Below are 576,716 nucleotides of genomic sequence, written 5' to 3'. Positions count from 1 at the left end.
ACCAGGAATCAGAATGAGACTATTGAATCCCCAGAACACATTTAACAGACTCATAGAAGTTTCCCTATTATAGTGTTTTCAATTATCTAATACTTTTCAAACCAATCATTTTCCTATGAAAATAAATATTCAATATACTTCTCTTGTATCTCTGTATCTAGTTTATGATCTTATATAGTGCCCATCACCAGCATTTTTAAACGCTTACTGGAGAAATGAGTTCTGCTCTTTGTGTCCCTAGTGGATTTCATGGAATCTTTACTGTTCCCCTTTCCTTGATTATAGGAGGATTTGCTTGGCCATGTACAGTCAGACTGCAAGAAGAGACTATTATAAGTTTCCCCCTTACTGCTAATGTTAACTTGTAAACATGTTGTTAACTTGTAAATCTAGGTCCTGATCCAGTTGCCAAGGTGGCTGCACTTCAGTGGTGGGGGCAGATATTCCTGTGTATTTGGGCTTCAGTCCTGCTCCCATGACAGTATATGGGAACGACTCCATAGTAAGTAAGACTAGGCTTTTAGGGTGACAATCTGGTCCCACTGCAGTTAATAGCAATACTCCCACTAACTTCAATAAGGCCAATATTTCACTCATAGTCTTCAAAGTGCTTTGGTATCCTTAAGAATATGAGATGCTAGTAAGTTATTAATTATAGATTATTAATATTATTATTGGAGAGAAACTCAAGAAATTATTACACAGAAGAAATTTCCTTAAGGCATGGAGACCTGTTGGATGGGAGACCTAATATAGAATACTTAGAGCAAGGTGACAGCTGGCAGGGAAAGTTACATTTGCTGCAGGACCAAATTTAGGATTACCCTGGCAAAAACTAATATACCCTAACGTCATATGTTGATTAAAATATTGCAGTTTTGCTTAAATTGTAAAGCTAGAAAACATAGTACAAGTCTGGCATCCATCTTATCATTCAGTAAGGGATATTCATGCTGTAAGATGGTGTTGTACTAAGTAAAGAGCTAGTCTTGTGAAGCACTAGTCAGTGGCCTAGTCCATTTTGTTTCAAATCACATCCCACGCATTTAGTGCAGCTGTACTCTTTTATTAAAATGGGAAAATATGTTGTTTATAAAGGCTACTCTTGACAAATAGAAACCAAAGCAAGGTGCAAAAATCTATTGTTCCCATAACCAGAGATACACTGTGAAACGGAATAAAGTGATAAATATGTAGTATAATTGTTTGTTGTTGCTATCTATCTGTGCCTTGTGGCAAGGAAGTCTAAATGAATTACAAAGAAATTTTTAATAAAAGAACAAAAAATAATGGATTCTATAACCTGTGAGAACTTTGGATAAAAAAAATCCCCTGAAACTGAAATTCTCTTTAAAATCGTCTCAGTTTCTTTCTGTTCTTTTTTTCCCTAGCTCTTACTTAAAAGCCTCTGGGTGATTTGTCCTATTCCCTGCCCAATAACAGCCAAACCATTGTTTTAGGGAAGATGTTTTTTAATGTTGTATATTTTATTTATGTTTTTTTTCCCTAGGACATCTCATCCATACATTGCAGAAAATGTGAACATAAGCAGCTGCAATATGAGATGAACTTTGAACACCAAATAGGTAGGCCCTAGAGGGGAGGAACTGAAATATGAGCTGCTTACTCTTGAAGCCCTTTAAACCCTCCAATCTGTTTTAAATTATTTTGGTGCCTCTATTTAAAGGTTAAATTTTTGTTGTTGTTGTGAACCATAGTTTAGTAATACAAAACCTGGGCAATATCAGCAAAGAGTCAATTCACAGATTACACAGCCAGGGTCTTTTCTGATCCTGCCTAAAGTGAACCAGCATGTTTATACTTAGCAACACATTTTGACATGAATGAACTTTTCACGTCTCTTCTCATAAAATAAACACATGCATTCAGCAGGAAAAAAATTAACTAGCTCGACCATCATGCTTACATATGTTATTGGTAGACCATATATATAAATCTGAATATAGTTGCAGATATACACAAACAATGTATATATATATACAGTCACTGTAACACTGCATATTATACATCAAATCTTTTCCATTGAATTCTTTCTTTATGTTGCATTTTTAACATTTAACATTTCATTAAAAATAAAACAATATTTTTTCCAGTCTTTTCACGCAAAATTTTGGCACCCAAAGCATTTTTAATGTTTTGCTTTTCTTTCTACAGCATTTTGTTTCAGGACACTCCTAATTTGAGCACTAAGGCTTAGATGTCAGCATGAATGCAGTTTCGATGACTGCTTTTTGCCATTGCCACTTTGAGTTCAGCTCTAATAAGTGCCAATGGGAAATTCCTCAAGGCAAAGCCATTTTCAATAAATTAGCATCTAGACACTGAGTCTTTGTATAGCATTTAGGTGTAACTTGATTCAAAATGCATATTTGGGGATTTCTGACAATGCTGTCTTTGTTTTTTATGCAAATAGAAAAAGCCTTGGAATCTCTTGAATTTATATGATCAAAGATGACCACCATGAATATATCTGGAAGTGTCACCAAATGACAGAAATATCAGAGATGGTTATATTACAAAGATGAAAATAGACACTTTTTTGAATTACGCCTTCTAAAGAACACTCCTTTTCGACAACTCATTAATTTTATGTATTTTTAATCAAACTCATTCTGAGACATTGCATTTGACATGATACTCATCAAATGTTACAGTAGGCTGGAGACTCAGACATCTAAAATATAACAATTAAAGGGTTTATTCTGCTTTCAGAGTGCACGCTAAACTCTGTTAGAATTAATAAGAGAATGACACATATACACATTAAGAGGTGAATATGATTTTAGTATTTTAAGAAAGTAGCATGGCATAGTTTTCTTTCACTAAGTGAACTATAACCAGGAGTTTAAAAAGCTCTTTTGATTCAAATCATGATAGCCATTGCTTGCATGCTGTTGTTCTGTGCTGCTTACTCTAACGGCAATCCACTCAGTGAAGACAAGGCTTCACAAAATAATTATTGTTGCTGTAGGTCAGTAAGTCCAACTCAGTATGAAAGTCCAAATACAGAGCCCAGTGCCCATTCCAAGACTTGATCTGGGAACTCCAGAAGTATGTGAAAACATATTTATAGCAAAACATTTATATTAATATAAAATGATAGTGTAGTTTAGTTTTTTTGTATCTGTGCTTTCCCGGGTGCAGAAAATAAACCAGACTATGAATTCACGCTCCAAAGCAATTCAATTTTTGTAGCATTTTCAGATTTTTTTAAAAGATTTTCTTTTGTTTTGTATTTTACATTTTTTGGGTCAGATTCTTGTCACATAGATTTAGGCTTTGACTATTTTAAGTTTTCATCTTACCTAAAGTTAAGAAAAGCAATAGGAACCATCATCTCCTCTTAATGCTGACATAGGTCCTGATCCCTCCTTGGCTTCAACTGGCTTTGGATCAAACCTATCAGTCCACTATAATGCCAGGCAGAATTATAGCAATGCTGTGGAATCACCCTGGGAGAGTATTAATATTTAAAAAATGCATAAAAAATACAACTTCAAATTAAACAAAGGGAAATTGCAAATTTTGAAGAAATTATCTGTTTTGCATCCCACATTTTTCAACATTTATTCCTAAAATGGAAATCTGATATTTCTTAACTCCAGTTTAACTTTGGTGTTACTTCACTGACATCAGTAGAGTCACTCCTGATTTATCTCACTGTGACCAGAAAATCTGGCCATAGTTGATTTATATTTTTGAAATAAATAACAAGTAAATGCTGCCGCTGAGCACGGCCGCTTGTGGGGCGCATTTCGGCGGCGGGTGTCTGGTGCCTGCCACAGTCTTCTGGGAATAGGAATAGGAATAGAAAGGTTGGGGATCACTGGTTTAGGGTCTATTTTGGCCCTTGGAAGTAAGGGAACTGGAATTATGGCAATGTAAACAAGGATGGAGTCAGGAGACTAATTATTTCTATAGAATCAATTCTCTATCCATTTGAAATTCAGCATAGGAAATGTCTGTGAAACTTGCCAAAAACATGGTTGAGGCAAGATTTGAGATTAGTATACCTCATTCATTTGTGAGTTCTGTTAGAGATGTTATCCATCAGGCACAGCCTATTACAACCTTTCCTACTCCAGAAAAACCTTTTAGAAGCATGCTTTATTTTTAAAATCAAATGTGTCTATTCATTAAGTTTGAGCTCTAGTTATTTACTATGAAAAAAATTAAGCTCTCTTAATAATAGGACTTAAACTGGGAAACTCTGGAGGTACAAAATGAAGCTTTAGCAGGTATTTAGTTTCAACAGGTTTATTCATAGTGGATCTGATTCAAAGCCCATTGATTTGAATAGGCTTTGGAACAAGCTCAATATCTTCAAGAACTGGAGGAATTTTCCCTTAATTTCTTAAGGGAAATGTTAGCAATGTTACAGTCTCTTCTGTTTAAATTTTTTTATCACTTACTATAATTATGTCTTTTTAAAAAATTTCCTATTTAAACCATTGCATGGTTGTCATGGAAGTGTTGGTAACGTGTTATTACATTATGTTGTCTTTTGCCAGGACACTTGTAAATGAGGCATTATCCTCAGAGATTTTCTTGGCTGAAAATGTGAGTAATTAAAAATGTAAACAAATATTATCCATTGCATATGCCACCATAATAAATACTTCAGGATAATACAAGTTAATGACTCTTTAGGGATCTAGCTTAATTCTACTACAGCATGTTTCATAGGTGTACAAACAAACAGTTAAGCATTTAATATTTAGGCATGCATATTGTATTTACACAGTACAGTTCTCAATTCCCAAAGGCAGTATTAGTAAGAGCAACAACAAGAGTAGCATAAAGGCTGCACTAGGACAAACAGGAAGGGAACATGTTAAGGTGTCCAAGCCTAGAAAGTTTCAATGCTTAGTGACATATTTTGGTCTCTTTGCAAAGCCTGAGTAAATAAGCATAGGGCAGGGGATCACTGCAAATGTAGGGAAAATGGAATTCCTCTCCTTTCCTCTTTCCACATGTGGAGTCCGAGCTCAGACACTCTGCAGCCTATGAGGGCATTGCAGACATGAAACAGCATAACTGTGGAGTCAGTAGACATCAGCTGACCCCACCATTCCTCTTCTTTGTAAAGACCCTGGCATGAACTTTTTGTGGTTTATCCCCCTACAGACTATGTAATGAGAAACTATGTGGTTCTGGTGCTTTAAGGGTCCTCCAGAGACATGGGTTTGAGGAAGAGGCCAGGATTTGGCTTCTGGGCAGTTGGTATATTTTGTGGAGGATGACTAGGGTGTGAATTCAGATTTTTTCTTTCTTTCTTTCTTTCTTTTCTTTTCTTTTCTTTCTTTTCTTTCCTTTCTTTCTTCTTTCTTTTTTCTTTTTTTTTCTCTTTTCTTTTTTTTCTTTCTTGTTCTTTTTCTTTCTTTCTTCTTTCTGCTTTCTGTGCTTCGTCTTTTTCCTTTTTTCTGTTTCTTTCTTTCTTTCTTCCTTTTCTCTTTTTCTTTCTTCTTCTTTTATTCTTCTTTCTTTCTTCTCACTTCCTTCCACCTTATCTTTCTTCTAAGCTTCTCTCTTGCCCACTCTTGACTTTATTCTTATTTTCTTGCCACCCCTCATGCTTAGAACAGCATCTCAATTAATGTTTGCTAAACTACCTCCCTAAATTGGCATTGAAAACTCCTAAACATTCATATGTTCTCAGAGGCAGTTCAGTTATAATGTCGACTAAAAGGTCAGTGATACTAGGAAACTGCAAAAGGACCCTATAGCAAGTCATTTTTATGTCAGGTGTTGCATGAAGGTGCAGTTTAATTACTGCTGTCATATCAGCTGGTGGATCTGATTAGCTCCACTTGTGATTTTGAGCCCCTTTCTTTTTTGAGCAGAATGAACTCTGCAGTTATCCAAGTTTAGGCAGAAAGCTTAGGCTAAAGGTTTATGTTTGGTTGTTACAAAGATGGATTTCTTGTGAAGCCTAACCACAAGGAAATGGTAAGTTTGGATGAGCTAGTGTGTGAATGTTCTGTTCAGAGTGGGATAGGAACTTCAACTATATATTTAACCATTATGGGTTTCACCCCACTGAAAAAATAAGGATCTTGGACTAAAAAGTATAAAGGTTTCAACATTATTGACAATTCTTATCTGAATTGTTTGGCACACTAAGTAGCTATGTCTTTTTTCTGAAGTTTGTCATTCCAGTATTGTACTACTGTATCTACTTTCCTTGATAAGCTACTTTGTCTTACCTGCAGGAACATATCACTTTGTGTGTCCATGATGTAAAATGTATGCTGTCTGTAGTGGTTCACAGAAAATGCTATCTTTACATGACAGGATTTTCCAGTGCTTAGATTTGAGGTTTTCTCTCTTGCTTTTAGACTTGTTTGTTTACTAAGAGTCTTATTTTCATTTACTCTAAGGCCCCTTTACAGTGCCAAAGTGAGGTAAAGGAGACAATTACTAGGCAACTAAGAGAATCAGGCAGTCAGTATCTTGTACAGCAACAGAACTATATTCTAAGATAGGAGCAATCAAAAACAAAATGAGTATGATTTCACAATCTATTCATATTTTCATTTACCAATAACTCATGTTTTAAAATAACATCAGGTACACAATCATTTTAGTAAAGGCTATACTATACATGCTGCACAGTATGGTATATGAAATTCCCAAAGATAGTTAATGTGCACAGTGATTTCAAGTCAGTTGTTATTGTGTGTTTGCTGGCTCATTTGTTTGATTAATTATTTCAGCGGGGAGGGAAAAACTTAAACTCAAATCAGGGAAATAAACATTATTTAAAAAATTCTCTCCACTGCAAAAGCATATTTTTTATTATCTACTGTTTCTTTAACATAAGAATGGCCATACTGGGTCAGAACAAAGGTCCTTCCAGCCCAGTATCCTGTCTGCCAACAGCAGACAACACCGATGCCCCAGAGGACGAACCTAATAAGCAATGACCAAGTGAACTCTGCCATCAATAACCACCCTCTGAAAAAAGAGGCTAGGAACACCATTCCTTACCCATCCTGGCTAATAGCCATTAATGGACTTAACCTCCATGAATTTATTTAGTCTCTTTAAACCCTGTTATAGTCCTAGCCTTCACAACTTCCTCGGGCAAGGAGTTCCACAGGTTGACTGTGCACTGTGTGAAGAAGAACTTCCTTTTATTTGTTTTAAACCTGCTGCCCATTAATTTCATTTGGTGGCTCCTAGTTCTTATATTATGGGAACAAGTAAATAACTTTTCCTTATTCACTTTCTCCACACCACTCATGATTTTATATACCTCTATCATATCCCCCCTTAGTCTCCTCTTTTCCAAGCTGAAAAGTTCTAGCCTCTTTAATCTCTCCTCATATGGGACCCGTTCCAAACTCCTAAACATTTTAGTTGCCCTTCTCTGAACCTTTTCTAATGCCAGTACATCTTTTTTAAGATAAGGAGACCACATCTGTACGCAGTATTCAAGATGTGGGCATACCATGGATTTATATAAGGGCAATAAGATATTCTCCATCTTATTCTCTATCCCTTTTTAAATTATTCATATCATCCCGTTTGTTTTGTTGACTGCGGCTGCACACTGCATGGACGTCTTCAGAACTATCCAAGATGACTCCAAGATCTCTTTCCTGATTAGTTGTAGCTAAATTAGCCCCCATCATATTGTATGTATAGTTGGGGTTATTTTTTCCAATGTGCATCACTTTACATTTATCCACATTAAATTTCATTTGTCATTTTGTTGCCCAATCACTTAGTTTTGTGAGATCTTTTTGAAGTTCTTCACAGTCTGCTTTGGTCTTAACTATTTTGAGCAGTTTAGTATCATCCGCAAACTTTGCCACCTCACTGTTGACCTCTTTCTCCAGATCATTTATGAATAAGTTGAATAGGATTGGTCCTAGTACTGACCCTTGGGGAACACCACTAGTTACCCCTCTCCATTCTGAAAATTTACCATTTATTCCTACCCTTTATTCCCTGTCTTTTAATCAGTTCTCAGTCCATGAAAGGACCTTCCCTATTATCCCATGACAACTTAATTTATGAAAGAGCCTTTGGTGAGGGACCTTTTCAAAGGCTTTCTGGAAATCTAAGTACACTATGTCCACTGGATCCCCCTTGTCCACATGTTTGTTCACCCCTTCAAAGAACTCTAATAGATTAGTAAGACATGATTTCCCTTCACAGAAATCATGTTGATGTCATCTATGTGTTTGACAATCTTATTCTTTACTATTGTTTCAATTAATTTGCCCGGTACTCAAGTTAGACTTACAGGTCTGTAATTGCCAGGATCACCTCTAGAGCCCTTTTAAATATTGGCATTACATTAGCTATCTTCCAGTCACTGGGTACAGTAGCTGATTTACAGGACAGGTTACAAACTATAGTTAATAGTTCTGCAATTTCACATTTGAGTTCTTTCAGAACTCTTGGGTGAATGCCATCTGTCCCGGTGACTTGTTACTGTTAAGTTTATTAATTAACTCCAAAACCTCCTCTAATGACACTTCAATCTCTGACAATTCCTCAGATTTGTCACCTACAAAGGATGGCTCAGATTTGGGAATCTCCCTAACATCCTCAGCCATGAAGACTGAAGCAAAGAATTAATTTAGTTTCTCCACAATGACTTTGTCATCTTTAAGTGCTCCTTTTGTATCTTGATCATCCAGGGGCCCCACTGGTGTTTAGCGGCTTCCTGCTTCTGATGTGCTTAAAAAACATTTTGTTATTCCCTTTTGAGTTTTTGGCTAGCTGTTCTTCAAACTTCTTTTGGCTTTTCTTATTACATTTTTACATTTAATTTGGCAGTTAATGCTCCTTTCTATTTACCTCACTAGGATTGACTTCCACTTTTTAAAAGATGGCTTTTTATCTCTAACTGCTTCTTTTACAGGGTTGTTAAGCCACGGTGACTCTTTTTTTGAGTTCTTTTTACTGTGTTTTTAATTTGGGATATACATTTAAGTTGGGCCTCTGTTATGGTGTCTTTGAAAAGTGTCATGCAGCTTGAGGGATTTCACTCTAGTCACTATACCTTTTAAATTCTGTTTAACTAACCTCCTCATTTTTGCCTAGTTCCCCTTTCTGAAATTAAATGTCACAGTGTTGGGCTGCTGAGGTGTTCTTCCACCACAGGAATGTAAATGTTATATATTATGGTGACTATTTCCAGGTTATAGTTACCTCTTGGACCAGATCATGCGCTCCACTCAGGACTAAATCAAGAATTGCCTCTCCCCTTGTGGGTTCCTGTACCAGCTGCTCCAAGAAGCAGTCATTTAAAGTATCAAAAAAAATTGTCTTTGCATTTCATCCTGAGGTGACATGTACCCTGTCAATATGGGGATCATTGAAATCCTCCACTATTATTTGATAGCCTCTCTAATCTCCCTTAGCATTTCATAGTCACTATCACTGTCCTGGTCAGGAGGTCGATAATAGATCCTTACTGTTATATTCTTATTAGAGCATGGAATTACTATCCATAGAGATTCTATGGAACATGTGGATTCATTTAAGATTTTTACTTCATTTGAGTCTATATTTTCTTTTACATATAGTGCCACCTCCCCCACCCCCCTGCACGACCTGTTCTGTCCTTCCAATATATTTTGTACCCCGGAATGATTGTTTCCCATTGATTATCCTCACTCCACTAGGTTTCTGTGATGCCTATTATATCAATATCCTCCTTTAAATAATAAGATGGGTGAACCAGAGAGCCTCATGTTAGACTTCTAGCATTTGTGTACAAGCACTTTAAAAACTTGTCACTGTTTATTTGTCTGCCCTTTTCAGATTCTTGTTTATGGGAATGTTTCTCTCTGATCTGGCCCATACTTTATCCTCTTCCATGACTAAACCTCCTGACTAAAACCTAGAGAATCTCTATCAATAGACTCTCCTCTAAGAGAAGTCTCTGTCCGATCTACATGCGCCTCTGCAGCGATCAGCTTTCCCCCATCTCTTAGTTTAAAAACTGCTCTGCAACCTTTTTAATGTTAAGTGCCAGCCGTCTGGATCCACTTTGGTTTAAGTGGAGCCCATCCTTCCTGTATGGTCTCCCTCTATCCCAAAAGTTTCCCCAGTTCCTAATAAATCTAAACTCCTCCTCCCTATACCATCGTCTCATTCACGCATTGAGACTCTGAAGCTCTGCCTGCCTACCTGGCCCTGCGCGTGGAACTGGAATCATTTCTGAAAATGTCACCATAGAGGTCCTGGATTTCAGTCTCTTTCCTAGCAGCCTAAATTTGGCCTTCATGACGTCTCTCCTACCCTTCCCCTATGTCATTGATACCTACATGTACCATGACCACCAGCTTCTCCCCAACACTACATATAAGTATATCTAGATGCCTTGAGAGATCTGCAACTTTCGCACCAGACAGGCAAGTCACCATATGGTTTTCCTGGTCATCACAAACCCAGCTATCTATGTTTCTAATGATCGAATCTCCCATTATTAACACCTGCCTTTTCCTAATTACTGGAGTTCCCTCCCCCGGAGAGGTAACCTCAGTGTGAGAGGATACCCCAACATCATCTGGAAGGAGGGTCCCAACTATGGGAAGGTTTTCCCCTGCTCCTGTTGACTGCTCCCCTTCTCTGGGCCTGTATTCTCCTTAATAGCTAAGGGGCTGTCTGACCAGAGGTGGGACAAATCTACAGAGTCCCAGAAAGCCTCATCAATATATCTCTCTGCCTCCCTTAGCTCTTCCATTTCTGCCACCCTGGCCTCTGAAGCCCATACACAGTCTCTGAGGGCCAGGAGCTTCTTGTACTGAATGCGCACATATACCACCTGCCCACAGGGCAGGTAATCATACATGCTACTCTGAGTGCAATAAACAGGATAGTCCCCGCTCTGCTGCTGGGCTTCTGCCTGCATTCTCTCCTATAGCTACCTAGGTTAATGATAAGGTTTTTGTTTAAATCAAGAAGTTTTGGTTATAGTTTAGTTTAAAGGTTTTAAAGAATGGCATGTGTACCTCGCCCCCTTCCCTCTCCTCTTCTAAACTCCCTCTCGAAACTCCCTGTTCACAAAGCTCCCTGGTCACTGACTCACTGCTTTGTAAAGCCTTGGGCTTCCTGATAGCACCGCCCCCGACTAAGGCTCAGCCAATGAACAGAGTCTTCTAGATTTCAAACCTTGTTTAGCAGCTCACAGCTTCCAACTGCCGGCCACAGCACATGGTCCTCAAGGGTCCTGTATTTGCTTCTCCTTCACCTGGAGAACTCCCTCTCGAAACTCCGTTAGCAGTCCCTGTTTGCAAAGAAGCACACAACCTACAAACCACCATTATTTGTCTTCCCTTTGGCTCATTCTCTCACACTTGTAAGAAAAATTTGTCATATTGTTAGATCAACGTAAAGTACCTGACAGGCCTGTAATGTTGTTTTCTTTTTTTGTTTAAAGTGGCTTCTTAGTAAAAGGGACAATGATTGAAACTACTAACTTCAACATTCTAGAATTGTTGGGTTGATTATTAAATATTTTATCCTATTTTCCCATACTTTATCTCTTGCCAGCAACTCTAATGCACAGTTCCCAGGACTACTTTCAGTATTTGCCCTCACGTCAATCATAACTTTTCCTCTTAGCCGTCAACGCTTTCTTCTCTTTCCAGTCTCTTCTGTGCTATCCAGGAACTGCCATGGAAGAGGCAGTAGCAGTAAACAGCAGAAGTGGTGGTGGTGTGTGTAAAATGTGGCAGTTGAAATTACATATCTTTCTAATTAGGCTTTGGATAATTTACACCACCGCTAAGCCTGTGGGAATGAGAAGCCTTAGTGGTGAGTTTAGGCATAAACTTTGTTTGGTGGTTTTACCTTTTCTATTCTGTGTGACAGGTTTCTTTCCAGAGTAGTAGCCTATGGCATTGGTTTGGGGAGATAAGACTTCAGTGACATATAGTACACAGTGACAAATTAAGAAGACAAGGCTGTTTTACAAAATTGTGATTTAGCTGAAATGAAATATTTCTGGTCCAGATAATGCAGAGACAACACAACGTGGTAATTCAATAAAATTGCACTGATGTTAGAGAATGTCTTCAATTAATCACCATTAATGCCCTATTGTGTTATGTCTTTCCAAGGTGGGGCTAATGGTATGGATAAGGACCTTTTTCAAATATCTCCAGGGCATATATTGTCTGATAGAAAATATTTCTATCTTTCCCTATGCTAACCATGTTAGTGGCTAGTGTAAACTGAACCCAAAGAGCAAGTTTGAGCTAGGGAAAGCATACTAGGACAATTTCTTTGCAATGGAAGGCTTCTTACTTTCCTTTTTAATTTCAGGTTTTGTTCTTGTGTCAACACATCCCAACCTGATTATATAAAGATTTAAAACTCAAAAAAGGAAGCTGCTCTCCTGGTTTTCAGGGGTCCCAGGATCCTGCTATGCTATCATTAGCAAAAAATGGGAGCTATATTTCTTCTGCTATGGACATTTCAAATTTCTCTATTGTAGAAGTTGCTGCACCATATTTTAGAGAGATGCCAGAAAAGGCCCATTGTTTTCCCAGTGGGTCTCCAGTGTACATTCCTACAAATCTTGTGCACACAGAATCATCATTAGTATGCACCTGGGTATTTACCTGTACAAATTAAGCTAAGTCCTCAGGCAAGTGATGTTTTGCATACACACATCTCTCCGAGACCAGAATTAGGCCCCAGAAGTCCAGATTGCAACAGTGTCATTCCTGAAAAGCTTGTGCTTATACTTAATGAAACTGAAATTCAAGTCTAGTTTAATCAGACTGGAATTAGTGAGACTGGATCAAATTTTGTAACATGATTTTTAAATTGGCTAAAATGTGAAATTTTAGAAAGTTTCTGATTTTGTAATGGGATTAATCAGGAGTTTTTCATTGGGCATACCTCGGAAAATTGAGAGAAATTATTTTGAATGCTCCTCACTGAGAGAAAGATTTGATTGTGTTAGTGGATGGAGCAGAGAAACTAGTTATATATTAAAAAAAATCACATCATGGGCAAAATTGGCGAATAAAGATAAATTTTCAGCGGTTTTGAAATCTCTGAAAAATGTTTGAATTAAATGTACAAGTAATATCCAAGCTAAGAATCTATGTAATGACAACTAAGTAAAATAATACCTAATAAAAATACTCCTCTTCAGCCCTTCCTAAATGCCGTCTCATTTACTTTCTACCACATTACAATTCTTCAGAGTGTATTATAGGAGATATCACTATTAGAAATTCAAGTGCCTAAATATTCTCCATGCTCTCTTATTCTAAGAACTCCCACTGCCTCGAAGACACACATTTTTAATGAACCAAATGGACTGGTGTTTGTAAGTGAGATAAGGTGTTGGGAATGGGTCATAGAAAGTCCCTGCTGAGTAAATGTAAAGTACCCACCTTACAAAATGTGAAAATAACAGGGTCTGATAGATAAATGACAGACAAAGTAATCCTGTCACTTGTAGTTTGTATTCAGTACCTGAACATTTGTTCTGAGGTTACACATTTTTAAAACCAATTTTTTTTTAGTAAACTAGTTAATATTACTGTTCCATGTGAAATAGTGTAACAACAGATGGTACACATTTACCAGGTCTTAGTGCAAAATAGTATATGGATTATGCAATTAAAGACTATATCATTCTGCATCTGCACAAGGGAACTGAATTCAGGTTGCACAGGCAACCTTAACCGTGTCATTTGCTAACTTTTGAGTGGTTGACTATGTTAATGTTATGAGTTAATAATGTTCTTAATATTCTTTTATTTATTTTAAAAAAAGAAGCAAACTGAACCCCACATCCAAATTTTCCTCATAGTATCATATGGACACCCACATGTCATCAGCAGGTTTGGAGCTTATAGATCTACTGCACAGACATCTGCTACTTGAGCTAATGGGGTTACTAATAGTATGTTGTCATCCTCTATGTGGATCAGCCCTTGAGGAGGATGAGAACTACACTTTGCCAGTGGGTTCACAAATATTTGCTTACAGCAGAGGGATGGGGAAACTCCTGGACTGGAGCACAAAATTCATCTTCTGGAGGGAAGTATAATCTAGTGGGTCCATTGCCCACCCCATAAGTTTGTCCCCCTTCTGCCCTATCAGCTCCAACCAGTCCAGTCTCCTCCTGACTCCTTGGTCCACTTTTATGCTAATATGTCCAGTCCTCTTTAGTCTCCTTGTCCCAGTCTCCTTGCACAGCCAGTCCCAGTTCCCTGCCTCTGACTCCCAGTCTGATCTCTATCTCTTCTATCACACCACTGGCTTTTAGACCTAGGCTCTTCCCTGAGTCTTCATCCAACTTCAGTCTTCCCACCAACTGCTTGCCCCAGTCTGCCTCCTTTCTGGCTCCTTGTCCTAATCTCTTTGTTCAGCTAGTTCCAGTTCTCTCCACACACTCCATTTCCTTGTCAGATGTCTCCCTTCCTCCCTCACTGGTTCTAGTCCCAGTCTCCCCCTCCATCTCAGTTTTCCTTGCAGCTAACTACCTCCCAGTCATTCCTTCCCCACCACACTTCTATCACTGGCTTTCAGTCTCCTTGCCAAATGAGTTCTAGACTTCTCTCTTCCCCTGGCTCCAAATCCCAGCCTCTCCTAACCTCAGCCACCCAGTCTCCTTGCCAAGCCAGTCACAGTTGCTCCTCTCGCCTTGCTAGTTTCATTAGATACCTGTTCTTTCCTCCACCACCCACAGTCCAGTTTTGTCCCCTGAGCATTCAAATGAGGTGTCTTCTTCCTCCACCTTGCCTGGGTGCTGGAGGAGAGGAAGTCATCAAGAGCACAGGAGAGAGAAGTTCTTGGTTCTAGTGTCTGGCTCCATCCTGGCCACACTTGCACACACTAGCATGACCAGCAACAGCTGCCAGTGTGCCTGCTACCTGCCCCAGTGGGCAGGACTGGGGCCGGTACAGTCACTCTGTAGGAGCTGCCTGGGTTGGGCTTCTGAGAGCCGTGGCCTAATGTGCTGCTGTGGTTCCTGGTAGAGCCCCTGCAGCTCAGTGGATATAAATTTTGTATCCATGCGGGGCTCTAGAGACAGAGTCTAGTCAGAACTAAAGGAGTACTTGTGGCATCTTAGAGACTAACAAATTTATTTGAGCATAAGCTTTCGTGAGCTACAGCTCACTTCATCGGATGAAGTGAGCTGTAGCTCACGAAAGCTTATGCTCAAATAAATGTATTAGTCTCTAAGGTGCCACAAGTACTCCTTTTCTTTTTGCGAATACAGACTAACACGGCTGCTACTCTGAAACTAATCAGAACTAGGAGCTGTGAGAGGCATGCTTGGTGAGGACTCAATCTTTGGACATACTTTTGCTGCTAAAAATTGAAGAGTCTGAGCATATGCTAACTTTGTTTTTTTTTTTTTTAAAGGATAGCAAAACGGCACATTCCTGACACAAAGGCCACTCCCCTCCAAATTTCAAGTCCCTGCTTCAAAAAACATTTTGCCTGACATTTTCCAAAAATAATCAGCCTGAGGCAGATGCTCAGCATGGAAAACTTCAGCCTGAACTTTTGACAAAGTTATAAGCAACTGAAAATAGGTTATTATAATGGGAAGGGTTGGACAACCTAAATCGTAGGTAACCCTGCCTACCTTCATACCAAAAAATCTTTGTTGTGACTTTAGTCTCAACTAACTGTACAATGGGCAAAAGAGATTAGATTAAATTTGTCACTCAAAGATGGTCCCCTCAAGTCAGCACTGAGATCAGTGTTCATGTCGCACTCACTATCAGTACCCAGCTTGAGCCAGGGAAGCTAATGATCCAACCAGTGGACTAAATTCAGTGATAAATCCTGGTCACTTGCCACCTGAGGCATGTTGCGCATATGCTAAGAAGACTTCCCCTGCTGTAACTATTCTGTACATAAACAAAAGACTTCAGGATCTAGTGTGGTCATTTCAGTACCTTTCAGGAACTCAAAATGTATGTATATTAAGCCTAGTTCTTCTTCCTTTATTGCTCTTCCTTCAAGAGAGAAATTAAAAACCAGATTCCTTTACTATGATTTGGCCCAAATTTGAGATATTTGAAAGATCACATTTCAGTAAAAACACATATAGTAAAGCAAAGTATTGTTTTGTAATATGACACTGTGTTTCGTGGTCTCCAAACAGACCGTGAGAAGATCAGATTTGACGACTGTGGTCCCTCTACTTTGAATACATTCCCCAAGCGTTCCATCTTGGAGAAGGACAACACATATCATGCATCTTATCAAAACTGCCCCTCCACCATGTGAAGGAACTGCCATTTCAATAGCTGAGTCCCAGTCCCTGCTGAGGGCTTTATAGATTATAATCAAATATGAATTGTATTCAGAAGTGACCTGGAAGCCAGGCCAGAGCATGGAACATCTGTGTAATGTGTTCATGATGTCCTAACCAAGAATGGAGATGGTTAAGTTGTTCATGGAGAATTGTTCAAACAGATTTTGGCAACTTATGTATGTAATTGTAGATATAGTCTGACCACCCATAAGCTATGAAGGTAGGCAGCCACATTTTTCAGTATGTCCTGTGGGAAACACATATTGTAGCAGTGGTTTACGGGGCCTCCTCTTTAAATTCTGGGTTAAAGAGTCAAACTATGGGCAAAAGTCTCTCATCTGATTCTTGCTGAGAAACTGTTATACTCAGAGTCATACATTCAGCAATTGTTGGTTCAAATTAATTTCTTCTCTTCTCTGGCTGCAGTTCTGTCAGGATTGCACCTGCTTTGCCAGGCCTGACTTTGGCCCGTTCTCTCTGACCAGTGCTGACAGGATGGCTTATATCTTAGACATGCATCAGGCAATGATCCACACTCCTTATGCACACAGCTGCAACACTTTAGAGCAATATTTACCTGTAACATTTAGTCACACTGGTGTAAGCAAAGTGTATACCGTCTCCACACTAACTTCACATATGCTGGCCTGGAAGGGAATAGCAGGAGCAGGCCAGGGGGAAAGAAAAAACAGGACCCACTATTATATGCATCATGGATCCAAATACACGACACCAGCACTCTAGGTGCTAGGCTAGCCCCTGGACTGCACTCGTAGCAATTTGGGAAGGGGAGAATGTGTCAGAGGCTGTTCTGCAGCCCTGAATCTTGATCCTGCCAATGGATAAAGAATTACATCTTCACAACCCCTATTCAGCTTTACCCAGGTAAAGCCCAGGCAGTTTGGGGGACAGGAATGTATTTTTTCTGTATGTAAGGTGCTGTAAAAATGTACAGCAACATATAATTTGTTTGTAATAAAACAATAAAAGCAACAAGCCACAAAATAAATCTGTTCAATATTGGCCAAAAGACAGCTCAATCTGATATAAATTGAAAAAAACAATTTCATATAAATTCAATTAATTAGTGTGGTCTTAAGTATGCAAACAGCCTATTTTGTGAAATTATGAACAATAACTTGTTCCAGAACTGCTGTTACATAATTGCCTTAAGTCAGAGGATAAAAGAGAAAGAAAGCTGAAAATCCATTATGCTCATGTAACAGTCTTACTAAAACTAATTAGCTGCTATCTAAATTTTCACACCTCTATTTCATGATCATCTTTGCTTCCCACAAAAGGAAAAAAAGTAAACAAAAATAGTTAGAAACATAAGGCTGCTAGGCCTGATTCTCAGGTCTGCTCTAGTTACTCTGTGCCACTCAGGTACAAGATCTCCCTAAAGCCAGATAAATTGGCCCCATGGGTATATCTACACTGGAATTAAGAACCCATGGCGGGCCTGTGCCACCTGATTCGCACTTGCAGGGCTCGGTTAAGAGTCTGTTTAACTGCGAGGTAGATGTTCGGGCTTGGGCTGGAGCCTGGGCTCTAGGACTCTTTCAGCTGGGAGGGTCCCAGAGCTCAGTCTGCAACCAGAGCCCGAACGTCTATACTGCAGTTAAACAGCCCGTTAGCGCCAGCCTCGCAAACCCAAATCAGCTGGCATGGACCAACTGCAAGTGTCTAATCTCTTTGTAGAACTGCCCTTTCTGAGGGTTCTTCTTGTGGATGGAAAGGCATGTAGTCCCAAAGCACATTCTAGTATACCACAGTTCCAAGTGTTCTCTCATAGGTTGATGTGTTCATGGAGCCAAGGGATATTTTTATTAATGCCTGATCTGTTTGATGTTACACATTGTATTGATTAAGTATATGTAAACCCTGATAGTTTGAATGTTTAACGGAATTGTGAAGCAACTAGCATATGTAGGTTTTTGTTTGGTTGGTTGGTGAATGGTGCAGTATGTGTTAGCATAAGAGTATCTTGGAAATGGAGCCCTTGATTAGGAAATGGAATTTTATAATCCCCTAGTAATTTGTTATTGACCTCTCTATACGTTTGTGCAATATTTTAGGGGGCATTTAAGGTTATAGAGGCATTTTACATCAGTGAGAATATGCAGAGGCACTTCTTGGAAAAAAAAAACACTGTTCTATCAAGGAAAAATATTGGTCTTTTTGTAACCAATGTCTGAAATTATGATCTCACCACTGGACAACACTCACTCATGCACACTGGGTGTGAGGGGGTGCATCTTGAAAACTAGTGATTCTATTGCTGAGTTTTCCTGGGTCTGTCAGGAAGTGCCCAAAAAGAAGACACAAAGTGATTCTCTATTTTCTGGTAAAATGATATTGCAGGGCTTTATTAATTGTTTCACTAATACTGTTACTTATATTATGACATTCCTATGCAGCTTAACACACATGGGTAAAACTATTAGAACCTTAAAGAAATGCATTTAGCATGTTGAACTTGATTATATGAGGGGACAGCGATTACCCTACAGCTAAACTTTTTATTAATTTGCAGTAGGAAATTTCCACTTTGAAATTCATAGGCATTTAGAAAATTAATCCTTCATGGACAGAAGATAATATAGACAATGAATTGAGCAGAAGGGAGACCTTTTGGGTATTCACTGTGGACACATTATCCCCAGAAGATCTGAATGAAGAGCTCTATCTAAACCATTTTATATAAGAATCCTTTCAGTAAGGATTTCAGCCACTGGCCTCCTTCCCTTCATTATGAATCAATAAATATTGCATTTACAAAGCCCTGTTTACCCTGGGATTAATAAGTGCTTTCTAAAAACAGCACACCTGAGCTTGGATGCAACCACTACAGTGCAGAAAACTTCAGGGTAGAACACATCAATATTTCTGTTGTCAGCAAAAGACAAAATTACCATTTTTATTCCCCATCTGAAGAAACACTCCAGTTCTTCCACAGGATCCCACTAGGGAAGATGGCTTGGGAGCAATGCTAAATCAGGCCATTCTCCAGTTGCCCTGACCATGTCTCATCCCTGACTCCTTTGCTTCTGGAGCGACAACAGATACCTGTAGGGCTCCTAACTTATATACATTGCAGTTCCTCTGTATGCATGTGTGTGCAACCTGGCCCCAGCTGAATTTGGACTTTAGGAGCTCAATGCGTGGAGTTATTCTGGCACTATTGTCATTTTGCAGTGAGGAGTAAATCCAAACCTCATTACCCCAGATCTCAATGGGGTACTATTGAAATCCATGTGGGAAATCCTCCCCATGAAGCTATGCAGCAGCAATAAAGATACTCTTCAGAAGCTATCAGTCATTAGACTGGAAACCTCTGGAGCCCTAGTGTCTTCCTCTTCTGGGTTGGGTCAAAGACTCCGCTTTGTGGCAAGTCCTCTGATGCCATCACTCCCATGATTCTCCCTACACCCCCAAACAATGAATGAACCCTTGGCATTGCTATACAAGAAGCACCAGTAAAGAGGGGCTCTGCACACTGCAGGTATGTTACACCTCTTCACACTGATCCTAGATCCTGTCCTCCCCTAGCACAGGGAGATTGAATGGATTCCATTTGCACTGACCCAACAGAAGTGACAGCAGGATTTTCCCCAGTTTGTTGTTGTTTTTTTTTTTTTTTTTGCAACAATTCATTAATCCTTAGAGCACTTTATTGTACATATATAACACATATGAATTTATTAAAAATGAGGTCATAAATAAGGAGGACACAATGAGTTTTTTTAAATAAAAAACATAAATAAGCATCAACCAAAAAAAATCAAGTTTTTAAATGTTTCATAGTCACTATAATCGGAAGTGTTTGGTCACATGTATTAAATGTCACAAGTATTCACCATTATTGGTTTAAATTATTTTTCTATCAATTTTCTTACCTCTGTGAAATACAAGTCCAGAACATTTTTAACATAAGCATATACATTTGTTAAACAAATAAATGTTTGATTATCTTTGTTGTGTATATACTTCCTCTTGAGGGATTCATTTAATTGAACATACCTTTCAAAATATAATCTATGGCTTAATTAAGCTTAGCAAATATAAAATTTGAAACCACATACCCCGTATTGACATGGAAGTTATTGCTTATTTTTATTTTTTCCTACAATGCTGCTAATGACTGTGTTTTACTCAGACTCCTCGCTGCATATATGTAGCCCAAGTATATCCAAAAAACTCTGTCTTTGATTTCACTGTCAGAGATCAGAAGTCAATTCTTTATATACTGTAAGTATCTCAGTAACAAAATAAGAACTTATTGATGCTAAGTACATTTCATAGCTTGTAGAAAAGACACACATCTTTGTAATGTGTGAAATTTTAATCAGAAATGTTGTGAAGGATAAAGGGAAACTGACTGCTATAATTAATGTGTTCTGCCACAGAGATTTAACTGTCACATTTGTGAAGTGTGGGCCTATGTTAACTATTCCATTGTTTAAGTTCTGCCATAGCTAAAGAATAGTAATGTGTCATGGTTTTACATTTACCTGCTTTCCAACTATTCGAGCTGATTCCTAACTTAGCACCAGCCCTGCAAGCATTAACTGCTGTGTGCAGTGCATACTATTGTAAATAGTCCCAGTGACATTAAAGGGACTATGCTCAGTATTATATATTATTATATTCAGTGTTTGCAAGACTGAATCCCTGATATGTAACCTTCTCCCTCTCTGCTTTACAATTTTGGGTGTTTTGTTCATTTATAATTAAATTTACAACAACATGTGGCCATTGTCTAAGCCCGTGGCCATAACCACACTAATAAAACAAATGTTAACATGTTGCCACTCCAGTATAACTACTATTTCCACCTTAACAATGACATAGGATTAAGGAGAATAATCTTCTAAAAAAAACCCCATCACATTTAATCCATCTCTGGAAAAAGGCCAAGGCCCTGATTCTGCCACCCTTACTTACATTGAATGGAACCATATGGTGCCATTGGAGTTGATGGAATTGGTTTGGGAGTATGGTAACACTCAGCCTAAGTAAGAGTGGCAGAATCAGGCCCTGAACGAACAAATGGACTCTGTATCTTGCCCTAAAGGTTAACAAACTGGGCTGGGTCAGTGGGGTAAGGAAATGCCAGGGTTGAGGGGCTTCAAGAGAGAGAGTACTCTGACACCAGTTTCTGAAATTTCAGGTCTAGGGACTCTTCGGGAGAGTATTCATTTAACACTCATTTTTTTCGGCACATGTTGAAGAACATACATTTTATATTCAATTTATATTTCATCTTACTTCCACAAGCTGAGTGCTATGTGTAACTAATTACTTTAATAAAGCAATAGCAGCCTCGAAACAGACATGGAAACAGTGTTAGTACTTAATTTTTTATTCTGAAGCAACAGAAGGGTTTATGGTATAAATCACATTTGTTCTAATGACTTACAGGCCTGATCTTGCTGTCCTTAGGCAGTCAATGCTTCTCATGGGAGCATTCCCTGCCCCAGGATAGTTAAATCGGGCTCTTAATGGATATTTTATTTTCAAACTAAATTAATTTTTTTAAATCTTGCTTTTTCAAACAAAAATAATCATTAATATTTTCTGTTTCTTAAAACACGTCAGCATCAGCATTAGGACACTTCTCTCACCAGCATGGATTATGAATATGCAAAACAAATAGTTAAAATCAAATTAAAATAGATCATTACATTACATTTACTGAATCAACCCTGCCTTACAGACAACAACACTATTTATCAATAAGATGCTCTTAAAAATTAGAGACTAAAGCTTCATTTTGTTTTAGTCTTTTGCAGTCTCAATCTACCTGAAAAGATCTACTGTAGAGTCCTCTTACAGTGCCAGTATGGTTGAGCAGCAAGCAAAAGACATACCAGAAAGGGGAAGACAGATATGCCACTTAAATTAAATAGGAAATGAATTGGCCAGCAAGTTGGCATGTCTGCTGAGACAAATCATAGACAACATGTCTCTCAACAACAGAACTTATTTGTTTTCTCTTGCCAAGAGATTCATCACTGCCCAGGCAAAACAGGCAAAATACATTAGTGTCATGGTAAACTGATAAAGAGAAGTGCCTCAATCTAGCATCCTCAATGGTGAAAGTCTTAGGGCTGTATTGATCTGTGTTATATAAATCTTGTTTTCTGTCTGGAGAAGTGAATCAGGAATGACCCTTAAGGTTAACAAACATTGTAATGTCTTTCAGCTGAGGCATATGCCTATGTGTTCCTCACATTGTGTTTGGTCAAGTCCCATCTTGTCATTTTACTGCCAAGGAGCTTAACTAATTGCTGGCAATCATAAGATAGTTTGAAGGAAGTAAAGAATTCCTGCAATTGTTGTGGCTCACTCTCTCTCCCTTTTTGTCTTAACAAGCAGTCAAAGCCATGTAGCGGAAAACAATCAACACTGAATTAGTCAGCAGGAGTCTTAGCTGAGTTGGAACTTTATGTAATTGGCATGCCATGTTCTTACATAGCCAGGAGCAGGCCTGATTAAGCTGATGCATTTTGTTTTAGAAACTTTTACAAAAGAGGCTTTACCTCCTCTTGTTTTGGTTGCATGTCATAGTATGTGCTTAACATGATTTCCTTCTGGTGGACATAACCATAGTAGAAACATAGGGCTTTTGTAATGGGGAACTGTTGCTACATTTGAAGCAGTATATGAAAATAGTGCCAGTATTAAGCAAACAAAGTTTACTTATTGATGGTTAGTTTTTAAATAATGTACATCCAGCTTATGTTTAAAGGTCTACAAATTCATTCATATTGCATAACTATATTGAAAAGAACTCCATTGAGAGATGGATTTTTGTATTATTTCATGTATGGTTTCATATTTTATGTTAAGTTTGGTAAACATGTTTCTTACCAAGCAGGAGAGTGTTCTTCCAATTGAAATCCTACTTAGAGACATTAAATAGCCCTCCCCATCTGATCCAATACCGTTTTACTATATGTCTCACTCTGCCCTATAGGATAAGTTTAGCCCTTACATGGAATGCTAAGAATGCCAAACTTTATGGGGAAAGAAAGGAACTAATGCTTATCATTAAAGCTAAAGGCATGCCAGCTGTATTCTCATGTATTAGTTTCCCTTTTGTGATATCCTTAAATCAAATAATATAGTTGAACTTGGCATAGATTATTCAAGCTAAAAGAGAGTTTCTGAAGTACTCCTCTCTCTGGTTCTATTACATCATACCTGACAATATAAAGACAAGATTCAGAGAACTACGAGAGCTTCCCCCCCGCTTATGTCATAGAAAGGTCAAGCCAGTTTTCAACATTTTATATGTATAACATTCTCAATATAGCAACAGAATCTCTTACAGAAAACAATGTAAGTAAATGTCTCTACGAAGCTACTAGTCACCTGATCAAAAGCCAATGTTGAAAAACACTTCTAATGACTGTCTCTTATGCATCAGTGCACCTACTAATGAGCTGCCAGAAAAGGCTTTGCAAAGCTTTGCTAAAATAGAATAGGAATGTGAAAAGCCTGAAATATAACTTCCCTGCTGTGATCCCTGCCTTTCTACTAACAGGGAGCCCAGGCTCTGAGCTACTAATGAGCATGCTGGATAGTGTGTCCAAACCAATGCTGGCTATAGACAATCCACCTGTCTGCTTTCAGATATGGAGTATGGTGCATGGCAGTAAGACACCCTGTTGTATCTTTTCTTTAAATAATTTAGATATTTATTGATTTTTTTCACATTTTTATTTTGTCTTTGCATTGACCTTACTCTCAATGGCAACTATTACTCTGGGGAAAAAAGCAAGCAAATTTCAAGGAAGTGCCCCCCTCCCCAAGGAAATTGGTGCCATTATGTCAGATTATAGCAATCCAGATTTTAGAATTCGTTCCTCTGTAAGCAAAATTATGCACTCCAGTGTTGATATGTACAAGATATAAAAACTGAAAAAGAATAAACTTAAAAATCTCAAATCTCCTTTATTTAAACAAGAGGACTTCATAGTAGAGTAGAACATCTGTTTGACACTAAAAACAGTGCAAATTGCATAAATTAAGGCCCATATTTCAAAAGGCCTCTCACTCCATATCTTTATCCATAGACAAAAGCCAGCAGGATACTGGTATAAAACATTTACTTAACTCTGTTTGCAGAAATTCCCTATAAATGGAATAGTTACCACAGGATATCTTTCAACTCCAAGCTGTTCACAGAACATGTCTTGATGATACTTTGGTCCCTTTGGGTTTTTCTAGAGGTTACCCTGCCAGTTAATATTTTATTAGCCAAACACACACAACTGCAGAACAGAAGCAATGTAACGTGGCCATTTAGCAGTAGCCAATCATTTTTACATGGAAAGAAAAATAGAAACATAGCAACTGGATTCAGTAATAATTATTTCCTGCATTCTTAGCAGAAAATCTATTTAGTTCACACAAGTCTGCATGAGCTGTTAATTTCAGTTAACTTTTTTCTGTTTTCCACTGTTTGCAGCCAATGACCTACATTTGGACATAATGATCGCTTCCTAGGTGCAACATAGCATGATAACACAGGTAATGATTATAGTATAGATCCTACATAAAGTCTTTTTAAGTATGTAGAGAAAATATCTTAGAGATCTGTTTTGCTTTTGATACATATCTAATTCCCGTTGACATTAATGGAACTTGTATGCATGTTGAATGGAGCGGGGGAAATACTTTAATTTCAAGGGTTAATACCCACAACAGGCTGGTATTAAAATACCACTGAGTATTATTAGCACATTCTAACCCATTCCAATTGGACATTATTTTTTCTGAGTGGCAGCATTAATTTAGGGTTCCATGGCTTTTGTTTCAGTTAAAATTTTAATGGTGTTTAACCTTTTTTTTTTAATTTAACATCCTGGATTTCCATATTAAAATAACTTCTTAGGAGACTCTGAAATACTTACCAGTCCGAATTTTAGGTTAAAAACATAGTTTTGCTTATTTTTAAATTGTCTAGGTGGCTGATTTATTTTTAATTTTTTTTTTGGCATTTCAGCAATTTAGAAAATTTTAGAGGGAATGACCAGGGTGCAATGAAAGAAATTATTCAGATTTGTGCATGTGGAGGGGTGGAAGTTTTGATGAGCGCTCTCTTAATTTTCTCTGCTCTGAAACTGGAGCAGAGGGCAACCAGATCAGAGCTTCTACTTTCTGTTAATTCACTGCCTTGGTATCCATCCTGGCAGTTCCAGAGCACTGTAGGGTATGCATTAGTGTCTGGCTAAGGCCACATACCCTGGGGTCCCTGGAAAATAGAGCCTGCATACAGGAGAGAGATGTTTGTTCTCCTCTGTTTCTATGTTGTTCTCTGCTCCTTCAAGCTGCCAGAGTGACCAATACCACAAGTAATTTAACTCATTATACTTTCAAAGCACTGTACATATATTAGCTATTTAACATTAACAGCTCCCCTCATAAAATAGGTATTACCCTATTAAAGGCCACCAGGTAAGTCACACAACCCCTCTCTCACTTTTCCTGTAATAAGCATGTACACTGCTCAATACATCGGGCTCATTGTCTGAGGCCACACATGTAACCAAGGTAAAGAAGCTGTTGAACCATTCATCTGTCATCTTCTTCAGTTTGATCACATATCACATACAGTGCAAGAACCCACTGGAGGCTGCTGCAGTTATAATGCTACCTCGCCTGAACCTACAGCTGATCGAAAAATTTCAGACTAAACAGTTTTCCATCTGAAAATACAGTTTAATCAAAATGTAAACATTTAATGGGAACATGGTGATTTGGAGAACATTTTCAAAAAGGAAGAAGTCAATGTTTTGATAAGGTAAAACACTTTTTTATTTTAACTGTTTTGATTTGTTTTATTAACGTTTATACTATATGAATAAAGTTGCAACAAAATTACTCAAAATGACTATCAAAATGAAATGTTTCAATGGTTCCAAATCAGAATTTTTGTGCCAAGGAAATTTGTTTTTTGTTCAGATTTTGAATGAAAACAAATTTCAAAATATATTGCCTGCCTACAGAAAATCCTGTTTTCTGACTAGCTCTAATTTGTGGGTGATCTCTCATAGTAGTCAGTGTTCTAACAACTGGATGCTCCCACTCAGATATTCCTGTGAAGAAATAACTGTTAATTCCAACAACTTTGCTTCATCAGCTAGAGTGTTTGGCTTCTTCAAAATGGCTGAAACATTTATGAATTTATGACTCAGAGGAGAAGAACTCTCTAGGGGTGCTGGAAAAATTTGTGGCATGCTGAGAGCCATTGAACCAAAATGTAAACCCTGTATATGATGGAAACCACTTCAAGCCAGGGGGTGCTAACAGCATCCCCAGTGCCCCTACTTCCAGTACCTATGGACCTCTCTTCTTTAGAGCAACACTTTACAGGGAGTTCCAAGAAGGCCAACAAACAGGGTCAAGGCAGGAAAACAAGTATACATGTAACTTTCCTAAGCCATAAGGAAAGGGTTTGTAGAGTATGATAACAGTCTACATATTCAAAGGGTGTAAACATGAAAGCCTGAGAGAAATTAAAGAAAAATGTAGGTGTGACGTTATGAGTGTACTATAATATCTCATTGAAAGGTAACAGGGCCAGAAAGAGTTAATTAACTCACAAACTGACCTGACCCATGGTGGAACTTTAGAGACTGGTTAGGAAGATATGTAAATGAATAGAGCTTTGAAATGCAAGCCTGCATTGTTAGAGATAGAAGAGTAGATGTTTGCTCAGGTCTTGTGATGTAAGCAAACAAGTCTTGTCTATTGCTATAGCTTTGATTCAGATCGATCAGATCAGAGATCAGAAAAGGAATATTAACATTTAGGAAGATACTTGAGTGAAATAGTATTATTGACTATGTCTCTTTGAAGGTTGTGATAACCTGTATCTGAACTGTTTAATGGATAAATTATCCTGTGCTAATTGCCATGATGTTTGGAAGAAGGAAAGTTAAGCCTATTGTTTTCTCAGGCCAAAAGGCTGCAGGAAATGTATAAAAACCTTGGGACATGATCCTTCTTCATCTGAGATCTGGTTTGGGTTTCAAGTGGGGGAAACCTTAAGCCATAAGGATTGAGATCCGCAGTCATTGACTGGAGTCACTCAAGAAACTTCCTGAAAAAGCACAATAACAAATCCGCACAGACACACCCCTAGAACCCCGACCTGGGGTATTCTATCTGCTACCCAAGATCCATAAACCTGGAAATCCTGGACGCCCCATCATCTCAGGCTTTGGCACCCTGACAGCAGGGTTGTCTGGCTATGTGGACTCCCTCCTCAGGCCCTACGTTACCAGCACTCCCAGCTATCTTCGAGACACCACTGACTTCCTGAGGAAACTACAATCCATTGGTGATCTTCCTAAAAACACCATCCTAGCCACTATGGATGTAGAAGCCCTCTACACCAACATTCCACACAAAGATGGACTACAAGCCATCAGGAACAGTATCCCTGATAATGTCATGGCTAACCTGGTGGCTGAACTTTGACTTTGTCCTCACCCATAACTATTTCACATTTGGGGACAATGTATACCTTCAAATCAGCGGCACTGCAATGGGTACCCGCATGGCCCCACGGTATGCCAACATTTTTATGGCTGACTTAGAACAACGCTTCCTCACATCTCGTCTCCTAATGCCCCTATTCTACTTGTGCTACATTGATGACATCATCATCTGGACCCACGGAAAAGAAGCCCTTGAGGAATTCCACCATGATTTCAACAATTTCCATCCCACCATCAACCTCAGCCTGGACCAGTTCACACAAGAGATCCACTTCCTGGACACTACGGTGCTAATAAGCGATGTTCACATAAACACCACCCTATATCAGAAACCTACTGACCGCTATTCCTACCTACATGCCTCTAGCTTTCATCCAGATCATACCACACGATCCATTGTCTACAGCCAAGCTCTACGATATAACCGCATTTGCTCCAACCCCTCAGACAGAGACAAACACCTACAAGATCTCTATCATGCATTCCTACAACTACAATAACCACCTGCTGAAGTGAAGAAACAGATTGACAGAGCCAGAAGAGTACCCAGAAGTCACCTACTACAGGACAGGTCCAACAAAGAAAATAACAGAATGTCACTAGCCATCATCTTCAGCCCCCAACTAAAACCTCTCCAATGCATCATCAAGGATCTACAACCTATCCTGAAGGACGACCCATCACTCTCACAGATCTTGGGAGACAGGCCAGTCCTTGCTTACAGACAGCCCCCCAATCTGAAGCAAATACTCACCAGCAACCACACACCACACAACAGAACCACTAACCCAGGAACCTATCCTTGCAACAAAGCTCGTTGCCAACTCTGTCCACATATCTATTCAGGGGACACCATCATAGGGCCTAATCACATCAGCCACACTATCAGAGGCTCGTTCACCTGCGCATCTACCAATGTGATATATGCCATCATGTGCCAGCAATGCCCCTCTGCCATGTACATTGGTCAAACTGGACAGTCTCTACGTAAAAGAATGAATGGACATAAATCAGACGTCAAGAATTATAACATTCAAAAACCAGTTGGAGAACACTTCAATCTCTCTGGTCACTCGATTACAGACCAAAGAGTGGCTATCCTTCGACAAAAAAGCTTCAAAAACAGACTCCAATGAGAGACTGCTGAATTGGAATTTAATTTGCAAACTGGATACAATTAACTTAGGCTTGAATAGAGACTGGGAATGGATGAGTCATTACACAAAGTAAAACTATTTCCCCATGTTATTTCTCCCCCCCCCCAACCCCCCCCCCCACTGTTCCTCAGATATCTTGTTAACTGCTGGAAATAGCCTACCTTGCTTGTCACCATGAAAGGTTTTCCTCCTTTCCCCTCGCTGCTGCTGGTGATGGCTTATCTTAAGTAATCACTCTCCTTACCGTGTGTGTGATAAAACCCTTTGTTTCATGTTCTCTGTGTGTGTATATCAATCTCCCCTCTGTATTTTCCACCAAATGCACCCGATGAAGTGAGCTGTAGCTCACGAAAGCTTATGCTCTAATAAATTTGTTAGTCTCTAAGGTGCCACAAGTACTCCTTTTCTTTTTGCGAATACAGACTAACACGGCTGCTACTCTGAACCCTGAATATGGACATTGAACTATAACCTCTGGACTATTTCTAAAAGGACTTTTGGCCACTACAAACTCATCTCTGCTATGTATCTGAACCTCAAGAATTGAACTCAAGTCTGTATGTATATTGATCTTTTAACCAACACACTCTCTCTTTTCTTTTTTTAATAAATTTTAGTTTAGTTAATAACAATTGACTGTACGCGTGTATTTGGGGTAAGATCTAAGTTATTATTTTACCTGCGTCTGGGGTTCGGTCCTTTGAGATCAGGAGAACCTTTTCTTTTATATGATGAAATAAGATTTTCAGAATTTATCATCATATGTTTGACGTGTGTGTCTGGATGGAGGCCTGAGGGTGCGCACTTTAAGGGATCTGCATTATTTGGACTTCTGAGTAACCAGTGAGGTAATACAGAAGTTGTTTTATGCTGGCTTGGCAAATCTAAGTATTGGAATATCCACCAGCTTTTGGGGTTTGTCTGCCCCGTTTTGTTTGCAGTTCACCCTAATTGAGTGACCTCAGCGTGTTCCCACAGGCAGCACCATCACAGTAGGCTAAATATCAGGAAAAATAGACTTACTGACTGTGAGCTGTATTAGACAGTTGAATAGCCACCAAAGAAATGATGGGAACCTAATAGTGGGGGACATTTATCACTTGACTAAGAAGGCCAGTTGAATGACCTAGTAGATTTTACTCTTTTCCATCTGTATCCCCTAAGATTTTAAGCAGATAGATAATAGGAAAGCAAAAGGAGTAAGAATGAAGAAGCTTCAGATTCAATGCTCCCTTAACATGATTATTTTATCTTTGTTGTAACTTGTGAATGTGTTATAGTAGACTCTATACATGATGATTTAGATATTTAGGAATTTTTTGTCAATAATTACTGTACATATTCCGATGAAGTGAGCTGTAGCTCATGAAAGTTTATGTTCAAATAAATTTGTTAGTCTCTAAGGTGCCACAAGTACTCCTTTTTCTTTTTGCGAATACAGACTAACACAGCTGCTACTCTGAAACCTGTGCATATTATAGGACCACTTCATAAAATTACAGCTCACAATAAAATAACTGCTATGGATTATTTAATTTTGAACTTCTAAAGAAAAAAATGGAAGTAGTTACAATAACTATTATTTTCAATGTTATGTTGTTAAGTGATTTTACAAAAAAAATTAGCCCTCCAAATTACATAGTTATAATGTATTAATGGTAGCATAACATGCCATTACATTATACAACATCATTTCAGGGATATTATATAAAGTTAGACATTTTAGACTCTCTTGTCCTTATAGTTATTAGAAGACACTCAGTTTTTCAAACCATATTCTGCTTAACACTATTACTTAGTTTTAACCTTTGATGATTCCACTCCTTATCCCCTTGGGCAGATGCACAGATTAGTATCTTTGCTTCCATTCCTTCTTCTGGAATGGTGGTGGTGATCTAGCTAACTGGGGTTTCCTCTGTGGACTCTTGATGTTCTCCCCTTTATCTTTTCACTACAAATAAAATATACTCTGCTTTGAGGCTGCAGGAGCCATCGTTCAGCCCATTGTGTACCCCTGATATTCTCCCCTTTTGTGTTTCACTACTGAAAAAAGATATTCTGCTCTGAGGTCTGGAGGAGCCAAGGTGCAGCCCAAAGAGTGGATGAGAGTGTGATGCCGCTGGCCTGTCTTCTTTGAAGGATCACTCTTCGGAGTTTGCACATAACAAAGGAATCTATGGTATTTAGACCTTTTGTGATATGATTGCAGCATCTCCTGCTGTTGCTCCATCTGCACTATCTGGGGAGAATGCAAGGACAAATACTGGCTCCTGTGAAGTGAAGAGGAAAACCAAAAATTTTATCCAGTTAAAAAATCCCAAAACCCTTGATAATGCAGAAAGCCACCAGGTATCCCAGTGGCTTACAACAGGGATGAGGCTGTAAATTATTCCTCTTCTGCTACATTATCTGGCATTTCTTTACATTATCTGGCATTTCTTTACATAAACTTAATCACTCTTCAATCCATCTAATGCCTCAAACTGTTCAGACCCCTCTGTATTTTTAATTTACCATTTTCTGTATTTATTCTGAGCCTCTGAGTTTTGTCATCTGAAAATTTTAACGTGTCTAGTTAATTTTATCCACAAGGTCACTAATGAGTATACTGAATAACGCTGATTCCAATACGATCCTCTAAAGTGCACCAACTGACATATGCTTCCAGTCAGTTTCAAATACATCTATAATCTCATTTTGTTTCCTGACTGTGAGACAGTTGTTTTCAAACATATTTAATTATTGTTACCCCGATATAGATCTCCAATACTGCAGTGAATTTCTGTGCCAAAAATATTACTAACATCTAGAAAAATTAGTATTTGTCTATGATATTCCCTTTAACTAGGCACCTAACAATTCCAAGTGCATCATCGATGACTATCAGGTTTGTCCAGAGACTCATGCAGACCTGTATGCCAGGATCTCCTTCCCTCCAGTTGCCCATAAAATCAGTTCCACAGCTAGGTGTTAAACTACTGTATATGGCAGAGAGTTAGGCTAACAGTTCTTTCTTATTTCTCTTTTCTAGGATAAGACTATTATTTTTAGTTAATTGCATACCTAGGAATGTGCAGAGCACAAGATGATACGGCCCATACCCATTGCAAAATAAACAATATGATTTAGACATATAGGGCCTAATTTCCCACTGCGTTCCAGTTGCCTTGCATTGCTCTTCCAGAATAAAGCAGAACTTGGTTTTAGGTGGATTTGCCTGTGTCAGGCAAATGGCCAGGGAATAGATGGCCAGGGAATAGATGGCATAGCAGGGGCTCTCTTATGCCCAGTGATGCAGGGCTGCCAGAATAGCTGCATGGATTTGTTGGTAAGTGGGTTAGATTAGATAAACCTGAATCTGCTCTAATTTATGACTATCCATGATGGTTTAAAGTCAATTTGGTCATCCCCTGAATTTATGCTTGGAGGCTTTTGGTCACATTAGCCACAATGCACAGACTGAACACAAGATGAGAAGATCTCTAACTAGAACACAAGGATTGCTCTGTTGGATCGGATCAAAGATTCATCTTGTCCACTATCCTGCCTGTTGCAGTGGCCAGTACCAGATAATTCAGAGGAAGGTGCAAGAACCAATAGGACATCTAAAAAAAGTCTCCCTCTCCCCCATGAAGGTTTCAACCTAATGCCTACTAATTAGAGATTGACTTAAACACAAGATTTTATATCCCCTCAAATAGTCTTTTTAACATTAACAATTAAAACTCTAGATGTTCTTGTTATCATATAGATGTCCAATCCGGTTTTGAATCTTGTTAAGTTCAAGATTCACAAGTAGATGCAAGTAAATAATTGATTTTTCAGTTCAGTAGCTGATGCAACAAATCCCCCAAAACTGTTTGGTTCATATTTGAAAAAATGGTTTGATTTGAACAAAATTTTTTGAAGATCGAGTCAACAAAATGCTGTTTTCAATCAAAACTTCCTGGATGAAATGTCAATTTGAGTCAATAGTTTGATTCAACATTTCATTTAGAAAATATCGATTTAAAACAAAATGTCAAAACAGTTCATTGAGAAATTGTTCAAATGAAATGGAACCCAAATGTGCTAATAGTTTTGGTGGCCTCATAAATGCATTGTTTGGTGAATTTCCTATTTGCCAAAAAAAAAAAAATTCACCCAGTGCTATGCACGTTCTGCAGCAACGTGTTTCACAGGTTAAATTACATATGGTGTTTCTTTGAATTGCTTTTGAATTTGCCACCTTTCAATTTCATAGAATGTCTTCTCATTCTTGTGTTATGAGTTAGTGCGAATAGATATTCCCAGCCTGCCTTTCATATACATTCATTGTGTTGCCTCTTATTAGTTTCTTTTCTAATGTAAACAATCCCAATCTTTTTAGCCTCTTTATATGAGAATTTTCCCATGCCCCTAAACATTCTAACCACCTGTCTCTGAAACCTCTCTAATTCTGCAATATCATTTTTGAGATAGGGTGACCAGAACAACACATAGTATTCTAGATGAGGATGTATTATTGATTTATATGATAGCATTATCATTTTTTTCCATATTATTCTCTATCTCATGCCTTATGCCTGATATCTTGTTTGCTTTTTTTGACCACAGCTGCATATTTTTGACCTCTGTTTCACTGAGCTACCCACAGTGACACCCAGGTCCATTTCCTGAATTGATGGAGTTAATTTAGAATACAAGAAGGTGTATGACTAGTTCAATTTTTCCACTCCAATGTGCATTATTTTGCACATATCAACACTGAACTTCATCTGTCATCATGTTGCCTATTCACCTAGCTTGGTTAAGTCCCTCTGAAGTGACTTACAATTTTCTCTGAAATTGACAAACCTAAATCAGTGCAAACATTTTATAAGACAAACACTTCAGTATTTCTTTTGTTGGTGAACTAACAATACATTTCACAGAGGAAGTGTGTTTAAAAGAGTTAGACTTAAGGGAAATTGATTACTTGGATACACCAATAAAGGGAAGAATTTCCAGGCAAAAGGGACAACATGGAAGAAGGCATAAAAAAGTGTGAGGTACCCCACAATACAGCTATGAGCATACAAACACTGCCTGAGGAGCTTACAGATTCAGATATCATTTGTGCAGTGGACAAAGAAAGAGATTTTAGAAGTAGCTTTTTGGATACGCTGCAAAGTCTCTTCTCTTCTAGCACTACCTCAAATCCTGTATTCTATATGCAATTGTATCTAAATCTTGGCACCCATGTTGATTCTAGCATAAACAGTAATCCTGCTCAGCACACAGTGCAAGAAGTATTTATATTTAAATATTTATTAGTAAAGACAACCTATATTTCAATGTCTTATAAATCCCAGGCACTCATGCTCACCCTAATAATAAACAAATAGTGTTGTGTTAATGAATATTTGTATTACTATATTCACTACCAGAAAAGGACCTCAAAGTACTTTACAGACATTAACTAGATAAGCACTGCAACTCCCTTTATAAATAAATAATAAAGGAGGGATACAGAAGTGACTTGATTCACTTCTGTGGTGGAACACAGCGACCACCTAATTTGTGTAGCAACACTACTGAGGTCCTGGTCCTGCAGTAGCATCTGCTAGCAAGGATCCCTGGAAGTGTGGAGAATCCCACTGATGTCAATGAAACCTCATGTAAGTGTAGAGAGACTTAGTAGATCCTAATGCAGTGCAGGAGATGAAGAGAATAATTGAAACTTCAAGAGGAGATCTATTCAGATATCTTCACCAAAACATATTACTTCAACTCACTGGTGTAAAATGGTGCTCCATTTATCAGCCAAACACTGATGATTCATACACCATAACTGTGTGATACTGTACAAACTGATATAGACTATAATAAATAGAACCACCTATGAATTTACTTTACATTGTTCATCACCTGAATGATTGGCATTTATGCTTTACATCATCAGTGTAACTATGCTCTTACAATTGATGTTTTAGAGCAAAATTCTGTGACAAGTGGTGGATTGTGTGTCACATTGAATAGACAAGGCTCCTGCTTATGAGTTCAGAATAGGATCCAACCTCGGGGAAAAATAGGGTCAAACCCACTTCAGGGTATGCAAACAAGTTCTGACATACACCAATTTGTCAACCTGTTTCAAGCAAATTTTGTATAGGTTCAAGAAATTTTAATCAAAACCTTCACTCATATCAGAGTAAGTAATGGAACTGAAAAATTAACCCAATTTTGGCAAGATTACAAGAATCCTCATTTTGATTCTAAGTGTCTTTTATTGAACCTAAATGTGTCTTCTTATAGTAGTGATTTGCTGCCAATATTCTAACAAGCGTTTCCCCCTTTAAACTGGAACAAAGCTATGTTCTATGATTGCATATGCTTGCAGATTGGAAAAGTAAGGGCTCTATTTTTTACACTGTGCAAAAATGCTTTCCCATAACCATAGCCTAGGAAGGAGGAAATTCTACTTGGCAAATAAAGTTATATTAAGTGCAGTTTCTGGAACAGATTCCTGAGAAATATACTGAGTATATATGATAGTATAGTAGAATTGGCATAGGGGGGTGGGAGGGTGAAGACCTGATAGGGGAAAAAGGTGTTGATCCGACAAGAATTTATTTTTAAAATGTCTGCCATTTAGGGCAAACTGGTCCATTCAAAGGGCAAACAATTTACTCTTCAGAAGTACCTATATCAGACTCAGGGATGGACGTCATTCCTGACAGGGATAATTTGGAAGTATCCATAGAGGGGGTTAACAGGCAGGGGAATAATCTTCTGCTTGGTGGCAGAATTTTAACAAGGGTCTCTGGTGAGCCCTTTTCAGCACATCATGGTTTTATTGAAATATTCTTCTCAAAATACTGAACCACTGACAGCTCCTGTAATCTTGCCAAAAATTGAGTAAGGAATAAAAATAAAATGTTAACTTGAAATGTGTGAATAATTTTGATTTGATGATAACATCTATTGGAATCAAGGCCATATTCAAAGCTGACTTGAAACACGTTCACATAATTCAAATTACACTAAATATCTCAAACTTTTTAGATGTTGTTCTGATATGATGAGAGGAGGGTATGTTATGAGCTCATTTCAAACTTTCCTCTGATCTAACTGAAGATTAAAGACATCTTAGATCCTACAACCTGAACCAGAGTGGGTCAAAGGACATACTGGGCTAGTGCTAAGTTGACTGGATATGGCAGTCCTGGTGGTTAAGGTAACAAACTACAAAGCAGATGAAATGTGTAAGCACCAAAAGAGGGAGTAGACTTGCTCAGGGTGACTTCCGGATACATAACTAGGGAGTAAAATTAAAAAAAGAACATTTATGCTGAATTTCCTGACAGTATGGTCTATTAGACTGCAGGCTAGAGTCCCCTAAGGGAAACAGCTGAAGACCCAACTCTAGGCAAGACAAACTCTGGCAGGACAAACTACACAGGACAAAGCACTGAAGATACTATGGGGAGCATTGATACTCTAGTGGTGAGGGGTCAATTCCGTAGTAGAATAGAATAGGTCTATTCCACCTCTAATTCCTATTTCAAACCAATGTTTCTATATAAAATAAACTAAAGGCATTATCTATAGGAAGCTCAGCTGAATTACAGAAGGCATCTCTTGTATTTCCCTATTGTCTTAACTAGAACTACGTTTACCAAAGACACCAGCTGATTACTGTCCTCCATTCCCACTGTGTTCCCTGCCTGCCACCACTAGTGTAACAGATGTTTGCTTTTATGTGAAGTAGGCTCTATTTTGCCATTGTTTTCAACATACCTGCTGTTCCTGCTCCTGAACTCTTGACAGTGGCTGCCACTTAATGACAGTAAGCCTGCCAGTGGAATCGCTGTGGGTAGTGTTAAGTGATCTATAAATCTATGATCAAAGAACTATGGTCAGGAGAAAGTAGGTGCAAAGTTGAAGGTGGCCAAACCATTTAATCAAACTCTGTGAAAATATTGTCTTCAACAAAGGCCTTCAAATGAGGCTCAGCACCATTATCATCAAGGAGAAACAAAAATTCTCTTTTAGGATGCACTAAGAGAGCGACCTGGCTGAGGGTTTCTGATGTTGCACCGAGTTTCTTAGGTGCATTTTGACACAGATGCTACAGCTTTAAAAAAATTACCAGAGAATCCAGTAACCAAAAATGCCAGTGTTCTCACTATGTATCTTTGCTGTGTCCAAAAGAAGGCAACAGCAGAGGTGCTGATTGTTCAATATTTGCTTTTATTAGGAACCATAAGAGAAATTCATTCCTCGTCACCTGTGAAGTGCACACTCTGTCCTCTTAGTGTCCCTACACAGGTGCCACTCAAACTCTGAACTGGACTCTGTAGTGAATTGGACAGGAGACAGATCAGTGAATCTTACAAAATGAAGCACTTAATTGGTATCACTACTCTGAATACCAGAGTGTAGCATTTTGCATTGGAGCTTTGACAGAGTCAGAGTATGTCATGAGATGATTAGTCCATTGTACTGACTGTTTGGAAATGAAGTATTTTGTCACAAAGCACACAGAGTTTTTAGGTATTTTTTAATGTTTGAGGTGAGTTTATTCTCATTCATTCGTTCTGGAGTCTGTGAGAGTGGTCTTCATCCAGAAGCAATGAGTTACCCTTAAGGGCATTTCAGGGTCTTTGCCTGTATTTTCTTCTCAACAGGACAAATTCTCAGGATAGATAGGGCTGCTGTGTGCCACTCAGGACATTTTTAAGGCAGTTTAGTATTGCAAGAGTGGCCAGCTAGGGATTTCCTTAGTGTAGGAGAATCCCTTGATGGCATAAAGCCAACATACAGTCTCTAAACATATATCTCCTAGAGCCACAGTGTAGAGGGCACGTCAGGTGTATCTGGGAGGGTAAAGGCACATTTGGAGCACTCTGTGCTTTTGTGATCTCCAATTGATTCAACTTTCCCTGTACCAGGGAATAAACCAACTCCCAGCAATCCCATGGATTAGAGGAACCACAAAAATGGCAACCACTTTTGCTCCTCTCCCCTTGGGTCCTGTGCAACTCGGGAAGACTGGACACTATGTACAGTCTCCCTTGGCTTAAACTTGCAGCCTTCTCTGAACACACAAACACATACAAGCTCATACTCAGCATGAAAGCAGGATTAAAAACTCTTGTTCTGATATTGTGTGTTTCCATAACTCCACAGGCTCCAGTACTGAGTGAGCTTCATTTAGTTTATAGTGGATTTGGGTATAACATTAGAGTTTAAGTACACACCATCTTCTACCTGCCTAAGGAGGTGATTTCAGGATGGTAAAGAAGATCAAGCTAATGGGTGAACAACAATTAGCATGTGAGCTGAAATTCCGGGAGCTTGAAGGAGTTTGTTTGCAAGAATCTGAAAAAAGATTTTGTTTTGTTTTGAAAGAGCTAGAGGCCAGACTGGTAAGAGTATCAGGAAAAAAAGGCAAGGTAAATGAGGTAATGAGGGACCTATTCTGCCATCAGTTGCTGAACACACACGGCTATTTTCCATTCAATTTAAATCAGAGCTCCTTAAAATTGTCTGCCTACTTTAAATTACTCTACTCGGGGTTTCCCCTCTTTCACATATATGTTGATTTTAGTCTTGTCCTGCTACTAAACAGATCATAGATAACGCAAATGGGTGAGGAACAAAGAATTGTATCTAGGCTCAATGAACAAGTTACTCCTCTTCTCTTTCCTAAGTATACAATATTTGTTACATTATATGCATTAAGCCAGATTAATTGCAATGTTTCAGCTGAAATGTTGGTCCCACCAAAGTTAGTAATTCTGATTAATGCTCCTGTAGCAACTTAAACTCAGTCCCCTTGCATTACAAGAGGGCCTCTCAATTTGTGAAGGCACAGTTTATTCAGTACTACAAAATGCATTGAAGATTACAGAAATAGATGCAGTGTGACTGTACATCAAGAGCACATCAATGTTACATTAGAAGTCATACATGCCAAGGGACAGAGTTAAGTTTTTTGTCAGGAAATTAGCCCACAGAATCTGGTAGATGAGTATTTGTCCGTCTATGCCCTTTCATACCTTTCTCGTTTAAAACCTCAAGAATGCTCCCAAATGTCAAATTCATTTGCAATTCCCTCATTAAGCATCCCATCCTGACCATGGTTGCAGTTACGGAACCCTTGATACATCCTATGTCTAACAAACACCTGGTTCTAACATCTATCTGACAAATGTAGTCCTGTCCACTCTCAATTGCTGAGTACGCCTCTCTCTCGCATCTTGTCCAGAGCCAAGACCATCTCTCTGTCCCTCCCTCCCAGCTATGGAAATCCTGTCATACTCCCCTCCCAAATGTAAATCATTCCATCACCATCCATCCCCAAGTGCCGATCTCCCAGCAAAAGACAAGCACCCAGTCCTGGCCTGCCATCTCTCAGAATGTATGTAAAGCCTCAGTCCAGCAAAGCACTTAAGCATGTGCTTAAGTTCAAGCATGTGAGTAGTGTCACAGATTTCAGTAAAACTATTCACATAATTAACCACAAACAAGTACGACCAAGAACCTGCAGAGCTGATTCTGGGTCCATGCAAATCCTGTCGCTTCTGGCTGTAAATGTTACATATCACATGACCAGAGAGGCTGCCATAGGCATCACCTGAGAGTTACTATCAGAGCCTGCACTGCCTGTTTCCAGTAACTCCTACATCAGTAGCAGCAGCATCCACCTTCCCTAGCCATACAGAGGAGTCAAGCCAGTTCTTGCTGTCCTGTGTAGAGGCACAAAACTGATACTACTCCATCCCCAGGAGCAGCAGAAGGGGGAACAGACAGAGCTCAGGATATTGGGTAGATGCAATGGCTGTAGAGAAGGGAGCACAAAGGATAGGAATGGGTTGGGCACTAGGGGGCAGTGCACATGTTTGAGGTGTTCTGAGTGAGTCCTACGGAGGTGCGAGATGAGGCAGTGTTTTAATGTGTAGTAGAGGTTGGTTTTTGTGGGTTAGAGTACATGTGGAAAGCACGTATTGGTTGGGAATTTTTTATTGAAATGTTTCTGTGCAAAAAAATGGTGATTTGTCTAAACAGAACTAAACAGGAGCCATAAAAAATTTTTAGGAAAAAAAGTTTTGAGATGGTAGAATGTCCTGTGTCAACATTGTCAAACCAGAAAGTTTTGCTTCATAGAGTTAAAATGACTTAGTTACACTAAAAAAGATTTTAAAAAGAAAAAAAAGGTTGAAATCAAAGCCAAATGTTTTGATTGACCCAAACCAAAAAGTCTCAGATTATCTTTTTCTGAAAAATTTTGAGATGGGAAACATTTTCAAAATTTCTAAAGTTTTTTCAGACTAGGAAAACAGTTTGCTGCCCTGCCCTTCATGAGACACCAGCGGGAAGGTGAGTGAGAGCAGAGGAGTAGTTATTGTCTTCTTTCTTTTCCAAGAAAGTAATGTCCCATAGGCCTCTCTGAGACTTCCTCGGCAAATTGGTAGAACTAACTCTGAGACCCTGACTCAACAATCACTGCAGTCCTAGCTTTCAAAATATGCCATTGTTCTCTCTCTCTCTCTCTCTCTCTCTCTGAGTTTACTCTTTTGTTGATCTTAGACATAGGAGCTAAGGTTTCAGTGCTGAACTAGAATAGATATTTAGTCATGCTTCTCTAAGGCTAACAATAGAACAACTTCTAGCATATGGCAATGTTACATACCTGGGATTACTTTACTTTACATAGCTAATGAAATGAACAATTTACATCCACTCTTTTCATTAGGCATGTAAGTGAAATGATTTGGGATAAAACAAGGGGTTCATTTTATGGCTATTAACTTTGACAGTCCTAGATGACAGACTATAAAACTCTATAATCTCTAATCATTTTTGTTACCTGTCTATGGACCCTTTCTGTTTCAGTTGTATGTTTTTTGAAACTTGGTGATCAGTATTTCAGGATGTTGTTCATTTGCTTTCCTTTTAGGAATTATCAGATATTACCAGCACTTTATTACAAATTATGCCATAATGACAGTGCCACGGGATCAGTTCTTCCCTCAGACACCTCCTGAGAACAGGCAAGAGTGTCTTTGGAAATAGTCACAGAACTGAAAACATCACTCATATTCCCACCAGTGCTTATTAATTTTTCTTGTGGATACACAGAGATTGAGTTAACTTGATATGTGTCAGCACTGACCACAGGGACTATTTTCTTTGAAATTTAGGACAGAGCAGACATGCTATTTGCATCCTAAGTTTGACCCCCCCCCCATGTTGCATAATGAAAAGCAATAGCATGTTTATTGGCTTCTGAAAATGAGACATGGATCTCGTTTCCACCTGCTCATATTTGGATCACCCATGTTTAACAGCTCATCTGGCTGCTTCAGGCTTTGGCTATGGACCAGCTCACAATGATAGCTGGGCACAACTATGTTATAATTTCAAATGACAATTTGTGACAAGCTGCTAGCAGTGTGATAGTCCTCCTTCCATGGTCCATGTCTACAGATTACTGTAAACACTATGAGACCGGGCTCAGTTCTGCTCTGAGTTATACCTGTGCAACTACACTGACTTTGACAGGGTTTTATTGATATAACTGATAGCAGAATTTGTCTCATTGTCTTCAACTAAAAAGATGGAGAGAGGTAGGAGATAATATAATAGAAAGTTTGCTTCAGAGTTTCAGTGAGACTCATTGCACAATCAGTGGGAAGCCTTCTCTATCTGAGGTGGCCTCATTGTGACCAATGCCTTAGACAAACCATTCTTTGAAATGTTTCTACCTTGACTTATCATGAGACTAAATGATCACTGGTCTTGCCTGTCATTGCTACTTAGTTTTATCAGTATTATTAATCGCATAGTGCCAACAGTGTGCTTATCCCTTTACATACAAGTAGAGTGACAAGATCCCTGGCTTGAAGAGTTTATAATCCGGATCATGAATTCTCATATATTTTCATAGTGTGGACCACATCTTAATAAAGATATTGTTTTTGGAACCACCTCTACTCCCATTCACAATCACATAACATATTTGTAGTAACTACAGGGATTATTTACATGGAAAAGTAATTTTAGTAAAGCAGTGCTGTATTATTATTATTTCCATTTTTAACATGTGATAACAAGAGTATACTACCCCATGGGACCGGCCAGCTCTACACAGGTCACGAGCAGCCACTCCAGGGACCACAGTTTTGAAACCACTGATCTAAAGAATCTCACTGTGATGGGTGTGGTCATGGAGATCCCCTTGTGACTGTCATCTAATGTGCTGAAATTACATCTGAGCCCATTTTCCCTGCCCGCTTGGGACTTCCAGAATCTGGCCTTGTTGAGCCAGACAGGCTAGCCTGTGGCAACCCAGACCCAGGGTCTTTTCCATGCCCCCAAAGCTGCAGACTTAACTGAAAACAGCTCAGCACCCAGACACCCAGTTCCCAATGGGACCCAAATCCCAAATAAATCCGTTTTACTTTGTATAAAGCTTATACAGGGTACATTCATAAATTGTCCACCCTCTATAACACTGACAGAGAGATATGCACAGCCGTTTGCTCCCCCCAGGTATTAATTACTTACTCTGGGTTAATTAATTAAAAATGATTTTATTAAGTATAAAAAGTAGGATTTAAGGGTTTTCAAGTAATAACAGACAGAACAAAGTAAGTCACCAAGGAAAATAAAGCAAAAACACACAAGTCTAAGCCTATTACATTAAGAAACTGATTACAGGTAACATCTCACCCTCAGAGATGTTCCAATAAGCTTATTTTACAGACTAGACTCCTTCCTAGTCTGGACCCAATCCTTTTCCCTCGTACAGTCCTTGTTAGTTCTAGCAGACATCTCAGGTGGTAAGCAGAGGTTTTCTCATGACTGGCAGCCCCTTTTGTCCTGCTCCACCCCTTTTATAGCTTTTGCACAATGTGGGAATCTTTTGTCTCTCGGGTCCCCACCCCTCCTTCTAAATGGAAAAGTACCAGATTTAAGATGGATTCCAGTATCATGTGACATGGTCACATGTCCTGTGAGACCCAAGCCTCCATTCTTCCTGGGCTGGCCCACAGGTACACAGGAAGGTTTGCAAGTAAACAGAGTCATTTATAGTTCATTGATTCTGAAGCACCCTTAATGGCTTCTACTTAATATGTTTACATCAGTAATACAAGTTTATATCTTATTCTCCTAACTCCATACATATAAATAATACATGCAAACAAATAGGATGAACACACTCAGTAGATTATAAGCTTTGTAATGATACCTTACAAGAAATATGCTTTTTGCATAAAGCATATTGCAGTTACATCATATTCACATTCATAAGCATATTATCATAAAGTAACATCACACTTGCATTCTTTTAATCTTCTTTTAATGCATATAGTGGACCTCAATTTATTTTTTCTTATACATGTAAGGTATGTTCAAAACAGAGAGAGATGAAGCATATCAAAATAGCAGTATGCCATTTGGAGGCCAGTGGAGGAAATGAATGCATTAATAGAATTAATGGAGAACACAGAAGTTATGGAATTTATCTCATAGGGAGGTCATATTATGCACCATTATACAATAGCAGACATGTAAGCACATTATAATAGAATTAGCCAGTATCCTAGATTGCTGGCAAGGAATTATTTACATGTTGAGAATTTGAAACTAAAAGCCTTTTTCAGCAGCAAAAACCTAAAAAGATGAACCTTAAGTCTCTTTTTTGAACCTTTAGAAACTTATGATGCAAACTAACAAAACACAGCAGAAAAATAGCACATTGATCTTCAGTTAGGGGATAAAGAAAATGTGCTCACAGCCAAGCGTAAGGAGGATATAATGTACACAACTTATGAGAAAATTTCTTGAACAGGAAAGGCAATGATTGAGGTGGCATAAACACTTTTCTCAAGCTTTAGTTTCTAAAATAAATTAGTTACAGAAACGTTGTACACTACCAGTACAGACAATTTGTTCATCAAAATTTGTTTCACTATATAAAATAGCTCAAAGAACACTTTGTATTTGAAACACCTGCGATTACATGATGCTTAAGATTTAGAAGGCCAAACAGATATCCCTTAGATATTGGTCCTTGGTGCCATCTTGTGTTGATACTGTATGCTTCTCAGTGTTTAAAGAGGCTGATTTTCATAGTGCTATGCTGTTCTACATCTGCCGCTGTGAAAAATACAGCTCCATCTGTTCAATACCCAAGAATGACTATTTTTTTAAAGGTTTCAGAGTAGCAGCCGTGTTAGTCTGTATTCGCAAAAAGAAAAGGAGTACTTGTGGCACCTTAGAGACTAACAAATTTATTAGAGCATAAGCTTTCGTGAGCTACAGCTCACTTCATCGGATGCATGCTCTAAGAAATTTGTTAGTCTCTAAGGTGCCACAAGTACTCCTTTTCTTTTTTTTATTTTTTTAAAATAATAGACCTCTGCCACCACTGCCCTAGCAGCTTGATTGTGAAAATCAGTGATGTTCAAAGATTTTTTTTTGAGTAAAAAGGCATGTAGTGTGAAAAGTTCTTTTTACTAAACTAGTAGGGAGAAGTAATGCTATTGCATTTAGAGAAATACCTCCCATGAGTTACTGACCAGTTGGCATCAATGTATGTCTCTTTAAGTTCTGTAAAAAAATAATTTCTGAGCATGCCAATGTTTACTTTATGACACAGGATATCTTAGAATAGGGTGACAGACAGAAAGTGTGAAAAATCAGGACAGGAGGTGGGGGTAATAGGCATGTATTTAAGAAAAAGCCCCAAATATCAGGATCGTCCCTATAAAATTGGGACATCTGGTCACGCTATCTTAGAAATAGATATAATTTCTTTATAGAAAATATACAGCAGACAAAAAGGCGACACACAAAACAGATGCCCACATTTTCAAACTTCAGTGCCTAAAGTGAGTCACCTAAACTGGAGTCCTACTTTTCAAAGGTGGTGAGCACCTGCAACTCCTAATGAAGTAAATGAGTGTTGAAAGTTTGAGTTTAAAAATCAAGTCATGGATTTAGGTGACTAACTTAAGGCACCCAGGTTTGAAAAAGTGTGTCTTTAAAAAGGTGATTTTTTTGTGATCCATTTAGGGAAGAGCAACAAAGGAGGGTAAAACAAGAAATCATCTGGATCTTTGCTGTGTACTCAAACTGATTTTACTGTATGTAGAGCTGTTCTGAAGCATGAAAGAGTTCGGTGACATTTTATTTGTATGTGCTTTTAATATCTGTACACTTCCTACTTTTAACTAGGCTAGAAAGCAGAAAGTGCAAGCTGAGCTATTCTTGTAGTACTTCAATATGACCCAGGCCCAGAAGTACTAAAGATCTCAGAAGAAAACCAAATCTTTTGAAATTAGCAGGATGAATTCTCACTCAAATAGGATGAGATAAATTTATCAAAACTTCCGAACCAAGCCTTCAAATCTTTTGACGTTCACCCATAATGTACAGTAGCTTCCATAATGTTTGCTACCTTTACTCCCTATGAGCATGCTTCACTTCCCTCATTGAACTAGTTATTAATCCTTATTTCCCCCCTTCTGAGCATGTAGCTGTGGCTCACCTCTAACTTTGTTAAGTTGCTTTATTTTTTAATCACATTTGCGGCTCATGAAAGGTGCTAGATTGACAGCACAGGAAACTGAAGTCTTTATCCAGTGGATAAGAGTAGCAGACATGGCACAGCACATATTTCTTTATTCTCCCTTGTTTGTATTTAGATTAACACAAAACCCAATCAAGCACCAATCCAGGCTCTGCCTTTGCCATATAGTAAAACAATAGCCACACACTACAGTAAAAAACAAATCTTCCTCAAAGGTAACAAGTGGAAAAAACATCAATGCTTCAGGCATTGATCCAATCCATCAGTGCACAAATCCCAGGTCTCAGCACACCTCTCCCTCCCCAAAAGCCTAGGAAGAGATATGGGCTTTGTAGCCTTATCTACTGCCTATATGCTTTTACCTCTGACCTGTAGGGACCAATCTTAAGAGTGAGAATGTAGTTCAACCTTCTTGTACATTTGATCCTTGGACTCTCTGATGTTTATCAACAAGCCCTAACTATGGTGTCTGAGGTAGATGACATTCTACTCGTAAGTAAACAGAATCCACCCAACTTTCACATGTGATACCAACTATTTTCTATCAGTACAGACCTAGCAAGCTTCAGACCATTGATCTAGAAGAGAAGCACTTTGATCTCTATTAATTATTCTCTCTCTTTCTCTCTCTCTGAGACACACACCCATCGTACCAATACCTTGGATTGAATGTAAAAATGCAATCACATTGTCACATGCTGTTATAAGCACGCATTTGTGGCTTGTCTATTGCTGTGGCCTGATTCTCTACTGTCTTGCACCTTCTCTAGGTATAAATCACTGCCAAGTCTGAATGGAAGAATTTTACAATGACTTTGTCAAGGTGTTCATGATTACAAAAAGGGCAAGGTGGAAGAGAACCAGATCCAAGTTTTTTTCTCTCTCGTTCTCATTCAGTTACCTGATTCACCTCAATGGAATTGGTCTGGTCTTATCAAAAAGGTCTAACAGTGTAATCTGCTGATAGTTAGTAAGTGGCACTTATGTAACCAAATCTCTGCTTTAGCCATGAGGTAGATAGGTACCCAATGATTCTGAGCTATTCTAATATTTTTGGACCATCACTATTAAGAGGCATCAGTCTACCTGGAGCTGCATTTCTTGTAATAAGACACATACATGGCTCAGCTACATTAATGCATCTGAGCATAAGCTTTCGTGAGCTACAGCTCACTTCATCGGATGCATTCAGTGGAAAATACAGTGGGGAGACTTATATACACACACAGAGAACATGAAACAATGGGTTTTATTATACACACTGTAAGGAGAGTGATCACTTAAGATGAGCTATTACCAGCAGGAAGTGGGGGGGCGGGGGAAGGAGGAAAACCTTTTGTGGTAATAATCAAGGTTGGCCATTTCCAGCAGTTAACAAGAACGTCTGACGAACGGGGGGGGGGGGGAGGCGGAGAAATAACATGGGGAAATAGTTTTACTTTGTGTAATGACCCATCCACTCCCAGTCTCTATTCAAGCCTAAGTTAATTGTATCCAGTTTGCAAATTAATTCCAATTCAGCAGTCTCTTGTTGGAGTCTGTTTTTGAAGTTTTTTTGTTGAAGGATAGCCACTCTCAGGTCTGTAATCGAGTGACTGGAGAGATTGAAGTGTTCTCCGACCGGTTTTTGAATGTTATAATTCTTGACGTCTGATTTGTGTTCATTTATTCTTTTATGTAGAGACTGTCCAGTTTGATCAATGTACATGGCAGAGGGGCATTGCTGGCACATGATGGCATATATCACATTGGTAGATGCACAGGTGAACGAGCCTCTGATAGTGTGGCTGATGTGATTAGGCCCTATGATGGTGTCCCCTGAATAGATATGTGAATAGATATGTCCTCCTTCCCCCCCTTCCTGCTGGTAATAGCTCATCTTCAGTGATCACTCTCCTTACAGTGTGTATGATAAAACCCATTGTTTCATGTTCTCTGTGTGTGTATATAAATCTCCCCACTGTATTTTCCACTGAATGCATCCGATGAAGTGAGCTGTAGCTCACGAAAGCTTATGCTCAAATAAAGTTGTTAGTCTCTTAGGTGCCACAAGTACTCCTTTTCTTTTTGTGAATACAGACTAACACGGCTGCTACTCTGAAACCTGTCATTAATGCATCTGTTAGTCACAAAGTGTTACATGCAAGATGTTGTCAGAAAAATCTGACACTCGTACTGTAATGAAATATGTTATATACTGAAATGCACATTCAATGCCTTCATTCTTCTGATTGCTGCATCTCTTTGAGCCTGATTCAAAGCCAAATGGAAATATTTGTATAGTTTCAGAGGGCTTTGCATCAGGCCTTTAAACTTTCAAACAATAATTAACCTATCTTTCTAATAAGGAAGATTGTTAGGCTTTGTGTATGGGCACACATCTTTTGCCTTGTATCTAACCCCATGCTCCATTGCTTTATCCAAGCTAACAAAACTTGCATTTTGGATTTTGTGAATAATATTAATTAGCACTTCACATGAATTTGAAAGTACACTTAATTATAATCAGTTACAAGATTTTATCCAAAAAGTGTTTGCATGCTTTTTATTCATCTTTCATGCATAGCAAACAAAATGCTAGAAGTCTGTGCATTATTATTTTAAAATACCCACCATCTCTTAAATGCCTTTACGGAATATACCATTCCTCTGATTTCAAATACTTCATTTCTCATGGAACACTCGAATAAGGACCTAGCTGGCCAGTGAGGTGAGTTCTTCACTATAAGCAGGCTATGTCTAATTATAAAAGATGAAGGCTTTGAAAATTTCCATAATTGCTAGCTCTGGTAGGGGTCGGTAACATATTTGCATTAGCTACTTACGCTTCATACCAACACTTTTAAGCACCACTTATCAAAAATAAGTCTACCAAGTCAGAGGTGCTTAGGTGTCTAAATATTGTAACCTGCTAAATATGGGTAATACCTCCTATTTACATCACTAAGAGGTACACAGGCTTTAAAAAAATAAAAGCGTTTGCTTTGTTTTATTTGGCACTTAGATACAAAGGTGATAGGTACTTCAGAAATATCACAGATAGGATTTAAAATGTTCTATTTCTTTAAAATAAATTTGTTTTAGTTACCAAAAATGTTTTGGTAATGTTCAATTTAATTCATACCTTAGGATTTTCTTCTGTTTACTGCTATGTCTCAATCATTAATCTTTCATTCTAGATACAGGAATTGCTGTAATTTTGTTCTTTAACAGTTTGCAGGACATTAGCAGCTACCTATTCTTCTGGTCCAATTGTAACTCTTTAATAACTGAAATATCCACAGCGTTCATCCAACATTAATTTCCCTCTTTTTGTACAGTAGAAAAATTCCATTGGACTTACAGCTACATGACCTACAGACTATACAACACAAAACAATAGAGCAGCATGTATATTTCAAATTCTCTGTGCTTAAAAAAAGAGCAAGATTATGTTACAAGCATGTCTTTTTCTTGTTACGCTCAACGTCAACAAGCACTCTTTGGGAATCCTGACACTGAATATTTCTCTTCTCTCATTTTTATTGTATAGAGTGATCTGATGGTTTTTGAACTCTGGATCAATTTGGTGACATTGTGGCTGATCTTATTTATCTCTGCTTTGCTTGGCCTCTCTTTCGTTCTGAGGCTCCAGACTCCCATTTTCCTCTCACGGTTCATTAGACTTGATCTCTTTTAGCCTTTTTACTCTCTCTCCTTTTCCCACCCCCACATTGGACACCAGGTTGCTTTATTCCATAGGTTTCCCTATAGGTTAAGCCTAAACTTTTATCCCCTCTTCTCTAACTCACAGTCAGTATTTGATTCTGTGTTTTTCTTTAACCCTCTCTGTAAATAACTAGGCCTGGGTATAGCCCTAACAAGTATGAAAAGTCTGACTGTGTGGGCTAACATTTGTACAATGAGGTGCAATCATTTCACCTAGTAATACCTATTGCTAGAACAGCAGCAGAATTGCACAGTTAACAGACAACACTGAGAAGCAACTTAAAACTTCCTTTTTAAAATGTTTGCTGGGCTGGTACAAGCTTCCATGCAATGAACCAAATATATGAAGTGAAAGGAGAAACAAGCACTTAGAAGAGCTATTATGAGACTCAGAATACAGTATCTCACTTCATACATGTCTCTAGTAATTTGACTATTTGTCATATTATATAATATATGTTTTCGTATTTTGTGTATTTATACTTGAATACAATAGATGACTTCATCCTGCATCAATGTGGCACAATTGTTTACTCAGAAATAAGGAAATGCTTAAATTAAGGGTGCACCTGTAATCTTCATTCTGCCTTCTTGAGCACGTGGATTACAATGCAATCTTTAACTGATCACATGATGCTCCTCAAAGGATCATAGAATCATAGAAGATTAGGGTTGGAAGAGACCTCAGGAGGTCATCTAATCCAACCCCCTGCTCAAAACAGGACCAACCCCAACTAAATCATCCCAGCCAGGGCTTTGTCAAGCCAGGCCTTAAAAACGTAAGGATGGACATTCCACTTCCCTAAAAACAACAATGTAGCACCTTAAAGACTAACAGATTTATTTGGTCTTTAAGGTGCCACCGGACTCCTTGTTGTTTTTGTGGATACAGACTAACACGGCTACCCCCTGATAGTTGACACCACCTCCCTAGGTAACCCATTCCAGTGCTTCAGCACTCTCCTAGTGAAATAGTGTTTCCTAATATCCAATTTAGACCTCCCCCACTGCAACTTGAGACCACTGTTCCTTGTTCTGTCATCTGCCACCACTGAGAACAGCCTAGCTCCATCTTCTTTGGAACCTTATTTCTCGTAGTTGAAGGCTGCTATCAAATCCCCCCTCACTCTTCTCTTCTGCAGACTAAATAATCCCAGTTCCCTCAGCCTCTCCTCTTAAGTTATGTGCCCCAGCTCCCTAATCATTTTTGTTGCCCTAAATTGGACTCTCTCCAATTTGTCCAATCCTTTCTTTAGTGGGGGGCCCAAAACTGGACACAGTACTCCAGATATGGGCTCACCAGTGCAGAATAGAGGGGAATAATCATTTCCCTTGATCTGCTGGCAATGCTCCTATTAAAGCAGCCTAATATGATGTTAGCCCTCTTGGCAATAAGGGTACACTGTTGACTCATATCCAGCTTCTTGTCCACTGTAATCACCAGGTCCTTTTCTGCAGAACTGCCACTTAGCCAGTTGGTCCCCAGCCTATAGCAGTGCATGGAATTCTTCCATCCTAAGTTCAGGACTCTGCACTTGACCTTGTTGAACCTCATCAGATTTCTTTTGGATCAATCCTTCAATTTGTCTAGGTCACTCTGGACCCTATCCCTACCATCCAGAGTATCTACCTCTTCCCCAAGTTTAGTGTCATCCACGAACTTGCTGAGGGTGCAATCCATCCCATCATCGAGATCATTAATGAAGATGTTGAACAAAACCGGCCCCAGGACCAACCCCGGGGCACTCCACTTGATACCGGCTGCCAACTAGACATCAAACCATTGATCACTACCCTTTGAGCCCTATGATCTAGCCAGCTTTCTATCCACCTTATAGTCCATTCATCCAGTCCATACTTCTTAAACTTGCTGACAAGAATACTGTGGGAGACCATATCAAAAGCTTTGCTAAAGTCAAAGTATATCATGTCCACCACTTTCTCCATATCCACAGAGCCATAGAAGGCAATCAGGTTGGTCATCATAGAAGGCAATCAGGTTGGTCAAGCATTACTTGCCTTTGGTGAATCCATGTTGACTATTCCTGATCACCTTCCTCTCTTCCAAGTGCTTCAAAGTGGATTCCTTGAGGACCTGCTCCATGATTTTTCCAGGACTGAGGTGAGGCTGACCAGTCTGTAGTTCCCGGGATTCTCCTTCTTTTTTTTAAAAGATGGGCACTATATTTGCCTTATTCCAGTTGTCTGGGACCTCCCCTGATCGCCATGGGTTTTCAAAGATAATAGCCAATGGCTCTGCAATCATATCAGCCAACTCCCTCAGCACTCTCCTGTGCATTGAATCCAGCCCCATGGACTTGTGCATATCCAGGTTTTCTAAATTGTCTTTAACCTGTTCTTTCACAACTGAGGGCTGCTCACCTCCTCCACATACTGTGCTGCCCAGTGCAGCAGTCTGGGAGTTGACTTTGTCTGTGAAGGCCAAGGCAAAAAAAGCTTTGACTACTTCAGCTTTTTCCACATCATCCGTCACTAGCTTGCCTCCCCCATTCAGTAAGGGTCCCACACTTTTCCTGACCTGTTGATAACATACCTGTAGAAACCTTTCTTGTTACCCTTCACATCCCTTGCTAGCTGCAACTCCAATTGTGCTTTGGCTTTCCTGATTACACCCTTGCACACTCGAGCAATATTTTTATACTCCTCCTGAATTATCTGTCCAAGTTTCCACTTCTTGTAAGCTTCCCTTTTGTATTTAAGGTCACTGAAGATTTCTCTGTTAAGCGAAGCTGATCGCACGAAGCTGGTCGCAGCGAAGCTGGTCTGCACATCATGATGGTTTGTTTCTGTGCCCTCAATAAGGCTTCTTTAAAATACAGCCAGCTCTCCTGGACTCCTTTCCCTCTCATATTAGCCTCCCAGCGGATCCTGCCCATCGGTTCCCTGAGGGAGTCAAAGTCTACTTTTCTGAAGTCCAGGGTCCATATTCTGCTGCTCTCCTTTCTTCCTTTTGTCAGGATCCTGAACTTGACCATCTCATGGTCACTGCTACCCAGGTTGCCACCCACTTCTACTTCACGTACCAACTCTTCCCTGTTTATGAGCAGCAGGTCAAGAGGAGCATGGCTGCTAGTTGGTTCCTCCAGCACTTTCACTAGGAAGTTGTCCCCAACACTCTGCAAAAACTTCCTGGATTTTCTGGGCACTGCTGTATTGCTTTCCCAGCAGATGTCAGGGTGATTGAAGTCCCCCATGAGAAACAGGGCCTGTGATCTGGAAACTTCTGTTAGTTGTCCAAAGAAAGCCTCGTCTACCTCATTCTCCTGGTCTGGTGGTCTATAGCAGATGCCCATCACGATATCATCCTTCTTGTTCTTGCCTCTAAACTTAACCCAAAGACTCTCAACAGGCTTTTCTCCAGATTCATACTGGAGCTCTGAGCAATCATTCTGCTCTCTTACATACAGTGCAACTCCTCCATTTTTCTCCCCCACCTGTCCTTCCTGAACAGTTTATACCATCAGTGACAGTGCCCCAGTCACATGAGTTATCCCACGAAGTCTCTGTTATTCCAAACACATCATAGTTCCTTGACTGTGCCAGCATTTCCAATTATTCCTGCTTGTTTCCCAGGCTTCCTGCATTCATGTACAGGCACCTAACATAACTAGCCGATTGCCCTACTTTCTCAGTGTGAATCAGGAGGCCTCTCCTCTTTCACCCTCGTCCTTGTGTTTCCTCCCAGTATCCCACTTCCCCACTTTCCTCAGAGCTTAGGTCTCCATCTCCCTGCGAACCTAGTGTAAAGCCCTCCTCACTAGATTACCAAGCCTGCCTGCAGAGATGCTCTTCCCTCTCTTTGTTAGCAACCCTTCTTCCTGGAACAACATCCCATGGTCGAAGAATCCAAAGCTCTCTCTCTGACACCACCTGTGTAACCACGCATTTACTTCTACAATTTGATGGTCACTACCTGGGCCTTTTCCTTCAACAGGTAGGATGGACACAAGAACGTGACTTGTGCCTCAAAATCCTTTATCCTTCCCAGAGCCACGTAGTCTGCCGTGACCCACTCAAGGTCATTCTTGGCAGTATCATTGGTGCCCACGTGGAGAAGTAGGAAGGGATAGTGTTTGAAGGCTTGATCAGTATCAGCAGACACTCCGTCACATCCTGGATTCTAGCTCCAGGCAAGCAGCACATTTCTCAAGTTTCCTGGTCTGCATGGAAGATGGATGACTCCGTCCCCCTTGGGAGGGAATCCCCGACCACCACCCCCATCTCCTCCTCTTAGGAGTGGTGGTCGTGGAATCCCCATCCCTAGGACAATGCAACCCATGCCTTTTGGTCGATGGGGTCTCCTTCTGATCCTTTCCCTCAGATGACTCTTCCAAACCATTCTCTGCCATAGTACCTGTGCAGAGAGCCTGAAAATGGTTCCTTATCTTTATCTGCACTCGTGGTACATGGATTCTCCTCTTTTTTCTTCTTCTGGAGGTCACACGCTGCCAATTTTCTTTGTCTTAGAGCAATAGATTTTTTTATGCAATAAGGAAAAACTCTTGTAAACACTTCTGTTAAGTTATAAGAAAGACTAATAGTAATTAAATATGTTCAATGCACTGTTTTATTTGTGCTTCTTTCTGCTCAGTTCATATTACTGCTTGTTTCTCTTCTGCTGTTTTAATATTGGGATGATTCTTCTACTTAGTTTTCAGGCAAATCTCTCAATGACTTTAATAGGACTTTTGCCAGAGTAAAGATTGCTCTGAAGTGTGAAATGTTTTGCAGAGCTCTAATCACAAAAGTGTTTCAAAGGAGCAACTTGTCCACCTTACTGGTCTCCTCATGTTCAATACATCTGCTAATGATAACTGCTCAGTGCCCAGTTAATTTCATTTCAAGTAGATCGTGAGCTACTTAGCACAATTTTGGAGAAAAAGAGACCCAGGAACAAATTCACCCTGGCGTAAGTGGGCAACACTCTTCAGTGGACTTTATGTCATTGACGACTTTGGCCCTTGGTTTTGGGTCTTTCTGAATCTAAGATGTTTGCAGTGTTGTTTTAGCCTTGTTGGTCCTGAAGAAGAACTCTGTGTAAACTCAAAAGCTTGTCTCTTTCATCAACAGAAGTTGGTCCAAGAAAAGATAATACCTCACCTGCCTTGTCTCTCTGAATCTAAGATGGATATTTTGAGCTAACACAACAACAACAGCTGCAAAAATACTAGTAGCATCATACAGAAAAGCCCCAAACCGAATCTACATACAGAAATATGGCACAGAATAAATAGAAACACAGTAGGGGGACAATGAAAATACTAGCTTCTAGGGTAACCAGAATGGACACATGTGAATAATTGTTAACTTTACCATGGCTAATCGGTTTTGAAACTATAGCTGATGCTAACAGGGCTTAAAATGGAGATCTCTTACTGTGCCCCTGGGGATCACACAATTCATGCACCTTGGTGTGATAAGTTTTTAGTCAGTGGGCATATTTTAGGTGCCCACGGTCCAAAAGCAACATGATGTCTATCAAGTTAAGTGCATGCATAAGACTTTGCAGGTTCAGGGCCTGAATTGCCTTTCATTCCCTTGTTAGTATTAGGATGCAGATCATTACAAAGTCAAAAACATTTACAGAGCAGTCTCACATTATGTTATCTCCTAGGGCGTTTCCTTACATTAACATCTTCAAAATTCAGCTCTGTTTAAAAAAAAAGGGGGGGGGGTAAAATATATTTCTTTGAAATATCTAGGTTCTTCCCAAGATGTGGCAGCTTCAGAGGAGTTCCCAGCAGAGTGATAGAAGTTCTAGTTTAAACTAAAAGTAAATTGAAAGATCCTAAGTACTTGGCCCACCCATGGAGGACTCAAATTGGCTGGTTTAGTAAAACTGTCACACAAATATACTGCTTCTCTCTTCCCTGCCCCAGAATAAGAGCCGGTTATGCATTGCTTGTACAATTTTCAGTGGGAGTTTTGCATACACAAGGATTTGGTGTAAATTTTTTAAAAAGTAGAAACTGCCTGCTATGTAAAAGCTTCAAAAGGAACTTCCTTATATTTAAGGTGTGCAATTTTATTTTTAGATATTTACATGTTAACATTTCTGTTACTCATTTTAGTAGAACTCTGGCTATGAGAGCTCTCCCTCCAATAGCAGGGCTGCTACACAGGACGTTCTCTAGCATTGTCTAGTTTTATAAGTCTTAGGAGCTGGAGTTTGCCATAGTTCAGTAGCTCTCAATTTTGGGGAATTTTTCCCTGTACATTTAGCCTATAGTACTTTTTTTTTTTGCTTCACTTCATAAAATTACTGAAAATGAAAGCCCTTTTACGATCCTCAACAACCCATATTTATTTTTATTTTTATATTGATATTTATTTTAACTGACATTTCAGCTTGATATTTTCAGCTTTGTACAGAATGTGTCATTTATAATGGAGATACCGACTTATCTGTATCTATACTTTGTCTATATCCACGGGGAATTAGGGAGGCCAGTGGTGAAAACCAGAGATTGAGCATCAAGCTAACTGGATTCCTTTTCTGGATCTGCCACTGACTCACTATGTAACACTGGGCATGTCGATAAAGCCTGTATTTACAGTTTAAGCCACAGGTCTCAGCAAGGGGGTGAGGAGAGACTCTACCTTAGCCCTGGGTGAAATGTTGTATCCATTGAAGTCAATGGCAAAACTCCTATTGACTTCAGTGAAGCCAAAATTTCATCCATTGTGCCTCAGCAGTTGTCACTGCTATACCCTTTAAAAGGATGGCATGTGTCCACTGGTTGAACTTAGCCCCCATACAGGTTTTTAGCACTGCCACCATCAAGAATAAAGACTGTGGCTGCTTCCCATGTGTGAGGTAAAAGAGTAAAGTTCAGTCTAGCATTCACCCCTTTCTATGCCTCAGACTGCAAATCTGTAAAATGGGAATAATAATCCGTCTCTACCTCACAGGAGTGCTGTAAACTTTATCTAATGTTTGTGAAGCTTTGTCATATCCTCAGCTGAAAAACACTAAAGAATTGCAAAGTACTAGTTTTACTGAGATGCGGATTAATATTGTAATACTGGCACTCCAGCTTGTTATCCTTCTCAAGTAGTGATTAGACTAAATTTGTTTTCTATCCAAAACTCATTTTCAGAATTGGAAAAAATACATTAACAACAAATATTCCTTTTCAAGGCTAGCATTTTCTGGGCCTGATTCGCTTCTCACTTACAGTTTTATGCCAATGCAACTCCAGTGACTGCAGCAGTCGCCCCTGATTTCCACCATAGTAGCAAAGAGGAAAATCGGGCCTTATATATTTCTATTCCATACAAAAGAACATTTTCCAACGTTAGTTTCCAGTGGTACCACTCTTTACATATGATACAAAATTCTGAAATGCATAACATTCAAAAATCATGTAATTTTACCTGTTATATTGTTCTGTTTGTGTAAGTAAAGTTGCAGGTATTTAAAATTTGTGTTCGGGAATGGGGTTCTGTGTTTCTGTTATTTAGAAACCAATAGGCTTTAAGCGTATATTATTGCATTTGAGTGGTAAGCTGTAGTTCATGACCTAGATCTAATGGTTACTTTATCATTTGCAATGGACAATGAAGTGACTGAGTAGTGAAACTGACATTGAAGAGCAGATTTTGCCTCCAAGCAGCTTTCAGGATTTAAATTTCACTATATCATGTTCAGAAAGGTCAGAGCTCCGGCCAGATGACCAGTATAGAAGTGCAGATGGCACTGTATGTCACCTGACTGCTATGGGCCTCCACAACCTGCTGCAGAGGGCTGGAGTTCACAGAAAGGTTACAGACATATACAACGGCAGTGATTACAGGTTTGTGAGCAACATGGCACTCCTTTTACTGATCTGCATGGAATACAAGAAATGTATACAGTAACCAAAGCCAGAGGTGCAATGACAGATCACAGTCACAGACACAGCAGGGATGTTTCTCAGACAAAGAGCTTCAAATCCTTATTTCTGATCACTACCCAATATATGAATACATGGTTAATAGGTATACTCTTCACCACCACCAGTTACATAATCTTCCCTTTTCCTTTCCTCCGCTGCAAAACATTAGGGACCTAATTTTTAAAATGATTAGCAAACATATGTGCAAAATACATAACTATTTTTGCAGGTGACATGATATTTGTCTATGCAAAACAGATAACTGCAAACAAGTGACCAGCACTGGTCATTTCATTTATATAATTCCCTGCCACAATCTGACTTTCTTGGCCTGCTGCCTCTCTATACAGTTGGCCTTCTTTCTGTGCCATGACTCCAATTTGCATGCTCAATTATGGTATATGCACACACACTTTAGATACACATTTTGCAAGTGCAATCATGCATCTAACCATTAAAAAACAAACAAAAAAAAACCAGGCACACTATGGTCCTGTTTTGAACTTTCTAGAAAATAGCACAGAATAGCTTGCCTCATTCTAAAAATTGATTAAAAGGAGATCCAGACAAAGTCTGAACGTAACGTATCTAAGGAGAGCTTAAAAAGAAAAGATATTATTTGAGGGCTTCTGCAAGATGACCTGTCACAAGTCTCACTACTTGATTCAGACTGGCTATAATTTCATGTTAGGAGTCTGGGGAAACCAATTTTCATTTTAAAAAAAAACCCTAATCCTGGCCAGAATTGGATTAGAAATGTCTATCTTTTAAAAGTGCTGGACAGGTGAAAGATTATTCCTGGCTGATTACTCTGCTCTCATAAAAAACAGTTGGTTCACAGTCTCACAGCCCCCATTTCCCAAAATAATGAGATTGGCTTAAAAATTGGGTGATTTAAAAAAAAAGTTTTGGGGCTTTTTCTTTGCTCTCTGGGTTTTGAGCCTTTAGGGCATATTTGGGTCACATTTTCAAGATTTTCTCTCCAACCACAAGGGCTACAAACTTCCTTTTGTTTTGTTTTTTAACTGAAAATCGAGATTCTCACTCAATCACTTATATCCATGACCTGTGGCTCTAAGTAAAAGACCAAATATCAAGAGACTCATGATAATTCATGAGAGTTTAAAACACTGCCTGTCAATCCCTAGCCTCTAGGGAAGACACACACTGGCAGGTCAAAATGAGCACTTTCAGGACCAGTAAGCTTTTGTAAACCATGGTCCCAAATCAATGCTTACAAATAAAAAGATTATGTCCTTTAGTTTCCACACAGCCCATCTGCACTCATTCACCAACACTCACCTGTCCTCCATACCACGTAGAATGGTCACCAGCTGCATGAAGGATCAACGCTGATGGGGACTGTCCCCTGCCCAGCAGCAGGTGTCCTGTGTCTTAGTGAAGAGGGACAGTGTCTGACTGTGCTGGTCAGGAAAAAGGTAGTTGTCTGTCTACATGAAAGACATATCCATTGTAGCTAGTGTTTGTAGCATAGTATTCTGAACTGTAATCCAGCCAGTCCTTCCAACTCTCCCCACCTCAGAACCAACTGTTTTTGATGAGTGCAGAGTAATCAGCCAAGAATAACTGCACATCTTTTACCTGTTCAGGCAGCTAAGATTTTTCGCCAGATATCCCAAGTCTCCCCCATCTCTATCAGAAGTCACAGTTCCCCACAGCATCCCCAATTCCCAACCCCCATTTTCCACTTCGCCACAGTACCCTCCATTCCCTATTTTCATGTGTCCTTTTTCTCTCCTAGCAAGCCCAGATCCCTCCTTTGTCCTAGCCACAGCATCCCTCACATCCCAGATCCACTATTAGCTCTTTTCTTGCCCTCTTTAATCACAGCCAACCTCTTTCCTCCAAGAGCCCCATGACTATATTCTGATCCCAGCCCTAATGCCATCTCTCTTTATGGTCTTTGGACCAGACCACTCTGCCTATAATTATCATCACTATATAGGTTAATTCATTAATAAAAATATGCCACTATTTCCCCCTTTCTCTCAATATTTCACAGTAGGGTTGTTTCCCAGAGTTGTTCCAAGGCTGTTTTTACTCCCGGAGAAGAAATGTTATAAATACATTTTATAAATTTTGTAAATACATTCCCACCCTGAAACTTGTGGGTCACTCTATAAACAAAAACTGGGTAAATCATACTCTTCAGTAGACACCATGTTATACTTTGTAAAATCACTCTCTGACTGCACATGATGTACTGCAGCAACAAACACTCAGATTTGGGAAGAGGCTCACACTACAGTGAGCACTGTTTACAATGATTTGATGGTAAGAAACTAATGGATTGTCCAGAAAGTCACATTCACTTTCATGTAATGAAATGCATGGAGTACAGTGACATCTATAGGAGATTCTGTGTTGCTACAATAAAGCTTGTTTTTCCTTGATGCTTTGTGTATACATAAGTTATTTCCAAGAAAAATCTCTGTTATCTAAAATGTATCAGGAAAAGGTAAATTAAACATCAACATTTTAATACAGATGAGGTTTCTCCTGAGATTTAAAATGAACTAGAACACATTCTGTAAAATACGCTCAAACACAGCTGTAAAAGCTGATGGGAAAGAGAACAATTGCTATGGTAACCATACAATGGAAATAAAAGAACATGGAAAGTAACGAAACAAGAGAAGGAGAAGAAGATACTGTAATGACAGAGGAACACGAACATTTTGACTGAAACGTCTATAGTAAATACTGCTTAATGCACTGAATGAGAGAAACCACATGGAATTCAAAACATGGTAAATTAATGACCCTATTATAAATGCTGCATTGTTCTGTACCTTTCTGTCGGTCTTTGAACAAGATGCTATTGGAGTAACTCTCATATTGAACAGGTGCCCCATTTTCCCCTCCTACAGTGAAACCTGCAGGAGAGGGTTGGAGGGGGAAGAAGTCTCTGAAGTTTCTCCTCACAGAGATATTAGTTTTGTCAGGGACTTGAGGTTTGCTGCTTTGAGGACAGCCCATGGGCTGGTCCCCAATCTCCATGGATGCAGAGACACAAGTAGGAAACCATGGCTCCTACACAAAGGCCTTGTGACCACCAGCTCATTGCCTTTGTGGCCCTCCTAGATCTGTACCGAGAGGACTCTTGCAGCTGATAGTGTTCACAAAGAACCCCCATTCAGGGACCAATGGATGTACTCCACATTTTCACCAGTATCACTGAATACAGAATTTTGCCCCACATTGTGTCTTTCTTAAGGAAATGGAAAGGGCAATATTTTCTACTGGTTGTTTCTATTATTTCTAACTCCAACATAGCAATGAAATTAGCATGCAGCAAGTTCCTCTAGGAGGCAGTGGTCCAGGAGGGATGTGTGCAATAAAATCACTCCAAAAGAAAACAGCTCATTCTTTTTACAACTTATCTGATACAACTTTCTGCTTTGGCAATTAGCATTAGTCTTACCAATTGGACAGATAACAATAGCCTTTGTAGTTCTTCACATTGATATAAAAAAAAAGACTCATCTCCAACCATACCTCCAGTCTCATTTCCTACTTCACTCCTGTTGCTTGTTCTTCCCAAGCATCCCTCAACATCTTTCTCCCAAGCCTCAGATTCATACCTTCTTCCATTATGCCTGCTAATCTTAGAACTCTCATCCTCTGCTCATTCACCAGAAGGCCATCTCTAGTGTTCTTCAAATTTCAATTCACAAAACACTTTATGAATGAAATAATTTATCATCAAGATTATGGCACCATGTCATTCCTGGTACTTTAGACTCTGCACTATATCATCTGCATCAGGATTTGAAAAATTCACTTGCCCAGTAGTCAGTGATATATAGAAAACTTTCCTCTGTGTGTTTGTTTGTATTTATATATAGTGGGAATAAATAAATTTCTTCAATTCCTTCAAATTCTCCTTCTCTCCTGCAGCAGTCAGAAGGAGCAGGAGCTTCAGACACCTACCAGCTAGAAGTTGACAAGGAAGAGTGAGCCATTGAGGAGGGTTTAGGGGCTGCATTCTCTGCATAGGAATTGCAGCACCCTTCCTCATCCTAGCAAATCTGGGTGAGCAAGCCTCTCAGTAAGCTTTGCTCTTATTTCACACTGGTTACTACAGCCCTGTCCCTCAAGGTCTACAAAACTCTGCCCACTCTATGGGGTTGAATGTCTCATGGCAAAAAAACAAGGCCCAGAACTTTGGAGATAAGACACCTGAACTGTCAGTGCAGATGAGGTCAAGTCCCATGGAGCACTGATGAGTTCATCTACCTAGGCTGCAAGCAAAGTTCAAACAATTGCAGCACACCAGATGTTCTTTGACAAATAGGTCTCACCTTCATGCATGAAATCCATATCTCACCTACAGATGCAACTATTTCTTTTTGCTGAGACAAAATTCAGAATCTATCAAACCTATGTACTAACTGTACTGGTATATGGGGCAGAAACCTGGACACTTTTACAAGCGGGGTTGGAAGGGCTAGTGACATTCAATACCTTTCCTGAGCATAAAGTGATTTGACTTTGTGCTAAATGTCATAATCTTTCAGCGATCTGGCCTTCCTTCAATAGCTCACTAAATTCAAAAGCAGCATGGCACACTTTTGAGCGAGGTCACCTGAATGGACAAAAATGTCCCATGACACCAGGCTCTCAAACTCTCCAGCAATGCACAAAGGGGATCATGAACTGAACCTAACTGACAGCACTCATGGGGGCACCCTAGAAATTTGTGGATTCATAGAATTGAACCATGTATGGGAACTTCACAACAAGATGCTTGGTGAAACATCATCAATCATGATTACTCTGGCTGGCGTGACAGTCCTCAGTAGAGTATGTGCATTTGTTGATGATGATTGATGATGAGTAGAGCTCTGTGGGAACTGGAATTTCATTCTCACAGAAAATTTCACATTTCTGAAATATTTATTCCAAATTGGAACACAAAGAAACAAAATGGAATTTTATGAAAAGGTACTGTCCAAGTTCCCTGAGTTCTGAGGCTTCCCAGCAACCCACTAGGCAGGACACCATGGAGCCAGGGAGCTGTGGAACCCTGGGATCCAAGCTCTTTGTCAGTTGGGTTACCAAGGAGCTGCAGAGCCTGAAATCATGGGCAGTCAGACCAGCTGGCCAGCCTGTCTATTTTCCATCAAAACTTTCAGTGGAATCAACAAGTTCCTGAAGAACATTTCTATTTCATCAACACAACATCTTCCAGTGGAAAACTGCCCAGTCAGAAAGTTTTTGACCAACTCTATTGGTTAGTGGATATTGGATACATTTGTCTAATTCTTCTGTGCACTGGAATCAAAATATGATCTCTGTGGGGTAGTAACAGCATCTTCCCTAGAACCCAGATTATTTCAAATTTATAGTTCTGTCAGTAGTTTCACTAACCTCAGTAGGACTAACTTGTGGTTTAAGACTGCTCTCATGAGCATGGTTTGCACAGTCAGACCAGAAATTCAGGGCTTGTACTCAAGTAACAATCATACTGTGAGCCTAGAAGTCCAATATGCAAAAATACCATTTCTCCGAATGGGGCCTTATCATTTTGGCTTCTTTCAATGTGATTTATTATACAACATGCTTTTCTAGCCTCCTATATAGATTATACCATTTAAACGAGATATACAACATACACATCCTACTAACTGGTAAAACCCATTCTCCATCTTGCAATGGCCTAATTGAAACTGTTTTAACATCAGGAAAATTGTTTTTAGAAGCCAGAGCTACAAGAACATCATAAACCTCACAGCAAAAAGAAGTTTGCCACGCCCAGTTGCTCTCACTGAAGTCAAGGTAAAACTCATATTGAAGTCAATGGAGGCAAGAGAGGGATCATACTGTGTGTTACAGTTGCTGTTTTCTGCATCTTCATAACCAAAACCTCTCTTTTCTCATCATATACCTGCTCTCCAGTTGGTCATTATACATATAAACACCCTTCTCAAAGAAGTGACTTTACGTCTCTTCCTGCAAACCTTTTTTGAGAGAGAGAGAGAGAGAGAGAGAGAAAGACATTTTAAGGTACAACCTGAAAATCATAATATAAGAATCATCCATAAAATGAAAAAAAGTTTAAAATTCTGCATATAAAGTAAAATACAAAACTTTACATTTTAAATATGTTGCTATTAAAAGGAAATCTAATTAAATTCCACAGCAATAAGTATCTTGTGAATTTCTAGTTGCTATGGTAACAATTTTTTTTTAAATAGAATACAAAATTATCTTGAAATACACACTTTGTTGGTATGGAAGTGAAGGGTGCCCCAAGGCAGTCTAAAGAACATTGATGGGGCAGCAATAAATGACTTAAAAAAAAAAGCAAAGCAAAGAAAAAAACAGCTTGTATTTGAGGATATTAATTTAGGCATGTATTTTTCAGATGATCACTTTAGACAGGGAATAGGATAGAACCCCTGCAGAGTCCACCTTTAGTATAAGTTATTAGGGGAAGAAATCTGGGGTTTCAACCCTTCAGAGGAATAGAGAATGAACAAACCTCAATACAACATTCTTCCCCGAGGCTGAACTGGCATTTAGAGACAGATAAGGAGGGATAGATTTGCTCACTGTATGACCTCATTAAAGCACCAGATATTTTTCATGCCCACCCTCTCCAGCCTCTGCCAACCAGCAAATTCTCTAGGAAGAACCCTCAGCTAGCACAAGGAGAAGCCTCCAGAGAAATATTATCATTGCCTATTATATCTATAGCAGATACATATATATTATTAAAGTAGTTTGCCACTGGATGTCATTGTTATTCCACAGAAATACAGCTAAGAAAAATTTCTTTAGCAGTAAAATCTTTAGCGCTATAGAAACATGGAGCAGCGTATCACTGCTTCAGTGTATACAGGCTGATTCAACTTCATTATCCTGATTTCCAAACACAACTTAGCTATTTTTAAATGGATGCATATGCTATGTGTCCTATATTCAGCATTTAAAATAGCTGACAAAACATTGCAACAAAGAGCACAATACATTTGTATAGTAAATTATTCATATGCTAAGGTGTTTTGTGGATTTTCAGTGTATTCTGGTTTGAGCTGAACATGCAAAATTTGGTAGCTGATAGATCTATTTCCATTTTCTACCCCCAAGACTCTAGAAGCAGGAAGAAAAACTTTTTTATGGCTCCAATACTGCAACAGCACTTCATACAGCTGCAACATTCTGCTTGCACAAATCAAATTTCAGGAATGGGGTCTGTGTCTGTTGTGTCCCCCTCTGTGCTTGATATACAGAGGATACAAATCTGTTCTAGCTGTCATCTTGAGAGCCTGATACTGCAGTGCAAAGAGAAGACCGGGGCAGTTTCTCCCACAGAACTGCTGCCGTAGTTGTTGAATGGTTTAGTGGACCTGTAATAGAAGTATGACACAGGAGTGCTGGGTCTTTATTTCATATCTGTAGTTGAATGAAAGCTTATACCCTTTTCACAGGGCAGTGAGGCATAAGCCATGAACTCTAGTGGCTAGAGTTACAGTGCCTACCTGTGTGCTTCCATCATAACAGTTTGTAGCCACCAATTGCAGTGAAGAAGCAGCTTTATGCTGTCCCATCTACAGGAGTGAGAGAAGGACTTGATTCCTGTCAGATTTTTTCGACTAGACCTCTGCTTCTTTAATTCCTTCCCCAGTTCCCACTGCCAAGCCCCAGATACTGTCTGTCTCCGTTTGTCTTGCTCATAGAAGGCTAGATTCTGCAAGTCTCACTCACATTGAGTCAGGCTTTGATGGAATTCTTGGAACTGCTCACACACACACAGTTATGCACATACTTAGTGCCTCACTGAATTGGATTTGGACTGAAATAAAGGAGAGAAGAATGAGACCCAGGGTGTGCGGACACTTCCCTCTGGATTTAGTTTTGAATATAAAATCTTTAGATTCAGCTTTGTATCTTTTGGTTCCACTTCAGCAACAACACAAATCAAGTACCAAAGCATGATATTAAACATATGTCCAGTAGTCATTTTCTGGGTATGTAAATGTGTACTGAAGATAGATCAGAAGTGGTATACATTGACTCTGTAACTTGACAAACAGGTATCCAGTTTTGTATCAAACTAGTCAGCTGCTGCCAGATTTGCCTGGATTGGGGGTGTGCGTGCAGAGAGAGAGAGAGCACAGTAGTTCATTAATCCTTCTCACATCTTCCTTATCCACCTTGGTATTCAGAGGTGTAAATTAGAGAGGCAGATGTACAAACTGGGAAGTTTTCCAGTTTCCTTTTTTAGAAAGTGAAGCATTTAGCACTGTGGGCACTCAGAGATTTTTTGATCTCTTACAAAGCCACCAACAGCTGCGTGCTGAGTGGTATAATTGTGTGGAGCTCACAGCTCAGTCAGAGAGCCATCATGAACAGAGTCCACATAGCATTCTTGTACTTCAGTAAACAGTAGGCCAGGATCTGAGGAGGAATAGAAAAGTTATGGTTTCTCTTGCAGCTACTTGGCAAAGGTGACTTCAGTGATCTCTGGTGGAGGAGGAGGGAGATTAAGAGGGGTTCCATTTCTTGTAAGGGCAGAGGGCCAGATAAGTGACTTGGTATTTCAGGGATCAGGAAGGAAGGAAGGAGTTGGTTGGTTGGGAATCAGCAGAAAGGAAATCTGGACCAAAGGACAGAGAAATCAGAATAATGTGGACTCTGTCATTTTCCTCCCACCCTATGCCCTATTTACTCATGGGAGTCCTGGACTAAAGCCCATTAACTCAATGACAGACTATTGACTTCAGTCAGGTTTGGATCAGGCCTGAGGTGTATATCTGTGCTATGTTAGCAGTGCACATGGCTGCAATGAAAATTACTCTGAGGTTCAACACCAACCTTTATCACTGGTCTCATATTCCAGCTTTATAATTAAAAATAAAATCTTCCTTCTTTCCTTTACATTTACTTGCTCTTTTAGCTCCTGTGCTGAAGTAGCAGAAAATATGTGTAAATCTTCCCTATGCACTCACAGCTTTACCAGGACCATCCCATACTCTTGTGATTAAATCTTGATATCACTCTTCCCCATCATGTATTCTCTGTCATATATATACACATGCATGTGACTTGTACTATCCACCATCACAGGTCGCCACCAGTGGCTGAATCTCCAGTGCTAAAATCATAAGCTAGATTCTCCAGGTTTCAGAGTAGCAGCCGTGTTAGTCTAAAAAAAAACCTTTTGTAGTGATAATTAAGGTGGGCCATTTCCAGCAGTTGACAAGAACAGGTGAGAAACAGTGTGGGGGTGGGGGAATAAACATGGGGAAATAGTTTTACTTTGTATAATGACACATCCACATCCCACTTTGCAGACTGGACACCATTACATTAGGCTTGAATAAAGACTGGGAGTGGATGCATCATTACATAAAGTAAAACTATTTCCCCATGTTTCTTCTCCCCTCCGCCCCCACTGTTCCTCACACGTTCTTGTCGACTGCTGGAAATGGCCAACCTTGATTATCATCACTACAAAAGGTTTTGTTTCTCTCCTGCTGGTAATAGCTCACCTTACCTGATCGCTCTCATTACAGTGTGTATGGTAACACCCATTGTTTCATGTTCCCTGTGTATATAAAATCTCCCCACTGTATTTTCCACTGCATGCATCCGATGTAGTGAGCTGTAGCTCATGAAAGCTTATGTTCAAATAAATTTGTTAGTCTCTAAGGAGCCACAAGTACTCCTTTTCTAGATTCTCCACTGGCTTATACCTTGCCTTGTCATTAACACCTGGTGAAGTGAGTGTTCATTGGCTGTAAAACGCTACCCTTCCAGTTCAATGGTAAAACATAGGCATACACATCTACACAGTGTGCAAGGCAGCAAAGAATTAGACTCAGGGGCATTGGAATGGGAAGATTCCCTCATTTCCAGTGTTGTACCACAGCATTACCTTCTAGCTCTAAAAGATCCTGAGATATTGTACTGGAAAAACATAACATTTTTAACATATGAAGAAGCTCTTCTAGGTCATGGTCAAAAATGTTTCATATTTGACCTCCAAGCGGGACTGTTGCAACTCACTGTACATAGATATGAGCATTTCAATGTTTCAAGAGACTAGAGTTAGTCCAGAAAGCAACAACCAAATCCTCATCAACATCAGTCACTGAGAGCACTTACCGTAGTGCTCCACATTCTATGTGGACTCCACATAGAATACTGGGTTGTATTCAAGAACTTAAAAGCCTCTTGGAAATGGCCCAGGATGCATCAGAGAGCATCTCTCTATATGGGACTATGAACTTTTTTGACAGCTGTATTCCCCACGCTGAAGCTATCAGCCTCATAGGTGAAGCTTGTGAGAGTAATAGGACTCTCTCAACAACAGGTCCCAGGTTTGGAACTCATTAGTGGAAGAGAGAAGAATGACTACAAATCTCACTCAGAAGTAACTGTAAAACTGTAGTACTCCCACAGACAAAACTCAAAACAGATAAGAAGAGAGAAGGAGGGGAAAAAAGGAGGTGGAACCAAGAAGTAAGAAATCTAAATTATATTTCTGGCTCAGTCAGAGACTTCCTGTGGGACCCCAATACTCCATCACTCTGTGCCTCATTTTCCTATCAGTAAAATAGGATAATAATACTTCCCTATCTCACAATAACTTTTCAAATTTTATTAAGGTTTCCAACTGGCAATGCTGGCAAGTTTGAGTAGTCCATGGATAACTGTAATAGTAGCTAGTGATCAGTTTGCACCCTAAAGTATAAGATTGGAAGATATTTCTTATAAATTTAGTGTGGGATTTCCAACCACTAGTTGTTGGTGGTACTTGTATCTTAAGTTTCTTAGGTGCTGTTGAAAATCCAGCCTGAATGATTATAACATGAGGATTTTTATTTTGGTTAAGGTAACTACCTCTTCTATAAAAAGAAAAGGAGTACTTGTGGCACCTTAGAGACTAACAAATTTATCTGAGCATAAGCTTTCAAAAGCTTATGCTCAAATAAATTTGTTAGTCACCAAGGTGCCACAAGTACTCCTTTTCTTTTTGCGAATACAGACTAACACAGCTGCTACTTTGATACCTCTTCTATGTGTTTGATCTTTCACTGAATCTTGCTAGCTTAGAGAAAGTACCATTGACCATCAACACTACTTCATTCTATTTCCAATTATTTAATTCAGGTCTCAGCTAGACTATGCCTCTAAACGTGCAAGTATACAGTAGTCTGTCATGGACAGTGGGTTTGTGTTCTTCTAAGCTTTTTTTGCTTGAAGCATAAATGGGAAAAACATGGTTGTAGAATGTGTTAAAGAATATGTTACAGCAAAGGTTGCAGTCATTGTTACTGCCTACTCATGGGCTGGGCTGCCGCATGATTCACTAACAGTATTGCTCCATTCAGATTTGACCATTCAAATGGTCCTTTCAGTACCAGCCAACTATGGCCTGCCAGGTCAAAGTTGTAGTATGGCTATACCCTTCCTTACACTTGATTCTAACACTTTTTCTAATTGCTTGCTGTTCTTTTGAGCTGCTACTAGATGGCACTCAATACCCTCTTATTTTACAGTTGCAGTGTTTTAGGTTTAGAATATATAAGACAGGCTGGCTTGTTAATTGTTCTCTTTGTTCTGCCTATGGTATTGCAGTATGTTTCTATTCCAAAACTTTTTTCTTTGTTGGTTTCTTTCAATAATGTTTTCCTGCCTAGACATTAAATATTCCTTCCAAATGGAAAAAAAAGCAACTTTTCAATTATCCTACCATTGCCCTTTTGTTCCATTTGCCTAGCTCAGCACAATGAGCCGCTTGGAACTCAAACTTTCAAGAGGTCTGTGGTCTTTTCAAATAAAAGAACTAGTCCACACTACTTTTTCTGATAAATTATTACAACACTTTAGAAATTAATTTGGAGTTTCTTCATATTTCATTATTTAGCAATTTTAGAGCACACTTTATCCCGGAGTAAGAAATGTCAGGGGAAAACAGACAGCACCTGTAAACGTCTTTAAAATATTTTCACCAAAATCTTTTATAGAATAGAAAAGTCAGTACATTTCAGAGGTGATGGGCCAAATCATACCCTCCATTTTGACAAGGCAAATCCAGAGTAATTCAATTAAGGTAATGAATACAGTTGGTGGTGGTGTAAGTGGTGTAAGTGAGGGCACAAGTCAGCGCATAGTGAATGAGAGGAGAAAACATTTACAGTGAATACTACCACTTGATTTAAAAGGAATCAACAATGTTGTTCTTGGAAAGTATTTAAATCTTGGACCTGAGGAAGTCATTAGGAAGAGTCATTAGTTCCAATGGTTTCTGGAGCAATCAGAGCCTTTAACAGTAGAGAGGGATAATACCTAATAAATAAAATACAAATATGTCTTGGTATTAATTTGATACATGACAGGTTTTGAAAAATCTCTGAACTCTTTTATTTTGACCACACTTTTTCCACATCCAGCTTTCCCAGCTCTCCACCACTAAAGTTCTGCACTAGCCCCCATTAGCAGGAGCTCTCAGCCTTTATGCTTTACGGGCTAATTAAAACAACAGTAATATCTGAGCCTTTCTCCACTGCCTCCCTGATGCCAGAGCATTTCACGGAGGCATGGAGCTACACATGTAGGACTTGTACACTACATGCTGTTGTAAATTTAGGTATAGCTCTTGACTGTAGAAGCACAAAAATGGAATGCTCCCTTGGCTCCTATGCCAACAGCTCAGCCAAACTCAGCGACTGGGACCAGAAAGTACACACTGGCTTCAACATGCTGCCATTCTGATTGGTAGTGTTTTTCATCAGCTCTGCACATGTGTAAAGAACAGCACAAGGTCAAGGGTACAGAAGAATAGGCCCATATGTCTTCAAGGGATTTGATCATGTGAACAGTAAGTTTTAATTGAGATTCTAAAGGAAAAAGAAGGGCGCACACAAATGAAAAGGAGCAATAAGAAATACATTTACTAGAAAAGAAGCAATAGATTATGAGGAGCACAATCTGTGTAGAACAACTTTCTGCTGTTGAAGCAGCTGAGCTCAGCAAGAGTGGAACTGCTTTCCATCTCAGAGTATAAACTTGTGAAGATAGAAGAGAAGACCTTTTCCATCTGTAGCTCCACCACACGGGTATGCTCTTGCCAAATATGAAGCCCAATATTTATCTATGACATTCTTTAACACATTAAGATCACTTTGTTCTCTTTTTATTGTGTGTACCATCCTGGTATGCTTGCATTTATGTTGGATAGGGATGTTGGTGGATATTTTTCATTCTAATCCATTATGTTTCTCATTGTTATTCTGCAGAGCTCTGACAGGGCAAGGTATCCAGGAAATAGGCTAAGAGCTGTCTTGGCAGTCTTGCCCTGCCTCCTTCTGAGACAGCTCCTCCCACTCTGTGAGTGGTGCTGGTTACCTGGGGCCCCTGACAAAGAGGCACTTGTGGTCTGCTTACCTCTCTGCAGCTTACCATCCCATCACCCTGAGTGCTGTACTGTTCTATTCTATGTTCTGTTGTCACACTCATCCCTGTAGCATCTGTGCACCTTCCAGTAGGTGCATTAAGCACGTGACTAACATCTCTCATGTATTTTGTTCTCTTATCCTCTCCCCATGGGGAGAAAAGTGGGCAGTAGAATGTTTTGGTTTGGAATTTTTTAAAATAATATGTATACATGTACATTGCTCTAAGTTTGTTATTGAAAGCAGGTCAAAGAAATTCACCCTGCACTTAGAAGAGAATATGGTGAGGTTGCGATCGGCCTTAGTTCCATTCTAGAGTCTGGCCCCAGCCCTAGAGAAAGCTCTGTCTCCTGCATAGATGAGATTTTCCCTTATTGTAGAAGCTCCATTGTGCCAAAGGAGCAAAGTTGATGGAATCCAAAGAGTGAACTGGGTCTGTTGCTTATTTGTTATGGTCCCAGAGACCTTTGCATATTGTACACCAAAACATTAAGAAAAGGAGTACTTGTGGCACCTTAGAGACTAACAAATTTATTTGAGCATAAGCTTTTGTGAACTACAGCTCACTTCATTGGATGCGTTTCGATGCATAGCTCATGAAAGCTTATGCTCAAATAAATTTGTTAGTTTCTAAGGTGCCACAAGTACTCCTTTTCTTTTTGCGAATACAGACTAACATGGTTGCTACTCTGAAACAAAACATTAAAGGTGCCTTACTGTTGTTATAACTCAGATAGTATTCAGGCCTATTGCAAAAGAATTTGACTTTGCTGTCGAGTCAGAATATTCATTACCAATGATTGAACAATTGATATCTATGGACCCAGTCCTGCCAGGTCCTCCTGAATGCCTCCTGAACTCCCATTTAAGTCAATACCCATTGAAACTGGAGTTGAATGAACTCAACACCTTGCAGGCTTGGGCTTGCAAATATTAATTTAGTCAAATGTTTTATTTTAAAGAGATTAATTTTTAATAAATATGTTTCAGAATTCCCTACAACTGGAGTTTAGTTAATTTCCATCCATTGGGAGAAATAACTGAATTACTTAACAGGGCATGACTACTTTATAGGGTTTTTCTCTAAGTGTGTGAGTGAGTGGATGGATGTGAAGCACTTACTGTGGGGATGCTAAGTCACATGAATTTTGCTTTTAGTTCCTGACATAGTGAAGCCTATACTTATTCTTAGCTCTTGTGGGAGTGCCTGAGTACAACTGCAGCTCTTGAAAAAGTTCTCTCTCCCTCATTCTCTTCACTGGCTAGGTCTAAACATGTGGGAAGCTCTGAATTTTAGGACAGAGACCTTGCATTGGACGCTATTCACTAGGGAGACAGTGCAGAGAGTGCAACACTGGGGTGAAATGCTCACAGAGAGTCTGGAACCATTTGTTTAAAATCATCAGTTGGAGCTTTTTGCCTAGGATGACTTTCAATACTTAAGTGCAAAGGTCACACATAGAGCTGGTTGGAAGATTCTCTCCCCTCCTCCCCAATGAAAAATTTTCATTTTTCACCAAAAACTCAACAATCAAAGAATTATGAGAAATTTCTAAAAGAGTGTTTCATGGGAGTTGTACTCCAGGTGTCTTGAGCCATCATGTCCCATAAAGCACCATGGTCTGGTCCCCTCTTGGTGATCTTCTGCAGTGAATCGTGGGAATCGCTGACCAGGCTGCACCATGTGAGGTGAAATTTGGGTGGGAAGTCTGACTCATAGAGGGGAATGGGGTCATGAGGTACCCAAACTGCATCTCAAGAGGCACCAAGGCAGTATTTACAAATAAAAAATTTTCATGTTTTGGATTAATTTTTTTGAATTTTGCTGAAAATTTCAGTTTTCAGGTGTTCGGCTTCTTGATGAAAGCCAAAGTTTTCTGTGGAAAGCATATACTCTTTGTGGGGGAAAAAGGTTGACAGAAAATTTTCCAGCCCCAGACAAATACATAGATCACCCTGAGCAGATGGAAGCATGAATTTTTGCTGCTATAGCTATTGGGCATGTAATGGAAAAGTCCAGAGGACCCAGAGACCACAAACTGATTTAATCAGATAGCAGGTTTCAGAGTAACAGCCGTGTTAGTCTGTATTCGCAAAAAGAAAAGGAGTACTTGTGGCACCTTATTTGTTAGTCTCTAAGGTGCCACAAGTACTCCTTTTCTTTTTAATCAGATAGCAGATGACCTTAACAGGAGAAAGTATATTCTCTGAAGCCCTTTCCTCTTTCTACCAGAGGTGCCTCAGTCTTGCCTAGATTAATCTTTACTAATTGCTCTTCACCCAGATACTGATTTCAGCTGGACACGGAGAAGGCTAGGAGATGGTGCTGTATACATGTGATATAAAGGAGATGTAGCTCTAGGTGGCCTTGGTGTACTGTTGGCACTTCAACCTGTGTTGTCTGATCAGTTCTTTCAATGGATTCATACTTCCTACGACACTGCCAGCCACTGTTGTGAGGAATGCAAAGAACCTGGATTCAAAGGTTTGCCACTTACTATTTTATGGCTTTACCTCCTCGCCAGTGAAATATGTTTCTATTCTTTGATGTGTTTCTAGTTCTTGTTTAGATTAGTTCATTTTATTAGGGTTTCTGATCATATATTCTTCCACATTTCATTTATCTTTTGCCATACTTCGTAAAACCTCTTTCATTTAAGGTTTGGGCAACAATACACAAATTTGTCAAACACCTCCCCCAAATGATGTCATTCCAAACAAACATCTTAGCTGTTGATCATGTCCAGGTCATGACAGTTCCTGCATTACCCCTTTGCTATCAACTAACTATTGAAGGAAATGCTGCTATTTCTTCATACATCTTTCTCAGTTTAATTGTTTTGAGTTAGCGCTGCAGTTTGGAGTACCTTTACTACCTTAGTATTTTTGTTTTCTACCTCCAGAGCCTTCTATACCAGGATGTCTGACTGATACTGCCACTCTTTCAAAACTGCATATTTTTACTCATCTTCTGCTAGGAAAAAAAACATATTGATGGAACTAATGATATCCAAATTGCAATAATTAATCCTTATATACAAATATTATCTGGCAAGCCATGGTATAGGGCATTATATATATCCACTCACAGTCTCAGTGAGGTAAAGCAATACTTCCAGAAGACAGTAATTAATACTGGTGGTATTTATGTTTTCAGTTTTTAGGGCATTTTATGAGACCCTATTAGCAAGTTTCATTGTCTGCCTTATTGTCCCAGGGGCACTTGTTGAAATAATGTTATTTTTAGAGGCACAAACATCTCTTTTTATTGACTTATTTAACCCTATGAATATCATCAGTACATTGTCTGGAAATACTCAGCTTTATGCTAAAAGTATTACTCTTTTGAGTACTAGATATTTAAAACTATATGTTTTACCTTTCCTGACATCTACCATTTTGGTTCCTAATGTCCTGTCTCTCAACAATTCCAATACTTATCCTTCCTACCTAGGTTCATTTGTTTATTTTCTTTTATGATGCCCTTTGCTAAGTTCTTTCTTCCACTGTATTTTAAAATCTAATCTGAAGCTCTTATTTTAAAAGCAGACTTGCTTTCCTTTAAGGAGGAGGTTTTCTAATTATCTCCTTCAGGCCTTTAGCCAGTCATTAGCATTGTTTACTCTAGAGTTATGTCTAACATCATTTGTGGCTTTCCCCAGCTAGGAAAAGCAAACCAAAACCAAACAGTAAAATGATGGAGAAAATTATCACAAGCAACAGACTAGAATCCAAAGAGGAGTTAGGTTATAATTAGACATGATTCCAAAAACACACATCCTGTTTTGAAACACCACTGAATATTTGAACAGTTTGGACTTGCATCTGAAATGAAACTTTACAACTGACAGTCCCTTCTCACTCGGACTAGACACATTAAAAGCTTGGATTTCAACACTTTGAAACTCTAGAAGGGTCTGGATAAGAATCTTTGCAGTTCAGGTGCCTCTCTAGACAAAACAACCACAGTGAAACTTTTTATCGATTGGAAATAAAAGTGATTCAGAGATTCAAACAGAATTTCGTTCTTTTTCCGCCTTCTTCATTTGTATATGATTCTATACTTCCTAGCTTTGACCGATATGAAAAGAACAGAATTAGCTAACTATTCTCAAGAAAAGCTATTCTTGCTATTTTTGTGATACAGATAAGAAAGTGATTTTTTTGGAAATTCTTATGCAGAAATCCACTCAAATGTGTGGACTATGGTGTGGAATCAGTAAGTAGATACAATAAGCAGATGATACTGTAAAATGTCTTTCAATCTGAAGATTCCATCTTCTAAACAAGAAAGAATTGTCTTGTAATTAAGGGAGTGGACTGGGACTCAAACATGGCAACTCACCTTACCACTCTGTGTTTAGTGTATTTTGATATATTACATGGATGTTCCCCAACTACCTGCCCTTTTTCTGTGTTTTCAGTTTAAGTTCTATTAGGCAAGGGTTGTCTGTCTCTTAGTATACGTAAGTACAGCACCTAACACAACAGGGTCCTCATCTCAGATGTGGCCTCTAGGCATTAACATGGTACAAACAATACATAATAGTAACTACTGTATAGCAATACTAGTATGAACAAAGGAATAAATGCCTTGCAAACTGCATAGTCCATCACCATTTGTGGTGACCTCCAGAAAAGGTCTTCCTCCTTCCCCTCCCCCCCTTCCTCCTGGTAATAGCTTATCTTAAGTGATCACTCTCCTTACAGTGTGTATGATAAAACCCATTGTTTCATGTTCTCTGTGTGTATATATAAATCTCCCCACTGTATTTTCCACCGAATGCATCCGATGAAGTGAGCTGTAGCTCACGAAAGCTTATGCTCAAATAAATTTGTTAGTCTCTAAAGTGCCACAAGTACTCCTTTTCTTTTTTGCGAATACAGACTAACACGGCTGCTACTCTGAAACCAGTGAAAAACAAACAGTTAGTTCAGAGGGAGACAAGTATTCATCCAAATATCCCAAAAGATTAATTGCATTTGTCAAACATGGCTTGTGTTTACCTAAGATAGTATGCTTTATGCTGTCCAAAAGTAATTCAAATAGCTCTGTTACTGTGATGCTACATTTTAACATACCATTGTAAACCAGTTCTGCAAAGTGTACTATGCTAGGTCCATGTAATATATCAAAACACACTAAGCATGCTTGCCTTGTCATTGATGCATGTACAAGTGGAAAAGCAATTGATTATGGAATTGTTGCAACTCAGCAAGTCTTCAAAAAAAAAAGGAGTACTTGTGGCACTTTAGAGACTAACAAATTTATTTGAGCATAAGCTTTCATGTGTAGCTCATGAAAGCTTATGCTCAAATAAATTTGTTAGCCTCTAAGGTGCCACAAGTACTTCTTTTCTTTTTGAGGATACAGACTAACATGGCTGCTACTCTGAAACCTGTCAGCAAGTCTTGTTTTCCAAAAATCTGTACTAGGCACGAATGACTTGAAGATCCAATTCTCAGTTCAGTAACTCTTTATTGGCACAACAAGCTACACAACTGTTGCCAGAATGTACAAGAGGTAAAAAACACACTGCCCAAGATAAGGCTTCCCAGCTTATGCAGGGTTTTATTTGCTGTGTCCATTTGTCAAGCTGTTGAGGGTAAAAAGAGAAAGAGATGTAGCAGGCATACATAGTTTAGTGGTGGAATGGGCTGAGTGCCACTTGAAGGCTTCTTAGGTTTCATGTTCATCTGGACTTTAATTTCAAAATATAAAAAAACAGCAACAAATATTCTCTTTCAGTCTGCAATTATCTAGGTACTTATGGCTCCATTGTAATAGTATCTGAGCACCTAACAAACATTAATGAATTATTCTTCACAACAATGCCTGTGAGATATGGAAATATTATTATTTCATTTTACAGATGGGGAACTGAAGTACAGAGACCTTGAGTGGCTTTCCCAAAATCAAATGAAAAGTAGAAGAGCTGGGAATTGAACCCACATCTCCTGAGTCCCACAAGAAAAAACATGTTTTTTCTCCAAAGTCTTCTAATATCAAAAGAAAGGAAGGACAGAAGATGATAAATTCTAGACAGATGTATTAGCAGCTAGAACAAGTAGGAATAATAACCTGCCTAGAGAATATAAATAGAAAATCTGGCCACACACAGATTTCACTTTGGCAAAGCTATACAGGAAAATTTGACCAAAACATTGAGAAGTGCTGAGTGCTAACTATTGTGACAGGTCAGGCCAGATGGCTACAGGAGAGTGATAGAAGGCAGACATATTAGCCCCAGGTTAAGTAGGTCCCTTTTCCCTGGGTAAGGTAACAGGGAAGGTTCCAAAACAATCAGGAACCTTCTGAAGACAATTAAGACAGACAGTGATTAGAACACCTGCAGCCAATCAAGAAGTTGCTAGAATCAATTAAGGCAGGCTAATTAGGACACCTGGGTTTAAAAAGGAGCTCACTTCAGTTTGTGGTGCGCGTGTAAGGAGCTGGAAGCAAGAGGTGCTAGGAGCTGAGAGTGAGAACACGGACTGTTGGAGAACTGAGGAGTACAAGCATTATCAGACACCAGGAGGAAGGTCCTATGGTGAGGATAAAGAAGGTATTGGGAGGAGGCCATGGGGAAGTAGCCCAGGGAGTTGCAGCTGTCGCACAGCTGTTCCAGGAGGCACTCTAGACAGCTGCATTCCACAGGGCGCTGGGCTGGAACCTGGAGTAGAGGGTGGGCCCGGGTTCCCCCCAAACCTCCTAACTCCTGATCAGACACAGGAGGAGTTGACCTGGACTTTGGGTTCATGAAAACGGCCAAACTGAGGGCTACCGTGAAGCTCCAAGGTGAACAAATCTGCCAATAAGCGCAAGACCCACCAAGGTAGAGGAAAGGAGTACTTGAAGTGAGCTGTAGCTCATGAAAGCTTATGCTTAAATAAATTTGTTAGTCTCTATGGTGCCACAAGTATTCCTTTTCTTTTTGCAAATGCAGACTAACATGGCTGCTACTCTGAAACCTGTCAAGGTAGAGGAGGAACTTTGTCACACTATGTCTTGCTCATCTGTGCCATTTAAACAGCTAACACTTTTATAACTTAAAAAATGCAATTCACATCTACTACTAATTTGACATATTTGGACATTTTTCATTTTTAACATTTTGATCATATATTATTCCTCTTTGCTTTAGAACTGAAGCAAGTAGGAATTAATCTATATTCATAGTTGACTTGACTAAAAGTCAAGAGACTTTTTAGTAAATGCACCAGCAACAAAAATGGCAAGCCAAATTTTGAGTTGACCAAGCCTGTCAATATCCCTTAATTATTATCATGATAACCCATGAGGTCTATCACATTATTGGGAATTTCTGTACCACAAAAGTAACATGCTCAATGTATGTATTGTACTGGATATGTACAGAATACATAGATATTAAAAACTCCCATTTAAAAAGTTACTGTGTGAGTGAACAACAGCTGATTTAAAACTGAAATGATAGTTTTTGAAAACTCTGATGTAAAGATATGGTTCCAGCAGGCAGAAAGTAGGAGAGCTCTGCTTGTTCAACTCTAATTCACTGAAACGTGCTAATTAGTGGAACAAATTTGCTCCCAAAGTATCTCTAATTGCACTGAAAAACTAGGCCTGCTCTCACCATCTTGTACAGCAGGAACAGAGGAGATTCCCAGCTACACTACATGTACTATATATCTTGATGAAGAGGAATGAAAAAGGGGCAAAATATGTTTTCATTTATCCCAAGGTGGGAAAAAGAGTCCAAGGGTGAAATCTTGGCCCCATTGAAGTTAATGGAAGCTTTGACTCCAGCGTTCAGTAATAATATTAAATCCAAAGCAGTCACAATAGAGAACCAAGTGACTGAAAACTGGTTTGACAGAAATAATGGAGCCTTGGTGAAGAAATTGATGCACATGAACAATGTATGTCATGGGCCAAATTCTGCTCTGAGTCACACTGGAGAAATCAGGAGAAACTCAACTGATTTTAAGTGGGATTATAATTCAGTCCCTAACTTCAAACTTGCTAGAGTGTTGCTTTTTTCTTTACCTTCCTTTACCCCCCATAAAATACTGAGACTTATCTATGTTCTTAACAAATTGTCTGCAAAGTGCCATGTTTAATGACAGCATTACAAATGTATATCTGAATATACTGGGCCAGATTCCTAGTGGGGGTAAATAGGTACAGCCCCACAGTAGTCACTGATTCATCCCAGCTGATGATCTGACCCACTAACATTTGGTCTGTGTGTATGGAAAGGAGGATAACGTCACAGGACAGGCAGAAAATTATTCCAGGGAAGTTCCATGGCCTGTGTCATGCAAGAGGTCAGACAGATGATCACAGTGATCCCTTCTGGGATGAAAAGGTGATCACCTAGGGTAGCCAAACGTTTATTAACCTGCTAGGTGAATGATTCCAGGGTGCTCGATTCAGACATTTGCCAACTAGCCTGGAGGAATGGCAGTGGCTCTGCATTGGGTGAGATACTTGGGATGATATTGGGATTTGAATTCCTATGGCTCTAAAAACAGCAAAACATGTCTCCTTGGGAACTGGGAAAGCAGAAATCACTCCATATACAATACTTTCAGGCTTCACCAATCGCCTGCAGATGACTGGCATCAATAATGGAAAGTAATGTATGCTGCTCTGCAAAGATGAAACATTATTAAAAACATAAAATAAAAAAAAGCACTTGAGGTAAAAACTCACTACCACCTGTGAGCGAGGAGAGCATGTGAGAGAGACAATGTGATTTCAAATGGTGTGTGTATGAAACCGAGTGAATGTGTGTGAAAACAATTAGCTAGCTGCATGTATCAGGAAGCTCAAACTGGGGTCAGTGCATCTCTGTTTGTATTCAGGCAGCTGGCCAAACAACATAGAAGCCATTTTCATCCCATTATCATTTCATTTTCATTAAATTGTATTTTAGGGAAGCAGAAAATAACTATTTTCCCAGCATTTTCCATAGGCACATATCCCACATATTTTCAGAGTAAGGACAATATTTCCTGGCTAATTAATTATCTCCTTATCTCTCTCCCTTTCAGCCTCAACTAGTAGGAATACTGCAGCGCCTGTTGGCCATTAGCCAAGAGGACTCACACATGCTTTTTTCATTGTTATACTACTGTGAAATTTAACTGTCCATGTCTCTAGCACTGTTCCCTCATGATGAGGCCGATGCTCATTTTAAAATAGACTTGCTTCAGGTGGAGGGCAGGCCCTTTTGCAATTCATTATCCTTTATTTTATTTTTGCCTGGCTAGCACATCACATTCCTTTTTATGGGCCCAATCCTGCTCCCAGTGATGGGCATTGGAGCAGGACTGGTTCTTAAGTGAGCAGGAATTGTTAGAGGACAACACCTCCCATATATTTTAATAAGCACCAAACCCTGCCATCCTCAGCACTTATGCAAAACTCCTAACAATTGTGATAGGAGTTTTGCCTGAGTAAGAACTCAAGGATTTGGCTACAAATGCATTAAGGAACAGATCTTGCTCTCCCTAGAGTTTTGTCACTGACTGCATTGGGAGAAGGATTTGACCCTAAATGAGTGTAACAGTAAAGGTGTGTAAGAATAGGGCTCGCCAAGATTTTATTCCTCTTATATTTTCCTCAAGCCACATGTCTTGATCAACTCTACAATTTAAAATTAGGACATAAAAACTGGGGAACGCACACTATAAACTGGAGACATATCTGGCCTTTGCAATGTTAAAAAAATCAAAGGCAAAGAAAAGTTATGATTTTCATGAATTCTAATAAGCAGTAGTAAATATTTTTGTTCTGTATCACTAATCTCCCATCACTGGAAAAGCCTTTGTTTTAAAAAAATAATGCATTCACTTTTTCTAATGTGTCAAGATAGCAGATGACTGGATCTAAGGGACTTAATTCCACAGTGCAGCCAAAGATTGAATAAGTAATAGTGTCCCCAATATAACTTTTAGGAGTGCAAGCCAACAACAACCAAGTGCTGGCCTCCAATCTAATAGGTCACATTTAGAGATGCAATAGTAACTGATGGAAAGAGGCAACCCAAGGCTGTCCAACAGGGCTGTATTCATTTGTTGTGTTTCCTCTGATAATAAACAAAAATTCAAACACCACTAATAATCAGAATAATAGCTGGGACTCTGCCATCCATTGTACTAAATTGACACCACTAAGAAACGAATACAAAATAACCTATTGAGATCTGTTTCCACCTTTTGAATCAAGAGTGGAGAATAGATGATTACATCACAAACATGGTCCTGTCTAAAGTAGGGAAACATATGGTATTTTAAAATATGTTAGTTAATACATATTAACTAACACATTTTAAAACAGCACTTAAAGTTTAACAACTTTAAAAATATGTCCTGGTCAAATCTAGTATCTCTATTCCACTTAAATGTCATGTAAAGTCCAACCAGACATGGGATGCCTTCTCAAAAGAAAACATATTCCAGTAGGTTGCAATATGTAAACTATTGCTTCCATGAACCTTCCTGGCATAGCCCGACATAACTCGCTTAATAATTTCAGGTTGAATTTACAGAATAAACAAGCAAACAAAAATCGAGCAAGGGCACAGGCATTGCATGTCTTATTTTTCTCAATCACACATGCATTGCCTAGGGATATACAGCATAGATGACCTTTCATGATTTTCTGAATATGCTGATAGAGTCATTCTGCCAATGTCATTAGAATTGCCTACTACCACTGTATTACTTGTATCTTTTATATCTTCCTTCATCTTCAGATTTCCTTTGTTTCCTCCCCACACAATGTTGCATATTACTCCCAGTAAATCCCAGCCTTGCTAAGCAGAGCAGTACACAGCGCAGCTTGCCCAGAGTGGACAATGAAGGAACCCCCCTCCCGCTTGCCTGGAAGGGAACATAGAATATTCTTACAGCAGATTTTCCCACCCCCCCTAATATTTTGTCCTCCCTAAAAATAGAGGGTCTTTTTTTCTTTCCAACAATTTAAAATAATCCCCTTCCAACAAAGAATGAACACTACTCCAGCTCTTTCCCAAAGCACCTACAAAGCTTAGCAAGTGAGGCTGCTGCAGCCCCACTGAGGTTGAGCCAGGACTGATTGTCCCTCTGAGAAAAAGGAATGCTGTATTGTAACCATACTTCTCATAGACACAAGACGGCACAGTTAATCACGCTGAGAGCACAGGGCTTGGCAGTTTCCTTCACCCTTAGGGCTTTCTGAAACATTCTTGACTTCCAGACCAGCCAAGGCCGTGTTTGGGCCCAATTCTATATGCATAGTGGAATATCAGTCTGTCACAGTTACCCAGAAAATAGTGCTTCAAAGGATGAGATCCATGCAAAACTGTGCAGGAGACTTAAGGACAAGGAAAACTAAGGTCAACAGCAGACCAACAGGTAAACAGGGAAAACTAAGAGCCAAATTCCAACCTCTTTACCCATATGGGACAGTTGTTTATTGCACATGAAATTCCATTTTCAATAGGCCAGATTGTAACTCAACAAATGTACCCATGAGGAATCTAATCTGGCTTCAAGCTCCTCCCTACACTACTGCACTTAATACCTATATCACTGGTAGCAGAGCAGTGAAAACAGCCTATGCCTCTCCAGCACAGGTAGAATGGGAGTGGACAGGTAGGGATAGATATTGGGCAGAGCCTCAGCTCTACTCTTCTAATGTGCTGGCCAGCACAGCTGTGCCGCCATGACTTGGGAAGTAATCTGCACGAGGTAGAGGAGCCCGGGGGAACTAGGACTTCAGGAGTCATAATCCGGTTCCTGGTCTGCTCCTGGGGCAGTCCAACTACTATGCACTGCACCTTCCTCAGGGCTCATGGCAAAACCACTGTTTACCCCAGTGGGACAATTAGTGGAAAAAGGGGCCATTAAACATGAAAAATCAATCCAGATCTATTGTTTCGTAGTTCCAGAGCCATGTGACTATACCTGGCAGCCCAGGGTGTTGAGATTGTGCCAAATTATTATGAATTATTCTGATTGATATGAATGAATATGGTGAACACGAGTTTGGTATGGCTTGGTACATCTCAATTTACTAGAGGATTCTTGGAGCAGGATTCTCTTAGTATCAGGTAGTTGATATGGAAATTTACTGAGAGTGCTGAGATTGCATTTCAAAGGGTAATTGAAACTCTATCCATGTTTGTTTTTCAATATGAAACTTTGGAACATATCAGCCGATGACCAGCTAACCAAGTAAAGAAAATGCAAAAACACTCCATCAGTGGGCTTGACACAGGCTGACCCAGGTCAAAATGACCCTTTTAGATGACACCACGCTAAGAGCTCAAGTGAATGATTGATGAAAGGATAAACGTCAGCTGATCTTTAGTCTGTGTCTGTCTGCAGGCCCCTTTTAAAATAATAATTAGAAAAAACAATAATGGAATGCCCACAAGGCATATTTCTGGGATATGTGACTCCTTTGAGAACAAAAGGTATAAATGCTAAGCATCAGTGTGTGTTAGTTCCCCAATTAACATCTGAAGAGGTTTGTGACACTGAAAGACAGAGGTTCTTGGGGTAGCCAAACCCTGCTTCAGGAGACATTTGATTGACCAAGTACTTGAGAGGGGAAGAGAAGAGAAGAGGTCTCCATCTAGGACCTGCTTTATTTGCCAGTCAGGATATTGTGTACGGCCAACATAGTTATTGAAGGTTTATGCTTGGGGAATTGATGCTTATTAGGGAGACATATTATATAACCTTTTACTGCTTGTGTGATTCTTTCTTAAATAAACTGCTGTGCATTGAGCAAATTGAATCTGAATTTTCACTGGTACTGATAACAATCTGCCCAGCTGTGGCCCATTAAGATTTGTTTCAACACATGGCCTCTCTGTCGAATGCCGAATGGTGCTGATCCCAATTTTTTGCTGAGGTATCTTAAGAGTTGGTGGGATTTCAATCCACTGTGTAAGAAATTGATAGATTAGAACAATGGTGGGCAACCTGCGTCCCATCAGGATAATCCACTGGATTAGAATCTCATGATTTACTGTATTATATCCTGCAAACTGAAAAAAAATATTTTTTCCTGATGAATCCAGCCTCTGTAATACATCAGACAAAGCCAATGAAAATCAGAGACAGATCTGAAAATATATCGACATATGATTGCAGAATGCCAGTTTCTATACTTATAGACTTGGGATGTGATGTTTTCTTCTTTTCCCTCTTTCAGATAGCTTTACAAAATTTTCCTTTGACCCCTGTTTCCCTGTTTGTTTTCCATACTTTCCTGACATGGACCACCATTTGTGGAGCTCTGTACTAAATAACTGTAATAGTAGCACCTAGCACGCGCTTTTTGGAAGCAAACTGCTCTGAATCGAGCTGTTCACGTGTATGTTTTGGCTAACTGGGGGAAGTCTGTAATACTCAAGCGTATGTTCTTGCAGCAGCTGGACTAGACTAGAACAGCCCATATCATGAGCTCAGCACAAACTCAAGAACGGGCTGTTTGTGCCTTTAAGCTAAAAACACAACACAAAATGTGATTGCCTCATTATAGTGTTGAAGCAAAGGGCCTATCCTAGCCTCACACTGAGGAGCTCCTTTCCTATCCCAGGCTCACTCAGCATTGCCTATAGTAGCATCAAGCAAACCTTCTGAAATGGCCTGCGAGCTCCCTATTGGTCACATCCTGGCCCTTTTAAGCCTCTGGAGGACTAAATTTCATTGGTAGTCTGGCCTAAATAAGTTTTCCTTATGCAGATAAGCATCAGTGTGCTGATGCCTCCAGCAAGTGATAGAGAAGGCCTGATAAATCTATCACAATCCCCCATGGTCCTCTTGAATATCAGACCGGCTCAAGTGTATGTCATTATGTTGCCTTCTAGAAAGGATACAACCTTTAAAATTACTACTATTTAGCTCAAGTGTTCTTGGAGCAGATGGTCTTAGGCTACATTCCTACTGATGACTAAGAACTCTATGCAGCCCTGATTGGCATAATCTAATCAGTCATGGATAATGCTGTGTTTTTAAAAAAAGTTAATGACATATTTCACAACATAAGACACATTTAAATATTTGAGACATGCTGTGAAAATCAGATGGCACATTGGACCACAGCATCTTTTAGTTAATTGTAAATTAAAAGAAAAAGAACATCATTTCCCCTTTCTTTGGGCCAAATCTGGTTTGCCCCTCTCACGTAAGCCCACTAATATCAATGGGAATGCTTGTGAGTGTAAAGTGGACACATTTGCTCAAGTCTCAGACTCACTTTAATATAACAGCAGTGATGATAGTTGCACTGACATTATGTAGGCCGACCTCCCTATACTATGATTCTAAGACTATGTTGCCAGTATTACAATTCTGTTACAATATTTTATTCAAGGTGATGCTAATATATGGTGACTGACTGGTGCTCGTGTTGTTCCAAATTCCTATTTTGATATAGTTTACATCAATGGCATCTCAGACAACCATAATAAAAATTACAGTTCATTCAAATGCACATAAGAGAAAAAGAAAGCAAGAGAGACAGAATATTGAAAGAAGGAGGAAGCGCTGAAGAAGGGAAGAACAAGTATTATCTGGTGTGAAACCAATACTGAATAGTCACAGAGAAAAGTATATATTACAGTCTTTAGAATTTGTTTTCTAAACTGCCAATGCAGCAATACCAGGCTTAAGCACAGAGACAAACATGATGGACATGTCATTGAAAAGCACCTCTCGACCCAACATGCACCTCTCCACACATCGTTTAAATAAGCTCCAGACTCCTGCTGACACTGAAGCTCATAGACTTTAAGGTCAGAAGGGATCATTGTGATCATCTAGTCTGACCTCCTACAGCTTGCAGTCCACAGAACCTCACCCATTCCTGAAATAGACCCCAACCTCTAGCTGAGTTACTGAACTCCTCAGATCATGGTTTAAAGACTTCAAGTTAGAGAGAATTCACCATTTACACTATTTTATACCTGCAAGTGACCCGTGCCCCATGCTGCAGAGGAAGGCGAAAAATCCCCAGGGTTTTAGCCAATCTGACTTAGGGGAAAATTCCTTCCCGCCCCCAAATATGGTGATCAGTTAGATCCTGAGCATGTGGGTATGACCCACCAGCCAGAATTCTCTGTTGTAACTCTGAGCCCTTCCCATCCAGTGTTTCATCTCCAGCAGTTGAGGATTTTTGCTACTGGCAGTCACCGATGGGCCACATGCCACTGTAGACAATCACATCATACCATCCCCTGCACGAATTTATCAAGCTCAGTCTTGAAGCCAGGAAGCTTTCCCCCCACAACTGCTCTTCTTGGAAGGCTGTTCCAGAACTTCACTCCTCTGATGGTTAAAAATCTTCGTCTAATTTCAAGCCTAAACTTGTTGATGGCCATTTATAGCCATTTGTTCTTGTGTCTACATTGGCACTTAACTTAAATAACTTCTTTCCCTCCCTGGTATTTATCCCTCTGATGTATTTATAGAGAGCAATTATATCTCCCCTCAGACTTCTTTTAGTTAGGCTAAATAAGCCAAGCTCTTTCAGTCTCCTCTTATAAGGTAGGTTTCCATTCCTTGGATCATCCTAGTAGCCCTTCTCTGTACCTGTTCTACTTTGAATTAAGTTTTCTTAAACATGGGAGACCAGACTTGCACACAGAATTCCAGATAAGGTCTCACCGGTACCTTGTATAAGGGTACGAACACTTCCTCGTCTCTACTGGAAATACCTCTCCTGATGCATCCTAGGACTGCGTTAGCCTTTTTCACGGCTGTATCACATTGAAAGCTCATAGTCATCCTGTGATCAACCAATGAACCCAGGTCTTTCTCTTCCGCTATCACACTTTGAAAAATTGGCCCAGAGGTGGTTTTGTGGTGGCCTGGTGCTTAAATCAGGATATGTTAACATACTATCCTGTCTTTAACTTTATTTGTGAGGCACAATACATTACATGCCTACGTTCTAGCCTCTAGGCTAGAAAGCACGGGACAGACACTATCATAAACCAATTGGTCTTGCCTAAGTAGGATGTGTATCAAACAAATGTTTAACTGGGCGGCAAATAACACTGAAAGTGCTATTGTTTCTTAAAGAATCCCTGAGAAGAGAAAACAAATCAAGACAAAATTCATGAGCATTTGTAACTGTCACCAAAAGAGGAGCTACTCTATTCTGTTCAAGTCATACAGCATACATCACTGTGCTTTCTGAGTACCTTGGTATTGCACTGGCTGCCTAAGAAAGCCCTTGAAATCTGTTGGTGTACAACATGGAAAATCTTATCTACAGCAAACTGTGTGAAAGCTATTTAATGAGTCACAGAGGACATAGAACTGATGGGTGCACCCATGGCAGGGATGACATAGGGGACAAACTGAAATAGTAAAATCAATAGTAAATAGTAAAATAGTAAATCAATGGAATCAAAATGACATGTTTTGAAATGGACAAGCAACTATTGGTAAATGGCCAAAAGCAGGCTAAATAGGAATGGATGGCCAGGATGCTTACCAGTAAGAAATTAACAACCATCATTCAGAACTTTCACCAAGGAGCCACAGAAATATTGTGAGAAAGATATAACCCCAGATACTATGGAAATGGGCACCTTAGAAATACATATAACAAATAATCATATTTACTTATCTGGCTAAAACGATGAAGTACTGGCAATCTCACAAGATAGCTTGATCTTTCAGCACTGTTTCCAGACCAAAAGGAGTTGAATGGCTTTTGGATAAGCATCCAAATGGAACAACTTAACATTTATTCTCCTATTTTATTTTATTTGCTTATTTATATTTTAAAATGTGCTTCTTAAAAGATCTAGGGCAAATATACAGATCACTTAATATTACATACAAAATTCCAGCTAATCCAATAGCCACATTAAAAATCCTTCCCAGGCAAATAGTTTCACCTTCCCAAACCATTCTCCTCCTCAGAACAAGCCTGGCAAAAAGCATCAGGTTCTTCCATTGCTAGTAGATGGTTTAATGATTGACCTGACTCTAATCTTTAATGACATCATATATTGACTCTAATATTGATAGCCTTTTACTGACACTCCACCTTCCCCCATCCTGCTCTCTCTGGAAATCCTGTTTTATCTAGAATAAATTAATCCTGACATCTGATCTTTATCAGCTGTTCCCTCCACTGAATCTTCAGCTCAGTATCTCTCACTGTCCTTTCAATGGCCCTTCTTTTTCTTGCTCCTGAGGTGCTGGGGTAATGTTGAAGACACTGCCACTCTCACTTCTGTCTCCAGTCTTTCCCTCTTCCTCTTTCCTCCACTTCCTTTGAGGTTTACTCTACCCTGGGGAAATCACAGCACTTTACAAACACAAAACGGGTCTCACAATTCTCTGTGTATATTTTAATGGCAATTTTATAGATGGGCAAAGACTGATTAAGAGGCGATTTGAAACAGTCAGTAGCATAGTTGGAGGTAGAAACCAGATCTTCTCAATTTCATTCTTGTTCTCTGATAGTGGCCCCTAGCAATAAGGTCAGTTTCTTGCAAAGAGAGTTAAAAAGTATCTTAACCTATTTTCAGGTATATTGTCTCCTGGAAAACTATTTTCATAACAATGCTAAAAACCAGATCTATGGTTCTAAACAAATTTTCCCCACTAACAGTTGCATTTCCTGACTGAATGAAGAAAAACAGGTGTAGATAAGTTATAACACATTAAAATTAGAATAGAGTCATGTCTCTTCTGGGCCAAGTAACAGATAAATTGCTGTTGTGCTCATATGAGTTAGCATACCCCATTTGTGTTGACAGATTACAACTAATCATAGAGTTTTGCACTTGAATGATTATAATCCTATTATTTACTTTAAATGTATAATATGTACCTTGTTGAACTGAGCACCCATGCTGTAAATATAATACGCATTGCATGACAGTCCATTTTTTTCCCCAAAACACCATTTGCCATGTGATCTGTTGCTCCTAAGTAATTTATAATAGTCATCAGTGAGTGTGGTGTGTCACTGAGATTATTCACTACCCGTCACACAACTTGTAAGAATTCCAATGTTTTAGGCCAGAATCACTCTGGGTCTCTCCCAGGTTCTGCAGGCCAAGGGCCCCTGTCGGTGGAAAGGCAGCAGAGCAACCTCTCCTCCACCAGGTAGATAGCTTTCATCTGGCCAATGCAGCCCCAATAGTGGATATGCTGAGCAGGAAGGGTGAAGGGCAGCCTGGAGAAGGACTGTTTCAGGCATCCCCACTGCTGCCTCTGAAGTTGCATCCACTTACATCAAAGCCATTGTACTCTCGCAGAATATGCAATCCATGTCATCGACACTTCTTTTGCACACCCACAGTGGCAGATTGACACGAGTTATGCTACTTTGCCACTTATCCTCTTTTATGTGCCTTCTCACACTCTTACACCCAATGTGTAAGTTACACCAACATTTGACTCTGCTGAATTTTTTTGAAAACTGCTCTCATTCTTTGTCTCTTTGTCCCATTGCCCAATTGCCTTTTCTCTGTTGTTCCTCCCTCTCCCCTCCCCCCGCCAATCCTTGTGTTCTGTCCCATCATTTTTTTTCCCTCTATTCCCTTGTCAGTAACTTGATCCTTCTCCTCCCACAATGAAGTAATGAGAGAAAAACACTCTGGTTTGACTCTTGCTTGCCTCCACACTGAGTTTAGTCACAAGAGCTCTGTGACTCATCATTTGAACTGAGCCCAAGTATCCTGAATACCGCTACTTAAATCAGAGCACCTCTGGAAGTTTACAACCAGATTCCTTCTGTGCTCAATGTCTTATCGGCACAGTAAGGTGGGAAAGCTGCAAAGGAGTGGGTTGATTCTCACTGATCAATGGTCTGATTCTATATGAGTCCCAGCATAGCTCAATGCTGCCAACTCAAGGCAGCTCTAATCTATGCCAGCTGACCATGGCCCTCAAGGTTCACCAACCAGAGATCTCCAGAGAGCAGTATGTTCTAGCCACACACACTCCCTTCTCTGAAATGCCCCCATGCCAGGAGAATCCCCAGCGGGAAGACTGGGTTGGTTTGTGGGGCCACAGTTAGGAAAAAAATCTAGCTCTACACTTTTTCTTATTTTCACTTCAGCTCTTTAATGCTAAACAGTGTATGTGGTAATGGCTTTTGGAACCCGCAAGTGAATGATTACTCCTGAAAGCTGCTTATCAGGAACGTGTCCAGAAACATCAAAATGGAGGAATGTTTACTGCCTTCTAGCATCAAGCTGCAGAGTTTACTTCCTGAGTCAGATTGTAAAACTAAAGCATTATCATCAATATAATCATGAGTTGTGCCTCATAGTTCCCCATTACAAGTGTCATACAAGTACTATACTGCAGCTGTAAGAGGAGCATTTACATTACTTTACAGCATTTCCCACAAACTGAATCCTGAAGATTTAAAAGACTATACATAATCTCAGAATTACAGCTTTAAAAAGTGTTCGGCTGTGCATGCTTTATGTCTAAAATCCTATGGAAGAGTTTGTTTTAGCCATTTATTTATATTTCTTTGGGACCTTGCATGAAAATATCACAACTCTGATGAAAGGCTCACCTATGGAAAGACTCAAATAACTCCTAATTCAAATTGACTGAGAATTGTTTGCCTTATTCCTGAGTGCAGATCCTTTCCTCTAAATACAAAAACACAAATGATTATTGTTTGGTTTTTCAAACACTAAAAATGTTGTTCAGTTCAAATATTAGCAAACAAAGAATATAGATGTGAAAGGTAGGCTCCAAATCAACCAGAATAAATAAGTTCCAAAACAAATACTGGAAAATAAAAAGGTACTTTTTACCAGTCAGAGAGAAATATCCAAAATGAGCTGATTGCATCTATTTTTGTGTTTAGCCTGCATTTTTATTTATATGCCATTGTTACTAAATTTAGTCATTTCTCTGTCTCCTTTACCAGCTGTGAGCCAGCACTGTTGGTATAGAAAATGAGTTACAGTTACTTCTATTAAAGATGGGCTTGAATCAAATATATATATATATTATTACACAGAATTAACTAAATGTGGCTTTGTCCCCTCTTTCCTCTTAAAAAATACAACATTTTTTTTAAATTTCCTCTCCAAAACCCAACATTCTTGTTGTTCAGAAAGTTCTTTCCACCATCCTTGAAATCTGACTTGAAATGTAAGAAACCAATAATTTGTTTTTGAGAAAATCGATTACAGTGTCTGATTCAGGAATTCGCCTTAGTCCATTACATAACTGCAGCTCACATTTCAGAACATACACATTGAAACCTTCTTACACAGTCTTCTTTGACATACATTTACATGTACGGGGCAGAAGTGGTTAACTAAATGTCTCCATATCACCTCACTGCATAAACCTTGACTTTACATTGGCTGGATACATGTTGATAAAAAAATATTGCAGTTGGCTGTCACAATGCATCAGGAACATCTCCCATTTCTGAGATATTCCATGATGAAGTGAAATATGACAAACACAAAGTAAAAAACAATTCATTTTTAAATTTCACTTGCACTTATCTCCCCATCCCGATCCTCACTCCAACACAACTGTCAGGAAGAAGGAGGTCTTTAATTTCTTCTATGATTATTAATCCCTTGGCATTGGAGTTTGTGGATCAAACTGATAATGTTAAACAAAAAACAGAGAAATTTGTACAAGTGTCCATACAGACATTGTCTTACAGGTTCTGTACCGGTCAGAAAGCTATATATGAGATAAACGTCCTCACACTTTAGGACTTACATTGATCACTGACAGAGGATAAGAAGCCAATGGTATGGCAGTAATTTACCTTTCATGTACAATTTGCCCTCCTCTGAAATACCTGGTTTAGGCTAGTGCTGGAGGTTTAGATACCATGCTGTTATATATAAATAAAAAGGAGAGCACATGAGAGATATATGAAGAACAACAGATTAGACTGACCTTTGGTCTCTTCTGGTTCCATAAATCATGCTTCAATTAAAGACTAGCCTAAACCAGAAACTGAGATCTGAATCCCCTACATCTGGAGGGAGGTGTATGTGTCTGTGGAATCAAATTTCCAATTCTGATTCATAGATTCCAAGGCTAGAAGGAACCATTGTGATCATCTAGTCTGACCTCCTGTATAACACCAGCCATAGTACTTCCCTGAAATAATTCCTGTTTGAACTAGAGCAGTGGTTTTCAACCTGTGGTCTATGGACTATTGGGGGAGAGGGGGGTCCTCAGACTATGCCTAAGATTTCCAAAGGGTCTGCAGCTCCATTCAAAATTTGTAAGGGTCCACAAATGAAAAAAGGTTGAAAACCACTGAACTATAGCACATTTTTTAGAAAAAATTCCAGTCTTCATTTAAAAATTGCCAGAGATGGAGAATCCCTCACTACCCTTAGTAAATTGAGGCCTAGCAAGCCCACTTTAATTGTGAGCCTAAACAGTGGAAAGTGGGTTAATGAATTGTTACAATGACTGTTATATAAAATTGTTTAAGAATTATTTAAGAAGACAGCAAAACTGATTTAATGTAAAAAAAAGGGGGGGCTACTGATATCATTCAAGGACTATGTTACAATAATGACTGATAAACAGGGTGGAGTAGGGGATTGGAATTCAATGAACCAAGATTAGTTCTTCAGAAATTAGCCCTAATATGACCACAAAATAATGTGAGGGTGGACCATTCTACCCATTACCTCTTTTGGGGCCCTTAGGGTACGTCTTCACTACTCACCAGCTCAGCGGGTAGTGATTGATCTATCGGGGAACCTCGAATCGACACCTGTACTCCACCTCAGCAGGATGAGTAAGCAGAGTCGACAGGGGAGCCATCGCGGTCGACTCGCCGCCATGAGAACGGCCAGGTAACTCGAACTAAGATACTTTGACTTCAGCTACGCGAATAGTGTAGCGGAAGTTGCGTATCTTAGTTTGAATCCCCCCCCCAGTGTATCCCAGGCCTATGAGAGAGAATTGGGTGACTGTGGCAGAAGGCTAGCTACCATGCTGCCACACCCTTATGTACTCCAGTGGGAACACCTGACATCATCACTGCACCAGCAAGGACTCCAGCATGATATATGTGAGATCCTGCTCTGTCTTCCTCTCCCTAATGGGTCTCTTTTCATCTTGCACTCTCTCTCAGCTTATCACCTGATCCTGAAATCAGCTGCATTGCGTGGCACCAGCATGGCAAGATGAAATGGTCCATCCAGCTCTGCTCAGTCTTCTAAGACCAGTGAAGGAGAAGGACTTGACCAGACCAACCAGATGATATCCCTGACTAGGGAGATGAGCCAGGGTCAGAGCAACATCTGTAACTGACTAGCCCCCTTGTTGATAAGAACATTAACAAAAGCCATATTTCCCCCATCTTTACTATCCTCTCTCTTCTCACATTTGTCTGTTTTGTCAAAAGCAGGAAAGAGTCTATCATTCCCAGCACAGAATTGAAGAGAACTAACCCTTTCTTCCCTGCCAAGAAGGAGTTTCACATAATAAAAGTCTAAGCAATATTCACCCTCTCTAAAAAGAGACTTTAATAAGTTTTGTTTGTTTTGCACTATCACTTGTTTCAGTTTCTATTTTTTTTTGCATTGTTTTAATTCTTTTCCTCTGGTTCCAATTAATACATTTCTGGACTTTGGTAAGAATTTTCTAGTGTGCTTGCCATGGTACCAAGCAGGCTGGGGTCTCTATATACGAAATCCTGAAACTTCCTTAAAATCTTTTAATGGTGAACTATTTCAGGGTCATATTAACACCTTTGACTCTTTGGTCCTATGTATCCCATCTAAAATTAATACAACAGTAAGTACTTATTGGCCAGGAAAAGGTGTGGTGGGAGAGGGAAACAGATCTAAAACTGAAAAGGATGTTATATTTTAGAGCCAGTTCATAGGCAGCCCAGGATAAGGGAAATCCTGTGAGAATAGCTGATTTTGCATTATTTCATCTATTTGGGGTCAACACCTCACAAGAAAAACTCATGAGTTTTGAGTGCCATCAGACTTGAACTGAAATCCTAGACTTGATACAGTTACAAACCCAAACCCTGAGCCCTAGTCTACTCCTAATCTAGATTTGAACACCTCATCCTAGGTTCATGTCTAGTTCTCTAATTAGCAGTGCAGGCCTGTTATCTATGAAAAGTGGATTCTTTTTGTATGGGAAGGACCACCAGGTATTGCCAACACATCACTATTCTCAGCTGGCAACTTCTTGGTGAGGATGAGACTAGTGAGATTATTCAATTGTTTTATAAACAGGCATTCATTTGAATTAATTATTGGTGATTTTATATATATATATATATATAAATATATATATATATAAAACATTCAACATATAAAACATTCAACATTGTTTCTTCAATTACTGCTTCATTTGTTTAGATACAGCAAACATTCTTTGTAATCATTGCTATGCTAAAATGTAATGAGTTTACTGTAGGTGGCTAAACATTTGGGTTACTTTTGAAAGGTTTTCTGAACAAATTTAGGAAGTCAGACTAATTTAATCATTGGCCTAATTGCTAATTAGCCACAACATAATGGCAAGCTCTTAAGTGTGTGTAACTAGGAAGAGGGCCAGAATTCTGTTTGTAAGAATGGATATTGTAAAGATCAGAAAAGAGAGAGCCATGCCAAAAGCTAAGTAAATACTTGTATGTATCATACAGTGAAGAAGAACATCCACCTGATCTTATAATAGTAATGTATAATAAAGTTGAAAAGCTTTTTTCCATTCCCCACTGGTCATATTTGTCAGTACTGAGCCCTGATTTCTAGAGGTGCTGAAGTGTGACTGACATAGGTCCAGCATGGCATTCAGAGAAGTGAGGGGTAGATAGAGAGGGTGTGGGTCGGCTGCGTGGCTCAGATTAGGCTGCCAGTTTGTAGAAGAACTGTAGGATTACCAGCGAGAATGCTGGTCATAAGCAGCAAACAGGACAATACAATCATCAGTATTTTCCTCTCTGTTTGAACAGATACTTGCCCAGGAAAGAAGAACTCATCTTAGCATAAAAGTTATTTTGTCTGCTAATTGTCTGCATCAGTTTCCGTAAATGTCGATAATGTCTTTGTTTTTGGAAAGAACCGCACTTTATTCTGACAAATATTGTGTCAGTGACATAGAGGGCCGGAAAGACATCTGGCTATCAGCTCAACCTTTCTTCATTCAACCTGCTGTACACCATACAAGAATTGCAGCATCAAAGCCCATTTCCCGTTTTTCTCCTCCAGTCTAACAAAAATTACATATAGCAGGACATAATAATTAGTATACTTAAGAACCGATTTGTTTGTTATTCAACTCCCAAAAATCCATAAACCTCCCCTTGACTTCAATTAATCATAGTAGCACAAGCAACGCACTCTTGGATTACAAGTTATGCTATTAAATACATACTGAACGGTAATATAAAGGGAGTACAGTTCTGCTCTCTGGATACACCTAAATAGATCTATGGATTTCAATGAAGGTTGCAGTGGAGGGCATAACTGGGTTCTGTATGTACAACAGCAATGGGATAGGGTTACGTTTACTGCATTTCCTGTCTTTTAAGCATTCAAAAATATAATCTTACAATTATATGAGCTTTTGGTTATATTTCTGCTGATATGTCTAAAGCTATAGGTGTATGTATATCTATTTATATATAGAATTAAAGAAAATTGAGGCTGGTAAGTCAAACAGTCAAAGGGCAGGAAATGCCAAAATTAAGGCAACCCCCCTTTGCACATGTACATTATGAGATGATTATGTAACAAAAACTATGATTTTTTTCCATAGGACCCCTGCCTCACTTAGAGCACAGTAGGGGCAGTGCTCATTGAATAGGCAACTATTTAATTGTTCTTTCTTCCTTCATCATTGGCCCTAGGCATTATTTACTGAACACTGTCCAAACATCATCTGAGCACAGAATTATTGATTTCCTCATGGGCTTTTTATATGCTGCTTTTTGTAATGTTTTAGTGCTTTTTAAACTTCACAACACCCCTGCAAAGGAAGGTGATATTATCCTATTTTATACATTGGGAACAGAAGCATAAAGATGAAGGCCAAAATTGTCAGAGGTAACAGCTAATTTTGGGTGTCCAATACAAGACCTGATTTTTCAGAGTACTTAGCATTTGATAGTCCTGCATATGCTCAGAGCATAACTCCCATTGACCTCAGATGCTGTGGGGAAGTGCTCAGTAGTTCTAGAGATCAGACCCCAGCAGCACATAGGAACACCGTGGCAGAGGCACGGACAGAATCCAGTTCTTAAGGACAGCATTCAACTGCCTTAACCATGAGGCCATCATTACTCTCCTGCAAGCCGCTCCTCTTTCACTGCACACCTCCCAGCTTCTGCAACCCATGAAGCAGGGGTCCTACAGACCACAGCTTCACCTGCTAAACAGCTGGCATTCCTAGAGCCCTATCTACACTCTGCACTGAATGAGGCAGAGGACTTGTGAAAAATGTAATTAAAGACATAAAGGCATCTACACAGTTTTCTTATTTTTGAAGGCTTGACTTCTCATCCTGAGCATTCTTTGAATGTAGGGTTTTTACAGAATAGACTAACTTTTAAAAAATGAAATGATTTAATCACATAGAATCATACTGACCCTCAACATACGTCATCTGCAGGATAGATTCACAGCTCAAGCCTCTACACCCCTCCCGCATCCACTTCTGCACCCATCTTCCACACCCCTGCACTGCCCCTCCCTACTGGCAGCTACCCAAGCTGCTGCTCATCCACATTTTCCTCCTCTGTTGTTCTTGTCCCTGCATCCACCTCTACAGCCATCCTCCCCAGCTTCTTTCCCATCCACAGCCTCAGCCTCTCTAGCTCCTGTCCACAGTGAGGTTCTCTCCTGTTTCCATCCACCCCTTCCCCTCTGCTCTTACCTCTCTTCTCCCCCCTTTCAGTTAATTGCCTTCCTCTGCTCCTCATCCCCCTTATTCAACGTTCCATCCCTCTCTCCCCATTCTACAACTTTGCATTCACATCAGGCTGCTGCTTCTTCATTCTTCTTCTCTTCATTCTTCTCTCTCCCCATTCTTCTTGCATTCACATCAGGCTGCTGCTTCTTCATTCATCTCCATGCTGCCTGGGCACAGCAAGGGGAGAACTGAGAACACAGGGGAGACAATCCCCCTGCTTTCCATTCCAATGCCCAACAGGAGAAGCAACCCAGAAAAAGTCCTGCTCACCCCTGCAGTTGTGGGTTGGAGCATGCACAATCCAGCCACTACATAGAAGCTCTCAGGTAATGGACTCTTCAGAGAATTTGCTTACCAAACTAACAGTTCTGTCATAGCCACATCTTATCCCATGGCATCCCCCTGCTAACAAAGCATTATTCCACAGGTTCTCTCTCAGCCTCCGTTTCCTCTAACCACATTCCCAGAAATAATCCACAGCAGATTTCCATCCAGTAACTCCCCTCCTTGAGGTCTGCATTTATTAACAAAAGTCCTCAAAATCAAGTCCCAAAATAAACCAGTCTGAGCCTTTTCTAGCTAGAGTACTTCTACAGACTCTCTATCTTCCTTGTCCAACTCTTCGAACTGGAGACCAGCAGGTAACTCCCATTCTGCTGCTTTCCTAAGCCGCTCCTGATTTCTTAGGGTCTGAGTCCCAGGCTGCTTTTCTGGAGGCCCTTACCGTCTCAGTCTAGAGGGGCTATCTTTCTAACTTCCAGCCTCCTAAATAGAGCCCTAGCTCCCAAACTGTTCACCCTAGAATCCCCTGTGGTTTTTTCTCTAAATCCTACTTCATTAGCTTCCACGCCACTAGATTGCATTTTCTGCCCTTTTATGAGGCCCAGGTGTTTCAGGCTATCAAATAGTCCTGCCATTTATGGCTAAGTTGCAGTCAGCTGGGGCTGATTGAACAGGGTTGGCTAACTCCAGCCTCCTAGTCCTTAGAGCGGCAGGTCTCCCTGTCACAAAGTGTCTAGGGAACATGTGCAAAATGAAATTTTTCAGAGGCTCATGCCAGCCAAATTTGGGAAGATTTTCACTGGAACAACAAAAGGCACATCTCTGCCTCCTGGGATCCTGTTTTCAAGCCCCTGCTCTAACATATACAGGTACTAGAACTCAATAAAATGGTTGTAAGAATTTTTTTTAATCGGGGCAAACCTTATTTTCTTCCAACCTCGTTCCCTCATTTTCAGTTACAGCGGAACCAATTTTAGCTGAAATTCTAAAAATAAGTAATAATCAGCCATAGGCATATACCTGACATGGAAAATTTCATTACAAATGGTTACACTTTGGCCAAGCTATAAATAATTTAAAATTGGATCTTATAATGGAAAAGTATAGGGCAATATTAACTATACAGATCATTACCTCTGCTGCCTTTAATATAGAGAGATGCATATATATATGGATGTGTGTATATCTATAATAAACAAAAAATTACAGTAGTTACTTTGTGTTTAAATCCAAATAGTAAGGAGTTATAAAATACACAAACCACAAAATACTGCTTAATAAACTCGGATGCTTAAATAAAAAAAATTATAGTCATTTTTATAAACTTCCTACATTTACTAAATTCCAGTGGGAAGGAATGTATAAGTGTTCAGGATAGTACCTAATAGTCCATGCGCTTCTTGTGAGATTACTGGAGGAGAAGGAGGGACACAAATTTGAAGTAAAAATTAATTAGATTTTTTTCCTGACATACTGATGTTTCTTTTTGACAGACTGCCCTAACCTTAACCTTCTCCATGATGCAGAGCTAGATACAACCCAACCATTGAGCCTAATTTTGTGATCTTCCAGTTGCTGCCTGCTCAACTTCTTTATTATTTGTTTATGCTAGTGTGTCAAAAGAATGCTCCTCTCCCCAAATCCTTTTAACACACCCAAACACATGACTGAAGGTATTTATCATCACATTTCCATGAGCCAATAGCATAAAACAGAATTAACTAAACTCCAGTGAGAGGGAATTCTGAAACATAATTAAAAATTAATCTCTTTAAAATGAAAACATTGACTTAAAATTAACGTTTACAAGCCCAAGTCTGCAAAGTGCTGAGTGCATTCAACTCCAGCTTTGATGGGAATTCACTTTGTTGGGAATTCAGGAGGACCTGGCAGGACTGGGTCCATAGTTATCTATCATTGGTAATGAATATTCTGACTCTATAGCAAAGTCAAATTCTTGTATGATAGGTCTAAAAACTATCTGAGTTATAACAACAGCACCTTTAATGTTTTGGTCTACAATATGCAAAGGCCTCTAGGACCATAAGAAAAAAGCAACAGACCCAGTTCACTCTTTGGATTCTATCAACTTCATTCCTCTGGCACAATTGAACTACTACAATAAGGGTAAAAGCTCTTCTGTGCAAGGGACAGAGCTTTCTCTAGGGCTTTGCTCAGACTCGAGAATGAACTCCCATAGGAACTAAGACCCATCACAACCTTACCACCTTCTGTTCTAAGTGCAGGGTGAATTTCTTTGACCTGCTTTCCATAACAAACTTAGAGCAATGTACATGTATACATATTTTTAAAAATTCCAAAACAAAACATTCTACTGCCCACTTTTCTCCCCATGGGGAGAGGATGAGAGAACAAAACACATGAGAGATGTTAGTCACGCTGCTTAATGCACTACTGGAAGGTGCACAGGTGCTACAGGGATGAGTGTGACAACAGAACATAGAACAGTAAAGCACTCAGGGTGATGAGATGGTAAGAGAGGTAAGCAGACTACAAGTCCTTCTTTGCCAGGGGCCCTGAGCTAGTCAGCACCATCCACAAAGTGAGAGGGACAGTCTGAAAATGGGGTGGTACAAGGCAGCCAAGAGAAATCTGAGCTCATTTCCTGGGCACTTTGCACTGTCAGAGCTCTGTAGAATAACAGTGAGAAACATTATGGATTAGAATGGAAAAAAAAATCCACCAACATCCCTACCCAACATAAATGCAAGCATAACAGAATAGCACACACAATAAAAAGAGAACAGAGAGTGATTGTCAGCCATGTGTTAAAGAATGTCATAGATAAACATTGGGCTTCATATTTGGCAAGAGCATACCCATGTGGTGGAGCTACAGATGGAAAAGGTCTTCTCTTCTGTCTCCACAAGTTTATACTCTGAGATGGAAAGCAGTTCCACTCTTGCTGAGCTCAGCTGCTTCAACAGCAGAAAGTTGTTCTACATAGATTGTGCTCCTCATAATCTATTGCTTCTTTTCTCATAAATGTATTTCTTATTGCTCCTTTTCATTTGTGCATCCTCTTCTTTTTCCTCAATCAAAACTTACTGTTCAGATGGTCAAATTCCTTGAAGACATATGGGCCTATTCCCCACTACTCTTGAGCTAGTGTGGTGCTTTACACCTGTGCAGAGCGGGTGTAAAACACTATCAAATCAGAATGGCAGCATTTTACAGTCATTGTGTACTGTCTGCCTTCGGTCACTCAGTTTGGCTGAGCTGTTGGCACAGAAATGAAGGGTGTGGTGGGCAATGATGTTAGGGAAGCACAAAAGTGGCATACTTGTCCAGGGCTATATCTTCACTTATGGCAGCATATAGGGTACATATAAGCATTACATATGTAGCTATGTGCTGCAGGGAAAGGCTCCAGAACCAGGGAGATACTGGAGCCTTTCCTCACTGCCAGAGCCTTTCATGGAAGCAGGGAAAGGCTCCAGCAGTGAGGAGGCACTCAGGCAGTGAGGAGGAAAGATTATGATCCAGGAGGGAGGGGCGAGGCAGCAGGGAAAACCTCTGACAGCAGAGACATGCCAGAGCCTCTCCCCATTGCCAAAGCTTTTCCCCAGCTTTCTCCTTCACAATGTCTACACTTACAGTGGTGTGTAGAGTACAGTCACTGCACACCTAGCTTGCACAGATATAAACAGCAGTATAAACAGTAAGATATGACTTAGGCAAGTATTATAGAGTAGAGGGTCTACACAGCTACACCCCCAGAGTAGGTACCCTTTACGCCTCTCTACTCATTCAAGCAGTGCCTCCCTTATCTACACTGATTTTTTTGGCAGTGTAGTTTCCTGCTGCCAGAGCCTTTCCTCACCACAGTGAAAGGCTCCCACTGTAGGGAAAGGCTCCGGCAGGTGGAAGGCAGTAGGACACTATACTGCAGAAAATAGCAAAATAGATGTGGGAGGCACTGCATGGACATGGAGACAATCAAAAAGGTGGAGGTGTTTAAGGTCTATTGTGCTTCAGTCTTCTCTATAAAAGTTAATCGTGACCAGGTACTTAACACAATTAATATTAACAACAAAGGGGAAAGAACACAAGCCAAAAGAGGGAAAGAACAGGTAAAGACTACTTTGATTAGTTAGATGTATTCAACTTGGCAGGGTCTAATGAAATTCATCATAGGACACTTAAAAAACTAGCTGAAACAATCTCAGAACTGTTAGCAGTTATCTTTGAGAACTCCTGGAGGACAAATAATGTCCCAGAGGACTGTAAAAGGGCAAACATTGTACCTATCTTTAAAAGGGGAACAGGGAGAACCTGGAGAATTATAGACACTTAGCCTAACTTTGATACCTGGAAATCTAGTGGAACAAATTAAGAAACCAATTTGTAAGCACTTACAGGATAACAGGGTAATAATAGTCAATATGGAATTGTCAAGAACAAATCACGCCCAAACAAAGTAATTTCCTTCTTTGACAGGGTTTCCTAGTGGATCGGGAGAAACAGAAGATGCTATATATCTTAAATTTTAGTAAGGCTTTTGACACTTCCATATGACCGCCTCATAAAAAACTAGGAAAATATGGTCTAGATGAAATTACTAGAAGGTGGGTGCATAACTGGTTGAAAGTCTGCACTCCAAGAGTAGTTGTCAATTGTTCATGGTCAAATTGGGATGACGTATCTAGTGGGGCCTTACAGGGTTCTCTTCTGGGTCCAATACTTTTCAACATTTTTATTCATGACATGGATAAGCAAGGGTGCTGGAACAATTTGTATAGTGGGGGTGCTGAGAGCTATTGAACCAAACTGTAAATACTATGTATAATGGAAACCACTTCAAGTCAGGGGGTGCTGCAGCACCCCCCGCACCCTTAGTTCTTGCACCTATGTGGATAATAGAGTGGAGAGTATCCTTATAAAATTTGCAGATGACACCTCACTGGGAGATGTTGCAAGCAGTTTGGAATTAGAATTCAAAATGATCTTGACAAATTGGAGAATTTTTGGGAAATCAACAAGATAGAATTCAATAAAGACAAGTATAAGATATCATACTGAGGAAGGAAAAATCAAATGCACAAATACAAAAAGGAGAATAGGTAGTAGTTCTGCTGAAAAGGATCTGGGGGGTTAGAATGGATCACAAATTGAATATGAGTGAACAATCTGATGCAGTTTTGAAAAGAACTAATATTCTGGGATGTATTAACAGGAGAGTCATATGTAAAAAAGAGCAGGTAATTGTCCCACTCTGCTTGGCACTGGTAAGGCTTCAGCTGGAGTATTGTGTCAGTTCTGGGTACCACACTTCAATTTGTCCATACTTTTTTTAGAGTGAGTCCAGAGGGAAGCACCAAAAATGATAAAAGGTTTAGAAAACCTGATCTATAAAGCAAGGTTAAAGAAATTGGGCATGTTTAGAGTTATGAAAAGAAGACTGAGTGGGGACTGAGTGAGTTTTCAAATATGGTAAGGGCTGTTATAAAGAGGACAGTGAACAATTATTCTCCATGACCAGGGAAGATAGGACAAGAAGTAATGGGCTTAATCTGCAGCAAGAGACTTAGGATAAATTTTAGGAAAAAATATGAGGAAAAATGGGCTTCCAAGGAGATTGTGGAATCCCTGTGATTGGATGATTTTAAAACTGATTAGATCAGCACCTGTCAGGGAAGGGTTTACATGGTCCTGCCTGAGGGCAAGGGGCTAGACTAGATGACCTCTTGAGGTCCCTTCCAGGCCTACATTTTTATGATTTTATAACTCAAAGAATTTTGCTAAAACTGCATTCTGAAGTTAAAATGTCATTGTCAAATTTACAACTGGGGCTTTAATGTATTCTGGATGTAATTTTTAAGCTTATAGTACCTTCATTTATGGGGAAAGGCTGAAATACTTCCTTTAGTTGGCATAAGTGAACTTGTTAAACTTTGAAAAAGGAAAAAAAAGGAGAGGAAAAAAGGAAAAAGTGTGTGGAGGGGAGGTGGGGGGGACCAACAAACCCATCAACAATATTCATTTCATTGCACTCAGTGACAAAAGATGGGAAGGAGGAGCGGGGCAAGCAAGGGTGAGAACAAAAGTGGGAAATTTTAAAAATTCAAAAATATTTAAAGGATTATTTTAAAAAAAATAATTGTTCCAATGTGAGCCCTGCAAAATGAAAACAAACTCTGAAATTTTTAAGTTGTTCATAAAATTGTTTTTCCATTTTCAACCAACTCTAGAAAAATGAATGACCAGAGAATCAAATTCCCCACAAAGAGGAAGTCAGGCTAGCATGGCACAGTTTTCTATTTAATCATATTGTATCAATCTGTGCTGTACAATACAATATTAGAAAAAAATGAGGTATCAGAAAAACCTGGGCAAATTTTATGACATACCCTGGCAGTCCAGGCAGATGTATACTCAGACAGCTAACCCAAGCCACTGCCCAGGTTACCCTGACTACAGTGCTATTTTTAGTGTGCATGTGTATGTGCAAGCTGGGACTCACACCTCCCAGCTCAAATGTAGAAGCTGAATGGAGTTACACCAGGTGTATCATAGAAACAGAGGGCCTAGCTGCACTAGGAAAATGACTAGTTGTTCACTATGATTGTCAGGAATGGGTTCCCGCCCCACTCCACCCCCCACAATTAGTTTAGATAATTGTTTAGGTGCAGATGTAAGGAAGGTAGGACAAAAACTATTTTCAGTACCATTATAGTAAGCATTATGTAGACACCAAGTTTCTACATGATTTCTGTCATGGTGCAAAGCCCCCATCCTGCTCTCACAGCATAGCATACACACGCTATGGTAATATCCATACCTTACAACACTGCCCAGTATTCACTTTTATTGGTAATTTAAATAACAAATACAAACCCGAGCCTAAGTGTTCTCTAGAACTCAGCTTTTCCCTAGGGTTTCTCTCTACAATGCATTGCTCTCCCTGCTCCCTCAGAGAAAGGGGCACTGAAGCATTTTTATACCCTTGATTGGAGCAATGAGCCCAACATCCTCTGGGTTCTAGCTTAAATCACCCTGAGTCAGCAGAACAGTGCTGCTTCTCCATGTAGAGTCTGAAAGCCTAAAAACCTAACACAACATTCCATCTACAGTAGTAGCTACACTGTCTTCTTATTGTGGGATTGGGGCCAAAGACGATAAAGATATATCATGCATTAAGATATGCAAATTGCAATATCTGTGACTGAAAATACATAATGTTATGTAAGGTTTCCCACTGGGTGTTTTTGTGCCATTTGTTTTATGTTCTTGTTTGATCCATTTATATAATGAGCTGAAATGAAAAATTGGCAAATAAAGGTGTAAAAGTTTGCTTTGCAAAGCGAAAAGCAATATGCCATTTCAAGGAGACAGATTAAATGGAGTCTATATGTGAATTATCAAAGACAATGGGGCAAGGCAAATTATGCTGAAGTACCATCCCTTTTAAGGAGTCTATTTTTCCAGATAAAGAGATGTGTACATTACATCACTGCAGAAATTTGTGGTAAAACTGAATTAACATTCTTCCTCATGAATTACCAGCCATTATGCTCAATGACTACAGTCCAGTGACACAGTGCAACACGTAATACAAACAAGTAATTTTGCATACACCACTCCTTTATTCCAAAGATACACAAAGCACTTTGCAAAAATACATGCAATGATAGATAGATAAATTAGATGAAATCTGGCCCTATTGAAGTCAATGACAAAACTCACTTCAGTGAGGTTAGGGTTTTGCCCATAATATATACATACACACACAGCACTACTGAAGTGCAGCTATTTCTGTGATAGAGGGTGGAAGCCAGACAAGCAACTAACACACAACATACCCAGAAAGAGAAATTTTGGCCAAGAACACTGGGACAAATCTTTGTTCTTATGAAAAGGACTGCCATATTTTAATGTACATATGATGTAGAAATGACCTCATGTTTTAAGGTGTCATGTGAGTACTCCCCACCTCTCTGCACAAGAAACTGTATGGAACTAAACTGATCAACCTAAGAAGGATGAAAGGCTGAGTTGGCCCTGGTATTATTTGATCCTTCATTCCAGCAGGTCAAAGAATTTTCAGTCTTAGAGTACTAAGCAATGCAGTACATCAATGATGTCATCATTATGTACATTTATTATTCAATCTTACAGATGGAGATAGATTACACTTTAGATGCAGACAAAATCTATTTTTAATAAGAAATAGGTTAATCAAAGTAGAAAGGTCCTCAGTTTAAATGATTTCCTCTACTTGGCAAGTAAAAACAAACAGCTATTTCTTCTTTAATTCTGCCCTGGGCTCATTTCCTAGACATGTTTGAGGACTCAGTCTCTTAGTGTAAGTTGCCCTTAACACTCACACCTAGCTTTGACCTGCTATGAAACTGTCCAGGAGTGATGCACATCACTGGACTCACCATAGGTTTGACCTTGAGCGCATGTGTGTGTGCGTGCTTGCTAAGCAAGCTCAGAATTTCTAATATTTAGACCCAGAGAACTAGAGAATCGAATCAGTTTGTTTTGTTTTTTTAAAAAATAGAGGTCAGGAGTCACACGACATCAATTTCTATATAATCAGTTCTCCCCCTTCGAGTTCCTTGGCACCAACCCAGCAGGCATCTTTACAGGTAGTACTATGCATGCAGATTTCTTTGGCATCCCTCAAACCCACTTGACACTACTGTAATTACTGCCATTTTTCATCAATGGAAGAGTCACTTTTCTTCCACTCCTTGTAATTTTACACTGTCAGAAGATGTTCATGTTGAGTGATGTTCATGTTGAGTCCTTCCTTTTATTGCACTATTTTGGGACCCTGCTCCTCATTATGGGTAATGTTTTGCTCTTTCCCACTTGCAGAATTAGAAAGCACTTCTGGAGAGTAACTTCCCCATGTAAAGTACGGCTGCAGTTTTAAAAACACAAAATTCCAGGGAAGATGGAATGTGGAGAAGTACTTTAAGCACCTTAGCTCAATTCAAGCCCATGAAATCTCACATGAAATATTAATACTTTAATGTCCAGAAAGGAGTTTAATTTGTCTGCAGAATCACAACTCCAGCAGTATAATATGTCCCCTGGCCATGCAAAGTGCTGAAGAAAGCAGAATATGCCCAAATTCCTCTGCCAGGAAAATTCTGACCTACAGGCTGTGGAGCAAAGCACTTACTAAGCATCCCAAATAGCTGTCTAATGTATATGCCCTCTGGAAATGCTCGGGGGTTTTCTCTTTAGCTATCCATCTATGATCTATGCAACCAACACAGTTTCTTTGCTCAGTGACCTTATAAATAGACATGCAAAGATCTAGAAAAAATCGCTAACAGCATCCAGATTTTTATGAAAGGCCAGTGATTGTGAAAGTTTAACCCTAATTGCAATTATGTAGACAAATCCAGCAACAAACCTTTTGTGTTCCTGAAAATACCCTGTCTGTCATCGCTTGGTTACAGCAGCCATATTTATTTGCTTTGAAAAGCAGCCTTAATTGATTTATCTGTTGCTCAGAATAAAGTCATGATAAATAAATTATCACCTAAACACAATTGATTCCTAACATTTCCCTTTCTAATTATATTTATGACATATTACTAAGGCTCACATGGTTTAAAAGCTTACATATGTTTCTTCCATTCCTGTAATCTAATCTAAGGTGCAAAGCCTGGATTTGTGCCAACAAAACCCTTTGTTAATATACTGCTACACTAGCAGGGTCCATCTGGAGTTACTGTTCTGCTTGATGTCACATGACAGATCCTACCTGCACAGAAGATGAAAGGACATTCAAGGCATGTGTCTGGGGATGACAGTTTTCTTTGTGATGAACCACAGAGTCACAGCTTGTTAAGTAAGACTGTGACAGTGATAAAAAACAAAGCCATCATTTTATAGCAGAATATGGCCTATCTTCACATGACAAGCCATACTATCTCTGCTCACACATGCTGACATCTCATAATGCACTTCCCCAAGTGCTGGACAGAAATAGTCCCTGAAGACAGAACCACTAGAGAGTAATAGCCTACTGCTTATCTAGGAGCAAATGAATGGAAAAAACCTGAAGTGTACAATGTGTCCCTATTAACATCACAGATAAAAGTGGCTTTCAATTTAAAATATTTTCTCCTTTGTACCTATTTCATTAAAGGTTCGATAGGCTTAGGACTAAAATATAATTACAACTAAATTGGCCTCATTTTCAATAATAGAATGATTTAAACTCTTCCACATAATTCTTTTTAAAAAACCTTGATCATGGTAAGTTTATAAAAATCAATTTAAGGCTCTCCTTCAATCCAGTACTGCAGGCTAGGTGTTCGCACTGTGCGTGCATATATTTACACTACATGTAACATTCTTAGCACTTCACATCTTCCCAGCAATGCATAAACATTATTAATTAATCCTCATGGGCTCCCTGCAGGGTAAAAGCTAGAAGAAATGTGGGTTACACAGAAAGTTCAAATTAGGGGCAGGGAAGAACCCTCCGGGAACAGGCAGTGCAGGAGACATGGGAGGTGAGACTGACAGCAGAGCAAGGCAGATGCACTGTATGAGGCTGTTGGCCTGCTGCAGGGCGTGAGATGTACTGGTGGCTGCCTGAGAAGAAGGGGCTAGGGAAGGAATAGGAAGGTAGAAGAGTCTCATTTGACAGAAAGAAGGATAAACTAACGTAACAAGCTGCCACTCTCAGCTCACCATTGTGTATACAAAATACTGCCATAAAGTTATCTTCCTCTCCTGCTGGTCTAACCATCTCACTCCTCTCTCTGAATCCCTCCACTGACTTCCTCTGGCCTCCAACATCAAATCCAGGCTTCTCACTGTCACCTTTGAGGAACTGCACATGTATTCCCACTGCCTTCCTTCTCCATTCCTGAATGACTCATTTGCATCCTTCTCTCACTCTCATTTTCACACCTTCTTCCACATTTTCCTCTCTTTCCCCCTCTTTTTGCACCAGTCTAACTCTCTCTCCTCATGGAAAATGTAGGATTTTTTCAGGGAGAATTTGTTTTTCTGATAACCTCAATCTAGTCCAACCCCCTTGCTTTGAGCAGGGGGTTGGACTAGATGACCTGCTGAGGTCCCTTCCAATCCTGATATTCTATGATTCTACGATTCTCAACCTTGGTTGCTTGATATTTGCCCCTTCAATCTCTGTTTGAGCCATATAGCTAGCTTGAGGTGGTCCCCGGCCCCAACTCTACAAAAACTAGCACTTGCTTAACTTTAAGTTTGAGTATACGCAGTATTGCCAGCTTTCACAATTTTATTGTTAGTCTCGTGATACTTGATGTTTTTCTTAAAGCTCCAGCTCGTAGAGTCATGTGATGCACAAAAATGTCAGTTTTAATTAAAAACAAAAACAAAAACCTTTCTGTGTGTGGAGAAATGCTTAAATTCTGACTCCTAAAAGCTCAAAATCCAGAAAGCAAATAAACCCAACATTTATAATTTTTTAAAAACTCCTGATTGCGAAGCCAATATCATGATTTTGGGAATATTTATTCATGATTTTGGAATGCTTAGGGTTGGTACTAATAGAGCAGTTTGATCGATTTCAAAAGTATTGAAACCTTAGCTTGTACATTCATTTCAGTCATGTCCTCCTGTGTGTTTGTACCATGCTGAGCACACTGCATCAGTGCTCAAATAATAAAATAAAATCCCCAAACACTAAAAATGGATAGTTCTCAAGGTTATGAAGTTTTGGATTTTTCTCTTTTGGAATTTGTCAGCTTAACTGGCTTTTCTGGCTGCATCTACAATGTGAAACTGAATTAGTGATGGGAGAAGTGGTTTGAGTAAGTCAAGACCATCCTGACTTCATCTCAACCCAAACACAGCATTTTTATTTTGAGACTTAAAAGAGTTTACTTAGCTATTTCTTTTTCTTTTTATGTTCTCTGCACATCATAGTTCCAGTCAGGACTGGAAATGCTACAAAGGTCACAAGAAAGAATGTTCTTACAGTATTTGGGGGGGGGCAGAAAGTGCTGAAAATCTACAAAAAACCTGATCCGGTGAGTTCTTCACCCCAGCTTTAAAATCTGAAAGACAATTAAGCATCTGAGCTTTTGGATGCTTATCCAAACCAAACTGATTTTCTGAAACTACTGACGTTTGCCCATCACTACTCTAAATTAGTTGAATGCTGTAGGTCTACTAGCAAGTACAATGTGCTATCAATAACAATATTTCAGAGTGTGGTCTTAATATATATTTGGAATGGCATTGCCTAAAACACAAGTGTGCTGTTGGTGGCTTTTCTAGTATGATATCTACAAACAAACAAAAACAACAAAACAGTTTAATACAATACCCTGGCACTGCTACTATTGTTTAGACAAAAATTAATTTCACTTCACCTCCACAAACTATGCAGCTACCAAAGACACATACAGTGGTGACAGAAATTAATTATATTGTTCTCTTGGAGTGTAAGAACATTTGATACTGAGGGAGAATGCTGCCAAAAAGGCCAGGAATGGATCTGCCTGCCATATGTTTATCCCCTCCCCCAATGCCTTGGCCCAAAGAATCCATCTCTAGCATTGAGATGTTCCAGCCCTCATCTAGGCTTCAGTCTAATGGGGATGAGCAAAGGGGTGCAGAAGGGAGTGCACTGAGCAATAGCATGGGATGCTTAGCAGTTTGTGTTGCTGAAACCAGTTGAATGCCTCTCACCTCTTGCTGTGCTCTACCCACTGGGTTACAGGTTTATCCCTAGGTTGGAACAAGAAATATTCTAGGAATGGTTGCTATATAGCATAGTAGCATTTATGGAAGCTTTACTTAGCCATTCCCTCCCTCTGACTTTAGCCATGTCCATTTTCTCTCCAGAGCAATGTTAAATTGCCTGGCATGCAGAAGGTCTAGAGAGGAAGGTGTACATTCTGCAGACGGTTCTTCATTATACTAATCAGAGCTGGCTGGGAACTTTTCAATTAAACTTTTGTTCATTGAAAAATGCCAATTCATCAAATCCAAAACTTTTCACAAAATCTATTGTTTTTCAGTAAAATTTCACTGGGAGGGTGGTGGAATTTCATTGGGAAGGTCCAGGATGGAATTTCTGGTAAAAAGCAGAGAGAGACAGATGGTGAAGGCACCCACCTCAGCTGTAGGAGAGCCAAATTCAAGTTCCCTCTCTGAGACAGACCAGGGACTGGTCACACCTCCAAGGAGAGTGTCCTAACCATCAGGCTATTGGCTATTCTAGGTTGGATCTCTCTCTCTAGTTTTACCAGAAATTTCATTTTGGACCTGCGAAACCTTCTCAAGTAGCATTTCATCAAACCTAGAGGGGTTTTAAGAGGTTACTCTGCCTGATTTGGAGCAGGAATGTGAAACTGAGTTTCCCACATCCCACGTGACTGTCCTAACCACTTGGCTATGGGGTTCTGTGGGGTGTCCCTCGCCTTTTTTCATAAAAAATAGTCAGTGTCACATTTTTTGTTGCAAATCAGAATGGAAACAATTGCCAAAACCTCAAAATTTTTCATGAAACAGAATTCCTGTTTTCCCGCCAGCCCTAATGCTGATTATCTGCTATTCAAGAGCACTGCTGAAAGTGAAACCACAAAGGTGGAGGTGTTCTGCATTATGCACATCTTCAGGCCAATGGATCAGTCTCCCAATTATGGATATAAGCACCTAACTGCAGGCACGTAAGTCTGAAACTTTTATCCTTATTTCATGAATGCATAGATCCTCAGAAATCTTGCTTGTCTGATTCTTTGATTCAAAGATCTTCTGTGGCCTATTTAAGTTCAAGTTTACTTGCTCTATATTTTTTTCCTGTGACTCAGTTATGTATTCTGCAGCTGGTTATGTTAAAAAAATAACATATGCAAAACTCAATGACATGAAATCAAGAAATAGTAAAAGGTTTAATACATCTGGATTACCATTCAAGTGGGAAATAATATGGATCACTGGAAATTCTAGTGCAAAACTACCATACGTCAGGATTCTGCATCTTTGGATCTTCAGCACACTTCAGCTAAAACCATTTTCACTAAACCAGTTTAAAACAAGATTTTGGACTGCTTTAGTGTAAAAGAGTAATATGAGTTAGCAAGCCAATGTGCCAGTAGCCCAGGCACCTTCAAACTGGAGCTTGTCAAGGGCTTTTTGAATTTTGAAATTTCAGATTTTAAAAACAAAACCAGGGCAAACTTCAAATGATTCTTCCCTCCCATCTTTTGACCAACTATTGAGCTAGTCAGTGTTTTCCCCAAATTTTGAGAATTAAAAAAGGGGGGTGGGAAATCATCATGATTTTTTTCTCCCTATGTCCCTACCAGCTCCAATTTAAACTGAGTCTGGAGAGTAAGTTATAGCTTAGCCATACTCCACATTAAATATGTCTTCATGCACCTGGCTGATCATACAATCCTGTATACAGAGGAAAACTCCTTCATGATCTTGCATTCCGTCAATTCTAAGGTAGGAAACTAAATTGACTTTATATTTATCTTATCTTGGAGAGATGTAAATACTGTTAAAGTTTGTAACATTTACCAGCTTCTTTAATAATATGGACAGGGTATTTGAGAATTCAGCTGCAGTATTTGATGCTGGAAGGGCTGGTTTTCAGAAGTGCTGAACACCTGCAGCTCCCACTGACTTCATTTGCAGTTGGGGTTGCTCAGTACCTGTGGAAATCAGGCCAGGTCATGCACTGACTCATGGGGTGGGGGCCTGATTTAAATGGAAAACTATACAGTTTGAATTCTAGGTTGTTTCTGCTTCATCATGCTCTCTTTTGTGAGGTTTGTGATTCTCTGTGGCAAGGGATGTGGCTCACTAACCCTGCAGATGATCCCAAGATTAGAGATTGCACCCCAGCTTATTTCAGCCAAGCAAGCGAGTAAGGGGATGAAAAGCTGGACAAAACCTCCCAGGATCTTGGGTCTGGGTCTGGTATGGCACCTGATTCCTACTGACTTGATACTCCCTTCTGCAAGCAAGTGGGCAGGGAGCGGTGAGGGCATGAGCACAGCCCTGGCTCTGTCCCCTCTATACTTGGCCAGAGTATCTAGTGAGGTGTGGGGTTGCCAGCTGCATCCTTTCAAATGCTGCAATTTACTTTCTTCTTGCTGGAGCAAGACAGGAGTAGACTAGGAATTATGACACTCTCTGAGGCCTGTCTTCATTACCAGGGTAGATCGAACTAAGTTACACTACTCCAGCTACATGAATAACCTAACTGGAGTCGTATGTAGCTTAGGTCGACTTACCATGGTGTCTTCACTGCACTATGTCGATGGGAGCGGCTCTGCCGTCGACTTATCTTACTCTTCTCAGGGAGCAGGAGTACCAGGGGTCTACAAGAGACTGCTCTGCCACCGATTTAGAGGATCTTCACTTGACCCGCTAAAATCAATACCCGCTGCATCAATTGCGCAGCATCAATTTCAGCGGTTAGGTGCAGGACAAGCCCTGAGTCACAATTCTTTCCTAGAGCTCTTTCTCAGACAGAGCAGCTGTGTACCACCCCTTACTCAGCGATGGAGCCTAAATGCTCCGTTCTAACCCTGTGAGATTTCACTTACATGTGTAAAGTCAAAGTAAAGACACAGAGTTCTTTCTTCAGCCGAGTTTGTTTTTCAGAGTGTAACTGAAGATCAGGAAAATGATTATAAAGTACCAAAGAGACGGCGTAGTAAATTAGCCGAAATGGGAAAAAGCTGACGTGTGTCAGGACTGAAAAAATAATAATGTTACCTTGATTCTCTTTAAAAGCGACCAGTTGCTGTCTTTGGGTACCTTAAGTGTTCATCTCACTATGTGCCATTACTGTGATGTCTATTGCTGCTCAGCATAAATTGCACAGAGCATCATGTATAAAGGAGACTAATGACACCCTGCTTTGAGTTTTGCTATGGTTTAAAAAAAAAAGTCACACAATTAAGGTTTTACTCACAGAAATTTTTGTTTAAGGTATTTTTGTGTTAAAAATGCTACACGATTTGTTTGACTTTCATGTGAGAAAATGAACAGTTGTTAATGGCTAATAAAAGAAAATAAAGCACAATATTTTAAAATTAAAATAATTGAAATTATTATAACTCTTGTGTAAAATATAAAATTAATTTAGAGAAAATCCTTTGTTCCCAAGGTTCTGCAATGAGATCTGTGTGCTTGGATCCCTGCACCTGAACAAAATCCCACTGACTTCCCAGGGGTCAATGTGAATTTTGTTGCAGGATCAGCACTTTTCTTTGCAAGCTCTGTGTGTGGGCTGATCAAGCAAAAGTGTCAGTGAGCTACTGCTGATAACAATGGGGGAGAAATGAAGCAAGCAGAAAGGTTTATGAGTCAGTATACACTGTGAACAATGATCAGAGAGAGTAGCAAACAGGGCAATTTGAAGGGAGTTTAAGAGGAGAAAAGAGATAGTGACAAGTCTCAGCAAGTGAAAAGGCTTCCTTGAGAAAGTAACAGCACTGGGATGTGGACTGGACACACGAAGGAAATAGGCTGGTTGTGATAATTGGGCCTACAGATTTACTCTAATTGTTAGCTCAACTGTAAAAAGCATGTCAAAGTTCATTAAATGTCAGAATAACCTATAATAACAAATACGGATGGGAAAAGTTATGAACAGGACATATAAAACTGAATTAGTCTAAACAGAAAGGCTCCTACTGCTTTTACACAAGGACTGTGTTAAGATCATGCTTGGTAAACCAGAAAAGGTGGGTCTGAAAATTAATGAACCAAAGTAGTTGTGTCTGATATTAGATGTCATAAGTGGACAATATAATGAGAGGATGGGCTATTCCATCCATCACTCCCTTTTTGGATCCTTAGAGAAAGAGGCTTGCGGGGGGAAGGGGACGAATATGGAAGAGCAGATGGAGGCTACTGGAGCAAGCTCACTATCATGGCTACCACACCACCAAACACCTGGAACCTGGACTTTCTTTGTCCTAATCTTGTGGGGTGTGCTGATCAGATCAGGGCAGAGAGAGGGATCCAGATGACATAGCTACCACTACAGGGTTCAGCTGAATCCCAAACACCACCTGAGATGAAATAGAATCAGACTTTAACAATAACAGCTCCAGCTCATTTTAACTAACTTCTCTTTTACCTCAAAGAACAGTTATTACCATATTGGATACCATCTAAGAGGTTGTCAAACAAAGGGTGTTTTCCTTCTAAAACTCCTTCCAGCTAAAGGGAAAGGGAACAAGAAATTTTGTTAATATAAAAGCCTTACTTAATTCTTTACATTTAGCTATTTTACCTTATTTTCTGTATCTTTAATAAAAGGTTAAGAGGATGGTCAATGGTGAGTTTGGCATGGTACTAAGCACGTTGAACTCTCTGTATACCAAACCCTGAACCTTGTTTAACACTGTTTAATATTGGACAGTGACTGGGTTAACACAATTGGACTATTTATTCCACCTACATTAATACAACAGGACAGTCTGAAGTGGAAGTTCATTTGATGTTAGTGTTCCTGAATGGAGGCTAAGGGGTTACCAAGGCAAGCTGATTTATTTTCTAGATGGAGAAAAAAAATGAACAGGCCTGAGTAGTTAAAACCTTGGGGAGAAACCAAGGAAGCAAAATCCAGTGAGGCAGAAGAGGAGGGAACCCTCACAAGTTGAAACAATGGATGAAATAGTTATGAATTAGCAAAAATATAGGTGTAAGAATAAGAAAAGGGAACAGGTTACAATAATTTTTAAAGGGACTGCTTTCGGGGCCTGATCCAAATCCTATTAACTCTAATGGAGAGACTCCCAAAGACCTAATTTGGAGAAGGCAGATAATCAGCTGGAGCACTTTGTGAGCACGAGTCAGGCAGCAAATAGTATAAGAGTGACCAAAAAAACTGTCAGTGAAAGGGATCATTGGGGGTAGGGGAGGGAAAGTCAGCAAGTAACCCTGATTTCACCTCATAGTATACAGAACTAATGATCTCTGGATACTTTGGTGAATAAAAGTGGCAAGTTAAATTTGTTGTTTATTTATTTTGATTTGAAAAATACTAACATAAAAAGAAGGTACCTAGTCCCTTTCCCTCTACCCCCCTATCCCCGAACAACAACACAAAAATAGTCAACCCACAACACATTGTTTGCAGTCTGCACGTGTCACGTGGCTGTAGGGGATTTGGGAATGTGTTTGTGGATTGCAATACCACCTGATTTAAGCAATGAATCACACACCATTACTAGCAAATAGCCAAAGTGTACAGTATACGAACAACTAAGAGGCTGAAATGTACTCACAACAGCTATCTGTGAATTCTTACAAAGAATCAATACAGTCACAGATTTTGGAGACCTGTACTGATTTCATTTACCTTGCTATAAATCAGGAGGAACTCTGCCCAAATCTAAAACCAATGTAGTGAGATAAGAATCAGGGCCTAAGAAATTAGCCAGAATTCCTTCTTGGACATCTACTGCCATTTGGCCTCTTATACCCACTACAAGACTCTTCCTTTAAAGGCACAATCTGAACCAACAAAGCACATGAAAACTTGAGTAATATTCCACATGGCACTTATAAACAACAACCCTTGCCAGAAAAACTTGATTGCTGCTTGACAAAATTACAAAATTAGTGTAATTAGGAACGAATGTATATGTAATACTTTGGTGTTTTTAATGCAGCATTTGAAAAGTGTCAAATTTTACATGAAAAATCAGCTCAAGTGGCTTTGCTAGACAAAAACATCATTTCAAAGACCCATAAACAAAGGATATAACTAAATGTCAATGTATTCAATTGGTTAGGACATGCGTGTCTAGATATGTACTGTAGAGACTGGAATTTGGACTGGTAAACAAACCCGTATTTCACTGAAGATTTTTAGATGACAGTGAAAGAGGGTGGAAATACCATTATGGATAGGATAAGAAAAATGTAAATTGACCTAGACAGGATCACAAAATTATAAGAAATGATTACATGAGATTTTTAACTTTGTAAAAGTCCAAATGAAGGATCCCAGGAAAAAATAAATCCCAAACAATACACTCAACGGTGAGGGAAAGCCTAAGGAAGTGAGAGACTTCAGATACTAGTAGGTAGCAAATTACACTTGAATTTTCAATGTGACACAACAGTAAAATAGACCAATGAAATTTTGGGCTGGATACACATGTAGCTCTCAGGCAACTGAGGCTGTAATATTAATTTTCTGTTAAACCACATTACCAGAAAGATAATGAGAAAGTGGAAGGTGTTTACAAAAACTTAACAAAAATGATCTATGCACTGGAGGAACTGACTCATAAGCAGAGCTGGCTACATGTTCAGAATTTCAAAATGTTTAAAAATTTTCAAATTCAAAAAGTATTTTTTAAAAAAAATTAGTTTACCTGCCTGTTAAAAAAAGCTCAATTTATAAAATGAATAAATATTAAAATAGCTAAGGAAGAGAATTTCAAATCACAAAGGGCAGTTAGGTGCCCAACACCCATTGAAGGTCATTGCCTAACTCTCATTTGTGCCTTTGGAAATCTCAACCTCAGTTAGTACAGTTTGATGGTGATGACTAAACAGAGACATAATAAAAGCCTACAATATATAGAAGGGTGTTAACAATAAGGAGGAGAGATATCTAATGCGGGTACAACAGCGCAGAGGTGAAGTTAATATTAAATTCTTACCAGTAGGGGGCCAGCTCCACCCCTCGGAAGGGCAGGGCCTTGGGGTGGAAGGGGCTGATCCTGCTGCCTGGCCTCCGCAGCCGTGGGCTCCAGCAGCCGGGAGCCCGAGCCCTTTTAAATCACTGGCTCCGGGGCAGCTGCTCCTTTTTGCTCCGCCTGTCGGTGGGCCCAGGAGGTGCAAACGGGGAGCGCTTTAACATCATTGCCCCTTTCGCCTCCCCTGTCAGCAACCCTACCGGTAGGGTCTGTACCGCCAGGGATTCCAACGGGGGAGGCAAAAGGGGCAGCGCTTTAGCATGGGTTGCATACAGGTCCGGTTTACTGCTTTCTTACTGGTACATCGTGGCGGCCCACTCTTCACCCCTGGAACAGAGTCTGAAATTTAAGAAAAGAAAATTCAGGCCTTTAGGATAAAATCTGAGAGTGAGTTGCATTAGGGTGTGGAATAAGGCAGAAATCCCAGCTTTGGGTCTTTCAGACAAGAATGGAATGAACACTGGAAGATAGAAACAATTCTGCATTGGTAGAGACACAGGCTGGATGATCTAATATGTCATTTTACATCTAATTCTGTCACCCTGTGAATCACTTCTCGTTTCCATGTAAAGCATACAGTTTTGGAGAAATAGTGATAATCATGGATGCTTGTGGGAAAATGACTTGGCATAGGATTGTCATTACTGCATCCTGTTGCTTATTCAACAATACAGAATTGAAAGTCTATTTAATCACTTGATCAGGGTGTCAAAACCTGCCTTGGATCAACTGAAGTTAGTCATTTAATCGTTACGCATAGAACACTTTATGTGGTATCTCATTTGTAAACGACTGAGTGAAAATTGAAAGCAGAGCCACCTAATATAAAATCATCAGCAAAGGGTATAGAAGACATTAAAAATGCCTATATTTTCTATAGCCAATATGGTGCATGACCATATAAAGTTCATGAGAGAGGAAAATATACTCCAAAATCTCCATAGATTTTGATAATGGAATATACTGGACCTTTAAGACTATAGGGGCCAGAAGACCCCATTCAAAGATCATTGGAATTAAGAAAGGCCCTGGAAATGGCTGTGTGGTAGGAAGACAGGAAGCTGTCCCACGGGATTAGTAGTTGCATGGGAAAAACCAGGACACTGTCCCTTTAAAGGTTCACACCCAGGAGCCCTGCAGTGTAAGGCTCTCTTATCTCCCAACCAATGAGGGGAAAGTTCTCTGAAGGAGGGCAGTATATATACTGCCTTCTCCCTCAGAACAGGGAGTGTGCTGACAGGGAGAAGAAAGCCAGAACCAAGATGCTGACTCCTGCAAGGAAGGACATGATCAGTGCCTCTAGAAAGAACAGAATAAGAGCTCTGTATATGGCACAGAGCTGGAGATGAGTATGAACTTTTGTGCTGCTCTAATGAACTTTATTTTGGAGACACAAGACTATCTTGAACTGCTTTTCGCTATTAATCCAGCTCCAGGTGGTGGTTGGTGGTAGTCTTGAGAAAGACTGTAGGAAGTTCTTAAGGGGTTCTGAAGAGGGAAACCAGAGTGAGCGTCCAGCAGAGGCACATCTGGCCAGGAGTGCGTGTTCAGTAAATGGCAACCCTGCTACAATTGCAAAATGTAATCAACATATGTGCTCCTCTTGGGAGAAGTTCTCAAAGCACTGCAGAATGGGCATGCTCCTGCAATCCTGGAGGGCCTGAGGATCTGCAGGAAAATCATGCTTAACCCAACAGGTTCCTGTTATATAGGACAGAAAGGCCAGTCCCTCTCACAATTGGCAGCACTTCTTCCTATGGAATGTGTACTGACTTGGGCTATCTCCATCTTAGCAATAGTGCTAAAAAGATGGGACAAGTTAATTTAAAAAAATGGAAAACTGGTCCATTTAGAACTCTATGAAATGGAAACAATTTTGAAATTTCAAATCATTTCCCCATTTTTGATGGGCTCTCACTCAGAGTATTGCCAACTCTCATGATTGTATTGTCGGTCTTGTAATTTATGGTGGTTTTGTTAAAGCCCCCACTCCTCAAGAGATTTAATTTTATTAAAAGAAAGCAGTGATTCTATCATAGAGCTTGTCTATACCAGAGGAGTGTGGACCTGCTGGCATGTACTAAAGTCTCCTTAGTGCACATTACTGTAATCCCATTTCAAACAGTACTACATCAACATGCAGTAGGGAACATTTAGTGCGTGGCAGCAGGGTCCACACGGTGTATGTTTTAATTTACAACCCTTTGGTGCAGACTAATGCACCATGTGGACAAGCCATAGGTAGAAAATGTGAACCTACAGAAAACAGAAAAAAATAGAAACCAAAATCAATTTTTGAAAATCTCATGTTCTCTTATGCCAATCTCACAACTTTTTGGATCTGACTTGTGAGTTTTGAATACTTGGAGATGACAATACTTTAATCAGCTGCAGAGTTCATTTGAATGAAAATTAGTTTCCACTCCAAGAGATCATAGGAACCTGCCAAATATGTGTTAAGCTTTTATATGCCTACAGGACCCTTGAAAGGTTTTGTTGTTTCCCATCACAGGAAAGATTTTAAAAACAACCCAATGAATCTATTGAATAATTCATGGTACTCTAAAATATATGGTCTCCATTACTGCATTTCCTTTAATATATTATTAGTTTATTATATGAATAGCTACATTCTTAACTGAAGGAAACCAATTAAGCAGCTGAAGTTCACAGCATGGACTATTAGACATGAACTAAGGTATGTGTGTGGCGGGGGGGGAGGGGAATGTTGGTTTTTTATTTGTTGTTTGGGGGGGGTTAATAGCAAACTGAAGAACAACAAAAGTTGCAACTGGAAGCCTGCACTCTCAATTATCTTAGATAGGCTGAACATTTCTTTTGAAGGATACAGACTTCATTTGCCTACTTGTTATCAAGCATTTGATGGAAATATACTACCTACTACTGATTAAAGGACATTGGTTGACTTACCATCCATCTAACTCTGCTCCTCCTCCTCATTTGTTTCCTCCTTAAGGACAGATATAGTAATTGCCCTTTATGGTAAATGTATTTAGGTGATATGCAAACCACACAGTCAGGATATTGGAAACACATGACTGTACACAGAACAGTAACCATGCCCTAGTCCTATTCCCAATTACATTTCAGTGGGAATTTTGCCAGAGATTTCAATGGGAGTAGGACCAGATCCTGTAGCCCCTCATGTAGCTGAAGCTAGAACCGCTGAAGAGGATTTGTAGGTCATAGTGAGTCAACAATGTGATGCAGTTGTGAAAAGGGCTAATTTCATTCTGGGGTGTATTAACAGGACAGCCGTATGTAAAACAAGGTGGTAATTGTCCCACTCTACTTGATTGTGGTGAGGCTTCAGCTGGAGCACTATGTCCAATTTTGGGTACCACACTTTAACAAAGATGTAGACAAAGTGAAGAGAGTCCAGAGGAAAGCGATAAAAGGTTTAGAAAATATGACCTATGAGGAAAGATTAAAGAAACTGGGCATGTTTAATCTTGAGAAAAGAAGACTAACCAACCCCCACCCCCGTAACCCTCCAGGTTCAGGAGAATGCAAACATGCCTTTTGGATCTGGACCTGTGTTTTTAATGAAGTTGTCATGATGGTATATTCAACTGGAATGTCTATGTTCCTTTATTACATATATGGGTACCTGAATGTGTTTTAAATACATTATATGGTTCAATATGAATTCTGGCACGAAGGTTAAAATATTATGTATATAGTGATATATTTCAGCTACAATACAGTATATAAAATACACCTAATTGTCTGATCCAGTAACAATTAAGTCAATGGAAAACTTGACGGATTTCATTGAAATCAGATCCCAAACTACTTTATTTTTCATGTTAGAGAGACAAGGTGGGTGAGGTTTTTCATCTGGAAGTTACAATATTTCTGTCTCTAAAGCTCTGAATTTTCTCCTTTTTTTTTAAAGTGATGACCAAAACCATTCACTATCTATTAGAGATGGTTGGATAATAATCAGAGATAGTGTATTTGATAACTATCTTCACTATTAACCACTGCATAAATTATTCATGGTTTTTGTTTTGTTCACTATTAATCCAGACTCGAACATAACATAAATTAAAAAGTAGTAATTTAGTTAACAACCTCAAATTATTCACAAATATGTGTTTTAATAAACTAGTTCTACTACCCCTCATGTCTCCAGGGCAGATATTAATTACACCTTCAGGTCCCCTCCATAGCGATTAAAAGCCAGGTTACACAATTTTGCTATGTGCCACAGTTCTCTGATTTTAATATCAATTCCCCCAATGAGGTCAGGGCACAGGTTGAGAAATCCACACGCCCACAGCCTGTTTCTTGATCCATGCCCTAATAAACATTCTTCAGGAATGAATTCTCTCTACTTAGCATATACATTATGAATGCATCAGAGTTTTCTTGTATTTTCAGTTCCATTAAAATTAATTATTGTAAGCATCATTTTCAAGAAAACAGATCTGGATCTTGAAGTACATTCCCACTTTCTCCCCATTGACCTATTTACTCTCTCTTGCTTAAATTCTTCAGCGGATGGTTTCCAACCAACAGGCTTGTCATCATATTGACAGGTCTTTCAAAATATCATCAGATATGTTTTTGAACCCGCCATAATATGGGCCAGATTAAGGTAATCCAGGGTCCTTCAAACAACATGGCCACATCTCTACCCCTGAACTGTGGACTCCCCAGTACTTGGAAGCATAATGACAAGGACCCTCCCTCCCCTTTCTGAGATTCATGGTCCCTCTCTTTCTCAAGGAGTGGCAGCAGAAACACCCCTCCCACTGGCGGTAGCAAGGAAAGAAACAGGATTTCCCACTCTCCTAGAGATATAACATCACTAATAATAGAAAGACAATACTGATGATATGATTATCACTGATCTATTTCTTGGTGCAGATGACATCACAGAAACATAGAAGACATGAGATAAGTCTGAAAATTCTAAGACCTGATTGAGATGGATGGGGTCAGTTCACATCTCTCAGAGCTAACCATGCCACCCTTACTTCTGCATTATTGCTGGTGGCAGCAGTGCCTTCAGAGCTGGGCACCCAACCAGCAGGTGCCACTTTCCAGTTACCCATCTCTGAAGGCAGAGCACAAGTAAAGGAGGCAATACAACGACCCCGCTACAATAGCCTTGCGACCCCCTTTTTGGTCAGGATCCCCAGTCTCAGAAATGCTGACTTAAGGGCTTTACATGTTTATACTTTGCAGTTTTAAAATACCATATTCATGCTTTGTTACAATACCATGAAATTCAATTTTTTAAAAATGCTGTGACAATGAAATTTATGGAAATGGATCAAGAATTTGGTAAGGCCATGCTTACAAGTAATTTTCAAATTGTTGTCTAATTACCAAATTATTTCCACCCCTCAGGAATAATAAAATAGCAAACAAGTTGCATCTCTAATTTTTCTTTGTTCCATGTCAACGTGAACAAAGAAACAATGTACTGCTGACTATAAATGGAAAAGAAATTTGGATTAGGTATGATGACAAATACCTGAAAATATTTAAGTTAATGCTGTCCTAAACAGATGCTGGAAAGGGCCCTGCTGGATTTATCAGCTTGTGTTTTTTTTTTTTTTTTTACCTCTAATGCCTTAATGAAAATGTCATAAAATTTAAATACTCCCTCTTTCCACAACACTACATTTCACTAGCCTGGCATGTCAGTGCATTTTTTTAGTGACGTGAATCTATTCATAGGCAAGATTAATAGAAAACAAATAATTATTCACACTCTTTATTAATTCAGTTCCATTCATTTCTGGTGCCTGTGGTAGGTGACTTATTGAATTAGAGATGGCTTTGTTTATAAATGCAGATCTTATGCACAGGAGCATTCATGCCAAAGTTAAATGAACACTTCTGGATTCATTTTATTTACGGGGTACATGGCATGTATGAATTTAAATACTCTGTAATCAGGTGGCAGACACCATATAAATATGTCAATACTCTAGTCAACAAATTTCTCTGGGATTCCCCTGATGATCACTAGGATAATTCAGTGAATTGGAATCTGCAATGCACAATCACAATTCAGGTCTTTCAAACACGTTGACATTAACACTGTGACACTAGTCCAGGTGGATGCTTTCAACAAACAGATTTTATGGGAGCTTTCTTAGCCACACTTGCATTTATCTCCCTGGATCATTTTTTCCCCATTTTACAGGTGAATGGATTAAACAAACAGGTTAGCAATTGCTTGGATCAATTTATCCCCTCCTACATCTTTATAAAGATGAGATCATTAGTTCACACTCTGAAGTCACTTATCAGACTCTTCAACTTTGTGCCCTATAATACATTTGCTGTTTATGAGCCTGGGTAATTCAAAGTCTGTGAAGGATCACACTGGTCTCATACACACTCTATTAGCACCACTGTTAAGGGTAAACTCCCAATGTGTGCAAGTGTGCCTTTAAAGGAATTCACATTTACAAGAGACATCAATGTGGTACTTACAAGAAATATATCTATGCCTACCAGTAAAGTACGTTTGTATGATTTAATGATGTTTTGTTTCTTCTTAGTTTCTTCCTCAAAGCTACCCCCACTGCATATAGTGTACAGAATGTAGGACTTTCTAGTCCTATTTTCTTGTTAAATGACTTTCTGAATATATTACTTGGGCATATCTGTGACAAAAAATTAACTTGCCTAGAGTGTTCAAAAAGTTATTTTCACATGAAATTTGCCATAACGTGTCCAATAGCTGAAACTGTAGGTTTTCTGTGCAGGAAGGCTCCTGGGGGATTTTCCCTAGATGCAAGTGAGGTTGGGGTCTTAAAAGGACACAGCAGGTTTTGACTATAAAAAGGACAGTCCCTTTTGGGAAGAAAACACGCGAATCTTGGCTCCATCAAAGACAATTGCAAATCTACCATTGCTTTTAAAAGGGAACAAGAAAAATAAGTTGTGAATATCAAACTACAACCATGAAGCTTACTGTGAATTTATTATTGTTTGTTTAACACTCTCTTTGTTTTCAAAGTGTGTTCTCTGACCTTTTGAGTGCCAGAACCCAGAAAACTCCTCTTACATTTACTCTCTAGCTACTTAAGACATATACCAAACACCACATTGTGTGGGTAACAAGCCTAACATTGCTGTTGGAACCTCACCTTTTAATCTTCCTGACTTTCTACATTTATTTATTTAAGCCTCAACATTGGATTAAGATATTTGTGTACATTTCTGACTGTGCTTCCCTTTAAGTTACTGTTTTAGTGTGGCTACTGATATCCTAAAATGAAATCTGGGCATAAGGATTTGCAGGACTGAGGCTAGAATTTGTACTATTTTATCTGTAAGTGACCTGGCAGGAAGATTTAAATATAAATTCAGATTTAAGATAAAAATAAAAGATTGAATGAGCAGCAACGTTAAAGCAGATGAAGGTAAACATTCCAGAAGTGATATACGAGTGAAGAACACAGATGAAACCCACCGTCTGATCTGATACTACTGGCCACATGTCTTGAAGGATTTGGCAAAGGGCTCAATTAGCACAACAGATAGTCCTCTCTTAGAGCAGTGGTTTTCAAATGGGTGCATCATAAAAATCCTGTAATGGCAGACAACCCAGTTTATTTAGTAAGACTTGTTAATCTAATAAACATTTAATCCTTAGGCATAGTTTGATTTCTATATTTGGGGGAGCAGAGCCCCTGGCCAGCAGTCGCTGCTGTCCAGCTGCGCAGCTCTGAAGGCAGCTCCACTGCCAGCAGCAGTGCAGAACTTTAGAGCTGGATAGTGGGAGAGAGATAGCTGCTTGCCAAGGTGTTCATGTTGTTTACAGTGCAGGAGAACTGTTTTTTTAATCCCATTCCTGTCCTCCCCACAATACCCATTCCCCTCCTAACTGTTCCCTCATTATTTCTTTAATTTTTTATCCTGCTCCTGATATTATGGCAGCAATCCCACTGCAGGGCTCTACTCTGAAGGCAGCGCTTCCACCAGCAGCAGCACAGAAGTAAGGGTGGCAATGGGGGATATCCCTGCCTATACCTGGGGATGATGGGGCATGGGGGCTTCCCATCCACTTTGCATGATGATTCAGGGGCTTTCCAGCCATTCACATGGAGGGTTAAAGGTTTCTAATCCCTTTGCATGGAGAAGGGGAGATGCAGGGGCTGCTCATTCCCTTGTAGGGGTGCATGAGGACTCTGATTCCACTGCATGAGTGAGTTGGGAGGGTTGGGGTGTTCCCATCCCTTTACGGGGGAGTGGGGGTTCTGGTGTGGAGACATCTGCTGACAGCAGCACTTCCAGCCATTGCTGGGACAATTTCAGAGTCCTGCAGTGGGACTGGGATCCCATGGGTCCCCAGGACCTACTTCCATAATAGCAGGAGCGGGATAAAAATTCAAGAAACAATACTGGAGTGGCTGGGAGCAGGAGTGGGTACTGCGTGCCACAAACAACATGAATGCCCCAGCCATCAGCCACTGCTCTCCAGCTGTCCAGCTCTGAAGTTCTGCACTGCTGCTAGTGGCAGCACTGCCTTCAGAGCTGGGTGGCTGGAGAAGGGCAGCTGCTGGCCAGGGGTCCTGCCCCCCTCCCAAATATAGAAATCCAACTACACCTTTGTTCATAATAATAATAATAATAATAAATTAATTAATAATATCCAGGATAACACACTCCAGGGCTTGTGCATTGTGTTGCATTATGTTATCCCTTACAGACCTTTTCATAGGTATATTATGACCCTATCTCATATGGGGGTATATGCTAGACAGCATTATTTGGAAAGGGGTACTCAGCCTAAAAAGTTTGAAAACATTGATTTAGAGGAAGTTCTTCTGGAACTTTTTTGAGCTAGATCAGGATGGCAGAATAGGAGGGATCTTGCACTGCAGCTGATCTTGATTTACTTGTTCTGTGAATAAAAAGAAATCATCAGTTGGTCAATCTGGAGCTGTCAGTTTTGAAAAAATGTGGGAGGGGGAGAGACTAAGCCATATTTGGCCAGCCAGCTACAAGAACCATTCTGTAAACTGGAGGCATTTGTATCACTTAATCCAGCCAGGATCTGGATTAATTTTTAATTTAATAAAACTAGACTACAGTTTTGGGTCATATTTTGGGCCCATTGAATTCAGAAGAGGGTCAAGGGGGAGAGAGGAGCCTTTATTCTAATGGACTAAGTCATGTGGCACACATTATCATATGCAAAAGGAAGAACAGCACACAAAGCTGACCAAATTGCAAATGAGTAGCCTGGCTGGCAGCCGAGCCATGACCTGAGACCTTCAGCAGCTGCCATGGGTTTTCATGGATCATTTCTGATTAACATAGCCCAGAGTAATTACATTCTTGCAGATTACTTGGTCCTGTAATTATACTTGAAGTTACTAAGCAGTTCAAAGATTAATTACTGTGTAACTTGCAGTTTTTTGATCTAATAATAAGGGTAGTTGTGAAGGCAAATGCAACATGATGATGATGCTGTGATCAAAGGGATATTAAGTACCTATGTACTTACATGACCAAAAGTGGCCAGAATTTTTACTGCACAGGGTGCCCTCTAAACATAAATCTGTTCCTAATTTAATGTTATGGCTAGAAAGATGGGGAGCTGAAGCTGCTGTTGCTGATTTGCTTATTTGTTCCAACAAAACTCCTCCATTACTATAAATTACAAATACATGTAGTCTTTGGGGAAAAAAATATGCTTGCATTGCTTTTACCCCATCTTCACTCCCCCTACTACCTGACTTTAGATGGGTTGTTTTACCCTTCTTTACATCTTGTCTTAAACTAAATTGTGATTCCTTAGAACAGGGACTGTCTCTTACTATATTTCCACAACACTATGCAAAAAGGAGCCTCTGCGTGCTACTGTAACATTAATAATAATATTTGTACCAATCTGGAAAATGTGAAGTAAAATGGTTTGCTATTTATTGATTTACTGGGTAACAGGAAGGGATTTTCACAGGTTGTACAGATATTAGAATCAGTCTTATTCAGACACGGGCTCTTGTGCTGAAAAGAACGTATCATATTCATAACATATTTTATACCCAAGTGAAGTTGGGTGGTACTAAATTGACTTGGGGCTAGATTTGTAGAAGATGGACTCTACAGTCTAGAGATTACAGAGACCGAGACACCATTGTTGCGATGAATACATGTTTTTTCACAGACCCTTATTACCTGTTTTTTCACAGACCCTTACCTCCTTGCTATATGCCCTCTAGTAGCCAGCCTGAATAGTGGCACTAAACATTGACAACCAACACCACAGGGTCAGAACTCTCACTTCATATGTGACTGAGTCAGCTGAGATGCATGGTCACTGCTTTGGCTAAGAATCAGATGCTTGACACTTCAATGCCCTTGGGTACCTTGGGTAAGCCAATTCATCAAAACATGTTTTTCTCTCTTCTCCAATTTATTTCCCTCCCTGTCCCGTGTAAAACCTCTTTCATTTCCCACGGTGATCAGTCAACACTTCTATCCCTCCATGAGCCTGATTCTGCACTCACGTTACTTTTATACAGTAAAAAGAAAAGGAGTACTTGTGGTACCTTAGAGATTAACAAATTTATTTGAACATAAGCTTTTGTGAGCTACAGCTTACTTCATCGGATGCATTCAGTGGAAAATACAGTGGGGAGATTTATATACATAGAGAACATGAAACAATGGTTGTTACCATACAGACTCTAATGAGAGTGATCACTTAAGGTGAGCTATTACCAGCAGGAGAGCGGGGGGAAAAACCTTTTTTAGTGATAATCAAGGTGGGCCATTTCCAGCAGTTGACAAGCATGTCTGAGGAACAGTGGGGGATGGGAGGGGATAATTCTTGACATCTGATTTGTGTCCATTTATTCTTTTATGTAGAGACTGTCCAGTTTGACCACTGTACATGGCAGAGGGGCATTGCTGGCACATGATGGCATATATCACATTGGTAGAAGTGCAGGTGAAAGAATAAATGGACACAATCAGACGTCAAGAATTATAACATTCAAAAACCAGTTGGAGAACACTTCAATCTCTCTGGTCACTCGATTACAGACCTAAAAGTGGCAATTCTTCAACAAAAAAACTTCAAAAACAGACTTCAATGAGAGACTGCTGAATTGGAATTAATTGCAAACTGGATACAATTAACTTAGGCTTGAATAGAGACTGGGAGTGGATGGGTCATTACACAAAGTAAACTATTTCCCCATGTTTCCCCAATAGTAACACCCATTGTTTCATGTTCTCTATGTATATAAATCTCCCCACTGTATTTTCCACTGAATGCATCCGATGAACTGAGCTGTATCTCATGAAAGCTTATGCTCAAATAAATTTGTTAGTCTCTAAGGTACAAGTACTCCTTTTCTTTTTGCGAAAACAGACTAACACGGCTGCTACTCTGAAACCTTTTATACAGTGTAACTCCACTGACTTCAGTGGAATTATTTCTCATTTATACTGGTGTACTGTGTTCAGTGAACAGCGAGAGAGAGCAGGATCAGACCCAATATTAACAGTAAAACATAGGAGGAAATTGCTAGAAGGGGAGAGTAATATAAGCATTTATATTGCCTAGTTGCTGACAGTAGGTTACTTTGAATTGTATTGCTACACTTTTTATTATGTTTAAGCATTAATTTTGTTGTCTAAAGCATTTGAGTGATCTTTTTATTAGCAAGCATGTAGAAAGCTAAATGCAAATTTCAGCAAAATGTTAATCAAAGAAAGAAAGAAGGAACTGTTTTTAAGTAAACATGTAAACATTTCACATATATTATTATTAAATAAAATAATAATAAGACAAGCTGCAAAATAATGCATGGATACATGTTAGGAAAAAAATTGAATGGTGGTTGCTGGAACCTGACTCATCAGCGTGTCACTATCCAGAAGGGGAAGGAGGATTTATCCACAAGAGTTTGAGTGGTAAAGTTCTAGAGAATATTTAAATAGATAAAGCTCCTCTAAAACAAAGTCTTTGTCCTTCTCTTCCTCAAAATAATAGTTATCCTTATGTTTTGTTTTTATTGAATCATTTTGCAGAAAATTTAACTAATAGAAGTGAAAGAAAAATTATAGTTGTTAAAAATTGGATACTGTGATGGCTGTAACAATTTACCACCACTATGGGACTATGTGTCAATATCCCAACTATCAGTTATTGTCAAATATTTACATATGCAGAATATTTAACTTAGTCATATTGAAACTAAAGCAAGTTTTTCTCAACAGATGCTGAAGATGTCTCTTAATCACAGTACTCTAATGCTCAATTTGTTCTTTACCAAAGATTAGAAAGATAGCACAAATATATAAAGGGAAAAATGTACTTATTAGTAAAATTGGGTGTCTGCCATGTGACTATTATTTAGGGGAAATTAATACTTTTGTGGAGAAATATACTTTCCCCATCCTCATCTTCACACAGCCTCACCTCCTCTTCTCCCTAACTAGCATCAATCAAACCATGGGCCAGATTTACCGACGGTATAGATTAACTAGAGCCAGCCCGGTCCCCTGCTCTTGTGGGGATAGGAGACGCACTCCAGTGGGTAAGCAGGTCATGGGTAATGCCACTGCCATTCCTCAGGGTCTTCCAGCAAGAGAAAATAACTTAAATTACAGACAGGGATCCACTGCAGCCCCGCTGGCTCAATCAACACTTCCCACAGATGCTGTGATTATATCCACTATGTAGGCCAGTGCATACCCATTTTGGGGTCTGCTTTGGTCCCCTGGTACAGTATAGATTGCAGATGACTTCTGTCACTGCAGTTTCCCTGGTAGACTCTCCAGCACTGTGGGCCTCTGCTTTCTTATGGAATAGACTCTGGGCTAAATTTAGCCGGGGACTCATGGGCCGAGTGAAATTAAGTCTAACACTAAGTTTGATGAGATGTCTCTGTTTCTCTGTAATGTGATAACTTTGGAACACTCCATCCCATCAATTCCAAAATTTCAGGCAATATTCTAGGCATCAATTGGCTCAAGCCTGTTTATTTTGGTTCAAATAAAAACATGAACAGCCTGCTTCCTTTCTCCTGTTCCCTCTTCTTCCACAGTGGTTCCTTCCAGTACTGAACATACTTGTTGGGAGGCCAGAGATGGGGTCAGAAAGCAGAAGTATCCAGACAAAATCCACAGGCAGGTCATGGATCAGTCACTCTCCCTTCTCCCTAGTCCAACAACCCCAAGGATATCAACAGATCTCTAACAAATTAAATCAACGGCCAGGTGACAACCACCTGAGCATTAGCTAACTTCTTAAGAATAACCAACCACTGACTAAATTGCTCATGTTACTCATGCTTTTTCTATTCAGAATGATGATTCAAAATAAAACAGTTACTAAAACACCTATACTAGAGCCACGCTCAGGACTTTTTAAAATCCCACTCCCACTTCCACTATTATGGATCCCAGTCCTGTTGCAGGGTTCTCACCTACATTGGTAGGGTTTTTTGTATTCTGGATAGGCAGGTATGCTGCATCTCCATCTCCTCCGAATTCTGGCTGGAACTTCACCATCAATTTGCTTTAATTTTGTAAAAATTAAACCAGAAATAAGTTAGTCAGTTTTCCTCTTTCATAAATCATCCAGGGCTATGCTGTGATGTTTTTACTTTAAGATGGCGGAAGGCCAATTATAACTGTAGAAGGCAGACTGTACTCAGTTGTTCCAGGTAATAATATCTAGCATTTTGCCATCTGCACTGTGATTCCATTGCTTACTATCAAATTACATTCCATATAATTAAATTAAACAAAAATTGAATCAAACTCCATGTGTCTTATCTCTACTGTAGTTTTTACATTACTTTGTTATTATGACAATTAGAGAAGCTTGTAAAGCTTGTCTCGCTTACCAACCAAAATTGGTCCAATGAAATATTACCTCACCCATCTTGTCTCTCTCTATTAGAAAACATATCCATGTTGAAGAGAGAGGGGGTTAAATTAAAGGAAGAGGGCTAATTTTGTGGCCCAGCAATTATGCTTTGAGTTTCCATGTAGGACAGTAGATTAAAGTTCTGGTCCTGTTCTCTTCTATTCAGGAAGAAAATAATGGTGAGTGATATGGAGACAGTATTCTCTGACCTTGTGGGAGGAAGGATTGCACAACAGTGAAGCCCTCTGACAGATTAAGGGGAGATGCTAGAAAACATCCCATCCTTTTGAGCAAGAAGGACTGTGGATGCAACATGGAACCCCCCCCCCCCGAGAGTGAGAGTTGGTTGATTAAGGAAGAAACACAAAAGATAGTCAGTAAAGGAGTACAGTATAGTCTCATAACTCTCTTCCCATTTGATTTCCATCTCTCTGAATTGAGGCACTCCTCTTCTTTCTCCTCATTTCATTTTTTAATTTTTTGCTGAGCATGAAAACTAGGCATGCTTCAGGGTGTGGAATTTTTGAAAATCAGATCTTCAGTCCCTTTATATGATTGCACAACATGAAATAGGGCTAATACTTATCTACAACAAAAGACTATCATTAGTATTAATTAGTACATCCATTCTGTCCAAAATTTTCAAACTCGGTTAGGTAAAAGTGGGCACCTAATCCATACATAGACAAAGCAAAGTACAGCTCCCACAGCACTGCTTTAGATGCCTGAATATGTACTTAAGTGCCAGATAAGTAACCTGGCAAATCATACAGCTACACACACAATGATGAACACTGATCCTTCATCACCTAAGGAAGTACAAAAGGCCATCCAAAAGTTGTAGAACAGACCTGCCGCTGGGCCTGATGGTATTCCACTCAAGCTGCTGAAAGGTGCTTTGGAACCAGAGAGCAGTGGCCTGCATCAACTGTTTTTAGAAGTGTGGGCATCAAGCAGACTACCAGCGGAATGGCATCATTGTGTCCCCATGCAAGGGTAAAGGATCTTACACTGAGTGTGGCAACTATATCATGTCTATCTGGAAAAGTGTTCACTCATATTCTCCTTTCATCAGAATACTATTACCTATGCAGCCAAGTAGTCAGCACTGGGAAAATGGGAAAAAATGAGGTGGTTGGACAAAGCAAAGTAAGTGTTGTAAAAGACATGAGTAGACTAAAAATGTACATTTTCCTTGTATGCATAATAAATAAACAATGTCTTATAAAATACATAATGGCAGAGATAGGAAATCTAGGAGAGATTCTTTAAATAGATCCCCTTTCAGCTTGTGGAAGACCCTCATCTGTAATTTGTCTCTTTCTTTCTGTCATTTTATACTATGGCCAAAGCTTTCAAACCTGGGTGCCTAAAATTAGGCTCCTAAATTCAAAATTAGGCATTTAAATATAAGTTGGAGAGGTGCTGAGCACCTGCCATTCCCATTGACTTCATTAGGATTTGTGGATGCTTGGCACTGCAGAAAAAGCCAGAACATTCATATTTAGCCATAGTTATTAATGAATCCAGGAGTCTTATTTTAGACAGGCACCCAGGTTTGAAAATGTTGGCCTATATAATAGTCTTTTGTCAAAAGCAAAGACAATACATCTGCTCATAGAGAAGATTTGTGAAGGAAAATTGCTTTGGGAGGGTTTCAGCATGTGGCATCTCTTCAGATTAGATAGACAAACCCTGGGGTTTTTGCACATGGGTTTTGCAATGGGGGGGTTTGCAATGGGGCATGCCAGGATATCATAAAAAAGTGGAAAATATTGAAAGAGAAATACCTGACCTGGATTGTTTAAATTATTGTTGACTGCAATGTGAGCAAGGACAGTGACAAATGCTGTGTCAAAAATAGTTATTTTGTATGATTATGTACAGTTAAAAATTACAGTGAGGTATTATTACTTGAAGAAGAATACAGAAGAATTAAACATGGAAAAATACAGTAGTAGAGAGAAAATGTATACACCAGGTGGAGAAGACTTCACCTACAGAATTCAGTGTTAGAAAAGGCTAATAATAAAAATGTTAATGACTAATTGAGTGCAATGCAGAAACCAGGGTTACCTTATTTAAATCAAGTGAAAATATGAATAAGGTATAGAACACTAAAAATGAAATAGTTCATGCTCTATTTGTCTGGACCTTTTGATTAGCATAGAACACACTACACTACTAAGGTATTTATCAGGAAACCACCTTCATAAACCACCAGTCAGGGCTAATAATACTAACAGAAGCTCTTATTATTCTCATGTCTTCTTGTGATTAAAATATAATTTGATTAGCCTATGCCAGAGAGTCCCAACCCCGGGCCAGAACCTGCAAAACAATTATCAGCATTTGACGAAGGCGTCATTGCTCTCTGGTAGGACATAAACAAGCTCTTTGGGTCTATTTAATAATCTTCCCAAAGAAGTAGTGGAAACCCCATTTCCAGGAAACATTTATAAGTAGACTGGACAAAACGTTTGAGAATAGACTGTAGAGCAGTGATGTTCATCCTGGGGCCTCTTGTGGCTCTCAAAGCTACAGATTTTAGTCTGTGTGGTTACCTGTGTTAAAAAGAAAATGTATATTTAACTGTTAATTGAAAACATCACCTGGCCTTCACCCCATGTTTTTTTAAATAAAGTCTTTGAATCACCCCTATTCCTACAAGGAGAAGGTAAGGTGCTGCCTCTGCAACTACCTCTCATTGCTTCCCCTGCTGTCTCATGAGAAGCTCTGGTGTGAGCCAGAGCACTTTAAGCAATTTCTGTCCTTTCTGTGCCACAGCTGTTCAGTAGTGCCTCACTAGCAGCTTGCTGCATCACAGTGGAAGCTTTGCCTCCTCTATGGTTCACTTCCCTGCCAGACTATGGGAATCCCGCAGAGAGCAGGATAGAGGTTCAGCTGGGATTGCCCAAGCCCCGGAAAATAGTTAAAGTATTGATTGAGGCCCCTTGATCTTCTGAAGGTTTTGAAATTATTTTGGCCTTCAGGATGAAAAGCTCCCACCACTGCAGAGCTGGTGGCGAAAAGGAATTTGGTATCTTCAGACTTGGTTTCATTCTGATTAGGAACAAAAACCAAAAATGCTGAAATTCTCTGCAAAAGGGAATCCAGGGCAGTCTAGTAGAGAATGCAGAAGCTGTGGACCCTGTAATTGTTGGGGTCCCAGGCACTGTGGCAGTCTGCTTGGTATGCTGCTGTAGACCCTGGAAGTCCATGTTCCCTGCAGCCTGCCAGACAAGCTGAGGAGAAGCTGGGAGGATGAGATGGCAGGAATCCAAGCAGGTTTCTGATGGAAACCTACCTGAGTTCCATTGGAATTTTGACAAAATTGAACCATCTCTGTGACCAGCTCTGCATCAATACTATATGGAAAACCCCCTGCACTGGCATAAGGATGGTCCAAGACTTTATAATAAATTCCCATGAGAAGTAAGGGTAGGCAGATCTCTTTGACCTTGACTATATAAACACATAGCATCATGTACATACACTTTAAAAAAAACTACCAAAACTACACTGCATATACAAGTTTCTCCCTGGAAAGAAGATGAAAGAATGAATCATGCTTGACAGATATTAATCATGTCTCTTGATGCACTATTGGAAGGTGGCTGTGGTAGTGAGGGCAGTATAAGAGCCTGTATACAACTTACTAGAAATAGAATTTTAAATAGATGGATTAGATGATCTACAACAAATAATTTACTCAATAACTTTTACTGCTCCTGGATTGTCCACTAGCAAATTGGAATTTCCTTGCATTTTTTTCTAGTTTACTCAACTTTTACAAGGTATTTAATTTTTTCTATGATGGATTGACTTCATGTGTCTGATAATCAGTATTCAAAACCTAAGGTGTGCTGGTTAGTTGTGGTGGGTCACATAAATCATGTTCTATTCTATTTCTTTTCCATAAGTAGACTACATTTCTAAATTGTCACTCCCCAATCCTACAACAGTTACAGATACTGGTTAGATTATCAGGACTAAACATGTTTATTTTTGACAACATTTTCCTTGTACCTAAATAGAAACTAACAAATCTTTGGAGCAGGACACTGGATTTATGTGCTTTAAAACCTCTCTATATATTGTATGAGGAAAATAATGAATAGTGGGGTATTTTTCATATCTTGCCTTATCATCATCATTCTGTTTGGATATCTGACAGATAACCATGATTGTGATTGGTATGTGAGCTGACTAGAGAGGCACACACCATCTGGAAGCCATCACTGCCCCTCTTAATTGCCAGAATGGGTCACTGGTGAATAACTTGAGGCAATCATGGGCCAAACACCTAGGGAAGTAAGATAAGCATCTAAAGAATGTGAACACCAAAAGGACTAAAAACAGTTTAGGGTGGGGTCTAGGAATTAAACTCAACAAGGGAACATTTTGCCTTAATATGAGGGAACAAAATTCTATGGTGAGATCACAGAGATGGTTGAAAAGTTCCTTAAAGTAAAGGAAGTTCCATTTCTCAAGTAACTGAGAACAGAACTGGATAACACAGTGGCAGACATACCACAGGAAGCAATCCACTGACAGGGACAGATTAGATGAGTTCTATTAATGTGTTTGTTTCACTTCTATAATTTTCTTTCCATGGCCTATTCACACTGCCTAAGCAGTACTCCCAAGTCATGCTGACTTATGACCTCAAAAACTTGTCTCAGATCCCTAGCTTTACTAATGTATCAAATCAGGAGGAACAATATATTTTGGCATACTGCAGGGTAACAACCTTTAATGCTCAGTAGAGCATTCAAGAGAAAATTATACTAGCTTGCATTTTACTTGCCCACCATGTAAGACTACCTTTATTTTTCAGTATAGGAGACTGAATTAATAAAAAAGTTAGTTAAGTAATTATAGCCTTTTCATTTATAATCTCTCTTGGCATTGAGCTAGAATGCCACAGCCCGAATTGCATATAAAAGACATTTGACAATTTAACAGAAGCAAGAAGAATACATATAGGCTGGTATGTTTACTTCTACTGAGAAAATAAGAGCATTGTGGGCCATTGCTAATACTAAGGATTCCAGATAGATCCATGAGACCCTGAGAGTATGAATAATTTTGATGAAAGGTAAATATATACCTTCTCTAGATCATGCAGTCAACCACCTCCTACTATCCTTCTGGGATCTTCATCCACCAACAGAACACCTCACTCTTTTCTACAGTGAGCAACAGTCAATTCACTTTAATTCAAATCCCTGTCTTAATCAGATGTTGCAAAAAAGACAATGGACTGTATTCAATGAAAATGAGACAGAACAATCCATCTGTAGATGAATCTCTAGCATTCCAACTGCTAATACTAAACTGCATTACCAGATAGGGGAGACTGGACAAGATTCATATATTTGCCATGTTTCCAAAAGATTATGTATACTTGAACAATTGACCAGTATTGTTCATCAATGACTATGATTTACAATTAGATATTAGGACTCTCAAAATTGAGAAGGTCATTTTGTTTTTTTGTTTTTGTTTGTTTTTTGAACAATGTAATTTACAATTATTAAAGGTAGTCATTTTCTATTGCTGGTAAAGAAATGTCTTTGGTGTTTCTTTATGTAAAAGCCAGGAAGAGATCCATCCTAGCTGTTAAAACTGGACTAGGTGCTATGATATTAGATGTTATGTATATAAATATGCAGTTCTCATTCTGTACATACAAATTCTACTAATGTAAATGGGAACTTTGCATGCATATCTGAGGCAGTACATGTCCCTTCTAACCAGTGTATGGGGGGAGGGGGTAGGAATTCAGCTGGCAGCCTTATCTGCTAATCTGAACTATACAAAAGCAAGGGGAAATACCATATAAATTACACTGCTGTTGTACAGGTCACAGAGCCACAAAAATGTCATACTTCTATCCTTCAGAGGAATTAGCCCTATATGATTACTATTCCCGTTTCATATTTCTGAATATAGAGTGAAACATTTGTCTCTATAAATAGGTAATGCACAAAAACAATTACACAGATAATTTAGAAGCATTACGCTTGTAGTCCTCCATTCAAATAAATCATTTGCAATATAAAAACGTCCTGAAAAAGTGCATTCAATCCTTAAAATGACTGATTGTATAGGTGAATGATTTCATTTCCGTTATCTTGTATCCACCTATGAAAAAACAACAGGTTAGGAAACAACCCAACAAACAAGAAAAACCTATGAAGGCCGGTTATGGCCCTTAGTTACGCTGATGTAAATCTAGAATTATTCGACTGTGATCGGATGGAATGACTCCAGAATTGCATCCTTAAAGATAAACACAGAATTTGGCTCTCAGGTGATAAATTTCTGTGATGAAGCATAATAACAAAGGCTACACCCGAGAAAGGCCTTTGGGAGAAAGGAAACACCTGCTAGTATTGCTGGCGAACAGGTGGAAGGCAGAACTTTGCAGGCTTGATAGCCTGTGGTTAGTATTGCCATTACAGAGAGTGGTTTTCAGGTGCCGTCCCTCCCTCCCTCCAGAGACTTTACAAAGAAACGTTGCTGGTGAACGGCTATGAGAGATCTGCTTTGTGCTCCCGTGGAGATGCTCCAGGCACGGGCAGCACCGCGTGACTGACTCCAACTACCTCTTTCTATTAGCTAACAGCAATCCAGTGGCGCTAGCCCGGCCTTCGCGCTGCCTTCTTGTTAGTGCAGGAAACCTGAATTACAGCCTGCGACTACTAGACACTTCCCCTAGGATCTCCCAGAGCTAATACCGTGGGCTGGGGAGGTGTGTGTGCGTGTGTGGCGGGTACTCTGTCCAACTTGCCCGTTACTAGTCGTCAGAGGGGCTACTCGGATGGCGGCGGCTGATGCTCATCGTCCCTGGTCAGCAGCATCAGCCCACAGACAGCTCCGAGCATTTAGCATCCCCCTGCTCAAAGGCCGCCCAGCAGCCGGACCCCTGGAGCCTCCCGGCCCCGCGCTCCCCTGGCATAGGGTGACCAGACAACAAATGTGAAAAATCAGGACGGGGGTGGGGCTGTGGGGGGGAATAGGAGCCTACATAAGAAAAAGACCCAACATCGGGACTGTCCCGATTTTGGTCACCCTATATCTGGCACGGCAGCCCTCAAACTGCTCTGTAAAACCTGGGTGCCCTTGAGGGGAGGGTGCAGCGCCCCCGGCTGCCCCTTGCTAAGGGGTTGAGCCAGCGGGGACCCTCCACCGCCGCCGCTGCCCCGGGAAGGTGCCCGCCTGCGCTCTCGATGCTGGGGGCTGGCTGCGGGGGACCCCTGGCAGCTCAGCGCGTCCCCCTAACGCTGCCTCCTTGGAGAGACCGAGCGCCCCACCCCGGGCCAGCCCGAGCAGAACCCGCGGCTGGCGCCCGGCTCAGGGGAGCATGCGCCCCCCCCTCGCTGCCCCATGGCCTGGAGGGGGGCCTGCCATTTGAGGCCACGCTCCCTGGCCTGGGGGGACCGGGCTGCGGGTCTCCCCCTTACCCTTCAGGCTTGACAAAGCCCTGGCTGGGATGATTTAACTGGGACTTGGTCCTGCTTTGAGCAGGGGGTTGGACTAGATGACCTTCTGGGGTCCCTTCCAACCCTGATATTCTATGATTCTATGATTCTTACCCCTGCCGCTGGGGGTTGCTCCAGGCGCATTCTCCGCCCCCGGTACCCTGCCCTTCCCTTCCTGTCCGTGCCCGGGGCTGCCCCGGCGCTCCGCGGCTTCCCACGGGCGCGCTAGCAGCCATTCATCCCGCCCGCGGGGAGAACAAAGTGGGAGGAGGCGCCGCTCTCCCCGGCCGGGCCCCAGCGCCCCTGGGTGCAACGGGCGCTCGTTTGCCCAGACATTGCCCGAGTCCCCCCTCTCCCCCTCCCCCCCCCGAGACGAGCTGCACAAGGGGGGGGGTCGCTTTGCGGCCGCTAGCACGATCCGCGGCAGAGAAGTTTTCGCTGCCTCCTCTGTGGGTGGCTGCAGGCGGCAGGCTGCGGGGGCTCCCCCGGCTCCACCCTCCCACCCGGCGTGGATCTGCAGGGCTGCGCCCCGCCGCCCTCGCGCCACGCTCGTTGTGCAAAGCCCGGAGGCGCTCGCAAGGGCAGGGAAGGCAGCGAGCTGCTTTCCCACCCAGGCGCTGCTCCCCTGGCAGGGCCTAGGTTCTCGTGCTCCTTGCCGCTGCTGCGCTGCGGGGGAGGGGGAGATCGTGGCATGGGGCAGTGGTGCCGGGGTGGATCTCATGCCTGATGTCGCTGTTGGTCGCTGAGTTTTAGAGAGATTTATTGGCTGGCTCCTGCTAAGCCACGCTTGAGTAATCCGAGCTGCTGCGCTCTGTGGTGAAGCCCGGAGGAGGGCGGCGGTGGGGTGGGGGGGAGGGAGGGTGGACGTCACTCCCTCTGGTAGCAGAGCCACATTAGTCTTCCATCCCTCTAACCATCACTACAGCTTGGGAAACTGCCGGGTCACATCCATTTGCATTGGAAAACTGGCGATGTTTGGTGCTAGAGAAATAGATCGATCACCCTTGTGATTCCCCCTGCTCCTGTCCCTGCTTACCCCACCCATACCCAGACCAGAGACAATAGCATCCGAGGTCCCCCAGAGGAAGGAGCGGGGATGGATCTGACTCCAGTAGGAAAAGCGTGTGCCTAGAAGTGGTACTAATGGGAAGAGATGCTGTGATCCAGAGGAGATGATTTCACAAAGGGTAGCTGGCTCAGTGCTTTGGGCTGGAGCCGTGTAGAGATCATTGGAGAAGTCATTGTGCACAGGGAGCCGAAGATCTGTACAAACATGCCTGTTCGCAGAGGGCATGTGGCACCACAAAATACATTTTTGGGTACAATCATACGAAAATTTGAAGGGCAAAGTAAGTTCCTCTCTCTCTTTCTCTCTATTTTGATACAATAGTTCGGGTCTACTTGGGACTAGATGCATAGCAGCTCCAGACTGTTTTAAGTTTGTAGGTTGGAAAGGAAAAACAGGAGGTGAGGAAGGGATCCCTAAGAGCCTTGCTGATATTATTACTGATCTACATTAGTTTTCAGTACCCCTTCATCTTAGGGGGCAGTTTTAATTATTGACTGTATTATATTTTGTGTTGTAGCTACTATATCTACATTCCAGCTGTTCAGCATATCATACAGAGGGGGTGCTTACGCAATATCCAAGGAAAACATTGCTAGCTATTTTTTAAAAAACATAAATCAAAACAGGCAGACTTTGATTTAGAGGAGACAAATAACACCCAGAGGAATTGTTAGGTGGAAAGTACTCTTATTAGCTTGCCTTTAGCACTGCATTTTTAACATATTTAGCAGTGATTTTTTTTATCATTAATTTATGGAAGCTTGAAGTATCTATTAAATCAATGCAAATGCATCCCCAGGGACGTTGCTGATCTAGTCTATGTATCCTTCCCAATGCAGTAGTTTACTACCTGTCAAGGATATTGAAGCTTTCATTATTTTTCTTTTAATTCCAATTTACTGTACGTCTAACACTTGAAACTTAAAAATAATGTTATAACAGCATCCAAAGAAACAGTATATTTGACACATCTGCACTAATTTAAATATTTAGCATGTTTATAAGATATCAGGCCACTACAAAAAGAAACTAAGTTTAGCTTATACACTTTGCAGTTCCTTCTCTAAATGTAGCTACAGCAAATTTAATATTCTTGTAACTTGTGTAAGAAATAAAGGCCAGATCCTACAAGTTTTACATATATAAGTATTGAAATCAAGGGTACTATTTATGTTAGTAAGGGTTTACAAACTCAGGCCATTGAATTATGTGACTTACTGTTGCAATGAATAAAGCTAGTGAATAATACAATCCTTTAAGTCACTAATACAAGGTTATTGTGAAAATTCAGCATAATATGAAGACAGTGGGGAAAGTATGTATAAAATGCACTTTTTTCTACAAATGTTTTGATGTGTTAGAAAACAATATATTTAATTAAAAATACTAATATAGGGTCATACAATGTTCACTTAACTCATGATAAGTCCTATTAAAATTGTGGGTTTTGTTTGCGTGCACAAGACAAGCAGGACTTCATAAATGGTAATAACATAGCAATTGTATCAGTGCTCAATATCCATTTGTAAAATGGGAGCAGTATATAGAGCAATTGTGAACAGAAATAAGTAGAATAGTTATAAGACAACTTTGGTACATTACTCTCAGATGAAAGTTTCAAAAGATGTGTGTGTCTTAAGCACATCACTTTACAAGTGTAGTTGAGACCCGAATTTGACCTAAGATGATCTTTTACTATGTGACTTGTAATTTCCCCTTTCTGTAATAACTCTAGCTTATAACAACTACATAAGCAACTGAATGATCATATTACATTAATTTTCTTGGGAGTTTAATTGAAAATCAGATTAATGGCTTGATCCTGCTCATATTCAAGTCAATGGAAAAATTCCCATTGGTTTCTTTACTGCAGGGTTGAGCCCTTTGGTTTTGGCTTGATCCTGGCAAGATCTCATGCAGATAAAATTCCCACTAACTCTTCACAGGAGTTTTCCTCAGTAAAGACTTGCAGGACTAAGCCAATAGTCTGGGTTTCAGTGACACTGAAACATGTATTACAAATTTGGAACTCAACAAGAGCTTTGCAAAAGGACTTGTTGGATCTGGTTTTATTTTCTTAAAAGCCAACTATCTTCATATTTAATGTATAACAAGTTTATTGAAGTTTCTTTAAGAGTTCTGGATCAAGTAAGCTATATTGAAGATCTCTACATCATAGAAATCACATGCAAAAAATAGGTAATAGGTTCTTCAACATCTGTCCTTGCAGACAAAAGTTCATGGAATGTTGAAAAAGTACTGAAAAACGCATCACTTTCTTGTATTGCAGATAAAAAATTCATCATTGCTAATGCTAGAGTGCAGAACTGTGCCATCATCTACTGCAATGATGGGTTTTGTGAGATGACTGGATTCTCCAGACCAGATGTCATGCAGAAACCTTGCACCTGTGATTTCCTTCATGGGCCAGAGACCAAAAGGCATCATATTGCCCAAATTGCCCAGGCACTGCTTGGGTCAGAGAGAGGAAAGTGGAAGTCACTTATTATCACAAAGATGGTAAAGTTTCTTATTTTAAAGATTTTTTAAATGTGTTTGGGGGACCAGTTGGCTCATAATGGTTTTTAAAGAAATTTCTTTAACATTCTGGGCAAAATCCTCAGCTGGTGTAACTCCATGGACTTCAGTGAAACTACAATGATTTATACTATCTGAGGATCTGTCCCTATAAAATCAAATTTTGGTATTTATCATACATTTCTACACATATCTGTCTTTTAGTATTGGAAGAAAAATCTCAGTTTTACTTATTAATGCCCAGTGTACAAAAAAATAATGAACAACTTTTAATGGTACTAAAATAAAGGGTCTGACTTTTTTTTCCCCACTTTCACTGGCATAAATCAGGAATAACTCTAGTTCAATTCTGTTGAATTCAATAGTGTAAAACTGGTGTAAGTGAAAGGAGATTCAGGCCCAGACAGTTAGTTTCTATGGCTGGTACTGTAGTAACAACTTACAAGTGCCAGAGACTTAGACTCTGCTACCCACACTCAGCTTGAGTAGTAACTTGATGTAAAAAGGATATCTGAATAAAGTGCTACTCATCCTGAGTTAAGGGTGACAGAATCTGGCCCTTGTTAAGTGAAACGTAATTGAGAAAAAGTGAAAAACAGGCAAATTCTTCTCCTAGTGGTGCTGTTGTAAATGCTGAGTAACAACTGAAATCCAGAATGATGCTGTTATAACCAGGATGGATTTGGGTCCCATCAAAACTGAAGGGAATTCAGTCTCCCCCTTCCCTCCCCAGCCTTCAAGGAAGAATGCAGACTGAGCAGAATACCATTTGTATTATTATTGACATATGGAAGAAAGAGTAAAACAACTATGCTGGTATATATTTACTGTTGAAAGCATGAAATAAATATGTGTCCATGTATTCTGAAAATGATGTATCTGGATATGGGAGTACTACAAAACTAAATAATTATGATTCTTTATAGTTAGGTTTAAGATTTTTTCTGATTACTCAGCATTATTTACAGGAATGTCTAGTTTCAAAGAGGTCTGATTAATGTATAAAAATGGTGTACTATGTTCTGTCCCTCACTGTGTATATACACTCAAGAAAGAAAGCAAGGGAAACTCATATATTGAAATGTTGAGCTTAATTTAGTTTTGAAGACATGCCGTAGTACTGTTGGCATTAGTTTGAGCACTGCAACGACAGAGGGTCTCAAGCTTTAAAGTCATAGAACCAAATTCTATTCTCAGTTATTATTATTCCTGAGTGACACCAATGAAGTACATACGGTTATTCCAGATTTATCCTGAAGTAATTGAGAGCAAAATATGGTTTACAGGTTACCCACTCACATCTGATATTTTAAAAGTACTCTCCTTACCCTTTAGATTCTCATATTCTCTCTAGAGTTAGACCCAACCCCAAACCCTGGATCAGAACATTTCCTTACTTTGGGGAAGTTCAGATCTTGGTAGAGATCCTCACTTAAGGTACAGCTGCTTTGCTCAGTTTATTTCATTGAGGATCTGGCCTTCTGTGTCTTGTGGAAATTTTTAATCTGTGTATGTTAACATTAAATATAAATAAAAGTAGCATTGGAAGTGTGGAACACCATAGCTAACTTTGCTCTGTCGGCTGTGATCTCCTCAAAGTGCTGTCTTTAGGGTATGATCACTCAGAAGCGTTCTTCCTGCTTCAGTTTTCAAAAATGATTAGGGGGCAGGGAGAGAAAGAGGGATTTACTAAATAAATATAAACTATCAGATACTTTTTTAAAACAACACATTTCTGAAATGCTGAATTACGATATTATGCAACCTGATTCATTATAGAACATTAAGAGTAAAATATAAACAAGGCAAATGTTTATTTTCTTTTCTACATCTTAATTTTTTCAGTTTGCAACATATAATTATTAAATTATAGAGCATTTAGGGGAAGATACTGTAAACAGTTATGTACAAGAGTAACCATACTTTCATGATTAGTCACTTTAAACTTAAAAGTGATACCCATGTCTGTAGAGCTAATACTCAGCCATGGGTTTGCAGAATTAGTCCCTTTGAAAGCCACAAATAGTGTTTTTAACAAATTAGAACCTAAATCCTTCAAAGATTTACTACTGGGCAAAATAATTTACCATGAACACTAATACACTTCAATAAACCTTTGCACATTTGGGCCCAACTTTGGAACTTAAATACAGAGAATTAAGGGATTGTTATTGCCCACAGGCTGTACTGATCCATTGATTTCTAGGCAAAACAGCCCATTAGTTCTTAAGAAATCCCCACAGAAATCTATTTTAGTCTCTGACCGCATGCTATTTACAAGCCTGCAACAATCATTTGGAGCCCAGAACTGCATTCTTAGTTCATCTACAATTCCCACCAACTTCAGTGCAATCTTTGGATGTGGAAAAAAAAATCCAGGATTGAACCATTTTTAGGAGACCATTTCCATAGCTTTGTGACAACCTGGTGACAAATCTATTTATTACACATACAGATAAATAGAAAGAATGCCAAAAAGTATGTAAGTCCTCACTATAAGAAAAGTTTGAAAATATTTTAAAAAATCCTAACTAGCAATAGTGTTTTGTAAAATTAAAACGTAGTATAAAAACATTCAATATTATGCTGGGTGTAGTTACTCTCAGATTAATATTATAGTGCTTATTAGCGGCTGAAATGTTCTATTTTAGTTTTCATAAAAAGTGTATGCACATATTTTATACATAAATAAGCTTGGCAGCTTATTATTTTTAAAATAATTTGATGGATAGCATGTTAATTTTTAAGCATGTTTTTCCATTTAAATTTGTACAGTTGTGGGAAATTATGGGGGGGGGTCAGACAATAAGTTAATGACAATAGATACTGAGATTTAAAAAGTTAAAGATTTATAACCATTAAAACACAAATTGTCATAATCACATCATGTGTCAAATATATGCAAAGTAAATACCCTAAAGTTCTGAAACACACATTTTCTTACCTTGCCCATCTGTAAATTATGATTATTATCGATGGAAATATTTGTGTGGTGTATGATGAAATCAAAGTTTACTAGCATTACTAACATTTACTGCTAAAAATCTAATCCTTTCTAGCGTGTGCACACACACACACTCTCTCACACACACACACACACACACACATCAGTGAAAGCTTACTATGACCTTTTTCAAGTTTCTGAAGTGGGCAGCAAGATGGGGTGCAGAATTGATGGCTCTGATGACTGCTTATTTTGTATTATGCGGAATTTATTTTTTTAAAGTGGTCAATGCTGTAAACAGTTAGGCATGTAACTTATTCATGTGAGTAGTACATGTGAAATACTCAGTGCTTAAAGGTTTGATTTAATCTATACGCTAATTAAGAAAATGCATATATGTATATAATGTTGTATAGCCACACACAGTATACTTCTGTACAAACACAATATTTGGTGATTCTCCAGCTTCCATTGGTATGAAGGCCACACTTCTAGCTCAGAAGAGTTCCGAGATTTAGGACTTGAAGCCTGTCAATTATGCAAGACTGAATTTTTTGGTTTGAGGAAAACATTTTTGTAGCAGGCTGATTTTAGAAGAATGGAAGCTGTCTGAAGCTGCACAGAGGTTTTGAATACTGAAATAAATCCTGGGATGATGGATTAGTGGGCAGAATGCAGGTGAGGTGGTCAAAAGATGCATGACAAAGACTAAATGATCATATAGTTCCATTAATCAGTTACATTGCTATCACCATCATGTACATTTCCCTCTACAGTATATGATGGGGGAGGAGAATATACCTGATCGTGTGTCGTAACAATTTTAATGGTATGAATTTGGGATGACATCTTTATTAATCAAAGCTTTAAAGATTTACTCCAGTTTACCCAAAACCTCAAAGGTTTTGAAAATTTACTGCTGATCTTCATGCTTGCATGTGATAGAAATTTGAAAGGTATTTTTATCAGAAATAATTCTGCTAATATAGCATATATTTTCTTTATTTCTCTTTCCTGATTCTTTGTTAATAAAGGCCTTTGCATAATACAATCATTGTTTCTTAAGTCCTAATCATTTGTTCTGCATAGCTCGAAAGCTTTTTTCTTTCACCAACATAAGTTGGTCCAATAAAATATATATATTACTTCACCCATGTTGTCTGTTCCAAAAGAGACAATTATGAGGTCACCAAAAGCATTACAATTTTTAGGGACTGATTCGAAGAGGAGATGGACTCATAAAAACTGAGGGCCCAAACGTGTATCTACTACTTACATGAGTAGTCCCATAATTCACTGGAACAACTTATGGGAGTAAGGCTATGAGATTAGCCCCTAAATTCCATTTTAATGCAAATGTCCTCATTAATAAAAAACTTGGGTAGATAAATGCAGAAAAAAATCACAAGCGCATCATTTCCAAATAGAATGCTTTTCAAAGTTGCCCGTGAGGCATTAGCAGTTGTTTAAATTAATAAATTATAGCAATCTACTACAGTAGGTTCCTTACTGTTTATAACTCCTTCTCCCCAACTGGTTATCTAGAGTATATGATCTGTATTAGACACATTGGAAGGAAGATATTGTTTATACAGAGTATCAATTTTTATTTTAATAAAGTTATTTGCAGTGGAAGTGTTTGACAGCTTTTCCTTTGAGGACTCCATTTTACAGTTTAAGTCATTATTACATAAAGCATCCTTGACAGCTGTAAAATATGACTTGAAGAGATAATGCTGTAAAGTTTTTGACATAAAAACCTATAAATTATACAGAGATTGAGGATGGGCATATGTTAATCAAAGTATATGGTCATTGCATACTATTTTGGCATATGTTCTGCAGACAACAGTAGGATGTAACTAAAAATATAGCCTAAAAAGTCTGCTTATTAGTATGACGTACAGGAGATCTTTAACTAGTTTACATAGATGCAGATATTTTATGGATAGAAAGTACCAGTGAAGGATGTAATAATGACTAAAAGATGATAGGAGGAAAGTGTGGTTTCAGACAGTTGTCTTAATGTTACAAACAAAAAGAAGTACTTGGCATTCATCCAATTTTGAGTTATCCTGTGTGCTAAAGCTGACTGCAGAATAAAAATATGTGTGATTCAAAACTCACGAGGTTCCAAATTATGGGTTCAGACCCGCTACGTTTTTAAGTGCTCTTTTTCAACACTTAGAAAAATAAAATGTGACCAAAATATTGTTGAAGTTAAGTATAACTTAACGTTGGTGTCCTGAACCTAGTCAGAAATGTCAAGGCATTTTTGAATAATAGGTATATGCATTCTGCTTCAGCTCCAGCAGACTTGATCACCCTATCACTTCTTATATGCCCAGAATTGATCAGTCAATTTAAGAAGGGTAGGCACAATAGTCCATGAGGGCAGACACTTACACATGTATGGGCTCAGTGTAGTCAATGGGACTGGCATTGTGCCAGGATATACCAGAAGGGATCTGACTGCAGGATTCAGAACTGACCAAAAAAAAAAAAAGGAAGAGAAAGTGGAAATATACCAATATCATGACAGGAGTTCTTAGTAAAATAGGCAACATCATATGGGCTGCAGTTGAATAATGGAAGGTCATACTTTCAATCCCTTCCTCCAACTCTCCCAGAAAACGAGAAAACCCTTTTGTAACTGTTTTTCAAAACCTTCTAAAAGCTACTTATAAAGTGTGTGTGTACATTAGAATATCATGCAATGTGCTGGAATTGAAAGCAATGGATATGAGCAGCCTTTCTCCACAGAACAGGTACAAGTACAACCATTTGTACTTCAGACTTCGCGCCTACCCCCACTTCACGGTGATGCTACCCTGTAACTATCTCCACATCACTGAGCCTTGAGCTACACGGACCAGCTGTAGCTCAATATCCATTCACATTCAATTTTTGGCACCTTTGCTGATAGTAGTTAGGATGGGGAGTGTGGCTCCCTCTTTCTTTCCTTCTTCTCCTCACATTTCCTCCTCTGTGGTTGACTGATTTTTTTGGGCAGTAGTTCAGTAGGAATGGACTGAAAATCACTGCCTGTTTCACACAGGACACAGCATGGTTAGGATGATAAAAACGTTTCAGTCATACTGAGCTGCACTGGGAGTCAAACTAATTATTTAGAGGTGATGGTCAATATCATTTCTACTCCCCTGAATCATCAAGTCCTCAGCTTTTACAAAATAAAATGTTGTTTTAAAAAGTTTTCATTAAATAGAGTTTATTATGAGGATTTTTTGTGGGATATAGAAACTTATCTCCTTTCCAGGCATTCCTGCTACCTGGATGTCTAAATGAGGGAGGAAAAGGGAACAAAAATAAATTATCTTCAAGATTAGTCTTTCTACCAGAACTCTGGACCTGATGAGTATTTTGGATACATCTGATCTTAAGAGAGAGAGGAAAAGCACAGCCAGTAGCAATTGTTTTCTTAGCGGGTAAATCCACGGGTAAGGCTAATGGTTGGTGCAAGACCCTCTCTACCAGGTAAGTGCCACTCAAGTATGAATGGGGGGGGACTACAGGCAGGGGTCACAGAGTGAGTCTTTTTCATCCAGTATACTCTAGATTGAGAAATTGCACTACTCTTGTCAAGATTTGTTCATAGAAGAGGTTTGAGGTAGGCTGGGAGAGCCCTGGTTCTGCAACTTATACTGATCCAGTAGCCTAAACCTTCCTGCTGCAGGATACAGAGAAATCAATGGTTGCTGTGTTAGCCTACAGGCTGCATTAGTGGTGAGACCAGGAGATAATACACACTGCATCCCACCGCCTACACGCCATTATTTGCAGGGAGCTGTATTTTATCCCTCCCAACCCTTGCTTTGTGCTCCACAGGTAGCCCAATTATTCCAGATTTTGAGCTGGAGAAGGGAATTTCAACAATGTGCAAGTAGTGGGCAGGGTTTTTAAATGACACACAACAGTGCAAGGATTCCCAATAAATGGCAGAATTACTGAAATAAGTCCTTCCATGATACGGTGGTGTTAAGATAACTGGTGGCTTATGAAGTATTAGTTATGCCCAGGATCCACCTAATGCAGTATCTCGTCTCTGAAAGCAGCAGTAGCAGAAGCTTCAGAAGAAGGAACAAGAAACTCACCGCAGGCAGATAAGGGGTAATTGACCTCTATGAAGATTTCATCTGTAATACCCTCTTAGTTAAGACTGGTGTAAAACTGAAGCATGCAGTTTCTATACCCTTAAGTACTATTTCTAGCATAATTATTATACTGTAGATATGTTATTCAGGTCAATGGCCAACATTTTTTTGGAAGTTTCTATCGTCTCTTGCTATGAAAACACCGATGGAAAGGAGTTCTACGTTCTAATTAGGCATTGCATGAATGAGTATTTCCTTTTATCAGTTTGCATCTGTTTCCCCTCAGTTTCATTGAATGCCACCTTGAGCTTGTGTTATGAAACAGGGAAATAGAAAGCTCCTGATCTATCTAATACTTAGTCCTGCATTGTGTGCAGGGGACTGGCCTAGACCCTCTCGAGGTCCCTTCCAGTTCTCTGATTCTGTGTTTTTGATACCATGTTTATATATTTGTATCATGTGCACTTTTATTTGTTTCCAGTCTAATTGCAATCATTTCACTCTCATATGCAGAGAGTTTTTTCCCATACCCATAATAAATTCTCTCTCATCTCCTCATTCTTCAAAAGAGGCTCAGGAACGGTGGCAAATAAAAGTAGCAGATTTAAGAGAGACATCGGGGTAGAAACCATTGCTTTGGAAGCATGTAGCTGTGACCTTAAGCATTAGATGTTATTACACAAGCTTTAGAATGACCAGCTTGAATAGTATATGTTTATAACATTATCACTCTGCACTATGTGATCTCATACTCATGAAAGGGGATAGTGGTGGTGTTTCTATTGTGCTGAGTTTTAATTTGTTTTAGGAGACCAGCCTTTATAGCATTCCATATAAATTAGAATTATCCGAATACCTCTCCATGTATATATCAGACCAGTTTCCAAGCCAAGCATGAACCTGCCTAACCAAGCAACAAGGGCTAAGAGTAGCAGTGGAAGAGACTAGCTCATTGTTGGAGTGGCCAACTCACCCTGAAAGGAACACACCCAAAACCAATCAGAAGTGCAGTTGTGAACCAGATCTGAGTGCACACATATATGCAAGTTCCACTGGCCATAGTAGGAATTCCCCTCACAAAGACACACACAAGAGAGGGAGGGAAAATACTAGGCAGCTGTATCACATTTATACAGTGGTACCTTACAATATTTGCAGACATATCTTATCACAAGTGAACACTGGACAAAGGTCTTCCATGTTTCAACAGTTTCATAGATGTAGGTCACCACACACTACATTGTCCAAGAACTAATCGGTGTCTATCAACAGCATGCATTGCATCACACACGTTTTCCTCCCTAGACACATGTATCAACAGTATAGCACCACAGGCATTTTCAGTAAACATAGGAGGATTCGCTGTGGCTGATGTCTTTGAGGCTGCTGCTGTATGTTGCTTCTTACTTTCGCTTTCAGTGTGGCTCGGAGACTGGAGTAACTTCATGATCTGACTTGATCAGCTTTGCAGAACAATGCATTAGTATTGGTTGTGAAGTAACTGGTAGAGATCCTGGATATACTCTTTAGTGCTTTCTGTACAGCCAAAGTAACTTAGTCCTGACTAGGAGCTACATAGGTGGCTGCACAGTTTATAGTGGATAATAAATGTGAAATTGGATTTAGTCCACACAAAATGGCCTATTTAACCCAGAAGTACTACTCTGTAGCTCCTTTTTGGAAGGTCCACAGCTGCCATTGAGTTAGTCTGAGTACAAGATTTGATTGTTAGTCCATAATTATAAAGTCTGTTTTGGGGTGACTCCATATTTGAGAGATTGTTTCTGAGTTATAGCTGCAAATGTTGTTTATTTTAGTTTATTTAGCTTGATTTTTCATCTCTGTTTTTCTATATATATTTTAATTTCACAAATGTTTCAGTTGTGTTACTTTTAGGAAACAATGCACACTATGTAAACTGTTTAAACATTAAATGGAAATTTCATGAACTGGGACCAGAATTCCACTCAGCATCTTGCCATAAAAATCTGTTTGACCCTCTGCATTTCCACAGGCAAACAAGTTAAAGCTACCCCAATAAGCTACTAATACTGCACCACTTTTCATTTCAATTTTCACACCTTTTTGCATTCTGTCTCAAGCTCACCTCACAGGTAAACAATCTGAACAAAGCTAGCGTCAAAAATGTCGAAGTAATGATAGAATAAATTTCACAAAGGGGAAAGTTAGTAAGCAGCCTTGTATGTTCTACTATTTCATCAACTAGATCCAGTGTTAGAGTACCATATTATAATTTCTTCTGCTGATGCCCTGTACTGTAGCACTGATGTATTATCCAGCAAAAGAATGAGGTATGGGTGTTTTCAGCAAAGAAAAGCAGTCACTGAAACCATCAGATGATTGTTTAAAATGTTAATATTGTTAACTGTGTCAATGTTGATATTTTGAGCGAAGCTTCCAGCTAAGAGCATTTAACCCAGAATCCCAAACTACTTCCCAACATTCTTGGGTGCTGAAATCTCTCACTATCCAAACCTTAATTTCCCCCTTGCAACTTCAATGATGTAGCGACACATAGTCAATACAAAATCTGCAGCACACTGAAAACTGGAAATACAGGGACACCAAAACCAAGTGAATTTGATACCAAAACAACCAACATAGGAGGCTATTACATGGATAGTATTTTTGTTTTATTTAATTCAATAAAAATCACCCACATTAAATTTAATTGAAGCCACCACAGAATCTCCAGCCTGCCACACAAGAGTTGCCAAACAAATCAGAGGGCCTTGACTCAGAATTAAGGTCCTGCTTCTCTGTGTACCTGGACCCTTGACAATATTAAAAAATGTTGGGCTTTTAAAAAGTATTAGTATAGGACACAGCCACTGCCTGATTTTGTTCCCAGAGTACCGCCTCCTCAGGGACGTGGGGGTAGTATCACTGATTGAAAGACACAGGGTCTGATTTCCAGAGATACTAAATACCCACAATTCTCATTGACTGAACTGTATTTGTGGGTGTTGGCATTTAGGTGTTTCAAATTCAGGTTCTGGTGTCCTCTAGGGATCTATGAATGATGCAGGTATTTAGGGACAATGTCCTGCTACTAGTCAAGTGGAACATGTGTTGCTGAAGTTGCTTTTAGATCATTAGCACTTTACATAAAAAACCTATAAGCATCTGACAAAAGAAAACCCATTATTTTAATCTACAGAGGTGGTTGTTTCAGATCAAGGATAGACAAGTAACTTCTCTCTGTCTCCCCGCCTTTGTCTTTTACCCAGTTGCCTGAAAAGCAGTTAAATGTCTTGTAAACAATTCTCATCCTAAACCACACATTATGACACATTTACCTTGAGATGTTCTGGACTTGAGTGTGGCACCATTTTCAGAGTATTTTTTTGTTAGAGGGTTCTCTGCTGATTTTCATTCAAATCAATGTGATTGTATCTCTGCAAATTTCCCCCTTTCAAAACTCATTTGTGCCAACCTACCCTGCTCCTTCCTCTCTGAAAAAACACACAGGATAATCTCACTAGTATTTTGCATGTTTGTGGCATTTCTACAAGAAAGCAATTTTTTTCTGTTTACAGAAGAATATGAAACACACTATTGCACAAATCCTATTTTCATCGTATTTGAAGTAAACTATTGTTACAGTTCTTCTTTGTCCTTTTCCTTGTAAAGATGGCTTAGGACTCACAGATAGAAAGAGCTCTGGTGTCTGTGACGTTTTTAATAATAGTAATATAAGTAAGGAAATTGTATCCTATTGCAATTCTAAGAGTCTGTCAATGTTTTCAGACTATAAAATATACCATGAATCAATTTAACACTGAGCTCTATGCAACAAAAATTATATGAGACCTAGCAGGATGTGGAAGTCCATGTATACTGGTTGTACAGTGTGCCACTCTATTCAGGAGAGATATCAGCTTGATATCTAAGATGTATAAGATTGATGTATATGGACCAGATCCTGATTTCTGGTTCAGGGGTGCATGACACAGTTCAGGAAGGTGTGAAAAGATGGCCTTAAGCCACCTTTCCACTACCCCATTCCTGGGCCAATCTGTGCTGGTCCATTCCCTTGGATCATCCTCAAGCTTGCTTTAAATTGTACTTGTTGCCTATTGCAACAGGGACAGGCAAGTGGGGTAGCTGCTCTAATATAACCCAAAGTTCCTCCTGCACTGGGGAGATCTTTGGGACCCTCCTAGTTCAGACAGCTGAATTCTAATATTGCCTGCACAATATATAGTTCTCATACATTGAGAAAGGCAGGTGTGGCCATGCAGAAGGCTTATCACCAATTTAGTGATCCTGGATGCTGTTTCCTTTTCATAGAATCATAGAATCATAGAATATCAGGGTTGGAAGGGACCCCAGAAGGTCATCTAGTCCAACCCCTGCTCAAAGCAGGACCAAGTCCCAGTTAAATCATCCCAGCTAGGGCTTTGTCAAGCCTGACCTTAAAAACCTCTAAGGAAGGAGATTCTACCACCTCCCTAGGTAACGCATTCCAGTGTTTCACCACCCTCTTAGTGAAAAGTTTTTCCTAATATCCAATCTAAACCTCCCCCATTGCAACTTGAGACCATTACTCCTCGTTCTGTCATCTGCTATTTTGATTAAGGATTATCAGTACCTCAACTGCAGAACTAGGTGTAAGTAGCAATATCATGGGATTCAGCTAAGAGAGTTATTTTGATTGGAAAGATAGGCATAATATACTGACAATAAGATCTAGATTTGAAACAGACTTCAGATGGAATATTAGCCCCAATTATAGATATAGAAAAGGTATTTACTCTCCTGGGATCTAGGAGGTTCTTTGAGTCATCTACTTTGTGAAACTGCCAAAATTCCAACTGTCCCAGTGCAAATAGACTATAAATTATTCCAGATATACTATAATTTTACAAGGTCTTCTCTAACAAAGTTTCACCTTCATCCAATCACAAGAAACCATGAGTCTAACAGTGGCCCAATATCTAAACAAATACTTTGCCTCAGTCTTTAATAAGGCTAAAGAGGATCTTAGGGATAATGGTAGCATGACAAATGGGAATGAGGATATGGAGGTAGATATTACCATATCTGAGGTAGAAGTGAAACTCAAACAGCTTAATGGGACTAAATCGGGGGGCTTTTAAGAATATTAAAGGAATTGGCACATGAAATTGCAAGCCCATTAGCAAGAATTTTTAACAAATCTGTAAACTCAGGGGTTGTACTATATGACTGGAGAATTGCTAACAGTTCCTATTTTGAAGAAAGGGAAAAAGTGATCCGGGTAACTACAGGCTTGTTAGTTTGACGTCTGTAGTATGCAAGGTCTTGGAAAAAATTTTGAAGGAGAAAGGTAGCTAAGGACATTGAGGTCAATGGTAAATGGGACAAAATACAACACGGTTTTACAAAAGATAGATGGTGCCAAAACCAACCTGATCTCCTTCTTTGAGAAAATAACAGATTTTTTTAGACAAAGGAAACACAGTGGATCTAATTTACCTAGATTTCTGTAAGGCGTTTGATACGGTGCCACATGGGGAATTATTAGTTAAATTGGAAAAGATGGGGATCAATATGAAAACTGAAAGGTGGATAAGGAAATGGTTAACAGGGAGACTACAGCAGGTCCTACTGTAAGGTGAACTGTCAGGCTAGAGGGAGGTTACCAGTGGAGTTCCTCAGGGATCAGTTTTGGGACCAATCTTATTTAATCTTTTTATTACTGACCTGGGCATAAAAAGTGGGAGTGTGCTAATAAAGTTTGCAGATGATACAAAGCTGGGAGGTATTACCAATGTAAAGAGAGATGGGGATATCATACAGGAAGATTTGGATGACGTTGTAAACTGGAGTAATAATAATAGGATGAAATTTAATAACGAGAAGTGTAAGGTTATGCATTTAGGGATTAATACAACAATTTTAGTTATAAGCTGGGATGCATCAATTAGAAGTAACTGAGGAGGAGAAGGACCTTGGAGTATTGGTTGACCACAGGATGACTATGAGCCGCCAATGTGATATGGCTGTGAAAAAAGCTAATGCGGTCTTGGGATGCATCAGGCGAAGTATTTCCAATAGAGATAAGGAAGTTTTAGTACTGTTATACAACCACTGGTGAGACCTTACCTGGAATACTGGTAAGTTCTGGTGCAGTTCTGGTCTCCCATGTTTAAGAAGGATGAATTCAAACTGGAACAGGTACAGAGAAGGGCTAGTAGGATGATCTGAGGAATGGAAAAACTGTCTTATGAAAGGAGACTCAAGGAGCTTGGCTTGTTTATCCTAACTAAAAGGAGGTTGAGGGGAGATATGATTGCTCTCTATAAATATATTAGAGGGATAAATACCGGAGAGGGAAAGGAATTATTTAAGCTCAGTACCAATGTGGACACAAGAACAAATGAATATAAACCGGTCACTGGGAAGTTTAGACTTGAAATTAGATGAAGCTTCTAACCATCAGAGGAGTGAAGTTCTGGAATAGCCTTCCAAGGGAAGCAGTGGGGGGCAAAAGACCTGTCTGGCTTTAAGATTAAACTTGTTTAATTTATGGGGGAGATGGTTTGATGGGATAACATGATTTTGGCAATTAATTGATATTTAAATATTCATGATAAATAGGCCAATGGCCTGTGATGGAATGTTAGATGAGGTGGGATCTGAATTACTACAGAGAATTCTTTCCTGGGTATCTGGCTGGTAAATCTTGCCCATATGCTCAGGGTTTAGCTGATTGCCATATTTGGGGTCAGGAAGGAATTTTCCTCCAGGGCAGATTGGAAGAGGCCCTGGAGGTTTTTCGCCTTCCTCTGTAGCATGGGGCACGGGTCACTTGCTGGGGGATTCTCTGCTCCTTGAAGTCTTTAAACCATGATTTGAGGACTTCAATAGCTCAGACACAGGTGAGGTTTTCGCAGGAGGTGGGTGGGTGAGATTCTGTGGCCTGCATTGTGCAGGAGGTCAGACTAGATGATCATAATGGTCCCTTCTGACCTTAATATCTATGAATCTATGACAAATATTGAGTTTAATGATTAAAGCAATAAGTCTCTGACTGATAACTTTGAAACACAATGTGAGTTTATAGTTCCAAGCTGACATTCTCTGCAGCATTTCTGTGCTGTTACCCCTCTTCTCCCTTTCCTAGGGCTGCATATCCACAATGTTCTGCAATCCTCCCATGGAGGAGCAATAGCACTGTGTGTGTGCATTTTATATATCTCCAAACTAAAGCTACTTGCTGAGAATGAGTGAGTCCCAGGAATGAGGAGCAGAACCAGATATAATCAAGATATCAGAAGCAACTAACTTTGCAAATAGCAGTTTGCCATAGAGTGAAATAGGAATTATTTTTGATCCAACATTTAGGAATTTAGGGCCAGATTCTTGGTGCCAGATTCAATGAGGTCATAAAACTGGCTTAACCAGCTAGCTGGAGATTCCCTGTGAGGAGAAGGAATCCTGACTCATGCAGTTGTATACTGCTCCCATTCCTAACCTCTGGTGAAGAGAATATTTCCAGGAGAAATGGGGTTTATCCAGTGCATCTCTACACCCTGGTGATCCTCTGCTGCCAGAATAGCCGGTTGGGTGTAGAGGCAGTTGAAACTAATTTAGTACACTCCAAGGCTGCTCAAAATTATACTGGGAGCCAATCTGGTCCTTGGCCAATCACAGGATCAATGGCAAACCAAAAGTGGAATTAATCCACCTTCACCTCTTCCCCTTGTTTATCCTGTACTGATACAGTTGCACTGGAGGATCCAGCCATTATGCTTTCAAAATTCCAAACAGAGACTAGGATCCCCAATTAAACAATACAAGTATTTCTGGTGAAAACATACAAGAAGAATGCTGTAGTTACCCGACTCACGCTGTATGCATTCTCAGCTCTTTTCAAAGCGGAACAAAATAGTTTTGTCATTTGCAAACTTTTGGTATGCAAATTATTTTAAAGGTTATACTGCTGCTATCTAAAGAGAGCCATGAATCAGGCATACAGTAGCTGTGACTCAGTCTTCACTACATTACAGTATTTTTTAAAACAAACAATCAGCTTTGTTTTGTTGTGTATTTGCCTTCAGCTGATTTGAATGTGTCTCATCATTTGCAAGAAGGTTTCTTTTCTCCTGATAGGTTGAAAAAAGACCATATAGAATAAATGAAGTTCTATGAAACACTAGTATGTTGCTCCTTTCACAAATTTGTATAGCATAGTCTCCCCTTACCACACTGTTTTGCTAGAATTCTGGCGGTTAATGGGAGTCATGTACACCCATCAGTGGGTAAACAGACCCCTCTGCCTCAGGTGATATATTCTTTCTGCCTGGGTTGTCTCATCTCTAGTTCTGATATACTTACAAATATGTTCTGGTAGGATAGTCCTACACTGTAATTGTTTTCCATCTTAGATCTCTTCCTTCATTTATACCTCACTCTTTCTAAGAATTGACATGTTGATACAGCCTCACAAAACTTAGTTCACATACCATGTGAAATTTTTAATTATGTTTTGAAATAACTTACAAAATTCCAGCAAGACAAATTCAGTACAATAATACTGAATTACAATTAGTGTAACTAAAAATGTCAGAGAATGCCCATAATTGTGCTGCCATCTTAACAATATATCAAGGAAGCAACTGAGCTATTTTTAAGATGGCAGCACAATTATGGCCATTCTCTGACATTTTTAATTACACTAATTGTAATTCAGTATTATTGTACTGAATTTGTCTTGCTGGAATTTTGTAAGGTTATTTCAAAATATAGTTAAAATTTCCCATGCGTATGTGTGAGTGTGCACATGTATAGAAGTGTGGTCAATACTAACCACGGAATAATCCATTGGCCATCAACAAGGTTTGAGTGTGTTTGAAATCTCAACCAGCTTTCATGTATAATATACACAAGAGCTCATCTGACTTGTACATACACACTCATGCCTTGTGGAATCTTATGGTATTCTACATGAAAGTTCGGTTGAGATTTTAACCACATTTTTCATGTCTAGGTTGTAGGTTGCAAATGGACATTCTGAAACATCATTACAACTTCCAACTCTGTGGCTATTCTATGGCTTCCATTAAATGAGCTGATGGTTTCAGTTCCAGACAGATAGTCTCTATCACAAGTGTCACTAACTGGTCTACTTATTAGCATCTCCACTGGAGGCCAAGGATGGAATGGCTATGCAAACTATCCTGCCTTTTGACACTGAATGAAGTTTCCTCTAGCTCAGACATCATGCACCCTGCTGGATGTTTAGAGACAGCAGCACATGACCATACTACTACCTGTTACTTTTTCTGTGGATAACTAAAGGGTTCTGCCTTTCGGAACCCCACTTCTTGCAGCATACTGGTTTTCCATTTGGCAGTTCTCATCCAAACCTATGCTTGTGTCAAGGGGAAAAGAAGCCTCCTATCCTGTATTCCTAAAATGGAAGAATTCCTAAATTAGAAGAATATGTTGCGTGGCTCGGTGCATAGTAAAGTTAACTGTGATGTGTATTTTCTTGTGAATCTCAGGCAGCTAATCAATTGTCTCCTCATATTTGGAGATAAACACAATTGCTGCTGACATACAAATTATGGTGTCCCTGGTATCCATTATTCATCACTATCTACACTGCTGAAGATGTACTGAAAACAGATCTTCCAAGAAAGAAATATTCTCTTAACAGTATCAGAGAGTCTGGAGTGAGATAACCCTGCCAAAATATTTTCCTGTCTCAGTAGAAAAAGTCACTACCAAGGTTTCCTTATCTAGGGCATAGGGAGAAAGGAAAATCTTTGTTCTCTATTTCTCTTCTGCTGTCACTTCTTTCATTTCTTTGTTTGTAAATACACACCCACACAGGTGCTTATTTACTTCTACTCTCCCTCCCTGCCACCGTCTCCTATGGCTCACTTCCCCATTCCTCTGATCTTTACCCCCTTCTCATGTTACTCTCTTGAAGTATAAGGTCATAGGACAGATATAACAAGCTCTTCAGTATTAAAATGAAATTGTAGTGTGTACTTTTAGTAGGCTACAATAGTGTTATGGCTACTCAGATGCAAAGAGCAAGATGTACATAATAACATCATGATGCTTCAGCAGCCCCACCTGTGGATTCCTGTAGCCCCACAGCATTGCAGTGCAGTTGGAAAGGAAGATTAAACAACACGCTCCCAAACTATTTATAATTTAGGGCTGCAACTCCATTTGTGGGTTCGGTTGATATTAAAAATCCCCCACTACTCAAACCAGACACTCACAAGATAAAATGTCACCCAAATTTAGTGGGATGACAGCCTTATTATGTGCAGTTAGGGGAAGTTATTCCTTATGTTCAATACTTTATATTTATTTGGACAATGGCTGTTAAATAAATGTAAAGTGATTATTCAAGCATATTTAATGAGCATTAGCACTGATAAGTTCCTTATTATGAAGGGGTTCCATGAGCTTCATTAAGTATACTTCCACTAATTCAAAGGACTTTAAAGATATTTTCATATTATTAAAAGCTTTGGCCTCTCACTCTTACATATTGACACTTTAAACTAACTTAGGTCTGTTAGTTTCTTGCTTAATTTTATTTTAAACCACCCCAGTTTGTTGGCTGTAAGGTTATACTACACAATCTGCTCATTGATTTTCTAAGATATGCGGCTTCTCACCCTGTTCCCATTATATCAAGTAAGAGCAGCTGGGATGATCTAGCGGCATTTGGACATTACCTTGATGCACGCCAGGCCCAAATCTAGGAGTTTACACCGCAGTATTGGAAAGTATTTATTTGTTTGATTTTATTTTAATAAGGCTTGTCTGCAAGGCAAGTTACTACACAGCGAGCCAGGGTGTAATATCTATAGCACACCAAATTGCTGCATGGTAATGTCCCCTGTGGCCACAACACAGTGAAAGTTTAGAGTGTTGGCTTGGCTTGCTTGTAAATGTAGTAAGCTAAGTTCGTTTTCTGTTTTATTCCTGCTTCCACTGAAAGTCAATGGGAGAAGGATTAGGTCCAAACTGACAACATGGTTGTGATCATTTCTGTAGGAAACAGCTCTAGACACAGAATGTTGGTTCCTGGTAACTACTGTTACATGGTTTATTTTTGCAACTATGTAAATGATAGCATGTATTGGTAGTGTGACAATGTGCTTTATATATTAATATGAAATTATAAAGTTGCCAAAGAGTGTTGGTTTGTTATTATTGGTCTCCTGGACTGTACAAAATTGCTATTGCAGTGTTGCTAATTAATATTTGACTACAAACATTGGTTTGTTAGTTAGGATGGTTCTTGCATGTTTTGCTCTTGACACTGAATTTTGTACAAGAACTCTACAATATCTGATTTTTAATATGACATATTTCCTTGTCTACCTTAGTAACACAACCTCAGAATATTAAAACAATTTTTTTAAAAAAATCTGTTACTTTCTATTATGTATGCTCTTTGTCCAAGCTGAGAGAAATGCAAAATACAAAATAAAAGCAATTAAGTCAGTTTCACTTTTGACACATCAGGTTCTCAGTGCCGCAATCTGAAGTACAGGCACTACAGGAGAAAGTTTATTTCTTTAAAACAGACAGTGTTTACTGGATTTGAAAGCCATAGAAAATATTTTATTGGTCTTTGGCTTCGTAAAAGTTTGTTTTTTGGAACCAAACTAAAATGGCTGCCCTTTAAATAAACCTGAGGCATGGTTTCTTAGATATGCGGTTATTAAGAGTTATAAGAGTTTTCAATCAGTTATAAGAGAAAACATGTGACTAAAATAGTTTAGATAAGCATTATCAAGTGTAGCACTAACAGACTTCACAACAATTTTAAATTTAACCACACTGCATCTTCTTCATACAGAGACCAGCTTTCAAAAATTATTTCCTAGCAAGGTCTTTTATTCTGGGGGGTGGGATGGGGTGGGGTGGGGGAAGAATTGACAAGGCCTAAGTTAGAGCACTATGTTTCAGTTCTAATCACTTTATTCAGCACTTCAGTCTCAGTGGATAAAACTATAAGGCCTAATTTAAGTGTTAAACTGAGATAACTGAATCATATATAAAATATACTTGGCCACTGAAGTCCTTCGCTGCTGACCACAGCCCTGGCCAATGTGGCAGTGGCATTTGTTGGTATTCTCTGAAGTAACTGTTGTTTCCCTGGAATGCTGGCACTCATATTCACAGATTCCAAGGCCAGAAGATACCATTGTGATCATCTGGCCTGACCTCCTGTTTAACACAGGCCAGAAAATTGCCCCAAAATAATTCCTAGAGCATATATTTTAGAAAAACATCCAATCTTGATTTAAAAGTTGCCAGAGATGGAGAATTCACCATGACTCTTGGTAAATTGTTCCAATGGTTAATTATCCTCAGTTAAAAATGTATGCCTTATTTCCAGTCTGACTTTCCCTAGCTTCCACTTCCAGCCACTTTCTCTGCTAGTTTGAAGGACTCATTATCAAATATTTGTTCACCACATAGATACTTATAGACTAATCAACTCACCCCTTAACCTTCTCTTTGTTAAGCTAAATAGACTGAGCTCCTTGAGTCTATCACCATAAGGCATGTTTTCCAATCTTTTAATCATTCTTGTGGCCCTTCTCTGAACCCTCTCCAATTTTTCACATTCTTCTTGAATTGTGGACACCAGAACTGGAACCATATCTCAGCAGTGGATAGACCAGTGCAAAATACAGAGGTAAAATAATCTCTCTTCTCCTACTTTAGATTCCCCTGTTTTTGCATCTGATGATTGCATTAGCCCCTTTGGCCACAATATTGCAATGGGAGCTCATGTTCAGCCGATTATCTACCATGACTCACAATTTTTTTTTCCCAGAGTCACTTCTTCCCAGGATAGAGAGCCCCATTCTGTAAGTATGGCCTACATTCTTTGTTCCTAGATGAATACATTTAACCATATTAAAAACATATATATTTTGCTTGTGACCAGTTTTACAAAGTGATCTGGATCATATCTTGGTATCATGACCTGTCCTCTTCAATATTTACCAATCCCTCCCAATTGTTGTCATCTGCAAATCAGTGATGATTTTATGTTTTCTTCCAGGGCAGAAATAAAAGTGTTAAGTAGCATAGGGCCAAGAACCAATCCCTACAGAACTCCCTGGAAACATACGCAATTCCCTCTTACAATTACATATTGAGACCTATCAGTAGCCAGGTTTTTATATCATTCTAATTGTTAATCAAAATATCATGTAGTACCAAGTCAAATGACTTACAAAATTCTAAGTATATTACATCAGCACTATTACCTTTATCAACCAAACTCATAAAAAAAAGGTATCACGTTAGTCTGACAAACCACAAACCCACTTTGTTTGGCATTAAATATATTATGCTCCTTTAATTCTTTATTAATTGAGTCCTGTATCAGCTGCTCCATTATCTTGCCTGGGATGAATGTCAGACTGACAGTCCTATAATTACACAGGTTATCCTTTTTACTTTCCTCTGTTTCACCCCAAAAAGGCTGATTGCTCATGCTTAATAGGAGTTAATTGATTTTTACCTCTAAGCTCAAAGACTGCTATTAAGTATGAGCAATCAGCCTTTTTGGGGTGAAGCAGAGAAAGGTTTGGGCAGGCAAAAAAAAAGCCTCCAACTCAGATTAAGGTCTACATCTGTTACTCCCAGTTCATAGGCTGCAAAAAGCAACTGCAAGTCCAACAAGTTATTGGATCTTGGTAACCGTGACCTATTTCCCAGATCATACCCAACTTCACCCTCTGCTTTGGCCTTTAGAAGCCTGATTCAGAAACCCATCCCTACAGTGTTAAGAGGGTACAAAGGCCTCTGTGTGCATCTGTACCACTGCTGGCCCACCCCCATAGCTGAAGGATTCTCTACACAGGAAAAATTTCACTAGGGAACTGAAGAACTAGGATTGTAATTGGATCCTGCATTTGATGCAGACTCCTTATGTCCTTTTTTCTCTCACTCTTGCACATCTAAATAGGGAACTTCATGCATTGGTTTAGTCTCCTAGCAAGTTTATCACATCTACCAGGGTGATTGTCCATGCAATGTTATAAGAAATAATTACTAATGTAAAAGGAAAGAATAAAGCACCTGCAGTACAGAATATATTTTTGCCAGATTCTTATTCCAGTTTTTTTCTGTTGGTGTCTCAATCCTTTCAGCAAAGACTTCAGTGTTATTTTTTCCTTCTATAGTACAGAGCATGCACAAGAAGGAATTTAACATTGATATAGACTTTTCATTTGTAAAAGAACACCACATTATTGTATTAATTTGCAAACTGTTTTGCATGTTTGCTAAATATACAAGATATCAAAAATAGCGATAGCCATGCTCATATTTTTGCTCAGTACAATGTGTCAAGTGAAAATAAGAGCTAGACAAGCATGAGAAAACCTGCCTGCTGAGGTTCCAAGTTAGCTCAACATGCAAGGGTGATTTGAGCTTTTTAACAGTGCTAGAAATTTTAAAGGGAGAGAAAAAAAATGGGGAAGGAAGGACGTGGATTCTCTCTTCTAACTCTGCATAAGTGGAATAGCTGGCAAGGGGCATATGCTGTGCATGAATCAGGTGGGCACACCTAACAAATAGGGGTTTACTCATGCAGTTTGCTGGTTAGCCAGAATCTCACAGATTTTTTTAAAGGGAGTAAAATGGGTTATAAACACACTCTAGGCCAGACTATCAGAAGTGCTGAGTTTATTTTAGGCACCAAGGTATGTGGTCAGATTTTCTAAAAAGCTCAGGATGATGCAACTGAACTCTTTTCAAAACCTGCCCATAAGCATTTTGGTGGGAGCTGCTGGGTGTGAAAGTCTGGCCTGCATTTAGCTGCCTAAATGTGAGTTGAACAGTTTTGAGAATCTGGCCTCTCTATAGGTGCTGAGCTCTTGAAAATCTGGCCCATTAAGCATACAAGGAGTTCAGTGGTACATTAGCTTTTATGATCATCATGTAGCATCTTTATCTTTTATCCTGCAGTCTCAGATTTGGTGTCTAATCATTTTTGAGGGAATGGGATTTGGTATGAGGGCTTTGAACAAGAATTGCCTTTTCATCATTTGCTGCATGTCTTTCCACTGTTAGCTCTACAATGAATACTCTTGGATTCAGAACATGGCTCAGTAAAACAACAGCACTGAGACCTTGTTATTGTTCTGTAAAATCTCTGCCGATTTTCTCATTAGAGCAATCTCCAGCATATAGCAGTGAATACATTATTCATTCATGTGGTATTCCTGTTAGATGTGCCAATATCAGCTTCCAGGCTTAAGGAAATACACCTAAATCTATGATGCATGTAATTGTACATATTTATTTAATTTATAGTAATTAGATTAATTAAGCACCTGACACTCTAGGTATCAGTTAGAGATGTGTGCAAGGTCAGCAAGATCACATGAAAGTCATCTGGTTCTGGGTTTCATTACAAATTCAGAAATCAGAGCAGATTGATCAAAAGATTGGATGCAGCACTTTTGACTGGCCATAAGCCCTCTTCAGACTACCAGTGTCATGCTTTCAGGGCTCCCTTACTACAGCTATCCATGGAGGGCATCCTATTATTTGTATTATTGTAGTACCTAGAAGTCCCAGTCCTGGACCAGGATCACATTGTGCTAGGTGCTGTACAAACACAGAACAAAAAGAGAGCCAGAAGACTTCCACTGCACAAAGGCAAAGTAGCACAAGCTCCTCCTGAGGCTGCATTAACAAGTATTCAGCTCCCTGCTTGAATTGTGAGACAACAGCAGCCCTGCCCCATCAATTTTGCATGGGGGGTACCCAATAGGGTCACTATAGAGGGGCTTTGGTATTGGCGGAAGGAAGCACCCTTCTGCAAATGCATATTCTCTCTGTGCATAGATCTGAATAGCAGCCTAGAGCCTCAAATTACATGGCTAAATGCACTGTGTAAGAACACAAGAATTCTTGACTCCAGACCACACCCTGTCCAGATCACATCTCTCTCCTTTTTGAAAGCACTCAGAAAGTGTCCATAGACATGAGAGCTACAGTAATATAACTCAAATTATTGCCCAGAATGCATTGGACACCAACCAGAATGTACTATATGGCATTATTAAACTTTGGATACATTATGGAAGGTAAATCCTGAGTGGTTATAGGAATGTTTCACAGTTTCAACCCTTCTGGCAGGTAATATTGAAATAAATCTAGACCTTCAATCTCATTTACAACTTAATATGGAAGCTTTTTAGCTGGGGAACACATAAATTGTCACTGAACAGCCCTGGGTCCTTCCTGCATCTACAGGTTTAATCAAATCAAAATGGAACTCACAAAGGCCCCATAAAAAAGAGCTATTTCATCAGGCAAATTCCTCACAGGAATTTATGCAAAGTTAGCAATAATCATTGCACTTGGGATCCTTTTCTATATTTGCAGGATACAGACTCAGGGAGCCTATTATTATTAGTTTACAATTAGAACTGGTCGAATATAAGGACCCCTCCCCAATTTACATAAAAATCCATCTCCTCATTTTCTGTCTGAAACATTAACAACATTTTTTGACAAGCTCTATTTATAAATGACAAGTCTAATATTTAGAGATGTGCTCCTGTTACAAGATTTAGGTCAGCATTGGAAATAGCCCAGATTTTGGGTGGCGGGGGGCAGGGGAAGGGCAGGAGGAATAGAGGGTACAGGATCTAGACTTTGGGGTTGGCCCATTCCAGGGGACTATTTTCAAAATTCACATCTATTATAGCTTATTCAGGTATATTTGAATCTGGGGGCTTGGTCTGAGCCTCTCTCTTATATACTGTCATCTCCAATGGAGTGGTTTAGACCCATGGAGCTCAGTTCTCAGTCACTAATCTGGCTGCTTAGTCTGACAAAACAGCCAAAAAGAAAAGTGGCAGCACAGGGAAACTGTGGCATAGTAAGAGGAGTGAGGAGAAAGCATGGGAAAAGGAGGGGCAGCACACTGCACATATCACTCCAGCTGATCTTGGACTACCGTAGTGACCCCTCTGGGACAGGTACAGCCAGTGTAACATAGGCTGCTTTAAGTTATACCCACCTGTCATTTCTGTCTCTGATCAATCAGCACAAGACTATGGAGGGACAGGGAAAGTTGGGACAGAGCCATGTTCCATACTCACTCTCCTCAGTTGAGGCAAGCATGAAATAGGCAGAGCTGAGGTTGAAATGCAAGGTTTTGCCCTTTAAAACATTCTAAACTCTGATTTTCTACCCATTTAATTTTCAAAAAGCTTCCATATTTTACAGGTATAACAAAATGTCAGACTAATGATTTTTCTGTAGTGGAGTGAAAGTGTAAACTTTGAAGTGGTGCAATGAGACTTTGCTGCATATACATCATTTAGATGTTGTGGATCTTGATATACTTTTGTTTCTCGGTATTTAAATAATTTCATCTCTTATTTTTAAAGAAGTCAATCAGGAGAAGATAATTACAAAGGAAGAAGAAAAGTAACCCAGTACATTTTGATGGTAGCAAAATTAGATATTTATGAGGGGCTGACTGGCTACAGGTACAGCACACGGATTCTGTAATTAGCCCTATAGCTATTCATTATTTACCCACATTTGAATTTTAGCTACACCGAGACAGCTTGCCTGAGCAATATTACCATGCCGAATGTTCAGTCTATACTGATCAGCACTTCCTGTATGGAAGTGAAAGGCACAGGGCAACAATCTCTACAGCACAGGGGTGCTACTCTGTCCTAGATTCTGCCTACCTCTACCCTCCCCCCATCCCTCCTCAGGGATCCACAGCCAGGAAAAGAATGAACTGAAGCAGGCTGGGGAGGACTTGAGGTTGGGTTGCACCAAGAAAAGCCTGCAGAGGTTTACTGAAACTGGGGGTTGACTTTACACTCCAATGCCCTGCTTTGCGTTGAGGAGACCCACTGTTCAGAGAGGTTCCAGGGAGTGGCTGAGTCAGGACAAAGCCCTAGCATACGGCTCTGATGTACTGGGGCAGAGAGAGGCCTTGTCCCACACCCTTGAGGCTCCCATAGCTGGTGTGAAGGTACTGGACTCTCTGGGAGTCAGTGGGGTTGTGGTCAGAACAACAGCCTATACCACAGAGCATGGGTAATCTCTGACCCATTACTCCTTTGCAATAAGATTCTCCTAGATTTTCCATTCCTCCTACCCACAACCCAGTCCCACAGCTATTTTGAAGGGGATATTATGGGCCTCTGAAGGCCATTTATTTATTCAGTCATTTTTAAATTAAAAATATTTTCTTATTATCCCTTTGCTAATACTGCTTTGTTTCAGATGCAAAATCAAGAGTCTCTCTTCTTCTTGATTGTTCCCAGGTGCAAAACAAACAATAAATATTAATAAAATCACCAACCTAAACAAAACATCGCCTCAGCTACTTCGTTGTTTTTTTTAAATGCTTGAAATTACTGTCTTGGGGACTCTTCTCTGACTTTTTGTGCCTTTTGGATACATTTTACAGTAACATTATTTTACAACCTTTCTTCAGAAGCGCTAAAGCCAGTAACAGGTATTACCTAATTTAACTTTACAATCTCAAAAGTAGGTAACCAGTTCATATCAGTTTCTGCAGACAGACCCTTTGCTACTGTTTGGAAGCAGGGGTCCATCTACTTGGATATGGGATCAAGATCTTGCACTGCAGTGATAAGTGTTATGGAAATACCTCCAACAGATTATATAAAATGAACATCCTATTATCACTGTGAGGAGATCTCCTCAAGAGAGGCAGAGCCAAACAAGAACACAGAAGCCAAAATACTCACAAGCTGGGAGGGAGGTCTACACTGCAGCAGTCAGCTACCATATGGCCATTTTAGGACTATAATGGCTGCCTGTCTCAGATTTAAAGGGCCAGTTATTAAAGAAGAACATACCAGAAAAAATCTATTTAAACAAGTGAAGCCAAACTGTAGAGTTCAGGCAGCTGAAGTGATAGTAGCTGAATGTTGACCCCAAATAAATAAATAAATAAATACAATTATTACATTCCCCTATGGGTTTGTATGTGGGATGCTGATAACCTTGAGTTGTTCCCCTCTTTGCACGTCAGGAATTTGGGTGTCAGATACCCTGCAGTACAAATTTGGGACTTTCCTGAGTTTGGGAGATGTATATTCATAAACTACCATGGTTTATTATTGTACTATGTAAATGCACTGAGAATATGGATTTCTTTAGGTAGCCTCTGCTCCCTGTGTTTGAAGTGATAACTGATGACTAAAACTAATTGAAAAATTAGGAATTTTTCAATGAACATTTTCACAAATAATTTCACAAAAAAGTACATGTAGCCATTTTATCACTAGCTCTTCAGAGTTGGAAATTGAATCCAGATCTCACTTGAGCATCTTAATTAAGGTCTCAGTCTCAGTTCATATTGACCTCCTCTTTGACTTCAGATATGGAAAACTCTGTCTTTTTCTTTCTAGGCATTTGTAATAGAGCTGGTTAGAAAATATTTTTTCTCCACAGAAAATTTAAATGAAAATAAACAAAAAATATTTTTCTCAAGATTTTCAGCAGCAAATGTGAACCTTTTGTGAAAAAATAAAACACAGAAAATTTTTACTCCAAACTGCCAAAAAAAAATCATTCACTCCAAATGTTGAGTCTTCCAATAAATTTTTTTTTAAAATTGAAGGAAAGGAGATACTTTCTGCAATAATTTTCATTTACTCAAAAATACAATTTTCCAGCAAACAAGATTTTTGACTGAAAATTTTGAACCAGCCCTACTGTATAATTCCTACTAATGTCAATAGGAGGTATGTGTTTGTAGGCAGAGGAGAACAGAGATCATTTGAACTCAGGTATTGACCTCACAGGACTGGATATTAAATTGATTTTTGAAACAGGGGGATGGAATAAGATCTTGCTTTGTCCACCCCATGCATCGATCTGGTATTGCAGTGTCTCCAAAAATAAATAAATAAATAAATAAATAACCAGTCATCAAGAAAAAAACAAAAAAACCCAAATGCATAATGAGAGCCTGGTGTAGCACTCTTCTTTTAAACATTATCTTGGGGTTCAGCAGTTTCCATGTTTGAATATCTGAAAGCAAAATTTCAATTTATTCTTATATCTGTGTCACACTTTTAAACTTTTATGGCTGTTCTTTCATTGTGAACCTACTGGGTGTGCTATATTCAGCTTTGTGTGTAATAAAGAACAATGCAGCTACAAAGAAAGAAACCACTTTCTGAGGCCTTGTCTACCCTAACGCTGAAAGTCAGGGGCCTTGGGCCAAACTTTTTGGCCCGAGGGTCACATTGGGGTTGCAAAACTATATGGAAGGCAGGGTAAGGAAGGCTGTGTCTCCTCAAACAGCCTGGCCTCCATCCCCATCCACCCCCTCCCACTTCCTGCCCCCTGACTGCCGCCCTCAGAACCCCCGACCCATCCAATCCTCCCCTGCTCCTTGTCCCCTGACCGCCCCCTCCTGGGACCCCTGCCCCAACCACCCCCTGGGACTCCCACACCTATCCAACCCCCCCATTTCCCGTTCCCTGACTGCCCCCTCCAGAACATCCGCTCCTTCATTTCAGCCAAGACAGGGGCCAGGCAGCACTTCTGCTGAACAGCCACTAGAAATGGATCCTCATCTTAATTCTCAGCCAAAGGACTACACATCTCAAAGAACAGCTTCTTTCTAATGCTGCATTGCAGTATCAGTTTTGGGTTTTTGCCTAAGTCCTGGTAGGGGTCTTGAACTCATGACTTCCTGGCTTGGACACAAGAATGCGATGAACTGAACTATAAAGATATCATGTTGTGCTGCAAGATATGCAAGGATGCATATGCCTACAAAATAAATAATCACCAACATATATTTATAATTAATAGCTATTTAAATTACAGTAATTATTCTATTAAATTAAGTCTACATTTTTGTGTTAATATATGTTAAATAACTAATTATTAAAATGTATTTTTTATATTTCAACAACATGAAAAGTACAGAATTTGGACTTGATTTTGTTCTGACTCACACTGCTTTTATTCAAGTTAATGGAATATCTTATGATCTAAATAAGTATGTGTGACAGAAGAATCAGTCCCATGAAGATGAAGAGTTGCTAATCACATTAATTTAATTAATTACAGTTCCAATATTTAATTTAGTAGCCCTTGTAAAATATAGTTGTCATCCTCTAACAACTAAGCATTGATGTGGATGGCATACCTACCGTATTACCTTAGACTTCAGTTGTAGTTTATGATTAATGGTACCACTGAAATGTAATTGTTCTGTTTGCAGTAAATGATGACTATTTTGAATTCTACAGAGATTGTTATGACTGCGAGAGCTGCTCAGATATGAAGGTATGATTTCGCTCTGCATCCCAGCATCCAAATGAAAATAGAGAAATCTCAGAAATGTTATTTTTACAAACAAAGGTTAGAGATATTGTACAGTCTTAAATAAACTTGATCTCAACATTTATAGGGCCAGTCCCCTGACTGGTGTAAATCAGCATAGTTGCACTGATGCCAATAGAGCTACACCAGTTTATAGCAGCGGAAGATGTGGTTTGAGAACTTTTAATGTACTGTGAAGTTGAGAATGAAATCCCAAATCCTGCAGCTCCCTCTCCCTCCGCCACCCCTTTCATAATGAAACTACAACTCTTCCACTGTCAAAGGGTTCTCAGCAAGTGCCAGGGGTTAGATTTGACTCAAAACTGTACTCCTTGCCAAATACATCCTTAGATCAAGAGGCCTTCGTTTAAAAATCCCTTGAGGGAGGATTCTTTATTAGCAGCATCATTAGCAAATCATTAACTGTACACAGAGAAGGTTCGAAAAGCACTCCAAAAGGAAGGCCAAAAAGAGAAAACAAATAGATATTCTTACAGACCTAGAGGGATTTTGCCAAATTAAATGTTCATAATTTTAAAAGCACTGAACCAACTTTCTTCAGTTTTGAGATGCTTTTCCATGGTTAGTAATAAGGATGATAAAAAGAAGTCACATTTGAATTTTCTACCATCAACAATTCTGAGTTATATTTCAGTTAGAACATCTGGTGAAATCATTCTTTAGCTCCACTTCTGTGACTCAAGAACAGCTGAATAAATTTTGTTCACATTATCCAAAATGATCACCTTTGCCCTGAAACCAAGAATGTAAAGTTTCAGCCCCAAAGTGATTTATTTGACAAAATAATGAAAATGGAAGTTAAAATGGAAACAAGAACTCAAAAAACTATAGTATTTGTTACCCACAAATACATTTTCATCCAATGCAATATGTATGAGACATCTTTCCTAGGTGTCAACTCCAGTTTCTTAACCTTGCTATCAGGATCAGGATATGAGTGGTCTGCCCTTGTGTTAAAGCCAGAGTCCAGCCTTGGTTAGAGCCAGAGCCAGAAATCAAGCCAAGGGTCAGAACCAAGAGTCAATAACCAGAGCCAATGGTCAGAACTGCAGTCAGAAGTCAATAGTTAGAATCAAAAGCCAGGAAAGGGGACAGGACTAGAACAGGGCAGGAGCAGGACAAGAAACAAGTCAGACCCAGAGGCAGTCACATCTGCAGACATAAACATTGAACAGTCAGCAATTTGTTGCTGCAGCTGAGCTTACAGACCTGCTGGCTCCTTTCAGCCAATTAGATGGATTGGCCAATCAGGCCATTATGCCTCAGCCCAATTGGAATCCAGATTTCAAACACTCCTAAAGTTGGGGAGTGTTCAAGCTTCAATTCTGGCCCATCTACAAGTCAAATATATTTTCCACCACCTCTTTCTCTTTCTGGGACTTATAAGTGGCCAGTTTGGCCAATCAAGGGTCAGGAATCATGGTGCTGAGCTCCCTAAACTGAGCCTGAAGGTTGAACTGGCTAGGCTCAGGCTCAACTTAGGGAACTCAGCGCCATTATTCCTGACCCTTGACTGGCCAAACTGGCTAATTATAAGTCCCAGAAAGAGAAAGGGGTAGTGGAAAATATATTTGACTTGTAGATGGGCCAGAACTGAAGTTTGAACACTCCCAAACTTTAGGAGTGTTTGAAATCTGGATTCCAATTGGAATTTTAAAAATGGCCCCCATTGTTATAATGGACCTCTGGATCTGAACACCTCAGAACTTTGGAGTAATTTAAATACAGATTCACATGCTGAGTTCTGTGCTTTCAATTTCCCTGTACTTTGGTGTGGAATTATGTTTTTCTACCCCTTAGAGATTTCCAATATGTGATTTCTACTAGATTTCCACTAGATCTTTTTTGGACTAGTGGGCACTAGCAATCTGATTTTCAGAGTTGTTGAGCACTTATAGGTTCCTTTGACTTCTGCTGGAGTTGTGAGTGCAGAGAACTTTTGAAACCCGGACTCTGAATGGACTTTCCTGCTTAGAGTCTCCACATAGCACTTTATATCAGAGATGAGCCAAGCTCCCTTGCATTTAGTTTGGGTTTTGCCAACATTTGTTGATTAGGATTTGGTTTTGCAAATCTTTGAGCTGTAGTTCATGAAAGCTTATGCTCTAATAAATTTGTTAGTCTCTAAGGTGCCACAAGTACTCCTTTTCTTTTTGCGAATACAGACTAACACGGCTGCTATTCTGGAGCTTAAGTTAAAGCTCTGTAAGCTGGGAGCTGTAACAACTTGCATCTGCTGTAGGGAGGCACAAAGGGGGATCAGTAACACATGCTCACCAGTGGGTTACACAAATGCAAATAATTAAAGCTGTGACTTAACCATCTCGATTTCCCTACTAATCCTGCTCAATACTGGTTAACTAAGTCTTTAGACATAGGGATTGTTCATGAAAAGTGCCAGAAATGTAATGGCAGCAGGCAGCCTGGTTGATCAGAGGAATAACAGCAAAACCATTTCTGTGTCAAAGCTTAGCTATTACCACAATTGTGATTGAAATTATTGGCTTGAACTCATCTCCTTAAATTTCTTCTGTAAAATCTCTTAGACAAAACGTTTCCTAGAACACTTCATTAGCAAGAGAAACAGTTATGACTGGCTTCTTGCTACTAAGACAACAGAGGATTAGTCTCACCAAACACAAGGAAAGGAGTTAGTTAGGCAGGGAGACCTTTGCAATGCAGTGGAACTAACACAACCAACCATCTGAAACACAACTGACATTTTTAAAGCTTTTTAGAAAGAGTTCCCTTTAATATATACAATTTCCATTCCAAGCTCAAGAAGTGCTGAATATTTTACTGGAATATTTATTCATTTTAAAATAGGACTAATGTGATTTAAAACGGAGCCTACAATACATGCAAAGAAAGGCCCCTTTCAGTATACTGGGGGGAGAGAGACAGATTCTGATCTGACCTGCCACCCTACTATGATCTGCCACATTGAAGTCAATGGAGTTATTCTAGGTATATACTGGTGTAACTAAGAACCTCATATACTGTACATAATACTATTTATTAGATTAGAATGGGTCAATAGTAAAGGACAGACTCATATGACTGACACCAGATAGAGGTTTTTAATTCCTGTGTGCCTTTTTATTTGGGATTAGAGCAAATACTTGTAGGTGCTCTAGTCTTAAAATTGCTATATTTGTTTTTGCATTTTAACAAGCTGAAGTTTTACTGATCAAAAAAGTAACTGAAAACCTATAATATCTAATCTTCTTTTCTTTGCTTATATTACCAGTTTATCTCATACATCATTAATTATTGCTTGGATCTTTGTGTGTGTTTATGTTGATAGTACATTGCCATAATGATTTTCTGTATTGCTGGTTTTTAAAATAGCTCTGATTTAACTTTCAGTGACGGATTTCAGTGAAGGGAAATGGAAAAAAATTTCCCATGGTAATCTCTAAGCTGCTTAAGATAGTAAAGAAAAGGAAAACAAAGTGTTGACTGAGATACCAAATTATGCTGAATATTTTCAGCTCAAGTAAATAATTGTAGGGAAATATTCTTACATATTTTCTTTTCATAATAAAGTTATATATTTGAAATTGTATTGCTAAAACCAGCAATGATCTCCTCTTGTACTATAATAAGCATATTCTTACGTGTTTATTAAGTTACTTTGTTAGCTTAGTTATGGAAAAAAATAGTTTTAACTACAACATAATTGTATTACCTAATGACTGAATTATATAACACGTTTAATCCTGATTGATATTGCAGTGAAGCACAAACTAATCCTACCACTAATTAATGAGTACTTCTGTATCTACAAAAAATGATTTAACTGGTCCACAGTATAACTTTTCTTGGGGCTAACTGTTCAATTTAATGAAGCAGATATCACCTACTGAGGCAAGTGCCATGTAGCCTTTGCCCAAGTGACTAACAGAGCTATGAAAACCCATTGTCCTATATCCACAGATACATGCTGGGGCAAAGGTGGAAGTCTCTTCCACCTGTGAAATCCCACTGACTTTAATGAGAATGCACAGGTAGAACACAGCATGGGATTTGATCCATTTACTAGCTTTATGTTGACTGCTTTTATTCATGTCCTGTGAAAACTGTTCTACTCAAAATACTGAAACTAAAATTGCTAGGGCTGTAGTACTCAGTTATGAAACAAATTACTTCCCTTAAGATGGACAAAAATATCAGAGGTTTGATTTAGTTCTCAGACTTGAGCTTGCCAGTAAATACTGAAGGACATGACACCTGCATGACAGGCCAACAAACACCAGCCACCACAAAAATGCTTTGAGTTCATTAGGCTTGTGGGTCTCAGGCACTCTTAAAGTAACTGATAAATTTAACAGGAAAGAAAGCAATTATAAAAGCAAGAAACAATAGAGCAGCTGAATACAACTGAGGAAGCCAGAGGGGCCTGATATCAGTTGTCATTATCGATGTAGGGGATGGGATAAGTTCAGGATAACTGATAGGGAATTGTAATGACATGGTGGAATGAGATGGGGGCACTCATTCATGAACAGCAATGCAAGCATTGTTGATAAAGAGCAGTCATTTGCTTAGTCACTTGATGCTTGATGTTATTGACTGGAGTGCCAGTCTTTCCCCACCCAAGCGTTACTTAGGACACTCGACTGTCTCTATATTTTAACACTAATGGCAGATTAAAATATATAAACTAATAGAATATTTGGAAAAATAAGCAAACAAAGCCACTGTTTTGAAATAAAGTAACATCATGTCTGGCAATGGGGTGAGTTAGCAAAGTCTAGGATTGAAAGTGGGACTATTAGTGAAGTCCCATGGGATTTGTGTTCCAAGGATTCCTTGCTATATATCTTTGCCTCTCACCTTGTAAATATGTTACACACAACTTGTCATCTGCATCAGCAACAGAAGCAGAAATGTTTTAGGAATGCTAGCATAAAGGACGTTTTTCGTGGTGTTTGGCCCTAACCTTCAAGTGGCATAAATTGGCATTTCCAACTGACTTCAGTGGAGCTATGCCCCTCTACAAAAATTGAGGGTATTTATATTTATTTAAAAAAATATAATTTGTTATAATGTGTACTTTAATTATTCAGATTTTCTGCTCTGAATTTCCTACAGTCTTTCCTAGATGCATTTTCAATGAATTTTGGAAAGAGTGTGGGTTATATACTTGAGAGCATCTGCAATTAAGTCAGGCCATAATTTTTATATCAAAAACAAGTCTCCTTTTGTATAAGTCACCATCACACCAAAAATCAACTGCATGAACAAAGTGAAACCTTTTTCTGCTAGGTTTTAATGATGACAACTTTTTTTCCCTGCACTGTTCTTAATGAAGAGTAAGAGGAGTTACTGCTGGAAGGAGCTAAAAATGAGAGACACCAGAGAAGGATATTTACTCTCTTTCTTTCAGACAGTGTTTGCCAAGGTATCAAACTAGCAAATATGTCTGTCAACACCTGTTCACATTTTTCAGATTGGCAACATTAGGCAGTTAGGGCTGAATATTATTCTTATATCTTTAATCCAGTGAAGATAGCAAATCTTCATTCACAGCCTGATTCTGGTTCTGCAGGGTGTTGAGCATCCTCAACTCCCACTGACTTCAACAGGAGTTCATCAGGTCCTCGATATAGAGCAGGTTGTCTTCATCCTAACATCACTGGCCAGGGCTTAAACAACTCCTTCACTGGTCTCCCTTGGTGCACTTACCACCTGATTGGTCTCCAATCAATCACAAATCTTTCCCATATTTAGTGTCCTCTTGAGGCCTGGTTACTGAAACATCATATTCACAAACCTTAACCTTTGTCTGATCTCTTAAGCTACGTCCACACTTGGAGCTAGAAGTGTGATTCCCAGTTCATGTAGACATACTTGCCCGACCTCTCATCAAGTTAGTACTCTAAAAATAGTGTATCTGTACTAGCATGAGCAGAGGTGAACGGAAACGTGGGCTAGCCACCGTCAATATGTAACCACAGAGTCCAGATGTATTTGTACTCAGAGCAGTTAGCCCATGCCACCACTTGCCCTTGTCTGTGTTACCATAACTGCACTGTTTTAAAGAGAGCTATCTTGATGAGAGCTAGTGTGTGTATGTCTATGTGAGCTGGGAATCACATCCCTACCTCAAGTGTAGATGTAGCCTGAGTCATTTATTTGTTCTCTTTCTCACCATGTGACACCAAGCCCACTAGATACCAAATGCAATACACCTTCCCAGTTCATCTTCTTGGCAGATGCCCACATTTTAGCTTCATATGTAATAGATGTCTGCAGAGAGAAAAGTCTAAAAATGCTAAGCAGGAAGTAAAGTATTCCTTTTATTGCATATTTTATATCATGCCAAAGGTGTAGTAGATACTTAGGTATTTGGATAGCTAAGATGTACTTGGAGGATTTTTTCAAGTTAACAAGTCTTATGTCTTTGTCAAAGAATTCATTCATAGCACAGGAAAAGCCATAAGCTGATTTTCCAAACCTTGGCCTCAATCCTCAGTTGGACACAATAAGCACAGAGCACTGCTGAAGCAGGACAGCAACAAAATACATATCTGAAGCTCCCTGATGCTGGGAATTATGGCCTCAAGAGACTGGTGTACCAGCTGGGAATGGCTGAAGTGCACTGCACTCAAACTATGCTTCCAATTTTCCATCCCCCCTACAGTGGGTGGGCCAGGAGGAGAGTGGTTTAGAAGCAAGCTATGCTACCAGCCAGCCTTTCAACCATTTGGCACCATCAAAGCAGTGAAAGGGGGTCAGAGTGGAGTACAGGATTGAGACTGTTGTCATAAGGCATTTTCAGTATGGAATTTCAGGAGCCTAATGAGGGGTACTTTAGCTTTGAAATTATATAGCCCTTGTCTTCCAAAGACCTTGAAGTGCTGATTATGCTGCTATTGCCCAGGTTTCCCTGACTTCTAGAAAAGACTTGAAAAAAATCTGACAAAAGTAGTCTCATTGTCCAGAAATTAGAACACTGTCTTCTCCCATGCTCAGGTACTGCCTATGCTTGTGTATACGTATGAATAGAATTTGCTGCTCTACAGCATTTGCCAAGTCAAGATCCATCAAATGGACAATTCCTCTTTTAAACTATGTACCATCACTCACTGATTTTCTCCTTTAGCTTTTAAAGACTCTTTTGCTGAATGATTAGAATATGGGTTCAGTTTGGCATTAAACAACTGATGCAGGAGTACATTTGTTAAGGAAAATATATGTTTGTGTGTGTGAGAATTTGCTTTTTCAATACTAGCTCCATTGTGAGGGATAATGAACCCAAGAGAAAGACCTTGGGAAGTAAGCCATGTATTGATTTGTTCTTGAAGCTTTAATAGTATTTGGATGGTTATCCATGCACTGTAAGACCCAGAGATGCAAAGGGTAGCTTTGTTTTCAAAAGCCTCTGACACAAACAGATGCTGTTTTGGAATGAGACTGGTGAATTTTGATATGCATATACTATACCTTCAATGTTTTTCCACTCACCCTTACATTAGTTACATGAATAAATTTGCCTTTATCATGGTATAGGGCTTACATTATTAATACTGTTGCATTGTTATACAGATTCATTACTGTCGTTTGAGATGGTATGATAAAGTGGGGCATTGCAATGTCAACGAGGCAACTGAACTCACTATTATCTGCCAAACTCTATGGTGAATATCACTTACCACAGTAGGGACAGATACTGATAGTTCTATGGCTTCCCATAAAGTTAACAATTTTGGACTGGATCCTCAGTAGGAATAAACTGGACTAGCTCTGCTGAAGTCAATAAAGTAATGCTAATTTTCACCAGCTGAGGATCTCAGCCTTTGCATATATTTGACTTAGTTATTATAGTTATTTAGTTCAGGCTGACACAGTCACTTTTACTTAGCTAAATACATTTCCCATCTCCAGTGTCATATTCAAACAACCATATTGCAGTGGGTGAATTGCTTGTAAATAGCACTTTCGGGTAGGCGTGACAGGATTGGTTCCAGGCTGTCATGACATACTGTTTTCTTGCATACAGGTTTTTTCTGTATTCATGTGTAGAAAACTCCACATATCAAATTCTGACGGCTTTCAACACAGTGTGAAAGTGATATTAGAGAAAGGAAGTGGAAACTGATCTACTCCTCTGCTTCCCTGCCACCATCACTTTCCTCTCAAGGAAGGATATATTTTACTTCAGCATCAGTGGCACTTTACAGTTTTTTTCTTTCCCTCAGACACTTTATTTGTTTAATATTCTTTTCCTTTTGTATCCCTCTTCCCCTTAATGGTCTCAAATATTCCTCCTCTTCCATATCATCTTTTCTAAATTTCCAGTCTCAAATTTTTAACTCTTCAGGTTTAAGGTTAATATATTAATAGTCTAAGGGGACCAATCATGCGTTAAAAATCCATCCATCTGGCTGCCACTGAAGTCAAGAGGAACTATTTTCAGAGTAGCAGCCGTGTTAGTCTGTATTTGCAAAAAGAAAAGGAGTACTTGTGGCACCTTAGAGACTAACAAATTTATTTGAGCATAAGCTTTCAGGAGCTACAGCTCACTTTATCAGATGCATTCAGTGGAAAATACAGTGGGGAGATTTATATACACAAAGAACATGAAACAATGGGTGTTACCATACACACTGTAACCAGAGTGATCACTTAAGGTGAGCAATTATCAGCAGGAAGGGGCGGGGGGGGGAACCTTTTGTAGTGATAATCAAGGTGGGCCATTTCCAGCAGTTGACAAGAACATCTGAGGAACAGTGGGAGTGTATTTGGGGGGTATAAACATGGGGAAATAGTTTTACTTTGTGTAATGACCCATCCACTCCCAGTCTCTATTCAAGCCTAAGTTAATTGTATCCAGTTTGCAAATTAATTCCAATTCAGCAGTCTCTCGTTGGAGTCTGTTTTTGAAGATTTTTTGTTGAAGTATTGCCACTTTTAGGTCTGTAATCGAGTGACCAGAGAGATTGAAGTGTTCTCCAACTGGTTTTTGAATGTTATAATTCTCGACGTCTGATTTGTGTCCGTTCATTCTTTTATGTAGAGACTGTCCAGTTTGACCAATGTACATGGCAGAGGGGCATTGCTGGCACATGATGGATATATCCCATTGGTAGATGTGCAGGTGAACGAGCCTCTGATGGTGTGGCTGATGTGATTAGGCCCTATGATGATGTCCCCTGAATAGATATGTGGACACAGTTGGCAATGGGCTTTGTTGCAAGGATAGGTTCCTGGGTTAGTGGTTCTGTTGTGTGGTGTGCGGGTGAGTATTTGCTTCAGGTTGGAGGACTGTCTGTAAGCAAGGACTGGCCTGTCTCCCAAGATCTGTGAGAGTGATGGGTCGTCCTTCAGGATAGGTTGTAGATCCTTGATGATGTGTTGGAGAGGTTTTAGTTGGGGGCTGAAGGTGATGGCAGTGGCGTTCTGTTATTTTCTTTGTTGGGCCTGTCCTGTAGTAGGTGATTTCTGGGTACTCTTCTGGCTCTGTCAATCTGTTTCTTCACTTCAGGAGGTGGGTACTGTAGTTGTAAGAGATCTGTGATTCTTGCACCATCACTACAAGAGGTTTTCCCCCCCCCGCTCTCCTGCTGATAATTGCTCACCTTAAGTGATCACTCTGGTTACAGTGTGTATGGTAACACCCATTGTTTCATGTTCTCTGTGTATATAAATCTCCCCACTGTATTTTCCACTGAATGCATCCAATGAAGTGAGCTGTAGCTCACGAAAGCTTATGCTCAAATAAATTGGTTATTCTCTAAGGTGCCACAAGTCCTCCTTTTCTTTAAGAGGAACTATATTTGGCCTTAGGACTGTCACTGGGTTTGTTTATGCTACCAATAAAATACCCAGTGTTACTTACCATAATGTACTATATAGAAATAGCAATATAGAAATTCTATGAAGATTAACACTGAATTCAATTTCTATGACTATTATTTTTGGCAGATGAGGTACAGAATTCCTTGTTTTTGACTCCCTACCTACTCCTAGCTGAATCTCTTGCAATGCCATCAGTGATTTCCCGCGTCTTTTTTACCCCATAGCTTTCTGTATATTTTGGGGTATGTCTACACTGCAACTGACAGTGTGACTGTGGCACAGGGTAAGCATCCCCACACTAGCTTTAATCTAGCTAGCATGCTAAAAATAGCATTGAAGCTGCATCAGTACAGGCTTCAACACGGGCTAGCAATGAGAGTACATATCCACTGAAGTCACTGTGCCACTGCATCTTCACTGCTGTTTTCAGTGTGTGCAACATCATGGCCGTTTACTGCCTGCTGGGAACCCCTGGTAGCTAGGGATCCTCTATGACCATTCTACCTTTATTTCCCCTTCACTCAGCCCCTTTAAAGAACTCACTCAATTTCCAGTGACCTTCTGACCTCAAATCCTTTAATTTGCTCTTCACCAGTTCTCCTCAGGCTGGCCACAAAGTATGCCAAAAAACAAAACAGTCTTTCAGCTCATCTTCCTTTCTTTAACTCTCACTCCCAGGCTTTATCTGGCAAGGGCCATGCTCATGATTAGCTTGGAGAAGTAAAGTGACAGGCTCACTCACTAGAGTGACAAGATGTCCTGATTTTATAAGGACAGTCCCAATTTTTGGGCCTCTTTCTTATCTAGGCTCCTATTACCTCCCATCCCCTGTCCCGATTTTTCACATTTGCTGTCTGGTCACCCTATCACTCACAGGCTTAAAGTTAAGAGTGTGCTTACCTACTTTGCTGGACTGGGGCTTGGGTCCCCAAATATAGACTTAACTTTAGCTGTAGTTCCCTTCTCCATAGCCTGGTTCTTCTTGTTTCATGCCTATCTGCGATGTTTGTTTCTGTAACAGAGAGCAACTAAATCAGAAAATTAAACTTTCATGAACGTACAAGAATATTACAGCTCCATGGTCTTCCTCTCTGGAGTTACACTTGATTAATTTTTTTTTAAACAAAATCAGAATTTCTCTCAAGGAGGAATAAGGTTCTCCTAGAAAAACTGTCCCTTAGGATCTGGATTCAATAGACACATATTCCTCTTCTCTTCTCAGGAGGCTGTAACTTTTTCACAGGGTCTGCTTCCCTGCTTTGCAAAACTCATAAGGCCTAATTCATTCCTGTGCTGCTGGTGCGCTTGGTGCAGGGGGGGGGGCTAAGGGGAGTGAGAGGAAAGGAGCTAAGGTTACTTCAGCCAAACTTGCACTCAGCTACCCAGTGGACTTTTGCAGGAGCTGGGAGTAAGTGGCCTTAGATTCAAAGCATCCTTTTTCCTTAATGGTGGCAGAGAAGACTCTCTTCCACAGGTGAAAAGAAAAGGAGTACTTGTGGCACCTTAGAGACTAACAAATTTATTTGAGCATAAGCTTTCGTGAGCTACAGCTCACTTCATCGGATGCATTTGGTGGAAAAAACAGAGGAGAGATTTATATACACACACACAGAGAACATGAAACAATGGGTTTATCATACACACTGTAAGGAGAGTGATCACTTAAGATAAGCCATCACCCACAGCAGGGGGGGGAAAGGAGGAAAACCTTCCATGGTGACAAGCAGGTAGGCTAATTCCAGCAGTTAACAAGAATATCAGAGGAACAGTGGGGGTGGGGGGGGGGGGATAAATACCATGGGGAAATAGTTTTACTTTGTGTAATGACTCATCCATTCCCAGTCTCTATTCAAGCCTATTTAATTGTATCCATTTTGCAAATTAATTCCAATTCAGCAGTCTCTCGTTGGAGTCTGTTTTTGAAGCTTTTTTGTTGAGTATAGCCACTCTTAGGTCTGTGATCGAGTGACCAGAGAGATTGAAGTGTTCTCCAACTGGTTTTTGAATGTTATAATTCTTGACGTCTGATTTGTGTCCATTCATTCTTTTACGTAGAGACTGTCCAGTTTGGCCAATGTACATGGCAGAGTGGCATTGCTGGCACATGATGGCATATATCACATTGGTAGATGCGCAGGTGAACGAGCCTCTGATAGTGTGGCTGATGTGATAGGCCCTATGATGGTATCCCCTGAATAGATATGTGGACAGAGTTGGCAACGGGCTTTGTTGCAAGGATAGGTTCCTGGGTTAGTGGTTCTGTTGTGTGGTGTGTGGTTGCTGGTGAGTATTTGCTTCAGATTGGGGGGCTGTCTGTAAGCAAGGACTGGTCTATCTCCGAAGATCTGAGAGAGCGATGGCTCGTCCTTCAGGATAGGTTGTAGATCCTTGATGATGCGTTGGAGAGGTTTTAGTTGGGGGCTGAAGTTGATGGCTAGTGGCATTCTGTTGTTTTCTTTGTTGGGCCTGTCCTGTAGTAGGTGACTTCTGGGTACTCTTCTGGCTCTGTCAATCTGTTTCTTCACTTCAGCAGGTGGGTATTGTAGTTGTAGGAATGCATGATAGAGATCTTGTAGGTGTTTGTCTCTGTCTGAGGGGTTGGAGCAAATGCGGTTATATCGTAGCGCTTGGCTGTAGACAATGGATCGAGTGGTATGATCTGGATGAAAGCTAGAGGCATGTAGGTAGGAATAGCGGTCAGTAGGTTTCCGATATAGGGTGGTGTTTATGTGACCATCGCTTATTAGCACCGTAGTGTCCAGGAAGTGGATCTCTTGTGTGGACTGGTCCAGGCTGAGGTTGATGGTGGGATGGAAATTGTTGAAATCATGGTGGAATTCCTCAAGAGCTTCTTTTCCATGGGTCCAGATGATGAAGATGTCATAATCTATCCAACTATACTCTTAGCCCAGCGGAAGAATCTGTCCTATCTCGGGGCCTCTCCTTTTGCCCCTCCACCCCCACCACCATCCCACCATCAACCTCAGCCTGGACCAGTCCACACAAGAGATCCACTTCCTGGACACTACGGTGCTAATAAGCGATGGTCACATAAACACCACCCTATATCGGAAACCTACTGACCGCTATTCCTACCTACATGCCTCTAGCTTTCATCCAGATCATACCACTCGATCCATTGTCTACAGCCAAGCGCTACGATATAACCGCATTTGCTCCAACCCCTCAGACAGAGACAAACACCTACAAGATCTCTATCATGCATTCCTACAACTACAATACCCACCTGCTGAAGTGAAGAAACAGATTGACAGAGCCAGAAGAGTACCCAGAAGTCACCTACTACAGGACAGGCCCAACAAAGAAAACAACAGAACGCCACTAGCCATCACCTTCAGCCCCAACTAAAACCTCTCCAACGCATCATCAAGGATCTACAACCTATCCTGAAGGACGAGCCATCGCTCTCTCAGATCTTGGGAGATAGACCAGTCCTTGCTTACAGACAGCCCCCCAATCTGAAGCAAATACTCACCAGCAACCACACACCACACAACAGAACCACTAACCCAGGAACCTATCCTTGCAACAAAGCCCGTTGCCAACTCTGTCCACATATCTATTCAGGGGATACCATCATAGGGCCTAATCACATCAGCCACACTATCAGAGGCTCGTTCACCTGCGCATCTACCAATGTGATATATGCCATCATGTGCCAGCAATGCCCCTCTGCCATGTACATTGGCCAAACTGGACAGTCTCTACGTAAAAGAATGAATGGACACAAATCAGACGTCAAGAATTATAACATTCAAAAACCAGTTGGAGAACACTTCAATCTCTCTGGTCACTCGATCACAGACCTAAGAGTGGCTATACTTCAACAAAAAAGCTTCAAAAACAGACTCCAACGAGAGACTGCTGAATTGGAATTAATTTGCAAACTGGATACAATTAACTTAGGCTTGAATAGAGACTGGGAATGGATGAGTCATTACACAAAGTAAAACTATTTCCCCATGGTATTTCTCCCCCGCACCCCACCCCCCCCGGTCCTCTGATATTCTTGTTAACTGCTGGAATTAGCCTACCTGCTTGTCACCATGGAAGGTTTTCCTCCTTTCCCCCCCCTGCTGTGGGTGATGGCTTATCTTAAGTGATCACTCTCCTTACAGTGTGTATGATAAACCCATTGTTTCATGTTCTCTGTGTGTGTGTATATAAATCTCTCCTCTGTTTTTTCCACCAAATGCATCCGATGAAGTGAGCTGTAGCTCACGAAAGCTTATGCTCTAATAAATTTGTTAGTCTCTAAGGTGCCACAAGTACTCCTTTTCTTTTTGCGAATACAGACTAACACGGCTGCTACTCTGAAACCTTCCACAGGTGAGCATCTGTTGACACATGGCAACCCTTGTAACTTACCTCCAGAGACATGATCATAACTTTACCCTCTCTCTCAGATAAGGCTCAGTAAGATGCAGAATTTATCATTATGCCAACCAATAGGAAAACGAAGATGAGACAGCCCAGTTGGCTTAGCAGAGAAGAGGGTTAGGTGGGTTTCTGGAAGTTCAGGATACTCAACACTGCTCCCTATCTACACCAAATAAAACTTTCAGAAATCAAGATTGAACACTGTGTGTGCCTGGGTATGTATGCATGTGCATGTTGGGGGAATTTTGTTATCTAGTTTGGAATCTTTGTATGATTACTGCAAAGATCACACTATTTTTCCTGATAATATATCCCGCAGCCAACTGTCCACATCTAATCCTTACTTGACAAGGAATTCCAGTCCCGTCTGTTGCTCTTGGCACTCTTTCCTGCCCTTTTGGCACCTCTGCTGCTCACCCTTTAACTAAAGTGACAATTACACAATAGAGAAACAAAATTGAAACCATAATATAAAATGTTAAAAGCTTGAGGCTAAAACAACCAAAATCTCTTTGCAGATAAAATTAAAACATGATAAAATACGTGAAACCATATGACATCAATGTCAAGTCTATTATAATTTCTAGAGCAACTTCACCATGAAGTGTACAAAAGGCAGGTTTTGTCTGAGGTACAGAATTGCTTTGTTATTAGAAGATTAATTAGAGCTCAAAGGATAAAATAAAACAAGGGGATTTCCCTCCCCTTCTGTCCTCTCCCAATGGACATAGGGGATTCCCCTGTCCTTTTGTCTTCTACCCATGGCAGGAGGATTCCCTTCCTATCCTTACCCATGATGATGATGCTTCTTTCCTCTCCACAGAGGCAATGGGGAACTTCCTATCTTTCTACCTCCTCTCTCTCCCACTGGGGTTGAGGACTCCTCTTCCCTTCTGTTCTCACTCACTCCCAGTGGAGGGAGATGGGGATTCCTCTGCCTTCTGTCCTCTGCACATATTTATTACACTCAGTTCCGTTTAAATATTTCAGTCTGGGAGACCTATGTTCTCTTTCTTTCCACTCATGCACCCCCTGAGTCCTACCCTTAATCCTGCAAAAATATGAAACCACACACCCACTTCAGATTTAGTTACTGGCAGCTGTGATCTAAATAGCACTAGATCCACTGAGTCCTGCTCTCTCTGGCTGTCTCCTTTTTAAATGATGATTTATTATTGATGTGGGAAACCAAGAATCTATTTTCAAATAGAAAACCAAGAATCTATTTTCAACAGCAATTATTTCTGAGGGCTCCACTCCAATACTGGTCATGTCAGCTAACATTTGTTACAGTACTCAGTGGAACCTGGCTTGGTCCCGCTAATGATAGATTACTGCATACGGTAAATTAGCAAGCGTGGATGAAATGCACCCTCGTGCAGGGAGGCAGCAGAAAGCCTATGCCCCACTTAAGTGTCATATAAACCCTAACGGACTTAAACAGGCCATGTGTAGACTCTCTGTGGAGGGGTGATGTTCACTCTGTGGGAATAAACATGAATTTATAAAAGCTTCATTTTGATATTGATAGTTTTGTTTTAACAACTTTGAATACTGCAGACCATAGTAATAAGAAATACTCTCATAGATTCCATAAAAAAATGGGTCTCAGTAAAATGATGTCTCAGTACTGAACTATCATAATATCTACTCCATGCTATTAACTCAGCGCTGGGATGAGGTTGGGCTCTGTGTGAGGATTTTCTGTTCAGCTCTGTCTGCAGATCAATGAAGTGGGAAAGTGTCCCACATTTTCTCTGATTTTGAATGTTCATTTTACTTTTTGCAGGAGGCATTGCTATCCAGGAGTAAGTCAACAATAGTTTAAAAAGGGGAATTTTCAGCAAAAGCAAATTCGGGAAAAGAAAAATAAGTTTATCTGCTTAATATAAATCCTGACCTCTCTGATTAGCTGAAAACATATTAATATTATAGGAGTAGGTTCTCCCTCAAGACCCAACTTCTCCTGATTGATACTACAAGAGAAGTCATAAATCCTGTTTGATCTGTAGTCATAGAACTGATTGTAACATCACTAAAACATCATTAATATTCCCATGTAGGATCACATAAAAGAAGGGAGCAACTTGGCTCCGGACGCTTTTTTTTTTTGGCGCTTCCCCCATGTGTCCCAATATTTTGTTCATTTCATCCGGTCACCCTAATTCTGGATAACACTGAGAGGCAGCATGGTCCAATTTATTGAGCACAAGGGAAGAGCCAGGAACTCCTAAGTTGTAATTCTGGTTCTGTCACAGACTTGCTGTATGACCTTACAAAGCATTCATTAATTTTAGGTTCCTGAACCTAATGCACATAGGTTCACTGCCCGACCTAATGCACATAGTCCAAATTGTGCTGTAATTTAAGGGCCAAATCATGCTTTATTCATGTAGGTCATCCATTTAAGTCAATGGCACTACTCACATGAGTAAGGCAAAAAGAACTTTGCCACAAAACCTCATGGCTACCCTGTCACCTGTTACCATTCTATCAGCTTAGTACCAAATGGGGTTCTCATGGTCTTTCATTGCTGTGGACCATGCTTTTAATAGAGAAGTGGTCTCAAGAGGTGGCCATCCCTTGCCTACTGTAGATGGTTGTATGAATTATCTCCCCTCCTTTGCAATTAAATAGCATCCATGTGGCAACGTCAAGGAGCATGTACATGGAGGGGAAGTAACACTGGAGACTATTTAATGTAGTTTTAGCAGACTGTCATGAAGTTTAGCAGCTGGAAATAAGAACCAGCGCCATGTGACCACTAGTTTGAAGCCTCTCTTAATGAAACACATGTATCCATTGGATGCAGATGGTTATTGATAAAAGGCTCCCCAGTCCTTCCTGCTGTTTTCTCAGGCAAAGCACATACAAATCAGCATCATGTCATTTTCTTAGTGCATCATGGAGGTAAGCAGGATAGATAAAATGGGGAAGAAACTTGTGAGTGTTGCAGGGGAAGAGGTGTCCAGAAAAGCTCTGATCAAATTGTAATGTACCAAGTCTGAAGGAGAACACCTTCAAGCTTCAGTAAAGAGAGGCTTTGTCAAAATTTAGGTAATGAAAACATTCCATGAATTTTAGTTTTTTTTTTAACTAAAGCTTTAGAAGTGTTCAACAAAACAAACACCATTGACAGTATAGCTCACACACCTCCTGGGTGTAGTGTTCTGTCCCATCTAGTGGCACTGTGACCACTTAGAGAGAGAGATATTAATGAGTCTCCTCCACAGTCTTAGCTAACAGCCATATGGCTTTTAGCTCATGGAGTAGAGGCTCATGCACTAAGCTCCATTGGTCCCAGGTTCGATCCCGACTACTGCGGTCTGTTAGTATTACAACAGCACTGTAATAACTACTGCGTAGACCTTGATGCTATGATTTGTTTGTAAGGGCAGCCGCCTTTTTATTGATGATTTATTGATTATTTATGAGCTTTTTATTCCAGTTTGCTTATCTAATGTAGCAGGATAATCTGCTATGCACTTGTTCATTCTTTGTCATCAGATTTTTAACCCCTTGAATGTTAGCAAAGGAGCCCTCTGATATCCAATAGGAGGATACAACACATGGGCACAGCCAGCTCTTCTTTGATGATCACCCTACTCTCTCCTAAACAGTCCCTTTAAGAACAGCTGCATGAAGCCAATAAATATTCATCTTTTATGAACATTCATTAGTCCTTATGCCTAATATACAGCTGCTCCCAAATGTTGTGAATGGTATGGCAGTAACGGATTGAATTCAAGTCACAGAGTCTTTAGAACGATGTAGGAACTGAGCATATTTGAGGTCACATTCTTCTGCTAAGAAATTTAAAAAGGAGAGATGCATCTATAACAATGCCTGGAGATTGGACTCTCCGAGAATATAAGTTCTGGATTCATTCTCCTTCCTTGAGGCCAATTAAGCTGCTAACCTGCTGCCTCTGGTATATGAAAACTCCAGACCTCTGGAACGCTTCGGTTGCACATTATGTTCCATTTCTTTTAATAGGATTTGATATCTTGCAAATATTAGAAACATTTTCTCATGAGTGAATTCCCTGCTTCAAAAATTTTGTATTAGGAAATGACAAAGCAGCAGAATAAAACCATGCCACACAAACAAACAAAACCCCACCAAACTGGCTTTAGTCAGGGCAGTGTTTCTTTTCCTCAGACACAGCTACACTGTATCTGTGCTGCCTGAGAGAGGGACTGCAAAGGAGGCTGCTGTTTTGAATATGTACAAACAAAAGAAGTGGTTTCTATAGCAACCGGGGAGCCATGAGAAATTCTCAGCTACCCCGTCCCTTCCCCCATACACACACTGGCTTCTCTTTTGTGCAGTGGTTCATCCCTGATTGGACAATGAGATGCTTAGTCATTTGCATTTGCACTGACATAGTGAGCTAAGGTAAATATCAAAGGTACATTTATACTTTGCAAGTCAGTAAAAATGTGCAGGTTTGCAGCTAGCCACAATGCTTTAGAAATGGTTATCTTGGAAGCCAGTACAAAATACCTGGCTACTTTGCATACCTAATATCTCATTAACGTCTGTGAATAATTATGCACAAACATTAACTAAAATATGTTCAGACTATCTTGGACATGTATGAGGGTAGCACAACAGTAATGAGAAGCCGTTGTACCTACAGGGAGTCATTCACTTTCAGGGTAGGTCTACACCAAGGATCAGCCGTAAGCCCATTCCTATTCGTGGTTGTAATGGACACCTTGACACAGGAGATTAGGAGAGAAACTCCACGGAGCTTGCTTTTTGCTGCTGATATTTTGTTTTGCTGTGAAGATAAATATAAACTGGAAAGAGACCTAGAACTCTGGAAGGCTGCATTAGAAGAAAATGGCTTACAAATCAGCCAATACAAGACAAAATACATGTCATGCTTCATTGAGAGGGACAACGAGAAGCCTATAAAATTTGCTGGTATAGAGTTAAAGTCCATGAAACAATTAAATACCTTGGTTCAATGTTGAGCCATGATGGAAATGTGGATATTAGAAGCCACATGAAGAGCACTTGGTATAAGTGAAGGGAGTTTATGCGAAGTCTCTGAGATAAAAATATGCCAAGTAAACTAAAGACCAAAGTGTAGAAGATCATGATTAGGCCAGATCTAATATACAGCTTGGAATTCTGGCCAGTGAGGAAGAGAGAAGAAAAACTCCTTCATACTGCCAAAATGAAAATGCTCCAGTGGATGCTGGGTAAGACTAAAGCTAATAGGCTATGCAATGAAACAGTCTGAGCCATGACACAGGTACCCCCCCATCACAGTGAAGCTGATGGAATTTTGACTGAGGTGGCAGGGTCATGTGAGACAACAAGATGTGGGATATGTTGGACTGAGAATAGAAGAGCTAATAGTCCCAGGACAAAAACCATGAGGAAGACCTCAAAAAAGGTGATTTGAGATATTGACAGAGGACATGAAGAAGGCTGGTGTTAGCACTTGACATGAAACTTAAAGATGAAGAACAAGAGCTGCTGACTCTTATTGACAGGATAAGATGAAGAAGAAGATTAACATAAAATGTAAATGAGACACAAAGGTGGGTGAGGTAATATATTTTATGGGACCAACTTTTGTTGGTGAAAGAGACAAGCTCTTGAGCTACACAGAGCTCTTCTTCAGGCCTGCAAAAAGTACTCAGTGTCACAATGAAGTACAAGATGGAACAGATTGTTAAGCATACAGAGTTAACACATTCTAAGAAACCGTTGCAGGTGAAGTGGCCTGTTAACACCTCTCCATTCATAGGACAAAAAAGGGTGGCGAGTGGGTTACAGATTGTTGTAATAAGCCCAAATCCAGTGTCTTTATTAAAACTATGATTTTTAGTATCTAGCAAAGTTATGAATTTAAATCCCAGGCTTATCTTTTGTTGTGCAGGTTTCCTTTGAGGATGAGGATCAAAAGCTCATTCACTAAATGCCCGAGTAACAACTACATGAGTGAAACCAAACAATCACTATGCTCGTGAAGAAACTCATACAGAAATAAGACAAAAACACGGTATTACCCCTGGGTGATCACTTTTCACAAAATAATCATTCCACATCTGACCTCTTAGTCCTCATCCTCAAAGGAAGCCTGCAAAACACCTTCAAGATGATCCTGGGAGCTTAATTTCATAACTTTGCTAGAAACTAAAACATGGTCTTAATAAAGACACTGGATTTATGGCTTATTACTAAGGCTGCGAGTTTGTCATGGAGGTCACAGAAGTCTCGGATTCTGTGACTTTCCGTGACTTCTGCAGCAGCCGGTGTACTTAGCACAGGCACAGCTCAGGCAGCCCCAGCACCAGTCGCACAGACCACTGCTGAGGCAGTCTCGGGCCACTGTGCTCCCCTCCTCCAGCAGCAGAAGGAGTTTGGGTGTGAGAGGGGGTAGGAGGTTGGGACTCAGGATGGGGTGAGGCAGTGAGGGGTGAGGCTCTGGGCAGTGCTTACCTCCTCCATATAACAACCGAAAGGGAATTATCCTCACAAGCCTATTTACCCTGATACAACCCTGGGAGGTGTGTGCAGACCCTTTAGTCCCTAGAATGCGTGTGCTCAGAACAAAGATAAGGGTGCATCATGACCTGGAATGCATGGGTTTGGAACAAAAGATAATGGGACACACCATTGTACCAGAAACAAACAAGGTAAAAGCTGATTAATTAAATCCAGTTTCAGGTGACATATACAGTACTTTTTATTGGTAAAAAAGTAGGGTATATGTCAAGGTTCCTTCCCCACTCTGAACTCTAGGGTACAGATGTAGGGACCTGCATGAAAACCTCCTAAGTTTACTTTTACCAGCTTAGGTTAAAAATTCCCCAAGGTACAAACTATTTTACCTTTTGCCCTTGGACTTTCACTGCCATCACCAAACATCTAACCGGTATTTTTTTTATTAGGAAAGAGCCCGTTTGGAAACGTCTTTCCCCCAAAAATCCTCACCAAAACCTTGCACCCCCCTTACTGGGGAAGGTTTGATAAAAATCCTCACCAATTTGCATAGGTGACCACAGATGCAAACCCTTGGATCTTAAGAACAATGAAAAAGCATTCAGTTTCTTAAAAGAAAAATTTTAATAGAAGAAAAAGTAAAAAGAATCACCTCTGTAAAATCAGGATGGTAAATACCTTACATGGTAATTAGATTCAAAAAATAGAGAATCCCTCTAGGCAAAACCTTAAATTACAAAAAGACACAAAGACAGGAATATCCATTCCATTCAGCACAGCTTATTGTTTCAGCCATTTAAACAAACAGAATCTAATGCATATCTAGCTAGATTACTTACTAAGTTCCAAGACTCCATTCCCGTTCTGTCCCCCGGCAAGAGCATCACACAGACAGACCCAGACCCTTTGTTTCTCCCCTCTCCAGATTTGAAAGTATCTTGTCTTCTCATTGGTCATTGTGGTCAGGTGCCAGCGAGGTTATCCTAGCTTTTTAACCCTTTACAGGTGAAAGGGTTTTTCCTCTGGCCAGGAGGGATTTTAAAGGTGTTTACCCTTCCCTTTATATTTATGACAGTATAAAAATGGCTTTAGGACATCCGATGAAGTGAGCTGTAGCTCATGAAAGCTTATGCTCTAATAAATTTGTTAGTCTCTAAGGTGCCACAAGTACTCCTTTTCTTTTTGTGAATGTCAGGGAGCACACCTTCTGTGTAAGGTGAATGTAATATTGCTGCACTGCAGATTCCCTACTCTGTACCTGGCCAATCAGCTTACCCACAAATATATGTGTGGTGCTTTCTCTTGGTAAGGTAGGTTGGACCTACCCTTCCCCAGGCACTCACTAATATCCCCCTTAAAACCAACTGTAAAGTGCTAATATGTGTTCATTCAGCTAGACCAATATATCAGCTGAACATTCCTAACCCTCTTATTTAGAATAAAGGGTACATCATTCTGCTAATTGCTTTTTTTTTTTAAAAAAAAGGTCCTGACTAATATGTGTTCCCATCCTGTAGCAGAACTGAGCAGGAGGGAAAATGCCTGAAAGTTTTACCTCAGTGGAAATGAGAAATAAACCCTTTCACATTTCTGATAACAAGACAGGACACCTTGATTTCATTTTCCTATCCTACAGCCATGTGTGAGCATTGCTAATGAGGAACTCCCATCATTTTTGGGATACTTCCAGATTTACAAACAAACTAAGATAAAGAGGCTAGAAGCCAAATTTGGGGCTCAGTTACATGGTGCTATAATGACATCCAAGTCATGGTCATTTGCATTCTTCCCTTTAGGTAAATCAAACATTTCTACTGAGTCGAATAATGCTATGTGATAATCTTTTTATGGAAGTTGCACTAACTCCTCTGGCTGGAGACATTTAAATGTGTTGATTAAGAAGACCATATTTATATCTTCAGGGAAGCATGTATTTAAAAGGGAAAAACCTTGTAGGGCAGATGTTGAAATTGGCTAAAAGATTTAAGCTGAGCTTTGATGCAAAGTAGAGCATGAACATTTATCATGTAACTTGCATTTAAAGAAACAGAATCAAACAATAAATGGACAAAATTCAAACGTCTTTGTACTTCAGTAGTGTACATTGAAGGTATAGAGAGTATATCAGAAAGAAGTCAGTTCCTAATATCTTTTATCCTGATGGGTGCATGGTTGTTTTTAAAAGATGCTTTCAGCAAACTATGTTTGAACACATAGGCCACACCAACATTTCACTGATGTTAAATGTCATGAAACTGTACTTTGCCCAGTATAATTAGAATAATCAATCACATACATTCAGATAACATGGCCTGCAGGAAAATGGATCTTCTGCTATCAGGGCTTATAGTACATGTGGCTAAAATTGTGAAACGTTAACTCGGCACTGATACATTTTCCAGATCACCTAATGTGTTGCTATTATATTCAAAGGATATTGGAAAGACTTTTAGGATCCTGGAGGAGGGTGATTAAATGGAGGGGATTCCTGGAGGCTCCGAGAAGTGAGTGGAGGGCTTCCAAAAGAGAAACATGTCCCTCAGTCCACCAGCAGCTTAGTGTGTGTTTCAAAGGATAAAACCTATGAAACAAAAATGGTGAGGATGGAGCTCTTTTAGGTTTATTTTGTTTATTGATCAAACTGTGCTATATTTTTTTCCAGAGTTCATTGTATTTCTTTACTAGGGCTATAGGGAAATTTTGTAACACAGGTGGAGAGAGAAAATGTGTTTTCAATAGATCTACAAAAACTGGAGTGCTTTTCCCTGTTTTTTGTTTTGTTTTGCTTTTTTAAACAATGCAAACCTCCTTTCTCCCTACTAGAAATCTTACTCAAGGGCCTGGGTAAGGATTTTAAGATACTGGAATCAGAACCCCTGCTCCCATTGCTGTTTTAGGCTTATTTTCTGTTCATTCCCAATGGTTATATTCAGGCTTATGAGAAAGAAGCTTGAATTAATTGATCAAAGTGCTGTATGTTTTTCAGCAGCTTTTTTAAAATCACTGTTTACAACCCAGGTCAATAGTTTGCTTGCATAACTAAATATTAACAGTATAAAGTTACAGCAAAGGAAAAACAAACACTCTGAGAAGGTCCTCCTATGGATTTGCCCAATGGAGAAATCTAAAAGGGCCAAAACACCCACTTGAGATTTTAACCTATAATTATACTGGAGGAATGTTTATAATGGTAACCATAGTGGCAAATGCTAGGTTCCCTCTAGCCAGAACCCTGTGATATGACTGTTGAAATCAGAGCGCTGATGATAAGACAGTGAGCACTCAGATATTGGGACACTATGTCATTCAATTGTCATTATTTTGTAAGCTGGCACATTTAATTCCCTCTTATGTATTATATTGGACACTGACAACCCAATTGTCAGTTACATGTACTCCATAGCACACACATTTCATCTTTGGCACTGATTTCAGCACTTGAGTCAGACTAAAGCCTCCTAGCTGAGTATACCATGGACTTTTCACTATGAAGATCCCTTACATTCCTGGTACCACATAGAGTACACATTCTAATCCATTCTGGTGGACCTGACATTTTTATTTAAATTCAGTCAAACTGCTGAGTAAGTAAAATAAGCATTCTATTTATAGACCAGAAGGCAAGATTAATTCAACACTGCTCTGGCTGCAGTTTCCCCAAGTGATTTGGTTTTCTTATGTGGCATCTAAATAGGGTTCTCTCTAAAAGCTATTTGTTCAGAAAAAAGTAGAAACCCCTAGCAATCTAAAGGGGAATACAGGACATTTTCAAATACAAATGCTGAAATTATAGAATTTAATATTAACAGAGAGCATAACAAGACCAGTGAAAGAACAGAACATTTTGAATTAACAGAATGTTGCTGGGGTAAGCTTACATTACATATAATGGTGATGGGTGCATTATAAATATTTTAAATAGATAGACTGATAGATAGAGGGACTTAATATCTAGATTCCAACAGGAAATTCATAAGTAAGTAATTTCAGTTCCTAACTTCAAATAAAAAAAATATTAGAATGGTAATGAAGTGATGAATAATGACTGCAAGTTGTCATCAGCTGATGGCTTTTTGGTGGCCCATTTGATACGAGTTTGGTCGTAGGATTTGTGTGTGGAGGCATAGGTATTGAAAAGAAGGAGACCTTGCTGCTGGGCAGGGACTGAGTTGCCTTCCAGCATAATTCGCTCTCAGAGCTGGACAGATGAGGGAGTTTTAGTTCCTCATTTAGAACTAGATCATGCTTTTGGCATGCAGACTGATTAAAGGACAGATGAGGAGGTACACCCCACTGGGGTAGCAACAGAAGGAACCATGCCTTAGAGAATCCCCAGTTCTGCTGTGATGGGGAGTAATTTACTCCCCTATATGGGAGAACAAAGACATGAATCCACCTGTTTCCCACCACTCTCTGGACAGTTGTGCTAGACCAGGGGCGGGCAAACTTTTTGGCCTTAGGGCCGCATAGGATTTTGGAAATTGTATGGAGGGCTGGTTAGGGGAGGCTGTGCTTCCCCAAACAGCCAGGTGTGGCATGGCCCCCGCCCCCTATCCCCCCCTTCTTGCCCCCTGACACCTCCCCCGGGACTTCTGCCCCATCCAACCCCCCCATTCCCTGTCGGTCCCCCATACCCCTGCCCCATCCATGCCCCCCGCAGCTCACTGTCCTGACTGCCCCTGGAACCTCGCCCCTGACTGCCCCCAGCCACCCCATCCAACCCCCCTCTCCTTCCTGACTCCTCGCCCCAGGACCCTTGCCCCCATGCAACCCCCCTGTACCCCACCCTCTGACCGCCCTGACCCCTATCCACATCCCAACCCCCTGACCACCACCCCAAACTCCCCTGCCCTCTATCCAACTCCCCCCCCACTCCCTGCCCCCTTACCCCGCTGCCTGGAGCACTGGTGGCTGGTGGCGCTACAGAGCACTGGGTCAGCCTGGGTTCTGCAGCTGCCCTGCCCCAGGAGCTCGCAGCCCCACCGCCCAGAGCATGGCACCGGCGGCACAGTGAGCTGAGGCCATGGGGGAGGGGCCGGGGGCAAGCCTCCCGGGCCAGGAGCTCAGGGGCCGGGCAAGAGGGTCCTGCGGCCGTAGTTTGCCTACCTCCATGCTAGAGGAAGCATTAATTGTAGCCAGTCTTAAAACAGGTTACATGAAGGTGGGATGGGTAGGGCGAAGGCTTTTTCCTTTTAACTATACAATCTTTTTCCAAACTCAGATGTTTCCCCTCAGCCCTTCCTAACTCTCTCCTCCCCAAGCCTGGCTTCTATCTAGAACACAAATTATTCATTTGTAGAAGAATCAGACAACTGAGGTGATCTTTTTATTACACTGATTATTATTTCTCATCCACTCAAACATTATCACCAAAAGTTTCCTGGTTACCCTTAAAGCACAATCTGAGGGTATTTGCTAGCCTGTCAACTCAAAAGCCTGGGGATTATTAGATAGATAGATAGGTAGATAGATAGATAGATAGATAGATAGATAGATAAACCTAAAGTAGTGGGGATTTGGGGGTTGTTTGGGGATCTCCCTCTATCTACCCTCAAATCCTTCCCCCACTACTGAGCCCAAGTAGCTCACTGTGTTTGGGAGAGCTCTGCTGGAGTAAGAGAACCAACCCGGCAGGGGAGCAGAAGTGGAGCTCTTGTGGCTGCAGCTTCAGATTTTGTGCTGGAGACCACATTCTGCTGTGCTGGGGGTCATCTATGTCCAGACAAGGAAGACGGTTTGTGCCCTACTGCACTGAAGGGATAAACTTGGCATATATACAATGAAGTTTCACCCCAAATGGCCTAGAGTGATGAAGGAAAGGTAGCTAATTCTGTCCTTTCAGTATAGAGCAATGGTTCTCAACATGCAGCCTGTGGGCCACTTGTGGACCAATCAGCACAAGCTGCGGCCCATGTGACATCCTCAGAGCCATACAAGTAGTATTAGATGTGGCCCACAATGGTAAATAGGTTGAGAACCACCGATATAGAGTGACAGATTTCAGAGTAGCAGCCATGTTAGTCTGTATTCGCCAAAAGAAAAGGAGTACTTGTGGCACCTTAGAGACTAACAAATTTATTTGAGCATAAGCTTTCGTGAGCTACAGCTCACTTCATCGGATGCATTCAGTGGAAAATACAGTGGGGAGATTTATATACACAGAGAACATGAAACAATGGGTGTTACCATACACACTGTACCAGAGTGATCTCTTAAGGTGAGCTATTACCAGCAGGAGAGCCGGGGGGAGGGGAACCTTTTGTAGTGATAATCAAGGTGGGCCATTTCCAAATAAATTTGTTAGTCTCTAAGGTGCCACAAAAGTACTCCTTTTCTTTTTGATATAGAGTGAGTTCCCCAATTAAAATTCTATATAGTCATTAACTTCACTCTCTGGCTCCCACCTCTAGTAAAAAGAGGTAATAGTTTAGTTGGATAATAAATGTGTTTGTCATTTTGCTGCATCCCTTCTCCTCCCCTTATAACTATTTGTCTCCATCTTTAGAGTTGAGAAATCTCATTGTCATTATCATTCGTCTGGGAAGACTTCCAGGTAAAGGAGGTAGCAAGGGAGGAGCATGACGAGTCCTTAAGATAATCTCATACATCTCCCCCCATAATGTTTCCCCTACATTTTTCTATATATTGCACCCTTTTTCCTTTTACTCCATTCAGTAAAATAAAGAAATACAAACCTTTTGAGACAATAGTTCAGGACACTAGCTTCTGAAACTATTAGATCTCTTCTTAACGAAGCCTTTTGAAGATGGTGTCTTTACTGATTATTTTGTCATTACCATTGCTCGGGTAGTATGTAGATTTACATGGGTGAATCATTCTCTCTCTTATATCTCTTTTTTAATCTATCAACAATTTCAGTTATGTATTCTATTCTAAACTTCCTGTCTGCAAATAACTTTCCAGTGGGGTAAGAAAAAAAAGAGAAAATTAATATTTCCTTATTACTGTGCATCATATATGAATACAAACAAATGGAAATTAGATAAATCATTACAATACACAAGCTTTACCCAAACAGCACCTAACTAAGTTTTCACTTTAGTACTTTCACACTTACTAACAGATGTATGCATGTGGGTCTGGTAATCTGAACCTACCTCCAGTCACTCAGCCTGCAAACCTGACCTAAAAGTATCACTTTGCCAGGACCCTGAAAGTTTTATCTATTCACAGTTCTCAAGTGCTCCAATCATAGATTTATCTTTCTGACTTAAAGGCAAAACCCAATGCACTACAGCTTTGATCAACTGCCAACTGAACTTCTTAACAATTTGTTCTAATCACCTCTCAGTCCTCAATTCTAGAGAACATGCACCAAAGATTACAGGAATGAATCCTGGGAAGTTACCACAGTAAACAGAGGCCAATTTTAAAATGTCTTAGGGCTGCACTAGCTTTGTCAGACTATGACAGATATCATCTAAATCATCTAGTTTACTCTTGTTGTTTCTGTTCATTTCAGTAATCCCATTTCTTGACTTCATTTTGTTCATTTGATCTTTCCACTTCCCAAAACAGATATGTTACCATTCATTTCACTCTGCCAGTCAAAATGTATATATCAGTGTTATTTGTGAGTTCTTTTTAGTGTCATCTCTCATTGCCTTTAAAATAGCTTGGAATGTGTCTATATATACAAACACACTAGAATAATGGAAATCAGAGAAGAAAGAGGTTGTGTATTAAGTCTCCTATTCAGTTCCCCTTGGGAAATTCATGATTGTTCCTTATAGTATATTTTGTAGAGCTTTGTCCAGCTTTAAACAACCAAATAGATGGGGCTTCACTATCTCCTTTGTGAGGCTATTCAATAGTCGACTATATTTTCCTTATAGAAAACTTTTCCTATATTCAGTGCTATTCCATTACTCACAATCATGTCCTCCTGGCCTACTCTATACAGTTGTCACCCCACTACAGCCCTCGTTTTCTGCACTTCCAGTGAGTTCTAATTTCTGATGGTACCAGACAGGAGAATACTAGGCTACCAAAACTTAGTCCCTGTATGCAAGCTGAAAAAAGAAAAATTCTCTGGTGGTTGTTGCCATCTTCACCTACCTCTCATCGCTGCATTGTTAGAGCTTGCACCTTTTCAGCAATTAAAAAAAAACCCCACACACTTTAAATGTTTAAGGACAACATATTGAAATCACATTTAATGGGCTATTTAGCCAGTAATACTAATAAATGAATAATTAATAATTCTGCTTCTCAAAAAAGGCCTGAGATGAGGTTGGGCCAAGCACACAAGCTTATTTATTAAAACCTCTTAACTCTGCAAATTGGGTAAAAAAAACTTTTCAAGAACACTCTCTTATAAGGTTCCTTCTTTCAATCAGACGTGGACAGGAACTTTTCTTGAAGTGCAAATACTTTACTTCTATTCCCATGTGGAGAATAGAGTGCATACCTTCCATATCACATAAATCATTTGGTTCATGTCCAGCTTTATGTGAAGGTTCAGCTCAGTTTTTATTTTATCCAATCAGTTGACACACCCCTAATGCTAAGTGCATTATTATTATTTATTATGGTAACACTGGAAGGCCGAACCAAGATCCTATTGTACTAGGCACTATACATATGCATAATGAAAAGACAGTCCATCTCAAAGAACATATATTGCCTTCTTTCTATAAAGAATAGTCCTGATCAAACTGTTAATGATAAATAAATAAACTGTCAAATGTTAGCCCCTTTTTTTCTGAATCATTTGTGAAACTTTCCTCTTTTTTGTAAATGTATTCATAAATATTTTGCCAAATAGTTCAGATAAACAACTCTCAACCTATGGGTTGTTCACTCAGGTCAGCTATTTGCTGGTCCCTCTTCATGTGTATGATTGGTTTTGCTCCCTCACTGAATCTTTTTAAACAGGACAATATTGAATAAGAAATAGTGACTAATAAATACTCTTGTTCCTGCACAAATATTGTGGATTTTATACATATATGGGTACAGTCATTCCTATGAACATAAACCTGTTTGTGTGAATGATCTTAAACAGCAAATCAAAAGAGGTGTGATCAAGGCTGAGCTGCTCAGCTGTTTGGAATCTGAATGATCTTTGCAAATTCCGCATTTGCCATGTTCAGTCAGTTTTTCCTATCTTGAAAACACTCTACTGGTGCTATTAATGTCAAAGAAACTTATGTTTAGTAAGTACAGTGGCTGTTTCAGTAAATGAACTAATAGCTAATTTTCAAAACATTGTTGCAATCCTAAAGGATTTACTCAAAAAATTCTCAGCTCAAGCCAGTTTCTACATTACTGGTCTGAAGTATATTACTGTAGCTTCATTAAATGCAACTAAGAATTAGAGGAATTAAAAAAATATTCTGCTGCCTCCACAATCACAGTCTGGCTCTTAAATTTAGAATCACCTCAGATAAAACCCTGGACTCATTGATTTCAATGGAAAAACTCCCTTTGAATTTAGTACAGGGCATGATTTCACCCCTGGTATTTTCCCCTAGATCTACTCCCATTGAAATAAGTGACAAAACTCCCATAGGAACAGGAGCAGGCTCCCTTTCAGCAAATGTGAGTTTGACCGATAGTTTCTTTTCTTTGCGTGCCCCCAGGAATGTATTAAATAACATTCAAAACAAATTCTAGATTGTGGTCAAAGCTTAAGTTGTACTATTGTCCTGTGATAAGCTTCTTTACTTCATGCACAATATAATACTGGGGAGCCAAACTAGGGAGTAAATCTTTGCAGGCAGATTGAAAGAGTGATATCTAAGGACAGAGAGGCAGTGAGCTGTTGATTCAAAGCAGTGAATAAGCCTTTTCAGACTTAAAGTATCCAGGCTCAAACATCCATTCACCTGTGAGATTTATACCCAGAGAAAGACTCAGATGTTCAGAAAAAAGTGTTCTCTTTTTTCCACTGTTTTGACCCCCTTTAGTGGGCTAAATAAGCTATTAAATTAAAATTGAAAAGTTAAGAGATTGAAAAGACTTGTTAGATCCTGTCAATGCCGGGTATATTTTCCAGTGATTTGTTTACTTGGCATGTTTAAAATAAGAGGAATAGGGATTCCAATTTGCCTCAGGTGCTTATTTTATGGTTTAACTGACCTCACTCAAAGAAAGTGTTCAGCTGTGAGCATAGGCAGGAGAGTTTTGTTGAGAAACAGTGAGGGGGGAAAGAAGAACATGGAGGATAACATGGAAGTTGGGCATAAGAAAGTTATTTTAGGAAGGGGGACAGGTGACAATACCCAAAATATACTGGAGGGTGGGAATGGAAGCAGAGACAGGAAGGGTGAAGGTTATGAGAAAAATATTCCCATCATCAAATCTCATCCAGATAGATTAAGAATGCTATACAAAGACACAGACAGCACACAGGGAACAGCTAGTCCTGTTTCAGGAGGTCCTATGTATAGGGGGATGATTTTTTTTAAAGGACACTTGGGGCAGCCAGGTGAAATTTAGTATTTTGAAGAGATTCAAAAAGTTTGCTTATTTATTTAAGGTTAGATTGAGCCTTTACAGCTCACCCTAGGCAAATTATGTCAGAGTCACATTTCCTTCTCTGATCTCCCCTGGCTCCAGGTACAATGAATGTTACTGCAGCTCTTTATGAAGTGGACCTTAGTTCTATACTTTGTGCTAACTCAGCTCCTCTGGCTGGTGCTTTTGGGAGGTAGAGTCAAAGCGCCAACTGCTCCCTGCCTTTATTTCTGAAAAGAGCTTGGCTCCTTGACAGGTGTAAGAAAAAGTATTCCTAAACAAAAGAGAAGGGTTCTAGGAAGTAATTACTTAATGTTATGAATGACTTCTACTCATGTCTCATTACTTCACACTCCTTGGGCAATATACCTACTGCTACTTTTGCGGCAGTGGATATCAGAGGTATAAAAATGTCATTAATACATCTTGGTGGGAATTTATTCTTTGGAAAACAGTGGATTATGAGAGCATCTAAGGTATGAGATTATGCAGCTATACAAACTTCTGAAGGAAAAAAAGAGGACAGCTGTAGCAGGTTTATTTCAGCTATTGTCAGAAACAAGGACAAGGAAACAATTTTGAAAAGGCTTGGGAAGGGCCGGAGAAAGGGGCAGACTGGTTGACTCAAAAACTATCAATGTTTGATAGTTCAGGCTGTTCAGTCACCAATTTAAAATGAGAATCACAGCCCATCTCCTAATGGACAGATGTGTACAACACAAGAATTACCTACACTAATTGGCTCTGTACCTTGTCTTAGTGGACAGGCAAGTGTTGAATGGAGACTGAACCCCTTCCTCTCCATAGAGGTGGTATATAAAGATGAGAGCTGAGGAATCTGATGTCTCCAAAGCTTCCAGGTATGCACAGATAAAGCACCTGTTGTTAGCCCCTTTCATTGGGAGTAGCTTATTCTTTGTTGAAGGGCTGGACAACTCTGAAAATTAATTGGAGCCAAGCCCCTACCAATTAATTGACACCCCCCACCCCCAAGTTGCAGAAATGAAGCTGCACAATATTTACAAACAAATCTAAATTGTCTATACCAATAAATATACCAATAAATATTAATAAAATAGTATAAAGGAATTAAATGATACTATCAAGTAGAGCTGATCAACATCTTTGTAAAAAAAGTGGAGGTACATGTTAAACTAAATGTCTGCTTTAAAAAAATCCATTTTTAACCATTTCAGAATGTGGGGAAATGCCCACCTTACCATTTTGTTTGTTTGTTTGTTTGTTTTTTTACTACTCGCCCTGACCTTCCCATCCCCATATCCCCACACTAGAAAAGTAGGGGAATGTTTTAAAAAAGTTTGAGTTTCAAAAGTGAAAGTGGCTCTTTCACTTATAAGAGGTAGTACTGAGAGTGTGATACCAAAAGAAGAAATAGTACTTTCACTTTCAAAAATTAATATTCTCTCACTTTACCATCTCTCTTTAAATGAGGAGAAAATTGCACAAAGTAGCACTGATTTTTTCAATGGAAAAGTGAAAGGCTTTTTTTTTTAAAATCATAACTTTCTAACTTTTTTACTTTCCCCTCCCTTCCCCTAATGTGGGGAAAGGGGCAAGGAGAAGTAATTTAAAAATTAAGAAAAACAAAAATTCATACTGAAAATTTCAAAAGTGTCATTTTGTTTTTGCTTTTTGCTAAAAAAAGTTTTCACACGAAATTTTTTTTAAAAAAATTGTTTTTGCTTTCATTGAAATTTTCCAGGGGAAAAAAGTGAGTGATGATCAGCTCTAATAACAAGAATGGTAATGTTAAATTTATGTAATGTAGTTTAAATTTGTAGGCCTATCTGCATTCAAGTCAGATCATCCTTCTTTTATCACTGTTCTTGAAATCAGGAGAGGTTACACTCTCAAAGAAACTGCGGAACCACCTGATCAACATCCTCTACAGCAAACAGGGAAAGATTAAGAATGAGCTCTCAAAACTGGATACTCTCATAAAGAACCAACCTTCCACACAAACTTCCTTGTGGCTGGACTTTACAAAAACTAGACAAGCCATTTACAACACACACTTTGCTTCTCTACAAAAGAAAAAGGACACTAAGCTATCTAAACTACTATATGCCACAAGGGGCCACAACAATGGTTCCCGTAACCCACCCAGCAATATTGTTAATCTATCCAACTATACTCTTAGCCCAGCAGAAGAATCTGTCCTATCTCGGGGCCTCTCCTTTTGCCCCTCCACCCCCACGAACATGATACAGTTCTGTGGTGACCTAGAATCCTATTTTCGACGTCTCAGACTCAAGGAATATTTCCAACACACCTCTGACCAACATATTCACCCACAGAGACCTTCCTGCCAACACTACAAAAAGAAGGATTCTGGGTGGACTCCTCCTGAAGGTCGAAACAGCAGCCTGGATTTCTACATAGAGTGCTTCCGCCAACGTGCACGAGCTGAAATTGTGGAAAAGCAGCATCGCTTACCCCATAACCTCAGCCATGCAGAACACAGTGCCATCCACAGCCTCAGAAACAACTCTGACATCATAATCAAAAAGGCTGACAAAGGAGGTGCTGTCGTCATCATGAATAGGTCGGAGTATGAACAAGAGGCTACTAGGCAGCTCTCCAACACCACTTTCTACAAGCCCTTACCCTCTGATCCCACTGAGAGTTACCAAAAGAAACTACAGCATTTGCTCAAGAAACTCCCTGAAAAAGCACAAGAACAAATCCGCACAGACACACCCCTAGAACCCCGACCTGGGGTATTCTATCTGCTACCCAAGATCCATAAACCTGGAAATCCTGGACGCCCCATCATCTCAGGCATTGGCACCCTGACAGCAGGATTGTCTGGCTATGTAGACTCCCTCCTCAGGCCCTTCGTTACCAGCACTCCCAGCTATCTTCGAGACACCACTGACTTCCTGAGGAAACTACAGTCCATTGGTGATCTTCCTAAAAACACCATCCTAGCCACTATGGATGTAGAAGCCCTCTACACCAACATTCCACACAAAGATGGACTACAAGCCGTCAGGAACAGTATCTCCGATACTGTCACGGCTAACCTGGTGGCTGAACTTTGTGACTTTGTCCTCACCCATAACTATTTCACATTTGGTGACAATGTATACCTTCAAATCAGCGGCACTGCGATGGGTACCCGCATGGCCCCACAATATGCCAACATTTTTATGGCTGACTTAGAACAACGCTTCCTCAGCTCTCGTCCCCTAATGCCCCTACTCTACTTGCGCTACATTGATGACATCTTCATCATCTGGACCCATGGAAAAGAAGCTCTTGAGGAATTCCACCATGATTTCAACAATTTCCATCCCACCATCAACCTCAGCCTGGACCAGTCCACACAAGAGATCCACTTCCTGGACACTACGGTGCTAATAAGCGATGGTCACATAAACACCACCCTATATTGGAAACCTACTGACCGCTATTCCTACCTACATGCCTCTAGCTTTCATCCAGATCATACCATTCGATCCATTGTCTACAGCCAAGCTCTACGATATAACCACATTTGCTCCAACCCCTCAGACAGAGACAAACACCTACAAGATCTCTATCGTGCATTCTTACAACTACAATACCCACCTGCTGAAGTGAAGAAACAGATTGACAGAGCCAGAAGAGTACCCAGAAGTCACCTACTACAGGACAGGCCCAACAAAGAAAATAACAGAACGCCACTAGCCATCACCTTCAGCCCCCAACTAAAACCTCTCCAACGCATCATCAAGGATCTACAACCTATCTTGAAGGACGAGCCATCACTCTCACAGATCTTGGGAGACAGGCCAGTCCTTGCTTACAGACAGCCCCCCAATCTGAAGCAAATACTCACCAGCAACCACACACCACACAACAGAACCACTAACCCAGGAACCTATCCTTGCAACAAAGCCCGTTGCCAACTCTGTCCACATATCTATTCAGGGGATACCATCATAGGGCCTAATCACATCAGCCACACTATCAGAGGCTCGTTCACCTGCGCATCTACCAATGTGATATATGTCATCATGTGCCAGCAATGCCCTTCTGCCATGTACATTGGCCAAACTGGACAGTCTCTATGTAAAAAAATGAATGGACACAAATCAGACGTCAAGAATTATAACATTCAAAAACCAGTTGGAGAACACTTCAATCTCTCTGGTCACTCGATCACAGATCTTAGAGTGGCTATACTTCAACAAAAAAGCTTCAAAAACAGACTCCAACGAGAGACTGCTGAATTGGAATTAATTTGCAAACTGGATACAATTAACTTAGGCTTGAATAGAGACTGGGAATGGATGAGTCATTACACAAAGTAAAACTATTTCCCCATGGTATTTCTCCCCCCCCACCCCACCCCCCACTGTTCCTCTGATATTCTTCTTAACTGCTGGAATTAGCCTACCTTGCTTGTCACCATGAAAGGTTTTCCTCCTTTCTCCCCCCCCGCCCCCGCTGCTGGTGATGGCTTACCTTAAGTGATCACTCTCCTTACAGGGTGTATGATAAACCCATTGTTTCATGTTCTCTGTGTGTGTATATAAATCTCTCATCTGTTTTTTCCACCAAATGCATCCGATGAAGTGAGCTGTAGCTCACGAAAGCTTATGCTCTAATAAATTTGTTAGTCTCTAAGGTGCCACAAGTACTCCTTTTCTTTTTGCGAATACAGACTAACACGGCTGCTACTCTGATACAAGAAATGAAAATTTCTTTATACATGTCTCTCACAGAACAAGTCACAGAACCATGTTATATTCTTGGACCAACTTTCATTCATTTTTGGGGCCAGGGAGAATAGTATGGGGAAAATGTACATGTACCTTTGCAATTATAGTATTTTGTTTACCTAATGTTGTGCTTGTAAATCAATATTTAATTTTAAATTCAGTGTTTTTATGTGTGTTTTGTAAGTCTTCAAAGGTCTATAAAGCTTTGGCTATAACACAACCCAAGATAATTAGGAGATTGCACAATTTATATCTTTAGAAGTTCTTTTGTAGTTAAGGTGTACGATGAAGCAGTTATTTTTAATGCTCATATTCAGTTTTATTTTTCAAAAAGGATCACAGTAGATGTTATCTAGGCAACGATAAAAGTGCCATTGCAATGTATACAGCATCTCAGCATACATATTTTGAAGAAATTAAATAGTTACTAACCAAGTACCCAAAGAAAGTGGGTACAGCCTGAAAAGGTCAGAAGGGGTTGTAATAAGTTCCATCAACTGCAATTTCTATTTCACCTAGATGTGATGGGGTCTGACTCATGGAAACATTATCTCACTTGTTAACACTTATTCAACAGTGGGGTCTTCATGCTATTCTCCAAGAATTGAGAAAGACACCCAATGCAGTTTGTCCTTTATTTTTCACCCAGCATGCGAGGCAGATGGATGCCTTTTTCCCATTGGAATGGAGTCACTGACAACCACCTGAAACTCAGAAGAGAGTCGTACAAAAAAGTGAGACAAGGATGAATATATATTTTCTAAGAAACCAAGCATGTAGGGACAAAATTAGAATGGTCAAGGAAAAAAAAATACTAAACTAGAGACAAAGGGTAAAAAGAAAATATTTTACAAATACATGAGAAGCAAGAGAAAGACCAAGGCAGAGGTGAAAGTAAGCCAGTATGGGCCGGTATGGGCTGGTAGGGCATACCAGTAAGAAAGTGGATGAAGCATTCAGTACAAATGGTTAAATAGGCTAGGTTTAACTACAGTAATCACAGCCGACGTTAAAGCACTGCCACAGCAGTGCTTTAATGTGGCTGTGTAATCATGGCTGCAGCTCTGGGAGAGAGTTCTCCCAGCGCTGTAATAAAACCAGCTCCACGAGGTGGGGTGGGTTTTTTCAAACCCCTGAGCGAGGAAAGTTTTAGCGTTGTAAGTGGCAGTGTACAGTACAGCACCAGTAGCTATTCCCTCATGGAGGTGGTTTTATTACAGCGCTGGGAGACCTCTCTGCAGATGTTAAAGTGCTGTGTAGTCGTGGCTCCAGCGCTGGGAGAGAGAGGTCTCCCAGCGCTGGAGCCACGACTACACAGCACTTTAACATCTGCAGTGTAGACATACCCTTAAAGCTACTACCAATACTCTAGAATAAAACTAGTAGACAGCTACTGTATCAAGGTCATGCAAAGGGATCCATGTGTAGGAGTGGAGGTGAGAAGGGGGGTTGTGATACGACCGTACTGGTAAGAAATTTAAGTTACTTTCACCCCTGGACCAAGGATAAGGTGGGCCCATTGTCTTTCCCTCCTTATTAACAGAAAATGCAGCAATGGCCCAAGTGCTAAATGCCTGTTTTGTTTCAGATTTCACCAAAATTGGTTGCATCAATTGGACGACTTACATAGTGAACATCAGTGTAAATGGGGTAGGATATGAGGCTAAAACAGGAAAAGAAAAAGTTAAGAATTGCTTAAATAAGTGAGATGTCTTCTGGTTCATGGGGCAGGTGGGGGGCGCTAATGAAATACTTCTTGGAATACCTAAGGAACTGGCAGAAGAGCTCTTTGAGCCATTAGCAATTATCTTTGAGAACTCATGGAGGATGGGAGAGATTCCAAAGGACTGTAAAAGAGGAAATATAGTGCCTATCTATAAAGAGGGGAATAAGGACAACCCAGGAAATTATAGACCAGGCAGCTTAACTTTGATATCCGGAAAGATAATGGAGCAAACAGACAATAAATTTGTAAGCACTTAGAAAAAAAATAAAGGGATAAGTAAAAGTCAACATGGATTTGTCAAGAACAAATCATGTCAAGCCAACCTAATATCCTTCTTTGGCAGTGTAACAAGCCTTGTGGATAGTGGGGAGGCAGTAAATGTGTTATAGCTCAACTTTAGTATGGCTTTCAATACTGTCTTACATGATCACCTTGACTTCCTTCTTTGACAAGGTAACTAGTTTGGTGGATAGGGGGAAATGCAGTGGACATAATATACCTACACTTTAGCAAGGCTTTTGACACAGTCCCACATGACATTCTCATAAGTAAGCTGGAGAAAAGTGGTTTTGGCAGAATTAGCATTAAGTGGATATATAATTAGCGAAACAACCACAAAACAAAGAGTAACTATTAATAGAATGATGTCAGATTGGAAGGAAGTCTCAAGTAGGGTTCCACACGGATCTGTTCTGGGTCTGGTATTATTTAACATCTTTATTAATGACCTCAATGTAAGAACAGAGAGCATACTGATCAAATTTGCAAGTGACTCAAAGCTGGGGGGGTTGCAAACAACTTGAGGATAGAAATAATTTTCAAAGGGATCTTGATAAGTTAGAGAACTGGGTTATAGAAAACAAAATGAAATTTAACAAAGACAAATGTAATGTGCTACAATTAGGAAAGAAAAACAAATGCACAAATGTAGCATGGGGACAACTGGTTTGGCAACAGCACTGCTGGAAAGGATATAGGACTTGTGGTGGATCACAACCTCAACATGAGTCAATAATACAATGCTATTGAAAAAAAAGTAAATGCAATTTTGGGTTGCATTAACAGAGGCCTAGCATTCAAGTCATTGGAGGTGATAGTACTTCTCTACTTGGTGCTGGTTAGGCTTCAGCTAGAGTACTGTGTCCAATTTTGGTCACCACTGTATAGAAAGGATGTAGAGAAACTAGAAAGGTACAGAGGTGAGCAACAAAGATGATCAAAGGGATGGAATGCAAGCCATATGAGCAAAGACTGAAAGAACTGAGTATGTTTAGTTTGGAAAAGAGGATAGTGGTCTTGAAAGACTGCCCTAAAAAAAAAAAAAGAGGCAATGGGTTCAAACTACAGCATAGCAGATTTAGATTAAATCTCATGAAAAATTTCCTATCTATAAAAACAGTAGGACAATGGAACAAGCTGCCTAGGGACATCATGGAAGTTCCTTCAGTGGAGGTTTTCATAACGAGACTGGAGAGCTATCTGTCTTAAAAGGTTTAGATACAACAAATCCTGCATCTTGACAAGAGGTTAGACTATATGACTATATAACCCTATGATTCTATGATTCTGTGATCTTCTCCATAAGCCAACTAGGGGAATATAGCCTAGATGAACCTACTGTAAGGTGGTGCACAACTGGTTGGAAAAGCATACTCAGAGAGTACTTATCAATGGTTCACAATCAAGCTGGAAGGGTATATCGAGTAGCATCCTTCAGGAATCTGTTCTCGGTCCAGTTTTATTCAATATCTTTATAAATGATTTGGATAATGGTATAGAGAGTAAACTTATTAAATTTGCAGATGATACCAAGTGGGGAGGGTTACAAGGTCTTTAGAGGACAGGATTAGAACTGAAAATGAGCTTCACAAACTGGAGAAATGATCAGAAATAAATAGGATCATATTAAATAAGGACAAATACAAAGTACTAGAGTTAGGAAGGAATAATCAATTGCACAAATACAAAATGGAAAATGACTGCTTAGGAAGGAGTACTGCAGAAAAGGATCTGGGGGTTAAAGATCACAAACTAAGGGCTTGTCTATACTACCTGCCAGATCGGCGGGCAGTGATCGATCCAGCGTGGGTTGATTTATTGCATCTAGTATAGACACAATAAATCGACCGCTGAGCACTCTCCCTTCGACTCCGGTACTCCACCAGAACAAGAAGCGCAGGCGGAGTCAACGGGAAAGTGTCAGCTGTTGACTTACCGCTGTGAAGACAATGCGGTAGTACATAGACTTCAGCTACGCTATTCACGTAGCTGAAGTTTTCTATCTTAGATCGAACCTGTGCAGTTTTGTAGACAAGCCCTAAACATGAGTCAACAATGTAATACTGTTGCAAAACAAAACAAAACTCTATCATCATTCTGGGATGTGTTAGCAGGAATGTTGTAAGCAAGACACAAGTAATTCTTTCACTCTACTCAGCACTGGTAAGGCCTCAATTGGAGCATTGGGTCCAATTCTGGGCACTACACTTTGGAAAAGAGGTGGACAAACTACAGAAAGTCCAGAGGAGAACGAAAATTATTAAAGTTCTAGAGAACATGACCTGCAAGGAAGATTGAAAAAAAAATGGGTTTGTTTCATCTGGAAAAGAGAAGACTGCGGGGAAACATGATGCAGTCTTCACGTATGTAAAACGTTATAAAAGAGGAGTATGATAGCTAACTTTTCCTTAGCCACTGAGGACAGGACAAGAAGTAATGGGTTTAAATTGAAGCAAGGGAGATTTAGCTTAGAGATTACAAAAAACCCTTTTTACTGTAAGGATAGTTGTGAAAGGGACACTCACCACTTGAGTGCTTCCTATTGTGGTACGGCAATCTTTTCCCCCCTCCTGACACCCCCTGTAGATTGCAAACCTGGATCAGCCCTCTACTCAAGTTACACAGTCAACCCTTCTGGAGTAGGAAAGAGTTCAACAAACTTTTGCCCTCACTAAGGGCTTCAGCCCCGTCTCTGAGCTCTTAAATCCAGACCTTCATTTGGACCCCTAAAGGAGCCTTTTCCCCTTCTCGGGTCTTAGACCACTTCACCAGTGACCTCTGGGAGAGAACCTGGACCCACCCACCCACTACTCCCGGTTCCAACCTAGTGACCCGATAAATAGCAGCCACGTAATTCTTCCTTTAATTAGTTGCTACTACATTCTCTGGTCCTCTTTCCACCAGGTCCCTTTATCTTCACCTATTATCTTAGGAATAGCATTCTCAGGCTCTCTCTCTCCCAAGTTTAGCAAATGTAGCCCACCAAGTTCCTAGGGCCAGAGAGGAGGAGCATCAACCCTCACCCTTCAAGTCCCAGCAAGAAACTGTCTTGCTAAGGCCCTGCAACTATTTTTACCTGACCCTGCTGGGCCCTGATTGGCTGCTTCCATGTAGCCTTTCTAGGGAGGCCTGGAAGACCCATTTCTACTGCTCCTTCCTGCTGTAGGCTGTAGTAGGACTGCGGGGCCTCCAGCAGGAGGCCACAAGGAGCCAAATACATCCTGTCACAGTAGTTATGCAATGGAATAAATTACATAGGGAGACTGTGGACTCTCCATCATTGGACACTTTCAAAGGATCTTTTAAAGTACAGGTTAGACAAACACCTATCAGGGATAGTCTAGATAATACTTAGCTCTGCCTCAGTGCAGAGGTCTGGACTAGATGACCAATCAAGGTCCCTTCCAGTTCTACATTTCTATGATTTTTGTATCATTAACCAAAGTCTTTTGCTGCTTACCTATTCACTATTGAAGTGCTGCTCATTAAGGCCCCAATACAGCAGAACACTTAAGCTTGTACCTAATTTACTTGCTGAATTTTAACAGGGGAGTAGTCCTATTGAAATTTAAGCACATGTTTAAGTGCTTTGTTGGATTAAAGTCTAAATACTAGAAGTGAGAAAAATTTGGAATATCCATCACATGGGAAATCTCAACATTTGTTTTTGTCCCAAATCAGGGTGAAAAGTTGAAATATCAATTTTTTTTTCATGGAATGGAAATTCTGAAAACATTCAATTTAGAAAAGTGGAAATGTTTTGTTTCAACATTTTTGACTGAAATGAGAAACATTTTGACATTTCCCAAATCAAAAAATGTTTCATTTCAGTTTGTTGAACTTCAAACTTCCCTGAAATACTTTGAATCAGTTCAACATTTTCCCCCATTGTGGCACATTGCCTCCTGGGAGATATAATTCAGGAATCTGATGCCCCTATTTTCCCCTCTGGGCTTGGCTCCCTGGTTGTCTACAATGATTCACCAAGAGTAATGTTCTCCATGATGTCCCACACACTATGCAGAGCTTGGTCAAAGGGCAATCTGCATTGCATTATAAAAATATATATATAAAATAAGCAATATGATAGCAGAAGGTAAGGTCACCATGAGAAAGCGTTTACAATTAGAGCAGTTCAGAAAGATAGGAAGAAAATTCATAAGCTGCTTGATTTTTGGAGGGGGGAATTTTAAAATTTTGTCAGATTTCAAAATCTGAAAATGTTTGACCAGCTATAAAAATGGAGGAAAAATACAAAATTTTGAAAACCACAGAATTTCAACCAGTTCTAGTTACAAGGTACAACTAGACACAATAAAAATAACAGGTATTTAGCGGTCAGTGGAGTCCATGTAGATGTTGACACTCACATAGACCAAACTCTGCCTGCCCGAATGGAGAGTGCTGGCAGGGGGAATTTGCAGCAAGTCCTTTTGTTACTAGCACTACCATGTACAGTTTAACAAGAGACAGTAATCTCAGTCCACATCTGTTAAGCAGTCACTCTAGCCCCATTAATGCAAATTCACCCTTAATGTACTGACACTGACTTTAGGCCTGAACCTGACTTTGTGTTTATACTCTAAGGCCTAGTTTATATGCTCGGGTATAGCTATCCCAGGAGACCCTCCTAGTGTAGATGTAGCTTCCATCAGGAAAAAAAAAAGTATTTTTGATTGTATAACTTACACTGAAATAAAAACGATCCATCATAAGTGCATGTATAATAGGGCTTTTTGCAGTACAGAAATGTTTCAAAAAATTACACACCCCTGTTCAACCTTACTATGTTGTCAAAAAGAAAAGGAGTACTTGTGGTACCTTAGAGACCAACAAATTTATTTGAGCATAAGCTTTCATGAGCTATCCATCAACTTCATGAAAAAACTCATACAGATACAGACAGACATCATATTACTTTCCAAAAGGCATGCAGCCAATTAAGTGGATTTTAGCCCATGAAAGCTTATGCTCAAATAAATTTGTTGGTCTCTAAGGTGCCACAAGTACACCTTTTCTTTTTGCGAATACAGACTAACACGGCTGCTACTCTGAAACCTATGTTGTCAAAAGTTTCTAGTGGCTTCAGAAACAATTACAAAATAGACCTGGCTTCAGAAACGATTACAAATGATTGCTCTCACAATGTTTGTTCCAGCATCACTGTGCTCTAAAATTTGGTTCTTTACAAAAAGATCAAAATCAAATTCCAGGAAAGAATGAGTGACAGAGTTCAGGTTTAAGAGTGGTAGCTGTGTTAGTCTGCATCAGCAAAAATAACAAGGAGTACTTGTGGCACCTTAGAGACTAACAAATTTATTTGGGCATAACCTTTCATGGGCTAAAACCAACTTCATTGGATGCATGCCTTTTGGAAAGTAATATGATGTCTGTCTGTATCTGTATGAGTTTTTTTGATGGATTTCCACTTCATATGGCTAACTTCAGTGCCTTGCATGATGACAGGTTTCAGAGTGGTAGCCGTGTTAGTCTGTATCAGCAAAAAAAACAAGGAGTACTCCTTGACAGGGCCTCTGAACTCTGTCAAAAAATAACAAGGAGTACTTGTGGCACCTTAGAGACTAACAAATTTATTTGGGCATAAGCTTGTGTGCATCCGATGAAGTGAGTTTTAGCCCACGAAAGCTTATACCCAAATAAATTTGTTAGTCTCTAAGGTGCCACAAGTACTCCTTGTTATTTTTTGACAGAGTTCAGAGGCCCTGTCAAGGAGTTGCAGGGCTAATTAGCAGCAGAGAGATAATTCTCTCCTCAGCTCTCCCACACCTGTGCAAGATAGAGTCGTGGACAGGACTCACGGCCTAATTCTGCACCCAGGGAGAAACCAGAGATCCCAACAGCAGTTGCTTGTGGGCTGGGTTATAAATTTAATTGGGCTTTTTCTTCTCAATCCTCTATGTTCGTGAAATGGGGGTAAATGATACAAAAATATAAAGTAAACACTACTAGCTGCACAGGTATATACACATAGATGAATACCCACCATCCTTCAGAGATGTTACATGGGATTTAAGGGAAGTAAATGTTTAGTTAAAGAGGTGGAGGGAGCCACTAAAGAAACTGAATTGTGCAGATGGCTCACTAGCAGCATATGTGTTTGTTTATATGGCATACAGGTGTCTGATTACATATTTGTTAGCTAGGAAACTATCCAGCAGCCAGGTGTTTGTGGAGGGAGGTAAACAAGCACTATTGACAGAAGGAGAAAAAAACTCATTCATTGTCATTACCTTATCTCAAGGATTGAGCAAGAACCATTGTTCTCATTTCTCTTCCCCTCCCCATCTCCCAACTATGAGTCATTTTCCAAGGTTACAATTATCACAACTAAAGGAGAGTTTTCTTTGCCTGGAAATATATGTTATTGCACAGGCAAAACCACAGCAGTGTGTTAGTCCATCAAACCTGCTACATGTTCTTATTTCATGATGTCTACAACTGCTGCTTCTTGTTCTGTGGGGAGGACAAAGAGTGACTGGGAATTTGGTGACACTCAGTAGCATCACTGCTTTTCTCTGACTGACAACAGCACTAAGACTTTGCTGTTCCTCAGTAAGTTGTTGCACACCTCCCCAGAGAAAATGTGCATTACTGCAACACAGTATCATGGCTCTCTAAATGAAATTGGACTGATGTTCCAGAGTGCAGAGAGGCTGTGAGAATAGGGCCTTTGGTGTTTATATTTGATGATACCCCCCATCCCCTTCTTGACATTTTATGTTTCTATCATAACTGAATTAGATAAGTATAATCCTATGGTGCTAAGTAAGGAAACTTCATGGAGATTTAGGAAATAGAAAAAATGTATACGAAAAATTATGAAGTTAAGGTTATATTAGTGGATTGTGGTCATTGCACTGAAATTAAATCCATGCCCAGTGCATCTATAGAGAATCTGGGTGGACAATTACACTACAGTGTGTTGGGCGGTAGGAAGGCAGTATTTGGAAGTCAGCATTTGGTGCTCTGAAAGAGGCAGAGGGAGAAAAGAATTTGGGAAAGATCTCAAGTGGCAATGCAAGCAGTACAAATGATCAATAATTTATGCTATTATGACTCTTCATTTTGCATATTCTACATAAGATTATCATTAGCATCCTTGTTTCTGTTTCAGTCAGTGAAAAGCAGAATAATTACACCATTCCCAAATGAAACTTATGAAACCCTTAGGGTGTATGTATGTCATAAGAGATGATGCTAAGGAGAGATTCAGTCAGAATGGCCACTTGCTTGATACACACATTTCACCCAAAGGGCATACAAGTTTCCCCATTACAGACACACACATATCTGTATGTCCACTGAAACTACTCATGCTAGGATAGTAAGCTAAGTGAAGCTTTGCAAAATTGGGGCATCACTGCAACAAATTCAAAATAAGATACATAGGTGCAGGATATATCCCATATATTGCAATCAACGTTCTGTGTGAAGAATCATCATCTGGGCACTGCTGACCAATGTCAGAATAAAATAGAGCACTGAAATGTACTGTGATTTTGTCCTTTGCTGATTAAACCCTCTTGTCCTACTATGTCTATGTCTACTATATACCCCAAATATGAAATCAATTTTAGAGTATTGTGTCCAAGAACAAAAAAGCACATGAATTGTAGATTTCAGTTGCTCAGTCTGTCTCCCTTCTGTACCCTCTACATATCGCAATCTCTCTCCATCAAAACAAAAAACATACCCAGCATGTTCCAAAAGAGATTATGATGCAATGATCTGCTGAAGGTTACCTTGTAGTTGAGCTGAGCTTGGAGAGGTATCTTTCCCAGAACTTAATTGTGTGGCAAACATTTCCCCTGCAGCTCATGATAAGGTATTGATAAAGTGTTGTATAAGCCAGAAATGATTCAGGGTTCAGTGAGGTCTGCAGGATTAGGGGGTTAGGGCCGTTAGTGAGAAAAAGGAATAGTGTGTTAGTTCATGGCATTCAGACTTGTAATAAAAATTATTCAATTTATTCAAAATTACTCATGCTTATTACAGTGTCTTCGAGCAATGAAGACGAGCTCAGAGACAACTATGAAGCAAAGTTAGTAAAGTTTTGTAGCAAAGGAGTAACAGTTGATCTTAAAATATCTGGAAAGGACAACTTCAAGCTGTACATTTAATACATTTTAGAAGCTCTGAAAAGTGACAGTAAAAAGAGCTCAAATATCCTTTTGTTGTTTGACAGCAACCAAATATGCATACAATAAATCTTACTTTTGAGAAATTAGTTCAACCCCTACTTAGGAATAAGAGTGTATGAACAGTATTGGACATTGATATACTATTATTAAAAGCTTATTCAATGCTACTGTCATCTCTCTGTTTCTCATGTTTGGGTTGTCAGCCTTATATTAACCCTTTGCATATGATACATTCCTGCACACATAAGTGGATCATTTTGAATACTATGCATGAATAAACTCTCCAGTCAGCAAATTACACTGAAGTATAGAATGAAAGTGGGTGAACCAGTTCATTTAAAAGTAATACGATTATTTTTTAACCTTTATATTGCAGTAGCACCTAAAGGCCAACCGGGTCAGGGCCCCATTGGGCTAGGTGCTGAACAAATGTATAATAAATGACACTTGATCACTACCACAAAGAGCTTACAGTCTAAAAGACAAGACATAATACATGGATGAGGCAAGCAAGCAGGCCAAGGTGGGTGCCCAGGGAGAGAGGTCACAAAAATACAGTATATGCACAATTCCTAGTTAATCAGGAGAATTGATCTCCACCTGCCTAACCATTATCAGGTTGCAGTTTCTGTAGGCATTATGGAAAAGGTAAGTTCTGAGGAGTGACTTGAAAGAGGATAAGGTGATGGGAACTCTTCCTCTGCGAAACCTTTTCCTCATTCTAGGAACTGTACCAGGAAAATGTGGTTAAGATCTGGACTTCCTGTTATCACCAAAAAGTAAAAAGGGCCAGGTTCTCAGCTCTATCAGAACAATACTTAACAAGGGGATATGCAAGGGGGATATGCAAAGGTGGCTTGAAGCAGCCTTTACAGGTTCCAGATCCTGGGGCCATTCCATGTTTGTTCCAGCCCCTGATGTTAAACAAAGCTGTCTCAGGGATGCCATACATCATGCTAGCAGTGAACACCTATCCTGCCCAGACACATCTCTGTACTAGGTGCCAGGCAGCAAGTGGTGTTGGAGCTGCTGCCATGGCTTTATAACAGGAAGATTCCTCAGGGGACCATTTAAGAGAACATGTCTTTTTTGTGCCCCTCTGAACTTTCTGTGAACATTTGTGGTTTGGACTGCAGGATCTCTGGACACTTTAAGATATAATGTGCAGACGGAGGGTGGTGGTACTGGAATATAGAGTGGGAAGCATTATTTAATATTTATGACTGGGATATAAGAACTGTAGCATAAACTATACAAAAAGTTTTAAATATAAAAATCTGAGTAGAGAAAACATATTAAAACAAACATAGGAAAATGTTCTAAGCAGGATAATTAAAAATATTTTAAAAGGAATATAAAATGAAATCGAATATTTGAAAGTCATTGAAGGTGTCACTGATTTATGGGCCAAAAGCATTTGCATCCATTGCACCATAAAAATAAAATCCATCACATACCTATATCTTTGCTGATGCAAATGGGGTGCAAGTTCAGCTGCAAGAATAAAAGTTCTCACTTCAGTTGAGCCTAAGTCATGAAGATCACCAGGGCCTGATATTCACCAGATTTCAAAGTAATCTGTTTTGGGCCCAAACTTAGTTCCTATTCCTAAGCACTTAATGCCATAGAGGATCTGATCCAAAGTCCTTTGTAATCAATGACAGTCTTTCAGTTGACTTTGGTGGGCTTTGGAACAGGCCCTTAAAAGGGAAGAAGAAAGTTTGGATTAGCAGAATAAACTACTGAAATGGACTGCCTGGAGAATAGAAGCTTTGGTTAAAAATGTAGGCCGTAAGCAGCTCTATAAGGTTTCTGGAAGCCTGGGCCAAACATATAGGCATCTGCATTTGGCTTGTGCTTCACCTTTTATGTAAGTGGAAGATTCTGTAATCCTTTAACCACATTTTGATTTTAAGGATCACTGTATAAAGAAATAATTATGACTGCAATAAAAATGCAGACCAATAATTATATACAGTGGAATGAGGTTTGGTTAGACCCTTACATCAAATAGAACCATTAAAAGAGACTAGTATAACAGCTTCTATTATTGTAACAATCTGAAACACTGTTTATGATGTATTAATATGATCTTCTGGCCTATTGTTTCCAAGAGGATTTTCTCTGAGGACTAGAGCTAAAGGGTCTGAAAGAGACTAACATATTGGAAAGGAGATAAAACACATACACACAAAATAGTCATCATCGTTTAATTTTACCTGTCCATAGGTCTATGGATGTTTGGCTTAGCTACGTATCTAAACCTTATCAGAACTGCCAGAAATTCTTGAGTCTACAAAATTGGATTGGGAATTTCATAGAGAACAGGCTACCTGGAGAAAATCCTCACTCTTCTATGTCTGGTCTCAGTAAAAAAAATACACTATGAGAATAGCGTAATACGGTTGTGGCACTTTTGACTTTGGACCAGACCAGGAACTGAAAATTCAGATACCCAAACATTTCGAATCTTAAAAGATATTTGGTTCCTGTTCAGTTTTTAAAAAATAAGAGTGAAAGTGCAGGGGGTTGGGAGGAGAACTTTATTCCAGTCAGTTCATCAATGAATAAAAATGACTTTAATACTATTTTATAATGTATTTATTACTTTTGCGATCATAAGCTATTGCCTTTGCTTCTAGATCTTTTACCTATTCAGAATGTACTTTCCTCAAATTCAGAAAAGCCACCAAAACCTAACAGAGCAGCAGTGTATATATGTAGTTAGACCATGTTTATATATAGTTAGTAAACATGATTATTTGGAACCCAGCTCTGTCTGTGTGGTTTCCTTATATTCTTAATGTGGTGCATAGTGAAAAGACACAGTATAAGCCTATCAGTAGGTTCCCACCTAAGGAAGTCATATGAGTATTTATTGTTAGTCGGTAGGGAGTGGTAGGATGGGGGTATGGGTGAGTGTGTCCATTTTTTGGCCAAATAATTTGGCTATTTCTATTTACTGTTTGGTATGTAATGGGCATAAAAATACATGCTATCACCTTTATCCATGGTTTATTCTTTGCAACACTACATTTCCTCTATCACATGAAAAAGTGCCATCTTATAGCTCATGTACCCAACTGGATGTGTTTGTTATAGTTTCCTTTAAATCTAAGCCTGTTCATGTAGCTTGAAATGTAAGTTCTGTTCATTCCATTAAGTGCTTTTGCTAGCGTGCAATCTATCTCCTGCAACAATAAATCATACAAGCACCCTTCTAAGCAGTGAAACGTCACCTACACTATTCATTCTCTGTTTAAGGCCAAATCCTGCTGCAGGGAATAAGGACACTGGCAAACTTTCCTCTACTATAAGAATCCAGTCCATCAGAACAAGATTTCATGGGGAAACACTACTGCATACACAATGGGATGTGCTTTGGTTGCACTCCAAACAAGAGTAGCACATACCCTTGGGACCCTTCCCCTTGCAGGGTCCTAGAGCCCAGGCTTCAGTCTGAGCCTGAACATCTACAGCTATGGGTGTCTAATTGCAGTGTATACATACCGTTATGTCCAGATTACAAAAACGATAAAAGACTTTGATGTTTTCTCTTTGGTTTGGACAAGAGACTATTTTATTGCTTTAATTATGTGAGTTCTGAAAAGCCTAGAGATTACTATTAGCACAAAAATGCTTTTGAACAATGAGCTCCCAGTCTTTGACCCTTCTTAACACAAGTGATCCGAACTCCATGGCAACCCTCCTGAGAGAGTTGTCAAAAAATACCAGGGAGGGCTATGTCAATCTGTGCATAATTTGTGACTGTTCTCTAAGCAGCAGTAGACAATGTAAAACTACAGTGACAGAACTCTCTGCTTACTTTTCTTGGCAGTAGCCAACAGCTCTTAGTATTGTAAACATGGTTAAAAATATCCACCAGTGCAGAGCAAGATATAAATGGCCTTGGAGTGAAACATATGAGCAGACATTGTTTATCACCACTAGGTATGGGGGAAGGGCACTATTGACATCAAATTCAGGCAGGTTGTATATATGTTTGAGTATTTACTAAGCTGGGGCTATTGGTGGAGAACTCAGGAGAAGGAAGCTGGATTCATGTTTTAGTATTTAGTAACTAACCACAGATTCCTACTTAAAAACAAGCCTGAAAGCCCATTTGATTAATAGGTTCTACTCCTGACAATTCTGAATATTTAGGGTGTTTAGCTATAATTGTCATTAAAGATTTATTCTAAAAACCTTTACTAGCCCTTTATATCCTATAAACTCAAGATATATTATTGTTCAGCATAAATCAGTGAAAGAGCACAATTATATTCACCTCATTTGAAGATCTTACAAGGTAATATGAACAAGTTCTACAGCAGACAGGATGAGTTTCATTGCTCAGTTAAAATTTTGCTTTCTGAATCCAGCCTTACATTACAATAACTCGTTCAGAAAAAGATCCCAGGGTCTGGTAATTCCAACAAGAGAGGTGTATGTTTAATATATATTCTGCAAATGTGCTGCACAAGAAGATTAAACTGGGAATGCTAGAGAATCTAATGTAATCAACAACATCAGGAACATTCCTGGTATTTCATAAGTGCATGTGTGTGTGTATAGTAGAGTCCCTATTATGAAATAACAAAGGTTCAGAAAGAACTTTTGATGCCTTTGTCTCCCAAATCAACTAAAAACAATGTGAAAATGGTGCACTTCGGAAGTTCATTGTAAAGAGGCGGAGTAATTTATTTGTCAGTGAACCAGGAGGAACACTCCATCCTTTAAAAATGTCCCTATTTATTTTCTTTGTTTTATGATTTTATTTATTTATTTTACTCATAGACTTTTCGGTAGCCTCCCATCATTAGAATATTTGTGTACTTCACATGCATGAATTTATACTCTCAACACTCATGTGATTTACATTTTTGAGATAGGGAACTGAAGCACAGAGAGATCAAGCCCAGAATTTTCAAAAGAGTTTAATGCCCACAACGGGGACCAAATTTTCAAAGTGTTCTACACCTAGCATTTCCCATTGAGAACAACAGGGCCGGCTGGCTGAAAATCTAGCCTCTTCATTTCTGGCTTGTCAATACAGAACCAGCACAGCTCATTAGGTGTGGTTTGTAGAGTACTCTAACTTGCTGTGCTCTAACTGCCCCAGTACCACAAACTAGGTACCTCTCAGTTTGCACCAGCAGGGTCTACATGGGACAGTTAGAGCACTTTTCAAATCAAACCCCTCTAATGCACTTTGCCAGCGCCATCTAGACAAGCTCTGAAATGTCCAAATGGAAACTGCACTCTGCAGAAAATCAGGCTCCCATTGTGGATACACAACACTATTGTGAGAGGAACAGAATCATAGAATATCAGGGTTGGAAGGGACCTCACACAGTCATCTAGTCCAACCTCCTGATCAAAGCAGGACCAATCCCCAATTCTTGGCCCAGATCCCCCTCAAGGATTGAACTCACAACCCTGAACTTAGCAGGCCAATGCTCAAACCACTGAGCTATCCCTCTCCCCAACCTCCTGATGCCAATTTCAGTGCCTTAACTACAGGAGCAACTTATTCTCTGTATGATCAATCATTTCCCAGACAGAGAACTAATTGTCTCCTCCTTGATATTTTACTGTGGTTTACATCAAAAGTTCCTAAATATTGCACCAATAATTTGCTATAAGAAAAAGATAGTGGAAATAAACATTATTTTGTAATGTTGCAATATGGTGCTTTATGGTGCAGAACAACAAAAATAATGAGCTAGATAAGGACTGTTGGGTGACTTTACATTTATCATCTGTAATATTATGTACAGTTTCTCTTTTATGATGACATTATCCATAAACCTGGAAATCCTGGACGCCCCATCATCTCAGGCATTGGCACCCTGACAGCAGGATTGTCTGGCTATGTAGACTCCCTCCTCAGGCCCTTCGTTACCAGCACTCCCAGCTATCTTCGAGACACCACCGATTTCCTGAGGAAACTACAGTCCATTGGTGATCTTCCTAAAAACACCATCCTAGCCACTATGGATGTAGAAGCCCTCTACACCAACATTCCACACAAAGATGGACTACGAGCCGTCAGGAACAGTATCCCCGATACTGTCACGGCTAACCTGGTGGCTGAACTTTGTGACTTTGTCCTGACCCATAACTATTTCACATTTGGTGACAATGTATACCTTCAAATCAGCGGCACTGCGATGGGTACCCGCATGGCCCCACAGTATGCCAACATTTTTATGGCTGACTTAGAACAACGCTTCCTCAGCTCTCGTCCCCTAATGCCCCTACTCTACTTGCGCTACATTGATGACATCTTCATCATCTGGACCCATGGAAAAGAAGCTCTTGAGGAATTCCACCATGATTTCAACAATTTCCATCCCACCATCAACCTCAGCCTGGACCAGTCCACACAAGAGATCCACTTCCTGGACACTACGGTGCTAATAAGCGATGGTCACATAACCACCACCCTATATCGGAAACCTACTGACCGCTATTCCTACCTACATGCCTCTAGCTTTCATCCAGATCATACCACTCGATCCATTGTCTACAGCCAAGCGCTACGATATAACCGCATTTGCTCCAACCCCTCAGACAGAGACAAACACCTACAAGATCTCTATCATGCATTCCTACAACTACAATACCCACCTGCTAAAGTGAAGAAACAGATTGACAGAGCCAGAAGAGTACCCAGAATTCACCTACTACAGGACAGGCCCAACAAAGAAAACAACAGAATGCCACTAGCCATCACCTTCAGCCCCCAACTAAAACCTCTCCAACGTATCATCAAGGATCTACAACCTATCCTGAAGGACGAGCCATCACTCTCACAGATCTTGGGAGACAGACCAGTCCGTGCTTACAGACAGCCCCCCAATCTGAAGCAAATACTCACCAGCAACCACACACCACACAACAGAACCACTAACCCAGGAACCTATCCTTGCAACAAAGCCCGTTGCCAACTCTGTCCACATATCTATTCAGGGGATACCATCATAGGGCCTAATCACATCAGCCACACTATCAGAGGCTCGTTCACCTGCGCATCTACCAATGTGATATATGCCATCATGTGCCAGCAATGCCCCTCTGCCATGTACATTGGCCAAACTGGACAGTCTCTACGTAAAAGAATGAATGGACACAAATCAGACGTCAAGAATTATAACATTCAAAAACCAGTTGGAGAACACTTCAATCTCTCTGGTCACTCGATCACAGATCTTAGAGTGGCTATACTTCAACAAAAAAGCTTCAAAAACAGACTCCAACGAGAGACTGCTGAATTGGAATTAATTTGCAAACTGGATACAATTAACTTAGGCTTGAATAGAGACTGGGAATGGATGAGTCATTACACAAAGTAAAACTATTTCCCCATGGTATTTCTCCCTCCCACCCCACCCCCCACTGTTCCTCTGATATTCTTGTTAACTGCTGGAATTAGCCTACCTTGCTTGTCACCATGAAAGGTTTTCCTCCTTTCCCCCCCCCTGCTGCTGGTGATGGCTTATCTTAAGTGATCACTCTCCTTACAGTGTGTATGATAAACCCATTGTTTCATGTTCTCTGTGTGTGTGTATATAAATCTCTCCTCTTTTTTTTCCACCAAATGCATCCGATGAAGTGAGCTGTAGCTCACGAAAGCTTATGCTCTAATAAATTTGTTAGTCTCTAAGGTGCCACCGGTACTCCTTTTCTTTTTGCGAATACAGACTAACACGGCTGCTACTCTGAAACCTGTGATGAGACAATGCAACTTTTACAAAAAGAGAGTTATGGCCAAGGTACAGAACAGATACAGCATGCTGATATTGTTGTCAGTATGGGATTGCAACCCAGCCGTGTTGACATAAAAAGACTAAACGTTTTATTATTTTGTTTTGAAGACAATGATATTAGAGTAAGATTTGGAGGCACCCATTTGCTGAAAATTAACTTGTGCTCTTAACTGCTTTGAAGACAGGTGATGTAAGAAGGCATGTACCATTCTCCTTCCATTACCAACCACAGCTTCTTTACACTGGTCAAGCTGACAATAAAAATCTCTCCCTTGATTGTTGCATATCTGCCAACATTATTTCTAACCAAAAGAGTGTGTGGGGACTCATTTCAATAGTCTCTGAGCCAGGTGTGTGTGGTAAAGTGCACCTCCACTTAAAAGAATGCAGCTGTACTCTGCTGCAGCTACATGGCTGCAATTTGGGAAGGTATGTACAGGTGTACACATGATTTCTGAAGTCAAAAAATATAGCACTATAAAGAGAAAACAGGGTAAGAGATAAAAGTCGGAAAGAAGAGGGAGACCCCTCCTCTCTTTCTGTCCCTTTCATTTTTTCTCCTTTTCTGTTTTTTCCTTACCTTCTCATCTCTCTCTGAACCCCCATAATTTAAATATGCCAACAGTGCTTATCTTACACAGGGTAGATTACAGGAATTAAAAAGGATGAATTCAAACTGGAGCAGGTACAGAGAAGGGCTACTAGGATGATCCGAGGAATGGAAAACTTGTCTTATGAAAGGAGACTTAAGGAGCTTGGCTTGTTTAGCCTAACTAACAGAAGGTTGAGGGGAGATATGATTGCTCTCTATAAATATATCAGAGGGATAAATACAGGAGAGGGAGAGGAATTATTTCAGCTCAGCACCAATGTGGACACAAGAACAAATGGGTATAAACTGGCCACCAGGAAGTTTAGACTTAAAATCAGACGAAGGTTTTTAACCATCAGAGGAGTGAAGTTTTGGAATAGCCTTCCAAGGGAAGCAGTGGGGCAAAAGAACTATCTGGTTTTAAGATTCTACTTGATAAGTTTATGGAGGAGATGGTATGATGGGATAATGGGATTTTGGTAAGTAATTGATCTTTAAATATTCAGGATAAATAGGACTAATCCCCTGAGATGGGATATTAGATGGATGGGATCTGAGTTACCCAGGAAAGAATTTCCTGTAGTATCTGGCTGGTGAATCTTGCCCATATGCTCAGGGTTTAGCTGATTGCCATATTTGGGGTCTGGAAGGAATCTTCCTCCAGGGCAGATTGGAGAGGCCCTGGAGGTTTTTCGCCTTCCTCTGTAGCATGGGGCATGAGTGACTTGAGGGAGGCTTCTCTGCTCCTTGAAGTCTTTAAACCATGATTTAAGGACTTCAATAGCTCAGACATAGGTGAGGTTTTTCATAGGAGTGGGTGGGTGAGATTCTGTGGCCTGCGCTATGCAGGAGGTCGGACTAGATGATCAGAATGGTCTCTTCTGACCTTAGTATCTATGAATCTATGAATTCCAGCAAACACGCTTCATGTTTACAATTCTAATGACTTAACTTGCTTAATATTAATTACGTTAATATTCTTTTGCTGAAGCAGCAACTTTCCCTTTTATTCAGTTGTTCATTCTACCTCAGCAGTGTCAACATAACAGAGCAGTAAGCCAATGGATTAGCAGTGACACTGGTAACTCCAGAGACAGAATTGTAAGGGCTGGGTTATGCTGCAGAGATATCACCCTGTGGTGGGCCCAGTGCATAGTCATACTACCTCAAGGAAGTATAACGACTCTCAGAGCTCCTTGATGCACAGGGGGAGCATTGTTTCCATATGTTCCCCTTCATGGATGGCTACCTCCTGTGAGAGGGAGGAACTGGCTTGGGTGTCACCTCTGCCCCACACCAACCAGCTCCAAGATGGCTTGTACTGCTAGAGATGCTAAGCTCACACAGACCTTGAACTCAGTCAAACGAAGGATTGACTGTGTTTAGACATTGCGTGGGGGCTCCCTTACCTGTTTACCTGCCCAGTGGCAGGGCAAACACTCATCCTGAAATTACAGTGCTGTGAGAAATCAGCAGCAGTGGGACTGTGTCATAAATATGAAGGGTAAGGGTATGAAGGAAGGGTAAACACCTTTAAAATCCCTCCTGGCCAGAGGAAAACCCCTTTCACCTGTAAAGGGTTAAGAAGCTAGGATAACCTTGCTGGCACCTGACCACAATGACCAATGAGGAGACAAGATACTTTCAAAGCTGGAGTTGGGGAGAAACAAAGGCTCTCTCTGACTGTGTGATGCTTTTGCCAGGAACAGAAAAGGAATGGAGTCTTAGAACTTAATAAGTAATCTAGCTAGATATGCATTAGATTCTGTTTTGTTTAAATGGCGGTAAAATAAGCTGTGCTGAATGGAATGTATATTCCTGGGTTTCTTTTTTATCTTTTTGTAACTTGAGGTTTTTGCCCAGAGGGATTCTCTATGTTTTGAATCTGATTACCCTGTAAGATATTTACCATCCTGATTTTACAGATGTGATTCTTTTACTTTTTCTTTAATTAAAATTCTTCTTTTAAGAACCTGATTGCTTTTTCATTGTTCTTAAGATCCAAGGGTTTGGGTCTGTGTTCACCTATGCAAATTGGTGAGGATTTTTATCAAGCCTTCCCCAGGAAAGGGGATGTAGGGTTTGGGAGGATTTGGGGGGGGGGGGGAAGACGTTTCCAAGCGGGCTCTTTCCCTGTTATATATTTGTTAGATGCTTGGTGGTGGCAGCAATAAAGTCCAAAGGTAAAATAGTTTGTACCTTGGGGAAGTTTTAACCTAAACTGGTAAAAATAAGCTTAGAGGGTTTTCATGCAGGTCCCCACATCTGAACCCTAGAGTTCAGAGTGGGGAAGGAACCATGAGAAAGCAGCAGTGGGACTGGAAGTCAGTCAGTGACTTATAGATAACATGAATTCTCAGAAGGGACCCTCCTTACCTTCCCCGAAAAGGAACCAGACCCAAAGGAAACAGTTGGTTCTTCTCTGCTCTGCAAATTTGCTATATTAGTTTAAAAAATTCAATGGATAAATCCTAATCCCAGCACAAGGTCTAAGTAACTGGACTGTGCACTGGGGCTTTCTATGGGGGAAAGGTGCAAAAGGAAGAACTCCTCTTCAAGGCTGTGCTTTGTAACTGTCATTGGGGCAGGGAGGGCACACAGGGGAAGGCAGAGTGTTGGATCTATGTACTTGCATAGCCATCAGCCCCATCCCCAACCCTATTCTGCCTAAACCCAGCTCACAAAAATATATTCTTCATGCTGTGACAAAGGTAGCCAGCCTATAGCCCAGCTCTAAGGTGTAATGGGGGTATGGACCCCTTCTTGGATCCCAGAATTGCCCTATCTGTCATATTTGTTCTGTGGCCAGCAGAGCCCTCCACAGGCCTGAATGAATTTACCTTCCAAATGCATGAACTGTGCTGCACTGTTTCAGCAAGTCTTGGGTGTCTCTGTGCAGAGGCAGGCAAGTAGGTCATGTATTTCACCTGCAGGTCCTGCCTCACAATTGGTGGGTGTTATTGTTATCTTCAATATTATCATTCCCCAGAGCACCATTTCTAAAAGCAGTCTTCTAAGGAGTGTAGTGAAAAAAAGTGTGTACCCACCCAGCACACACTTGGGGTCAGATTGTGGCTGGCCACTGAGCAAGCATGCAAGGGGACTTAGGGGATGGAGGTGTAACAGAAGAATTCTCCCTCACTAGCACTCGGGGAGAGTCATAGTTGCAGTCTCTGCACTCTCTGCGGCATAGATATTTGCTCCGTTTATTTCCACATGGGGCACTGACCACGTCGGGAGGAGCATAAAGGAGAAGGGACATGCCCACCCCTCACAGCAGCCAGCACAGGCAACTAGGGACTGTCAGCAGCAGTACTGCATTCCTTAAGGAGCTTGGTATTGGAGTGTGCCCTCTCATTTGTCTAGGATCTCAGAAGCAGAGCTGTGTAAATAACCGTTGTTTCAGTTCAGTGGCCAAACTGAAAAATGAATAAAGAATTCAAGTGAAGTTGACTTGAAATGTTTTGTGGGTTTGTGTGTGTGTGTGTGTGTGTGTGTGTGTGTGTGTGTGTGTGGCACTACAAGAAAGTTGAAAAAAATATTCATTTTGGGTTGAATGAAACGTTCAGCCCAAAACAAAATGTTTCATTTGAAGTTTTATTAATCTTTTAATTTTTTTTAATTCAAATAGTGAAATTTCAATCCAAAATAGCTTTTGAAACAAAGTTGAATCGTTCGTGATATTTCTGATTTTTTTATTTGATCAAAACAATTTACCAAAATTGACACGAGCTCATGAATTGTTTTGGTTGTCCCAAATTAATTACATTAATATTCTTCATTTTCCAGCCAAAAAAAATAAAGATTTGCATGAAAAATTTTGCCCAGCTCTACTCAGAAGGGCCTTGTTGCTCCCTGAGACACAATCCCTGCTGGAACTTCCCCGGATGCAATTTGTCTCCACACTGTTTTTGCATAGCTCCAGCTACATAAGGAATGTAAAGATCACACCTTGATATGATGGATTGGAAAGGAGCTGCTGCATGATCTAGTATAACTTGCTGCAGTAGCATGGGATTGCACTATACAATGATCACTTAATATGTCTATTAGTAACTGGTCTGTTTGGCAAATTCTGCTCCTAAACCCACATTGACACCAAAAGAGGGGTAAATGAGAGCGGAATCTGCAGCATCATTTGTTAAGTTTAGGTAGTACCCAAATGCCGTGTTAGGGAATGACAGAGAGAAGAGAGTGATTTTAACTCCAAACAAGGAACTTTATTAGGATAAGGAAAAAACATTCTTAAAGATTTTCTCTCCCCCATTCTCTGTTCACCGGTGAGTTTGTGGCCAGGAACTTCCTGAGTACCCACTTCAGTCTGGCTTTCTGCTGTAGATTTAAAGAAACAGAAATATATATATTTATTTATATATATATATATATATATATATATATATATATATATATATATATATATCATGACACAATGCAGTGACAATCAATGTATACCAACATACATGGATATGTGCAGAGACTAATAGAAGCACAAAAAATAGGAGTAAGCAGGGGACTCAGTGTAAAATACAGTTTCAAAATGGAGAGAAGAGAGTCTTTAGAGATGCCCATGTTTCCTCTTAGCTGTTTTATGAAGTCTGATTTGAAGACCTCCAGCGTTGTTGCCTGAGCAACCTCCCTTGGCAGATTGTTTTGCTGTCTAATTGACCTTGCTGTTTAAAATGGTTTTGCGCATATCACTATTACGTGTTCCTGTGTTCAGTTTCAGGCCATTACTCTTAGTCTGACAAGTCATGTCTACCTTGCATATCCCCGCCCCCGCCACCGCATTCTTTGCTATTACCTCTCAAGGATATTTCAGACTTGTCCTATCTTTATAAATATAAGCAACAAGGTCAAAATTTGGATTTTCCAGTCCAAGACCATTACTGCACCAGTTGTCTATTTTAAGCAGGCTACATTCATTTAGACACAAGACCCAGCACTTAGAAGCAGAAAATGGATTCAGGTTGCCATTCATAACACTCATATTAGGCTAATGGACCTTTCTTTATGCAAAACTTCAAAATGGTCCAGCTGAAATTTGTATTTATTTTTCTAATGCTTTGTCCTTAGTTTCATCCTGAAACATCTTGTCAGAGCAAGGCCGTGGGTAGCCTGCATGCACCAGTCAGTTACCAAGTTGCAGTCAGGAAACAAGTAACCACGTTGGGGGTTGAGATGGGTCAGGATACTAGGAAATCAGAGACAGGCACCAGGTAAGTAACAGAGTCAGGGCTGAACCAGGGTCTAGGGTTCACAGCAAGGCAAGAGCTGGAGCAGAAGCAAGCAGGCAGTCTCCATTGTTGCTTGGATAGCTCCCTGGCTGGCTTCCTGGTTTATGTACCAGCCTGAGCCAGTCAGCCCGCTATGAAGGGGCAGCTACACAGGCTGTGCTTCCCTGCAGTGTCTAGCTTCAGCAGGTCCTTGAGTCTAAGCTTCCAATAGTGATACAGAAGCATCAGCAGCCTAGAACCCATGTAGGACCAGGATCTAATTATGCAGGTTCTTTTACATTTGTTCTGAAATTTATCTCAGGAAAGGTACTGTTCTTATGGGATTTTTCACTTAAAATCAGAAAGCACTGGAAATCTCATGAGATAGTCTGCTCTTGTGTAATTTTCTTTGCAACAGCCCAAAGAGGATGGGGTACATTTCAGATAAGGATCCACTATACACTTGAGAAGTTTTCAGGAAACTAGTCACTCATTGCAACCACTCTCTGTCTATCATGCTATGGAGTTTGCATTATGGCCACAGGATCTGGTATCTAACACTGCTAGAGCTTTAACAATAACAGCCACCAGGCAAGCTCTTTGAAACAAAATGTACTCTAAGCTTGTGAGTTTAGGGCCACAACAAAATTGGTGGAAAAGAGCTCACATCTTTCAGCCACCACCACCCCCTAACCAAAAATAATGTGAAACAATGGGACAGATCCTGAGGTACTTAGACTTTATGAAAGCAGAGCTCCCCTTAACTTCAATGTGAATTTCAAATCAGTAAAACCTGTGTGAAGAGAAAGTCCCAGGCTGTTCCCCAGGATCAATGTGGCTCCACACTTCCTGTATGGAAAAGAAGAGTAATGCCTCCAAGGCCTCCCCACCAATTGCCTGGCATGGATGCCTTTCTGCTAGTGCTCTGTGCAGATGGAGCTTTGCAGAGGAGGTGAAGCAGGGGAGAAGCCTCTGTCAAGACCAACGATACGGTGTTTGGAGATTTCCAGGTGCAAATCCAAATAAGAGGTAATGCATCTCTAGCTCTCCTAACTGCAGAGATACCCAGTTAGTGGCAGTGCAGTTCCTGCTGGAGCTGTGCAAATAGAAAAAAGAGGGTCAGGGGAGCAGCAGCTATCCCTGCAGGAAGGTTCCAGCCTCCACATGGAAGGGGGCTTTTCTAATGATGGCTTCCCCCACAGGAAGTGCTGATCTGGCCCTGAGTAAGGTTTCCAAAACTTGTCACTATCCCTTTGACTATTCATCCCAGCTAGTCCAGGCTCAGATAAAACAGAGGCTGCCCACAGAAATATATAAATATTGTTAGCTTTTCAAAGAGCTTTTCATCTGAAACCTGAAGGAAGAATGGCACTGAGCTTGTGAGGTTTTCAAGGAGGCCAGAGGTTGAACTGCTTGCAAACATAGCCCGCTATACTGTACCTTCTGTCCTTCGCTGTTATGCCAGGGTTTTGAGGCTTAATTAAAGTTTAGCCAAACAGGGAGAGGGAAGGAAACAAAAAAAATTACACACACACACACACACACACACAAAATCAGTTGGGCAATGAAGTGATGGAATTCCTTAAACTGCTTGTAATGATGTTCTGTAGGAAAGAGTACGAACAGCTCAGTATGTTATTGCTCTGGGTGACATTTTTCTTACAGCTCTCTCAGGATGAATATTTTGTTCCCGCCCACATGTTTGAGATTAAGGCCTATTAAGTTTCCCTCAGAATCCCTACCGTGACAGTGCTCTTATTTGTTCAGGGAACCCAAAAAACATCTCTTGAGGTGATGAGTGGGAGGCAATAAAGATATGATAGTTTGGGGCTTTAACAATTACTGTGATGTTTTAACAATGAGACACCAGCTCATGACTGGCAGCCACCTTCTGCCTCCATTTAAATGTAGTCATTGACTAGTTTGTACTATTTAAATGCGATGTACCACTGAGCTGACAATGTGCTGAGCTGTGGTACTGGAATGTTCAAGCTCAAAATCTGACTCAGCCATACAGCAGCTGGAAGTCTAGCACATCTCACAGACAATGCACTTGGCACATTTCTCCTCTTGCTTGCACTGTTTATAAACTTGTTTCACTTCATTGACTGTGATGGAGTTAACTCCTGATTTACACCAGCATTAGAGGAGAATCAGGCTATAGGTCTCAAGAAATAGACACTATGAAGGGCAGCTGCATTCCTTGATTTGTAATTCTGTATGGAGATAGATTGTCCTCGGCCTTACGACAGGTCTACAACCAGCAGGCAAGGAGGGTGCAAAGAGTTCAGATGCCTTGTTCAAGGTCTGGTGACAGTTGTTGTCTGGGTGCGCAGAGTACCTTAAGGGTGCCCCCCTCAGAGCACTCCAAGAGATGTGTTTTGCCCCAAAAGAGTGGCATTGGGGATAAGATGGGGCTGCAGTCCTGCCTCACTTCTGCACCAATTTACAGGGCATGACTGCTATGCCGCAAGTGCCTCTTTGCATCAAAGAGTTATTGGAGAGTTACTGCCCCCTACCCATTGCTATGCCTATGTAGAGCAGCTTACTCTTGAAAAGCAGCATTTGGTGCCCTGAAAGAGTCAGCAGGCAAGAAGAATTAGGCAGGACCTCAATTACCAACAAAAAGCATGAAGTACAAAATGTCAGTTTCTTATAGTATTAAGGCTCTGTTTTGCATATTTCACACAGGACTTTCATTAATGGTCTCATTTTGACTTTAGACAGTAGAGTTCTAAAGTGTGCCTCTAAACATGTGAAATCTTTAGTGAGTAGATATGACACAATGTGACTTTTCTCTGTGGATTTTTTATTTATTTTTCTATCCCGAAAGAGTGAAACCAGTTAGAGCTTATTTCACTTGAAGAATGACATGATGTTTTTTTTAATTTACTTTCCCAGGGGAAAAAATTAGCCTGGACAATGGCTTACTCGGGTAACACAAAGAGACCTTGAATTACCCCAGCGGAATCTGTTGTGGACTAATTAATATGAAAACACACAAAAGTGCAGGGGGATGTGGTGGCAGGAGGGGAGAGTCCAGAGCAGGCAAGGGTAGGTAGAGATGTGGATGGGGAGCAGGTCCAGAGCAGCAGGAGATTGTGGGGGAAGAATGGTGGGAAGAGGAAGTGCTGCTTTTTGCAAAAGACTAAACCAATCCCATATTGTTTTTACTGTGGCATTATTGCCAGTTTAGTTTAAAGTTCTTTAGTATGAGTATCTGTAACTCTTCAACCCCCCTAAAAGTAATGTAAGTTCTACATGTGAATGTGAATCACAAGGCATTAAGTAAGTTTGGGTTCTCAAACTATTTACCATCCAGCCCCTCTTTTATCAAAGAAAGTAAACTATGAGGGGAGACAGTCAAGAGTTTCCCTGTCTTTGGGGTGAGGATAGGATAGGTGGAGTCTCCAGATGAGCAGCCAGGGTGACCTGTGCATTTTTGTGTGCACTAAACGTTGACTTTTCAACCCGAAATTATCACACACGCACACGAGCAGAGGCATACAGGGGAGTTAAGAAATCAAAAGACTGTTAAAATATGATGTGATGGATTTTTTAATCTCATGATTTGCAGGGGAGGGAGTTCCAACTCATGATTTTTGATCTCTTGAGGTTGGCAATGCTGCATCCACAGTCTTCTGAGTTAACTCCCACTCAGATGAACTGGTCTGTTCTCTCCAGTTTTACAGATATTGTTTCAGCTTATTTGTAGACTCAGAAGAAAGAGTAACAATGTCAACCAATGATCCTGTCTTCCTGATACCAGTGTCCCAATCCCAGATTTGATGCCATTGTGGCCCTTCTGCCATGTAACAGCAGCCATCTAGGGCCTTGTAGCTCGGCTTCCCAGTGGAGGAGAAATCAGGGATACAGAGTGTGGGTATATTCTAAATATAACTTATTTTACTTACATACATGCACCAGTCCTTGTGCAGAAGTGATCAAATAGCATGCAGACAATCCCTTGCTCCAGAAAGATCAGCCCCAATACCAGTGCCTAGTTCCCAGGGAGAAGCTCTGCCTCAAGAATTGAGTCTAATCAGTCCTTACTGGAGAGGACAAACTCTCCTGCTGCTCACATCATTCCATCTCCAATGACCACTGCCTCTGCATATAGCCCAAAACTAACAACACCACAGCATGTCTTCCCAAGTCTGAACATTTCCTTGCAGGTTAAGACAGAAAAAATGGAAGACTATGTATAAGAGCACCACCTGCTAACGTCAACCACAACAACATACAGTTTGTTTTGAAGGTTGTTTTTATAAGGACTTAATCTACACTTTCATTTTTAAAAAATACTATGTGGCAGGGAGTGGCAGCAAATTCCATGAGTGTGGCAATCACAGAAAGCACCCAGCAGTGGGAAGACCAACATTACAATCTCAGTGTTCAGTGAAGGAATCATTTAAACTATTTCATTATCCATAAAAACCTTTCTGAGAATCTTGGCTGAGCAGGCCTACAATTATTCTGTTCTGAATTTAAAAATAAAATAAAAATTTCCACAAATCAACTGTCAGACATTGCTTCCAGCTGGAGCGCTCATGATGTGATAAAATTAGGATGCCGAAAAGAAAACACACTCAACGTAAATGGGTTTGATTTGAAAGCCTGGCTTCACATTTCAGCATGGGCGACGATTCCACACACATGGCACAGCTCTCTTGTCACAGTGGGTCTCTGTGCCATAAAAGAAAACATTTTGAGTCCTATTATACTGGAGCGGGACGGGCCCAAGGACACATGCCTGATGTTTTCCTAAAGATTTTTCAAAGTTCACCAGGCACACACAAACCTAGGGGAAGCTTCAGCGAAGTCAATGGAGAATCTTAAATGGAGAGAAAAATTAGGGCAGCAAAAAACACACACAAAAAATAAAATGATAATAAATTGACACATTCTCGAGGGAGACATAATGGCCCAATCCCTATTCTTACTGATTTGAGATAGCAGATTATCCTATGGAAAACAGGTAAACTGAACAGCATTCACCTGTCCTCTAATGATTCGATAGATAGAGAGTTCCTTAGGGACAGGTTCTCAAAAGAGCTCAGCTCCAATTTAGGATCCAAAATAAATGGACAGATTTCCAAAATTGCTGAGCTCTTTCAAAAATGCGACACCAATGGGAGTGTTGAGTCCTTAAAAATCAAGCCCTTAGTGATTTAGGCCTGAATGCACAAGAGGAGTTAGGGGTTGTGATGTGGCAGTGGAGGAGGGTTTCCCTCATAATGTTTAGCCCAGTGGTTTAGTTACTCCCCTGGGATGTGGGAGGAGCCACACCCCCATTTATGTCCCCCATCCACCTGAGGGGAAGAAGGCATTTGAACAGAGATCTACCACCTCTTAGGTGTGGGCTCAAACCACTTGGCTATGGGACATTTTGATTCTTCAACTCTCCTGTTGAAGCTGTTGCACTGTGTATTAACAGAGACATTGGCACAGGATCCTAGTCTCCAACATCCCATCTGAATACTTTAACCACCAAGCTACAGAGTCATTCGCATGCTTGTGCTCTCTGGCTCTCACAGAGTCATTTTGGTCGTTGAAAGAGAGAGAGAGAGAGAAAGAGAGAGAGAAAGCACGCATGCACAAGTCAGTCCACTTGAGGTTCCTATATTCTGAGCTTTAATTATAATTACTACCACTCTGGAAAGAAAATTACATTTCTAAAGTGGTAAAAACAATCACAGAACTTCTTCTAGTTAGTACGTATCATAGTTCAGGGTACTGCACCTGTATTCCCCCCTTGTGGTCCACCTAGGGTATTCACTCTAGATTCCCAGTCTGCAACCAATTGGGTTTCCAAACCCAGTCTGTTCCTGTCCAGCTGCAGCATCTCCCACTCTAACTATTGATCTCTCCACAATTCCTGTTGCAGTAGTGCATTCGATCTGTATGGGATATGGTTGCTGTCTCTGTTAGTTTCTTCTCAGCTTCTCTCCAGTTAGTTGGCTCCAAGATTCCTCTCCAACTCACCCCCCAACTCCTTGCTGGGCTGGATGTTCCCTGTGAATCTGGGCCATCATTTCTCTTCTAATTGGTAGAATACCGGAAGTTGAATAGCTTCACCCTTGTCTGCTCCCCACTGTTGAGCTGCCTTTCTGTGTGTAGCTCAAAGCTTTGCATAGCTGATCTTTCTTCAGCTGTTCATAACTCATTCTATCCCCCTCCCCCCGCCCCCACATCTCTCTTTTCACTATTGCTTTCCCCAAAAGACTGTGAGACTTTTCTCTGTGCTTTTTCCCTTCTATGGTACTTGCTTTCACTACTGATGTGCTTATGGCAATTCACTCTGTCACAGATCCCACGCATGATGCCACCATATTTGTCACAGTTCAGAGCAGCTGCACCTGTATTCCCCCTGTGGTCCCTCGAAGGCCCACTCTAGACTCCCACCTCCTTAGCTGTCACCTTTCTTGGGCAGAGATCCACATTTCTCTCCCTCCTGACCAGTGATTTTCCAGGCTGCACAGTTCTCTGCCTACACTGTGATATTCCCAGTGAGCCAGACCACCTAAAAGGCCAGTATTTGTGCTTTCTCTCTAGTTATGAACAGTGTAATTGCCTGCAGTATCACACAGCTCTTTCTAAGCAAACACTTGAAAGCATACAGAAAACACATATTAAAAGCAATACAAGACCCTACAGTCATACTAAAAAGCTTACCAGAAGTCACCCCAACTCTAACCTTGGGCTCTGGTAGGTGTCAATCTTTCAAAACCCATTGCTGGGTTTTCCCTCTGATTATAAGTTCATTAACTGTCTCAGATTCAGAAATACAAGAACCATAGTTCAGTCTTTCCTTTATACAATTTGGGCCTTTGAGCTTGGTCTCATATAACAGGTGATTATCAGACAAGGGCTTATTCCTCAAGGAATAGCTTCAAAAGGCTGGGGTTTTGTATAACCAGAGGTGGGGAATTTGCACTCATCTCCCACGAGATATTCTCCAGGAAAACCACATGACACTTTTTGTTCAAAAGTCCATTCATGTCTGGTACATTGTTCACTATAGTCCTTTGAACCCCAAGATCTCATATCTGTTCCATCTCCCCCCTCAAAAGGTTACATACAATCCTGGCCCACAGTAATACATAAACCATTCACTTAATACAATGGATTCCAGAAATACTTGAACTTAATTCAACAAGTCGGACAGGACATTGACCTATAATTCACAATATGTTTTTAATCACGCCAACAATTAATGAACACAATTGGTGGAGTAAAATCTTGGCACCCCCTGAAATCAATGGCACCCACTGATATCAGTGGTCCTAGCATTTCATCCCTGGCCTTTAAGCTAGTCAACATCATCCCTCAAATCCATTTCTCTCCTGCTGGCTGTGCTCTGCCCAGCCTCACAATTCTGAGCTATCACTTATTAGATATTGTGTGGATAGTTCTGGCAACCAGTGGGAAGGGGAAGCTACCATCTAGCTGCCTTTCCTCTCAGTGAGGCCAGCCCTTGATCCTTGCCACTGTGTAAAGGGAGGGGCCCATATGTTCCCATGTCTGCAAAGCCAGGGCTCTGGCAGAATATGGTGCTCTGCTGCATAAAAGCATGTTGGATGGGATGGATGAATAAAAACTCAATGAGTTAGCAAATGTGTTCTGAGTATGTGTTCTGAGGAATGGTATAGAGGTATTACTGATTAGTTTATACTGAGTTATAAGCATGTAAGAAAATAAGATCGCTGCTCCAAGGAGGTTTTGATATAAAATAGAAAAAAATATGAACAAAGGAAAGGAGGAAAGGATGTAACATGAAAGTGTGTTACCTGTCTTGACATTGTCAAGAGGATTTTATATGGATTTACTTGTTCCTTAGCATCTCCTGGGCTACACTAAGCACTTTCAACACACATTGTGCTCATTAGGCAAGATATGTAGTTTGGTTCAACTATGTATCCTTGAACTCTTAATTCTATGCAGTGAAGTATATTCTGTGCAGGAAACGTATTGTGTACATGTGTGTGAGAAGCTCATTGTCCTTCAAACGTTTTAGTATATCTATGTGAGCTGATTCCAGCTATGAAATACACATTTATCTGAGGTTCTTGCTGATTAATTAAAAGTTTAAAAACATATACACAATAATGTCCATGGTACTTCTAAAGCACTCATTGATATTATGTATGGAGCACTATTATCACACTTTAAGTTACTTACTGATTTTTATCATTAAAATTCATTTTGTTTTATGTTTTGGATGCACTTTTTGTACTGTCCAGAGACCCACACATTTTTGGTGGGATTTTCCCTGGGATTTTCTTAGGGAATATATGCTAAGATGTTTATAATGTCTTTGATCCCAAATTATAAAATCCATTTAGCATAGAGAAGCATACAGAGACACAGAGGAAGATGCAAAGATTTTTAAACCTCTCTAGTACTATCGTAGGAAGGTTAAAGTGAGCAACAGATCTTCAACCATTTTAACAACATTTGAAAAAGAGGAATAGATTTGTTTAAACAGGTACAAATCTTCAAAAAACCCTGACTTGATGAACAACACTTCTATTTCATCTTCATTTTCTGTCGAAAGCATTTGACAGACTGAAAAAAAACCCAGATTTTTAAATGCTAAGAAAAAACCATTGAAAGCATCGGTTTTTGAAAAACCTCTTACACAATCACCAAAAACCAGATCTTGTTAACTGAAAAGAGAAGCTGGGAAAGGGTTTTTTTCCTCTCTTTCTTTCTCCCTTATGCCCTCACTTATGCCCACACACTGACAGTCAGAAAGGTCAGAGAGTTGTCTTTTTAGTTCCCAGAACATTATTTCCTAATTTCTGCCAAATCTGAGCTGTCTCAGCCTTTTGGGGTTGAGGGAAACAATGGACTGACCTATTCAGGAGACACTCCCCCTGCACCTTCAGGGGCTCACGGTGGAAAAAAGTTTGTGTGGATGAGGTTTCCACCTCACCTATTTCAGAGTTCCTGATTCTTGATCACTCAGCCTCTTCAGTAAAACCACAGAGCCTGATGTCCAGAGTGTGTCTTAGTGATGTCCAGTTGTACGTCATAGACACAGCCTTGAGAAAGGGATGCTTTGGATGCTCAGCACACCAGAAACAGCAGAGAAAGTGCACTGACTGCAACCTTAGGGTAGCATTAATCTGTGGTCCCCTGGGTGCCAAACCAGTTCTGCCACCCAGTGCAGAGGAGTTTAAATCATCATGCCTCTCCCTCTAACTGTCCCCTTTGGGGCAGTGCCCAGGTGCAGCTAGGTGAGAGCGGAGACTGCAGTTTTGCCTAGCCACTCTGTAGAAGGATCTAGGTGGAGAGGGTGTAGTCCATCCCTTCATATCCTCCCGATGCACCTGCGCAGCCTTGACTTAAGGGAGGTTAATTTGTTTTGTCTGTTTTCAAACCTACTGTGTCTGAGTGTTTTGCAAACTCAAACCACATAAGAATGTTACTGTGTTAATGTAGGGGACTGAAAAAATGGAGCATAGCGGAGAGAGGCAAAGGGAAAAATAGGATTCAAAACGGGCAGAGAGAGAGCAGGGTGAAAAACAGACTATGAGAACAGAAGCAGTGAGTGGAAGAGAGACGTTCTGGGCTATTAGCTTCATTAGGATTTGTGCACATGCAACTGATGAGTTAATTAGGCTCCTGAAGGAAAATAAATACATTGGCCAAGATTTTCAAAATGACCAGTGCTTTGGGGGGCTTAACTTGAGATACGTTGAATGTGTCTGATTCTCAGAGAGTGTTGAGCACCCTGTGACGGGTTGGATCACAGAGAATCCCTTGGGACTGTCACCTGATGTATTGAGACTACCTCTGAGCCCGTTTTCCCTGCCAGCTTGGTTCTCCAGAACCCTGCCTTGTTGAGCCAGACCCGCTACCCTGCTGTAACACAGACTCAGGTCTGAACCATGTCCCCCAAAGCTGGAGACTTAACTGAAAACAGCTTAGCAAGTGCTCTTGTCTCTAGCACCCAGACACCCAGCTCCCACTGGGATCCAAACCCCAAATGAATCCATTTTACTCTGTATAAACCTTATACAGGGTAAACTCATAAATTGTCCACCCTCTATAATACTGATAGAGAGATCTGCACAGCTGTTTACTTCCCCCAGGTATTAATTACTTACTCTGGGTTAATTACAGGTTTCAGAGTAGCAGCCGTGTTAGTCTCTGGGTTAATTAATAAGCAAACGTGATTTTATTAAGTATAACAAGCAGGATTTAAGTGGTTCCAAGAAATAACAGACAGAACAAAGTAAGGTACCAAGCAAAATAAAACAAAAAGACGTAAGACTAAAGCTAATACATTAAGAAACTGATTATAGATGAAATCTCATCCCTAAAGCTATTCCAATAAGCTTCTTTCACAGACTGGACTCCTTCCTAGTCTGGGTCCAGCAATCACTCTTCCCTTCCCCCTCCCCCCCCATAGTTACTGTCCTTTGTTCCAGTTTCTTTCAGGCATCTCTTTGGGGTGGAGAGGCCACCTCTTGAGCCAGTGGAAGACAAAATGGAGAGGCTTCCAGGGCCTTTTATATTCTCTTGTGGGTGGAAGCTCCTGTGTTCTTCTGTGAAAAGTCACAGCAACAAGATGGAGTTTGTAGCCGCCTGGGCAAGTCACATGTCCATGAATGATTCAGCTTTTTGCAGGCCAATGCCATTGTTTACATGTTAGTTTGAACATTCCCAGGAAAGCTCAGCTGTGGATTGGCATCTCCCAAAGTCCATTGTCAGTTAAGTGTTTCTTGATTGGGCACTTACTGAGAATAGTCCTTTCTCAAGAAGCTGACCAAATGCTTCACTGAGGCTACTTAGAATTAAACACATTGAGATACAAGTACATAGCCAATATTCATAACTTCAAATACAGAAATGAGACACACATACAGACAGCATAATCATAACTAGCAAATTACAACTTTTCTATACACACCTTACTCGACCACCTTTGTACAAGATTTAGTGCAACTACAGGACCTTGGTTGCAATAATGATCTATATGTCACAGTTCATGTCAATAATGTCACCCACCCACCCTCTGAAAATCAGAGCCCTTTAAGGTTTATGAAGCTGGGCACCCAGGATCACTAGTTACTTCTGAAAATCTAGACCATTTTATATGTTCACATTAGAAAGGTCACCCACTTGCACTTGCTGATCTGTGGGGCTTTTCTGTTCTGTATAGGTTCTTATAATTCACTCATCACCATTGTATCTGAGCATGAGTGCCATCCAGTAGTGAATTAAGTGATATGACTAACATGTCAAGTGTGGTTTTTCTCCCATATATTATATATATAACACAAGCTTCCCTTAGCTCAAAAAGTTTATTCTTTAAAAAAAAAAAGAACAAAAATTGGCACATGGTTCCTTATTCCTACATGCTTGAAATAAGTTTGCAGTTACAATCTTGGGTAGCTCCTTGATGGGGAGGTCGATGTTTTAAACAAATATATTTGGATCCAAAAATCCTAAGATCAGCTAGCAGATTCTGCAGCTGCTTATCTCACAATATGCTTAGAAGCCTACTGCCAGGGAGACAAATTTGGGCTGGCTAGAGCTAGGGAACCATTTCTAAATGAGAGAGAAATTTACTGCAAAATATTGGGAGATAGTATTTGGTTCCATATCATCTTTCCACTGAAACCATTTTCTATAATCTATGCTATGCAGCTTCATCGCTTTGCACACAGAAGGCTTGAACAAATGGGTATTCATTAAAACCAACCAAGATTTCTGGAAATTGTCTAAAAATAACTGATCGTGGCTAACTAAGTGGAATCACATATGCCCTTTGTGAGTGTTTGGTTGACACAAAATGCCACATGTGATACACAAGGGCACCTTTTGTGTAAGCAGATGCAGCTCCATTGGTATCAATGGAATTGTGACCACTTACGCCTGTTATGAAATCATCCCGCAGTTTGTGCATGCTCCAATTCTATAAAAGTTAATGTATATATAGGCTTTTCCCACTGTTAAAAGAGGCATTTTAAGGAACATTTTGCAGCTTCTCTAGTTCCTTTATCTTACTTCTTTCAGCCATTTCTTACATAAATTTTGGCCATATGTTTTTTTCAGTAACCTACTTAAATGACCAAGTGTGCAATGGAATTCCACAACCAGAGCAGGACAGCCTTCAGAAGCTGGTAATTCTTAGCAAACTTTTGTATTAGCATTTCTAACTGAAGTTATAAATCTTGCACCTCCCTCCTTTTTTAAAACTTGCATAATGAACCTAGATTCACTATGTTTTGAGTCTTAGCAACATCAGTAGATGAATCAGAGGTAACACAATGGTAAAATGCACAGTTGCAGAAGCAGTAAGCTCTAATGTGTTCTGTTTTGGGCAGTATCATTCTGGCTGTACTCCATGGACTTGGCAAAATGGTGTCTAGTAAGATACATAGAGATGGGCCACACTTGATTGATCTGAGAGTACAGTTTGACCCCAAGAGTGCAAAATCTATTGATGAATGGAACTGAACCAAATTATAAGAATTCTGTTTTTGTGTTTTTCAGAACTATTTTATTTGCTATTTTCTATTTTATGAGTAAAGTGAGACAGAAAGACCCGGTGCAATAAGTGGTGTAAAAAGCCAACTTTTTAAAATTATTTTCTGAACATTTTACTATCCTAAGACGCCAAAAGGGCTTCACAATAGCAGATGATAAATAATGTAGTGGATATTCTGCATCCCATGTATTTGAAAAATTGACAAGTATATGTATATCTGTGGAGGAGGATTGCATCTGATGTTCCATTAAAAGGACACATAAACTCTCTCCCTCAAGAGAAAAATTGGAACCTGTCTCAGCCTAGTACCCTCGTGTAATTCATTTTACATTTTTGTAGTAGAATAATGATGTCCATAGGCAAGACAGGAACATGGATGGCTTGGTTCTGAGAGATGCTGAGCACATTCTGAGCACCTATAACTCCCATGGTTTTCAGTGGGTATTTGCAAATGCTCTGCATCTCTGAGGAATAGGCTCTGTAATTGTGGACAGCTGAAGGATGCCACTGCTGACATGAGAACTGCATGCATGTGATCGCTGGAACATACAATTTCATAACCAAGTTGATCAGTCATAACTTTTTTGAGAAGCCCCCATTAGAAATATTAAACTTGGTAAATTTGCCCTGAATCTTGGAAAAAAATGATGCAGCTTCTCAAGGCCCAAACAAATGCATTACAGTTTGTTCTGAACTTTTTCATGGGGAAAAATAGTTTGGAGATTATCTGGAAATATGGAAAACTGGTAAAAATTGTTTTAATAAGTAATCATCTGCTCTGAATGGCTAAAATGGTCTTTCCATGATGCAAAGTCCCCATCCATAGTGGAAAATATGCATGTTATGAGACCTGAGGAAAATATATTTAAAAAGTCCTGGGAGCCTTTCTGTCCTCTTCTATCCTACACCACCCAAATAATCATCTAACTCAAACTGTGTCCTCTTGGAGACATTAGACTAATGTAGGTGTACAGCATCCATGGTTTCACCCTATCCTCTTTTCAGCTCCAGAAATCCATGATGACTGGCATTAGGATCCTGAGCTTCTCTTAGGTTAGTTTCAGTTGATCTAATGAGCTTTTTTGGTTTGCTTGCTTGCTATAAGAAGTTTTGTTTTCTCCACCGGCCCAAATTAAGTTTCCTCTTGGCTGCCAAGATGAAATAAAAATTAACACATTCTTATGTCATGGGTTTTTAAAATGTGCCTAATCTTTATCTGAAATTTAAATATTTTTCTATATTATAAAAAATAGTAGGGGGGACATCAAATGTTGCACTTTTATCTCCTTTTTCTAAATTGCAACCTAATGTCATGGACAATGAAGGCAACGGAACTGCTCATTAAAGATAGCTCACTTGAGTACGGATTTTCAGGAGCTCAGTTCCAATGTGTTCTCTCTATTCCCATATGTTATCCTCTATATAACATAACAATTGTTTAAGTGCTTTAAAAATCCACATACTAATTTCCACACTTTGGACCATATGTTGCCCTTGATTCATAAACACAACTTGTTTTTTCAATACTTTTCCATCTTTCCAAATCAGCCTCTCACTTTGTACCCACAATGAATTTGGGCATCAAACTGTGATGCGGATAACGGAATGTAGATGTCCAGCTACCTGATCAGTGCCCACACATAGTCAGATATCTACACTATACCTTGTGTGCCAGCAAAATTGTGGAGTCAAAATGAAAGGTTGGTTTGAGGCTCCATGCCCAGTTTAAAATTAATTAAGCCTTTCTAATTCCTTAGCCATTTTTATACATCTACTTGTTTGATATTATTAATACATGCACAAGGAAAATATTTTGAAGCTCTTTAAAGATAAATGTTGAAATCATGCATCAGAACTGTGAACAAACTCCTACAACACTGCAAGAGCCACGTACACAACAGCAGTGCGTAGGTACACGTACAGTCATTCTAGACAGCACGCCCTTTCCCAATTTAGAAAATATAGATTAACAAGTAGAAGAGCAGGGGCAACAATTTCCCATTTAATTGATTTACTCTCATTACTCTGTAGGTTTCTTTGTTTCCCAAACCTCCCTTTTCCCACAGAAATGAAATGCTTGATAGCTATTTTTATATGAAATAAAAAGGAAAGATTTCATTAATTTTACTGCCGGATGGCAAGCTGTACACTGCTGAATGAAAAATAATGAGCAGGGAGGAGAGAGTACACATCTCTACAGTTTAAGTAATATGGGTTGGATTCTGATCTCAATTACAGGAGTGAGAGAAGGTATAATCAGTCCTTATGCTACTGAAGACATTTTCAGCAGCATTGCTGGTTTCTAAATCATGGAGAAATGGAATTCAAATACATTTTGATTATGATGTTTTGAACAGAGATAACCCTCTTTGTGTTAATTTAAGCATATCACCAGCTTTATATTTGTCCCAAAAACATGAACCTAAACTCAGAGCATTTCTCCATAACAACTAAAGTTTACTGTGCTAAATGATCAGTTTTCTTTTTACGTAATGAGCAGTGCAATTCCTAGGAGATGTTTTTAGTTGGTGCAGAATCACATAACATGTGCAGTGTCTATGGCACATTGTTAGTGAGGAGTCAGGTTCTTGGAAACTATTTCTATAACTTGAACTTGACAATGACAAGGGAACATATGTTCAAGAATAAATCTGCCAGGCAGACACTTTGTTTTTCCTTTTCCAGGTGACTTAACCCGCACTGTTAAAAATGCACAGTTGCAAGAGTTGGGATGGGTGCTCAATAAATCACAAGGTCTTAGGAAACTGGGAAAACACTTTGAATGAAATGCCCTAAATGCCCTCATACATGCATTTAGGGAGAAATCCTTCTAATGCAAAACCCAAATAGACCAGCTTTTTGCAGGTGTACAAGGGAACAAACTCCTCCTCTGTAATCTAGCAGACAAAATCATTACAAAATCCAACCCCATTAAAATCAGCAAAGTTCAGTTCTGAAATAAGAAATAAGAAACATTTTTAACACTAATCATTGGAACAGATTACCAGGATTACAGATGCATCTCAATTTAAGTCAAATTGGAAGTCTTTCTGAAAGACATGCTCTGACCCCAACACAACTTCCTTGGCTAGATGCAGGGATGCTACGTAAAAACCTTTGTCCTGTGTTATGCATCAGGTCAGACTAAAAGGACATGATGGTCCTGTCTGGCCTTAAAATCTATTTAATCATCAGCATCCAAAACACTATCAAATTCTGTCTGTACTCACCACCCCCTCGTACTTGCCAACTGTCTACAAACTTCACAGAACTAAACCTCTCTCTGACTACATTTACCCAGCTGTAAAAATGGGTATAATTGTATTTATCTCACAGAGGAATTATGAGGCTTAATTAATTAATTACCTTAAAGTGCTTTGACATTTGCAGTTAAAATGTGCCCAGTAAGTGCACAGGGGGTGTAGTAATTAAGGAGAGGTGACCATCCCTCCTCTCCACCCAGTTTCAAAATCCCTCACATACTGTGAGTTTGAAAGTTAAAACGCTTGGGGATTGCATTTCATTTAGCACAATGAAAAAAGGGAAGAGCCTGCAGAGCCAGTGAAAGGGTATGGCAAGAAATGGAGCAAAGAGCTGACAGTGAAAATATATGTATATATATTATGTCCAGTATATCACACATAGAGCAACTACTTGTTCTACTCTAGCATGGGGGAGTGTCATCTTTTATCCTTAATGGCTTCCTTCTCTCTAGAAAATCATGTTTCTTTTTGCTTTTTCTTTTTTAATTTGATCCACTCTTTGAGGGGTTGGTTTAAATGGCAGGAACTCAGGAGACAAACCCTGAAAATAGTTGAAGAGGTTCCCAAAACTTCTCCATCCACGTGCATTGCCAGTTCATGGTAGTAATTCTCAATTCTGCTTGCTGTGACGGGGCAAGGCCAGATGGCTATAGAAAAGTAGTGGGAGATAGATATATTAGCTCCAGGCTAAACAAATCCCTGGTACCAGGATAAGTGAAATGGCAGCTGCTCCAGGTCATGTAAGACACCTGGGGCCAATTAAGAACTTTCCAGAAGGCAGGGAGAATGCTAGGTTGATTGGGACACCTGAAGCCAATCAGGGGCTGGCTCAAACTAGTTAAAAGCCTCCCAGTCAGTCAGGTGGGGGTGCATGTCAGGAGCTGTGGGAGGAAGTTGCGCTGTTGGAGAGGCTGAGTAGTACACACCATATCAGGCACAAGGAAGGAGGACCTGAGGTAAGGGTGAAGTGCAGCTTGAGGAAGTGAGGGCTGCTGTGGGGGAAGTAGCCCAGGGAATTGTACGTGTCATGTTTCTAAAAGGTCAGTTATCATAGCTGATACTATTAGGATCCCTGGGCTGGAGTCCGGAGTAGAGGGTGGGCCTGGGTTCCCCTCCTTTGCCCCCGATTAATTACTGAGACTGGGAGACAAAAGCGACTGATAACTTCTCCTCACCTCCCTCGCTGGCTTATGATGAAAATGGCTCAGTAGACTGTGACCTTTGTCTCTAGAGAGAGAAGGGTTATGTGGAGGGTCACAGTGAGCCTCTGAGGCTAGCGAAATCCTCCAGGAAACGCAGGACCCACAGAGGCAAGGACAGAGCTTTGTCACACTGCCCTCCCTGGGTTTCCTGTCACAGCCATGCAGAAATGTACTAGGATCCATTCAGAGTTCGTCAGGGTTGCTCCTTGATATAATGAAAGGCTTGTTGATGCGTCACAAGTTAGTGACTCTGGGGCTCCTGTACTGTACACTCCAGTGCTTTCCAGAGAGACCGAGGAATGGAAATTGAACCTGGCTCTCCTGTATGGTAATGTAGAACACTAACCATCTAGTTATGTGTCTCCTAGAAAAATTGCACCTATTTAAAATCCTTCTAGTTAATCCAGAGTCTATCTATAATGTAGGTGCACTTAAACTGGTTTAACCTTTGCTTTAATATATCCACCCTTGTGTTGGTAATTTTGCATCTACATTTGGAGTTTGAACCCATTTAACTAGAAAGATTTTAAATTAGTTTTGTTAAACTAGTGTAACTTCTAGTATTGATAAGGCCCAGGTCACCAGGGTACCCAGAAGCTTTTTTTATCTTTTTTCACCAAAACACCCCTTACACCGCTTGAGTACATACTAATTATGCAAAATCCTCTCTGTGAATGGATGTAATCCAACATAAAATCTCACCGTGAATTGGTTGTAATTATGTACAAAATCACCCTTTTCTTGGTTAAGCGTTACTCTTCACCCTGTTAGTGGTTAGCACTCGTCTAACTGAGTGATGGAAAATATACACTCCCCTCTTCTCCACAAAGCAAGCTGGGTGCACTCACTGTACAGAAAGCACAGTCCTCATGATTGTTGTAAACAATTTTCCTTTAAATGTTTTATTTCCTTTCAGTGTTTAAAAATAACTGGATAGAATACAAAATTAATGTAAACTTTGATAAATAATTGATCATAACACTTAAATGGAAAGCACTTTGGCCTTAAAAAAAACAAAAAACAAAAAAACACGAGGAGAGAAAAATCTTTCTGATGTCAATAATAAAAACACCATATCTTTTTACTGTGCCTTTCATTGAAGGATTTCAAAAAGCTTTACAGATTTTATTAAACTAAGTATGTGGGTATTCTAATCCCCATTGTATTGATAGGAAAACTGAAACACGGGATCAAATTTAGCTTTGATATAAGCAGCTACAAGCCCCATTACCTTTGCAGAGAGGTTTCAATGACATGCTCCTGACTCACCATGAGCTATACATGGCAAAGCCTGAAACATAGCCTAGGTTAGGGTTTATTTAGAACAATAGCATAAACTGAAGTCAATAAACATTATTATTCCATATTGAAGACTATCAAATACAAAGATGTATGTTGATTTCTGTAGTCTTTTTCACAAAAAGCACAAGATGTTTGAATGACCCTGACAGTAAAACATAGATGATTAGATAAGAGTGCACATTTATGAAAACATAGAAGTACTTTCCTTCCCTTTTGCTCAAGGATGAAATCCAAAAAGTGAGAGAAATGCCACACAGTTGCTCTCCATTGTCAGTATTTTGCATAGACAAGCTGCTGTTTTAGCCAAGCTTAATAGAATAGATTTTTAAATGTCATTTATTTGGATATTAAACTAGAGACTAGAATTCCAATGTGTTTATAAGAATCCTGTATTGCACTACGCTTGTATTCTATGGATGGGTTGGACTAAAAACTGGGATAATTCCTGTAAATTAAAAATCCAAACTTTTGAAAATGGCTCTTATTAATATAATGGCTCAAACTAGAACCTGGGATGTGAACAGCTCTGAATTTTGAAGGTGTTCAGAATGAAGCTCTATACATGAATTTTGAAACTTGAGCTGAGGAGTTATTTTTTAAAATGCTAATAATATAGCCATTAACTCCATTAAGGCACAATTAATTCCTGAATTGCCCATAAATCAGCTGGGAATAAATGTCTACCTATTTTAGTTTTTCACAACCATATCATGCCCTCGAACCATGTAGGCAGCTCCATTTGATTATGCGGGATGCGGATCAAGGGTATGAGATGGCCTTAAGTGGTGACAATTTGACGATTTTGTGTTTGATTTGTAACTCTGCCGGTATGGTTGTGCTGATGTTTCCTTTATAAAGTGTTTTTTAATGTGGTTTAAAAAACCCCTCTTGTCTCATCTCATCCCAGGCAGAAAATGACATGTAAGCTAAAAAGCAATATTTTTTCTCAAATTAAAATGCCCCAAATTGATTAAATCTTAATTAGAGACAGTGCTCAAAAGAAAATAAACCAGTCCCCACAATATGTTCTCCCTTTCTCTTTCACCTGTACTCTGAAACTGTGTAACTAAGATTGTCGGGTATAACTGTGGGATCAGGAAAAGTCAAGGTCTGGCAGGTCATGGCTGGTCTAAATGGTATAATTCCTGCCTCAGACCTGCTGGCATTGCATTATCTCCCATATAATCTTATTCCCCACACTGAGCCTACTCCCCTTTTGGGAGGGTTCTGAGGGCAGCTGCTACCAGAGAGCAGCTCAGCTGTATGGAGAGATAAGCTATTAGGGAGCAGAGAGGGTGTGACAGTAATTTTGATGGAATATATGGGCCCAAAGAGTCAAAGGTGCTGATATGACCCAGTGTCTGAGTAAGATGAAACAATTTTAGACAAGCTTTAGGGTTTGGTTTACAGAGATCTCTGCCTGCTTAGTACCAGGGCAATCACACTGCTACATTTTTTAACCTTTTATTAAACATATAGAAAAGAAAGAAAAACAGTTAAAGCATTTGAAATGTACAATATTCAATAAGGTTTTCATTTTAACAACATCCCTTGTTCCTTTGCTCTTTAGCTGGAGAGGATTTTTAGAAGGAAACCCCTCCCATTTGATAGTCTTTTAGGTGGCATTAAAGGTGGTAAGAAGAACTATCTTTTGGGGGGAAAAGGGAGGAAGTTAGTTGAGATGGGCTGGAACTGTCCTTGTTACTGTTGTTAAAGTTCAATCCCATGTCCTAAAACACAAACACACACAAGAGGAGAGAGAAAATAACAGCAAAGATAGAAAATGCACCTTCAGTCTCCTATGTTGACTCCATTATGCAACCTCCCTGTTGGAAGAGTGAGGCACACAGTCTTATTAGCCACTACAAGACCTGGTGAACTTGTACCAGCAAAGAGCTGTTTAGGAAATTGCTTTTTTCTGCCTCTTTGATCACAGGCTTACAGCAGCATTGCGGAATATAGTCTTGACTGGCTAAAACAGATTTTTATTAGACAGAAAGCAAAAAGGAGAAATAAATTGGGGAAGGAAAAGGACACATGAGGAGGCAGAGGGAGAGAGACAGAGACAAAGTCTCACATTCCAGATAGTATTGGGGACTTAGCCAGAACCGATGGAAGTGGTGATGTCATCTGGGTAACTCTCTCTGGGCCAGGCTGGTTAGGACATCTTTTGGGATTATGACAATGAAGGTCCAGCAGTGTCACGGTAGATCCTGGGGTTCCAGGACACAATGGGGATGGAAGCCCTGATGGTGAAGCTTGATCTTCATTACTTTGCTCACTAATTAGGTCTACAATTCATTTGCAAACTTAACACCACCTATTTGGGCTTGAATAGAGACTGGGAGTGGCTGGCTCACTACAAAAGCAATTTTCCCTCTCTTGGTATTGACACCTCCTCATCAATTATTGGGAGTGGACAACATTCATCCTAACTAAATTGGCCTTCAACGTTGGTTCTCCATTTGTAAGGTAACTCCCTTCTCTTCATGTGCCAATATATATTTTTGCCTGTATCTGTAATATTCACTCCATGTATCCACAAAAACAACAAGGAGTCTGGTGGCACCTTAAAGACTAACAGATTTATTTGAGCATAAGCTTTTGTGGGTAAAAAACCCACTTCTTCAGATGCATGGAGTGAAAATTACAGTGTGGTAAGAACAACAAGGTCCTTCACCATACATGCAGAAGACATATTAAATTAAATTGCACATTAACCTGGCTGCAGGATGTGATAATCACAAATGGTTTGTTTTGTTTGGCAGGTTGTGATAATCACAAATTGTTATGTCATCTTCTATGCAGGAAAAGCACAGAAAAGGACTTAGGAAACTATTTATTAACTCATGAATTTCTTTCTGATTATTCCATCAAGTGAGTGAAGTTTCCCACATTCGCATGGCAGAAAAGGAAGAGGGTGAGACTCATCAAACCCATGATGGATGTTCTGACAGTCTTAGGATATGTCATGAGAGAACAGGCAATGGCATTTGGCAAGGAGGTCTAGTTCCTCCATACTAATCTGAATACTCCTGTGGTGGTAATTTGGCCTACAAATTAAGCCGCATTGTAAAATCAGCTGTGAAAAGTGAAAGTTCATAAAATGTCAATGAGCTAAAACAACAAATATTGATGGAAAATGGTATGAAAGGGAGGCAAAAAAGACTAAATTAGTCCAGATAAAAAAGCCTAGTGATATCACTGAGGACTGTGTTGAAACTATGCCTGGTAAACAATAGAAGTATGGGACTGGAAATCAATGGCCAAAAATTGGTTTGCTAAAAATTAGACCTAATTATCAGAGGGTTAATTTGTAGGCCAAATTACCACCACAGGAATATTCAGTTGTTCTTACCAGACTTGAGAAAGGTATCTCATTTACTGAACATTATGACTGCTTAATACTGTGACTAAAGGGAGATTTATGAGGTTTGTGTAACAGATATGTATTTTGTGTTAGTTCACAATTCAATTTTGAATGTGTTAACAGCTTACAGTAGAGTGTATTTAAAGTGACATGGAACAATAAATTGACAACTCATGCCAAAGTAAAAATTAAGTGAAAAACATATTGAATTCTTAGCTTACTGCTTAGTAACTCTGGCTATCAAAGAGTAAATGAATCTAAACTATGCAGTGGAAATTTTAAACCTATTTTTTAAACCTCACTATGAAATAGCTATAAAATTCAGCCCTATCAGTACTAATGAACACATGAAAGAAATTTCTGTTATTATCTCAGTTTAGCTTTGATCTTGGAATATTCTTGTATTCAAAAATAATGAAAACTTTCATCGCTTTATTAATACATTTTTAGAGGGGAGGAAGTATGCATTAAACATCATTGAAAAATCTGAATGAGATGAACAGAATTGAGAATAAAGCATTGTTAGTCTGTATGCAAATGAAACTTTCTGATCCTGCTATTAGTTTCTTTCAAATATTTTTAAATATGTAGCTCTTTAGATTTGCAATATCCTTCCAACTTCATGACTGAGCTCGAGACTTCCATTTGTATCTGTAGCATAGTCATGTTACATGCAAAAGGTGTGGGGTTTTCTTTTTAGATTTAAACAATGGATAAACCAGATCAAACAGCAGAATTGAAACAGTTGTTGTTACACTTTAAACATAAATATATATATTGTAATTTACAGCTATAGAGCATAATACAAGCCTGGAGTAGAGAAATTCCAGCTTTCTTACAGGAAACAAGTATCTTTTTCACAGCAACTCAGTGTTATTCAATGGAATATAGCCTTCAGAGTGGCAAGTCCCAAGAAGGCTAGGTCAAGTTTTAAGGCTCTAAGTGACGCCTTAAGTAGTTCTCTGCAGTGGAACACCTGTCCCCTGCATTGGAAGAGAAGAACCTAAGACACTGCAATTTTGGTCTAATTTTTTTAAAATTTTGGCCACGATTAAGCAGTCAATACACACCACCATGACCACAGTTACTACCAGTGGTATCTGAGATACAGCAATAATTGTCTGTTCTAAATCTAAGGAAACACTAGCGTATCTCAGATACCATTGAGTGGTAAATATGGGATGGGCTGATTTTTTGATGACAGTCATTTGATTTGATGCTATATGACTTGATTTCCTTTATTCTGCTATACCTGTATATGTTTGAATAATCATAGGAAAATTCCAAATAGCTGCAGAGATTTACTGTAGCACAGTTTTGTGCTTATGCTCTGTTTGCTTCTTCATTTCCTTATGCACTTATTTGAGATGATTTTCTCATTGCTGTGTTCCATTCTGATTTTTCTTGGCACTGCTAACTGTTCTGATGCCATACGGTAATTTGTTTTGTTCAATGGGTTCTCTGTCAGATATGTGTGAAGAAGCTCTTTGATTTGCTGCTTCAGTTGTCTCTTTGCAATTGGCCATTTAGCTGTCTTCAAGATTATTCAAGCTGTGCAAATGATGAACTACTCCAAGTGTGATTCTTGAAATCTGAATTTATTCTGATTTCCCAAAAGGGCAAAGGAATCACTCTTGCCAATCAAACTGTTTGTCATTTAATAGAAACTAAAGTTATGTCTTACACTGAGCAGGATCAGAGAGAGATGATAGGAGAATAATATGAAAGTCCAAATCCAGCTTAATGAATAATTTAGAAACAATAAATCCTACCCGCCTAATCAGCAATCTTCACTGTCAAAACACAGCCTTGCAAGGAGAGCGTTAGAAGAAATTTGTCTTACAAATGCAACAGAAATAATGCAAATCCCTTTGTTCGTTCTTTTGAAAGCTCCTGTTTTTAAGGAAGAATGAAGTAATAAGCTCTTTTCCCAGTTTTTCTTTGTTTGGCAGACAAAGAAGGAAGATGGGAGCTGAGTGAAAGGACTCATTACAGAAATCTATGGGGTGACATGGAAAGAGTAATATATATGGCAAGGTCACTCAGACTTTTTCCACCGGAGAGCCAAATTGGCCACTTGCCAGTCGCCCAGCTGCTGTGTCTTAAATTTGCATACACTGGAGCAAATTGCATCTGATTTATCTTGAATACAGAACTGATTCCCACAGGCGTTACAGATTCCAACAGGCAATGCCCCCTCTTCTTCTGAATGACCCTTCTCACCAATCAATGTCGCATTGCCCTCTGGGACCGATAGTTTCAGTGTGCTTCACTTCAGTATTCAGAATTCAGTATGAGTCTAGCCAGGTGCTGCACTGTAAAACTCTGTAGTCCACATATGAACAAAAGGCTGCATTTTGCCTACTGCTGGAAAATAAAAACCCACAAAGTGAAAGAGAGCAAAGGAAGGACAGTTAAAAAGGAGTAAATTAGTTCAAATATAAATGATTTGCTTACTGGTTGGGATGTATACTAAGAAGGAATAAAAAGGGTGCCGGAACAGAAGGAAGATAAGAATAAATGGGACTGGTTCAGTGCCCACTGAAGTCAATGGAAGGATTCCCATTCACTTCAGTGGTCACTGGATTAGGTGTCATGTGAGGTCTGAGACATGGAATCATAGGTGCTGGAACTAGGGGTACTGAGGGTGCTGTGCACCCCGGCTTGAAGTACTAATAACAAACACCAATTCCATCTTCAGCACCCCACTATAAAAATTTTCCAGCACTATCATATAGAATAATCCAAGGATCGGCAGCCCTTTGGCATGTGGCTCTCCAGGGCAAGCCTCCTGGCGGGCTGCCAGGGTAAGCCTCCTGGTGGGCCAGGCCAGTTTGTTTACCTGGTGTATCCGCAAGTTTGGCTGATCGTGGCTTGCACTGGCCACAGTCCGCCATCCCAGGCCAATGGAGGCTGCGGGAAGCAGCGCAGGCTGAGGGATGTGCTGGCCGCCGCTTCCCGCAGCCCCCATTGGCCTGGAGCGGCAAACCGCAGCCAGTGGGAGCTGCAATCGGCCAAACCTGCGGATGTGCCAGGTAAACAAACAGGCCCGGCCCGCCAGGGGGCTTACCCTGGTGGGCCGTATGCCAAAGGTTGCTGATCCCTGGAATAGTCCATCTGAGAAAGAGAAGGTGGGTTGAGGACAAACTTTGGTGGCTTTGAGGTCCATTCAGCTATAATTGTTCTCCAGTAATGAGAAGCAACCAAAAATGTTGGTGCTATGGCTGTTGTTGAAGAATTTGAACATTGAGGTGGTGGAATGAATCCATGTACTGTAAATGATGCAATAAATACATTCTATAGACATCCTGGAGAACCAAGCATAGTGCCTGGGGGCTTCAGCTTCAAAAACATAGGATTCTGCCACCTGAGCTAATGGAGATCTCCACTGTGTGGCAGCAGTAGTGGTAGGTTCCCCATGTTCCCTCTGTGAGTCAATAAACTACAATGCGCTACTAATTTATTTCACATTACCGTTCTGAATTGTTTAGAGAATATGTTGTAATCCTTCAGAGAGGCAAAGGAGAATAGAGGTTTAAAATATTATTCTGTTTTACCTATCAGTCTAGAGAATCTGATATAAATATGTAGTTAGTGAAGCCTATGAGGACAAAACTAAAATGCAATTCATGTCTAAGACTCTGCTAGTGGAAAAGGCCTTAGATGTGGACAGTGGAACTGTGTAGCTGCAAATCCACCATCCTCACCTTCCCCAGAATCTTCTGGGCTGGGGCCCAAGGAGTTGGTATAGATTCTGCCTTATACAGGGCATCCACACACTTTGCACAGGGCTCTCCTAATGCTGTCATCTCCCCATATTTTTCCTTTGTCAAAAACCACAGGTATTTCCGTGCTTAAGGACTTTTGAGCCTGCAGACACATCACAGGATGCCTTTTGGGGGAAAGAACAGCTGAGGAGTGATTGAGAAAGATCATTCCTTCCTCTAGAGTTCCGAGCAGACCTTCCAGCGCACTGGACAGATCACTAATTTAGCCTTTATACTAGCCTAGAATTTAGCCTTAACAGTTTGAACAATGGTACAAAGAGCCCTGCAAGATGACACTAAATGAATAGACAGAGCGATGAGCCCACCCATGCCTTGCCTAGCTCTAGTCAGTCTAGCCAGTGCTTGTGGCCTCCCATATTCACGCATGCTGAAAATTCAAGCCAACTGTTATTCTAAAAATGAGAAAAAAAAAGAAAAGAAATCAAACCCCCCGCAAAACCCTGCCCCAAACCCATCTATAAAAGATTCATCATGCCATGGGCATGTATACACTATGGTAGGGAAAGGACCATTCATCATCATTCATGTCTATTTACGTAGATCCTCTCTCAAGACTCCATTCCCAAATAGCAACAGCTGCTGTAATGTTTGGTGACCTTCAGCAACAGTACTTTTGTCTTTTGGGAATAAATTGATTTTCTCTGGCTACCATGCAGCGATTCAGTGTTCTTATTGACCCAGAGCTTGAAAGTGTATAGTACCACTAGCAACAGGGGAATTGAAGTGATTGCAGCAGCTTTTAGAGCATCAGATTGGAACATAAGAGGTGCAGGCTGCATTGAGACAAAGCTACCTCACTATTCTCTGAAATCAGCTGGTTCGGAAACATGGAAGTGTGTGTATTTGTGGGGGGGGGTCAACTGATTTCTAATATATACTCTCTGGGTTATTTGATTTTATCCAGGGGAATTGACAAGTTTATTTGTCACCCCTGACATAACTCCACTGGAGATTTACTCCTGTGGTCTTCACCAGCTGGGGATAGTCCTACTGTCAAGCCTCCTCTTAATATGATGGCATATAAGGTTTCACATTTAGCTTTATGTTTGATTCACTGTATGGAAAACAAATGCAAGTCTTCTTTTAAGGCCAGAATCTTTGTTATATTAGTTACCTAGTTCTGTATGTGACATACAGGGATTTGATAGGTGTTTAACTTTGCAGTTGCATTTGCTACCTTATTCTGCATCTCCTGGCAATATGTTATGCTTCTTTGCCTAAAAGTCAGTAAAAGCATTTTATAGAAGCAATAAAGGACTAATGAATAGTTTAGAAAGAAGACACACTTATTTAATGTACTATGAAGATATGTTATGGGGAAATTTAAAGCTCATTTTGTTATTGTTTATCATGATGTGTCATTTGTTGTTCCACTTCAGGTCGTATCATAATATAGCATACTCCATAACATGAATTCTGAACGCATCTTTTGTTAAAGTTTCAAAGGGAAATATTTTTTCTGAAAAAAGGCAAACTCATCTCAGCTCATTCTGAGCCCAGCCCCACATTGCTTCTGCACTCAGATCTTCCATCAACATTTTAGGTGTGCAGGGAATGCAGGCAAATTCCTGTTCCTGGAAAAGATGTATGAACTGGATCATTCCCTACAAGGGACAAATCTGCACAGAAAACTGGAAACTCAAGGAGATTTCTTCCATAGAAAGAGTAGGAGTTTAGCTCCCACTCGAGAAGATGATCTCAGGAAGCTGCCTGAAGTCATGGCTGTTCATACTAATGCCCTGTGCTTCTGGACTTCCTTGGGCTCCTGCGCAATCAGTCAATATACCCATCCACTCTTCCATTGACTGCTGCCCTTGGTTTTACAGCCAATGATGCTACACCTTGGAAAGGGTTCCATAGAGTATACAAGGTGCATCATCACCCCCAGCTCTACCTGACTCCCATGCATAGGTCTCCAGACCCACAAAGGTCTGTGGTATCCAGAGAAAAGAGAGGGGCAAAGCTGAAGATGTAGCATTCCCCCAGATGTGTCATCCCCTTTGCTGAGAGAGGTGAAGGTGATGATTGAACTGTAATAAAAACAGAAAATGGTAAAACATAAACCCTCTCTCAGGAGAGTGACATTCCCCTTGTTCCAAGTAAAATGCTAGATGATACTTGCTGTGCGTACTGGACTGGAAGGAGGAATTATTGATACTTCTTCTGTTATATGTCCAAGAATTTCATGAACATGTAAACCAATTGGGCCCAATTCTGAAGTCAATGGGAGCTGCATCCAGGTAACTGAAGTCAGTATGAGGCCCGTAAAGTAAAAGCAAGGATTTGAGAAGTTGGTTCTAACTAGGGCATTCACATTTGATATGGAGAATAATTACAGAAATATGCATCTTCAGAGGTTAATAAATTATTAAATGTCAGGATCCCAATTCTGCAGTCCTTATTCAGGCAAATTTCCCAGTGATGTCAACTCTTGTTTTGCCTGAGTAAAGGCTGCAGAAATAAGCCTCCCTCTTTGGAACTGTTCTTTAGACGTATAATATACACACTCAACTCTGCTGTTTTGATATTACTTTATTCCTCAAAAGCACAATCCAGCATATGACACACAGTACTTTAGTGATGTACTCCAGGAAATCCTCAAAGCACTAGAGGAATATAATGCCTCTTAGTTCCAAATCTGCTCATGCATAACGAAGGTTAGGATACACTTCCGCAGCGAATATATTCCTCTTCAATAGGGCAGGAGAGGAAAAGACTCAGGTGAATTTATTTAATAATTGATAGTGGAAATAGACTCTAATGAAATTTCCATCATCCAGAAACATGAACTCTACCTTATATTTACAGTCCTTTATTTGTCTGCTAATACCTGATTTGGCAGCTTTCTTGAATTCTCTACTTGAACACAAAGGGCGAAAGGGTTCCTCCTGTGATAAAAGAGGGCTCGTGAGAAGAAAATTTGCATGAGGTTCTCCTCACAAAGATTCTCCCAAATTGTTCCATCGGGGGTGGGGGTCCTTCTACCCTTCCCAAAGGGCTACAGGGCATGCTCACAAACCCTTCAAATCATAGGGGATCAGAAAAATGCTAAGGCCATATACATTGAGGCCCTGTACCTTCCCAGCAGCAATACTTTCTGCCAACAGCAGCTGCTCTGGAAGCCCTCATTAGAGAGGGATTCCCACAGGCTGCATTGTATTTTCTTTGTAAATTCTGCAGGGCCTGGGGAAAGTGGAAAGGGTTGAAATACTCCCAAAATATGCATCCTGTTGGCCCTGTTCCTGACCTGCCGAATTTTCTCTTAGCCTTCCTAGTCTTCACCTTCTCCACTTGCACAGATATTTTGGAGGCCTCTAGGGTTGGAAGATGGTGTGTGGAATGCCATGAACTCACAAAAAGTGGAGTTGAAGAAGATGCTGTCATGCCATTTATTGCCATATATCAAATCACCTGAAAAATCTGCTGTCGGTACTGTGCCTCTTCAAGTTGAGACAGGCATCAAGTAAGACATTATGTGTCATAGTCTTCTCTAGCTTGATGCATAGATGCAACTCTCCTTAAAAGGGAGTTGAATGTATGTGTGTATATGTACCCTGAGGAAAATATGCCTCTTAGTGAATACAACAGAGTAATATCATGGGATTGTAAAAATGTTCCATATATTATTGTTTTAAATGCAACACATTTTTGGAAGTAGCACATTTACTGGACCTGATTCGCTTCTTCCTCGCACCTTTGTAAAACATAGATAACTCTGGGGGTACTGTTGTGTAAAACCTGTGAGAAGAGAATTAGAGCCCTATATCTGATTAGCTGAGGCCAAGGTTTAATTAACATAGTAACAATTTAAAAAAATATACTTTAAATTAGCACCTCGGAAAAATTGCTGGTTCAAATCAGGGGACCTGTATATGCAGCTGTTCTATCTCCTGTCAGAACTCTGGGCCAACCTACTGACCATGTAGGGCAGGAAAGTCATTCAAATAAGCTTCCTTCCCCCCTTCCCATGTCCCCACTTCTCTCTGTGAGGGACTCTATGTGTCTTGCCTTCTTTCAGATCTAGGGTTACAGGATTTAGTGTTCTCCACCCTTAGGTTGACTTTATGATTTTATCAAATGGGCTGTGTTTTTGTTTTGGGTGTCCCACAGCAAGTCAATGAATCCATCAGCCTCACAACTTTTTAAGGATGAACTGGCCCAGAAGTTCACAGACACATTTGTTTTGCTGGTTTAGGTTCCCTAATAGCACTTGGAGTCTAATTTTAGGCCCCAGACCCTGCAAAAGAGGTAAATTTCTTCTTTGACTTCAATGGGACTATTTATGTGAAGGTGTTTCCAGGATGGGAGCCCTGAATGGCGGTCATATCTAGTACTTTCAGAAGACTGATTGTAATAAGGTTGGATGCTTTGCTAATATTTCCCACTGCTTTGTCTATAAAGCCTGCAAGTGTCTGATAAACACACATGCAATTCGCAGCTGCCGAGGCCTATGCTTGTTACCATCAGTCAGAATTAAGAAACCGTGTAAATCAGCACACCACATGAAAAGTATTACCTGAAGCACTGAATCTCACTAACGGAGTCAGTGCCCTGATATTGGTCTGATAGCAGACAGGTTCTAGAGGTCAACAGTGTAGAAACAATGAAACAATTGCAAAACTGGGCTTTAGGAGCACACCTGTGGTCAAGCCATGAGTACTAGCTGCCCTTTAAGGAAACAAAAGATCTTAGCACCTCATCATGGCCAAGACCATGGAACCTGGCAGCCCCACCTTCTAGTACATCATTTGTTTAGTTCCTTCAGGCAGTTGTTATAATATAGGTTGATAAGATTTTTAAAAAGTGAAGAAAGGATTCTCAGGTCCAACTCCTATAAGCTATAGGTCTCACAACATAATATTGCAGTGAACAACTGAATGTCTTCCCAACTCTTTTTATCTAAAAAATATATAGACATGAAGCAAAGTCATTTTAATTTTCTTGAATCAAGCAAAAAAATAATTGTTACTGGGGCAGCAGTATGGTTTTCAATCATTTTAGCATCATATGATGGGGCAGAAACAGGTGGCCCACCACGTTAATTGAAGTGACAGATCAAGTATGAAAAGTACATTTGAGATGCTATTAATAGTATGTGAAATATCTAGTCAACTGCCGATTTTATAAATAGCATGAGTGTATTTGTCTCCTCTGTTGAAAGATACTATACAGTGACTCATCAGAGGGACTGTACAATTGTGGTATTTTCAATAATGCCAAAGTAAAGACTTAATTGTGATTTCCCCTTGCAAAGCCTTTGGTGAAATGTATGATTGTGGGGAAAGGTTGTTCTAGGTTGAAAAGTGAACATATTATTTCTCACTCCACTGGTGATTTCTGTCACACCCTCCCCCTACCCCAACTGTTAATACATTTTGTCAGTGTTGTTTCAGAGAAAAGAGCCTGTTTTGTTCCGGTTCCAAAGATTTGTTTCACTATCTTGTAAGAAAGGATCAGATTTACTAACTTACTCTGTGAGTATTTCCACTGATTTAAATAGTACTTGAGAAGTAAACTACCACCCAGTGTAACTGTGTGGCAGAAACGGATCCAAAATAAAAATGGCTTATGTCTGTAAGAAGAATTTTGCAGATACTTAGGGCTAAATGATCAACATATACTCTATAATAGGTGGACATGTGTAGTTGGATGGTTCATCTGCCAGAACAGTTTGATTTTGATGCTATGTATGGAATTTTAGGGAATAAAACACAAAGTAAAAAAAAAAATTCATTCCTAGCAATTTCTCACACCTGCCATAATTAGACTGGTTTCCTCTGTCAGCAAAAACCTGTTCAGATGCTGCAACATCCTTTTAAGGTCCAGAGAAGTTTTCGTTTCTGTAACTTATTGGCTCAAATGGAGTTAAAGCAGGGATGAATTTGTGCTCCAGTCCAAAATTTGGAGTGAAATCCTGGCCCAACTGAAGTCAATGCAAATTTTGTCATTGACTTAAGTGGAGCATGGATCTCAACCTAGGTAATGTTCACAGCTTACATTGCTATAAGTGGATTTTGTAGGCTTTAATGGATAACAAAACCCTTAAAACCCATTTTGTGTCAGTATTTGATTATCCCAGACTCACAGGAAGAAAGACAAGATGCAAGTCTGGAGGGACACCGTTTACATACCCTCCTCAGGGGCTTACCTGAGCCCCACTAGCCTGGCTGCCAACTCAGATGATTCCTTCCGCCATGCCTATCACCCACCCCACCCCCCTGCTGCCTTCCCAGCCTCTGAGGGAGGGCAAACCCTTAAAAGGAGCCAATATCCTTTTTCCCTACCAGATAATACCCCCTTGCCTTGAGGTTGCATTTTGATCATTCTGAAAGCCTGACTAGACCACACACTGTATACCCTCTCACTGAGGTGCCAGGTTAAAAAGTGGAACCAAGCTTGAAAGCTGCACAAAATTCAGAGTGCATTAGTTATCATTCAGTTTGGTTTATGACTTGAATACCTATGGCAATGTTTAGACTAGAGCTAGGGCAAGGTGCAGTAGGAGCTTATGATATGACTTGTACTGTAATTTCCTCTTCAGGCTTTGTTTAAAGGGATAAACATTTATTTGTATGATCACTATACTGAAACGGTAGGAACCCAGACTCAGGGGCATTTCTTTTTAAATTATGTTATAATGTTTTAAAAACTTCTCTCTTAGCAGCCTTTAATCTAGTGTCTGCAATTATTGTGGACACAAATTTAGTGCCCAGGTTAAGACATTTGAGCTATTGTGTATGTGTGCAAGGAGGATTTTAGCCATAGTATTTGGGAGTTGCTACATCATCTTTGGCATCTAGGAACCACTTTGGAGACACTTAGCAGAGCTATATCTATTACATATAGAGTTGTCAATTCTCTATATGGTGTATGTACTTATAGACATATCTGCTTGAAATAATTTTGGGGGAAAGTGATGTAATTCTATCATCTGTGAGTAGCTATGACATTCATTATCAATTCTAATAAGATTTTTTGGACCTGATTTGGGAATTAGTGATTGAAAAGAATATGTTAGATCACACTGACATGCTACTAGCCTATCCATATAGAAACTCTCCTGCCAGGTGATGTGTAGAATACCATAATAACCTAGATATCTAGATTCCCATGATCATTTATGATATGTCATAGCTATGAAACAGTCTAACAGACACCAAAGGATTTACCATTTATACTGGACTCTTGAAATATGAGCACAACGTGTCAAGCAAGCAAGGCACCACTACTATCAAGACAACAGAAAAAGGTGGAACATGAAGCTTCTGCAAAATCTGATTTCATGTGGATTAGAAAAGGTAACTAGAGAGTGAGCAAATAGAGTGTCTCAAATAGTGACAGTGAAGACAGCAACTATCAACGTCACATTAGCTTTGCAACTGACAGCCACTTGGCAACAGCTGTAACAAATGTCCTACAAGCAGATTGAATTATTCAGGTGAAAGTTCCATCACTAGATGTGACAACTAATGGAGCCAATACTTTCAGGGATAATCTCAAACTCGCAGTAAAATGCAGGAGATCAAGCACTTGGTATAAGTATTTATTTACCAGTATTTTCAATGCAAACATTGGCAATGATTTGACCAGGGGGAGCACAAAAATATAGTTATAACAGTAACCACTGGAGTTAGTGGATACTGAACCTAGTTATGTGACTAAGGTCAACTAATCTTAGGGAAACCTCCTTTGTGTCAGGTGACTGGGGCCGAGCAATGAATGTCAGTCCTTGACCAGCACTTCAATGTGTCACACCTCTATTTCATAGCACCAGAAGAAAACAATGGGGCAGCTCCTCTGCTGGTGTAAATCAGTGTGACTCCATGGCTATCAATGGAGCAATGACAATTTACATCATCTGAAGATCTGACCCTAAATAATTGAAAACATGGAGCAAATGAAGCCTCCTAAATCTCTCAGTTTGGAAGGAAACCTAGGCAAGAACTTGAGGAAGTGGCTCAATACTTCCAAGTGTCCCTGGAAGCAACAGGTATTGCAGAGATATCACAGAGGGTGAAATCCTCCAATCTTCTACTTGGCCCAGACACATTGGAAATATTCAGTAACTCCAGTGAAAGCATAGTAAAAGCATGGCTTGCACCAGCCATGTAGAATCCAGTGGCTATTGTAACGTAACTTTGAATAGTGCATATCCCCTTATAGGAACACAGGTTTTTTTTCTCTCTCCCCCTTCACATCAGAGCCCAAGTAAAGTTTGTGTGAGCCACTCAAAGAGATAGCCCTGCAGCCTGTACTTAAAAATAATATTTGGGCTCATATTAATCTCTAGGGGATGCTTGTTCTGAAGATTTTCCAACAGGAAAGTTCTACTCCCATGAGATATACTCGACACTCTGTCAGCCACACTGTCCTAGTTGGCTTAGATTATTTCAGTGTAGTTTGTATAATATCTAGCAGTGAAGTAGCAGTAGTGAATGTGACAGAGCATAAAGTAATGTTGGCAGTTGCTTTACTTCTCTTTGTAATGTACTGAAAAAATATAAATTCAAGTAGCAGCTCACCATGGAATGGATTCTGAAATCCAAGGTCACGGAAAAGCCAGTAGTGGAACTAAATTGGGTATGAAATGCAGGAGTAGGTAAAAATGAATGGGAAACAAAACTGTTTCATCTTTTCTGTCTGAAGGGGCAGCTAAGGAAGGGCTATGTTTGTCAACATGACAGGCAAAAGGCATTCAAGAAGATCTTCTTGAAGAAAAGAACAGAAGTGAAAGTGTTTTACGGAAAGAAAAACAGGCTTTTCATATTTGTGAATATAAACAGCAGAGACAAAAGGTTACCGGGGGTCACACAGATGACAGTATTACAAAGAAAACTTCTGAGCAAGGAGACAATGACTCCTGGAGCTTCTCAATTCAGATCAGTTGCCTTTCATTAGGACAGTCAATGCGGTGCAGCAGTGAAGACACAGCTCAATACAGACATATGTGTAGTTATCATCCAAAAAACCTGTGATTCAGAGTAAAAGAATCACCTGTCTTCATGAGTGGGTTGGTGCAAAGTAAGAGTTATTGTTCTCAAAGAGGCCAGAAATAAGTACAGACCCAGAGAATGTCAGTGCACTGTAGAGATAAGTGGAAACTGTATGGACCTGGAATGGATAGTATGTTCTTCTGCCCTGGACTGAGAGTCTGGAAACCTGTCTTCTATTCCTGACATACTATGTGACTTTGGGAAATCACTAAAGCTAGAATTTTCAAAGAAGCCTAAGAAAAAATTTCAGTGGGATTAGGTCACCTAACTCCTTTTGACAACTTTGAAAATCCCAGCTTCACTCTCTCTGTGTCTCATTTTCCCTATCTGTAAAATGGAGTTAAAGACACTTCAGCAACTAACTAACTAACTACCCCTGAAGTGTTTTGATACCATGTTGATGTGTGTTATAAGAAAACCTAAGTATTTGCTTTATGTGCCACCTCTGAATATAGCCAAAAAGTTTTTTCAAATATTAAATGGAATTTTGGAATGGGAAGACAGCAAGTTGAAATATCAAAACATTTTGTGGTACTACAAATTTCAAAAAGGTTTCTAATTGGAAATGTCAACATGAAAAAAGTTGACTGTTCAAAACAAAATGATTTGACATTTTATAATGACTATTTTTTGCTTTGAATTGACATTCTGAAACAAAAAATGTCATTTTGTTTCAAAATATTTACTCTAAATAAAATGTTTCACTTTGATTCTCCCAACTGGGAAATCAAAGAATTAATAAAAAATGATTGCAAATTTTTTTCTCAATGAGATCACATTTTCCTAAGGAAAAATTTTCATATGGAAATTTTCAACAAGCTCTACTTCTAAAACTTTAATTAACAGGTTTCTCAGACTGGGCACAAAACCATCAAGAGCAAGTCTGAATCAGGAATAACCCTCCCTGCCTCCCCTTGTCCCCTTCCCCCATCCCATGCTGCTTACCCATTCTTTCTGACCAGATGGGATTTATATTGGGAATTCCTTGTGAAACATAAGGCAGCAAGCCTTCTTTCCATTGTAACAAGGTGGCATGGTATGGGAATGATTGAGAATCACCCAGTGAAAAATACCTCATGTGAAATCCCAAAGTGAGACTGTATCACCCAATAGCAGGGCTCTTGAATCTCATAAGATTCAGAGTTTGGCCTTACCCAGAGTTTACTGAAATTGTCTGAAACTCATGATCTGAAAATATTGTGGAAACAAGTTTTCTCATCACATTTCCAGTTCAATTTTTCCTGCTTTCAGCTGGACCAGAAATATCATGAGAAAGTTACCACCCATTTCCAGGCTAGGATAGAACCAGGAAACAAGGAATGTGTAAAAATCAAAAATATTTAAAAAAACAAACAAACAAAAAAACAAGTAAATCTTTCAAACCTCTTAAAAGATTTGATGTGGATTCAGTTCACTTTTGGTCAATTCTTAGTTTATCTGATCTGATTTGCAAATTTCTAGGAATTTCCCATGTTTCATATATCGATGTATAACAATGCCATGTTCTTTAAATGAGCAGATATGGAAATGTCCTTGAATCCACTGCCTTCCCTGCACCCTTTTGTAGAAATGCTAAAGCACCATAGTGACCCAAAGAATCAATATTTATTAATACATTGAAACAGCAAAGTAAGAAAGCTCATCTGTCTCAGATAAGAATCTACTGAGAGATTACATTTCTTCATTCTATTTCCAAATTAATAGAATTTAATCTGCTGTTTCTGTTGTTTATTTAAGACACAAATAACATTTTATTTGTTCAGTTAAAAACTGAAAGTATCATTTGATTTGTCAGTTTGCTTTTATGCTCCATTTATGTTCCATGGCACAATTACTATATGTATTATTCTAAATGTGAAATAATGATGTGTAGATTCTAGTATTTATATACCACCAATAGTATGCTAAGTTTAAACACTAAATATAGCTTATAGATCATCTATTTATTTTAATCTATGAAAAAAAATCATAAAGCTGCATTTTTATGTTTATTCTGCAAGGAGAGTGTCAAAGCATAAACAATAGTCAAATGAGTAGCTGATGAAGCATATATCCATGTCTGTGTCCCTTTCTATTCACTATTCATGAGCATTTTCACAAATGGGTTTAGTTAGAACCACTCTTTAGGAAATGGATGTTCTTTATGAATAGTCATATTCAAATGAAACCAATAGTGGTATTTGTTTTCAAATAATAGCACTTGTTATCTGCTGTTCACTAGTGATTATTAGTTATTTATCATTCATTATTCTTCAGAGTTAAATTACTGTCATCTGATCAGGGAGTAAAAGTAGCACTATGTGACTTAAGTGATCACTCACCTCACCAGAACCAATGAATATATCACAGTCTGAAATTATTTGGCCAACTTATTAGTCGGTACGAACACACATTAATATATTATACATTATACAAAATCAAGATCAGTTTGTGGAGAGAAAAAAGGGCTAAATGTATTAGATAGTTTATTGACAATAAATAATTTGTCAAGCTCTACAGATATCTATATCATCTATATCTATAGCTCTCTCTATATCTATCACAGTGAGAAAAGCTGAGAAAAAGCCGTAAGGTTTAAAGGAAGAGATCCAATTTTCTACTTCAGTCCAGAAATGTAGATATAAAGGCACAAGGGCAGCATTAAGAAAGGTCTTTCAGCTGAATGAAACTTATCATTTTGGTGGGTCAGCTGGGTAAATTATTAATCACTAAAATCATTAATCTTTCAAATGTTCAAATGCATTCTCCAAAGCTTCCCTAACCAGAGCCAAAATTCTTTGTACCGTAAATAAACTTTTTTTTTGCAAGGTTCCAGAGGTATTCACTGATTTCAGCTGAGTCATTAGTATTGTAAGAAAAACCTATTATACCTCTATTACTTCCATTTCTGGCCCTGGGTGAAATACAGAAGCAGAGAGGTACATGAATGTATTTAAAATAAAAGGGAACAATATTTTTTCAAAACTTGTTTTATCTGTCCAATCTGCCCTTCCTAGTGCATGTGGTGCTGTACAATTACCAAGAGAGAAAAGGTATACATCAAGTCCATTTTGACAAGTCAGAAGGTAACCCATAGCTATTAAAACACCCCACAGTAATTAATTATTCACTTAGAACTTTTTTGATCCTAATTAGCCCACTCCTAGCAAATATTTATAGGTCTATTTTCCTTGCCATTCATGTGTATAACTCTGATTAGAATCAGTGGGAGTTATGTTTATGAATCAACAGCAGAAGAGACCCTCTGAAGTGGCAATACACGTTATTGCTGTACACAGAGTTTCGTGATTAAAGATAAATAGGCCAACAAAAAAAATTTTTTGGTGTTGTGAAAAAGCAAAATTTCCACTTTCCATCTGCTCAGTTTTGCTTAATTTGCCAGAAGCAAAAAAGCAGTTTCCACCAGTAAAACTGCTTTGACTTTGAGAAACAAGTCTTATAACCACACTGTTGGGTTAGAGGTGGAGATTTACTGAACCATGGCCTCATGCACACACAGACATTTTGGACTGGTACATGCAGTATGGCAAATAGAACATCTTCTGCCCTAAAAACACAGTGCTCTTCCACTGGAGCTAAAGGAAAATGTTTCATTAGTTCCAGACCCCTACCCAAATGCACCCTTCTTCCATTCAGCATTCCACTGCTACTGGGACAGACTCTTACAAACTAAAATACTGAGTGGATCTCGCATATCCTATCTTGTTGCAGGAGGTGGTATGAAAACACATACATACTTCCCCATTAGGGTAGAGATCGTCCATGAATTCAGATGAGAGGACATGATCCTCTGGTCCATTAAAGATCTCTATTACACTTCAGTCTAGCTGGCCAGTGAAAGATTTCCCTTGCCTGAGGTAATCCTTGATTGATGAAGAGCCACCATAGTAGCTCCTATGCCAACCTTCTTCCAGCTGTCAGTGCAGAGTGCATGGCTGGAGAAAAGGGGGATTCCCAGTGATCACCTGCTACTGAGATGGCCACTGGTAGCCATAGACAGTCAGCACAAAATAGAGTAGACCTGGGCTGTTGAAATTTACTTTGGGGACTGACTAACTGGCCCTAGGATTGGGAACTTCGCAGTGGCCTAAAGGAGTATTGTAGACAACTGGAGATGGCAGAAAGTGTTACTTGCTGATGCTGCTATCTGAAATCTTAGCATCAGTGAGGAATCCAGGGCTACTCTTAAGGTGAAGATGAATTGTTGGCAAAGGAGTCCATGTCATCTCACCATTTGTCCAGGTAGCTTTATGTGGATGTTGAATAAGACCAGAAAGAGAGCTGATCCTTTAGGCATCTCATAAAAAAGGGACTGGGTGGGAGAGATGCATTTCCCCATCCCTTCAGGAATGACTCAAACAATTTTATTTCACTTGCCAGGGCTCCTGACATCTGTCTCATGTGGGACATCAATATTTCATGGTCAACAGTTGGTGAAGAAAATATTTAAACAGAAATGCTGAATCACTATCAACTATAGATTCAATAATATAGGGGTGAAAGGCTAGTTAATGTATATGGTTTGTATGGATGGATCAGGGTGGTGTAACAGTTATAGTAAGAAGGCAATTTGAATATATACCAGCATCTGTTATTGTGATTATAGGTGAGGCTGGTAGCTCCACCTATTATTAAGATTTTCCAAAATTTCTCAGAATAAGACCTTATTTTCAGTTGCTTATAACTTTACCAAACTAAACATTTGGGCTGAAAATTTCCATGCTGGGTGTCTGCATTTATTTTATTTTGGAAAATTTCAGTGAGATGTTTCTGAGAATAAGACTAGGGAAAAGAAGTTCTGACAAGGAGCTGAGAGGTGGGAGGTGAATGGCTGGGCAAGCAACTTGGGCCAAGAAGTCAGGGGAGGTGAGGACACAGATTGAATAAGAAAACTGGAGGATGAGACTGAGACTGAAGCCAGTGGGGATGGGGAATTTAGCCACATAGGGGCGACTGGAAGTTAGGATGAGGGAGACTGATCAGATGAGGAGTCTAGTGGCAGGGGCGGGAACTGGCTGGGCAAGCCTCTGTGTGCCTCAGTTCCCCATCTGTAAAATGGGGATAATAATGGTTCCCTACCTCACAGAAGTGTTGTAAGAATAAATACATCAAAAGATTGTGAAGCACTTTGAGATCTGATGAAAAACATTATGTAAGAAATAGGCATTATTAATTATTAATACTTGTTGGGTAAGGAGACTGGGCCTTAGATGAGAAACCTGCTCTGAGGATGAATTAAAGTTGGTTAATGAATGAAAGAGGCTGTGGCCTGTAGGACTCCTGCTTCATTTGTTGCAGAAGCTGAAATGTGTGTAGTGAATGAGGCAGGAGATTTAAGCAATAGAAAGGAGGGTCTCCTGGTTAGGGCAACTGAATGCTGTCCTGTAGAATTGGCTCTATTTCTGCCACTGCCACTGAGTTCCTATGTGATGCTAGGCAAGTCACTTAAATCAAACTTTTCAAGGGTGGTCACTAACTGCATGTTCCTCATTTTCTGTGGGACTGACCCGAGGATCTGATCGCAGAAATGTTGAGCACTCAGAACTGCAACTGAAGTGATTGGGAGCTGTGCTTTGAACATACAAAATGCTATCTAATTCTAAGTACTCTGAAAAACCAGTCCAAAGTGTCTCAAATAAGACTCCCAACATGAGGTAATACTTTTGACCTTAATTTCTCTGGCTCAGATCCACAAATCCACATTGATTTCAATGGAAGTTAGAAACCTAAATACTTTGTGATTCTGGGCTTTTGGGCCTCAGTTCCTGGCTCTGATATGGGGATAATAATACCCTTTCATCTCACAAGTTATCAATGTTTTGGAAGCACTCAGATACTACAATGATGAATACCCTAGAAAAGCCCATAAGAAAATTAATAACTCTGCCTCCGGAGCAGGGTTTGAATAGTGTTCAATAAATAAAGCAAGGGGCCACATATTGAACAAGAGGAAGATAAAATATTGAATAGCTACTCATTAAGTGAGCACTGTTCATTCTGTGCACTGCATGGGGAAGGGATCTTGTGGAAAAAGTAGTATGTGATCATGTAATTAAAGACTGTGTTATAATGCATATGCATAAGGGGGGATGGGAAATCATGTTGCACAGGCAACCTTAGTTCTGGCATTTGCTAACTTTTGAGTGCCTGACTTTGCAACCTTAATAATGTTCTTTTAATATAGGCTTGGGGGTGTATCTGTAATGTATTATTTAGCTTACAGTAACACCTTACAGGAGACATCACAAATGACTCTTTTCAGAGATGACTTTGTTAAACTTAGTCTTCTTTTATTTAACATGTGAGCAAATTGTGACACTTGGGAAGATATGCTGCATAATTGTTAGTTTAGGGTTATGCAAGGTTCTGTGCAGAGACACCTTTGGAAGAGAGGTGAAAGAAGCAGAGTTTGCTCTCTGCCTTGGTTCCTCATTAAAGTCAATTCCTGAAGCAATATTGCTCTCTGGGAATCAGGCATTGATGTTGGGCTGAGAGTCCTAAAAGAAGGCATTGCATGCATGCTGTTTGACCACCTCTGTTCTAGGTCTAATGTATATATGTAGGTAAAACAAGTTACACTTGTAGTATACCTGGAGCCCATGAGTGTCCTACACTGGGAAGCTGTCTAGAGCTTTGCAGGTCATCTGTTACCAGTTAGCAGAGGGGTGACAAGGGTGTCAGAATGGGACACTGATATCAGAAGAAGGGAACATTTACTTCCAGAGGTGAGATGAAGGAAAATAGCAGGAAGGGATGTTAATAGGACCAAGGAAAAGGAAGGGAAGGGTGACATTTGGTTAGCTTAAAAGGATAGGGAGAAGAAAAGTGGGAGTCAAGACAGAATGATAGAGGGGTGCATTGAGGGCTGGGGAAATAAAGCAAGTAGTGAAGGAACTGTGAAGGAGACAGTTGGGAGGAGGTATTGGCAAACAGCTGACAATGGATGGAAAAGACTGGCCAGAGTCTAATTGTAAAATGCACTTAGCTGACATCACTTGTCTTCTGAGGGGGAAGAGTTCCAAAGGGTGCTGGTTTGGCTTGGGTAGGCCATGTCTACACTTACAAGCAGACAGTGGCAGCTTCTCTTCTAAGGAGCAGACACAGGAGTACTCTATCCAGGATAATTATACTTAGGAATATCAACTAATTGTATTAAGTTAATTTAAGGCTTTTCTTTAGTTTCCAAAGTAAGCGGTAGCATACATGGAACAGAATGTTCTCATTTTGCAGAAATAGAACAGCAAGCTGTATTTCCTGAGAGAGAAATTAGTCTGGATCCCATTTGCAAAGGCAAACATAAGGAAGGGAGGAAAAAATAAACATATTCTACATTTTTAGCATATTTGCCTTAAATCAAATAGTATAGCCATGAAATAAAAATGGATTTTTTATAAAGAGATAAGATGTAATGCAGTAGGGTGTCATAAATGGACAAAATCATATCCCATCTCTAAAACTGTAGAATCAAATTTTGAAAGATTTGTATGTGCGTTATAGTGCAGTGAGGCTAAGGCTATAATTAGGTCTGTGAGAAGTTGTACTGTGCCAAACAAACAGAAGGAGCTTCAATTTTAAACAGCCAAGCTTTATTCATGGTGGCTTCCTCTGTATTGTATAATTACTAATGTATATCCAAGGAGGTATATACAATACAAGGGCCAAACCCTGCACACATCTACTACTCATTGTAGAAATCAGTGGGATGGTATAAATCAGTCTGCTGTATAGTAATCATTTTCAGGACAGAGCTCTATTTCTGTAAATAATTACACATATAACAACATTTTATGCATGCTTTGCATAGATTTAGATGATTTCACATGGTGGATGGCAGTGGAGAATCAGACTCAGGAACTCTGGGGCATATTCAGGAATGCATCATTGATTTCTAGAATCCCACTCCTGTGTTTTGCATACAAGCATATCCTACTTGTTTCTGACACAGTCAGGAGCAGCTCAATGACTTGTCTTGTGGGACTCATTATTTTATTATGTGCACTAGTTAGAGGGATGTTCACTGTGTAATGCTCAGCATTACTACACATGGACACTCTGTTTCTTTGTGCATATAATGGGTTATATGTTTTGCCTTTTTGCTTGGATTCCCACTCTTGCTTTAACAAAGTAGAAACTTGGTGCAATATCACTGAGTGTAGTGTTTAGTATTTGACTTAACCAGCTGGTGCCAGCAGTACAGAGCTAATAGCCAATCCTTACTCTGTTTTTAGCTAATATTTCCATATTGTGGAATATGGTTAGGTTAGATTTCAGTCTAAAGGAGTGACACATTCTGTCACCATGAATTAGGCCCCTTATGACCCTTTTTATTTAACCACACAGTGCTGTGAGAGTCTGGGGAGGTCAGGTACAATCATAATCTGTGTATATTCAGCTGAATAAAAAGGAGCAAGGTCTCTATTTGCCCTCAAAACCTTTTATGTATATGTGTTTATATCAGTAACATATGCACAAGTGTAACTCCTAATATGAGGCTAAGTCCACTTGAGCACTGACAATGTGCTAGATGATGCAAGCAGGAATAACTCCATCTCTGAAGTCGTGAAATGCAGCAATTTTCTAAAATCTAAGAAATTGACATGTAGGATTTCTTGCCATGAGACTATACCACAACCCTTCAACTTGACTGGACCAATCCAAATAGTTTCATTACCTCTGAGTGGAAACTGTTATAACATTATCCTGTATGACAGTATGCCCAAAGTGGGGGGTGTGAAGAGCCAGCGGAGGGGAGGGATGATAGATATCTCAGTTATTCTCCAGAGTTTCAGCTGTCTTTTTAAAATAAATAAATAAATTAAATTAATATTTAGCTGTTGGAGTTCTAAAAAATCCTTGAACCATGACCTGACTTGATATGATTTTACATAACTTCTGTTCAACGTCTTCATCAATGATTTAGATAATGGCATAGAGAGGACACTCATAAAGTTTGCGGACGATACCAAGCTGGGAGGGGTTGCAAGTGTTTTGGAGGATAGGATTAAAATTCAAAATGATCTGGACAAACTGGAGAAACGGTCTGCAGTAAATAGGATGAAATTCAATAAGGACAAATACAAAGTACTTCACTTGGAAGGAACAATCAGTTGCACACTTACAAGATGGGAAATGACTGCCACAGAAGGAGCACTGCAGAAAGGGATCTGGGGGTCATAATGGCTCACAAGCTAAATATGAGTCAACAACAGTGTAACATTGTTGCAAAAAAAGCAAACATCATTCTGGGATGTATTAGCAGGAGTGTTGTATGCAAGAAATGAAAAGTAATTCTTATATTCTACTCAGCACTGATAAGGCCTCAGTTAGAGTATTGCATCCAGTTCTGGATGCCACATTTCAAGAAAGATGTGGACAAATTAGCAAAGTTCCAGAGAAAGGCAACAAAAATAATTAAAGGTCTAGAAAACATAACCTATGAGGAAAGATTAAAAAAACTGGGTTGGAGAAGAGAAGATTGAAAGGGGACATGATAACAGTTTTCAAGTTCATAAAATGGTGTTACAAGCAGGAGGGAGAAAAATTGTTCTTCCTAACCTCTGAGGATAGGACAAGAAGCAATGGGCTTAAATTGGAGCAAGGGCAGTTTAGGTTGGACATTAGGAAAAAATTCCTAACTGTCAGAATGATTAAGCACTGGAATAAATTGCCTATGGAGGTTGTGGAATCTCCATCATTGAGGATTTTAAAGAGCAGGTTGGACAAACACCTGTCAGGGATGGTCTAGGTAATACTTAGCCCTGCTTTGAGTGCAGGGGACTGGACTAGATGACCTCTTTAAGTCCCTTCCAGTTCTATGATTCTATGACCTATATTGCAGCAAGGGCAGTTTAGGTTGGACATTAGGGAATATTTCCTAACTGTCAGGGTGGTTAAGCACTGGAATAAATTGCCTAAGGAGGTTGTGAAATTTCCATCATTGGAGATTTTTAAGAGCAGGTTTGACAAACACCTGTCAGGGATAGTCTAGATAAAACTCCTGACATGAGTGCAGGGGACTGAACTAGATGACATCTCGAGGTCCCTTCCAGTCCTACAATTCTATGATTCTATCACTTACACAGCAATGTCTCACTGAATCTGCAGAAAGCATGAAACAATCATTCTGATATGTGAACTACTCTCATTTGTTTCAGTGACACAACTGCCAAAAGAGATAATTTAAATGTCTATTTCATTGCTCATCCATGTATTTAAGAAAAGACAAGAAGGATCATATTATGGAAATCTACACAAAAGCTAGAGATCTTCCCTACACTAAAACACAATCATCTATCACAGCTTCAGATGTGCTAGCCTGCATCTTGACAAGGCTTTTCAACCATGTTATGCTAACTGAATTGAGCTAAGATGATTGAAAAGCACAGCCAATTTTACCTGTCAAAACAAGGCTATAGACAAGGCTTTTATGAGTACAGCTGGCTGATATTTTTTGCCCCAAACTTCTTTGGGGCTAAATTATGCAGATCTGAGACAGTGAAACATTTTGGTAATTCATGTCAATTTTGCCAAATTGTTCCTTTAAAAAACAAAACAAAAATCTGAAAAAAATCAGTTTCATTTCAATATTTTCGTAATGAAACATTTTGATTTTTCAGTTTGAAATAAATTTACTTTCTGAAATTTCCTTTAATTTTAATTTTAAAAAATTTAAAAAAAAATTGAAAATGGTCAAAATTGAAATGTTTCAATTTTATTTAAACAAATGTTTCATTCAACCCAAAATATATGTTTCTACTTTTTGATTCACCAAAAGTTTTTAAAAATTAATTTTCAGTTCAACTTGAGTGATTTTCTGTGTTTTACTTTTTGAAATTGTCAGTAAACAAAAAGTCCATTATTCACCCAGCTCTATTTCTGAGCATGCCTTTAAAAATACAGGCTGAGGGGGGCATAATTGGCAGGGCTGAGGGGGGCATAATTGGTTTCATTTTCTGGAAGGGAGGCTCAGCTTTCACCAGTTGGGGAAACACTGTTATATGGAAATAAACAAATAAAACTTCCTTTAGCATAGCAACTGTCATCTCCTGATCTGGATGAACTGAGATTTCATACAGTGTAGAAGAAAACATTTTGAGAATTTGCACCAAGATCTATTGGATAAATTCCACTATATTTCTTAAAAAGTGCATATGGAGACAATGTTTATCAAAACTCTGTACAAAGCAAGAATCTGTTCTTGTCTGTGATGATGTCCATAATTCATGTCAAAGAGGTACTGAACTATGACAAATAAAGTTATAGAAAATGTAGGTTGCTTTGATGTACTAAAACAATGTACCAGTATTTTGCACGGATCTTTTTTACATAGTTGTTTCTTTGCATTTTTCTCATAGCCAAATATATTATAGCATTCATAAAAAAGAATCTCTAGAAAAATATCTACTAAACAAACATGTCCACTTCTCCATTTATTATGAAATCAGTGGTATGGTTTTTGAAAACTTTTTTCCCCGTTCAGTCATTAAACTTCACAAAGTTTAAAGTGAACAAAAATTGTATCTTGCAGAGTAAACTGGGAAACCAATAGCATCATCTTATCAGCTTATTTTAAATGTTCATGTTCACAGTGTTTTCTTTTCCAGCTGACAAAGTACGGTAACAATATTTGAATCCCTTGTCATTTGCATCAGGCTTTCAGGCATAATTACTAATACTTTCTGGAGTCTATTGTAGAAGTGTGTAGCTAACAAGCTTGAGTAATCTTTCTCATTCTCTTCTTCATTTGGAAAGGTTGCTATTACATAACAGAGTCCAGGTTTGGTTTTGTGTTTTTTTCCCATCAAAACTGAATGAAGTTGGCAGTGCTATAATTTTTAATCCTTTCTGGAGCTGACTAGCAAAATGCAGCAACTTTTAAATAGTGTAGAATTTGGACTTCTCACTGTTCAAATATGGTGAAACAAACATATTAGAATTTAGCATGTCAGCAAAGAGCTTGAGTCTGTTGTTGCATTCAATGTGTGCAATGGGTTTGGAAAGACATAAGGAACCAAATTCTTTGCTGATGTAATTCCATTGACTTCAGTGTTATGACACGGAAGAGAAATTGGCCCAAGATTAACCAATATGTGAAAACAGATTAAGGGAAGTGAGACAAAGCAGAAGTACCTATGAACAACAAAGTAGGAGGTAGATTGTGCCAAACAGATACATAAATGTGCTGGGGACAGGACAAATTTTGCTTTTCAGGGAGAGCTCTGGGAGGAATTGCACCTCCTGGGGCACAATCACAAAAGCAGATCCTCAAGGCCCAGAAGGAAGTGTACCTAGTACACCATCCATTTTGCAGCCTGTTCCTGCAAGAATGTCCAACCAGTTCCATAAGAGATGTGGAGAGGGAGGCAGGCCAATAGATCCGTATTCCTCCCCATCCCTCCTGCTCACCTCTCCCTAATTTCCTCTGACACCAGGGGGCATAGGTACTGGAACTAGGGGAGCTGGGGATACTGCCACACCTTGAAGTGGTTCCCATTATATACAGGGTTTACAATTTGGTTCAATGGCTCTCAGCAACCCCACTATACAAATTGTTCCAGCATTCCTACCAGGGGAGGGCTTTTAGGAAGGAGCAGTCCTATGCTCCAGAGACTGCTACTGTGTCTGGCCCTTAGACAGGATGAAAGCTCCTTCCCTCTCCCCTCCATACTAAGGGGAGAGCTGGGCACAATCTACCTATGGACTAGCAATATCCATTGTGCCTGGTATCCCCAAACCACCATTGGACTAGTATACACAGACATAAAACACATAGATTTGGTTTGCAGTCTTGCTTTCATTATGATGTGTCTAATTTTGTGACACCTCAAAGACACTTCCTGGAATTACACCCAGAGAATTGACAAAACTGAGTTTCTGGCACTGGGGTGTCTTCCATCTGAGGTACAGTAGCAAGTCTGCCAGCTCTCTTTCCAAGAATTGCCTTGTTCAATATGTATATCAACCCATACTCCACAATTTATCATTCTGCCAAATCCAGTTTCCTACTGCCTACTCACTGTGACGGTGTTCCAAAGCAAACAATGTATTGCATTTTCATATCGCAGTTGCAGTATTGCAACATTATGTACTCCAGGCTTTTGTCCTGCACATATGGGAGCACAATATTTTGTCATGAACTCTTGGCACCAGATCCTCAGCCCAGGTTAAGTTGTTCTTGTGCTTTTGGATTTAAAGCTCCCCTAGTGGGAAAGCAGAAGGGACATTTGTGGTTTCCCTTTGTACAAAATAAATCCCAGAGTAGTATAAAGACAGTATAAGTATGCCAGGGTATGGCTGGAGATGGGAGAAGACATAGCTGGAGCATCCTGTATTCTGGCATTCCCCACCAGTGGAAAGGTTCCCAAGGATTCTCTGCCAACCTGTCTTGGAGTAGCCATGTGGTTTAGAGCCACCTTTCCCTCTTTCCCCAGGTCCTGCACCAGGCACAGATCAGCAGGTACAGGGATATGGCCCTGGATTTCTAGTATTACCTGTGGCCTACAAGGGCCATTTGTGTTGACAGATGGGCCAATGAATGGGGAACTGCCCAGGGTGAGAACAGACTCTGAATGGGGCACCACCTCTGGAAGAAACTCTATGCAAGCCTCAGTCACCCCTCCTGAGTTTAAAAAAAACTGGGGAGAGGGCTCTCCCCACATTCCAGCACACACTTTAAGCCATGGATATAGCTCTAAGTTTCCCAGAGGTGGTATAACCTTTCACCTGACTTCTTTTAGAGTTTCATAGAGATATTAGTTAGCACTGTCACCAACTACTGCAGTCATTCCAGACCTACCAATTCATCCATGATGACCTTGATGGGGAAACTCTTACATTCAACCTTGATTTCCGCCATGAATATCTACAGGTGGTACAAATTGCAGCAGGCCCATGGGGAAAAAAAAGATTAGAAAATTGTGAGTGATCTTCAAAGTTTCTTGAAACATGTGAAGTGAGACATGTTCCTGGTAAACAATCTGTGGACAGTTTTGCTACTCACACTTTTGAGCCATCCTTAACCAGTGAGGACATTGATGTGGGTTCTTTGGGTCCTGGAGTATTAAGAAAGTTGCCCATTAGTTGTCTGTGATTTTTATGTATGTGGACACTGAAAGCATTTTGATTATTGAGTTGAAATTAAAGCAGTTGAGCAGAATTTTGATTTGACAAGGCAGATATGGCTACTTGGCCACAAGTGATGGATTTTTGTTCACTGTTTTTTTTATAGAAAATGTTCCATTGTTAAATTAAAACAAGACTTTTTGCCATGTGTATGCAAAGGAAGGCAAACACTGAATGCATCCAATGAAGTGAGCTGTAACTCACGAAAGCTTATGCTCAAATAAATTTGTTAGTCTCTAACAAAATAAGTCCTCCTTTTCTTTTGCGAATACAGACTCACATGGCTGCTACTCTGAAACCTGTCATTAAAATTGTGGTTCTTTGTCAAAATGCCTAATAGGGACTTATCCTAGCAATCTTGATTGCTGTACACTTTGACTCTTGCCTCCTTGTTCTGTTTTGTTTGTTTGTTTTCTCAGCCAAATTCCACAACTGCCTGTAAAACTGGGTTCACAACCTTTTTCCGTGTTAGCATGTAAGTATGCTAACATGAATGTTCAAAGGAACACGTTGAGGCAATCACTTGCTGGATGGCACTTGCAGAACAATTGAAAGAGTGTTGCACAATTTACAAAGGCACACAAACCTGCTGTTAGATGCAGAAGGACATGTGGAATAATAATTTACAACATTTCTTGGATATTTTGCTATACTTAGGTGAGTGTTGTTTAGCTTTGAGGGGTTCAGATAAGAAATTAGATAGTTCTTGTAATGGTAATTTTTGGAGGTTACTTGAATTGCTTGCAAACTATAATATTGTGTTGCGAGATCAGAAAAGTGACATACTTATCAAACCAAATTCAAAATGATTTTTTGGTAGGTTCACAAGAAAAGTACGGCAGACTGTTTTTGATGAGGTTAGGAAAGCTAAATATTTCTCTGTTATGTTGGATTGCACTCCAGACCTTTCCTGAATGGAACAAATATCTCATAAATATCTAATAAGGTATGCTGAGGTTTTGAAAGAAAGCGAGAAGGTTGTTGAGAGCTTTGTAGATCTCAATGATATCCCCAAAACAGCAGAGGATATTATGGAGGGTTTTCTACAGAAACTGAAAAAAGATTGGTTAGATATGGCTGATTGCAGCAATCTATGACAACAGAGCTAACAAGGATGCAGCACACAAAGGTATTCAGAATCAAATTCAGCAAGTAAATAAGTACATGTCTTTCCTCCTGTGTGCTGCACTCACTGAATCTTGTTGGAGATGCTGCTGCAACATTGTCCTCTTTTTTTTTAAATTGTTCCAAGATTGTATACCATCTTCTGCTAGTTGTTGGTATGTGTTGAAAACACATATTAGCATTGCCTTAAAGTACCAAATCTTGACAAGATGATTAGCCAGGGTAGTGTCAATCTGTCTACTATGAACTCAGGCGGAGGGTGTTTCTGATGCTTTCCACAAGTTCAAGGCTTCACACAATCTTATGCCAGAATTTAAGTCGGAAACTGATAGCTTGCAATTGAATATTTCAGAGTTTTTGTTTCTCATTTTGGCTGAGCTATGATATAGTATCTTATCAAAAATCAACATTGTGAGCAAAAAAATGCAGTGCTTACTAAAATCAAGATATGCCACATCAAGATATACCCCATCCAAAAGGCTGTTACCATGTCAAAGAAAATGATTAGGTTGTTTGATATGATTTGTTCTTGACAAATGCATGTTGACTGTCACTTATCTCCTTATTATATTCTATATATTTGCAAATTGATTGCTAATCAATAACCCTAATCAGTAATGGTTAATATATCTCCTCAGTCAGCTCCTTGAGTATTATCGAGGATGTATTTCATCAGGCCCTGCTGATTTGAAGACCTCTAACTTGTCTAAGTAATTTTTTAACTTGTTCTTTCTCTATTTTAGCCCCTGATCCTACCTCATTTTCTCTGGTGTTCGCTACGTTAGACATGATTGCTACAGACCTTTTTTGGGAAAACTGAAACAAAACCTCATTTAGCATTTCTGTTAGTTCCCCATTTTCTGTTATTGTCTCCCGCCCCCACTTATTGAGTGTTGGGCCTACACTGTCCTTGGTCATCCTCTTGCTTTTAATGTATTTGTAGAATATTTTCATGTTACCCTTTATGTCTCTAGCTAGTTTAATCTCATTTTTGTGCCTTGGCCTGTCTAATTTTGTCCCTATATGCTTGTGTTATTTATTTATATTCATCCTTTGTAATTTGACCTAGTTTCCATTTTTTATAGGACTCTTTTTTATGTTTCAGACCATTGAAGATCTCCTGTTTAAGCCAAGGTGGTCTCTTGCCATAGTTCCTATCTTTCCTACACAGTGGAATAGTTTGCTCTTGTGTCCTTAATAATGTCTCTTTGAAAAACTTCCATCTCTCTCAAACTGTTTTCCCCTTAGACTTTCTTCCCATGGGATCTTACCTAACAGCTTGTTGAGTTTGCTAAAGTCTGCCTTCTTGAATACCATTATCTTTATTCTGTTGTTTTCCCTCATAACATTCCTTATAATCATGAACTTTATCATTTCATGATCATTTTCACCTAAGCTGTTATAAAACCATGGTCCCCAACCTTTCCAGGAAACTAAACCTGTTTAGCGAAGATTCCTGTGTGCCAGTCATTGTCCACTGGCTTCCATTAAATTATACCCTCTCAACCACAGAAGACAAAAGCAGCATGATATCAGAACCCAGAATGGAAGCTATCATTATGGTCAGGAGAAAAAACCCTGAAGTTCTAGGGTGAAATCTTGATCCCATTGAAATCAATGGCAAAACTCCCATTGACTTAAATGGGGCCAAGATTTCACTCCTAGTTTTTGAGTACCAATACTCTCATACGTATTAGTACCAGGACTCTCATACGTAATCATCTGAGAACCCCTATTCTAAAGCCAATTTGGTACCTACCTGTGTCTTAAAAAGATACCAAAGTGTGGTTTAGTAGAGAAAAAAATCATAGAACTAGGGATGGCTTCAAATTTAAGAAGTATTTCCTCCCTAAATCCTTTAATTAATTAAGTCTCAGAGCACCTTACTGTGGTAGATAATTATTATCTGTTTTAGTATTGCTGGAAGTGAGTCGCAGAATTGTGATTTGCCCAAAATCATCTGTTAAATCACTGGAAAAGCTTTGACTGGAAATCCAGGAGCCCTAACTCCAAGTACATTGCAGGTAACCATTAGACTACATAAATTAATCTTTATGCAAATATCTCCCATCGTAAGAAAAGGATTCTCTGCCTCTTTATATATTCTAATTCTATAAATGCTTGGTAATAATAAATAATAATAATAATTAATAATAATGTCGTAATTATCTCTATAAGACATCACAGAGCTGGGTGGGATTCTCAGAACACTTTGATATTTGTTTCAGAGTAGCAGCCGTGTTAGTCTGTATTCGCAAAAAGAAAAGGAGTACTTGTGGCACCTTAGAGACTAACAAATTTATTAGAGCATAAGCTTTCGTGAGCTACAGCTCACTTCATGCATCCGATGAAGTGAGCTGTAGCTCACGAAAGCTTATGCTCTAATAAATTTGTTAGTCTCTAAGGTGCCACAAGTACTCCTTTTCTTTTTGATATTTGTGATTCTGATCGGTTCAAACCAGATGTGCTGTAGTCTGGACCACAGCATGGATTATTTAGGGTTAGTAAAGGTAGTCCCTTATTGTGCCATTTTAACTGTTTGTCTTTTACTTACTTTCTTTTGCACATTCAGAATTATAATTCATGTGCAATTAGATTTTCAAGCTGATCAAAAAAGAATTCCTTTAAAAACAAAATTGTATTTGGTAAAACTACAGAAATGATTAGTCAACCACAAGCATCTTAATTTCAAGCTGCGGCAGGACCTGGACATAGCTGTTATATGATTCTTCTTAAATTGGGATTGCAACTTTGTATTGAAGCTGTCTGAAACCATTTGAGATCCTTTGTAAATTATTAACTAAAGAAGAAGCTGCCAAAGAATGCACAAGCCAACTTGGCCATAAAAACAAATCCTAGATGGCTTCAACTTGTCAGCTGAGTCCCTGGATTTATATATTTTTAATGGTAGTGCAAAATTCTTTTGTGTAAGGGGTCAGGAAAGTACAGGACATGACCATCTTATTTACAATTAACATATGTTTGTGTAACCAAAGATGTTTTGCTTGCTGGACAAGAAATAGAGTTTTCAGAGCATGTAGCATTTTGTTTTCATAATGGAGTCTGTGTCTACACATGGCAAAGGTATGGAAAGGGAGAATATATCTGAGCAAATTTCCCACCCCAGTTTAAACAAGTGTACAGCAGATATTCTTTTATTGCTTCAGAATAGCAGCCGTGTTAGTCTGTATTCGCAAAAAGAAAAGGAGTACCGGTGGCACCTTAGAGACTAACAAATTTATTAGAGCATAAGCTTTCGTGAGCTACAGCTCACTTCATCGGATGCATCCGATGAAGTGAGCTGTAGCTCACGAAAGCTTATGCTCTAATAAATTTGTTAGTCTCTAAGGTGCCACCGGTACTCCTTTTCTTTTATTGCTGAGTGCTGAGCCCACACTGCAAAATTCAGACTTGGATTTGGATTTGAAACATTCCAAAGATTAGGGGTGTTCAGATCTGTGGTTTTGGTTTTACGCAGTGTAGATTTAGGGGCAAGCTGTGACACTTGGATTCAGGTTCACACTCCAAACATCTCAATGTTTGTTGGAAGGGAGGAAAGCTAATTCAAGGCTCCAGTTTAGGCCCATGTCTATTACAAACCTTTTGGCCATCCTGTCTCCTGTTCTTGCTCCTCTCCTCACTCTTGCCAAAAGCTGATTACAATGCTGCATAACAAGAGAAATGTGGGTGGGAACACAGACCAAAAAATATTTGACAGATAATTTACTTGATTGATTTCAACAATATTTTTCAACTATATTTTTTACAAAGATAATTTCAATATTGGCCCAGCACTAGTAATACATTTAGAAAAGTTAACAAATAAGAACTCTATATCTTGATAAAAATCTTTGCTGTAGACAGATGAGACTACCTGAAAAATGACATAGCTTAGCTGCTATTTCTTGGAATGCATCACACAATTATGTATTTATAGCAAAGTTAGAACAACTTGTGTTAGCACCTGGTTCAGATCAACCCTGGAGGCATGTGATTGTTGCTGTTTATAGTGTACTAAGTCTAAGAAACTGAAAGTGGTTTTGAATATTTTAGATGATTAATGATATTTGTCTGTCTTAATTCAAATTATTGCTATAACTCTGAAGGAGATAGGCATATTTGTACATTATAAGATCCTTCATGTAAGAACTTTTATAAGCATCTTCTGTCTGTGGGTTTGTTTGGCTTTTTTTTGGAATGGAGGGAAGTGAAGCAGAAACTACCGGTCTCCAAAAGAAGTATAACAAAATGCAACTTGTAAAGGGTTCAGTCACTGTAATGTGGTTATACATAAATTTATACACCCAATACTGGAGTTGTAATGTGACTTAGAAGTACATTGTTTAGTTTAGTTTAGTTTAGTTTAGTACATAGATATCAGGCTGTGATATAACCTTTCAAGAGAATAAGCACAATGGACAGATTTCAGAGTGGTAGCCGTGTTACTCTGTAGCGCAAAAACAACGAGGAGTCCTTGTGGCACCTTAGAGACTAACAAATTTATTTGGGCATAATCTTTCATGGGCTAGACTCCACTTCATCAGATGCATGAAGTGGAAAATATAAGAGCAGGTATAAATACATGAAAGGATGGGGGTTGCCTTACAAAGTGTGAGGTCAGTCTAACGAGATAAATCAATTAACAGCAGGATACCAAGGGAGGAAAAATAACTTTTCAAGTGGTAATGAGAGTGGCCCATTACAGACAGTTGACAAGAAGGTGAGAGTAACAGTAGGGAGAAATTAGTATTGGGGAAATTAGGTTTAGGTTTTGTAATGACTCAACCATTCCCAGTCTTTATTCAGGTCTAATCTGATGGAATCCAGTTTGCAAATTAATTCCAGTTCTGCAGCTTCACATTGGAGTCTGTTTTTTGTTGAAGAATTGCCACTTTTAGGTCTGCTATTGAGTGATCAGAGAGATTAAAGTGTTCTCCTACTGGTTTTTGAATGTTATGATACCGATGTCAGATTTGCGTCCATTTACTCTTTTGCATAGAGACTGTCCGGTTTGGCCAATGTACATGGCAGAGGGGCCTTGCTGGCACATGACGGCATACATCACATTGGTAGATGTGCAGATGAACAAGCCTCTGATGGTGTGGCTGATGTGGTTAGGTCCTATGATGGTGTCTGTTGAATAGATATGTGGATAGAGTTGGCACCGGGGTTCGTTGCAGGGTTTGATTCCTGTGTTGGTGTTTTTGTTGTGTGATGTGTAGTTGCTGGTGAGTATTTGCTTCAGGTTTGGGGGCTGTCTGTAAGCAAGGACTGGCCTGTCTCCCAAGGTTTGTGAGAGTGAGGGATAATCCTTCCGGCTGTAGATCTTTTATGATGTGCTGAAGAGGTTTTAGTTGGGGTCTGTAGGTGAAGACTAGTGGTGTGCTATTACTTTCTTTGTTGGGCCTGTCTTGTAGAAGGTGACTTCTGGGTACCCTTCGGGCTCTGTCAATCTCTTTCTTCACTTCAGCAGGTGGGTACTGTAGTTTTAAGAACGCTTGATAGAGATCCTGTAGGTTTTTGTCTCTGTCTGAGGGATCGGAGCAAATGTGGTTGTATCTTAGAGCTTAGCTGTAGACAATGGATTGTGTGATGTGGTCTGGATGAAAGCTGGAGGCATATAGGTAAGTATAGCGGTCAGTAGGTTTCCGGTATAGAGTGTGAACATTGCTTATCAGCACCGTAGAGTCTAGGAAGTGGACCTCTTGTGTGGACTGGTCCAGGCTGAGGTGGATGGTGGGGTGGAAATTGTTGAAATCTTGGTGGAATTCCTCAAGGGCCTCCTTCCCATGGGCCCAGATGTGAAGATGTCATCAATGTAGTGCAAGTAGAGTAGGGGCGTAAGGGGAAAAGAGCTGAGGAAGCATTGTCCTAAGTCATCCATAAAAGTTGGGGGCCATGCGGGTACCCATAGCAGTTTCCGCTGACTTGAAGGTATAAATTGTACTCAAATCTGAAATAGTTGTGGGTGAGGACAAAGTCACAAAGTTCAGCCACCTGGTTTGTCGTAATGGTATCAGGGATGCAATTCCTGATGAATTGTAGTCCATGAATTATGTGGAATGTTCGTGTAGAGATCTTCTATATCCATAGGGCTAGGACGGTGTTTTCTGGAAGATCACCAAAGGATTGTAGTTTCCTCAGGAAGTCAGCGGTGTCTCGAAGATAGCTGGAAGTGCTGGTAACGTAGGGCCTGAGGAGGGAGTCTACATACCAGACAATCCTGCTGTCAGGGTGGCAATGCCTGAGATGATTGGGCATCCAGGATTCCCAGGTTTATGGATTTTGGGTAGCTGATAGAACACCCCTGGTCGGAGTTCTAGGGGTGTGTCAGTGTAGATTTGTTCCTGTGCTTCTTTAGGGAGTTTCTTGAGCAGATGGTGTAGTTTCTTTTGGTAATCCTCAGTGAGGTCAGAGGGTAATGGTCTGTAGAATGTGGTGTCAGGAAGTTGTCTAGCAGCGTCTTGTTCATATTCTGACCTATTCATGATGATGACAGCACGTCCTTTGTCAGACTTTTTTTATTATGATGTCAGTTGTTTCTGAGGCCATGGATGGCATTGTGTTCTGCACAGCTGAGGGTATGGGCAAGTGATGCTGCTTTTCCACAATTTCAGCTCGTGCACGTCAGCGGAAGCACTCTATATAGAAGTCCAGTCTGTTGTTTCGACCTTCAGGAGGAGTCCATGCAGAATCCTTCTTTTTGTAGTGTTGGTAGGAAGCTTCCTGTGGGTTAGTGTGCTGTTCAGAGGTATGTTGGAAATATTCCCTGAGTCAGAGATGTCAAAAGTGGGAGTCTAGGTCACCGCAGAACTGTATCATGTTTGTGGGGGCGTTGGGGCAGAAGGAGAGGCCCTGAGAGAGGACAGACCCTTCTGTTGGGCTAAGAGTATAGCTGGATAGATTAAGAATATTGTTGGGTGAGTTAAGGGAACCACTGTTGTGGCCCCTTGTGGCATGTAGGAGTTTAGATAGTTTAGTGTCCTTTTTCCTCTGTAGAGAAGCAAAGTGTGTGTTGTAAATGGCTTGTCTAGTTTTTGTAAAGTCCAGCCATGAGGGAGTTTGTGTGAAGGTTATTTTTTAAGAGAGTTTCTAGTTTTGAGAGTTCATTCTTGATCTTCTCTTGTTTGCTGTATAGGATGGTGATCAGGTGGTTCCGCAGTTTCTTTGAGAGTGTGTGAAACAATCTCTCACTATAGTCTGTGTGGTATGTTGATTTTAATGGATTTTTTACCTTCAGTCCTTTTGGACAGAGTTATCTGAATGATGTCCTCTTCCCAAAACTAGCAGATATTCAGAGTATGAGCTACAAAAGGATTGTCCTTAGATAGAATAACATTGCACCTAATTGTAAGGGCAGAATCTTCTTCACTAACTGAAACCTTTTACCACTTACCTACTTCAAGCAGCAGAAAAGATAAATCAACACCTAAGCTTCTTGTATGAAATCCTATCTATATTTAGTTCTGATTGTTCAAGAATAAAGGTCAGATTTGAACTTCCTTCTTACTTTGCTCCCAGAGCTAAAAATACAATATATATCTCAAGAGAGGAAAAAGATCTTCAAACTTGATACTCATTTACCCTTAAAAGCTTCTGATACTTTCTTCAAGTAATTATGAAGTTTGTATTTAATCTCCTGAGCATAAAGAACCAAATGTACATTATTTAGTTTAAAAAGCAAGTGACAAGAAAATACAAGATTTGAATGCTCAACAAGGAGTGGACAACCAAAACGTAACCTAACAAATGGAAAGAGAAGCACAAATATGTGTCAGTGGGAGCCAAATTCTGGGTAGACTTACTCTAAGAGGTCTGCACAGCATCTTAGTCAGTTTAGAATTTTGCCCTGCACCAGTAAAAATATATAGATAATGATATAGCTCTTTCCAAATCACCAGAAAATGGGATTGCTCTCTTCAATTCCAAAAAGCCTTTAGTAAGTTAAAAGCAATTGACTATCTTTGTGCCCAGTAGCAAGTACTGCCAGGAAATATTTATTATGTACTGTGAAAAAGGCAACAAGAATGAAAATATTGGATTATTTAAGTTAGCAAGACTGTTTGTGATTGAGATTTTTCAATGGTTTACACTGTAGAAGTCATCAAGGGCTATAAAAACAAGGTATGGAGTTTCATACCTTTCAGGCCTGTATGATATCTCAATCAAATATTTCTGATCTAAAAAGAGTGTTTTAAAAACTGACAAGATGTGACCAATAACAAGAAAAAGAATATATTATTTTGAAGAAAAACACACACATTATACTAATTTTCTATATTATGCGCTTACTGTTCCCTTACAAAAATTCCCCTATTTCAACCCGGTGACCATGAATGATATCACTCTGCTGAGGCTAACACAGAAAGATAAAGAGTGAATGTTGCTTGAATGCGACCAAAACCCAGGACCATTCACTGCCATGTGTTGTGCTGCAATGATTCCAGACTACTTGCTACTGGCTTGGCGTGGTAAAGTGTCCTACCGTGGAGGACAAAATAAGGCAGCCCTCCCCAGAAACCTTCTGCAAAGGCTTTCAGAGTACCTCCAGGAGAGCTTCATGGAGATATCCCTGGAGGATTCCCGCTCCAACCCCAGACACGTTAACAGACTTTTCCAGTAGCTGTACTGGCTGCAAATGCATCCCAATTCTTCAGGGCAAATCAAACATTAAACACTATTGCTTTTAAACCCTGTACTGTAGTTACAAAGGTAACCGGAGCTGCCTTCTCCGCCTTCAGGTTTGGGGATCCCACCTTGGGAGGGTACTGGCTCCAGGGTGATTAAAAGGTCCTGGCTGCCGGGGAGAACAGATTCGCCACTTGCCTGATGCGCATTCTCCCCTTCTCCTCCTCCTCTTCTTTCTCATCCACAAAATCCTCCTCCCTGTTGTGTGAGACTCCCCCCTTGCAGCTGTCCACAGACAGTGGTGGGGTAGTGGTAGGGTCCCCCCCTAGAATGCCATGCAGCTGATCATAGAAGCAGCATGTATGGGGCTCTAACCCAGAGTGACTGTTTGCCTCCTTTGTCTTTTGGTAGGCTTTCCTGAGCTCCTTAACTTTCACACGGCACTGCTGTGTGTCCGTGTTGTAGCCTCTCTCCACCATGCCCTGTGCAATTTTGGTATATATATTAGCATTTCTTCTTTTTCAGCCAGCACAGATTCTTCTTCCCATACAGCAATCAGATCCAGTGTCTCCCTTTCGGTCCATGCTGGAGCTCGTTTGCAATTCTGGGGGACTGCATGGTCACCTATGCTGCTGAGCTCACCACGTTGACCAAACAGGAAATGAAATTCAAAATTTCCCAGGGTTTTTCCTGTGTACCTGGCTAATGCATTGGAGTTCACAGTGCTGTCCAGAGCAGTCACACTGGAGCACTCTGGGATAGTTCCCGGAGGCCAATACAGTCAAATTGCATCTGCACTACACCAAATTCGACCCAGCAAGGTCGATTTTAGCCCTACTCCCCTTGCTGGGGAGGAGTACAGAAGTCGATTTTAAGAGCCCTTTAGGTCAACGGAACAGGGTTGTCTGTGTAAACGCATTCATTTTAAAATCAACCTAACACAGCTAAATTTGACCTAACCCCGTAGCGTAGACCAGGGCTAAGAATATCCATGTTAGATACTTGACAAATCAGACACCTTAGGGCTAGAAATATTTGGGGGAAACTGAGCATTTTCTCTCAGCCCACAGTAAAGGACTGTGCACAATTCTCACCCCTGCTCCGGGGGAAATTAAACTATTATTGCTCTATATCAGTATATAGGGTCTGTACTGGCTCAGCTGTGTGGTTTAGCATGTTGTAGTGGGGGCTGGCATCAGAGTTCTACCTATTCCTCAGCCCGCCCACCTTTCCCTGCCCACAGGAGTGGAAAGAATAGACCTGTAGAGGTTGGTCTACCCTAAACATTCTGTAGCTTACAGAGAAGGTATCCCCCCAGGGCAATAAAGGGAAATCTCCCCCTCACTGCCTACATAGGTGTGGAGGGCAATCCAGGATCTTGCCCCTGCTGATGTCAATTTCTCACTGACTGAGAACAGGGTAAGCATGGAATATTTTAAAGTCAAATGTTGCAGTGAAGTATAATAGTCTGAGAGGAACAGCAGTGTTATTGTATAATGCTGTAGGTGTGTTTAATCAGCATTGCCACATTGAAGGAGAGGCAGATGGAAATAGCCATTGATCTGCTATTAATACCAGAGCTAGAGATAAAAAATAATCCCTTAACTTTATATAAAGAACATGAACTGTTGAGAGACAGGGAAGTTGACTGCAAAATAGATCATAGAAGGGAAATCACTTCCAGTGTTGTTTAAAACTCAAGATGGTTGTTAGATTCCAATAGGGCCATCACTAATATTTTACTATAGACTACAGAGGATATACAGAGAATTGCTCTTTATGTCTAATTGTTGGTTTCAAGGCCAAAAAAATTCATTTCTGAGCAGTGTGTTATCCTTAGCTTAGTAGTGTTATCAGAGGCCTTAGTGAACAATGCTTCCTCTATGCCATTTAGTTCTCCTTTTAATTGTTTTATCAGCCCACCATTTCCCTTCATCTACCAAAGTCTTATCCAGTGGTTCTCAACCTATTTACCAGCGTGGGTCGCAAATGCAGCTCTCTATATGATATGTGGGCCACATCCACATAATATGTATACAACCTGTATGGCCCTAAGGATGTCACAGGAGCGTAGCTGTTTGCTGATAAGGCCACAAGCAGCCCATGGGCTGTGGGTTGAGAACCACTGGTCTTATCTATTTCATTGCCCAATGCAGTAAGATCTATGAATTTAGATAAATTATTTTCCAGACATTTTGTAATTAGCATTGCAAGATAATTTATCATAATTGTACTACTGACAGCACAGATTATTATTTCATTATTTATAATGCATATCCTGTAATGCATATCAACCAATCTGTAACTCATCACAGTCAATCACCTTGGAAAAATGTCTTAGCATGAGTCTACAGTAACTGTTATATTTTGGTTTTTTATATGGGTTTTTTGCCTCATGGTTGGGACACAAATCAAATAATCTCAAAGCTCCATTAATATGATACTCAGATTTTCCCCTTTGAGTGGACCTTGACTGACATTTATGGTCCCACCATAACCCCAAAACCAACCTAATTTCAGATGAGTTCAGGATTCCAGTCAAACCTTTCATTATAATCAAATCTATCAAAAATAATAAAAACCCAAACCTTGCAAACAGAAATGAGACTCATGTTACGTGCACAAACACAACAGTGGGAAAATACCAGAAATCCTAGTTGGGTCCTGCTATAGTCAGCATTGCTGGACACTGCCATAGGAACACTGCTGTTTTGGCAAAATCAAGGCCACTGTACATCATAGTTTAAGACTTTACTATGAACTGCATCTAAAAATGATAAGAGCTATCACTAGCTCAGATAGTATCTTATTCAAGGCAATGTTAGTCAGTAATGATCATTATCTTACACAATAAACTAGGTTAGAAAAAGTCATCTACATAGTATTTCTTAACAATTAGAAAATACTTGAAGATGGTAAAAGCTATAATAGGTACCCTTACCAAAAGTCCATAGATAGCAGGAGAAACATAACCCTGTTTATTGTATTGCTTAATATATGTTGCCACAACTTTTTAAAGCATAAAACACATATTTCTGATGTATTTGTTAAATACTTTTTATATAACAACAAATACAAATGTACTATTTACAATTTCTTACCTCTCAAGTACTGTACATACCAGGAAGAGTTATTTTACATTAACCACCAGAAAAAGCAAATTCTACAATCTCTTTAATCTCTAAACATGTTTTTGTTAAGAGAAACAGCAGCCTGAGGAACTCAACACTTAGTTTTCTAGTCCAAATAAAACACAGCAAAGAAAATCACTTTTATGATGTATTTCACTCTAGAACACATTAGTCTATCTCTCACCATCAGCTGCTTCTACAGAGTTTACTAAAGTCTCCTTCAGGAGCTTTGCACAGCTGCTAAGAGGGTTTATCAAAGCCTCCAGCTAGTCAAAAATCTGTTTATCTTCATAGATAGGACAATTTTTCTCAGGAAGGGCTGTATTTTATCACTCTAACTCAGGCTTGATGTCATATGTTTATAGATGCTATAGCATTGAATGTGGCTGCTTGTGGAATAAAGTATCACTTAAGATGAGTAAGGGTGACACAATCTGGTCCAAAGGTTGGTTCTTTTCTTCTAATCATTTCAACAACAAAACTATTTTTCTTAGAATTAAAGATTAAGGGCACCAAGAAAGGTAAACAGCATGTTGCTAAAAGAATTGAGTGTGCCATTTGGGGGGAAACACGGACATACTTGGGCATTACTACGTCCCTGAAATCGTCCTTCCTTTTTTCCTCTTTAACCACTTTGCTACTGCCTGACCTACCCAGTATGTCAGATACAGCATATCTTCATTGTCACCTTCTTTCACCATTCTTTCATCTTTCCGAAGATTGGTACCAGTGGTCTGCAGTAACAAGGACCAGCCACAAAAGTGTTAAGTAGCAGGCAGCTGCTCATGTCTCAGTTTATACTTCCCAGAAGTGACAATTCCAAGACTGGAGAAATCAGCTGCAATACAGCCATCCCCACCCATGCTGGTGCATTAAACATTCAGATTTTTGAAAAAATACTCTAGGAAATATAAACCAAATTGCATACGGGGTTATTCTCCAAGGCAACGATAACCTAATCATTGAGGGTTCACACAGTTTGTATGCACATTAACGCTATTGTTCACAACAAAATTCAGGTATTCTAAAGAGATTCAATATGTAGAGGAACTCTCAATGAGGAGTTAGGGTGGAGTATTTTCAGTGATCTGATGGACACAAATATTTTCCTGTTTCAGGTCCAACTTGTTTCAAATTACCTAAATTGTAGTTCACATAGGCAAAAACCGATTACACTGCATTGAAAAACTATTTAAATGGTTTTAAAACTATTAACATTTTCTTATTTGAAAATTTCCTCTCCAGATTCAGGGTTTATGAGATTCTTCAGTACCACCCATCATCAGGCTATCAGTATTGCTTCTTCTAACTCCCATGACATATACTGAAAGTTCATTAGCTCATCTTAGCTGCAAGCACACTTCTTCATTTTTTAATTCATAGTTCAGTAAAGGATGAAAGGAAGGAGGAAGGGACAGATTGCCTATGCCATCATTGTTGCTTTTCAGTAGCATGACCGGTTTTCTCACATTGGCAGAAAACACAGAGGCTATGGTGTTCCTCACAAAGTGTTCTCTCCTTTATAAGTGGCAATGCTTCACTGTATCTTGGCTGTATAAGAATGTCTCCTTTTGTGTCCTTAGAGTGTAAAAGCCACAAAGGAAAGCTGAACATTTGTGGCAGATAAGGGATGAAAAAGAAGATATTCTAATTCAGGATGATTTATTATTTAGTAATGTATGAAGGCAATGTTCTGCTCAGTTCACAGAAAGAATCATAGACAATTCTGGGCAGTTACTCGAATGCTGTGTGTTTTGTGGTGTGATATAGAAAGTGGTTTAAATTTGTCCTTCCTTCCCTTAGCTATCATGCCAGCTGTCACATAATATACGTAGCTAGCTTGAGACTGTAAGTGACTCCCTGTGGACATTTCATTTTCACATACAAACACAGATCCCTCCATGAAAATTAGAGCTCTGTTTGTACCATGAAACTTTTTACTATGCATCAAATGGTGGAAGATGATACCAAAGTTTTATTAAAAAAATTAAATGTAGGCTGCAAACTCAGCTGTGTGATGAAGTCCTAATACCAACCTCTTTTTATAACCTTATATCTGAAATTAGTCCTAAAGTATTACATAAAATTCTGATCTATTCCAAACTCTGCTACACTGTTGTGTATCAGAAGTACTGCCACTGACTTCTATTAGAGAGACAAGATGGGTGAGATAATATCTTTTATTGGATCAACTTCTTTTGGTGAGAGAGACAAAGCTTTTGAGCTTACAAAGAGCTCTTCTTTGGGTTTAGAAAATGGACTACAAGTTCTCTGTAAGCTCAACAGAAGTTGGTCCAATAAAAGAGATTATTTCACACACCTTGTCTCTTTAACATCCTGGGACCAACCTGGCTGCAACAATATTGCATACAACAATGGAAGATACTGAATCTTGCTATCTGAAATGGAAACCATGACATGAAGAAAAAGGAAGCAAAACTTAACAGCAATAACTACTTCCTCAGCAAAAGCAAGAAATAAATCATCCTCCCCAGAGGTCTCACAATCTATAATGCTCTGACTGCATACAACGCCAAATATACTGAACAGCTCTGCAGAAATACTTTAGAAAAACTGAGGAATCACTTACTGCACCTCAGATACTCCAGAAAGAGACCACCTCAAACACTCTTAGTACATTTCCCACACCTGAAGAAGAGCTCTCTCACCAACAGAAGTTAGTCCAATAACAGATATTACCTCACCCACCTTGTCTCGCTAGTATTTTGGGACCAGTACAGCTACAACAACACAGTATTGGCTTCTATGGCATTACTCCAGAATTAAAGCAATATAAGTGAGATCAGAATCTGGCCCTATAAAAATACTTTACCAATTAATAAACTATTGAATTGAATTTTAAGTTTTCCTAATATATTATTGTCTGAGACATTGCAATATGTTGCAGACACCTGACACCTATAAATAATTGTATGTATTGCAGTTTTATAAGTGCTTTACTATAAAATATGCTGCAATGTATTTTTGAATAATTTAAACAAATCTCTAAAGCAGACTGATATTGAATAATAATTTATTGGAAAAAGCATTTTCCATTCATCATTTATTAATTATTATTAAAGTATTTATAAATGCTTACTTCATTTAAAGTGCAACCACGATTACAAACTTTGTCCTGACAATCTGTTATTTTAATTTTTGCAAACCATAAAGCTCCAGACTTTATAATGTATGTGTTTTTAATACTAATCATCTGTTCATGTACTGTACTTCCCTAACTTCAGGATTTTATGAATCCCCTTCTACCAAATATGTGGTAACTAATGATTGAACACCATAAGTAAGGCAGAAAAATAAAACTAAGATGGCTTTGTTTTTAAGTTTGACGTGTATTCCTACAGTATTGTGTTTAACATGATAGCTGACATAGACATACAAATGCTTTGTACCCAAACAGGGATGTACCCATATTGCTATACCAAGCAACAATCCAACAAATATAAAAGAAAAGGCACAATGAGAAAAGACATCATTACTAGTCTTGTTATTATTCAATAATTACATAACTGTAGTGCTCAGAAGAGCAGGGTCCCACTGAATCAAGTGCTGTGTAAACACATATGAAGATGCAATTCCTTAATTTCAGTTTAATGGAACTTCATTGGTGAAAAATACCAGCCATTCCCAAACGGAATGTCTGATTTCTTTTGTTTTCGGTTAGCCTTCCAACTCTAACCTTTACTCCACCAGTCCCAGCTTCCTGTCTGAGTCTGATCCCTCAGACCTTAAATACCAACATACACACAAACAGATAGATAAGATATGCAAGGAATCTCAAGTACATATTTCAATGTACATGCTGAGTTCATAGTTTGTACATTTCTGAATATTCTAAAGTCCTGATTCAGGAAAACATTTTAACTCAAGACAGCAGTTAAGCTACAGGATTTAAACAAATGCTCAAAGTTAAGCATGTGCTTAAGAACTTTCCTGAACTGAGTCCTAAGGTACCTTCCATTCAATGAAGAATGACTCTTAAGTTATAGCCCTATATAACAAAGTGACATTTTCAAATGAAGTTTGCCATGCATTTTATTGCTAAGGTCACCAAGTGACAGAATGTATTAAAACAAAGGGGTTCAGTCTGAAGGCAGTGCTTGGGAATTGAACTTTGCAGAACTCTAAACACAGCAAAGACCCCAGCCAATCAGATCAATAACCTTCAGTCCACTGCCCTCCAAGCAGAGTGAGAAGAAGTAGTACAGACAGAAGACTGGCATAGAGGACAAGGAGGGCATCAGATCTGTGCCAGAGGTTAAATAGTTGCTCTTGTCCCAATCCATGATTGGCAGTTTTTGTAAATGGCTAATTGCTCAATACCCACTAAACTGTACTCCTTTCTGAAAGACAGGAAAGTGCATTATATTTATGCCACTTTAGAGATCCAATGATACCACAAATGTTTATTATTTAGTTAGTAATTGTTTATGTCCATATTGCAATCCATTGATACAAAATTAGACACATAAAGTGTTATCCTAGCCCTACTGTAGTGAATGGCAAAACTCCCATTGATTTCAATGGGGCCAAGACTTCACCCATAAAAGCTGAAAAGCTACCTGTAGTAGGTAGTATACATACTGCCATTACTGTTGCAAGAAAATAAATGTGGTATTTAAATAATAATGACTTCCACAGAACTTTGAAGCATCCCTCCATCAGGTCTTCTGGCCCCTTCCAGGGCAATGACAGAACTGCTGCAGGGACCAACAACAAAGCCATCCCAATTTCTAGGAATCAAATTCTGCCCTCGCATGTGTGTGAAATTCACCCCTGTGCAGATACTCAAAGGAAAGGGCTTATGTGTTGCAAAGGCCTTGTGCTAGTGCTCTGCACAGAGCTGAATTGCACTTGTGTGTACTTGTAACTTCCACTAAAGTCATCAAGAATAATGCACACCTCTCTAACAGTGACCCTAAGCATGAAAACAATAATGAAAATAATGGCACGAGGCACAAAACCTTTAGTGAATTATTCTACAGCAGAGACTATCAGAACAGGACAAATACAGGAGACAATGGCAAAGTGTGCTGAGATTTAAAAGCTGGTCACTGCATGTGAGAATTATTATTTTAACATGAAATGTGATAAGAATTATATACTACTGAGTGCCTAAATAAGGAAATTACAGTTTGCACTCCAATGGCTCAAATGACACCATTACTACCCATTAGGTAAAGAACATCCATTTCTAACTCATTTCTATATCTTTATTAAGAGATCATAATGAAGGCACTGCTATGTTCTATTGTGTTAATTCTCAAATGCTTGTATGATGGAGTTTTTGTTGTTTGTTTAAACTATTAAAAAGGGAAATTGAGCCATTAAATGTTTCATTAAAGTAACATTACCTTCCTGCAGTGAAAACTAGCAAAACATAGAAATTAAGAGTCAGGGCATGGTGTTGTGCTAGCATGAGTAACGGCTGGATGAGAAGAATGAATTCTTAGCAGTAGCTCTGAGTTGCTTTTATCTGTATGTTTCAGACAGAACTTTAATTTTCTTTAGTGCATACTTTGTCTCAATGGAGGAAGGGCTTCATCAGTCCCCTAGCCATTTAACGGAGTGTCAATCCAGGGTGATTGCTAGGTTTTCATCCCACTTTGAGTTTGAATCCCTCTGGTACCTGATTGGCTTTTGCAACCCACCTTTTCCTCCAGGTGGAGGGGAAACCATACATTTTCTGGCTTGGGCAGGAAAACATTCTTCTCGCACCCTCTAATTCCTTCTCCTTCTGCTGACTATGATCATACAAATACCATGGTAGCGTGTGGCAATTCATTTTAATAGGGTTTATCAGGGCCAGCCTTCCTGGTTTGCTGTGATACCAAGTGACAGTTTGGTAAGGAAAAGGCATTTTCCTTACTGCAGATTGGCACAATTTATGGTATTTTCAACTAATTTTGAGCACGCAGTAGGCTTGACTAGGCCAACATGCCAAAAAGTAGCATGTGCTGGTAATGTAGATCCATCAAGCCAGGTGTTATTATTTAGTCCTGTCACAACAGAAATTCATTGTGGTAATGGCACATTACCACAACCAGAGCTCACAGGAGCCCTGAACCCCGAGAAGTGAATCGCTGAAGCCATGTTACTTTGGAAGTGTTGAAAGAAGGGATATTCTTTAACAATGAGCACAGATTGGGGCTCCCTGATGGAGAAGGGGTAGGTTTTGGGATTCCACCCGAAACAAAACTCAGTGTTATTACTATTGACTTGTGGTCTGTTTGACTCTGGGGCTGTTGAACAAAGGAAGCAGTTTGATAGGTAGGAGATAAGTTTTACTGTCAGGAAGAGCAAAAGGAATAGTTTTGGTTATATATAATATTACGGGTTTATGGAAAAAGTTAATAAAAGTTGCAGCCATTCATTTAAACCTCAGAAAAGTGTCTGGAGTGTTTATTTCTAAACTCAGAAGGCCGTGACAATTTTATTTTTGTAACTTCATATAATATTGTAGTCTGCAGTGGAAAGACTGAAGGCAGGCATTTTGTGTTTTGACATGTGATAGCATATTTTATACTGTGTATCGTTATTCGATGCTTCATATTGTTTTATTATATAACATACTTGTCAGGATATATTTTAACACATATTGGATTTTTCCTTCAATGACAAATGTTTAAGAGATGAAATATCTTACTGGTTTCCAAAAATATATAAAGTTCCAAATCTTGTACCTGCAAAGTTAATGGGAGTCTTGCCATTAATCTCAAATTGAGCAGTTTTAACCTGGAAGGTCTGATTTTCCTCTCACTTACACATAATCTAGGCATGGCCCAATATCTAAACAAATACTTTGCCTCAGTCTTTAATAAGGCTAAAGAGGATCTTGGGGATAATGGTAGCATGACAAATGGGAAGGAGGATATAGAGGTAGATATTACCATATCAGAGGTAGAAGCAAAACTGAAACAGCTTAATGGGACTAAGTCGGGGGCCCAGATAATCTTCATCCAAGAACATTAAAGGAATTGGCACCTGAAATTGCAAGCCCATTAGCAAGAATTTTTAATGAATCTGTAAACTCAGGAGTAGTACCGAATGATTGGAGAATTGCTAATATAGTTCCTATTTTTAAGAAAGGAAAAAAAAGTGATCCGGGTAACTACAGGCCAGTTAGTTTGACATCTGTAGTATGCAAGGTCCTGGAAAAAATTTTGAAGGAGAAATTAGTTAAGGACATTGAAGTCAATGGTAAATGGGACAAAATACAACATGGTTTTACAAAAGGTAGATCGTGCCAAACCAACCTAATCTCCTTTTTTGAAAAAGTAACAGATTTTTTAGATAAAGGAAATGCAGTGGATCTAATTTACCTAGATTTCAGTAAGGCATTTGATACCGTGCCACATGGGGAATTATTAGTTAAATTGGAGAAGATGGGGATCAATATGAACATCAAAAGGTGGATAAGGAATTGGTTAAAGGGGAGACTGCAACGGGTCCTACTGATAGGCGAACTGTCAGGTTGGAGGGAGGTTACCAGTGGAGTTCCTCAGGAATCGGTTTTGGGACCAATCTTATTTAATCTTTTTATTACTGACCTTGGCATAAAAAGTGGGAGTGTGCTAATAAAGTTTGCAGATGATACAAAGCTGGGAGGTATTGCCAATTCGGAGAAGGATCGGGATATTATACAGGAGGATCTGGATTACCTTGTAAACTGGAGTAATAGTAATAGGATGAAATTTAATAGTGAGAAGTGTAAGGTTATGCATTTAGGGATTAATAACAAGAATTTTAGTTATAAGTTGGGGACGCATCAATTAGAAGTAACGGAAGAGGAGAAGGACCTTGGAGTATTGGTTGATCATAGGATGACTATGAGCTGCCAATGTGATATGGCTGTGAAAAAAGCTAATGCGGTTTTGGGATGCATCAGAAGAGGCATTTCCAGTAGGGATAAGGAAGTTTTAGTACCGTTATACAAGGCACTGGTGAGACCTCACCTAGAATACTGTGTGCAGTTCTGGTCTCCCATGTTTAAAAAGGATGAATTCAAACTGGAGCAGGTACAGAGAAGGGCTACTAGGATGATCCGAGGAATGGAAAACTTGTCTTATGAAAGGAGACTTAAGGAGCTTGGCTTGTTTAGCCTAACTAAAAGAAGGTTGAGGGGAGATATGATTGCTCTCTATAAATATATCAGAGGGATAAATACAGGAGAGGGAGAGGAATTATTTAAGCTCAGCACCAATGTGGACACAAGAACAAATGGGTATAAACTGGCCACCAGGAAGTTTAGACTTGAAATCAGACGAAGGTTTTTAACCATCAGAGGAGTGAAGTTTTGGAATAACCTTCCAAGGGAAGCAGTGGGGGCAAAAGATCTATCTGGTTTTAAGATTCTACTCGATAAGTTTATGGAGGAGATGGTATGATGGGATAATGGGATTTTGGTAAGTAATTGATCTTTAAATATTCAGGATAAATAGGTCAAATCCCCTGAGAAGGGATATTAGATGGATGGGATCTGAGTTACTATAGAAAATTCTTTCCTGGGTATCTGGCTGGTGAATCTTGCCCATATGCTCAGGGTTTAGCTGATTGCCATATTTGGGGTCGGGAAGGAATTTTCCTCCAGGGCAGATTGGAGAGGCCCTGGAGGTTTTTCGCCTTCCTCTGTAGCATGGGGCATGGTTGACTTGAGGGAGGCTTCTCTGCTCCCTGAAGTCTTTGAACCATGATTTAAGGACTTCAATAGCTCAGACATGGGTGAGGTTTTTCATAGGAGTGGGTGGGTGAGATTCTGTGGCCTGCGCTGTGCAGGAGGTCGGACTAGATGATCAGAATGGTCCCTTCTGACCTTAGTATCTATGAATCTATGTTTTACACTGGTATAATACTTTTGACATCAGTGCTGTTACAGCCAATTTACCCTGAGGTAACAGAGAGTACAATCAGCTTCTTAGAGTTTAATGTCGTAACTAAATTCACAGCAAAATGCTGTTTGTTTGCTTGCTGTTAATTTTTGCTAAACAACCCTCTGTGTCCTTTTTTCATTTAATGTTTCATGACCACCTTATATCTGATTCTGCACTCTTCACTCAAGAAAACAAACCCACTAAGTCGTTTCTCTGAGTAAGGAGGGTACATATGGACTTCTATTGGCAAATCTAGGGCGCAACATTGTTCCTATTGCAGTCAGTGAGAGTTTTACCATTGACATCACAGAAGTAGTGTTGGCGCTCTGTTGACCTACTTAATAGACCTTAAAGGGACCAGATTTTCAGAAAGTGTTGAGCTCCCATCATTTGAAAACGAAGCTTGTTTAATGAGTCCCAAGTAGAGCTGGTTGGAAAATGTTTATTTTTCTATGGAAATTTTTGATGAACATGAAAAAAAGAAAAAAGGTTTTCTTGAAAAATTTCCATAATTAATTTTAATTTTTCATCAAAACCCTGAAAACTGAACTTTTTAATAAAAAATTGATTTTGTCAAAAAAATTGAAATGAAACATTTTGTTTCTGGCTGGATTCACCCAAATAAAAATATTTAGTTTGTTTAACTGAATCAAAACATTATGCTTTGGGGAAGTTGCCCCATGGTCACCCCTCATGTTGACCTTGATAGTGCATTATGGGAGTCACCTGTGTTTCATGATGGGAGATGTAATCCAGCCAGGGACCCTGATCCATAGTGAATGGTAGTGTGAGGTATCCGAACTTCAACTCCTGTGCAATACTGTGGTAGATTAGGAGGATAAAGTTTAGTGTTGAACTGAGCTAAAATAAAATATTTTCATTAGGGAATGTTAAAATGTATCTTTTTGATCAAAATGTTGATACAAAATATTTCAGTATTTCCAAACTGAAAGTTTTGTTTGGAAATTCAGTTAAAAGCTGAAAACTTTTTGGGTTTTGGGTGTTCAGTTTTCCGAAGAAAAGTTGAAAAATGTCATGGAAAGCAGATACTTTTTGTGAAAAATTTAGACAAAAAAAATTCAATTTTCTGTTGAAAAATAGTTACAATGGTAATTTTCAACCAAACTTGATCTCAAGTTAAACACCAGAAATTGAAGCAACCTAGATCCCTAGTCACTTTTGAAAATTTATGCCATAATCCAAAACCACCTTTCAAAAATGCTGGTGTAAATCAGGAGTAAGTCAACTGAAATCTGCTGGAGTAAAGAGAATTAGGCCCATATATTATAAGATGAAGTCTTTCTGTATTATACAACTGATTATCAAATTGTAAACCTTTACCTCATACTGATGAGCCATTAGTCCTGAAATTAACTCATTGCCTGCAGTGGGCCTGCTTATATGAATAGCTATTCTTTAATGGGAGTAAGAGTTTCAAAATATGGTCCTATAGGAGTTAAAATAAGGTGTTTGCATGGAGTGATTTGAGATATGAGATAATATACTTAAATCCTTTCTTTTTCATGTTTTATTTAAACAAAAATCATAAACATTTCTAAAGAAGAATGCAAGATTCCAGAGTGACCTAAACTGGGCATTAGCTAGATGAACTAACCGGTCTTTCCCCTCTCTGATTTCTATGAAGTCTTCATATGACTTAATCCCATTGCTCCTTCACTGGAAATGTTTTTCCCTATATGTCTTCTGTGCCAAAAAAAAAAATACACATTGGCAATCATTTCTACAAGAAGTGGTAAAGTTCCTACTTCAGGATAGGATTATCATTCAAAATGATCTGAACAAACTGGAGAAATGGTCTGAAGTAAATAGGATGAAATTTGATAAGGACAAATGCAAAGTACTACATTTAGAAAGGACCAACCAGTTGCACACATACAAAGTTGGAAATTACTGCCTAGGAAGAAGTACTGCAGAAAGAGATCTGGGGGTCATAGTGGATAACAAGCTAAATATGAGTCAACAGTGTAACACTGTTGCAAAAAAAATGTAAACATCATTCTGGGATGTATTAGCAGGAGTGTTGTAAACAAGACACGAGAAGTAATTCTTCCACTCTACTCTGCGCTGATTAGGCCTCAACTGGAGTATTGTGTCCAATTCTGGGCACCACATTTCAGGAAAGATGTAGACAAATTGGAGAATGTCCAGAGAAGAGCAACAAAAATGATTAAAGGTATAGAAAACATGACCTATGAGGGAAGATTGAAAACACTGGGTTTGTTTAGTCTGGAGAAGAGAAGACTGAGAGGGGACATGATAACAGTTTTCAAGTACATAAAAGGTTGTTACAAGGAGGAGGGAGAAAAATTGTTCTTTTTAACCACTGAGGATAGAAGAAGAAGCAATGGGCTTAACTTGCAGCAAGAGAGGTTTAGGTTGGATATTAGGAAAAACTTCTTAACTGTAACTGTAACTTCCTAACTGTAATAAATTGCCTAGGGAGGTTGTAGGATCTCAATCATTGGAGATTTTTAAGAGTAGATTGGACAAACATCTGTCAGGAATGGTCTAGATAATACTTAGTCCTGTCATGAATGCAGGAGACTGGACTAGATGATCTCTTGAAGTCCCTTCCAGTTCTATGATTCAGGGTCCAATCAGTTTCCTGTGTACTCCTGTAAACTGCCTATAGGTAGAGAAGTCAGAATCCTTCCAATCAGGTTGCAGAGCAGCATTAGTGGCACCCCATAGCCACTATTTAGGAATTGTAAGGGACTGCGGAAGACTTTGTTACGGCCTAGTCAGGGAACTTCCGCTTTCTCGAGCCGAGAGGCTACTGTGGGACATAGATAGCTACTTCGTTACTGTGGGATAGAGATAGTTTTTGAAGGACACAGCTGCTTTATTATTGTAGGAGATAGTTCTTGAAGGACACAGCTGCTTTGAATGGCCCTTCGCCAGGTAGTAGAAAGCCCCCCTTTAAGAAGCACCTAACTTTATATTCATGAGCTGTTTTTGTGTAATGCTTATTAATGCTGACTGTCTGCTCCTCCGTCGGACTCCATCCCAGGCAAAGCTCCAGTGTACTGGGTTCCCCACCTCCATGACTGCAATGCTTGGAGTCCCCGTTGTGGGTAGGTCACTAACCTTCAATAAAGCCAATAACTCACAGCTGTGTGTAAGCCTCGTTTTTCTCAGAGTACTCCTGCCAGACCTGTGGTGCTTCGAGCACCGTGGCCCAGAACAGGAATGCTGTAGTGTTTATGGCTAGGGCTGCAGGGCTATAAAATTGCAGTGTAGTCATTCAGACTCAGACTGGAGTCCGGGTTTGGAGACCCTGCATAGGCAGAGGGTCTCAAAGCCAGGGTTCTAGCCTGAGCCCAAACGTTTACACTGTAATTTTTAGCACCCCAGCCCAAGATCCACAAGTTGTGTCAGTTGACCCGGGGTCTCAGACTTGGTGCCAAAGGTCTTTTATTACAGTGTACACAAATCTCTTGAGATTGCTGTGACCCTGGGTGGGGAGATGGTTAACTGGCAGATCACATAATCACATGTTCACTGGTCACACCTTTTGCTATACTGGCTCATCACCAAAACTCTCATTTGTGCTGGGGACACATACTTCTGCTGTCTATCTGGCCTCCTGTTCTGTTCCTTATACCGTCCCATCACTCTAGTATCTGAGCATCTCCCAGCAATGCATTAAACAGTATGATTAACATCTCTCACATGTGGTTCTTTCTTTCTCTCATTCTCTTCCCAAGGGGCTAACTGTGTAGGTAGTGTAGTGTTTTGCTTTGGTAGGCTGTGTACTTGTTTTCTTATATGACACTATGTGTTTACTGAGGCCTAGAAGGCAGATTGAGAAAGTGACTCTCACATATGGAGTGGAAGGTGGTGAGGTTTATGATGATCCTTAGTTCCTGTGAGAGTTTGCTCCACAGTCTGGGACTAGCTTCCAAGAAAGCTCTGTCACCTGCACAGACAAACTTTTTCCTTATGGTAGAAAGTTCCATTGAGCTTGAAAAGCAGAGTTGTCAACTAGGTTTTCATCCTGGAGCTTTAAGTGATCTTTTAGATACTCCATCCCAGGCCACTTTAGGTACATATACACTGTGTTTTAAAACCCATGGCAGCTGTGTAAATGTTCAGGTTCACACTGAAGCTCAGACTCTAAAGCTCTGGAGGGGCATGGCTGTTTTTAGCGCTGTAATACAAACCAAAGTCTGTAGACCCGGACTGAGGTTTGCTGTAGTGGGATTTTAAAATGCAGTGTAGACAAACCCTGAGAGTCTTGAAGATAAAGACTGAAACCTTGAACTGAACTCAATATTCAATGCAAAGCCTGTGTAGAGAGCAGTGGACAAGTTTTGATGTCCTTCACCCATTGACATCATAAGCCCTGATTTGTCCCTCAGTTAATGGGAGACTATCATGCTCTGACTTACACCCAACATGTAGAAGATCTACAGAGAAATAAGATAGCTACTATGCAGACAAAGAAAAAGGACAGAATTGATCTTTTTAGGGCCATAATCTAGCATTCAGATACTATGGTGACAGGCAGGGTGTAAAAAAAGTAAATAGAATAGAATTGCAGGGTGGCAGAACTCCTGCTGATATCAAAAAGTGTAGCAAACATGCACTGAGGGTAGTGTACAGGATTCCAAGGTTGAATTCAAATTACATAATTGCATAGAAGAATGTATTATTTTTTAGATATGCTCTAAAGTCTTAATTTTCTCTTAAATATGTGAACAGCTTGATAGATGAATTTTTTTTCTGAATTCTTATGTGTCCAAAACAAACACATAATTTAAACTCTGTTTCTAAGCAATGTAACAGTATTAAAGTAAAATAATACTGAGGCACACACACACACTCATGCACACATTAAGGCCCATATTCTACAATGTACATAAATGAATGGGAATTTTCTTGAGCTTAAAGATCAACACACTCTTAAATACCTTGCTGCATCAGGGCTATATACAGGGGGCATCATTAAATTTTTATAGTGTTGTGGGGCAGGGAGGGCTTGGGTTTTTTTGTTTGTTTGTTTGTTTGTTTGTTTTTTTGCCTGTTGCTGAGCAGTACATTTTTTTTGTTTTGTAGTAGTTGCAATATGCACTATGCTGTGCTAGGGATGGGGACTACCAAAAAGATCAGAGTAAATTTTAACTACTGAAATTAGTAAAGGTTAAGATTATAGTGGCATGCATTATATACCCATTTACTCACATACTGTATTCATTAAACACTCATTAACATTTATTTACTAGACAGAGTTTTTAAATTCTTGGTTTTAACGATAGAAAATAACATGATGAGCATATAATTTAGCACTTCTGGTTTCTTGAAAGAAAGATGACTCATCCTGCATATGTGAGAGGCAAAGTAGGTGAGGTAATATCTTTTATTGGACCAAGTTCTGTTGGTGGAAGGTAAATGCTTTCAAGCTTCACAGAGTCCTTCTTCAGGTCTGGGGAAGGAAACCAGAGTGTCTGAGCTAAAGACAAGTTGGAACAGATTGTTAAGCATAAGGGGTAAACGCAAATTGTGAGAGAACACTTAAAATAAAGTGGGCATTTGAGAGTTAGATTGTTAATCACAAGGGGTTTACACATGCTGCAGAAGACCACTTAAAATAAAAGGATAAGCAGGCAGTGGGGTGTGTTATAAATTGTTATAATAGCCTTAAAACCAGTGTCTCTGAATCCATGGTTTTAGAGTCTAGCAGAGTTATAAATTCAAGTTCCCAGACACATATTTTGAAGGTATTATGCAGGTTTCCTTTGACAACAAGGACTGACTCACTGATATGGAGTGATCTTTTTGTGAAAAGTGTTTGAACAGGGGTGATATGATGTTTTTTTGTCTTTTTTTCATTTTTCTGTGTGAGTTCATTTGAGAGTGTAGTGATTGGTTTCACCCACATAGCTGTTGTTGGGGCATTTGATGCACTGGATGAGGTACACCACATACTGTGATAGACATGTGTAGGACCTATGGATCTTGAACAGTATGTTCTGGGGGCTGTTCATCATTGCAGCAGTGGAGATATGCCTGCAGGCATATCTGTTGTTCTGGCAGGTCTGGTACCACTTTGAATTGGTATGTCTTGGTCTGTGGGGAGCTTGTTTCTGATGATGAACTTAATGAGGTTGGGGAGTTGTGAAATTTTCTTTCAGGCTGTGGTCTCCATCAAATATGGGTTGTAACTGTTTGATTATACCCCATCTGGGTTTCAATATGAGGTGGTAGATGACAATTAGGTGTATATGATGGTGGCTATCAGGATTCAGACACCCCAAGGGTAGACCGAGGGATTTAAAACCCAAAGAATAAGCAGTTGAATCAACTGATTATATACAATATGTCATGTAAATCTTTTATGGAAGCCTGTAATGTTCTGCACTTGGTCATTATGAAATATGTACACAGACTGGTTATTATGTATATAGAAAACTGTGCTCATAATTTGTGCTGCAACATTCAGCTCGGCCTCACAGCAGGGGTGGGGATAGTCAGGTCGGGGGCAGAGGGTAGGCTGCCTCCCCAACCAGACAAGACTAGTATCAAGCACCTAGCATTGTACAATCTAGAAAAAGATAAAAGATGGATCATTAAAGTTAATGGGAGAACATTAAAATGTCTTGAAACTGAAAAAGAAACCCCAATCTTGGAAAACTAAGAAAGGAGGGAGTTTTCCCACTTTTAATATCTAGAGTGATCGAAGAAAAAAAACCCTTAAAAATGGAAGGAGGTTGAACCCCACAAGGAGAATCTAGGCTGGTGGAAGCCAGGGTGAGATCTATGTGCCTGTGGACTGGCAACTGGTGTCAGGGCTCTGAGCCATGACAGCACAGCATTAAGGCACCCTAGGTTACAGGACAGGCAGTGACAGAACCCCTTAGTAATCTGGGTGATCCCAAAACATCCCAGTGTCTGCCTCCCGCCCCACTGAGAGGTGGCGATGAGTGTTGCAGCACAAATTATGAGCACAGTTTTAGATACATCCTCTGTAGGATGGGGCACAAGTCACTTGCTGGAGGATTCTCTGCACCTTGAAGTCTTTAAACCATGATTTGAGGACTTCAATAGCTCAGACATAGGTGAGAGGTTTATTGCAGGAGTGGGTGGGTGAGATTCTGTGGCCTGCATAGTGCAGGAGGTCAGACTAGATGATCATAATGGTCCCTTCTGACCTTAATATCTATGAATCTATTTCTGAAAGTGAGCTGTAGCTCACAAAAGCTTATGCTCAAATAAATTTGTTAGTCTCTAAGGTGCCACAAGTACTCCTTTTCTTTTTACAAATACACAAATTCATCAGTCTTTGTACATATCTCATAATGACCATCAATTTCAGAACATTACAAGCTTTCATAAAAGATCTTACTCAGCATATCTTTATAGCACAATAACATTGTATGCAATCAGCTGATTCAACTCAGTTGTGCTTTGGGATTAGACCCCATTCTCCACTAGACAGAAAGGTCAGTGGTGGGGCAGGGACAGGGACAAAGAGTTTTGTATTGAAGCAGGTTCTCCTCCAGTATTAGAGTGGCCCTTTCCAAGATGCATATGAAATCTGGGCATCCTGAATCACTGTTAATGCTTTCATTTGGGAAAAAATAAGTTCTCAAGGACTCATGGATCCAACAGCAAATAATTAATTTTAATCATTCATTTTTCTAGCTACTAAAATACCTCTTTAAAATTATTTTATGGGGTGATGCTGAGAAACATGGAACCCCATTTTCTGCATTACTATTTTTTGTTGTTTTTCTATTATCCTTTTTTTCATGCATTAACTGCATCCCACATGTAGTAACTGAATTGCTCCCAAGACAATACAGTTTCTGTTGAACACGTGCAGAGAGCTCTAACTGTCTAAACGCAGGTACATTTTTAAGTGGATGGCAAAAAGCACATCCCTGAAACTAGGTCGACCCTCTTGCCAAATTTCAAGTCTTTATTTCAAAGCATAGAGGTGCTAGAGCTTCTTGACAAAACGGTTGTAAGAATTCTTTTAATATAGACAAAACAACACATTTTCCCTAACCTCATTCTTGGAATAGCTGAGCCATTTTAGTTGAAAGATCCTAAAATATTAGCCTTTTGACAAACACCCAGCATGGAAAATTTCAGCCTGAACAGCTTAACTTTGGCAAAATTATAAGTAACTGAAAAAAGGGTTTTATAATGGAAAGTTTCAGCAATCTTAACTATAGATATTGTGACTTACTACTTGTGCTGCCTGTAATATATATATAGAATGTATCAAGAGTTTAAAGAGTTTATACAACTAAGTTACTGCAGTCCTAATGATAGGCAGATATCTATATACCTGATTCGCCTGGCTGCATGTAAGTCACAGTTATGTAGACTACCGGGTAGCTGCCCTATTTTTATGATGCCACTAATGAAATAGCGAGTCAAAAATTAGATTCCTGGATGGTACCTGTAGGAATGGTATTATTCAAGTTGGGGAGACCAGTAGTTCAGCAAATGGAAAGACAAACAGTGAAGTAGAGTTATTAGCAACCATGCATTGACAAAAGAGGGCTGACAGCAGTAAATAAAGTAATATGGGAAAAATACATTTGTATTTGACAGGGCTCTGCTAAAGGACATGTGCAAGAATGGATTTATGATGACTGTTTGTCATTCCTTTTTTACTCATGGGCTACTAGCCAGGATTTTCAACATAGCTCAGCACCCACAATCAGGGCCAGATTTTCAAAAGAACTCAGCTCCCATTTCAGCACCTAAATAAATGACCAGATTTTCTGAAGAGCCAGCACATTGGATGCTGAGCACTTTTGGAAATCTGGCCCTTATTTGGGTGCCTAAATGGAAACTGAACCTGGTTTTTAGTGCTGAGTGTGTGAACAACTTGAGATGGCCTCTTTTGATAATTTCACCCTCTATTAGGAGAAAGGTGATCACTCTATTTCATGGCAGGTACAGTATCTTACACTAGGTCCTACACAACTGGCAATTTTACTGGCAGACAAACATGTAATGCATTGGACCAGTTGATCCCTGTAGTCTATTTTCAGAGCAAATTCTCATCTTGTGGCTTGAGGAGTGTTAACTCCTTTCTGGTTCAGCCTGTCCCCTATTGTCAATGTCTGACAAACACACACAATGCCTGTGGAAAATGCTTTGAGATATACCTTGACTCTTCAAGTAACCATGACACTACTTTAAATTTTTTTCTTAAAGGCACCTGACTATGCATTTCATTTAATTTTGATAGCAAACTGGTTGTTTATCAAACTAAGTGCTCACTAAAGGTATATTTATAAAAGATGTAATTAACAATGTAATCAGATATATGTTGTGGAGTTATATCTGTAAAACTGATGTTGTTAATAAGTGGTTTATTAAGTTAATATTTCATAACTAAATGTAAAGATGTGTTTAGCTAAACTAAGTAGTGAATTTAAGATAAACACAATTTAATTAGTCAGTACACTTTTATTTCGATTTCAAAATTATCAGTTAAATATCTGGCTTGCTAAATAGTTGATACATCTGGGTACTAATGGTCCCATTCATGCTCTCATTAAAGTCAATGGCAAAACTTTCTTGAATTCAGTGGGAGCAATAGCAGGAGCAGGACCAGACGCCAAATTATTAATAGTTCGTGGGTGTTTAAAACATCACTATTAACTGTTTTATTATATCGAAATTAAAACCTCATTAGACATATAATTTAAAATGTCACTGTATTAGTAATAGATTTCTTACCATGTCCAGGGCAATATAAGCTGTTAGAGTGCTACCTAGACAGAAGTGCTTATAAGCTCTCTTCTGACACATTGCATTAACAGCTATGATTTAGCACAAGGAGACATAGTGACAATGTACAAACAGGAGGGATTGCTGCAAAAGAGATGGCACATTTAGTATTAAGTAAATATCCAGTATAAACACCTCATCAGTGCCTGGCAGACATGTCCTGTGAAAAGGTCCAAACAACTTGTGGGAGGGCACCATACCAGTCTAACGGATGGACATACACATGGGCAGCTTGGACATCATGTGAGCCCATCAAATACATATACTGAGGGCATGATTCCAACCTAAGAACATGAGCTTTCTGTGAAGGTGAAGGGGATGTGCCGTTATAATCCATCTGAGCTGGATCAGATTTCAGAAATAAAAAATAGATTTCAATGGCATCTTAGGTGAGAGTTTTGGTCTTCTTAAATCAGGTGGTGATGGGGCAAATTATTATGATGGAGTAATTATGATGAGAATCCTAAGTATTTCAAAGGGGACAATAAGTCTGAATGAACAAATGCATTTTTTCAGCATTCAGTGGATGTTAATGATCTTGCCCTTATAGCACATTCCATTCTAGTTGATCTTGAAGGAATTAACAAACTTTATTATCTGATTGTTCAGAGCATAAATATAAGATTATTTTACCCACTGCTGAAATGCAACCAAACCCAGAGCAAGAGGCAGTATATGTTTTACAATGCACAGCAATACTACACAACAAATTTGTACCAGGAAGTGAAGAATACTGTATTAAATAAAATTACAAGGGAAATCTTAACAGTTGGGTTAAAAGCAAATAGGAGATAGATAGTTTCAGTGCCTTCATTAGTTTTTTGTTTGCCAGAAGATTATAAATATGTAACATATACATACAGTAGTGCTGGTTGAAATTTTCAATACATTTAATGCATAAAAAGTTTCCAATTTTTCTTGCATGATTTTTGAGTTCTCACTACAAAAAATAAGGATATGCTTAAATGCTTTCCTGAACTGGGGTGGTCCTAAAGCATGTATTTAAAGTTAAGACTATGCTTAAATGCTTTTTCTGAATTGGGGCTTTACACAGCAGGTCATAAGGGGACAGAATTGATGAAGAATGTGTACCTTCTGATTCCACCTCCAGAAGTAGCAAAAGGTCCTGCATATGCCAATTACAGAAACATTCAACTTTAGACTGCAATTTTGAGCAGCTGGTGTGAAAAAAATGAGTGGGAGACTGAGAGACTAATGATTATTGCTGCTGGAATTGTTATGGTGAGGCAGTAAAAAAGGCTAGTGTGATTCCCATCCAGGATCTCATAATGTACCCATGTCATTAATTCATAGATACATAGAGTTTAAGGCCATAAGTTACCATTACATTACCTAGTCCAGGGGTGGCCAACCTGAGCCTGACAAGGAGCCAGAATTTACCAATGTATATTGCCAAAGAGTCACAGTAATATGTCAGAAGCCCCCCATCAGCTCCCACCCCCAGGACCTTCCACCCACCAGCAGCCCCTCGCCCCCCTCCCCACACCTCCGGATCAGCTGTTTCATGGTGTGCAGGAGGCTCGGGGGGGGGGGGGAGAGGGAGGAGGAGCGAGGGCATGGCAGGCTCAGGAGGAACGGGGGGAGGGGTGGAGTGGGGGCAGGGCCTGTGGCAGAGCCAGAAGTTTAGCAGTGAGCACTCCCCGGCACATTGGAAAGTTGGCACCTGTAGCTCCAGCCCCAAAGTCGGTCCCTATACAAGGAGTCACAAATTAACTTCTGAAGAGCTGCATGGGGCTCCGGAGCCACAGGTTGGCCACCACTGATCTAGTCTGACCTCCTCTTATATCACAGTCCATTCAATTTTACCCAGTTACCCCTAAGTGAGCCAAATAACTTGTGTTTGACTGAACCATGTCTCCCAGAAAGGCATCCAGTCTTGACTTAGAATGGATAATCCACCTTGGTACTTGGTACTTCCCTTGGTGGATTATCCTCTCTGTTAAAAAACTGTGACTTATTTCTAATTTGAGTGTATCTGACTTCAGCTTCCAGGCATTTCTCTGCTAGAATAAAGAACCCTTTCTGCACCCAGTATTTTCTCACCATATAATCAAGTCACCTCTCAATCTTCTGATGAGCTAAACATATGCAGCATTTTCTGCAACCCCCAAATAATTTTTGTGGCTCTTTTCTGCACCCTCTTCATTTTTTTCAAATGCATTTTAAAAATGTGAACTGGACACAGTATTCTAGTATCAGTCCCACCAATGTCATATTGGTAATATAGCCTCCCTACTCTTACTACCAGGTTTATACATCCAAGGATTGCATTAGCTCTTTTTGCCACACCATCACTCTAGAAGCTCATGTTAAGGTGTTTGTCCACTATCATGCCTAAATGCAACTTTCCAGGATATAGTTCCCCATTCTGTAGGTACAGCCTGCCTTCCTGGTTCCTAGATGGGTAACTTTGCACATGCCTATATTCAAATGCATTTTGACCCATTCTGTATAACTGCCTCCTCATCATTATTAACAACTCCAACAATCTTTGTGTCATCTGCAAATCTTATCAGCAGTAATTTTATATTTATTTTCAGATCATTGATGAAAACATTGACTAACATCTAGCCTTGTGCCAATCTCTGTTGAATCCCCCATTCACAGATGATTCTCCATTGTTGACAATTTTGAACTCTGTTAGCCAGTTCTTAATTCACTTAACAGGTGTTTTATTGATATTGTATAGTGATATTTTTAATCAGAATGTCATGCAGAACTAAGGTGATCAGATGGCTAATGTGAAAAATCGAGACGGGGGTGAGGGGTAATCGGTGCCTATGTAAGCAAAAGCCCCAAATATCGGGACTGTCCCTATAAAATCGGGACGTCTGGTCACCCTATGCAGAACTAACCTAAATGACTTACTGAATTTTGGGAAATTAGTCCTTTTGAAATGCAAAGTGTGTATATATATATATTAATTAATTAATTACTGGAAAGGAAGCTGGTGGCTGCCTTGGGGCCAGTAATCATGACCTGATTACATTCAATATGGACAAGCAGAGGACATTCTCATCCAGTAATATATATATATATATAAGTCTAAGTCTAAGTCTCATCCAGTAATATATATAAGTCCATTCTAAGTCAAGAATAATATATAATATATATACTGGATGAGAATGTCCTCTGCTTGTCCATATTGAATGTAATCAGGTCATGATCACTGGTCCCTAGGCAGCCACCAGCTTCCTTTCCAGTAATTAATTAATCTTTATCCATCATAACGAGGTTCAAAATGAAGTTATCTCATGTTGGGTGCAAAGCTTTTTGTGTTAAAAAAATTATTATCCAAAATATTTACAAACTCTAGGGATGTTTTACTACTGGCTGCATGAGATCTCCAGTGGATGTCTCTGAAATTGAATAATCACAGGTTTCAGAGGAGCAGCCGTGTTAGTCTGTATTCGCAAAAAGAAAAGGAGTACTTGTGGCACCTTAGAGACTAACAAATTTATTAGAGCATAAGCTTTCGTGAGCTACAGCTCACTTCATCAGATGCATTCATCGGAATGCATCCGATGAAGTGAGCTGTAGCTCACGAAAGCTTATGCTCTAATAAATTTGTTAGTCTCTAAGGTGCCACAAGTACTCCTTTTCTTTTTCTGAAATTGAAGTCATCAACTGCAACACAATTTTGCTTTCTATACACTACAGATGTATTTAAGGAATAATTCATTCCATTCTCTGGTTTGATTTGGTGGTCTCTAACAGAACCGCAATAGTACCTCCTCCTGGGCTTTGTTAGTTATCACATTGATTTGTATGCATTCAAGATCCTATGGTTCTGATTTATTGGTAACTCTGAAATAGGTCTTGGTGTCTTTAACATAGACTGTCACACACACACACACACACACACACACCCGCCATAGATACCTCTTTTACCCACTCTGTCATCCTTAAACAGGTTATAACCAGTGTTTTTATCCTCACAATCATGTGAATAGTCCCACCAGATTTCAGCGAAGCCAATTATATCAAATTTCTTCTCATCAATGAGAATTTCCGGTTCCTTCTGCTTGTTACCCAGACTCCTAGCACAGGTATATAAGCAATTGAAAAATGCCTTTTCTTCACATTCTTTGTCATATCAGATCAATTTGTTTGTGACACACTGAGTCTGAATTGCTTTTGCCCCCTTTGTACCCTTCCCATGCATTATTAGTTTAACACCCTCCTGGCTGCCCCAACCAATCTCCAACTGAGATGATTAGCCCCCTACCTCTGAGATGCAGGCCAACCTATTCATACAGTCCCATCTCCCACTAGAATGTGGCCCAAAGTTCCACAAACCCCAAACCTTCAGTTTCACACCCAGTCATGCAACATGCGGTTTACTTTTAGCATTTTCTGGCTTCTGCCTTTCACCCATGGGACTGGAAAGATCTCCAAGAAGACACTGGTATTTCCTCTTCTTCAGCTCTCTCTTCTACAGGCTATGTAGTTTCACATGATACCCCATCATCGGTTCCAATGTGTATCATCACCAATGGAGACTTATCTTACAATTTCATAATCCTGTCTGATCTTGTAGTTACAGCTTGTGTCTTCACTCCATGGAAACATCCAGCTGTCCTTATATCCCTTTCTGAATTCTCTGTCCTTAATATGGAGTTGCTGATGATGATTGCTTGTCTTCTTCAGATGGTTGAAGATCTTCTCTTGGTAGTTTCTTGCTTCATATTACAAGGATACCCATCAGGTGTGTTCCCTATAGCTTTCAGTTCTGTTCTTCCAGAGTCAAGTTCCTGGATTCAAGGCTAATGATACTTGGGATCTGTACAATGTGAGTTTAACTGTGCCCAGCCCTGCATAGTTGCTCATAATGAGATACCCATTTGCTTTCCATTCCTGAACAGAGTCTGGGATTTTTGTTCCCCTGAGTATAAGGAAACATTGTGCCAGCCCCCATAGAGAGTGTTGGGAGGAGCCCCAGTATAAGTCCCATAAGTATAAGGAGAAATCTGGTGCCAGCTTCCTTAGATGGTACTGGGAAGAGCTCGACTCCCCCAGTACTGGCCAGTGGAGTGCATGTTGCACTTACACTGAGCACATGATGTGCTTGTGAAAGTTGGCGCCGTCTCCTGTGTCTGGAGCCACTATGCCTGACTGAGTTTTGCAGTTCAGGCCCAGATCTACAAAGCAATTATAATTGATTTATCATGTCATCTTTCATAAAGCCCCAGAGGACAGTTTAAAACTGCTTTTTGATACTAACAAATCACCAAAGCCTTGACCTCTGCGGAGTTACACAGGGCTAACAATAGAATTTGGTCCCATACTGTACAGCCCACACTGCTTCAAGACATTGGGTGAACTGAGTCAAATTAAAAGGATGGAGTTTCAGCCTTCAACTTTTCCCCTTCTTGCTTTGGTGTGTTTTTAAATCAGTGCCTAGAATATTTGACATGGTTTAATTTGGGAAAAGAAATTAGGTTACTTACACATAAATGTCTTAATCTGCACTTTTTCTGCATGAGGGACAATATTTGACAGTCCAGCATTCCCTTTCCTCCTGAACATAATGAGACATTTCTCAACTGCATACCTGGAGGTGCAAAACTTCTAATGAGGGTATAGATGGGGATCAGCTGAAAACAAAAAGTACATTTCCAGATTTAGCATGTAAGATTAAATAAATGTTAAGTCTAAGCTATCTAGTAATAATGAATGTATAACTATTTCTCTTTGTCCACATTTTTTAAACATATTTTTACATTTAAGGGATATTTTACTTTAAAATAATCTCATGATACTTATAAACAGGCACTAAAGTTTCAGTAATTCTTCATGTTTCCATTATGAAAATGTTTTGAAAGAGGAAGTGTCCCATCATCATTTTTATGAAAAGTTTAACACCTGAATCTACACATTTGGTATCTGATTGTAAGTGGATATGGCTACTGCTTTTAATAAACTTTGTGGATATGTTTACCAAAACCACAAAAACTGTGTACAGGCACAGTAAAATCCCTCCATTTTTGAAAACTATTTCAACTACATGGAATTAATGTAATTCCAAGCACTGTTATCTTTCTATTTAACAAGTCTCTGTTTTTCACAGACATTGAAAAATGAATGGAAACCTAGAGCTGCAGAAACCTGATTACTAGAGATTTGCACACTGACAAACAACCCCCTGTTAATTCATATAAAAAAATTACTTCAACCCATTTGCACTGTATATATCCTGCTTCTTTATTACTGGATGGGTTAAGTTATTACTGACTGAATTTAACCAGTTGCTACAACTAGTTGCAACTGAGAATCTGTGCCATTTATTCACAAGCCATTCATAGGCAACACTGACCTCATGTAAGATGACAATTCATTGGGGATATTTCATCTCTCCCCACCCCCACATCCCCAGCCTACTCCAGCCCACCCCACCCCACTGAGACAAAGAGTGTTTTTTTTGTTTTATGGTGTCAAACTCCAGATCCTCTCTTGCAATCACTATAAAATGCAATTCTTGCCAAGGATCTGACATTTTGGTACCCCTTAGATAGCTCTTATTTCAGCTCCTGCTCAGCTTGACTATATTGTGCATCCACTAAAGTAAAAGGGCATGTTCCCATATGTGTATGGGTTTAGAAAAGATGAAATCTAGTGAGTTTGCTGCAGTTGGACTTCCACAGTCTATAACAGATAGAGTCATAATAAAGAAGGGGCAAAGAAAAACCTCCCCAGCCATTCAACAGTCAACATGCAAGGAGTTAACAGATTTAACAGTTAAAGGTTTTCCTGAGATGTAGTCATTTGTGCAATTTGCCCAGGCTCTCCCTGCCTGGCTGCTTAGCATTTGCTGGAACACTGTGTGGGACAAAGACCCCAAGCAATCAGGCAGAACATATTTACTGCATATGCAGAGTCAGGAACATGCATGTGGACAACCTGGAAGCATTGCTAATGAGAAATGCTCTTGCTTGTTATGTTTTGCAGGCAAAAGACAATGCTTAGTAGATTCCTTGTAAAGTTTATGGGCCAGGTCAGTCCCTTACTGCTTCCAACTAGTACTGACACATCACTGCTTCAAAAGCATCACTAACATGAGCTCATATTCAGAGCAGCTGCAGCCCCATGCACTGCCCCTATGCATACTCCAGGCAGCATCAGACATAATCTGTGTGAGTGGCCAAGTCAGGAGGCATCCACACTGAAATATGTGAAACAAGCCCCCTGACTATAATCCCTATCCCAGAACAATCCCTCTGAAGCTCTGGCAGAGTCTGAGTTAGAGATTTTAAGGAAGCCTAGACAGGGAGAAAAATTCTATCTTGCAGTTCCTCTCTCAGCCACATCTTTTTAGGCATGAACTTACGTGAAACCTGGAGCCTGATATGGCCTTGTATCCTTGTTTCATAGACATAGTTCATCATTTTTCTATATGTTGATATTTATATTGCTTTTCTTATAGTCCATGTTCTACACACACATACAGATCTCTATGCTTGATTTTTTTCATTCGCAGTTTGATTCTTTTTTCCTTGTAAAATATTCAATCACTCTATATTTTCTGAGAGTTTTTATGTATGGTTAAATGACACAGCACCATGAAACTGTCCTCTCATATAAAATGTACTCAGCATTACAGTTAATCACCTGGTTCTATTAGAGTGTAGGTGTAGATATTAATAATTATGAGTTTGGCAATAATTGTATCTATTCTGTATTATAAGAAATGCTAGGGTAGGGGTGTAGCTATTAAAATATACCATAAATGGAATAAATGTAAAAGAAAATAAAGTCTTAAGAATGCTGGTACTTCTCAGACTGCTAAACAATTGCTGGGAGATCCACAGTCTACAGGGGATTAATTTTATAGTTGGCTAACTCAAAATGTATCCCCCCTCCAACACTGTATGCATATGCCTTACACTCTCTACAGCAGTCATGTAAATCAGAAGTGTTAGTATCAGCAGTCACATCAGTAATAAACTGACTATCTATTTGATATGGAGGGTGCAGTGAACTGTCAAGAGGAGCAGGGCCCATTAAATCATTGTAAGTTCCCTAATAAATACCAGCCAAATATATCTTCCTCTCTTTCCCCATCCCCCCTCAAATATAACTCCTGGAATGAAGAGGGACATAATACATTTCAACCTGCCAGCTATTTTTAGTTGCTCCTCGGCAATGAATCTTTTAAAAGAGACAGTCATACAGATCCATCTGCAGCAGTTTAATGGAAACTTGTGAATTCCCCATTCTTGCCACACAAGGTAGCTCCAGTAAACTGGAGCTGGAAAATGATTATGTAAAGTCACAGCCACAATTGCATAGGTTAAAATGATGGGAGTTATATAGCCCATTCCCAGAAGTTGTGTGTGGAAACAAATTATACACATTTTGATAGAGTGGGACTGTGGTGTAGCAGTTAAAGCCTAGACTTCTGGGTTCTGTGCTTGGTTTTTTCGTTGACCTGCAGTGTCACATTGGACAAGTCATTTAGTTTCTCTGTGCTGCACTCTGACCACATGTAAAATGAGCAGAGTAATACTTACATACTTTGCAGCAGACTAGTGTGGCTTAATTATTGTGTGTTGTGTTTTTTGAGGTTCTTGGAAGGGATGCACTATACAAGTGCAAAAGGATTCTTATTCTCAGAGGTTCCTCCTGTTTCCAGTGTGTTGCAGTGTAAGGAGAATCCAGAAAAAAGACATAGGCATCTTGTATTTGAAGGCCAAATTTTTGACATATTTTGAGCAGAGTGTTCAAAACTCAGCTGGCTCAGAAGATCTATAGGAGCAAACTGAACCCCGAGAACAAAAGGGCAAAAAGCAGTTACTGACATATAGGTTTGTTAGATCTTTCTTTCACACAGGCATTTCTGAATCATAGTTAGCTCCAGTGTTCTTGCCCAATGTTCTGAATTTGTTTCACTGAGAGATGGGGAAATTTTCTAGAGGAAGACTGCTTCTTACCAGTGGTGGAAATGTTTCACTAATTTTCCTGTAAGTAATAATGAGATAGGCTGGCAAGCTTCTGGAGAGCCTCTTGTTCTAATGCTATCAGCAGACTGAATGGGGTTACAGGAAATTGGAGTAATTTTCCTGATCTCTGGATACTACTAAATTATCACTAGGTGAAGTTACTCAACTATGGGGTTCATAATATGCTACTGAAAAGCATAATTTTTTTTTTACTTTGGAAATGGCCAGATAGCGCCAACTGTCACATGTTTACGAGGGCATTTTTCAGAGAGGATATCCTCAGATTTCACCCTAGGTTACAGAGCTTTCATCCCTTCAGCAACAGGCTATAAACATCTCCAGCCAGGGCACTAAAGTTTGTTTGCAAAGTGATGTTGCCTCCTGCCTTGCTTTTTGAGAAATCACTTTTGTTTGAACGAGAACACAAAATGGTAATATATTTCAGTCCCTTACTATTCTAGGGGAGCACTCTCCCCCACTCAGTTTATCACAGACTAAGGAACAATCCCCCCCCCCTTTTTTTTTTAACAAGCAGCCTTTGTTTAAATATTAGAAGAACATCACTGACATGATAGCATACAGCAAAAGCCAGCAGAAGCTTGGCAAAGCTTGAGTAGACTTCAAGCATCAGGGAGATATAGTTCATTTACAAATGTTTCAGGACAAACAATAAGTGTCCTGATTCCTGACCCTTAGCCTAAACCATCAAAATAGAAAGTTTTTTCCTCAGCTAGAATCTGAGCTCGAAGCACAAAGTAAATGGGTTTTTCCCCCCAGCCGTCGCTCTCAGAGATCACATAAGATAGAACACCCATTTTCTAGATGATTGTTCTTTTGGGTGGGTGGGTTGGTTGGTTGGTTTGTTTTAATCAGCTGCACCTTTGCTCTCTTTATAGCCCCTCTCTGAGAAGGCGGGGCTTTTTTGCAGAACATGCTTCTTCACTAGCCCTGTTAGTAAATGACAAGCAGTCACATTGTCAGGTGTCTTTATTTCACTGCAATCTTGGCAGCTCTGCAGTAGCATCTGGCTGCTGAAGCAAGGTTTTAACCCATTGTCTGCCATGGTCCTGTATCCTTCTCTGGTAAAAGATATGGGTATTAAGATTAGAACCAAAAGGTCTTGTATTTATGTTCATGTATGAATAGTATGGACATTATCATAAGGAAAAATGTATGGACATTATTATAAAGAAAAATATTGCATATACATTTAGTATAATCACAAGTGCAGATCTTTCACAATTCAACTCTCCATGCCTTTTCATGATTGTTTACTATTTTGGGAACTATATGAGCCAAGAATGTGCAAAATGCTCTTTGCAACCTTGAACAGTTTTCATCAGGAGACTATCATGGACAGAATATCATAGAGGGGAGATGTGAACATGTGTAACTCACTGTGGAAATGTTCAGAATAAAATATATCTGTTATGTAGTATATCCCTCACAGGCTCCTAGCCAGCCATTAGTTGTCTGGCTATGCCGAAAGAATGACAGGAGACATTAGATATGGGTTTAATCAGGCCGCAACTTTATTATTGACAGATGTCTGGGACTAACGCAGTGCCGGTGCAAAATGTATGTCCCTCAAGCAGATTCACTGCTGGGACCTTACCAATTCCAACCAATTCTGGGGTGGGGGTGGGGGCTTCCACAGCTTCCCCCTGCCCCCCATTTATCCAAGTCCCTCCAGCAATTCCCTTGCTGGGACCTTACTACTTCCAATCAGCTCTGGGTAAAGGGGCTTGGGGGGCTTTCACCAGCTCGTTCCTCCCCCTCCCCCCCCACCCTTTTCGTCCCGGTCCCTCCAGCAATTCCCTTGCCAGGATCTTACTGACCATGCCCCCACATAGGAGGGGGTTAAGGTGGACTATAATGATGTGGGGATTGGCTCCCTGCCGTACCAGTCATAAGAGTCCCCAACTGCCCCCAGCTTGCTCAGTTACCAAGCGCCTCTCCTTAATTCCTTTTCCAAGCCATTTTTTCATTCTTTTGTGCCTTAATTTATGGAGTGCCTGCACTGAATGTTCACCACAAGGAGGTGCCAGCCATTAGCTTGGCTGCTCTGAGTAAAGAAGGGAGGGCCAGGCCCAACTGACCTTTTTAAACCCCACATTCCTAGGTGTTGAATCATTTTCCACACTGACTGCTCTTTCCAGCAGCTTTAACTCTTCCCTCCTTCCCCAAGCCAGAAAACATTGCCCTCTTCTCCCTGCCAGCCAGCCAAACTCCTCCCTGCTTAAGTGCCCCGGTGGTGATTTGAAAATGAAAGCAGATGGAAAATCCTGTTCATGGAAATCTCTGTTTCATTAACCGTGCTTTAGTTAATAAATAATGTAACCCATGCTGGATTGCTGATCACCAGTATTGTTTGCTTTAAGTAAAGTGTACATATACTACAAAATGGAAAAGAAATAAGTGTGTAATACTAAAGTAAATAATATGGAGACATATGAAAGGAGGTAGCATAGGCAGCTAAGATGACCACACACATTTCAGGGAAATGAAGGAGAGCTGTAGGATAAATGCAGGACAGAATATATATTTTAAAGGACGGCACCTTCGTTTTTTATTCATGGCAAAATCTTATTAACACAAAGCATAATTTTTTACAATAGAGTATGATTATTTGCACTACTGTTGTAGAAGTATGTAACAATAGTATATCCTATATTGATTTTATGTGGGAGAGGGGACATTAGGCAACAAATAAGGAGTGTCTCTTTAAAAAAAAGGACAAATTATTATGCAGAGAGAGACAAATGTACCCATACGTATTCTTCATTCTGTGTGCAGTACCAGGCATATATTCTCAAGCTGAATCTCAATTGTCCAGGCCCTCTCTAGCTAGATAGACAAACGGTGCCATAAATGGTGAGATTCATGCCAAACAAATAAACACTGTAGATAGTTGCAGCTACAACTGAGGCTCATGGAAGCTAGAAATTAAAGTTGTTTCATTCATTCTGGTTGGTTTGCCTGAACAACAGTAATGCCCAAACTTTAAACCCGCTAATGAGTGACGTGAACAAAAAAGTACAAGGGACTGAAATGTGAAATACTCATGTTTTGTTGCAAGTAATTTATAATTGATTTTAAAAGCTTAAAATAATCTTTAATTAATAGATTCTTCCCCCCCCCCACCGCCAACCCCCGAGTTTCCATCTCCTTGAGGGCATGCGTTTTGAGTATGTTTCTTGAGGCCAAAACAATAGAGTGAACATTTCAGGAAAGAACATGCAGCCTTCCCTTTTCCCACCCTGCCCCTCCCCCTTACACTCCCCGCCACACCTTCCCCATTCTCTGTATTATCGTAAAGGATTTATGTTCTATAATTGCTTGGATTTTTCCTCCTGAAACAGTCACTCAAGTGTTTCATTCATATCTTTATTCAGAGATAAAGATGAAGCTGATTCTGGAAATGATTTGTCTAACACTACAGCACTGTCTGCCTCCACTCTCTCACAGACAGTCCACTTACTTTCCCCTATGTTTGCTCTTTCCATTTGCTCCTTCCTTGCACATCTCTCATCAGCACCTTCAGGCCAGGAAGGTGCAGCTATGTGGATTGGACAGCAGCCACTCTGGGTTTTCCAGGGGTTGAAGGCCACAGCAGCTACAGCAGGAGGGGGTCATAGCTCCTCTCTGTGTTTGAAGGCATTGGAGTGGGTGTAGTTAGTGTATGGACACATTGTCATGCACACACAGGAGGAATAATACAAACAGAGCTGGGCAACATTTTTTGGACAATCATTTATTAGCTGAAAAATGCAGCTTCAGGGCGACTGAAACTATTTGTGGAGTCAGGTCAAATTTGGTGTCTAGTTTCAGCTGAAACAATTTAGAAAAAGTCAAAATGTTTCCTTCTGACATTCTTGTATGGAAGTGTTTTGATTTTTCATTGCAAAAGGATGTTCCCTTTAGAAATGCAGCTAGATTTAAAAAAAAAAAAGGGAGGGGGGAGAGGGGAATAAAAACCACACAAACAATTAAACAAGCCAGAAAGACAAACCATTTCATTTGACCCCAAATTAATTTTTTTCTTTATTTGGTTGGTCCATTAAGCCAAAACATCAATGATTTGCTCAGCTCTGCAAACCACTATTTTACTGTCTCCCTTCTCAGCTGCCCGAGCAGCAGCAGATGTAAGAAATTGCCTGAGAAATCAAAAATGCAGCACAGGGAGACAAAACTGATTTCAAAGCATGATGGGTGAAATCCTAACCCACTGAACTCAATGGCAAAACTGTCATTGACTTCAATGGGCAGAATTTCTCCTGATGTTCAGTGAAATGCAGAAGTTGGGAGGCCTGATAAAAATGGTCACCTACTTTCAAGCAACAGTGATGAACCCTTTCAAATGACATAATGGGTGTCCCAATAATCAAGGCGGTGTCTCCCACTAGTGAAATTCTTGTTTCCTGCAGGATTAGGACAATTACTTAAATGCCGCAATCTCTCATTTTTCAGAGATTCTGTGAGCCTGGCACATGTAATGGTCTGTGAAAATCTCAGTCTCAGGCAAGCTGAATTAAAATAGCTGTTTGGGGTATGTCATTTTTCAAAAGGTGGCTGGTCACACTCTTGCATGTGAGAATGGAGACAGTTTTATGATTCAAAATGCACTGACTATTGTGTTATTGTTGCCATTAGTTCACTTGCAAATGCTAAAAGTAGCTACTATCATGTGAATGAATGAGTGTGGCTTTATCTGAAAGATTGATAAATAGGGCTCTACATACTGACGAAATCTTTCATATAAAGCTGATTTAAAGTCATCTGAAAGGGACAGAGATTTTAATGGGCCAGATTCATCAGTATGCTTTGTGCATCACCAGTGTGGTGCAAAGCAAGCAGATTAATTATTTTTCAGTAATGACGTGTGTCTTTGTGACAGTTCTCAGAGCACTCAGGACTGTAAGTTACCCTGTTATCCCCTGCCTCCAGTGAGAGGGAGTCATTTCCAGTCTTTCAGTCACTCAAGCACTATCGTTTGGGCTATGCCAGCCTTATCTTCACCTTGCAGGACAACAAGAGGTGAACCCAAGTTCCTTTAGACCATTCCTTTGTGATATCCAGCCCCTGACACTGGCTACTCTCAGAAATTGCAGGTGCTCTGCATCCAAAGATTCAGTGGACCCCAGTTTATCAATTTTCCTTTAGCCACCACTCCTGTAAACCACACAGCAGTTATGATAAAAAAAAACCAAAGGCTTAGTTAAGAAAGAATAAAGCTTTATCTAAAAATGAGAGAAAGTGGTGGAAACAACTGGTTACAATACTAAACAAAATTATAAAACACCAACTGTGTCTACACTTATCAATAGTTACCTCTCCTATCTAATAAAGTAGGTTCCCCCCCTTCCCCTCAAGTTCAGTCAGTTACAGAACTGGTTGGTTTCACAAGAACCAGGATCCAAACATTCATAAAAGCCTCCTACTCTTTAATGGATTTCCACCATGAATAGATCCAGAGTCCCTTTCCCTTTACTCTTTATACTGGAACAGTCTGTCTTTATTCAGAATGATCTCTTGCCTGCTGTAATGTTCTCTTTCACCTCCAAGTAGTGTCTATCATTTGAAATTGTCTTTGACGGTTTTCCATTCACTGTTTTAGGATGGGCCAAGGGTAGACAACAGAACCTTGCATTACTTCAACAGCTGACTAGAGAGGGGTAACAACTCCCTTTTTCTTGAATGGGTCACCACTGAGACATACTACCTCCTGGGGACTAAATTCTACTTCAAGTCCATAAAGAATACTTTCAGTATAATAGCTTTTCTCTTAACTATTCTCCATACATATATCTCACGGTGATTCTGAATCTGTATAATTTATGAGCTTTTGGTAGATACCTTATATGTTACTCTTTATGGATAAATATTCTGTAAGACATGTTTGGCATTGTGAGTTTGTTAGGTTTGAGGTGAGAGTTATTTGCAATGAACATGGGACCTTTTGCTAAGGGGTCTCTGGGTCACAGTATTTCAGGAAGGGATTGCTCCATTCTAGCCCATCTTCTCCCTAGGATCCTGTTATGAAATCATAATGCTGGATTTCTAACATCAAATTAATTTCCACAGCAGAGTGTGGGCTGATTTAAATACAATGTCATACACCCATGATTTTGACTTAAATTCAGGAATAAGCAGAAGGAGACATTGGGCTACTGTTTAGAAAGAGCTTTTCTAAACATGGAATTCATACTGCCAAGGACATTTCCAACTTTTCTCCAGTGTCTCTCAATCTACTCATATAGCGTCCATCACAGTAATAATTTTAACTATATATACTTAGAATTGTTTTCAATGATAAAGTAAATGTTTATATTTCATGACAATTCCTCAATAATATTCTTTTAAAAGCTGAGACAGTGAAGCTTTGGTCTTCCAGCACACTAATCTAATTTCAAATACCACTTGGATATTTAATCAATTTGTTAATAAAGGTGTAATTTTAATAATTATTCTGATTACACATCTTCTGCTTCCTCAGTGGCTACAGATAAGAATTGCAAATTCCAGAAACTTCATTAAAATTTGTATTGCTCATCAGAGGCATTTCCTACTTTCAGAATGTTTCAATAAAGAGGACAAACACGGAAACCATGCTGAGTGCCATGACAAGTAATTGAATGACTAAGAGTGAAAATATTGAATTATATTGTTTATAAACAAGTTACTTATTACTTCCTTCATTACTGTCAGCTTCATTAGAGCATCAGCTACTTTTTTCCCCAACAAAGTATTTATCTCTTTACCCTGGTGTTTTATAGTCATAGTTGCCTTTTGTCTTATTCTTACTTTACTTATTTTCATTTGGATACAAATAATCTAGCTTTTGTGATATTGACATCATAACAAAATGTTACTTAAGTGTGAATTATGCTGCTTAGCTGGTACCATAGCCCCTTGTGCTCTGAGGCTGTCAGACCTCATAAACTAGAAGAGGTTTGGTTTGGTAAGGTGGCTCTGGAAGCAAGGCCTTCACTAATGATCAGCAAACTGAGTCGAAATTCTACTTTAAGATTTCCTGCAGTAGTCCAGTACAACAAAGTGTAAATTCTGAGGCAACTTTATTTAAATTAGAGAATGGATGTTTTTGGTGATAGTACAATCAATACAATAATCTCTGTCATATTTATTTTGATATTAACTTCGGTTTATTTTAGTCTATTTCAGTTTTCAGTGTGCTGCTAATTTTTGTATCGATCATACTTAGTTGCATTGTAGAAGCTGTCACAGGTTAGCTAGATGTTTTGGCAACTGGGTGAAGGGCAGAGATAGAGTCTGGTACTCAAAAAGGTTTGAGAGGTAGATTGGATTTGTGGAATAAACATATTACCTGGATGTTTCCACTAAAATGATCATCCATGAACTATTTAGACATTTAAATTTCCACATTGTTTTCCTTAGTTTTCAGAGTTAACTCCCTAGTTAGATGAATGGAGGTAGTTCACACCTCTCAGAGCTATCTTTCAGGCTGCCTGCAGACTCAGGCAGAGATCACAGTGTCGTCTTATATTTGATTCACATTATAAGGTTTAAACACAACCAAATTGGCAACACGTGTATATTCCAGTGGAATCACAGACTATGCAAGTCCCTGCCTTGAAGCAACACCTATATGGTACAGGAAGCAGTGTTAGGGAATTTGTTAGCTGGCACCTTTCCCTTAAAGGTGGAGTGCTGCTGCAGGTGCTATCTCTTGGATGAGATGTAAAATGCAGACTCTGATCACATATAGTCATTAAATATCTCCTGGCACTTATTAAAAGCCCTGGTGTGTTAGACAAATTCTAGCCTGGTTAAATTCATTGGACCAAATACTCTATGGGTGTAAATGATATAGCTCCATCAACTTCATTGGAGCTATGTTGATTTACACCAGCTAAGGATCTCTCCCGCTTTGTGTTCCTAAATTCTCCCTGCAATTTCCTTTGGCTACAGTATTATTCAATTTCTATCATATTCTTGTGCTGTATTTCTCCACAGAGGTGAATTACTACTTATGGTGTACATATCATTTATACATGCTTGGGAGTGAAATGTTCTCCATAAATGTGAAATAGCATTAATACTTCGTGCTGTGGGAAGACATGTCAAAAACTAAAACTCCCTTGAGTGCAAAAGGTAGCCTTGAGCATGTGTTTAGTCAACTCTGTTGGTCACTGTCATCCTTGTTTCCCAAAACCATAAACATTTGATCCACTGGAGTTCAGCATTCTTCAAATCCATGTGAGTTTTCTCCCAAAATAATCTCCTGCCCTTTGATTTTTCCATGAGAGGCAGGAAGTGGCAGGTTGCAGGATCATCATTTGATTAGTAAATCTGCATGTCACAACAGAATCCACATGCTGAAAAATTCAAAATAACAAGCTATGGATGGAAAGTAACAATGTCTTTCCAAATGAATCAAAAAAATGTCATTTTAAGTGTTAAAAGTCAATATGTATTTTGCTTAATTAGCTGAAAACATAACGGTTATTTCTAGCCTCTCTTCAGACTCTCCCTTTAACCAGTCTATGTTGCAATGCTTGGCCTGCAGCACTTCTATTTATAACTCTCATGGAACAGTCTTAAATTGCTTATTTTCTGTTTACTAAAGTCATCCCCTTTGTTACCATGGAAACTATAGCAAGTGCCACTGTTTTATTAAATGGATTGAAGGTACAGCTGCAAAACTTGAAGGGGCAGCATGTCCATTTTTATCCATAGCTCCAGCTGCCTTAAATACCACATTATAGTAAATGTTACCTTAAATATTAGGGTCCAGGTTCTGATTTCAGTTACAATGGTGTAAATCTTGAGTATTTCTTTTTTCAATGGAGATACTTCTGATTTATTGAGGTGGGACCGAGATCAGGATGTGTCCTTAAAAAATTACACTGCATGTCGAATTTCGGTGATTATTACATTCAAACGGATCAATTACAGATGATGTTCCTGCTCATCTTGGGAAGACACTTGCTCACAGTTGTATTTGTGTGAAGCTTTTAGGAGAATATTATCTTATTTCTTACAGCAATCACATTATTGTTCAAATCAGTGCATTCCACTAATGTAACACCAGGAATTAGAGAGAAGCTAATGACTTTGTCAAATATCAATTTTCCAAGGAAAATTATAATGATGAACATAGAACAAAACTTTTAAATCCCTACTAAGGCACATATGTAAAAGGGCTCTGAATTTCAGAAGTGCTAAGCAATCATACTTGACTTCAGTAAGAGTTGTGGTGGTCAGCATCTCTGAAATTCAGGCCACTTAAATTAGGTCTGTCACCATGGATTTGGATGCCTAACATCAGTTACTCAAGTTAGAAAATCTTGGTTATAAAGGTTTGGAGATGTGTTTGATGATAGAATGTGAATCACCAATGAGTATGATCAAGTTTAAAACAAAGGACTTGTTTCCATTAACATAATTTTTAATGCAAAAATCAAAATGCCATTGTGTAGACCCCAAAACAATAAGAACAAAAATAAGAATAGCTATATATTTATACACATAAATGTTTAATGAGTGATTTTCTCTATTGTATCCAAACCAAAAAGCTTCAAGAACCCCTGACATTTAGGAAGTGAATGTGGCTTTGTGTTCTACAATAAGCATTGATGGGGTAGCTTGCCTGTGGCATTTGATACTGAATACCTCCACAATGTGATGCTGTGTGTTTATATTCAAAGCATTTCCAGTGAATAAAAACCAGTGCACCAAAAGAAAGTGGCAACTTACCTAAGAAGTCTTTTCCTTACCTAACAAGTTCATGTGATAAGCAATTAGAAGACACTTACATTTCATCTGTGCCAAAAATGGCCTTATTTAAATAAAAAATGCTTCATTTTGGTGAGCAAAAGAAACAATCTGCGGAATTTTTGACATTACTGGAGTTATTGGTGAAAGAAAAAAAGAAACTATGCAGATTTCTTTGACTTACATAAACTTCCTTTCTTTTTCTCCCTTCTTAGGGTCCACCTTCATTTGCAACACCCACATAATCCCAGTGAAAAATCAAGAAGGAGTAGCTATGATGTTTATTATTAACTTTGAGTATGTAACAGATGATGAGAATGCGGAGTCTCTCGAGAAGTTCAACCCAATATTGCCAGCCAGACTTGTAAACCGTAAGTGGGGGGCGAGCGGAGGAGGGAAGGGGAGAGAAAGGTATCATATATTGCTGTTATTTTCATTGCAGAACAGTTTCATCCGAGTTATAATTTCAGATATTATGAATTAAAAATATATCAATAGACCTAATTGCAAAGAGAATTTGCTACTATTGACAATACTTACCGCTCCTATAACTGTGATAGAATTTTAACATATATAACTTTTTAGTTACAGGTTTCCACTACAAGCGTGTCAAATTTGACTTATTGCTAAAATAATGTATTTCAGTTTGACACATTTCAGCAAAAAGTGATCAAAAATATGAACTAAAGTTGAAAAACAAACCCGACCAAAACCACAACATTATCCCCAAATATCCTACATCTATTAAGAGTCGGTACCCTACCATAAATCTAGGCAAATTTAAACTAAATCTCAGGAAACACTTCCTAACTAGAGCTGAGTGTGTAATGCCAAAAAAAAATCCATTAAAATTCATTCAAATCTTTAAGGGCTTGATTTTGTGCCCAGTGAAGTTGATGGCAACTCACCCATTGATTTTGGTGGTACAAGGATAAAACCCTACATTAATTTACATTGGTCATTCTCACGTGCCTTTATGTTTTCATTTGCAAACATTTGAATTTTACGGAAATATTCATGGAAAGTTAATTTAATAGCTGAATGCACAAGTATTCCCAGAAATTAAATTTTAAATTTGCATGCACACGTATTCAAACCAGAAGTACCTGCATGCTTATCTACTCAGGAGATAAAAACAATCCATAAAGTAAAACATTTTAAAGATGTACATCAAATACATATGAGAAATCATGAACCACTTGCAGATTGCCTGTGAACACAAAAAAGAGGTTAAGTTCATCAAATAAAAGTATTCATTGGGAATCATTTGTTTATTCCTAACTGTGAGGGCTATTAGACTGTGAAATGGCAGTGCAAAGGAGGCAATGGAATCCCCATTGCTTGACACATTTAAAACCAGACTTCAAAGCAATAGGACATACACTGTAGAGAGCAAACCTGCTCAAATAGAAAGATGCAATGGATAATCTAATAGGTTTTTAGTCTCTCTAACTCCTAGGAGTCCATGAATATTGTTAGTTCAAACCTTTATAGGCTAAGAAATCAGAGTCCCAATCAGTTCCACAGTTAGGGTTCATATATAGCAACTCAATGTATTGCTGAAACAGCACTGGGCTATATGCATAATGACATGTTTTACTTTACAACAGTTTTAATGTATTCTTCTGGCAGAGTATTTCGGCCTGAACCATGTTGGATAAATAAGTGTAGTTGCTATTCCTCAGAGAGAGTGTATTATGTGACTGGAAAGGAGGGTTCTAGTAAAACAACAACAAAACCCTTTGTTTCTACTACTCAATTATTATTGTATTTTGGGGAGCTCTATGCTCCCCTTCCCAAATGGAAATGCACACAAAGGTACTTGAGGAGCCATGGTTCCACACCATCCTCCTTCAATATCAATGGTGCATGCAGGTCAGATATCCTTAACAAAAGATAATAATGACACGGCAAATCTGAAGCCTTACTTGGTGTTCCCTATTGCCTCCACATTATATCCACTCCTTGATCCAGCATTATGGATACTCCACCACAGCAGTGATCTTGTGACCCCTCTGACTAGAGAACACACAATATGTAATAAAGAGTGCTTCTGCTCAGAAGCATCGGCCACCAGTTATGTCTTTTCAAGAGTGGAATATGCTGCAATAGAATGATTGCTCCCTATTCCTCTCCCTTCTATCCAGGCCACTACCCTATGAAGCTGGCTTATGGGTGTAGCAGGGATCCAGTTGCTGGAGAGTTGGAGGAAACTTCTCTCTATGTAATAGAGCTGGTCAGAAATTTTCGAGTGCAATGTTTCTCTGAGGGAAAATCCTGATTCATCAAAAGTGAAACATTTCATGGAAATGCCTCACCTTTGATGAAAATTCATTTTAAAATGAAAATTGAAAATAAAAGTTTTGGTAAGGTCAGAATATTCCATGTCAACCTTTTTGGAACAGAATTTTTCAATTTTTCCTTTCAAAATGACTTATTTTTTTCAATTTATATTATAAAATGATATATAAAATGAAAAAAAGTTGAAATTCAAATGATATATATTGAAATACTTTGAATTTTTTTTTGGTCTGTTTCTTTATGGAGCAGAAGAAATTTGAAATTGAACCACTTCCCAAAACAAAAAACTCTGGTTCTGGTAGAGCTCTACCGTGTAGCTTTCATGGCCCATTTTCTGCAGAACCTGCATGAATTTGCTCACCTTCACTTCATGCAGTCATTCCCTGAAAAGTTTCCTCTAACACATTCAGCTCTTACTGACAGATTCCCCAGAGCAGATCCATGCTAGCACCTGCTCTTAGTGAGCTAGAACATGTTCTGGCAGTGAGCATTATTATTGTCCCCATAGTCTGGTTGGTCCATTAACACTTAGAAAATTGCCTTTAGCATTACACTTAATGTGATAAAGGGACTTGGAACCTCAGTCCTCTGACTGGAAAATAACCTGCCCAACTCTTTCTGGATAGAAGGTAAGGAGGGGCCGGAACATCATTGCAAGTGCCCAGGGGAGATCTCCCCCAATCTAAGTACAGCATAGAAGTGGCTAAGTGGTCCTATGCTGCTTCCCCACTCCTGCAAGCCGCACTGCAGGGAATTAGAGGGACTGTAGTGCACAGCGCTACAGCAATTCTGGATTGCTCCTGATTAAAGCTACCTTTGATCCCTCCCCCTAGCTGTGCCCTCTGTGCTGCACCTCTTGGAAAGCCAGCGCCAAACCTCACCCATTGTCTGCCATTCATTATGTTGTGATTAAAAATTACAGAAAGCATGACATAGCTGTAGTACCTGCAAGTCACTTCAAATGCAAAAGAGATTTCAATCCCTGTTTTGTGAGATGCACCCTGAAATAATGTGTTCATTAAGATTTGAGGAAGAATGTTTTGTAGGTAATACAGTAATTGGATGTAAGTGCACAGAATGGACTAAATTCTTCCCTCTGTTACACTTGTACAACCCCACTGAAATCAATAGTGTTGTTTGGGTATTACTGTGGAGAGATTATTGCCCATCATTTAAAACTAGCAGAATGCCTATAATGGGGCCTGCTTATAATGAATTGCAAATTATTTACAATATTTATGAAAAATATTTCCTTTATTCTTCCTCCTTTTAAATACAAACAGTCCAAGCTGCATTTTTCCTTTGTTTTTCATATAGTACATTTCAACAGACAGTTGTACTTTTCTAGAAATATTACCATTAAAATCCCATCAGGAGGTACAGTAATAGTGATACAAATTATGTCTGCTAGCCTCCAATACTATTCTGTGTCCATTTTATGCAGGGTATGTCTTTAAGTGTTTTGAATATTCTTTGCTTTACTATTGGTTTTCAAACGCAATTTTTAATTATCATAATAAAACAGGATGGTTGAATTTTCCCCCAGTGTAGCTATGAAGGTAACATTGGTGGTGGTGGCGGGGGGGGGAAATAGAGTGGTAGTAAGAAAAGGAGTGTCCTTCCCCCCAGAAAACATTTCTGGCCATCAGTTCCTGTTATCTGTCTTTAATACATCAGCACGTATACTTGGAAGCGTTCTGATGCCCCACCTGAGGTCTCATGTACATTCTGTATGCTTCAGAATGCCAACACCCATTTGCCTGAATTGCACTTGTCTCTAGACCCAGCTGCACCACTGCTGATGCCACCCCAATCCTGAATGAATAGGAGCCAAATTCATGTGCAGGAAGCCCCAACCTTGTCAGTCCCTGTCTTAAAACTGTAACAAAGGGGTAGATTGTGAGAGGACTCCCCTTAACTGTGAATCAAGAGAACCAATCCCTTGCTGGTCTTATTGCCATGTATGCCCTCACAGCCTCCAAAGGGCAGATCCCAGGTTCACCACCCTCCTGTAAAATAATGGTTCACCCTGGCCTCCTTGATCCATCTTTGACCTCCTCAAGATTATTACCACCGATTGCCCCTTCCATTGTATAACCACCAATTCCAAATCCCTGCCAAAAGAGTCCCTACAGGACCCAGGTACCAGTTTGCTGATTCAAAAAGCTCCAAAAATGCTACCAGAAAAGCTGCCTTGAACAAGCTTACCTCTTATCCACAATGACATAAGGGCCCTAGGATCCACACCAGATCCCTAAGCATATTAACAGTGATGAGATGACATGCATCCTCCCTAGGGTCGGTGCTTCAAAATCACCCCACTGGAAACCTTCAAACTAAAAACCCACTACAAGGATCTAGGTAACCATTCAGCCTACTGACAAACATAAGGGCCAACAGGCGAGTGGAAATGGTAGGTGACACCAGTTGCCAGGTTACTAACGACACCATGTAGTGCAGCAACCATTCGTCTGTAATGGGCCATACCGGAGACAGGCCCTCCCATTCCTGAAATTGCACAAAATCATTAAACACTTCTCTCATAGCTCTGCAATCTTTATGGAGCCACCAATCTCTGTGTTATACTGACAGCCAACATCTGCCAGGGTTCCATAGTGCTAGCAGCATCCGTTTGGGTTCCTTGCTGGCTCCTGGTGCCAGCTTGTGAAATCTGTCTATCTGACAATGAGACAATGCATCTGCTATGCCATTGTCAACTCCAGGCACATGTCTGGAAGAGAAACAGATGTTAAAGCTTAAACATTGCAGTACAAATGCCATCACCAGACTCATAACACTGCGTGATCTGGAGGACTGGCAACTGATAATGTACTACTGCCATGATGTCACACCAGAAACACAGCCTTTTATTAGCAAACTCCATTCCCCAAATGACCACTGAAAATCAAAATGGGGAAAAAAATCCAGAAATGTTATATTCTGCAGTATCCCAGAATATCCAGGTGGAGGGCCATTGCTGGGTGTGCCACCTGCCTTGGTAAAATACCCCAAAACCTGTACTTCCCAAAGCATTCAAATGAATCTTTAAATCAGTCTCAGGCATCCATTCCTCCCTCCACAATCTATTAAAATGGCTCAGCAACTGTCCCTCTGCCACCCCTGCTACCCCCTCAAATCATCCTTCATCTCTCTAGTAACTCTTATAAAATGGTTAGGTTGAGTTATGCCTCCCGTGACCTCTGCAAGCCAGGAACAGAATGCCCACTCCACTGCTACCACCCAGCAGGCAAAAATAAGATGTCCAACAATAGATCGCAGTTCAGAGAGTGGAACTTTCCTGGCCACTCTTCCTCCTCTAATCAAGCCCTGTAGCTCCCGAAGCTTCTTCTGAGGGAGTCACCATATACCCACCAGTATGTCTAGCTCAATCCCCAGGTAGGTCAGTTTAAGGTTCATCTGTTTTTAACTCCACTAGTGCTACCCTTGATCTTTTATCCAGGGCCTGAAAGGCATCTATCAGGCTAACACACTGGTCCAAATTTGCCCTGCCTGTGAACAATAAGTCATCTAGGTAATGCACTACCTGCCATAAACCAGCTTCCCACATCACTGCCCAGTGAAGCACTGTGTTAAATTTCTCAAATGCTGAACAGGATATTGCACATTCTGTGGGCATTGCTTTGTCAGAATAAAATTGTTCTTTGAAAAAGAAACACAAAAGATTAAAGTCAGAAGGATGCACTGGCAGCAGTCGAAAAGCAGACTGACTGTCACACTTGGCCATCAGTGCCCCTCAGCCACAAGACCTGACCATGCACACAGCTTCATCAGAGGAGGCAAAGCACATAAGAACAAAATGCTGAGTCTATGCCATTGTTAACTGAGCTATCATGTGGATATGACAGCTGGTAAATTAAGCGATATTCACCCAGCACTTTCTTAGAGACCAAGCCTAGGCGAGAAACCAGCCAGTTCTATAGAGGTATGTGATTGAATGGCACTGCTGCCCTAATCTTTTTCTTTACAGTATGACCCATTCCCACAAAGGACTTCAAACTTTTGTACATCACATGATTTCTTTCCCCCTAACAAGGATCCCAAACCTCAAAGTAAACCCAAATATGCCCCATCTGTCTTGTCAAGACACTTCCAAAGGAGCACCATTAACACTTCCAGCGTAACTGGACATGGTGCTCTTGTCCAGCCCCCCCCCCACTTTCAGCTCACCCCGCATCCCCTTCCTGTGCCTTTGCCCCCATACCCTGCTTCCACCTCTCTGGGTCTGCAGGTGTCACCTGACTTAACCACCATTCTCATTCCTCACTGTGGCCTTCCTTGACTGCTGTGGCTGTATGGACCCGCCCCCCCAGGACATTTCATAAGCATGCTTAAATTTGCAGATGCTACAAAAACACCTGCTTTCATTAAATGCCCAGCAAATATCAGTACAAGCCTCAGGCCTCTGATGGGCTTGGTGCAGAATGAATAGGCCACTGTCAGTGTGGAAACCAGGCCCCCGTGGTGTCATCCACTCTAACCACAGCGTACGATCTTATATTTCCCACCAGATCCCAGTTTGTGCTGCTTCCCTCAAGCTAAACAGTGAAACCAAGCCATGCCCCCAAACATATGCCCGCCTGGTTGTTCTTGAGCAATGCTGGGCTTCTGCCTGGGTAAACCTCTGCAATAACACCCACATAGGTCAGGAGGGCAGCTTCCCAATTTTCCCACACTCTTGCTTTTCTTGGGCATCTCAGTTGCCTGCTTGCTTTCCTCCACCTTACTCTCTGTCAGTACCTCCCTGTGCAACAGTAATAATATGCCAACATAGTCACCTCTCAAAATGTTATCTTTAGTGGTACTGAGGAGAGGAACTCCCATCGGGGGTCAGCCACCCCAGCATACCCACACTCATGATTGACCATTGGGGCACCCTCAGTGCCCTATTTCCCCCAGCCACTCCTGGGGTGGCAATTCTACCTCACGAGTTCACATTCCCTATCAGTGGGTGCGATGTATGGTGCTCATAAATCACTCCATCAAGGGCTCCTACGCCCTGGCGAGGAGGCTGCCCCACCTGACTATCACCTGTCTCCCAAACTCGAGTGCATGCTGAGTTTCCATTATTACCACTTCTGGCCCCCTCACCCATAGAAGTTCCTGGCTGCTGCAATGACTGAAGGCTAGCTTGCAACAGCTGTGTAATGCCATTAGCTTCTGTAGAAGGTGTATGTACCCAAGACGTCCCTGACACAGCTCCATCCCAGCCCCAGATCCCTTTGTAGCCTTTTGGCTAGTTCCACTACCCCATCCTCCCTTACCCCCTCTATAGGTCCCCCCAAGATGAAAATTGGGCAAGTTCCCTGAATCCTACCGAGGTCCACCCTACAGAGACCCGATGCAGCATTGGATGGAAGGGACTCACTTGCACACCTTGCCTCTGCAACCTCCATCTGGCACTGGTCACACTCACCCCAGCCAGCTGTGTCACTCTCCCGTTGCAATCCATTTGTTCAAATGTCCTGGCTCTGGACAACCCCCTGCACTTTGTAAGCATTGTAGTGCGATGGCAACAATTCTGAAAGTAAGTACCTTGATTGCTTTAACTCATTCTCTGTTGGCTCTGCCACCCCCAAACACAGCTATTTCACCACTAGGTGTGTTTACTTCCCCAGGAACCATGCCATTTGGTAGACTGACAGACCACCCTGGGATCCACCAGTCCTGGTCCTCGGTTCAACCCCCTACCCATGTGGTGAGGATCCCACCCCCAGTCTTCCCCCTAGAACCCCACCCAATCCTGAGCTGGGTTTGGAACTCCCACCCCCGTCCACTCTAACACGCCTGCTATGGCTGGCTGGAAGGAGGGGCACCTCCCCCTCCTCCAATTCTCCTCAGTCTGTTATGGCACCTCACCATTTGGTGTGAACACCCCCCCTCATCCTCTTCCCTTTCTGCTACAAAAAAACCCACCTCTCCATCTGTGGGATGGAACTGGGGCTCCTCCATCACTTCTCCCTGGTCTGCTACAGCTGCCAGCTAAGTTTGAAACTCCCTCTACCTCCTTTCTGTTACCAGATGTCTGTGGGCAATTCCAAGGGGCAAAAATATGGGAGGAAAGATTACTTTGACCATCTTTATATTCCCACAATCCTGGACACAGCCAGGGACCGGATATACACAGGCTGCTCTAATTAATGCCTGAATGCTCATAGTCTCAGTGGCCATTCTGGCAGCCAGAGATCGCCAGAGCATAGGGTTGCCCAGCAGTGAACTACTTTCCTTTAACCACACCTGCTACATGGTTGGGCCTAGGAGGTGTAGGAGCTGCTTCACCACCCAAGAAGTTCCCCTAAACAGAAAGAATTCTTAGGAACCGGGTAGGTCCATTTGCTGAAGCTGAACAAAGCCACCAGATGGATGTGGTGATGAGAACAGGCACAGAGCTGAAGAAAAGAAAACCTGGGATCTTAAAATTTAGAAGAGACAGATGACAAAGGAGTAGGATTAGAAGGTAAAGGGCAAAGAAAACTAAATAAGAACTATGAAATGAAATAGGACTATAATCAATTATATTATCTTGTTAATTTTGGATATGCTTAGGCTGTTTCCTATTACTTATAATGGTAGACCATTTCTCAATACGAATACCTAATTTAAAGTTCAGTCATGCCCAACCATGGGAAGTAACAGCAAATTCTCTGAGAGCAAGCTATTTTTTCATCAAATAATGATATGCTGGAGGGTAGGGATAGGATACAGAGAGTCCTAGATAAATTAGAGGATTGGGCCAAAAGAAATCTGATGAGGTTCAACAAGGACAAGTGCAGAGTCCTGCACTTAGGACAGAAGAATCCCATGTACCACTACAGACTAGGGACTGAATGGCTCGGCAGCAGTTCTGCTGAAAAGGACCTAGGGGTTACATTGGACAAGAAGCTGGATATGAGTCAACAGTGTGCCCTTGTTGCCAAGAAGGCCAATTTTGGGATTTGGGATTAGCATTTTGGGATGTATAAGTAGGGGCATTGCCAGCAGATTGAGGGACGTGATCGTTCCCCTCTATTTGACATTGGTAGGCCTCATCTGGAGTACTGTGTCCAGTTTTGGGCCCCACACTACAAGAAGGATGTGGAAAAATTGGAAAACATCCAGCAGAGGGCAACAAAAATTATTAGGGGACTGGAACACATGACTTATGAGGAGAGGCTGAGGGAACTGGGATTGTTTAGTCTGCGGAAGAGAAAAATGAGGGGGGATTTGATAGCTGCTTTCAACTACCTGAAAGGGGGTTCCAGAGAGGATGGATCTAGACTGTTCTCAGTGGTAGCAGATGACAGAACAAGGAGTAATTGTCTCAAGTTGCAGTGGGGGAGGTTTAGGTTGGATATTAGGAAAAACTTTTTCACTAGGAGGGTGGTGAAACACTGGAATGCGTTACCTAGGGAGGTGGTGGAATCTCCTTCTTTAGAAGTTTTTAAGGTCAGGCTTGACAAAGCCCTGGCTGGGATGATTTAGTTGGGGATTGGTCCTGCTTTGAGCAGGGGGTTGGACTAGATGACCTCCTGAGGTCCCTTTCAACCCTGATATTCTAAGATTCTATGATTCTAACCCTACATAGAAGGTATAGCACCAGATACAAATAGATGAGTTATGTTAATTGAAACACACACGGAATATACAGTAATGGGAAACTGATTGGGTGTGTGGGGAACAGATAGTATTAACATTTACTAGAGAGTACCAGCATTTTAAGAGGATCCTTTTAAGTGTAAGGTTCCTTAAATTGATTTTTCTTGTATTATAATGTCTTTTTATACATACAAGAAAATATAGGTGGCCTAGTCAGACTGCAGGAAGGCAGAGCTAATAAGTGAATGGGAAACAAAGGGAACGCAGTTCTTTGCTAGGTCCCAGGAAACAAGACAATTCATCCATACTGTCACTCATTTTCTGATGCCTAAGTAAGACTTGACATAAAATATATCAAATGCAATTTTGGATATTCCTTCCCTTTGCCTGAAAGCAACTATACTTCTAACTGCCTCCAATAGCTTTGTAGGTGATTGGTCTATACTGTACTGCCACCTAGATGTTAAAACATCTAAAAAAGTATTTTGTCTGTACCTTCTAAGGTCCTCTTAACACAGTGTTGCACACAGTTGAGATCTAATATATTAAAAGAAAAATACACGGTCTTATGCTGTAGAGATTGCACATTGCTTTCAGGTGCTCCACTACAGAAAAAACAGGATTTTTTTTTAACCCTGTTATGGTTTTGGCCTTCCTATGGCATCCTATGGCAAGGAGTTCCACAGGGTGACTGTGCGCTGTGTGAAGAAATACTTCCTTTTATTTGTTTTAAACCTGCTGTCTATTCATTTCATTTGGTGACCCCTAGTTCTTGTGTTAAGGAAGTGTTGTTTACTCCTCCTCATATCTACTTTCTCTCCACCAGTCATGATTTTATAGACCTCAATCATATCTCCCCTTAGTCGTCTCTTTTCCAAGCTGAAAAGTCCCAGTCTTATTAATCTTTCCTCATACGGAAGCCGTTCCATACCCCTAATAGTTTTTGTTGCCCTTTTCTGAACCTTTTCCAATTCCAATATATCTTTTTTGAGATGGGGCAACCACATCTGCACACAGTATTCAAGGTGTGGGCGTACCATGGATTTATATAGAAGCACTATGATATTTTCTGCCCTATTATCTATCCCTTTCTTAATTATTCCCAGCATTCTGTTCACTTTTTTGACTGCCACTGCACATTGAGTGGATGTTTTCAGAGAACTATCCACAATGACTCCAAGATCTCTTTCTTGAGTGATAACAGCTAATTTAGACCCCATCATTTTATATGTATAGTTGGGAATATGCTTTCCAATGTGCATTACTTTGCATTTATCAACATTAAATTTCATCTGCCATTTTGTTGCCCAGTCTGTCAGTTTTGAGAGATCTGTTTGTAGCTCTTTGCAGTCTGCCTGGGTCTTAACTATCTTTAGTAATTTTGTATCATCTGCAAATTTTGCCACCTCACTGTTTACCCCTTTTTCCAGATCATTTATGAATATATTGAATAGGACTGGGCCCAGAACAGACACTTGGGGGACACCACTATTTACGTCTCTCCATTATGAGAACTGACCATTTAGCATGTGATGTTTAATAGCTTCTAGCACATATGCAGGAACAAGTTCAGCAACCAGCAATGTGAAAAATAAGGATACTAGCAGCAGTGAATAGAATCCTTTCAACTTAGTCTTTTTTCTTTATTTGTCCTTGTAAAGACACATCACCAGTTCCCTTTGTTAGGGTGACCAGTGGTTATATTGCGGGCATGTTGAATTTTGGAACCATATCTGTACCGTATTAATACATAACTGGCAGTGTTTTGAAGATGGGCACTGTAGTGGGACATTCTCCACTCTGTTGTCTGTTTCAAAGTAGCAGCCATGTTAGTCTGTATCTGCAAAAAGAAAAAGAGTACTTGTGGCACCTTAAAGACTAACAAATTTATTTGAGCATAAACTTTCATGAGCTACAGCTCACTTCATCGGATGCATGCATGACTGTATTTTCCACTGCATGCATCCGATGAAGTGAGCTGTAGCTCACAAAAGCTTACGCTCAAATAAATTTGTTAGTCTCTAAGGTGCCACAAGTACTCCTTTTATTTCTGTTGTCTGTAAGACTACTTATGTTTTCTACCAAGTTTTTTGTTTAAGAATGCCTGTACACTAATAAATCAAGGCAGCCTTTGTTTGTATATAATTCTTTCCTATTGTGCAAACATTTAACTTATACAGTTTTGCTTCTTAACCTTCTAATCAGCTTAGACAACTCACTTCAGAAATGAGGAAGTTTCTTCTGCAGGCACTTATTATACTGCTGGATGTAAGCTTTTTTTCTGGGGGTCCTTCTCTTTTGAAATATGTATATATCTTTAATCTTGGGGAAGCAATCTGATTTTTCTCTAGGAGGTCTGCTCAATCATTCCTTGCATTAACTTTTACAGAAGCTGGTTTCTAGATCTAGAAATATTTTTACCCAGTTTTGTTTCAGAGGCTTATTTCAGGGAGTTTCTCTTTTACTGTGGCTTTTCATTAGTTAATTTCAAGTTTAATTTTAAGTATGTTATCTTTCCAGGAATTTTTGGGGCCATGGAAAAAACACTTAGTAATCTTTCTATGCCTCACTTACTTTCTCCATATGTAAAATGGATAATAATATTAATAATAATTAATACGTACTGGTGAGGCCTAGAAATATTTGTAAAGCATTTTAAGACGCTAAAATTAATGGAAAATAAATTTAGTTTGAAGGCTGTGTGGACATTCAAATCAGTATACACCTGGCTTACATTCATTTAGTTTAAGTTGAGTAAGAATTTAGTTTAAAATGACTAGGAACAGGTTTAAGTTAACCAGAATAAACCAACTTAATCTGAAGTAAGAGTATGTACACAAAGTTTTGTGCTGGTTTAATTAAATCAGTTTTAAAACCAATTTAATTACACCAGCGCAATGGTTGTGTCTAGATAAGATCTTAAAAAAATATGTATTGTGAAAGGAATTTTAGGGGCCTAATTCTGCACTGACTTACACCCCATATAAATCAGAGTAGAATTTTCGCTAAACATTTAAAATCTATTTAAACGTGTTATTTGGGTAGCCACAATCATTACCAAACACAGGCTTTGGATAGATTATTATTATCCACCACATACCCCACCTTCTCACCTACTTGACAGGAATCTTATACAGGAAATTAAAGGGGTCAGTGACATGATTTATAGCCCAGTCCTGGCTTCTCGCTCAGTTCTTCACATTGGAGGCATGCTGAATGTCTGTGAAGCTGTAGCAGTCTAATAACCATAAAAGATCAAAATCAAATGTGACACCGAATGGACATAGAGAAGATATTCAGCCAACAGGATGTCATATATCTGAAGATAGCAGCTGTGATATGAAGAATACAGGTATAACTTTTCTACTCAAAGTCAGTGTTTTTTGGGGCACTGCTATATGCACACATAGAGTAAGATAATATAAACCTCCTGCTGCTATTGTTCTGGGTTTTCCTCACATGCTGCATCATATAGATCATGGCTTTTTAAAGCAGTGAAGTCATTGTGTAAAGGTTAAGGAGTTAGACCAGAGGTGGTCTACAGCCACCGGGACCCTCCTGCCTGGCCCCTGAGCCCCTCCCCCGCTGTTCCCCCTTCCCCGCAGCCTCAGCACAATGATCCGGGTGGCGTGGTGGAGCAGCGAGCTCCTGGGGCAGTGCACCTGCAGAGCCCGGCCTGACCCGGTGCTCTGTGCCATGCGGTAAGGGGGTAGGGAGCGGGAGGGTTGGATAGAGGGCAGGGGAGTTCAGGGGAGTGGTCGGGGGCAGGGGTGTGGATGGGGTCAGGGCAGTCAGAGGGCAGGGAACGGGGGGTTGAATGGAAGCAGGGGTCCCAGGGGGAGGCCAGTCAGGAAGAAGGGGGTGTTGGATGGGTTGGCGGGGGGCAGTCAGGGGACAGAGAGAAGGGGTGATTGGATGGGGCAGGGGTCCCGGGGGGCCATCAGGGAACAGAGGGGGTTGGATGGTTCAGGAGTCCTGGGGGGGTGGATAGAGGGTGGGGGCTGGGCCACCCATTGGGTTTCAAAACCCAATGCAGCCCTCAGGCCAAAATGTTTGCCTGCCCCTGAGACTGAACTTTTGCTTTTGGTAATACCTATACCAGACACTTCTAAGCCCTGGTCTACACTACAAGTTTAGGTCGAATTTAGCAGCATTAGGTTGATTTAACCCTGCACTCGTCCACACGAGCAAGCCTGTTTTGTCAACTTAAAGGGCTCTTAAAATCTATTTTTGTACTCCTCCCCGGCGAGGGAAGTAGTGCTAAAATCAACCTCACTGGCTTAAATTTGGGGTAGTGTGGACACAATTCAATTGTATTGGCCTCAGGGAGCTATCCCAGAGTGCTCCATTGTGACCTCTCTGGACAGCACTCTCAACTCAGATGCACTGGCCAGGTAGACAGGAAAAGCCAGGGGAACTTTTGAATTTCATTTCCTGTTTGGCCAGCGTGGCAAGTTGATCAGCATAGAAGATCATGGAGTCCCAGAATCGCAAAAGAGCTCCAGCATGGACCGAACAGGAGGTACTGGATCTGATTGCTGTATGGGGAGAAGAATCCATGCAGGCAGAACTCTGTTCCAAAAGACGAAATGCCAATATATTTGCCAAAATCTCCAATGGCATGATGGACAGAGGCTACAACAGGGACACACAGCAGTGTCGCATGAAAGTTAAGGAGCTGAGCCAAGCCTACCAAAAAACAAAGGATGCAAACGGTCGCTCCGGGTCAGAACCCCAAACATCCTGCTTCTATGATGAGCTGAATGCAATTCTAGGGGGAGCCCTACCACTTCCCCACCACTATTCATGGACACCAGCAAGGGGGGAGTCTCACACAACAGGGATGAGGATTTTATGGATGAGGAGGAGGGGGAGGTTGACGATAGCACACAGCAAGCAAGAGGAGAATCCCTTCTCCCCGGCAGCCAGAAACTGTTCATCACCCTGGAGCCAATACCCTCCCAACCCTCCCAAGGTGGGCTCCCAGACCATGAAGCCGGAGAAGGCACCTCTGGTGAGTGTACCTTTGTAAATATAATACAGGGTTTAAAAGCAAGCGTGTTTAATGATTAATTTGCCCTGAAGACTTGGGATGCATTCACAGCCAGTATAGCTACTAGAAAAGTCTGTTAACGTGTCTGGGGATGGAGCGGAAATCCTCCAGGGACATCTCCATGAAGCTCTCCTGGAGGTACTGTCTGTGTTAGCCTCAGGAGACTGATATCATTCATAGTCACCTGGTTGAAATACAGGAAATTTGTTTAAGGGGACATTCAGAGGTTCCCGTTCCTGCTGGGCTGTTTGCCTTTGGCTGAAAAGAAATCATCCCTGCTGTTAGCCACATGGTGGGGGGAGACCTGTTCATGCTGAGATGTTTGTGCTTGGCTGACAGGGATCTCCCCTGATACTAGCCATGCGGTGGGGGGCGGGGAGTGAAGCAATCATCCCAGAGAATTGGGGAGGGGGTTTGGGTTGTGCTGCACATTCACCCTAAAAATCACAGCCTTTAAAATGGCCAACCCAACGGGTTTTGCTTGGTATGGGAAAGGAAGGTGCTGCTGTTTGAAACTGTTCCCACATGTTATGAAGGTTGAAGAAGCAGAAACCCTTTGCCTTACCATGGCTGCCTGCAAGTTGAATTCTGTTGCCCAGCCAAGCATGTGTGATGTCTCACACCAAACTGGCAGGCACTCAATATAAGAGACAAAATGCGACCTTGTACCAAAAGCACATGTGCTATGTAATGTGAATCACTTGATTCAGTGTGAAATAGTCTTTCCTTTTTTCTCTAAAATGTATCTTTTTAAATACCACTTTCCCTTTTTTTCCTTCTGCAGCTGAAAATGTTTCTACGCTCCCCCTATCATCTCCATCCCAGAGATCTAGTGCAGATTAGAGGGTGAAAAAAACCGCACTCACGATGAAATGTTCTCAGAGCTCATGCAGTCCTCCAGCACTGAAAGAGCTCAGCAGAATGCATGGAGGCAAACAATGGCAGAGTCCAGGAAATCATTAAATGAATGCGATGAGAGGAAGGAGTAGCGCGATGAAAGGAGGCAGGATGCAATGCTGAGTCTATTGGGGGAGCAAACTGACATGCTCAGGCGGCTGGTGGAGCTGCAGAAAAGGCAGCAGAAGCACAGACCACTGCTGCAGCCCCTGTATAACCACCTGTCCTTCTCCCCAAGTTCCATATCCTCTTCACCCAGATGCCCAAGAACATGGGGCGGGGAGAGGGGAGGCTACAGGCACCCAGCCACTCCACCCCAGAGGATTGCCCAAGCAACAGAAGGCTGGCATTCAATAAGTTTTGAACTGTATTGTGGCCTAGTCCTTCCCGCCTCCCCTCATCCACCACCCCCACCCCCACCCCCACCCCCGGAGCTTCCCTCCTCACCCACCGCTTCTGGGCTACCTTGCAAGTTTTCCCCCTATTTGTGTGATGAAGTAATAAAGAATGCATGAATTTGAAACAATAATGACTTTATTGCCTCTGAAAGTGGTGATCAAAGGGGGGAGGTCGGTTGGCTTACAAGGAATTAGAGTCAACTAAGGAGGCAGGTTTTCATCAAGGAGAAACAAACAGAACTGTCACGCCATAGCCTGGCTAGTCATGAAAGCTCTGATGTACAGGCCACCCAGCTGTGCTCTTCTAATTGCCCTGGTGTCTGGCTGCATGTAGTCGGCCACCAGGAGATTTGCCTCAACCTCCCACCCCACCATAAACATCTCCCCCTTACTCTCACAGATATTGTGGAGCACATAGCAAGCAGCAATAACAATGGGAATACTGGTTTCACTGAGGTCTAACCGAGTCAGTAAACTCCACCAGCGACCCTTTAAACATCCAAATGCACACTCTACCACCATTCTGCACTTGCTTAGCCTATAGTTGAATACCTCCTTACTATTGTCAAGGGTGCCTGTGTATGGCTTCATGGCATTAAGGGATAGGCTGGGTCCCCAAGGATAACTATAGGCATTTCAAAATCCCCAACAGTAATTTTCTGGTCTGGAAAGTAAGTTCCTTCCTGCAGCTGTTCAAACAGACCAGAGTTCCTGAAGATGCAAGCGTCATCCACCTTTCCCAGCCGTCGACGCTGATGTCGGCGAAACGTCCACTGTGATCCACCAGTGCTTGCAGCACCACTGAAAAGTACCCCTTGTGGTTTACGTACTAGCTGCCAAGGTGGTCCGGTCCCAAGGTAGGGATATGCGTTCCATCTGTCGCCCCACCACAGTTAGGCAACCCCAATGCAGCAAAGCCATCCACTATGACCTGCACATTTCCCAAAGTCACTACCCTTGATAGCAGCAGCTCAGTGATTGCGTTGGCTACTTGGATCACAGCAGCCCTCACAGTAGATTTACCCACACCAAATTGATTCCCAACTGACCGGTAGCTGTCTGGCGTAGCAAGCTTCCAGAGGGCTATCACCACTCACTTCTCAAGTGTGAGGGCTGCTCTCATCTTGGTATTCTTGCACTTTAGGGCAGAGGAAAGCAAGTCAAAGTTCCATGAAAGTGCCCTAAAGCATGCAAAAGTTTCACGGCTACTGGGAATCATCCCAGACCTGCAACACTATGCAATCCCACCAATCTGTGCTTGTTTCCCGGGCCCAGAATTGGTGTTCCATGGCATGAACCTGCCCCATTACCACCATGATGTCCAAATTTCCAGGGCCCATGCTTTGAGAGAAGTCTGTGTCCATGTCCTCATCACTATCGTGATCGCACTGTCGTCGCCTCCTCGCCTGCTTTTGCAGGTTCTGCACATACTGCAGGATAACGTGCAAGGTGTTTGCAATGCTCACAACAGCAGCAGTGAGCTGAGCGGGCTCCATGCTTCCCATGGTATGGCATCTGCAGGGGAGCAGAGTTGCAGTGGAAGTAGTGGATGACGATGATGGTGAGCAGCCCTACTGCACCATCTGCTGACAGCAATATGGCGTCTGCATGGAAAAAAGGCACAAAATGATTGTCTGCCGTTGCTTTCACGGAGGGAGGTGCGACTGATGACATGTACCCAAACCCACCCACAATAATGTTTTTGCCCATCAGGTACTGAGAGCTCAACCCAGAATTCCAATCGGCAGTGGAGACTGCAGGAACTGTGGGATAGCTATACACAATGCAACATTCTGAAAGTCGACGCTAGCCACGGTAGTGAGGACTCACTCCGCCGACATAATGCGCTTAGTGTGGACATATGCAATTGACTATACAAAATCGATTTCTAAAAATCAACTTCTATAAGATTGACCTCATTTCATAGTGTAGACATACCCTAAGACAAAACAAAAAAAGACTATTCCATTTTCCACTTATTGATGCAAGTTTCTACAGATACTAATAGCACAATCCCTCTAAAATCCTTGCTTAGGGAACCAAATAATATGTAATACAGAATGTTTATGTTATAAGACAGGTGTTTATAATGTTCTTCAGTGGAGCTGAAAGCCAGGCAGCTTCAGCTTTAGGTTAGAGATGAAAAGCTACTGCAGCAATATAAAGCCTTTCAGCAACAGTGCATTCCTTTAAATAAAAAAACCCACAACCCATTCCATTACTCAGGTGAATTTAATGTAATGTTACACTGTTCCATGAAACTAACATTTACTATCAACGTGGTTTTGTAATGGAGTTGAAATCTGAGAGAGAAAAGCAAGTCAGTGTACTTTGAGCCAATTGGATGTAATCCCAGTGCAACAGTCCTTACTCAGACAACATTCCAGTCAGAGTTAGCAGCTTCTAAAAGACTACAATATCTTGGCAATATGAAAGAAACAGCAAAATCATCTATTTGATTTTTCAGACTATATTAGTTCCCAATCTGCTTGCATCTGAAAATCTGGGTTCTCCTCACATGCCGCATCATATAGATGATGTTTTTTAAAGCTGTGAAGTCATTCTGTAAAGGTTAAGGAATTAGACTGAACTTTTGCTTTTGGTAACACCTATACCAGACATTTCTAAGACAAACAAACAAGACTGCAAGATCTTGGCAATGTGAAAGAAACAGCAAAATCATCTGTTTAAAGGATTCATTTTTTCAGACTATATTAGTTCCCAATCTGCTTGCATCTGAAAATTGAAACAAAATGTCAATATTTGCTAAGAGTGAGGTGTAGTTTGCTACGTTATTTTTCTTGTTTTTAATTTTTATTTGTATCTTAGGGGAGACTTTACATAAGTCCTGATAAATTTTTTTTTATTTAATGGTGTTTCTAAGTTTCCTGATTTTAGTTTAATTTGCAATGTCAGTTCTATGTGCACTGTTGCTGTTATTAATATTCATATGAATATACACCAGGGGCGGGCAAACTTTTTGGCCTGAGGGCCGCATTGGGTTCCGAAAATTGTAGGGAGGGCCAGTTAGGGGAGGGGGGCATCGACCGGCCTCTACCCCCTATCGCCCCCACTTCTCACCCCCTGACGGCCCCCCAGGACCCTGCTCCCATTCAACCCCCCTGTTCCCTACCCTCTGACTGCCCTGACCTCTATCCACCCCCTGACCACCACCACCCCGAACTCCCCTGCCCTCTATCCAACCCCGCCTGCTCCCTGCCCCCTTACTGTGCAGCACAGAGCACTAGGTCAGGCTGGGCTCTGCAGCTGCGCTGCCACAGGAGCTTGCTGCTCCGCCGCACCACCCAGAGCATTGCGCTGAGGCTGCGGAGAAGGGGGAACAGAAAGGGAGGGGCTCAGGCTGGGCAGGAGGGCCCTGCTGGCTGGACATGGCCCATGGGCCGTAGTTTGCCTACCTCTGATCTACACAGTACCATAACCTGTCATAGTATTTGACGTAGACTCTTAAAAGACAGAACCCCTCACATGAGGAGCTTACAATTTAAATTAAACAAAAATAGAACAGGAAAAGATGCCAAGGAAAGGAACAGGGATAAGAGTGAAAGGATTAAAATGAATAATAATAATGCTAATCATATTATAATTCTTATTTTAAGTAGAGATGGATGTAACACAAGACAGGAGAAATTAAGAGCCCAGGAGTGGAAGTCCACAATGGAAAGCAAAGTGAAGTGGGTTCTGAGGGATTTGAAGACAGAGAGTAGGGACGTTTGATGCACAGGAAAACAATATTGTTCCAAGCATGGAGAGCAACATGAAAAAGGGGATAAACGCGAGGGAGCCACAAGGGAAGAAGAGTGGGCAGAGCGCAGGAGGTCAGGTGAGGGAGGTGAGGAGTGACGGGAGATTAGAGATGAGATGTCAGCAGGGGCAGAGCCATATAGAGCCTTGAAACTAAATAGAAGGAATATGAACTTTATGCAAAAAGAGACAAGGAGCCAGAGAAGGGACTCAAGGGATATGTGTGTGTGTGTGTGTGTGAGAGAGAGAGAGAGAGAGAGAGAGTAGCAGGAGAGGAAAGGTATTTTAGCTGTTGAATGTTGGAGAGACTGAATTCAATTGAAGCTAGACAAATTCAGACTGGAAATAAGATGTATATTCTTAATGGAGAAAGTAATTAACCATTGGAACAATTTACCAAGGGTCTTGGTGGATTCTCCATCACTGACAATTTTTGAACCAAGAATGGATGTTTTTCTAAAAGACATGATCTAGAAATTATTTTGGGACAGTTCAATGGCCTGTGTTACATGGGAGGTCAGACTTGATGATCACAATGGTCCCTTCTGGCCTTGTAATCTACAAATCTAAGAAGGAAGAGGGAAGAGTCAGAGATGCTGAAGAGGAGAAGTTTACAGATGTCTGTGGGTATGTCTTAATGGTCAAAAATGGTGTGTTTATCTATTGTGTTAGCTCAACCAAGTTAGCTTAAAGTGATTGAAAAGTCCTGTTAAGCTGTGGACTTATATATTAGCTGGCCTTGTTCTTACTACCCCAAAAGCAACTGATTGTCTAGAACTGAGCTATTCAGCTGTGCATTAAAACAGTATCTGCCTAGTCCCAAAACCACAGCAGCTTATTCCCCTACTGGAAAGGCAGTATTATCCCTTTCAGGTCTGTCAGAGTATCTATAGAAAACTGATCAATAAAGAAGTAAATTATATTTATCAAATGTGTGTTTTTGGGAGGGTCCTGTATCATTTTATCATTTCATTTTATAGGCCTGTTTTGCTACCTACTGGATGATTTCTTGGTTCTCTTCTCCTGAAAAGGACTGAGGGAAATTATTATTCTAGTCTTATTTTCAGATTGCCATAGACTAGACAATGAAAAAGTATATTAGGAACATAAATACTGGTGTAGCTTAGGTAGATGGCAAATATTTAGAAGACCTAAACTTTGCTGATGATATTGCACTACTGAGCGACATCCCTGATAAGTTACAAACAAAGACAGATAGCCTGGCAAAATAAAAAAGCAAGCCAAACAGGGCTCAAAATTAGTTATACTAAAACAAACATCCTTGGAACCAGATGTCAAGCAGTAACATCACATTAGAAGACAAATATATCAAGACAGTAGAACAGTTCACCTACCTGGACATCACCATATTGACCAATGGTCACCTCAAGAAGAAAGTGACATCGAGGATAGGAAAGCCACACCATTTACTAAACTCAGCAACATTTTGAAATCAAAGATATATAGCTCCAGAACAAAACTCAGAATTTTTAATTCAAACATAATCTCAGTGCTAACATATAGCTGTGAGAACTGGATATTTACCAAAATGTTAGACAGAAAACTAGACACCTTTGAAAATAAATGCCTAGTAAAGATTCTGGGAATTGATTGGAACAACCTTGTTACTAATGAAGAGATATGAGAAATCATCAACCAGTAGCTCATTTCCACCAGAATCAGAAGGAAAAACTGCACTTATTTGGGGCATGTACTCCGGATGCCAACGCACAAACTCCCACCTGAAGCTGTCAAGTGGAAATCAACTGGTGTGAGGAAACAAGAGCACCCAAGAGAAACCTTAAGAACTGTTAGCAGGGAGGGTAGAACAGTCAATCTGAACACCACAGAGCAAATGGCAGCAGCAGCAGATGACAGAGAGGAATGAAAGAGACTAGTTTCTGTCCCATGTGCCAATATTGGCATGAGAAGGATGTAATAGTAAATAATTTTCATACTGAGGAATTATTTGTTTTTTATAATGCAGGCAGGATGCATGAGGACTTGCAGATAATACCTTTTCACATATTTTTCCTGAAATCCTAAAACATTCCATTATCTTTGTGCACGGAAAGATATTTCTTTTTTCTATATCCTACAAACACACATGATGGGGTGATTCTCCGTTAAAATTTGCACTGAACACTTCATTGGCAACTATGTTTTAGCAACGGAGAGCTTATAGAATTTGTTTAAAGTTCACAAGAAATGCTAACACTTTGGTGTGATTCTGATCCTGGTGACATAGGTATAAATTGGGACAGCTCCACAGAAGTCAGTGAAGCTATATAAAGGTAAAAAGGTATAAAAGTGATCTGAAGCAGGCCTTTTCTTTCTAAAATCCATGGATTAACTTCACTTTAATTAGATAAAGTGATTACTGTATACGCATTGGGTATTCATACATTGAGTTTCCTATATGCAAATTATTTGGTTACATGAACAGGAGTAGCATTTTAGCATTAGATAAGCCTTATCTATGGGCAGATAAAGTATTATATTAAAAAAAGCTTACTATACAACTAGTTGTCATAAACAATGGGTCAAATAATGTACAATGTGAAACATGAAGCATACAAGCAATATAACCATCTGACCTTGCACAAAATATAATAAGAAATTTGTCCAGGGTGTTATTTTTAGACATGCCACTGGGAGCAAATTCATCCTGAGTGAGGGATAGTCAAGAAAAATTGTGTCCGGGAGGACAAAGGTTTCTAGCTCGCCAAATTAGAAGCCTAATTATGACAAAGCCTATGTTATTATGTGTATTTGCCTCCAAGGTAAATTAAACTGAATGTTAGGTGAACTGAGACATCACTGAGTCCTTGCTGTAGTAAAGACATAATACTGGCAATAATAAATAAATAATAGTAATCATGATAATAATAACAAATAATTACTATATGGCAGACTCCTTTTACAAATATCATGTAACTGATTAATTAATATTCACAGCAGCCTGCAAGGCAGATAAGTACGTATTATTATTCTTATTTTATAGTGAGGAAAATACAGACAGAAAGAGAGTAAGTTACTTTTACCCCAGCATAGTCACAGTTAAGGCTGGGATTAGAACGGAAGCATTCTTGGATTCTATCTATTAGTATTAGCTGTTTTTATTACAGCATCTCCAAGAATCCCCAATCAGGATCAGAGTCCCATTGTGCTGCATGTTATACAAATAAGTAATTTTAAAAAGGCAATATCTGCGCTACAGAGATTGCAGACTAAACAAAAACAGGATATTACATGTGGGTGTAGCACTCAATGGAGGGAACTGGAGAAAGAAAAACAAGGAAAACAGGAACACATAATGACAATGTAGATTAATTGCTTACTGTAGTATGTTGGGGGGAGTGGCTCTTCCCCCTCTGGGTCTGTGGGCAGTCAATCCAACCCACTACATTTCCAGGGATCCTGATGTAGGGAACCAGCAGGGCAATGGGAGATGTGAGCTTGGGCCTGTGATCAGTGCTGAACAACAAACAGTTACAGGTCCCCAGCCCCTGTTCAGGGTGGGGCAGCCAAGAGTCTCTAGCTCAGTCCTGCACAACAAACAGTCAGTTAGCCCAGGCCCCTGCTCAGGGCGGGGCAGTAGAGAATCTAAGGGGCTCAGGCCTGGACTTAGGCTGGGCAGCAAACAGTCATGCCTCCAGAGGGCTGACAAACTCAGGTTTCTTGCCTAAGAAAGGGGGAGACTGCCACCCATGGCTTGGGGTGGCAGGGGGGGGACAGGCCTACCCACTCCACTGCATCCCAGCCCAGGGCCCTAACAGTGGTAGAGCGGTCTGCCACTGGGTCAGCGAGGATCCTCACCACAACATGAAAAAACAACGAGGAGTCCTTGTGTCAGTTTAGAGACTAACAAATTTATTTTGGAGTGATGCATCTGATGAAGTGGGTTCTAGCCCACGAAAGCTTATGCCCAAATAAATTTGTTAGTCTCTAAGGTGCCACAAGGACTCCTCGTTGTTTTTGCTGATACAGACTAACACAGCTACCACTCTGAAACCTGACCACAACAGCGTTGCAGCCAGTCAGGGGTCGGCTACTCAGAGAAAAAAATATAGTGGAAACATCAAGTTACCTCTTGAGCTTGAATTCAGTGGGCTGTACTAGATGATAGGAGAATACTAATTTGGATTGATTTTGGAAGATTTTTGGACATAGATCCTAAGAGATATGAGGAAATATCTGAGCCATTAGTGATTATCTTCAAAAAGTCATGTAAGAAGGAGAGATTCCAGAGGACTGGAAAATGGCAAATATAGTAACCAATCTATAAAAAGGGGAATAAGAACAACCTGGGGAATTGAAGACCAGTCAGTTTAACTTCAGTATCTGGAATGATAATGGAGCAAATAATTAAGCAATCAATTTGCAAACACTTAGAAGATAATAAGGTGATACATAACAGTCAGTATAGATTTGTCAAGCACAAATCATGTCAAACCAACCTAATAGCTTTCTTTGACAGGGTAACAAGCCTAGTGGATAGGGTGAAGCAGTATATGTGGTATATCTTGATTTAGGAAGGCTTTTGATACTGTTTCACATGACCATCTCATAAACAAACTAGGGAAACGCAGTGGGTGCATAACAGGTTGGAAAAATGTTATCAGAGAATAGTTATCAGGAGTTCACAGTCAATTGGGGTCCCACAGGGATCAGTTCTGAATCCATTTCTGTTCAAAATCGTCATCAATGATTTGGATAATGGCATAGAGAGGACACTCAAAGTTTGCAGGTGATACCAAGCTGGGAGGGGTTGCAAGTGATTTGGAGGATACAATTAAAATTCAAAATGATCTGGACAAACTAGAGATGTGGTCTGAAGTAAATAGGAGGATATTCAATAAGGACAAATGCAAAGTACTCCACTTAGGAAGGAACAATCAGTTGCACACATGCAAAATGGGAAATGACTGGCTAGGAAGCAGTACTGCAGAAAGGGATCTGGGGGTCATAGTGGATCATAAGCTAAATATAAGTCAACAGTGTAACACTATTGCAAAAAAAGCAAACATCATTCTGGGATGTATTAGCAGGAGTGTTGTAAGCAAGTCACAAGACATAATTCTTCTGCTCTACTCCAGGCTTCAACTGGAGTATTGTGTCCAGTTTTGGATGCCACATTTCAGGAAAGATGTGGGCAAATTGGAGAAAGTCCAGAGAAGAGCAACAAAAAAGATTAAAGGTCTAGAAAGCATTGCCTATGAGAGAAGATTGAAAAGATTGGTTTTGTTCAGTCTGGAGAAGAGAAGACTGAGAGGGGATATGATAACAGTTTTCAAGTATATAAAAGGTTGTTACAAGGAGGAGGGAGAAAAATTGTTCTCCTTCACCTCTGAGGATAGGACAAGAAACTATGGGCTTAAATTGCAGTGAGGGCAGTTTAGGCTGGACATTAGGAAAAATTTCCTGTCAGGGTGGTTAAGCATTGGAATAAATTGCCTAGGGAGGTTGTGGCATCTCCCTCATTGGAGATTTTTAGGAGCTGGTTACTAAAACACCTCTCAAGGATGGTCTAGATCAGTGGTGGCCAAACTGCGGCTGGCAAGCCACATGCAGCTCTTTTATAGTTAAAGTGTAGCTCACGAAGCCCCCTACACCCTGCCCCCCATTCTTTGCCTATCAGACTGGGGGGAGAGCTCAGGGCTTCTGACCTCCAATGGGGTGGGGTGGTGGGGCTAGAAACTTCTGGTGCTGCTGAGAATGGGGAGGCACAATTTAAAGTTTCAGCCCCTCAACAACTTGAGTCATGTCCCCCACGCACGCCTCCCCCCGACCCTGAGCAGCCCATCCCTGGATCTCTCAGGTGTTAGATCCTCCTGGAGAGGCTGCAGCAAGCATCTGGGAGCTTCAGGGAGGGGCCACTGCTTTAGCTCCATGGGGAGAGGCAGCAGCAAAAGCAGTGACTATCTCTGCAGCTCCCAGCTGTTTGCTGGTGTCTCTCCGTCCTGCCATAGCTCCCAGGTTGCTGGCTGAAGCAGCTGCTGTGCAGGGATGAGGGCTCAGCAGCATCATGTGACCAAGCAAGGCCAGCAAACCCTGGCAAAAATCGGGGGTGGGGGGATGTGACCCCCAAGCATCACTTCTGGCTTCTGCCCAGCAGGGAAGGAGGTCTCAGGACTTCAGCCCTGCAGAACATGCCTGCTGGGGTGCAGAACTTCAGCAAGAACAGGGCTTCAGCCCTGAATCTGGCAGGTACCTCCCATGGGGCTGACACCCTGAGCCTGGCAGGTGTGCCCCAGCTCTTGAACTTTTGAAGATCATCGTATGCAGCTCAGAGGCTCAGTAAGTTTGGCCACCCCTCTTCTAGATAATACTTGAGTGTTGGGGACCTAACAAGAAAACCTCTCAAGGTCCCTTCCAGTCCTATGATTCTATGATTATTTATTTTTACATGGGCCCAGACTACTGGACAGGCATGATTTTAATAAATTAAAATAAATACTACCTCTTATTTTTTCAATCTATAATTCTATAATTGTTTCTCTATTTTATTAAGGAGTGTAGTATACAAACATGTTAGAAGTTCCTCACCTCTTGGACAGGCTATCTGTAGATCTCAAGCACTTGACAAGGGTGGGTAAGGAAATGTGCTATTCCCGTACACAGGTGGAATAACTCAGGCTCAAAGGGGTTATGTGACTTTTCCAAAGTTACATGGTAAACACATGTCAAACCCAGAGGGCAAAGCCTTACCCCCTACCCCAAGGAGATGCCAAATAAATCACTCAGATTTTCAGCATCAGAGCTTTCCTCTTTTTAAAATGGGATAACAATCATAATTAGCACTTTCTTAGCACTTTTTCACCTAGAGTTCTTAAAGTGCTTGATGGAGGTCTGTAAACAAATATAAATAGCTCAGTTTGGCTGAATGTGAGCTTGACTGTAATATCATTTACTCCAACTTTATACCAGAGCCATTCCACTACTGAACAACTTCTTATATGGGAAATTGACCCTATTTTATGCAACAAATTGAACAGTTCTTAAATTTTGCAAGTAGAAAAAGTAATGCGTTTTAGAACAGTTCTCCAGCAAGTCCCATGTACAATCTACTGTTATAATTTGCTTAGGCAATGTGTAGAAAAGTCATATTCTCCCTTATTTTCTTCCGTAAACAATCTCAATATTCACATTTTTAAAGCTCTGTTAAATGTTTATTTTCTTAACATCTTTTTAAAAATGTAATGCTGTCTATAAATCTAGTTTAATTGTATTTCAGATGGCAACAACCTTTCAAGTGGCTCTTCTTCAGGTAAATCTATCTGTTGTTATCCTGTTACTTCTTGTGTTCTGTGTATATTATTTGAAGGTCTTGCTGAGTTTTACATTACCCAGCCAGAGAGTAAGTTAAAGTTCAGCTCTTGCCACAGTTCTCTGAATACTCTTTTCAGCAAAACTGTAGCTATAACACTTGAACTATTAAATCTGAGATCAGCCTGTATGAAGATAAAACCCAAATGTAGTGAAGGTTGTCAGCTTATTCTGACTGTAAATCCTGAATACACAGAGCATAGAAGTCTATATATCTAGAGGTGAAATAAACCATATGATGGAAATCTTTTGAGCTGTATGAATTAGTGTTTGGAACATGACTTCATAAAGAGACCCTCCTCCTAGGGTTTTCACTTCCTGGTCTTGCAGACAGAGCAAATGCTATCTACTCGATAAAGTCTGATAATCTAGTTAATGGTAAAGGCTGGCAACTTCTTGCAAGTTTCCAATGATAAACAGGATAGATTCCTTCTCAGATTTCAAGACTTCTTTACTTTGTGGTAGAAGTCACTAAAGGATAGTACTAGCCAAATAATTCATTGCATATAATATTTATTATGACTGACTGACATTTTTTCATTAAATAATTATTTACAAATAATTGTGTTCATTTTTTAACGTAATATGTGGCAAAGAAAGAAGATTACAATAAGAAACGATATTTTCTGTTTGAGGGGAACAAAAACACATTCTTTTCTACCTAGCACTTTAAATAACATGAGATGGATGGAGCTAAAGTTGACACCTAGTGTAACTGGAGTCTCCTATAAGTATGGCTTACCCTTCCTTTTCACTGATTTTGAACCAGAAATGACAAAAAAACAAAACAAAACCCCAAGATGCCTAGTAAATTTTAATATAAGCAACAGGGAACAATATAATAAAAATCTGGACAGACAGGTAGAGAGATAAAATAAATATATATGTTTATAAACACATAAACATATAAGCACTTATTAATGTCATACACATAAAAGTGCCATCTGTTGTTTGTCAATGTGTTAAGACAGCCGGAGAGATAAAATAACATTCCCACATGCAAGGAGGAATAAACAATCAGTCATTGTCCCAGAAACGTTGGAGCTGCAGAAGAATTTAAAGTGGAATAAAAGTTCAACTTAAAATTTATCAGAAAATGGAAGTAAAGTAACCAAAATGTCAGGTCCAAGTTAGGGAGTCCTTTATCTTGCTCCAGCTTCCAATCTGGTACCTGAAGATGCTTTCTTCTTTCTGTAAGGAAGGAGAGAAAAACAAAGCAAGCAGAGGAGATAATTAGGGGACCAAGAAAATGACGTGTTACATGCCTCTGTGTTTGAGTGTGTGAAGAAATAAGAGGTAGGAAAAACATAGAGGTGATCATAACTATCATGCCTTATTCTCAGGTCTGATAATCCCAGGGAAGGCAGAGGCATGCAGTGCATTTAAACACCTGCTATTACTTTGGCCATGGGGTCAGTGTTTGGGATTTTATTCCTGAAAAGAAATTGGTTCCTCTTGATTCTGAGTCTGATGAGACCCACATAACAAACCCCCTGTGCACTTTGTTGTATAAGTGGTTAACTGTTTTCTTCCAGCCTGAAAGCAGGCGTTCAACAATAGCCTGCCTCTGCATTTCCAATAACCTGCATTTTGGAATGATTCCCTGCATACAATTATCAGTCCATCACTAAAGAGCAGTCCCTCTGCTGCTCTCACAAATAGATCACTTGGCTCAGCTTCAGGGAAAGTCTGAGAAGACCTGCATTATTGAGTAAATTCGTGGTCTGGATAGTCAGGAATGTTTGTCAGGGAACTGTCTAGCCTGACTATTACTTTCATCAGCACTTCCTGAAGTACTGGAAAGCAGGACAAATTTTGAAGTGTGATTGTAAGAGCTGGTGAACAGATCCAGCTGTGGACAACGCAGTAACTATCCCATCCTTTGTCTACAAATCCTGTCTACTTATAAGGAGGCAGTTATTGTGATTAGATAGAAGCCAGGCAGGCTGTTTTTTTTGCTCTGACATAACATCCAAACTTATACAGCCAGATCAGTCATTCACTCTGATCTACTTAGCACAAGTTTGGTCACAGATGATGCCACACTATTGTTACCTGACAACACCTGGACATGGCACCCCATGGGCATCTGCAGGATGGTTTTAGGGCTCTCCAGACTGGGAGAAGCTCTCACGTTTGAATCTTTGTTGTGCAAACGAGGCATTTTGGCTCCTTGAGGCATTTGTCTAGTATTACTGGAGTGAGTAATCTAGGAAAGAGTGAAGGCTTAGGAGGAAGAAACACCACATGAAGTCCAGGCAAGTAGCCTGAGAGAGGTTCACACTTCCTTCCCAGATAGGCACTTTTATTAAAGCCTCAGAAATCACATTTACAGGTCTGTGTATTAGAGAGTGACTAAAAGGAAACAAAGGGGGCATAGCTGCCAGACACACCATGTAACCTGGCTAAATATCTGTGATGGGAGCTGATGCTGCCTCCCAACACATATTGGTTGTGGATGCCCTTTTGGAGAATAGACTTTTAGGGTAAGAGATCAGGAAGCCACTATGTGCTGAGAAATACTAAACAGAGAGAGTGAGTTAAGTAGAGCTTTCTGCATCTACCAGAAATCCCAGTGCCTTCAGCAAGTGTACTGAAATTGAGATAAAAAGAAAAGGAGTACTTGTGGCACCTTAGACACTAACAAATTTATCTGAGCATAACTTTCATGAGCTACAGTTCACTTCATCGGATGCATTCAGTGTATTTTCCACTGAATGCATCCGATGAAGTAAGCTGTAGTTCACGAAAGTTTATGCTCAAATAAATTTGTTAGTCTTTAAGGTATCACAAGTACTCCTTTTCTTTTTGCGAATACAGACTAACACGGCTGCTACTCTGAAACCTGAAATTGAGATAGTTAGCCTTAGGCACATCTCTGACTCTGCTGCAATGAAGATGTTGTGTAAGCAAATACGCATTTCTGCAGCTGGAGAATTTAGGAGATGTAGAACTGGTGCCATCACCATTTTGAAGACCCCTGGCACAGTACCCAGGCCAAACGCCATTACCTTTCATTGATACAGAACTGTAACATAGTACAGGCTTAGGAATTTCTTGTAATTTAGGTGCATGGGGTTACTATGGAAACCCTCATTCAGATAATTTTTTGCTGGAATGTCTGTCTTAAAAACAGTAACTTACATCTTTGAGACTATCCATGAGAAGCATCAGGAAAGTCATAAAATGATGTAGGAGAATTAATTTTAAAACCTAGCACTAACACTATCACTTAGTGACATGAAAACAGCTTTTCCAGCTGCCCCTACGTCTTTCCATTCAGCACCATTCCTAAGGCCTGAGACTGTTAGCTTTCTATAGTTTCCTAGGAAGTCTATATCTCTCTAAGCCTATTTAACCCTTTGCACAGAATCACAACTGGAATGCAATTTAACCACTCTGACACCCTTGTCAGGTCAGATAGCTGAAGGTTCAGCTTTTTCCGGATCTTAGTACAGTGTTGTACTGTACTCTGTCTGCTATAACTCTGCTTCTTAGGCACATTTGAAAATTCCATTGTGGAGACAATCTAAACTAGGGTTCTCCACGAGTTGTGGGAGCTTTTTTCATGATGCTTCAACACAGGATTATGGAAGATAGAAGGCTTCCCTATATGTTGGCCTGGAGTCCATCTTTTCCTCTAATGAAGAAGAGGTTCCTCACCAATAATTATCCAGCCCATTCCAAGCACTCTGTGGACAATTAAGGACTGGTATGAGGAAGCTTGGAAGCATGAGAAATTTCTACCATCGTGCATTAGAGAGCTGCATGCAGATCTCTGAGGCTGAAGCCAGGAGTAGCCTTAGATGAAATTTCCCAAGCACCAATGGGAGATCACCCAGAAAGGAAGAGTATGCAGGAGCAGAGAAAATTGTACTGTGATAGAAAGCCTTAATAAGAGAGGAGGGGACAGGCTGCATTACCTACCATGATTCAGTTCCAATGTTCCCACTGAAGTCCTGTTGTAGGAGCCCCTGGGGAATGAGGTCTGGAGGAAAAAGATCACTATGAGGTCTTTTATGTCCACACAGGCACTTTGTCTGTGAAAGTTTTGGCAGTCGTGGAGATGTGTCTTTTTTTCACTATGTACTGAGAAATACTAAACAGAGAGAGAGAGAGTTAAAGTAGACAAAAGTGCCAATGTAGACATAGCCTAAGCAAACTTACCTCAATCAACATACGTATCTAAAACAGGGGCTTCCTGCTTTACAAAAACTGATCCTGTAGTCTTTTTGTGGAGAAAACTCCCATTGACACTTTTGTCTATATTGAGACTTTAGGCCTGGGGCCATGAATGTTTGCATCAGGCTATGTTATATTATTGAACTAAGTGAGAATGTGTTGTGCAACTCAGACAAATTGTGGATGGTCTTTCTGCTAGCTTCAGCTACAGTATTGCAGAAGGGATCTGACTCTTTTTTTTTATAATGAACATTCAGCACATTATAAGGCTCATTGTCCATACTGTGAACATGAGCCACAATCCTCCCATTTTAAAGGATATTCTAGTTAAAAAGCAGAAAATGGGGACTTTGTTATAGAATTTATTTCAGTTTAAAAAAAGAATAACGAAGAGATATTCATATGGGTTTTCTATTTCATGCCTGAAAGTCTTAGCAATGAGCAAAATTCTCACTGTGTATTCTTTCCAGCTGAACTATAGTTAGACAGCTAAATCGGTAATGCAGTTTAACATGGTCATATTAACTTGGTGAAGCAGAAAAGACCATCTGCACCACCATGAATATGACTAAAATAGAGCACACCAGCAAAAAGCCTTTAACAATATCTAATGCAAGAAAATCTCATGAATGGTATTTTAAAGCAGTACAATGTAATTGATGAAAAAAGTATTATAGTAATTGTTTGACCTTCAATGTAATAAGCCTGTAAAAGTGATCTATAAACTGCTTTGTAACTCAATTTCATGTGCATTAAAATTTTTTTATGTACTTCACTAATATTTAACTGTGGGCAATTTACCCAAGTATTTATAATTTGTTAGGGAAAATATATAAGAAAGGTTTCAAAATAGCTCCCAAGATGTACTGTTATTGAATCCTGACTGCACAGATTGAAAATTGGTATTTCCAGCAGCTGTCCACATCACGTTTCTCTCTTGATTAACATAATGGAGATTTTTGTGTGTACAGTTCACTGGATATGAATGGAGATTTTCAGGTAAATCTCTCATACATTTATTTAGCATTAAAAATCAGACGTTAAATACTGACTGTATAGAACTTTAGTTTTCAAAATTAAATAGGCTAAGCTGTGCTACCATTTGCTATTGTGCATATGCTTCCGCAAAAGACAGACTATTTCAAAACATTTCAGAATTTTGTCTTTTGATGAGTCAACACATGAGCAGATTAATCTCAGTGCTATAGATTAATAAAAATTAACTAGCAACAAACAAACACTGCTAATCAGAACGGACTGAAAACGACCAAAAACCAATCCCTACCCCAAATGGAGTTTTTACCTCCAAAAGGGAGAAGTGTCAGAGATGCCATGACATCCACTAGGAATTTCACTATTGCTAGTAATTTAATTGAGGAGGTGCTCAAATACTAGGGTTATGGCTAGCAGTATAAAATCCTAAGAGAGAAATACAGATAAATATTAATCATAATGCTTATTCAATAAAATGTGGCATTTTTCATCACTTTAATTATTTGATGATGGTTTTTACATTATTCAACTAGCTTTTATGGTAATTTCTATTACTGTATTCTTTGTATGTCAAAGGCATTACAGCTTCCATTTGCTAGTTTGGTTAATTATACTTGAAGAATTTGCTGTTGTTTGTTTGGGTTTTTTTGCAATTCCCCATCTCCAATCCTTGCCCACCTTTTCTTTAATTACTCCATTTTGTGTACTTCCTCTGCTACTTGTATTTTTTATAATGGTGCATCATTATGCATTCATCATCATACAACCCACCTTGACATGCAATATGTTATGCTTAGTTATGTACACCCATGCAAATGAACTGAAGGTATTTATGTTGAATGAGTGTAACTGAGGGTAAAATTTGGTTCTTTTCCTTTCTATTTGTAAATGTCTAGAGAAAAAATAAACAATTTAAATGTAGAAACATGAAATATATGTCAGACTGGGATCATGGTAAAATTGAAACTTAACTTTAGTTTTCCTGTCTGGAGAATTAGGATGTGTAAGTTTCCAATTTAAGTTATAGAGTAAATAAATGGATTTCAGTGAAATAGCAAAGATAAATTTTTAAGTGTATGAAATTTAGCTGACAATAAAAAACACAAATATGTATTTAAGGACATGGTTGCCTAGTAATGTGGCAATTACATGTTATATCATGACTTTCATGGTTTCATAGATTTTTAAAGCCAAAAGGAACCATTAGGTAAATCTAATCTGACCCCTTGTAAAACACAGGTTATCATATACCACTCTTGAACTGAGCCCAAAAGCTTGTCTTCAGTTGAGGCATAAACCTGTGTAACGATAACTAAAGCAGTATTACTTGTATATAATATTTCTTAGTTGTGCATTCTGTTGCTAAAGAGCACACACTATGAGATCTGTGTTGACAGATTACTTATGACTGGTGCTTCTATACACTTTCTGACATTTTGAAAAACCAAAAATTTTTATCACAAGTAAATAATTTTAGTTATTAATCTTTCTTATTTAATTTATATCTAGGCAAACTTTTCGGATTCAAGTTACCTGGACTGAGACTCTTAACATACAGAAAGCAGTCCTTACCACAGGAAGACCCTGATGCAGTTGTAGTAGATTCATCTAAGCACAGTGATGACTCAGTGGCTATGAAGCGCTTTAAATCCCCCACAAAAGAAAGCTGTAGCCCTTCTGAAGTGGATGACACAAAAGCACTGATACAGCCCAGCAGATGTTCTCCTTTGGTTAATATATCAGGACCTCTTGACCATTCGTCACCTAAACGTCAATGGGACCAACTTTACCCAGACACGCTGCAGACAAGTACACCACTAACTCATTCCAGATCAAAGGAAAGCATGTGTAGTATAAGGAGAGCATCTTCAGTACATGATATAGAAGGATTTAATATCCATCCCAAAAACGTTTTTAGGGATCGTCATGCAAGTGAAGGTAGGGTTGAAAATTAATAAATATTCTGTGATGTATCTGAAGAGGGATTGTTGCATTGTTTTTAAGTTATCACTACTTCTTAAAACTTATAAGAGATTTTACAAATTTCATTAAAAATGATACTAAGAAAACGGTAAGGGTTCAGTCTTCTCACCCATATGTATATTGAGTTAATACCTTTCTCCTGGAGTGGTAGCTTACATCTTAGTTCTTAATGGGAGTATGGCAAAATTGGAGTCAGTGGTTGCAAAATTGCTGTAAACATTTACAAGCCAGGAAATGACCAAGTTAAAATTGCTTGTGTAACCTTAATTCTGCCCCTTTTGGTCACATGCCCTACAATATGGTCTTTAATTATATTAAATGCTATTTCTCAGATAATGCAGTATTACATCATGCAATTTTTGTTACAATTCTTGACACATGTACAGTATTCTTATTGTCATAATAGTCCAGTGTTGGTGGCGGGGGTTTACTGACACTGGTACAAGTTAGCACTAACTCCATTGAAATCTATGGATTACACCAGTGTAAAACTGGAGTAAATGAGACATGAATCGGGACCTTTAACTTTTCATACTATTCGTGTTCTCTTCCAACCAGAAGAATTTCCCATAGGCCTTTCCTCCTGTTCTCCAGAGCTAGTCACTCCTAGTCACTCAAAGAGTTTCTGGGGAATGGGCTTTATGGTTCCTAGTTCCTAGAGAGAGGAGCTTGGGAGACCTGGAGCCAGAAGATCTTGGAGAAAAAGAAGTTTGGGTGTCCTGGGAGCTAGGGAAAATAGAAAATATGTTTGCATTGAAAACACTAAGACCCACGCATAAACTTTTCAATGACACTGACATTCTTATGCATTGGTCTATGTAGTTTTCAATTCCAACTACTAATTTATGTAGAAACTTTTACACACTCGGCCCAGGAAGTTGTGAATATCCTAGACAATGTTGTATGCAAGTGCATAAAACTTATCATGAAAATGCATTTTCAATTTCAAAGACTTCCAACTAGTCTCCTTCTCCTTAACTCCAAACTCTGCAATCTCAAGCTTCTCTGGCTCTTTTTCTTCCTCTTTTGTGAATCCAAGCAGTTCTGCAGGAAGGAAACTCTGCTTCTGTGAACCTCCTGAGAAATCAGACCTCTGAACCATTCACTGGGGTTAACAGTATTAACAAAATGTTGACATTATTCCTTCTAATTACTCCTCATGCATTAAACAACATCAAACAGCACTTGCCATGAATTCACAGCTATATATATATAAACATCAGCTATGGAATTAGAACACAAGGCCCAGATCCACAAAGGCTCTAAGGCTTCGTGACTCTGCACATTGCAACACCTAACTTTTAGACATCTAGAAAAGCATAGAAAAAATGCTGTCAGCCACAAAGCCTGGGTTATTTCAAGGCTGATTCCCCACTTTGGCACTTCGAGTGAAGAAGGTTGGGGACCGCAAGGATTTTAAAAATGAATACTGGCCACTCCAGGCTTGTATTAAACTCCCAAGGTTATAGCTTCTCTCTGACCTTGGATAGGTAGATGCTGCCACCACCCAAATGAAAAAAAATCCCTTTTGAGAACCCAGAATTCCTTCCTGGGGGGTACCCTCAAACTCTTTCACACACACACACACACCCCGCTCCAGGGACGAGCTGAGAAAGAAAAACAAAGGAAATCAGCTGTTGCCACCAGCTAATTAAACAACATATGCACAAACCTCTTAGGACACCAAAAATACAATCCTGTTCTTAAAAAAAATTATTAAAAACAAAAAGAAAGAAAATTCATCTGGAACCTAGGCTTTTGCTAGATTTAAAAAACCCACTTGCAAAAATAAAACATCAAGAATAACCTTCTTGAGGTCCAGTTTAAAGGTTACAAGCAAAACAAAAACATTTGGATTTGGAGTTAACACAGAGGAGTCCACAAGCCAATAAGAAAAAAGAAATAACCCTAATCACATCTTCCTAGACCTTCCCTGACTTACTTACATATCTGGAGTTTCAGATAAGCAATCTCTGTGTATGATCTGACCTTAGTATCTATGAATCTGATGGTTTTTCATACCTGGCTTAAAGCTTCCTATATCATAGTTCAGCCCAGTTCCTGCTCGGCGTCTCCTCTCTCCGGAGCACAACAAAACAGACAAAGGGAAAGTTTTTTTCCCAGTTTTAAAAGGTTCTTTTGGTCAGGTGCCCACTCCCTTCTTTTTACCTATGGGCTTTTTTAACCCTTTACAGGTAAAGCAAGTAGAGAACAACTACCAAAAGGGTTGTGTAGCTAATTGGCTGGCTGGATGTCCATAAGAGGAAGCTACCTCCCCCTTCACTTATCATAGGTGCCTACGCTCATATACAAAAAATTGGGAGAAATAGGTACTGTGCACTACAATCCATCCAACACAAAGCCTAGGCAGGGAGTCACCTAAGCTAGCCAATGGGAGATGCAAACCAGAGGGATGTATGCTAAGCCCCACCCCTCTCTCTCAGAGTTTGGCGCCTTAGTCTGAACTTCCAGGAGGCACCTAGCTCTGATTACAATCTATGAGGAAATATAGGCATTTGGCTGCTTAAGTTGCATGTGGGGCCCAAAATAAAGCAGGAGAAGGCAGTCCTCTCTTATAACTTTCAGCCTAGTGAATAGGATAGTCACTCACTATACCTCTAGTTCAAGTCCCCCTCCTACAGTGGAAGGAGAGAGAAATTGAATAGGAATCTACCACTTCTCAAGTAAGTGCCCTAACCACTGGGCTATGAGATATTTGATGTAGGGCTCCCTCAGTCTCTGCTGTTGAAGTTGTTCCACTTTAATTGAATAAATAAATATTAATTGGGTCAGTGAAAGAGTTAGAATGACTCTATAGTCTAGTGATAAAGACACACTCTGGGGCAGTAGCAAGTCTCTATTCAAATCCCTTGTCGTCATTACGAGGAGAGGAAACTTGAACAGGGGCGGGGGGGTTCCCACAGTGTGTGAGTACTTTATCCACCAGGTTTAAGATTACAAAGGATGTCTTCCTGCTGCTGTTTGCTATGAACTTGCCTGAGAGACCTAATTCAATAGGCAGCTTCTACGTATGCCTGTGGGATCAGGCTCCTGCGTGTGATTAGGTGGTGATAACACCTATCTTCCCTGGTTTGTGAATCACTCTGGAGCTTAGACTGGAGATAGGCCCCTGAGGGAAGATAAGCCCCCTAGAGTGAGGCTGCAGTGCAGTGGCAAAAACATAGGTGCCTACAGGTTAGGTGGCAGCCAATTGGGGATTTTATAGATAGCAGTGGTACCTAAAAATGGGACTTAGGTGCCTAAATACCATTGTGGATCGCATCCTAAGAACCTGAGGTTAAACCAACAGTCTTTCCAAACAGAGAATGCCCATTGGGAGTTTTATGTAGAAGATTTCAGTCTGAGGTTCTAAGTCAATAACTGGCAAATAAGTATATGGTTAAGGAGCAAATTCTGGTCTTATTCTGACCAGTGTAAATCCAGATCAGTTCCATCTACTTCAGTGGAGAAAAAAATTATAGAAATATTAGAAATTCATTGTTTCTTACAAAATTTTAAAAAATAATTTATTAAATGCATTGATTTCAGTTTGCTGAAATGTTCAAGTTAACCTTCCTTTTCAGTTTTTGTTTCTCATGGGCTTACACTGAGCTTTGTGTTTGAAAGAACCTGAAAAATTCAATGTAATTCACCCCAAACCAAAACATCCTGCTGGGTTTCAGGTTACAATGCAAGCCGAGGCACAAAGATCAGTTCTGAATCTGGAGCCAAACAACTCCAAAATTATGAATTTTAATTTTGGTTTGGCCCATTATGGAAATGTCAATCTGGATCTTAAATTCCCCAGAAGTTAGACAGGTTTTGGTTTGGACCCCAAAAAAACATTTTGGTTGTCACTTTCTATTTGGAGAGCTTTGTCTGATTAAAATAATGCTCCGATGGTATTACTAATATGGTATAAATATGTTAAATTAAGTTTGATGAAACATTTTCTTTGGTTGTGAATGATAAAAGTTTCTTGCAAAAATATTGATATAAAATAGTCCTTCACATTCTGTGGAGGAGCTAGATTTCACAGAATAACTACTTTAAAAGCATTTAAATTACAAAGCAAAAGAAATCTGAGTAACCTGTGTGAGAAATTATAAAGTATATGTACGTGCTATAGATGTTGTACCTGATCAGAGTTGCAAACCATGAGCCTGATTCTCCATTGTCTTGCACATTTATATCCAGGCTAAGTGCAAAATGGATATAAAACTGACTTTTTTATGAAGGACTTTAAGATCTACAGATGAAAAGTGCTATAGAAGAGTTATGTATTATTGTTACCATCATTCTGATTGCACTTGGCATAGATGTAAATGATGATATAAGGCACAAGTGCAACAGCTGCCCTCTTGGCCAACACACCAGGACCTCCAGGGATAAATGCATGATCTACTATAGCTTGAGCTAAACAGCCTCTGTAGGTAGGGGCTGTAACTACTCATATCCTTTGTAAATTGGCACAGAGGGGGACCTGTAACACACACTCACCAGTGGGTTACACACGGAGAATCAGGTCCTGTAACTTTATACAGTACATGTAGTTCCAACAGCAGGATGAGTTACAAGTTTGTATTAGCAATAGCAATCATCCCTTGTGCCATCTATTGGGAAACTTATTAGAAAGTAGCAACTTATGCTGTAAGGATTTTTTAAATTTTTAGCCAGTGAGTCAAAATCCTACTCACCTTACTCACACAAATAAGGCAAGCAGGATTTGACCCAACATATTTTTTTCATGGCACCCAATCCAGATGTTTTAGCACTTACTGCATGTACTGGAGCTGGAGCATATAAATCCTAAATAAAGGTCATCTACAATCATACAAGGACAAATTCTGTGGTCCTAATCAAGCAAAATGTCTGGCCCAAGGAAGGCACAAAGCATTGGCTAATACATTTCTTTTCACTATTCTATGTGTTTCTAGATCCTTAATAATTAGGAATTTTACACAGAAGTCCTGATTGAAATTGAAATGTAGCCTTCAGATTTAAAATATTTTTACATTTCCTCAGTCTGAAAAAATATGAATGGAGCCTGTTTAAGAGGATTCAAACAGAAGTAGAATAAGATAATTTAGTTTGCTGGTAACTGCACTAATTCAGCTGGGTTCAAATTTTCTTACCACAGAAGGCAAGATCATTGAGAGTATCAATGATTTCATGTGGTCCAGTTACCTATCAATATGTATGTCAAAAATATTGAAGCTGTAGTTGTCAGCTTGTTTTAAAATGCAGCTCTGTGCTGAAAGGTGACTCAGTAAAAATGGCAGTGTGGCTTTCCAAATTCAGTTGTGTGTGTTTCATTGGTTTACATATCAAATTTACTCTGTTTGAAAGTATGAAAATAAAAAGCCAGGGAGAGGCTATATTATCTAGCTGCCCTACACTCCAGGCGCAAGATGGGTTTTTTACACTTCAAACACCAGCACCAGTATTATAACTTCTGGAGGAAATTTAGGCCTTCAGCTACACCTAGGCAACCTTAGTGGCTTCAGATTATGCCCTCCATAATACCTGTGCAATGTACCAAAGGCTGAAGGGGTTTTGAATAGGTGTCGCTGAGATCCTAATTTAGCCTGCAGAATCTGTATCACTTTTGAGGAGGCATGAGACAGAAAGATTCCAGGCAGCTGGTAGCTAGAAATAAAATGGGCCTAGTCCTTAGGTATATGCCACATCCCTGTTTGTCACAGCTAAGGAGAGATGTACCCTGCCTTTGTGCTCTCTAAGTCATCCCAGTTCCTAACAGCCCACTAGGAGCCAGGTGTGCCATCTATATCCAGGGGACAAAAGCAGGTTGTGCAGAGCCAGCTCCTTTCCAGGTGCCTAGCATGGCAGTTTCCCAGCCCCACTGAGCTGATCTAAAGCCCAAGGAAGTCACTAGAAATATTTCCATTCACTTTAAGCTGAGCATCACAGTGCCTAGCTTTTAGGTATCTAGAAAATCACAGGAACAACAGTGTAATGCATAAGGCTGAGTTAGGCGCTTAGACTCCTAGTGGGATTTTCAGAACCGCCTAGCTGACAAACTCCCATTGAAATCAATGGGAGTTAAGTTGGGATTCACAAGGGGTATGTAGGTGCTACAACACTCCATACCTCCGAGGAAGGTGCCAAGCTCCTGTACAATCAAGGGGAGAATTAGGTGCCTAAGAATAGGATTCACAAAAGCCCAAAATGCTGATCAGGGAACTGCCCAAACTAGCCACAAGGAAATGCTGAGAAGAAAGATGTGATCTAAACCCCACCACTCAAAGTTACTTAAGTGCAGGCCAGAGGGAGGCCCATGTCACCATTTGGGATTCAGTCTTGGACCCTCTCTTGGAGTTAGGCATCTAAGCCAGGTCAGTCCTTTCTCAAGAAAAGAGGAGGAGGATCTGTTACCCTCTTGCACAAAGCCCAGTGGTTAGAGCAGTCACTCAGGACATGGGAAACCCAGGTTCAATTCCCCTTGTGCCTGATTTGGAGCAGGGACTTGGATTTGGGTTTCCCACCTTTCAGGAGCATTTCCTAACCACTGGACTATGGGGTAGGTCTCTCTCTCTCTCCTGTTGAAGCTGTTCCAATGTATATAAAAATTAAACATTAATTGGAGCAGGGGGCATTGGAACCTGAATCTCTCACATCCCACATGAATGTCCTAACCAGTGGGCTAGAAGTTATAAAGGGGTGGGATGGAGGGGGTGCATGGTGCGGGGGGGGGGGGAAGAAGAGAAGCACAAGCACAGCCACCACCTCTGGCTGTTTTGTGCGAATTTAGGCATGCCTGGAGCATACCTACTGTATCGGGCCCAAGAGGCCATTTGTGAATCCTGCTGGGGCTTAGGCATGAATGAGGGTGCCTAGACATTTGGTGCCATCAGGACTGAGATAGTTGTTAGCCTGTCCAGCTGCCAAAATGTAGGTGCCCTGGGAACTTTAATGGTGGGTGTCTAGAGATTTTAGGCAGCTGCAGGGTTAGGCAGCCACTGAGCAGGGATTTCATGAATGCTGGTGGTACCTAAATGTTGGATTTAGGAGCCAAAAGAGGCAGTTGGATGCCTATTTCCCCCTTGTGAATCCTACCCTATGTGCCTATCTGCATCTGTAGGTGCCTAAAACAACCTTTACAAACCTTTGCAAATCTGGCCTTATGATGTTTATTTAATTAAAATTTACCATTTTGCCACTTCATGGAAGGATAGCTTTTTTTTTCAAAATGCAGTGTTGGAGGATCAATCTCAAAATCAGCATATTGCAAAGGAAATGTATTGGAATTTTGCTACTGAGGGAAGTCATATGGTAGAGATTTTTCACTGCTGTAAATTGTCATAGGTCCATTATGGAGTTATGATAGTTTACAACAGTGGAGGATCTACCACATGAGTTTTAAAAGTTGTTGAACATAATCATTTAATTATCAAAATGATTTCATCTTAATTGGAAGTCAAATTGATAGAAAAATATAGTAATTCCAGTCAAATATATATTTTAACCAATATATTGTGCATTCTCTGATGTAGATTTTAGTTTTCTTCTTTTCTCTTCTCTCCTTTATTCTTATTATGCTGAAAACCAGACAATGGTCGCAATGTCAAAGGTAATGTATGAGTATAAAAGGTATCACCCAGTTCTTTAGCTGCCACACTCCTTGGCATGTTAATTTGCCTGCTGTATGAAATGTACAAATGCAACATTCTCATGCTGACCTCTATAGGGCCAGGTGCATTATTGAAATGATCTTTGTTTTGGTTTGTTGGAGACATAATTAGTCCCTCAGCTATAGCCACTACATTAGCTGTCACTCCTTGGAAGAAGTGAAGGAATGGTTAAATATTAATTATGCTCATTCTTCTTAAATGTTTGTTAACAAAAAGAGAGAAAGAGAGATTACCTAATTCAGTGCTGCAGTTCTTATACAAGCAAAACTGTTATTGAAGCCACTGGGAATTTTGTCTATGAAATGACTGTAGAATTGGATCCTTAATGAACAATCAATAGTTAGGAGGCATTTAGTTCTATTTCAGTTACCATCTTACAAGTAAAGAACATTAAATAATAATCAGGACCCATGTGGCAGTCTCTTCATTTATTCCTCTTTTGTCTCCTTAAAACTAGTTTCACGCTCCTGGATGGCAGGGGGTATGGTTTCAAGCTTACTGTAGTATTCAAATGGGCATGCATGAACTTCATTGCCAATTTCACATTGAAATAATTCTTAATCATGTTCACTAGTATTCAGAAATCATTTCTATTCACCAGAACAATGACAGGAAAAGGTGGCTGAGCTGTGCCTTTTATATGCCATTTGGATTTAATTCCATAGCTCCTTCTTCTGCTTCTGGAAAACACTTCTTGCACAATGCATCAGAAAAGTGAATTCTGCAACAGAAAACAGAAAACTGCAATAATTGTAGCTAAATTTGGGGACTGTTTGGTTCATGATTTCATGCATGCTGCAAAAGTGTGTGTACCTGGTAAAATGTCTCCTTACTAAACTGCATGCAGTGCATGAGCTAAATTCTGTAAGCAATTCATCACCAGTGGACTATTAAGTCACTACATTTGCTTCTTGTGTATGTCAGCAGAGTTTTAAATATAGTGCAATGTCTTTTTTCTGTAAATCAAGTTTTGTAAGAGAATTTATTGCTAGTGAAAGATGATGGATTGACATCACAGGAGAGTGAAGTCCTCAATTAATCTACAGAACAGGTACAGCACAAGCAGTGACAGTGCAACACTGCCCCACCAACGTGCCTCACATCTGATCTAGAGGGATTTCTTTTGCGGCAAAGGGAGGGATATTTCATTCTCCATGTTTATTCAATCCTTGGTCTCTCTGCTGAAACTGTCAACAAGGGGCCAATTAGCGTCAGTAGTGGTGGTATTTTGTTTTGTTTTCTTTTGTTTTTTCCTCTCTCTGGTACAGATATCTGTCTACTAGGAAATGAATACAGAGCAGCTCACATTTGGGAGTAATTTTCAGTCACTGCAAACCAGACATTTGGTATTAACCCAGTAATGTCCTTTAATGAAGTAACGTTATTAACTCATTGTCAATAAGATATTTTAAACCTTGAAATAACTTTTTTGAAGCCAAAGGATAAAAAACAAGGTTTTAGTCTAGTGTACTGTAATACTAAAGTTATAGAAAGGGAATTAATTTGCAAACTGGATATCATCAGATTAGGCCTGAATAGAGACTGGGAATGGTTGGGTCATTATAAAACCTAAACTTAATACTAATTTCTCCCTACTGTTACTCACACCTTCTTGTCAATTGTCTGTAACAGGCCACTCTCTTACCACTTCAAAAGTTATGTTTCCTCCTTTGGTATCCGGCTGTTAATTGATTAATTCATTAGACTGACCTCACACTTGGTAAAGCAACCCCACATCCTTTCATGTATTTATACCTGCTCCTGTATTTTCCCTCCATGCATCCAATGAAGTGGGTTCTAGCCCACGAAAGCTTATGTCCAAATAAATTTGTTAGTCTCTAAGGTGCCACAAGGACTCCTCGTTGTTTTTATTAAATCTCTAGTGAATCACTAGTCAAAGAGCCAGTCAAACAAATAAAGCCATTTCTCAGAGATGGGTAATTAATTTTATCTCTAAACTTCCTTACAGTTCTCCAGTCCCATTCCCCTCTTTAAAAAGATTTGTGCCAAGCACATTTTTTGGCTCTCAGACCAGTGTAGAGTAATGATCAGCTATATAGATTCAAATGCCTCTGTGCAGTATTGGAAAAAGCTACCTTTAACGGACATCCATTTCATGAAGCATTTGAGTTTGTAGTTGTTTTTGAACAACTATCATGAATTTTATTAGAATAACACAAGGCTCTGAAATGTATATGGAATATGATAGGAAGTCCTATTTCTCCCAATAATTTGTTGAGAATGACAATTGTAACAATAGTTCTTGAAAATTAGTGCACCGGTATAAGAGGTTTTTCAGGAACATTCCATAATATTCACTAGTCAAATCCTAAGCCCCTTATTCAGCTGAAGTCAATAGGAGCTTTGTCTAAGTAATGTCTGAGTAAAAATGCAATAAAAATCTCGGGTTTCGGTCCATTGTTGGGTGCCTAAAAAACCAAAATGAAGACCATATATTAATGAATACTTCAATTCAAAGAACAGTTCTAAAATTCTTTTAGTAGTTTTACATATGGTTTATTGGATCAAATCCATCCCAGGTATATTTCTGTTTGCTCTAGTAGAGTTGTATAATGGATGAATTTAACTCACTGTATATATTTAAAAATATTCCTTAGAACCAGTTATGAATCTAATTTTATTTAGAATCTCCATACACTGGACCATTGCCACCTGAGACAGGAGCACTACCAAAGCGGATCAGATTATAACATTGGCTAAATGAACATATGACAAATTACATAAGTAAAGTGCAGTCTGTTGAGAATGCAGTAATAGTAAATTGGTCCTCTGTGGAGTAGACTTCAATAAACAATATGAAAATGAGATTACTGATTGAAAACTGTTTGGTACCATTTTCTCTCTATTATAATCCTGGTCACATGAATGAAAAAAAAAGAGATTTAGAATCTATATGCAAATAAAGACACAGCAGGCATTAAGTAGCAGGGTATCACAATAGATGCATCATGCTAAGGGACCTAGATGTCATAGCTGATTAATTAAACCCAGGGAATGAAGAGAGATACAGGTTATAAAATACCTTAATGAGGTAGATAAATACTTGTTTTTAGTAAAATCACTTCAACTTTTTGCATGTAAAATTACGACCATTTCTCCATCTCCACTGTAATTATTTTAAAGATGGATGTCAAATAATTTTAAACCATATCTGCACTCAACTAATTGACTGTTGTCTAAAATACCTGAAATGATTTAATCAGCAGGATTTGGAGAAAGAGCAAATATTCAAATAATATTACTCAATTTACCAAAATATGCTCAGCTTTTATAATTTATAATTTTACAGACATAACCAACACAGGTGTGTTTAACCAGTAATAAAAAATAACCTTGTGACTTGGCTGTTCAGTGAGTCACAATGCTGAAGACTACAGCTCTTGAGCACCCAGGCAGAACTGCCATTCCTGTACAAAATCAGTTCCCGTGACCTTCTTTCACTTTTATACGTAAAGTAAGGACATTATATTTCCAACCTATATTGTGACTGGTTCAGAATTTTTTGGGATATATATACACAGCATCCATTGACATGGTTTATCCATTGACTTCATGTACAGTACTGTAGACTGCGGACAAAGAGAATTGTGTATGCCCATCCAAGAGCAAATTTGTCCCTTATTGGCCAGTAAAAGTCCTCTTTTTATACAGACTTTTTTATTATAAACAAAATTTAGATTAACTATTTTAGGTACATATTTCTGTGGTTCATCAGTTAAACATCATGGACAACATCTTTAGTTCTCTCCATTTGTCAAATATTAAGTATGCTTTCCAATTTTTAGGGCCTTTCAATCATATCAAGTCAAGTCTATTGGGATCCACATCGGATTCAAACCTCAACAAATATAGTACCATCAACAAAATTCCTCAGCTCACTCTGAACTTTTCAGATATCAAAAATGACAAAAAGTCTTCATCACCTCCTTCTTCAGAGAAAACAATTATTGCACCCAAGGTGAAAGATCGAACGCACAATGTAACAGAGAAGGTTACCCAGGTAAGATCTGATTTACAATCCAATACTTTTCGTTCTCTGAATTCCAAGTCTATGTTTTAATTCTATTAAATTCATTTTTCACGTTGTTTATTCTGAAACCTTGCTCATCATGAATGATTTGGATGTTTCCAAAACATTTTAAATTATTGGGGTTTGTGCTTTCTAGTTCAATTATTATCCATGCCAGTCGTAAAAGGTGTAGTTTTGTTGATATTGCTAAGCCTCTCCTAAAATGCCCTGTTATACTCCAAAGTGGTGTAAATAGTTAAAAACATTTACTATTCACTGATGATGGGATGTAGTCTGTTATTTATAGTGTTTGGGCATTTACTTTATTGCAGCCCAGTGTCCACAGTGACTCTACATCAGTGATTCCTGACAGTGCATGCTCAATCAATATGTGGCTTATTTTGTGTAGCTTCTCATTCTGTATTCCTTTTCCTCAACCAACTTTCTGAATTTCTGGCCAGTGCAAAGTACAATGTAGCAGTAAATGATATGTGATTATGCTACTGCTATTGGTAGCATAATGATGCCCACTAATTTATGTTCCAGTTCCTTATCTTTTTATATTACATTTCTCTGTGGGCCACTTTTTCTCACACACATACAAAAACAGCTGTCAAAATCAGATATGAAGGCCGTTGGACTTCATTTTTACAATTTGGACCAAAGCAAGCATTTTCTCCGTGTTTCCATCTGCATACATACAAATATATGTTGGCACCTTCTGTTTTTTAGCATCTGTGTATGCCTATGATAACTTCTGCCAGCAGTGAGGATGTGATGTGTAACTGAAGCCAAGTTGAGCACTCAGAAAATTTGGCCCATTTTTAAGGACATTTGTTTTAACCTGCTGAAATATGTACACAAACCAAATCTGGCTGGTGTAGGATAAACCATACCCTAACAGCAATGTGTACAGTAGACTGAAAGTCTAGAAAACTGTAGCATAAACATTAATGCCTTTTATACCATAGCCTTTTGTATGTGGCGGGGTGGAGCACAATCTCAGGAGTGGGAATGGAGAGATTTTGCCTGTAGTGAACACAATCTCACCAGAACAGGATAAATATGATTGATCCTTTGGTGTACATGCTCTTTCTGTGCAGAGTGGGGATTGGCCCATGATCTGGGGGAAGGAGTAGGACATCAGGAACAAGCAGTCCCTGTGTTCCCTACAATCAGGGAGTACAGGAACTGTTACTGTGAGGGTTTATTTTGTCCCTCCACTCCTGTGCCTGAGCACAGGAGGTGGTCACAATTTGTCCCTAGCAAACTGATCTGCACAGTGATAGTGTGCGTGAGTCTGGGTGTGTATGCATAAAATATACAGTAAAGTAAAGTGGCAGGGGAGAGAGAGAGAATATATACACACAATTCACACTTTGTGTATTTAGGAAAGTATAGTGCAAAACAGACTCTCATTAAGTATTGTCTGTTCTGTTCTGACGTATAAGATTGTGCTGTTGTGGAGTTATCTGTTGTTGTGGAGTTATCTGAACTTAATAATTGTTTGAACACAGGAAGATACTGAAGAGTCCAAATACAGAGACTACAGAGGCTGGAAAGGTCTTCATCCATTATTCAATATGATCTATATCCAGTTTGTCACTATAGGATGTGTTGCTCTCTTGCCAGACTGATGAACAGAGTAGAATACAAATAAATGGAATAAGTTTTCATTTTTAAGCCCTCAAAAGCAGCTAATGGGAATCAAAAATTTATGTGGGGATTGACCATAATAGGAGACACAGAGCTACAGCTGGCATGCACCACTTTGAAAATATACCACCAGAATACTTTTGAATTTTGTAGGATATAATATATTATTGTATTTGTTTGGAGGAACAATCAAACTCTTGTATTAAAAGACTAGCAGTCATATCTCCGGTGACTCAATAAGGTTATTCTCCTGTATACAGGGTTACAGTCATATGGAACATGAATGGAGTACAAAACCAAGAAAAATTTGAAGTCTGACAAAACATAATGATCCATTAGATTTCAAGCTTTAATGTTTATAGGCTACCAAAAGAGATCAGATTCAGCCTCTGTTGGTTCAAAGGTACAAGTTGCATTGATCTGTGCCAATGGGATTTGCTTCACCCAAGTGGATTCTGCCCCAGGGAGCAGAGATGCTGTTACACCGCCATTCTCTGGCGGAGTAGACAGTTCCGTCAGAGGATGGCAGTTTAAATTCTCTCAGAGGCTCCATAGGAGGATCACTTGTGGAGTCTAATGTGAGGATGGCTTGTGAATCCATATCCCCTGGCTGCCATAGTCATGTCATCTTTGAAAACAGCACAGCCCTCTTTTGTGTAATGTATCTCTCAGTGCCTTTGGAGCTCTCTGCTATTAGAGATAGTCCTGTCTCATACAGAATCTCTACCCATTCTGCACAGACATAAAATGGTCTTCTTAATTCTAACCTAGCCTGACATTTCATACGGCAATGGCCCTTAAAATTTCCTAGTTAAGTAAGATTTTTCAGTTTGATAACCCTCATGTTTGCAGCTTTCAAAGTATTTTCTGTAGTAAACACTAAGAAGGACAAGTGAAATCTGCAGACACTTAGGACACTCACCTTCACCCCCATTTATATACTGTGTCCTAGGTAAAACCAGGAAGATTTTAAAGAGCTATCATGCCACTATAATATATTGCACAATATATGGCATAATTATCCATGAGGAAAAGTTTTCTTCAAATTCTACTGCACGTTTGCCCTGACAGCATGCCATTCAATGTAATTTGAAGGCTTTCCAGTTTATCTGTATTCCAATCAAATTTCCAGTTGATCAGTAAGTATTAACACAATTTATAGGTCACACATCATTTTTTCACAAAACCACTCAGTCCAAGTGAAAACATGACCAGACACTTCAGATAAGTCTACAGTAGAGGTAACGTTTGGTTTTAGCTTCAAAGAAAATTATTTTCCTTCCTTTTAATATGTATTAAAAGTAACCACTTCATTGTGAGAAGTCCATTGCACCTGCTGTGAGATCAATGAAATAGGGCATACGACATATATTCAGCAGGCATGTTTGACCTGAATATTCTTGGTACGTTCAACAGCAGTCAAAGAGGCAACATGAAATAGAAATTAGTTGTGACTTTAGCCCAGTTAATCAATCTCAAGAACCTTTTAGAGATAATCCTAAGTAAGCCTCCCTCCCTCTGGTCCTCATGCAGTGCCTGGCCAGAGCTGCAGTCCTTGCTTCCTTGTGAGTACAAGGAATGCTCTCTGTATGCCAGGAAAGCTAACTAGCTGGAAGGGTTCTCCCAGCACGTTCACTTAAGGGGTGCAGCAATGTCCATGTACCTGATACCTACTGATGGAGTGCCAGTGGCATTGAGCTCCCTACATGCACAATGTGTCATGGAGTTCCTGTTGAGACTATGTAGCTCTGCACTTACACCACTGCCTAATAGGCAAGATTAATATCTAAGGGCAAGATTTTCAAAGGCATTTAGGTATCTAAGATGTAGATAGGTGCCTGGCGGGATTTTCAAATGCACCTAGACTTGTATCTTTAGGCATCCAAATACCTTTGAAAATCTGACCCTACGAGATTTAGGGAAATTATTTAAGGCCTGGCCCAATGGCCACTGAAGGCAATGAAAGTCTTTCTATTGACTTCAATAGTAACAGCTACTATTATTATTTGTATTGCCCCAGTGCCTAGAGACCAGCCAGGCTAGGTCCACAATGTGCTAGATGTTGTACAAACATATAGAAAATGACAGTCCCTAGCCCTAAACTGCTTACAGTCTCGATGGACATAGGATCAAGCCCTAAATACTTGGCCAATGGCAGATTGCTGAAGATGAGAAGAACTGTTTATCAGCTTGCATGGAAGTATTAATGGCATAAGGAGGATCTCATGTAATATAGCCTTCTACTTTCCATAGGCCTAATTTCTTCTTACTGCCTCTTTATACTGCTGCCATGCCAGACAGTTTCCATACTCCTCTGCCCCTTGACAGAAATATAAAATAACATATTGTCCATCCTACTGGAGAAATAGAGATAAAAGTTGTATTAGTTCTATCTTAAAATCAGTTAGTGCCTAAAATGTAATTGGATTCTTATCTTTCCCATAGTTCCCTTAGATAGTTCATTTGTGCCTTCAACCATTGCACTTTCTTCATTGGTCAGTCATGAAAGATTTAATCTCTTCTGGATCAATTTTCATACATTTTAAATTATTCAAATTAGTTTTACAGAGAAATCTTTTTACATCTAATATGGCAAAAAGTCAAGTTTCATTAAAAAGCCTAGGTTTTATAAGTTATGCAAGCATAAGTCAAGCTTGATTGTCTTTTTCTAAACTCTGATGGGCTAAATTAGTGCCAATATGCACAATTCCTATCTGCTAATGATTCTACATTATGGGCAGATTTTTTTAAAATCTACAGTTATTCCCCAAACAATTTAGATATTATGAAAGCTCCAACAGAAATGTCTCAGATCAGCTTGACCTGCTGAGAACACTAATTCTCACTAAATTTAAAATTAAATTTGAAATACTCTGTCAAAAATGCTTCACTTCCAATTTAATTTGACATAATCTTATGTCTCTATTAACTTTGTTTCTTTCTAAAACTCTCTAATACAGAACCACATTGGAAATATAACATTTACTGTAATGAGAGAAAAATCTAGTAGCAGAAAGATATTCCTTCCTGCCTTATTACCTTCATTTCCCAGACTTTTCCTTTATTTCTAATGCCTAAACTACATAAGTAGGTACAGGGTCAAATCCTCATCTGGTGTAAATAGATGTAGTTCCATTGAAGTCAATAATAGTATGCCTATTTACAGCAGCGGAGAACCGTGCCAATAAATTATATCTGTCTGCCTTTTGCAGGCAAATTCAGTTTATCCAGGAATAAGTTAAATTTTATTTCCTGTGCCTCAACAACACAACTAGTCATGGGGGGAAAAAACTGACAAATGTCCTTTTTTTGTGAATTTAACTAGTGGTAAAATTTTCAAAAGTGAATTTGAGATTTTCAAAAGCACCTAACTCCAATGGGAGTTAGACACATAGGCGCTTTTGAAATTTCACTGGGTCCCTATCTGCATCTATAGATGCCTACATACTTCTGAAAATCTGGCCCGAGGCCTCCTCCCATTTGTACTCTAGGAAGCTCACCATGTTTCTAGCTTTCTAACACAGCAAAGAAGTTTCTATAGCAGGTTTGAAAACCCAGTGCAGAGATTAACCAACAGGATATGAGAGTAATGATACAGAGGATAATGATAAGTCAGTGTCATGGTCAGGCTCAAGCAGTGCTCCAATATTTTGTTCTGGACTGCAGTGCATCAAACAATTCCTCTCCTTCATTCCCCACACACAACATATCCTGACCATTCAACTTCTTTCTTCTATCCCCCAGAGCCACATCTCTCTTTCCTGGTTTTTCCATTCCTCGGCTTTATTGAAAAAAAGCCACTTCCCACTGCTGTGGTCTGGCATCTCCACCAGGATGGTGGCTGTCTCTATAACCCAATGCCATAGAGGGTTGTCAGCTCATGCATTGCATTGAGTTGTCTGAAAGCATGAGAGTCTCATTCTGTGGAGTTTGGTATCTCTGTGATGCATCACTAATAGTGCACCTAGTAGCTGCAGAATAAGAAAGAAGGCAGAATGGGTTCCTTTTTCAGAAAGTATCTAGGAGAGGGAAGGAAAATTTTTGCATCACTTCTATCACATTCTAAAGCTGGATAGGACATTCATGGAATGAAAAAGGGAAGGGAGATGGTACAAAGGTGGTGAGACAGAGAGGAAGGAAATTATGGAAGTGATGATTGGAAATATTATCATTTTTAAAGGCCAGAGGAGAAGTAAAGGATAAAAGAAGGTTAACAAGCTAATAAGAGCAACTAGAGGTTTGCCTGAGGAAAATGGAGGGGAGGAAGAATCCCTGAAAGAATAGAAGTGATTACAACTGCAAAGAAATACTAATTTAAGTGGAAAGCAAAATTAGGGAGAGGAGGAAAAAAAAGTACAAACAGTATCTTACAACTGATAAAATATGGAACACAGAACATAATTCTTCCCCTGAAGTGTTTACAGACAGTCTGAAGATATGAACAAGTATAAGACAATGAACAAGCATTGAGTGGTGAATGATCACTGTAGTTATACTATTTCATAGAACAGGTGCACTTTGGAATTAATTGAAGGAGGAAAGCCTAGGATCTAGAGGTACTAGCATGTTCCTAGTGCCATAATATGGGGGGAGGGGCAAAAAAGAAAAGGAGGTTTCAGGAGAGAATCTTGGAAGGACAATAAGTGTTGAAGGGAGAGATAATGGCAGAAATGTATGGGGAAGAAAATGGGACATCAGTGCAGATATTCTGGAAAAGGCTTTCAGCTACAAGAGTTTCCTTCTCAGTCTTCTATTGAGGGGGAACATGGGTCTTGCACTGACTGTGGAAAAGTCAGGGAGAGTAGAGGTCCTTAAATTCACAGTACAGTCCCCTAAATCCAAGTAGCTTCTACAGTTTCAATTGCCTTCACTACTCCCCTGGCTCCCTGTGGCTTCCAGTACATAGTTCCTGCAGAAGCTGTGCTTCCAGGAAATCCCCCAGATCACAGCTTTTCGTAGATCTTTGCTCCCAAACCATGGGTCCTACAAACCAAAATGAGAACCCATACAAGTAACAGTAGACTTGGGCACAGATCGTAGCATCATAGACTCATAGAAATGTAGGGCTGGAAGAGACTTTGAGAAGTCATCAAGTCCAGCTCCCTCTGCTGAGGTAGGACCAAGTAAACCTAGACCAGCCAATAAAGGTGTCTGTACAACCTCTTCTTAAATCTTAAAAATCTCCAATGATGGGGATTCCATAACTTCCCTTGGAAGCCTATTCCAGAACGTAACTACCTTATAGTTAGAAAGTTTTTCCCATTAACTAACCTAAATCAACTAACCTAATTTGTCAAGGGCGTTTTGAATTCTAATCCTGTACTCCAAAGTGCTTGCAAACCCTCCCAGCTTGGTGTCATCTGCAAATTTATTAACGAAAACTAGCATATTCTAGTTCATATTCTACACTCCATTATCCAAGTCATTAATGAAAATAATATTGACTAGTACTGGACCTACAACTGAACCTTGTGGGACCCCATAAACATCCCAGTTTGAAAAACCAATTACTTTTTGAGTATCATCTTTCAACCAGTTGTGTGCCCACCTTATAGTAATTTCATCAAGACCACATTTTCCTAGTTTGCTTATGATCCAAATCAATAGAAGATAGGAGCCTAAATAGCTTTGAGGATCTCAGCCTTGGTGACATACTCTACTTTGACTTGATAGTTTTTAGGGTAGCAAGAGCATGCCACATACAACTGTTGTCCCACCATTCATGGTTCCACTCTCTAACTCTCAATATGTGGGCCTGGCCCCTTCTGAAGCTTCCACAAAGGGGCTTCTGCATAGTCTAAAGGAATGGTGGAGATTTATGCCGTAGAGACAGCAATCCCTCTTTAATAAATACCCCCAACTCGGATTCATAGGCTTCATCTCCCCTCCAGTGAGCAGTGAGCATGGGGGAGATGGGACTTGCAATTAAGAGGGGGAAAAGTGACTTTCTTGGAGAAAAATAAAAAGGGAGACTTTGTTAATGAATTAAAACATTTGAAAGTATGAGGAAAATCCAAGGCTGTTAAAAACACTGAAAGGGAAAAAACATATTAAATTAAAGAAGCAAAAAGAAGGAAAAAAGAGAAAGAACTTAAATCAGTGAAGTCATAATAGTAGAATCTTCTTTTTTATATATATATAAACACTGTTGTTATAACATGCATGCTGGAGACTTTCTGTAGATGATACACTGGAGAATATGTCTTGAGAAGAGAAAACCAGACAATGTATGAGTGAATCAATTCATTTCCTCACTGGTAATGCTGCTTCTCCATTCATTTCTACTCTTTCATATCCTAAAATGTAAAGGTGAAAAGAGATCTCAACCTCCTCAGATTACCATTATGTTACTGCAAAGGGTGTCTTTCCTCACAGAACCGTGGAAAAGACCAATTATATCACCTAGACTGTTGCCATGCCAGTGCAGAATTCTTTCTTATTATGTATTTTCCAATGTTTCTTGAATTTTAAAGGAAGGCAGTAAGGGCTAGATTCCATCACTTTTCCTCAGGTTGAGTAGCATCTTACTGCTTGACTAGCCCCATTAGAATAAATGGAGCTATTCAGAGTGGGGCAGGTTGTGACACATTAACTCCCATTGTGAAGCACCTCCCTTCATGCAACATTCCATTGAATTTAACAGGAGTATCTACTGCGTAACGAACTGCCGAAGATGAGTAAGGGTATCACAATCTGGGTCAGAGTGGGATACTGTTCAGCATGAGGAAGGGTGCCAGAATCTAGCCCTAAATAAGCAGATGCCAGGAATCTCATTGAATCCCACATTGTGGTCTTTTCTGGCATGTTCAGCTGCCAAGGAAAGACTCCATGTATAAGGCACATTTGGAGCTATATATGTTTTGACGATATTTTCCTCTGGATGCCCCTCTTTGTATAACAATCTGAATTTTATTGGGACAAACAGACATCTCAGAAATTTTGTCAGATTGCTCTTCCTAAAAAAATGGAGCTGTCATGTTCCATTGTAGACATCTATCACCCAAATTAGTGTTTTGGTAATACTCTCCCTTACAGCAGTTTCTTATCTTCTGAATTATAATTTCTAGGGGTGCTAAGGGAACCTATCTTCCTTAGGAAAGACTCAACTTATTTATTTTTTTTTATTGCTCCTGATGAGCTGTTCAGGAGAACAATCCCATTTCTACACATTTTTTGCACTGACAGGTTCAAATGGGGTCTTGACACTGATTACCAGAATGAGACAAGTCTTCCCATAGGCACAAAAAGTTGATTTTATTAAAGAAAGCAGCAATGAAAAAATCTGACATCTGTCCTTTAACGTTTTTAATTAATACAAAAAAAGGCTTCCAGTCCTAAAATTACAGCCTGTGGAGGCACAACAGTAAGCAACTTAATCTTTTCCCTGTCTTGTTTTATTGTAAACTCCTCATAAGCATACAATTCACACTCATGTCTGACTCTGAAGCCAAAAGCAAGCTGTTAATTCTACTGTGAACGGAGTCAGAGTTATATGGAGACTATAGTTGCCTGAATCTACATTCAAAAAAAAATAAATAAAAAGGGAGAGGTAATATCTGAATATCCACGCCTAGGCTTGGTAAGAAATCAAATTAACCAAACAATGAACATACAAGACGACACCCCTTTAGTCATGTTTCTTTTTTTGTAAATAGAGCCTCTGGCACCAAATCAGCAAAATTCAGAGATTGCCAATCTCACTCAAATCAATGGAACTACTCACATGCTCAAAGTAAGGCATGTCCTTAAGTACCTTGCTGAATTGGGGTCTGTAGGAATTTGAAGTGTATGATGGTTCATCACAATAGTCACCTTGCAATAAGGCAAACATCTTCTGGGTTTATAACTTTTAAATAAAACTTTTCCAAACAATTTCACCATTACCCTTCAGTGAAGGAGATGAGGAAATATGTATTCTGTTTTCCTGGACAATTGGACACTTATGTCTGAAACACTGAACACCCACAGTTTGGAAAGCAAGCTCTCAAAGTTCAGAGGTTCCTTGACATACACGGGTAGATCCTGTAGATTCACTACATGCTTTTATAATCTTGGCCAGACTCTGTTCTGTCAGTCCCAGAAGATCAAGTAATAAATAACAATAGCCCCCAAGGCCAGTCACAGCTGTTGATATAAAAATAACTATTAGATGATCATGACTTCAAATTAACCTTCAGGTTTGCAGGCTAAAAGAAGATGATTTAGTAGCATCTAGGACAGACAGGGGCAATATAAGAACTAAAAATAAACCAAATTATTGAGCTGTATATTTTCAGCACTCTGATTCAGCTGACACATTGCATTGTTTACAACATTATACAATAACTCTCACGCACAAATTACATTTCAAGGCTCTTAGTTTTGGAACACATGCTGACAAAAGCTAGGAAATTCTAAATTAACACGGAACATACCTTATGATACATATGTCTTCCAATTACATGTCACACTAATAATGCTTGTGGTGTGGCATTTATCTGGTTACTGTATTGAACATGTTGTTTATTCATTTCCCCTTAAACTGTGAATTTTCTTAGTTTCATCAGTTGCTATCCTGTTCTAAATGTTCAATTAGTATCACTCATACAGAAAGTTTTGTTTTTATTACATAGTAATTCTTAATAAGTAACAATGCAATAAAATTTCATCTTTTTAACTGGATAGTTACATAACTGAGTTTCATAATTACTATACATTGTCCTAATTGTGTAAATATTATAAGTGCATGTAATATGATCATTTAAAAATGTAATTTGCATGATGAGCATGTGGAAAAAAAGCTGTGTATTGAAGAGGGAACTCCTCAGTGATGATAAAACCAGTGAAAAATCAAGGGGCTTGATTTTCCACCACTGTGTACAGTGTGTAATCATTCACACCTGTGCAAAATTGCAACCAACTCTCAATGATGCAGTCAATTTGCACAGGGATAAATGACTGCCCCGGTGGGCACTACTGTAGGTTGTAATACTTTGGCCTCATTTTGGTTGGTAGGTTAGTGTGCAGGTGCTGGGTAGTGATGGTGGCCTGTGCTGTACAGAAGGTCAGACTGGATGATCTAATGGTCCCCTCTGGCCTTAAACTCTATGACTACATGAAGTGCCATGTGGTGGAGAATTGAGCACATTGTTTTTAATGGATTTAAGAAAAATGGAGGCTTTTTCTCTTCAATTTTTTGGTATAGAATAAGGTAAAAAAATAATGGTCCTTTCTTCTGCTGTAAAAACAACACTTGATTTGACTCTCATAAACCTGGTAATCACAGACCCAGAGAAATGATGTTTCAAAGCCTCCTCTGAATAGCCTTGTTTCCTGGAGGGCACCTTCCTTGTAGTCCATCCTGTTCGTGATGGATGAATCCTAAAAAGGATCAGAACTGCTGCAATATTATATGATGAGATCACAACATATGGTGGAAATGCAGCAATCAGAGAACTCAGCTGCTTTAAAGCATGGGAACTGAATCTACATGTCCATCCTTAATTTGCCAATGCCTTTCCACCGGATCCAGCCTTTCCAATCAGGGGATTCCCCAGCCCCCTACTGAGTTAGTAGGGAGTATCTAGTGTCTTCTGTGAAATGTAATTGTCACCAATCACGCTGTATCTTAAGGGAATGAACAGCCTCTTCATTGTAACTCTCCTGAGCTGCATACTCTTTGATCTAATTGAGTGCATAATCAGTGATCTATTCTGTGATGTAGATCTTGAATGCAATTTGTGCTATTGTTAATACTGTATCACCTCCCACAGATAATTATCCATTTTAATTAGGAAGAAACACAGAATGGTTGTCTTTCTACTCACTTCAGCATGATCTGGATCAAGCCCATGAACTTGTATTGCAGTTTGCTTTGAAGAAATTAGATGATTTACAGTAAAAATGTTGGGGATATGAGAACTGATCTTCTCACTTCAAAACAAAACACAGGGCTCCAGATCCACAAAAGTAAGCACTTTAGGCATCTAAGTCCAACATTTAGGTGCCACTGAGATCCTCAAAACCCCTAACCTAACCTTCTAGGCACCTAAAATCCCTTGGTACCTAAATTTTAACTGTAAAGATCTCTTAGGCTCCTAAGTTTCTGCTACTGACACACTCAATGCCTCACTCTAGGCATCTCATAGCTTGTCTAAGCCACAGTGGGATTCTCCAACCAGGCAGAGATAGGTGTTCCCACACCTACCGCACCTGAAAGGCCCAATCTGGGTTCTGAACATGCCTAAAAAGACGCATATGAAATCCCACCAGAGAAGGAGACACTTCCCTCGTAACTTTTAGTCCAGTGGTTAGAGCATCCAGGATGCAGGAGATCCAGGGTCAGTTCCCCCCTCTGTCTGCTGGAGGAAAAGGACTTGAACACAGCTCTCCCACCTTTCAGGAGAGCACACTAACCATTAGGACCTGGTCTACACTACACTATGCCTTATGTCCACCTAACTATGTCAGTGTACACACGACAGCCTTGCTCCCATTAATGTAAGTGCCCTACTACACTGACATAACTCCACCTCCACAAGAGGCTTATGTCGGTGCAGTCAGGGTGATGCAGCGTCCATGTAGACACTGCATTACTTACATCGGCTGTTGGCTTTCAGCCTGTAGCTGTGAAACTGGCAAGAAAGTCCTCCCAGCTGGGCTCCTGCCTGCTGCCTGGGCTCCCCGCTGGGAGTCTGGCTGCACTAAGGTTCCTGACTCCCTGCTCCCCACTGGAAGCCACTCCCAGCAGGGAGGCAAGAGTCCGTGTGGGTGCCCTGCTCCGAGCAGGGAGGTGACAGCCCGTGCAGCTGTCCTGCTCCCAGCAGGGAGACAAGAGCCTGGGCAGCTGCCCTGCTCCTTGTGAGAAGTGGGGAGGCAAGATTCCAGGCAGCTGCCCCACTACCAGTGGCAAGCCTGGAGCTGAGAGTGGGGGCTCCAGGCTCCCAGTGGGGAGCAGGGAACATTGTGGGGCAGCCAGTGGGGAGATGGGTGCCTGTGGAGCACCCAGGCTCCCAGCAGGGAGAAGCGAGTGGAGCTGAGTACAAGGCTCTCAGCTCCCCATACTGCACACCACTGACCAAAGGAGGGTAGTGTGGACATGAACCACCGCAGTAATTACTGTGATAGCTGTAAATTGATCTAATATAGGTCAACTTAAGTTTTTAGTGTATGCATGCCCTAAGATATGGGATATTCAGAAGGGTCTCTTAGTCTCTCCTCTTGAAGCAGTTCCATTGTCGATAAATATTTAAATAGTCATTGGGACAGAGAGAAAGTGAGTGTGAAAATGACTCTGGATATGTCTATACAGCAATGTAATCCCAGGCTTGATCCTTGGCTCAAGTTTAACCTCCCTTGTATCCACACACCAATTGTGTTAACCTAGAGCTTGAACCTACAGTCCCAGGACCCTGCAGGGCTATTGGGTCCAAGCGCATGTTAAGGTGGGACTTAGGATCTGAGTCCTATTTCTTTCTTGTGTACACGTGTCCCCAGCTTGACTCAGATCCCTGAAGTCTTCCTGATGTATCCCAGAGTTCCTTGGGGCAACTTCCTTTAGATCTCTCAATGCTGACAATCTATGGTGCAGTCTATTACAAATGGAAGCCACATCTCTGTTTGCAAAGGGCAGTAGCTTTGATCTGCAGTAACCCATTGTCTGCTGATCACCAGTCTGCAAGCACACTATCAGAGAGCCTGCAAGGTTTTCAATGGAAACTGATCAAAACAAGCTTTTTGCAAAGAGAGCTGTTTCCTGGTAACAGGAGCACAGCCAGCTTTTGGTGCATGCTGCCTAGGTGCCCCTGCAAATGCAGCCCCTGTGGTGCCAGAGAACAGAGTGGGGACTAAGCCCTGTAGGGGGAGGGAGCAGCAGAGCTCCCGGCTCAGCACGGCTGGTGGAGGAATGACCCACAACACCCAGGGCAGTTGTTTGGTCCCCTCTCTGTTCTCTGGGCCACCTCCTCTCCCCTGGTCAACCCTGGGGATGCATGTGCAGAGGTGCCCAGGCATCATGCACTGTGATGGCAGTGAGGGGGAGCCAGCCCCAAAACTTTCCCACAGCCTCCCAGGGATCTCTTATCCCTGCCTCCTGGGGTGCACTAGGGGCAGGGATAAGGGATCCCCAGGGGGTGCTGGAGCACACTGCACCCCAAGCCCTGGGAATGCAGTTCTCTGTGCTGGAGCAGGCAGTAGCCTGGGATGTATGTGAATGTTTTTCCTCTGAAACATGCATTTATGTCAAATTTCAAAACAAAACAAAAACAAAAACAAAACCCCACCTGCATTGAACATCCCAGTTTAAAAATTAAGAATTGCAACATTTCATTTTAATAGTTTGATGACCCTGGAGGTTGATGTCCTAATTATCCTCAGAACAGGTGCATATGGCATTTTCCTGCCACAGTGACTCAGCCTAGAGCTAGGGAGCCCAATTCCCAGATTAGCTGGTAGTTCAGTATTAAGCCTATCCCCCACTTAGAACATACTCCTTTAATCAGCATCTGCTATTGAATAGGCAAAGAAGTGTCTTTTGTAGATCCTATTCTTAAGCACCTCTCTCTCCTCCTCCTCATTCATTGTATAGGGAGCCTGGGCACCTAACTCAGGCTTAGTGGATTTCAGTGATTCCACGTGGCTAGGTCCTTTTATGGATCCAGGCCAGTATCACCAGTACTGTGCAAACACTACAACTTTGCAGTGCTGTAATGGGGGCATATATTTACTCTGTTTGGGGAACCAACATCTACAGATAAAGGGATACTGACTTGTTTAGCTGATCTATCAAGTTAGCACTACTTATTGCAAGGAATGAGAGTTCTCACTGTTTAGTACTAGCAAAGACATGAACTGGAAAGTCAGTGGGCAAAAGTTTAATTGTTTACTGAAAGGGTTGAGTTCCTACTTACTGCTGGTGAGAAAAAACTGAGAGCATGCCAAATGAACAAGCTAAAAGTTCCAGAGATTTGCAGATGGAACAGGTGATGGCATTTGGAACTAATGGTAGCTGAGAGCCAATTATCTTCAACTGGTCTGAAGCACATAAAAAGAGAAGCTGGACTAGCTATTGAGAAAATTTTATTTTGGTCTGGCTAGGAGTAAATCTGGTAGGCTGACCCTGATAATTTAGGAGATGATTTTCTGTTTGTTTGTTTGTTTGTTTATTTTTGAGTCTAAGGTCTGAAGCAGTAGGAAAGGGCAGAACTAGCTATACATTGTTGTCAAAATGTATAGTGTGAAGGCCTTCTGATTTTCTTTCTTTTGTATCTCCTCAATGTGAGTAAGCCAGAGCAAACAGTACATATTTCTTGACTATATATCTCACTTGTCAGGGAGTGATTAATCCTAGCCTTTTACAGATAGCAGAAGTATTAAGGGATTGGGAGAATGGGGCTCCAGAATTCCAGTTGAGAGAGCATTTTTTTCAAGAAAGAACGGGAAAGTAACTTTTAAAAAAATTCTATTCAATCATGTCAATGAAAAGCTTAATGGGGGGGAATCCCAGATTATCTGAATCCACCAATTATTTTAAAAGTATAATTAAATCTTAGGGATTCACTCAAGAAACAGTTACAGGTATTTACTGTGATTTGTGGAAAGAGGCAGCTGTCTCAGGAAGCTAATTAATGAACAGGAGCCCTGACCCCAAATCTCTGTAAAATTAATTTATTAAGGATGGGTAGTATAAAGCTAAGATGCTTTTCTAAAAAGCCAAGTGATGTACAGTATTTATGCAAATCCAGTTAGCTACAATTTATATAAAATATTTATATGAAGATTTAGTGTAAGACTAGTAATCCTGGGACAACTGATAGAGCTTCCTCTTTCCAAGATCAAGGATGCCTTGAATCAGCTATTGTCTTACGTATCCATCTGTACAGCCTAATCTACCTCTCAAACACCTGAAAAAATCTTCAATGTGATACAGGGAACCTGTTCTGATTACTGATCTCAAGAAATGAAAGAGTCCTTGATGGCAAGAAAATAGAATGTAGTTATTCACTTCTGAATTTCCTACCTTTCTGCTCTGAAATTCAAGCACCTGTAGCCTGTGAATATGGTCCATTTTCAAAATAAGTTGAACATATAGAATCATAGAAATTGGAAGGGTCCTTGAGGCCCTCTAGACGAGTTTATCTCAGACTTTTTTGATATTAGGAACCAGCTTCCTGCCTTCCTAAACTATGTCAGGGAGCTTTCAGAGACTGGCTCTAGTCCATGGACCGGTTGTTGAGAAACACTGATCTAGACCCATCTCCCCACATATAGACAGAAAATAGAGAAGAAGCTTTTTGGAACCACGTTCTCTTAATATTGAAGTAACCCATTCCTGTATCTGAAATAAAAAAGACCATACAAGTTCTTCTCTCATATATTCATACAACTTTCTGAAGTTCAGAGGGTTCAATTTTATTTGGCTTGCCAGGGTGTAAACAAGGGAAGAGTATAACCTGGTGAGCTTAAGTAAACCTTCTCTCTCTGGCCTAGTCTTTAAGACTTTCAATTAGCACCTAGGTTTCGGAACAGAGCAGTAGATGTATTAATCTGTTGTTTTTCTGGGGCTAATGGCCATCCAGTAGAAACCATTAAAGACCAGATGATTTGGTCTAGTAGTCTCTCTTGCTAAGAGAGCATGCTGATTACAATTCCCTCCTAGGGCTGTGGATGCAGCCTGAAAGAGAAGCTTTTTATAGGACAATAATTTCCCACATATATTGTAGGGTCTGTTACATCTTTGTTACACTTTTGCAGCACCAGGTAAGCCCTGGAAGCTATGATGATTGATGATTTATTCCAGATATAAAAAAAGTAGCCTGTATTATAGCTAGAAACCCAAGCAAACACTAGCAGAAGAAGAGTGTACAGGCAAAGGGCCTACACCTGCCAAACTGTTGCATATTTTTATAGAGGTTACTAGACTGAGCTACATATCTAGAAACTCTGTACATATCTGTTATGTGCTTTTAATGTTCTGCAGCCATGCATCTGATCAGCTACAGTACCTAAGAGATTCTCCTCTCCTTGGAAAATGTCCCTAAATATAGGGCTGAATTTTCCCATGTGTTTAAGCTCCATTCAGCACAGGAGTAGGGGTGGGCCCATCAAGGAGCCACTTATGCTTACTGATTCAATGCCAGCCCAGCTGTAGCTTTAGAGTAGCCTATGCCAGTGGAGAATCAGCACAACAGAGTTCTACTACATTCCTGTGGTGTTTCCTTACCCCCCCACACACACATTCCCTCATGCCACAGGAACTGCCAGTCATTAACTTTATGCTAGTGGCAAGTTCCCCTCCGTAATTCTAGATTGTCTGTTTCCTAATGGAAATCTCCACTGTGAGCTGTCTGAGCAGTACAAAGTGTACAGATCATACTAGAAAATCTAGGCCACATTTTTTATTTAGCATAATACTGAAGACCAAATAAATGCATTGTAGGGGGGATTCCTAAATGTCTTTTCACCCTTCATTGGATGTGTGAAACTTCTTCAGTGTTGTCAATGTGCATTCTACATGCGTAGGCCCAAAGCATTACCATAACTATTTAACTATCTTTACCATATGCATTGCATATTTCCTTTTGCATTTTATTTTTATATTCAGTTTTAATCACATCTGAATCTTTTTCATCCAGCAAATTAGTTTTAAATGGATCTTAATAAATATAGGATTTTCATAAATGGCCAAATACTTTAAAATAGCTAGCCTGGAGATAATATCAACAAGTGCGGGAGTACTTCTTTCCACTGACAGGTCATCAACTAATGATTGTAACTACATTTTGAGTGACTGAAAATGATAATAATTTAAGACCTTGTTGCAAATGTGGTACTTAATGGCTAGCTGGCTTATTTATAAATACTTGCTAACAGTTTAGAGGTTTTGTGGTCAATAGAACAATCAATAATGTGCTAATTCTTTCCCAATTTGTAGCCTAAAGTTTTTAAAGCATTAGCTTGAAAGGTTCCTTTAGGTTAATTTATAAAGAATTGAGTGATATGTCTCTCTTAATGCTTTTTCTGTCATTAGCACTTGCTAAAAATAGAACAGTAGTTAACATCACCTTCACTGATAATCCACAAATTACTATGGTAAAATTTAAAGTTCATTAAAGTACATTCAACAAATCTATCTGCTTATAGGTGTTGCTCTGTTGATGTGTTACACACTAACATGAAAGTAATTGCAGACTGGCTATCAGGAAAAGACTCCTAAGGCTTAAGATCTAAATGTTCTATTTTAAAAATAATGCCCAGAACAGCTTTGTAACTCTGTTCAAATGGAAGATCAAAGTGGATTAGAAGGCCTGCTTGTCTGTTTCCCACTGCAGTATATTTTTGGATGAATTCTCTGATCTAGTGATTCCATTTCTGGGGATTTCAATGTTCGTAGGTTCCAACACACATCTACTATGCAAACACCAGCAATATCCAACTGGTTCTTTGTCACCCATGGGAAATTTTCTCAGTCAGAGAGCCCAATAATTGTTTAATACAGCTGCTGTAATTTCATGGCACTAACCCATCTGCAGTAACTGTATGCATACAGCAGATGTGTCATGTTGCATATGCATGCGTGGTGGGTGTGGGTTTCAACTTGGGCTCAGATTTTAAATTTGCTCTCTGCTTCATCATATATTTTTTGGGGAGATGATGTAACAGATTATTATTTAGGAATCTAAATACCAGACATTAAATGTACTTTTAATAAAAGAATTATTAAAAAAAAAACTTGGAGTGGGGAGGATGAAGAAATAGAAATAGATTCTCTTTTGTACCAAAACACTAAAATAAGAATTTAGATTACACTGAGATACAGACATACAGGTAAAAGTTCACCTGCTGCTCATGTCTACCCACACACATCCCCTTTTACCAATATATCTCTCAACCCATAAATCTGTAGCATTGTTCTGAAAGTTACAGTATGTTTAAGCATGAGGGTACAAAATAATGCAAAACAAAGGGTTGCCAAGTAGGATTGGCAGGTGTGGAGGTAATAAAATATCCACCTAGTACTTGTGAATCACCACAGAAAGCTCAAACAAATGATTATAAACTATTTGTATTTGAAGCACTAATATATCTTAAACCAAATGCTACTTTCACTTCCACTGGGTAAATCTGGAGTGAAGGCAATAGAGTCAGAATGTATGAAAGGTCAAAATCAACTTCCATGTCTATTCTTTTTGGATTGGCAAATAGCAATTTAGCATAGATCTTGTTGTAACTTATATGGTGCAATTTCTCAATCAATTGGCCTTTTTATTTTCTCTGTACCGTATGAATTTTTGTTAAAGATTTACCCAGCTCTGTCATTGCACAGTGTTCTGACTACTGTCGATGGTCCTGTTCAATTAACTTAAATCTTAAATATGTAATTTAGAAATGATTAACTCTAACTAGGAATTGGAGAGCATTAGCTAGCCAAAAGAAAAGGAGTACTTGTGGCACCTTAGAGACTAACAAATTTATTAGAGCATAAGCTTTCGTGAGCTACAGCTCATTTCATCGGCTGCATACAGTGGAAAATATAGTGGGGAGAGTTTATATACACAGAGAACATGAAACAATGGGTGTTACCATACACACTGTAACAAGAGTGATCAGGAAAGGTGAGCTATTACCAGCAGAGAGCGGGGGGGAGGGACATCTTTTGTAGTGATAATCAAGGTGGGCCATTTCCAGCACTTTACAAGAACAGTAGGAGGGGAAATAAATGAGGGGAAATAGTTTTATTTGTTTAATGACACATCCACTCCCAGTCTAAGTTAATTGCATCCAGTTTGCAAATTAATTCCAATTCAGCAGTCTTTCCTTGGAGTCTGTTTTTTGAAGTTTTTTTGTTATAATATTGTGACTTTTAGGTCTGTAATTGAGTGACCAAAGAGATTGAAGAGTTCTCTCAACATTTTTGAATGTTATAATTGTTGAAGTCTGATTTGTGTCCATTTATTCTTTTACATAGAGACTGTCCGGTTTGGCCAATGTACATGGCAGAGGGGCATTGCTGGCACATGATGGCATATATCACATTGGTAGATGTGCAGGTGAATGAGCCTCTGATAGGGTGGCTGATGAGATTAGGCCCTATGATGGTCTCCCCGAATAGATATGTGGACACAGTTGGCAACGGGCTTTGTTACAAGGATAGGTTCCTGGGTTAGTGTTTCTGTTGTGTGGTGTGTGGTTGCTGGTGAGTATTTGCTTCAGACTGGGGGGCTGTCTGTAAGCAAGGACTGGCCTGTCTCCCAAGATCTGTGAGAGTGATGGGTCGTCCTTCAGGATAGGTTGTAGATCCTTGGTGATGCATTGGAGAGGTTTTAGTTGAGGGCTGAAGGTGATGGCTAGTGGCGTTATGTTATTTTCTTTATTGGGCTTGTCCTGTAGTAGGTAACTTCTGGGTACTCTTCTGGCTCTGTCAATCTGTTTCTTCACTTTAGCAGATGGGTATTGTAGTTGTAAGAACACTTGATAGAGATCTTGTAGGTGTTTGTCTCTGTATGGGGGTTGGAGCAAATGCGGTTGTATCGTAGAGCTTGGCTGTAGACAATGGATTGTGTGGTGTGGTCTGGATGAAAGCTGGAGGCATGTAGGTAAGTATAGCAGTCATTAGGTTTCCGGTATAGGGTGGTGTTTATGCGCTTATTAGCTCTGTGGTGTCCAGGAAATGGATCTCTTGTGTGGACTGGTCCAGGCCGAGGTTGATGGTAGGATGGAAATTGTTGAAATCATGGTGGAATTCCTCAAGGGCTTCTTTTCCATGGGTCCATATGATGAAGATATCATCAATGTAGCACAAGTAGAACAGGGGCATTAGGGGACAAGAGCTGAGGAAGCGTTGTTCTAAGTCATCCATAAAAATGTTGGGGCCATGTGGGTACCCATAGCAGTGCTACTGATTTGAAGGTATACATTGTCCCCAAATGTGAAATAGTTATGGGTGAGCACAAAGTCACAAAGTTCAGGCACCAGGTTAGCCGTGACATTATCGGGGATATTGTTTCTGATGGCTTGTAGTCCATCTTTGTGTGGAATGTTGGTGTAGAGGGCTTCTACATCCATAGTGGCTAGAATGGTGTTTTCAGAAAGATCACAGATGGATTATAGTTTCCTCAGGAAGTCAGTGGTGTCTCGAAGATAGATGGGAGTGCTGGTAGCGTAAGGCCTGAGGAGGGCTTCCTTACGCTTCCTTACTCAGGAAGGCCTGAGTCTACATTCCAGACAATCCTGTTGTCAGGGTGCCAATGCCTGAGATGATGGGGTGTCCAGGGTTTCCAGGTTTATGGATCTTGGATAGCAGATAGAATAACCCTGGTCGGAGTTCTAGGGGTGTGTGTCTGTGCGGATTTGTTCTTGTGCTTTTTCAGGGAGTTTCTTGAGCAGATGGTGTAGTTTCTTTTGGTAACCCTCAGTGGGATCAGAGGGTAATGGCTTGTAGAAAGTGGTGTTGGAGAGCTGCCTAGCAGCCTCTTGTTCATATTCCGACCTATTCATGATGACGACAACACCTCCTTTGTCAGTCTTTTTGATTATGATGTCAGAGTTGTTTCTCAGGCTGTGGATGGCATTGTGTTCTGCATGGCTGAGGTTATGGGGCAAGTGATGCTGCTTTTTCACAATTTCAGCCCATGCACATCGGCGGAAGCACTCTATGTAGAAGTCCAGTCTGTTGTTTCGACCTTCAGGAGGAGTCCACCCAGAATCCTTCTTTTTGTGGTCTTGGTAGGAAGGTCTCTGTGGGTTAGTATGTTGTTCAGAGGTGTGTTGGAAATATTCCTTGAGTTGGAGACGTCAAAAATAGGATTCTAGGTCACCACAGAACTGTGTCATGTTCGTGGGGGTGGAGGGGCAGAAGGAGAGGCCCCAAGATAGCCTAGCAAAAGAATCTGTCCTAAGAGTATAGTTGGATAGATTAACAATATTGCTGGGTGGTTTAGGGAACCACTGTTGTTTAGCTAGCCAATAATCAGATGCTTTTCAGTTGAGATAAACAGGAGTGATCATTATCAGGCAGCCAGCCTTAGTAAAGATGATAGACTTCGGCCCTACGTCTTACTCACTAAGCAATTAACCATACTGATGGTGGTGTAATAAATCAAAAAGGTGACAATTCATGTTCTGAACTTTCTAACCTAAAATAGATCTAATACAAGGATTGTAATGTTGCTTAAAAATTCAGCAACACAAACTAAAGCTAACATGGAACATCAGTGAAATGGTTTACATGTTTATTATAGGCATAATTATTAATCCAAGATCAGATAAAATAAGAATCGATCCAACAGTTAGGACATACTTAACTTTTTTTTAGGTTCATAAAAGTCTGATTTATATTTGATTCTTTGCATTAGTACATAACCTCCTAAATTTCAGCTTAGGCCAGAAAATAAATTACTGAAAAATAACCAAAAAAGCCTGTTCTCGTGGTATTCCCAGCGTAACTCAAAGCTTTGAGTGCTGGATAGTCACAAAACCTTCATTTCATGAGCTACTGTAGCAGTCTGATTTCTAGAATAAAAGAAATTAAAACATGTTCATGTAAGCATTGTGTCTTTTAGGTTCACCCATCAATAGTGTGCCATTCGTCATTTGGTGAATATGTGGGTATATTTAAAGAAGAATACTGTGCTATTTCTGGACCTGCACACAAAGAAATATTGAGCTCATTGTTTAATGCTTTAATGAGAAAGTATCCGAAGTCCCAAATGGGAAGCATATAGGTGGATATGCAAAGAGGTCACACTTTATTGTGGCAACAGATTTGTTATTGCAATCACTAAATTAGAAATTTTAACAAAATAATACTCATTTAATATTAGCTTACGATACCTCAGATGTATTTCACGCTCTCTGATAGCAGAATATAAATGTTCTCATTAGATATAAATATGCAATATTCTGCTGTATAGTTCTAATGTAGTGGAACAGATAAGAATGGGTAAATCAGACAGGTATTGATAAATCCTCGGTAGTGGTATTTTCTGACTGGGAAGCTGTGCTTTAATGGCCAGCCTTTGAAAAACAAATAAATTGGGTTTGTACTGACATTTAAAGGCAGTGTAATACATTTTCTGGAGGATTAAAATCAAAAAGGAGTTCAGCTATTTATCATTTCAGAATTGGAGTAGCCTTATCAGTGATCCATGTCAGCTTCAAGAAAGAAGATGTCAAGGCAATTGAAATATGGCCATTGAAAGGCCATAATAATCACAAACTAAATCAGAAGTTCCTGAGGACATTAGTAATGCTTGTCATCAGGAGTCAAATGTTGGCTTAATTGTCATTTGTTCAGTGGCACTTGCGTAATATAGTATATTTTCAGATAGTGATTTCTGAATTCAGTCATCTCCTGAGGATGCTCAGGTGGTACTGGCTTCATAGTGATGTTATGAATAGAGACAAAAAGGGAAGAAATTGTCCTTGTTAGACATAGTTTGATAGCTGTAATGGAGATAAAACACAGGAGAATTGAGAACTGAGAGAGGTTATCTCATGTGAGGAGAGAGACCTATGGTACTCAGAGATCATGTACCTAATGCAGCGGTTCTCAAACTGTGGGACGCCAGTTCATTTTAATGGGGTTGCCTGGCACGGCAGCATTAAGGGGTGGCAAGCAAGGCAATTGCCCAGGGCCTCACACCACTGGGAGCCCTGCAAAGCTAAGTCGCTCAAGCTCCGTCTTCAGCCCTGTGCGTCAGGGCCAGGGTTAGACTCACTGTGGTCCAGGGCAGAAATTCTTAAATGTCTGGGAGTACCCACTAGATAAAAGTGTACAGTGCAGGTAATTCCATAATCATTTCAGAATATACCTGAGGGGGCTTCTGTCAGTCCTCCCTCTTACCCATCCTGGTCCCCAGCCAACCCACTGCTGGGACCTCACTGTTCCCCCCTCAAATAAGGGTTGGGGGAGCTATAAAGGAGAGGTGGTTTGGCTCCCTGCAACACCAGTCATTGGAGCCCTACACCCTCCCCCCCATCCCCCATTTCTGCTCCTTTAAAGAATACCTCCTTTAAATCCTTTACCAATCCATTTTATCTGATCACCACATCCCTTTGCTACAGAGTATCTGCACTGGACGACTACCCCACATTTATATAATGAGTTGCAACATCATTACCTAACTCCTGTTCCATGTTCACCCCCAATTAAATCCCCTCAGCTGCTATGGGGAAGGTGGAAAAAACCCCACTTCACCTTGGTCAATCTGGCAACACCCACCGGATCCTGACAAAATCCAGTATTTCACCACTTCCATGGGTGGATGGGTGTGTGCTGCCCCACCTGATCCAGGCAAAAGATCCTGCAGGAACTATATAGTAGCCCTTCTCTTCTTGTCACCTGGGAGGAAATGGGTCAGTGTCCACATTCTAGGCTGAGCATATTTCCCTAAACTGAAAACAGCACACAAGGTAAGTGATGACAGCAGGTGGTCTGAGCCCCACCGCACCTCACCGATCACCCGAGCCCTAGTTATCCTTTCTTTATGAAAATGGGAAGGAAACCAAATATAGAAAAGAATCCAACTGGTCAGTGTTTCTGACAAGATTTCCTGAATCTTAGTATTTCCCTGAAACAACTTTCACACAGCAGTATGGAATCTATGAGCATAACCTGCCCGACATAAATCAATTACACAGTGTCAGTGTAAAGCTGACTGGCACTCTACACAGCATCCTAGTGTGCCTCCTTGACTCTTCACCAGGAGACCCCACCCAGGAGCAGGATCTCCTTGGGAAGCCCAACACTAGAACTGCCAAGTCACAGAAAGGCTCTCCATGAGGAGAGAGGCATGAGAATTCCCCCCAAAGTGAAAGATCATGTTTGGGGAGCCCAGTACTGGGACTTCCTCCTCCAGTAATTAAATCATATTTTAAACAGTAAAAGACGACCATTTTTTCATTTTATTTTGGAAGCCCCCTATGTTATTGCTACCCTAGGTAGCTGTCTGTTTTGTTTTTGCTCTCACTCCCAGTCCTCCATTGCCCTAAAAAATTTTTTTCCCCACTGGCAGAGGAACTACTGTGTTAATCTCAGAGAGACTAAAGACAGAAAGGAGGCAGAGAAGGGCTTCAACCTCTGGGATAAACTCACTTACATGACTTTAGAGATGTTTGGATCCTGACTGCTCACTCACTGGGGAATGACAATTGCAGATTTGCTGCACTGCTGTAATGTATTCCATCTTGACAATTGCTATTACCCCAGACTGAACATATAAGGGGGAGATACCTCAGGAAGAGGTAGGTAGACAGTAGATTGTTAATCCTACCAATTCTAAATACTTGAGAAAAGATTCTCAGCTGATGTAAATTTCCATAGCTCCATTAGAGTCAATGAAACTACGCAGTTTATCCCAGCTGAGGATTTGGTTTTCATCAGCAATAAATGGCATAAGCTGACCTGAAAAAAATTCAGAACTAGGCAGCGATGAAGCAGAGAAACTGCTAGCCAGCATAGCAGGGTTAAAGAGAGAATTTGGGCCCAGTTAGCCCTGCCCTATTATGCCTGCAGCCAATGCCAGGCCTGGAGGGAGGAGAAAAGGAGAGAGCCAGGCTCAGTTTGGGGCTGACTGGTGAAGGGGCAGGAAGTAGCTGTTTTCCTCACTGAGAGGAAGGCTCACTAACTGCCTGCCAAGATGGCCACCTGGGAGGAAGCACGGTCTTCCCAGCCATGGGAGACTGTGGAGGAGACCTAGGAGGTACTGGAGGTAACTGAGTGGGTGAAGCCCAGGAACATTGTAGAGTTTGGCCTCACCAGCTTAGGGGTGCCCTGCCGGAAGGAGCCTGGAACCATGACCAGATGCCCTTCAAAATCTATGAAAGGAAGCAGACTGCCCAACTAAATTGAACTAGAGGGGCCATGCCCAAACTGAACAGACACTGGTGAGAAATAGCAGTGGGTTTAGACTTCCTACCAGGAAGGCTGCTCCTGTTCAGGAGTTTACAGTCACAGAGCCCTTGCCTGGGACATTGTGGAAAGGGAGGGTCCAGGTCCCTCTAACACTCCCACACACCACCACTCTTAAAGACTGAGGTCACCCACCCAAGCAAGGGGCTGGAAGTAATGTGCTCTAACTACTAGGCTGTCAGGCTTCCTGTTACACAGGACTTTCCACTCTGGGGAAAATACTTCTACTGTAGATGCTCAAAGTCTAGCAAAATGTATCCTTCCAAATCAAAAAGATACTTTTGCAGCTAACAGTGCTGTAAATTATCAGCTGAAATTCTGAGTAGATTTTGTCATTTTTTCCATCTGTCACTTCTTCCTTGTTATCCCCAGCAACCACAAAGTGAAATATTTTCTTCAGTTTCATAATGACAAATATAGACACTTGTTCTGGCAAAAATATCCTTTTATCTCAGTTGGAGCAGGACAGGCACTCCATGGTGCAAAGCAACATTCTCAAAGCATTTCATATCTAAATAATCAATTTTTTTCTTTACATCCTGATCCATTGTCTCAGAGTCCAAACAAATTTGGTCACCAAACATTTATTAAGCATCTTTTGTGATGTAGTGGAGTTCATTGTTTAGTATTTTAGTGTAAAGAAAATGTGCTTACAGCCACTGAATGCAGTGAATCTTTGTTTGGGCAGCAGGGAAAAGAGAATGGGGCTCCTTTAAGGGTCCTTACTGCATTGGGTTATGACGAGAGAGGCACATACCTGAGCAGAGCCAAGGGGCAACAGAAAGTGGCTGGCCCAGTTGGGGGCGCTGACCCATCATGTGCACTTGGGGGAGGAAAAGGTATTTATACCTTAAGCATTCCACAAGGAACTCATTCTTGAGAGGGCATCAGTATCTGGAGCTGTCCATCCATTTAGCTAAAGAATAAATACAGACTGGATAAAGCAGTGCCTTCACTTTAGAGGGATGGCATGTAGAAGATAGAGAATAAATTAGTCTTAATTCTTAGTCACAATCTACTGATACTAGCAATACAGATGCTGGTAGTGAGTGGGTGTTCTTTTTTTATATGAACACCTGTCCATTTTGTCTGGTTTGAAAAGATAAGATACCCACATGGCCATCAAACAAAAAATCAGATAATGAATTTCAGGCAATAATCACTTTTGTTGTTCTGATAGTGGTGTAAAGTTTTATATACATTATCTATCAATCACACAAATCATCCAAAAAGAAAAGCAGTACTTGTGGCACCTTAGAGACTAACAAATTTATTAGAGCATAAGCTTTCGTGAGCTACAGCTCACTTCATCTAATGCATTTGGTGGAAAAAACAGAGGAGAGATTTATATACACACACAGAGAACATGAAACAATGGGTTTATCATACACACTGTAAGGAGAGTGATCACTTAAGATAAGCCATCACCAGCAGCAGGGGAGGGAAAGGAGGAAAACCTTTCATGGTGACAAGCAAGGTAGGCTAATTCCAGTAGTTAATAAGAATATCAGAGGAACAGTGGGGGGTGGGGTGGGGGGGAGAAATAACATGGGGAAATAGTTTTACTTTGTGTAATGACTCATCCATTCCCAGTCTCTATTCAAGCCTAAGTTAATTGTATCCAGTTTGCAAATTAATTCCAATTCAGCAGTCTCTCGTTGGAGTCTGTTTTTGAAGCTTTTTTGTTGAAGGATAGCCACTCTTAGGTCTGTAATCGAGTGACCAGAGAGATTGAAGTGTTCTCCAACTGGTTTTTGAATGTTATAATTCTTGACGTCTGATTTGTGTCCATTCATTCTTTTACGTAGAGACTGTCCAGTTTGGCCAATGTACATGGCAGAGGGGCATTGCTGGCACATGATGGCATATATCACGTTGGTAGATGCGCAGGTGAACGAGCCTCTGATAATGTGGCTGATGTGATTAGGCCCTATGATGGTATCCCCTGAATAGATATGTGGACAGAGTTGGCAATGGGCTTTGTTGCAAGGATAGGTTCCTGGGTTAGTGGTTCTGTTGTGTGGTGTGTGGTTGCTGGTGAGTATTTGCTTCAGACTGGGGGGCTGTCTGTAAGCAAGGACTGGCCTGTCTCCCAAGATGTGTGAGAGTGATGGGTCATCCTTCAGGATAGGTTGTAGATCCTTGATGATGCGTTGGAGAGGTTTTAGTTGGGGGCTGAAGGTGATGGCTAGTGGCGTTCTGTTATTTTCTTTGTTGGGCCTGTTCTGTAGTAGGTGACTTCTGGGTACTCTTCTGGCTCTGTCAATCTGTTTCTTCACTTCAGCAGGTGGGTATTGTAGTTGTAGGAATGTATGATAGATACCTTCAAATGTATACCTTCAAATCAGCGGCACTGCGATGGGTACCCGCATGGCCCCACAGTATGCCAACATTTTTATGGCTGACTTAGAACAACGCTTCCTCAGCTCTCGTCCCCTAATGCCCCTACTCTACTTGCGCTACATTGATGACATCTTCATCATCTGGACCCATGGAAAAGAAGCCCTTGAGGAATTCTACCATGATTTCAACAATTTCCATCCCACCATCAACCTCAGCCTGGACCAGTCCACACAAGAGATCCACTTCCTGGACACTACGGTCCTAATACGCGATGGTCACATAAACACCACCCTATATCGGAAACCTACTGACCGCTATTCCTACCTACATGCCTCTAGCTTTCATCCAGATCATTCCACTCGATCCATTGTCTACAGCCAAGCGCTACGATATAACCGCATTTGCTCCAACCCCTCAGACAGAGACAAACACCTACAAGATCTCTATCATGCATTCCTACAACTACAATACCCACCTGCTGAAGTGAAGAAACAGATTGACAGAGCCAGAAGAGTACCCAGAAGTCACCTACTACAGAACAGGCCCAACAAAGAAAATAACAGAACGCCACTAGCCATCACCTTCAGCCCCCAACTAAAACCTCTCCAACGCATCATCAAGGATCTACAATCTATCCTGAAGGACGACCCATCACTCTCACACATCTTGGGAGACAGGCCAGTCCTTGCTTACAGACAGCCCCCCAGTCTGAAGCAAATACTCACCAGCAACCACACACCACACAACAGAACCACTAACCCAGGAACCTATCCTTGCAACAAAGCCCGTTGCCAACTCTGTCCACATATCTATTCAGGGGATACCATCATAGGGCCTAATCACATCAGCCACACTATCAGAGGCTCGTTCACCTGCGCATCTACCAACGTGATATATGCCATCATGTGCCAGCAATGCCCCTCTGCCATGTACATTGGCCAAACTGGACAGTCTCTACGTAAAAGAATGAATGGACACAAATCAGACGTCAAGAATTATAACATTCAAAAACCAGTTGGAGAACACTTCAATCTCTCTGGTCACTCGATTACAGACCTAAGAGTGGCTATCCTTCAACAAAAAAGCTTCAAAAACAGACTCCAACGAGAGACTGCTGAATTGGAATTAATTTGCAAACTGGATACAATTAACTTAGGCTTGAATAGAGACTGGGAATGGATGAGTCATTACACAAAGTAAAACTATTTCCCCATGTTATTTCTCCCCCCCACCCCACCCCCCACTGTTCCTCTGATATTCTTGTTAACTGCTGGAATTAGCCTACCTTGCTTGTCACCATGAAAGGTTTTCCTCCTTTTCCCCCCCCTGCTGCTGGTGATGGCTTATCTTAAGTGATCACTCTCCTTACAGTGTGTATGATAAACCCATTGTTTCATGTTCTCTGTGTGTGTATATAAATCTCTCGTCTGTTTTTTCCACCAAATGCATCCGATGAAGTGAGCTGTAGCTCACGAAAGCTTAAGCTCTAATAAATTTGTTAGTCTCTAAGGTGCCACAAGTACTGCTTTTCTTTTTGCGAATACAGACTAACACGGCTGCTACTCTGAAACAAATCATCCAGTCAACCTGTGTCTAAGAAATCTGTATGTGAAACCACTGGATCTGGTTTTGATCTCACATCACTTATACTCTACAGTTACTTTATTGTGCCTGATTCTGCTCTCATACTCTTCAGTTCCATTGAAGTCAATAGAAATAAACCAGTGTAAGTGAAAAGAGAATCAGACCCTGACTTCAGTGGAGAGTTACTCCTGATTTACACTGGAGTAGGAGAGAAAAGAATAGAGCTTGATTGTTTCTCCTGCAATACAGCACATTGGTTGGAATTTTCATATAACTTACAGAAAATTGTGAAGAGAGCTTTATTGTTCTTGTTTAATCCATTTCTTTCATTGTCTCAAAACTCTAACAGGAGGACTGTGTTATTTATAAAGTGTATAGCAGTTTCTCCTCCCCTCACCTTACACCCCCCCCATACACATTGTTCTCTAATACTAGGAAAACAGCTGATTTATGCTTGTCATGTCACATGCTGGGGGTCTGAAAGGGTGAAGCCTGCTTCAGATGCTGTACGATGTCTCTGATTCAGTTTCCTATTGACTAATGTCTCTAGTGGGGAAAAAAAAAAGTCCCCTTAGTTAAGTGAAGTCTCAGCTAAAAAAATAAATAATACATGAACGTCCTCCACTATCACCTCAGCATGGTGTTTAGTGGCTGATTAAAGATACCATATAATCTTGTGGATGACTTAATCATTCCCTGCTTCCTTTTCAAATGAGAAGAGTGGTTATTAACCTTAGTGTTCTCTCAACATTTTCACAGTAGATCTTTATTGAACAGCTAGCGCTGGTTAGGTGGCTAAAGAAAGGATCTAAGTGTTATAAAACACTTGCTGATGGAAAATTAAACAAAAATAGATGAGCTAATAAGGATTTTTAAAAGATTATTGTGGGAGAGGTTGTCTTGCTTTGATCTTGTACCAGCTAAAATCTCAAAACTTGAATAGCTAATCAAAAAGGAAATGAAAGCACACAATGATTATCTCATAGGGTATTACTTTTTCCCCTAAGATTTCATTCCAGGTAGCTTTTCATTTTTTAATACATACCTTTTTAATATGTACCTTTTTAAAAGATTCAGTACTAGGCAAATTGGTTGAAACTATAGTAAAGAACAGAATTATCAGATGGATTTTGTAAGGGGAAATCATGCCTCACCAATCTACTAGAATTCTTTTAGGGGATTAATAAGCATGTGGACGAGTGTACAAGGGGATCCAGTGGATATAGTGTACTTAGATTTTCAGAAATTTCCATTCAATACGCAGCATCAGTCAAAAAAAGCTGACAGAATATTGGGAATCATTAGGAAAGGGATAGATAATCAGACAGAAAATAAATATATTGCCTCTATATAAATCCATAGTACACCCTCATCTTGAATACTGCATTCAGATATGGTCGCTCCATCTCAAAAAAGATATATTGGACTTGGAAAAGATACAGAAAAGGGCAACAAATTATTAGGGTAAGGAACAGCTTCCATATGAGTAGAGATTAATAAGACTGGGACTTTTTAGCTTGGAAAAGAGACGACTAAGCAGGGATATGATAGAAGTCTATAAAATCATGACTAATATGGAGAAAGTAAATGAAGTGTTATTTGCTCCTTCTCATAATACAAGAACTAGGATCACCAAATGAAGTTAATAGGCTGCAGGTTTAAAACAAAAGGAAGTATTTCTTCACACAATGCACAGTCAGCCTGTAGAACTCTTTGCCAGAGGATGTTGTGAAGGCCAAGACTATAACAGGGTTAAAAAAAGAACTAGATAAGTTCATGGAGAATAGGTCCATCATTGGCTATTAGCCAGGAGGGGCAGGGATGTAAAACCATGCTCTGAAGTGTTCCTAGCCTCTATTTGTAGAAGTAGGGAATGGGCAATATGGGATGGATCACTTGATGTTTACCTGTTCTGTTCATTCCCTCTGAAGCACCTGGCATTGGCCACTGTTGGAAGACAGGACACTGGGCTAGATGGACCTTTGGTCTGACCTGTATGGCTGTTTATGATCTAATTTCCAAAAATGTAATAAATATTACTTGGCAGTAGAGTGGGATTAGATGGAAATTTTGACTGCATAAGGACTGTGTAATAAGGGCCTAACCTCCAGGTCTAAATAACAATTTAACTATTTCATTATATTTGCTATATATTTTTTAAATATGCACAGATTGTTTTACTCTGATTTGTTAATTCTTTACATGGTATATTTCTTGTTCTAGGTTCTATCCTTAGGAGCAGATGTTCTGCCAGAATATAAACTCCAGACACCTCGCATCAACAAGTTTACTATATTGCACTACAGTCCTTTCAAAGCAGTCTGGGACTGGCTCATCTTGTTGCTAGTGATATATACTGCCATATTCACTCCTTACTCTGCGGCCTTCCTTTTGAACGATAGCGAAGAACAGAAGAGACGAGTGTGTGGATATTCTTGCAGCCCACTGAATGTGGTAGACTTAATTGTGGATATTATGTTTATCATTGACATTCTAATAAACTTCAGAACAACATATGTAAACCAGAATGAAGAAGTGGTAAGTGACCCAGCAAAAATAGCAATTCACTACTTCAAAGGCTGGTTCCTAATTGACATGGTTGCTGCAATTCCTTTTGACCTGCTGATTTTTGGATCTGGCTCTGATGAGGTAAGCTAAAATAAAAAAGTAGCCTTTTCTTCCCAAGTATTGACTTTGATAATCTGCTATATCCACACATAACATTTCCCTGACAGTGAGCTCAATTAGGCTGCTCAGTAATCTCCCAAGGAAAGTGGTGAAAGCCCCAGCACTTGGGACTTAATATTTAATTGGACAAAACACCAGTAAAATGGTAGCGGATGAGCCTTCTCTGGCAGAAAAACAGACTGGATGACCCAAATCAATGTTTTCATTCTCAAATTCTTTGACGCAATCTTCTTTATAAATAACATAAACATACCATACACGCAGCATTGCAGAATAATCTTGGTGTTCCAAAGACATTTCTCTCTTCCTGTCTTTCACTCACACACATGGTTAACCTGTTCTGTGGATAGGTTGAGGGAATCACTCATCAGGGCTGTCAATCTGACAATGTTAAACCAAAACTATTACTAAGTTTGTTTTTTAAATCATTTTAGAAGTTCAAATCCTTGCTAAAATAACTTGGGCCAGATCCTAAGCTGGTATATACTAACGTAACTCTATTAACTTCACTTGAGCTGGTCTGATTTATACCAGCTGGGGCTTTGGCACAAGAGATTTAGTACTATGGTATTTAGGTTTCATATCTATGCTCAGATGCAAAACTTAAATGTGTTATACAGTTTAGGTAAAGCAAGTGTAAACTTGACCTGCCCCAGTTTTCAAATGTATACATTTGAAAACTGTCCAAATATGTGTAACGCACACACTTTTTGTGGATATGTGACCCAGTTCTGCCTCCTTCCAAAGAGTTTTTATTTAATTTAAGAAAGGCTAAAGTTATAATGTAGTTTGTGATGAAAGCTGAACTGACAAGTAAAAAATCCTTTTTTGAGGGTAGGTAGAATTAGAGCAGTTTAAAAAAAAATAGCAGCAGCAAACCCAGCAAAATGTGATCTGTAAGTTTCGCAAAAGACACAATGAATCCATTTTTCCCCAATACAATTTTGCACATTTTGAATTAAGGGAAACTGAAAGTCTTGTGAATAATGTGTGTGTTGTGAAGGGAGAAGAAAAGGTGAACATTACTGCTGAATTGATAATCTTAGCATGAAATTTACTCATTTCACCAGGTACCATCAGTGTTGCATTGTGGAAACTGTTATGTCTACATATACAAAGAGCAAAAACATACATTCCGTCTAAAATAACTTTATATTAAAGAAAAGCAACAAGAAGGAACAAAAATCAATTCTTCGTGAAAGAGCACAATTAGTGGTTTGACAGACTGAACTGAATTCTGAGAACAAGATGGCTATGCTCAGAAGGGTAGTTCTTAGAAACTTAAGCAAACAAGTATTTAAGGACCTAGCGCAAACAAATGACACAATGTTTAGTAGCCATTTGCACCTCAGAGACTAGTGATAATTTATAGTCTTACAAAAATCAGAAAGAAAAATGTGTAACCTACAGTTTCTCTTACTTCTGCGTTTTAAGTTGTATGTAATGAGATGGGCTTCCCTCCTCCTTCCCCTCCTTTTTGCAATAAAAAGAAAGAGCTGGTGCATTAAAAGGATGAGGAAAACATGAACCATTCCCTCACCAACAAAGAGCTTTTCTCTGCAAAAGAAGACCAAAAGGCACAGAGGCAGATACAGCAATAGCAGTATCTTCTTACCTCTTGCATTTGTCACACTTACCAGGGGTCAGTCTCCTGTATTTCTTGAGTCAAGTACCATCTCCTAACCTGAGAGAAAAAGGGCACAAAAGGTGCACCAATGATAGCACTGCAATGTGGTGCTGCTATTAACTTGGACCAATTTGTTCCTACAATTTATGGAGAAGAAAAGAACAAATCTAGGGAGGAAGCTGCAGGGAGCCTATGAAGAGGGGCTACATAGAATGCTTCCCCCACTGCTCCTCCACCTTTTTCCCCCTCTGGAAATTATCCACTTGACCCCTATACTGTGAGGAAAAAGTCCATAGAGTCAGGGAATGGAGAGAAGCCAGAAAGGAACTACTCTTAAGTGGCCTGATCCAAAGCCCACCGTTGTTAATGAAAAGACTCCCAATATCTTTAGATGTAAGATGTAGTGTAAGGCCCTAAGTGTCATGGTTCTCCTCTCCAACAGACATGTGGCAGGAAAAGGTGTGGAGTGCTAGAATCTATAGTGATGGGCACTTTAGAAAAACGCTAGGCAGGTAGGTAATGTTGCAGAACAGCAGCACAGAATAGTCTAGCAGCTGAATTCCCAAATAGCACACATTTCAACAGAAAATATATATTGCTTATTGCTTATGGTGGATATAAGGAAATCAATTATTCATTTTATCCCTCTCTCATAATTGAATATTTCTGCTCACTGTAGAATCTAGTTAGCTTTGTCTGACAACCAGTCTATGGACTTTATGACCAGTTCAACATATCTTTTCAATAAACTCCTATCTCTCATTTATAGCATTAGATATATCAGTTACTTTCTAAAGCTGCTGGGTGAAAGTCTAAACTTCACTTTTATTTATAGTTTGGTTTCCTTTGTTCTTGAGTATAATATTTCTACTGTGATCCCTTTTTAATACCCAGTGAGAGAGAGCGAATATAAAACCATTACAATGAACTGCCTGTCGTTTCATAGATACTTTCAGTCTTGGGGGTGCCTTTGCCCTGAAAAAGCTTTTTTCGTTACCTAGGCATTCTTCAGATAAGATCCCCTGCTAACAATTGTGCCTGGACATCCTTTTTATTAGCCAACAGCAGTTCTAAAGAGAGCATCATGTGTGATCACCCAGCTTTAGCAAATCAGCTATCCAACTGTGCCTAGAAAGGGCAGGAGATCATCAAAATGCCACATTCAACATTACTTGAATACCTTTGTTTGTGCCTTAGTTTGTCAATACAGGAAACTAATAGAGTAAAACTAATATAATGTAAAATAAACCTTTTCATTTTAAATAGATTTTTAACACAATACTATTATAGCTGTTCTCTTCTCTGTGTGTTTTGACTGAGTGACATCCGTGAAACTTGGGGAGGCTAGGGGATGGCATACATTCTTTTTGCCTTCTGTTACACTGATAGTTTATTTTTAATCTTGTTGCTAGAATTTGGCCTAGATTTTCAGAAAAATGTACATGCAGTTGCATAGCTAAAGTGTGCACACACACATACAAATATATCATTTGCATGCACATTTACAATGATTGGTCATGATACCTTTAAAAATATAAAAAAAATTAAAAAAGACTTCTTTTCCTACCATCTTCCCACTTCAGGTCCCAGATGCAGTGAGAGATGAGTACGGAGCGATCTGTTGATAAACATACTTTTTTCTTTATCATATAGGCCCCAGTTCAGCAAAAGACATAAGGACGTGCTTTAATGGCTTCAACAGGAGTGCTCATGTGCTTAAAGTTATGGACATAGTGTTTTTTGCTGAATCAGGGGCAGAGAGGGAAAATATTGTCCTGAAAGATACAGAAGGAAGGAAGACCCTGTACTATTTCTATTTCTACAAATAATAGTAAATACAGATCAGTGTTACTGTATAAGGCATGTTCAAACCCTGTATCAACAGAAAAAAATGTAATCTTAGGAAATGCGGGGGGGGTGAGGGGGAGGCAGGAGCACCCATGAAATGTACAATTGAATGGGCCATTTTCAATTGGTAACAATAAGTCAGAAAATGGGATGACTTTGTGGTTAACATGAAGGCATATGAATGTTCTATTTCTAAACTCTGAATTAAGTCTCACAATGCACGTGCTAAGTAACGTCCATTTTACAGCTTGGCAAATGTTTCGATGAAACAATATGCCCAATAAGAAAAGGAGTACTTGTGTCACCTTAGAGACTAACAAATTTATTAGAGCATAAGCATAAGCGGTAGCTCACGAAAGCTTATGCTCTAATAAATTTGTTAGTCTCTAAGGTGCCACAAGTACTCCTTTTCTTTTTGCGAATACAGACTAACGCGGCTGCTACTCTGAAATATGCCCAATAGCAGCACTAAGGATAGGACCTAAGAGTCTTGACTCCCAGTCCACTGTTCAAATTGGTATATTCCCCTGTTTCCCTTAAACTGTATTTTAAAACCAAGATCCAAGCATTACAGAAAATATCGTACATAGGTTTTACTTCCCACTTTAGCACTTGATTTGCAAATCAAATTTTCAAACTTTCATATCATGGACTATGTCTTTTCATATGAATTATCTCCCCTTGCATTTGCAATCCTAAGGACCACCTCTCCACCCATTCATGATCACATAACATTGTGGTGGGAACTACAGAAATCATTTACATGAATAAGCAATCTCAGGAAAGTCTTTAGTATATTTTTAGCTGCCTTTAAGTCTATCAACTTGAAACAAGGAGGAGCTCCAGTACCGCCTGCCCAGTCAGCTCTCTGCGCACCTACAGCAATGGTCCATGGACCACAGTTTGAGAATAAATGCCCTATTGTAAATGACTAATATTCATTCATTACTGAAGATGTTGGTGCGAAGGACAATGATGACACATACAACAGAAAGGTTTTTAACTTCGACAAAGTCCTCAGAAGAGACTATTTAGCAAACTGAGAAATCACAGGGTGAGGCAAAGCTCTATTATGGATTAGAAAATGGTTTAAACAGCGAAAGAGGTTAATAGTGGTTTTCCTCAAGGATCTTTAGTAGGTTTGCTCTTATTTTATATATTTATTCATGATCTGGAAAAGAGATGAACAGAAAGGTGCCAAAATTTGCAGATGACACAAAATGATTTAGGCTAATCTATTCTAAAGAAGATTTTGAGGAACTTCAAAAGGACCTTATAATACTAGGAAGCTGGTAAATGTGGTAACAGAGGAAATACAGTGTAAATACACTGTAAGGATCAGTTTGAGCTACGCATACACATCAAGGGTTATTTAGTTTTTAAAAGAGACAAATAGGACCTGACGATCAAAATAATATTATTATTATTAATGTATATATTTCTAAGAAAATAAAACCATCAAAACAAGATGAAGGATCTAACCAGCAGGGTTTGAGTTATAATGGCTTTAAGCTCAGAATGAACACCATGTGTGCAGATAATTGGCTAATCCCAACTCAGTCTTCCAAACAACTGAATACCAGTAATACCTTCCAAATGATGCCTCTTCAATCAGACAGACTAATGGATCTTCCTGTTTCTAGTCATTCCATCATCAGTTGGCCTCCAGCATAAATCAGTTCAACATCATGGCTCTGGAAATTGTCATAAATCAGTTGAGGATCTAAACTAACCTCAGTAGGGAGGAATGAGACAGTAAGCAGATTTGAGGAAAACCCATAACTAATGGGTACGGATTTTATAAGATATACTCAACATCATACTCCTCAGAAGATAAACTAACTGTGAACCAATGTGATTAGCAGGATTTTTTCTAAATTGATGGTAGGCAGAAGTTTATAAACATTTATCTCTCTCAAGCTTCTCAGGAACAGTATCAAATAATCCTTCCTAACAATCTGAATTGACCATTACAATTTGGGGGTGAGCTCACATAAGCCCTTGTTATGGGCGCAGCCATACAGAGATGGCCTATGAGTTATTACCTGAATGTTATGATCATGGTTTTAAGCATGGATTTGAGCCATTATAAAAGTTAAAATGTATAGCCTTTTGGATCAGGAAGCAATGTAATTACAAATGTCAGAAGCAGTCCAGGAAGTATGTGGGGGTTCACCATCTTTTACATATAGATCAGTGGTTCTCAAACTGTGGGTTGGGACCCCAAAGTGGGTTGCAACCCCATTTTAATGGGGTCACCAGGGCTGGTGTTAGACTTGCTGGAGCTCGGGGCTGAAGCCTGAGCTCCACTGCCTGGGGCCAAAGCTGAAGCTCAAGCCCTACCGCCTGGGGCCAACACCCAAGGACTTCAGCCCTGGGCAGCGGGGCTCGGGCATTGGCTTCAGCCCTGAGTGACAGGGCTCAGGTTACAAGCCCCCCTGCCTAGGGCTGAATCCCTTGGGCTAGGGCCCTGGACTCCCACCAAGGGGGGCAGGGCTCGTGTGGGCTCAGGCTTCAGTCCCCCCTCCTGGGGTCATGTAGTAATTTTTGTTGTCAGAAGGGGGTTGAGGTGTACTTAAATTTGAGAACCCCTGTACAGACCTTTGAGAATGAAAAGATATTCATCAGTACCAGAAAATATTTACAAGTATGGGGTACAATACAACAATTTGGTTTAGGTAGTGTGTTTAGAATATGTCCATTAAAGTAAAGTTCTTAACAAAGTTGACTTGTATTAAGCTGAAGTGATGGCATAGGGAGAATGAAGTGTTGTTCATTCATTTAAGAAAATCTCTGACTTCCAAGATATTGATGCACGAGGTGAAACAATGATTTTTACTATGAGTGCCTTGTATTAGCTGTAATATTTCTACTAAACATCTGTGTTTTTTAAAAATACGCATTTTTTTAATCTTTATAAAATAGCCATTGGTTTGGATTTCTTTCCATTTTTTTAAATAGCGTTCTCTTTGTATTTTTTGTTATCTGAGAGTATAGTCAGTACTGTAAATATGGCCAGAGTGGCTATTTGGTAACTACATAAAGTACTTGAAGAATATCACCTCCTTAGCCAAGTCCTGACCATAGCAAGAGGATTCAGGACTATCTAATTTTAAAAGGCCACTTAGTCCATTGACCAAGTGAATCAAAAGTATCAAGACTGCTAGATTTATTGGCTAATAAAATGAATCAGTGTCACCTCAGCCTAGCTGAATATAAAAGTAGCTCACTATTGACAGCAAAGCTGCTCTTTCATCTCTGATGGATTTTTTTTATTTGTAATCAAAATGTGAATTTGCTTTCCTGAAGCAAGGTAACTGAAAAAGTGGTGTTGCCTATTAAGGGCCCAATGAAAAGCCATTGACTTCCAGGGGATCTGAATCAGGCTCTAGCTAATCCAAATCTGTAACCTCAATAGCAGGCATGTGATGTTGTAACTGTATTATGCTGACCCACAGTGAACCCTGAACAGCTGCCAAATAAAAATTAAGTGGTTATCCAGCAAATCCTTACTCTCACAGGGCCAGCCTGTGGCCTGGTTTGTGCTGCCAGGCAAGATTTAAAGAAATCAGGTAGCAAGCAGTTCAGGGAGGAGAACAGCTTCCACAGAGCTGCTACATCTTCTGGGAAAACTGATGGGAATGGGTGGCCTGGGGCAAGCAGTGCGTGGAGCATTGGTATGACGAGTGTGCTGGGGGAAGTATGCTGTACCAGATATCATTCTGGCACTAGGTGCTTTTGTCTTGGTGCAAGGGGGAATGCAGACTGTGCCAGTCTGCCTTCTGTGTGTTCCCATGGCAATACAATGGGGCAAAGCCATGATTGCACCTACAAATAATTTCATTGAAACCATTTATGCTATTTGCCTAAGAATTGCTCATGTGTGTAAGTGAGACAGGACAGAGTCCTAAACCATTAGACCCTAGTCTTGTAAAGATTTACACGTGCTTAAATTAAAGTCAAATATGCAAGTTTAAGCACATGCATAGGTTTTCACAGGATCTGGGGCCTTAGTGAACTTCTCAGATGTTGAAATAACTCTCAGTTCAGCCTCATCCATCATAATGCAAGTGAAGTATTTACTGAAATTATTCTCTGTCAGCAGAATCTTAAATTAATTAGCCTGCACCACCTTCCTTCCAATTCCTGTAATCAGAAAACAATCATTCATACATTGTTTTTTCTTCTTCTGTTTATTGCATCATTATGTTCTAATTCAAGTGTCCTTCATATTATACTTCGTGAATAACAGACTGCACAATAATTACACATTTATTTAGTCCAGGAATAAGTCTAGAAGAAATATGATGTCATTAAACCATTTGCACTGATTTGTTACACCCACAATGGACTTTGATTCAGCTGCCAACTTCATAATTTTTGGCAGTACCATCACATAGCGGTAGCTTAATCAGCTGTTGTTACTCAATTATCACCATGTGGTGTTGTAATATAACAGTGGCGGATTTGTTATAAACATACTATTACTGTCCTTTTACAAATGTTGCACATGCAGCACATATTTTTCATGTAAGGGTTGACAATATTGTTCTCACTCTGAAACACATAAAATATAGAGAGGGTTAATAAAACATTAATAACTAGTTTAGTACTTAGTGAGAGGATACGTTAATGTGCAGAGTATTCCCACCAGAACCTTTCATAAAGCTAAGAGAACTTGTTAAATGTTATGTATTATAGATGCATACAGAAAACTTTGTCTGACATTTACTATGCTTTAATATTACATGCACAGACTTAATGGGTAGCCAAAATATTGGTTGCTAAATTCTCTATTTGAAATTCTATAGTTACTATTTATAGTGTTCTTGATAATCTATTTTAAAGGGCACTAACCACAAGCATATAAAATGACTGAATAATGGATAAGAACTGGTAAATGCCAACAAGAGAATGCTGGGTAATTGTAGAGTGAGGGGCAAACCCCACCCTTCTGCCTAGGGTGTCAGTGGAACTTGGTGCAGTTTTGCTGCACAAAGGTAGGATTAGATTTCACATGCCGTATATTATTGATGATATGTAGCATTTTAATATTTTGTCACCTTATGGAGTTAGGAAAATAGGTCAGATACAATGTTCAAATGATTCTAGACATCACAATGATAAGTTATGCCATCTTTAACCATTAACAAAACACATCAGACAGTTCATTTCCTCAGTATATTTTACATGATAATCATGTAGGAGGCTTTGAGAGGAAATTAAATCAACATTAAATTGAAATAGGTTGCTATCACTTAAACCTTTTTGCTTCTAATAAATGACAGTCTTTTTTCTTTACCCAGTTCAGGCTGAGGCCTGTTCATGTTTGCCATTTCGGAGTATGCTTACTAGCGATAAAAATCAGTTTTTAATGTCTGTGTCTTATTTTCGCAGACAACAACATTAATCGGTCTTCTGAAGACAGCTAGGCTGCTGCGTTTGGTGAGGGTTGCAAGGAAATTGGACAGATATTCAGAATATGGTGCTGCAGTTCTGATGCTACTTATGTGCATATTTGCACTAATTGCCCACTGGCTTGCTTGTATTTGGTATGCCATTGGGAATGTAGAAAGGCCTTACTTGATTAAAAAAATTGGTTGGTTGGATTCTCTAGGAGAACAATTAGGAAAACCCTACAATGTGACTGATCAAAGCTCTGGACCATCCATCAAGGACAAATATGTTACAGCACTTTATTTTACCTTCAGCAGTCTGACAAGCGTAGGATTTGGAAACGTATCTCCTAACACCAACTCAGAGAAAATCTTTTCCATTTGTGTTATGTTGATTGGCTGTAAGTATTTTTTATTTTACTTTATTTTTAACTCAGATTTGAACAATGGATACAATAGAGTGAGTTTGTTAAATTATAAACATAGAGGGAAGAAGACAGATAAATGAAAAAAATGACTATACATAAATATATATTTATAGCATATCATGCTGTGTCATGGAGGCTCAGGTATGGAATTGTCTCCATGAAATATATATAGATATGGAAAGACAAAGGCTCCAATTCTATAAGTTTCTGAAGAATGTGCCTGACTTTAAACACATTAGTAGAACCTTGACTTCTATAAGACCACTGGTGTAGGAAGTCCTTTGCTGAATTGGGGCCAAAAGGAGAAGGTCTCTGAGTGTTTAAAAACAAAATACAACCCTTTCTCAATAGAAAATGCTTATTTGAGCACTTTTTATGCTCAGGTGAGATTTCCAAATGTGCACAATACATTCATTAATATATGCAGCCCATATTCCTACCTGTAGCTGTAACATTGCACAATCAGCATTAAAATGTCTGGTATTGGCCACTATCCATGGTGGTATTATGATCTGAAATGACTTTTTTCAGAACAAGCAGCTTCCATCTAGTTGAAAACAGATGATTTATGACAAAGAAAAAAAGCTTTTTAAATAGGACATTGGCAAATAAGCCCCAATATGACCAAGCCCCTCAAGTGTCAAAAGTTGAAAATTGAGAGGATGGACCATTTGAGTATTTGCTTTGCTCCTCTCCTGATTGTGGGTTCCAGTTCCAAGCTTTGACAGGTGATAGCTGAAAAGCCACAAGATTCCATTGATCTGCCTGTGCTGTGTGGATGTTTGTCCTGTTGCATGGGAAGTGTTGTCAGGCACACACACAGGAACATATCCAGCACTCTTTGGGCCTTGATCCTGCCAGCTCTTGCACCATTTGCAGCTGTGAGAGGAAAGAGCGTGTTTCATTTGCTAGTGTGAGCAGATGCTGTGGACAGGCACCTATGAGGCTGTACACTAGACAGAGTCCTCAGTACTGAGTAGAAATATGTCTCAAAGCCTTTGTGAACCCACTTCCTGACTCTCAACAGCAGATGATAAAAAAGGGCCCTGCTGTAGGAGGAGGATAGGTGAATCTGAGGAGTCTTAGGCTAACGTACAATATTCCACTTATCAATGATATGACTCTTTGGCCTTACTGACATTTCAAAGCAGAGGTCACTTGGCATTCAAACAACATTACTCTCATTACTGCAGGATCAGGTTCCACATGTTCTCTGCCCTGCTCATCACTTTTTACATTGTGTTTTTAAGTGCATCACTCATGCAGAAACTTTATTGGCAAACTTCAACAGTCTGTTACATACTCTGTAAGAGTCTGTCACCACCAACAAATTCTCCCAGAAATTCTCTGGTTCGCTCTTTCTAGCAGTTGCCTTACAGAGACCACATCATTCATTGAGTTATGTTTGATCATGTAATATTCTCATATTCTTTACTCCCTCCATTCTGAGCCAGCACACTCACCTACAGGGAATGTATTAGAGAGTTTGTATCAAATACAAGAAGAGGAGACAAACATACACCTGGTACTCTCAGCACTTGGCAACAGAAAGCAGCACGCAGTATAGAATTGGTCTCACTTTCATGACCTTTACTATTGTAAATAGTTGTGGCAATGCACATGAGAACTGTTGAGTATGGCCAAATCCTCCACTCCTTACTCAATTCTTTATCAGAAAAAAATCTATTTTGTCTTCAGAGGGGACTTCGTCTGACAGGAGGCTCAGAGCAATAGTATTTAGTCTGATGTGAACACATGAAAAATACAAAAGGAGTACTTGTGGCACCTTAGAGACTAACAAATTTATTAGAGCATAAGCTTTCGTGAGCTACAGCTCAATTCATCGGATGCATTTGGTGGAAAAAACAGACGAGAGATTTATATACACACACAGAGAACATGAAACAATGGGTTTATCATACACACTGTAAGGAGAGTGATCACTTAAGCCATCACCAACAGCAGGGGGGGAAGGAGGAAAACCTTTCATGGTGACAAGCAGGTAGGCTAATTCCAGCAGTTAACAAGAATATCAGAGGAACAGTGGGGGGTGGGGTGGGAGGGAGAAATACCATGGGGAAATAGTTTTACTTTGTGTAATGACTCATCCATTCCCAGTCTCTATTCAAGCCTAAGTTAATTGTATCCAGTTTGCAAATTAATTCCAATTCAGCAGTCTCTCGTTGGAGTCTGTTTTTGAAGCTTTTTTGTTGAAGGATAGCCACTCTTAGGTCTGTGATCGAGTGACCAGAGAGATTGAAGTGTTCTCCAACTGGTTTTTGAATGTTATAATTCTTGACGTCTGATTTGTGTCCATTCATTCTTTTACGTAGAGACTGTCCAGTTTGGCCAATGTACATGGCAGAGGGGCATTGCTGGCACATGATGGCATATATCACATTGGTAGATGCGCAGGTGAACGAGCCTCTGATAGTGTGGCTGATGTGATTAGGCCCTATGATGGTATCCCCTGAATAGATATGTGGACAGAGTTGGCAACGGGCTTTGTTGCAAGGATAGGTTCCTGGGTTAGTGGTTCTGTTGTGTGGTGTGTGGTTGCTGGTGAGTATTTGCTTCAGATTGGGGGGCTGTCTGTAAGCAAGGACTGGTCTGTCTCCCAAGATCTGAGAGAGCGATGGCTCGTCCTTCAGGATAGGTTGTAGATCCTTGATGATGCGTTGGAGAGGTTTTAGTTGGGGGCTGAAGGTGATGGCTAGTGGCGTTCTGTTGTTTTCTTTGTTGGGCCTGTCCTGTAGTAGGTGACTTCTGGGTACTCTTCTGGCTCTGTCAATCTGTTTCTTCACTTCAGCAGGTGGGTATTGTAGTTGTAGGAATGCATGATAGAGATCTTGTAGGTGTTTGTCTCTGTCTGAGGGTTGGAGCAAATGCGGTTATATCGTAGCGCTTGGCTGTAGACAATGGATCGAGTGGTATGATCTGGATGAAAGCTAGAGGCATGTAGGTAGGAATAGCGGTCAGTAGGTTTCCAATATAGGGTGGTGTTTATGTGACCATCGCTTATTAGCACCGTAGTGTCCAGGAAGTGGATCTCTTGTGTGGACTGGTCCAGGCTGAGGTTGATGGTGAAGGACGAGCCATCGCCAGTTAACTGCTGGAATTAGCCTACCTGCTTGTCACCATGAAAGGTTTTCCTCCTTCCCCCCCCTGCTGTTGGTGATGGCTTATCTTAAGTGATCACTCTCCTTACAGTGTGTATGATAAACCCATTGTTTCATGTTCTCTGTGTGTGTGTATATAAATCTCTTCTCTGTTTTTTCCACCAAAAGCATCCGATGAAGTGAGCTGTAGCTCACGAAAGCTTATGCTCTAATAAATTTGTTAGTCTCTAAGGTGCCACAAGTACTCCTTTTCTTTTTGCGAATACAGACTAACACGGCTGCTACTCTGAAACCTATGAAAAATACAATACATGTTACGACAGGGTACTCAATTAAAAACTCTCAGGAAAAAAAATTTCAAGTGAGGTCTCTTGGCTAAATGCTTTCATATCCCGCAGAAATGAAATGCTGCTGTTTTTTTTAAATGAAACCACCAAGGTTTGGTTCTCCTTTAAAAAATCTACAAATGAAGAACTGTAGGAACAATAATAGCATGGCTGCTTTTACAAATATAATTATATGTGTATTTTCTGACTATATATGTAGATTTTATGGGTATCTGGCTGGTGAATCTTGCCCATATGCTCAGGGTTTAGCTGATTGCCATATTTGGGGTCGGGAAGGAATTTTCCTCCAGGGCAGATTGGAGAGGCCCTGGAGGTTTTTCGCCTTTCTCTGTAGCATGGGGCATGGTTGACTGGAGGGAGGCTTCTCTGAAGTTTTGAACCATGATTTGAGGACTTCAATAGCTCAGACATGGGTGAGGTTTTTCATAGGAGTGGTGGGTGACATTCTGTGGCCTGCGCTGTGCAGGAGGTCGGACTAGATGATCAGAGTGGTCCCTTCTGACCTTAGTATCTATGAATCTATGAATCTATGAATTTTAAAACAAGTAGCCCTTATAAAGTTAAGATAGGCAACAATAATCATTTGAAGCCTAGATAGACTTCTGTAGGAGAAGAGCATGAAAAAATTGGACCATTTAATTTAGGAAAGGTGACACGATAAATATATAGCAAAACAAACTATATAAAAAAGGTATACTGGGTGACTCCTATTTACATTTTTCATAATGTACAAACAATGGAATAGTCAATGAAGCTGAAAAGCATTATATTTAGAGGTGATAAAGGAAATACTTTTGTTTTTACTGAACATAAAATTAATCTGTGGAATTCATTTCTACCACATGTTATTTAAAGTCTATAGTTTAATGAGACTAGACATTTATATGGCAAATGAAGTTATGTTAAAAACTATAAAAACTATTCAGAAAGGATACAAGTGCTCCTGCATCAGGGCATAAGTCAAGCACTAACTGATGGGGGTTAGGAAGAGACTTCCCTACTGGATAAGTTGTTCCATGGTTGTCCAATACAGGTTTTCTTCCACCTTCCTCTGAGGTATTTGATACTTTACTAGAAGTGCTGTTGTAAGAGGCAGAATACTGGGCCAGATGGACCATTGGTCTGATTCGTATGGCAGTTCCTATGTTCCTCTGACTTGCTTTTCTGATCCATTAACCCACCATAGAGTCTCTCCTTCTGTTAATGATAACCGCTAAAGGAAAAATATGTAATGTTAAGGTATTCTTCACAAAAATTGAGACTTCATAGCAGTAGTAGCCAATGTTTTTAAAGACAGAACCACCTTTTTATGGAAAACTATTGTTTTAGTGGAGCTTATTTTTAAATCAGATTGAATTAGTTTAGGGATTCGTAATCAATGTGCAGCATTGAAATTCTCATTGAAATTCTAGAGCTTTGATGTAACATTAAAGGAACTATCACAGCAGCTTTTCTCCCTTAGATGAAAGGCAGTGTCTTCTCTTTGTCTTTCCAGGAAAAAAAATCAAAATGATTACTATAAACTGGTGATGCTGTGTCTCTCATTTGGAAATTTAACAAAATCTATCGAGTTTCCAAAAACAGGGAGTAGAAATCGAATGCACTAAAACCAGCCTTAGACCCTGATCCTGCAAAGGAGCCACCCACAGAGTCCTATTTATGTCAGTGGTGCTCTACATAGGCATGTGTCCTTCTAAGCAAATTGCTTTACAGGATACAGAGCTGAGTTTGCAGTGAGTTATTGGAGCTATTTAACCTAAAGAGACTTGCATCTGATTCTGTTTTTTTATTTATGTCAGGAGCATGTGTCCGGAATGGCTCCAAACATTTATCATATTATAACAGATTTTAAAATACAAAATTGAAATTTGGCTACAAACATCCAACAGTCCATCCAGTCTCCATTATTTCAACCTCTGTTATTTAAAACTCTGCATTATATGAAACTGGATCTTGTCCCCCTATAACATTTAATTAGATTGAAAAAGAACCTGTTACTCAAACTAACCTCCCAATAGCCTTTAGATAATCACGGTCGCACTGTACTTCAGTTTTAGGCCCCAATCCTGCAAAACCTTATGTGCTGCTTACTTTTACCCACTGTAAGCAGTCCTGTTGAAGTGTATAGGCTGGTAAAGTTAAGCCACAGGTGCATAATCTTCACAGGATCAGAACTAAAAATTTTCAAAACCAAACATTGCAATCGTGTTTAGCTAATATTTGTAAAACTTCTTTCAGTGAATGTTCCTTCTGTGATGCTCACCATTAACATACTCAGACAATTAACAAGCTATGAATTTATTAGAGCATAAACTTTCGTGAGCTACAGGTCACTTCAAATGCATCCAAATGCATCCAATGAAGTGAGCTGTAGCTCACGAAAGTTTATGCTCTAATAAATTTGTTAGTCTCTAAGGTGCCACAAGTACTCCTTTTCTTTTTGCAAATACAGACTAACACGGCTGCTACTCTGAAACAAGCTATGAATGTTTTTCTTACATCAGGCAATATTCAAATCCAGTTTCTGTTTAGAAGACCAAAATGTTACTAGATCTGATCTGACCTGTTTTCCATAATAGTCTCTGCAGTAATAACAGCTGTGTTGTGTGCAGCATGTAGTGATATTAGCTAACTGTTTGTTTCTACCTAATCCAGCATTAATGTATGCGAGTATTTTTGGAAATGTATCTGCAATAATCCAAAGACTGTATTCGGGAACTGCACGGTATCACATGCAGATGCTGCGAGTAAAAGAGTTTATTCGCTTTCATCAAATCCCCAACCCTTTGCGGCAGCGGCTCGAGGAGTACTTTCAGCATGCGTGGACATACACCAATGGCATTGACATGAATATGGTATGTAATTCTACTTTTGGAAACTAACATCACAAAGTCCTAGGGGTCTAGAATGAAACGATTCTCATTATTTTGGAGATGCTAGGTTATGTTTCTTTCTCGCAGGTTTACTTTTTACCCTGGAGACAGGCCCAGGTTTCCAATCCATGTCATCACATGGTGTTGAAACAAGATGTCACATAGCAGTGTCCTGTTATAAAGTGCAATGTAGCATAGACCCCTAAGACATCACTTTCCTCCTTTTGGAGAAACTGTGTCAAGTCAGTAGACTCAATTCTTGCTATTCTCCACCACTTCTCCAAATCCCACTCTCACAGTCTTTGGACCATAGCACACCATCACTTTTTACATTGAGCAGCTCATTGAAACCCAAGGGAGTTCTGCATAAATATTTACAGCATGCTATGGCCACCTGAAAGTTTGGAGCAGCCCAGATTCCATTGTTAACAAATGAGTTCCATGATTAATGTGGGAAGCAGCTAGTGGTGTGGCACAGATGATGAGGAAAAGACAATGGTCAATATATTTTTTTTATGGTTAGTAATTGTGGTGAGTGCTTCAATTTTTGGGTGCCAGAGTTGGGATATTTTAAAAGTACCTGATTTTCAGAGAATGGATGCTCAGCACCAAAGTTGGGCATCTAAAACTTGAGGCACTCCAAATCACTAGTCACTTTGAAAATCTTGCCATTAGTACTAAGCATTGAACTCCTAGTGTTGGTACACAAAGCACAGATTGGGAACCACTTCTGGATGCTATGAGCTAAAAAAAAGAAAGTGGTGCAGGAGAGAGAATCTTAAGAACACTTGCTCCAAATGCAGCTTTTTCAGGATTATTTTTAAACATTCATCTTGATCCAGACACCGCAGTTTCACACCAGTGTAACTCAATTGGAATATACAGCATTACACTTGCATAAAATCAGTACAGAGTGAGGCCCTTTTCAGCATTGCATGACACAGCACTAGAACAATGTATCATGTATTTTGGAGGTGGGGAAAATGGATTAGTTGGCATCCCAAAAGAGAAGAATTCTAATCAGAAAATAGCCTGAATAACAACTGCTCCCACCCACCAATCTCCATGTCTTTGCTGACAGCCATCACAGAATTAACCATTCTGCAATTCAGTGTTTTACTATTTTAGAAAGAAGTGCCAGGATCCAAGATCTATACTTTTTACCCTTGACACTTGATTATAGACACTGACAGAATACTGTAAATAAGTCTTATATCAAGCTACAGACTATGGCATGCTAAAATGAAATAACATCATTAGCAGAAGTAGACATCCACTTGCTTTGCTTCTTTTCCAAAAGACAGAAATCTCCTTTCTGAGAAGTTGAATCACTCAAGTTCAAGCCATCAATGGCATAATACAAGCTCAGATAACTTTCTAAGGTATTCTAAGACTGATAGATCTGAGACCTTGCCTATCTTTCTAAATAGTTGGAAGGAAAAGAAACTTCACATGTTTCAGTACATGTAAATAGAAATTAAAGCCTTACTAGTGTTGCCTTAAATATAAAATCTTCCAGTGGGGTGGTTGTTTCTCTGTGAATAAGTTGGAAGAGTGCACACCTTACATCAGTAGATAAGGGCAATGATTTGATAAGGTATTTAGGGCTCAATCACTGACAGCTTGACTTCTTGGTTACTGTTAGATAAAAGCAGATTTTATGGGCAACAACCTATAATCAATCTATAAACAATTCCCCATTGCCCACACGCACACACTCAGACACACTTCCGCAGGCATTGCTGCACCTCAAGAGAGAATTCATACCCCAGAATAGGACAGGTGGTGTTGGAACAAGCCTCTCTGAGGTTAAACTAGTGGAAAGACAAAGTCAGAGCTTGATCCTATATGTTACTGAATGGCCCTAACTCTCACTGAAGTCAGTGGGGTTTGAGATGCTCAGCACTATGCTGGATCCAGCCCTTGAGTTGGAGTAGGTCTGACTCTAGTCCATCATAGTACTTCTGAAGATATTAAATAACAGGAGTGCACTTAAAAGGAACTCATCCACCTTTGATTACTGGATGTGACTGTATGTGAAACAATACCCACAAATTGGATATTGTCTGGTTAAACTTTTGCGTAATACAGAAATTGGTGTGTTGGGAGTTGTCTTGGATTTGTCATTTATGTGAAATACAAATTAAATGGATTAAACATCCCGACCTACATCAATATGATTATGAGGCAGTATGAAGGTTTTGTTTTAAATAAAATATGAAACAATAACAGTCCAGATTAGTGGCTTGTTTGTTATATTTTATTTCTTACTCTCTTATGCTATTCTATCTCTCAAGTCTATGACAGTCATTTAATTTACTTTTAATGTGTGTTTGTTTGAATAAATTACACATCAATTCAAGGTTGATATGCCAGTTGTCTGATTTATGTTGTACTTATGAAAGATTTATCTCTTTCCTGTCTGCTTCATTCCTAAATACATGGAATAACACCATCCACTGGTAAGAGCAGGAGGTATTTGTATCAAATTTAATTCCAGTGTAAAGTGTGGAGAATATCCATGTTATCTGTTGGGTTTAGAGCTTGTTTAATGTTTTCTATTTTTAGTTGTAACCTTTTTGCATGATGAACTGGTAGATAACAAAGAGAAAGGCGCCTAAATTGAATCAGAAGTGGGACAAAACAGATAAAACTGTTTGATGTTGCCACATTTATTAGACAGTTTTATCCCACAACTCTAATCAAACTTCTCTGTCGAAAAAAGGTCATGTGCATATGATATTCATTAGATAGTTGCTCTGTAGAAATGTCACACTCTGATAAACTTGCCATGCTGATCATTCTGCATTTTCCTTTGTATGTGAATGCTTTTAGTTCAAACCCCATATGCATGTTAGCAGCAAGTACTGACAAAGTTTTCCAGGCTCTAAACCATGTCCATGTGCAATGGACTGGCATGTGGTTTTGAGAGTTTGAACTTGCATGAAATTTCTGTATTTACATCCACAGGGACCAATTCTGTCCTCAGGCAAGTGTGTGAATCCTGCCAACTTCAGCTGGAGTTCTGTGTGAATATCTAAGGGCAGAATTTAATCCTGACTCTTTTCCCTCTCTCTCGCCCCCTCCCCCACCCCATCACTGAAATCTGAGTAAAAATAAAGTCTAAAATAATTTTCCTTCTTTGAAATGTGAAATTTATGAAAAATGTACATGATATACATAACTAATATGAATTTTGTTTCAAAAACGCTTTTATATGTCAGCACTAATAATGTAAGAATTCATGGAAAACAAATTAACTTTTCACCTAAGAAATAATACTGTACTTAGATTAAAAAAATCTTGCTTTCTTTAAAAAAAATCTTGCAACTTTTTACTGAAAATAAGGAGATATTTCATGTTCATCTTAGATGATTAAACATAGAAGTAACCTTCAAGCTCTGGTGTTGAAAGATGCTGAGAACATGATTAATTTGTTCCTCCCTGCTTCACTTCTACGTCTCTTTGATTTTGATGCATTGCATAATGTATTTTGATAAAACAGTTGTACTGATAATATAATTTTGCATGGATTGGATAAACAGTATTTAGCATTTACTTTAATCTGGATCAAATTCTTGAGTCTACAGAACAAGCATAATTTGAATCATGCTGTTGTTTTATTCACTGGCAAAGTTAGTTACAAAATATGATTTATAATGAAAGCTCCTGCCAGCCCTTGAGGTTCAAAGGGATTGTTTCATTATGTTCTAGAATTTTTCAGACTATCCCGTTCTGTTTTTCTTTTATTCTTTTCTCCTTATGTTTTCTACTTCCTTCCAATATTATCAGTCCAGTACCTACTCATAACAGCATGACTGTACTACTCCTTATAGAAAGAAGCAATATTTTATATCCGAAGATCCTTTTTTCAATTATTCACGTGTTTCTTCTAACCCCCACTTTTCCATGGATTTTTCTGTGCATCACGATAGATGTATTGGTTTATTTTACCTAAAAGAAAGTCCAAAATAAGTGGGCCATCCTCTGGGAAGGGTTTGCCCAAAAGTATTTTAATTAAAATTTCAAATACAGACTGGAGGAAGTTTTACTTTTTATTTTTGGATTTAGTACTATAAAAGGGGATAACAGGTCATCATTTCTTCCAATATACATTTTTAGGCCCTTCTCCTGCAAGCGCGATGAATATGCTTAATTTTGACACATGTGACTAGTCTCATTGGCTGCAATGGTGCTAGTTGTGTGTGTAAAGAAAAGCACATCCATAATTATATGCAGGATAAGGGCCATAAATGGTACTGTACCAAAAAGGCAGCTTTCACCAGCTGATAGTGCACAGAGATTTCTCAGGTTTCAGAGTAGCAGCCGTGTTAGTCTGTATTCTCAAAAAGAAAAGGAGTACTTGTGGCACCTTAGAGACTAACAAATTTATTAGAGCATAAGCTTTCGTGAGCTACAGCTCACTTCATCGGATGCATTTGGTGGAAAAAACAGAGTAGAGATTTATATACACACACACAGAGAACATGAAACAATGGGTTTATCATACACACTGTAAGGAGAGTGATCACTTAAGATAAGCCATCACCAACAGCAGGGGGGGGAAGGAGGAAAACCTTTCATGGTGACAAGCAGGTAGGCTAATTCCAGCAGTTAACAAGAATATCAGAGGAACAGTGGGGGGTGGGGTGGGAGGGAGAAATACCATGGGGAAATAGTTTTACTTTGTGTAATGACTCATCCATTCCCAGTCTCTATTCAAGCCTAAGTTAATTGTATCCAGTTTGCAAATTAATTCCAATTCAGCAGTCTCTCGTTGGAGTCTGTTTTTGAAGCTTTTTTGTTGAAGTATAGCCACTCTTAGGTCTGTGATCGAGTGACCAGAGAGATTGAAGTGTTCTCCAACTGGTTTTTGAATGTTATAATTCTTGACGTCTGATTTGTGTCCATTCATTCTTTTACGTAGAGACTGTCCAGTTTGGCCAATGTACATGGCAGAGGGGCATTGCTGGCACATGATGGCATATATCACATTGGTAGATGCGCAGGTGAAGGAGCCTCTGATAGTGTGGCTGATGTGATTAGGCCCTATGATGGTATCCCCTGAATAGATATGTGGACAGAGTTGGCAACGGGCTCTGTCCACATATCTATTCAGGGGATACCATCATAGGGCCTAATCACATCAGCCACACTATCAGAGGCTCCTTCACCTGCGCATCTACCAATGTGATATATGCCATCATGTGCCAGCAATGCCCCTCTGCCATGTACATTGGCCAAACTGGACAGTCTCTACGTAAAAGAATGAATGGACACAAATCAGACGTCAAGAATTATAACATTCAAAAACCAGTTGGAGAACACTTCAATCTCTCTGGTCACTCGATCACAGACCTAAGAGTGGCTATACTTCAACAAAAAAGCTTCAAAAACAGACTCCAACGAGAGACTGCTGAATTGGAATTAATTTGCAAACTGGATACAATTAACTTAGGCTTGAATAGAGACTGGGAATGGATGAGTCATTACACAAAGTAAAACTATTTCCCCATGGTATTTCTCCCTCCCACCCCACCCCCCACTGTTCCTCTGATATTCTTGTTAACTGCTGGAATTAGCCTACCTGCTTGTCACCATGAAAGGTTTTCCTCCTTCCCCCCCCTGCTGTTGGTGATGGCTTATCTTAAGTGATCACTCTCCTTACAGTGTGTATGATAAACCCATTGTTTCATGTTCTCTGTGTGTGTGTATATAAATCTCTACTCTGTTTTTTCCACCAAATGCATCCGATGAAGTGAGCTGTAGCTCACGAAAGCTTATGCTCTAATAAATTTGTTAGTCTCTAAGGTGCCACAAGTACTCCTTTTCTTTTAGAGATTTCTCAGTTTTATATTGTGTGGTACAACTGTTTCAACACAGTCTACATTTGTTTACCCTCCTGATACAATCACTTCTGAAGCCCAAAGTGATGCTACCATCATGTGCTGTCTATGTACATTCCAGAAAGATAAGAGAACAATTCACATTTCACAAGCCAAAGTGAGGTTAACTTAACTCCATCCTAACCAGAGCCATTAACTTAACTGAACTGTACCCAAATTGCAAGAGTTTGGATCATTAACCCGTAAATGAATTGGCTGAGATTAGAACTGAGTGGGAATTTTCCAACAGAGAGGGATTTTTTTGAAAATGTCCATTTGTTGAAACTGAAACTTTTTGCAGGAACATGCCAGCTGCAACAAAAACTTTTGATGCATAATGGGAAATTTTCTGAAAAATCTCAAAAAATAAAAAAAAATTTCAGGACAGTTTCCTACTCAGTTTTACTTGAGACAGACAAAACGTACCTCAAATATGAATAGATTGGGAATTCGGAAGTTGTTTTTTTCCTTGTCTAGTGTAATATTGGCTAATGAACAAAAAAACTACAGCTAATTGAGAGATCCAATAGAAGAGACTTATAAGACTTGAGTATATTAATAAACTAATCTTGTATCAATAGTTCATTGCATTGTTTTGTGGGCTAAAGTTTCACAAACAGGATAATTACTAATCTTTCTACCACTGATTGCCTTCATTCCATAATGAAGACAGGATATGACTCACCACTGAACTGACCATGAAGTAAAAAATGAGATGGTCAGCCACATTCTACAACAGTTGTCGTTTCCAAGAGGTTTTCAGGAGTGAACATTTCAGTGATCCATTATGAAGCTCACAGAGACATGAGGAGGTCTTGTGGCTAAGGCACTGGGCTGGAAGTCGGGAGATATAGCTTCTGTTCCTGGCTCTCCCATGTGTGACCTTGGGCAAGTCATTAACATCTCTTTGTCTTATCTGCCACTGGGACAAGGATAAAATCATACTTCCCTACCTCACAGGAGTGTTGTAAGGCAAAAAGAATTGTCTGAACAATTTCACAGTGATGAAGTCCATATACATACTTAGATAGACAGAGATAATCAGAACAAAATCTGCATTCAAAAGAAGAGGTCACAGCCTGAAGCCTGGCCTTTCACTCTGCCCATCCTAGAAAAGAGACCGCCTACATTGTCCCGTCCCTGAAAACCTCATGGACCTTGTCAGCTTCCTAATTTTTATAGTAGTAAAAATTATTCTCTCCTTGAATTAGGGGGCAATGACCTAATAAAACATTCAGACCACTTCCTGTCCACAACATTTAGGCTTCCAAACACTGCCTACCACCACCCAGTTCACCATAACTCTCAGATAAACTCACAAAATTAATAAGGAAGCTGGCATGTGGATGGAGAATTCCAGCAAAAGTATTTCACACAAACCTGTGTGTAAGTGCTGATTGAAACCAAACGATTCTATTTCTCCATGATGATAGCAATCAGCAAATCTCATCCCAAGGGGAATCACTTGAAAACCCAGATTACCTCCTCTGACTGCTATCTGTTTTAAGGAACTCTTTCATATTGTGCCAAAATCATGACTCCAAAACAATTTTTTATGCACATAGAGGAAGAATCTCATATTTCCAGCCATTGCGATAGAAATGTGCCTAATCCTATACATAGGGCACTAGATGCACTGAAAGGATTTTGTGCCTCCACCTAACACCTTGCCCCTTGTCCTTTTTAACTGGTCAAAGCCATGTGAAATGCCCTGGCCCACTGCTCACAGAAACCGTTAACTCTTCCTAGAGATGGAACTTGGCATGGTGTCCTAGTATCCTGAAACATGCTCTAAATGGCATGTTCGCAAAAAAACTAAAACTCATATACCACTGACATAGCTTAACTATTGTATAGTCTAGAACCTCTTCTTTCTGGTAAGGTTTTTATGTACGTAATTACAAAGAGACTTTAGTAGCACCTGGACTTCAGTGATAGTCTAGATCCGTCCAGTCAGGCTTCAGGCTGGTTCCTGTCAGACAGCCAAAACTGATGGAAGATCTCCTTATGATGAACATTGGCAAAACAATGGTGCTGAAACTTCTAGAATTGTCAGCCATTCTGGATACTATCAATCACAAGATATTATTGCTTGACCCTCTCTGTCATAATGGGAATCAATGGGATGCTTTTAAACTATCGATTCTTTTTTCTTCTCATAGATCCTGACAGTCAGCTGATTCTTTCTTCCCTGTGAACTTTGCCCATGCTCTCCCAGAGGGTGTAATGGTTAGGTACCTGATACAGAACATAAAATAGAATCTTTTGATTGACTTCATTGTGTTTTGGATCAGGCCTATAATGAGATGACAAGAGGGGTACATTGCCAGTAATTGCACATAGCTCTGTTACCTTTTTATTCATCTTAGAAAGTGTGGCCTCCCTGATATCCTACCACATAAAGTAAATTGGAGTAAAGAACAGCTGGCTTTAACTGAACTCAGGAAAGACCAAAGAAATGATAGTTAGAAGAAAGAATCTCTAGATATATCTGAGAGCTCTAGATGTTTCTTTAGTTGCTTTACCAAAACCATCTCAATTTCTTTCCATAAAAACTGGAGATTACAGACAGAATATTAACTATTGAGATTGCTAGCCATCACTCATCTGTCACCCGGTCCTTCTAAAAGGAGGAATTACCAATCTTCTCCAATTATAGACAAAGTGTCTCCTCACTGGACTTCTCAAAAAGAAGAGGTACATATAAGTCCAACTCATAGGTTGGAGCCTGAAGCTCCCTAAGTGTCTACAGAATGTAAATCTTGAAACGTTGTTACATGCCCCAAAGACTTATCTCCTACAGTCATATAGATAGGTTTAAAAACTGCCTTTTTCACAGTAGATGGAAGAAAATATGGTGGAAAAATATAAAATATCTTGTTCCATTCTGTACATTGCTCCGATCTATAATAAACTGGCTAAAAACCCAGCCAAGTAAATTGTATTAACTTTAAAAGTTAGGATGACATAGTCTGGAATAGCTGTAACGTAGCTAACTCCCACGGGGGGAGACAGCTATGTTGATAGAGGAATGTTTCAGTTGATGTAACTGCCATTGCTCAGGGAAGAGTATTCCTACACCAACAGAAAAAAAAATGTCCATTGGTGTAGACTGCATCTACACACTAAAGGGTTATGTCAGAATAGCTATGATGTTGTAGCTTTGCACAGTGTAGACATATGCTAAGGCATGTACTTCAGTATTAGATAGGTTAGTTAAGAAAAAGTATGTAGAGATTCCTTCAGCAAATACTCCAAGGGCTTAATTCTACATTTATTGAAGTCAATGGAAAAAATCCCATTGATTTAAATGGTGCAGGAGTAAGACCATAATGCATATATGTTCTCTTACATGCCTACACTTATCCCTGCCTCTTTGATTATTGGTTTGGTATGCCTGCATTCATAAACAGGTCTGACTCTCACTTTAGGGGAGGGATGCCAGGCAAAAATGAGTTTGGGGTGAGCCATTGTCCTAACATAGTTAGTGCAATCTCTTCTGCAGAGAGTCCACTCTGAATGTCAAGTGCATGCTGCTTTATAGTTGATCATGTCAGTATCAAAAGAGACAATTTGAATCATTGGACGAGAGACACACAGTACAAGGAGCACACTGACTGCCACTAGGACCAGTGTATTGCAACATGTACTGCTTGTGGAATCAAAATATATGTAAGAAAAAGGATATTACATCCCTCAAGATTTCCTTCCAAAGGCAAGCCTATGCTTGACAGAAAGAAAAACTGAATTTCCAATGAGTATGAAAGAAGAACCGCTGAATATGAAACACAAATCATGTACCACACTTGCCCCAATGAACATGCAATATGTAAAAGCAATGTAGCTTGAAATGGTCAGCAAAAATACATGGAATATGGCATTTTGGGGCAAGTAGAGTGAAGGTAAAAACCAAGAAACAAAACACATTGCATCTGCTGGTTCTGTACAACACCTCAACTGTTAGATATAATCAAAGATAACCCAGTACAATTCTTCTGTTTCCTGCCAGCCCTGTCAGCTCACAAATAAAGATTGAAAAATAATGCAAGTTGTTTAAAATCACATGAGCCAGAACATATTAAGAAAAGGCCTTTTAGCATGGTGCAAAAAAAGCTGTAAGGCTAGCCCATGCATGTGTTTCTTCATGATTGTTCATTTATAGAGGATTTACTGTGCAATAATCCTGACCAACCTGGAAAGGAGACTCAGTTAAGGGATGCAAAAGACACTGTGAAACAGTGGTTACCTTGAAATACTCATCATTAACTACACAGTAGTCCTTTGACTTTACTACTGTATTTGTGGGTTTTTCATGAGTATCATCCCACCAATAAATCAATAATGGAAATAACTGCTGTAGCAGGATCCTGATTTGCACCTATTGGAGTACAGGGATAGAAGTTGATGGCATATCAAAAAACTGTTCAGTAGTTCAACAGAAAATGCAAAACCCACATGGCTCATCATGTACATTATTATTGTCTCAGACAGTAAACACGGGCCACTTTTCCTAATTATTAATTGTATCTATCAGTAGCCAGCATAAAAATAAGATGGTTGCCTGAGGTTAAACCTCATAGATATTAAGCTTTCGTGGGTGAATACCTGCTTCGTTGGATGCATGTAGTGGAAATTTCCAGAGGCAGATATAAATATGCAAGCAAGAATCAGGCTAGGGATAACGAGGTTAGTTCAATCAGGGAGGATGAGGCCCTCTTCTAGCAGTTGAGGTGTGAACACCAAGGGAGGAGAAACTGCTTTTGTAGTTGGCTAGCCAGTCACAGTCTTTGTTTAATCCTGAGCTAATGGTGTCAAATTTGCAAATTAACTGAAGCTCAGCAGTTTCTCTTTGAAGTCTGGTCCTGAAGTTTTTTTGCTGCAGGATGGCTACCTATAAATCTGCTATTGTGTGTCCATTGAAGTTTTCTCCTACAGGTTTTTGTATATTGCCATTCCTAATATCTGATTTGTGTCCATTTATCCTTTTACTTAGGGACTGTCCAGTTTGGCCGATGTACATAGCAGACTGGCATTGATGGCATATATTATATTGGTGAACGTGCAGGTGAATGAACCGGTGATGGTGTGGCTGATCTGGTTAGGTCCTGTGATGGTGTCGCTGGTGTAGATATGTGGGCAGAGTTGGCATTGAGGTTTGTTACATGGTTTGGTTCCTGAGTTAGAGTTACTATGGTGTGGTGTGTAGTTGCTGGTGAGAATATGCTTCAGGTTGGCGGGTTGTCTGTGGGCGAGGACTGGCCTGCCTCCCAAGGCCTGTGAAAGTGAGAGATCATTGTCCAGGATGGGTTGTAGATCACTGATGATGCATTGGAGAGGTTTTAGCTGAGGACTGTATGTGATGGCCAGTGGAGTTCTGTTGGTTTCTTTCTTGGGCTTGTCTCACAGCAGGAGGCTTCTGGGTACACATCTGGCTCTGTTGATCTGTTTCCTTATTTCGCCGTGCTGGTATCATAGTTTTGAGAATGCTTGGTGAAGATCTTGTAGGTGTTGGTCTCTGTCTGAGGGGTTGGAGCAAATGCGGTTGTACCTCAGCACTTGGGTGTAGACAATGAATCGTGTGGTGTGTTCAGGAAGGAAGCTGGAGGCATGAAGGTAGGCATAGCAGTCAGTGGGTTTTCGGTATAGGGTGGTGGTAACGTGACGGTCACTTATTTGCACCGTGGTGTCTAGGAAGTGGACCTCCTGTGTAGATTGGTCCAGGCTGAGGTTGATGGTGGGGTGGAAGCTGTTGAAATTGTGGTGGAATTCTTCTAGGGTTTCCTTCCCATGGGTCCAGATGATGAAAATGTCATCAATGTAGCATAGGTAGAGAAGGGGCATGAGTGGATAAGAGCTGAGAAAGCGTTGCTCCAGGTCAGCCATAAAAATGTTGGCATATTTTGGGGCCATGCAGGTGCCCATAGTGGTGCCACTGGTCTGGAGGTATATATAGTCACCAAATTTGAAATAATTGTAAGTGAGGATAAAGTCACAGAACTCATCAACCAGTTGTGCTGTAGCATCATCAGGGATACTGTTCCTGACAGCCTGTATTCCATCTGTGTGTGGGATGTTGATGTAGAGAGCCTCTAGATCCATGGTGGCTAGGATGGTGTTTTCTGGAAAATCACCAATGCATTGTAGTTTTCTCAGGAAATCAGTGGTGTCACGGAGATAACTGGGAGTGCTGGTGGCATAGGTCTGAGTAGAGAATCCGCATATCCAGAGAGTCCTTCAGTGAGAGTGCCAACGCCCGAGATGATGGGGCATCCAGGATTTCTGGGTTTGTGGATCTTGGGTAGTAGATAGAATAACCCCGGTCAGGGTTCTAAGGGTATGTTGATTTGTTCCTGTGTTAGTGTAGGGAGTGTCCTGAGTAGATGGTGCAGTTTCTTAGTGTATTTCTAAGTGGGAACTGAGGAAAGTGGTCTGTAGAATTTGGTATTGGAGAGTTGTCTGGCAGCCTGCTTTTGGTAGTCAGACCTGTTCATGATGACAACAACACCTCCTTTATCAGCCTCTTTGATTATAATGTCAGGGTTGTTTCTGAGGCTGTGGATGGCATTGCGTTCTGCATGACTTAGGTTATGAGGGAAGCAATATTGTTTTTCCACAATTTTTGCCTGTACACATCGGTGGATTCTATGTATAGGTCCAGACTGTCATTTCGACCCTCAGGAGGGGTCCATGTGGAGTTCATCTGTGTATCAGTGCGCTGTTCAGTGTTATCTTGAAAGTATTCTTTGAGTCGCGAGATGGCAAAAGTAGGCTTCCAGATTACCACAGAACTGTATCATGGGGGGGGGGGGGTGCAAAAAGAGAGTCCCCGAGATAGGACAGACTCTTCTGCCAGGCTGAGTGTGTAGCTGGATAGATTGACAATATTGCTGGGTGAGTTAGGGGTACCACTGTTGTCCCATGTGGCAGGTAGGATTTTAGACAGCTTACAGTCCTTTTTCCTTTGTAGAGAGGTGACGTGTGTAACATAGATCTCCTGTCTTATTTTAGTATAGTCTGTTTGTATGGAAGGTTGGTTATTTATGAGAGTCTCCAGGTTGGAGAGCTCTTTTTTGATGTTTTCCTGTTTACTGTATAGGATGCTGATCAGGTGGTTCCTCAGTTTCTTTAATAGTGTATGGCATAATCTCTCACTGTGGTCTGTGCAGTATGTAGATAGCAATGGATTTTTCACCTTCAGTCCATTTGGTATAATGTCCATCTGTTTGCATTTGGAAAGGAAGATGATATCTGTCTGTACTTGTGCAAGTTTCTTCATACACTATGAATAAAGTGTATTTATTCACTGATAAAAGAGGTGCTGTTGTCTTGCTTGCATATTTATACTTGCCTCTGGAAATTTCCACTACATGCATCTGACAAAGTGGGTATTCACCCACGAAAGCTTATGCTCCAATACGTCTGTTAATCTATAAGGTGCCACAGAACTCTTTGCCGCTTTTACAGATCCAGACTAACATGGCTACTCCTCTGATACTCATACATATTGCTCATTCTACTGTCATAAATCCTTGTGCATCAAGATACAGGTGAGGTTGGCATCCAATAGAACATTCTTGGAAAAGCTTTCAATACCAGTCATCTCAGGGTATGTCTACACTGCCATTAGACACCAGTGGCTGGCTCGTGCCAGCTGATGCGGGTTAATAGGCTGTTTAATTGCAGTATAGGTGTTTGGGCTTGGGCTGGAGCCCAACCTTTGGGACATAGCTTGAATGTTTACACCGCAATTAAACAGTCTCTTAGCCCAAGCCCCATGAGCCTGAGTCAGCTGGCATGGACCAGCCATGGGTTTCTAACTGCAGTGTAGACATACCCACAGTAAGTTATGTGGCAAGAATTCCTCACCACCACCAAAGGACTAATCTTCTAGACAATTTGAATAATAGAAATACTTTCCTTTCTAGGTTGCTCCTGATCATGACTCACAGCTTGGCGTAGAGAATCCTCCCCCTGTGTTTGAGTTTAACTTTTCTCACTGAGGATGCCAAATAAGATCAGTCAAACATTATATGCCATACACTGGGTTGCAAAGATGAGCAATGAGTTTGTGCCCCATGGCTGCCAAAGAACAGAGCTAAAACCAGTAGTAAAGAAGTATGATAGCATTGTGGGGAGAGCGCAGTCTCCTGAATTACACTCAAGTACCATGGTGGGGAAGCCCCTAAAGGTTCAGTTGCAAAAAACATGAAAATCTGTGTTTTTGCTGAACAGAGCCCAGTGGGAAGAGGTGTCAGAGTGTGGAGGGGAAGGGGGAAGAATGGAGAAACTAAAACACACACATTTAAAAATCTTCTCTTGATAGACCCCCAACACTACTATCACAAAATCCGTCACTTAGAATGATGCTGTTTTGAAAGCAGTTCCTATATATGTTGCACTCAGTGTTGTCAACTTTCATAATTTCATCACAAGTCTCACAATTGTTAATGTTTTTCTTAAAGCTCCAGCTTCTAGAGTCAGATAGCTACAAGTGGATCTCAGGTTTTATTTTTTAGAGAGTAAGTTTTTACTATTCCTGGTCACGGAGAAACTTGTAAATGTTACCAGAGTGTACTTAATGGCCTAGAAACTAGATGATAAAAGAACCCCCTATTTAAAAAAACCCACATAATTTTTGAAGACCTAACTCCTGATTATTGAACACTTTGGGTTGGCAATTCTGGGAACTCTATATATATTAAGGCCTGGTTTCCCAATTCACCAATCTAATAGGAATTGTAACTCCATTAATCTGAATACAGTTATTCTGGATTTACAGTGGTATGAGATCAGAATCACTCTTCATTTTTTTTAACATCTTGGTAAAATTGCTGAACTAAATATTCATAAAGACCAGCATGGATTAGAAAAGAATACATAAATTTTATGGCAGACTGACCAAATAATCTAAAACACAATTTGCTAATATTTAAAATATGATCAAGTATAATACAAGTGGTGAGGCAATTCTGCTCTTAGTAGTACTGTATATACAATGTTCTAACGAATTTTAACTCTTCTGAAGTCAAGAATTTAGGCTGTGATTTTTCAAAACTGCCAAAAAGCACCCAACTCCCATCACAATTAAATGGACTTTGGGTGCCCATTTTCCTTAGGGACCGTTGAAAATCATAGCTTCAAATCATAAATGCTTTTAATACCTGATGTATGCTATTTATGGTATTTTAGGGTATAATCTCTCTGAGGCAGGGCCTATCTCCTCATACATGTTTGTACAGTGCCTACTACATTTTGGGTGCTATTGAAATATGAATACAGCAACTGACAAATATTAGGCAATGGTGTATAATATCTTCATAGTCAGAACAAATTAATGACCTTTATACTTGGTGCTCTAAATAAACCAAAAATGTGCAGAAATATTAACTAAACCAACAAACATGCTCTGCATAGCTTTTGTTTAATAGTAAAGTAAAAATTCTTTGTTAATTAATACAAATAAAAACTGAAGTGAATCTGATTCATGTTAAGACTGTGCTTCTGTGTGTCTAACAACACAAAAACATTTCACTTTTAGCACATCTGAATTGAAAATAGGTTGGTATTTCATGTCATTTAACATTTGGGCTCTTCTAAATTGTGTTAAAATGGAAGCATAACAAAAAGAGAGAGAGAGAGAGAGAGAGAGAGAGATTAATAATTAAACACTTCAAAATATTAAGTTCTTTTCTTCAGTCACATGAACAGACCAAAGTAATTTAAAAGCAAATATTTCCAACTTTTCATCCCCCAAGCTATTGATCTAATATGTTTAGATATCAGTTTTACTGTATTATTCAGAACATGATAAATTTTGTAAATGATAGCAACTTGTTAATAAGTTTGGAGATAACCATATTAAAATAAATTAGAACCAATTGTACTTTAAGCAGTATCTGGTTATATGTGGTTAGGCATTGGTAACAGAGTGCTAAAATAGGAACTTTTCCTTTTTTATTTTTTTGTTTTCCTTAGCTTCTTCTTGAATTCTGGCTTCTTTGAAGATGTATAGACTGGTGTGATAGTGTCCAAAGGCCATAAATTGTTAAACTATTTGTATAAATGTGTGTTATAACATTGTGTTTTCTGTTATTTCACCGTAGAAGCTGTATTGATTTCTGTTAGCAATCATAGAAATATTTCAAAAGCAATTAAAGATACTAATGTTTCATTTGTAAATCATAGCTTGGCTTTGGTGGCCAAATAGCCTCATGTCAGAAATGTACACATCCCTCTTCTCTGTTAACAAGGCGAGAGATAGCAGTTAAGAACCTATTTATGCAATAGGAATGACTGCACAGACTTTTATTGTGATGAAATAAGAAAATATACAGTGAGGACTGAATACTGTTATGACAGGAATTATTTTAAATTGCATTCTCTACAGAAATACCCATTGATATTACTTATGTGCGTGCGTACACACTATAAAAGAAAAAGTAGTAGATCAATAGACTATGTTAATAGCAGGAAGGCGAATCCTGTTCATATTACTCATATGATTAGTCCCATTGTGTCGAATTCAGATATGCATATGCAACTCCCCTTGAAATCAAAGAAAACTGTGCAATAAAAGAAAATTTGGCCCATTAACTTCAATGGGACTCTCTGCATAAGTGAAAAACAAGCAGGATGTGGCCTAAGAAGTGGACAATGCCTAGTAACTTATGTGTAAGTCTAGTTTCTGAATACAGTGAGTTTACTCAATGGATTGGCATTGTTTCCATTTAAATGAATGGTAAAATTTCCATTACCTTCAGAGAAAACAAAGGTTAATGCTGAACAATTTAGCAAATCTCTCACCCAAAATGACCAAGTTGTAAGCAGAATCCTTATCTTCATTCCATGAACAAAATTAACAGTGTATCTTGGGGGACTCCTGCAGTTCTAGTTCCGGTAAACTCCAGTGAATCTGAATAATAGATGAGCAAGTACCTGCAGTTTATGGGCCAGATCCTCAGCTTGTGTAAATCTGGCTTGAATGGAGAACACAGATTTGCCTACTGAGGATCTGGGCTATACATTTCTAAATTAAATATATTTAACAACACTTATCAATTTAAATGTTCACAGTTGTGCAAAATTATAGCTTTTAATCATTGTTTTTTTCTATTTTTATCTATTTAAATTTTCAGTTGTGGGAAATGATGGGGGTCAGACAATAGTTTTTGTAGACCCCAAGAGTCAAAAAGTTAAAGCCTTGTAATCATTAAAACACAAATAGCCAACATCACAGGTCAAGTTATACAAAGTAAGGGTACTTAAACCAAACTCTAAGTTCTTAAGCAGCATTTTTCTTTCTTCACCTACTTGTAAATTTTTATTATCAATGGAAATATTTTTGTCAGAGTGTGTATGGTGAAATTGACACTTACTGACCATTACCTATAAAAATCTAATCCTTCCAAACTTAGTTTTATCTTATCGTTAGCCTGTTGCAATATATTCACACATGTACTGATCATCTTTCCTGTAATCCAAGAAATAAAAAAAAATGTGCGTGAGCACTACACTTTCAAGAGACCCTACTAGTATTCAAATTAAATTAATATAGAGAACAGCCATTTGACCCCATATTTTGATCAAACTAAATGTTCATTAACCTGGATGAATTGAAAATATTCTGAACAGCCTTGCTGCCAACCACTATTTTTATGTCAATGCATTCATATTGGGAACAAAGAAAACATTACAAGTTATTTAAAATTATTTTCATAGTATTGATGTGAAATGCTTTCATTTTTCTCTTCAGGTCCTAAAGGGGTTTCCAGAATGTTTACAAGCTGACATTTGTCTACACCTCAACCAAAACTTGCTTCAGAACTGCAAAGCTTTCCAGGGGGCCAGTAAAGGTTGTCTCCGAGCTTTAGCTATGAAGTTTAAGACAACCCATGCTCCTCCTGGTGACACCTTAGTCCACTGTGGTGATGTTCTCACAGCTCTTTACTTCCTGTCAAGAGGCTCCATAGAAATCCTCAAGAATGACATAGTTGTAGCCATTCTTGGTATGTATTTGCAAACTAAGGAGATGGAATGTCATCTTTCTGCTAGCATATACTATAGAACAGCAGACTGAAAAAGTCCATTACCATATTTGGTGCATGCACCCTGTGAATGATTCAGTCACTTTAATTTAAAATCAAGCTTCTCAATGACTAAATTAGCAGCAGCACCTACATAATATCCTCACCCCATGGTCAGGAAGGGGGCCTGTCCATATCACAAGTAACTTTGCTGTACAGGGGAAGGGGTAGGATCTGGAGAGTCCATGCAGGGAGTAGAAAATCCCAGTGCACCAAAGAGCCCAGCTGCCTGTGCATTTAGAATTTTCCCTGAGCAACTCCAACATAAATACCTGCCTAAGTTAACATTATGTGAAACGGCATTAAGGTATGCACTTCCCTCTCCTGTGAGTCAGTCCTATGGCATTGGCTGGTGACAGAATCCTTAGAGGTGAGTTTACAATTGGAGCTGGGTGAACAATGGATTTTTTCATGCACTGGCAATTCCAAGAAATTGGGAGGAAAAATTTTCACATCAAAACAAAAACAAAATTTTGAAAAATTGAAAAATAAAAAAAAATAATTTTGAGTCCAACAAAATGTTTCATTTCAATTTTGATCATGTTAAACATTTTTGACTGGGTATTTTAACAGAATTAAAGGAAATGTTGAACCAAAAAGTCATTTTGAACTTTAAAAGTGAAGTTTTTCATTTAGAAAGTGTTGAAATTAAATGTTTTGATTTTGGGAATTGGAGGGGAGGGGTCAACTGAAGCAATTTTGACAGGAATTCATAAAATGCTTTGGTGTTGCCAAATCTGCATTTTTTACCAAAAATAGTTGCATTCAAAAAATGTCACCTATCTTTAATTACAATGGAGTTGTGTTGAACAAAAAGTTTTAACCTTCCCCACTGGAGTCAATAGAAGTTTTGTCATCTACTTCACTGGGAGCAGGATAGAAAACAGAGAGGTGAGAGAGAGGCTACTGCAGAGACAAATGACCTCCCTGTATTACCTGAGAGCCACAAAGGTTTTGTGGCATAATAGACTCCTACTCTTATTGCAAACCCTATCCCTCTGGAAGGAATAATGCCAGGGAAGCTGGAGGGAGAACCATGTGGAGCTTCCAAAACACCTTTGAGTAGATTGAACAATCTATCCCATGGAGACCATCTTAAAATATGTGAAAATAATTGTACTCCTCAGTCAAGAAAAAAATGAGGGAATTATTTTTATTTTATTGGCTTTTGTGCTATGCTTGATTGCTGCTGCATTGGTCTGCAACAGTTTGTGACAGCAAGAATATAAACACATAGGAGAATACAAATCAACAATAAAACGATATTGTTCAGAATAATGGGCTGGTTTAGATTAGCCTGCATGAAATTAGCCTGCAATAAAACCTCTTTTTGAAAAAGAACAAAGATAAACAACACTTTGCCAAAAACATCTTGGGCCGTACTATTGCCTCCTGCAGAAAAGCACACAGGAGGGAAAATTAACATGGAAAACTCTTGTTGATGCATCCTTCCCTGCACTGGGACAGGTTTGCAGCCACACACAAGTAGCATGGCCAAAGCCCTCTGCACTGTGCATATGTCCCCAAATCCTCAAAGAAACCCATAGATGTGAGGGTGATCTGAACAGACAGCCATCCCTCCTTGTTCCTCCCCAAGCCCCCTCCTCTTGGCAGCATGTCATTCGGGAGCCAAGCCATGTTATCACTACTGATCTGATTACAGCAGCACACTAACCCCTTTCTCAGAGGGAGATAATGCAGCTCAGCATTATAATGGAAAATTCAATTGTCCTGGAGAGCATAATGCTACGTAGTTGGGCTGCTCCCAGTTCCTCCATCTCTGGACTGCCATTCCCCTCAAATTTTCAGAATTCCAACCACGCAGTATATGGGGGGGGGGCTTTTTAGTATTGTTGGTTGAGGGGGGGCAAGGTTAGTATGATGGTTCATAGGTATTGCTACCTCTTTCCAGGTTTGCAGGCCGGAGCTGATAGGTGTTTGTGATCATTTTTGTCCCTTCTGTGCCTTGCAGAAGAAGGGATTATAGGGCAGAAACAAAGGTCAACATTTCTTAAATGGCCACTGATTCACTGAATTTGGGTACCCAACTTCAAACACTCTGGGCCCTATTTTCAGAGGAACTGAGTATCCACATCTTTGTTTTGAAGTATGGAGCTATGGGCGCTCAGCACTTCTGATAACAAGGTACAAAGTGTCTCCAGATGGGCACCCAAAATCAAAGTTCACTCCTGAACATGTTGGCCAAAATCTTTGTAAATTTTTGAAAGATGGATAATGGAAATGAATTCTGGACCCATTTCAATCTGGATCCCACATACCTCATTGCATGCAATGGAGATTTTGCCTGAATAAAGGGTGGAGTGATTACAGAGTTCCTGGTCCTCCACAGTTACTAGAGATCAGGATGCAGCAGGGAGCTCAATAAACAAGGGAATTTCCTTGTCAAAGAGTTCTCTAGTTATTGCTTAAGGCATGGTTCTTTGTGTCTATGTCCTCACACTACATATGCTATGAAAGATCAGATGCAGATTTTGGAAAAACAAGCATGTACATTACTGACTATTTTAGTGAGAAATAAATACTGTAAATGTGTCAAGGTTGAAGAAAAGCAGAGTTGTAAAAGTATCAGCATGAAAACAGCTCTGTTTAAGGGGCTGTTGTCTCTGGAGGTTTTGAATTACTATTCAAAATTAATTCTAACATTGAAAATTGAGTCAGCTTCTTCCATTGCAGATCTTTGGGGAAAGGAGTATGTCATCATATACATTTTGTATATTTGCTGGCACAATGTGATCTCAATCCAGATTGGGTGCTCTGGGCACTACTGTAATATAAAATTACATCATCATGAACAATATTATTTACTACTCTAGATTATACTTTTGTTACAAGAAGGGGCTGGTAGAAATTCTGCTGTGTAATGTATTGTAATGTAATGTAATGTAACAGAAATGTATTCTGTTATGTCAGGAATAATGCAGAACTGATTCAAAACAGAGTTTTAAAATTTCCAGATTTTCCTCTCACTTAGTCCAGTTTTATACCAGTGTAACTCCATTGATTTTGATGGAATTACTCCTCTGACATACACTGGTATAAATCAGGATAATCAGGTTTCATAACTTCATATCCCATAGTATAAGTTTCTTGAAGAGTTATGACTGCATTCATTTTAATGGAGTTCTCATAATTAAAATAATCTGTCTGATTTTGTTTTTGCAGGTAAAAATGATATTTTTGGAGAGATGGTACATCTTTATGCAAAACCAGGGAAATCAAATGCAGATGTGAGAGCTTTAACCTATTGTGACTTGCATAAGATCCAGCGAGAAGACCTACTAGAGGTTTTGGATATGTATCCTGAATTTTCTGATCTCTTTCTCACCAATCTAGAACTGACTTTTAATCTGAGACACGAAACTTCAAAGGTACATACAATAGGTGTTTTTTTTCTATGATTTTCTTTCAAGTGTACTTGTTAAGTCACAGAAAAGAAAGACATCCCTGGAAAATATAAGTTCTGGCTCTTCTTTTACACCAAAGTTAATGGACTTATAATGGGGTGAGAGTGGAAGCAGTTCCATATGATCAGAACTGGAAAATATATGAAAAACAAAGGTTAACAGAATTAAAAGCAAAAGGCTTGAGGCCAAATTCTGTTCAAGAAAACTTACCTGTGTGGTCCCAGCAAAGTTGGTTACACCTAGCAGAAGTGAATGAGATGACTCAGGTGATGTTAAACTACCAGGATTTGGTTCTATATTCAAATAGCGTTAAGATTTCAACCAGAGGGATTTTGAATATTTTGATACACCCATTAAAAAACTGTTTTGAAATAAACGTGAATATAAACTTAATGAGGGAAATTTGACACTGTCAATATATTTATCAGAAAAAGAAAATAAACAAGAATCAGGCTACCCTGGTTCCATTTATGACTAATACTACAGCAAATGTAATTGTCTTGCAAATCTTGTTCCACAGTTCTGTCCTCTTGGACTACATTTTCTATATTCAAAATTAACTAATAAAACATATGAAGCACTCTTGGTAGGACACCCCACACTTGTCTTCCCTACCCTGAACCTGCAGAACCTCCATTTGTCTCTCCTCCCACCAATGGCTTCCTTAAGATGCCTCCCTGCCCACAGTGCCCCCTTCAAGAAAGGAGAAGGAAGTGCAGTCTCGGTAGGGTTCATTTATCCCAGGAAGCTTATGTCAGTCTGGATTTGGAAAAAAAATAGAGTGTTGGCCATTGGCTGAAGGGGAGGATGCTTCTGGCTAACAGGAGCGAGAGGTGTTGCATTTGTTTGGATGGAATAAATTGGCCCAAAGAGTAAAAGATGTTAACAAGACATTGTCACTGTCCAACATTAAACAATGTTAAACAAGGCTTGGGGTTTGGTATACAGAGACCTCAGTCTGTGTAGTACCATGGCAAATACATAATTAAAAATCTTGTTAACCTTTTATTAAAGATACAGAAAAGAATGGGGGAAATTTGCATTATTTGAAATGTAAAGTATTAAGTAAAGCTTTCATTTGAACATCATCCCTTGTTCCCTTTCCTTTTTTTAGGAGAAACCCTCTTGTCTGACAGTCTTTTAGACGGTATCAAAGATAGTAATCACTGTCCTTTTGGGGGAAATGGGAGGAAGTTAGTTGAGATGGGCTGGAGTTTTTGTTGTTGCTGAAGTTCAACCACATTTTCTAGAAGACAAAACAAGACACAAACACACAAAAGGGGAGAGGAAAGAACAACAAAGATAGAAAATGCAGCTTCTAACTCTGATGTTGAATCTCACTTGAAGCCTCACTGCTGGAAAAATGTAGGCACAACGCACAATCTTATCAGTCACTCCGAGACCTGGCAAACTCATACCATCCCCAGGCTATGTAGGGCATTGCTTTTAACTGCCTCTTTCTGGTCACAGGCTCTCAGCAGTGTTCCAAAATATACAGTCTTTGCCCCCTAATTAAGGCTCCTGTTAGACAGAAGGCAAACGGAGAGGGAGAGAAAAGAGAAGAAATAAGGTGGGGAAGGAAAAGGATACACAGAGTTGGAGGAGCAGGCTGTGATAAAGTCTCACATCCCAAGTAGTTGTTGGGATTTAGCTGGAGCCAGGTAGAGGTGGCCATATCTTCTGGCTCCCTCTTTTTTGGCCTGGCCTGGTCTGGTCAGGACACCTTTCAGGATTAGGATGAAGATTCAGGAGACCATGGGGTAGCAGCTAGGATGGTGAAGCTCGCTCCTTCCCCTTCTCTCATCTTTCAGTCAGTCAGTGTTCTGGCACCCAGCTTTTGCCCTATGGTCTCTTTTTTTAAGAACCCCAACAGGGACTGATGGGCAGAATAGTTCATCCACTCATTATTTTATCCACCAATTAGGCCTAATTTCTAACACACCAATTTTGGTTCATTGATTTCCGGTCCCATGCTTCTCTTGTTTGCCAGGCATGATTTGAAACACAGTCCTTGAATTATGTCAGTAGTTCTTTCTGTTTGGACTAAGTCAGTCTTTGTCTCCCTTTCGTACCTTTTCCCATCAGCATTTATTGTAAATGGTTATTGTGACAATTTATAAACATTCACTCACTTTTTACTGTTGAGCTCTCAATGTCCAATGATCGGACATTTGTTCATAATGTCACAAAAAAACGTATTTTAATTTAAGCATATAGAGGAGGGTGGGGGAGGGTACTTCGTTATTATTTATTCCACAGCTGGCATTTACAGATCTTATTTGATTAGATCTTACCAAAATTACAGTTAAACCTTCCAAATGTTAACAAAAGCTAAGAACTTACCACTTACTTCTTTTGTAGCTAAAACAAATCTCAAACAGCTGCTGTTATACGACTGTAAGATGTTTAAAAACAAACCAGCTGTTATCACTTCTTTGGCTGTATGCCCACAATGGGTAAAGGTTGGGGAGAAAACTTTCTGCTTCTTTTTGGCACTTACACGTTCAAAGCTGCATATTTACACAAACTGTGAAAATGTATGCACCAATGATTAAACTTTATCACCTAGAGAAATTTGTTTAGCTCTGATGGCATTTTTACCCAAGCGTATTGCCTTCTTTTACAAAGAAGCAACAAAATGATGTTCTTTAGGAATCACTTCTGCATTTATGAGCTATTTGGAACACCCAGAAGCAGTAAAACTTAGCAGCCATTTGTACTCTATGACAGACCTTGCCCACCTTTTTCACCACCAATATTTGTGAGGACAGCTAAGCCCACCATGAGGATTTAACCCGTGGAACAACAAAAACTGACATCACAAACAAAACAGAAAAAAAATTGCAAAAACAGAAGAAAACAATAACCCCAAAACATTGTAAAAACAATAAGGAAAAATATTTTTAAAACAAAAACAACTAAAATTGCAAAAACACAAAACAATCACAAAAATCTTGTAGATGGTATTAAAGATGGTAAAGACTGTCCTTTTTGGGGAAAAGAGAGGAATTTAGTTGAGATGGACTAGGGACTGACCTCAGTAGTGGGCCACCTGAGTGGCTGCCCACGGTGCCCAGTGGTCAAGTGGGTGCTGTGCAGCAGTGTAGGGTTCTGCGCTTCTGGTGTAGTGTCAGAAACTGTTCCTTGTGGAGCACTGCATGGGGGGAGGGAACTCCCTGCTTCCTCCTGGCAGAGGAATATGGGGGAATGGTGACACACAGATACTGCACACACACACCCCAATGTTTCTCCGTGCTCCCCTAGAGAGCTGTGTGGGCAAGGGAAGTGAGGAGCAACACCAATAGCTCCGTGCATCCAGGTCACTTTCCCCACTTGAGCTGGGCTGTGAAGCAAGCAGCAGGAGCTGCCCTCCCCTTATGCAACTCAGGTGGGGAAAGTGACCTGGATGCAAGGAGGTCACTCCTTGCTTCCCCCCACACACAGCCCCCTAGGGGTGCATGGAGGAGCAATGTTCCAGGGAGAGCAAAGGAATAAAGTGGAGAAGGAAAGTACACATGCGTGAGGTGGAGGGGAAGTATCAACATCTTACATCCTAGGTGGTGGTCAAGATTTACCTAGAGGTGGTGGAGGTGGCAATGGCACCTCGCTCCCTGTCTTTGGCCCAGTCTGGTCAGGACATCTTTCAGGATTAGGATGAAGAAGATCTGGGATTTTAGGAGACAGTGGGGGTGACAGCTATGGTGGTGAAGCTTGATCCTTCCCCTCTTTTTGTCTTTCAGTTAGCCAGTGCTGCGGTAGCCTGTGCTCAACTAAGTTCCAAAAGGGAGTGATGGGCAGAATAGCCCATCCTCTTATTGTATTGGAAATTAGACCTAACTAGTGGATAAAACTTCAATTTTGGTTAACTGATTTTTAGTCCTACACTTCTCTTGTTTCCCAGGCATGATTTAAAACACAGTACTTGAATTATTCCTGTAGGCCTTTCTGTTTGGATTAAATCAATCTTTGTCTCCCTCTACCTTCAACATTTATTGGTATCGGTTATTGTGACATTTTTTTAAACTTTCACTCACTTTTCACAGTTAAGCTCACACTTAGGGTAAATTTGTAGGCCTAATTATCACAACACTGAAGGAACAAGGGAGAAGCTACTACCTAGGTAGCTTTGCCTATCACATAATGCTGTAGAAGTGCATCTAGCCATGTCCAGAAAGTGTAGGCTATACTGCGCGATGGATCTGACCCTTTATAGTTGTGTATTTGAAAAATGTAATTTAAATTTAAGTTTAATTATTCCTGATACACATCACAGTATTCCAGATGTTCCATTATATTTTAAAGTAGAGATAATACAGTCTTAGTATGGAGAGACCACCCTGTAGCACTCTGCTCTTGAATCCATGCTGAGACATGAGGAGACAGAGAACACTGGAATTTTGTATGCAAATGCCGGGCACAAGGGTTGCTGATCAGCAAAGTACAAATCAGGGAGGTTCTACATATGTTTTAGTTTTTTTAAAAAAATAGAATATATTAAAAGTCACTTTATAGAACAAATCATGTTATTTTTTAATGCTGAGCGTTCTTTCATAAAAATTGTATTTTTTTCTTTACAAAATTATCCTTTCTGTTCCATATGTTAACTCTGCTTTGGAAAGGTCATTGCTATTATTTAAGTGTTAGATATACTATATTTTACTGGTACATTGAAGCTAGGCCTGAAACTCTGCATATTTGAGAGCTTCTTGAGGATAAAATCTACATGATCGGGGCTTTTGAGCAACTATTTCCTGTACTTTCATCATCATCATATTTTATAATTATTTTTCTCCTTGGAGGCTCATTGTTAGTTAAAATGAAAGGAAGGGAAGGAATTTTCCTCCAGGGCAGATTGGAGAGGCCCTGGAGGTTTTTCGCCTTCCTCTGTAGCATGGGGCATGGGTGACTTGAGGGAGGCTTCTCTGCTCCTTGAAGTCTTTAAACCATGATTTAAGGACTTCAATAGCTCAGACATAGGTGAGGTTTTTCATAGGAGTGGGTGGGTGAGATTCTGTGGCCTGCACTGTGCAGGTCGGACTAGATGATGAGAATGGTCCCTTCTGACCTTAGTATCTATGAATCTATGAAACTCTATCCATCATGTGTGTCAAAAATCCATGATGTAGAACCCAGAGACAGTCCCCTCACACCCATCCTCCCCACCCATTAGTTCCTTAGGGGTGGCTCCTGCTTCTTACTGCCCCACCCCCATTCTCCCCAAGTGAAGAAGCAACTAGAGACCCCTTTGGTGCTCCACACAGTGGGAAGACATCCATGCCCATGAATTCACAGGAACTGGGTCTTAGCTAGTAACTCATTGACTAACACAGCATTTCTCAAATGCGGCCACCATGGCCGAATGCAACCACCAAGGACTTTTCATGCAGCCATGACAGCCTCCTGGGCGGTGATGGGGGGAGGCAAAGCATCAGCCCTTCCCACTCCTCCTTGTTGCTCCAGGAGAGAGGTGGGACACAGTGTTGGAGGAGCAAGGTGAATTCTTGACCCACGTTGGGGGGATGGGGGTTGGGCGGCAGGATCCAATGGCAGGACTTCAGGAGCCTGGCTGTGCAGCCCTGGGCTCCGACAGCAGGGCAGCGAGTACTGACATCCCCCACCCCCACCCCAGCTCTGGCCACGTAGCCCTGGCCTCCAACTGCAGAGCTTCAGTCTCCGGCTCCTGGTTCCAGCTGCGGGGCAGCAGGGCTGGCCCCCAGCTCCAGTCCCAGGCTCCGGCCACGCAGTGGGCTCCAAGCACAGGGCTTTAGGTGCCAACTCATGGCTCTGGCCGTGCCAGTGCTGGCAGGTGCTGACCCCAGCTCCAGCTGTGGAGCTTCAGTTAGCTTCTGGCTCCCAGTTCTGGCCAAGCAGTGCTGGGTGCTGGCCCCGAGCTACAATCACATGGCCCCAGCCTCTGGTGCTGATCCCCTGCCCTAACTTCCCAGCAGCAGGTGCCAACGCACAGCTCTGGCCATGCGGCCCCTGGCACTGATCCCTTGCCCCAGCTGCAGGGCATCAGGCTGCCCTGCACAGCAGCAGGCACAGGCACAGAGCTCTATTCCCATGTAGTGGTGGGTGCTGACTCCTGGCTCCAGTCACCCACCCCTGGGCTCCAGCACCCAGCTCTGGGCTCTGGCCTGACAGCAACAGACACTGGCCCTGGGTGCTGACCCACAGCTCTGGCTGCGCGGAAGCAGATTCTGATCCCTGCCTCCAGCTCCAGGCTCCGGCTGAGGGTGCTGAGCCCCGGCCCTGGCTGCATGGCAGCAGACACGAGGCCCTGACTCTGGCCACGCAACAGTGGGGCTCATCACCCACCCCCATTGCCCCTGGGCCCTGTTGCCTCCCACAGCCCTGTATCCTTCAACCCTGGACCCTGGTGCCTTCCTGGCCTCGCATCCATCCCCCATTGCCCCAGGTCCCCACTGCCTCCCCTGGCCCCACATCCATCTCACCATCATCTCTGGCCTCTGCTGCCTCCCGTTAGGCGCCCCCATCCAGGGCTTAATGGGTTCTGGGGCTTGCTGAGAAAAGTGATATTAACAAGCATGCAAGAATCACTTTTTAGAGCAGACTTACTAGCTCTCTGTGAAAAGTGCTACTTTTATGTTTGTTTATATCACTTAACATTTTTCATAGCCTCCCAGGTAAATGTGCTGTGATATTAACAAATTTACAAATATCACTTTTCACAGCAAGCCCCAGCACCCATTAAGCCCTTGATAGGGGGTGGAGGGCTGAAGGTGGAGGCAGCATTATTTTTATTATTGAGTCTGCCAAAAAAACCCTACAAATACAATGACTTGAATGTGAATCTGTGCATTTTTAGTTGTTTTTCCTAAGTTAATTAAGTATTTTAGGAAAAAGTGTCAGTGCGGCCACCAGTGAGAGCTGGCGGCTGCACTCTGAGACCACCAAAAAATTTGTTGTGAGAACAACACTGCACTAACATAACTCTCAAAATAATATGCAAATGATGCAATCAGCACATTTGTGACCAGTGTGCTTTTGGAAACCCCATGCCATCCCAGTTTTTTATTTAGCTGATAGATGCCTGTGCCTGGCTATCCCTGAGCTATTCCTACCTTCCTTTCTCCTAGCTTTTTTCTCCTCCATTATTTTATCCATGGGCACCATTGTGAAGTCCATATAAATCTAAACCTCACCCTTCAGGACTAAAGTGAGAGTGGCAGCAAGAGCAGTAAAGGTTTCACTGTCCCTTCTTCCCAGTCCGGTGACATGACCAAGCAACTTACCCAATTGGCATTCCTGTCTCAGCAGTAAGGGGAAGGGAAGTGGGTTCAAAGCCCATGCCTTGTATATATTCACACACAGCACTGCCTTCATGCAATATTATTTGTTTTAAAATACATTATCAGCATGTTATTGCTCAGTTTTTTGGCACTAAAAACAATTCAAATATGTTAAATGCTTCTTGAATCCATTTCTGCAACAAAAAGCACAAGTTAAAACTTCATGTAGACAACAAGATAAGATGGATAAAAAGAGAAACCACAATTTTCAACTACAGAAAAAATATTTCAATGAGCTGAATCAAAGAGGGAGGAAGGGAGGGACTGGACAGATAATAAAGGGTAAAATGCATGGTGTTTATCAACCTTATATTTATTGTTGTAAAACTTAACCTTTGTAATCATTACCATGTAATTAAACATCACAGCTAATTATAATCAGTTATCACATTACTGCCTGCAATAATACACATCCTTTGTAAGAGCTTATTTTAATTTTTTTTCTTATTTAACTTCACCATGCTTTGTTACTTTAAAAAACACAATTCCAAGAAGCTCAGGAGCTAATGACAACACACTCATGCATTATAATGAACTAATTTGTCTGAACATTATTATTTCACCATCAGATGGTATCACTGCTGGAATTATTCCATCCATGTGATCATTTTAATTATTAATATTGAGCTATGTCAATAGTGTTTTCATTCAATCCAGACTTAGTAGTGTAATCTTGCCTTCCTTAAAACTGGAACATGATTAACAGTCAATTGCCTATTGATAATATGCTGTTTTCAAATGGGACTAATCTGTCATTGCATTACATGTTTCATTAATCAAGGCTGATCTCATAATAAGATCACAAACCACTAATGATTCGGATGGAGATAACGGCAAACTTCGAAGAAGGAAATTGTCCTTTGAAAGTGAAGTAGAGAAAGGTAATTAACTTCATGTCTTATATTAAATAGACAGCACTGGGACATTATTCACTGATATTTAAGAGGGTATTCTTTTCATTGGGTATCATAGATACATTAAGGTTCCATTGCAGCAATTACTTGTGAGCTATTCAAGGTTTTGTTGCTCAGCAGACAGGGAGTTCTATGCAGTGGCTCTCAAACTAATTACACACGAACACTGGATCAGTTTCATCTTACCATGACTCCTCAGCCACCACTACAGATCCCATTGCTTTATATGTGTATATACTTAGACAATATTGCGTCCTTGATATCCTATTAAAAATCTTTGGAGATTCTAGTCTGTTGAATTTTTATTAGTCGCATTAATTTTAGTCTCCCAACAAGCAGTGATTTTGTGCTTGATGCAGGCTAGTGTTTCTCAGTTCCTGTGATATCCCTGAAGTTATAGCATTTTGTTTTCAGTGTACAGTATATATACTCACCCTAGTGAATTTGTACCTCAATTGGCAGTGTGCAAATGGGTCTCTTGGCAGGTCTTCAGGTGGCATTTTCTATGCTTACATTAACATAAAAGGCCATTGGGAGTAATCAGAATGGAGGGGAGCATTTGGCCAAATATTAACTCATGATACCAGCATTAAGAGCTCATAAATACCAAGGGCATTGGTAAGGTACTCATGAAGGAAGCTAAATTAAGACTTGTATGCCTTTCTTTGGAGCTTGGTGAGTCCAATTCGTGTGTTTGTGTGTGTGTGTGTGTCTGTCCAATTATTTATTTGACAAATCAATGTTTCTGGCATTAGCCCTGCTCTGCCTTTCATGTTCCACTGTTAAAGGCCAATCCTAAATGCAGGACAGCACTAGTTTGAGAGCCAAAGACTTGCTGATGATAAATGAAGGATAGTTGAAGTGCTGGAAGAAGGAGGACTTTAGACCAGTGAGGTTAGCAGAATGGCATTACCATTTCATCAAAGAAGCATCTTTGAGGCATGAAGCTATAAGTGACAACACATCTGGCAGGAAAATGCCCCCAAGAAATTTTCAGTCTGCTCATCATAAAGAATGTGTTGACAGAGGTGCCTTACCTCAATAACCTTCACATTTCTTATGAGAAAACCTACCTTGCCACCTAGATAATATGGAAGTGATTCGTCAGCCTGTGCCTCCTGTTCAGAATAACCTGCTAAGATGCCAGGAGGGTGGCAAAAACTGTGTTTTGTTGCTCTTACGGGTAGTTCTTTCCTGCTAAATTATGAATCTCACTGAACAGTCTTCTGATTGCTGGCATTCTTTCACATTACTTTTGACAGGATGTCATTTGCCACAGTTTTGTCAATGAAAATAGCATGCCATTGTGGGAGAACAGAAATGAATGGTAGCCTACCCCTCAATTCTGGTAATTATAATATGTTATCTGGCTGCCTGAGTCACACCAGAGAGAGAAACTCCACCTCCGGAGAAGAGGAGAGAGGGTAACCTGTGAGTGTGTGTAGTTTTGATCCCACCGGCACACTTCTTCCCTGCCCTAGTCTATGCCAAAATTCTGCAGGCAGCCATAGCTGAAACAGCACATGGAGTTGTTTTTCTGTAGCCTGTCCCAGGGCCTGTGTTGTTCTGTGAAGAACCATGGCAGTTCCACTGATTTCAAGGCCTTCCACACCTGTGGAAGGGTGTTAGAACAGAATTTGGCATATTCTAACTTAGACCACAATCGATAAACAGTTTGGGACAGACTCTGTGCAGCAGTTTAAGAGAGGTACGCCACAAAAGGCACAGCCCTTGGCTGAGAGACATATTTCTGGTCACAGTCATGTTATTGTTTAGATAAAATGTTATCTAAAGATAACTTTGAACAGTCATATTTTCACTTCATAAATATAATCTCTAAAAACTAAGCAATCCATGCATGTTGTTATGAGGCTTTGATGTTTTAAATCTCAGTAAAATCTTAATGACTTATACAGTCAGTTGTTCATGTTGCCTCTCTAGTGCAGTACTGAACTTACATTATTGATCTTACAGAAGGGGAGCTCTTTTTAATAAACATATGGACCTCCTGCTAGTGCTTCCCATTCAGCTGTTGACCAACTGGTAAATTATACTGTTTAAAATTGCACTTTTTCCTCTTTAGTGTGAGCCTACAGTAGTTTGAGATTTTCTCCCTTGTGGACTGCTAAACATGGATTTGTAATTCTCTCTCCCTTCAGTTCATGAAAGCCTGATTTGGACCTTGTTGCCCTGGTAACTCATTTTGAAATAGCATCATAGTTTTATCAGGGACTTAGACAATATCTCACCGCTCTTTATGATTTATCTGCAGTATGTACTTGCTTTCTTTCCTAGAAATGGGACAATTAATTCAGTCAAAGTAGTTTGTGATTTGCTGAACAAGCACTGTACTCTTGTGTGTGATACAAGACTGTCTTACTCCACCCCAGATGCATTTCCAGCATATTCTAGATGAGCCACCACATATATGATCATAGCTTCTATGTATGGCTCTGTCATGGCTTATTCTTTAATGGCCAAACCCTGGTCCCAAAAAGCTATGTGATGCAGAGCTAGCTGCAGTTCTGTAGCCCAGCCTGACTCTGTGGGTGCCAAGAGCAATTGGAATCCTGAGAGAGCCCTCTTTAGGGGTTGCCATATGTCCACTACCTGGCAGCTTTACCCTCACGCTTACCCAGCGGGATTCCATGATTCTTATCCCACCCCACCTTTTGGGAATAGTGTTGGGGATGGTGGTCCCCTGTGCATATGCAGAGCACCACCACAGCCGTAGAAGCCAGTTACCACAGATGACTGACAGTCATCCACAGAGATTGTTACCAAGATTACTTGGGCCCAACAGTGCTACTGGCTGACAGCTCATAAACAGAGCTGTCAGCCAGGGTGAAGTTTTCTCCCCAGCTTAAACAGGTGAGAAGCAATGGGGTGGTACAGTGCCTTCACCTACGCTTTTGCCTCCTGGCCCACCCACAGGGAAACATTTTTTCCTTTCTTCCCCATTTCCCCCTCTCTCTCTCCCATAACAGGCAGTAGGAGTTATCCCAAACTCATGGCCCACTGGGTGAGGAGAAGAGGAAAGGTAGTTAACCCTGAATTCAGAAGTGCTGTGGAGCCCCTCTACTCCACCCATCTATGTGGTCTGGCCATCTTCAGGGTCAATAAAGCCAGCATAAAACCCTCATATGTGGCATATAGGAAGTCATGGCATTAAAGTGATGGTCAGAATTTAGCCCTGACAGAGTAAGTAGGGCTTTGAAAATACTTTTCTGGTGAGTTAGTCAGAGTTCCTGCATCATTACTCACTTTGGTGTTATATTTAATTTTTTGTTAACACTGGCATTGATGGTGTCTCTAAGATCTTCACCTCATTGGGTCTATTCCAGCATGTAATCATTCTTACCATGAAGAGATGTTCTCCATGTCAGCCTGGAATTCATTTTGTCCTTAGCTGAAGCCTATCAGATGCACACTGAAATACATTGAACCCCAAGAGGCAATCAGATGTGAAGACTATCCATTCCAAGCAGATTACTTCAGGAAGAATGAAATCAAACTGTACTAATGATCTTTCAAACTCCTTTGAGCAGGGCATGTAAAATCCATTAGCCACATCCAGGATAGTCGTGTTAAATACACCATCTTAGATTCAGTAACTTGAATAGAATGATGATGTCCTTGAAGTAAAGGATTGACTCTGGATTTTCATCAGTGTAAAAGAGATCAAAATCTGGCCCATGTTTCTAGTTTCTAGGGTAAACAGAATCTAGTGAGAGGGATATTGTTCTGTTAATACCCATTGATTCAGTGAAAATAGTTGTTCTGTCAACTTATTTGCCAACTAGTCCAGGACAAGACACTTAACTCTTGACAGGGAATTTTTATTTTCTTGGATTTCATTTTAGGAGCCCACAAAAGAAAGTCCCTATGAATCCTATTGATTGCATTTGCCCAACTTGAAAGCAAGAAGTGTGTTCCTCAAATCCTACATTTTGCAAGGAACCCCTGACAGCAAGTATATAATCATCAGACAGTCCATCACTGCAGTTGTCCATCTGCTCCTATTGCAGCCTGTCCCAGGGGAGCACAGTTCCTACAAGAGCCTTGTTTCCAAGGGTAACTCCTACTGAAGCAGTTTTCTCATGAAATGTGGCCTTCTGGAAATGGTATATGCAGTCATATGTACTATCAGCTATCAGAGAAAAATGATCTTGTAGTGGAAGATAAACTCCTAGTATAAGAGACTGGAATTCTATCATTGGAGTAAGAGATCCTTTGGCCTTCACCCTGCATCATTTTAGAATTACCCTGACATTGTCATCTAAATAACATTAAGATTGTGACAAAACCAGACAGAGCTCAGAAAATTCACAGATCAGGCTCTCACTCCATCCCTAACTCATGCCATTGTGCTAAAAATGGCACAAAAGAATAAGTTAAGGATTGAATGTTTGCTTTAACTTTGAAGTTTCTGGCTTTGAATTTGACACACATGTACAGTCACTCAAAACTAGGTCTTTTTTATTCAATTTAAAGAAAGGAAAATAAATCTTTATGGAAAGGTTATCTAGCCTGTATTATTTGCCTGCTGTCACATTTGCCTGAGTAATACACTTAAGGTGCTATAAAAATAATTACACACACAAAAACTACATTAAAAGAGCATTATTAAGGTTGAAAAGTCAGGCATTCAAAAGTCAGGAAATGCCAGAATTAAGGCTCTCTGTGCAACTTTAATTCAGCCCCCTTACGCCTATACGTTATGACACAATCTTTAATTCCATGATCACACACTATTTTTTCCAGAAGTCCCCTGCTTCATTCAATGCACAGAATGCATGGTGCTCACTTAGTAAGCAGCTATTCAAAATTTTGTTTGCTCCTTGTTGTTGAATATGTGGTTCTAGGCTTCATTAATGCAGTATCTAGGTGCTCAACAAGGTAAATTAGCTGCACAAAGGATTGTCTTTGGTGGAATTCAAAGTGGATTCTTCTCTCAGGTTCAAGACACTTTTCTAGGAGTTCTTATGTGTGTGCACAGATGTCAGTGTGTTCGTCTTTTCTGCTATGGCATGTTTGCTTTGGCAAACACAGAAGAGTCTAGCAATGCATTCTTGAAATGGCCAGGCTTTGGCTTAGTCTTCCCTCTTCTAATATATTGTTCCAAACCCAAGAAGTTCTGGGAATGCTTTATTTTCATTTCTCATTAATTTTGTCTGAGACCTTGTTAGGTGCAACATCTCAGAAGAGCACAGCCACTTAGGAAGGTAGATAATAGATCAAGGTCGCATCATATAAATGGGTCATAAAAACAGCATTGTTGTAAAATTCACCTATGAATGAATCTCCAATGATTTCAGGAATCTTCACAACACTCATATTTTATTTCAATTAAAATCTGGAATCACTTTTAGTTTTCCAAAATTTGAAGCTATGTCTGCGGAATGACTTCAACACCATTCATTAGATACAGTGAACTTTAGCACTGCCTTTCATTGTAACCAAAAACTGTCACTATAACTTTCCACCACTTAAAGAAAAGTAATTTCAGTACAACAAAATCCCACATTAAAATAACACTATGAGATGCTTTAAGCCAACAAAAACTGAGGCTGCCAGTCTGTCCTTAATTCTCACTCTGCTGAGTATAGTGTGGAACATATGGGATATAAATTTACCCACTGTTCAGAGACCTTTGCAGTATTCAAGCGCATTGAAGTTGGTTAAGGACAGAGTTTGAGGCTTGATTCTGAATTTCACAGCTTTTGTCAGCTTTTTTCAGAGCCATAGAGCCAAATGTTCTGCCTGGCCATAACCAGTTTTCCATTTTTGCACTCACAATTTAGGTCTTTTGTACGTCTAAGAACCAAACTGTGCCCACAATCAGATACTTACACATCTAAATTACCTAATTAGTGATCAGAATTGGTTTGGTAGAAAAACTACGGATGTTTGCATCTGCAAATTTTGTATGCAAAAGTGGAGGCCATCATTTAAAAATATGGCCCCTAAGTTTGTGTGTACGTATTCTACTTCCATTGGAAAATAAATCTACTGAAGCGCTCAGAAACAATTATGTCTTCCGTAATAATGCTTTGCCCTTCCATAGTGTTTTCCATCCGAGGATTTCAAAATTAATGTGTTAAAATTGAACAGCCTTGTGAACTGTATTGTCATTTCTGCACATTGTGCTTGGCTATCTGTGGATGGAAAATGCTATATATGTATTGTGTAATAGTACAATTACTTCTGGGGAAATAGACGCTGAGGGTATGACTACACTGCAGCTGGAGCTCTAGGACTCTGAGAGGTGGGAGGGCCCAAGAGCTTGATGTGTAGCCCTAGCCTGGATGTCTACACTGCAATGAAACATCCCCTTAGCCTGAGTCCTGTGAGCCTGAGTCAGCTGGCACAGGCCAGCCGTAGGTGTCTAATTGCAGTGTAGACATACTGCGAGTTAAGACACTTACCTAAATCAGAACAGAGATGGGAGCAGGAACCAGATCCTGTAACATACAGTCTAGGATTTGGCCTTTATAATAATGTAATCCAAAGGATCCCAAATTACTTCTTATAACTTTCCTTTGATGATTTCTAATTGTTTAATATTAAGAGCCTATCAAGTAAAGACGTATTTTAATCATAGCATTAAATTTGGATTGAATCATCTTGCCCTGAATCATTCTCATCTGGAAGAAAAGACAATTTTTCATCCTCACATTCACCAGTACTCAGCTTCTGCTATCCCCTCTGATGTGGGACCACGCACAACAGCGAACCCTACTCCAGGGTTTAAGCGTTTGTACAATCTGACCAAATTTAGCTGGGCATATGGAATTGATCTCTTCTCCACTTGCTATTCCATCAGTGACTATACAAATCCATAGTCAGCATAATACAACATACAACTTTCCCTTATGGTGATAGACTTGTCTCATTAACTACGAAGCAGACAACACACAAAGGGGAGTAGTGCTTACAAGTCATATATTGTTCTATGAATATTACATAGTATTCATGTTCTTTTTGGTACTGCTGAGTGAAAAGAAGTGATGACAGTAGTCTGGAATAAAACTTCCATGGCCTGCTCCTGGTCTGTGCTAAAGAATCATTCGCGTATCATGACTATATAGGGATGGAGGATATGCATGTCTTTTGTGCAGAAAAGTGCAAATTGTGCATCAACAGACTGATTTTTGCAAACATATGGCAGGAGGGGGTGTGGTAAGGAACTGAAGCGGTGATCAGATGAGCTCACCTCATGTAAGATGGTAAGGCCCGAAGTATATTTAGGCAGCTTTAGACATTACAGGGATTGTACATTTTAATTTGGACATTTTTACAAAATGTATTTGTTCAAACCATTTTTGTAACTGTTTGCTAGAGAGTTTACTCAAACTGGCAACTGTCATTTGCAGGCTTTTCACTTAACTATGTGCTATTTTTGGTGTGTGATTAGTCACTGAGGACATATTATTATTTCTGCTTTCTGACTAGATGACTGACATTTTTAAACAGGAAACTCCTGTTCACTAACACCTTTGTTTGCATATGAATATGGATAATCATACAGAAACTATGGACAACTTGAAAAAACACTCACTGAAACACCAACTAAAGATATTACCCTTGTAACTGGGAACTTAAATGCAAAAGTTGGAGCTGCAAGATCTCATAAAGAAGTAATTGGAAACAATGGTCTGGGTTCGCAAAATGAGAGAGGAAGGCATGTAGTTCTGCTGCTCTAAATCTCCTGCTGCTCTAATCTCCTGGTCATTACAAAGACCATTTTCACTCAGCAGGTGGAGGTCATCAGACAGTATGGCAAAGAACCAAAATCACCTTTGGAATAAATATAACAATGCTGGAAATCGCATGGAAAATGGACAAAGACTTTCATGAGTACAGACTGGGTCAGCCTATCAGCTGTTAGCCTCAAATATAAATTTCAACTTTAAAGATACCATGTTCGACAGGTCTACTACATTTGGACTTGTCCAGAATCAATGAAAATTATGGGTTTGAGGAATGGGCACAGATGAAAGAGGAGAATAACCCAAAAACAATTTTGGAATAAAGTGAAAACTGTTATGTTTAAAAGGCCAACCACACATTCCAAAAAGTCGGTGTCGGACTACACCATGGTTAACTGAGAAGATGTTTGAATTGGCAGAAAAATGATGCAGAGTAAAAGAGAAGGCTTGAACAGGGAAGAATGTAGGAGAGACTATTCAAAGGCAGACTAGACAAGACAAGAGCAAATATATAAGGGAAAAATGCATGGAACTTGAGAAGTGTAAAGAGAGTAATAATATAAAAGATAGATTCACAGTGGTCAGACTTCTTACCAAAAGCTTTTCACTGTGATCAAACTTAATAATAAATCATGATGGCAGACTCCTGACTGAGGGTGATGATACTAAACACAGGTGAAGAGATTACTGTGCCAATCTGTATGCCTCACCGGAGCCACTCATAATACAGGCTGGCAGAAAAGAGAATACAGGTTTGGAACTGTCAGTCTTGTGAGAGAGAGAAATAAGCCTGGGAAAAGCACCAGGGATAGATAACAGGTCTGCAGAATTGTTAGAAGTGATTGGTGAACACAGTATTGATCTTAGGTGGAAAATTTGTAATGTCGTACAGATTACTAGAAATTAGGCAGAGGGCTGAACGAAGGGAACTTTTCTGCCCTTACCAAAGAAGGGAGACATAACCAAGTGTAGTAATTATTGTACCATCTCCATGATTTCACACATGAGCAAAGTTCTGGTTTACATATTCCAAGATTGCATGATAGAAGCAGAACTACCACCACTACAAGTTGGTTTCAGAGTTTTTGAAATATGATGCTGGCAAAGGTTCTTGTGTACCTCATGGATGGAAAAAAAATGAATACCTATGTTAAAAATATTATTGTAGAGAAGCAGACTCTGATGTTGGAAATGAACAGATGAAATATATGTACTGTGATCACACTAGGCAAAGAGATGGAAATAACCTAGAGAATGATATGGAAGAAATGGTGATAGGTTGTCATAGTAGGAAACAATCAATGAGGAGATGGATAGTATGCAGCAGATCACTGGAAGGTCAGCTGCTGAGTGCCGAAAATTAGCAATGGATTCTGGAGCCTTCCAAAAATTCTGCCATCATCTCCAATGTTTAGACATGAATAAATGGATTTATCTATACAGAAACCAGCCATCCTACCAACATTCCTGCAAACAAAATTCCCTTCATGTGAAGATATGTGACTATCAACTAAAAGGGGAACAATGATGGTTGAACCAAACCATCATTGGGAATAAGAATGAAAATGTGTAGAGTGTTTTACAGCATTCAGTCAGCTTTACTTCACACTCAGAATGTGCCATGCCTCAGCGAGTGACTTCCCTGGGGAAGTTTAAAATGATGTGGCAGGATTTTATAAAGGGGGCTAGAAAATATCATGTCCAGTGATGAGGTTTGTAGTTATACAAGCCAGGTTAATGGTAAGGATTATCTGTCTCATGATGTGTGGTGTAAATTGTTTTCTGCAAGGATTAGGAAGATAGTAACCTCACTTCCCACACAAAATTGAATTTGTCTGGTCACACTAAGGTTTTTACTTGGAGGTGGGAGAAAGGAATTAAAGGTTTGCCTTCTTCTGAAGCAACAGACTAGATAGCTGGTCCAATTTTGTAAACCAAGGTCTAGTTAACAAAATTCCACTAATAATAAAAAAGCACCTGTTGCTCCCCATGTCATATACTACTATGCCACTTTTATTTGTATCAACATTTGCAGTAGTATTGAGATAAAGAAATCCCATTTCACATAGACTGCCACTCATTGAACTGAGCCAAACTTTATTACTATTGAATTAGCATAAAAAAAAAGAAAAATATGTTTGATCTCTGGTAATTGTCAGATCTGGAAGACTCAGAAACGTACTGGAATAAGAAGTCATTTCAAAGGCCTGATCACGTCCCCAATTTTTCTTGCCCATCTCCCTGAGACGGGGGATACAGTCCTTCCCATAGTTAGTTCGAAGTCAAAGGCTTTGTTATTTTCAAGCTGAAAAGTCAGACACTGTTGCACTATAAATCAGGAATTCCAGTGACATCATGTTCATTTGTGCTCTTTGGCAGACATATAAAAAAAATCACAGACTAAAATGAGTCCCATAAACGGTGCAAATTATGTTTGAAAGGTTGTTTGGCAAAGCAGGAGGTTACAGAATATTCAGCCTCTGAAAAATTGTTTCCAGCAGTCTTAATCAAAAAGTGAAAAATATCTCATTGGAAAGCAGATGGAGGAGGCAGGATGATTCTGTAGTGAAGATAATAATCACTTCAGAAATCAAGCTTTCCTTGCAGTCAAACAGGGGAGGGAAAGAGAAGGGAAGAGCCTATTTGGAATTGCCAGTCTTTATAATGGACAGTGAACTTAAGGAATTTATTCCTGCACAGAGAAAAGGAGTACTTGTGGCACCTTAGAGACTAACAAATTTCCACCAAATGCATCCGATGAAGTGAGCTGTAGCTCACGAAAGCTTATGCTCTAATAAATTTGTTAGTCTCTAAGGTGCCACAAGTACTCCTTTTCTTATTCCTGCACAGAAAAAGCCCAACCAGAGAAAAAGCCATTCCTGTCATCTGCAATGTTCATTCCAACCCAATAACATGGATTCATTAGAAAAGGCAGAAATGATTGTACCCTATCTGAATAAAGCATTACCTAGTGACTGCTTGTAATGTATTTCAGCTGAATTGCCCTGTGAACTCCATTAGCTCCTACAGTTCAGACCCAAATAAAAAATGCAATTTCCATTTTTAATTCATATTTTAGTCATACAACATTGTAGGATTATTCTCAGTGCTAATGTTTTTGCTACATTTCCTTACAGTGAAGATTTCATTTCCAGCCTAAAATGAAAACCTTTCTGGAGTAACCGCATAATGAAATAGCAATGTTAAAAATTCTGAATACAGAAAGAGGACTAGCAGATGCAGAAATGGCACTGAACACATTATGAAACTGATCAACTAGTGGACAAAAGTTATCTTCCTTAGATTTGGAACCCAGATAATATCATTGGAAGGGACCTCACTTTCATCTATTCCTTGGTAGTTGGGCCAAAGTGTCCACTACACCAGAAGTATAGATATTTTGTATCAAAATATGCTGCCAGCTACACCAGCATAAATCCAGACTAACTGAAGTGGAGTCAATTGAATTATTCTGTTTTTACAGCAGTGTAACTGAAAGCAGAATTTGTTGGGGTTTTTTTGCCTCTAGCTATTACAGTGATTGGCACTCTGTAAATATGATAGAAGATCAGTCCTCTACACACACTTTAGCCATTATGCGATCTCTCCTGTCTATGTTAGGACTATCTCTGAGTGACCTCTCTTTGCAAATTAGTTCATTGATCAATCTTTCTGTTATAAAGTGCGTAAGACTGCTATTTTTGATTCACATATTCCCATGAGAATACAAAATTGTTCAAAATATGTGAACATGTAAATGTTTCCATTTCAAGTCACTGTAGTATTGAGTAGTTAAGCCCATTGTCTCTGTAGGAGGACTGCAATAAAACAGAGTTCCATCACCCACTCCCCCAGGAAAATGTGTGCGTCAAAAGTGAGGACGGGGAAATCGCTGCAAGAATCTTCTCATGGAGCTTTAGCCTCCATTGTTCCGTCAAGAGGGTGGGGGGATGGGAATTGCTGGCCATAGGGCCATCCCACAAAATCTCGCAGGATCCCCTGCAAGCCACACTATGCAAGCTCACCTGCATCTGTGCTGCGCCATAGCACCACTTTCCATGTTCTCCAGATGGTGACAGGGATCCTTGTTAAAAGAGGAGCCTCACTGTGGAGATGGGACCAACAGAAAGTTAATTCAGCTCAATGCTATATTAATTTCCCCAGGGACTCCAGTGAATGCAGGTGGGAATGATGTGGATCAGACTTGGCCTTGCCTCCAGCTACCACTCACCACTTGCAGATCTTTGAACTCATGGAGTCAGTGCAATAGAGGGAGATGCTGCTGCAAATGCAACAGAGCCTCGCCTTCTGAGCAGGAGGAGGTTCACTCTGTGTGCAGATCATCGGGGTATGATCAGGCCCACAGTTCTCTTTCATTGTAAATGATGACCAGGAAATAGTGTTAGAAAAGAAGAAACCCTGGGAGTGTACAGAATCCTGTATTAACCATTGCTGTGAGGATTACATGCACTCTAGAATTATGTTGATTAGTAATTAGTTGAAAGCAGATGGGGAATCATGCTATCTCCCCAGGAAGTTAATGCAAACTAGTTACAGTATTTATATCTAATTGAGACTCCCCTGCTAAAATATGTTCTAAATAAATCTTCAGAACTAGAATTATCTTGACATTTCAGTTAAAAATAGGCAAGATCAAAAATTGGATTTGAAATGATACGATAAAACACACTTTAAGTGTTGCTCTAAAGGCAGTTCAAGAGGCCTCCATACTCACCAGATGATCACTGTTGGTTTCTTGTCCTTATTTTATTTGTTTCAATTTGTTATACATTGCTGTAACTGCCAGAAATCAAAAATACGCCCCAGAAAAGTATTGAACCAGTAGCTGCACCTCACTCTGGAACCTAAAAATATTCAAAGATAAATTCAAGACTTGACCAATACCCACCTTACCACATGCACCACATCAGCCCTTGTCATGTACCTCGCTCCCCAAAAACCTGGTAAATAGATGGGCCTTGCAGTGAACCTTAATTGTCAACAGACTGGGGCTATTTCCAACCAAGTTGAAGGCAGTAGATTTCAAGGTTGAGGTGCTCTCAGAGAGAATGCCTGCTGGCAGCTCCCTTCTCTTGTAGACTGAGAGGGCTCCAGCACAAATACCTGAGATTGCTATATAAAAGAATGGCAGAACCTGCATCAGAAGGAACATCACTACTGTGGTCCTTAATAGAAGAGGCGTTAAAGTTATGTTATCCCTAACAGAGAGTAAACTTGCTAATTCATATAACTTCTACTCTGCCCCTGAGGCCAGTGCCAGTGCTAGCCCATTGGGGCCCTAAGAAGGAATATTTTGGGCCCCTCCACACGCAACACATACTGATAATTAATACGGGAGGCCTTGAGCTGCTTGGGGCCCTAAGCAATTGCTTAGTCTGCTTATGCCTAGGGCCGGCTCGGCCTGAGGTCCAGAATAAATTGGAATAAGATCTCATGCACTGCATATTATTGTATACAATTATTTCTATTTGACAGGCTGTGACAAAGAAAACAATCAGAATGATTCTGAAGACTCCATGGATAACACTAGACATTATCAGTGTACCAAGAAACACTTTGAAGAGAAGAAAAATGAGTCATCATCTTTGGTGTCATCCACTGAAGATGAGCAGAAACCTCTCTTCTCTGAAATAATCAATTACCCGTCAATGACAGGGAAAACTACAGTGCTGGACTTCGAAGAAGTGGTGCGTGCAACAGAAAGGATCCATATTGACAAAAGAAGCCATTCTTGCAGAGGTAATCTATTCCATATAGATAATATTCCATGTTGCTATTTTGTAAAGATGGCCTATTCATTTTTGCTCTGATGATCAATGGGAGAGAAAAAAAACCTCTTCAGAATGTTTCCATTGACAAATACATTAATTTATCTTTTAAGGGTTTCATGAAACATTGACAAAATAATCTTCTTTCATGTCATATGTGGAATGTTCAAAGAACCATTTCCCTTGAGAGGCACTATGGTTTGGCATGAGATTGGAATCCAGGAGCTCTTAAATTTTAGTCTAGGCTTTGCAAATGACTTCCTGAATCGTCTTGGACAAGTCATTTAAGCCAACATTTTCATTTAATTTCATAATGTTGGATGCCTCTATTTTTTGGATGCCTAAAATAAATGGGTACCTTTGAAAAGTTGGGCCTTACTGTCTCTGGATTAAATTTTCCCTTAGTTAATGATGGCTTTCACTATTGTAAACAAGGCCACAGGATTCACAATTGTGGTGAGTCCATCAGATGGAGATTGGAGTGAAAAAAGTTGACTGCCAATCATGCTACAGTGTTGGGTGGCCGTACAAAACCCTAAATAGAGAGCTAGATAGGGATACTAAATCTGAGTTTCACAAACCCAGTCTAGATAAAGGGGATAAATAAATATTTCATTTAGAAAATGTTGAAAAAACATTTTGAATTTTTTCCAAAAAATGTTGGTTTGTTTTTGACTTCAACAATTTGGTGAAATTGACGTGAATTCATGAAATATTTTGATGTCATCAAATTTCCATTTTTTGCACATACACAAAAAAGTTTTGCTCAAAAACTTTTACCAGCTTAACCTATTTTCTTCATATTTTATACTATTTAACATTTAAAATAGTGTTGAAGCAATGCATAGCAATGAGATTGAAAAACGTTATCTAGTTCTGTAATATTACTTAATTAAAAGTGATGAAATATCACACAGGAACACATCTTGACTTCAGGGGGAAATTTGCTTGAGTAAGAAGAGCAAAATTTGGTTCTTAATATATGGCGTATGGTTTACAGTGATTAAGCAATCTCCGTTAACTTAATAGGATTGTTTTATATCTTCTCATCAAACATTCTTTTTATCTTAGCACTTAGAGGAGAGGAAAGTGATCAGGAACAGTCAGCATGGATTCACCAAGGGAAGGTCATGCCTGACTAATCTAATCGCCTTTTATGATGAGATTACTGGTTCTGTGGATGAAGGGAAAGCAGTGGATGTATTGTTTCTTGACTTTAGCAAAGCTTTTGACACGGTCTCCCACAGCATTCTTGTCAGCAAGTTAAGGAAGTATGGGCTGGATGAATGCACTATAAGGTGGGTAGAAAGCTGGCTAGATTGTCGGGCTCAACGGGTAGTGATCAATGGCTCCATGTCTAGTTGGCAGCCGGTGTCAAGTGGAGTGCCCCAGGGGTCGGTCCTGGGGCCCGTTTTGTTCAATATCTTCATAAATGATCTGGAGGATGGTGTGGATTGCACTCTCAGCAAATTTGCGGATGATACTAAACTGGGAGGAGTGGTAGATACGCTGGAGGGGAGGGATAGGATACAGAAGGACCTAGACAAATTGGAGGATTGGGCCAAAAGAAATCTAATGAGGTTCAATAAGGATAAGTGCAGGGTCCTGCACTTAGGATGGAAGAATCCAATGCACCGCTACAGACTAGGGACCGAATGGCTCGGCAGCAGTTCTGCGGAAAAGGACCTAGGGGTGACAGTGGACGAGAAGCTGGATATGAGTCAGCAGTGTGCCCTTGTTGCCAAGAAGGCCAATGGCATTTTGGGATGTATAAGTAGGGGCATAGCGAGCAGATCGAGGGACGTGATCGTTCCCCTCTATTCGACACTGGTGAGGCCTCATCTGGAGTACTGTGTCCAGTTTTGGGCCCCACACTACAGGAAGGATGTGGATAAATTGGAAAGAGTACAACGAAGGGCAACGAAAATGATTAGGGGTCTAGAGCACATGACTTATGAGGAGAGGCTGAGGGAGCTGGGATTGTTTAGTCTGCAGAAGAGAAGAATGAGGGGGGATTTGATAGCTGCTTTCAACTACCTGAAAGGGGGTTTCAAAGAGGATGGCTCTAGACTGTTCTCAATGGTAGCAGATGACAGAACGAGGAGTAATGGTCTCAAGTTGCAATGGGGGAGGTTTAGATTGGATATTAGGAAAAACTTTTTCACTAAGAGGGTGGTGAAACACTGGAATGCGTTACCTAGGGAGGTGGTAGAATCTCCTTCCTTAGAGGTTTTTAAGGTCAGGCTTGACAAAGCCCTGGCTGGGATGATTTAACTGGGACTTGGTCCTGCTTTGAGCAGGGGGTTGGACTAGATGACCTTCTGGGGTCCCTTCCAACCCTGATATTCTATGATTCTATGATTCTATGATGATTCTTTCTTTAAAGCCTTAATTTTCTGTGATACGGTGACCTAATGAAAAGTCCAGTATTATTAACAATATTATAACAATATTAAAGGTTTTGTTGCTGAAGATGCATTTACAGGTGCTTCTGTTTTAAAGGACTACTTCTGTATTTAGTGCTTATTGCTTTTTTCCTCAACAATTTATTTCCTGATACAATAAATTTAGCCACACAAATTCAGGATCAACTTTAGGTTTCTAAAAGAGTATTTTAAATTATTCTAAAAACTAATCCAGCAGAACAACATATTTTTGATAGTCCAAAGGCCAAGTTATGTGACATCTGGTCTTCTCAGGGTAAGGTCAAATGCTGATATAAACATGTTTTGTATATATTGCTGTTTGAAAGCTTACCTTGCCCCTGCCAGTAGCCAGAAATGTGTCCTTGCAGCTATAGCAACATTTTCCAAGGCAACCTAGTATAGATTTTACTCTGAGCTAAATTTAGCAAGTCTAAAGGGTGTACATTTTGATTAATCACATACAAACCAACATTTTGATGGGGTGAATAGGTGTCTCTGTAATTCTGCATTTTTAGTATTTGTATTTCAAAGCTGATCACTTTTCTTATAGCTTCTATAAAAAGTCAGATTGGTTTTAAATTAAATTCTCATTCCTGATATCAATTAGAAATTGATTTCATGATCTCTAAAGGCAGTTGTAAATCTAATATGAGTCTATAAGTATAAATCTTGTAAATATACATATAAATGAACTTCTGTATAAGCTTCCATAACTTATTACCATTACAAAAGATATATTTTTAGTCTAGTCCTTATTTTATTTTTTGTTTTAAATGTTAGCAATTAATTTACTGTCCATGAAAGGAAGGGATTATTAACCCTGAATTGGATAGTGTGGGACAGGCAGTCTAAATGTTGCCAGTGTAATCCTGACTTGCAGCACTCATTTTATTTCAGTCCTGAGCCTCTCTTAACAGCACAAGGGTAGCTTCTACGTAGCTGCTGCTACCCCCTTCCACCCCCCACTGCAGAACAATGACATTTTCCACCATTTGGAGCCTCCCGTGGCCTTTATTCAGGTCATAGGATTTCATTCTTGAACTGTTTAAATTAACTGGTCCATATATTTATTAATTTAGTTAATATCTTGAGAACAATCCTCCATTCTTCCAAGGCCATGCTGAGTAGTAATGTTCTGACTGTCTCCTGGCTACCCTATGGTTTTTGTGTTCATACATGTGGGACTACCTAAGAAGATGCACAGAACAAGGGGAGTGACTTATCTCTGAAGAATATGTCTAGATTAAAGTTTATTATGGTCCTGTTTTGAACTCAAGTTAATTGGCAATTGGATTGTAAACATTAGTCTAGATACTCCACAAACATTTGTCCAGGACACAAACACCTGTCATTCAACCCAGGGCTGAGCCAGAGACACCAAGACCAGGTACAGGAAAATATGTGATTTTAGTGGATGATTTATATGTAAAATCTAAGGGATTTTATAGCACAGTAAATAAGAAGTGTAAACAAACAGCATTTATTGTTTGCATTTCATTCCTGAAATTCATTGTCTATAATTAGTGCATTGGTTTTCCAATTTCCTGCAAACATTCTACAAACAGATATGGATTAAGATTATGCTGGGTCTGAATCTGTCAGAGTTTTGCTCTCTGCCCCTCTCAGAAAGCTCTCCAGTTTCCTCGACAATTGGAAATTGTACCATGCATGCTAGCTGAGTCAAAATTACACAATTCTCACCCATTCCCTTTCTCCAGGGGGCATGTAGTGAGTGGTCAGAGAAGTGAAGGAGCCATCATGAAGCCAAGGTGAAATCTCCTCCTCCTACTTCAGCCCTATTCATATTATCAGGTGCCTGTTATACCCTATGACATTCACAGACTCACTATAGCCCTAGGAAACCCTGGGATCCCATAGATCCCAAAGATCCATTAGTCCAATAAAGCTCATCTCCCCCTTCTCTGCTAAAAGGAGAGAAAGAACTCTTCCTCCTTTTTGGTTTACTGGGTGAGAGCTCCCCTTCCTGATTCAATCTACTTTAACCACTGTATCTAACTTTGGGAGGGACTTCCTTTCTTTCCTGTGGAATATGCTCCCATCGAGTAAAAGGATTAGCTGGGGGCATATGGACAGGTCTCTCTATTGTCCTCCAGAGGCCCTTCTTTCTTATAGGTAAATCTCTAGCTGTTATGTTTGCAAAGAAAACCTTGAAAATGTGAAATGAGTGTAACTGATGAGGATGGAGTCATCTGCCTGGGTTTGAAGAGAGTCTGAATTAGTAGCTCTGAGGAGTGACCTGCCTCACCCTTTTCAATGGGTGCTAACATTAATGCCAGTTATAATTCTTTAAATGTCAACATTGTTGATGATTACACTGCTCATCAAAGTATGTACAAAAGGAGAGGGAGTATATGATGGTGCCCTACTCCAGCATTTCCCAAAGACCTTGCATAAAGGGTGCACCAAGGACTGCTGGGGCAACCATGGAAGATTGTACAGACTAAGATGTTGGCCTTTAACAACATAAGAAGGAATTGCAGGACAGATCTGTGATTGGTTTAATTTCCCTAAAGAGGGAGGGCTTAACTTTCAAAGGTTTGTGAAACACTGGTTTATGGGATTCTTGGCTGAACAGACTGCTACCTCCTAAAAATTAAGAGTAGAGACTGTAGCTCTAACTTAGTCTTGCCGTGCATTCCATAAATTCAAATACATGTTTATTCTTAGTGGATCTGTTTGTTTATACTTCAAGAGGTTTGTTTTTTGGCAGACATCAGTGATAAAAGAAACTGGGAGTGGGAAAACAACAAGGGGCACCAGGAGATCTCCAGACAGTCAGCATTACCTCATGTTACATGGGGCATCTGTGAAACTGAAAGTGAGCTGACCTATGGGGAAGTGGAGCACCGGCTAGATTTACTTCAAGAACAACTCAACAGGTAAAAGCAATTATGTGACAGGATCAGATTGGGTTGATAACAACACCATTGATATCAATGGAGCCACAACAAGGATGAATTTGGTGGGGGATTTTCACAAGCACCTAAATGAATCATGAGTACAAATCCCATTGCGAGTCAATGGCACTTGTGCTTCTAAATCACTTAGGGCCAGATTTTTTAAGTATTAAGGCTCCTAAAGATGCAGATAGGTAAATAGCAGAAATCACAAAAGTAGCTAGACACCCATCTGCATCTTTAAGTGCCAAAATACAAATCTGGCCCTTAAGCCCTTTGAAAATCCCATTCTGGGATAGGTAGGTGCAGGTTTTTGACTCTCTCGTCATCCCTCTTTCTCCTGAACTTTTCCTCCAAAAGCAGTTCCTGGCTTTCTACACACAGTTCCTGTGCCCATAAAATGGGAGGTGCTGTGCTTCCCTGGGGATGTACTGAGCGAACCAGTGCCTTCCTCGCAGAAGCGGCATTTGTATTGTAGGCATCTTTACTTTTTGATGTGTAAACCTCCTTTTGCAGCTGTTTCTATAATAGATGAGGTTTTTTGTAGGAGTGGGTGGGTGAGATTCTCTGGCCTGAGCTGTGCAGGAGGTCGGACTAGATGATCAGAATGGTCCCTTCTGACCTTAGTATCTATGAATCTATAATAAACAGCCATGAGAGTATCACAAGTGCAAAACACACCTACTACAATAGAAAACAGTCATTTTCTTTGTCAAAATACTGCATATGTAAGTTACCTTTGCTAATACAGCTCATCTTCCTTCTTCCCCTCCCTATTGGTGTCTAACATATATAGTTGGTGGCTAAACAGAATAGCTTATGGAATCTTAAAAATATGGTGAAGGTATTCTGATCAGTCATATGCTATAATGTATACTGTCATTTGCCATGTAATTTCAGTTCATTTTAAGTTGGTCTGTGACTTTTTATTATTTTCCCCAGAATTCCATTACTTTCAACATTTTTGACATGACAAGCAAATTTAACCCCAAATTTACCATGACATAAATTCAGCCTTAATTATACTTTAGTGTATCTTCATTGGCACACTGCCTTGTACATTTTAACAAGCAATTGAAAGCCAGTATAAGGACGTCTTGCCCCCTTTGCATTCTGTGAACCAATCAAACATCAGTATTCTCATTTCTAAGGACATACATATGTTACAAGATACATGTTTTAACATGTTTCAGAGTAGCAGCCGTGTTAGTCTGTATTCGCAAAAAGAAAAGGAGTACTGGTGGCACCTTAGAGACTAACAAATTTATTAGAGCATAAGCTTTCGTGAGCCGATGAAGTGAGCTGTAGCTCACGAAAGCTTATGCTCTAATAAATGTTTTAACATGCAATTCCTATAAATCATGAATGAAGTAAAACCATGCAGGTATTTATCTACCTGTCTAATGTAAGTAGGCACTTACAGGGCTCCCATCACAGCATATGAGGACTTATACATAATAATGTCTTTCTTATTATTCTTTCCTTTTCTTGAAATCCTAAATGTATCTAGAGCTATTGTTCAGGGCTGGTATTAGGTTTATTGATGCCATAGACAAAGATTGGGGGGGGCGGAGTTTTCTGATGAACTGCTGAGATTTTAGTTTTATTTAATCTCTTTTTCTGGATTTTTATCCACATCCCACTTCATTTATTAATTCTTTTGATGCTTTTTAAGGTACCATTGTGCCTTCTGGATTCTGGGCCTGGTTAGTCCCTGGCACAGGCCAGATCAGCTGCAAGAGGACTATTCTAATTTATGCCATCTTTGAAAACTATTCTGGTGACCCAGAAAAGTCAGAGAGCAAAGTGCACTGGGCACGCCTCCCTGCCGCCTCCTACCCTCAGCCGCGCCCCTGATATGATGCTAAACTGGGGGTACATGGTGGACTGGTATAGAGTTTTATACAAGCTGGGGAAGCCCAGTGACCACCTAGCACTATCTTTCTGCTGCTTTTATGCCCATACATAATATGGTTGTTTTTTAAGGGTTTGTTTGTTTGGCTGTTTTTTGTGGGGTGGTGTAAAATGGTCAAGTGAGAAAGAATGAAGAGTAGAAGAAATTAGAACTCTCCAATTTGGAGTGGTGGGGAATTCTAGAGATATTTTTTAAAAAGGCAGGGGGAGCAGGGGCAGAGAGATACAAGAGGGCAAAATTATCGCCCAAGTTCTCAAATTCTTGCACATCTTCTATTCAAAAAGGAATTACAACATAGTTTTAGCAGACATGCTCTCTGGATGGTGCTGCTGCTGCATTTTTTCCCTGTGGTATCGGCAGGATGCTTACTCTGAGGTCAATATGGGCATATTGGCAAACAGCACACAACGGAAGGGAGCTGAGCAGGGGATGAATAGGACATGAACGGGTATAACCCCAGGGCTTGAGCGGGTATTAGGTTGCTTTTATAAAAGCTGATGCCACAGAATCACTGGCAACAACAGCTGACCTATGAGCAATGTTTCCTTTAATATCTATGTGAGGAGCAAAGGTATCTTCAGCGGCCATTAGGGGACAGAGGTCAGGTGCAAGTTTAGGGCTTAGTACACAGCAAAAATCTGCTGGAGCAGGCGTTCTGCTGCTGCAGAGCTGTAGTTGGGACAACTCACAACACTGAGGGCTGTTAACATAAAAATGTGTTTACAGTTAAAATGATTCTGTCAGGAGCTGAGTTCCCATGCAGGAGGATTTGTATCCAGATTACAATCCATGATAACACACTGTGTGGTCTCCTAGCAGCTGGGGAGGCACAATAGGCATTACCCATTGCTGAGTCTGTTAATTATGTTGGCAAGACAACCTGAAAATCATTTCAGTGCCATGGCAATGGAAGTGTGGAGAAGAAAAGCAGACTCAGATGTTGTGACTTACACCAAGGGTTATTTAAATGTTCAGATTTCATCCACCAAATCATGAAGAGTTAGTCAATCAGTCAAACAATCAATAAATACACCACTTTTGAATATCGACTATGTCGAGTTTAGTTCTGCATTTTGAACAGAGCTTCAGATCAGTTCTCCCCCCCCGCCACAAAATCCTACTTTAAATTCTAATAATTCATCATGATAGGGTGACCAGATGTCCCATTTTTAAAGGTACAGTCCCGTTTTTTGAGACATTCTTATATAGGCGCCTATTACCCCCACCCTTCACCCCCTGTCCTGTTTTTTCACAGTTGCTATCTGGTAACCCTAACCATGCACCTAAAGAGATTACTGTTTTCAAGATCTTTACTTAAAACAACCAGATTGCCCACTGTTTCCTGCTGTGGGAAAACACAAATTATGCTGCCTTGTTGTGTTGTATCCCCTTAGAAGTAGCTTTGGGACTGTCAGAGTTTTCTGTTGCTTTAGAAATCCTGGACCAGATCCTCATCCTGTAGAAATCAACACAGCTCCAGTTAAATCAATGGGGACTATGCCAGTTTATGTCAGCTGAGAATCTCGCCCCCAATATTCATATCAATTGCAAACAGAAATGATAGTAATGTACTATTCTTAAATTAAACTCTAACTAAGGTCTGAAACAAACATTAGAATGTATATTCTGTATGAGAGAGCAAGCTGCCAGCCATGGAATGGCTCAGTGCTCCCCCTTCTGTTCTTTCCTATTCAAAACATTATAATACCGTTACACCGGAGGTTCTCAAACTGGGAGTTGGGACCCCTCAGGGGGTCGCGAGGTTATTACATGGGGGGGGTCATGAGCTGTCAGCCTCCACCCCAAACCCCGCTTTGCCTCCATTTATAATGGTGTTAAATATATAAAAAAATGTTTTACATGTATAAGGGGGGGTCGCACTCAGAGGCTTGGTATGTGAAAGGGGTCACCAATACAAAAGTCTGAGAACCCCTGTGTTACACATAATGGCTTGCTTTGTTAATAAGCTGCAGATCCCTCTTGAATGCATTTGTAACCAGTGTGTTAAAACATAATCATGCAGGACCGTGTGTTAATTGATTTCATATTACTTCTCTAGGCTTGAATCCCAAATGACTGCTGACATTCAAACCATCCTGCAACTACTGCAGAGGCAGTCAACATTCATTCCGCCTGCATATAGTATAGTGACTTCAAGTGCAGAATATCAACAGCCAGCTATCCGGGTGATGCAAAGCCTTCATCCTGTAGTATCTATTAAAACAGATAGAAGCTTCAGTCCTTCATCACAGGTATGGATGTGCCCAGAATCAACTATAGTGATTAATTAACGTTGTTACCTATTGCTGGAAGACTGAGCATTTGTTTTATAGGTTTCTGAACAGGAAATTGTAACTTGGCTAAATGTCTCCACAGGATTCATCTAGTTATATTATTTTGGAAGCGAATCGCCAAAGGTCAAATTTCCTACTGTGTAGAAGCCAAATATAGGTCGCAAAGCTACAAATTTTGTCATCATCATGCATTTAGCAATGGTTGTGGACCCCACAGAAAAATATAGAGGAAGGGGGGAATAAGAGACAGGCCCAAGTCACAAAAGGCTAGATTGTGGTTAGCCCTGCAGGGGAGCATGTGGAAGGACTCACGAAATCTCCAGTCTTGACCCAAGGCTTGCCACTGTCCAAGTCCTTAAAGCCTTGAGCCACATCTTGTTTGCACCGACCATGCAGAAACTCAACTGACGCATCCAGGTGTGTATGCTGCCTAAGTGGGTGGGGGAGGATTACACGTCCTCAGCACTCCTGGGGGTAATGTACATGTGCCAGAGAGCTGCCACCAGGGCATCTCTGCACACTTTCTATCACAGGCTCTGACTTAAAAGATACAGAATAACCCAGTATTTGGATCTGTATCCAGATCCGCACTGCCCCAAAGTTAGGAATTTGATGCAGTCACAGATTTTGATTCTGAACTGCCCCAGATTTCAGAGGTGTTCAGAACCAGGAGCTCAGTGTTGGCCCATCTCAAGACAGTTCAGTCTCTAATTGAAAATTTTCTTAAGATATAGAGCCAGGAACAGCTAGCCTGAGGAAGAACGGGGGGATTCCCTGGTTTCTCCTCCAAATAAATCCTGGGCAGAATTGCATTCAACTACAATTAATCAAACACAGTATTAGTGAAAATCATTGATTTCTCAGCTCATGTTTCAGACTCGGTTTGCAAAAAATGTTTTGGTTTGGTTTTTGTTTTGGATTTTGTTCATTTTCAGTAGAAACAGGAGTACCCATGAGACTGTTTTAAATATATTGTTGCCTTTTTTCTTTTCCTTTCTCTCAGTGTCCTGAATTTCTAGACCTTGAAAAATCAAAACTTAAATCCAAAGAATCCCTCTCAAGTGGAGTGCATCTTAACACAGCCTCAGAAGACAATTTGGCTTCTTTTTTAGAACAAGAACATGACCGGTCTTTAGAGTTTCACCCACGGTATTGTAAAACTTATCTCCATTCCATTAGGCATCCTTCTTTGCCAGATTCTTCCCTAAACAATATAGGAATCTTGGGTCTACATAGGCATGTTTCTGATCCTGGTCTTCCTGGGAAATAATCCTTTTATACTATTACTTCATATAAAATGTAAGTGCTTTTAATGGCTGTCCCCTCCCCTTTTTTTTTTTTGTATTTAAATCCTCTATACTTGACTCAGGGGCTACAAGGATATACCATTATATGCAAAAGTACTGTATATTTTCCTAAATTTGAAGCTTGTAAGGTAAAGTTGAGCAGTTACAATGTAAATATATATATATATATATATAAATAAAATGTATGTTCCAAATGTAAAACTGCCAGCATTCTCAAGGCACCTTATATTTTTTTAAAACACATGCATGTTTTGAAATTACAATTTATGTTGCATGGAAATTACCATTTACTGATTTCACTGAAATGGTATTGTGGATATGCCTTCAAAGCAAATAAGAGACCCGGCTGCTACTCTGAAACAAGTGATGATGATGATCCACACGGTCATAACTCATATTCACTGAGCTATTCTAGTTCAAGCCGAAACCTTCTTCCAACTCACATTTGAAAAGATACAATTATCCTTCTTGTATTGAAGGATACAGTCAATGGACATCATTCTGCTGCTTAGAGAAAGAATAAGAGAACAATGTCTATCAGGTTCTAAAACATGAAGATATAGTACAGAAAGCAGCCACTTCAAAGCAAATTGAACTAGGTCACTATTTTAACAGGTAGAACAACAATACTATACAATGGGAAAGTATCATCACTGATTGCATCTACAAGGCCACGCTAACTGAATAATTTAGGTTTTTAATATTTTGGGCTTTTTATTTTTATGCTCATCATGTCTAAAAAGTTGGCTGTCATAAACAGGCAGGTAGTTCTCATCTGTCACCCAAACATAATCAAATGCAATAAATATAATTTCTATGTAATACAGAAGACTGTGTTCCTTTTGTTCAGTGCGAACTACTAACAAGCTGTATAATTAAAATATTTTACATGTTTTCTTTATAATTATCATAATTGTTGTTTGTGATATCTCTTTTTACCTACTGGTCCCTCCAGAGAGCGAGAGAATACACACACACACACGCACACACGTGTGTATATATCTACACATGTGAGTATAGATATATGTATATATACATATGTATATATGTAAAATCACTTTAAAGTACAGTTGTAAACTTTCTTATTATAAAACAGGTAATCTTGTGTCCCATGCTGACTACACTAGAATAAATTGAGTTCAGGTCCGTAGGCTTTAAATACAGTATGTACTGTATATGCATAATGCTTTGTCAATACTTAGATTTAATTTTATTAAAATATTATACTGCTTCAAATATTGTGTTTGTTTTAGAAATAACTGACCTTTTTTATTCCTGTTTTTAAATATCTAAAGGTGATCATGTGATTTTCTAATCTTAAATGAAGCCTTAAAGTAGAAATCCCCTTGGAGGGGAACTCTGCTGAGTTCTGAAAAAGCAGAGACACAGGCAAGTTAATGGGTGGACATATATAATTTAAACTATAACCTAACTGAAACTAAGGATCTAGAAATGCTAAGGACTGAGGCAACGGCGATTGCCCCTCTCATGTATAGGCACTGGTTGTGGCAGGTCAGAGTTTATAGTAGTGCCCTCACAGATTTTATATCTTGATTCATGGCAGCTTTATTCATATCTAGCCAGTAGATAAACACAAGAGACCCCACTCTCTTCTCCTTACGCCATTGGGTTAGTCATGATTTTATTTGTGTGTACGGAAATCAAATTTAACTTACTAATTTACACTGTTGCAAGTGAGAAGAGAATCAGGCCCTTGGCACATGGGATCTGATTCTCCTCTTGCTCACTCTAGTTTTACATCAGCGGTGAAAGAACCCAACCCTGAAAGGTGTGGGGCATCCTCAACTCCAACGGCAATCAGGAGATGTAGTGGTGGTTTCATACTTCCCCAGGACTGGACCCTCAGTGAGCTCTGAATCAGGCCCACTAGCATTCTTTGCTCAGAATCACTGAAATGAAACAGAGATGCTGAACAATGAGTAAATATCGTCTACCTTCACCTTTTTGTGCTGTAAGAGTTCATTGTTTCTGCTTTATCATAACAAAGCAACCATCTGCTAAATGTTAATGCCTATTACCAAGTACAAATCAGCACAATTTCTAGCAAAGCCACAAATATTTTTGTAGATTAAAAATATTCTGATTTAAATTAAGAATTAAATTAAAGTAAATGAGAAAGGTAGAGTTTAGCAAATTCATTTCATACTACAGCTTTCCACAATCATGCAGTGGGATGAACTGTAATACACAGGCCAGGGACAGCTCAGAGGAATACAGCTGCTTCTCCTTTCACAAGCCAGGAGAGGGATAAGGGAAGGAGCTCTCCCTTTGCATGTAGCAGAGGAGGTCTCCCCAGGCAGAGGACTCTGAAGTGGGAGCTGCTGAAGGGGATGGTGCTTGGATAAGAAGTTTCTGGGGCTCCCAGCCTCTTGCCAGTAGATGGATCAGCAAAACATAATGAGGGAAGTCACAGTAGCACAGCTAGGATACATCCATCCATTCTCCAGTAATGGGGGAAAAGATCAGTCCACCCTTCAAGTGGCAATGAGGGAGGAAGACCCACTGCCTCCAGCTCTTTCTCCCCTCAGGGAGCACATAACGCAAGATTCTATACAAAACCCTATCTTTGGAATGGTTTTAATTTTCTACATTGCATGAAATGGCATCAGGTATTTCAAACATTTCTGATCAAGTCCCACCATTGTCCCTCATTCTTGTTTTTGAATCAGTAAGATGGCTCCATCTTGGTGACATTTACATTTATAGAAATGGGCATGGAACACCTACTGTCAAGGCTGAATCCCCACTCTGTCACTTTGAGTGAAGAAGGTAGGGGCCTGCAAGGATTCTAAAAATTAATGCTTGCCACTCCAGGTTTGAATTAGACTCCCAAGGTTATAGCTTCTCTCTGATCTTGGCTTGGTAAACACTGCCACCACCCAAATAAAAAAAAAAACCACCTCTTTGAACCCAGGAAGGAACACTTGGGAATTCCTCCCTCTGGGGTACCCTCAAGCCCTTTCACCACCACTACCACCTCACTCCGGGGAAGAGCTGAGAAAGAAAACAAAGGAAATTAACTGTGGTTACCAGCTAATCAAATAACGTGCACAAACCTCTTAGGACACCAAAAATCCAATCCTGTTCTTTAAAAAGGTACATTTTATTTAAGGAAAAAAATACATCTTAAAAGAAACAGTTACAAAAATTAAGCACCCAAAATAGCTTTCTTGGGGGTTCAGTTTAAAGTTTACAAGCAAACAAAAGCATATAGGGTTAGCACTGAGGAGATCCACAAGCCAAAATAATTTAAAAAAAAAAAAAAAAAAAAAAAACCCTAATCGCATCTGTTTGAACATGCCCTGTCCAATAATTTCTTCTAGGTATGGAAGATGAATTTTTACACCTGGTTCAAGCCTTACACAGCATTCCTGCTGCCCTCTGTTTCCCCTCTTTCCCAGAGGGCACAACACACAAACAAAAGGAAATTTCCCCCCCCCCCCATTTTAAAAAGTTCTATTCCTTCCATTGGCTCTTTTGGTCAGATGCCCACTCCTTTTCCTTTACCTGGGGAACTTTGTTAACCCTTTACAGGTAAAGCAAGCAGAGAACAGCCACCAAGAGGCACTTTATAGCTAACTGGCTGGCGGGGTGTCCATAAAAGGAAGTACCCCCGTCCTTCATTTATCACACGCTCCCCAAATCAGAGATAGTGCGGGCCAGCCTGGTTCAGGTCGGGTCCACACCGGCTGGGATTTTTTCCTGGAGGTTTAGAAAACAGAGTTAATAAGATACATGCACCTCTAATTTTACTAATAATTACATGAAGAACTAAACAGTACTTTTTACATTTCAAGGACTACAATACTTGGAATACAGGGACATTTTTACCCAGCTTATTCTGGGAAACCTTCCTGGGAAAGTGCATCAGTCATTTTGTTAGAGGCTCCTGAAATGTGTTGTATTTCAAATCAAAGTCTTGAAGAGCTAAATTCTACCAAAGAAGTTTTTTTGTTAGTCTCTTTGACTGTGTGAAGCCAGTTCAGTGCAGCATGGTCAGTCTGCAGGTGGAACAGTCATCCCCAAATGTATGCGTGTAGCCTCTCCAGAGCATACACAATGGCATAACATTCTTTTTCTGAGACTGACCGGTGGCTTTCCCTCTCAAAGTTTTTTGCTGGGAACACGACAGGATGGAATTATTGATCTGGTCCTTCCTGCATTAAAACTACTTTTACACCACGCTTGGACACATCTGTGGTTATGACAAACGGTTGGTCGAAGTTCGGGGGCCTCAGTACAGGGTCAGACGTAAGGGCCGCCTTAAGCTGGTTAAAGGCTTTCTGACACTTCTCAGTCCTCTGAACTGCATTTGACTGTTTTTTCCTGGTCAGGTCTGCCAGTGGGGTGGCAATTTGGCTGTAGTGTGGTACAAATCGATAATACCCGGCCAAGCCCAAGAAGGATTGGACCTGCTTCTTTGACTTAGGGACAGGCCAATTTTGGAAAGCATTTACCTTAGCCTGTAGGGGGTTGATAGTACCTTGACCCACCTGGTGTCCAAGGTACGTTACCCTGTTTAGGCCTATTTGACACTTTTTGGCCTTAATGGTTAATCCTGCCTCCCTTATGTGCTGAAGGGCAGGTTGGAGGTGTTCCAGGTGTTCAGCCCATGAATCTGAGAATATAGCCACATCGTCAAGGTAGGTGACTGCAAATTCCCCAAATCCAGCCAGAAGGTTATCTACCAGTCTCTGGAAGGTGGCGAGTGCATTTCGCTGTCCGAAAGAAAGCACATTAAATTCATACAGCCCTACATCGGTGATGAAGGCTGACCTTTCCTTGGATGGGTCATCCAGCGACACTTGTCAGTATCCCTTAGTTAAGTCCAAGGTGGAGATGAACTGGGAACATCCAGTTTCTCCAGTAGCTCATCTGTGCATGGCATTGGATGGTTTTCTCTGCGAGTTACAGCATTTAGTTTACAGTAGTCCCCACAAAAGTGATTTCCCCATCTGGTTTGGGAACCAGAACCACTGGAGATGCCCATGCACTCTGAGGGGAGGATTACACCCATCTGTAACATGTCCTTGATCTCCCTTTCTATTGCGGTTTTGGCTTGAGAAGCCATCCGGTAGGGTTGGGCTATAACTGGGCAAGCATCACCTGTGTCAATGGAGTGGTACACCCGTTCTGTCCATCCTGGGGTGGCTGAAAACTTTGGCACGAAGCAGGTGCACAGCTCCTGGATTTGTTGTCGCTGCTTATGCCCAAAGGTCATGGAAAGGCTCACCTCTTCCATGCCACCCTTGCTTTTTCTGTCATAGTAGACTCCTTTAGGCCACTCAGCGTCATCTCTCTCTTGGGCTGTAAATTGGAGAACCTTGATTTCTCTGGAATAAAAGGGCTTTAGAGAATTAACATGGTATACTTTAGGTTTTAGGGTAGGGTCTGGGAATGCTATGAGGTAATTAACAGTTCCCAGGTGCTCTCGGACCATAAGTTGCCCCTCCCATGATGCTTCCATCTTATTGGCCTGGAGCGCTTTCAGGACCATGACTTGGTCACCTACTTTGAAGGAACACTCTCTGGCATGTTTATCATACCAGGCCTTTTGCTCCTGTTGAGCATCCTTAGGTTTTCTCAAGCAAGGGCTAGAGAGTCTTTGAGGGTATTTTGCAGGTTGGTTACAAAGTCCAAAATATTAGTTCCTGGAGAAGATGTAAGCCACTCCCATTGCTGCTTTACCAGCTGTAAGCCCTTTAACTTTGTGGCCATAAACGAGTTCAAAGGGTGTAAATCCCAACCTGGGATGTGGTACAGCCCTGTAGGCAAAGAGCAACTGCTCCAATGATTGGGACCTAAAGTCCCATTAAACTTTTCCCACTAGGCCATTTGTTTGTTGGTGGTAAGGGGTGGTGTAGTGAGGGCTTCCTGTTCGCCCTCGCACTATGGGACCTCTGCGCCCACAAATCAGCCAGAGACCTCTTCTGGGTACAATCACCAGTGCCTTTTATTTACAATGTCAGCTATCACCGCCTTCTATTTACAGACCGCTCTAAACTAGCAACCTGGGGGACAGCTAGTTTCTCCCACAAGCAGGGATGCACAACCCTTGGTTCCTCCCTTTCCTTTCTCCCCCCTTTCTCTTCCTTCCTGCCAGCCCTATATAGCCCCCTAGCTAATGAGACCTGCAGGTGCTTCCCTTCTATCAATTGGGTGTGGCAGTCAGACAGTCCCAATTAATGCTTCTGAATTGGAGCTGGGCTAACAGAGAGCTGGCTCAGGACCTCCTGGCCTGCACTCTGTCACATGTAGCAACCAAGTAGTTCACCCCATGAGCTTCCTAAAGACGTTTCATGGTCCCCGCCAGGGAGTTAATTCCCGAATCTGTGAGGATGTCAGTGGGCCAAACTACCCTAGCAAAAATGTCTGCCAATGGCTGGCTCATGCTTTTAGCTGTGATGTTGCTTAGAGCTACTGCTTCCAGCCATCGGTGGCAAACTCCGTGAAAGTCAGTATGTACAGCTTTCCTCTGGGTGTCTTCTTAGGGAAAAGACTGAGAATATCCACAGCTACATGCTGAAATGGAACCTCAATGATGGGGAGTGGCCGGAGAGGGGCCTTGACCTGGTCTTGGGGCTTTCCCACCCTCTGGCACACCTCACAAGACCAGACATAGAAACATTCTTGCCCATCCCCTCCCAGTGGGATGACTTCCCCAAACAGTCCTTGGTCCTGTTCACCCCAGTATGGCCACTAGGGTGATCGTGGGCTAAGCTCAAGAGCTTTTCCCTATACTTAGTTGGAACTACCAACTGTCTCTGAGGATGCCAGTCCTCCTTGTGCTCACCAGAAAGAGTCTCCTTGTATAAGAATATTCCTTCAAAAACAAATCTGGACTTTAGAAGAGCTGAAAGGCGGGGGGGGGGGGGGGCGGAGGTGGTCAATGCCACTGTCCAAGCTCCCTTGAGTCTCTCATCCACTTCCTGCTCTGCCTGGAACTGTTCCCTTGATGCTGGAGACATTAGTTCCTTGCTGGGTTGTGGACTTGGGCTTGGTCCCACTGGAAGCAATGCAGGTGATGGGGTTGTTTCTGTCAACTGTGAACTGTTCTCCGCTGATGCAGTAGGTGGTATTTCAGGCTCCAGTCGAGCCTCTTGCGTCAGTTTAGCTGCTGCTGCAGGTGCAGGCTCTGTGGCGCCCTTTGGTGCTGGCTCCCCTGACTCTGGTGGGGTTGTGAGCATGGCCTCTGGTGCGAACTGCTCCGCCAGTTCTGATTCTTGGGCTAGTTCTGGCTGGGTCCCAGGAACTGGCTCTACAACTGCTGCCATAGACTCTGGTCTGGAGTCTCGTCCCACCACCTCTGGCTGGGTTCCTGTAGGAGCCTCAGGAATGGAGTTAGGTGTGGAGGCCTTTTAGACCATCTCCATCCTTTTTGTTAGCCTCACATGGTTGGCTAAGTCTTCTCCCAGCAGCATGGGAATGGGATAATCATCATAGACTGCAAAAGTCCATATTCCTGACCAGCCCTTGTACTGGACAGGCAACATGGCTGTAGGCAAGTTAAAAGAGTTGGCCTTAAAAAGGGTTGTACTGTCACCTGGGCCTCTGGGTTGATGAATTTGAGGTCCACCAGGGACTGGTGAATACCTGACACCTAAGTTCCAGTGTCTCTCCATGAAGTAGCCTTCCTTCCGCCCACACTCACAGTTTCCTTTCACTCTGGGGGTATTTGTGAGACATCTGGGCCTGAAGGCTCTTGGTGGGACTCCAGGGTGATGAGTTGTAGTCGGCTGATGCCCTTGGGGCAGTTGGCCTTTACATGCCCCAGCTTGTTACATTTAAGCATCTCCAAGCAGACTGGGGCGAGGTGGGTGGTTGGAGAGTGGGATGGTGGGGCGAGAGGGCATCTGGGATCTCCCTGGCTGTGTGGAGGGCTCCTCCCTGCGAGGTCTGGCTTTGGGCTGACCCCGATGGTGGGGTGTTGTCTCAAGTTGCCCCTTCTGGTATCCGCTCCAACTGCTACTAGCTTTCTTCTTCTCCACCACCTCCACCCATTAGGTTCCAATCTCCCTCACCTCAGTTACAATTTTGGGCTTCCCATCTAGGATGTACCTTTCTATTTCCTCAGGAACACCCTCTAAGAACTGCTCCATTTGCATTAGGAGAGACAGATCTTCCAGAGATTTAACACTTGCTCCTGATATCCAGGCATCCCAATGTTTCACAATGTGGTAAGCATGTCTGGAAAATGCCACGTCTGGTTTCCAACTTAGGGCTCTGAACCACCAACGGGGATGCTCAGGTGTTAGTCCCATTCTAATTCTGACCTTTTGTTTAAAAAGTTCGTACTTGTTCATGTGTTCCTGAGGCATTTCAGCTGCCACTTCTGCTAAGGGTCCACTGAGCTGTGGCCTCAGCTCCACCATATACTGGTCTGGATGGGTGCTGTACACAAGGCAGGCCCTTTCAACATTTTCTAAGAAGGCCTCTGTATGATCGCCTACCTTGTACGTGGAGAATTTCTTGGAATGGGGAGCGGTACCAGGAGAAGGCCTGTTAGGGTTACCTGGTTGATCCAGCTTAGCCTTTTACAGCTCTAAGCACTTCAGCTCCATTTCTGCTCCAAGTGCTTCATTTCCAAGCGCTTCTCCTCTCCTCCACTTCCACCTCCAAGCACTTCGCCTCCGCTTCCAAGTGCTTTGCCTCTTCTTCCGCCTCCAAGTGCTTGACCTCCGCTTCATCTCTAGGTAGAGATTCCTTTCTGCCTCAGTTAGGACTTGGCCTGAGTTAAAGGCATCCCTCCCTCCTGGCACTGGGATTTCAGGTTGGGGAGGGCTGACCCTTCCCTCTTGGGAAGTTCCAGGTCCCCCATCCTTTCCCTGCATTTCTGTCATGGAGCTGGATGTCTGGTCTTGATCTGGGTCTGTCTTCTCTGGGACGTGCCACTTTGGGAAGACTGGTTGCTCTAGGGTTTTGGTGCCTGACCTCAACCGCATGCACAGGCTGCCCTACTCTAGCCTAGCTATTTCATTGCTATGAAGCTAGAAAAGAAAAAGAAAACCTACTTGTTGGACTCCCTAGCTTTGCAGGCTAATCGGCTAATCCTTTGGTCTTGTTCCCCCTCAGCAGAAAAGAAGAGAAAAGAAAAGAAAAGAAAAAACTCCCTGGCTTTCAAGCAGCCAAAAGGAAAAATGTGTCCTTTTAAAATCCTGAGTCTGTGCTTCTGGTTCAAAATGAGCCCACTGCTCTGCCACCATGTCAAGCCTGAATCCCCACTCTGTCACTTTGAGTACAGAAGGTAGGGGCCTGCAAGAATTCTAAAAATTAATACTGATCACTCCAGGCTTGTATTACACTCCCAAAGTTACAGCTTCTCTCTGGCCTGGGCTTGGTAAACGTTGCCACCACCCAAATGCAAAACAAACCCCTTTGAGCCCAGGAAGGAGCACTTGGGAATTCCTTCCTGTAGCCTCAAGCCCTTTCACGCCACCCAACCCCGGGGAAGAGCTGAGAAAGAAAACAAAGGAAATTAGTTGTGGCTACCAGCTAATCAAACAACATGCACAAACCTCTTAGGACACCAAAAATCCAATCCTGTTCCTAAAAAAAGGTACATTTTATTAAAAACAAAAAGGAAAAAAATACATCTGGAACTTAGGGTTTTTGCTAGATCTTAAAAGAAACAATTACAAAAATTAAGCACCCAAAATAGCTTTCTTGGGGTTCAGCTTAAAGGTTACAAGCAAACAAAAGCATCTGGGGTTAGCACCAAGGAGATCCACAAGCCAAAATATATATTAAAAAAAAAAGCCCTAATTGCATCTGTTTAAACATGCTCTGTCCAATAATTTCTTCTAGGTATGGAAGATGAATTTTTATACCTGGTTCAAGCCTCACACAGAATTCCTGTTGCCTTCTGTTCCCAGAGAGACACAACACACAGGGAAGGTTTTTTCCCCATTTTTAAAAAGTTCTAGCCCTCCTATTGGCTCTTTTGGTCAGGTGCCCACTCCTTTTCCTTTACCTGGGGAACTTTGGAGTACTTGTGGCACCTTAAAGACTAACAAATTTATTTGAGCATAAGCTTTCATGACTTAGAGACTAACAAATTTATTTGAGCATGAGCTAAAACAGGTAAAGCAAGCAAAGAACAGCCACCTCGAGGGACTATAGCTAACTGGCTGGCTGGGTGTTCATAAAAGGAAGCTACGTTCCCCCCCACCCCTTCATTTATCACAACTATCTAGCTCCATCCATGGCTGAAACATACCCACCTACACACCCACCCTTCTTCAGGCAGCTGGCTATGGCCTGCTGAGCACAACTCCACTCAAGTAAGTTTCTTCTCTTGCTCCCATTTTCTCTTTTGCTGCTTCTATCGCCACTTAGTGAAGTCATGCCACATTACCCTAGAACTTCAAGACTTGTGACCAGTATCTCGATGCACTTCCTCCTATTTTGATTGACTTTAACCACTGATAGAAGAATCTGAGAGGTAAACTAATAAAGGAGTCAAAGGTGAATATTTGCATAAAGAGTGAATGTGTCAGCTGTTTACAACTATTCTTAAGAAATGTTTGAATTCTCTCACTATTGGCAGATTAATTTCTTAGCTGGTCTCTGCACATCCTTAGAGCCCTTTGTACAAAATATGATGATGTCTGTAGCTAATATCAACAAGCTGGAGCATCCTTTGCATTATTTTAGCCACATACTAATTGTATGACTCTGGGAGCCAGTTTATCAAGTTCAAATCTGAGTTGGAAGGTTGGCAAGGGACCATGAAAATTTTCTCCCCTCCCCAGCTATCTTCCTGGGAGCCTGGTGTTTAGAATCCCTTAATGTTCAAAACCTGGAAGTGAATGTGTCTAGCATTTGGTCCAGAGACTGAAGCTACTTTGGATAGGTTGTAATGTCAGCTGAACACTAAATGTGCAGAGCATCCCATCTGCACATGTGTGTAGAGTGTCCTCCCTGCAGACAGATAGCCATGACCATGTCCCTTGGAGGCCCATTGGATTGCAGCGTAGGAATTGGAAGGTCATTAGTCTCACCATGGTGCTGTATAAAAGTCATGGTAAGGGTGAAGAAAAGTCAATGCTGCTGCATGAAGGGTCAACTGACTCCACAGTCTCTGGGAAGAGCTAGTCCCGTCTAAACTCCACAATCCCCTAAGAAATCCCAGTTTCCCTTGAAGAGATTTCCTGTCACTCTGTCCCCTCCCATGGATTTCTCAGTTTTTGGATCTTTTGGTCACTTTACATAATTTAACTTTTATTTACTACATCAGTCACCTCTTGGATGCTCCTTTATTGCTACTTTCCTCCTTCCATCTTACTTTAAATTAAACTGTGCTGTAGTGGCCTGCTTGATTCTTCCAGTGCTGAAGGCAATGAAAGTTTGCCCCTGACTTTAATGGGATCTAGGTGAGGTCCTAAGTGTGCTTTTTTTTAAAGAAAGATAAAAAGTGGCCAACTTTAACTGTTATTGAAACCCCAATCTGCCTGACAACTGGAGCTGGGAGAAGATCCAGCACTTGTTGTACTCGAATGAGCCTGTCCAGTGATTGGTTTCAGTGGCACTTTCCTGGGGCCACATTTATCTTTCACATTTTTATGTAAAAACCTCAATTATATTCCATCTATTTAATTTTTTCTATATAAATTAAAATTTGCCAGTTGCAAGGAATTATCCTAGATATTCACAAATGGCTACTGGAAGAGAAAGCAAAGGGTGTTTTAAATATAATGGGCCAGCTGGTATAAATCAGCATAGCTATCCATGAAGTTACACTGACTTACTTCATCTGAGGAGCTGACACTGAGTTTAAAGATATTATTCACAGCTGGGACACCAGGCAAGGGTAAAAAAATATGCACAAAAAATTATGTTAAAATAACATTATTAATGTTGCAAAGTCAAGAACTCAAAAGTTAGAAAATATCAGAATTAGTGTCTCATGCAACCTGAATTCTCCCCACTTGTGCCTACGCATTATGATACAGTCTTTAATTGCATGATCACATACTATATTTTCCACAGGATGCCTGCTTCATTCAGTGCATATTTTCTGAGAGCTGAATCCAAACAGCAAGACTTATTCAGTGGATTCTTATTACATAAAAAATATTTTACAACTTATATATATATAATGATTATTCATTTAACAAGTTTTACTTAAAATTAAGGGATTTTGATATATTTATTTAAAAAAAAAAAAGGCAAGAGCAAAACTTGCTGGTGTATGAAACTACCAGTCCCCTTGAGAGGAACCTTAATTTTTCAGCCTTCTTAAGCTTTATAATATGTGCATACTGCAAAATTACATGGAAGTTCCATTTTATTTTTTGTTCTTCCTTCAAGACCCACTCTTTTCATTCCATCTTTTCTTCTCCACTCTTCCTTTTCTTCTGATACCAAGAAAGGAAAAATAATATGTCCATTTTTGTTTGGGAGAGTGAAGATGTTGGCCTGGCTTGTTCTTTTTGACTACTAGATGCCAGGTGTTACCTACTAAAAACACGTATTGGTAGAGATGAAATTATGCACCAAAATTCAAATCTGATGAGACCTAAATTTGAGGATTTTGGTTTAGGCCCATCTCTGTTTAATGAGCATGGATGGAATATTACTTAAAGTCTGCAATGTGGCAGGAGCAGGGCACAGCTTCCATAATGAAAGCTGGATGTAACATTCCATCATAAGCTTTCAGTTATTTACAATATTTGTTATGTTGACTATTCCTGCATTTTGAACATGAGTATATACTACTATTTTAAGCCTGATTCACCTTTCTCTAAATCGGGAATAAGTAATTCCAGGGAAGCCAACAGAGTTACAAATACCAAATTTTACACCAGTTTCAGGCTAATTGTGAAGAAGAACAATTTTTCTCCCCCCTCCTTGTAACAACCTTTTATTGTTATCATGTCCCTTCTTAGTCTTCTTTTCTCCAGACTAAACAAATCCAATTTTTTCAATCTTTCCTCATAGGTCATGTTTTTTTGACCTTTAATAATTTTTGTTGCTCTTCTCTGGACTTTCTCCAATTTGTCCACATCTTTCCTGAAATGTGGCACCCAGAACTGGACACAATACTCCAGCTGCGGCCTAATCAGCACGAAGTAGAGCAGAAGAATTACTTCTCGTGTCTCGCTTACAACACTCCTGCTCATACATCCCAGAATGATGTTTATTTTTTTTGCAAAAGCGTTACACTGTTGACTCATATTTAGCTTGTGATCCACTATGACCCCCAGATCCCTTTGTGCAGTACTCCTTCCTAGACAGTCATTTCCCATTTTGTGTGTGTACAACTGATTGTTCCTTCCTAAGTGGAGTACTTTGCATTTGTCCTTACTGAATTTCATCCACTTCAGACCATTTCTCCAGTTTGTTCAGATCATTTTGAATTTTAATCCTATCCTCCAAAGCACTTGCAACCCCTTCCAGCTTAGTATCGTCTGCAAACTTTATAAGTGTAGTCTCTATGCTATTATCTAAATCGATGAAGATATTGAACAGAACCGGACCCAGAACCAATCCCTGCAGGACCCCACTTGTTATGCCCTTCCAGCATAACTGTGAACCACTGATAACTACTCTCTGGGAATGATTTTCCAACCAGTTATGCACCCACCTTATCCCACCTAGGTTGTATTTCCCTAGTTTGTTTATGAGAAGGTCATGAGAGACAGTATCAAAAGCCTTACTAAAGTCAAGATATACCATATCTACCACTTCCCCCCTATCCACAAGGCTTGTTACCATGTAAAAGAAAGCTATCAGGTTGGTTTGACATGATTTGTTCTTGACAAATCCATGCTGACTGTTATCACCTTATTATCTTCTACGTGTTTGCAAATTGGTTGCTTAATTATTTGCTCCATTATCTTTCCAGGTATAGAAGTTAAGCTGACTGGTCTGTAATTCCCTGGGTTGTCCTTATTTCCCTTTTTATAGATGGACACTATATTTGCCCTTTTCCAGTCTTCTGGAATGTCTCCTGTCTTCCATGGCTTTTCAAAGATTATTGCTAATGGCTCAGATATCTCCTCAGTCAGCTCCTTGAGTATTCTAGGATGCATTTCATCAGGCCCTGGTGATTTGAAGACATCTAACTTGTCTAAGTAATTTTTGACTTGTTCTTTCCCTATTTTAGACTCTGATGCTACTTCATTTTCACTGGCATTCACTGTGTTAGATATCCAATCGCCACCAACCATCTTGGTGAAAACCGAAACAAAGAAGTCATTAAGCACCTCTGCCATTTCCACATTTTCTGTTATTGTCTTTCCCCCCTCATTGAGTAATGGGCCTACTCTATCCTTGGTCTTCCTCTTGCTTCTAATGTATTTGTAGCATGTTTTCTTGTTTCCTTTTATGTCCCTAGCTAGTTAGATCTCGTTTTATGCCTTGGCTTTTCAAATTTTGTCCCTACATACTTGTGTTATTTGTTTATATTAATCCTTTGTAATTTGACCAAGGTTCCACTTTTTGTAGGACTCTTTTTTGAGATTTAGATCATTGAAGATCTCCTGGTAAAGCCAGGGTGGTCTCTTACCATACTTCCTATCTTTCCTACACAGTGGGATAGTTTGCTCTTGTGCCCTTAATAATGTCTCTTTGAAAAGCTGCCACCTGTCTTCAATTGTTTTTCCCATGGGATTTAACCTACCAACTCCCTGAGTTTGCTTAAGTCTGCCTTCTTGAAATCCATTGCCTTTATTGTGCTGTTCTCCCTCCTACCATTCCTTAGAATCCTTAGAGCTCTTCCATTTCATGATCACTTTCACCCAAGTTGCCTTCCACTTTCAAATTCTCAGCCAGTTCCTCCCCATTTGTCAAAATCAAATCTAGAACAGCCTCCCCCAAGTAGCTTTCTCCACTTTCTGAAATAAAAAATTGTCTCCAATACATTCCAAGAACTTCTTGGATAATCTGTGCCCTCCTGTGTTCTTTTCCCAACCAATGTCTGGGTAGTTGAAGTCCCCCATTACCACCAAGCCCTGTGCTTTGGATGATTTTGCTAGTTGTTTAGAAAAAGCGTCATCTACCTGTTCTTCCTGGTTTGGTGGTCTGTAGTAGATCCCTACCATGATATCACCCTTGTTTTTTACGCCTTTTATCTTTACCTGGAGACTTTCAACAAGTCTGTCTCTTATTTCTATCTCAACCTCAGTCCAATTGTATACATTTTTAATATATAAGGCAACACCTCCTCCCTTTTTTCCCTGCCTGTCCTTCCTGAGCAAGTTGTATCCTTCTATACCAATATTCCAGTCATGCGTATTATCCCACCAAGACTCCATGATACCAAGTATGTCATAGTTGTGTTTATTTACTAGCATTTTGAATACTTCCTGCGTATTGAATATACTTCTTGCATTAGTATACAGACATCTAAGATATTGATTTGATTCTCCATCCCACCTCCTAGTTCTGTCTTGTCTCTCCCTAACAGCCCATGCGCCCCCCCCAGATTCCGACCCTTCTCCCAGGTCTTCATGTTTTTGACTTACCTGTGAGCTTTGGTCACCTGCCAAACCTAATTTTAACCGCTGAACCTAATTTAAAGCCCTCCTCACTAGGTTAGCAGTCTGTAGCCAAATATGCTCTTCCCCTTCAATAGGTGGACCCCATCTCTGTTTAGCAGTCCTTCTTCCTGGAACAGGAATATGCACTACATTATCAAAATAAATCCAAACCTAGGTATATTTGGAGAATAATAGTCTGACTTCAGTTGCTATATAGTAGTTCTTAATTTAAAGGGGCATTGTAAACTTAAAATTCTTGTCCAAACAATTTTATCTACTGTTATATATTGCTGAAATTGCTTTTTAAAAATATTTTAAATTGATAGTGTGCCTTTATCAAAATGAAATGTTACCCAAAAATGACATTTCCCAGAACTCATAGTCCCTAGAAGATTTTACTCACTAAATATTCAAAATCCTGCATAGTGTTTTGATCAAGTATTTCACATGGGTTTTAAAGAAAGTCACTAAGTTAAAATTTGACACTGCTCACAGTTTTGACAGGGATGGAAGAATAATGAGTGGGAAAGACAATACAGTATTTTGGAAATTCTGAAAAGAAGAAAACCAAACCCATATTTAGAAATAATACTGATGTTTTAATTCCGTATGGGATCACTTAACTGATTTACTCAATCAGGTGTGGAACCTTGCTGCCTTTTGTAATGGAAGTATAAGAGACTGCGGTGGTTTTTAACAGTAATGACTGATTAAAACAGATTGTGAGCTCCCTGTGTTTATTCACATAATGTTGCATGCAGGTGATTTTTAAAGTAACTTTCTTTGTATGAACAAATGTTTTGTGTTAAGGACAATGTAATCTGCATCCATAATCAATTTTTGCAATAACCTGCAAATAACTGAAAATGATAAATGTAAACTATAGTGTAAAACTGATTGCAAAAATGTAATAATTAAAGAATCGCAAATGGTGTATTAAGCACATACAAGAATTTAGGGGCAAAACCTGATCTCTGCCATTTATGTTTATAATAGAAGAGCATATATGGAAAATATGGCAATTTCAAATATTGAATCAAGACTTTTTGCTATTATGGAACTACCAACTATCTAAGATACAAAGCTAGAAAAGCTCAGGTTTTTTTCATGAAAAAATGTTATGAGGGTCTATATCCTTTAACATAGAGGTTATAGACCCTAGTGTTACAGAATGGTGATGCGCACTAATATTTTATCAAGGGGCTCCTACAAAACAGCTCCACATAGCATGGCATTGACAAGCTATTGTACCTGGGATAGCTATACGTTCAGAGAGGAAGTTTGAGAGGCTATTCATTTATTTGCCCATATAACAAAAAAATCTTTTCCGTAACTAAAGGGGCAGAGAACACCACTATGCAAAAATCAGACTGAGCACTTGCTGGCAATATGTGCACTAGATTTTGTTCCTGAAAATGTATTTATATCACACAATGTTCAGCTGCTATAATAGATGTGGGTAAGAATCTCCCAAGAGAGCTGGGGGCATCTTCTCCTATGAAAGTTTTTGAAGAGGGCTGGCATGTGTTGCAAGCCAAAGGCAAAAAATTGCTCTTCAGAATAAATGTTTGTCTGTGCCTCAGATATCAATCATTTCCAGTAGGAATGATTTATCAAAAAGATGATTGGGTGATTTACCAGTTTGTGACAATCTGCCCTTTCATATGGAGGCAGAATTTGAAGACTGGTCAGAGGTGACTCTCCATCCAGTACATTACTAGCATAGAGCATCTCATAGGTAGTGCTGCCTCGGGGCTCTAAGGAGATGTTAAGTGATCCCTTCTTGACTGCATTAGGGGAAAATAGAAATAATATAAAATGCTTTTGCTAAGTAGGGCAGTCAGTGAATGAAATCCCAAAGCCTGCCATTGTGGTGTACCACTTCTGATATATATTTATATTGCCCTGAATTAGCACAACAGAAACATCAGGCTACCCCCCCCCACCTCCCAGGAGTGGTTTGCCCTTTAATCCAACTTCACTCTTTGGGTATGTCTACACTGCAGATAGGCGTGTGCCTGCTGGCTCAAATCGACAGACATGTGCTACCTCTGCTTGAGCTAACACTAAAAATAGCAGTGTAGCCACTTGAGTACAAACCCACCCATACCCCCTGGGTACCTACTCAGGTAGCTACCCGCTATTTTAGCATGTTAGCTTGAGCAGAGCTAGTGCATCTGCCTCCTGTAGCCAAGAAGCATTCTCCCATCTGCACTGTGTGACTGCTAGGAAAGCACTGCTCGGGTTGATTTCTCTCATCTACAAATGCAGAGAGAGGAATCCTAGCAGATCAACTCAATTAGTGTAGCATTCACCCCACCTTGCATGAAACCAAGGAGGTTCCAACCACATCCAGAATCTCTACAAGAGCTGCCTGAGACTCACAGCGAGAGATCAGATTTATATTATAATATATTTATATTAGATTAGGGAGCAAAACATCCCTTTTGCAGAAGTAATGCCACAGCACGAAGCAGACCTAGCCCCAAAGTTTAGACTAGGAATACCAAATAGTGCAATTGGTTAAACAGCTCTAAGCACTTTATATTGAAGATTGCTCAGTCCCCACTAAAATCTGGGGTCAGATTTTCAAGAGCTAAGCATCCAACATGCTGAGCTTTGTTGAAAATCTGACCCCACTAGCGATTGCTAAGCCAAGCCCTGCTGACAATTCCGGCCACATAATCAGTGGAATTGGAAATAGTTACAGAACAAGGAGCTCTTGCTTATAAGAAAAATGCTAAAGCAAAGCCAGACTCAGCTCTGACATACACTATGGTAAATCTAGAAGTGAATGAAGTTACCAGTACAGTGCCTCTACATTGGTGTAAACACTAGATTTAGGTTGATTTTACACTGGTAAAACAAGGGAAAAATTTGGCCCAGACTCATAACTAGCATTTTGCAAAGCAGAAAACATTGGGCTCATGTCTTTATTCATTCACAAGGATATCCCTTAACTGATTTACATTTTGTCTCATCAGCGAGAGCAGAGTAAAGTGAGTTTGCTGTATACACTGAGTGAAGTGGTAGTTTGACTTCTGTATACAAAAGATGGCCACTTCATTATTACTGGAAGCAAGTTTGTCTGTCACATCTATGCACGTTACTCCAGTTTTTGTTACTGTTTACATACAGTAGCACTGCAAATACCACAGCTTTGGGCAATGTACTATTTCTCATGCAGCAATACAACTAACTAACTAAATTTCACTGGCAGCGTTAAATTCTTCTCATTTACCTCCAAGCAAACACCACTTTAAAAAAAAAAAGTTGTGCAGATGTAACTGAAGGCAGAATTTGGCCTATTTAATCCATACTGCATCTTTGTGACTATGCACAAATAGGACAGAACCCAGCCTGGCTTTCTGATTCCAGGTGGAAGCTGTGGGAAGTCAGAAAATTCCCTTTTTACTTGTAAATTAAACAAATGGGATCCAGATTTACTAAGATGTAAATAGACATGAAATGCAGACATGCCACACTTAGGGACTTTCCAGAAGTATGAATACTTTAAATGGGTAGTTTCTTGCTGACCTAGAAGACTGTCAGATGTCCTGTCCCATGATCGCACCGATTTTGCATTTCCTTTATATACACACAAATTTCATTAGTGAAGACTAACATTTTCTTTAGATTTGTGTGTATGCATGTGTTGCATTTGACCATCCAGGATCTGCTAATCAACTATGCCTAGTTAGTGTATATTGATTTTTTTGAAAAAATTATGCTTGGAAAAAGGACATGACAAAAATATTGTCTGTAAATATTTTAGTTTAATAAGGGCAAAGATAATATACAGAAATAAAATGCACTGTGAACTCATAAGTGATCATGACAAATTTTATTTCTATGTTCAAGAGGCGCACATCCTGGACCCTGTAATTGCATGAAAAATACTATGGAGAAGTTGCTTTTCTCACTGTAGAGCCATGTATGACTAGTAGATGGAATTGTATTATTCATAAAGCATTTGCTACTTGGCTTTTCAATGCCCATTTAGGATGTTTTGGAATTAATGAACACTGAGTGCGGCTATGCTCTTTGGAATGGAAGTTAGATGGACTAAATTAACACATCTCCAAGGACTGATTTGCCTTCCCTGTCATTTAAAATGTACTATGATTCCACTTGAATATAGAATTGTAAAGCTGGATTTTTTTAAAAAATATTTGGCAGACTTTTTAAACCAAGATGAAATGCATCATTTATAAACCATAGCATCTCCTGTAACATAAGTTTTTGTACAACAAATGTATGGCAAGCTATTTGAATGCCTATTTCCTTTAAAAAAAAACCCTCAAAGATGACTTGGAAAATTGTTCACTGTTTACAAATAAAAATAAGTGTACACAAATAAGTATATTCAGTATCTTTACAACAACATGAAAACTTATTGGCAATAGGTCTAAACCTGCACAAAAACTGTTTACTTATTTCAGTCTTGAACAGCAGGATATGCAAATATTTAGTTTGTTACAGATCTGAAAATTTACTTCCAACAGTTACTATAATGCAAATACAATTAAGAGGGATCCAAAAAGGTTGAATACATTTCAGTATCAAAAATATTCAGCAAAATCATTCTTAAATTGTTATGTTTAGTAGTATACTTGTGACACTATGGAAATAGGTGCAAGAAGCACAGAATTACATACGACACTGCTCATTGGCAAAATGTATACACGCGCGCACACAAAAGAACAAGACTAAAAGTGCCTTGTTTGTCATGAGAAAAATATTTCCATAAATTCCTAACCACGGAGCACTCTCAATGCATCACAGTAAGTCTCCACTTCAAGCATGACATGAGCATAACTTCCAATTTAACCCCTGCTAAGATTTGTTGTTGAAGGATACAGAACCTAGAATGGCTGTGGATTACAAAATTTGGGATTGAATAAAACCAATGGAAGTTTGATGAGATGTAGAGTTGATCATGGTTGTGACCCACTCATTACTTCGCTGTTACATGCGCTGCTAAAACATCCTAGCAAAATAAGGACCTGCTTGAGTAATCCCCTAATCAGACACTTCTGTTCACTGGGTTATTTTCTTAAGGGAATTTTTTTGATCTCAAAATGGAATAGGCTCACCAACTTGAGGGTCTACTGGGAGTCAATTTTTACAGAATAGGTGAAGATTTGAAAGCTTTCAAAATAAAAGTGAACTCTATGAAGACTCGCAATAGTCCCTTAAACTTTGCTTTCTGCATGTTGATTAGAAGAGAGGGTCTCAACTTTTACTCAACAAGAACTGTCCATAAATAAATCCTTGGAAGAACAATTTGTAACAGTCTGCCTTAGAAAAATCTATTGCAACGAGTCTGGAGAGTTTTACCTAATAACTTGTTTTAAGTTGCGTTTCTGGTGGAATATTGAACTAGTGTCACCAAGCAACTGGAATTCCTCAGAATATGACATCTGAAAATGTACTACCACTTTGATAGTCACGTGAAATACCTATATTAGTTTAGATTAAAAACCAGGATGTCAGATATTCTGCTCATGTATGCAGTCTAAATACATATAAAAATGAAATGGTCTATGCTTGCAACCGTTACAAGCAAAATGTTTGAGTCTTGAGTGCATAACAATAGGGTACTCGTCTGGAATTATGCATGTACCTATGAAGAGTATGCTTTTGAAAAATAAAATGAAAAAAATTATTGCTCTCAACTGGTGCACTAAAATCAAAACATTTATTCAAAGTGGATGTCTTAACGGGCAGAAAGATGGGGAAAGTCTGCTACAGCTTCAATTCACAGCAGGTTCAGTTAATTTCTTCTCGGCAGAAGACTTCACAGGTCGGAGTCTATATCCTTCAGCAGCCTTCCACTCAGATTGCCATGGTACACTGCAAAAACTAGAAGGGGGGGAGGGGGAGAAATCAAGGTAGCTAACACTCAACACACCACCACATTGGGAAATGAAAACAATTGGACTACTACAAATCATCAGGTCATCTAAAGAGTTGATTGGAATTGTCCATCTTGGTTTTGTCAGGGTGTTTTTTTTGTTTTTTTTTCGGGGGGGGGGGGGGGGGAGGTATGGAGAAGAGAAAAATGAATGCCCAGAAGAAACTGTGGGAATACAACTTGGGACTTGTCTACTGGATGAACAAATGCTTAGAAGTGTTCACAGAATTAGAAAGGAGTAAAATGTAGAGAGATTTGTTTTTTGTTTTTAATTTTCAGCATTAAAGACTTTCAAATTGCTAAATCTGTACTATTAATAATGCACACAACACCATATGTCACGTATGCTTATGATGCTAAGTCAGTGCCACATAGATTGTAACAATCTGTTACCTAAGAGTCTGATCCTGCAAACACTTCCTATTGGATGGTAGTCCAATGAAGTCAATGGACATACTTTCAGCAGTAAATTACTACCCACAGCCCATGAATAGACAACGCAAAACATATTAAGCCCTCAGCTCTGTAAAGTATTGTGCACGTGCTTATCTTTAAACGTGTGAGTAGTCTTACTGAGTTCATCTTGTGCTTAAATCTTTGAAGGATTAAGGCCTTAGATTACAGAGTGGCCATTACAGGGTGGATGCTTTACAGGAGGGGTGTTTTTAGTCAGTCATTCTTTGGAGGTGAAGGTACAGGAAAGTTAACATGAATGCAACCAAAGAGTTTATTTTAAAAAACATTTCTGATAAGTAAAATTTAAACATGCAGCTCTAGTCAGTCATTTGCAACAATGTTTTCATATAGTCCCAACAAATTTGAGTATTTTATTTAGAGAGATACTTACATCATCATATACAAAATTCACGTATCCCTGTTGCATGTTGTCTCGTCTCCTGAAGAAATCTTAGAAAAGAATAAAATAAGTAAACTGGAGTTTTGCAAAACTCCAAAGTATTTAATGTAGACGCTAAACGTAAGTTTGGTTGGCAGTATTACCTTGTCAAACATTTCTCTCGTTTCCCCTCCCCCCCGCCCACCCAAAGGCAAATGTGCCACTTTTGAACCTGTTTAACATTTCATACTTCTTTCCTTCCACATTCTATCTAAACTTCAAGAAAAGCAAAATTACTTTCTAGGTATCCTGAATACTGAACAACTATTACTCGAAACACTGAAGACAATTACATACAAAATAAATTTTTTAAATGTAATCTTAAGAATTGTAAGATATTTAAGAATTTGAAGAATAATCTTTACACTACAATTACAATTTTTAGAGGAGAAATGAGAACATAACACAAACTCTGGACTGCATATCTATTTCAAAAAATAGAAAACCCTCATACCTGTCAATGCCCGTAATTTCACGCAGCAAGCCACATAGTCATCAAAAAAGATTTTGCCATTCTTGCTATAACGTTTTACAATAGCAGTTAGTGTTTGCGAGCTTAATCTGTAACCTAAAAGACCAAAAAATAGGAAGTTATAGCCTGTAACGTTATCAGTTTTGCAACAGTTTGCTGGATAATCTTTGGAAAGTATGACTATTGAAATAATAATTACTATACATCCTGTATTGCAGTCAATGCAGTTTATAAGGCACAGTGAAGGAGTGTTCATATAAAGCAGTGAAAAAGTTCAAATTTTCCGATATTAGAACAGTTCCATTATACACTGTGTGCCCATCCTGAAATTCATCTGAAAGGACAACTTCAGACATCAGGAACACTCAAGACATCTAATCTTTCACTTAAAAGCGGAGATTAAGTAAATAAACATACTAAATAAAAACGAGGAGTTCTTGTGGCACCTTAGTGACTAACAAATTTATCTGGGCATAAGCTTTTGTGGGCTAAAACCCACTTCCTTATGCCCAAATAAATTTGTGTTAGTCTCTAAGGTGCCACAAGGACTCCTTGTTGTTTTTGCTGATACAGACTAACACAGCTACCCCTCTGAAACCTGTCACCATACTAAACAAAGATACTAGTTCTGTGTAATCAGCTCAGCCTTGACTTTTTTGCATGGTCTTAGCAAAAGTAGCCAGAGGGTGGCTTGTGCACATTTCTAACAAGGCCCAGGAGTAAAAGGATGTTTAGCATCTACTGTCTGTTTGCCAGTCACCTGCCAATTGCTTTATTTGGAACATACTTCTAATAATACTAGTGCAGAGTATCGGAGATAGTCCTCATATCTACTCTAGTGACACCAGAGGACCCAAGCACATCAGCCACACCATCAGAGGCTCATTCACCTGCAAGTCTACTAATATTATATATGCCATCATGTGCCAGCAATGCCCCTCTGCCATGTACATTGGCCAAACCGGACAGCCCCTAAGTAAAAGAATAAATGGACACAAATCGGACATCAGGAATGGCAATATACAAAGGCCAGTAGAACACTTCAATCTTCCTGGACATTCTCTAACAGATTTGAAAGAAGCTATACTTGAACAAAAAACTTCAGAAACAGATTTCAGAGACAGCAGAACTAAAAATTTGAAAATTCAAGCCCAAATTAATGGTATTAAATAGGGACTGGGAGTGGCTGGCTCATTACAAAAGCAGCTTTGCTTCTCCTGGAATTGACACCTCCTCATCTATTATTGGGAATGGACTACATCCACCCTGATTGAATTGGTCCTGTCAACACTGGTTCTCCACTTGTGAGGTAAATCCTCCCTTCTCTTCATGTATCAGTATATTTATGTCTGCATCTGTAATTTTCACTCCATGCATCTGAAGTGGGGTTTTTACCCATGAAAGCTTCTGCTCAGTGGCACCTTAAAGACTAACAGATTTATTTGGACTCCTTGTGAAATTATTAGAGTGGCTTAACTGAACTCAGAGCCTTCTACAAGAAAGAAAGTGCAGCATGCCCAGACAGCATGACTCTCCACTGTACAAAGAGTAGTTTGTGCTTTAATGTTGCTTGACAGGTTTAAGAGAGGGGAAAAGTAGAAAAACCACACAAAGGCAAATGAAGAAAAGATGAGAGGATTACAAAACCAGCCTGCCAGAAACATCACGAACATGAAGTACTGCCTCTAGAAAAGTAGGTTCCTATGCTTGACTGTTGCAGGAGCAATACAGAATGTTCTAGACCTCCCTTTCATAACTTCAGAAAGTGTAAACAGAGACTCAGAGGAAGAAGAGAGGGAAAAGAATCTTGTTCAGGTATATAAATGTTGTCCAAATTGCATGCACTTTAAAAATAGTAGTTTTCAAGCAAGAGGCCAGAGACATCTCATGCAGGATTCAAGTCTCTAGCAAATTCAGCTTCCCTTGGCATTTATTCTTTCCCTTCTTCCTGACATTCAGAAGAAAGCGTGAGTACGTCTATACTGCAATCAGAGCAGTGACAGACCAGTGCTAGCATTGCTAAAAAGAGCAGCGTAGATGTGGCAACACAGGCTTTGCTATGGGTTAGGTTGCATTGCTGAAGATCATGCCCCTCCATCTATACTGCTATCTACGGCAATACTTGTGTGGGTATATCTACCTGAGCTGCAATCATACCCCTTACTTAGTAGTGGAGAAGGTGTCTAGCTAACAGACTCGAGAATAACTAGGAAGCTACTAACTTCCACCTTCTACTTCTATTCAAAAATTAACTTAGCAGCAGCTGCCAACGGTTGCAGCCCAGAGACTTAAGGATAGATTGTAATATCCCATGCACATGCACAAAGTGACTATTGCTCCAAACAACTGGAGCACTTTGATTCACAAAAGCATTAGCCTTTCCCAATCAGCGGGAAATGGAACAGGCTGGCTATACACCAGGGTTCCAGAAATGCAGTTTAACAGAAAGCCTTTTTATGCCAGTGCTGTATCTGGCACTGGTTCCTGATTTACTGTTGTTGGCTAGCAGCAGCTACGATAAAGATTTGTATAACTTTTTTTACAATGGGGTATTCTAGATGAAGAGCAACTTTTAGTCACTAATCTTTAACAACCTGCCATCAAAGGGGAAGCACACAGGCTTGTGTGCATCTGCCCTATAAGATGGTTTAGGTTTATCATAGCTTGTGTGTGTATCTTTATACTCTGCTGAAATGGTGTGCCCTCAGAACATATTTTGCTTCATTGGGAAGACATATGCCCATAACTCCTCCAGGGCAGAATGTACTGAAAGTCTTCCTTTCCCTCCTCTACCCCAAATGGATGCATTAGCCCTGCATATGCCAATATTAAGAAGTGATGCATCTAAAAACTTATGAAAATGAACACTGTGTTCAGTACTGAATATGACATTTATTTTAAGAGGGATTTCCTGTCTCCCCCCAGTCTTCAAGGATGTGTGTCTAGATGACCAATCTTTCCATCTGAAGATGGCTGTATACAGCTCCCTATAAAGCTTATCGACACCATTTCTGGGCTAACCAGAAAGGAAGGAATACTTAGCTGATACTGAGGAGTTCCCAGAAATGAAGCTTGGTACCTGTACTATACTCCTGGCAAGCCCTATATTTTGACCCCATAGGTAGCTACACAATCCACTGCAACCTTCCATATTTTACATGCTGCATCCTTATAATTAAAGTAGTAATATATATTGCATTAAATAGAACAAACAGGAGGTTGCAGAAGTTTTTCAAATGCTAACTTACCCATAGCTGCAATGACTTGACCCAATTCATGAAGTTCTACGGTTCCACTTCGGTCTTGATCAATCATCATGAAATTTTGCTTCCAAGCATTAAGAGCTGCCCAGAGTTCTTTGAATTCATTAAATCCCATTTTTCCTGTATAATCTCTCTGATGTAGTTTTGTTAACAAAAATAACTTAATACATTAAAACTAAGTAACTTAATAGGACAAACCAAATTATTAAAACATATAATTTCAAGTCACAGAAGGCAGTTTGACTTCTAACCACTCTGACAACACTAAACACAACCAATTTCTGTACAACATTAAAAATGAACGGAGCCCAAAGATAGTGTTCTAAAACATTAATTTAAAAATGTTTTGAAATTCTAGTTTCTTCTCAGGATTATTGGTTTAAAAACTGACATTAAGATTACAGTATAGTCTACATTTTTCCAAGGATACATCCATCAGGGAGATCATAATTCTGCAGGTTTCCAAACTGAATGCTGAAAAACAGTCAAAGATTGAATCAAAACTAAATTAATTTTATTGTTGTAACGAATGCCGTTTCAGTGACACTAGTCAACAAATGAGTTAATTTCCTTTTGCAAGAGATTTTTGAAAGCTCACCAGGAAAAACAAAATCAAGTAGGGCATGGCTAAAAGGACATGAAAATATTTCCTTCTACATTACTAGTTATTTAGGCCATGGATTAGATGTGGATAAAATGCAGGACATTAGATTGCTTTTTAGCATCTACTGAACCAGGAACTGGTGACCCAACCCCTGTTCTTAATGGAGAATATTAATTCAGTATCAGCAGGGAGAACAAGGATTAAACAGGCATGGAAACCAAGTTACCATCTCAACTCAATATCTCAAGATGAAGACACATTTGTCAGGCCAGTGTAGGAAAGCTTGCTCTAGTAGGCTATGCATGTCAAATACACAGTAATACTTTAAGAACAGTAAGATTCGGTATTAAAATTATTAACCCATAAAGCAAAGATAGTTTATTTTGATTCCAAGAGTTTTATTAAATCCTTATAACAAAATAAGACGCTATTTTTCCTTCCGAATAAGAGCTTTGGAATGTGTTGCACTCGAGACCCTACCTGGTCTCTAACCATATGCCATCTCATTCAAAGAGATTACAAAGCATGGTCCATGTCTTGGGAGGGGATGAGCACCCACCAGAGCCCAGGCCCTGTGATTGCAACTGTTTTCATATTCTGTTGTGTAAGAGGGAAAGCGTGAGAGAAATTCAAATTAAAGTGCACTGGAAACACTGTACAGATGAACTAGCACAAATGCTGATCTTCAGGATTGGCATTAGCAGGGCTGTGCCATTTATTTAAGGTGCACAGAAAGGACACATGTCAGCACAAAGTGGAAATCTGTGATAAGGAAGGAAATGAAAGAAAGAGGTACACAATGGGAGAGAGGGAATGCTCCTTGAAGGACAGAAATTCCAAAATATCATCCATAGATTAGAAGAGAAAGTGTACAGTAGCAACATTCAAAGTCTTACGAGAATAGGTCCCACTGATTCCAGACTGTGTTAAGCATCTCTGTAGTTCCTCTGCATCCACTTCACCATCCTGTAGAATAGAGTGCATAGGTTTGTGGTCATGGACACTTATCAATACAAATCCATGCAAAAATGAAGCATCAGTGAATAATCTAACAGAAGACAAATGAATTAGTTCATTATAACTATGTAAAGATATTTAATACTTAAAAAATTAAAAACAATACTACACAATGGTGCCTCATCTAAATCAAGAATCTGCAGCACTAAAGTTAAATAGAATTCCTTGTTTATAGCAATTACATGGAATCCTATCTTAGCAACAGTAATTAAACGGAATCCTCTCTTAGCAACAAATACCTATTTAAAATGAGCCTTCAGCAGCAGTTAAATTACAGTGACATCTTCTGATAATTAGTATAGAATGTTCACATAAAGTTGCAGACAATTCTATCAAATAATTGGTTAAGGTGTTTTCTGCATTTATTTTTATTTTGTTCATGATTTTAATGAGAGCCTTCTAAAGTATCAGAGCCTCCATTCTGAAACAAATTATTAAAAAGGTCCTTTTCTTTTGCCCACCACATTTCCCATTATATGTCAGGGTCCCCTGTAGTTTTGCTGTTCCTTTGGCTGATGTACACAATAAAACTGACATTTGACCATTTTGTGGTCAAAGAAGCTATGATGCTATTAACAGCAGGGATGTTATTCCCAGTGCCCTGGCTAAATTCCAATTTGGGTAGTTATATTCTAACTACCTAAATCCTTCCATAGTTCAGTTAGATACCTATTCCTCACTTACTGTGCTAAGCTATTGTATAGTGTTGCTGTGCAGTTTTAAACAGCTTTCAGATGTTTCTCTTTTTAGAAGAATACAAACTCTTCAAACTGAAAAAGAAAAAAGAGCTGCCATGTTCCACATCGAAGGCAGTGATAGCTGCATTTCAGTAATGGGTCAAGTTCTTCCAGAATCAATATAGTCGATTGTGCTGCACAGTGCTTTAGAATCCTTCAGGTTGAAAGGCAATAAAGAGGGATATGATGCTGTCCGATGACTGACTGTTGAACATGTGACATGTGACTATACTAGACATGCTTTTTCTATCAGCCAAGTATCACTTTGTCTGTTCCCTCGAGTTCCTCTGCTCCCTTCCTAGCATTCTGTTCTCTCAGCATCTCCACAGAGCACTTCAAAAGAAGGATATTAAAATAACCCCAAAAGCTTACTTATTTCATTGCCAGCACTGATTATAGCTAAAGTAAAGTAAGAGCAACATAAAAAGGTGAATCTGAAAGCTAAACATCCCATATAGATGTGTGCAGATTAGCCCTCTGAATACCCAAGACCAAAAGGTAACACAAGCTCTCAAAACCTCCATATTTTATTCTCTAAAAAGGAGTCTCCAAAAACCAAGATCTCAAGAAGCAAGTGAACAACAGGTAAACTATCTTGGGGGGGGGGGGGGGGGAAGAATACAAAAACCACACACACACACACACACACACACACACCCCCCAAAAGGACTTTAAAACAAGATTCTCTAGGCTTCACTGACAGCTTTGTAGAAAGGTTTAATCAGCTGGCCTTCCGCTCTGTCTTGGAGCTAGAAACTTATGGCAGCAAGCTACGTTTTGTGGCTAGTTAGTAAGTATAAATGGCTGACACACTGAGCAGATCTTGTATCAGGTGGAATGATATCTCCATGAAAGGAGAAGCGGCACTTTTCACTGTACTTAGGTATACACTCTAAGTAACTTTTTGGAAGAGCCATGTTACAGTTCTAGAATATTATGATTGGCCAACATAAACAGTTAAATAAGAAAATCCAGCATGCAAGTCAAATTATTTTACTGCTACTGCATCTTACGCTAAAATTTGGTTTTATAAAACAAATAAAATTAAACATGAGCTGTAAAATAGGAAGAACCAATTTTTGGTGAGCTTGTCCCATGAACAGATAGAAGTTAAATCTGAGAGAAAATATTATAAGTCCCATTTTTCTTGTTCCTTGCCCTTACATTCTTTATACCGCCTTAAGGGTAAAGCCATGAGGATAGCACATTCAGGGAAACTCCCCAGAAGCAAAGCAAAATTAGCCCATCCTGGTAAGATTCATCTTGTTCCTGCTTATATCATTGGATTTCATGCAGGAGCAGAGGTAACATTCTCATCTTGAAGGGAGTGGGAAAAGAAAGATGTTCTATTTGCAGCCCTTCATGGAGGACTGAATTTCACCCATCACTGTGTTACAGCAGGGGCTAGTAACACTGTGTAGACTACACACAATCACATGCTCTTCATCAATCCCCATCTGCGTAACAGAGGAGCAACACTGGCAGGCTCTAAAGTAAAAGTGATCAGCTCTATTAAGCTGCAAGAATCTCCACAGTATGGAGCCTTTATCCTCAAATGGGGAAAAGGACATTTTTCAATGGGTAAGCTCACACAAAAAAAGAAGGGTGAAGAAAAAGAAGGGAACTGAATAGCTTAAATTTTAGTGAGGTGAATATTATATTTCTGAATCTCATTTAATCTAGTCACATCAACAGTACAATGAAAGTCAGAAATACAATTTTCCCCTTTTGCCCTCCCCCCCAAAAGCAATTCAATCCCCATGTTTCTGTGAATTTCTACCTGCTCAGTTCTTTGAGAGTCAAGGCCAGCGCTTCCATCACCCCACTGGTCTTGCTACATGGTAGATGACAGACTGTGGTTATATGCCTCGTACTTCAGGAGTGAATGTGTATTCCCCCTACAAAAAACTAAGTTTACTATAGTATTATACTTTGAGAATTTAAAAAAAAAAAATTAAAGGAAAAACCCTCTAAAAGTCAGCAAGTGCTCAGTTAAGATTCCAAAAGGAGCTCACAAAAACTGTAACTCAGCCCCTTACCCACACATCTTACAATAAGGGCTTTTGTTACATAGTTACACAAATATACACGCATGCAAGGAAGAGAGACCAATATATGTTTCAAGATTTGTCATATTGCAAAGCATACTGCACTTGGAACAGAGATACGAAAAAGAGTGGACAACAGAAGACCTCTTTGGTAACCGTAATCTATTTTTACTTATGGATGTAAAATTTCTGAAGATAAATTTGAAACAGAATTGATTTTGACAGCAAAGACAATGCAGGTTTGCACACTGACGCTACAAAGTTTTCTCACTATCCCTTGGTAGACAACAGTGAAAGAACCAAGCTATTTCTGTGTTATCAGAGACAGACAATATGAATATGCTAAATCTGTTGAGTTCCATAGCTCAAAACCAGCTCATCCAATAGTCATGAAACTTGAGACCACACTTTTAGGCTAATACTAACCAGGAGAAACTTTCTCTTAAACACTTTTGAGAAAATCAGAATGTAAAAACATAGGGAATGGAATGGCTTCTGCAAAACTTCGCTAGGAGGTATTCATGATTTCAAAATAAAGCATGCTATCAAGAGGCAAGCAGGTGGCTTGCCCGTAGCTCAGCCAGGTTCCAACAATGCTTATGTATGGAATACACTTATCCATCAACCTCTCTATTTTGGAGTTTGTCCACTCTGTTTAGGGACTATGCAAAAATGTGTCTTTCACCAAGTGTGATCTTCGCCTCCGAGGCATGCATGATGCAAGCTTGACTGTTATGCCTATAAACCGAAGTCTTGATTCAACCTAGCTTTGAATTCACTCTAGCATGCTAGAGGACGCTAAACTAAAGATAATACTACCGATGAGCTTGGCTGACAAAACAAGAAATGATCTTAGGCGAAAGTTATGGAGACAGATTCCTGAAAGGTACTGTAGAAAGAAATCTTCTATGCCAAAAGTTTGAAATAATTTGAGCTTTGGACAAAGATTTTCCTTTGCCTAGTTCAATTTCATGTGAGTATCAGGATAAAGGGAAACCTACAATTTTGAGAATGGAGAAGATTTTAATTCTGAGTTTTTTCCCTCAGCTGCCAATCCAATTAACTGCATAATTAAACTGGCAGCTGGAGGGAAAAAAAAATAACCACAATACCCACTCTAAAATTAAGCAATGACCTTTTCTCACCCACTATTTAGGTTTTGTGCATTTCTTTTGTATAGTAGGTACTCATTTTACCATGATACTGTGTAAGAGCCTAAACAGAAAAGGGGAATATTCAGCCCCTCTCTTTCTATTTCTCCACTTTTAGGGGAGAAGACAAGTGGCACATTGGCATATCCAATTTTTTTATTTTTGTTTTTTAACCTTTTCTTTTCTTCCCTTCACCACAACCACAACCACTCACTGAAGAGTCAGATGCAGGTGCTTCTCCTAATCTGTTTATGCCTCATCACACTCTCCCTCAAATTTTTGGGCCTCTGCCTTGAATCATGTCTCAGCCGCATGTCTCGTGCCTCGGGAACAGTGTGAAACTGATAGAATCTTAACTCATGTCACTGCTGCTCCTGCTGAAGACATGCTATGGGTCAAATCCTGCTCTCACAGAAGTAAATGGCAAAACTATCATCTCTCCATAATGGCTATTATAAAGTCACAAGCTATGCATTTAGGCCCCAGTCCTGCACCTGGATCTGTGTAGGTATGGATCCCTATGCCTGAGCAAAACTGCTAATAATTCCAGGAGAGCCAAATGGAACAGGTCTTTTGAGCAATACCCAGAGTGGTTTAAAAAACAACAACAAAAAAACCCCCGACAAACATTTTTCCTTTTAACTCAGATTTTGTATTTAGATTTTTTTAAACTGTATTTAAAATTATGACAACTTACATCAAGATCTAAATGTACTACACGTCATTAATCATTTAAATTAAATTAAAAAAATATGAAGTTTTAAAAACAGTCAAACCACTGAACTGGTGAAAGTCACTAGCTTAGCACCTGGAACCAGAGTTTGTTCAAGTGCTAAGTTAGCTTTTCACACCAGTAACCTCCACTGAGAATATTTTCTTCATTTCAGCTTATTCAACTAGTTCAGTTCAATGACTAGTCATTCAAAGTTAAGAAACCAACTGGGAGTTGAAAAAGCAGTCAAGCTTATTTTCCTCTTCCAATCTATGAATAAAAACTAGGTGTGAGGACAAGTTCTACTACAGTAGAACCGCAGAGTTACGAACACCTCGGGAACAGAGGTTGTTCATAACTCTGAAAGTTTGTAACTCTGAACAAAATGTTTGTTCAAGTTTACAACTGAACATTGACTTAATACAGCTTTGAAACTTTACTATGCAGAAGAAAAAGGCTGCTTTCCCTTTTTCCCCTCTGTAGTTTACATTTAACACAGTACTGTATTGTATTTGCTTTTTGGTCTCTGCTGCTGCCTGACTGTGTACTTCCAGTTCCAAATGAGGTGTGTCGTCGACTGATCAGTTTGTAACTCTGGTGTTCGTAATTCTGGAGGTTCTGCTGTAGTTCTAAAATCTTGAAGGACATGGTGACCAGAAACGAGCACTTCAATCGCTAAGGATAATACTGCCTAGCTTTAAATGCAAAATGTTTTGATAATGTTTTTCCCTTATGTATCCAGCACATATAAAGTTTAGTTTTACTGAACTAATCAAACAATTTTAAATTTTGGACATAATTGAATTCCAATTTCCATCCAAATACAGCTGGGCAAAAATTACTTGTAAATAAGAAATACATCATTCACCATTTTTAACATAAAAGTGTAAAAGTTAGGAATATGAATCCATGCTAACCCACATTATTGCTTAAATGCTCCTGCTCAGCACACAAGTATCAAATTTAGAGTAATGGCTATATTTAGTTGCAAATCAATATGTTTTAATAGCTACCAACCAATGAGAATCAAAAATGTCTTTAGGAAGATAACCATAAAAACCACAAATGCAAAACAAGATTACCATTGATGTAAATCAAGGTTTCCTGCTTATTGATTTAAATCAATCCACATTGGTTATACCATATCATATCAGTCCTAGTACTAATCCAGTGACCAGACAGAAAGTGAGTTTTAGTTTACTGCTCCCAACAGCACCAAATTTATGTTGCATGCCCCAACCAGTCAAACAGTTCAGACAGGATTCAAAAATAAACATGTGGGTCCTTCTGGCCTGTAATCAAGGAGACAATGTTTTTGCAAGGGAAGTCATGAGCGTCTTAGTTGAGGCAATTTAATTATGAAGCCTTAATATGCCTCTGCTAATATCTTTTGGATATGTGTTATCCTCCTAGAAAATGTCATGTCTTAAGCATGTTTGAGAAGGAAGAGAACCAACGGTGATCAAGTATTGCTCAGGGATCACGTAGTTACACAGCAGTTTTAATATAATATGGACCCTTTACTCAGGAATGCATTAAAAATGTCTGTGTTGCTCTAAGCGCTGCAGCTATTTTACAGTGTATCCATCTGCTCCTGCTTCCACAGGTTAGTAGGGACAAAGACAGGATATGACTCATTACAAAACAGAAAAAGTGGTGTTCTACACCAAAAGAGAAATAAAGGATAAAAGATGGTTAGGCAAGCAGAGTCAAGGCAGCAAAATGCATCTTAAAGCAGAAGTCAATAGACAAATTGAGTTTCACAGCCTCAATCTGTAATGACTGTAACTTATGCTAGAAGGGGGGATGGGGGGGAAGAAAAAAAAGCAGCTCCTGTAATCTAGAAGAGAAGATTACTCACCTGGACCTGGAGATCTTCAAATACATTGCCTCTGCAGTTCCACGTTCTTAGGAATGTGCATGTTGGCAGCACAAATCCCAAACCATCTAGAGAACAGTAACCTGTGGGGCCATGCACATGCCCTCTGTGAATCCTTGTCAGCCCCCTCTTCCCCCTCCCCCAACATTTTTCCCCCAGATCACACTGTAGAAACTTCCTGGTTCTTATTCCTTACATTACTTGATCATATGTTGTGCTGTTGCTGCCATTCCCATTACAGAAGCATAATGCAGATTGGGACATGGCATCTATTTTCACTCCCACCCAATAAAATAGCCATGTATACATTATTCTCAGTGTTTAATACCCTTATTTTATACTAGATAGCTCTTCAAAGCCATGCAATAGCATGCTGGCTCAATAAGCCAGTTAAACGTGACTAGATTTGTATTTGTCTATCCTCCATCACCATCTTACTAAAACAAACTATACAATCCTGTATCAATAATACCGTTTGGATAGTAATATGTGACTGAGGAACTTAAATATCAGATTTAGGACCTCAGGTTAAAAGAAACACTTGAATACAATTCAGGCAGCATCCATTTTAAAGACCAAGTCCCTTGGGATTCTACTTTAAGATTCCATGTTCTTACACTCCTTCCCTTTCTATTTTGTTCTGTATGAAAGCACCAAAGCCAGTTTAATGAGAATCCTGGGCTGGTCTCAGACACCACTTGAACAGGATTTTAGTGTTGCCCCTTACTACCTGCATACAAAACTGTAGCACAATACTATAGAAGTGGCATGGACAGAGAGATCGAGGGAGACCATCACCTTCACTTCAGGAGGCAGTGAAAACATGAATATGGAATACTTTAAAAATCTTTATTAATAGAGTAATAAGTCTACCAAGTCTGCAAAAGTTTAACAGGCTATTATTATTTTGGAGGATGGAGGACACAGTAATTGGTTCTTCTTCCTTGAGACAATCACTGGTATTTTTTAAAATGTCTATTTTTCAAGCATGTAAAACTGTAAAGTTTGTTCTTCGGGTTAAGAAAGTATTAATGAAGGATGAAAGCTTGTTTACAGCTCACCACTGACATTAGGCTTTATGCTACTAGTCACGAACAATACTGTTCAATTAACTGAGGAGAGGGGGAACAATCCAATTTTACCTGGTGAGAGACAATTCCGACTACGAGAGCTTTAATAATACTGTATTGAGCAAGCTTTTTCACAGAAAAAGCAGAATTTGCTAGGTAGGTCAACTCACAAGGCTTAATTACATTGCATATACTACCGTACCTGTCCAGCGATAGCAGCGAAGTAAGTCCACATAGGGTCAGCAGCAGCAGAATAAGTACCAGAATATGCAGAATATCCAGAGTATCCTCCATGAGGCATATTTGGTACTGCTCCTGGCATTGGCTGTCCCACTGTCATTTGCATTCCAGGCATCTGACCACTGTAACCTCCATACTTTTGTGAAAAAGAGAAATATTTCAGTGTCTTCATCAGCTCAATCTACAGTAACAGACTTCCATTTACAAAGTCATCTTCTTCATGATGTTCTTTTATTAAAATGCCCATTACACAGCCCAATTCAAATAACCATACCACTTCAAATTCATTGGTCATGTATCCAAACACTGGCATATTATCTGCATCCCCCTTTTTTTAAAATTATTAAAAGAAGGTACCCATATGCCGTGATCACACAACACTTTCTAATTCAGAGTTTTTAGAATAGTTCTAAAACTAATACTTTGCTACCTGATTGCAAAAGGATAAATTGTACTACAATTTAATTTCTCATATAACAAAAAATATTATATGAGAAATTAAATTATTTTCCAAAGAGAAATGGCAGTTGTTAGTGGATCTCTTTTAAAAACGAGGTATAAAACAGAGAATATGGACACTTTTTTTTTTTTTTTCCCCAGAATTAAGTAACTAATTCCAGTTTGGATAAATTCTAACCATTTAAACCTCCCTGCAGTTTCCATTAAATATTATATTCTTCACTCCTGTGCTAAACTGATTAGTTATTTAAATTAGTCATACAGACTGTTTCCGCAGTCTTGAGAGGTTGAGCAGAGAAACTGTATTGTGATGTTGAAACAGGTGGGGCTTTATGGACTACTAAAATAATGCTTAGAAGTTATTTTTATTTGTATACAGCAGAGGACCTCATCCTCCAATAAGCACTTATTTTTACTACCATCATAAGGACGGACTACCTTCAAAATGAGGGGGTTTTTTTGTTCTGACACTGACTTATTAAAGAGTGGGAGGAAAAATATAATAAACACGCTAATTGTTTTTTGCTCATCAATAGAACCGGAAAGGATTTTCCAAAATAATTCAGCACCAGATCTCAGACAAATGCCAATGCCAAGGCAACTAAGGGGTGAAAGACAGGAGACAGAATTGGAAGCTGAACCATAGCCCCACTGAGAAAGGAATGAAACCAACTCTGCACATTGATGATTCAATAGGAAGTTCTGGCATAAAAATAGAAGACTGCAGAGGCAGTTGTCAATACTGGATACTTCTTTTAAAGGTAGCTTAGAACGGCCCCAAAGAATCCATCCTCTGTATAATATTTCAAAAGTAGTATCATATCCAATGAAAGCAATGAGGGTACCCTACCATTCAGAATCCCAAGAAGTAGCTCTTATAGCTATGGTACTGCCTGTGTTCCACTGCCTACTCAGGTTTAGTTCTGATGACCCCCTGTTGTACCACAGGGATGGCAAGGCCAAAATTAAGTAATGGGTGCTGCAACTCCCATGCATCATGTCACAATGCTACTCATTCAATGCTGGTCCTACTTTCTCATCATACCAGAGGGGTTGTAGAACCAAATCTGAGGGGACAGCTCCTGCACCAGAGCTACCAGCAAGGGCCTGCCTTTCCCCACTTCCAGCTGCTCCTGTCCCCTCTCAGGAATGGGGAAAAACACTGCACCAGGCTCAACGGTGGGGGCAGAGCATGGTGCGATCTCAGCAGGCCAGGTACTGGGGTCACCAGAGGCAGTAGGAATGGCGTCAGAGGTTTATAGCACATACCATGGGAAAAACTACCGAGCACCCTACAAACTCACAGAAGTAGCTCCATATTTGTACAGGGCCATTTTGTAAGCGGGTATGCTTCCTGTTGCAACATCACCACTCTCCGGTGGTTTGTGAGGGTACTTCAGGCTCCATGATTATTCCAGCCCTATACCAACTAGGGCTGTGAGAAAGGCGCTCCTTGCCAGAGCAGTCTGTGGCAATGGCTACAAGAAGCGAAAGTCCAAACTGCTTGCCAGGATAATTAGGACTGTATTTAAATAGCAAAATGAACAGGAGTACTTATGGCACCTTAGAGACTAAAATTTATTAGAGCATAAGCTTTCATGGGCTACAGCCCACTCCATCGGATGCATAGAATAGAACATATAGTAAGAAAATAATATATAAATTATCCACAGAAAGTGGAAGTTGCCATACAAACTGCAAGAAGCTAATTAATTAAGATGACCTATGAGAAGCTGCAGAGATTGAATTAATATGCAAACTAGATACCATTAACTTGGGTTCGAATAGAGACTGGGAGTGGCTGGGTCATTCCATATATTGACTCTATTTCCCCATGTTAAGTATCCTCACACCTTCTTGTCAACTGTCTAAATGGGCCATCTTGATCATCACTGCAAAAGTTTTGTTCTCCTGCTGATAACAGCTCATGTTAATTAATTAGCCTCTTACAGTTTGTATGGCAACTTCCACCTTCTCTGTATGTGTATCTACATCTACTTACTACATGTTCCCTTCTATGCATCCAATGAAGTGGCCTGCAGCCCACAAAAGCTTATGCTCTAAATATGTTAGTCTCTGAGGTACCACAAGTACTCCTGTTCTTTTTGTGGATAGACTAACACGGCTGCTACTCTGAAACCATTTAAAGAGCAGGGACGCAAAGGTTAGAGGCCCCGTCATCCCAGTTCTCCTTCTCCGACTGACTGAAACTGGCTCTGCCTGTTAAGGTGAGACAGACTTGTTCTGAAAAAAAAAACCTGTCATTATGCAAGGCACATTTTCTGTGTTTCACACCAGGGCCCCTGGCCAGCCCTCGAGCACCGACTTCAGTCTCTTGACCCCTCCCGCGTGCTCCACGCCACGAGTGGGTGCGTGCGGCCGCTCTGTGCAACCGCCCCGCCTGGCTTCCCATGCTACTGCTAGGAGCGTCGCTAGAGGCCCAGGGCCGCGCCTGCCCGGGCCTACCCGCGGAGGCTGCTCAATACCGGGAACGGCACGGCACGAACGGGCGACGAGAGCCCCATTGGCCGGGTCCCCCCCCCCCCGCGCAGGCTGCCCCCAGCGCCGCTGGGGGCCTGCCACGCCCGGCCGGCGGGGCGGGGCCTGCCCGTGTCGGCTCAAGCGATCGCTCCCTCCCACGCCTGCGGCGCTACGCCCGCCCAAGCGCACCGCAGCTCCGAAAGGCTGGTGCTCCCGCCGGCCCCGGTGGGCCGGGAAGGCCCGGCCCAGGCTCGGCCCTTTGTCCCGTGCTGACGCGCAAGGCCCGCAGGCGGCAGGGCCTCACTCGGCCCTGTCCCCGCGGAGCCCACAAGGGGCGACGACCGGGGCTCTGTTCAGGGGGCCGGTCCCGGTCCCCTCGTCGCAGCGACTCACCGCTCCGAACCCCGGGTAGGCCATGGCGGAGACACGGGCCGAGCCGCTGCCGTCGCAGTTCACAGCCCGGGAACCTGCTGCCGCTGCTACGCCGCCGAGTCACCCCGCCCGATCGCGGAAGCTCGGAGGAGCCAGGGCCTCTGAGCCCTGCCATTGGCTGGCGGGCTCCCCGCCCCCTCTGTCGTCAGGCCTCGTGGGGGCGGGGCACAACTCCCCTCCCCCCCCCAGTTTGCGCAGGACCGGCGGCAGGGAGGGAGCGAGCGAGAGGAAACGTGCGGGGAGGGGGAGAGGCGGCGGCGGCGGCGGCGGCGGGATGCGTGTGGGGGAGGGGCGGGCAGGCTGACCGTCGGAGACTTTCTCTCTCGGTTGCTGTAGTGCGGCCAGTAACTAAGCGAAAGCCGAGCCGGCGCACAATGCGGCTGCGCGGAGAAGGTAGGCGGCTGAGCTCTAATGTCCGGACCGGCGGAGGGAGAGGCTGCGCCGGGGGGATTTGGCAGGGGGATCAGGACAGCTGCAGTGGTTTTTTTGGTGGGTATTTAAACAAGGGCGGATGATCTGTTACCCTCTTGCGCCGAGATGCACTTTGAAGCATTGAGGCCTGTAACATCCTCAATTTCAAAATCGAAGCTCGGGCTGGAAATGCTTTCCCTCCTGTTCTTTCCATTGTGATCGCTACTGAAGCCATGAGAGAAAACAAAATATTCTTTTGAATTTGTTTAATTTTTGCAGGTGACAGCACTCTGTACTCAGTCAGAGGCCCCTGCTGTTTATGTTGGCTTTTCAACCAGCAATAGGGAAGAGGAAACGTATTTTTTTAAAACATGGAAATGTCTTTCTACAACCATGAAAACTGGCTGGGGGATTCAGGGACTTGTTTAGCAACTGAGACTATTTAACTTTTTTTAACTGACTTAATTTCAGGTGTCCCTTTAATATTTGTAAACACTTTGAGCCCATACAAATGTACCTGTATTATTCACGTCAAATATTCTTGGCCTGATTTTCCACAGCTCTACAATTGCATGGTCACTGTCTGTGCAAAATAGGCAGAAGGCCTGGTCTACATATACAAGTTGTGCCAATGTAATTCCTTACGCCTGCACACTTTCCAGCCTAAACAAAAAGACACACTTAATTGTGCAGATCCCCACCACAACTGCCCCTTGCTGTGGATTTCTTTACACCTAACTGGGGCCCTGCCCCATTGACCTGTAGCAGTTTGGGATGGCAGGCTTTAGTGTTATGACAAGGTAGGCCGGATAAGCTTGGCACACCATTCAGGAATGTGGCCTTTCAGGTTCTGACATTCTGTAACCACTGCTGATTGTCCCAGGTCTCTATAATGATTCAGCGTTTCTTGTACTGCATCCAATGAAGTGAGCTGTAGCTCACGAAAGCTTATGCTCAAATAAATTTGTTAGTCTCTAAGTACTAGTCACAAGTACTTCTTTTCTTTTTGCGAATATAGACTAACATGGCTGCTTCTCTGAATCTTGTACTGAGTACAAGTGCTCTGAAAATAGATCAAACACAAATTCCTGAACAGCTTCAAAACATGGAGTTCTCCTCAGGCAACTCCTTCCACCTCCAAATTCATTTAATCAGCACTTCTGGATCAGTCAATGGCATTTTGGGATGTATAAGTAGGGGCATAGCGAGCAGATCGAGGGACGTGATCGTTCCCCTCTATTCGACACTGGTGAGGCCTCATCTGGAGTACTGTGTCCAGTTTTGGGCCCCACACTACAAGAAGGATGTGGATAAATTGGAAAGAGTACAGCGAAGGGCAACAAAAATGATTAGGGGTCTAGAGCACATGACTTATGAGGAGAGGCTGAGGGAGCTGGGATTGTTTAGTCTGCAGAAGAGAAGAATGAGGGGGGATTTGATAGCTGCTTTCAACTACCTGAAAGGGGGTTTCAAAGAGGATGGCTCTAGACTGTTCTCAATGGTAGCGATGACAGAACGAGGAGTAATGGTCTCAAGTTGCAATGGGGGAGGTTTAGATTGGATATTAGGAAAAACATTTTCACTAAGAGGGTGGTGAAACACTGGAATGCGTTACCTAGGGAGGTGGTAGAATCTCCTTCCTTAGAGGTTTTTAAGGTCAGGCTTGACAAAGCCCTGGCTAGGATGATTTAACTGGGACTTGGTCCTGCTTTGAGCAGGGGGTTGGACTAGATGACCTTCTGGGGTCCCTTCCAACCCTGATATTCTATGATTCTATGATTCAGTCAGTGAGAATTCTGTCCAGTATAACAGGATAAAAAGAAAAGGATCAAATGCATCCGATGAAGTGAGCTGTAGCTCACGAAAGTTTATGCTCAGATAAATTTGTTAGTCTCTAAGGTGCCACAAGTACTCCTTTTCTTTTTGCGAATACAGACTAACACGGCTGCTACTCTGAAACCTATAACAGGATAGGCTTTTTTGTCACAATAATGGACTGCTGCATTTCTCTGTGTTTAGGGTTGTGAGCAGTTTGGAAAGGGAATGGGGACCAGCTGAGTTCTGAAATATGGTGGAAGGAATAATAGGTGATTGGCCTCTATTCCCACAATTCACTTAAATTCCAGCAGATATCCTACAATATACTATGAATATGAGATCCATTTTTCCCTTACCAAGGAAGAGTGCCTTTAGGCTAAAGGTTTATAAACTGCTTTGAGATGTTTTGATTAAGGGAGCTACAGAATTGCAAACATCTCTTTGCTGTGAGCAAGATTCTTCCATCCTTACTCAAATAGACTCACTGGGGAAAAGATACTACTTAACATAAGGGTTACAGAATCTAGCCTTTTCTTATAGTAGCTACACTTACACTGGATTCTGGGTGTTTGATTTACTTTAGTTGCTTTAGATGTCCTGTGTGTGCGCGCCAGTGACTATCTACACTTACTAAGAGAATAATATCACTCTCGTATAAACCTTCGAGAATGTATTTGATGACATTTGTGGGCATAATGATTGAGCAGTCTTGCATAATGAAAGTAGTCAGACAGTTTGAACAGAGTGGTCTTTGCTCTTAAATTTTTTTTCTTCCTTCATTCTCTTGATTTTTTTTCTTGGGGATTAAGCACCTGAATCAATAGATGGAATTACACAACAGAGAGAAAATTTGCAGGGAGGGAAATTTAAACAATTTATATCATTTACAAGTTTCTCAAGAGAAAGATGTCATGAAGAAAAATTAAAATATGTAGGAAAGGGATAGTGAAGAGCTTTAGACTCTCATGAGGAAAAGGGAAAATTGACAAAAAGGAAATGGGCAAAGTGAAATGAAAGCAAAATCCTGTGAATAAGGGAAAGAGAAACAGAAAATGGATCATGATCAAAGAAAAGACACAAAACACTAGAAGTGTGTACTTTTAAAGAGTTTTGCTGTAATACAAACATTTTTAGATCAACAGAAGGTCAAGTCATTAACACAGTTTTCTTGCCCGTGTGTCATAAATATAAAGGGAAGGGTAAACACCTTTAAAATTCCTCCTGGCCAGAGGAAAAATCCTTTCACCTGTAAAGGGTTAAGAAGCTAGGATAACTTCACTGGCACCTGACCACAATGACCAATGAGGAGACAAGATACTTTCAAAGCTGGAGGAGGGGAAACAAAAGGGTTCTCTCTGTCTGTGTGTTGCTTTTGCCGGGAACAGAAAAGGAATGGAGTCTTAGAACTTAGTAAGTAATCTAGCTAGATATGCGTTAGATTCTGTTTTGTTTAAATGGCTGGTAAAATAGCTGTGCTGAATGGAATGTATATTCCTGTTTTTGTGTCTTTTTGTTACTTAAGGTTTTGCCTAGAGGGATTCTCTATGTTTTGAATCTGATTACCCTGTAAGGTATTTATCATCCTGATTTTACAGAGGTGATTCTTTTTACTTTTTCTTCAATTAAAATTCTTCTTTTAAGCACCTGATTGTTTTTTCATTGTTCTTAAGATCCAAGGGTTTGGGTCTGTGTTCACCTGTTCAAATTGGTGAGGATTTTTATCAAGCCTTCCCCAGGAAAGGGGGTGTAGAGTTTGGGGGGGATTTTGGGAGGAAAGACGTTTCCAAGTGGGCTCTTTCCCTGTTATATATTGTTAGATGCTTGGTGGTGGCAGCAATAAAGTCCAAGGGCAAAAGGTAAAATAGTTCGTACTTTGGAGAAGTTTTAACTAAGCTGGTAAATATAAGCTTAGGGGGTTTTCATGCAGGTCCCCACATCTGTACCCTAGACTTCAGAGTGGGGAAGAAACCTTGACATCATGGCTAACGGGAGGGGAGACTGGGAGTGTCCTAGAGTTTAAGGCCCAAAGAGACTACCAGATCACTAGCCTCTTGTCTATCACAGGCCACGCGCACCACCCAGCACTAAACCCAACAACTGAAATTAGATGAAAATATTACAGCCCACAGGAGACTAGACTTATGTGCCATAGGCAGAGAATAGGAGTGAGAGATGCACCAGTGCCCAAGACCCCCAGGATGGCAGGATAATGGGTAAGTGGGATATACCCAGCTAATCTTGGGCAAGTGAAACCCCCCCTGACACTGCAGTGGAAGGAAAAAAAACCCAAGGTTACTGCCAATCTGACCTGGGGAAAAATTCCTTCCTGATCGCACATAACGGCAATCAGTTAACAAGAAACAGCCAACCAAGCAGCACCTGAGAGAAAGAATGCTTTGTACCACCTCAGAACCCTTACTTTCCCCGCCCAAGGTCCTATCTCCAATTGTGGCCATCCCTGATGTGTCAGGGAAAGGAGATTTTTAAAAGAAGTTACATTGAGGAAAAAAATCCCTTCCTGACACCTGCAGGTGGCAGCTGAAGTCCTAAAGCATGAGCTTGTAGGAACATCAAAAAACAAAAACCCAGAAGTCACACTCATAAATTTGTCCAGTTCTGTCTTGAAATTAATTAAGTTGTTTGCCTCCACAACTCCTATTGGGAGGCTGTTCCAGAACCTCACCCCTGATCATCCTAGTAGGCCTTCTTTGCAACTGTTCCAGTTTGATTTCATCCTTCTTGATCATGGTTGACCAGAATTGTACACGGTATTCCAAATGAGGTCTTACCAGTGCCTTGTACGATGGTATTAATACTTACCTATCGCTACTGGAAATGCATTGCCTGATATTTCCACTGAATACATCCGATGAAGTGAGCTGTAGCTCACGAAAGCTTATGCTTAAATAAATTGGTTAGTCTCTAATGTGCCACAAGTACTCCTTTTCTTTTTGCTGATATATCCTAGGATCACATTTGCCTTTTTCACAGCTGCGTCGCATTTGTGGCTCATAGCATGGGTGGCGGATATAAAAGGCTTGGGGAAGCTAAGCTTCCCCCAATGGAGTAAGAAATCCTGGATGTGGTGCACCGCCTTCAGAGCGCCCTGCCAGAAGTTCCTGAGAAGTGGCGGGGGCCACTGTCGCCCAGACTATCGCCCTTTCTGCACTCTGTCCCGAGGTTCTGCTCCTGCTTTGCCTCTTTCCCTATGGCCCTGCCCTTGCTCTGCCTCTTCCCGCCCTTACTCCAGCTCTTCCCCTGAGGTCCCCCCACCTGCCGCTTGTGCCCCTCTGCCCCCTCTCCCATGACCCCCCTGCGCCTGCCAGAGCAGGGTGTCGGGGGGAGCTTCTGGCACTCACACCCAGCCTCCCCAAATGGAAGTTCCTTATCATCAGCAAATTTCATTACCACATGCCTACTTTTTGTGCCAAGGGCATTTAAAGAGATTGAGGCCTATCTTGTAGCACCCACTTCATGCCAATCCCAGCTTGCTCTTGCTGAGCCAGTGCTCTCTCTGGGGAATTCTGCCTGAAACCTTCTCACCAAGTCCAGGGAAGGCCATTTCCAGCAGTGTCGGTTGTTGAGTTTTTCATTATTATTATTATTTATTACTATTATGTATTATTTCAAGACCCCCTCATCAGTTCCTCAACCCAAAGTTCCTGGATGTAATCTGAATGTCTTTTTTTTATAATAGGATTTCCTCACAGTTTCCCTTCTGTCAATTTTTGTTTCTGGGAGTGGTCCCTCCAACCTTTAGCAGGTATTGCAGCTCCTCCTCTTCATGTCCTTCTCCTCCTCTTATGAGGATCACCCAGTAAAGCTGTAGGTCTTTTCCCAGGGGTAAAGCTTGACGAAAAGAAGCCTAGGAGTCTGTTCTCACTAGAGCATGCTCGCCTCCAGAGCCTGGAATGAATCTTAAGACTCCTGACTCCCACCATTCCTCTGCTGTCAGCAAGTACCTAAGAAACCCCTGGCAAAGTGTCTCATTCCCCTGCAGTGCTGGTCCACATAGTGGATGACAACCTACTATTGCTATTGTTTAGTCCAGTAGCTCAAGTGCAAGGATCTGTGTGGTGGATCTAAAGTTTCAGCCTTGTGGATGACCTATATGGGTGTTAATATGATGCCACATGATGGAATTTTGCGGGAGAGAACATTAGTTTGCCTTTTTTAAAACCCAGGAAATTACACTGAGGAAATTACACTAAGAGAATATTATTAAGATTGTAAAAGGCTTGTACTCAAAAGTTAGGAAATGCCATAATTAAAGACAGAGCAACCTTAATCAGCCCCCTTGCATGTATGTATTATGATTATGCTTGGAACGATTCATTTTTTATCAGTAAATGTCAATTTCACCATACACACACAAAAAAATGACAAAATATTTCCATAAATAATTGAAATTTACGATAGACAAAGAAAGAAAAATGCTTCTTTGAGAATTTATTGAGCCAGACAGCGCTCCAGCCCCTCCCTGACAATACTCCTGGATTCAGCAAGGGGTCCCAGCAGTCCATCTCCCCTCTTTCTAGTGTGAAAGAGGAGACAGTTGGGCCATCCCTCAGATCCATCATATACTGGCAGTGGCCCTTCATTGTCTGGGATAAGTATTCTCCTGCCACTATCTAATGTAATTAGTCTATAGGTCAAATTGTAATAGTCTGTGTTGAAGTACTGAAGGTTCAAACTCTGCTGATGATGCATCATGAGGGCTGGATGTGACAGGTGTAAATAATGGAATTAGTTTTTACCTCCTTCCTTTAAAACTAGGAAATTACTTACAAAAATACTACATTAAAAGAACTCTAGGTTGTGAAGTCAAGAACTCAGAAGTTTGATTGTCCATACATTTCTCCTTGTGAGAATGCATTATGATATAGTCTTTAATTACTCATCCCATACTGTTTTTTTTTCCTCTGGGTACTTGACTTACTCAGGGTACAAGTTGGATGCACAATAGGACATAATTAAGTTTGCCCAAACAACCATAACTCTGGCATTTCTCAGCTTTTGAGAGCTGGATTTAATTAATCTTTTTTCTTCTTTTTTACATAATTATAAACTAAATCATGTATAGATTTTATGGATTTGGTGGAGTGCTTATGCCGATGGGAGATAGCATCTTCAAAAAAATACTTAGGTGTCTGCTTCCAGGAGAGGGTTCCTAGCTGTGAATTCCAAGCAGAGAGGGGTTCCGCCCTCCAGCCTAGATTTAGGTACCCAAGTTTGTGTGAGGAATGGGACTTAGGACACACTCCTCTCATCAGTATCTCCCTTTGGCTAGTTTACAGAGGTCCCCACTTAGTATGCTGGCTTTGGCAAATCCCATTCTTAGGCATCTATCTCTCTCCATTCATTATATAGAGAACCTAAGTGCTGGACTCAGACTTTGTGGATTCCAGTGGGTCTTTTTCTAGGCACCTAAAAGTTAGGTGTTGTAATGCTTACTGTCACAGTGCCTGAGTCCCTTTGTGAATCTAGCCCCCAGTGTGTAGTATCAGTCTTTCCTGGGTTGTGGAGACAGGCCACCATGCTTACACCTGGTTTTATCCTAATTTACAAATTAAAACAATGGATCTTAACCCAAGAAAAACAGGGTTATAATAACGTTATAGTCGTGAACTGTAGCTTTGCTGTCGGGTATGACTGTAATGATACTTTTATAAAACTCCATATATATGGAATGGATTCCAACATATCTTAGTTTAGAAATTTTAACAAACTCCCCCTTTTACTCAAAGGAAAACATTTTTAAATGTGCTTTTGAAAATTCCATGAGGTACTAGGTTAGGCACATATCTGAATCTGTAGGTATTTAGATACCTTTAAAAATCTGATCCCTGCCATCTATTTTCCTATAGCCCTGTTCAAGTAATAATGATTTGTGCTTGTGCTAACCAAAGGTGCCATGGCAACAAGGATGCTCAGAAAAAGTAATGGTGGGTGAAAACGTTACTTAGCAACAAGGATCTTTAGATTGGAGAGCTCTGTTCCTAATTGTGAAGGAAAATGACAGTCAAAATCAAAAAATGTAAAAATTCAAGGAGGGAATGTGCAGTGACTAGTGATGGTAATGTGGTGGAAAGAAGAATCAAAGAAAAGACAGAGGGGCATTAATATGAAATCTTAGGGAATATAGGAGCTTCTGAACAGACCTGGAACAAACCAGAAATAAAAAAGGAACAGTAAGAGACAACAATGAAACCAAACAGCACAGAATGAAACGAAACCAAAACCCAGAATAGACATACAGAAAAGGGAAATGGAAAGCAAACAGTGTTGAAAGAGGAAAACAGAGGACTATAAAACAGAAGAGAGAGTTTCTATGTACATATGTAGTTACAACTCTACTTAAGAACATAAGAATGACCATACTGGTTCAGACCAATGGTCCATCTAGCTCAGTATCCTATTTTCCAAGAGTGGCCAGCACTTGTTAATTCTCTCTGAATTATTTGAACAGGTCTATTAAGTGATCCATCCCCTGTTGTCTAGTCCCAGCTTCTAGCAGTCAGAGTGTTCAGGACACACAGGGGTAATGCCCCAACCATCTTGGCTAATAGCCAGTTATGGACTTATCCTCCATGAACTTATTTAATTCTTTTCTGACCTGAGTTATACTTTTAGCCATCACAGCATCCCATGACAGTGAGTGCCACAGGTTAGTTCTGCATTGTGTGAAAAAGTACTTCCTCTTGTTTGCATTAAATCTGTTGCCTATTAATATCATTGGGTTTTTGTATTGTGTGAAAGGGTAAAAAATAACACTTCTCTATTCACTTTCTCCATACCATTCATGATTTTATAGACCTCTATCATATCTGTCCTTAGTTGTCTCTTTTCTAAGATGACCAGTTCCAGTCTTTTTAATCTCTCCTCATATGGGAGCTGTTCCATATCCCTAATTATTTTTGTTGCCTTTATCTATATCTTATCCAATCCTAATATCTCTCCTTTGAGATGGGGTGACCAGAAAGGTATGCAGTATTCAAGGTGTAGGCATACCATGGATTTATATAATGGTATCATGATATTTTCTGCCTTATTATCTATTCCTTTCCTAATGGTTCCTAACATTCTATAGGCTTGTGCCGCTGTACATTGAGCAGATGTTTTCAGAGAACTATCCGTGTTGACTCCAAGCTCTCTTGAGTGGTAACCGCTAAATTAGAATCCATCATTTTGTGTGTAAAGTTGGGATTATATTTTGTAATGTGCATTACTTTTCACTTATCAACAATGAATTTCAACTGCCATTTAGACATGTTTTGAAGTATTTAACACTTTGCCCTCTTTGGGCCAAATGGAAAGACCACTGAAATCTATGGAAAAATCTTATTCACATCATTGGAATCTATATTAGGCCCATAGAGTCTTTCATCGAAGGTTGGAAGTTACAAAGCCTAAATAAAGCATTACAGATTTATGTTGGTATGACTACGTCACTCAGAAGGGTGGAAAACGGGCTTCTCACATTGACATAGCTACCTCTCAGAGAGGTGGAGTACCTACGCTGACAGGTGAAGCTCTCCCATCGACATAGGTAGTGTCTTCACTAAGCACTACGGTGGCACGGCTGCATCGGTACAACTGCAGCACTGTGAATGTAGACAAGCCCTAAGACACACAACTTCCTTGCGCAGCAGATGAGAACTTTATTTGACAACTTTACAGAAGGGGAAAACAGACAGACACAGAAGAGTGAAAAGAACGAGGAGTACCTGTGGCACCTTAGAAGCTAACAAATTTATTTGAGCATAAGCTTTTGTGGGCTAAAACCCACTTCATCAGACGTAAGGTGCCACAAGTACTCCTCGTTCTTTTTGCTGATACAGACTAACAAGTGACTTCACAGAAACTAATGTAATTTAGCAAGTTACTACTTAGATATTTGGAATGCTGATTTGAGTGCCCAAATGTGGAAGGCGTTGCCTTAATTTAGGCACCCCAATTTAGAAAGCTCCACCCACAGACGACACTAAAGGTATGTCTATACTTTGAGTTGGCGATACGAGTCCCAGTTTGGGAGACATACCCACACTAGCGCTCACTGAGCTAGCATGCTAAAAATAGATGGTAGCCAGGACTGCAGGAGCTAGCCACCCCATGTACATACCCATCCAAGGCACCAGGCACATACTTAAGGCACCAAGCACCACCGACCCCTTGTGCTACTGTGGCTACACTAAGTGTAGTATGCTAGTTCAAACAGAGTTAGCAAGGATATGTCTTCTCAAGCTGGGAATTACATCCCCAGTTTGAAGTGTTAGACATATCCTAAACCAAGTTTGGCCAAACCTGAGTGGCGTTGCAACCCTATATGCCAGGTTGCAACACCCAGAGTCGGGAGTCAGAACCCCTATAGGTTCTGCTGCTGCAAGGAGAGTACAGGCTCGCTCTCCAACACCTCCTTCCCCCAGGGCCTTCCCTCCACACCAAGCCAAGATCAGGGTTGTGGTGTGAGGGCAGAGGGTGCTGCTGCAGGTGGTCAGTGCCCCCTCAGCAGGGAGAGGAGAAGGAGGTGGCAGTGACAGAGGAGAAGGCTCCTTGCCTATGATTTTGCCTCTTGCCTCCTTCTCTCCCTCTCCCCCCCACCCCCTCACATGAATTTGGATTCTAGTGGGTCATACAAAAGAAAATAAGCACCTGATGGGTCCGCTTAGTAAAAAGTTTTGGAACCACTGCCCTAAGATGAGGTCATCAGGTTGCTCCATAGAGAGATTCTCTCCTGAAATGTTTTATTAAATGTTATTAAAAGTGCCAAATTTATTCATTCTTGGATTAAATTCAATATGCCTTTCCTCAGCAAAAAGACAGTTTTCTTGAAAGCAGTTATAATTTTTTGTGATTTATTCATTAAAAATCATTTTAAAGGACAAATTCTCAAGAAACCCACTTTATGGAGCCACCTGCACATATGTTAAAGCCATCTATAATGGTCAGTTTAGATTAAGCAAAACATTTAAGGTCTGCTCCTTTCAAGGGATCTGGGTTAATTCTCTTGTGTTGGCTGATCTTAACAAACTGACTATTCCTTAGTGAAAGCCCTAACTATATGTATATGCACAATGGACACATGCAAAAGTGAAAAGAGAGGTTTGTCATAGAGAAGTAATCTATACTTTGTGGCAGCAGCTCCCCCTCACTTTCATATCTCCACTCTGAATTTGATAGGACAAGAAGCTTCTGATTTTTTTTCTCTCGAAACAGATATTGGCAAGGAATTATTTTAAACACCAAAAACATTTTTAGTGGAGAATCATGTTTAATCTAATCAACCCTCTAGCAGGTAGTTGCTTTCAGTTTTTTCTGACAGAAGAGCTGGATTATCTAGACATGTGCTAGATTATGATTTTAATACTACAGTCCTGTGTAGGTAAAACTGCAAAAATGTATCCTTCAAGTAAAAGGCTCTAGCTGTCTCCTATGTCTTTGCCCCTCTACTCCCATATTTAGTGTTGTCAATTCTTGTGATCTGATTGTAAGTTGGTCTTGTGATATTTAGTGGATATTGTTACCATCTCCAGCTGCTAGGATCAAGAGATTGCACTACTGCTGCAAATTTAAGAAATTTGTTTTTTTAAAAAAATGCAAGAAGAGATTTTCATTCATTCTCTCTTGGTTAAAATACATATACGCACAATTGGTCAATGCAGTCTGTAGTTTAGGAGTGCTCCTGAATTCCTTGCTGACACTAAGTTGTCACATACCAGCATTGGGGAACCATGCTTCCTACTGTTTTTAGTTAGCTGAGACTCCATCCTATCCTGATGGATAATGATGTGGCATCAGCAATACCTGCTTCTGTGACCTGCTGATTGAAAAAAAGCAATGCAACATACCTGGTTGTCAAGCCATCAGCCCTTAGAAAACTCCAGCCAATACATAATGTTACAATGTACTTCCTCAGCAACATTGGCTACCTCCAGTATGTCTAACATGTTTTCTGCTTTCTACACTGGCTTCTCATTGAATGTCAAGTTCAAGATGCTCTGTGTCCTGACCCAGGATATCTAAGATATTGCTTAGACCTTGAGGATAAAGATTGTAGCTGACAACTCCTTCTACCATAAGGTGAAGCTTGTCTGACAGAACCATCTCTAGGGCTGTTCTGATATTGTGAAGCAAACTCTCTCAGGAACTGAGGGCCTTCACAAACCCCATCACCTTCCACTTCCAGAGCAAGGCATGCTTCTTCAAGCTGCCTTCTCTAACATACATTGATCAAACTGGACGGTCTCTACGTAAAAGAATAAATGGACACAAATCAGACATCAAGAATTATAACATTCAAAAGCCAGTCGGAGAACACTTCAATCTCTTTGGTCACTTGATTACAGACCTAAAAGTTGCAATTCTTCAACAAAAAAACCTTCAAAAACAGACTCCAAGGAGAGACTGCTGAATTGGAATTAATTTGCACACTGGATACAATTGATTTAGGCTGGAATAGAGACTGGGAGTGGATGGGTCATTACACAAAGTAAAACTATTTCCCCTTGTTTATTCCACACACCCCCCCCCCCCCGTTCCTCAGACATTCTTGTCAACTGCTGGAAATGGCCCACCTTGATTATCACTACAAAAGGTCCACTTACTCCCCCCTCCCGCTGGTAATAATTCACCTTAAGTGATCACTCTCATTCCAGTGTGTATGGTAACACCTATTATTTCATGTTCTCTATGTATATAAATCTCCCCACTGTATTTTCTACTGAATGCATCGGATGAAGTGAGCTGTAGCTCATGAAAGCTTATGCTCAAATACATTTGTTAGTCTCTAAGGTGCCACAAGTACTCCTTTTCTTTTTGCGAATACAGACTAACACGGCTGCTACTCTGAAACTTCTCTAACATAGACACACAGCAGCATGCACATTTAAAAACACCCCAAGACCTTCCAAAAGAAAACACTCCACACACGTCTCCCCCTGGAGAGAGGATGAAAGTGAGCAAGAGCGAACCTGAGAACAACATGACAGATGTTAGTCATGCTGCTTATTGCAGGGGGTGGAGGGCACTCAGTTACTATTGTGATGTGGGTGGTATAGGAACCTATGCAGAACAGGCCCTCAGGGTTGTAAATAAAAGCTTGAAAAGTGAAGAGCGTGGAGCCTACCAGCTCAGAAAACAGAAGGCAAATAAAACCCCACACTTAAAAACTCCTCATGATTTTAAACCAATCTCATGATTTTGGGGGAGCTGTTGTTTTGTTTGTACTGCACACGTGGCTCCTGTGCTGCCATTTTTGCCTTTCTGTGCCCTCTATGTATTCTCTCCCCCAACCCCGTTCTGGCAAGAGACGACTTGGGACGGGACCCAGCTCCCCTCCCGTGCTGGGCTGGCCACCTGGGCTTCGGCAGGGGCTGGCTGCAGGATTCAGGAAGACGGCTCAGCCCTTTGCCGTTTGGAAACCGATCAGCCGGCAGGAATCGAAACCGAAAGCGGCCGGCGGGGGACGTTTAAAAGCGCCGTGAGCGTCCCAGGCTCCGCAGACCCTTGGAGGCGGGAAGCGGAGAATCCGGAAAGACGTGCCCAGGCCGCCAGCGAGAAGCGCAAAGGCTGCGGGTTAGTTACACCCTTCCAGCAAGGGCCGGGCGCAGGGGGAGAGCCGCAGCCACCCGCCCCCGTCCAAGGGACTAGGACCTGAGCGCCGGAGAAGCGTAGGGCACCTCCCCCTTCCCTGGGCACTGGGGACTCTCGGAGCAGGGGGAAGCGCCGTGACCGGAAGCCCCCAGCCCTGCCACGGTGACTCCGGGCGCAGGAGAGATGGCGGCCCTGTCGCCCGAGGAGCAGTTCCTCTATCTGATCTCCTGCTTCAGGCACCGGCTCACGCAGTCCATTCGGGTGGCGCCGGTGCTGGACCGCCTGGCCACGCTGAGCCTGCAGGAGAAGGAGCGGATCCGGGCGGTCGCTGCGCAGCAGGGCGACGCGCAGGCGGCTGGGTTGCTGCTGGACGCGGTGACGCGGGGCTGCCAGCAGCAGGGCTGGATCCAGCAGTTTGTCACTGCGCTGCGGCAGGGGGGCAGCGACTTGGCCGCCTGCTACGTGAACCCCAGCCTGAGCGAGCTGCCCTCCCCAGCGGAGGAGACCGAGCACGACGTGTGCGTGCACCTGGTGCAGCTGCTCTATGGCACCCTGGTGGACAAGCTGAGGAGCCGGCAGGTCACCAACAAGTGTGTGGAGAAGGGACTCCTCCAGGACGATGACCGGGAGCGGGTAGGTAGCGCTGCCCCTTCCGCCCCCGGTGCCGGGCTTGGCCGCGGAGCTGCTGCATTTCCACACAGCCCTTTCACCCACAGAGCCGGAGAGGCAGCTACCGCAGCATTGTTTTCCCGGCAGCCGGAGTGCGGGGCAGGGTTCCCGGACAGGGGGGATGAGCCTCCTCGTGTCCCTGTCAAAGGAAAGTCTCACCCGGGCCAAGCGCTGCTCGCCCGACTCCCGCCCCGCCCCAGCAGCCATTCCCAGGGGAGACGCGCAGCATCTGGGATCCCTTCCCCCCCCCCTGGGCAGCGAGCCCAGGAGAGAAGTACAGGAATTGCCCTTCCCGGCCTCTGCTCCCACTTCCCAAAGCTGTCCGGTGACCTGGGTGGCGAAAACGCCTCTGCAGAGCTGACCTTCCTCTCCTATTGCTCAGGCCGCAGGACTCCCCTCTTTGACTCTCATAACTGGCGCTTGTACAACATATCAAAGTCAAACGTGTTCTTCAAGGTTCTCCACCCCTCTGCTCCCACTCATGCTGCTCTCCTGTTTCCCATTCCAGCCCTGCCACCCATATATTTGTTAATTTTGTGCTTTTTTTTTTTTTTCCCCTTGCTGTGTCTTGTGCTTGGAACAGCCCCTCTCCAATAATACACCTGATGACCATCTTTTCATACAAACTCCTCCTCAGAATATGTCTGCTGTATCTTTTAACAATAATCTACTAATGAATGAATCTCTCTCTCTCTCTCTCTCTCTCTCTCTGTATGGTAAAAAGGGTACCATTTTGAGGTTGGAATTTTGGGGGTTCTCTGGTATTCATTATGAGTGATTGTCTTACATAGATTGTAAGTCTGCTGTGAAAACCATGGCTTGATCTACATTACAGAGTTAGGTTGAGGTAAGGCAGCTTATGTGGACCTAATTAAGTCAGTGTCTACACTAGAATGCTGCTTTCGTGGAAGTAAGTGGTCCATTACACTGACATAATAACAACCCCCACAAGAGGCGCAGCGCTTATGTCAATTAGGGCAATGCAGGGTCCGTGTAATTTTGTAGTGTAGACAAATCCAAGTCTTTACTCTTTGAATTGTACAGTTCTGAGCACACTGTGCATACCCCGTCCTCCATCAACATGGAAAGACCCAATTTGTGTCATAGGGACTCCTGCTTAGGCAAATGGGGTGTCCTAAGCACTTTTGAATACCCATCCAGTAGGAAGTGTCCATCAGCAGCCTGAGCACTGTGACAGGCATGTATACTGATGGTGATGGCAAAGCCACCTGTGGTAGATACTCTTACTGATATGATACGGTCTGATGCTGCAACGGATTTGAACTTGCTTGCTAATAAGATTTTGACTACAAAACGCACCCTATGACCATGGCAGTTTTGTTCACTTTTTCCATGCCAGAAGCTGTCATGCATTTTGCATAGAGAAAATGTGTTGGCTAGTTTAGTTTCAGACAGAGTGTCTGGCAGTGATGGTGGACTTTCTAGGGTCAGTGAGCACCTCTAAATCGTTGTCTCTGCATTCCAACAAGCAAGTATGAAGAGGGCAACTCTCATACACGAACCTCTGGAATGCACACTGAGGCAGGAAAAAAATAATTTAGGACAGGATTTAAACATGTGCTTGATTTAATATGCATGCTTAAGTCCCTTGTTTAACTTCAATTGTGTGCTTGAGTCCTATTGACTTCAATGAGATTTAAGTATGTTTAATTTTGAGCATGTCCTTACACACTTTCCTGAATCAGGAACTTGGATTGTAAGTGCTTTGGGCTCTCATTCTTACTATGTGTTTGTATTGTGCCAAGCACAAGGGCCCTAAAAGTGCTACGGCGATTCAAATAATAGATAAGGTATAAGTGGTGTGAACAGGTATTTTTGTAATTTTAAAATGGAGATGACTGCTAGAATTGATAATGTATCTACCTACAAATAAAATGGTAAAAGAAACCAACTAACTAACCACCCTGGAAATAACTTACTTCAATGCTATGTGTTTTAGTGGGAGATTAAAAGATCCTGTGTTGTAAAAGTTAATGTTCCTATCTATTTTATCATTGGTGTGTAGGTGATGAAAAGTGAAAGACCTTGAAAAATCTGGTTTACCATTATGTAGCCTTTTTTTGGTTTGTTTTTTGTTTTTGTTTTTTTTGGTACTATAGCTTGGGCAATGAATACACTAATCCAGTAGTTTTCAACAATGGTCTGTGCAAACTGGCAGTTCACATGAAGATGGTAGCTCCTCCAAACATCCTGGTTCTTCACTGAAGAAAACTATATGCTTGGAAACCAGGAGGAGCCAACCTAGGTAGTGTTAGCACCAATACTCCTGAATGGATCTTTAATGGCTCCCAGTGGAGCAGATTACTGTGGACCTTTTACACTGGTATGAAAGTAATTATCTTGCATACACAGCAGTTTATTTGAGAAGGAATTATACAAGTGGTAAAGGGTTACATTAAGCACATAACTCCTATGTTAGACATTAAGAACTATACATTCCTCTTAGCGAGCCTCTCTTTCACAAACGTACACAAAGAGGCCCTGTGCTAGCCTCACACAGTTCCTGCTTGGCAAACAGAGAAGGTGGTTACCAATTCTGTGGACGGCTTTTTCTCTCCAGGTCTGGTCTCCTCAGCCCTCTGGTCTGTCTCAGATTCCCTCGAGGCAAGGCCTTGGCTAACTGGAAACCCCTCTGGTCACAGTCCTACTCGAGGCCAGAGCAGAGTTTTGGCTACTTTGTCTAGCAGCGTTGCTTCTTTAAGCAGTAATTAAGGAATCCCCCCTCTCACTCCAATAATTTATTTTGCTTGATTTTTATACTCTTTTTTTTTTTTCCCTCAAAGGAGTCACATGTCTTAAAAGCATGCCCAGTGAGCATGTGGCTACTAATTTTTACCTAATTAATACTTTAGGAGGAGACTGCAGAGTGGTACCGACTGAACATTACCCCACATTCACTCCTTTCAATGGCGTAGCTAGGTGGAGCGAACAGGGGCAACGGACATTTAAAAAAAAGGTGCCACCTACTTGTACTCACCGGGCGGCACTCTGGGTCCTCTGTGGCACAGAAGGCCCATGCCACCAAGGACCCGGAGCGAGGGAAGGCCCCTGCCGAGCCGGAGCGCGTGTAGGCCCCTGTCACCAAAGACCCGGACCGCCGCCGGGTGAGTAAAAATTAAAAAAGGCGCCTGTAAATTAAAAAGGCGCCACTTGTGCTCAGAGCGGAAGCGGCTGCTCCCCCTGTTTCCTCCCCTGACTACTGACTCCCTTATCAATCATTCACTTCAGCCCCCAGCATGATGTCCTTCAACAGGGTCGAGATGCCCTGGTCAGGCCATGCATGGAGCCAGTCAGTTTCACCTCTGGCATCTGCTAAGAGAAGGATTTTGCTCCCAGAATCCTCTTTTGCAGTTCAGTCATGTCAAGCTGTGTTCTCACACCATTCATTTAGTATGGCCATATCAATTTGGCACCATCCCAACAGTTAGCTGTCTCTTCTGGAGTCCAGTGTTAAATAAGAAGGAGAGCGGAAATAGGAGTTGTCCTCAGGGATCATAGAAAGCATGTTTAGGAGAAGAAGAGGATCAGGCAACAGGGAAGCATGGACAAAGGGAGAGGAAGAAAAGAGGTCAGAGTGGTGGAGGAAAGTGTATGAAGGGAAACAGGAGAAGATAGGAATGGAACAGATGGGGCTGGGAAAAGGAAAGAAAAAGGGTAACGTTAGACATTATGATTAATTTTCACTTACCAAGCTAAAATACATACATTGTTCCATGTAAGCCATTGCTTTAGTTGTGATAGAGATGTTATACAATGGTAACTGGGAAGAGAAATGGCCCCCACAACTGTGAAAGAGGGGATATGGTCCATCTCTCAGTTAAGGGGAAGGGTGTGTGTGTGTGTGTGTGTGTGCGCCACAGAATGTGGTTATACCATGGGTTCAGCCTGCAGCCAGTACGCTCTGCAACTTCAGTACCTCTTTATTTATACCACCTACCTTAAAATATACCACCAGTCAGACTGTTGCAAAGAAATCATTGTTTGATGCTGGACTTCACAAACTAAGGGAGGTGGCAATAGAGTATTCAGATTTTGAATTGGATTTAAAGATAACCTGGCTATATTCTATAGGGAGCAATTTCATATGTGCATGAAGATGGACTAGATGACAAAATGCAGTAAATCTCTCCTGATTAAAAAGAATAAAAATGGGCTCACTTATTCTGCATTTTTATCTATATCTGTGTATTCAAATTTAAAGGAAAAAAACCCCACAACCAGAGTTCTGTACATTTTGTCTTTACTATGCTGTATGAGCCTTTTAAAAAAAAATTGTTCTGAGGTCTTAATCTTACTTTGAGGATTTATTTCCCCCTTCTATTTTAACCAGATCTTAGCTGCAGCTGAAAATCATGGGGATAGGGAAGGTGCACGTGAGTTGTTAAGTAGAATAATAAAGAAGAAAGATTGGTTCTCTCCATTTTTGGCTGTCCTGCATGAAACTAAGCATGGAAACCTTGCAGATGAACTAAGTGGAAATGTACCAGGTAATTGTTATTTCACTAGTTTAAATTATGACTTCACCAGCTTTGCTTTTTGTGCTTGTACTGAATCTTTGGGCCCAATTCCAGAATTGTCTTCAGTGGGACTACTTATTTAAGGATTACTCATATAAAGGTATCAGGATAAGGCTCTTAATTTCTTACTGACTGACTTTTAAATACATAACCAGAAAAATGACAAATTTAATGAAGATTAACTACTTAAAAATTATAATTCAATTGCATATTTTCCAGCCTGCCTTTATTAACTTTGTATTTAATACAGAATTTTTAAAATCCATGTAATTTTCAGCACATAGGCATTCTGAAAATTGTTTTTGATAAACACAAACTGACAGTTTCAGTTTTCTTGTACAACAGAAAGGTTTGTCTTCCTAAGAACCCCTAGTTACAAATGTATGTATTCTTGAACATCTCCTATATGGGTAAGACAATCACAGCTCTCAGATGTTAAATACAGTAGAGTAAATAAATAATTAGTTCATTCATGGAAATGACAAAATTAAGAGGGCTTTAGTGTTTCAGCTGCTATTAACTATTCATACTACCACAGAATGACTCATGCTTTAGAATCATCCTTTCCAGATTGCTGACCAGGATTCTGCAACAGCTAAAAAAGAAGCAGCAGCTCAGATGTCTGTTCCAGGATTTAAATTATACCCAGCACATGCAGGGACATTTTAGAAGTTTTTAGGGCTTTTAGCAGTTTGGTACCAGACTTGTTAAGTCTCCTGCTTGGCCAGGAAGGTCCTGGTTTTCATCAGTTTTCTGAACTGTCCCCCCATGGCAGCTTCAACTTCCCAGTCTGAAGAGCTGAGGAGACACTGATTCCGGGGGTTTGTCTATAGTTAGCACATGGCTTCACCAGGTAAGGCTATGATTAGAATATTCCAGGCCTCTAATGGGGCATCTCCCTACTAATAGCAGGAAGCCGCCAGATCCCTCTCTCAGCCCAAGGCAAGCAGCAGCTAGTATCAGGGACTAGCAACCCAACCACAGTTCTCCACCCAGTGCAGGACAGGTTGCAACCACGACAGAGCATCAAGGAATCAACCCAGGGAGATGCCAGAGCCAGCTAGCAGCATATTTGTTCCTGTGTTCCTAAAGTTCATTCCATGCAGCAGCTTTGTCAGACTTAACTTCTAGTAATCAGGACATTTGCTCTCATTTATGTAAACAATGTAATGCATATTTCTCAAATAAGTAAATTAGAGTATTAAGTTATTTATGTTCAAACTCCAGATTTCTGAACCTTCAGCTTTAATGTTGCTCTGTGCAGATACTGTGCAGGGTAAAAAGTTGAATAAGACTGTTATTCAGTGCACTTGTTGAGTCCAGGTCTATGCTACACACTTTGGTATAACTACATCGCTCAATGGTGTGAAAAATCCACACCCCGAGCGACGCTGTTATACTGACTTTAACCCACCATGTAGACAGCACTATGTCGGCAGGAGAGCTTCTCCCGCCAACATAGCTACTGCCTCTCACAGAGGTGGAGTTACTAAGCCAATGGGAGAGCTCTCTCCCATCGGCTTAGAACGTCTTCACCAGAATCACTACAGCTGCACAGTTGCAAGTTTATAGTGTAGACCTGTCCTGAGTCTTAGCACTTTAGTTCGGTAACCTGGGCTAATGCAGTCCTCAACAAGACATTACATAATATAGCATGCAGCAAGTCCATCACGCGGTTATGACCAAAAAATTAATATTTTCTCATATCAGGAATGCTGTATGCATGTAGGATATGGTGAGAGAGGATGATGGGCCCCCTGAGGGGGTTGACCTGCCTACCTTTTTGTATATGTCTCCACAATTGTAAGGACAGCCAGCATTCTAAAAGGCCCTCTGTCACTGCTGTGTAGCCAAGAACATGTGTAGTAAGTAAAAGAGAGGTGCCAAAATTTTGTGTCTCTGATCCCAAATGACTTGTTAATGGATAATGGCTTCTTGAAGTTGTATGCAGAAAAGGACAGGTGTGAAAAAACCCTCAAAATAAGAGAAATTTAGTAATTCAATAATCCTGCAAAACAAGGCCACTTTTTAAAAAAAAAAGCTTAAATAAATTGAACAACCATGGAAAACCCTGGAGTGCAGTGATCTCCAGTGTTTCTCTGTAGAGCACTCATATGTAATTTATCAAACTGCTTTGTTATTACTGATGAATATTCCAACTTTTATGCATCCGGTGTACCCACGCTGAAAACTAAAAATACTGCAAGGGTTGAGTCTAAAAGAGGGATGGTCTTTGCGTTGAAAAGAATATAGAACAATGACAGAACATTGTTAGGCCAAACTCTCTATTATGTTTTCTGGATTTATGAACCTACATTATAACACAGGATGAATCCTGCTGGTCTTTATGTCCATGCAACCCCATTGACTTCAGCAAGGATTTACAAGTACAATGGAAAGCAGAATCTGGCCTGTTATTTTATTTTCAGACCTTAATAGATCAAACATTTTTTTTCCCCTAGAAATGGTGGCAGTAAGTACTATAAACACAGTGAGTCCAATTTTCCAGTGTTAGTGTCTGAACAGATCATCTAAATCCTGTATTTGGACCCTCAGGTCAACACTTAGGACATTTACCCCTTTGTATGCTGACTCAGATGTGCAAATATGAGATTAGATTTTCTGTTTAGTTGCCTGTGTTTGGAGAGTGGGCTACACGTTTCAGTGAAAACAGCTTGTTTTGTGATGCAGTTCAAATTTTATTACTTTTCTAGAAACAGAAAATAAAGAAAATGGGATCAAGCAACCAGCTACTAGAGATGTGGACATGGAAGCTGAAGAGCCATTGGCCTCTGAAGTAGGGGAGGAGCTGAAGCAGAGAGATGAAATGAATGATAGTCTGGCCAGAGAGAGCATTATATTAGGAACATCTTTTGAAGACACTTCTGTAGTTTCAGGTAATCTAATAATGGGTACATTTTTTTAGCGTGTCACATAACATGACAAAACTTCAGGAATTAGGAGTAGCTGAAACCAAGATCTGTAAAATATCAGATATAGATTTGTTTCTAGTGAGCTCCCTGCAGGCTAGAAATTTCAGTTTACTGAATTTATGCTGTTAGCAATGTAAGGGCATAAGTGAAAAGGAGAAAGTATGCTCTCGGGGAAGTGGTAAATTCCACCCCACTCCCCACCACATATTTACAGTAATATAAACAACTGCTTATCCACTTTGGGCGAAATTATGCAGCCATTGTTCTGTCCTTAGGTAAAATTGTCACTTGAATTCAATGAGAGATGCAGTGGGCTAAGGCATGACTAAAAACTGCCACACTTGAACTGATTAAACACAACTAGAGAAAAATCTCCCCTAAGGCAGCAGTAGGGGGTCAAGGAACTGTGTTGCTGGCACAAGATTGCTTTAGCACAGGTCCCCCTGAGCCATCCTATCTTCAGCACTCCTACCTGCTGCTCCCATGGAGCAGGGGTCACTCCCATGGAACCAGTACAGGTTTATAGTGAACATATAGGATTTGCTACTTTAGCATGGCCTTTGTGATTTGCTCACTTTTGATAAAAAGCACCAGTATTTGTCTTCCTCCTGTTTGTAATAAAATATTTTAAAACTATTTAAACACCAGCATTAAGATGTTGTTTGAATAAATGTATAATTCTCATATAGGTTCAACAATTATCACAGATTTCAGGTTAAATCAGCCCAGGTCTACGTTAGAAAAGGTTTGGTTGTAGAGTTATATTACTATAACTATACTGGCAAACCATCGTGGTGTAGAGGCACCTTATACTGGCAAAAGCACTTTTATGCCAGTATAATTGTGTCTCCACTAGGGCTTTTGCCAGTAATTGTCTAACAACTTTTTAAGGGCAAATGTTTTCTTTATACCAAAAACAACATCATCAAACTTAACTTACTAGATCGTGTACAAACACAGAATCAGAAATGTTTTTAATTACTTATATTCCCAGTGAATTCACTTTTGAAAAATGTGCTTTGAACCATAAATAGCAGCAATACAGGTCCATATGGGATCCAATGATTCAAACGTATGCTTGTGAGCTAGGAAGACTTTCACATCTGTTACAGGTTTCAGAGTAGCAGCCATGTTAGTCTGTATTCGCAAAAAGAAAAGGAGTACTTGTGGCACCTTAGAGACTAACAAATTTATTAGAGCATAAGCTTTCGTGAGCTACAGCTCACTTCATCGGATGCATTTGGTGGAAAAAACAGAGGAGAGATTTGGTTCAGATAGAGCCCAAGTTGATAGTAATGATAATGGTCAAGATAAATCCTGCCTGCCTTGCTCCATATGTGCTGATCCAATCAGGGATTTTAATGGATTTCCTCATATGAGTAAGGCAAAGTAGGATTTGGCTCTGAAAACTGTAATCCTTCGCCAAGGGTAACAAGACAGCTCCTTTTTTGTCCAACATAATATAAACGATATATCACAAAGTGTTTGTTTTAAAGTAACTAATAGATTGATACTTGCATAAAAAACATTTGTAGGCAGTCTTAGCAGAGATGCCAAGTACTGAACTGAACAGATTGAACTCCCTTTCACTCCTAGAAAGGGTCTTTCCAGAACAGGGCCTGGAGACAACGACATACCCTGAGTGTGGTTATATTTCCATGCAGCGTTAGCCTGGGTTCTTTCCTGGTGTTGCCCCTGACCTCCCTTCCATCCACAGACAACAACCGCTCTCTTTAGTGGTGATTTTAATCTGAGCTATCTGACGCAGGTGAGGTGTGGGTTAAAGCCTGGGTTTCGCTTTCACTCAGGCTGGTAAACCACCCACTTTGCTGTGAGGACACAGGGTGAATCACTTGAGTGGTGATAGTTTTCCAGTATCTGCACATGGTTCCCTCCCATGTTCCTGGAAAGACAGACAAATTCTCTCATAATTAATTGGGAAAGAAACATAGAGCCGCTCAGATTAGTGCAGCACAGAGAACATGGGGTGTGCCCCCAGAAGTCCTAGTGACTCACGCCTGGTAAGTGCAACATCAGTCAGGACCCAGTAACCTTAGGTAGGGCTTTGCATTGTAGCATCTCTCACCCAGTCTCCTTAAAACAATTTCAGTTTTGTTTGACAAGATCTGTTTTCCATACAGTTATGTCGATTTGACATTAATTATGCTTAGAAAGATAAGTTCTATAAGACATTTCCATAGGAGAATAGAGAAGTAGCTGCTGTACCCTGTTTTCCACCCTGCCTTCCCCTCCATATACAGATTAGAACCTATAGATCTAAGTTTTGCAGTATGGGCCAGATTTTCAAAAGAGCTTTGCACCCAGCTGCTCCCATTGTGACATATGGCCATTGAGTGTTGAGCTCTTTTGAAAATAGAACCTTTCATGTGAGTTCACTATAAATTGATTCCACTGCATTCATTTTAAAAGGAAGGTTTCAAATATGTCTTACAAATGGTTCTCTGATTCCCTTATTTTAGACATACCTCACATTGTTTTAATATTGCAGTCCAGCTAATTAGGTTTATAAGATTGTTTATATTTTGATTCCAGTACTTTCTCCTTTACATTTTTCCATGTGTTCCACATTTTAGGTCTATTTCCAAGTATAATGCAGCACAAGCGGGTGCTCTTTTCCATTTTATCAAAAGCACAAGGGGCCTTATTCTCCACTGCCTTGCACTACATATGCAATCATTTCTGTCTGTACAAAGTGGCTATGTAAGGTGCAGTGAACAGTAGGGCACAATGAGCACTCTGAGGGAAGGATAACGAGGCTGATGAAAACGGTCGAACTATCAGCCTCTTTGTTTTGATCATTTGGGGAAGGTTGACCTTTTTTTAAAGTAATTTATGAAAATGACCAAAATTTTAAAATGGAGAATGTTACTCTTCTTTCACCTGAAAAACCCTCTTTCATTTTGGTAAATGAGTTCTTTTTCATTTCTCTTCTAATGGATTCTCCTGAGGGAGGGTTTTGTAATGAATATTGTAACTTGTGATTTAAATGTTGGCACAGAGAATATGTTTACATTTTTTTAGGGCCAGATTTTGGTGCTGCCCTTAGGGTTGTTCCAGAAAACCTACACCCATAGTGGAGCAGCTGATCTCTTCACTGGGAATGTAGAGCGTTTCTTGTCCAGTCACTAATTAGAAGTAAGACCAGATTATAGTAGCCATTTTGAAGGCCTTCATGGAGTGGTTGGTAGACTCACTCCAGGCCCCAGTGACAGGTGTTCACATCATAGAATCATAGAATCATAGAATATCAGGGTTGGAAGGGACCCCAGAAGGTCATCTAGTCCAACCCCCTGCTCAAAGCAGGACCAAGTCCCAGTTAAATCATCCTAGCCAGGGCTTTGTCAAGCCTGACCTTAAAAACCTCTAAGGAAGGAGATTCTACCACCTCCCTAGGTAACGCATTCCAGTGTTTCACCACCCTCTTAGTGAAAAAGTTTTTCCTAATATCCAATCTAAACCTCCCCCATTGCAACTTGAGACCATTACTCCTCGTTCTGTCATCTGCTACCATTGAGAACAGTCTAGAGCCATCCTCTTTGAAACCCCCTTTCAGGTAGTTGAAAGCAGCTATCAAATCCCCCCTCATTCTTCTCTTCTGCAGACTAAACAATCCCAGCTCCCTCAGCCTCTCCTCATAAGTCATGTGCTCTAGACCCCCAATCATTTTTGTTGCCCTTCGCTGTACTCTTTCCAATTTATCCACATCCTTCTTGTAGTGTGGGGCCCAAAACTGGACACGGTACTCCAGATGAGGCCTCACCAGTGTCGAATAGAGGGGAACGATCACGTCCCTCGATCTGCTCGCTATGCCCCTACTTATACATCCCAAAATGCCATTGGCCTTCTTGGCAACAAGGGCACACTGCTGACTCATATCCAGCTTCTCGTCCACTGTCACCCCTAGGTCCTTTTCCGCAGAACTGCTGCCGAGCCATTCGGTCCCTAGTCTGTAGCGGTGCATTGGATTCTTCCATCCTAAGTGCAGGACCCTGCACTTATCCTTATTGAACCTCATTAGATTTCTTTTGGCCCAATCCTCCAATTTGTCTAGGTCCTTCTGTATCCTATCCCTCCCCTCCAGCGTATCTACCACTCCTCCCAGTTTAGTATCATCCGCAAATTTGCTGAGAGTGCAATCCACACCATCCTCCAGATCATTTATGAAGATGTTGAACAAAACGGGCCCCAGGACCGACCCCTGGGGCACTCCACTTGACACCGGCTGCCAACTAGACATGGAGCCATTGATCACTACCCGTTGAGCCCGACAATCTAGCCAGCTTTCTACCCACCTTATAGTGCATTCATCCAGCCCATACTTCCTTAACTTGCTGACAAGAATGCTGTGGGAGACCGTGTCAAAAGCTTTGCTAAAGTCAAGAAACAATACATCCACTGCTTTCCCTTCATCCACAGAACCAGTAATCTCATCATAAAAGGCGATTAGATTAGTCAGGCATGACCTTCCCTTGGTGAATCCATGCTGACTGTTCCTGATCACTTTCCTCTCCTCTAAGTGCTTCAGGATTGATTCTTTGAGGACCTGCTCCATGATTTTTCCAGGGACTGAGGTGAGGCTGACTGGCCTGTAGTTCCCAGGATCCTCCTTCTTCCCTTTTTTAAAGATGGGCACTACATTAGCCTTTTTCCAGTCATCCGGGACTTCCCCCGTTCGCCACGAGTTTTCAAAGATAATGGCCAAGGGCTCTGCAATCACAGCCGCCAATTCCTTCAGCACTCTCGGATGCAATTCGTCCGGCCCCATGGACTTGTGCACGTCCAGCTTTTCTAAATAGTCCCTAACCACCTCTATCTCTACAGAGGGCTGGCCATCTCTTCCCCATTTTGTGATGCCCAGCACAGCAGTCTGGGAGCTGACCTTGTTAGTGAAAACAGAGGCAAAAAAAGCATTGAGTACATTAGCTTTTTCCACATCCTCTGTCACTAGCTTGCCTCCCTCATTCAGTAAGGGGCCCACACTTTCCTTGGCTTTCTTCTTGTTGCCAACATACCTGAAGAAACCCTTCTTGTTACTCTTGACATCTCTTGCTAGCTGCAGCTCCAGGTGCGATTTGGCCCTCCTGATATCTTTCCTACATGCCCGAGCAATATTTTTATACTCTTCCCTGGTCATATGTCCAACCTTCCACTTCTTGTAAGCTTCTTTTTTATGTTTAAGATCCGCTAGGATTTCGCCATTAAGCCAAGCTGGTCGCCTGCCATATTTACTATTTTTTCGACTCATCGGGATGGTTTGTCCCTGTAACCTCAACAGGGATTCCTTGAAATACAGCCAGCTCTCCTGGACTCCCTTCCCTTTCATGTTAGTCCCCCAGGGGATCCTGGCCATCTGTTCCCTGAGGGAGTCAAAGTCTGCTTTCCTGAAGTCCAGGGTCCGTATCCTGCTGCTTACCTTTCTTCCCTGCGTCAGGATCCTGAACTCAACCAACTCATGGTCACTGCCTCCCAGATTCCCATCCACTTTTGCTTCCCCCACTAATTCTACCCGGTTTGTGAGCAGCAGGTCAAGAAAAGCGCTCCCCCTAGTTGGTTCCCCTAGCACTTGCACCAGGAAATTGTCCCCTACGCTTTCCAAAAACTTCCTGGATTGTCTATGCACCGCTGTATTGCTCTCCCAGCAGATATCAGGAAAATTAAAGTCACCCATGAGAATCAGGGCATGCGATCTAGTAGCTTCCGTGAGTTGCCGGAAGAAAGCCTCATCCACCTCATCCCCCTGGTCCGGTGGTCTATAGCAGACTCCCACCATGACATCACTCTTGTTGCACACACTTCTAAACTTAATCCAGAGACACTCAGGTTTTTCCACAGTTTCGTACCGGAGCTCTGAGCAGTCATACTGCTCCCTTACATACAGTGCTACTCCCCCACCTTTTCTGCCCTGCCTGTCCTTCCTGAACAGTTTATAACCATCCATGACTGTACTCCAGTCATGTGAGTTATCCCACCAAGTCTCTGTTATTCCAATCACGTCATAATTCCTTGACATCACCAGGACCTCCAGTTCTCCCTGCTTGTTTCCAAGGCTTTGTGCATTTGTATATAAGCACTTGAGATAACCTGTTGATCGTCCCTCATTCCCAGTATGAGGCAGGAGCCCTCCCCTCACAGACATTCCTGCCTGTGCTTCCTCCCGGTATCCCGCTTTCCCACTTACCTCAGGGCTTTGGTCTCCTTCCCCCGGTGAACCTAGTTTACAAAATCACAAAGCTGCCATCAGTGCTTGTGCTCTTGGTGGTGGTCTCATCAGAGAGGACAAATCAAGAGTAGATATTGACGGTGGCTCTCCAGGACAAAGTTAAAGCTTGCCCTGCAGTTGCCTCTGTTTTACTTGTTCTGTTGACAAATAAGAGGGATTAATTTCTGGTAATCAACCACCTTTGAGAGGCACTAAAACTTGCTTAAAAGAGAGCAAGACCAAGCTGTCATGTAGTCACTGGCCTGGGACATGCTGACCATGAAGCAGATTACTTCTCCCCCAACACGTTTCTCACCAGGATGCTTGTGTCGTATATTTTTAAAGTACCATTTTCAGAAGCAAGTGTAGCTTCTCTTTATCCAGGAAGTGCTAGATCTCTCTCTCTCTTTTTTTTTTTTTTTTTTTTTTTAAACCGAAGCTTTTATTATTAATGACCATTTTGTTATGTGGATTACTTGTTGACTACAGCAGGACACCTGTATATGAGTAATAATGGATTAATAATTGAAAACCTACTAATGGGTAGTATTGACCAGGTGTTCTACTACCTTGCATCTTGTGTAGTCTTTAAACATGTGCAAAGTGGATGCACACACTACCCTCCGAACTTGGTAGTTTTCTACACTTGCTTTGCACTCACTTTGCACAGATGGAAATGGCATAAATAAGCTGCAAGGCAATGGGAAATCAGGTCATGTGGGCTAGATGTTTCAGAAAAATTCTTAATCCATTTAGACACCAAAAGAGTTGAGCCTTTTTGAAAATCTGACCATACTATCAAGTTTATAATTTAATTCTGCCATATCGTTGTCCTCCAGTAGAGGGCATGTTAAACATTGAAATAAGTCTGTCATACCAGAGATATTCATTGCAGTGTTCAAGTTTTCTAGCAGGTATAGATTCATAGATACTAAGGTCAGAAGGGACCATTCTGATCATCTAGTCTGACCTACTGCACAGCGCAGGCCACAGAATCTCACCCACCCACTCCTATGAAAAACCTCACCCATGTCTGAGCTATTGACGTCCTTAAATCATGGTTTAAAGACTTCAAGGAGCAGAGAAGCCTCCCTCAAGTCACCCATGCCCCATGCTACAGAGGAAGGCAAAAAACCTCCAGGGCCTCTCCAATCTGCCCTGGAGGAAAATTCCTTCCCGACCCCAAATATGACGATCAGCTAAACCCTGAGCATATGGGCAAGATTCACCAGCCAGATACTACAGAAAATTCTTTCCTGGGTAACTCAGATCCCATCCATCTAATATCCCATCTCAGGGGATTTGGCCTATTTACCCTGAATATTTAAAGATCAATTACTTACCAAAATCCTGTTATCCCCATCATAGCATCTCCTCCATAAACTTATCAAGTAGAATCTTAAAACCAGATAGATCTTTTGCCCCCACTGCTTCCCTTGGAAGGCTATTCCAAAACTTCACTCCTCTGATGGTTAAAAACCTTCGTCTGATTTCAAGTCTAAACTTCCTGGTGGCCAGTTTATACCCATTTGTTCTTGTGTCCACATTGGTGCTGAGCTGAAATAATTCCTCTCCCTCTCCTGTATTTATCCCTCTGATATATTTATAGAGAGCAATCATATCTCCCCTCAACCTTCTTTTAGTTAGGCTAAACAAGCCAAGCTCCTTGAGTCTCCTTTCATAAGACAGGTTTTCCATTCCTCGGATCATCCTAGTAGCCCTTCTCTGTACTTGCTCCAGTTTGAATTCATCCTTTTTAAACATGGGAGACCAGAACTGCATAATTAGCACTTTCTAGTTTTATTTGGAAATTGTTTAGTAGATTACATATTGCCTCTTTGCCTTTAAACTATATGAAAAGACTTTTTTTTTAGCTGTTCTACTTAAAAGGCACCAATGTAAAAGTCACCCTTCTGGCTGTTTTTATTATTATTATTATTATTCATTATTTTTTTTTGCTTGCTTGTTTTTAAATCTGCTATAGATACAAATAATACCTAAGATTACATTGGCTGAAAAAGAGTAGAAGGGAACATATTTTTTCCTTTTTTCAGTTTTCATACTTTATTCATTTGGCAGCACTTGGTGTATAGGTGTTTTCACTATTTTTCCTTTTATAGCTATAGTTAGTGTCCCTATTCTTCCATGCAGAAACAGGTAGGTATGAAATATGATTGTTTAAAATTAAAAAAAAAAAAAGCTGGGGGATTCAGGGGCACGTGTAATATCAAATTGAGTTAAACACAGTTTCAGAAACTTAGATTTCATGTTGAAGGAGTCTCTTTAACATTATTTTGGAGAAAATACACTTGCCTTAACAAGTTGTAGTGTAATTACAACCACAAAGTGCATTTAATTGCTAAGGCCCTGATCCTGCAAACACTTGAGCACATGCCTCTATTAGAGTAGCAACAAAATTATTTTCAGGAGTCATGGAAAATGAGATGAACTATTAACAACCGTAAGTCGGTGGTGTTTTGTGCTGTGCTTTAGCCATGTTTCACATCAATGGTAACCAAAGTGACATAGCCAGATATAAGTGTAGACAATTCAGTGCTTTTGGACCCTGTGGAACAATACTGTGTAAGTATAAGATTTTCACTTAGTTTTTAGACTGAAATTTTAGGTTTAATATTAATAAAATGAATATTGTCACATTTGGCTTAAGCTTTGTAGGAGAGGAGCCATGTCTTCATATTTGCTTAAATAACTGCAAGCATGTGGTACTAGACTAGATTATGGCCTCTGGATGGTACTGTAATACAAATAATAGGTTTTTATTATTTTACTAAGTTCTAATCAGTTACACCTGTAGAAGTCAATTAAAGGCAGAGAGGTAGGAACTGAACTGACCCATAAAACCTTTCTGACTGGTAATAGTGATACCCCAAGAAGGAAAGCTTATTTTGTCTCTTGATACCTCATTGTTTGCCAAGCTGGCAAGAAAAAGCAAATCCAGGTACTCAGTTTGTTAATAAGAGGCTTACCAGGCAAGTCTTATTGGAAGTTAGATTTGTCACAGTAAACTTCTGTAACTTGTTAGTCCTTGCTGTTTTTATATTTATATATTTCAACAAGATAAACCACAAGAAAAAACATTAAGAAATCTGACAAGATATGTTGTGGAGGCTTTGGGAGTGCAGGGTACGTGTGTAAATAATTTTTATGACTGTCAGTTTTGAAAGTAATAAATTAGACCAGAAAGCGCTGGTGAACTTCCTGTACACTTTAAAGAATTTTGAGGTCCTAGCACGTTCATGTTTAACTTAAACTTCCTGTATTCTGTTATTGTCTGGTTACGTCTGTCGCCTAAAGTGTCATAATAGGTCTCCCAAGGAATCATTTTTACCTCTACAGTTTGCAAACCACAAAGTCTTTAGATTTACTGGGAGATGGGCATCTCCATAGGTTACCACTGCAGTTCCTCCTCTAGTTCACACAAAGCTAAATGCTGAGCCTGGGTCTGGCCACTTTGGATTCTTAAAGCTGGAAAATTGCCCTATGGGGTAGGCAAGCACTTCCCCTGACAGTAGGGAATCCTCCTATGGCATAGCTGATCCTATACCATCTGCACCGCTCCCCCCGGCACACCACAACCTTGGAATAGGGAGCAGGAAGAGCGTGTGCTGGGGCAGGGCTGAATGCTTGGTTCTACCCTAAATTGTCAGCCACCCCAGCCTGTTGCTGCAGCTAACATAACTTTGAGCTCTCCTGAGCTACTCTGCTTTTTTGGCATGCCTTTGCTGAAATACAGTGTTAACTACAAGCATGCAGGGAAATATTCTTATGTCATAAAACATTTAGATTTATTTTTAATGTTATCTTTTACAGAGTTTGATATCAGTTTGCCGGATGCAAGTGTCAGTTGCTTAAATGAAAGTATGGGACATAGTAGCACCACAAGTGGTGATTCAGGTACGATTTCTTTATATTCTAGTACGCCTGAAATAAGATGTATGGGAGCAAGCACATGGGGTGTTCTGTACCAAGAACAACAGTTTCATTGTGAGCTCCAGCCTCGTCTGTAAGCTCTTTGGGGCAAGGACTCTATTTTCACGTAACACAGTGGGATCCTGACTGGGGCCTGTGGGCTCTTCCATAATATAATGTCTAATGATATGCAGTGTGGTGCCATAAAGTAATTGATCACTTGCCTTTTCTTCAACTTCCCTCAAAGTAAAGTGCATCCCAGAAAAGAGAGCCAGTTTGTGCTCAGCCCCTGAGTAAGACAGTGAGAGGGAACAAGTTTTAGCAGCACTTTGACAGGTTATGTTTTGAGGAATCTAATGGCTAGAGACAAGATTTTTTCGGGAGCAGCTGTGTGACTTTAGGAGAACAAGTTCCACTGAAAATTAGAGAGACTTGTGTTCCTAAATCACGTAGAGCCAGCTACACAAAGGTATTTAGGCACCACTGACATTCACAAAATCACTGCTCAGCTGCCACCTGTGTCCCCATGGCACCCAAGTTTCCACTAGTCAGTGTTTGCAAAGCTGACTAATTGCTGATACCACCCCACAGCTAGCCAGCTCCTCAGAGCCCTAGTCCCAAAGGGCCCAAAGCAAGATTTTCAAACTAAGAGGGGGAATGCCTTGGGCAGGGACTTGAACCAACATCTCCCCCATTCCAGCTGTGTGCCCTAACCACCAGACTGTGAAGTATTCTGGGAGGTGACTCTCTCAATCTCTCCTGTTGGGACTGTTCCATTGAGTATAAATCACTAAATATTGATTGAGCCAGAGAGAGACTGATTTTATAGCCCACTGCTTAAGGCACTCACCTGAGAGGTGGGGGAGACAGGTTCAAGTCTCTGCTCAAGATCAGATAGAGCAGGGATTTGAACTTGGGTCTCCTACATCCCAGTGCCCCACTCACTTGGCTAGTCTTGTGCATATGTGCTCTCTCTTCTTTTGTTGTCCCCTCCTCCTCCCGCCCCAGATTTTTTTGTGAGAAAGATCTCTGTTTTGAGGGTGGCACCAGCCTCTGGCCCATCAGTAATGGACTTAAGGCCAAGATCAGTAGGAATTAAGCACCTAAATAACTTTAAGGCTCTGGGCCCTAAGCCCTGCCCCTTTCCTGTGGATTTCATTCCCAGCTAGTTTAGATGGCTCTCTGTTCAGCTTGCTGGTTTCTGAGGATTGCCTCCTTAGGTGCCCCTCTCTCTCTCTGTACAATACATAGCCTAGGCACCTAACTCAGGGCTGAGAATTCAGGGTGCCTAGAAGTTAAGCAGTGCAACATGAGCAGAGCAGCGCCTAAGTATCTTTGTGGATCAGATCCTTAGCCCCTTTTTCAAATCACACCCTAGATCTTGCAAATGGATCTGCCTATGCAGAGCTCTGTTGCCTTCAAAGGGAACCCTTTTGTCTTTAGGGATCTAGCCCTATTAAAGTTTGCCTCTCTCTCCCCTTTGTGTGGGAGCTGGGAACAATCTAGGTCTCCAAATATAACCAGCTGACACAATCTGTTTAATAAAACCAACATAAGAGGTTCATAAAACCAATATTAATAATATGAAATCTTCATAATAGCACTTGATCCAACACCAACTGAAGTCTATGAAAAGATTCCCATTGGCCTCAGTGGGCATTGGGTCAGACCATTGTGATATATATGTTCAAAATGTACAAACATTAATTACTCAAGGTATGGGATAAAAGGTGGGGTTTTAAATTTTTTTATTAATGTGTTAACTTGTTGAAGGTGAGCCCTGGGGTTCACCAGGACCAGTTAACGCTTGTTAAAATACAGCTTGTTCTGTCTACAGTAGGGTTTTTAAAAGATGTTCATTAAAATATATTTGCTAACACAATTCTTTAAAAACAAACAAACCATAGTTTATCCTTATCTAGCAAATTTTGTGAAGGCCAATATTAGAGCTAAGGAGAGAGATACCTCCTGCTAATGACCGAGTTTGATATTTTAAATGAGTGTCCAGGGCTCTGTAATACTGTCATCAGTGGTTTACTAATAGTGTTTACTGTAGTGAAGTTTGTGTCCTTCACTTACATTTGATGACAGTTTGATATCCAAAGATCATTTTTCTTTTAAAAAAAAAAAAAATTTTAAAAATGGAGGTTAGGAAAAGGATGCAAAGCACGGAATATTGATCGTATGAGTAGACCCAACACAGCAATTCATATGAGCCTTTCAGGGAAACAGCTAACTGGGAGAAAAGGACATGGCATAAAGGACGTTCTTTAAAAAAAAAATTTAAATCTATATGCTTATCAAAGGGAGGAAAAAAGATACAGAAGAAAGAGAAATATTTTTCTAAAGCAGTTAGGTTAATTTGAGGATTTCAAGATATTGAAAGTTAACCAAACAGACAGGTGATATGGTGCTAGTTTCAATATGATTATTGGATTTAGCCAAGCAGAAAGCAAACAAATGCACTTCCTCAAAATGCAGCAGTAGTAGTTAGATGACTACTGCCAAGCACTCTCTGGTGTGAATTTTCCTTTGCTCAGATAGTACTGCACTCAGACTAAAAGATAAAGCAAGCGAAAAACACTTAGAAATGGAACCTGAATGTTTCCATCAGCAGTATTTTCTCAAGGTTCATTAAATTCTGTTAGTTTAGTTTTATTTAATGGAATCAGATACAAATATGGGACACGTTATACACAAAATAAGTAACAGTGATGGTAAAAGCCCAGCAATTCTTCATCTAGTGATGTCATCAAACAATGAGAGCAGGGTTTGGGGTTTGTTTTTGTCTGGTGAAATAGTGTCTTTATCTTTGCTGTGGAATGTAAGCACTTTGAGAACATATACAGAGAGTTCTATTAAAAGTATGGTTGAAAATAAAATAAATCTTAAATAAATGTGTATACAATAGTGTAGAAATAAGTTCTGCCTTTTAAAATGCAGTAAGTTAATACACATCAACTCAGGGCTTGATCCTGTTCCTGCTGTCTTTGTGCTGTGAGATTAGCACTGAGCCCATAATGTCACTCAGATTATGTCTACACTGCAAACTGAGATGTGGTTGCACTATACTCATGTTGCTAGCCCTTGCTGCTGCATCTACGCTACTCTTTTCAGCCATGCTAGCATGGATATGCCTGCCTGTGCTGCAGTCACACCTCGGATTGCACTATAGACATATCCTTGGGAGGCAAGTGAAGATGGGATTGTAGCATGGGTGGCATACCTGTGCTAGCTTTAATCTTGCTAGCATGGGTGACGGCAGTGAAGGTGTGGCGGTAATGTAATTCATGTGGGATTATACATATCAATGAAAGATTAGCAGTATTTCAGGAGACGTAGATTTCCAGAATCTTGCCTACTTATTATTCACCAAATCCTTGGTCCTGCACAAAGCCCAAATAAATGGGATCTGTGAGGGGGGGAATCTGTGGCGGCTGATTGAATACATAGCAGCAGTAGAGCTGTACAAAGGCTACTACTGCCCCCGGGCTGCTTTAGTATCTCCAGTTACTATACTCCCTTCTCAGACAGTGGTTTTGGTGGTGGATTCTCAATTTGTGGATCATGCACCAAAAAGCTTTGCTTCATGCTTAGACAGAGTCCTCACAGAGCCCTATGGTATGCAGAGATTGTTTCCTTTAACATCCATCAAGTAGAACTATACTAGCTCACAGCATTTGAGGACTTACTTCCACTGCCCCTACTTGTGTTGGAGGATCTGGCTCTATAGGCGTTAAGTAATAAATTAACGTATAACTAGCTTTGCCTATTTCCTGATTATGTTTATTCTGAACAAGCCTTTGACTAGGCTGCTTTTCAACCCAGGAAGTTCCTTAGATGAAATAAAATAAAACTTTTGGACATGTCCAGTTATATACGCCAGACTTTTCTGTTAGTATAAGGGAAATTGTTCGGATTTGCACAAGACAAAAGCAGTTACGTGGAGAGGTCTTCATTTTATTCGGAAAACATATGTCATATTTAAATTTTGCATTATATTTAAATTTTTCACGTTATTTGTAGAATTTGCTGGTGATTTCCTCTATTCAATCATTGTATTTTTCCATCCTCTTAGATGAGGACAATACGGACAAAAGAGCTTCCCCTGAACCAGAGCTGATTCTCCGAGATTACCAGATGGAGGTTGCAAAACCAGCACTGAATGGGGAGAATGTTATAATATGTCTCCCTACAGGCAGTGGTAAAACCAGAGTGGCTGTTTATATTACCAAAGAGCATTTGGATAAGAAGAAAAGAGCATCAGAGCCTGGAAAAGTTATAGTACTTGTGAATAAGGTATCCTGTGCCATTATAACAGGAATAGCAGATTAAAGTTTTTTGCATTATTATAGAAATGTGCGGCTGGAAGGGACCTCGAGAAATCATCTAGTCCAGTCCCTGAGCTGAGGCAGGGTCGAGTATACCATGTTAATATCGATCTTTTAAATTGAGCACAAATCATTATGCCAATAAACTCTTTGAATCGAGCTAGGTTTAAGAGGGCACTGATCCAGATTCTGATCTCCATTACACTGGTGTAAATCCAAAGGATTCCCATTTACATCAGTACAACTGAGAAGCTAATCTGCCCTATCAATTAAATAGAGAAAAAAAATTACCGTTATCTGTCCTACTAAGAACAATTTAGATGATTCAAATTGAAAATATTATTTAAAAAATATCAAAATGTATGTTTCATCATTATGACATTTTTATACCTGAGTTTGATAATGAAGGCCATCTGCTGGATTTTGCTTGTCTTTGTAGCAATTTTTAGCCAGTTTTGCTGAGTGGTTCTGTTGAGGAAGAACAAGTTTAAGTTTACAGCACTGCAATGGAATGTGTAAATTCAAACTGTTCTCACTGACATTTTAAAATACTATACAAATATTTCTATTTCCATTAGAATTGTGTAAATAAACAAAAAAGTACAGCCTATATACCCTTAACTTAAAAAATATTTAAATTGTCGGTGTGTCTTTAAGATCTATTTGTTAAAATATTTCTCTAGAGTTTGATAAAAATATCTGTATTAAAATTTTTGGTGGATAGATTTATTTTTTTTGTTTTACCACATTATTGGGGCATAAGAAGGGGGTGGGAAACATGCCCCTAAATAACTAATTAATGAAACCTTTGGAAGATTTTTCATTCCTGATGTAAAAATCCAGTAAATCCACTCTCATAAAAATATAGTACAGTACTTTGCCATTGGGCATTTTCCACTGTCTCTGCAGTACAAAATACTCAAGGTCTGTAGTTTTATAGGCATTAATAATTCTGTCCAGATTGGGGTATATTCTCCTCACAGTACATGTACTCTGTATTCTGTTAATGCCAATGGGTATTTTGTGTGCTTAGAGAAGAAATTTACCCCAAAATATGTAATAAAGGTATGGTGTATCCAATGTGACAAGCTCATATAAAAGGCCAGGGGATACTGTTACAGAATAAATACTGGTTTACACAGAATGGAAGTTTTTTAGCTAACAATCATTTGATGTATGATATGCATTTAATAGAATTAATTCTGTGTGTCCTGTGTAGTTCAAATTCTTCTCTGGAAACTTTTATTCAGGTACCATTAGTGGAGCAGCATTTCAGAAAAGAGTTCAACCCATTCCTGAAGCGCTGGTATCGGGTTACTGGATTAAGTGGTGATTCTCAGTTGAAAATCTCATTTCCTGAAGTTGTAAGAAAGAATGATGTCATTATCAGTACTGCCCAGATCCTTGAGAATTCACTGCTGAATGCAACCACAGAAGATGATGAAGAAGATGTCCAGTTATCAGGCAAGTTTTTCTGTCTAGGTTTTCTTTGGGGGACTTAACGTGTGGCTCCTCTCCAGAGAGTGTCAGTGTGAAAAAGGCATGGTGGGGTTCCATGCTCATTGTTTCTCATTGCTGTTTTTCTAATTGCTAGCCTTGCAAACTCAACCTGGGCTTGGAGAGTCAAGATGGATTCTTGTCTTCTTGTGCACCATCACCAGGAATAAAAATTTTGGCAGCCAAATTAGACAGAGTGATATCTTTGCATTTCCATTCCCTTCAATGTGTTTGCCAAAGTGAACTGACTGGAATAACAATTCTGTGGATGATGCAAAAGGGAATAGAATCCAGCTGACGCAATTTTAGCTGTACTGATCCATTAGCAATGATGGACAAAAAACAGTAAGAACTTTATTTTAGTTAAGTAGATATGACTGAATACAAAATAGGAACCACTTTGTTGAGTAGTAAGATATCATTTTTACATAGTCACTTTTCAAAGCCAAATTGTACTTGAGTCCTTATTCCTTTACACACACGCGCGCGCGCGCGCGCACACACACACACACACACACACCCCCTCTGTGAGGTGGGCAACTATAACAATATCCCCATTGTTGGAGAAACAAAGGTCCACAGAAGTTAAGCTACTTGCCCAAATTAATAGATGGATCTGTGTGGGGAATGGGAAGGAATTCTCCTATTTCCCAGCAATAGACCAGCCGTGGAGTTATAGCATGGGCCTGTCTCTATTGACTTCAGTGGGGCCACGATTTCACCCAAGCTGTGGATCCTGCCACATGTAGTCTCCAAATCGTGTGCCCCATTTCCATAGGAGAAATGCACCTATTCTGGTAGGCTAGGCCCCTCTGAATAACAACAGTAATGTCCTCCAAAATATACAGGTTCCAGGTGGAAGGGCAAAATAGATATTATAAGAATCCAATTCAGGAGACTCTGAGATCCTGCTGGTACTATAGCAGTAGTCCTGCAATACTTTGGGACAAAGCAGAATGGACTGTGCACGAGCCCATTCTGACCTACTGGGGCACTGTGTGAGGACATACACATCTCCTCAGGGAATATATAGCACAAGCTAATCTCCTTTCCTAGCTGTCAGTATTCAGCTCTAAGGTAAAGTGCCAGTTGTTCATTCTCCACGTCTCCTCCCTTGCTCCTTATCTTTTCTCATGGCCTTTTTAAACAGGAGTCTTAAATTTCACTCCACTGCCTGCATATGCAAATAGAACTGGGAGATGTTTTATGTCTGTGATTGCCACCCTGTGATTTTAAAATAGTACAGAGCATCCTTGACACAGTCCCTTTTCTAACAGTAGAGTACTTCATGTTTCTGCTTTGCATTTTTGTAGCTGGGTTGCCAGTTATGGAGCATCCCTTGTTGGCCAGGGGTGCTTCTGCAGCACCTTCACTCTGTACCCTTTTTTTTGGGTCCCCTGTGGATCTCCCGCAGCCTTTCTCAGGACTTCTACCAACCCCCTCCTGTGGCTGAGTTAATAGCCAAAAGCAGTTCAAATGGTCTTAATTGTCTCAAATACTCTCCAGTTATTCTGCCACAGGTGGGGCTCTTACTCTGCCCCAAGCTGTTTTTCTTGGAACTGCCGATCATGTACTTCCTAGTGGGAGCTCAGCATTCGGGTCTGGCTTCTTTCTCCGTGGCAGTGCATTCTCTCTTCTGAAGGAGAAGGCAGCATATATACTGCCCTTCTTCATAGAGCTTCCCCCCGATTTCCTGGGAGAGAAAGAAGCCCTGCCCCACCCTACATTACAGGGCTTCTGGTCCCTGCCTTTTTTTATTCCAAAATCTCTGGAACAGGGTCTTGCAGCCACCTCTGGTCTTGAAAAACAAGCAAACAATATCTAATTATTCTCAGTTTCCCCAGTTACAAGACACTGGTGATGATACACTGGAAAGAATACAGAAATGTTAAGTTACTGTATCTCTTCTGTATATAGCTTTCCCTCCACCCCTCTTCCCTTAAAAAAAACAAAAAAAACAAAACAAAACAAAAAAAAAACCTCTGTCTACTTAGACTGTGAGCTCCTTGGGCAAGGCCATCCATTCCTGAATGTCTGGAAAGCATTTAACACATCATAGGTGCTCCCATAAATAAATAATAAAGCATGGTTTGTTGAACACATGGTTAAAAAAGTGTGTTTCTGGGATTCATTCTTGCAACAACAAAAGGCAGTTTATATAATGTAAAAAAAATACTTTGTACTTTAATAGTGCTGTTTCAAACAGATTTCAAAGCACATTGCAATACATACCTAAACTCAACCTTCCAAGGATATTGCATGAAATTTACTTTCTTTTAAAGCAGATATATTTTAGATCCCAAACAGATTGACAGAGTCCCTCTTCATTAGTGGCATGGTATCCTTTGCTGTAAGAGGCCTGATTTACTCCAGTACTGCATTCAAAGGAAATCTTAACCATTTTGTACTGGATGTGTTTTTCAGACTTTTCTCTCATTGTTATTGATGAATGTCATCACACCCAGAAGGAAGGCGTCTATAACAATATAATGCGACGTTATTTAAAAGAAAAGATGAAAAACAATAAATTCAGAAAAGAAAACAAACCCCTGATTCCACAGCCTCAGATCCTGGGACTAACTGCTTCACCTGGCGTGGGAGGGGCAAGAACTCCTCAGAAAGCTGAAGAACATATTCTGAAAGTAAGTAGCCCTTAAAGCTACAAATCACCAAGAGACTATTATCTTCTTCAAGCAAAATTCCTATTGAAGTCAGTATTTTGCTCTAAATGAATCCCCTAATTTTTGGTGGGTACGTAGGCCTGATTCTGTAAACCTCATAAGTAAGTTGTCCCTTTGAAGTTAGTGAAATCATTTGCCTGAGTAAGGATTTGCAGGATCTGGTAAATAGATAGGATTGGCTTCACTTTATTATTAGAAACCTACAAATCCCATCAATGCTCTGAAAATTGGAGAGTACTGTCATGTCCTGCAGGAACATGTTGTTTATTAGATGTGTTTTTTAGAGCTGCTGAGGCATACATTTGTGTGGGTTGAAGAAGGTGGGAAACAATCCAGTAATACTTAAACAGGCAGAAATTGTTATGTGAATAGAACAATAAGCAAGCAAAGGTATAAATTTCTAACAATTAGAACTTCTAATTAGGAAGGAAGAATGGGTAATTAGCATAAGATGATTCTGGAGATAATGCCAACTTCTGCTCTTATTTACACATTCGTAAATCTTGTGTAACTCTATTTTAAATGGACTCCATTGGAATTATGTTGGTGAAACAAAAAGAAGAATTTTGCCCAATGCCTGAGTGCAATATCTAGGTGAGCCAATTACTGTTGAATAGGCATACCCTATAAGAAGCAGTTGTGTTGTCTCAAGCCAGTTAGAGTAGGAAGAATTATGAGGTACTTTTAAAAATACATCCATTTGATATCGTAGAGAAAACCAGAAAAAACTATATTAATCATCTGTAGTGAAAACTTAGTAAATAGGATGTTTGTTTTTGGTTTAATTTTTGTTGAAGAAATATTGCAATTCAGATTTCTAGACTCTTGCAAATAGATTGCTACTGCTGATGCCATTTACCCTTTGTTTTCTACATTCATGAAGATATAAATGTTTCCATTTATCATCACTGAGATTAATATAATAGAGAGAAAATATTTTCTTACTGAAAACCTCAAAAGTGAAAAAAATCTCTGTGCAGTTAACCGGCAAATGTCTACATGTTTCATGTTCCAAAAAGGTCCAGGTCCAGCTATGTCTTTTATAATTACTCTCTGAAACCCAATTTCCTATATTTCACTTTATTATCATACGTGTATCCAACGTCTTTTTGATCTCAATTTTTCATGTCTAAATCTTGATGTACTTTTTTTTTGTCTCATCTCAAATTCCCATTTTGCAATCTAAGCTGATAGTTATATTTGTTTTCTTTTTGTTTGTTTCCTCTGTACAGGAAGGCTCATCTTCGATTTACGATGTGGTTCAATTAGCTTATCTCCGATGCTTTTCCCATACATCTTTACATTTTGCACAACTATATAGGATACATAGGATGTGCACACTGCCTTTTTAAGGAAGAACTTAAATTAGATCAGATACCATGTTAAAACATGTATATGAATAAAGAAGGCACAGTATACTCATCCAACTATTTTATGTAGAATAACTCATAAAATATATGAAAAGTAAAACAAAAATCTTTCTCCTTCCAGATTTGTGCTAATCTTGATGCATATAGACTCATGACAGTTGAAGAACATGTCCCCCAGCTGAAAGATCAGGTGAAGGAACCACATAAGAAGTTTGTGATTGCAAATGACAAAAGAAGGGTATGATGTTTTGTTTTTGTTTTTTTGTTTTTGCAAAATCTAAACAGAAAAGTACGTTCATCTTTAAAGAGGTATTGATAAAAGTTAAGAGTCAAGGTTTTTTAGGCCAATACTATTGCCCTGTAGGTTGATAGTGATCCACAGTATTCCTATTCATCCAACAATAAATTAACTCTTAGGAAAAAGAAACAAAATTTTATATATGTTGAAATTAATGACACCCTCTATTTCTGTAGACGAATGTCAAGTTGAATGTAAAATTTTTCTTTCCTTTTCTAAAGGGCTTTGGTTGCTCTTATATTTTTGAGATAACAGAAAGAATAGTATTAATTTTGGGTCATAGTTAAGGTTGTGTTTTGAGGAAATTTGCATTACTTTACACTCATTAGAAATGTACTATGTGAACAGTATAATATTTATGATGTCCATAGCTATTCATTTCCTTGGCTTTAAGTGTTTAGATAAGCAAGTACCTTCAGCAATCTTAATTGTTTTCTGAAACAAATTTTTGTTTTAGGAATTTCCTGTAGACAATATTAAACTGAAAAGGTCAGTCCGTTTTTGTTGCTGACAGAATAACAATTGTAAGTTTAATTACTTTTTATCCATGTGCTTTTAGGATCCCTTTAGAGAGAAAATTACAGAAATCATGACAGAGATTCAAAATTATTGTCACCTCAACCCAACATCTGAATTTGGAACTCAGCCCTATGAACAGTGGGCAGTTAAAGAAGAGAAAAAAGGTATTAAAAATACTTTAACACAAATGCATCATGACTTTGGACTTTGAGGGGTGTTTTAACCATCTGTGTGTGCAGCCATACAAACAGACACAGATACAGATGTGTATATATATGTTCTGTTTTTAGCTGCAAAAGAAGAAAACCGTAAAGAACGTGCTTGTGCAGAGCATTTAAAGAAATATAATGATGCCCTGCAAATTAATGACACTATCCGAATGATCGATGCATACAACCACCTAAATAACTTCTATAAGGAAGAGAAAAGCAAGAAAACAACAGTAAATGAAGACGATGCTGATGAACCAGTAGCATCAAAACTAGATGAAACAGATAAGTTTCTGATAAAGTTATTTTACGGTGAGCATGCAATATACGGTAATACTTAGTAAAATCTGAAATCCTTGCAGCTGACTAGTATACACAGCTGACATTGTAATATGTGATTTGCATGGGTACTTATTAGTTCATGGACATTTTTCTGGGATTCAGTGCTATAGGGTTTGTATGTCACTGTATAAAATATATTAAACACCCTGTCAGCATCATATGATATTTTCATGTCTAATGGTATAGTCCGTTATACAAAAATATATTCTCATATTCAAGATTTTGCATATTTCTAATACAAGTTCAGGAGATCATTTACTGCATATCAACCAGAGTCTGTCAGGTACTTGAAGTTTCTGGGTATTGATAATTGTGAAACATACGGTCTCTCATGTCTAGGTCACTGGTGTGAATCCAGTCTAGGTTGATGACTGAAACTTATTGCTGTCAGATGGTGGTTTGATGGGCTATGCGAGGTTCTTCATCCATAATCATTATATCCTCTGCCCTTCTTCTCAGGCTGCCAACAAGAACAACAGTGACTGCTAATTGTAGGAGTGGTTCTGTCATGTGGATAGTTGTTTGGTAGTCTCGGCCTATTGCAGCTAGACTTAACATTTTTTTAGTGCAATAAATAAGGCAAGCTATGCTCCTAATTTGTTATGGCTCTTTGAATTCAAACCATTGTGCCAAAAAAACCACACACCATATTTTTACTTTTCATTCAGAGGAGAAAGTTATGATTATTGTTAATATAATTACCATAGACCTTGTTGGGAACAGGATCGGACCAACTGAAAATTTGGACCAGGTCCTACTTGCCTTCTAGAATTTAGAAGTCTGTGTTGTGTTATGTTCTTTATTGCTATAAATACAAACCCTCTGTGCCTCCCCCACCAAGTATGCACACATCATAGAAAGCAAGGCAAAATAGCTTCCTAATAGAAATGGCTTTTTACTAAACATACAGTGTGGTGGAAACCTGGGGAATATTCTACAGAGAAAGGGCCCTGTCAAATTAGGTCCCAAAATTTAGGATTTGTGAAACCATGCTGCAAAGCCAAACTTACAGATATTTATTGTAAAATATTTAATAGCAGCATCTAAAATATGCCTGGTCCTTACAGAATATAGATAACAAACGTTATTGTAGATAAGCCTCAAAGAGATTAATAGGCACAACAAGTCACAGTAGAAATGTTTGATGTATATTTTTTTTAACTTCCAATGGGGGAAGGGTTATATTTAAAGGAAATCCCTTCAAATGTTTGCAGCCTGAACATGTCAACATCGGGTTAATATCTGAGAACTAGAAAGTTAAATGGCTCAGAAAGTAAAACTTAGACTAGCCTATTTTTCATTGCCAAAAGTGAATGAAATTCAAAGAGCCTAATGAGGGAACAGTAAATTAAAAATCTATTCCATTTTGTTACTGAAGGTGGCATTAGTGACACTGGGAATGAAATTTATGTTTGTTTACATTAATTTTTCTCTGTTGTTTAAGACAGGGGGTTGCCTATGGGAGGTGGTCCTTACTGTAGATTTTACTGTGTAATGGTTTTAACTAATTAGAAGGACAAAAGAAACTTGTCATGCCTCCAATATTTGATTACATTCTAAGACAGTATTAATAAGTCTCATTCCCTCAAAGAAGCACATTATGTGTGATGGAATTCACTATATGCTCCTCCCGTGCTATGGCAAACATATTGTGTAATGACGAGTCTAAGGCTATTCAGCTGAAACTGGACCTAACATACTTTGCATTCCTCTGTAAGGCACTGAACGCATAACGTTTTTTTCAGACAATAAGCCAAACCTGGCGCTTCATACATGCAATGGAAATTGTCCATGCGGGGCATCCTTACAAGAGTGCCTCAGTGGGCATGGCCTCTGTCCTCTCAAAGCCACCACCCCACAAATGCACTCCAGTTTTAATGTCCCGTGTGTCTTGATGTAGGGATTTTTAATATGAAGCCTGCCAACACTTCTCAAGCTGTTTGGTAGATTAGTATAAGGGCTAAAGTGTTGTTTATACCTGACACCCAAAAATGTAACATAAAGTAGTTTGTACGGTAAATTGCTGTGTCCCAGCCCTTCATACTGTGGTGTGAATAAGCGTGTATGGGAGAAATATAAACTCTCTCTGCTTTTTGACTTTTCTAAAGCATTTATTTACATGATGGCATCTTGTTGTTTTATATTTATTTTTACAGCAAAAAAGAAACAGCTGAAAGAGTTGGCTGGAAAGCCGGAATATGAAAATGAGAAGCTGACACAGTTGCGAAACACCTTAATGGAGGAGTTCACAAAGACCGATGAAGCTAGGGGAATTATCTTCACAAAGACTCGGCAAAGTGCATTTGCCCTTTTTCAGTGGATTAAGGACAACACAAAATTTGAAGAAGCAGGAATTAAAGCTCACTACCTTATTGGAGCTGGTCATAACAGTGAATTTAAACCCATGACTCAGGTAACTAGAACAGAAAATGTAATTATAGGAGTGGTGTTAAAAATGTGTTTACATTTAAAGGAGGCAGCTTGTCTTAATTGTTAGAGCAGAGGACTGGGAGTGAATTCTAGTCCCACATCTGTGTCTGACTTTGTGTGATCTTGTTCAAATCACCTACCTGCTTTGTGACTCATTTCTCCATCTGAAGAGTGGGGGCACTCCTAGCCACCTTTTGTAAAGCACTTTGAGAGGCTTAGTTGAAAAGCATTACATAAGTACAAAGTCTATTCATATTTTAAAATACATTTGTTGAAAACTAGGCCACCCCTCCCTCACTTATCATCTGAGTCCTGAGATCAGAATTCTGAGCTGTCTTCACTAACAAAAAAGGGGTGTTTTTACCATCTTACAACTAACATTCCATACCAGTACAAACATAGTGGAGACAAGGCACTGTAGCCAAGGACGGCAGAAGGTATAGTGCTGAACTTGCTACCTCCTGGTGTAAATTCCAAGTGCCTGGTCTCCTCTTAATTAACTCACTCTAAAATTCTATCATGCATTAGTTATCTCATAACAAAAGACCTTTGTGTCAGTGAAGACAAGGCCCAAGGTTCCCCTAGAAGAGATGATCTTACAAAGGCCAAACGAGCAGGGATTGTTGGGAGTTCTCTGTTTTTGTGTGTTTGTAATGTCACCTCTTCCATGGAAGAACCCAGAACTCTGTGTTAAGGGTCCCTACTACGAATACCACTGGGAGCAGCACTTAATGGTCCTACTCACAGCAATGAGAACTATCCCCAATTGTTTTCAAAGGATTGGGCTCACGGTAAGTAAGGTAGATTTCAAATAACGGGCAGAATTCCACTTGGCTGACGCTCAGTACAAGCTCACTGACATCAATGAACTGACTTCTGTCATTTGTTACATCTGTACATACCCTTGCATTCAGTGAGGCAGCCTGGGCAGGACAGACCTGAGCCCTTTATATATATATATTCTGGCACTAAAGTGGGATATTTAAACTAATTTTTGTAAGATACAATTTATTCTCTAAAATTGTATTTTAAGAAACAAAAATAATACTTATTGTCATATTTAGTATTAAATTGAAAACAAAAGAGTTGTAATGTTATTGACCTCTGTCTGTTCCTTGTATTGCTGTTTACTTAATTTGCATAGGCCCATATGCTTCACACCATGGCTGGATAATTATTGAATGAGAAATTGCCAAAATTCACAATGAATATTATTCACAATGAATCACTCAGTTTGGTTTACTTCGTGCTATTCTGTTTGTTGACTGTGCTTTCTTTGTGACTTTCTGCAGCCAAAAATTATTCAGATTTCAAAAATGAATGTTCTAATTGCCTAAATTTTCCTCTTGTATTCCTGTTCTAGCTCCCAATGAGACTGTGTCATTTCAGCACTTTAAAAAAAAAAAAAAAAAGTGTGGTTTACATGCTAGACAGAATCAATTTACATCAGGGTTTCTCAGTTTAAAAATATGTTAGGAATTGTTCCCTCAGAGACATGATTCTGATTTATATGAAGATTTTTTCAATATGGTATAATGATAAAAGAGCAAACGGAGCTTTTCTTTGAAAGCCTCTAGATTCTAAAGTTGAACAGAGCATGTAGAAAGATTTCAAAAGATGTCACATGTCCCTGTACACAAGATTGTTTTGTTCTAAAAGCCTGGTCAGTGCTCCAGCATTTTCATTGCCAAGTCACTATGCTGTTTATCTAAAGAGGAAAATTTTACATTAAAATGTTTATAATTCTGATAGGGAAATTTAAAAAGCCTTTTAGGCCTGATTATGGATGTGCTGAGCCCCATCACTCCAGTTGATATCAGAAATGGTGGCAGATATTCACAGCACCTCTGAAAATCAGGACCTTATTTTTTTCCTATCAGTGCTGCTGTTAATGACAGAAAAAGAACCAGTATTGTCCAACCCTTCCGACACCTCCTAGTTCACTAACATTACAGGGTGAAATTTTCCACATTTGGGCGTTTAATATTAGGTGCTTAAATAAAAGTGACCTGATTTTTTTTTTTCAAACTGTGCATCTACAGTACCCATTTAAGTCAGTGATGTAGTTTCTTATTCCCTTAAAAATGCATAAATATGGTGCCTGATAGTAAGTGCCCAAGTTTTCAAACTTTGGCCATAATTCACTGAACTTTTTAAAGAAAGGAAAGGGTGACTAGTTTTAGGTTCTGGAAGTTAACACAAAGTTTAATATATTGAATCGAATTACTGGAATTGTTTTTACAGAATGAACAAAGGGAAATCATCAGTAAATTTCGTGCTGGGAAAGTCAACCTACTTATTGCTACTACTGTGGCTGAAGAAGGCCTGGATATCAAAGAGTGTAACATAGTTATCCGCTATGGTCTTGTCACCAATGAAATAGCTATGGTGCAGGTATGTCAGTTTACAACATGAGTCTTTTTTAAATATGGTTTGTATTTTGGGGTGCGTTTTTGTTGTGGTTTTAAATAAGGTCAGCATTTCTCATTGTCGTGTCTAAAAAACAAAACAACTCTTTTCTCTGAGGAGGAAGGTTGGAGGTGATGCACAGGAGCTATGCGCTCTCTGACAGTTGTTTTCAAATGATGATTTTTAGAATTGTACATATCCTATTTGGAGCAAATCTTGGGACCCTGGTGGATTAAGGGGAAGATGCTTAGAGAGGTGTTTTACACAGTTTTATACTAAGGCCATTTCCAGGCATCACCCACTGCCTGTGCACATGTGACATTCACCCAGGTGCAAAGTGCCTGCTCAAAACTCTTCACAATATTTAAGATCTGTGGTGGCCCTTCCTGAAGATAGGAGGGAGGATGGGCAGAGCAAATGTGAAGGGCTGTCCTTTGCTCCCTTGTACCATGTTGGAGAAGGAGCTCCAGAAGGAGACGTGTACCCCCTCCCTTTCTGTTGATTTAATGAGCTTTCATTTACTAACTCCCCCCACAAAGATAAATGACAAAGGTTTTTTAGTGAAAAAAATTCCAAATCATTCACTGACAATATTAATTATTGGTATTGCTTCGGAATCTGGAGGCCCCAGCCCAGGTGTGCTAGACACAGTACAAATAGATAACAAAAGACACCCTTGCTCAGAAAAGTTTACAATCCAAGTAATGAACAGAATATAGAATTGTGAAGGTATTTGATATGGTAAATAACACATGCAAAGGAACACTTGCATCCCAAAATGCCACTGTGTCAATGCTAGAATTTTGTGTCTGAACTAATATGGGGTTTGCGTGTGCAACACTTTGTGGGGGGTTTTTCAGGCTCTAAGCTTTTGTCTCATGATCCCTTTAGCACCATATCTCTTAACACCCACATGCTAGGTGTTTTATCTTTAATGGCACACTATAGAAACAGCCTAGGGTATTAGAATGCTATTTATCCAAGAGCCAGATGAATAATCTTTAACTGCAAATATACTGCACAGGGATTCTTATTCTCTTAAATTCAAGTAAGAAAAGTAAGAAACACTGAACATCTTTAGTTACATGAATATGGCCGCGTGAAGGGCTGTGCAGGATTTCTAAGCCATGTTTCTTGCAAACTGCAGGCCCGGGGCCGAGCTCGAGCTGATGAAAGCACCTATGTACTGGTGGCATCAGGTGGATCGGGAGCTGTTGAACGTGAAAATGTTAATATATTTCGTGAGCAAATGATGTATAAAGCTATTCAACGTGTCCAAAGGATGAGGCAGGAGGAATATTTAAATAAGGTATTGCCTCTGACTCCTACTTTGTCTTATAAAGAAAAACAGGTCTGAAGACTGAAAGGAACACTGTCAACACAAAATCTTATTTTAAAAAAAAAGTTAAATGGTACAATAGTTGCCCCCAATTCCTCATGCCAATATTTATTGTTTTACAGTCACATTTACCTGTTTTTAAAAGAACATTTTCTCTTTCCTGTTTATGATGTTAGAAAAACACACACAAACTAGGTGTAACTGATTCTGAACAAAGTAAAGTTACTGAAATTTTAGAGAAAAATACTGTTCTCAAATCTTTGTGACAGTCATTTTAGGAGTTACTTGTAACAAGAAGAGCCAGACATAAATTGTTGGGCAAAAGAGTGATTTTTAAAGTTGACTGTGTCCTTTTAACTGTCTCCATTTCCAGAATCTGTATTCATTGCAAGTGTCTGGAATTTTGGAAGTAAACTTGGAAATAAATCTTTCCATTCCATAGATCTGCTGTTGTAGCTTCAGCAGAATATGACAATGTTGTTTTTCTGCTTCTAGATTCAGGGTTTTCAGATGCAAAGTATAATGGAAAAAAAAATGAAGGCAAAGAGAGATCAGCTTAAGACTTACAAGGCAAATCCATCACTAATAACTTTCCTTTGCAAAAATTGCCACAAACTGAAATGTTCTGGGGAAGATATACAAGTTATAGAAAACATGCATCATGTCAATGTGAAAAAGGAGTTCCAGTAAGTGTTACCTAACTACTTGTTCTCTTTGAGAAAGGAACCTGTTTTACTGTCAGTATATCTGCAAAGAGCCCTTAACATTGTGGCTGCTATAAAATAAAATATCAAAATATTTTGGGGGATATGTCAACCAAATTCTGGCTAGTAAGAAATGGAGGACTCAGTCCTCAGCTACATAAGGTTTTGGTGCAGCTGAGGAGGTGGTGGGGCATGGTGGCCCTAACCTGAATAGACGATGAAATGTCAATAAATGAAAAAGATTAGGTTCCAGTTGCAATATTGACTAAGTCACTTTGTATAGACTGCATGTAATTAACAGTCCAACCAGTAACCGAAAATGCTAAGGATCTGCAATGTTGCAAACTGCAATACAGCCTGTTTGTTTTCTGTTTTAGCAGGTTTTTTAATATTAAACTTGCAACTTTAATGTTAAGCTAATTTTTAACTTCTGTGCATCTTCAAGAGATAGAAAAGCGAACAAATAGAGGGAAAAAGGCTGTGTGGCCCTCTGGAGTTGTGCAGTTATTTTTGCAGTCCGTTTTAAACATCACGGCTTTACAGATTTGAAGACAATAAAATAGCTATGGTACTATGCAGATATATAACTATAGCTGTAACACTGTAGTTGCTGAGCTCCATAATACCATAAGGGGAAAATAACCCAATATAAAGGGGCCTACACAAGGCTCTATACGCTAGTCAAACTCTGCTTAAACCCTTAATGCTGGGTGAGGAACAGTAATCCTAAGATGTTGCATGGGGATGCGGTGTGTGTTGGGGTAAATTTCACCCATTGATCATAATGTAACTGAAATACTGTTAGAAATGTCTTGCTGCAGCTGCACAAAAGAAATTGTAATTGCTTACAGTGGAGTGTGTATGTGGGTGTGTGTTTTATTTCCAATTTGCCAATCAATTATTCTTCACTGTGAACTAGCTATATATCAGACTCCTCCCGACCCTTGAGCACTGCCCCAAAAGTTACTTTTGGTTGAGACCACTTGCTGAAGTTTCAGTCTAGGAGAACGTTTGAGAATGTTTATAGAAAAAGTGAAAATGGGGAGTTAGAGAAAAGTTGAGCAGCAGTTGTAAATACTAGTTTCTATGATAGCAAAACAATAAGGAGTCCCCACAAAGGGCTCAGTAAGCAGCATACCAACCTTGTTAGTATAGTGTTGGCAGTTGCCTACCCAAGCACTAGATTAATAATTCTTTTAACACTTTCACATAGCCTAGGAACTCCAAACATCAAGCATTCAGTAGAATAACTAGCAGAATGAAGTACATGCACTCTGTAGCTTTGTATTTTCAGAACCAGGCACAGCTCCACATTGAGAAGAAATACAGAAGCGGAACCACCTACTCCCACACACTATTTCTCCCAAAGCTCTATGGCACATAGAGTGAACCAGCTGCATCACCACATTTGAGCGTGCAGCATGCCCTCCTTTCTAAGGAGGGTACGCTCTGATAGCCAGTGCATAGAGAAGGGAGGGTCAGTTATGTCACCATTTCTCCCCATCTCCTAAGTAGGAGCTACTAGAGAGTAGTTTCTACCTTCAGAGGTGCATACAGAGTGCAGTTGTCATTGTCTTGCCCTTGCATTGTCTTGTACACACACAAGGGTCAGACAGAGTTTATGGCCATTTTACGCCCACATCTTACTTCAGCAGTTATGGTCTCAGTGTACTGTATTTAAGGCCATCTCTGCTGTAAAAAGGATAATGCAATCTGATTAATCTTTCCTGTCAATTTTCAGGGACCTTTACAGCATAAGAGAAAATAAAACACTGCAAGAAAAACATGCCGATTACCAAACAAATGGTGAAATTACATGCAAAGACTGTGGGCAAGTAAGTGTGTTCCCTTTTTCTATTTTGTGCCAACATATTTCTGTCTGATTACACTAAATATTTTAAGTGAAATATCATCTTCCTTACATTTTTCAGGCTTGGGGAAATATGATGGTGCACCGAGGTATAGACCTGCCTTGCTTAAAGATCAGAAATTTTGTAGTTGTATTCAAGGATAAGAAAACCTCAAACAAAATTTTCAAAAAATGGGGAGAGCTGCCAATCAAGTTCCCTGTCTTTGACTATGCAGAGCATTATGTTTCCAGTGACGAAGATTAAGAATTTGTTCAAGAATGTAAAGAAATGCAAATATTCAGCATTATTTTGACTGCTATGATCAGACTCCACTGCTAGGAGCCTTCTGTATGCAAAAGAGGTCTAAGCTGGTCATTTTCCACACATCCTTCCCCGTGCTCACATTGCTACTACTCAGAAGCACAGATGACCTTGCTGTCTCCACTTCTGCACTATGTCCTGAAAGAGGAGGCCAGTGAGGGGAGTAGATTTACCTAGTGTTGTCTCCCAGAATACTCTGCTTCTCTTCTTTTATGCCATCAGCTGGTGACTTCCAAATGTGTTACGTAGTCAGACTAAAACTAAACTACTATTAAAATATGGTTTGAAAAATCACTGTATTTAAACCCATTTAAATATACAGCCTCTCAAATTCGAGAACTTCAGTGACAAATACAAACTTTACCTGTGCAGTAACATGAGAAGACTGTGTAAAATGTTGGAGATAAAATAATGTAGCCTGTTAATAAATAATCTCTGTAAGCTGTGATAGAGCTTATTTCCTGTCACCATTAGTGCATAGACATTCATATGCAGTAATTGTTGAAGCTTCTCTTCATGACATATTTTTTAAACATTTGGTGTGAAATCGTGATCCTATTTGAAGTTGATGGCAAAACTCCTATTGACGTCAGTAGGGCCAGGATTTCCATTCTTGCAATTTAAAGTGCAGCTCTGCTCTAAAAAGTGACTTCAAAAATGGCATCATGTGGTTCCATATTTGTCTCATTGACCAATTACATATTTTTTCACCTTACAAGTAAAATAAGTGTGGGTTTTGTCTTGTCTTCCTAAATGTCAGCCTTTTAAACTCAAGCTGGGATCTCTGAAAGTAAACCTGTGTTCTTTCTGGCTTGAGCATCATTGCTGGTAACCCGGACCCGAATGAGATCTGCAAAAGTGCAGTTGAGGTGCAACTGCATTGTTCTGCAACTCCTGGTGAAGATCCTGCAGTTGAAACATAGCTAAAAATTCTTTTTGATTATGCAGAAGATGGAAAGTAATCCAGCTCACTCTCTCATATGTATACCAGCTTTATGTTGCTAACAGGAGTAAAAAGTAGTATGAACTTGTTTTTATTAAAGAATCAGTGTCCACAAGGAGCAAATCTGTTGAGTTAGGACTTCTGACCACACTTTAGGCATATTAAATTAAATTGTTACATTTAAAAAAAACAGTAACATAAATTATGACTGGCAGAAAACAGTAGCTTAACACAGATATCAACAAACTGTGGTATGGAACAATGTTAAATTTTAATTTACATATGTCAATGTCTATTCTGATAGGCTCATCTGAGGTCTATATTTTATTTAAATTCTTGCCTTAGTCATTCAGATAACTCATGGGAATCTCTGACTCAGGAGTCAATTTTAGTATTTGCTCCTTTAATTTCATTGTGCATTAAAATGTTTAATATTTAAAAATACTACTAAACTAAATTTCATGGTAGATATGAAGAAATAGCCTGGTATTTCTTATGAAAACATTTAGATAGCATGTAAAAATACCTGCCGACAGCGGTGCTGTGTTTCACTGAGCATCAAGTTTTTTATTCAAGATAAATGCTGAATTTGACTTCACCTCAATCAGTCTCGCCCATATTTCAATTAAACTGGATGTTCTGCTCATCTGAAGTGATAGCAGAACATTTTTTAATGAATAATAGGGTTATAAAAATAAATGTGTATTCTGATTATAAGTTTTCCACTACAGGAAGACTGTAGATTACAATGTGCATAAACTGTATAAATTGTGGCATGGATAACTGAATAATTTAGACCTATAAATAACCCAATAAACTACTACTTCATGGATGGAAATTACTTTCTGACGTCAGAAGTGTGAAGGCCAACAGATTTATATCCATTCAAATGTTCTGAGACAGTACTTTACAGGTCCTTTATTGATACTCTTAACAACAAAGGTAGTTGGATACTGGAGGATAAATAGAACATGGCACATGGGGGTTGAATTTTACATGGTATATATCTAATCTATAATGATATTCCTCCTCATATATTGTGTAAAGTATGATACAGTTTATAAACAAAAGCTTTATTAATTTCAGTACACAGCCTTATGTCCTTATTATTCTCTTTTGTCCTTCTCTTAAAAAATGTTACAAACCAATGCCTCTCATACATCCCTAGAAATAAAGATGTTGTGTAGTTTTACTGTAATATTGTTAGCAGTTAGGGTGAAGTTGATCCCAGTTCAGTGCTTTGTACTACTGGGAGCTGTTGATTATTCTGCCCTGGCTGAGATCACATTTTACAAACCCAAATACACATGTATGCATGGCAATGAAAGGAGGCTATGTCATACACATACCTTTGGCTTCTGTTGAGTAAGTCATCTATGCTATGCCAACATACTTGTGATTTATGGTATGGCTCTTGGTAGGTGTTCTATCATGACCAACTAAGTATGTGTGCCATCCTTATATCGTGCATAACCTATGACACCAAATACTGAAGCTCCAGTTCACATATTGGATAGGCAATTTCCACTCCAGTGTGTTTGTTCACATATGGTGTTGTAAAACTCATATTGCTCATCCAGGAAGTGCAAAGTTGTAAAGATGGGACTAAATTGTCTTATCTGTATCTGCTAGTTTTATCTCCATTTATTGCCTTATGGTCCCAAAATCCTCCAGGAGAGTGACAAATCCACCACAAAAACAAGGTTCCTGATTGTATTTTGCACTTAAAGCTCTGATTTTACTGACAGATGTGAAGAGGAAAAAACCATGTCTAATTACTAAGAATTTGTCTAGCTATGTTTGTGGATTCTTAAGAGTGCACAATAGTTCAGTTAAGGGCTACTGTAAGTTAGGCTTCCATTGATTTCTTTCTGCACTAGATTTTAGTTGTACACCGAATCCTCGCTAGAACACACATCTATATAGTGCAAATTCGCATATAACATAGTCGCAGCCCTGGATCCCAAATTTAATTAATGGGAATTCATTTTAACGTGGTCCCCACTATAATGCGGTCCCCGCATTACCGTGGTACCGCGCGTGTATCCCAAATCCCGTGTTCTAGCAAGGGTCCGATGTATTTTGTATTTTTCCATCCACTTTTGGTCAGGTGTCCTGCACACAACACACTTCTATGCATCCATTTCTTCATCTGTAAAATGGGGATAATACTTTACCTGCCTAACTGGCACAGGTGTTGTGAAGAGTAATTGGATAATGTCAGTAATATACTTTGTACACCTGTATCTCTCTCTTCACATTCAGTCAACATTTTGAAACGTCGGTACCTAAAGTTAGGCATCTAAATTCATAGGTTTGGGCACCAAATTTAAGGGGGCCTGTGTTTACAAAGCTGATGAGCCTCTCCACTTCCAAATGAGATTTGGCTCCCCAAGTTTCATATGAACTTCACCCTATATAGATTTCACTGCTGCTGCATTTCCCAGTGGTACTGGCGGTCTACTCCCTCCTGTTCACGCTATTTCCTAACTCCATCCACTAGGACCTGACTGGCTTGGGTGGAATGTGACTCTACTGTCAGTTAAGTACCATTCATATCAGTGTGTCTTAAAGGGACAGGATCAACAGGTTCTTTTTATTTTAGCTGGATGTTACAGTAACTATAGAAGCTTTGGAAGCTGTTTGACCTCCTACGCTCAGAGCATGTGAAATTGCCATGGGGTGGAGCAAACAGGCTTAAGTGACTAGAAACTACATTGAAGTTGTTGCTCATACAGCGTGAGGTTCCCCTTTGCTCATGCCCTAGTACAGCAAGGAAAAGCCAGGCGTAGGTTCTCTCAGCAAAGGAGGGCTGCTTACGTAACATTTTGCTTATATAACATTTCTCCAAAGCTGTACATATAGCATGTCAAAAATCTGATTCTAAGGAAAATATTCTCCCTTGGTATCTACATTGATTCAACTCATATGTGTTCTTCCTAAATATGTACAGCTCTTAATGGCATATGCAGGGAGAGCTGAATGGTAGAGTCCAGATCTGTTGATCTGAGAGAGTTTTGCTTACTTGTGTACTGAGATCTCCGAAGCTGCTCTTTTGTGTATTACTCATCAGTCTGAACATGCAAAACATTATTTTCTGTTTTTACTAACTTTTGATGTAAGAGCCCATGGGCCAAGATACAGAATTTGCAGGATTTGAGGCAGACACTATTGCTTTGTTGCCTTCAGGGGTCCAGATGGGGTTGTGTGAAGCAAGGAGATTCTTTTCCCCAAGAATCAGGCAGGCACAGACAATACTGAAGAGGTTTATTCATGGCACCGGGAAAACAGCTTCAAAAGTGTGTTACAGTGACCAATTATATACCTTTTCTTATCAATCCATTTGCATTTATCTTGTACTTACAGAGACAAACATTGTTTCAGAGAAAAAGAGAACACAACATAAGAATGACAGGAGCAGAACATATGCATAGAAACTATTCTGATTACATCGATTATCTATGACTACCCTTGAGCCAAAGGGGTGGGGTGGGGGTGAATGTTCACAGATATCCAGAGAGCTGTGTTTGTACTGTTCTTTCTTACTGAGAGGCTGAGTTACTGGGCAGACATTTGACTATGTAAGTTATCAAGTGTTTACAGCTGCCATTGTCCTTGGGCCTCTGGTATTTCTGCTTGTTAGTTATGTGGGTTTTTGCCTCAGCTGCTAACTGAATTTTTAACTCTTGCCTAACAGTTGCCACCAAGAAGTATTAAGGGGGTAAGTCCTGCAGGAAGTCCTGCCCTAAGGAACATGAGCAATAGCCATCTGTGATTCCCTGATTGGCTGGCACTCCACGTATAAACCAGGAAGCCATGTCTGGGTGCTTCTGCTTTAGATCCCACTCGCTGTGACTTGCCTTGACCCAAGACTTGCGGCTCTGAGTAGGCTCACCTCCTGACCCTGATCCTGGGTTTACTGTATAAGACTTAAGGCTATTGCTGATCAAGACCCTGGTCTGTCCCAACCCTGATTCTCACATCACATTCTCAATTTGGTAACGGACTCTGACTTTGTGTTTGTGACCTGGCCTGGCCCTGGGTTGATCTGTTTCCCAACCCCATACTGAGCAGCATCATACACAGGCTGCCCATGACCCAGCTCTGACAGTACACTCTCCTACTTCCATGTTCCCGCTTCTATCTCCTTCTTGTAAACCTAAAGATTACTGTTTTCCATGCTTCTCTCAAGTTTTTCGTCTGATAGTGTTTTCGTTCACTTTCAGAACAGTTTTTGTTTCTAATTTTCGTCTTTTTTTTTTCCCTTTTGCTCATTTGCTTCCTCCTTCTCTGACTCATCTTTCCTATGCTCCTCTTTCTTACTAGTACTGTATGGCTAGCACATGTGGAGAGTAGAGGCAGCTCTGCGATGGTTACTCAGTGTATCCGATATCACATGCCTGGACACTGACTAACATTTTGAAGCACGGAATGTTGAGACTAATGTACTGGAAGAAACAGCAGAGAGACACTGGAAGGGTCGGTAGATCTTTCTGGCTTGTGATGTTACTCTTAATATTGCAACAGTTGCTGCTTGACTTCTCTGCTTATTACAACACATGCTTACAATGGTTAGACCTCCAAATTAAAAAAATATAACTTTATGTGGGATCATGGTCTTTTTGTTAACTTGTTGTCTTGGTATGTGTCATATGAGTTTGAATCATTTCCTCTGTGGAGTTCTGTAAATGCCCATCCAATAGAAGCAGCTGAATATTTAGAAACTGGCTGTTCTGATCAAATCCTGAGGTTTTGGGGGGATGGGGGGTTCTTCTTCAGTTTATTAGTATTTCCTCCTCTTGAGGTTTTGGGATATTTTTGATTGAGTCAGATATGCCCAAATATGGTGGGGGAAAAATTGACTTCTACAAATCCTGATTGCGCAGGAACAGTGAGTATGTGATTTGTTCTCCAACACACAAGGGAAAGAATTGATAGTTTAACTACAGTTTCCTCAGTGACCATATCCACTTGATGTTACTCAATATCAAGAGGTCTACATTATAAATAATTAATACATTTTCTGATGCTCAGTTCATTTTTCCTAAAGACTCCCTCAAGGTTTAGGACCTTGGAAGTATAGAACAATTATTAATTACAAATGTTGATCTAAATGAAAGATGTTTTTCTAGCAAATAATTGTCCCTCAGATACCATCTTTCTTCTAGAACTGGTCAAAAAATAAAGATGAAAGTGATTTTCATGGAAAAAAATTGAAGTTTCTTTCTTTTTGATACATTCAATGAGGGTGAATTATTATTTTTCATTTTCCCCGAAAAATGTTTGTATTGAAAACCTCAAAATAGCAATTGGGATTTTTTTGTTGTCTGGGTTTTGAAAAACTAAAAATGTTGAGAATTATATCAGTGAATGTTATGGATGAATTGTTTCTTTTTACTTTTTTTTTAGTAATTTTTACTTTTTTTGTAGAGGACAAAATTTCTAAGAAAAAATGTATTCTGAAACTTTTCAGCTGGCTCTACTTTCATCACCTTATTAAGGCTCACAACACCTGTGCAGTGCAGTTCTATCCTTTACACATCAAAATGCCTCATGAATGCCTCATTTCTGCCTTTTTTTTTTTTTTTTTTGTTGCTCTTTAATTCCTTGGAAAAGGAAACAGTCACTCTGAGGAGCAACACTCATCACTGTTCATTCTGTTTCTCCTTTGTTTCCCTCCTTTTTCTTATCTAGATAATAATCAGTAATGAGAAAAGGGAACCCAGGCTTCAAATTGCAGTTGTTCCAAAGAATTTTGTCTGATTTTGCCTTTTTACTCTGTCAGAGCCAGTTCAGACAATTCTGCCAAACATGTAGCTCAAAGGGCCCCTGGGTGATAGCAGCCCCACCAATGGTAGTTTGAAGATTGCTGTTCATACTTCAGGCTTGTATTGAGTAAAAGTTGCTTCATGATGGCTGTGAGTTCCAAGGGGATAAGAACTCGAGCACCTGTGGGTGGAGGGGTGTCTCTTCTCCATTTATTACTGCCTTGAGGCACAGCACAGCCCTGGTTCCACTAGTCACCTACTTTGGCAGGAAACTTGTGTTCACTCTGTCTGGGATCTTCAAAGGAGAGAGGTGTCTAGCTCTCATTCAGTTTCAATGAGATTGGGGTGCTCAACTTCCTTTTACTACTTAGAAAATCCCAGCCATAGGAATATACTAATTCTTACCACAAACATACATGGCTATTCTGGACTCATTACTTATTCTCCCCCCTTCTCTTTCTACATGAACTCAACCCATGCATAATGACAGGTTTCATAGTAGCAGCCGTGTTAGTCTGTATTCGCAGAAAGAAAAGGAGTACTTGTGGCACCTTAGAGACTAACAAATTTTTTAGAGCATAAGCTTTCGTGAGTGAGCTGTAGCTCACGAAAGCTTATGCTCTAAAAAATTTGTTAGTCTCTAAGGTGCCATAAGTACTCCTTTTCTTCTTTCAACCCATGCAGTTTGCACAGTGTAGGAGTCTGGGACAGGTGAAGGGATCAGGACACTCACTGAATATTAGGCCTTCTCACTATTACCCAGAAAAGCACAGCCAAGTCTGAATCCACAACATTCGGTTAGATGGCACAGGTTTTTCTTTTCTGTTCAATTCCTTTGAGAAGAACACAGGCTACGACAATATTCTAACACTTTAGGTAAAGAATCTAATGTCCATTTCCAGGGTATCAAAGGTTCTTTCAAACAATGCCTGTGGAATAAGCTCCCAATGGAAGTGGTGGAAATGGCACCTTTAAAACTAAATTGGAAAAAAAAATAGGGTATTAGAAGAGGGCTAGCTGGCTGAGTCCCAATGCACATTAGACACAGGTTGTATGCGAGGCTGGAGGCAGTGTTAGTGGGAATTGTATCAGCATCCCTGATTGAAGGAATGCAGCTGCCATTTGTGAGGTAGGTTCACAGTTTGGGGGTTTAATTCGCCAAGGGGGTGGCTGGATGGAATAGCATCAGTAGCCAAAAATCCTGTTTTTTGTTGTTTCTTGGTAAAGTGAGTGGAATAATTTACACCAGATACAGACTTCATTAAACATGCCCATGCCTCTGCCACCTCAAGAATAGAATACTGCAATGAGCTCTACATAGCTCTATACCTCAGAGTGCTCAGCAAGTTAACCTGATGCAGAATGTGACAGCCTAGAGCAGGTGTTATCAACCAAGGTTATGCGTACCCCTTGGGGTACATGGAGGTCTTTCAGGGGGTACATCAACTCATCTAGATATTTGCCTAGTTTTACAACAGGCTACATAAAAAGCACTAGCAAAGTCAGTACAAACTAAAATTTCACAGACAATGACTTTTTTATACTGCTCTATATACTATATCAGTGTTTCTCAACGGGGAGGTCACGATTTATTTTATAATTACATGATGAAAATGAGAAAGTAAGCAATTTTTTTCAGTAATATTGTGCTGTGAAACTTTTGTATTTTTAAGTCTGATTTTGTAAACAAGTATTTTTTAAGTGAGGCAAAACTTGGGGGTACGCAAGACAAATCAGATTCCTGAAAGGGGTACAGTAGTCTGGAAAGGTTAAGAACCACCAGCCTAGAACACATAGTACAGATGCTTCAGGAACTGTACCTGGTGCCTGTGAGTTTCTGGGCAGAGTGCAAGGTCTTGGTTTTGACCCTTTAAAGCTCCTAATGTGTTGAGACAGTGGTTTGGGCCCAGTCAATGTAAGTGACCCTTAGCTCCTTCTCTGACACTACTACAGTTGTTAACAGCAGAGTTATTCAATCTGGAGGGCCATTGATTAATAGGACCAAGGGCCAATCAACACAGTGGGGCCCATTGTGCTAGGTGCTGTACAAACACAGAATAGCAGACAGTTCCTGCTCCAAAAAGTTTACAGTCTTTACAGTCTAATTAGACAAGACAGACACAGGGTGGGGGAAGTGGTAGAACACACAAGCAAAGTGAACAGTGCGATGGCAGACGATGTCATGTTCGTGCCATGATTTTGGGGGGGAATGGAAGAGAGTGTGTTCAGTTAGGAGAGGATAAACTGAAAGGGGAGGGGAGGAAAGGGGCAAAGAAAGGGGAGAATAGGGTCAGAACAGCAGGTGTGGTATGAAACAGAGGTATGAGACTGTGAGGAAGGCAGAGGGGAGGGGGTTGGAGCAAACAGTCATTCCGCACAATTAAAACAGTTGGAAGTTCTCTGAATGTCCAGAGAGCCGGCTTTGACTGCTTCTCTCCTCCTGTCTGAAATATCTGATTGGTTTCTTCTGT

The 576,716-nt window shown here is 40.1% G+C and overlaps 3 protein-coding genes across 6 annotated transcripts; 2 read left to right on the top strand and 1 right to left on the bottom strand.

Annotated features, from left to right (window-relative positions):
* Window positions 1-138,712: 138,712 nt before the first annotated feature.
* On the top strand, window positions 138,713-477,356 carry KCNH7 (potassium voltage-gated channel subfamily H member 7). Its single transcript, XM_043505208.1, is given in 18 exon segments — window positions 138,713-139,151; window positions 141,162-141,350; window positions 141,353-141,391; window positions 328,509-328,664; window positions 355,535-355,567; window positions 362,311-362,739; window positions 370,355-370,375; window positions 374,243-374,457; window positions 406,160-406,585; window positions 415,497-415,896; window positions 422,045-422,244; window positions 439,900-440,152; window positions 443,414-443,619; window positions 451,750-451,849; window positions 465,091-465,354; window positions 470,541-470,709; window positions 474,702-474,894; window positions 475,940-477,356. Coding segments are annotated over 18 exon segments (3,636 nt in total). The 5' UTR covers window positions 138,713-139,075; the 3' UTR covers window positions 476,207-477,356.
* Window positions 477,357-496,947: 19,591 nt separating this feature from the next.
* GCA (grancalcin) lies at window positions 496,948-529,290 on the bottom strand. 2 transcript variants are annotated; one of them, XM_043505207.1, is made up of 8 exons: window positions 529,164-529,290; window positions 511,714-511,887; window positions 503,794-503,863; window positions 502,724-502,767; window positions 502,279-502,426; window positions 499,013-499,126; window positions 498,511-498,569; window positions 496,948-497,611 (listed from the first exon to the last, which is right to left on the bottom strand). In XM_043505207.1, the coding sequence occupies exons 2-8, from the start codon at window positions 511,864-511,866 to the stop codon at window positions 497,585-497,587; spliced, it is 615 nt and encodes a 204-aa protein (XP_043361142.1). In that variant the 5' UTR covers window positions 511,867-511,887; window positions 529,164-529,290; the 3' UTR covers window positions 496,948-497,584. The 2 variants fall into 2 exon arrangements, with proteins under 2 accessions (XP_043361142.1, XP_038278400.1); XM_038422472.2 differs by lacking the exon at window positions 529,164-529,290 and adding an exon at window positions 515,085-515,522.
* Window positions 528,794-569,565, top strand: IFIH1 (interferon induced with helicase C domain 1). Of its 3 annotated transcripts, none has more exons than XM_038422467.2 (16): window positions 528,794-529,577; window positions 533,965-534,121; window positions 536,866-537,048; window positions 547,136-547,219; window positions 551,313-551,533; window positions 552,816-553,029; window positions 555,487-555,704; window positions 557,235-557,351; window positions 557,971-558,094; window positions 558,221-558,451; window positions 560,638-560,894; window positions 563,156-563,305; window positions 564,468-564,629; window positions 565,155-565,345; window positions 567,105-567,198; window positions 567,295-569,565. In XM_038422467.2, exons 1-16 carry the CDS (start codon window positions 529,128-529,130, stop codon window positions 567,475-567,477), a joined length of 3,036 nt encoding a protein of 1,011 aa, XP_038278395.1. In that variant the 5' UTR covers window positions 528,794-529,127; the 3' UTR covers window positions 567,478-569,565. The 3 variants fall into 3 exon arrangements, 2 of the variants coding, with proteins under 2 accessions (XP_038278395.1, XP_038278399.1); XM_038422471.2 differs by lacking the exon at window positions 528,794-529,577 and adding an exon at window positions 532,724-532,738; XR_006277970.1 differs by lacking the exon at window positions 565,155-565,345 and having other exon boundaries at window positions 567,295-567,436.
* The last annotated feature ends 7,151 nt before the right edge of the window (window positions 569,566-576,716 follow it).

The sequence above is a fragment of the Dermochelys coriacea genome, chromosome 11 (assembly GCF_009764565.3).
Source record: "Dermochelys coriacea isolate rDerCor1 chromosome 11, rDerCor1.pri.v4, whole genome shotgun sequence".
Lineage (NCBI taxonomy): Eukaryota > Metazoa > Chordata > Testudines > Dermochelyidae > Dermochelys > Dermochelys coriacea.
Note: the sequence above shows the minus strand (reverse complement) of the source record. Positions and strands in the feature narration are given on the sequence as shown.

Excerpts from the sequence above, each read along its gene's own strand:
- GCA (XM_038422472.2), bottom strand. The coding sequence starts at position 515,108 with ATGGCCTACCCGGGGTTCGGAGCG. Across the intron at positions 511,888-515,084 it reads CCTACCCGGGGTTCGGAGCG|TATGGAGGTTACAGTGGTCA; the intron begins GTGAGTCGCTGC and ends TTTTCACAAAAG. Across the intron at positions 502,768-503,793 it reads AATCAGTGGGACCTATTCTC|CATTCAGTTTGGAAACCTGC; the intron begins GTAAGACTTTGA and ends ACTGTTTTTCAG.
- IFIH1 (XM_038422467.2), top strand. The coding sequence starts at position 529,128 with ATGGCGGCCCTGTCGCCCGAGGAGCAGTTCCTCTATCTGATCTCCTGC. Across the intron at positions 547,220-551,312 it reads CACCACAAGTGGTGATTCAG|ATGAGGACAATACGGACAAA; the intron begins GTACGATTTCTT and ends CCATCCTCTTAG. Across the intron at positions 551,534-552,815 it reads TTATAGTACTTGTGAATAAG|GTACCATTAGTGGAGCAGCA; the intron begins GTATCCTGTGCC and ends ACTTTTATTCAG.